Source organism: Phaenicophaeus curvirostris, chromosome 2, assembly GCF_032191515.1.
Source record: "Phaenicophaeus curvirostris isolate KB17595 chromosome 2, BPBGC_Pcur_1.0, whole genome shotgun sequence".
In the NCBI taxonomy this organism is placed as follows: Eukaryota; Metazoa; Chordata; class Aves; order Cuculiformes; family Cuculidae; genus Phaenicophaeus; species Phaenicophaeus curvirostris.
Genome location: NC_091393.1, coordinates 55304529 through 55879675, shown reverse-complemented (window position 1 = coordinate 55879675; position 575147 = coordinate 55304529). Strand labels below are relative to the sequence as shown.

Here is a 575147-nt window from a genome sequence, read left to right as displayed (position 1 = left end):
AACTAATCCTGTTGTTCCTGCCAGAAAGAGGGATGTTAACTCATTCTCACAACAGCAGTGTTTTCTTCATTTTACTAATTAATGTGCCCAAGGAGGCACTGCGTTTGATTTACATGCTGTTCACGTAAAGAGGATATGATTGCTGTTCTTCCTTGATTTTGACAGGATCCAAAAGGTGTTTAATGCAAACCAAGCTCATAATTAGTATCTCTGGTTCCATTTAGCTGACTTTTGAGGTAGAATATATTATAATGCAGTTAGAAAGATCAAGAATTACCTTTGTGGAACCCTCGGTTTTTGTCCCAAACCACGTGGAAGAGGTATTCTGCTGAAATGAATGGGCAGTGGTCCTGGCTCAGCAAAAAGGCAGATGATGGAGCCATGCAAACATATTGGACAGAACAAAACAACAAAAAACCAAAGAAAACCCCTTGGGGTGGTGGAATGAAGTGCCCCACAAGGGGCAGCATGTGTGCAGGGGGATGCAGGAGATGATGAGGTCTGAAACGTATTTTGCATTTCAGGGCATCCAGCGTTCACACACCAGGAAGTGTAATTAGAGTTTAAATGCTGTGGTATGCAATATATGGATTCAAGCATGGAGCTTAAGTTGGTTTTGTGGAGTCATGTGGTTAACCTTTGTTGGCCCTATTTGAGGTTTTGTCTGCCCGCTTATAATTGTGAGAGGTTCCACTGTGGGAAGTGCACAGACACTCTTCAGGTATTGTAAACCCCTTTGCCTTTGCTATAATCAATATGCACTTGTGTGCTCAGAGCACTGATGTTGGGTTTCCATGCCTCAGCCAGATTCTAGGAAATCAGCTTGCAATGAAACTTGGACTTATGTGGGCAGAGATGCTATAGACTTCCCCCTGCCTGTCTTGTTTACCTCCCATATTTCATTGTTGACATACAGGGCTGATTTCTGTTCCAGGTGGTAGTTCTATACACTGCACAGGTTCCTAACGCAGCTGATGCATCCGGAGCTTTCCTAGGAAAGGCTGTTCTTGTTCTTGTGCTGTTGGCAGGGTGTTAATGAGATGCTCAGCAGAATGTGCTCAGGAACTCAATTCTTTAAACTATGAATTGAAGGGAAATAATTACTAAAGTATGTATGGAGGAGCTCCAGCTGCCTGTTGAAAATTGCCTGAAAGCTTCAGGAAGGAGAAATGGAAAAAACTCTCTTTGTGTCTCGCCACCAAACTTAAAAACTGGAAAGACTTCATCAATCCTGTGCCATTTTAATGAAACTGTTCTAGCAACAACAGGTTATTTTCACAACAACTGTTGATGAAGTTTTTCCAAGGTCTCACTTCTATCTTTTAATGTTTCTTTGTAGTGCAGCCATTTCCATCATGTGCTTCTGAGGAACTGACCTGGTAAGATACCCTTGGAAACATTCCCTGAGAAGCTGAAGTCCTTTTTCCAACCATGTTTAGGCATATTTTTGCATCTTATTTGTCTTTATTATGAACAGATTAAGTATCTTGGTCACCATGTTCTGCTAAATCCTTTTATTTTTCCCCTCCCCCACTATAATGGAGAAGTGGCATCTGAAGTTAATCAGTAACTTTTATTTCAGGTGCCTTGTGGACTAGGAGGATGCTCTCAAAAGCCTTTGCGTAGGGAAACGGGTGATTCAGAGCATCTTTGTGGGCTGATATTCTGATCAAAGCTCTGGGGAAGCTTGACTCCACAGGTTGTAGAAGCAGCCTCAGGAAAGTCATCTCTTGTGCATGGAATTAGCCTTCGGGGATGCTTTCCCCATAGTCCCTCTTTTCCATTGTGCTTCTCATTTTCAAGTCTTTTCCAGTTTTGCATCCCTTCAAGTTTCCTGCTCCCTCTATATCTATTGTGTTCATACTATTTTATTTTTTTTTTAATTTAGATGTCTTTCTTGAGTCTCTTTTGTGCACTAGGAGCTGGTAGTTGTGAAGAACTATGTTGAAATTTCTTGTTCTTGTTTAAAAAGATTAAACATTCATGTTGGCCAAAAATTTCACTTGCAAGCTGTGACTCTGTCCTTCACAGCACTGAACCCTTCTGCCTCCTCAAGCCTGCTCCAAATACACTTCTCACTGATTTATGAGTGGTTTATAACTGACAGACAGGGGCCTTACAAATGCAAAAATTAAAATTCTAGCTGGTATCTTTTAAAAACTTGTTTTGGAATTGGCCTTTTTTTTTTTTTTTGTGCTGATTCAGTCCTTCTAGGCTTCTGTTTCTTTGTGTTCTGGAGCTCTGGCGCACAGTGCAGCGTTCAGCAAGTGTTTCTGTTGTATTGCAGATGTGTTTGTAGCTTTATATTCTCACTTTCTGACTTGTTTGCAGCGACTATTAGTTGAAAAATATATAGCAAAGGTACTTCTACGCATTTATGTTCTCTAAATATTCCCTGTTTACAGCATGTTTCCCTTTTTCTTACTCCGATCAAGCCTATTGTTCCATGGGCTCTCTTCTTTTATACTAATCATTAAGTGTGTATTGCCTTTTTCTGGTTTTTATGTCCATCAGCTCTCTGAATCTTTCCTAGCTTTTCTCTTTGCTTTTACTCTTTAAGTTTTCCCATTAGAAACCCCAAAATCCCAGTTCCTGATGCTCGTGAGAGCAGCAAGCAGAGACCTCAGTGATGCATGACTGTGAATTCTGCTGGGGCTTACGAGAAAGACGTTCTCTTTGTTTGGGGTGGCGTGTTTGTGTTGCTGTTGGTTTGTGCTGCTGACTTGCTCTGTGGAGTTTGGGATTGAAACTCTTATGCTTTATCTAGGATTTGAAAAGCAAATAGAGCATCACACTGACCTATTTCGGCCGTTTTGTTTTGCTAATGTCTTTTGGAACTGCCCCTGCTATAATCCTGCAGTGTTACTGAAAGGCCGTAGCGGGGATGTTGAGGCTGGGTTCTCCTGTAAAAGTGGGCAGCAGGCAACCCATGCTGTAGAAAAAAAATATTACTTCTAATTACAGATAAAACTCAGGTAAGTAATTGGTACCTTTAAGGGCACATAAGTTGGTCTGAAGGGCAAGACAATTGAAAAATATAAAGAGCTATCTAACTGAAATATTTATCTTGATCAACATTAAAATACACTGGCCAAACAATTTGTAGTGACCTCTCCTAATACACAGAAGAGCAATATCCATAGGTATATGCTATCAGAACAATCAATATACTCTGCTTATCTGTCTAAAGCATCCTGTTACTGAAAATAGATGGACTGAACACATTTCCAGATGTGTGGATACACACGTCAGTGTTTAGAACAGGAAAACCAGATCTGACAGACCTCAAATAGTAATAATTTCCCCATAGAATATCTGACTTACGCAGTGTTTCTACTGCAGCAGCAAAGTCCCTCGCTCCTGAAGTTTGCATGAGAAGCCATGGAAGAAGTTAGCAATGCAGCCATGACGATGGGGTAGAAGCAGAGAAGTGCTGTCATCGGGAGGCAATGGCTGGGAGCGTCCTGGGGAGAAGGAGCAGCAACCCCATTGTGTTAACAAGAGCGTCTTGCCACAGCTTTTTCTGCTCGTGTTCAGATGTGTTCTGGTTCAGTAGTTGGGTATCACTTTAAAAAAGTCAAATACCATGAAAGCTACTAAATGAAAACACCTTATTGAGAGCAGTGTGTATTAATTGCAGGAGCTGTCAAGCCAGTCTGTTATCTTGCTCACTTTGTCTTGCTCTTCATCTAGCTGATGATGCACAGCCTTTCTGCTAAAGTGCAAACTTCCTTTTATTTCAGTCCAGGTGGAGTTCGCAATTACCCGAGAAGTATTTGGCCTCGGGCTGGTGTCTGCACAGCAGCAACTGTCACCATCTCTCTTCCTAGAAAGAAGAGTCCCTGGGAAGACTGGCAGCTGTAGCATAGCGATAGCTAGACTCCTGTGGCACACTCGCTGTCTGCTGCTCTTGCTCTAGCTCTGCTTGGAGGTGTTTATTCTTGGCTGTCATACGTGAAATCCCCTCAGCAGCACAGCAACCAAGCCTGCTGATGGGTAAAGTGACTGGAAAGCTGAGCAACTTCTCGGACCGTGGCTGTACTGGCTGCTTGTGCTCCACGTGGGATCTTGCTGTTGTCCTTCCTGGAAGAACAAAACTAAACCTTTTGTTCTCCTGCTGGCTTTGTGCTGGAATAAGAGGTTTTGGTAATAGAAGCACTATGAGTACAGTGAGAAAATACTACTTTTCTTGCTGCTGTGGTTAAGACTGTGAAGGAAAACTAGATATTTAATAAATACCCGAAGCAAATTTCAATGTTAGGAAATAATACCCCAGCCAGATGGGAGCTATGTCTTTCCTAGAAGGCTGTACTAAAAATGTTGCCTTTTGTGTCTTCTGCTATTTGCTGCAGGCTGGTATTATAGAAGGCTGTGCTCCCAAGTTAGAAACGGGCACCATCAGCAGAAGGTCTCCAGGACCTGATGTGGTGCTGAAGGATAAACAACTCAGAGCAGGAGGGCTCTGAGCAAGGAGCACGGGCACAGCCAGGGCTGTGACTGCTGTTCCTGCTCAGCCCAAGTATTGCTGGAGAGACTGGTCATGGGGGTAAACATTCTGTTCTTCTCAGTCTTCCTCCAACAACTCCCCCTACGTACAAATTCCAGCTTCTTTTAATGCTGCTTTAGAGAGAGAAGCAACGTATGTCTGTCTGCTCTCACTCTATGGTCTCAGCGCAAAATTCAGCTGGGAGCTGAAAACAAAGATAATGCAAGAAATATAAGAATAAAATAGGTTTATTCGAGTTACTTTACATAAAGTAATCAAGACCAAGCAACTTGAAGAACTATTTGTATATCATGGCAATATTCTTGCTGACTCAAAGTTACTGAAGTACAAAAGACGACATACAAAAAGATGCCTCACTTGCCTCTGGTTTTATTGGGACCCATGGTGAACGTGACATCCTTGGACAGCTGAACAAGATAGACAGCACGGTGTGTGTATATATATGTATATATAACATGTACTGTACACATTTTACTGTTAACACATCTGAAGTTCACTCACACATATCAATTACTTGCTCTAGTTCTATGAGAATTTTGCTGGGGTGAGGGCAGGTGGCCAGAGATTTCAAGCTTTGCAGGGAGCTATGGGATAACCAGCAGGAATCCTACACTGGTGTCTCGGGTAAAACCTGCTCTGCGCTGCTCTCTCATGCCATGGAAGCTGTTGAGCTAGGGGTGGAAAAGGCTGAACAAGCCCTGAGCTCTGGGGAGAGACGTAGCTCTGGGATCGTGCATCACTGCTGCCGAGCACTGGCAAGTCCAAACTCAGGACCTGCATTTTTTTCATTTTAACATTTAGTAAGTGTGACTGCTAGCTGCACGGAGGTTTTAACTGTGAATGAAAAAAAATGACGCTTTGTTCCTTAAATCCCGAATTTCGTTACAAAAGCTGGTGCTTGAATAGCGATTGCTTCTAATTAACAAAGCAAGACAAATTCTTCAATGGAAATATTCCCAGTGCATCAGGTGGAAAGTACACAAATCAGTCTCTGCTGGGCAGTGAAGTAACGCGTTGGTCTGGAGTGTCCTGGTCCTTGGAGCAGAGCGGTGGCAACACTGAGAAGAGCAAGGGGGCACAGGCTGCCCCTGACGCCCTGGCCAGCGTGGCTGGGGCTGCTGGGCCTTGGCTGCTCTGGTGCACTGGCCCCCGGGGAAGCTTTGCCACAAGAAGGACCCTGGAACCAGTTTGCTGTTTCCTCACCTTGCTGTGTCTTCTACACAAGAGCCAGCTGGAGCTACACTGGAGCCTGGATGCTTCTTCATTTTCTGAGCATGGGCATCTACCCACTTTTTTATTTTATCACCAGACGGGAAGAACACATTCCTCATCTTGGAGGCTGCTTCTACACTTGAAACTTAACTAAAGCTTTTGGTCCTTTTATAGAGGCAGAGGTTTGTGGACACAGGAGAAAGGGGAGAAAACAACTGACCTAAATCCAATTTTTAAAGGTACATCCCATTGATGAGGTAATCGGACTCTTCAGATGTAATGGGTCGAGCTTTTTTAAGCTTCTGTCTCACTAAACGCAGTCTGCAAGCAACCATAAGCAGCAGTAAAGCAGTGATGGCCAAGCCTAAGGCTAAGGGTAACACAGCACCTGCAATGAGGTTAAGAGAAATCACACTTTATACAATTCGGAGAGAAATTGGTAGAGAAAATGAAACTTCTTGTTGAAAATAAAGCTAGCCTATCTCTGAGGGGCTAGTATTTATTTTCCAGTTCTTTACTAAAGTATCTGGATCTATAGCACCTGACTGAAAAGCTAACATAATCCCATGGGTGTTCACATGTTCAGCCTTACCTGTTTCTGGGACTAAATGACCATCTCCGAGCTGATCTCTCTTCGGCACAATTATGCCATTCACATTTTTATCATCTGATCTCTTCCCTGAGGAACTGTTATCTGCACAAAGTCAAGCAAGACAAATGAATATTGTGGTTCACTGACTCAGGAAGTCTTATCCACAGGACACTAGAATTAAATAATGTGAAAGTGCTTACGTTTAGAAAAAGAGAAGCAGTCTAAGAACTTCTGATTCTGATAATAACACTTGAATTTTTGAAATAATGTGAAACTAAGGCTAAAATGTAAATTCAGTTTTGCACGGCAAACCACAGTGCATCTCAAACAAACCAAAGCGGGTCATTTTCCATTGAAAAAAACACGGATATAAATTCTCTTTTACAAACTTCCATAATGATGCATAGACCAATATGAGCTAAAACTTTACTAAAGCAGTTACCAATATGAGCTAAAACGTTACTAAAGCAGTTACATACAAGTGAAAATGAGGCCATTTCAAGTTATGTTGATCTCGTCTTCCTTGGAACTTGTGAAGTGGGTAACACAGAGTTTGGCTACACGTATTACCCTAATTTTGCCTGTTACCTGACATGTACAGATGCAGAACTTGCATAGACAGAAAAATACATGGGGAAAGCATTACAGAGAGGATAACTTTGAGTCATTTCAGCTTTGTGTAGTACAGAAGCCATAGCAGAGCATTGTAACTATACAGGAAGAGATGACACATAGAATGGCCTCAAGCTCTGTCAGGGGAGGTTTAGGCTGGACATTAGGAAAAAATTTTTTACAGAAAGAGTTGTTGGGCACTGGAACAGGCTGCCCAGGGAGGTGGTTGATTCACCTTCCCTGGAGGCGTTTAAGGGATGGATGGATGAGGTGCCGAGGGGCATGGGTTAGTGTTTGATAGGAATGGTTGGACTCAATGATCCGGTGGGTCTCTTCCAACCTGGTGATTCTATGATCTTGGGAGTGCAGGTGGCTGCAGTTTTGCTTCATGGGAGCAAAGAGTGACTCAGCATGGACTCCCTCCTTCTACCTTCTCACTGAAGTCCTACACCAATAGCTATGGGGACCCTTCATGCAAAGGTGACATCTTAGTCCACCAACATGGCCTCGCAAAAATCAGAAGTGCAGCTATGTTTTCAAATGTAATAACTTGACTTGTTCTTTACTGATAAATATTGAAGGGCACTTTGACTGTGCTGTGAAATATTTATTGGCAGCTCTCAGAACTGTGACAATGCCAGTGGAAACATACTATGCTACCCGATCTGTAAACTATGAATGTGAAATGTTGTAATTGGAATTACATATAGTGGTGGGTGTTAAGGAAGTGTTTAAGTCAATGAGCTTGGAACATGTACCATGTGTAACTCCCACCCACCACCAACAGCTCTAAAGCACTGCAGAATGCATCCCTCTCAGTGGCAGCAGCACAACCGTTAATTAAAGCTTAAATCGTTTAATCGATACTGGCATGAGGTTAGTGCTAATGTCCCCACTCTAAGATGTGACACAGTCCTTCTAAGCCCTGGCTTTATTGCCACCTAACTTCACCTGCTAGGAGATGCCTTGGGAACAAACCACTGCCCTCCTCCTCATTTGGGCTGTTCTGGCATGTAAAGGGAGCTTAAGGAAAGCCTAAGTGTGACCCGTACTGGCTTTAAGGTACCTGGATGGTATCAGAGCTGTGCAAAATAAGCTGAATGTAATTGAGACCAAAATGAGCAGCTGTTCTATGTTTCTGTATTCCCTAAATGAAATTAAATTAATATTTGTCTTCATTTTGGAAATACCCAGAAGACAGTGGCTCTTTTTAGAGCTGCTCCAGACTGTATAACAAGGCTAGATCTGAATGCCTGTTTCATAACTTTGTTTCCCTGCCATTTGAGTAAAAGGAATATTTAAGTCAACTGTTTACAAAGATATTTGACAAATACATCTGGAGAGAAGTTTAGCGGCAAAATTTTTGAAGAGTAGAATAATAACAGAATCCTTTCACAGAATCACTAGGTTGCAAAATACCCACAGGATCATTGAGTCCAACCACTCCCATCAGCGACTAAACCATGTCCCTCAGCACCTCATCCACCCACCTTTTAAACACCTCCAGGGAAGGCAAGTCAATCACCTCCCTGGGCAGCCTGTTCCAGGGCCCAATGACCCTTTCTGTGAAAATTTTTTTTTTATGTCAGGCCTGAATCTCCCCTGGCGGAGCTTGAGCCATTCCCCCTTGTCCTGTCCCCTGTCACTTGGGAGAAGAGCCCAGGTCCCTCCTCTCCACAACCTCCTTTCAGGTAGTTGTAGAGAGCAATAAGGTCTCCCCTCAGCCTCCTCTTCTCCAGGCTAAACAACCCCAGCTCTCTCAGCCGTTCCTCATAAGGCCTGTTCTCCAGCCCCTTCACCAGCTTCGTTGCTCTTCTCTGGACTCACTCCAGAGCCTCAACATCCTTCTTGTGGTGAGGGGCCCAGAACTGAACACAGGATTTGAGGAGCGGTCTCACCAGTGCCGAGTACAGAGGGAGAATAACCTCCCTGGACCTGCTGGTCACACCGTTTCTGATACAAGCCAAGATGCCTAAGAAATTGCAATTTATAGCCCTTTCCAGTTACTCCTGAATTTAAGATCTAGGTTATGGCTACTGCTGTTGACATCTCTGCAGCAAAACCATGACTCAGGCTTGGGCACTCAGTCAAACGTTGTAATCCCAGCCCTGAACAGCACTGCAGAACAGCCAGCGCGGGCAGCCTGGGAAGAGGCAGGGACCCCATGCCAGGGGAATGCAAAGCTGTGATGGTGATTTCTATACTTGAGTTGGCTGTGCAGATCTTCAGGCTGCTTCTGAATTCAACCTGCCTGCATGACTGTGGTTGCTAGACTGGCTCTTCCTTCTATCCTACAAGGAAACCCTTAAGGATCATTTGACTGAAATGAAATTCTGACTGAGCCTCAAAGAAAGAGTGTTATTTAAAACCACAAGAATTAAACCCAGACAGTTGGCTGGAAATACCTGCCTGTTTAAAATTCAATTCACAACAACTTCTGGTAGTACACTGATTGCTGAAGCCTCATGACATTTTCTTAATTTTATAATAACTCTACTTTTGACAGTCTACTGCTGTGCAAAAGGCTACCTTGAGACCAAAAATGGTGCAAGCATCACTGTGCAACGGGTAAACATGAAAAATGACTATGCAGAAGTGCCACGCTTTTTACATGCCCTTCCAATTACAACATCTGATTACAGGTTAGTGACCTCGATTTTGGTTTTACTTCTGGATTCCAGTGTTTTTCTAAGACTCACTTAGCAGCTGACTTTCTATTGGAGCCTGCAATGCCCTTTGGCAATTTGACATTTAGTTTGGATGGCCCTGTTATCAGATCTATGTGAGCAAAAAGGGTTTGGGGCAGGCTCCAGAATTTTAAGTCATTCCAGTAAGGAGCAACGAGACCATTTACACTGCCAGAAACGGTGGAAACATTTCAGAGAGGACTTTGCTGTCAATTTCTACATGTTCTCCCAGGCAGTCAAATTCTTGAAGACTATTGTTTTCACTCCTTTTGCAGTCTCCACAGACGAAATTCAAGCATCTGAAGAAACATCAAAGTGCCACCCACGAAAGTGCCCTTTATAAGAATCAGCAGCAGAGGGCACTGAGCACTGCTCTGTTGTGACAAGAAAATGAAGCCTTTTATAAATAGCTGTGTCTTGGGGAAGAAGAGTCATTCTAAACTATGAAGAAATATAAGTGGAAGGTATCATACTCATTTTAGGCTCGGTGCATAGTTTTCCTTTCATTCAATTATCATGTCATATCATTGTAACCCATGAGGAGAAGCCTTAAGAGACACTAATTTAATTGCAACTTCTGGAGGTTTGCCAAGACAAAGCAGGGTGACTCTAACTGTAAAATCACGGCACATTGACACACACAGCCACTATGGGACCTGAGGTTGCTTGTTACCAAGGATGAGCCCTCTATATTGATGAAAGATTCTTCTGCCCTGGAGAGACACTTCAGAAAAAAGTGCCCATAATAATCAAGATATTTATTCATGAAAAAAAAGAAAAAGCCATCATCATCACCAGAAGAAAAGCAATTACTCACACCCAAGTTGACTAGTGCTTTGTTATGTTCTCCTGAAGGTACTCCCATACAGATTTAAAGAGCTTTACATATCAACTTACAGAGCTGAATCTGTGGCAAAATTTGTACTTAGCTCACTGCATGTTTTGTTCCTTAGACTGTATCTTTTTCTAAGCATTCCTCCATTTTAACTCTTTTTGCAGCGGCAAGAACCAGACTTGATAACTATAAAGCAACACCTACTTGTAGCTTAATTATTACAAGTTTCTTTTGTATTATTTTTTACATTTGCAAGCTTTAACTCTTAGCCAGGCACCAAAACACAATTTAAATAAATGTAAACTGCAAGACATTTCCTTTCTTTAAAGAGAATGGTTTCATAAGACCAATTTGTTTCAGTTCTTACCTGGCACAAATCCACTGATTTGTTTCTTTGGTCCCTGAGAAAGTGATAGGTTAGACATTTCAGCATCCACTGAGAGGAGTGGTTGATTTCTGGCAGTGGCTTTTAAGGTGTTTTCTGCAGAGAAGTTTTCACCTGTGTTTTCAGTGAGTCCGACAGTTCTTTGCTGGGTAGTGCCAAGAGCTGCATGAGTCACTGTCTTCCGTCCTGGGCCGACTGTAGTAACAAAACCAAAAAGCATGTTTTTTACACAGAATTGAAGAGAATGGGAGTGTTCTGATGGAAAATCCTCTAATATGGGCCTTGAGGCAGGCTAAACAGCTTCCTCAGGTTCAGATACATGATGAAATATCAGTTCCAGATACACAGCAAATTACCAATTGCCTGCTGTCAGCTGTTAAGCAAGAGTTTACTCTATAGTGAAATCCAGAAATTGAATTATCAGTGAAGGAGCAGTTCCCATCGTGCCAATTCACACTCTGATGATTTTTGCTTACTTAGCTAAGCATGGGCACATATTTAGGATGACTAATGAAAGCAAACAGAACAACGGTGAATCAACTGGTTCCCCTACCTGACCATATTTCCAGCGTTTTGGATTCTTTTAAGGTGTGTAACTGCACTTTGAAGCGTACCTCTGAGACACCCTTTCAGATCAAGACCAGGGTCCTTGTTTCCAGAATCATCAGGCAAGTAAAGAACTGATCTTTTAAATGTTGAGAACTCTTACCACAAAATCTCTCATTTGGGGACCTTTGACAGTTTTGATGCACTTCGAAAAAAACACTTAATTTCTGAGCATCTGCTGTATGTGGACATTAAACCTTCCCACTTGCTGTTTCCAATGAGAGACTCTATGTTGGGAGCAAGCTGCTAGCTCATAGGAAGAGAAACCACAGAAAGGGCGTAACTTCCCATTGGCCATTCAGACTGTGGTTACTTCCACAACCTACACTGTGGCCCCGTGCACTTACAGTTCTGGCAGAAAGTTTCATCTGATCCATCAGGGCACTGTCTCACGCCATCACAAGCAAACGTGATGTCAATGCAGCAGCCGTCATCGCAGATAAATTGGTAGCGAGAGCAAACCCCGACACAGGCTGTTGAGAAACAATTCCCAGGTTACCAAAAGAGAAATCCATGCAGCAAATACAGAGTCAATGACAGAAGTCTGAAGCACCAAGGAAAAGGCAAAACCACTCTATGTCAAGAAGGACCACAAACAGGGCAGGAAGTTGGAGAAAGGCAAATCTCAGCTATACGATGCTATATTGACAGAGCATCATGGATGGATTCTTAAACGGCTTTGGTTTAGCAGCAGTTTAGGATTTATTAATAGTTTGAGGTACGTCACAAGTTAAAATATGTGATTTGTATAGCACTTAACCATTAGCCAATTTAACAAAGTGATTCCACAGAATTTGTTAAAATCGAAACAGCAACTGGATTACAGATTTTAGAGAGGCAAGGTTCACTCACACTAGACTTACTGCAATATTAAATCAAACCATGCAGACACACACACACACAGATACATGGATACTCAAATACACAGAGGTAAACCTATGGCCAGAACTTTCCTCCTCTCGAGATTACTGAGATATTCAATTCTAATGCACAAGAATTTGTCAGTGGGAGATCTTTAAACCTGAAGGAGTCTACAGTTGCCATTGGCTACGTTAGCAGGCGGTCTGACTATACAATGAATTGTTCCAATGTGCCTGATACATAAGACAGTATTTCATTTTTCCAACCCTGCACACTTATTAGCAACACAAGGATAAACATGTAAATACCTCAAATTATTATTGCTCTAACCAACAAGTGATGCTTGTTTGCTTCCTCACTTTGAAACAGGAAATCAAGGCTGCAAGCGATGTCATTACGTAACGAGTAAGGGCAAAATGACACGCTGGAAATGTAGACTTCAGTCATTTTCTCACCTACTGCAGAATGCACCATGGGCAGAACGGTCACAGAGACATTGTCAGAGCTCCGCTGACCTGCAGTGTCTGTCACAGTTAGCTGGAAAATATACCTGCCTTCCTGAAGGTGAGACAGTTTTAGTGTTCCTGGCTGTGGTACCTGATTAAAGAAACACAGCAAAAAAACTTAAATTGGCATAAAGGATATGCCCATAAACTTCTAAATTTCAAGCATGTGTATCAACAGGTAATATTTTGATCTTTTTTTTGCATCCAATTGTAAAAACAAACATACTTTACATTTATGTACTGGTTTTCATGGTAAGCTTGATTACCTGGAACTGTGGATCTTACCACTGGAAAATAAATGGAAACATACATTTAATTCATTTTTTCAGTAATTAAAAGTGTAATTTTAGCGGTGAAGCAGTAAAATATTAGAGAATTTCCTCTCTGTTGAGTTAGTCTGTAGCTTAGACTTCTGTGCTTTCCTTTTTATCTCCACCCTGCCCTGAAGAACGACTGTATCTGCTTTCTTAGAAACTTTAGCTCAAACTATACAGCAGATTTCCAGATAATCAACACTTTTTTAAAAAAAAAACCCCATATTTGCCCCTAAGTGTCATGAAGCTGCACAGCTACAGCATGCAGGTAGCAATCGGAGGAGCAAATTACCTAAGAAGAAATAATCAGTCACAATAGAAAAAAAAATTTCTACCATCTTCCTTCTACAATACAGTAAGATCTCTTTACAGCAGTCCTTCCCCCTCCTCTGCCTTCTTTGGTACATAAGTGCAATGCAACAGCTGTCTTTTATCTTATTTAAACACAGTCCCATTCTCCCTCGTAGCTATGGATGCGTATGTCATTTCCTAAGAATAAATGACATGAAACCTAGTAACTTCAGGATAGCAACTAAATACTAAAGACAGCAACTGAAGATTGTATGGAAAAAATTTATTAATTCAACTCTAAAAGTTTAATTATTGTGGATAATCACCAGGGTACATATGTGCAGGAGAAATCCCTACTCATTTGAACACAATGGAAAAATATTTATCTAAGCATAAATGTGTGTCAGATTTGTTTCCTGTTCTCAAAGACCAAAAAAATCACCAAGATTAATGTGAATCTCGCAAGTTTAAATGGATATAAAACTTGTCTCTAATTTATGGAGTGACTTGGAGTAAAAGTAAAAACATGAACTTCAGATTTTTTAATTAATTTCTGATTTTTGCCTCACAGATTTTTTACATCACAGATTATTTTAAAGAGTATCTAATTGCTATTTAAAGAAAATAATGCTGCACAGGGTCAGATTAACAACTCGATAATAAAATGTTCATTTTATCCAGATGATATCCAGAAACTATTCAAGTCTTTTCTATGTATTATGCTGTTCACACTCCTTATCAAAGCCTTCTGACCTTTTAATTTTCAAGCCAATAAAATAACAAATGAAGATAAGCAAACACAGAGTGTTCTTTGAGATGATAGTTCAAAACTGCAATACAGTCTCAAGTCATACTGAAATGACTCACTGCAGTCAGCATTCCAAAGATGTGGATCTTGCAGCAAGAAGACAGAATTTTCAAAAGCACACAGCACTGTCTTAACTGATACTTCTGAACAGCCCTGCTGTTTTTTCTGTGAAGATTACGTTTATAAGAAGTTATCTGTGCATAAACTTCAATAACTATTCACCAGGGAAACCCCATTGTCTTCTTTGGGTTCATCCAGCAGCACGTTTCCTAACAGTGAAATGGTGATCTTCAGTTACCTACGCTGCCCTCCAGGAGACTAAGGAATAACAAATTGCTCCATTGGGCTTTTTCACAGGTGACAATTTTAGGTGTCAATGCATTTTGCTAGCTCCTTGTGTCAGGCCAAACTCCAGTTTGTTCCACCATTACACAGCTTGATCAGCATTTGCTGATACTGGTATTTTGTCCTTGATGTTACTGTGTTGAACAGACACTAGCACAGAAATTGTACAGATGCAATAAAAGAGTATCTCAAGGTATCTTATGAGGTGTACATCACATATTTCTTTGCAGTTTCTCCACAAACATTGATAGAGGACTGTTGGTGAAAATACCTTATTATTTGCAGTAACTGATTGACTAAGGTTTCTCTAACCTGGATCACAGAACCCAAAAACTAAGTGCAGTGAGCACCAATAAAGGTGAAAGAGAGTAGAGCTGAAATACAGTAGAATACTGGCTTCTACTTGTCTCCTGCCAACCGTTTCATGCCATCCTGGACAGAGGTGAACTGTATAAACCACTAGAAATAATCACTGGAACAAATACCCCAGGGACATGGTATAGTCCCCATGACTAGAGGTTTTCAAGATGTGATTCAACAGGTAAAACAACCTCATCTAGGCTCCTGCTCCATGAAAGGTTGGACTAGATGTTCTTTTGAGGTCCTTTCCCACCTAGGTCGCTCAATATTTCTATGAAATAAATGCTCAGGCTGTAAAGTCATCCTAATTTTGATGCCTGGTAGCCATATCCATTTGAATATGTTTAATGGTTTTAGCTCTATGTTTAAAACTGTACGAATGCAACAATCTGCAAGAAACTGGCCATGTCTGAGATTGCACGTGTACCTTCATTTCAACTGATGAGTCACCTTGAAGCAATGTCCACTCATACTGCACAATTCCATGGTCATCTGAACTTTCTCGGCCATCCAAAAGCACCCAGTCAACAGGTGATTGCAGCACAATATCTTGTCCTGCCTTGCACCGTGGAGGCTCATCATATTCTTCTTCTTCTTCTTCTTCAATTAAAAGGAGAAGATCAGTTATTTAACAGGGGAAGCTGAGTGATTAAACATAAAAGATACATTTTCTTGGTTATGGTGTTGCTTCACCACTGTGCAACTTCCTGAAGACAGGACATGTTTGTTAAGGCACATTTTGTCAAGCAAAATAGTATCTACTTAAATTTTAGCTAACTGTTCCATATTCAGTGATGTCTGCAGGAAATAATTGCTACATTAGAAGCACATCACATAGAAAAACTCTCTATGTACATGGACATTTCACTAATACAACAGGATCATTAGCACTCGTGTGTTCTTTTAATTTGAACTAAGGAAAATTATTTAAATAAGAATTACATATGTAGCCAGATGGCAGTTATTGCACACCTTCTCAGCACTCTGCATAACTTAATACACTTTCAGTCTCTTTTTATGATACATCACTACAGAAGTGAAAGACTTATTTAACGTAAGCTGGCATCCTGGTGAAGCCGTGCACAATAATTAAAAACGATCAGAAAAGACTGCTGATTTCAAGTGCTTAATTTGAGATATTCAAAGCTTGATTTTCAGACTATTCATGATTTGTAGCATTTTTCTATGTTCAAAGTACATTTTTCATTGATTAGAGTTGTGAGCACTAAGTACTTTTGCCAATCAGAGCACAAGTTTTTCAGGTTAGACTAACAAAACCCATAGTACCTTAAGTGACATGGTCCATGAGAAGTGATTTAAGCCACCTGCTCTGCAACCTTCAGCCAGTGCAGGGAAAAGAGAGGATAAAATCTTGTTCTACAAGTCAGCATTCGATTTCTTCAGCCACAAGATCATATCTTTCTGCAGTTCCCCGCCCAAGCTCGATTCCTTCTCTAGGCATGAGACCTCTGGTACCCTGAAATGCCAGGGTGCTTTCTGGTCTTCGACCTCTGCAAAGGATCTCTGATAAAGGATATTGATGATAAGCTCAGAAAAGCACCTACTGACCACAAGGCAAGAAGCGCAAGGAAAGAAGAGGTGCTTCCCCATCAGTGTAGGGATTCTTCCAGGCATGTGCTCCTCTCCAGTTACAAGAACTTGCTTGAAGACATGGAGCTCATTGGAGCAGCGGGACAACTTTTTAATAGTGACTGAACAGAAAACTTTTTATTTCTTGTTTTTCTCAGAAGCAAATAAGGCATAGAATATGTCACAGCTAATGCCTTAATTTAGGAAAACATATGCACCACTGAAAAGAGGGTCTAATAGCAGGAAGTATGAAACAGTTCTTGCTCACCCAGCTGGCACAAGCAGCTTTGTATACGCTCAGTTCTCAAACCCAACTATATCTAAAAAGCCCCATTTGGGTGCAACCCCCACACACCTCTTTGTTAATAAACATGATCATTATGGTGCCAGAGCAACTTTTCTTTGGCATAAATGAATTATGTAGAGTCTTCAGATGATTGTTTAATTTGCCAATCCCTGTCAAAAAGAGACCAATCTGAGTTTGAAACAACACAACCCATTCTTCCATATCCACCTCAGAAAGAGGTTTCATATCACTTGTCTGGTTTAAACAAATCAATCAACATCCTACAGGGGCAGAGACAAGCCTCTCTTCCCCTGGGCCCTACACAATAAAGATATTCTCTTCTCAGACCAGCTTTATACTCCAGCTGCCTGAGCTGCAATGGCAGGACCACTTCACGTTGGGGCAGGTCATGGAAATTCATGACAGCTCTTTGCTAAAGATGAGCGAGGAACCACAGAGACCTGTGGTCTCAAAGGATGGAGGCATCATGCCTTTTCTCGTAAGCCACCAGAACATCTTCAGAAAGGTAAACCAATGGCAAACCAGCTTGTCTTTTGCTCTACTAAAGAAAAACCTGGCCTGAGAGAGACATTTGACATGGGAGGAGACAGCCTATTGAGCTAAAGACTTTTTCCACAGCAAAGTTTCAAGCAAAAGAATGCATTATCCTTAGTGAGTGAAACACCTCCAGATTTGGGGAATACATGCTTCTAAGAAGTCAGCATAAAAAAGCAAGGAGGCATACTCAGGAGCCACTTAAAACTGCCACTCATGGGAGTAAAGGACCACAAGCCACAGGTCAGCAGAAAAATCAAGCTCAGAAAGCATCTTTTAATTTCTGTTTCTTATTTTTATTTAGGTTGATTTAAATAAGCAATATGAAACTGCTATACCAGATCAACACTCTGAGATGCTGGAGCAGTCTGCTTTCTAGAAAAGAAGTTGCAACATTATGAGCAACACTTTTTTCTCAGCAGGGGAACATGACAGGCTTAATTTATTCTGCTTCCTCCATCCTTTGTATTATGCAGACTTGGTCTGCCAATAATGAAGCTGCCAGATAGCTGTCTGAATGAAGACTTTGTTATAAAAGGTTATTTCACTGCCTATTCCTGAATGTCTTTGGTATTAGTTTACCTTAGTGCTGAATTGTCCCACTGCTCACCACTAGTGAGTAGCACAGAAGGAAAGTTACACCCTCCTGGTGAGACATACGAGGCCTCTTTCTTTCTACATAGAAAAAATTCTAAAATTTGCCTAACAAAGGCAAAAAACAATTACCTCTTCTTTCAGGACAGGCATATAGGGTTTCACTGTTAACACAGCACAAACCGCCTGGAATTGCAAAGTAAATCCACAGCTGAACCAGCACAAACCTGGGTGTAAAGTGAAGGACTCATATTTACACTGAAGTGTTCGGCCTCGAAAATTCACCCCCACTGCTGACTGTTCCTCTGAAGAATACATATCTAACATGAATTGCTCCCAGAATGAAATAAGCAATTGATTTGGGTTTACTGAAGATCCTTAACAGAAATGAAGCCACAACACCCTAGAGATTACTCTATATGAATGCTCAGAAATATTTTGGAATTACGAGGACAGTGCATTTATGGACAGATGTTGGTTTGAGATTATCAAAAAGAAAACAGTAGGAGACTCAGCCCCATAGTATTCTGGAAAAAAAAAAGGGGTAAAACACGGTCCCCTTGTGAAAAAAAATCTTGAAAAGAAAAACTCTTTCCCAAATCTCCTAAATTCAGTCAGAGGGTGACATAAGGGAAAAGGGATGTGCCTTCATCCTCCTGTGATGATGTACTGTTGCCCAGGTTCATTTTTCAAAGCAATTCAAGAATGCAGTGGTAACAACATCAGACAGCAAAATCAATCTTAATTTTATCTCTCCTGGTTTATGTCATGGCTGACAGATGTTTGAATAAAAGTTCATTCTCCTTTGTGACTTTGCTTCAGCTCCAGTGTAATTGCATTAAGAAGTCATAATGCTCTGTTTCCGATACCACCATCACCCAGAAGGCAGATGTTTAAATAAGCACAAAAGGACACAGAGCAACTTGCCGACTAGGAACTGAAATTGCCTTGCAAGTCCAGTGAAAAGCTGCCTGAGGGGCCAGACATTCAAGAACTGAAAGAATTCAAGAAATTCAAGATTTCTAACAGGCAAAGAATAATTTGAACAATAGTGTTATTTATAACATGCCATAACTGCACTCTACATGAGGCCCAGGTTTTAATGGAATTAAGGCAGTTCAAAATGATGAAAGACGTTTGAAGATATTTTCAACGGTTTTCAAAGAAGCCTAATTCTCTGTGAGTTTGATGCAAAATCTAGTTGTAAGTCTTCTGTCTTTCAAGTGCATACAAGGTTATAAAACATAATTACCCCCAAATTGCTATGTAAATAGCACTGTGGATTTTAACACTTTGAAAACATCAGAATTATACCTTGGGTTTTTCTGGCATCCTAAGATCATGTTTACAGCCTCAAGTTCTTCCCTATAGCTCTATAGTTTACCTGCTCATGCACTTTGCAAAAAATATTTAGGCATCATAACTCCTCTAAAAATCGAGCCCCTGCTCACTCTCTTATCTCAAGGAGATTCCCATTGGCATTCTCATAAACCAGACAGGACTGGATGGAGGATCAAGCCTGAGATCTCTCCCGCCAAGGGAGCAGTCCTAGTGGGTGCCGTGTGGACACCCTGCTTTCCTTCACACCACCATTAGGTCTTCTTCGTGTCACATGCAGTGACCAATGTAATCAAGCTGAGATATATCACTGAAGAAGATGAAGGATCAAGGACATTTAGGAAGGCATTATCAACAAAAGGTAATGAAATTACGACAGAATAAATTAAGATGCAATTGTTTTAACAACAGGAGTCTGAGCAAGTGCTTTGGATCAGATGCTAGGAAACATGACTCCAAATTTAGAAATCCAGACTTGTTTTCATCTACCACTGCTTGCTCTGGATTATGTTGTTCTTAAATACACTCCAGCTGCAGGTCTTGATGTAGCCCCGACTCTGGAGGTGTCTGGAGAATCTCCATGCTGCTTCTGGTCTACCTGTGAGGTATCCTTTTCCTTAGTCTAGCTTATAAGTTCTTAAGAAGGAAAAATCCTAAACAAAGTAAATAAGAATCCTGCAAATAAGAATAGCAGAAAGTCTTGAGTTGGAAAGGATCCACAAGGATCACGGAGTCCAACTCCTGCCCTGTATACAACAACCCCAACATTCACACCGTGTGCCTGAGGACGTTGTCCAAATGCTTCTTGATTATTGTCAGGTTTGGTGCCATGACTGCTTCCCTGGGGAGCCTGTTCCAGTGCTCCACCACGCTCTGAGTGAAGAACCTTTTCCTAATATCGTAGAATCGTAGAGTCATAGAATAGTTTGGATTGGAAGAGACTTTAAAGATCATCTAGTTGGGGCATCCACAACTACCCTGGGCAACACGTTCCAGTGCCTCACGACTCTCATGGTGAAGAAATTCCTCCTTATGTCTAGTCTGAATCTGTCCCTCTCCAGTTTACAGCCATTGCCTCTGGTCCTACCACTACAAGCCTTTGTAAAAAGCTCCTCCCCAGCTTTCTTGTAGCCCCTTCAGGTACTGGAAGGTCGCTATAAGGTCTCCTTGGAGCCTTCTCTTCTCCAGCCTGAACAACACCAACTCTCTCAGCCTGTCCTCGTATGGGAGGTGCTCCAGCCCTCTGATCACTGTTGTAGCCCTCCTTTGGACCTATTCCAACAGCTCCATATCCTTCTTATGTTGAGGATTCCAGAACTGGACAGAATACTCCAGGTGGAGTCTCACAAGAGAGGAATGGAGGGGCAGAATCACCTCCCTTGACCTGCTAGCCACGCTTCTTTTGATGTAGCCCAGGATATATCCCCTGGCACATCTTCCTGCCATTCCCTAGGGTCCTGTCATTGGTCACCAGAGAGAAGAAATTAGTGCCTGCTCCTCCTCCTTCCCTTGGGAAGAAGCAATAGACTGCAATGAGGTCTCCCTTGGGTCTCCTCCTCTCCAGGCTGAACGCACAAAGTGACTCATACCACTTCCCCTCTCAAGCCTTCCCCAGCTCTGTGGCCTCCTCTGGCTGCTCTCTGGTGGCTCTCAATCCCTTTCTTAACCCTTCTCCACCTTTGTGGTCTCCTCTGGCAGCTCTCTCTTTGTTCTCAATCCTTTTCTAAGCCCTTCCTCAGCTTTGTGGCTTTCGATGCCTTTCTAAACCCTTCCCCAGCTTCATGGCTCTCGATCCCTTTCTAAAATGTTCCCCAGCTTCGTGGTCTCCTCTGGCTGCTTTCTGGTGGCTCTCGATCCCTTTCTAAACCCCTCCCCAGCTCTGTGGCCTCCTCCAGACGCTCTCCTGTGTCTTTTGATCCCTTTTAAACCCTTTCCCAGCTTCCCTCCCTCCGCTCGCCTCCTCACCACCTGCTGCTCTCTATCCCTTTTAGAGCCTTCCTCAGCTTCGTGGCCTCCTTTGACTCTCGATTCCTTTCTAAGACCTTCCTCAGCTTTGTGGCCTCCTCTGGCCACTCTCCTTTGACTCTCGATCCTTTTATAAACCCTTTCCCAGCTTCATGGCTCTCGATCCCTTTTTAAACCTTGCCCCAGCTTTGTTTCCCTCTCAGTCCTCTTCTAAACTCTTCCCCAGCTTCATGGTCTCCTCTGGCCACTCTTTTTTGACTCTCAATCCCTTTCTAAGACCTTCCCCAGCTCTATGGCCTCCTCTGGCTGCTCTCTGGTGGCTTTTGATCCCTTTCTAGACCCTTCCCCAGTTCCAGGCCTCCTCTAGATGCTCTCTGGTGTTTCTCGATCTCTTTCTAAACCCTTCCCCAGCTCTGTGGCCTCCTCTGGCCGCTCTCTGGTGGCTTTTGATCCCTTTTTAAACCCTTCCCCAGCTTTGTGGCCTCCTCTGGCCACTCTCCGGTGGCTTTTGATCCCTTTTAAACCCTTCCCCAGCTTCGTGGCCCCCTCCAGACACTGTCTGGTGTCTCTCGATCCCTTTCTAGACCCTTCCGCAGCTCTGTGGCCTCCTCTGGCCGCTCTCCGGTGGCTTTTGATCCCTTTTTAAACCCTTCCCCAGCTCTGTGGCCTCCTCTGTCTGCTCTCCAGTGTCTCTTGATCCCTTTTAAACCCTTCCCCAGCTTCGTGGCCCCCTCCAGACGCTCTCCGGTGTCTCTTCATCCTTTTCTAAACCCTTCCCCAGCTTCCCGGCTCTCGATCCCTTCCTAGACCCTTCCCCAGCTCCGTGTCCTCCTCCGGTTGCCCTCCGGTGCCTCTGGATCCCTTTTACCCCCTCCCCCAGCCCCTTCCCCCCCCCCCCAGCCCCTCACCGTGCGGCGGGGCGGCGGGCCCGGTCCTGCGGGCGAAGGTTCCGTACCCGCGGTGCGGGGCGAAGCGGCAGACGGGGCGGCCGCGGTGGGTGCAGTTGAAGAGGTAGCAGCCGCGCTCGGGCGCCCCGGGCCCCGCGGGCCCCTGCACCACGGCGAGCGTGCAGCGGGGCTCGGCGCAGCAGGCGTCCAGACACCGCCGCCCCCCGGCCGCGGGCGCCCGCAGGAAGGTGGCGCCGGCCGCGATGGAGTCCTTGGTGCGGATGATGGAGTCGGGCCTGGCGGAGAAGCCGCCGCACCGCTCCCCGCCGCCTCCCGCCGCGGGGAAGCCCGGCTCCTCCCGCTGCAGCTGCCGCCGGAACTCCTCCAGCAGCGACTCCACGCTCGACACCGGCGAGCGCGGCTCCGGCGGCGGCGGCGCCTCGCACCTCCCGCCCGGCAGCGCCGCCAGCAGCACCAGCACCAGCGCCGCCATCGCCCCCCGGCGGCCGCCCCGCCCGCTCGGGGCGGCGCCGCGCGCTTCAGCACCACCGCCCCGGACAGCTCCGCCGGGCGGGGACCGCGCGACAGGACACGCCCCCCGCGCCCTGCGCTCTCGCTGAGCCGCCCGGCTGGAAAAGGGCTCCGGGGTCCTCCGGTCCAACCGTTCCGACCTGCCACTAAACCAGGGCTCTGAGCACCTCATCCACCCGTCTTTTAAACACCTCCAGGGACAGCGACTCAGCCACCTCCCTAGGCAGCCTGTGCCAGAGGCCGATGACCCTTTCCGTGAAAACTTTATTCCTGATAACCAGCCTGAACCTCCCCTGGCGGAGCTTGAGGCCATTCCCTCTTGTCCTGTCCCCTATCACTTGGGAGAAGAGGCCAGCACCCTCCTCTCTACAACCTCCTTTCAGGTAGTTATAGAGAGCAATAAGGTCTCCCCTCAGCCTCCTCTTCTCCAGGCTAAACAACCCCAGCTCTCTCAGCCGCTCCTCATAAGGCCTGTTCTCCAGCCCCTTCACCAGCTTTGTTGCTCTTCTCTGGACTCGCTGCAGAGCCTCAACATCCTTCTTGTGGTGAGGGGCCCAGAACTGAACACAGGATTCGAGGAGCCGTCCCACCAGTGCCAAGTACAGAGGGAGAAGAACCTCCCTGGACCTGCTGGTCACGCCGTTTCTGATACAAGCCAAGATGCCATTGGCCTTCTTGGCCACCTGGGCACACTGCTGGCTCATGTTCAGTCACTGTCAACCAACACCCTCAGGTCCCTCTCCTCCAGCAGCTTTCTAGACAGACTTCTCCTCGTCTGTAGCACTGCATGGGGTTGTTGTGCCCCAAGTGAAGGACCCGGCGTTTGGCCTTGTTAAATCTCATGCCATTGGTCTCAGCCCAGCGGTCCAGCCTGTTCAGATCACTTTGAAGAGCCTCCCTACCCTCCAGCAGATTGACACTACCTCCCAGCTTAGTGTCGCCTGCAAACTTGCTAAGGGTGCACTCAATGCCTTCATCCAGGTCATTGATAAAGACATTGAACAGGTCTGGACCCAGCACTGAATCCTGGGGGACACCGCTTGTGACCAGCCTCCAGCTGGAGTAAACTCCATTACCACAACTCTTTGGGCCTGGCTGTGCCCAGTGGCTCCGAGAGGCCGCGGGCCTGGGAATGTGTCTTAAATGCTTTCCCTTGGCAAAGGTATCAGGGAGGCTTTTGCACACATCATTTGCTACTTGCACAAACCACCATGTGTAAATATTTGGAAGGGACTCCATGCATCCAGGTAACACCTGCAAATAATTGGGATAGGTGGTCACCAAAACCTCTGGTGATTGCATGCACCTGAGGAAAGAAAGAAATTGGAGGGGGTTCCATCCCAGGTGTGGCATTTCTGCTCAGAAATTAAGAAAAAAACAAAACCCCAGCAGTCAAAAATGTAACAAGCAAAGCTGTCGCTTTTCCAGATCTAGCGAAAAATCCCAGATGGGATCTTAACCACCTGAGGTGGCAGTGAAGAACTGCTCATGCATGGTTTTGAAGTAAAGGTTAAATGAGTTTTAGAGAAATGCTTCAAATTAAAACCCAGCAGTTTTACATATGTCGCAACTTTTGTTTTCCTTTCATCATGAAACTAAGGCTTATTCTGTGACACACATTAACAACAGTACAACCTCCCTGAAAATCAGCAACCCTCAAAACAGTTGCCTTATTTTACCTATTTATTTATTTATTTATTTTTGTCACACAAATGAAGCCTCAAAGCACCGGAATGACACACTGAGAACTATCTACTAGCATTAAGAAATAAAAGCATGCTTGTACATATATAGAGATCATAGAATCATAGAATAGTTTGGGTTGGAAGGGACCTTAAAGATCATCCAGTTCCAACCCCCCTGCCATGGGCAGGGACACCTCCCACCAGCCCAGGCTGCCCAAGGCCCCATCCAAGCTGGCCTTGAACACCTCCAGGAATGGAGCAGCCACAACTTCTCTTGGCAACCTGTGCCCACACCTCATCACTCTCATTGTAAAGAAATTTTTCCTTATGTCTAGTCTAAATCTTCCCCTTTCCAGTTTACACCCATTGCCCCTCATCCTATCACTACAAGCCTTTGTAAACAGTCCCTCCCCGGCTTTCTTGTAGGCCCTCTCCAGGTATTGGAAGGGATGGTGATGGGCTTTGCATTGCATACACAGGAGTGGTGTATGTATTTTTTCTTTACTAATGAGAGGTCAGGTGGTAGCTCTGTTTCCATATTTTATTTTATTTTTTGCATTCTTGCATGCATCTTTAAGCATAGACTCATACATTCCTGGAAAAGCCTTAATAGCTGCATCAAAAAATGCTCATTATGGCAGCATGTTTCAAATAACCTTCATATTTTTGGGTTGGTTTAGGCCATGTTCCCAGCATAACTCAGAATTTCCTCCAAAACAAATCTAATTTAATGATCTGCCACCATGGACCTTTAAATGTTGCCCAGGAAATTCACACGTAGCTTATGGTTTGGATTACATTTTCCTGCTCCAAATAACAGGACTGTAGTTCAGTGATTCTTTGAAGCAGTTGGCCTATCAGCAGTAAAGCTTTTGAAGATTGCTTTTCTCTGGATATGTGCTCTGTGCGTTCAATAAATTTCTAGAAATTATGGGTTTGAGACTTTCCATTTACTGTCAAATTTAGTTGAAACTGACTGTGAAGCAATGGTTTGACAGCAGTGACACTGGTTTGCTGCTGCTCTGCTGTTGTACTCTCTGATACTACTTATGCCACCATAAGTAGCACATAAAATGTAAAAAAAGAATGTAAAAAAGAAATAAATCTTGTGCTATGATTATGGCAGTTGAAATTGGGAGAGGGGAAAAATGCACCAGGTTCTCACTTTCTCATGGTCGCCAAAGACTTGGGGCTCCTCTGGTTGAGTAGAAGCTCTCATTTCTGGATCAGCACACAGCCAATATTGATTAGTGGGAGCCTATTTACAGAGTATAGAGGGTCACTAATGCCACCACCCTTGGTGTGCCCAGTTCTGCCAGAAAGGTGACCCCTGGTTTGTCAGTGATGGTGACAGCACCGCTGGATACGCAGGTTGTTCTTACCGCTGAGAGAAATGTTGACTTTCTCCTGCTTTATAACGAGGAAGCCATTCTTGGAAGGCGTCCCCAAGGAGTGCAAACCCTTCCTCAAGCAGGTGGGCATTTAAGAAGTAAAGAAGGGTATGGTTAATGAGAGGTAACTGTGCTGTTGGTTTGCTTCAGTGGCACTTCTGCCTGTTTGATGTTCTGTAGATGTCAAAGTGTTTTCCTGAGTTGGGGTGAGGATGACATGCTTACGTTTGTGCCTGGAAGTGTGGAGGCCACCCTCAGATTAGCTTCTCGAGAAAGAACGTATAAATGCAGCAGGTATTTTTTTTAATTGATGCTGGAGCAGAACTTGTTTTGTTGCCTAATTCTCTTGGCTCAAAGTGCATCTCCCTTGTTACTTTGGCCTTCTGAGAAAGATGGCATTCGTTGTCATGCTGAGCTGTGATCAGAAGGTGGCAGCATCTTATTACTTATATAAAATAGTTTGCTGCTAGATGGCAATGTTTGCCTACGTGTAAATAAATGCTTAATTTCCCATTTCTTTACTGGTTCATTGTTGTGAGTGCCTTAGACTTTCTTTAGGTTGTGGAGTTGCAAATCTAAACTGATGTTTAGTTAATAGTCATACTTAAGCTATTTTATTCCTGCCTATCCTAGTAGTAAAATTTTGAGATGGTTTGATTTTCAAGCAGAAGGCATTAGAGATTCATAAAGATATTTATTTTTAATTTTTAGTTTTTAGTTCTTCATCCCTTTCCAAAGGATGCATGCAAGTACCACAGTTTGTTGTCCAAAACATGCACTTCACAAGATATGGGGCAGTTATAGAGACTGCTAGCTTTCTTTTCCAAAACTGGTGATTAGGCAAAGCATATATTCTTTACAGCTAAAAACACCTGGTAGAATAATACAGGGACTCAGAATTCATGAATATTCATGTTTCCAGCCATTTGTTGATTAGTTTCAAACTCTATTCAAAATTCATAAATCACTGAAACTAAGGGAGTAAGATATTAGTGCATCTGCTTTTCCTTTAGAGACATTTTTTCAAAGCAAGAGAAGAACAGGGATCAAAAAGAAAAAGCAGGGGACAGAAAGGTAATGGAGTAGGATGGAAAGAAATGGAGAAGGTAGAAAAGGAGCAGGAAGAAAAGGCAAAGTTGCATCCAGGCTTCCTTATCTAAAGTGCTTTCCTGTGGACTCACATTTTCTTTGTTGTTGGAATATGTGTTTAGAAAAAGAAATGTCTTCCTTTTAATTTGATGTCTTCTAGATGCTCTGCAAACAGTAAACACGTAATGCAAACGTTACCTGTAGAAAATGTGCCATCGGCATGATGCTGTCAGTAAACACATTTTTTTTACTCCAGCTTGCTTATAAGAATCTGTGAGTAAACACCAATGCTAGATACAAATCATCTTGGATGCTGGAATGGACTGTTGATTGACAGCTGAGTTTGAGCAATTTGTCCATGAATGAATTGAAGTGATAACCTTTTCTTTTCAGCTTGAAAATTCAGGTCTCTGACTGTTAGAGTGAGAGCTGAGGCATTCAGCAGAAATTGCAGTGGGTAGGGGTGGGAAATGTTAGCAGTGAGAGTAGAGGAATTACAGGTATGTAATTCAGCTTTTGTGTTTTGTCATTTTTTAATATTTCCTATCCCTCCCAAGCAAAATTGTGTAATGCTATGGTACCAGTGTTATGAAAATAGCAGGAGGAATCGTTTTTCAAACCCCTAAATAAAAAATGTGATATAATAATGAAAATTGTTCATGTCAAATTGATTATATGTACATCCCACGGAGATGGAAGTTAAAAAGGTAAGACCAGTTGCAGCTTGAGATGGTTTTAGTCCAAGTATGGTAAACAGTTTTTCTTTAAGAAGAGAAAAACAGTCAAGCCAAATCTTGGCAGTGTGTCTGAGGATGTATAATTTTGCTTGTCTTTCTACTGCTGTGATAAACATCAGTGTACAAAAAGTGAGAGCTCTACTAGTTTTTAAAGTGGAATATTACAAATAAAATACTCTCCTTTCTGTATGCCTGACTATAATTGTGCCTAACACACAAAAAAAGTGTTTTACTAAAACAGGAAGGAGATAGAGAAAGAAGAAAAGGCATGAGATGGTTTTTAGAGACCCTTTCTGACCAGCAGCAGTGGTAAGGATTGGGCTAGGAAAGAGATATCAGGTGGTTACTTTAACATTACGTTCATACATGTGATGATTGCTTCTCTGCCCAGATACTGCATAATTGACTGCACAGCATTAGCCAGGCACCACGTGGCAGGCGAACAGACGTTCTAGCAGAAAAAGCACTGAGTCTCTGGTACAGAGATAATCTTTTTTTAAAGAGCCCCTTCTTGTAAAGAAACAGGATTATGAGGGGTGAGAAGGGGCGAGAGCCGTTTCTGTAAAGTGAATTTATTAATCATGTTTATTACCTGATGTAAGGTGAAATTCACTGTGAGAAGAAAGGTCGCATAATGATCGCTCTCATTCTGCTAAGGTATAGGCATTACTAGGATGAACTGACTGTTTTATCAAAATGAAAATCATGCTTGGATGTGAACAGGGAAAAAAGAGTGGTAGGGTAAATCTAAGCAAAGAAATCCTAGTGTTGCTGACGGAATAGTGTCACTGTTACCACATTTCTTAGATGGATCTTGGAAAACCACATTTCTTTTCAGCTTGGGATCCACTAAATGCTCCTTCAGCATCATTTTGGTCAGTGCAATAGCACTGGCAGCTGCTTCTTTGAGCATGAAGGCTGTAAAGCTGCAGTCTGAGAGGTGAAGGACAGCTCTGATTTTATTTTAAAAAATGATTCAAATTCTTCTCTGGGAAAGGCAATACAAGAGGAGTACATTTGTAACTGGAATATCAGCCAGTTCTGTGGAGATAAGTTACCACTGATATACAAATAATAAACCTCAAATTTAACATCCAGAGCCCAGGTTAAGCTAGGAGTAGAAAAAGTCATTTTGCTTGTAAACAGCACCATTAGTAGAGAGAATGAAGATGGGCCGATATTATGCATTTTTTTTACAGTCAGCATATTTTAACCTTTGAAGACACTTACTTTGCCTACATTTGTACTGGAGCAGATTGACTTGTGCTCCAAGGTGTTAGCCAAGCAAAGATTTGTATAATCTGTGTCTACCAGTCAATGAAAAAATTTCCTACTGCAGATTGAAAATGTGGAAAACTATTTCATGTACTGGCTGAAAGTACATGACTGACAGCCTAAATCCTTTATACTTGAATTTTTTTTTGAAAAACATGAAGCTTTGATATTATGCGTAAAACTACAAAGGATTGCTTCCCAGAAGCAAAGCATCTAGCTGAAAAATTGACTCATCGCTATTTCAGCTATGCATTTTTCTGCGGTGTGGTATGATGATAAAAATCAATTAGGTAATAAGCTCATGAATAGTGAGTCCATGGAAGCTGGTGGCAGCCTTGATGTTGATCAATAATGTCAAGATTTTGTAATAGGTTACAAAATAACAGTGGGCTCTGCAGATGCTGCTGAATTAACGAATCAAATGGATGTGACAACCAACATCCCTTTTTCCGTTAATGTCTCCTCCTTATTTTTCATGTAAAGGACAAAAAGAAGCCAATTAGTTGATCATTAGGGGCAATTTTATAGAGAATTCTTCCTTTGTACGCATTTAGCATGCTGCTCTTAAATGAACAATTTTGAACTTTTCAGCATTTCTTTATTTTTGGCAGTTTCTAAACTCTTCAGAAAATACAGGGCTTCAGATATGCTTGGAAGGGCAGTAGACTTCGCATTTTTATTCATTCTACAGGGAAACAGAAATATAATGATGATAATGTTTAAGTTAATGGCAACAGTAGAAATTGCAAGCTGACTGGGCAGCTTGATTTGCAGTGGAAGACATCAGCTGCCTTCACTGTGTTCTTTTCAGGGCTTCCTGTTAACCTCCATTACAAAATAAAAAACTCACTTTAAACTCAACTCAAATCTACCTCTGTTTTCTTCCCAAGTTCTTTTGCTCTCGGTTTTTCTTCTTCTTTTTTCCTAGGGATGCTAAGCAGTAGAAATTACTCTTAACAACCGTTATTGATAATTTTAACCCATTGTGGAACAGCTGATAGCACTCCCAGTGATATTTCTCGAGCGATTTCTTGACTAAGGTTTTGTCCTTTAATGCTGAAAATGCATTGGCTAGTTTAATAAGTCAGCTACAATGGTGAAAATGTGCAGTTAAGTTCAGCAGCCTGAGTTCCTGCTTTCATAGTCTTCTGCTGCCTTAAGTGAGCACAGTCATGATTTGGAGGGAAGACAATAAAATTCATGTAAAGAATTATTTTAATTCTGAACCTCAATGTTCAGAAATAGCCCAAGACTGTTCTTAGGTCTTCATGTTATTCTTAATAATAAAGGTGATAGATTAGGACCTTGCCACATTGGTTTGCTTAGCTATTATTTTGTCAGAGAAGGACCTGATGTATTTTTCTGTTGCAGGCATAAAAAATGAGCCCATGATAGCTGGAAGGACAAAATATTTTCTTAGTCTGAAGGTGTGCAAGCACAATCAGCAGATCTTCTCTCTCTCTTGCAGAACAGATCAGATAGATTGCCCTCCCAGCTCTGAGAAAAGACTTCTGGTTTTAGCAGGCTTTGGGCCAGATTCATAATCTGCATCTCTTATTTGCAAACTGGTATTACTAACAGGTATCTACAAAAGGAGTGCTGCAATAGAAAAATTAATTCATATTAATAACACACCTTGAGGTCATTGCATTGCATAATTAACTTAAATAATTAAAAATAGTCTTGTCTTTTTTTTTCAGTTGGTGCAATCCAGTTTCTCTTTTGCATGTTAAGCTGACTGTGTTTTCCTTAGATTACTATATTTGCATTTGTGGTTTTTTTTTCAAGAACTCTGGCTGCACAATGCCAGCAGTTTCCTTATATTCCTGGCTGCTGTCATGTTAGAATTGTTTCCACTGTTGCATTATAGGTCACATACACACAAATCTCTCTAGGTGAAATCCGTGGTGTGGTTTAGTGGTGTTAACGCTTTGCTAATGGTGGAGAAATTTGGTTTAGTTGTGTTGTAACTGCTCTGTTAATTTGAGCTTTTAGATGAGTTTTATCCCAAGCAGTTTACTTCTATCCTCATTAAAAAAGTCTTTCTGGACTTCAAAGCAGGAGGGCTGCTAAATCAACTTAGACAGGATGAGAGAGTGGGATTTTCTTTGAATTGGGCTGCAAATCACACATTGTAGCGAAGCATGAAGCAAAATGACTTGAATGCAGATAATCCTCCGACATTCTTCCCAGTGTTCTCCCAAATGCATCTCAGAGGACGGGGTACCTTTCCTCACAGGTGACAAACCTGGCTGAGCAAATACTACAGGGGTTGTCAGCATAAAGAACCCCAGCCTCAGTGTCTCAGTCACCTATAATTTAAATACCATCTCAGAATATGAATTGTAATGGGGAGATACTGGATTTTGGTTAAACTCAGGTACAGATTACCCAGGGTAACCGTGCAATGAAGATACACTTGTTGCATTAACTAAAAAACATCCTAAATATAGACTTGGTTTCCAATTTTCCCCGACACTTTTGTTTGTGTTATTATTTAATAAGCAATCAATCAGAGCTTGAATACATATCTGAGCATATTACAAATTTCCAATATTCTTGGAAAATACTTTTAAAATTAGAGTTACTGTTTTCTTGCTTCAAATGTGGCTGGGAAATATTGTGGGAACAATCATTTTCTTGTTTTTCTTGCACTTCTTACCTGGGCTAATCTGGGAAATAGCAGTAAGAAAACATTTATATCAGACCCTGAGAAGAAACCCCGCTGAAGCTCACTTCTGGCAGGAGGAGAATATTCCAGGAGGTTCATTGTTTGACCAAACCAGTTTGTCCCTTGTTGTGCATCTTTTAGAGAGTGTTAAACGAAATACCTGGACTTGAACAATAGTGACTTTTTATACATGTATTTGATCAAGATACTGTACTCACTAATTAACCTGATAATGCTTCAGTCAGTACACAGAGGTTGTGAATTAATGCGGTTTATATGCATTATGCAGTCTGCTTTTCACTTGGGAGGTTTTCTTGTTGCTAATATTGCACAGAAGTTATTTATATGTGAAATCTGGAAACTGTGATTAGAAGCAATGTAATTCACAGTGAGCATGCATTTGATTTGTATCGTGAAGCCGTTTTAAAAGGCTTTTCCTCCACAGTCAGGTTATTGTGTAACGTGTATGTGATTGGCACATCCAGAGTTGAAAGCCTGCCTGTATTTTTACATCTCCAGCAGCTACAGAAAAGCCAAAGAACTAATCCTGAGACCATATCAGCAGTATAAGAAGTTAGCTCTCCGAGTTGTGTATGGCCGGTAACTCATATTCCTGACTGGAAGTCACAGGTCATATCCAGAAGCATTACTGAGGGGTGACTGTAGGATATTATGGAACTACTTGATTGTAGAACATTATTGCTATTGCTTGACCATAAAGCTTGCATAGAGTGCAAAAGCTCACTTCAATAAAACTACTGAATTTGTTCTTCCAATCTAAGTAAGCCTTGTAGAAGAGCTGTTGCTGCATCTCTACCAGCAGGGACAGTTTTCAACCTCTTGCTCCCTGCCTTTATATAATCTTCAAGTGTTCAGGTTACTAATACCTGAATAAATACTCAAATGCATACTTTTTGTTTTCCGTTCTTCATTCATCGTTCTCTCAATTAAAGCCAAATGCCTTCTGCAAGGGCCCAGAAATTTGGCTATGGGTGGGACAAGTATCCAAATATATTTTTTAGTTAGATCAACCTCACAAATCACACTGGTTAAAGGAATTGTTTTAGGTTCTGTGTAACCTTCCTGAGAGATGATATGGAAAGTTTGGATAGTATGTGGGATTGGCAGTTTACTTGAGAGGTAGATTAAAGTGATAAGGGTATGTGAAATAGGATTTTCTGGTATCTTTGAGCAGCTCTCAGTAAAGCTTATATACTTTGTTTAATGTTGTTAAAATAAATCTCTCCTCCCATTCTTAAGCTTTTTCATTTCTGCCAGCAACCTTTATAATCCAGCAGAGGCAAGAATGTGCTTACTCTCTCTATTTTCCAAGGAGGGGGCAGAAGAATCATGTAAGTAAATGGTTATATGAATTAGTATTTTAACTATATTATAATAACATTTTATTTACACAACTCTTATGCAGCTCCTATTTTCAAGAAGAAAATAGGTGAAATACAAGGTAATTATAGGAAAATAGGTGAAATATAAAGGTAATTTCCATACTTTGTAGAAAATTCCCTCAGGTCCTGAGCAAAATTCTCTTCTCATTAGTGCAAATACCATTTTTATGAGTGGGAATCCTTCTGGAAAATACTAATGTAATATTTTTTCAAGAATGGTGTCATTAGCGAGTTCATGTTTTTGCTACAGCATGCATGACAAAGACGGAAAGACTTCACTGTTGCTTTGTCAGCTATGATTTCAGCTTTGTTTATTCTACCTTCACGAGCTGTTGCTGAAATCAAGTTTGAGGATTGTTTCACTGGTATTATTCACTATTCAGGATGCCCTGAAATGAAATATTGTGTCAAGGTAAAAGTGTTTTAAAATCTGGTAATTGATTCCATGGTATCTGGGTCTTCCATGGCCTCCTACTCTGGATATTTGCCCTTTGCCTCTCCAGTGGTTTGACACAAGAGAGAACAGCAGATGTGTTATATGGTTAAGTATTGCATAAGTACCTGTAGGCTGTTCAGCAGAAATAACACACCTATTCAATAGGCTGGCATTGCATTTGGTCAAGATGCCACCTAGTCACATACCTCTGTTCTTAAGGGATTTTGGGATCCTGCCACGTTTGCATCATTTGTTACTTGATTGCAATGAATTTATTCTCCTCTTCCTTTAAGCTATTTCAATTATTTATTAATCTGTGTATTGCTTTAAACAGCTTAGCAATAGACTGCATGAATACCCAGTGTAATTTACTCCTGTAACAAAGCTGCCAAATCCTTGCAATAGATTGCCCAACTGCCACCCTGCGGTGCCCCATCTAGCTCATGGTCTTTCAACATCCATGCAGCCACACTGATCCAGATTGCCTTTCCAAACCCAGAGACACTGGGAATACATCTGCACAACCCTTCATCTGTCGAATTTGAAAAACAGCACACAGTTTGGTTTTTTTATTTATTTATCTGATTGGTCGGTTGGGTTTTGTGGTGGGTGGGTTTTTGTTTTTCCCCCCAGTTACAGGATTTTGCACTTATTAGACAATAAGTACAGAGGGAACTTCTGTTTGAACAACTTCAACAGTTTATCAGCATGACTTTTTCTTTAAGTGAATACCTGGGTGCCCTTCACATGCTGAAGGAAATCCTCAGGGCCTTTGTTGCAATTATTCCCGTCGTATATCCCAGTTCCAGATCAGGACACTATGCTTAAGTGTAACCTGTTCAGTTGGAAAAGTCTGGCCCTGCACTTCATGTTGCAGCTTCAATTTATACTAGAAAAAAATTCGCAATCCTCACACCCCACATATGCATATTGCACAATTGTTGCGCATTTTCCTTCCTTCCCTTGCTGCTGTCTCTCTTAAACAGATCACAAGTGTTCTGTATCTTCTCTCCTTGCCTACCCTGGGCAATGTCACACCTCACCTCTACCAAGAAGGACACAACCATTTCATTCCCTTTTCACCCTGCCCTCTCTTCCACTATCTCTCATAGCACACGCCGCCTCTTCCCAGTCTGTGGGAAGTTGTGCCAGCCTCTTCTTTCTCACAAGGGTATCCTCTTCTTCACTCTCTCCACAGTCAGTGGTTCTGGCACTCAGAGGGCAAGTGCTCCATTATGCTTGATGGGGCTTTTCATTTTGCTTTCTTTGTAGCAACATCCAAGCACAAGCCTGAAGTGATGGATCTGCTATTGCCACTAACAGCTTAGCCTCATCACTCTCTTGGGGAAAATTGTGTATTTGGAGTAATGCCTTGTTTTAATAGGGTTTTGTTTGCTCTTTAATAAGGTCTTTATTTTGTTTTATGTATATATAAAACATACATATATTTGTATGCATAAACTTATGTAAATGCACTTTCTTTTTTTTTTCAGAGGCAGGAAGGCTTAAGAGGAATATCATTTTTAGAAAGGTGGAGGATGGTAATAGTTATGGTTGTTCTTGGTGGCTGCAAGGGCTCGTTCTTTAGCCTCAGTCTCTGTCCTGAAAATGGTACTAATAGGTGGGCTTTATTCTCCCAGTGGAAATTGTCACTTTATCTCAGGAATGGAGTTTTTTACTGCAGTCTTTATGTCTTATACCAATGCAGGAGAAGGATGCTACCCCTTCTTCCTGCTTTTAAAGAACAACAAAAAATCCAAATAATGTTAAAAAGGCCTAGGCCTTTGATAACCATCATCAGCTGGGATGCTGCCAGTGGTCAAAAAGCTGCCAGCTAGCTCCGTTGGTAGACTGATTTTGACATCAATATTCATTGAATTGGTTCCTGAAAAACAAGGAAGGTTGCATTTGTAGCATAAGCTACCTGAGAGTGAGAAAATATTACTGTATTATTTTAAAATAAGTGTTTCCTATCTGCCCTCAGACATTGTATTAAACCTGTATGAGGCCAGAACTATCTATTATAAAGGAGTGCAGAGCATCCATGCTATTTGGAGACTAGGCAACTTATCTACTTTACAAGCAGTCATACAGCACCTAGTGCAGCACCTCTAAGTATAGACTTTAGAGTGTTCTATTTTAAACAGTAGTTGTGTGATCTGTAGTTGCAATGTACTGCTGTAAACTATTTTTACCATACTCTGTATTATACCTGTGACTGCATCCTCCTTGGTGGGCTCTGGAAGAATAATACATACAAGTTTCATTTATTGCTGCTTCACAATTCTTCAGCACGATGATATGCCCTATTACCAGGTTAGCAAGCATTCCCTACTTACTTTCTTTTTATAGAAAAAGATTGAACAGGTCCGAGAAGGAGCCTTCCAAATTGTATAGTAGTCTTGGCATCTTCTCGTGTTAATAATGTTCTCTGTTCCTTTTCCAATTTCTCTCTGTCACTCTCTAGCTTTGTGATCACACTTAGAATCCTTTTTGTAAATCCTGACTTGGGCACTGCTTTCAATCCGCTCCCTCTGGAAGTTATATTGGGTGCATATGATTGTGTGATAAAATATGGACATTCTCTTCACTGGAGATAAAGCTGCAGATCTGACCCAAACTGTCTATGAGGTTGAAATTGCATATCATTATCTACAAATTGAAGTGTGAAATTACAGGATTCATAATTTGCATGACACTGGAAGAACCTATAAAGTGGATGTAAGTGTAATGAGAAATAATCAATAGGGTTTTTTTCCTTTATGCTTAAGAAATATGTTTTAGAAATATTTTTACTTTTAGGTAAGCCGTTTTGTATACCATGTTTTGTACAAGTGAAGGAAAATTAAAAGAGGGCATCTGTACACCTCCTAAGTTCTAGAGAGGAATTATACACAGAAAGCTCTACTACCCTGGGGAAGTTTCACCATTGCCTCTATAATCAGTGTTGGTAGGAATTTAGATACAATCTAGTGTACAAGAAACACGCAGCATGCATCTCTACTTATCTCTCCTTCTGTAGAATCCTTTTCATGACACTACCTCCCTGAAACCTCAGGCCATGCTCACAAGCACCATGCAGACATGGTGCCAAACTAAGGGCTGTCCCACAGCTCATGGGTTTTGGGAAGGGAGGTTGTAGCCAGAGTTGACTTGCTGACTTGTACAATGACTCACAGGTAATTTTGAAAAAAGTGTAATAAGTATGCATTTTTTTTCGTGGCTCGATCTACCCCTTGCTAGTGTAGAGTAGCTGTATGACGGTGAAGAAAGAAGGACTAAAGTCAGTGAGGTAGATGGTGGTGTGTAGAGAACAGGGAGCAGATCAGAGTATCACAGAAAGATAGAATTATAGAATAGTTTGTGTTGGAAGGGACTGTAAAGATCATCCAGTTCCAACCACCTCCCACTGGCCCAGGCTGCCCAAGGCCCCATCCAACCTGGCCTTGAACACCTCCAGGGATGGGGCAGCAACAGCTTCCCTGGGCAACCTGTGCCAGTGCCTCATCACTCCCATGGTGAAGAAATTCTTCCTTATATCTAGTCTAAATCTGCCCCTCTCCAGTTTATACCCATTACCCCCAGTCCTACCACTACAAGCCTTTGTGAACAGTCCCTCCCCAGCTTTCTTGTAGCCCCTTCAGGTACTGGAGGGTTGCTATAAGGTCTTCTCGGAGCCTTCTCTCCTCCAGGCTGAACAACCCCAACTCTCTCAGCCTGTCCTCGCATGGCAGGTGCTCCAGCCCTCCAGCCAGATGAGTTGTTGAAATTCATACAGAAGGATGAATCTCCTTAGACCCACAAAATATGGACTTTGTTTAGTATTCCAGACCAGGCAGTGGCACGCTAGGGCCTGAGACTGACTTCAGCTTCTTGTTTTGTTAAAATGGGTGGCCATAATTGTGTGGGATTGGGGTGGGGACACTGTCCTCCCAAGGCATGTGTGTGTGTGCAAGGGGAGAGGCCCTGGGTGTGCAGAGGTGGGCTTAGGCTACGTGCACTCAGGAGGCAGACACAGCACTGGTTCCTGTGTCAGTGGGTGGTAAGGACCGTGTAGCCTCGGACTATTCCAGAACAGAAGCAGAAATCTTGCTGTGTTAGAGGCGGACAGGGCTGCCGTGGGGTAGAGCGGAGCAGAGCTTGTTGGAGGTGCTTAGCAGCTCTTCTAGGATGCTTCCTTGATTTTAACAAGTCTAGTTGCCCCTAGCACAGCCTGCTGCACACAGCTGCACATTTGCATGCTGGCCCACAGCAAGAGGTGCCCCATTTGTACGTTTTTCTTGAGTTACATAGTTTTATGAATCCCACTTGGTTTTTTTGAAGAGGCCATGGACTTCCTGGAGATACAGGGTGAGGAAATAGCCCAATTATGCCTTAACCACAGACTTTTCATAAACCTGATCTCAGGTGTAGATCAAAGGCAGTGATGGAGAGAGACATTAGACATGTAGACATGTGCCAGTGCAAGGAAAAAAAAAAAAAAAAGGAAAAAAGGCTGCATAAGAATTGCATACAAAACTGAAGATCAACATCACCTCTGTCAATGCATCTCCTGTCAGTACGTGCAACCACAAGCTGGGCAGATACTACTCTACAAACCACCTCATGACTAGCTTTAAGGATGCCTCCTCAGCACAGGCAGCGAGGCCTCTACTGTCCCGGACATCAGGTAAAAAAATATGAGGCCTCTTCCATGGACAGGCACACAGCCCTCCTTCCAGTCAGCACTCAAAGGGAAAAACATGGATAGGGCAGGTATCAAGGCCTGGTTTGTAAAAAACAGACAGAGAAACAATGAGCAGAAGATTCAGCAGCTTTCACTAGTGGGTCCCAAGGGAAAAGATAAGCCGAAGTTATATTAGGATGCCTGATGCAGATGGGTATTTGTTCACATTTGCTTGGTAAATGATGCTGTAGATATGAAGGATGAAGTCAAAGACCCCTCTGTTTTCTCCCTCTGATTGGTGAAAGTGAGGAGTTCATCACGGCGTATCAAGTGTCTGAGTCATGAATCAGAAGACTTCAGCAGCAGATTCTAGCAATAAAAAATAAAATTAAGCACTTCGCTCCAAGACTGTTACCACCTCTGAAACTGGAACTTTCCAGAATATTTGGGAGTCTTCTTTACTTATGCTGCACAATTAAATATTCAGCATTTCCTGCTAAATTTAGGTTTATTGAAGTAAACAGTGATGCATAAAGGCAGAACTGGACAATTCAATTTTTAGGTATTAATAATTCAGAACCACATTTGAAAATAGAGGGATATGTACAATACATCATATAGTTTTTTATTATATCCACCCACGGGCTATCCACCCCCACAGAGATCTGGATAATGTTTTCACTTGGGAAACAATATAACATCATCATATCTTAGGCTTATTTAAGTATACAGATATACAGGATACATTTACAAGAATGCAGTGTTTTTTGTTCAGCTGGATGAGTCATTCTTTTTTCTTGCCAGTGAATCAGCCTCTTATTACTTAAAGTTGATATTGACAAATACTCATGCTTAGGAAAACAGAAACTGTGTTTGTCAGTTTACATAAAAATAGAGAAAAAGTCATTCTACAATGTGGAAGATATTATTCTAGGCTAAAGATCTCCATTTTAGCATTCCGTTTAAATTTGAATACTTTTGTTTATCACATTGTCATTATTTATCTTGCTGTCACTTTAGGGCATGTAAAAAGTTCTTTGCTTTGGGACTTATCTGATAAATATCTTGTACAACACTGGGTCCTGCTTGTGTTTTCCCTGTCACTGCCTCTGACATCAAAGCAGCCACAGCACCAAGAACTACATGGGGTGTGTAGAAAGGGCAAGAGAAGAAAAAGAGAGACAGTGGCTGCCTCTGTTAAGGATATGTTTTTACTGGAGTCTAGGGTTGTGGTTTTATTTAAGAACTGATACCCTGACTATCTTTCAACAACTTCAGGAGTTACTTAGCTCAAGCGAAAAATGTTTCAGGTTTTCTTGCTTGCCCATGGTGCTGAGATATGAGTATCACTCCTGCCTCATCGGCCTCGGGATCTCTTCACCCCAGCAGCCACAACCAAGACGGGCAGGGCTGAGGAGAAGTATATGTAAGACTGATTTTGCCTTTCTGGAGATCAGTCTAAATGCTGCTCCATAGACAATGTATAAGAGACTCAAGAAGAGAGTTAATGACATAAGGAGCAAAATTCAGCCTGGAGGAAGACGATGAATTTCCAGCAAGTAAATTCCAGCAAGGGGCCAAGTTAGGAAAACACCTAAGATATAACTCAAGTGAAAGAGATGAACAGGTCAGTCCCATCAATGAAATTGTTTCAGGTTTATCCCAGTGAAATGAAGATCAGAACTTGCTTTATTTTATAGCTATCTAGTTATTTTTTCTGCTGCCCAGACCATCTGTTCCATTGGTGGATTTGTCATCATTCGCACACCCACTGAATGCCAAATTAATCCAAGTCACACAGCTTACACCTCCCTTCTGACTTAGACCAAACTGTGTTTTATTCCAGTATAAAATAGACATCAGAGCTAAGTTTGCCTCACTCACTTCCAAGGAGGAAAGGGTGAGCTTTGGGGCTGACTCTGATCCCCTAGGGGGACAACCTTAAAACATCAGAACACTTGTAGTGGGTCCCACCACAGCTTATCAGTGCTGAGCAACAATAAATGTCCAGTGGGAAAAGGGATGCAGGAACAGAGCAAGGAAACAGCCGTGCTGCCAGACCTGTCTCTCACACTCCCAAGATCTTTGGGAAACTCTGAGTCTTTATATCCAGTAACTCTCAAATGGATTCCCTTTCCACGAATCTTCAAAGCCCACAGAGACTTTTTGTACCTCCAGCCTCCTGTGGCAAGGAGCTATATAGCTGAACTGCAGTTTGAAGAATCACCTCCTTTTGCTTGCTTTGAAATGTTCACTACTGGTTTAATTCAATGTTAAGTTGGAATTTGCATCATTCTAGCCACTTAAGATTGGTTAGACTTCTATTGTATGCCCTTCTTGGTTTCTGTTCTCCCAGACTAAAGCTCCTGCCCTCATTGACCATTTCTCACATCAAAACTCTTCCAGACTTTGGAGCATCTTTGGGTTTTTTCCACCCACTTTTTTGAGTTGGGAGGATGGGGACAGTGTAGCAGACACTATTCAAATGCAGTCACACTGCGAATCTGTACAAAGACAATCATGATATATTCTGGTTTTATCTTCATTTCTTTCCTAACATTTGATTTGCGTTTTTTTGAGTGGTTTGGGTTTTTTTTTAATGCTACCGAGTACTGAGCTGACATTTTCATAGACCTCTCTGTAATAACCTCAAGATTGCTTTCCGCAGTGGTAGCAGCTATTTTGGAGACTATCATTGCTTATGTATAGTTGGGCTTTTTTCTCCCATGTGCATTACTTTACATTTAACAATATTGAGCTCAGCTGCCTTTTTATTTCCAAGTCATTCTGTATTATGATCTCCCTCTGCAGCTTTTGGCAGTTGGCTTTAAATTTACTTCTTTGAATAACTTAGTATTGTCAGCAAATTTGTTTACTTCATCCCGTCCCACTTTCCAGGTCACTGAAGACTAGATCAATCAGTATATATTCCAGTGGGTTTTCATTGGTGATCTGTCTCCACTGAGAAAACTGACTTATATCCTTTGAGTCCAATTTTTTAACCATTTATTTTTCCATGAGAGTCCCTTATTTTCACCTCATTGCAGCTTAGCTTCTTTAGCTGGAGTTTAGCTTTGTCCTGCTGAAAATGCAGCTTGGTGAGTTTGAGCGGAACTTGAACACTGGGTATACAAAAGCAACTGAGTGGAATGTTATGGACAGAGGACCAAACTGACTCTTTTTTTGTCACAATTAAAAAAAATGCCATCTCGTCCAATGATCGTGAAGTGATGCTAAGACAAACTGCTTCTGCACAAGCATACCTCAAGGGTGTCCGTACTCAAACTGAAGATGCACACGGACATTTACAGAAACAAAGAACGTACCTGTTTGCAAAGATCTACTCCATGTTTGACTTGGGATTCACTGGAACATGCCGGAGCTTCCTGACACTAAAGGAATATAATTAGCTGTGCTTTGGAGAGGTGATTTATCGATCAGAGTTGAGGTCAAGTGTGAGGACGACTGTGGCCTGCAGACATAAGATCACTGAAATGTGCCTTTGGGAGACAACGGTGGGATCTGCTGGCAGATTTGCAGTTCTGGGAGGGAAACAGAACCAATTGCCTTGGGAAAAAAAAGGGAATGGAGGCAATTGCCAACTGAGACATTTCACAAGGCAGTCCTGCACTGGCTGCCAGAGCAGCAGTGATTTAATGTTAGGGGTGGTCAAACTAATAGCAACAAAAGATATTTAAATCCACTGAATTGTGAAAATGAAGGGTAAATGTGTAACTGTCACATAGGACTCGTTGCAACAAGATATTGCTGAAATGACAATTTCATCAGAGCTCAGATCTAGCGTGGGCTGAATCAGCTTGCCTGGTGACAAGTCTGTCTTTTCAACTCTGCTACTGATGTTGAGAAACATGTTTCTTTAGTGATCATTCCCATCCATTCCCTGTGTCTCCCTGCCTAGTCCTAATATCCTTTTGATATGGCTGTTTGGCCACTAAAGTCTATCCCTTTTTGGCAGATTTTTTTCCTTTTCCTGAGGAAAAAAATATTCTATATTAATTTTCATCTTTTACATTAAAAACTGTGGAACACTGTAAGCATTCAATTCTTTGAGATCCTTGGCTGAATGGGCTTCATCTCCTAGTCCCCCTGGTTTATCAACGTTAGCTTTTTGCATGGAAGGACTTTAGTTCCACCCATCTTTCTAACTTAAAGTAGGTCACTCCACTCAAAATATTGATGCATGTAAAATAAAATGTAACCGGGGCATAATGGGGATGAACTCTCTGAACTGGAGCATGAGTCAGGGAGGGTTAACAGTGAGTAGGGCAGGTGAAGGTTAACCCATTACTTGTAAATGTGCAGGGTCTGGCAAGAAATCTTTGTAACCTGTAGCAGAAAGCTTCAAATAATACTTTACAAGGTGGCTTGTAAAGCAGAGACACTGCCAGCACGGAGGCAAGGAGGCACAGCACGTGTGTGAAATAGCCTCCTGGGGCATTGCAATTTAGGGGTGGCTGTAGCTGAGACTGTGGGTGTAGGTGAGAAATGGTCTCACTGGTGCAACTCTGAAAGGCAAAGCAGTGACTACTCCTTCTGAGCCCAGGATATGGGAATTTTCTTGATTCAGAGAGGCTGTGGATGACAAGGGAGATAGTCAGAAGGAAGCTGGAAGGCCAGGGAGAGAAAGGTGGGGAATTCCTATTACTGGACCTGCAAGCAGACATGATGCAACACACCGCCTCACTGCAGCACCCACTTCTCTGGTGGCACGGATAGGTGCCTGTGCAATAGGGGAGCAAATTATGCATATTTTGGAGACGTAGCTGCTTTAGTGCCACTAGCAATTGAGCCTGATCCACCATGAGAAAGTACGACCAGGTGTGGCTGGGGACTTCTGAGGGAGATGCAGCAAAAGACCATCAACTTGCCCAGAGGACAGGAAAGTCTCTGCGAACAGCAATTTGATACAAAATACTGATGCCCGGGCCCTGGGATCCCACCAGCCCTGACTGTCCCTGCCTGGCTTCGCAGGGCTATCCATTTCCTAGGGCTCCACATTGATGCCTGGAGCCCACAGCCCGTGACTCATTGATACCACAGCAGGACTGGTTTCCAGCTCCCTGCAGGCCTGCCTGGCCGTGTCCTCCGGAGCAGGGTCTACCTGTGGGCCCAGGTCCTGTCACAGGGAGGTGTCTCAGGCTACGGCTGCCCTGGTGCTCCTGGCTGCCTACTCCAGTCTGGGAGGTGGGATGGGTCTTGCCCCGACAGATCCCTTTGGGGAGCTCCTGGCCAGGTGTTTGCTGAAGCAGGATTCCTTTCTGGTCAAGGGAATGTCTCTGCATGCTCCAGCTAGGGTGGGGAGACCAATTTTTTAGCACCTGGCCATTGTGCCCATGGCAATGGTTATTTGTTGCTTGTGCCATCTTTCTCAAGCAGGAGATGGAAGAGGTTTTCTGCCAGGCAAGAAAGCACCTTGTGTTGGTTCCTGCCAGCATGAAAGCATATAACTGCATTTGTGGGTGTCATCTCCCCAGAGAAGGACCCTTCCTGCTGCTGTCCCCAGTGTGGCTCACAGCTGATGAGTGCTGGTGATTCCAGGCTTAGGAAATTTGGTAGGGATCTGTGGGGAGTCATGAGGATACACAAAGTGCCATCTCACTCTGCAAGAGCTGGGGGGATAAACAGCCATTCCTGATATCAATATGTTGTGCAGGCAAATCCCATCCCAATGGAGACAGGATAACCGTGGAGGCGTGGTGCTCTAGCCAGACATTGGAAAACAGTCACAGGATGATACGTCAAGAGCAAACTAACAGCTGATTGTCTCCAGTCCAAATATTAAACAGAATGGTCTTTTTCTGTCAACAAAATGACAAGTGTTCAGATGTCAAAGTCTTTCGTATAAGGTTGAATAAAACCTCTTGAACAGAAATTTTTGGAATTATTTCGCCCTTTAAGTATCTGTGTACTTTCAGTTAGCTAGCAAGCTGTGTAAGATGGCAGGCAGAGAAGTTTCTTGGGATAGACTTTTTGTCAGACATTTCTGAGTGGAGCACAGTATGAAATAATTTCCCATGGCAAAATAGCCTGGAGGATTTTTTCCTCAGCTTTGTCTGTTGCTGCTCGTGTATCACTAGTGTTCCTTGCTGGCTGAAGGGATTTGAGGAGCAGATTGATGCAGTGGAAATTCAGCCAAGCCAGATGCACGTGCCTGCAAGAGAAGTGATAAAACCTGTGCTGCAGGGATAAACGAGGTCAGGATTCATGGAAGAGAACCAGGTACCGCTGAGGCACAGACATGCTGGTCCTGTTGCACTGTCCTTTAGTCTGGAGATGGTTTTACTCTAGCCTGGAGCAACTGCCCTTGGAAGTTTCTTGGAGCATGGGAGGAGAAGGAAAACCATATGTTAGATTTTGCCATGGATATTTCCTCTTGGAAACCTGTTCACATTTTCCAATTTCCTTAATTTCAGTGAATTTGATGTCACTCAGAGCTAGTAAACTCTATTGCCCCATCAAGAAGCTAGGCACTTTTTGTTGAATAACACCCTCACTTCCTATAGAACAAAGCAACATGATGGTGAGTATGGCTCCAGCATGAATCCTGTGTTTTGAGAGAGGAATTTACAGACACAGGGGGGAACAATATGCAAAAAGTGATCCAGGTTACCTTACAGTCAGTGCTGCAACCTAAGCATTAGGCAGCCACCTCGGGGAGCTGATCCACAATGCTACAAGTAGCAGGTTTGTGTCCCCTTGAAGAAGGCATTTTTATATATCAGGGATTCTTTTCGGGGTGAGGGGGAAGGAAGATAAAATATCTGTGGACAGAGAATTTTAAACCAGAGATCCTCAAAGTTTTATTAAAGAAGGGCCGGAACATATGGCAGATGGCCTCATAAAAGAATGTGCTGCCTTTATGGCCAATAGGTATAACATTGAAAATGGACTTTGGGAAAGTTTGCATGTAAAATCTCTCAGGGGTCTATGGTCCTAAGGGTTAATAATGTTTCTTTATTGTCTAATGGTGTTTACGTGCTTCAAAACGGCTAACTGTGGGTTTCATCCTAAGTGATGCTAGACCACTGAAAGCAAGCAGAACATTTGCAAGTTTTACATTATCAGCACTCTTGGGCTTTTGGACAGACCAAAAATGGAAAGAGAATTGCAAAAAAAAAATTTTTTTTTTGTAATACACATTTCAGTGCTCTGCAGACTGATTGTCAGTGGGTGGAAGCAGGTAGCAGTGCAGAAAATAATCTCTTGCTGGTAAACTGAACAAATGTAAATGTAGATGTAGGGTACAGAGGGTTTCCAGCAAGTGTAGACCTGTGATAGAAATGGCAGCAGAGCAGAGCAGAACTGAACTCCATCCACACAGGTGTACCGCCTCTGACAGAAGCCCAGTATCAACAAATTCATTTGTAGGAAGTAAGTAGAACAGTTTTCTGTCCCTACTTCAGTCTGTGTGTGGGCTAATAAGACTGAAGGGAGAATTATGTGATTCAGGAACAACGTGGAGCTGCCTGACAGATTGCAGACAGATGTAAGCTTGCTTTGCCTGTGCTTTGCGCCGGCTGAAGCTCAGCTAATATATTCTTTTTCTCAGTCAGGCTTATTGCATCAAGCTCAGCATTGTGCTGATAATGCAGTCACATGGCTTCTGCATCTGAACTGGCTTGCTTCCTAACAGCTTGAAGCAAACTTGCATCTGTCTTCAAAATATGAGGTAGATATAACCCTATAACAGGCCAGCACTTCTCAGCCTGCATAACGTGAAGCTGGGACATGCTCAAAGCAGGAGAGAAAGGATCAGAGGCTGTCTCAAAACTCTTTGAAGTAGAAGGGATTTGAAGATCTATGGTAGTGCATAGGCATCCCAAAAGGGGTTACAGTGAGTGGGAGCAGATGGTAGCTTGCCTGACAAGTGGAGATGCTCTGCATCTAAGTATACTAAACTAACTGGGTCCCTGGAGCAGAAAATTGATCAGTGTCTGTATTTTACATAGATTTGTTATTATGGTTGTTCCCTGACTAGCAGATTACACCCGAGTGCGACCATCCCTCTCTATTTCTGTGATGTGTTCCCTATTTGTGATACAGAGCAACCAAGCAATTTGATTACTGCCATGCTCACAGAGATGCTTTGAGATCTCTCCTTTGGACAAAAGATGTCATTTTGTCATAAAAATGGAGATATTGATTGCTCTAAATTATACTGATTATAAGTCAGAGCATAGTATGTACTAGTGAGGAGGCTAGAGAATTTTAGAAAGAATATACCTGCTTAATTCAGAGCAAGAGAAAATTTAGCCTTTTCATTTGCAGTATTAGTCAATATTCCTGTATGCACCCACAGTTGACTCAGGTGCTTTTTACTTTAAATTTGAAACTTTAGGTAGGAGCTCTTTGTTTTAAACTTTATTTTTTAAAAACTGAAATAGAGAGCAAGAGTCTTATACTCTTTCATGCTCTATGTGCCCTATTCTGCTATGAGCCACATTTGTTTTATGTTTGGAAGAACTGCCTATACAGCACAGTTACCATAAAGACAAAAGTACTAGGCAGACTCATTTTCCTAAACAGTACATACCATTCCTATAAAATGCAAATGGATTTTTCCACATTAGTCTTGTCCTAATATGTCAATGTATATTCTTTCCTGCACAATGGAGATGCTTTGCTAAGCTAAAGCAGATTTTGTTCCATGTCAAAATGTATATATCTGCTGCTTACAGCTCATTTTCCAGGGAAAAAGATGTAGTAAGTGCAAACATACATAATCCTAACAATTGATAGAAATGAAAACAGCAGTTCTTGCTACAATAGAAGTATGTGTGCAGAGAAAATAACCACCAGTGAGAACATTAATTTATTCACTTGAATTTGTATAGTAAAAGATTGACACGATTCAACGGTCATTTTATTTTTATAATGCAAACATAAGGTTGCAAATGTAGTTATTTATGAGTCCCTATATGTAAACTTGTGTTTAGTTCGCTATTTACTGTTTAAAATTAATACCTTCTATAAAGCCTGTACGCAGTTAAACTTCCTCCAGGACCTTCACTCATTGACTAAAATGCCCTCACCTTGTTTTTAACTGTGTCAGGAATGGCTCCTGTGACTTTTGCAGTTCTGAGATTTCTAGTGCAGAGACGCTGAATGTTTTTTACGTCCAGGTGACACTTGTAACCTAACATATTGCTTAAACTAAAGGACCTTTCCAATGAATAAAAGACTGTAGTGTATCAGATTTCAATGAAGTTAATACAGGCAGTTTGTGACTAAGGAGAGCATTCAGGTAGGATAACTCTTGGGTGCTCTGCCAGATTGCTTATTACATTAAACTTTTTTCTTATTTCAGTAGTTTGAAACTCTTGAAGATAAACATCTAACTTGAAATGGCTTCTCTGAAAACCCAGAAGGACTTCTGAAGATTGTGATGATTTTGCATGTGATTTATAAGGCAAAAACTTGCTTTTCGTTTTTGTTTTAATTTCCTCAAGCCTCTGTTGTGGTGTCTCAAGCACAGTAGTGTGAACTTATGGTTTCAAGACTTCAAAACCACAGCAAAATTAGCAGTGCTTCCTAACCTGCTGAACAAGCCACTTGCCACCTGAATACTGGAATGATTGTTTCTCCACTTAAGAGCAGTGAAGGGTTCATAGTTTCGTTGCATAGAATTTTTGTCAACCAGTAAATGGAAAGAAAGCCTTGTGTGTTGCAGCAAAGCAGACTGCAATGGCAACGTTACACTGTGCTGAAGTTATTCTCCTGCTTTTCCAGGGAAAGTTGTCTTCTACAGCCAGTTGCCTTTCTGAGTGGCAAGATATGGATGTTCCAAAGCAACACATTTAAACTTTTAACAGTCTTATGTCAAGACCACTGTAAAAGTAGTGGATTTATCCCCTGCCACTTAGAATCATAGAATCACAGAATCATTACATTGGAAAAGACCTTCGACATCATCAGCTCCAACTGTACCTGTCTACTACTAAATCATGTCCCCAGGCACCTCATCTACCCACCTTTTACGTATCTCCAGGGATGGTGGCTCAACCACCTCCCTGGGCAGCCTGTTCAAGTGCTTGATAATCGTTTCTGTGAAGATTTTTTTTCCTAATGTCTTAACTTCAGTTAAGTACTCCACTTCCTGCCCAGTGGATACTCCAGTGCTTAACGACCATTAACAACTAGAAAGGTTTCCTGAAGATCAGTTTAAATCTCTTATGCTGTAGTATAAAACCATTATATTTCCCCCATCTTCAGTCACATGGAAATTAATTAATTCAGGTTATTTTGCAATAATGCTTTCAATATTGAAAGACTTCTCACATCCTCAGTTTTCTGGATTAACTAACCCCATTTTCCTGCTTTTCTCATAATTCCTCCTTCTGCCTTCCCTAGACTTCCTCTGGATGACCAGGTTCTTTATGGACAGGCAGGGGAGACAAGGAGAGGGCATCACCCTCTGTGTCTAAGACCAGCTAGAGCGCATGGAGCTCTTCCTGAGCATGGATGAGGAGATAACTGCCAGTTTATAGGTCTGGATTAACGGAAAAGCAGGGATAGGTGACACCATAATGGGAGTCTGCTACAGGCCACCTGACCAGGAAGACTAAGCAGATGAAGGCCTCTGTAGACAGAAGCAGCCTCATGTTCACAAGCCCTGGTCCTCATGGGAGACTTCAACCACCCCAGTATCTGCTGGAGGGACAACACAGCAGAGTATAAACAAGCCAGGGGGTTCCTGGAATGTGTGGATGATAACTTCCTCTCTAGGAGGAGCCAGTGAGGAGAGGTGCTATGCTCAACCTTGTTCTCACCACAACGAGGGGGCTTGTAGGGAATGTGAAGCTCAAGGGAAGCCTTGTCTGCACCATGAAATGGCACAGTTCAAGATCCTTAGGACAGGGAGGAGGAAGCACAGCAAGCTCACTACCTTGGACTTTAGGACAGCAGACTTTGGCCTCTTCAGGGATCTGCTTGGTAGAATACCATGAAATAAAGCCCTGGAGGGAAGAAAGACCCAAGAGAGCCGATTAATATTCAAAGATCATTTCCTCCAAGCTCAGCAGCGGCGCATCCCAACAAAGAGGTAGCCAAAACACCAGTGGCAAAAACACCAGGATGAACAAGGAAATCTTGGACAAACTCAAACACAAAAAGGAAGTCAACAAAAGGCAGAAACAAGGACAGGTAGCCTGGGAGGAATACAGAGAAATTGTTCAGTCAGCCAGGGATCAGGTTAGGAAATCTAAAGGCCTGATAGAATTAAGTCTGGCTAGGGAAATCAAGGGCAACAAGAAAAGCTTCTATAGGTATGTCGGTGATAAAAAGAAGACTATAGAAAATGTGAGCCCTCTCTGGAGGGAAACAGGTGTCCTGTTTAAGTGGCATATGGAGAAAGATGAGATATGCAATGACTTTTTTGCCTCAGTCTTCACCTTTGAGTGGTCTGCCCACAGCGCCCAAATAGCAGAAGGCAAAGGCAAACACTGGGACAACAAAGGACCAACCACTGTAAGAGAAGATCAGGTGCAAGGCTATCTAAGGAGCCTGAAGGTGTACAGATCCATGGGACCTGGTAAGATGCATCCATGGGTCCTGAGAGACCTGGCAGATGAAGTTGCTAAGCTACTATCCATCATATTTGAGAAGCTGTCACAGTCTGGTGAAGCTCTCGTTGACTGGAAAAGAGAGAACAACCCCACAGTTTTAAAAAGAAGAAAAAGGAAGACCTGGGGAACTACAGGCCAGTCAGTCTCACCTCTGCACCTGGCAAGACTATAGAGGCTCCTGGAAACTGTGCTGGGGCACATGGAAAATAAGGAGGTGATTGGTGACAGCCAACATGGGTTCACTAAGGTCAAATCGTACCTGACAAATTTGATGGGTTTCTACGATGGGGCTACAGCATTGATGGATATAAGGGAAGAGTAACAGATATTACCTACCTAGACTCGTGCAAAACATTTGACACTGTCCTGCACAACATCTTTGTCTCTAGGTTGAAGAGATGTGGATTTGATGGATGGACTACTCAATGGATACCGAATTGGCTGGCTGGTTGCACTCAAAGAGTTGCGGTCAACAGCTTGCTGTCCAAGTAGAGACCAGTGATCAGTGGTGTTCCTCAGAGGTCAGTATTTGGACCAGTTGGACAAAATCTTCCAGTTGGACAAAAATGTCAGTTACTGATAAGAATATGGGAATGGATGATGTATATAGAAAAAGTGAAATGTACAATCTGACTTTGTTGGAAAGTTGGTACTGAGCAAAATGTGGCAGCATGTGGGAATAGTTACAATGCATTTTTTAAGACCCTGGGGCAGGTATAAGGAAGTGGAGTATGACGTGGAAATGGAAATGAAGCTAATGAAAGGACCTGGAGAATTAATATGCCTACTCATATAGTACTCTACCTTTTCAGGGCATTTCTGGTGATGCAGCATCAAGAGTCCCTACAGCATGAAGAATCAAATCTTTTCGTCTTATCAATGCATTGGCTGTATTTTTAGTCCTTTCTTCAAAGTGGGAACGTCTAAATACTCAGGACCCCAACCCTGGTTGTTGGATATAGCAGAGCTGAGGTGTAGAGAATAAGCCTTATATTGCCTTGCAGCAAGTGGTTACTCCTTGAGCCATGTTTTAGAATAAATGGAGATCCCTGTAGGTTCAGATGCTTCCTTGCACTTCATTTGAATGTGTGTCAAGAGGTCCTGAGTCCAAGTGAGGAGGGCAGATTCCTGTCTCTGTCACTGAACACTTGAAAAGTGCAGCAAGTCTCAGATACTTGTCTTTTTAGTTATAAGTGTGAAATTTGAGCAATTAAACAAGCAAACAGAGACAGAAAGTGAAAATGATGTTCAGAAAGGGAAAAATAGTGGTAAAAGCAAGAGATAGCATTCCACTTTCCCTGATTTCTTTAATGCAAAGCTATTTGTGGAACAGGGAAACGTGGTCTAGAGGGACAGACTGACACAGCAATAGTGTGCCCAAAAGCAATCCACTGCTCTCTTTCCCCAGTTCTCTTCCCTCATGCTTTTCTGACAGTTCACAGATTAGTTCACTGCCATAAGAAATGGGTCATCTCAGCAGCACTGTGGCAAATGCACCAGAGCAGAGAGGTGTTGGGCTTCCGAGCCCTCTCAGCTCACTGTGGGCACCAATGCACAGACAGTTTTTTTCCTGACACAGGTCGGTGCCTACCACTTTTGGGGCAGCAGTGGTTAGGGTGACTATCTCTAAAGAGATTAATCCCTCACCTTGTTTAAATATCTCACAGATCGGGAACGCTTTCTGATTTTACCTCAACAGGCTGTCATTTCCTTTGATTCACATTGGAGTTAGACTGTTTTACCTCCTCAAAATGGAAGCTTTAATTGTCCTTGTGTTACATCTCATTGTGGTTACAATACATGTAATTAGATGACCTGAGGCAAAAACTGGATTTTCCAACAAATTGGCATTGTTATTGGCCACTGGTCTACTGACTCACTGCTTTTCATCTCTTGCCTTTACTCCAGAACTGAACTATGATTTAAGTGATTTTGTATTTCAAGGGTATGCCCAAGATGTTTATGTAGACTTCCACCTACTGCTCTATAGTATTTGTCTTCATTGCATGTATCCAGTAGACAGATAGTAGAGCAGCCATTAAATATAATGCTCAATACATATGGCCAAAGGAAGTGTGTTTAGAAAGCATGGCTAATAGTATAGGGACAAATTCCATTTTGTTTCCCGCAGATACCAAGGCTGACAGATTGTTAGTTGCATGATCATTAGCTAAAGTGAGCTCCAGAGCAATGCTTGAGGCAAAATAATAATATGGTGGCAGATGCAGCAGGAACAGCACAAGTCAGCAGCACCAGTTAGCAGTTCTTTTCCTTATTAGCAGAACATTCAGATTCCAGCCAGAACCTTTAGGTTGCGATTTTTTATTAATTTTTCCATCAGAATCCTTCCTATCATTAGTTCTTACTCCTTTATTGATAGGAATTCTTCAAAGCAATACCTAGGGAACATAAACTCCTTTTTCATAGAATAAGCATATGGGTGAGGGAAGTTCTTTATGGCCTAGGAGGGGGTGTTTGTTTTCTAACAGCATGCAGTGTTCAGGTTCCTAATTACTGTTGCATTTTAAAAATAATTTATGCATGTTTATTATTAGTACTCCAAAATTATGATGTATGAATCTGTGTCCTGATGCCCATCCCTAGGACTGGAATACAAAATTACTCCAAAAAATGCCCATAAATGTAAATCACCCTGCTTTTTATCACCTTCCTCCTTGAAAGCCTGAAACAAAAGCAGAGGATAATAAGAATTTAAATACATTCTTCATGATTTGTGTTTCTTACACTGTCTGTGGTAACAGTAACAGATTTTATAGGTTTGCTCAAATCAACCAGATGTGAAACAATCTATGCATTGCATTGTCCCCTGAGGGACACATCCATGAAGAACCATAAAGTCATATTTCATAATGACATATCTGCAATGCATGGTTCAACCTCCAAATTTCACAGGCGTGACGAGTTTAATTCTATTTTTACTCCGGTTCCCAACTGAAATCAACCACTTCTCCACATTATTTAGAATTTCTTCAGATGATGGTTGATTTCCCACTGCCCTCTCAAGAGTGAGTCATCTCAGCAGTACCAATGTGACCATCTGGGTGTTGTGCTGCCCTGGGAGGGACTTTTAAGACATCCTTTAGAATGTGGTTGAGATAGGACTGCAGAGCCCAGAAAACTATCCCAGGAAGTATATGTGTGCATTTAAATCAGACTTTCTCTTCAACACAACTAGCCAAGGCATTAGGAGTTACCTAATTTTTTACTACTACAAAGGGCTCAGAAATGTTGAGGACTTTTCTCCACTTTTCTGTTTTAGGAACATGTTAGAGCTGGTCTACATTCTGCTATTTAACAGGATGCCTGCAGTCTCGTCTAAAAGGGCTTGGTCCTACAGAAATCTCCCCAAACAACCAAAGGCTAGACTGGCGTGATTTGAAAGTGATGTTTTAGAGAAGTGACTAAATAATGGATACTCCTTAATTATAGAAAATCTTCGAGGATTTGTGATATCTCTGACTATGTATTATTTTAGAAATTTTTCAGCCACTCATGTTTATGGTTTTTTTTAAGGTGTCAACTATTTAAATTTACTAGTCGGTAAGTCATATGGCACTCAGTTGCCACCTCCCCCAGTCTCATTACAGCTTCAGTTCTAGGGTCGTACATGTCAACAGATGAATTTAGAACTGTGCCTGGAGGAAGTCTTTGGGATGTAATCACATACTTCAATACTGCCTGCTATAGGGATGGATCTAGGCAGACACCTACCTGCTCTGCTAAACTCAGAAATATGTGAGCATTTCTAGCATGAGTAATTGCTAATGCTAATGCAAAGCTCATTAACCATGAATACTTGCACATGCAGCTTCATAAGAAATGAAGTGTAAACACTGCTGTCAATCAACATTTTAATTTCCCAAATGTTTGTGGAAAGCCAATTCAAGATGTTAAAAGTGAATTCACCCTGAAATGTTGGCCCTTCGTTGTGAAAGTGCTTGCAGTGCTGACCTGTCTCCACCTGGATTCCTTTAAAACACTCTGGAGCTTTATCATTGCTATGATTTTTTTTTTTTGGTTCTAAAATTGGTCTGGTAATAATAGAAACATTAAATTTGCTGACAGATTTCCCAGTGAGCTCGGATGGGCTGAAGCTGCTGTTTTTAAGCACCCTTGTGAAAAAAGTCATCGGTAGTATATGCGCTGAGCCCTGATTCAGCAAGTATTGGTGCAGGATTCCTGCTTCATGTTCAAGCTACAAGAAACATTGAAGAGGAACTCTACCTAAATTAATGGATATAAACATTTCAAGAGGTTTGGGAAAGCAAATTACTAGTTTTGTTAGTCACAGGGAGCTGAAGATTACTCAGAAGAGTCTGTCTCTAGTCAGAGCCTCAGCTGATGAAAATGGGCAGAAATTCAACTAATTTGAAGGGGCTATAATGATTTTTTGCTCACTCAGGATTTAATCTGACATCTGAATGTGAATTTATTTTAATCACAATTTAATCACAACTACTGTCGTTTGAATACCCTTATATCTCACTGTTCTGCAACAGACAAAACTCTTTTCCACCTCTATAATCAACCCAAACCAACTGGGAAAGCAGTGGAACAGGCAGTTGAATGTGCAGTCTATGGCAGGATAGACATATTTAGGCAATCTAAACCTCTGGTAGATGAGAGACCTCTGAAAAAGGTAGTTTTAAAAATTTAATAAGTCATGGGGAAGTTAAAATAGATTTTGAGGCTGATCATCCCCATTAGCTTCCTAAAATGGCCTGGTAAAGGAGGCGGTTTTAAGAATGGTTAGTAGTTGTAGTTACTGCAGCGTTGAGATCTGAAGTACACTGAGCTGAATCAGTTCCATATTTCTTTTCAGTTGAAGCTGGATTTAGCTGCAGATTATCTCCTGGCATGGCATGAAGCTAAATAAGACTCAGAAAGACATTCTCTATAATAACTTCAGTGGCTTTGTGCTTACTTAATTTTATTTTGTCAAGATCAAATTAAGCCAATTCTAGTCCATTAGGAAGGTGTGTGCACAATGAGCCTGGGGATGCATAAGGGGGATCCAGCCTTTGGACTGTGTGTGTGCCAGCCCTGACAGCTTTCATACTTTCTTCCCCGGGGGACGTGGAAAGAATGATGTAGTACAGCAGATTTTATCTGCCTGTGATCGTTACTGTTATTATAAGGGAATTTCAGGGTGTGGAGTTAACCCTCAGAAGTCCACATAACTGTCTGTATATGTCATGTAGTATATGGCATTTAAAATAAATTCAGCATTCCCTGGTTAGTCTTTCTCTTTGTCCTCTCCTTTAATTGCCTTGATCCATCAGTGATCTCCCCAGTGCCTTTGCAAATAGAGAAGTTTAGGCCCTTTGCACACTCCCAGGCTTTTCTCTGCTTCTCAAGAAGCATCTCCTTCAGGATTTTCCTGCTGCCCTTGTTCTGTGATGTTCCTGGCTAAACTGTAGTTCTTCCCAAATCCTGACTTACGTAGTAGCCGTACACCACTTACTCATTAGTGGAGCAAGTGATCTAGAGGAGGGAATGCTGAATCTAAAATTCAGCATACAGGCTTCATAGACAACAGGAGTGATTTGGGATGCAAGAGTTTAAAATAAGTAACATCTAGTCCAAAACACCACTTGTTATTTTTTAGTTTCTTTTTTTTTTTTCCTAAAAATTGTGTATTTTACACCTTGAGGTACCTCACATAAATGAAGTCTCCTGAGGTTGCAAAAACCAATGTGTGGATAATACCCTGCAGCTTTAGTACAGAATAAATTAGTTTAGCCTGAAAAGGTGTTTGGAGAGAAGAGGAAGAGTTTAGTGCTTTACCTCGCTGAGTTTTTCTTGCAGTAAAACTGTCATATCCAGTCTCTCCTGCAAATTTATCACATGCCCATTATTTGTTCCAAAGTAAAAAAAAAATCTTTTTTTCTTGAGAAGTGTTAAAGACAAAGCCCTAATCTCCCTTTCCACACCTGCCTTCCTTGCTGGGCAGCCTGCCCACAGTTGAGGATCCCTCTTTATCAAAATGAGGTCAAAAAGCACAGAAGGCTTTTCTAACATCCACAGCTTTCCAGGGGTCAGAGGCCAGGCTGTGCCTGAGTGAGGGGGGACAGTGGGAGTCACAGTGAAGGGTGGCTGCTGACTCCACTTCCCAGAGCTGACAGAGTGGGTCCCCAGTGCAGCTGCAGGCAGAGAAAATCACATCTGGCACAGAGAAATTGAGGGAGCGGAGTGCATCCTTGCCCACCCCTGTGAAAGAGACACCATTGAAAAAACTCCTGTGTTGTGTCCTGCCATGAACAGCACAGCATAGTCTGGTGTTTCCCTGTGGTCACCACGGGAAGCATCCCTCCTGGGCTTTTGCTGGGCAGTACAAGTCCATGCAGCCTCTTCTTGAAGGCTGTGGTTTACCCTTTTGGCTGTCTCCTAACTATATATTTGACTCCATGTAATGCCTTGCCTGCTGGACAGTAAAAACCAAACCTCCATTTCTTTCTGGGTTATTCTTTTTTTGATCTCTGGAAACAGTAGCCCTGAACTGTGTTTTCAGTAATTGCAAGATTTATTGTTGTGCTGCTGCATGTTAATCACAGTGGAATGGGAGGAAAGCAAAAACAGAGAGGGGAGTGCTTAAGAATTGAACAGGAAGAATAAAATCAAAACATTCATATCTAATTTTCAAAAACTCTTGAAAACAATGGTGCCATTTAGGAAGAAAAAAAAATAGAAAGAGCAAGCTGCCAAAAAAGTACATAAAAGCAAGTCAAAACTGCACAAAAAGTCATGATGTTCCTTTAAAAAGCTACGTGTAATCTCCAGGGTACCTAACCAGTACATAACACGTTCATCTAAGCGTAGTAACTCTCCCACTGAGAGAAACACTGTGAGCCGAACAAGAATATACACGCTTTGGAAATACTTTTCCAGAATCATGATGTTTGTTCCATTAGTCAATCTGGTGCACTTCCAGTGGGTAGAAGACTGTTGAGTCTTAAATGAAACAGTCATACAGAAAATACAGAGAGGAACCGGGGAGCCTAGTTTGAGAGAATTATACTTCTACAGAGAAGAAAATATGAGGACAAGATTTGACCCTGTTGCGGTCTGCCTTAGAAGCTCTCAAAAGGTTACCAACATTTATTAAGCAAAGATAAAGCTGTAATAATCTTGTAAGAAATGAACAAAAAAAGAATACAGATTGAATTGAAAGCTGTAGCACTCCTGCAAAGAAATAAGTTTTCATATCTTTCTAAATGTCTTTGGTTCTGTCATGCCTGACTTACTGCTGCCTTCTTCTGAAAATGAACTCCATTTTTCTAGATAACGTTTTGCTGTCATTGAGGTAAAAAATAAATCAGCAACATAAAAGTCAGTCCTAGGGGAAGAAGAGATTCCCAGCAAAGACCCCAAATTTTTGCTATCCCGATGGTCAATGCCGTCTGTGAGCAGGCTGAGGGGCAAGAACTTTGGCCCCAAGTTTCTGAGAGAGGCTGAAATCACCCACTCCCTCTGTCCTGCCACACTAAGTGTGGGAGAAACAAACAAATCATGTAAACCCCTGCCTTGTGTGGTCATAGAGGTGGCATTGTACATGGGGTTGCTGGGCCTGGTGGCCGCGAGGGGCAGTGGGAGCATCTCGCACCATGACTTACTCAAGACTTAGGTTTTGCTGAATGGGACTGGCTGTGCTCCAAAACCATGAAATGAGCAAAATTTCCAATTCCTTTCTGAATGAAGTTGAATGCGTTGTTGATGGGGACAGAAATATTGATGAACCATCAAGATTTTTGTTTCCCGCACTCTAATTGATTTCTAATGCCCAGTAAATACAAGAAAAGCCCTGCACATGTGAAATGGCTCCCAACTAAATAAATGGGGGAAAACAATCTCAAAAGGACAGTCAATAAAGACCTGATACTTCCTTGACCAAGCTGACTATAAAGGCTAAAATTTCTCTAAATCAAACCTGTTTCATTATTAACAAGAGCGGATGAAGTGGACTTGAGAAGTGAACAAGTCTTAAGGAAATCCAAACAGACATTTCCAGTGATTGTCAGAGGTCATGGGATGCAAGGGAAGATGTGAGTGACCGACTTGCTGAGGGCCTGCACTGCCAGAAATGGAGTAGTTGTGATGAATTTACCTTAAAGCTGTCCCTGAACTGGGGTCTCGGTTATAGGGTTCAGTAAATATTAAGTGTTCAGGAGAGAAAGAACAATGATTTCAAGGATTTTACTGGTGCTTGAACTATGTACCTGCTTTGACTCCATGTGGTACTCACTGCTGGTGAGGCCTCGATCAACTGGGACATCCCCAGTGAAGCGTGTAGCTATTGAAGAACGTACTGATGGCTTTGATGCTTTCTTCATCTGAGACTCATATTGATATACTTGAATGCATTTGGGTTTCTTCTCCAGCCCCTTGTCCAAATACTTGCTACCTCCTGAGTATTTATGCAGCCAGATCAGCTATACTGGGTTCAAGTCCTATCTCCTTCCCTACCTCATCCAAGGAAGGGATGTTTTCTCCTGGACCAGGTCCCTAGTCTGGAGGACAGTGCAGCTGCAGGAGTGTTCATTTTAGAGCCAGCAGCAATGAGCATATGCAGCCGAGGACCTGGAGGTATGGACTTAGATTAGTGCCAGTCCATTGTGAGAATGGTACCTAGGTACTGCCCAAATATCCAGATATTGCAAGCCAGCTTCCCCTCCACCTAAGATGTATCACATCAAAAAGGAAAATAGTGTTCTTCTGTTTCTAAACCTTCATGTTGCTCAAAAGTTATGTATTTGCTTAGTTTATTTTCCATGGACTCTAAGGCTGGGGCATTGATTTAAGAAGCAGGAGACCTTCTATGGGACTTCAGGCCCTATAGAGGGTGTCCTGCTTCTTAAATCAATGTGCTTTGCACATCTGAAGCTGCTCATGGCTCTGCAAACAGCACTGACATGACCTGCCCTAACTGCTGCCCTAGCCCAGCCCTGCTGTGGTCCTTTCCATATATGTGCTGGAAGAGCAGCACCTTTTGGACACCTGCAGGAGCGAGTCAAGGATTAGTTACAGACAGGGCTGCTCTGCAATTTATTCACAACTTTCAGGGCTTATTTGTGGGGCCAGTCTGCAAGCCAAAGCACAGCAGACCAGTTTAATTGCCTAACTCAAAATCCCTTGCTAAATAAAGATAGCTCGGTAGTTCTCTGAAGTGGCTCATCACTACAAAAGGCTCAGAAACACACAAACAAAAACTCCATGTGGTGAAATGTATGTGGGAGACGAAGTCACAAGAATAATCACAGAAATCAGTAAATCAGTATTTTTCCCACTCAGCAGGTAAACTTAGAAAACGATAACAATAATAACAACAATAATTATAGGAATACTTTGCTGTATTTACTGAAATAACCCCAACCCAGACCAGAGATGCAGCTCTGTAGATGCTCTGAGATGACATGGCCCGTGCCCTGTACGCAATGTGGTCTAGGTCATGGAGTGGCTTCAGGGAGTCCTCCAATACCAGGCAGGGTCCTCCTGTTGTGTCAGTGCCATAAATCTGCTTATGCCTTCCTCCCTGCTATGTCCTCTGGGAAGAAAAACACAGCATACTGTTGCACCCTCTGATGTGCATTAATGAAAACTGTGCTTCTATAATGAACCTTAGGACTTTTCTGGCATTTTTCTAAATTAGATGGGTATGTTACCTTGGTATGGCAATTAACGACAGTTAGATGTAAATTGAGAATTAGTATCTGCCAAATTAATATGAGGTAATCCGAGCAGGATTTTAATGTTTCCTACGGAAATAATTTTTCTTCAACTAACACTGTTTCAGCTTTGTCAGCCAGTGTGAAACCTGTGCATGTTATTTTTCAAATTAAAGAAAAGCTTGGCATTGCAACAGGGAAGAAACATGGCATCTGCAACAGAAATGCCAAAATCCTGGAAGCTGCTCCACAAGCGTGAGCATTATGTGTAAAGCAGATGGTAGGAAACTAAGCACATAAGAAACTACAAAAGAGGTGCATTTTGTGTAACTGTATCGCTCCGTTTTATTTAAGGTTTTTTCAATGTTTGCAATATAATGTAAGATATAATAAAGCACTGGCAATGCTCTGTAGAACAGACACCATTCTTAGGTTTTGTGCAAGAAAGAGGTTCGTTGTGAATCATAAGGATGTATTGGAAAGAACATGAAAAATGCTGCCTGTTCAGCAATCAAGAAAATCACCAACCACTCCACAGGATGTAGTTTCCAGCCTTCATCCTGTGTAACGCAGTGATCCAGGTTACACACATGACCAAACACTTATTTAATAAATGTTACCATAGATTTTCCAAATGCATTAGTAATCCAGTAAAATAATTCTCATGCTTCAATTAGATATGTGTGTATTTTCCCCACCCTATCTAATCAGGACAAGCTGAATTGCATCAGATGGGGACATTGTGCCTCCTTAGGCACAAACTGGCAGGTGCAAGATAGCAGAACTCTGCTCTGCTCTGTAGGCATCAGACATTCCCATCACAGGCAGAGGATTATAACCTGTCGAGTCAAAGTCTTAATCTCTTCTCAGTCATGACTCAGTGTTGAAATGGCAGTCAGAGCATGCACAGGCAGCAAGAAAAAGATTTGTTGTGGCTAATCGGAACACTAAAGGAGAAAACACTTGAATTGACCTTACTGATAATATAGAAGACCCTGCTATGAGGAACAATATTTAATGACAGTACACACAATAAAATTAGAAATAAACAACTGTTCTATGAGGACAGTGGCTTATTTAAAATGTTCTATTAATTTTGAAAATATACTGTAAATATTTGGCATAAAAAGAAACATGTCATGCCGTGTTAATCCCTGCACCCAGAGGATTCACAAATCCCATAGCTAATATAAGAAGGATGGAGATCAGTGGTGTAAAAACATTATTAAATAAACAGCTGGTTATTGGTGATTTACTTAATGACAAAATCATTACTGTCATAAATATCTTATCTCTTATAATATTGTACAGTCTAATATATTCATCCCGGCATGGTGCAATATAGAGTACTATCAATTCAGAATAAATTCAGAATTAATTTCTCCACCTCACTTCAACCAATAAGGAACACCTGCTTTTATTTTTTATCTTTTTTTAAAAAGAGATTCCCAAAAATGTAACTCAGACATACGTTGTGCTGCCTTCTTTTGAATGATGTTGGGACGTGCTTCTTCTTGCAGGTACATCAGATTACAGATGAAGTCAGGCATTTATCTTTTCATGGAAGTGTCTCTTTTTTTTTGTTTTTTCCCCACAAACAGACCATAAGCCAAAATCCTTTGGCCAAATCCTGCGGCCCAAAATCCTGGGCAGAACTGAGAAATCTTGGCAGGAGGCACTGGCTCCAGTCATGAAATAGTGCCAACAGTTCTAGTCACCTAAAAATCTGCGGAAAGGCTGTTTAATAGTATTGTTCAAAACAATTGTTGGCAGAAAGAAGTGTTTTAGGGTGTAATGGGAGGTACCAACTGCTAAGGAGATGTGGTAAGTAAATGTGTGTTTTCTGCTATCTAAATAGCAACCTCACAGTTAGAGGACTCCAGTACAAAGCTGGAGAGGTTGATTCTAGGGTCTCTTCAGAGTCACCGTAAAAAAATGCCTTGTCCCAGGAGACTGCTCTAGTCCCCTCAGTGCCCACCAGTACAGCCACTGGAGCTTCTGCTGAAGTCGCACTGTTGGAAGCAGGGTAGGTAAACTCAAATAAAGTGCTGCAATGTCTGCCATGCTGCTTCTAGCTCTTGTTTAGAATCAGCCAAGGCAACTCTGAACAAGACATACTGCTTCAGACTCAATTCAGGCATCTTCTCTAGAAGCAGGAGGTTTTTTTTTTCCTTCTCACGTGTCTCTGCACTCTGTATCAAATGTAGCTACCTAACCGCAGGCTGGGGAGTCAGCTCTGGAAGGGGAGGGCAGTCAAAGTGGATTTATTAATTCTGCCTATAATTGCTTCATTTCCTAGTGCTACAGAGCTGTCCTATGTATCATTCCAGGAATAATTCAGATAGATGAATGTAAACACAGAGTTAATAGAAAAAAAAATGTGCGAGTGAAGTGCACTCATATATTAAAAAAAAGGCATAGAGAGCTAATTCAACAACAGCATGCCTGAGCTGAAGGAGCATTCCACACAGCAGCAAACATTGATTCAATCCTTTTTGTATGCTCTGCCTCTCTAGGTTTTTCAGTCACCTTACGTTTTCTAGAACAGCTGCTTTAGATCCAGCCTCATCATCAGAAAACACATAATTTAGCAGGTGTATCTTATGAAATTCAATTTCTGCCTTTTTTTTTTATTCATTAAGTTCCTTCTCCTGTTCTCAGAATGATCCATGGCAGATTGCAATCTTTTCCCATTTACAACAAACCAGGGACATTTTATTGTCTATTCTTGAAAGATGCACTACTAATGCACTAACCCAAAGGAGCTAGCATATCTCTACATTTGATTTCTTCAAATGCCAAGGGTTCTGTTTGAGGTCAATCTAGTGAGTTTTTGAGAATCAGTACAGAGGGGCTCAGGAATAGGATTCATTAGAAAGGCCCTAAATGATTAGTGATTGACTTAACATTATCTAGGATACCATAACTAGTAACATACTACCACTTTTTAATTGCAAAATATTACAAGCATACCTCAATACCATGCTTTTCACATTGCATAAAACCAAAACATAAATGGAATTAATAACTTTATTTGTTTATAACTCACCCTTTTATGTAGTAGTGTGTGACAGAGGGGCATTTGCAGGCTGTGGGGTAGATGAAGATTGAGCTATGTAATAAAATTCATGCACAAATTACTAATGGTACCCTATCTAAGGCTAATGTATTGACTAACCCTCCTGTGAACATCAAACAGGTCAGTGCTCTAAAAGATTACTAACTAGTTGATGCCTATGGTGTTTTTCTTACAGGGGTTTGAAAGGAAGAGAAAATAACCCTGGTGTGAATGATATTTTTACTACAATAAGAAATATACAGGCCCACATTAAAACTCTTCTTTGAATTTCCCTTTAGGAAAGAGTTTTACAAAGTGCTGATACTCAGACTCTCAATGGTGCTAAGAAACATGCAGGGCCTGAATGACAGAATAGCTTTAAAGTTGACTACAGTTAGAATGAGTAGTTTGTGTTTATTGAACCTTACAGCGTTTCACTCTCCACCCATTACAATTAGAAAGTTAAATATAGGTATATACCTGTACTATCATCTCTGTACTATTAAATTCTTTGAAGCTTGTTAAATGGAGGCAATCTAGACAGGCATTTAAGAGATTAAGTAATGTGTATATTCTTACAAGAAAATTAAATTTTGAAGCAGTCATACCATTGTATAAACCTTACTGAGCTGAACCTCCTGGAAAATGATTTAAGCCTGAGCGGGGGAGGAAATGCTAAATTGTGCCTTATACTGAAAATTACTGTAGAGAATCTCATTTTTACACTTAAAAAAGGTCTTTTCTATAATCAAATGCCTTACACGACCATGCATTTTTAACCTCTGCTCTATTGTCTCAAATCGTACAGTGCAAAGTTTGCAATAGGGAGTGTATCTTGTTACGGGTTTGTGAAAGTACTTAGAATGGTACTTTCATCTTGGTGATATTGCAATGAATTATTAGAACTATTTTGTGTTTATGAACATCTTATGCTTACACGTGGAATATTTCTTTTCATATGTTATTTATACAGAGCTGCTAAGTGCAACAAAATTGCATGAATGCCCCAGAGCTGGATGGTTGTTGTACACATAAAAGCTTGTTCATTTAAATTGCAGATATTTAGAGAGGGCTTTTGGATTCTCCTTGTTAAAAATAGCTTGGTACAGAAATACCCACACAAATTAGGACTGGAAGGCAGTTTTAGGCTATATCTCTACAAGAAACAGGGTCATGATCTTTTCTTTCGCCCTTAGGACAAATACCATGATGCATTTCAACACTTTTCCCCCTGAATATGACAGCCTTGCCATAGTGGCTGTTAGGGACAATCTGGGTAGGTCCCCAGAACAGTGAACAGTATAGGGCTTAGCTTCAATGGGGATGCCACTGGTAGCTTAGCGAGTGGTTGGGATACTAGTACTTGAGCCTGCTCCTGGCCCTGGAGAGCTTAGGTGGATAGACATAGCCTGAGGGCCACCTGGTTCATCTCCTTGCCTTCGGGCTGGATAAATTCTCCCTATATCATTATTATAAATAAATAACAAATATTTGCCTTTTTCTTTCTGAAAAACCTCTGAAGATATGGTTTCCATAGTCTCCCTGGACAGTGTATTTTGCCATATCTCTATCGCTACTGTTGGAAATTTTTTCATCACGTTTAATCAAAATGTCCTTTGCTTCAGTTTAAGCTCATTATTCCCTGTGCTTACCACATGAGATTGAGAGCACATCAATTCCCCCAGCTTTACGAACACTTTTGCATTTTATAAACAAAACATTTCTGGTTCTTTGAGTCTCTCCCTGGAGGTTATTACAGAAAGGGCACGTCTTTCAGACCTCTAATCATTCCACTTCCTTCTCTCCAATTTTTGCCAAATTGGTCCAATCTCTTCTGGAGTCTTACACGCTTAATAGGGGCCTTACCTGCAGAACCTTGCACTCTATATACCCCACTGCAACGTAGCTTTTCTTACCATAGCGTGTTTGTGACTCATGTTTGGTCTGTGATTCAGATTCCCTTGGTCCCTTTTGGTAGAATTGCTGTCAAATTCATGTTTTCCAATCACGAGTTGGCACAGCTCACTGCTCCAGATGAATATGGACTGCTTGTATTTCTTTTATTGAATTGCTTTCTGTGATAGACATGTAAAACTGATGAACTAGTTCTGTTACTGTTCTACATTTTGCTGATTTTCTTTCTTCAATGCCTGCATACTCCATGCTTTTCATTTACAAGATTTTGAGTGGTGACTAGAAATATCCTTAAGGTTTGAAAAGTGTGTTCCACGCTTTCGTAAAAATCTTCCAGGAAGGCACCTGAGCAGTAGAGTTTGTTCTACTTTTGCTCCTCATTTTGTTCTCAATTCAAACCATAGCTTTCACCAGCCATCCTTCGTGATTTATGCTTCCTCTATCAAAATAGCTTTTCGTTTGAAAGAACATGCACTGCATGGCATCAATTACTCAATGCTTTTAACAGTTCTGTGCTTTTGACATCTCTTGTTATAGCCTGACAGACCACAGCCTCTTGCCATGTTGAAGAGCCCAGTATCACTCTTGCTTTCCCAAACGAGGTAACTAAGGACTTGGGAAGTTTAGCATACCTTTCTTGCACAGCAACCAAGAACAGCACCAGGTTTTAGCTGCACAACCATGCCAGTTTTTAGACTGTCTTGTGCTCACTCTGCATACATTCTTCAGCAGAATGCTTTGAGGTGCAGGTGTGAGAGCACATGAGACAAACCAGGACTATTGGCAAATTGCTAATTGATTGCTTTCTGCCTAGCTTTCAGGTTGCTTTCAGGTTTTGTTTTCCCCAGATCCAAGCACCTGAGTGTCATCACTCCTCACTAACTGCCAAGCAAAACAGGTAAAACACATTATGCCCCTCCTCTGCAGGCTGGCCAAGCTATGCAGAATAACTTACTATCATTCTTAATTATTTCTCGAGTGCAAGTGAAATGGAGTGTTTAGCAGAGGTGACAGGTACTAGTCTGGGAGACGACTGATCCAGAATGTTATTAACCTAGACATTGTGAGTGTCTCACTCTCTAACCCATACTTTCTCTTGGTATTTTTGTTTGTTTCTTTTTATGGACTACTTTATCTGCGTCACTCATTTTCTCCCTTTGTATTTTACCAAAGGGTTAATACTTCTATATAAGCAGAGTGGGATTCAAGGGCAAAACAACAATCAATATTACTAGAGGCTGTGCGATGTTAATTGTCCAGCCTTGCTTCATGGTTTGTTTTGGTCTTTTTTATTTTTTTTCCAGATATTTTCCTTTATTGATTCCCTACCTGCCCACTAGTCCCTTCCAGAAAAAAGGACGGCTGTCCACATCTTTCTAAATAAAAGTGACAGCTCGGGTGGTAGAGCTCAGATGAACAATCATGGGTTATTTGTATCAGGAATTGCTGTTGTTATTGAAGGCAAGTGCAAGTAAACAGAGGTTACCTACTTCTTCAGTTGCTACCTCTCCTCAACACAAAGCACCATGACAGCACAGCTTGTGTATCCTAACATGACTGAACAGCTCTTAACAGAGATGTTTAGGGGTGTTGTATTTGATATCTGGGAGTGCTCTGGAGTTCTGGCTGCTTTCTGAGACCCAATGGTGGGCACCCAGACTGCCTGCCTTCGCATACTGGAGCCCTTACAGAGAAATCTCCTTTTCTAAAGGACCTGGCATCCTCTCACGCCACTGCGGCTGCGAGAGCAGCTGGGAAAGACAGAGCTGAATGGCACCAGGATTCCGCGCAAACTGTCAAGACATCCACTCAGGACAAGCCCAAAGGGAAGGTTCTCCCTAAGGACACTAGCTGGGCAGCCATAAACAGGCCTGGCAGAAGGAGAGGAGACTGCCATGGACAGATAGTACACAGGGATCCTAATTAGCTCTCTTGTCTGGAATTGGTTACATAGACGTATTGTGTGATCCTACACTACATACATAGGGTGAGAATTTGGAGGAATTCCACCACAGAGGAATGGCCACAGCTGGCAGGCTTATGGGCATTGCAGTATCCAGCCACTACTGGGAGAAATGAAGCTAGAGTCATGTCCTGTGCTTGGATTTCTGCTGAGACAGGAAGAAGTTGTCATTGGGCACACTTATTTTGTAGGAAATAATGGTTGTATGTGTACAAATTAATTTTCCTTCTATTTTTTCTCCCTTTCAAGCAGCATTTACCTCATACCTGAACGTAGCTTGGCTTGTGCAATTCATAAATACACAATAACCACCTTTTGAAATGCAAGTCTGCTGAAGTTTCATTATCGGAGAGCCTAAACCTATAAACAGATTGTTTCATAAGCAAAAGGGACCAGAGCAAATATTTAAATGTAACAAATATTTACTTTGTGTCATCATTTTGTATGGCTAATATTAGAATTGCTGCTTTGACAACAGGTATTAGAGCAGGGGCTTGAGCAAGGAGCCAGTAGTGTCTCATTTACAAGAAAGGACAAAGAAGAAAAAGCAGCCTTTGGTAAAAAACTTTTGTAAGAGCCAGACTCTGAGGAGCTTTTTAGTAAAGGCAAAACAAACTAAAAAAAAAGTATGTTTTTTGAGCATCAAAAGGATGGCTGCAAGAACAAAAATCATCAGTGTTAAGAATGGTAGATCAACACAAATGCTGTGTCTTTGGAGTATGGAACATCAATATCACAAACAGATGAAAAGTGGCTGAAAATGAAAACAAAATCATAACAATCTGGGGAGACAAGGAAGTTACCAGTCAGAGGGAGGGGCATTAATTGGGACATGCAAAGTAGAAAATCACTCGAGACACAGAACCCATTAACAGCTCAGAGCCCCAAGCTAAATTCAAACAGGAGACAGAAAAACGGCACTTTCACACTGTCTGACACACACACACAGGCTACCACTGTGATGAAAGCAAAGCTTAGTTCTGTAGTGATTTATGAACTGTGGTAGCATAATTCAAAAAACTGCTTTTGCTTCTTGACAGGGAGAAGGCAAATGCTGATCCAGACAAGGGAATGCACAAGGATGACCCCAGTACCCATACCACAGGGGTGAAAGCTTCTGCAAGCTGAGTGGGTTGTCAAGGCTCATCATCGATGAAATATTTTTCTTGCATAGAAATAACGTTAAACATCTCAGGACAGTGTTATCTCACTCCTCAGATGCAGTCACCAGGCACAAGATAGACTATACAGTTGATGGAAGTTTCCAATAATCATGCAAAGGGAAAGCCCTGTGACAGTGAATTTCTCTAGTCTCACAGCTCACCAGCAAGATGCCATGCAGAACTCTTAAGTGGTGGGGTAGTCGGTAGACAAATACTATCTAGTATTGCAAAAATAATGGAGTCTATCATTACACACTTAGGAGATTCCCTGGCAACTCCTAATGCAAGTATTTTGTTAGCAGTCCAAGGAGTACAAGCATGAAGCAGCTCCTATGATCCTGAGATCATGCAAAGGCTGATGTGCATTTCAATAAGGAAATAAAATCACCAACTGGTGTGTACTTTGCAGTTTTCAACAATTCTAATTTGCTGAAAATCTGTGACTAATAGCCAGCCTATAAATCTTCCACATGACTCTAATTTCTTCCTCGGCATACTGTCATGTGAAGCAGAAACCACCAAAATTGCATACACACGAATCCCTTAAAGAGAAAATGCCTCAGGAAAATAGCGGGTACTGAACTGAATGAAATTTCATGATACTGGTTTATTTTAGAGTCCAGTAACTTCTTATTTCCAAAGTTGTTCAGAAAAAAAGCATGGAAATATATAAGAGAAGCTTCTATGAAACAGTGGCAAGCCATAGAAAGGATGCAAGCTGTAGGGGTCCTTCCTTCCAACAGCTTCCAGGGAAGCTTGTAGACAGTGGCATTAGGAAGGGGAATGGTTTTAGCTAGTGTAGTATTTGACAGCATGGGAAAATTAGCATTTTGACTATCACTGAAGACAACAAGCCTAAACTTTTTTCCTAAATAGCAAGCTTGCCTAGAGAAGAACCTTTTAGCCACAGAAGTGAGTCAACACTGACAGTTGTGGCCAAGGCTGATAGAAGTGTTAATGGTTTAGGAAGAGAATATACCTGCTGACATTCAGGGTTACTAAAGGTGAACATGCAGTTAATGCTTAGGGCCTTGAGCCCTCAAGGGTTACTGTGTAAACCTCCTGAAAAAGTCGTGCAGATACTCTTTAATATTGGGGTTTTTTGACTGGACAATAGGCTAGGAGCATGCAATACATGCATGGGAAGCAGATATCATTTCATGTTTCTTACATTCACAGGAGGGTCCCACATCCACTGTTTGGGAAAGAAACATAGGGAAGTGCAGGGGATGCAAGTGTTCCTCTGCCTTGGGTGTTTCATAATTTGTTTTGACTCTTCTTTACTTATCCTGTCTCTCAATACACTGTTATTGTGAGAGGGACCTGGGCATAATCACACAGAGAAAGCACAATATTTCAGTGGTGGTATATTTGATCTCCTGTTTGGTTTTATTGACTGACCATTAGCTTTAGATGAAATGCAGCAGTGTGATTTTGATTTAGCCGGTGGAAACCCCTTGCCTCTGAATCCTGATCTTCTACGCTCTGAATTCATTTCTCAAGGTAGGTCTGAAACTGGGCCTTAAGGGTTGGGAAGGACTGATCCTCTTGTCTTTGCTATGACTGTAACCATTAACGGTTCTGTTGTGATACAGAGAAGTATGTGCGAGGAAATTTCTCCCTCCAAGAAATGCACTCATATGCCTCCACCCACTCAGGAGTAGAGTAGAGACTGTGCCTACACAGGGCTAGATTGCCCGTTCCCAGGATGTTCGCAGATATAAACGTTTTTGCTCAACTTTGACTTTTGAACAACTAGATCTTTCTTTCGAATGAAGCAAAACTGTTGCAGGAAAGATTCTTGGCAGCACTTTTTGCCCTGGCTTCCCAAGGAATGCACTTGCTTTAAAAATTGAATGAAAAACCAATAGCACACAAAGCTGCCTTTATGACAATGCTGGCAGTTCTACCAGTCCCTCATCCACCCACATTTCTCAACCACTATGCATTATGTTAGAATCGTAACTTGGAAATTATAACCTCAGAGGACATGCTTTTTGATCACCAGTACCTCATTTTCTACTTTAAGAGTGTTGTGGAAGTAGTATTTGGTGCCAGCTTTTAAATTTCTACAGTGATTATAATATCCTGTTAATAATAAGATTGAAAAAGACCTTCAGCTGAGATTTCCCGGATTCTCAGACTCAGAGTCAATGACAATATTTTAGCCATCTGTACACCTGATATTTGCTATGGCAGGGAAGAAGAATCTCAGCATTTTCCAGCCAGATTAGGTCCAGTGTGGAACACCTCAGTATTATTTTGGCTCTGGAAAATATGCTATTATGGTGACAGTTCAGGTATTCCTGCTTTATATCCCATGGAACAGCAAGTATGATGCTTAGTATGGCTTTAAAAAGCCCCTCATGCAATATTTACCTTAGAATCACAGAATCGCCAGATTGGAAAAGACCTCTTTGATCATCTAGTCCAACCATTCCTATCTGCCACTAAACCATGTCACTGAGCACCTCGTCTACTCATCTGTTAAACACCTTCAGGGTGTTTAACACCTCCCTGGGCAGCCTGTTCCAGTGCCCGTTGACCCTTTCTGTGAAAAATTTCTTTCTGATATCCAGTCTGAACCTCTCCTGGCACAGTTTGAGGCCATTCCCCTTTGTCCTGTCCCCTGTCACTTGTGATTTGAGGCCAGCACCCTCCTCTCTACAACTTCCTTTCAGGTAGTTGTAGAGAGCAATAAGACCTTCTTCTGCATTTATCTATTTTTTTTTCTCAGCAAGAGAAAACAAAAGGAGTAAATAAAGATGAAAATGTTATGGGTCTAAACAGGGGAGTTTCAAGTTTTGTGGTTGAGAACGTCAGCACCAAACTTCCATCATGACATGGAGAGCTGAACTCCCAAATTATAGGCCACTTCAAACACAAAGACAGCCGCTCCCCTCTTTCAAAAACTCCTCTGCATCTTTTTGGTTTCTTTAAGAACAAGTTGTTGACGATGGCATTTCCTTACTGTATTTACTCAAGCCCAGATTCATAAAAGCCAGGCAGGCAGCACTACCCATCTGCAGCTGGAAGTCAGAATTTTGTTGAGTAGTGGCTGAGAGGAGTGACTAGCAGACAGGTCAGAGTACATGCAGAAAGTCAGACTTGTGAGATGTGGCTTTCTCTCAAGCTCTGCCTGCAGCCCAAGCTGCAAGTGTGATCTACACTGATGCCTGGTTGCAGTTGCTCAATTTCTCTGAAAATCATGTGGTCCCTAAGTACAGAGAAGGAAATTTATAAGCTTTGCTTTGAAGAACTGGTGCTTTTTTTAAGACGAAAATCTAAAAGCTGTCATAGGATTTAAGACCACTAATAGAGTTTTATCTCTTGAACATATTAGATTATGATCTCTTCAGTGGTACAAGCTGTGTTTTACCTAAATAACCAGACAAGGCTAAAATGCCTTATGATATCCTCTTGTTCAGTGGAGTGTCAAATGCAGAGAGCAGAAGAGGCTGAAATACCACCTCTATCAGACGTGCACATGAAACAGAAGCAAGGATTTGAGTGAAGCAGGCATGCCCAGGTAACTATGGTCAGCAGTCTGTGCTCACTTGCCCCCTGGACCTTGCTAATTTAATCACAGAATCACAGAATCACAGAACAACCAGGTTGGAAGAGACCCACCGGATCACCGAGTCCAACCGTTCCTACCAAACACTAAACCATATCCCTCAGCACCTCGTCCACCCGTGCCTTAAACACCTCCAGGGAAGGTGACTCAACCACCTCCCTGGGCAGCCTGTTCCAGTGCCCAATGACCCTTTCTGTAAAGAATTTTTTCCTAACGTCTAGCCTAAACCTCCCCTGTCGGAGCTTGAGGCCATTCCCTCTTGTCCTGTCCCCTGTCACTTGGGAGAAGAGGCCAGCACCCTCCTCTCTACAACGTCCTTTCAGGTAGTTGTAGAGAGCAATGAGGTCACCCCTCAGCCTCCTCTTCTCCAGGCTAATCAACCCCAGCTCTCTCAGCCGCTCCTCATAAGGCCTGTTCTCCAGCCCTTTCACCAGCTTTGTTGCTCTTCTCTGGACTCTCTCCAGAGCCTCAACATCCTTCTTGTGGTGAGGGGCCCAGAACTGAACACAGGATTCGAGGAGCGGTCTCACCAGTGCCGAGTACAGAGGGAGGATAACCTCCCTGGACCTGCTGGTCACGCCGTTTCTGATACAAGCCAAGATGCCATTGGCCTTCTTGGCCACCTGGGCACACTGCTGGCTCATATTCAGTCGGCTGTCAACCAACACCCCCAGGTCCCTCTCCTCCAGGCAGCTTTCTAGACAGACTTCTCCCAGTCTGTAGCACTGCATAGGGTTGTTGTGCCCCAAGTGCAGGACCCGGCATTTGGCCTTGTTAAACCTCATGCCATTGGACTCTGCCCAGCGGTCCAGCCTGTTCAGATCCCTTTGCAGAGCCTCCCGACCCTCCAGCAGATCGACACTTCCACCCAGCTTAGTGTCATCCGCAAACTTGCTAAGGGTGCATTCGATGCCTTCATCCAGGTCATTGATGAAGACATTGAACAGGGCTGGACCCAGCACTGAGCCCTGGGGAACCCCACTTGTCACTGGCCTCCAGCTGGATTTCACACCATTTCCCACCACTCTCTGGGCCCGGCCATCCAACCAGTTTTCCACCCAGGAGAGTGTGCGCCTGTCCAGGCCAGAGGCTGACAGTTTCTCAAGCAGAACGCTGTGAGAAACTGTGTCAAAGGCTTTGCTGAAGTCCAGGAAGACCACATCCACAGCCTTTCCCTCATCCAGTAGCCGGGTCACTTTGTCATAGAAGGCGATCAGGTTAGTCTGGCAAGACCTGCCTTTTGTGAACCCATGTTGACTGGGCCTGATCACCCGGTTCTCTTGCATGTGCTTCATGATAGCACTCAAGATCACCTGTTCCATGACTTTCCCTGGCACTGAGGTCAGACTGACAGGCCTGTAGTTTCCTGGGTCCTCCCTGCGGCCCTTTTTGTAGATGGGCACAACATCAGCCAGCCTCCAGTCCAGTGGGACTTCCCCAGTCTTCCAGGACTGTTGGAAGATGATGGAAAGGGGTTTGGCCAGCACATCCGCCAGCTCCTTCAGTACCCTAGGGTGAATCCCGTCCGGCCCCATAGACTTGTGACTGTCCAGTCGGGCTAGCAAGGCTCTGACCACCTCCTCTTGGATCATGGGAGCCTCATTATGCTCCTCTAGCTCCTGGGTTTGTACACAGGCCGAACGACCCTCCTTACGACTAAAGACTGAGGCAAAGAAGGCATTAAGTACCTCAGCCTTTTCCTCATCCCCTGTTACTGTTGTCCCTTCTGTGTCCAACAGGGACTGTATGGTCTCCCTAGTCCGCCTTTTATTATTTATATATTTGTAGAAAGATTTTTTGTTATCTTTCACTGACTTGGCCAATCCAATTTCTAGCTGAGCCTTAGCCCTTCTGATTTTTTCCCTACACAATCTCTCTTCCCTCCTGTAGTCCACCCAAGAGGCCTGTCCCTTCTTCCAGAGGCCATAAACATTTCTTTTCTTCTTGATATCCCTCAAGATCTCTCTATTCAACCAAGCTGGCTTTCTCCCCTGCCGGCTTTTTTTCCGGACCACGGGGATGGCTTTCTCCTGAGCTGCTAGGACCACCCCTTTGAAGAGCTCCCAGCCCTCCTGGGCTCCCTTGCCCTTGAGTACTGTCTCCCATGAGACTTCACCAACCAGCCTGCTGAAGAGATCAAAGTCTGCCCTCTGGAAATTTAACCTGTTCCCCAGGTCAGTGTGTGCAAGGCTCTGTCCCCACAGCTGTACCTGAGCTTTGGGACACCAGGCACTTCCAGTTCCATGTCTGCACGTGCAGGCAGATGGCTTCTGCTCCTTATCACAGGCAAACCTCATTGCCAACAGGGATGTTCTAGAGCTCCTAACCAGCACCCGTGCTGTGCTGGCTGCTGACTTGCACTCATAGCTGTATTTTGGTGCATGTGATGGACCACTGGTGATTTAGAATGGTTTGTGTTGGAAGGGACCTTAGAGATCATCCAGTTCCAAAACCCCTGCCATGGGCAGGGACACCTCCCACTAAACCAGGTTGCTCAAAGCTTCATCCAACCTGGCCCTGAGCACCTCCAGGGATGGGGCATCCACAACTTCCCTGGGCAGCCCGTGCCAGTGCCTCACCACCCTCATGGTGAAGATTTTCTTCCTAATGTCTAATCTAAATCTTCCCCCCTACCATTTAAACCATTTCGCTCCATGCCTCCCAAGAGGCACAAAGCTGCTGAACACACTAATGCCAACCGGTGCCTTTTAGAAAGACAGCCATCTTCAAAAGGCTAATTGTTACACTAATTGCTGATAGCTGGAAATATTTGCTTTCCATTTGGGTCCACTGCCCTAAAATCATTCAACCATCCCCCGAAGAGAAGCAAACGATAGTATTCAACCTTTTAATGCTGCAGATATACAATATTTATAAATGCAGTCGGCCTGACAGAGCAATACTGCATTTCCTTAACAAAACCTGAGCCATCCACCCACTTCTAGCAGCCCCTGGGGAGCCGCGGGCACACACCGCTCTGGCTCCGATGACATCGAGGAGCAGCTATGCTGGCAGCGGGGCGGCCCCGAGGCTTCTTGGGATGTCATCCAGAGGGACCTGGTCAGGCTAGAGAAGTGGGCCTTGTGAGAACCTCATGAGGTTCAACAAGGCCAAGTGCAAGTCCCTAAACCTGGGTTGGGGCAATCCCCAGTTTCAATACAGGATGGAGGATGACGTGATTGAGAGTAGCCCTGTGGAGAAGGACTTGGGGGTGCTGGTTGATAGGAAGCTTGACATGGGCTTGACATGAGAACAAGAGGGAATGGCCTCAAGCTCTGTCAGGGGAGGTTCAAGCTTGACATCAGGAAAAATTTTTTTATGGTAAGGGTCATTGGGCACTGGAACAGGCTGCCAAGGGAGGTGGTTGAGTCACCTTCCCTGGAGGTGTTTAAAAGAGGGGTGTATGAGGCACTGAGGGGCATGGTTTAGTGAATGATAGGAATGGTTGGATTCGATGACCCTGGGGGTCCTTTCCAAATTAGTGATTCTATGTGTGTGTGTGAGCCAGCAATGTGTGCTTGCAGCCCAGAAGACCAACTGTATCACAGAATCATAGAATCATAGAATAACCAGGTTGGAAGAGACCCACCGGATCATCGAGTACAACCATTCCTATCAAACACTAAACCATTCCCCTTAGCACCTTGTCCACCCGTGCCTTAAACACCTCCAGGGAAGGTGACTCAACCACCTCCCTGGGCAGCCTGTTCCAGTTCCCAATGACCCTTTCTGTGAAGAATTTTTTCCTAATGTCCAGCCTAAACCTCCCCTGGCGGAGCTTGAGCCATTCCCTCTTGTCCTGTCCCCTGCCACCTGGGAGAAGAGGCCAGCACCCTCCTCTCCACAGCCTCCTTTCAGGTAGTTGTAGAGGCTCTAGAGTTGTATCCTGGGCTGTATCAAAAGAAGTGCGGCCAGCAGGACGAGGGAGGTGATTCTGCCCCTCTATTCCTCTCTTGTGAGACCTCATCTGGAGTCCTGTGTCCAGTTCTGGAATCCTCAGCATAGGAAGAATATGGAGCTGTTGGAATGGGTCCAGAGGAGGGCTACAAATATGATCTGAGGGCTGGAACACCTCCAATATGAGGACAGGCTGAGAGAGTTGGGGTTGTTCAGCCTGGAGAAGAGAAGGCTCAGAGGAGATCTAGCGACCTTCCAGTACCTGAAAGGAGCCTATAACAAAGCTGGGGAGAGAGTGTTCCCAAAGGCTTGTAGTGATAGAACAAGAGGCAATGGGTATAAACTGGAGAGGGGCAGATTTAGACTAGACATAAGGAGGAATTTCTTCATGATAAGAGCGGTGAGGCCCTGGCCCAGGTTGCCCAGGGAAGCTGTGGCTGCCCCATCCCTGCAGGTGTTCAAGGCCAGGTTAGACAACGCCTTAGGCAGCCCGGGCTGGCGGGAGGTGTCCCTGCCCACGGCACGGGGGTCGGCACTGGCTGATCTTGAAGGTCCTTCCCGCCCCGCCCCGCGGCGCGGCCCCCGCTGTCCCCGCCCTCCCTCCGGGGGGGCTGTCCCCCTGCCAGCCCTTAAGCGGGCGGCGCCGGGCAGCGCGGCAGACGCGCGGGCGGGGGCTGCGGCCGGGCGGTAGCGGCGGGCGGGCGGGCGGGCGGTTCTCGGCTCGGCGGAGCGGAGCATGTCGGTGGCGACTGGAGGCAGCGAGGCGGCGGGTGGAGGCAGCGGCGGGAGCCGCGTTTTCTTCCAGAGCCCCCGCGGCGGCGGGAGCGGGAGCGGCGGCTCGTCCGGCGGAGCCGCCCGTGAGGACTCGGTGCCGGCGGCCGTGGTGCAGGTCCAGCAGCGGCGCCACCAGCAGGGGAAGGTGACGGTGAAATACGATCGGAAGGAGCTGCGGAAGCGCCTGGTGCTGGAGGAGTGGATCGTGGAGCAGCTGGGGCAGCTCTACGGCTGCGAGGTGCGTGGACCGGGTCCCCCCGCCCCCCCCCCCCCCCCCCGCCGCCTCCGAGCGAGGTTCCCGGAGAGCATCCCCAGAACCGCAGTGGTTGTCTAACCTCAGCCCCCCAAGCCCGGGGGACGCGCTCCGCGCGTCCCCCGGGCTTGGGGGGCTGAGGTTAGACACAGCGAAGGTCGTAGGGGGGATGGGGATGAGATGCTGGGTTTGTTCTACCCCGCCCTCCCGGAGCAGGGGAGATACCGGAGTTTGCAGAGTGTGGGGTCGCGAGGATGAGAATTGGAAATACTGTGCGGCTGGGTCTCGTTTGTGGACGTCAGACGCGTTTTTGCTGTTGCTCTGGGTGTAAAGTGAGTGTTGCCGGGATTAATGCTCCTCGGGCGAGGACGGATCCACGGAAGGGTTTTTCAAGATCGTTCTGAGGAGTAGAAGCTCTCATCTTCCATGTGCAGATGGCACTGTTGGAAGCGAGGCAGTAGCCGTACTTGGTTTTGTTAAAGCTTCATCAGAAATCATAGGATCGCTAGGTTGGAAAAGACCTTTGAGATCATAGAGTCCAACCATCCAACCATCCCTCCACTAAACCATATTCCTAAGCGCTTAATCTCCTGGTCTTTTAAATACCTCCAGGGACGGTGACTCAACCACCTCCCTGGGCAGCCTGTAACGGTGCCCAGTAACCTTTTTGGTGAAGAAATTTTTCCTAATGTCTACTCTGAACTTCCCCTGGTGCAGCTTGAGGTCATTCCCTCTTGTCCTAAACAAACGCAGACCTCCTAGTCCACAGGGGGTCATTCTTTCCTGCCACCTCGAGTATTTACCGTTGTGAAGGATCGAAATGCTAAGTCTAAGTTGAGGTTTGCCAGCACGTTCCCCATCAGTGGTCTAATTCACTGTTTTTTAGAGACTTCCGAAGTGAGATTTGTTGAGGATCAATATGAATTTTGCAGTTGGCTTCTCTGGAGCCAGCATCTCATGGCCTCAGGGCTCCTGTGGAGCTAGGAAGGCAAGAGCTTGATGGTCCCTGAGGCGTGGATGTCTCGAGTGGATGTGAGGGCCCAAATAACCAGGCTCGAATATCTAGTACGTACATAACACAGATGTTGAAAGAAACTTGCTTTCATCTCAAAACCAGTTTATCAGCAAATTTGTCGGGAAGACTTGCCCACATAAAAAATGTGCATGTGACAAGCTAAACCTCCTTAACTATTCACATCCATGAGCTAAGTGAAGGAAAGGTACAAATGGCAACTCTGGTTAAGAATAAGCAGTTGTTATTCTTCATCTTGGTGTGACTTTCCTCTCCAGCCTCATGATTTGTTTGGCCACGTGGCCTGTAGGCTGCAAGGATTTCTTTGAGGTCAGAAGTACTTCTAGCTATTTATGTGACTTGGTGATTTTGTGTCTGCATGAGCCAATAATGTGGCTGCCTTACTGGCTCTGTTGCCTCTGGTTTGACTTGGTATTCAAAAACACCCAAACAGGGCCATGTCCTGTGTGCTCTTGACATACAGGCGTAATTGTTCTGTATGTGAGAAAGGATGTGATACATGGGATCAAACCAAAGTTCAGTGGAATTATTGCTGCTTTTCAAAGTATTCATGTAACTGGACTGCTGGAGGGAAAAAAAATCTTCAGTTCTTTTCCTTATTGTGGTTGCTGCCTCTGAGGAAAATAGGAGTTCTGCATTAGAAGGAGGGCTCTACATTAAGATGGGGACCATATATGGCTGCATAAAAAGTAATGTTCTGATTATTCTGTTTCTAAGGGAAAAAATGGTTTGACAACAGATGAAAACGTTTTCACTTTGAAGGTTGCAGACAAAATGTTTGAGTAATCTGCTCTTTGCTGTTATCCACTGTCAACACTGATGACAGTAGTGGAAAGGTCAAGCAATTAATATGCTATCAGAATGAAGTTGAAGATGCATGATGAGTGTAGTGATTAAAGACAATAGTAATTTAATACAAGATGCTTTGCTTGAATATGCTTGAATTACTTTTAGGCTTACAGATCTAGCTCTCAGACTGAAACTTAATCACCTGTGCTGACAGTTAATAGCCCTGTCTGAAGGGAGGTTGGAGGGTTTGGGAACTGCTTGTTTTAACTTCTGTGGAAGATCTACCATAACTTCCTGATGCAATGACGCTTAAGTTCTGGAACAATCCAAAATCTTCCACAATGTCAGAAATAGCCATCAAATTGCTTATCCTGGAAGAGTTAACCAATGTCAGTGTTTCATTGCTATTCTGATTTGGATGTCTGTTTCTAAGGAGCTATGCGCTCGATTCCTGGGAAGAACAAAAGTACGTAAAGGTGTACTCAAAGTGTGGTGCACTGAAAGTTTGCAGGAAGACCTGGGTGTGTTTGTGGAACTGCATAAATGTAGTGCCTGCCCACTGCTTTCCATTTAAGTAATGTTTTCTATTTAATTATGCTGAGATTCATTGGTAAGTGGACACTCGCAGGAAGATTCTCTTCATTCAAAGCTAAACACGTGTGCGTAGTCTCTCGAGTACTTACAAGTTAAGTCAGCTATAAACTTGTCTTGGCTTGATGCAAAGGTTAGGAGATGAGGTTGGGAAATAAGGAGACAGGTTTGTTTGTGTTCCTCCAGTAAATCTCGTCTTCAGTTTTGGTTTTAAAAATTGGATGTCAAGCAGATTAGTGGAGCTGGGAGGGAAGTGGTTTAGAAAGAGCTCTGAGACTATTTTTAATACTGACCACAGATCTGTGATGTGAAGACCAGCTTTAGAAAGGTTACTTCCACGTGATGCAGACTTTAGGGATATAAGCCAGCCGAAATGGTAAAAAGATTCTTAAGCAGTGTTTGTTTGGCACCAGAACCTGTCAGGCTAATCTAGTTGGGTCAGGTGCTTCAGGTGAGCATCAGTTGGCCTGCTTACTCTCTGAGCTGCTTCATTTAAAAAAAAGTTTTATAACCTGTTTGTTTTGGTTTCTATGAATGCTGAAACTGAGAATGTGGTCATGTTTTAGTATCTTGAAAATGCAGTTCCCTAATTGCAGGACTTGAACTGACTTTAGGGTTGACCTTTGCTAGGTGTCTTGTTTCTAAAAATAGTTTCTTCACAGATGCTTCATGTTTTGGGCTAAACCCGTTACTGGCTAAGAATTGCTAAATAGCACTGCACAGAACAACTTACTTCGTCACTATTAATTCCCTAATGATTTGCAACTTGTAGTTCAGCACAAAAGTGATGACAGTCTAGTTTTCCAGATGTATGACCTGCCAACTCATACAACTTTATTTTTGAGAAAAAAAAAAAAAAAGCCACTGGATTTGTCCCCAGAAACCGTTCAACTTAACAGGTGACAGGGGTCCTGTCTACCCACAATTACAGCATTTCCTATAGATAGCACAGTGCTGATGGAATGAGCACAGTTAGGGCATGCAGATATTACAGAGTGTTACTAAACCATGAAGGAAGATTTTGCTCGTGCTATTGATTTGTTGCTGAGTATTTTTAATGCAGAGATATGCATATACAAATCAAATGAGCACTTGGATTTCTGCACTCTAAAAGCTGAATACAAGTCTTACCTTCTAATATGAGATATTGCTGAGCTTAGTTGGATAATCAACTACTGTATTAGCATGTGCCTAATAATTTATGGAAATCGTTGCCTGGTAAAGGTATGATTTTGATCTGGAAGTAACAGGGAATTAAGTTCAAGCTTACCCCTTTTCTGTTCCAGGGCAAAATACTCTGGTATTCTGTTTAAGAAAATTCTGTTTAAGAATTCGGTATACAAGAAAAATATAACTGGAAGAGATGCCCTTAAATACCACTTAAGGGTCTCCTTTAAGAGTACAAAGTCATGCTAGTCTGATAATTGTTACGTGTAGGATTCTCTTCCACCTCCTGATACGGACACTGCTATGACAAAGAGTGGCATGAAGCTCCAAACGGTTAAGAGATTTCATGTTGGTGCAACCAATCTGCAGCCATTAGATGAAAAAGGTATTGATGGGGTGTGAGAAGGAAGGGGGCAGTTTGTCTTGATTCTGCATGGATTGAGTTTCCTTCCCCTGGGTGTTCTGTGACTGTAGCATTGGCAAACACCCTCTTTGGCCGATGTCTTGAAGCTGCTGGATTTGCTAACAGTGACAGCATGTCCCAAATAAAGCATCAGAGTCTGTCGGTCTGTACACGCTTGAATTTGAGCTTCTTCGTGCTAGACAGAAGAAGACAAAAGGGAGGCTGGAGAGAGAGAGAGATTGCAAAACTACAAACTTCCTAGCCTTTGCTTTCCTCTCCGGCCGCACAAATATTTTTGGCCCCATTGGTAAAGCTGAAAGCAAGGTGCAAAATGTGGACTGAGGGTTGTGGTGGGGAAGGTGAACTGTGTGCCCTGTGTCAGGCTTTCTGAAAATAATGGAATTTTGCGAGAAGGGTTGTAATCGCTTAACCTTGAGGTCCGAACAAATTAGCTGCCTTGACTATATTTCCAAAATATTTTTTCAATACTGCATCGAGTTGCAAACTGATGGGTAATGGGGGGTTTACCAAGAGCGACGTTGCATACCCTCAGTAGTGAGGTGCTGTTTATCTGTGCATGTGCATCCAAACAGGCATGCTCATCATTTGACGGACTTGGTTGCAAATACTTCTTTCCCTGCTATTTGGTACTGTATTTATATGGGGCACTGAGCCTCTGCACAGTATGGACCATCTTCTCCAGCCATCTCGTTTGGGGGTCAGAGGCTCTGCATACCACACAGATCCTGTGTGTCTGAGGCAGTTGCCATGGTTACTAGTGATCTGTTTTGCTTGGATTTGGCAGAATGCTGAATAAAATGGTATAAGGACTTCAGGGCCCAACACTTCACACTCTATACATCCTATCCTTTCCTAAACAGCCTGGTCAGCATGCTGCTGAGGCTGCCATGTAGTGATGTGGACCTGATGGTGTGACCGAGTACTACTTATTCTGCAGGCTGTGGTGAGGTGATGTTTGAAATTGGGCATTCATTTCTCAGGCAGGTGTTTGGTAAGGGAATCCGCTGAATAAAACAGTACAGAAACCATCTCTTGCTGGCTGATTGACTTTTTTAATAGGCTACTTTTAACTTGGACTAAGATCTTACAAATGGTAATTGCGTGTGGACTCCTTTCTAAATACATCAGAAGTGAGAAGAGACTGAGAAGGGTCTGAGAATTAGATAGTGCTGCTCCTTAAAAGGATGCAGTTCAGTAGGAAGTGTAATAAAGGATTGATTTCTTCAGGAAATAAAGCATTATGGTCTAGATGCATTGGAGTAAAGTACTTGGAGGTCTATCAGAATGCTTAGAAAGGTGTTTGAGTTATTTCTTTTGGACAACTATTATTGATGTCAGATCTCACTAACTTTGGAACACTTGCTTGAGGGCAGGGATGCTGCTGAACAGACCTGTGCCAGCAGAAAGGGTTACTGTGATCAGAGACCTACGAAGGACACAGGCAGCACTGGTGTAGCAAAGGTTTCTTGTATCATGTAGCAACTACAGAAAGGCGTTTGAATCCCAGAAATAGGAAGCCCAAAATGGCCTGTAAAATGCATCTTGCTGTAAACCAATCCTTGTAAAATGCATGCTGCTGGTTTCAGAGAAGGAGTGGTCTTAAGTACCTATGAGGGTGCCAAGCACCTGATGGCGGTGAGACAGGAGCCTTTTGTCTCTAAATAGCTGCATAAACTGATTTTAGGTTCTAAGGACTGTAATCTAGTAGGAAATGTACCACCATTCAGCTACTTTCCTCCTTTTTGCATGCAAAATTTGCACTACATCTCAAAGGAGTTCAAGAAAATTGTTTTTCTACTGCTTGAGTTTTGTATAGTGTGAATGTCAGTTTTGCAGTGGTCATGGTTCATTGTTTTATTTTAAGTAGCAGCAATATTTTTGACTTCTTGTTTAGAAGCTTTGCAACATAAGTCTTTTATCTTCCATCAGCTATTCCAGAGCAAATCTCTTGTCCTTTTCCTGTCTGTTCAAGATTCAACTGGTCTCTTTGCTGGAGTAGTAGGTGTGGTTGTTGTATAATAAGGCAGAGAAATAATTGATTGCTTACATCACTTAAATTTTTATAATTGTACTTCTTAGTAGCTTCCAACTGTTGTGGCTACAAAGCCTCTTCTGCCTTGAGGCAAACTGCTTTACATAGTCAGTTCTTGATTATCCAGGGTAACAAGGGTTGGGAGTGGGTGGAAGACAGAACATGGATATAATGGAAAAATGTGGATTAAAGAAAAATTGTCAACTCTGCAGAAAATCATGCAGTGAACATAGAGCTGAAGGGGGGAGAGAGAGAATCAATCATTAATCTACATCTTTCTCCCACTGAAGTTCATCACACACTCATACACATTGCTTTTGGACTTGAGTCTAGCTTGGATGTGTCTGTACTTGTAGCACAATTAAACTACAGCATAGATGATCTATTCACAGATAGCCAAGAGCTGGTTACATTGTGCTTTGAAGACGCTGCAGTGTTGGTTCCTTGTAGCTTTGTGTTCTGACAAGAGTGGAGTGGCCTCCCATTATTCTCATAGTTTTACATTAGCTGATCTAAACTGTGCTACGGAAGCAAATGCCTGAAACAAAAATAACCTTGTTTATGTGAGAAAATGTATTTCATGGCATTTCATCTACCCGTTCTTAAAAGGCATAAGGAATGTTTCTAAGTAGCTGTCCTATATAAATCAAAAGGTGTTCTATGTGAAGGATGTTTCACAAGTAATGCGGTAGTTTAGGGCTGTCACAAGACTAAACCGATTCTCTGACCCAAGCCTTAAAAAGGCTGGCTGAAGTCCTGTCTGTATTCTTGTAGCTATCCCTTTAGGTGAGCTTATGCATAACCTGTTAAAAGCCACTGCTCCTGGCCCCAGATCCAACAAAAAAAAAAAACCCAAACAGTTTTGTAGCACATATTGCTGTACATAATCTGTGCGAAGCAGTTCTTGGAGCTCAGGAGATGCTGATAGGAAAAAATGCTATCCTGTTTCTAACCTGTTTCAGTCTGAATTATGGTCACCTTGTTTCTTGTCACCATAAGTGATAAAGCAGCAGCAGTGGTTTCAATCCATTCTTCCAGCAGCTTTGTGTCTTGCCTGCAGTAAAAGAAAGCAAAGTTCTTATTTTTTCCATTCCCTGTTCATTTCCCTTCCCTCCATCTAACTCCAGAAATTTCTGTTTGACAGCACAAATTGAGTAGATCCGACATGGCCATCCATCTGCGTCGCTGCAACTTTTAGCTGCCTGTTGTGAAATGTTGGCAGTTTCTTTCGCTGTCCCTTCCTGTGACACAGAATTATGGAAGTCAAGATTTCTGGAAGTTATTAACAGAGAAGAGGGGGATAAAATCTTAATTGCATGCAGTCTGTACAGTAGCAGTATGACTGTATTTCAAAGGCAGTATAAATTTAGCTTGGTAAAGATCATCTTGGAACGAGGAATTGTTTGGGCAGAGGTTCACAGTGAAACAAATCAAATCTTCTTTGAAGTGATAGGTATTTAATTCTGAGGACTACATTTGAATAGCAAACCTGTTAGTTTCTTTTCCCCCCTTTAAGGAGCACGTTATTTATTCAAGGAACCAGTTCAACACAGTATCTTAAACTGTTTTGGGGGAACACACAGATCACAGCCCCAGAAGGCGTCATGTATCTTTTCAGTCTGTGTGATATTGATCAGTAGCACAGGCCTAATGGATCTAAACCTAGAGAAAAATCATAATGTGTGCTATCGGTATTTAATTATTGGAATGCTGGTAGCTTAATCAAATGTAGTACTGTTCTGCATGTGCACCAAAACTAGTACAAAAGAGAGCATTAATTTAAAGTGGCCTAGTAGTATGTAAATGGCTAGGTTGTGCCGTGGTGTTGGTCTACAGATGATGCTTCCAGTGATGACTGAGGAGAATTCACCATTATGAGTGTGCTGCCAACAAGGGGATCGCACACTTAGATCCTGTGTGGTAGACTTTATAAATACAAACGATGGCACAACCAATGCCTAATGAAAATCCTCTTACCAGACTGTCTTAATAGGATTACTTTCCAGAACACGGAATTGGGAAGAATCTCCTAGGTCACAGGGTCTGTTTTCTCATTTGCGGGTAAGCTCTTCATGTATGATTTCTTTTTTTAATGGAGTAACTCAGTTATATAATGTTTCTTTCCACATTATTTCATGGCTTTAAATATGTCTTTTAAACCTGTTAGAAGTTAGCCTCTTTCCCACCCCCTCCATAAAATACAGGAGGACAGACAGAAGACCAGTACTTGCTGGGGATGGGCTTGCCTGGACTTTCACTCTGAGGTGAAGTTTAAATAGATTGTAAGTGCATTTTGCTGTGTGCCCTTGCTCTGCACATCATTGGCCTCAAGTGATAACCACAACAGAAGGGCGGATGTGCCAAGACAGTTATTCTACTGCAGGTCACTTACTACCTTATAACAAAATCTGTCCTTTGAGTGAATGTCTGCAGACTCCGGGAGAAATGTGCTTCCTAATAGTTCTTGGAATTAATTTATCAGTACTTGGAAAGATATATTATGTTAGATGCTCTTGAGTACGACTTATTTTAGTGCTACAATGATAACTTCATTGAAGTAGATGTCTAAATTAACTAACATTGTATAAATAATTTGTTCTACTTTGTGACAGGTATATACCATTTTGACACACTTTAAAAAGAAAGCATGCTTTGAGCTTTTACAATTGGTCGCTTTACATTTCAAAGTGTATTTCTTTCTTTTTTTTTTTCACAAAAGAAGTCCAGATGTTCTAGAATAAATTCTTCAGTCTTTTTGTTTTTGTTATGCTGGTAATAACCATGCCGTTTTAGGCTTATTGTCAAACAGTGTATTCCTGTTTCAGGTGCACAGAGGCAAAACTGCTTAGTCTTCTTTCTAAGAAAATTAACAAAAATCTGTAAGTTTGGATCATGGTTGAACTCCTCTTCGTATTACTGAAAACTAAATGCTCTCTGAGTGCAGAATCTAATGTGGGGAGGAGGGCTGGTGGGAACTAGCTTGCGGGCAGCCAGAAGCATCTCGGCTCTTCACTGTCAGTGTGGTACTAGTTTACTAGTCTGCTTAGCTAAAGATTTAATCAACTTGCTTATAGGTATCTAGTTGCTATTTGCTTACCAAGACCAAACTCTTACCCAAAAGATTTGCTTTAGTGTCTTGAAGTAATTCTGATAACCAAAGAATGCATTTATAAGAGGAAGCAAGGTCAATCCTTCACTTTATAATCTGGAGGGTACTTTGTCTCAGGTTGCCTGTAGTGGAGGTTTCCAACACCTAAGCAATCTCCACTTTTTCTTATTTTTTTTAAGCTTGTATGTGATTTCGACTTAAAATAGGCAATGACTACATTTGAAAACTACTAGCTCTTGCTCTGGGTTAGTAGTTTGCAGTGCCTTGGATGTGGCAAGTAGAAGGAGGCAAAACCATGTGCTGAAACACATTTTTGGGAACTGGCAGTGAGAAGCAGCACTGGAATCAAACAAGGGTCCCATACAGTAATTAGCTCATTTCTCCTGGGGTTTCTTATCCTCTCTGGGATAGCCACAGCAGATTATCCCACTTCCTAGATCTGAAGCTGTTTAGTGAACTTATTTTAAAGATCTCCTCCTGCACTTATGTCTTTGTAGTCTGGGGCCTTGCCTGGGTAGCAAAGGAGTGTCTCTGGCTGCTGGGGAAGAAGAGGAGTGTCTGCTTTAAAGCCTGTTAGAATTCCTGCTGAAAGGCATCAACTATCAGTCCTCTGCCTGCTGCTCAAAGTTAGTGTCTTGGGGGAGGGAGAGGTTAAGCAATTTTCGCTGCGTAGAGCACACTGCTATGTCCAGGTACAGACACAGGAATGACTTGCTACAGACATGGAAAGTTGTACAGATCTTTTATGGACTAAATTTCTTCAAGAAGAAGATTAAGTGGCTCCTAGATTCTGTAGAATGTGAGAGCTCTTGTTTTGGTACCGCTGAATGAAACATTATTCACCCTGTCTCCCAAAGGCAGACTTCTTGTCTCCCATGTTAAACCTGACAGGATCTAATACTTCCGACTAAAGAAATATTGGCATTTGAAAACTGTCTCTTACACCAAGCAACAGCACTTTAATTGGCTGATAAGAAAAAAAAATGCGGTGAGAAGACCATAAGTGTGTCGAATGCTTGATGTTCCCATACTGTATGACTTTTATCGCGGAAGGCAATTTACACACAGTTTCTGAGCGTGGAGAAAATCAATACTGGAGACCAACATTATTTTTACGGGGCTGCTGAAGCTGAGGTGAGGAGAGCCATTTAGAGTCCTCGTTATTTCGTGTGCTCTTTCCTTGTGCTCTTTCAAGCAATCTCATGGAGTAATGAATCCTTGAAGTGCCATGAAAGTCAAACCTACTTAGTTGCACTGCTGTTGAGCCTAAATGCTAAATGCCCAGAGTGTAGAGGACCTACTGTCAATCCTGTTTGGTCAAAATGTTTTAAAAGTGTATTCTTTGGGTCAGTTTTATCTCCACTCTTAAAAGAAAGAGTCAAATTTGACCTAGCATTGAGTGACCCTGGTTGTCAGGGGTCATGCTAGAGGAGTGTGTCAGCACCACAGTCTGAGTGAAGGAGAGAACTGTGAATCTTGAGGCTCCTCAGAAATGCAAGGTTAGTGCTTAGGAGTCTTGAGCTAGGGCTGTATGAGTTTTATTCCTTTCTGAAAGGGAATTGGATCTTTCCAGAGACTAGAAGTTCAGTTCCAAATGTTTTTGCTTGCAAGGGTGAGGTGTGGTAACCTATACCTGTAGAAAATGCCCTGCATGTTCCTCCTGTGTTGTCTACCTGTGGAGCTTGGAGCACACTCAAATGTTCCTTCCATGTAGTGCAGCTTGCTCTTGCAAGCACTTCTTTTCTTAGACAAGGTGTCCTCTCTTCATCTCCAGGTTCACTGTTGCCCTCCATGTGGTGCAGCAACCCAGTATGAGCTTGGCTGTTATTGAACTATTACATTCTTCCCAGCTGCAAAATTATCTACAGACTGCAAGGAAGCATTTAACTGAGCTTCTGTTATTTGAAGGTGGAAAGTGTCCTGCTACTGTGAATCAGGCAGAGGAAGGGATGGCCTGTAACTGCTGTGTGGAAAGTCATTCCACTGTTGCAATCCTCAAAGTACTACCATTTAGAAAGCTCCTGATGGTTTAACTTACCTTGCCTCCCAAGGATGGCTATGTAACAGTGATTTGGCATGCCACATGTATTTGCTAATACCATGCTATTTCTGCCCTATGTGAAAGTGAATGATGACAAAAAAAAAAAGACGTGTCCTTCCTATCTATCTACTTTGGAGTGTTTTAACATAAATGACAACCAAGCATAGACTTAGTATGTCCTATTTTTGTATCGGGAACACAAGGCATTTGCGTTGGAGATAGCGCTTGATTTTTAACAAATGCCTTGCTGAGATTGTATCCGTGTCATGGGTATGATTAGTAAGAGCTGAATGCTTCCCTCTTCCTCTGCTTAGTGTAGTTAGATCAGTGCCTCTTCTTCATTTAGTAATTTCACAGTCTAGTGATTCCTTTAGACTTCTGTAGAGATGCACAAATTAGACAACAATTCTTTAACTAGCACATTATGGATATTTTTGGATAAACTGAAGTTGTTTTGACAGTTCAGCTATGAAAACAGAAAAATACCAGTGTTAGTACTAAAGAAAGCTAAATGAAGTTTAAACCTTACTGTAACTGAATGTCAGATCCTCCTTTAACGACACTGCAGTTGCAGAGTGCAAGATTCTTTACTTTCTCTGTATATCCATAATGAGCCGTTTTTTTTTTTAACGAAAAAGCAACATTATGGCTGAATGGAATGCCTGATGTGCTGTTATTATTGTCAAATTTTTGTGGAAAGGGGTGTTTTGGTGTTCTGAAATCTTTTCTGTGTAATCACATCTTCTCTCCAACGGTTTTTCTTCTGTGATGCAATAAAGACAATAGAGAGCTGCAGCCATTGTAACAGGGCATTGAATTTTAGTATCGAAGTTATGGGTGTCATGAGGTGTAGAGTCCTCAATGTTCAGAATCTCATGGTATTTGATCTTGTATTACTTGTGGTGCTTGTTTTCCATAATTTAGTAGCAACAGCATGAATCCCAGAGAACTTGTTGTTCCACCTTGTGTGCTGCCCACACCTCCACCTGCTGGCTGCATCCCTGCTTTCACTGACTGTAGCTCCAGGGTAATTTACCCACTTAAGATTCACATCTCCTGCCTTGAGAACTGCTCTGAAATTTAAGTGTTTGGGAGGATGGAGTGTTTGGAAACTCTTGGGGGCCCTTGTCTTAGAAAGTGAAAAGGCTGCGGTTGTTGGTAGTGCTCCGAAGAGATGGGGATTTTCCCATCCTTCTTCCACCTAATTATTCACCACCAGCAAGTGCAGATCAAGTTCTGTGCTGCCCTAAACAACATATCATTGACTAGTGGAGAACAAATATTCCTCTCCTGTAGAGCCTGCTTCTGTCTTTCTCTGTCTAATAGATCGTATAAAGATATCCACCCCCTCTGAACCAATGGGAAGTGTTGGGTTATCAGGGTGGGGTAGGAAGAGCCTGGAGAAGCAAAAGAGAAAATGGAAAGTTGAGTGGACCCAAAGAGGCCAGATAGAGATGGTAGAATGCGTCTGGAAAGTGTATGGCAGGCTGCCTGCCTTTTATCTGGTTTTTTTCCAAGTTATTTCTTTCATCGATGTATTTCTCTAGTCCAGATATGTGGGTATATGTCTCCTTGCCTAAACACTTCTGGCTTGCTTGTAGCACTGGGGGTATGGATGGTACGAGTTGCCTGTTTGATAAATGCAAGTAACTATTCATTAGCCTCCTTTTGTCCTGTGCCCTCAAGCCTTTAATCCAGCTTGTTTCGTTATGTCTTTTCCTTCATTAAAGGCCAACAAAAATATCCACAGTAGTGGAGAAGGGGACTTCAGAAGTCAGATTATAGGGACAATGAGACTGACAGTTAGTTCTAGTTTTGCTTGTCTTGCTCTAGAGGTTGCTTTTGGGGGAAGTGGGTAGTGGCATCTTGTATTTTAGGAAAACTTGTTTGAATAATGTTTAAAGCAGTGCCGGTATTGGAGAGTCCACTGGAAATGGATTAGAGGGAGAAGTATTCCAATTGCTGTCAACAACTGCCGGTGTTTCTACAATTAACTGAGGATGTCTGTACATTTAACTCTGAAGGCACATGATGTACCAAAATGCTTCTAAAGAATTTGTCTGGTTTTTGTAACTTGTGAATTACATCTGGGCAAATGTCTTGAGGTACGCTTGTGCAGTTGCCACCTTGCTTGTCGATAACAGATGACATGGTCTTTGTAAATGGCTTTTCCTCAGGCTTTTCTGGGCTGACATGTTTAAGATAAATTGTTGGTGGCTGTAAGTTTCTCATGGAATGGGAACCACCAAGTCCAAATGTCTGAGGTACAGGCTGTAGCAAATATGAAATAATAGGCAGTTTTGAGCTGGCTCTCTGCACTGTGGGCCTCTTAAGAGCATATTATAAAGCAGAGTTTTAACAGAAGCAGTTTTCTACTTGCCAAGCCCGGCTTAACACTTAATTTTAGTGCTCCAACTATGGTATAGTTAGTGTTAGAAAATAATGGTCTTTCAACTTCAGTCTCAAAGTGGCTTGTTCACCTTGTCACATTATAGCATCTGCTGTTATTCCAGACTAATGCTATCTTCTTTTTGTTTTGATTTTTTTTAAAAAAAAATCTTTACAAAAAGGCAAAACCTGAACTATACTTGCAATTATTTCTGTACTGCTGAACAGGAGCACTAGAGACTTGCTTCTGAAGCACTGCAGCAGACTGGCTGGCTATGCTTTGATAACCCAGGTTTCTTCCCTTCTGATTTTCACAGCTGCAGTTTTAAGAATAAAAGCAGTGAAGTTAGTATGCCTGACTATCTTCCCATACAAGCTTGCTTTTCATGTTGAATCCATCCTGTATGATAGTTTCTTTTAGCAGGCTATATTTCTGTTTTGGATTTTTTTTTTTTTTTTGTTTTCTCCTTTTCAAGTGGTCTGTTAGCAAATCAGTGTGAAGAAAGCTGGAATAATACCTAGCCTGGGAATTTCTTGCCCCAAAACCAAAAATACACAGATGAGATAAAAGAAAGGGAAGCCATCCATGAGTTAGCAAATGGCTCACAGAGGAGCTCTGTACAGTTGTCTTGCAGCTCTGTTGCTGCTGTAGATGAGGATTTGGATTCTTTGCTTGGTGTAAGGTAAGGAGAAAGGAAAGCATAATAGCAAGCAGAGGGGGTGTGTTATAGGAGGCGAATAAATATATGCAAAGATGTGCCTGTTTGGCATTACCCCGACTTAGTGTTTGAGATGCTGTAGGAGATGGTGTGGCGTGGAAGTTGGGGGAAAAGGAGTCTGATCTTTTATCTCTTCTTTCCTAATTTACAATCCCTCCCCTCAAGCCTTGTAATGCTCAGTGCGGAGCAGCAGCGATGCTGAAGTTGGCTCTGGTCAAAGTGTGGCTGCAGAACAGTGGTACTGCTGATGTGGCTGGCTGGCAGTGAAGGAAGGAAAACTCAAGCACTCTTGAGAAAGGAGGAAGGTCAGCAGCAGCCCAGCGGCTGGCTCTCCAGTGCCTGGCCAGGATGCATTTCTGAGTTGAGCTTAGCTGGGGCTGCCTCTGCTGCTGGCTGCATAAATGGTATTTGGTGCGAGATACTGCTTTTCACCGTTTTATGCAGCAGTCTTGCAGCGTGCAGCCCTGCCAGGGCCTTGCTGCCAGCCCTCCAGTGTGCTGTTATTGCACCTGTAGCATGAGGGTTGCCAGGGCTGCTGTGGGGAGCCCTGGGCTATGGGGAGACCTGGAAGCTGGGCAGGAGCATCCAGGGCTGGTGGGGACTCGTGAGACCTTGGCACTCAAGTGAGTGGCTTGTGGGTCTGTCTTGCCTGTGAGCAGAGCTCGCTTTAGCATGTGTTCTTATAGAAGCCTTTAGTCCTGGGTGTTTCTTAGGGCTCTTTGGGGGAAATGTGGGAAGTCTGGCCTTGTGGGGAGAACACCAGGTCTGGAAAACAGGCTGTAAGGTGGGTAATGTAAGGTATGTTAACATGCATGTTGGAGACAGAGTGTTTGAAGATTTCTGTGCAGACCTGGCTGTGTTATCATAGCCAGAGTAGCAGTGTGCATCCTGATGAGCAAGTGTGTGTCGTACCATTAATTTGATTTTTTTTCATAAAGGCTCCTTTTCTGAAATGGCTTTGTTCAGCTATGAAACCCGTTTAAAAGTCAGTTTCTGGAATGATGTTTCTTATCTTAATTTCCTCATATCACAACTGTTGATATGCCAAAAGATCCAGGTTGCCACATGCTCTGTGTTGAGGATGAAGGAGCCATACAAGGCAGAATAGGGGAAGGGGAGGCAGAAGAGAGGGCAGATGAAACCCAGGGCCCGTGAGTGCTGTGTGGAGGGGCAGGTGGAAGCACCTGAAGAGGGATGCTGCGTGGGGCACTGACTGCAGCCCTGTTAGGGACTGGGGGCTGACTGGAAGTGTTAAAAAGAGGAAAGATGGTAAGAGCTAAAGTACTATTTCTGATACACTATTCCTCCAGAAGTCACCAGTGCAAGCCCCTGCTATCTCTTTGTCATGGAAGTGTGGTGGCAGATGACACGTGATAAAAGGAAGTACAGGAGCTGATGACTTTTTCTGGTTGTATCTTCATAATGTGGAGTGCTGTGTGATCTGCAGAGATTTCTGTGAAGGTTCATGTAGGTGAGGGGAAAAAAGGATTAACCTCCTTGGATAACAGCTTCTTTGCAGCAATGTAAGCTGGTCTTGGTTGCTGCTGTGTTAATGGTGCCTTAAAGAAAACTATCAGCAGGCTAATGGCAGCTTTGAAAACAGAAACTTAGCCTGCTCTATCCTGTTCATCTCCAAAGAGATGAACGTTTCCAATCCTAATGATCCATTTAACTGCCAGTATTAAACACACATCTCAAGAAAAATTGTATGCAATTAAAAAGAAGGAAGCCTGTTAATGTAACATTGAGGCTGTGTGACTGAGGACAGTCAAGCAACTGGAAGATAGATTTTTTTTTTTTAAAACTGATGTTAGTTTTAATTTGGCTCTCATAGAATTTAATTCTTGCAATTTCCCAGGTAAATATTTACACTGCTTTAAATCTGAAGTGTAGTCAGTCTCGAGTGCTCAAAGGTTAATGAACAAAGCTTCAGAGCTAAGGGCTAGCTGTATGTATTTCCTCCACATCAGAGGTGGAAATGATCCCATTATGACTTTCATACGTCACACGCGTTTCATGCGTATGAATCCTACTGTTCTATTTAATTGCAGGCCTGCCTTCATTCATAGTTTAATTCTTAAACATGAAGCTCTTCACTCTTTTTTCCAGAACACGCTTGCGAGTGAATTGTAAACTTCTGCAAGCCCTGGGTAACAGTCTTGTACTTTATGAATGAGTTTGGTGTTCAGTTGGTGTGTCTTCTGTGTACAAGATAGCTGTGCATGTAGAACACGGCCAGGTGCAGAGCAAGTGGTCTAACCTATGGTCCCAGGCTTGGTGCACTTGTAAGCAGCGTGGATCGCTGTGCACTTGGGAACTTCAGTCCTACATACCTGCTGATAGGACTGCCGGTCTCTTGTTCCCATAGTGTGTTTTTGTTGTTTTTTTTTTTTTCTGGAGTAAACTGAGCTGCTCTTTATTTCTCAGTGAATTATGGGAACTTGCTTGTCCTTGGGGCATATTTTGAGGGGGAGGGGAGGGAGATGTTGTGGGAAAGCTTAAGATGACTGAAATTGCTTTAGGGCTGTATTCAAAGGGCTATAATCATCAAAAGGTGGAAGAGTACAAGCCCATGAGTAAGAGACAGTGGGTTTTTGCCTGTAGCTCCAAATAGGCCAGGGCGGCTGGGAGTGGAGCCCTGGGTGGATGGTGGACTGCTTGTGTGGGTAGAAGCTCATTAGGAGCTATGCATGGGTAGAGGCCAAAGCTGACTTGCTACAAAGCAAAGTGTTAAAAGAACACCAGGGTAGTGTACTTTGTATTAAAAAAGTCCAAGGAGACAGATACAATTTCCTTGGCTGCTAGGGCAATGTGAAGGTGCTTTGATGTAAAACTTTGGCCCAGTACTCAAAACATCTCTTATCACCTGAGCCAGATTGCCAGGTTGAACACGTATGCAACATAAGCCACCGAACTGCGGTTACTGAGTGATGAGTAATTTTTAACTGCAACTTTCATTTCCCCTCACTTGTTCCTCTGTATATTTGGAATCTTCCTTGTAGGTTGGAAGTTCAACCAGCTGTTACGTCCCCATTGACTCTAGGTATTTCAGGGTTGCACATGAATGTTCCCTTTTTGAGTACATATCCTGGATTGTCTTCAAATTATGAAAAGTGATTCTTTGTGTACTTCTTATTTAACAACAACATGTAGAAACTTAAAAATGAACCTGCTTTTTTTTACTGTCTTTGCATAAGCAGTCATCCAGAGCTACATCTGAAACTACAGTAGAAAATGAGTTCTAGTCTGCATAGAAACAAGGTGAAACTGATGTCCTAATTTTTCTAATTAAGTACGTAATTGTTTAATTGGAAAATAGTGTTGAAGTTTCTGTGTTTTGGTTTTGAATATTTTTGTGTTGAAGTGTCTTATTACTTGGCTTGTCTTTAATCAATGATAGCCATTACTTGAAGGACCTCTAGCATTTAAGTGGAATACACATAAGAGTCCTCCTGTCATAGGTCATGTCTTGCTTGCAGCTGTAGGTAATAGGGATTTTAAACAAAAGAATATTGGACACATTTAATTCTAGTGGGTAGCAATGGATTATGCCACGCTCTTTTTAACTGTCTCTTCCATGGGCCAGCTAAAAAGCTTGGGTTGGGCTGTTTATTGGCCATAAAATGCTCCCTGGATGCCAGTGTTCTTTTGTGCAGAAAACACCAGGCAACGGCTGCTGCACCCATTCCATATTCAGTAGATTTTATCCTGTGAAATCTTGTTATGAAAGGTAGCGCTGCTTGTTATTAATGTAGGATTTACTAGGGTGCAGACTCCCCTGCTTGGTACCATGTCTGCAGAACTGGACCCTTGATGCTTTATCTTAGCTGCCTCCCTTCTACAAGCTATGAAGATGGCTTTGAGGGGGTTCCTCCGTCTTCTCTTTTCCAAGCCATCTGGATTTGGAAGAATTTGAGGAGATTTTAAAGTAGCTGTTGAGTAGCTTTAGACAATAATGAGCAAGTGGGCCTCTTAAACAGTGTCCGGATGTAGCTACTTTAGAAACATCTCGGTATTTTTATCATCTTTATTTTCAGAAAACAATTCTCCCTCCCCTAATCCTGTATGTTGCCCTTGAGCCAGCAGATGGAAATCTCTTTGGCCCAAGCTGTCCAGGCCCTCTGTCACAGGGGAGGGAGTCAGACATCTCTTAAACTATTGTTGTGACAGTGAGGGTCAGTAAACAACAGTGTATGGGGGTTGACAGTGCAGTTGCTGCTGTTCCTGGAGAAATTTGTAATGTCTAACCGTGTGCTCATTCTGGAGACAGCTGGAGGTGGTGAGGTGAACTTTAAACTCTGGTTTCACTGGTCTTTTGAGTAATTAAGAAGTCTAGTACCAAGTGAAGGCCAGTGGGAAGGTAATTTCAGCTTGTGCTGACTGGTTATGACCCTGTGCCAGCCAGTGCATCTTCTGAGCTAGGCTGAGAATGATTTGGCTTGGGTTTGCTGGAGCAAAACTTGCCTTTGGAAGTTGCACGTGTGTAGCCCAGCTCTGTGTAGTTGGAGGAAAAAGTCTACCCAGGAGACTGGATTCGGGCCAATTACTGCATGCATAAATTCTCATGCTGCTCCTGTGTTTTGGCATGCTCATTCTCCTGATCAGCTCTTGGAAAAGCACTGATGTTTCTTTAGTGTTTGAGGGTGTCAGACTACTCTCCAAACTTTTATTTTGAAACTGGGTATTCTATTATTAGCTATAGCCTAAAGTAATTTTGAAAATCCACCTGTCACTTTGATTATGCCAGCTCTTTCCTTGTTTTGTTTCCTTGTTCCTTTATAAGAGAGAATATTAAAGAAATGTGCCTCCTTTGCAGCTTGTGGCTAATGTGGTATGCTAACATGCTTTAGAATACCATATTTCTTAAGTTATCTCTTTTCAGGCAATATATGTTGGACAAAGAGCAATTGCATGCAATTGTGATGCTGCATGGAGAGTCACGAGCTTCAGCTCAGGCTTTTGATTTGGGAAAAGAAAGGTTTTGGGGCTACCTGAGCACTAGTTTACCACAATCAATTTTAGAACGGTCCTCTCTCACTGCAGAAAGTCGTCTGAGCTGGTGCTACATAGTGCTTACCTGCTCCTGCTCAGCTTTTTCTTTTTATAGGCATAAACACTTCTCCCCAAGCTCAGAACAGCTTGTTGAACCTTTTAAAATACAAATCCTGAATGCTGATTCTCTGGCTAATACCACTTTAAAATGCTGCTGGAAAAAGCACTGATTATATTTTTTTGCATTATTAAACTAAAATGGCAAGCTATAAGTGGTTGGCAAAAAATCAGTGTTTCTCTTTTGCTGTGCTAACTCTTACAATGCTAGCTTGAGATTGCCAGAGGGATAATAATATCATAGCATGATAACTGCAGAAAACTGCCTGTTTTCACAAAACCTAGAGACCGCATAAGCGTCTTCCTTGAAAGGAGCACCTTCATCCTTTATTAAATGATAGTGAATCATAAAATGACCTGAGTTGGAAGGGACCCACAAGCATCATTGAGTCCAGTTCCTATCCCTGCATAGGACAACCCCAACATTCACACCGTGTGTCTGAAGGTGTTGTCCAAATGCTTCTTGAATATTGTTAGGCTTGGCACCTTGACTACTTCCCTGGGGAGCCTGTTCCAGTGCTCCACTGCCCTCTGACTGAAGAACCTTTTCCTAATGTCCAACCTTAACCTACCCTGGCATGTCTTCCTGCTGTTCCCTTGGGTCCTATCATTGGTCACCAGAGAGAAGAGATCAGCTCCTCTTCCGTCCCTTGTAAGGAAGCAGTAAACTGCTATGAGGTCCCCCCTCAGTCTGCTCAGGAAACCACATAGGTAACCTGTTATGGTTTCCTATATATTCTTAATAGGCGAGAAGCTTTGAGCACCTGACACTCAATACATGAACCACAGGAAACCCCCACTTCGTTAGCTCTGGTGCTCCCTAGCCTGTGTCATTGCTTCTGCTCCATGTAAGAACAGATTTGAGGAATCCAACCACAAATGTGGTACATGGCTCTCTTGAGTAGCTCCTATGTTGGTCTGTTACAGACCAGACTTAAATCTGCTACTCATAGCAGATCATACTGCCACCTTTTTATTTTTTAAGTATTTTTTTTAGTTAATGGGAGTCAATGCTCACTTTAAAGTGGTTGTTGTCCTAAAGAAAATTAGCTGTAAGCAACAAGTCAGACTTAATGAAACTTACTTTAGAGCTACTGGTCATCCCTTGAATCTAGTTTGTTGATGTGCCATTTCATTGGCAAAGAGAATGATTGTTCTTTTGTGTACCACATTGTAAAATAACAAACAAACCCATAAAACAACCCACCTCAAAATACTGCACAGACCCCATTAGTCCTGTGTGTTACCCTGGGAACTAGGTGAAGACTGTTATTCTGTCTGCAGGAAGTCTTGTGAAAGTCTGCTGCTTTGGGATGCATTGGATATAGTTTGTGCTGAAAACTATTTTGGTGACTGAAGTCTTTTAAAGCGGGAAATAACAGAAATATGAGACAGGAGCAGCGTGGAGTTTCCTCTTATCTTTTTTTTTTTTTTTTCCTCGGAGAGGGGAAAAGGAGTGCCTGACTTTGATCTTACTCCTTTCCTTCCACCTGTTTGTGTGCATGTTCCTGCAGTTTCATGTCTGAAGGCTTGATTATCATATCTGGTGTCCCTGGAATATCTCCCATTTGAGAAAATCTGTAGGCGGAAATAGAAACAAGACTGAGAATCCGGAGGAGCAAAGATTATAGGAGTCTTCCTCATGAACATGTTTGCATCCAGACTGATCTCCACAATGGCCTCAAATCTTAGACTTTGGATGATTTTAAGAAAAGTAGCCAGTTAAAAATAACTTGATTGATTGTTTAACACAGCATTATACTTTGAATTCAAAGTTCCTTTGAACTGTCTTTTTTTTATTAATCATAGGCTAGCATGCAACAGGTACTTTAAGATGCGCAAGGGTGCTTCTCGATTCCTTTCGATGTAATCTGTTCTCTACCATGTCTGTAAAGTCAGACTCAATGAAGTTTCCGTTTGCAGAAACTCTGTGTATACTTATGGTTATCATTTTGTCCCTATAATGGAAATAGGCTGCTGCAGGCATTTGGATTATATGCAGGTATTTGGCAGGCCTGGGTCATCTGAGAAGGAGCTCCACTGAAGGACTTTATTTTGGATTCCTTGGAATTAGTTCCTTACCTACGCACTATGGCATAATGATGTTGTTTCTAATACATACTTCACTGCCACCCAAAGACTCTGGATTTGCATGTGTATGTTAAGTACAGTGTGTCAGTGAGAACACTGCTGTCCTTTACACAAACATTACGATTTAAAATGGAATAACTGTTTGGAATTTTCTTCTCCTGGCACTTCCAATCCTATCTTTGATTTCAAAGGTGGAGTAGTGCAAAAGAATGCAAAATAGTCAGCTCTTTGTCGAAGATGTGCTAATGAGAAAAAGCTAAATTCTGTTTATGAACTGGAGCAGAAAGGGTGTTGAGATTGTGTTATTTTTTTTCTGAAACTAGAAAATTTTCTGCAGAAGACTATTGCACAATAATGAGAAAATTAATTAAAATCTGTCAAATGTTTGCTTTGAGGCAGGCTAGTGTTTGGGATTTTTTGGTACTGAAATTAACATTTGTTGGGTGGTCAAAGTAGCCAGGTAGCAGTGCCCATCCTTAGCACTTATGTTCTTCTTTTCATCTGGTAGTAAGAAGTTTTAATCCTAAAATACCGTGTAACAGATGGAAAAAACTAAGTGACATTAATTGTGATGTGTAATGTGTCTCTTTTGCTGAAGCAGTATGCGTAACATAATCAGCCAGATTTTAAGACAGTCTGTCCTTAGACTCATGTCCTGACTTAACCTTTACCAAAGCACACTGGTTAACTTTATCAAGACCTGAAGATGGGCATTGGCTCCAGCTGTCCTGGACTAGGATAATGCTGTATGTTGCCTTTAGGATCAAAAATAGCAGGTAAATTCTTTGGTTCCTTGAAAGCCCGCAGGAGCTAGAAACTAACAAATGTTGTTCAGGAGGAAACCCATGCTGTTACAGCTTTATGTGATGCTTGTCCGAGCTCATCTGGCTCCTCGTTATATATATATTATATTGCCAGAGTTCAAGACACAGAAGTTCAGAGCCCATCTTACACAAATCATGAGATAATTTAGACAAACAATGTTTATCTCTTGGCTCCTTAGTTTGTATTATCAGCAACTTCTAAACAATGCCAGCAAACTTATGATTAAAATGGCAGTGGCTATTGCAGAAGCTTTTTTTAGACTAGGCAACTAAGATTAGAACCCTACTATGACTGGCACTTAGTCACAAACAGAAATGTAATTTGTGAGATAGTACTGCCTGAAAAATTTTGTGCTGAGGGGTCTGATGCTGGTCACTGTAATACACTCAAGTGAGCTGGTTTAGGATCAATATAAAAGATACTAGTGGTCTAAAGCTCTTATCTGAGGTCTCAATGCATGCTAAAAATGAGGGCCATTTTGGACAAGGGTAAGATTTTTGAGTGGCAGAAGGTTTAACTTGATAGTAATTTGCTTGTGAAAATAAAAGTAGCTTTGTAGGACTCTTCAAGAACTTGCCTTTCATGAGTTTGCAGAGAGGGGACATTAGTTCACTGGCCACCCTCTGAAGACTCTAGTAAAGTTTACAGTTTGTCTGTTTAGGGAGCTTTTCCGTTGCTGTAAAGATAAATGTTAAAATGCAGTAAGAAATGGCATCATCAAACCAACCTTGTGCTGCAGTGTTTTTGTGATGCTATTCCAAGTGTTCCAAGGACTGAATAACACATTTAAGCTACTAGCCTCTCCTTATGGGGGTTTATGGAGAGCTGGACTTAAGAGTTTTTAAATCCTTAGAAAACTTTAGCTACTCAAAACCTTTAGCACCACTTCTAGTAGCTAAAGTTTTGGGTGGCAGAAGGTTTAACCAGAAGTGGTGCTAAAGCAGTAGGCATGTCTTGTGCTTAGCCACTGTATTCCAGAGAGGAGTACGCATAGGCATTACCTGGGTTCTTTATGGTCCTAGAAGCAAAATGTGCTGGCATTTTTCTAGTCAATATGATACCCTATGTAGGTGGGACTGAAGCCTGTTGGTGCAGATGCATGAGTCTTCGAGTGGTCAAAGATTGCCTTAAAATATGATAGAACTTTGCCTTTAGCTTCTGCTAAGCAAACATACGTGTTATTTGCTTGGCTGTATTTTAAGATGCTGGTCTGTTGTACTAGGGACTAATTAAAGTTGTTCTTAGCCTCCTGCTGTAGAAGTTCAGCTGCTTTTATCTGGGAAAACAGAGCCTCCCATCTTCAGGTGAAGTGCAACATAGCTTTCTTGGACACTATAGAAATACCAGTCTCTTATTTGCTTAATTTCAGAAGGGCTCTGTGGAGCCCCTGGATTGCATGTGTGTCATTTTTTGCTGGCTGAGTTTGCTGCAGCTGGGACTAGGGCTGTCATAACATTGTGCTGCTCTAAAACAGCACTGCGCGCTTTTTTTTTTGGGTGAAACACAGAGGTTAAACTGTACCTCCTGAAGGCCTTGAAGGAAAACCTGCTGTCATGGGAGGTGGTAGGGGAGGCAGAGGCATGGTTTTGTCAGAAGGTGGACACATGTCTCTGGAGATCACTCAGAACAAGGCCCCTGCGTGAGTGTCTTTTGGTAAGCAGGCAGAGAGGCTGCTGTAGAGGGCAGAGGTGGATTTCAGCAGAGCAAAGCAAGGTATAGCTGTACACCTTGCCAGAAACCTTATTTAACCCGGCAAAGCTTGTGCTGTTTGCTGAACCAGACTTCAGCTCTGCTTGTTTACTTGTTCAGAGCATCTGTTTTTGTGAAGCTCTAAGTACTATCGGGAGGTACATGTGAGTTGAAGTCTCTGAGGTTGTTTCAGAGTTCAAGTGTGACAACAAAATTTTTGGTGAAGAGCAGCAAGTATTTTGAAGGTTGAATAGTTAATTGATTAGTCCTTTTAAGTTAGACTTATGATGTGCTGCTTTCCCTGTTTGGAATTCAAAAGGTGAGAAGTTATTATTTAACTACAATCCTAGCTCTCCTGACTTAAGTGCTACACTTGTGAAATCTTAATGAAATCTCTTTTGCATCTTAAAACAAAGTTGGTGGTTTCTTAGTGTATTGCAGGTGATACTGGCTATTCTACGTTTTTGCACCTTTTGATGAACTTAAGCATCTTTTAGGATGGGGCCTGGTGTGTTCTAAATTTCAGGATTGGAGCCTTGGGAAGTTTATTAGTTTAATCTTGATCCTTTTGATGCCAGCTTTTCTAGGAAGAGGAACTGAACTGAGGTTATTGAGACTTAAGTAAAAAATTTTGGAATTGGCAGAGAGCTCTTTTGTGTCTCCTTAATCGCTGGCCTTGACAGTTTAACAGAGCTTATTGACCATCTGCTTTGTCTAGTTTGCCACATGGCAGAGTAACAACTAAGCCAAAATACTGGCTGCACAGTGTATTAATTAAATGACTTGCTTGCGAACACTATCAGGATACTAAATCAATTGATGTTGTACATTTAACTTGAAGAGTTTTGTCCTTCCCTTTGCTGTAGATGCTGGATATTGAGCCAAATAACATAAAATAGGTGGTGAGAGAGGAGCTGTTTGACTGTATGTTGGAGTCCCTATTCGTCTTCTTGCCCTGTTTTCTGTTACCCATTCTCAACAGATGGGACATGGAATATATTACAGTCTTGTTCCCCTGCTGCTACTTCTGACTGCTGCTCTTTGCCTCTTACAAAGCTGGCAAAAGCAACAGCTGTTTCATAATTTCTGTTTGAAGGGAGAAACATGGCAAGGGGAGGGGTGAGAGACTGAAAGACTAGTCATCTTGCTTGCAAAGGACTGGGGAGAAATGTTGGTTTTGTCTGTTTCAAGAGCCAGCATCTATTCTGAGGACAGATTTCATGTTCTTCAGTGTTCGTGTTCCTGGAAACACAATGCTTCTTTCTCTGAGGTGAGAGCAGAAGTTGAGAGATTAAGCAAATAGCATTGGTTATGTCTGCATATCTCTAGCTGGAGGAACCTGACTTGGGGTTGCTTGTTAGTGTGACTAATTCTGCTCAAAGGCGCAGCCTCCTGGGAAAGCAATTTTTAAATCCAGACGGTGCTGGTGGCATATACATATAATATGTTCTCTGAAAGGGATGTGGCAAGACTTTGGCAATATCCAACAACTGCCTACTTGATCAAGGGATATGCTGTAGGTAGCATCTCTGCAGCTAGAAGCTGAATCCTGTTGAGCTTGTTATAATGAACAGATGGCTTGTTAATATGCTCTGCTGCGCTAAGGCAAGTTGTTCTTCTTCAAGGCCTTGCTACTGATACTCTCGTTGCAGAAGTCTGTGTGCAGATTATTTTTCTTCTAGTAACTTTCTGTAACAACTGTTCATACACCTGTGTATATTGGTGCATATTTGTGGTCTATTAACATGCTTCTGAAAGGCTAGTGTATATATGTGCACACTGTATATATAGTATGCTGTTGGATGGCATAACATGAAATAGTATTGCAATTCAGTATAACATCACACTGAATGAAGCTACTGTTTGACTGTATTTTTACTATACCTAAGCTGCTGGAAATGTTTGCGTACTAGGTAAATAACTTCAGAAAAAAGTGAGATTGCTGTGCTGTCTGAAAGGCAGTGTCTAGCCAGCTGCAGACAGAGGCCCTGCTAAGATTTCCTTGTTTTGGGCTTTGGAAGCTCAGTGGTGACCAGAAGCATTGCTCTGATTGTGTTCTGGATTTCCAGGAGTTGCAGAGGTATAAATCTGAGGTAAATTGGATCTGAGGTAGTTCTGGTGTGTGCTGTGTGCTGTCCTACAGAACTAGGAAACTATTGAAGAACTGGAACCCTGAGTATGCATGCCAGTTCTCTCCTTTCTGGGAAGCTTTGATATCTCTGATAACTGAAGGTGGCACCTTCTGGCATTTAAGGAATACTGAGAGAATTACACTTCCTTTAAAATCTTCTTCCCTATCACACCTTTTTTTTCTGCCTACTATGTTAACATTCTTAAGAGTAGTCTATTGCTCTTTTGTTGACTTGAATATATGTGGTTATAGCCCTTCTGCCAGGGCTCCAACCCAGTAATGAAGGGCCAGGCTTGATGTAGCTTTTCAAAAATAGTCCTTTCCCAGAGCTGCATTTTAGTTGTAGGAAAACAAGTTTAAGCAGTTGTTTTCTTTAGCATGTGTGTGGGAAGCTGCCCTATTGAAAAGGGAGAAAAAGCATTCATCAGTAGCCACTGGGGTTCTTTCCCTTCAGTTAGTCCAATTGCAGTTCACCTGTCCTTGATGTTGCCAGTATGTATGTATGTCACCTCCTTTAAGGACCCTTATCAGTGCTGGTCTTGCTGTTTGCCTGCAGCATCTTTTAGCTACAGTAATTTGTAAGGGCTAGCAGCTGTTGCCCGAGCATCTGGAATTTTCATGGTTGTGCTGCAAAATATTGCCTTGTTTGTGTATCCAAGGAGCAGAGGGACAGACACCTCAGTACTTTGGCTCCATTCTGTTTTGGACTTTCTAACAGTCATGATCTTGCAACCCACCACAAGATTTCATTATACACTGTGAGAAGGTCTGCCACATGTTTGCTGCTGGCATGACAGCATGTTCTGGAAGATGATGGGCTCCTTAGCATTTAAAAAGTAAAGCTGTGAGTGAATTAGATGCTTCAGAATAAAGTCCTTTTTTTCTTTTATACCAAGCCAGAACCAACAAATATCTCTCCCTGTATTACACTTCTCTCTTTCCGTATGCCTTAAATGACTCTATGGTTATGGAACCACAGAGATTCTATTCCTTTTGAAAAAGCAAAATAAATATATCCAAATCATTCATAACTCTTTCCAGCGGCATTCCAGAAGAATTAAGAGAAACATGTTTTTTCTTCAGCCTGTGACCATTTCCAACAATGCAGATGATTAGAGATCACTGGCAAGTTTCAACTTTGCATGTTTGTGTCTCTGTGAAAATGGAGGGAGGAAATATTTTAATGCATGTTTATGACTTCTGCTTAAGAAAGGTAAATCTTGAAGTTCATGCAGGAGAAGGAGATCAAATTTTAGGCTGACTGCAGCAAAGTGAGAATTCGGTTGGAAAAGTGCACTGTTAAGGATCCTGGGAGCTGAAATGAGAGGGCTACCTTGGAAGGCAGTTAGGCTGATGATCATCATTTGCAGGCTCTGTTAAATGATGCTTGCTTAGTTCATGTTTTCAAGATGGTAACATCATTTATAAGCCTGGCTGGTTGTTTAGAGTGCAATTCTTTGGCACTGAGCAAAGGTTTGCTTCCCCTGGCATGGGTGAATGTGCCCACAGGTGTAGGAGGGCATCACAGTGAAATGAGTGGAAGGATATGGGGAGAGTTGGGACTTGAACCTTTTTTTTTAATGGTGCCTTGGACTTTGCAATGAACCCTCCGCTTGCGTTCAGTGCTCTGGTTGCAAGGATGTGCTCTAAATGTGGAAATATAATGGCTTCTTACAACCTGTTTTTCAGAGGCTCAGGAAAGAGTGAAATGTGTATATGTGAAACTAAATGAGTGGAAAGATATTTTTGCCAGATTTCTTGGAGCTTTTAAATGGGGGTATCCTAAAATGAAGCCTAAAGCCTACATTCATTTTAAAGGTGCTACATTTGGATATAAAAAAAGGGTTTTGGAAAAGTGGGCTAAAACTTACTGGCAATTAGATGTTAACTGAAATGGCATGAGACAACAAATAGGATCTGTGCGCACATATGTCAGGTATTGAAAAGGTGATTTTGTGAGTGTAAAGGATGCAAGACAGAAATCCCAATAATGAACCAGCTGGGAAGGTAATGCTTCAATGCAAGAAAGAGAACTTTCTGTGCTTCCACGGAAAATCCTTGTTTTGGAAGAAATTAATACACCCATACCAATGGCAAAGAATTTTGTCTGAACTCAGTGTTACGCTTTCACCTTCCAGGACTGACTTGTTTGCTCAGGTTTCCACTGATGCAAACATTTCAGATGAGACATTTAATAAATTGTCAAGTGGTAGAAAAATTGAGTGTTTCTTGTGTATTACTTACTGATTTGTGCTGTTTTATCCGTAGAGAAATTTTGGGGAAAGAAACCTTTTCTAACTTAGCAGCTGCATCTGCATTGGCATCATGATGACTTTTCCTTGTAGACTGGGCAAGGATTTCCCAGCCAGGAGAGGAAATTCTGCCTATTTGAGAGAAGTGGCCACGTTTCTGTTGTACTGGGCAGCTGATTCAGTGTCATAGAATCATAGAATAACCAGGTTGGAAGAGACCCACTGGATCATTGAATCCAACCATTCCTATCAAACACTAAACCATGCCCCTTAGCACCTCATCCACCCATGCCTTAAACACCTCCAGGGAAGGTGAATCAACCAACTCCCTGGGTAGCCTCTGCCAGTTCCCAATGACCATTTCTGTGAAAAATTTTTTCCTAATGTCCAGCCTAAAACTCCCCTGGTGGAGCTTGAGGCCATTCCCTCTTGTCCTGTCCCCTGTCACTTGGGAGAAGAGGCCATCACCCTCCTCTCCACAGCCTCCTTTCAGGTAGTTATAGAGAACAATGAGGTCTCCTCTCAGCCTCCTCTTCTCCAGGCTAAACAACCCCAGCTCTCTCAGCTCCTCATAAGACCTGTTCTCCAGCCCCTTCACCATCTTTGTTGCTCTTCTCTGGACTCGCTCCAAAGCCTCAACATCCTTCTTGTGGTGAGGGGCCCAGAACTGAACACAATATTCGAGGAGCGGTCTCACCAGTGCCGAGTACAGAGGGAGAATAACCTCCCTGGACCTGCTGGTCATAGCTAAACCCATCTGGTTTTTAAGGGCTGGCACAACTTTTCTGAAGTTATCATGTACACATACAGTACAATTAAGAGTAAGTCACAAGTTGCATCTGACTCTCAACTTGTATTTCCCAGATGAAACAGTGAAAGTATTTAAATGAATGACGGGGCCATGAAGCAAGCAATGCTTGCCAAACTGTAATTTTTGGCCAGCATGGTATTTCTAGAAGCTGTTGCTGTTCCAATTCAGAGCCTATTTTGGTTTGTCACTGTTGGATGCTTTGTAGCAGGAGATCTGAGCAAGTGCTTCCTAAACAGCTGCTCATACACGAACTACTGTGTATTGACAGATCAGAGTTGGCACTGCAAGTGTGTGACTCCTGACTAGTGTTTCAGTCGCTCATTCAAGCATCAGATAAATGCCAAACTAAAAATAACAAGTCCAGGGTCCAGGATAACTACTTTCAGTCACCTACATAATAGGCTTTTCTGAAAGCTTGTTAAAATACAGGATACCAAGAACTTAATTTTATAAGAAATAAACCATCCCTAGGCTGTGTATGTATGCATTTCTTTCTTTTACAGAAGTCCATTTAGTAGCTAATTAGAGGAAGAGTTACTCTTGTTGATTCTTTGCACATGACTTGCTTAACTCTAGTATAGTAATAAAAAAAAAGCTGTGAGGGGAAAAAAATCTTGAATGAAAGTGGGGAGAAGAAAAGTGAAAGGGTGTGTTATTTATCTTTATTGTCTGAAGTGCCTGTACAAGCCTTCAGAGCTGTTCATGGAGTTGTAGGCTGAATCCATACATAGAGTTACCTCCCTGCTGCTGATGGGAGAACACAGTGAGTGAAAAGTAGCAGCCAGCCCATGCTGGGTCTGAGGGCATTTAATAAAAAGGCATGGCTTTCTTAAAGAGCACAGGAAGCCTTTCTTCTAGCCAAGAAAACTTGACGGATGTGGTGGTGACCGACAGTAGGCAGTGTGTCTGCTAGGCAAACCCAGCCTCAACTGCATTGGCAGGGCCTGAAGTGCAGTAAAACTCGATTTAGCTCTCCTAACAAATTATTCTTTCAATAACGGCTTTGTGGCCCTGCTATAGCAAGCAGAACAGATCTGTGGAAAGAGAGGACCAAGGTTTCCTTTTCTGCAGAGAAAGTTTTAAAGCATTTGACTGAGGTCATCATGGCATTCTCATATGGTCTGTGAAACAGAGTGGCATCTCTGACAGTAGTGGTCACACTGATGCAGAGATAATTGTGAATTTTAATCAGTAAAGGTTAACCAGCCATTCAAGGGAGCCCCTGACCTTCATTTGAAAATTCTGTTGCCATCGCTTTTGGGTGTAAGTAGGCCGGAGTCTAAAATGAATTGGCTCGTGGAAATTTTGATGCTTTCTCTATTACAAGCTACGACTGTTATGTAGTGCTAGCTTAAAGTAAATATGTCAACAATTTTCCAGCTACTTGCTTTTTTTGCTGTATGCTAAGTGGCACAGTGTTTCTTCCAAGCCTTTTATTGATGTAAGTGTGTGGCACTAAGTAATCTAGAGATTATGTCCATAGTGCATCCGAACAGGGTAGCAGAAGAGAGCAGCCCAGATTTTTTGTTGCTCCAATTCTGAAAACCTTTAGTTGCGTAGTCTCTAGGTACTGACTTTTTCTCTGAAATTGGTCTTACTTCCTTTTCCCTGAGTAACGTCACTTCAATGAATGGTTTGGCAGTGCTTCTACCTGTCTTGCTGTGCTTAAACATATGCTCTCTTCCCCTCTTCCAGGTGACTTTTGACACAATTGACTGTGTTACTTTTCCCTCGCTCCTTACACAGGGTAAAATGTTTTATGTGCTAACTGTGTTCTGGTGTAGAATCAAAGCAGCTCATGCAAATTCAGTATTTGGGCAACCTGTAGCTGTAAGGTGTTTGTCCAAAGGAAATCATGGTGTGTTGCCATTGCCTTTCTGCCCTCTAGCCTTCTTACTGACAGAAAAGTAAAACTGCCGTGGCATCTGCAAAGACAGCAGCTGCCTCTGTGTCTGGTGTCAAGCACGCAGCTTGCATTCTGGGGGAAGCTGAGTGGAGACCCTTGCTCAGGATGTGGAGGTCCTTTCCCTGCTCTTTTTCACACAGGCTTGCCCATAAAAGGAGCTTTCGTAGGAATTGCATTGAGGGATGATATTCTTATCTTTGTATGTAATCTTGATCCTGCCATGCTGACAGAGGCTTCCCTGCTGAAGTAAGGGAACAACAGAATTGCTTTTTTTTTTTTTTTTTGCATCAAAGTGCCGGGATTGTACTGTTGCTGTTTTGGTGTACTTGCATGCTATTTTATAATAAAAATTTGGGCTGCGTTTTCCTGCTTTATAGGGGCTGACTTTTTGAATGGAACTTGTAATTGGAATAGCATCTGTCCATTTCATCTGCTCTGTAGTTGCTTGAGAGCCAAGAGGAGAGGCTGATCTGTGGCAGTGCCAGCTTGAAACAAACAGCAGTTTGCAGTGACTGAGGGAAGAGAGAGAGACAGCTTGGGTAATGGGATGGAAGAACTAGGCTTGAATGGGTGCTCCTCCCCTGCTTATTGAAAATATCCATTGTTGTTAATTGCTTTAATGAGGTTTGTAACTAGAATTAAGTGTTTTGTATGTGCTGTATAAGCATTGCCCTGTTAGTATGCTTTTCATTTCCATTTGAATTCTGAAACTACAGCTGTACCCAACTCCTGGCACATACAGGGACATTAAGGTGCCTTTATACTCAAGTGATTCTTAGAGGTTGTTTTAAATTGGGTTTGTGCCATATTTTTTCTTCATAATAATTTCTAAGCAAGGAAGTTTGAGCTGTTGTTGGCTATTGATAAGGAACACTAAAATAGTGGATTAGTGTCTCAGTTTGCCTAGGGTGAGATCCTTATACAGGGATTGTCCTGCTTGACACTGTTCTGTCCTGAATTCCTTCCTTCCTTCCACCACCCCAACCCAAGTCCCCCATACTGTGACCTTCACGATTTAGGCTATCCAGATGGCTTACAAGAAGACTGATTGACAAGTTATGTTGTCAGATAATGTAACTCAAAGAGGGAACATGGCCCTGTTGTTTGACTTCTTCCCTTGAACTTCTAAAACTCTCTAAACTTGTCACTGTGGAGGCTGGTTAAATACAAAGCTTGCCTGCAAGGGACGTATTGCTCAAACTGGTCTGCTACCTTTGTAACAGGAAAGGATGGTGGAATCATGATGGGTATAGAGGAGGCCAAGCTACTTAGAGCCTGTCCTTATACTTGAGCTGTATGTCTTTTCCTTTGTCTCTCTAGGCTAACTTTACCCCCTTACATAGCCATGAGAAAGGAGTAAGTAATCCTGAGTATTGAAACTCATGAGTCCCCGCCACTAAGGAGACAGTCTCACAGGATCACTCTCTTCTGTCTGTTTTTTTGTGTTTTGGCCAAGGAATTAATTTGCTTCTGATGCACCATGGGCTAGTGTTTATGTAGCTAGGCTTAACTTTAGGGCCTCTTACCAAGCATATTAAAAGCAACCACATTTTTCACCAGAACACTTGTAAATGGCTTGTATGAAATGTTGAGTGCCCTTCTCACCTGTTTTCTGGTTTTCCCTTTGACTCCATATTGCTTTCTATTGGAGAGCATACTTTAGCTTGTTTTTCTAAGGCGACTTCTGCAAATTTTTCTCTGTACATTGAAGTGAATGTGTTAGGATAAGAGGAGGAAGAAGTAATAATTTGTAAACATGCTGTTTCAGTCAACTAGATGGTGGGATGGGCATGCTCTTCCACTTGTAGAAGGAGCAGAGTGGTATCCTTCTCAACATGTAATCCTGTGCTTTTTCTCATAGTGTGTCTCTGGTTGAGGGCAACACGTACCTAAGCTGCATACTGACATGGATCTGAGATGCTGTTAGATTACACTTCAGACTTGAGAGAGCTCCCTGTTCCCTAGCTTTAGACATGAATCTCTAACAGATCTTCTCTTTGGGATTTCCTTGGTGTAAGATTTGTTTTTCCTAATATAAGCTTAAGGCTGTTTATCAACTAACAAACAGGGTGAATTGGCAGATGCAGATACGCTTTAGCTAGCTTTTTCTTCTTTGAGCCAGATGGATGTGGGTAAGCTTTGGTCTGGACATCTGATTGTGTTAATAAACTATAGTAACTGTATGTAAACACTCTGCTAAGGTTTCTTCTCTTGTCTGAAAGTTGCACTAATACAGCTGTGGTTTCAGGACCATGCAGTTTGTTCACACTGGCTGAGAAAACTAAGGTCCAGCTGTACCTGCCTGTGTATGTTTATAATCACATGTGTATCTGTTTGTCCATCTTTTTACATAGCTTAATATCCTTTCCTTGCAGCTTGTTACATCCTCTTTATTTCCAGGCGCTGATTCCTAGGTAAGCTCTCCCTCTGTTTCACAGGAAGGTATGTGTATTCCTCCATGCACAACCCCGTAAGCATTGCTCTTGGCATTACCCTTGACTGTGGAAACCACGCTTTTGAAAATATTAAACTTGTCCAAATTGAAATATTCTGACCTGAAGAGGTTTGCAGTAGGTGCCTTCCTCAGCTGGAATATCTTGGAAAGTTCAGCTTTTTCTGATATTGAGACTAAAATCAGCAGGAAAAAGTTTTTCCACATTATATGAGGACTTTAAACAGCTTAGTTGAAACTCTAGTACTAGTCACATCTTGGAAATGTAAGAGGGAGCAGACTTGTTTTGCGCCAGAGGTGCCTGTGGCCAGTTGATGAAAGTGTTTCCAATTGAATCAAGCACCTCCCCTCCTATTTCACTTGTTTATGTGCCCAAACTTGTTAAAAGTTTGGAAAAAAGCTCAGCTTGGCTTATGTGAACAAGCTTCCTCTATAGGGAACTGGGAGAAGTTGCGCTTTTGCAGTTCTTCTTGGCCGGGAGCTGTGGTCATAGTGTCTGGGAGCTGGAGTCGCTCCTTTTATGTGCTTTAAGTGGTCCTTCCTCTGGCACTCAGCTCGGGGAAAAAGGGTGCATAGGAAGGAGGTAGAAGCAATATACCAAAAAGGAGCGGAGGAAGAAGGATTTTGCAAGAACCAAGTTGAGGAGGGTTTTTTTGGTCTGTTTTTTGGGTTTTTTGGGGTTTTTTTTTTGTTTGTTTGTTTTTTTAAGAACAGGAACAGAGGGAAATACGTACTTGAGAACAACAAAAGTTACGATTGCTGTTCTCTGTACCTGAAAACTGAATCTGCGTCTAGGAGGACTTCCATGCTTTACCTGCAACTTCAGGGGCCCTTGCTGTGTTTGTAAAGTGTTATCTCCCTCTAGTGGTGTGTCTACAAGGCTATGGGCACAGTCCCCAGGTAGCTCTGGTCGTGAAGGTTGACCAGATCCAGACCATATGGATAACCTGTTGTCCTTGACTTTTATCTCGCCATTCATACTATGTTATGTAGATACAGGTACACCAGGTGCACATGAGACACCTGGGCAACTTGCATAAGCCATTCTGGTGACAAGTGGACACGGTCTCCCTCACTTTTTGGGTGTTTAACTTGATCTATGTGAGTTCAGGTTTGAAGACAGGCTCAGCATGGGAGACTTTCCCATACTAAAAATCAAGTTTATCTATAGAGCAACTATTGCCTTTTAACATTTAAAGCCTCAGCTAAATATTTAATTAGAAAATACTTGTCACCATGTGTCTGACCTGCTCTTGCTGTGCTGGAGGTGCACTCATCAGGGTCAGCAGTCTAGAGTATGCAAGTGTTCTATAGCTGCCCCTGCAAAATCCTGCCCTTGGGCTTAAGCTGCAGTGGGAGGTGGTTTCAGAGGCTGTCAGACCTTTTCCTGGGTCTCACCGCTGGGTGCTCACCTGTTTCTGTTCCATTCACCATTGGGGTAGTAATCGCTTCTGCTGGAGGTTAAATAGCAAAAGTTAGAATGCTGTAATGCCTTAAACTGCTGCAGCTTTTTACTACTAAATGCATGTCTGTGTCCCAAGGTCTTTGTCAGTAGCTTGCAAAGAATTTGTGCAACCTAAATAATCATGGGGCTGCCTTCCAATGCAAGGTTGAATTTAAGTTGTATTAAATGGCACGAAAGCTAACTTTGGTGGTATTTTTAGACTATTGAATACCTGAGCAGAAATTAGCTCATGTCTTGTTTACATTGTTAACATGAACTGGAGAGGGTGCTTAAAAGGCTTGTGTCCATCCTCCCCTCCTCTAGCTGTTGCCATTGATGGGGGTTTGCACCTGCAGCCCCCACACCTCTTCTATTTTAGCTTTTTTGAAGGTTGGTCTCTGCCAGCATGCTTCTTGTGGTTTCTTTTTCTCCCATTCATCCACTGTTTGTGACACCTTCTCTCTCTCACTGGAGCAGGTGTCGGTGGATTGGTTTCCTTGCACAGCCTCATAGCTCTAATGAGACTCTTGAAATACCACCCTTCAGCTATACACAGCTCCTCTTAGGCTTTCCTCAGCCTAATCTAGATCTATCTGCATAATTGTGGTAGGATCAAGCACACTTATCTCACCAATAAAATCAGGCAAACACAAGGCATGACTGTTTCTTCCTTCCCCCTGTCATTACAGCTGTTGTGGAGTTGTCAGGCTCCTGACCCAAGCACATGTTTTTCATGCCTAACATAAAACACTTGAGATCATGCGGGCATAGTAGTTCTGATGGAAAAAATGATTTGATTATATTTGTTCATTCATCCAAAAATAAGACTAAGAGTTACCTTTTTGGACTTCCCCCTTCATTTGTGTTGTGTCAGAGTTCAAATCTGCTGTGAAGTAATGAAGATACACATCTTTTACAGAGAATGTAGCTTAATTGAATGTCTGTTAGACACAGCTAGTCCCACATTTGAGTATTCCTGATTTATTTTTCTGTTATGGGTTCTGCTGATTTAGAGGAGCTGTGTTACCTCTTATACCAGTGAATGACTGGTATAGTTGCCCTCTTTGGCTTTGTGAATCTTGAAGATGCAGGAGAAGGCTAAGAGGAAGAATATAAGAATGAAAAGGGATAGAAGCAAGGATTTTCCTGTGTGGCTGGTAGCAATCAGAGTAAAACTAACCTTTCGGGAGTGTTCTGCTTCAATAAAGTGTGAACACAAAAAAGCATTATATAGCTTCTTAGATATTTCCCCTCGCTGTCACCTTTCAACATCATTTCAAGTTTGCCAGGATGCTGCTCCAACAGGCAGGAGTTTAAAATGTGCTGAACAGCACTTCTGAGCACAGTCAGATGCACAACAGGCATTTACATGTACCCATGAATGTGTATTTTGGTAAGTTTACAGTATTAACGATAACTCTGGGCTCCCCATCTTAACAGTATTTATTATGAGCTGCTTAGACAGTGTGTTCATGAGGTTTACTATCTGAATGGGGAATTTCTGGTTCTTAGTACCTTACTATCCCAACTCTAATTTGCCCGAGTAAGTGTACTGCTTAGGAATTAATCTTTATCCTTTCCAATTCTGGTGGCTTTTACCTGAATATCTTTACAGTCTGTGGAAAACTACTTTTCTTTTCTTCCTCCCCACCCCAATTGTTTAAATTGCTAATAAGTTGATAGCATTAGGTTATAAATTCCCTTATAGCTAGATTGTGTTACAGTAACTAGTATTTTTATGATTCATCTCAGCAAATGCCCACACTTTTTTTCTGATTAAAATGCATTCTGAGAGAGTGAACCTGCTAATTGGGCAAAGGATGTGCTTTGTGTGTTCTTATGCATCGTGTCTAATAGCCCTGCATGGCTATGCTACCATGTTCCTGCATGCATTCCTTCAGAGGTAGGGAATGGCGAACTTTATGATCCTACTTCTGTCCTTCCTCCTCATACCCAAATAAATGTGGAGCAGTTAGCATTTTAGCTGGAGGTTCTGGTATAGGTAGCAGTTTTGCACTTTGGTACTTAACTTCCAGTAGATTAACTCAAGCTAATTTGTTATCTTCCTTACTAATGCTTAAATTCTTCTTTTATACAGCTGAAGAGTAATTCTGGTGTTACCTATAGTGGTGGCTATTGGAGCCATTAACTTATTTCACAGTTGTTCAAATGTTTTTGCAAATTGCTGGAACCTACCACATTTTTGTCAAAATTCTTCAAATGATCTTGAAAAATGTTGGTGGGGTACAAGATGGCACCTGCTGCTGGGTATAACGGTCTTGTTCCTACTGACTCTCAAACGAACCGATACCGACCCCCTCATTGGACACTTCCAGGACCTGGCTTTCATGCGCAAGATGCCAAGGTGGTGCAGCACCAGTGAGCTGATTGATGGTAGTGTACTTGGTGGAGAGGACAGACTTAGTGATGCTCATGCCTTGGCTTGCTGGGAGGAGCAGCTATGTTTCTGTGGAACCGAGGTCACTGTGGGGGTGGGACTTGATGAGAGGCTGAAACCAGGGTGTTTTGTATGTGCAATGAGATATTACTCTGCCATTTTGAAGTGCCTTTTATGATGAGAAAAAGCAAAAAATAGCTAGCAGATATTTTTTTTGCATAACTTGTGAACACAGTAAATGGTGATATCTGTGAATGATTTCTCATTGGGATTCTGCAGCTCAGGGGATGTCAAAAATGGGTGGACTGCTGTTCTGACTTGGGGAACAACGTGTCTGATATGTTGGTTGGTGTCTGTTGGTTGGTTGGATATGTCTGTTGGTGATGTGAAGGAAGAAGTGTACAGGTGCAGGAAGCTTACCCAAAACACTATGTGCCTTAGGTGTTGAGCTGCTTCACTGTAGGCATTGGAAATCTGAGCTTTTCTGATGGGCCATGTATGTCATCCTTCTAAGCCAACTTTGAGCAAGGGAGATCTTCTATAGCGTAACAAAATAAGCAGTCCAGTCAGGAATGTTTTGAAAGCAATTTTGCAGCTTGCTGTAGACTCTGCTACTTCCCTTTCCCTGACCTCTTTTTCATCCTCTTGCCCAGTACTCTGAGAATAGCATGACTTGCACTGCAGGGCATGGGTTAGTAGCACAACTCCTGGCTGTGAAGGAAAGGCGGCTTAAGAGCTGTCAATTCCTATGTGGCTGGGGCTTGGCCTTCTGCTGGCCTGGGAGCAAGTATCAAGCCACTGTCCCTTACAGATTTCCTTCTTGTCTGGCTCCAGGAGGATGGGGTTGTGTGCTATCACTAGGCTGCTTTTAAGGTTAGTTAAAGGATATCTCTATGGGCTAAGTGGGAATTTTTGCTTCTCAGGAAGAAGAGATGCCAGAAGTAGAAATTGACATTGATGACCTTCTTGATGCAGCTAATGAAGAGGAGAGAGCTCTCAAATTACAGGTAATACTATTTTCTAATTTTAGATCTGAATGTGGCTGAATTAATGCATCTGGATCCATATCTTGTGTTTGATTGAATCCATGGTAAGTGTAGAATTAGAACTGAGAGGTTTCTAGGTTTAAGTTTAGCATAATTTACTGGACTGTACAATGATAATCAAAATCCTTGAGGATAAAAAATTTCTGGAAGGTAGGCGAAACAGTGATAAAAGTTCAAAGAATCCAAACATATAGGGAGGTATGCTGAAGCAAATTAGAAAGCTCTATTTTTTTTCTACTCATTCTTGTTTTACAAGTATATAAAATAAAAACCCAGAAAATAAAAGAAAGAACAGCTCCATAGAAAAATTATGTGGCTGAGAATCAGTTGTAATAACCAGGGAGTTTCTGATTCACTTCAGCAGCAAAAAAATACATGTGTACATACACAGACCATAAATCTTCCCTTGTCCTTAGGGTTTTAGAAACTTGCCTTCTCTTTCTATACTTGCCAGAAACTGGAACCCATCAAGTTATCTTTGAGTACTTGTCTAGAAGCTTGAGGAAAGCATAAGATGGTCAGCAGCAGGAATTAGTAGGGAAATTCAGAAGCTGTCTGCTGAAATTATAAAATTCAAACCAGCTCTCTAATTTTCTGAAACCTACTTGAGGTAAAAGTTAATGAATGGAAGAATAAGGGGGGGGAGGTAAGAAAACCAATTGTCTTAATAGAGATACACATAACTAAATGAAGATATTAACCCAATATAAGGGATTCTATTCCTAGTTTTTTTAGGTGCACTGAAGGAAGGAAACATGTACCAGAGCAGTTGTTTGCACCTCAGTTCACTTCTGGGAGATGACTAACTTGGTGCTGATATGCATCGTGACATCTGATTACATTGCCTAGTTACACCTTTTTCCCAGTGGCCGCTGCCCAGCTGCAAAGACATGGGGAATGGCCCCAAGCTGTTTACTCAGCATTCATAAATGGCTTTGCTGCTTCTGCCTAAATTAGTTGCTGCAGCCACCCTGCCAGGAATGCCTGGCCTAGGTAATGCCTGTAATTCTACAATTACAAGAACTGTGGTGCCCTCACAGAAAGCTGCCTTTCCCGTGTGTATTGCTGGCAGAAACGTTCTTGGATTCTCCTGTTTTTCTAGGAGAGAGGAATTTCATAACTTCCAAACCTGGAGGAAGAAGCCATCATTTTTCTCCTGTTGCAAATAATTCTGGTACACCTGGGAAGCAAATGTTACTTGATATAATGCTCAGTTTTCAGTAGCATCTTCATTCAGTAATTCCTGATTCTTGCTCCTTTTCTTCCCCACACAGTTGCCAAGTTTCATACTGTAGACTTGTTTATGTTCACTGTTACTCTGTTATTGCAACTGACGCTCTCATGTTTTGCTTCTAGGAAACTCTTGTAGATTGCTACAAACCAACAGAGGTAAAAAGACTTTTCTTAAATATTATTCACCTGTGGAAAGTGTAGCTATGTTCAAACTAAAATACTTTTTTTAATAATTATGATAAAGTAAGTATAGGAATATTAATAGGGAGCTGACAGGCGGGGTGCTTTATATCTTGGGAATGTTCGTGTCTGTCGCTTGACTATGGTAGGGACGGGATTGAGCACTGTGGAGGAACTGCTGGTTGACTTTACTGATTCTTAGAGCTGTTGTGTTACAAGAGAGCTAAACACAAATCTCATTGGATGGCTAAAAACCTACTGTATTTGTGTGAATTTTCAAGTTGAGAGATGGGCTCTGTGCTCTGCAATGTGAAGCCATTTAATTTTGTCTGACATATTGCAGTTGTTGGTACTAACTTCTTGGCAGTGCAGGGAATTGACCCAGAAAGACTTGTATGGTAACACTTGTAGAGCTTGGTTTGTGTTATACCTTTGTTTCTTTACAGCAGATAACACAATCTCACGATATGGATATGCCAGGACAAAAAAATCAAGTCTCCAGTTGTCTTACTGTAGTAATGCTACACTACAGATGACCTGTCAGCTTCTTCCAGCCTTCTCTCAACAAATGCTGTTGAACCTTGGTTGTTTTTTGTAAGATAGATGTGATGCCCAATGTGGTGTGTGGAACCTGTCATGGTTCTTATCAAAGGGTAGTGAGAGAAAATGGGAGTGGCAAGTGGATGGGAAGAACAAGTTGCCAAGAATTTAGCAGCAACTCATGCTGAACACTTACCTTTGTGTTACTGGAAGGCATATGAGGAAGGCAAAGAATCAAATAATTACTCTTCTTCCTTCATTGAACGTGTAATATGAATTATTTTCCCTAGTTCTGAAGTTTGATGCTTAATACAAGGATAAATTTCAGAGCCTTGATAAAGGTACATGACAGATGTTACTGAGGTTTTCCACTGGAAACCTTGGCATGGAGTATTTGTGCTCTGCAGGTAAATTAAGTTGGCGTAGAAGTTCACAGGAAAGAACATCTTGGGCGTGTCTGTTCGGGTGCTCTCAAGGCTCTTAAATCAAGGTGAGATTTTAGTACTGAACTTGACTTGTCTCTTCAGCCCTCTGCTGATGGGATGGTGGCAGCTCTTTTGTCTGGGAGAATAAATCTTTCTTGACAGTCTTTTGGGATAACCAAGCTGAGAGAAGTACTTAATCCATTCACTCCTCTGTCAGGATAGTTGCCAAAATGGGAGTGATTTCCCAGGAGTGTTTTCACAACATTGGCTTTTCTTTTCAATCTGTAGCATAAGTCTAGTAAAACTGCTTGACCGCAAACTTAGACCACTTAAAAATAGTGATTTTTTTTTTTTTAACATGACATGTGTGGACTAAAGAGCTTTTAAGTTGGCTTAAACTTACTATATGAGGATCCACACCTTGCGTAGAAAATCTGCAGTCCTTTCATGTTTACAGACCGTTCAAAACCATTGAGCTAATTGGTTTGTGAAAGGATTTCTAGTTTTGTGGAAAATGGGTGAGTGCTAATGGAATTCCTCCTGACCGATCAAATACAGTCTATCAAGTGCACTAGGGATTTTAGCATTAAGAGTTATACAGTTTGCAAAAGGCAATAATCCCTCACTGGGGAAAAATTTATGTAATGTCTCCACTATTCAGAATGTAAGGAGAAATAGTACAGGCAGAAAGCTTAATAACTTGAAGCTTTTATCCCACCTGTTTAAAAAAAACCAACAACCCCACCCCCACCCCCCCCACCCCCCCAAAAAAAAACCCAAAAAAACCCCAACCCCAAATGTGTATCTTAAGTAAGTTTTGCTTAGGGCTTTCCACTTAAAATAAAGGTTAAGGAAAGACAGATGGATTTCTGTACGTGTTCTGGATTGACTTTTCATCTGAAGAAGCAGAGTTATCCAGGTCACTTGAAAAGCAGAAGGAATTCTCAAACTCTTTAGTAGATTAGCCAAAGACAAGAACTGACAGTAACTTATGAGAAACTGCTGTGAAATCTTTCTTCTAGGGGAAACAAAGGAGAATGTACTCTACAATTTTAAAAGCTTTACTAAGGTAGCAGTTACAGCTGTTATCTTAATTTGTATGGAAATATACTTAACATGGGAACCTTGTTGGAAAGAGTTATGTAGTTCACCCAAAGTTAAACAGGAAAGTGTGCATAGTCAATATGATTTTTGGGTGCTATTTAAGTTTACTGTAATGATCTTTAAATTAAAATGTTGATTTGCTAATCAAGATTCATATGTAGTGTGACTGATGTCTCATTCAGTCATTAGAAGTTAGTTTTGTAAAAGATGCCAGAAATGAAAAATAGTTTCGGGACACAAATTGCCAATCTGGCTGTTTGTAGAAACATAATTAAAACGGTGGCCAAGAAATACGTGTGGTAACTAGTAAACCATCAAGTATGTTTTTATTGGCAATATGTGACTTGTATTTATACTTCGCATCCTTCTACTCTTTGCTTCATGTATTTAAGTTGCACTTGTTGAAGAGGAAATGAGTAGCTGCCTTTTCAAGGCATATGGTCAAATGTTGACAGCAGTTTGACACATGATGATGGTCTTCGCACCATGCAAAGTAAAGTTCTGCTAGAAGTATTCTTCAGACAGTTCATAATTTCTGTTCCCCCTTCTGTTACTGTCCTATCTAGTTCAAAAGTGGTACATGTTGGGTAGCCTTGACATAAAAGAAGGCTTGATGTGAGAGAATAGCAATTCATTTTTAGGACTGTACAAAATTAAAGGGCATGCTATCTGCAAAATCAGTGCCATGACCAAATCTTGGATCTGAACTTCTGTGACTGAAGAGGAGCAGGGAGTAACAGCATCCTCCTGGATCACCCATGTGCTGGACCAGCCAGCACTTCGCTCAAAGCCAACCTGTAGAAAACCCCAATCAGCCCTTTGTCAAGTTGATGTCTCAGTTTTGCTGATGTGATGGAGAATCTTAATGTAGGTCGCAAGGAGTTGAGTCTCATGTTAGCAGTGAATGTAACAAAGAAATGTAAATATAATCTGTAATCTGATAGGGTTTTGATACTTGATGATAGACTTATATTGAGAAGACTGTTGTGGGCATGAAATCAATGAGTTTTTGTCAAGATATACTTTGAGGGTGGCTAGTTAAATCTGTGTTGTTACGTCTCTACTATTGGTAGCAGCAAGACCACCCATTTAGACTGGGCTTTGGAGAAAATTTGAAATATTTGACCGATGTGAATTAGAGCTTTCACCAGTGGGACTGCCAGAGTGATGGCAGGACAACTGACAAGTCTACTCTTAAATTCCTGTGAGAGAAATTTCCCATGCGTGGTCATTTTTTGTTTACTGTCTCTGAAGGATGAGGCTGAGATAGATAATCTGCAGATAACTGATCTTTGAAGAGAACAGGATAAAATTAGGTTTGGGGTTTCTTTGCTGCTTTTTTTTCCTCATAGAAATGTACAAAGCTTCAGGCAAATGGGCTAGAGATCTGTCCTACTCAGGCAAGCAGGACTAAATCTATTGAGATTGTTCTGTTAATATAGTTCTTCACTTGGTGCAAAATAGGAGAAAAAGGAGATGAAGTCGTATCATAAAAGAAAGTTGTTTTTCTGAGGACTTCTAATTACTAACAATATTCAATACTACTTCCAAATGAGCTTTTAAATTGCTGTGCATATTCTCTGGAGAGTTTGGGCAGAGATTTAAGTCACTGACTATTTAATTACTTCAGTGGCTAGACTATTTCAGTAAGCATTTAACACTTAATTCTGAGAAAAGTAGAGATGCTTTTCCTTAACTATATGTTTGTCCAAGTTTAATTCCTGGTTGGAGCAAGTGACAGGTTTGTGATGCAGCTTTTTAGAATGGTCCAAGCTCTTTTTATTTTTTTAAACTAAAAACTACTTTGAGTATGTTTTTAGATAACTTATATAGTTAGTATGCAGACATGAACAGAAGTCTCTACCCTTGTGAAATGAAACTTCTAGAAGTATGAAGGATCATGGTTTTTTTTGGTTCTACTGTGTTATGAATTCTTTCAAATTCGTGTTACCGTGTGTTTTTTGACATGACCGCAAGGTAGCAGTACACAGGACACCCATTTGAAGCAACACTAACAAAAGATATGTCCTAAAGCCTCAGTGCAATGAACCTGCCTTAAATGTGGGGAAGCCTTGAAGCTTATAGACATTACTGTAGCTCAGATGATGGGTGGTAAATTATTAAGCAACAGTACTTGAAATCAAATAGGACATTTTTGTAGATAAAAAAAGTTGAGAAACATGCATATTTAAAAGCAATGGAGAGACATGTCTGGAAAAAACATGGTTTCTTGTTGATCCATTTGACCGCTCTGAATTCAGTGAACTAAAACTGTTTATAAGCCTGCTGAGATCCGCCCTATATTGCACTATGGTGTTGGAGGAAATTAAGCTTGCGTGTTTTTGTTTCAGCAAGTACTCAGGAAAACAGCTAACAGATACTCATGGCAATATTGGAAGAATAAAGGGACAAATAGTGATTTGACAAGAATAAGCTGCATTTGTTTATGTGCCACTGAATTGGAGAATAACTAGACTATGTATCTTGACCATAGCTAGGCTTTCGAGTCTTTAGTCAGTGACTTGTACAGAGCTTACTGAGAGGCTAAATTACTGTGTGTTGTCCCCCGTCTGGGCACTGATGGTGCTGGGTCCTCACTGGCGAGGCTGTGTGAATGAGATTTTTCAGTGAGGCTACAGAGACACTGCACCATTTCTTTGTAATAGAAGGCAGCTTCTGGTCACCCTCTCACAGAGCATTTGTTACCCAGTCAGTTACCTTTTTTTTTTTTTCCATATAATTGGCCTCTGGTTTGAGTCTGTGAGCAAGGGAAGATATTTGCCAGTAGGTTTCCCCCTCCTTATTTTTTTTTCCTTTTCTAATTATTCAGATGACATTTTTAAGCTATTGTTCAGTTTCTTTCTTGTGGGGATTGCTCTCTAAGCCAACTTTGCTTTTTACATCCAACCAATCAGGATCTTTCTAGGAAATATCCTTGAGCAAACACTCAAGGAAATCTTGACTTTTAACATGGCTGTGAAGAAGTAAAGCAGTGGAAGAAAGCTAGTTCAGGATATGTTTCATGCTCTAGTAAAGCAGGAGGACTAAAAACCTTACATTTTGGTTTGTGAACTATTTTTATTACATGTGTACTGTTTGTAGAAGAGATCTGGACAGACAGAATCTAATTAGTCTTCAAAATTAATTGGAAGACTTGAATAGGAAGCCTAGAATTCATTGTCTGTTGAATGACCTCATTAAAACAATGAATCACACCTCCAAAACATAAAGTGATTTCCTTCCCTTTCCTGAATTATTATTTCACCTTTATTTGTCATCTTTATTTTTTTTTATTCTGCATTAGATGAATGCTTTTGCTGAACTGAATGCCTTTGATTCAAGGGAAAGCGTTAGAGAAGGAAGAAGACAAATGCCTAAGGCTGAATATAGATGAGCTCAAATGAGCTATAGATTTAGTCTCTGTCCCTCATTTAAATTTGCCTTTAGAATTAGAAACAATGATTTATAAATTAATAGGACTCTCAATACTTGTAACAAATCTGTAAAAAGAATTTAAACTGAATTTGTATATATTTTTGCTTTTTTTCATTTAGCAAGGCCCAAAGTGCTGTTATGAGTTTTTTTGGCAATTAAAAGTAGATGTGACCTTTATATTTCTTGTTATAGCCCTTCAAGGAATAATTCGTAAGTTCTTGAATCTTAAGCTGAATTATTATTAAATATTTTCTAACTCTGTATTAAATATAGGTCTATATAAGTAGGTGATCCAACCTGTGCGATGCAACTACTTTTAACATAGGTTAGTACATGATCAGCTTTCAAATGCATGCTGCTAAACTTCAGCTTATCTCCTAGAGGGGATTTCAAGGAAATGTTCTGTGTAAAAGGATTTCTGTGTATGAGGTTGAGATAGTTGTGGATATTAAGCCTATTATTAAGCCTTAACTCAAGTGTCCACAGGGAATAAAACTGCAATTTTTGAGTGATGTTTAAAGAAAACAACTGGGTATTACTGTGTCATCAAGGTGAGTTGGTTAGTTATAAAGTGGAGGCTTATTGAAATGCTGTGAAGTCTCCGTTCCTACCTCTGAGAGGGAAAATGTCTGTCTTTTTTAGGATACCGCCTTTCCTTGATGCAGAGCTGTAAAACAAGCACTGGAGCACAGCAGTGTTAACCACAGCTGGCACCACGCAAGCATCAGAGGCAAAATGATACTTAAATCAGAAATGTACCGAACCAGTATTCTAGTTTGCACATCTGTGGAATGTACACAACAGCAGTACCAATCTATGTGAAATGTCAGCCACATAAAAATGCTCTTGTTGGGTTTTACTTTTCAGTATTGCAGACCTTTATTTCAAGGAAAATAATTCCTGAGGACTAAAATGTTTTCAGTTATATGTATTACTTCCAGTGAATACAGCTCCCTTCTTTAATAATAATCTCAATTACCTCAAATCTGGTTAGGGAGTTGCCCTTAGCTTTCGATTTATTTTGGCAGCACTAATAAGTTTCTAGGTGGTGCTAATATTGAGAAATTCAAGCAAATACCTTACTTTACAAAAGAAGGTGCTTCTGGTACCCCTTTAGAGTATAAGGGGATAAACTCCCCTCCCTTGTTGCAATGTATTGAAAAGCAGCTAACCCTTGGCAGTGTTTGTAAGAGGGAAACTTGTTCTGAATTTTTCTGAGTTGTGGGAGAAGGTGGACAGAGAAGTGGTGGAAGTGCCTTTCAAACAGGATATCCCAAATGGGTTCAGCCAGAGTAATGCCCGTAGATTTCCCTGACTGCTCTGCAGATGACCCTTTGTGTAATACTCTTACTTTCTTACATGGAACTTCTGTGAAGTAGTTGACTGCTTCTAGTTGCAGTGTCTTGTTGCTGCCTTGATGGTGGGTGAAGGTGGTCTAGTTTGTTTGGGGCTTTAACAGACAACTAATAAAGTCATCTAAAAGGACGAACAAAACTTGAGCCTGTTCCTTCCCAAAGCTGTCTTAATCTAGTCTTTTGGCATGGGAGTATGGCTTTTTATGGAAAACAGCTGTTGAAAGGCAGTAGTAATTGCATTAATTCCAAGTAAAAATCTTGTAAGATCACTTTAGAGAGCTTTTCTATAATGATTTCACTGTGGAGCTTTTTTTAAGTTTGTTAAAGAAGTCCCTAAAGCATATTTATGTTTCAGACAGTGCTGTGCCACATTAGTTTTGTATTATTTAGCAGAACGTCACAATGATGCAAGGATAACAGAACCAATGCTTAATACATTGAAAGCTGTGAATTTTTAGGCCAAACATCTCTCCCTTTTTCTGAGCTCTGAATGGGCGAAGTTCTTATTCTGACAAGTTGAAGTGGTTTGTGTGTACATGGAAAAAGGACAGCTTCTTGGAGGGTGGACGGGGAAGATTTGGGGTCTTAACAAATAAGCTTTTATGATTGTCTCCTTAGGGTATCTCTCCAGATGTGAAGTACACTATTGATATGCATAGATGTATTCCTGAGCTGGCCTTGGTCTAATTAGTTCAGGAGTGGGGGCCAGAGAGCATTTGTAGCCCACACTGGTGCGTATGCTGCTCTGCCTTCGTTGCTGTTTTTGGAAGCCACAGCTAGTGTTGGTGCAACAATAACCATGGTGCAACAGTACATGCAGTTCAGTATAGTTGCACATAAAGTATCAGGAAAAGAAATTGCTCTTTTGGGGTGATATCTGCCAGGGTTGTGGTCCCACCAGAAAAAAACTAACATCTTAAGTTAACATACATTTTGTTGTCATTTAAGTGGTGACCTTGTTCACTGAAATTTTTGGCCTCAAGCATTCAGCTAGGAAGTCACGCTTTTTGTCCTTTCGCATCAACCTGACTGACTAAATCCGTAATTACATTCCATGTATATAGCTAAATGATTTCATGGCAAGAGCCTTTTTGTAAGTGTATACATAATATTAAAGGTAAACATTAGTCTCACAATATGACAGTAAGGGGTTGATTTAGCTTTTAATTCAACTGCAGTTATATGAAATTGTATACTAAAAGGATTTCAGATAATGGTGCAATTGTGTAAGTGTCTGTTCTCCCATAATTTAAAAAGAAAATCTGCTGAAGCTGGGGGAAGTATTGCTGTGAATAAAGAGCTGGTCCATGAATGTGTACTTTTCCAGAATAGTGTTATTCACTGGGCTCCACAACCAATTTCACCCAGTTTAAGCTAGTGGTGCTGCTTCTGGCTCCTTGTTCCTCAGACTGGCGTGAGTGTTGGTGTGGGGTGAGTGGTGATCCTGGTCAGAGAGCTGAGCCAGCTTGGAAGGTAGCAGGGTGTGAGGAAAAACAGCTGAGTATTTAGCTAGATCAGCTTTTTGTTCCAGCTGAGTATGCAGCCAACCAAAATGCTAGTGCCAGTGTGGAGAGTGGTGAGAGAAACGCCTCTTTTGGCAGCAATGGTGATTTCTGTGCAGGCTTAGACTGTGTAAGTCTGAGTTGTGTATTTGCATTGTATCCAGCCATAGATTTTGCTTGATTCAACAGTTTGTAGAAGGCCCTATGTAGTAAAAGCCTTGGAAGACAGCTAGCAAGTGAGCCTGAGTGCTCATGCAGAAGAAAAGCTAGTTGTTCACACCTCCACTGTGTGATAAGAGTATGCACATAACGTTTTATGGTGATCAAGCCAGAGAAGTTCCAGCTTAGCAGTAAAAGCTTAAATAAAAATGTATACTTTGATTTTTTTTTTTTAAACTCAAAATCCTAGTATTATGGGATCATAAAAATTACTCATATTTTCTAATCTTTTTTCCTAGGAATTTATCAAAGAGCTGCTAACTCGGATAAGAGGAATGAGGAAACTCAGTCCCCCTCAAAAGAAGAGTATATAAATAACTCGAAGTAGTAGCACTCTGTAAAAGACATGGCAAGGGAAATGGGACTTAGAATACAAGACCGTTATTAAAATAGTTGTCTCTCTCCACAACTTTTTTGATTTCATTCAATTTTGACTCAAGGAATTTCTTTTGTGTGTTTTAAGGGTTCTTTTTAAGTGTCAATTTTTTTATCAAGACTGTCAACAATTTGGATGCTGCTCAACTTTCACTTGAGGATTACTGAAGCAAGTGAAGAGTCCAGGAGGTAGCGATGAGGGGCAGCGAGCCTGCGTTGTGAACCAGAAGACCTTGTAAATTTACAGAGCTAGGAGACTTCTCCTTGCAACTAGCTGGATAATGTTTTTTAAGTTGGTTGTACATTTAACTCATGGATGTCAAGTTTCTTGTACTTGTCTGTACATAAATGATAAAGTGGGTTGTGAATACTGTTTCACATGAATGGAAGGAAAAGTTTGTTACAGTAAATTATTTAAATGGTGGTTATAGCAAATCTGCTACCTGAAGGTACTGATTTAGATTATTAAAATAAGTGCTGACATTTTTCCTAATACCCTTAAAAGCAGCCCAGTGAAGAATGTCATCATATCTCCTTGTTTAAACTGCAGCATATGAGAACTGGGAATTTTAAGGGCTTAATTTGTAGACTTAAAATTATTTGATTGACTTAGATGCTTTGCCAGATCATTTCCTCTCCACTTCATGGTGTCTTGGAACTGTGCTAACTTATACTGAATAAGGGCCTGCAGTTATATCTAGAGAGATGTCCATCGCCATTTAAAAGCTGCTTCACAGTGGAGGAAAGGCAGTGCTACCAAAATTAATTACAAACATTGCCTTGCATTTAGCGATGTGTTCTTAGTCAAATGCAAATTCCTCTCCTGTTAAGGCAGGCAAAGAATATTATAGTCTTTGCTTATGGCTCTGCCTTGAGAAGTGGGGAGACATCTTAACTTTTGGCCTCTCTTACTTGCAGAAGCAAGAAGAGAAGAGATCCCTACTCCCTCCTGGAAAATGTCCTAACTAAAATGCTCAATAAGCTACCATATGCTGGTAGGTGACACTAGTCAGGCATTTTATACCAAGGGTGCTCTGAACATATTTTATTTTTCAAAAGAAGTACATGTTTGTGAATTTTATGTGTACTGGCAAGCTTTTTTAATGTATTTAATTTTGTAATGTTTACCAATGATTTTATTTACCAGATATTTACTCAAATAAATGGAACAACTTGTGACTTGTTACATGTACACTTTACAAGACTGTTGCTGAGCAGGTTGGTAAATGGATTTGCTTGTCAAAGAGAAGTCTGTGAGGTGGTAAGTACGTGGGGACACAGCTATATAGACTCTTAATTGGCTTTCAGTGTGTCCAGTATCACTCAGCCAAACTCTGGTGGTAACCTGATGTGCAGCCTCACTTTTCAGAGTCTTCTGCAGATGAGGCCTTTCTTCCCTGTGCCTTATGGGCTATAAAAAAAACCCCAAACCAGTCTGGAAATTCTTTCAGGTAAATGCCGTGGCTTCCTTTTATCCTTCCACAAGAGATGAGAGTAGGGGGAGGGCTTGCACTGGGTGACTGAGTTCTCTACTGAAGGTGTGGCAAAATGGTGTCTTTCAACTGAAGGCCCTCTGTCTTCCCATTCTGCATCTCTGAATTATCCTCAAGAAATTCCAGCAGCTCTAAGAGAAGGCTTGGTTGTTTTGCCTGTAGCATCTTAAATTTAAATCTTGTGCCTTGTAGAAGTGGCAGTACAACCCTTGTTTCCTAAGGAGTCTTCCAGTGAAATTTATAAAATTATGAAGTGAAGTCTGTGCTCCAGGGAAATCGGGGAGCTTGTTGTAAAATCTCTTGTACTGGGTTCTCATGCTATCACTATCAGCATTGTCAGTGGGATGTCTTTTGCCTCTGAAAGAGTCCCATGTGAATGATCTCTTGCCACAAGGAGATTCTGTCTCCTTGGTTTGTGCTCCTCATGCAAGATCTGATATAGCTAGATCTAAGTGACCAAATTTGTATCAGTATCACATTTTTGAAGGAAGAGAGTTACTGGAAAATCTTCTTTAAATCCTGAGGTAAGGGGCCTTTTATTAGATTTTTCACTCAGCTGTGGAGGCAGAAATCTTTCATGTGAGTAAAGACATCTTAGTTATTAGCAAACTTTTGACTGGACAAGTTCTTTCACAGGCCTTTATGAAAAGCCTGTTGGTTTGTAAATCAGCGACAGCCTTTTGTGATCAGCAAGTTTATGTCCAAAATGAAAAAAAAAAACCAAAAACCCACAACAAACCCCCAACTTGATTTCACACTTGTTACCAGTGTTTAGAGTTTTGATCTGGTGTCTTAAATGCTGTCTGCTCATGAGTACCATTCCCTGACTTATAAATTTATTTGTTTATTTACATGCATTTGACACATGGGCTGAAACAACAGAGCACCTTTTTGACTTCTGAGGTGGCTATAGCTGCCTACATTTTGCAGGTGTTTATTTAGAAACAACTCCAAGTCTGAACATCAAAGATTTTAGTAATTTCTGCATCCATGGATGCATTTTATGACTTTGCTTATGATTTCCAACATAACTTTTCTTTTTCCTTTATACTAATGATGTACAAAATCAGAAATGTCAAGAGATGGCAACTGCAGTGTTAGCAACTTTAGCCTCCTACAGCAAAATGTTACTTGATGATTTTTATTTTTTTTTTTTGCCTCATGGTACTTGGTTAAAAAATGCCGACCCAACTAAACATGACACTTGTATCTTTTGTCTTAATCATCTTGCATTGAAGTAGCTGGGGGAAATAGCAGTTTACCCCTTCAAAAACCAATTGGTTTGGAGATACACTTAAAGGCAATGAAGGACAGCCCTTGCTATTTTCTTGTCTTGTGTGGCTTCCTCTCCTCAAGCTCTACATGTTTCGCTATCTTACAAGCATCAGTGAACAAAACAAAGCACTGAACAGCTTTTGTTTGTAGCTGGCATGATTTTCCTGGAGACTTGCAGGTTCTCATTCTTGCTACTTTTTGCTTAATGAAGATACTTTTGGCCTTGGTGTAGGTGAGGGGGGAAAAGACTCATTCACTTAAAATTTCTATGTCTTTATACTGTGTGGGTGTCCTTGGCTCTGAATGATGTTCAAGGGGCATATCAATAGCACACTGTTACTGAAACAACTTGAAATCTTACAGCCTAGGCTCTTTGCTGCCTTGGCTGGACAGCTTTTGTGAGAAGGTCCAAGTCTGGCTGCAATGAGAGCTTTATCTGGGCTTTTTAAGTGGCTAATGAAAGGAAGTAAAGTTCTCTCTTACAAATATGTAGTGAAACTAAGTTTTTTGTTTTAGTGTTGAAGTGCCTCTCCAGTGCACAAAGATTGCCTGCAAAAGCATGTGTTTTGGGGGTCTACTTCAGTTAGCCTTTGCATATTTCACAGCAGGAGCTGACAGTGATGTCTTCCATGGTTATCTTTCCAGCTCACTTGGGAAGGTGAGGAAAGTGCTTGTGATCATATTTAGTGTGCCTTGTGATGCTGCAATGACAGGATAGTATACCCTTGTGTCACAGAAGAAAGGGGATGAGCCATTCTTCTGCCAGCCTTGGTTTTGGCCCTTCTCCCTGTTATTCCTGTGGTGGATTTTACTCCTGTAATTGCCTTCTGTGCAAGGGACATCTGGGGAACATGTAAGAGGGAAGCTTTCTGTATTCTCAGAGAACACGATCAAGAAAAGCAGGAGCGAAGTATTTGCTCCTTTTGCGGTCTTCATACTCTTTGACACTGAGTCATGGTAAGAGTCTTCATCACTTTCCTCTGGTAGGTATAACAGCATATATGAAACTGGAATTATTCAGCAATCTATTTCTGTGATGGTTTTGCTGATTTAAGATGGCCTTAATGGAAATGTGTACAGAAAAAAAATAATCGTGGGCCCCATCAACAGGGAGCATGTTGCTTGGAAACAGGAAGATACATGTTTTGTTCTGAGCAAACAGTTGAGCTCAAACTCTTGGTGAAGTGCTGTAACAGATGGATTAATTGCTTCTTGACTACCTGAGTTTTGTTATTGCCAGTATCATGCACAGATGCAAAGCAGCTAATGAATAGTTTCATGCAGTGCTTTCTAAAGTACATTGAGATTTAGGGAGGGAGTCAGAAAAGAAATGAAGTTCTAGGGAGTCTAGGAGTCTAGCGTATTACCTATTAGATGTTTAGCTATTAAGAAAGCAGAGAAGAGTCTTGCTTTGCTGTGTATATTTCTGTATGGGAAGAAAATGAGAGATGTAAAGGTATTCATGGTGAAAAGCATAAGGAGGGAGAATGCCTGGGAGATGAAGGAAGAAAACTCGGAAGTGTGAAAAAAGCTATGAACTTCGATGGTGTGGGTAAGGAGCCCTTTGAGCCTACTACTGAGGCAGTAGGTGAGATCACAGCCTTATTAGGATCCCCAAATTGAAATTCGTCGCTTTTCTAGGTAGGTTCCATTAGATGAGTTATTCAATTCAGTCAAAAATAATGAAAGGCCTTATAGACCTCTGCTTCAATTTTTTTTAGGCAGAAGAAACAAGTAAGAAAAAGGTTTGTATATTTATGTATTGCATCCATGTCACATAGTCAAATCAGATTACCAGTACCAGCTACATGTATTATATGCAACTCTACAACTTTTTACTTGACTTCCATGTTAATTCTCCTCTTTCTCTGGCAGCAAGCAAATGGTAAGTGTGAATGTCATTAAAGTTCCTATTGAAAGCGAGAGAAGTTGAAGTGAAGAAGAGAAAATGTGCCTAGAAAGTGCCTAGTGCTGCAAAACTTGTTCCTGCCACTGTAGGATTCTGTCTTCGGTATAAATACAGAGTGGTTTTTGAAGTTTGGAAATTGCTACTTATAATCTTACCTAATGCTTATAGGCTTTTACTTGTATTATTTTTTTTTGGTAGAACTAATGAGCAAATTCTGAGCTATTAGCTTACACTGTTTAAAGACTTTTCTGTTTTCCAGCAAAAATTGACATTAGCTGAGTAAAGAAACTGAGCTACTTGAAAACTTATTTTTTAAAATGTATCTAAGAATGAAACTTCTTTTGGAGGTGCAGTTAACAGGCTTTGTTTGGTAGTAAACTCAAAAGGCTTCTCTCACTACATTGATATTTTAGTTGAACTGTTTTTTCTTAAATGTTCAAAATAACACATATCCTAGGACAGCCCTTAGCAGAGGTTTAGGTCTTAAAGTGTAAGGGTTGGACTTGATGCATTTAAATAATTACCAAAAATTGTCGAATACAATCCATTTCCAAGGACAGAGACTTGTTTGATCACCCCTTCTAGGAGGCAGAAGGGGACAAGAGTGCAAGAAGCTTTCCTGCCTTCCTGCGTGAGTGTCAGGCTTTGACTTTTGATCTGGCTCTGTGGATGTCTTTGTGACACCTCATGTAGCCCAGTGTCACTCTGGGGCTTGTGGGGGCTGTAGTGATGGGTACTATCAGATATATGAAGAACTGGATCATGCGTATCTGTGACAGGATTGTGCTTACCCAGGATTGGTGTTTTGCTTTGTGTCATTTGGCCTGATGCAAAAGCAGCTTGGAAAAACATATATTTAATATACTGATCTATAGTAAAGAGGGAATCCCAGTACAGGTAATGTGCTGAAATTATAATTGAAATCAATATCTGTTATTTCCCAGTAAAAGAAGCCAGTTTGTGAATAGTTGCTGTGAAGATACTGCAGGCAGGTCTCTCCACAGCTTTCTCTGAATATGGCTTTGGATCAGGGCCTGCCTTCCTATTTGTGCAGTCTCTGCTACCGCAGTAAGTAGCAGGTAGCTTCATAAAACAAATAAAAAGGCATCAATGGATGCCTTAAACTTGTCCAGCAACCAGTACTGAGTCAGAGCCCTGTCAAGACTACAAGCAGTCTGCTGTAATGATGCTTGAGACAAAGGCACTAGAATTGACTTAGCCTATCACAGAGATAGTTTACTACGTAGGTAGGCTAAGTGTGTCCTACGAGGTGCCACAACAGTGAGGACTTGTGGGTTGCTTCCAGTGCACTCGGACAGTGCTGTGAGCGGAGTGGGACGAGGTGCTGCCTAATGTATGTGGACTACCACACCATACAAAAAACGGAGTTAGAATCAAGTCTGTGCTTAAGTGAGCCCTCAGGCGGTTTCATGCCATGTTATTGAAACTAACAGTCTTCAACAGAAAACATGCATTTAATTGTATCTTCCCAGTCTTAATTTCAAGCCTACCAAAACAGTTGTTACTAAATCAGTTTTAGCATCCTCTGTCTCCAGTACTGTCATGGTGCACTTGTCTGCAGTCTGTATTAACTTTCCCTATTCCATCAAAGCTTGATTATTTCTCTTAAGAACCTTTTGCTACTCAGTGGAAATGGGAATGTGTCACCTAGTGCTATTTCTGCCACAGAGGCTCTGCTGCCAATACCAAATCGATACAAAAGTCTAGAAAGGATGATGTAAACTTCAGTGTCTTCTGAATTATGGCCTCATACTGCTGGTGATTACTCACTTTTTGCCTACTTACTTTGCTTCTCTTTCCCAAGTAAATCTTTGTCAGCATGTGAATACAATTCAGCCACATACTATAAGGAGAAAACGTTCCTGGAGTTAATGAAATTATTTCTCTTAAGTTCTGGGGGAAAGTGAAAAATTTGTCCTTTCTTCCCCCCACAAATATCTGGAATACACTCCAGTAGTGTTTGCAGGGCTGCAGAAATGTTCTTGTTTAGAAACCTGAGGATGTAGTGAAACTAACAAAACAAAGAATAGTTGGTGGCTCTCCAAATGGAGACAGTCTGTGGGTCCTTTGGCAAAAAAACCCCAATCAATCATGCCTTCTGAGTTTGGCACTTGTCAGAGATAAACTTTCATCAGGCTCCACTGAGCTTTGCATGGGGTCCAGGCAGCAGTCCTGCAAAGAGGTGAGTACTGGTTCTTCAGGAGTGATGCTGATATAAGCACATACGTGTCATCATGTACCAGCGAACTTGCTCAACTCTGAATCCAATGTTTGGGCTGCTAATATGTCAGTGTGTCAGGCAGAGCATTGATAGGATGTGTCACCACGCTTTTCCGTTTTGCAGGGTCTCCTTTGTGTGGTCTCCTGCTGCTGCTGCCAGTAAGAAATCTTGTAACTTTTCATCCTTGAAGTTAGGAGAAAGCATGTTTTTTGTTAGGGAAGGACAGGAGTTTGATGCCAGCCTAAATATAAAAATAACCCATATAAGTACCTAAAAAGGAAGTCTTCCAAGTAAGTATAGCTGTACCTCTGCTATTACAAACTGACAACATCTGGTTTTGAGAGAAGAAACAACTGTATAAGGTTCTTTTATGTGGACCCATTTAATTCATGCCTCCTGAACTCCTGCTGTCCTTTTAATATAGCTTTCACAGTTGACTATCAAATGCTTTAACATTTCTTTGAGGATTTTTTTATAGTGGTGGTTTAGGCTTAAAACAAGTACAAAATTATTCCATATTGGAAAAAGGCCATGTAAACTGTAACTTGTTTGCAACATTCCATTTTTTATATTTGTCTCAAGTGTATTTCTGGTTTTGTATCAACAATGTACCACAGTAGTGCATGTTTTATAATGGTAAATCCTTGGAATTTTAATTGTCTACCTCAAGTGCCTGCTCTTTCTTTTGTCCTCTGATGTACCTTGGTCAAGAGCTGCCACTTAGCATATTGTATTGATTATTTCTTCATCTATGAAGCTCAGCAGTTAATCACTGTAAGGCTGGATTTTCTGTCCTTGGCACAAGGACAATGTGTTTAAAAGTATACATTAACTCTTCAAAAATTAGATGTTTTGATGCCAGGGTTGAGTGAAGTGATAATTGTGTAACTTTTCCCCTTCTGGTTACCTTTCACGTATGAAAAGCTGGGTGCTTCCTGAAATTAACATGACTTTTTCAGTTATGATCTTGTTAGCTGCTTCCTCATTCATTTAGTACTTGTATTTCTTACAGTTTTTATTTATCGTTGTGATTTGGTATCTGCTCTAACAACTGTTTCCCCTCCCTCAGAATTCCTCTCCAATGCTCTCATCCCTTTTGCAACAGAACTTCAAGTGTGTCATAATTATGCCACCTCTGCAGCACTAGCAAAGATAACTAGACAGAGATTCAAGAGAGCTCAAATAAATCAGATTAGCCCACAGTATTGCTGTGGGTTTTTTTGCTGAAGAAAGCTAAGTTATCATGCCCAGCCCCAGTCCTGAGTTTTGCATCTTTTCTTTTTATAAAAGCAGAATCTTCTGAACTAAAAATTGAGGAGCAGCTGTCAAAAATGCATCAGGTCTGGGAATCCAGATCAAACAAGAGGTATGGTACAGGAATTTGCTGACATGCCCCTTCTTTCAAAGTTTCCTCACTGTCTGTACCTTGCTAGTCTGCTCAAAAATCATGAGGTAAGTAACGTAGACACTCTGTGACTAGAGTCCTGAAAGTTTTATAATGCATGTTCAATTGTTTGATCGGTTCTTGAGATGCTTCCTCAGGGGCCACTTGTAAGTTGTTCACTCTGTTGTTAGAGGACTGAAACTCACTTTCCCATCTCCAGAGAGCTGGGGTTGTTTAGCCTGGAGAAGAGGAGGCTGAGGGGAGACCTTATTGCTCTCTACAACTACCTGAAAGGAGATTGTAGAGAGGAGGGAGCTGGCTGCTTCTCCCAAGTGACAGGGGACAGGACAAGAGGGAATGGCCTCAAGTTCTGTTAGGGGAGGTTCAGGCTAGACATCAGGAAAAAATTTTTCACGGAAAGGGTCATTGGGCACTGGAACAGGCTGCCCAGGGAGGTGGTTGAGTCACCTTCCCTGGAGGTGTTTAAAAGATGGGTGGATGAGGTGCTGAGGGGTGTTGCTTAGTGATTGATGGGAATGGTTGAACTTAATGGTCCAGTGGGTCCTTTCCAATCTAGTGGTTCTATGATGCTGGGCTTGTGATAAGAACATTAAGGTCAGGGACAGTCAGAAAAATAACATTTGAAGATGCTGGAGCTGACCATGCTGCTCTTCTGCTATGGTGCCCTTCTTCATGCATTCCATGGGGCTCCCCCTGTGCTGGTAGGACCCCAGATCTGCTTGTCCACGAGGTAGACAAGCTACTTGAAGCTAAAATGTGCTGGCATCAGCTATGTTTATAGCAAATGTAGTTTACCCTCTATACAGTTAAATGCAGGTCAGCCTGATCTAGTGGGACGTGTCCCTGCCCATTGCAGGGGTGTTAGAAATAGATGATCTTTAAGGTCCCTTCCAACATTAATTATTCTATGATTGTATGATTTCATTCTCTAGAAGGTAATCTTTCATGTATCACTTCTGTGCTTTGCTGCAGTACATAGGTACCCTGGTAGAAAAAGTGGTTCTTGGGTGAAGGCAAGAAAATAAACCAGCTAATTTATTTTGTGTAAGTAGTTGAGGATGGAGAAGATCAAGCTGGCTTTTAAATTGTGTTTAGATTGAAAGTGTGTTGCTGTGGAGCCTAGCTAACACTCCAAACAATTATACTTCTAAATTTTGCCTTTTGGGGACAGGAAAAGGATGTCAAATGCTGCAAATCATGGAAGCTTGAGTTCTTCTCATTGTTAAAAGGGCCACTTACAGAGAGCAAACAACTTCAGCAAATGAATGGGATCTGAAGCTCATACCTTGGCAGAAGGTTTCAGAGCTGTGTAATGCAATGTGGGAGATGGATTCGTAGCTTTCTGTTTGTGGGCTAGGGGAAGTAAAATAAAATGGCAACACTTTTATGATATCCTTCGTTCTGTATATGACAGATTAGGTGTGTGCTTCAGTTACCCACACGTCTCTCTCACACAATCTGGGACTGTTATACTGCTGAGGGGAAAGACTGATAACCAGTGATTGTTTTTCTGTGCTGAGCTTTGAACATGCATTAACTTATAAAAGAAGTATGAGTGCCACTGGGAGTTATTAAAAATACACAGTGCATTATTCTCCACTGGGAGTTATTAAAAATAGCGTGTTATTCTCCAGTTCATTGGACACCCTTCTCAAGGTAACAGAGGGAACCTGAAGGGTTCCTGGAGAAGGAGCAGGACTGTGTGGAAGAGCAGGTGATCCCAGCTGTTCATCATGTGCCAGGGAGCTTGAAGCTGAGCAGAGGTAAGTTCTTGAAACTGATTTCCATGGGAGTGCACAGGCTTGAAGTTATTCACTCATTTGCTATCCTTAAGTAAAATACCACAAAATACACTTTCCTCTATTTCTTAGCATTAATGAAACAGACTTGAGTTCTCTATTTTGCCTGTTCTTCTGGTGCCCACTCAGGTTGTTGCAACCTGAAATTCGTCCTACCCTTCCTGTTCTGCTCTAAATAGCTCTTACTGCCTGCCACTTTGTTGTCTGACTCTCTTCTGCATTGCAGATCTTGAAGAAATGTTTTCTGCAAGAGTCTATAAGACAGCACGTTGCATCAACCCACTGCCATGACAGAAAATAGCTCTAAACTCTTGCTTCTTGTGCTGTCCCTGCTTGGATCATGACAGTGCTACCCATCACTGCTTAGGGAAAGAGAAGGACTCCAGTGAGCACAACCTGCCTACTTATTCCTACTAGGACTTGGGTAAAACATAGAGAAACCTACTCACACAGAGGCTGCCTAAAGTGGTGTCAGCAAGTCCTGCAGCTGAAAGCCCAGACATGGGTAGTGCTCCCTCCTGGTACGCATCGCAGATGGGCATGTCACCAGTGCTTAGTCAACAGCAGCGCTTCCTCCGTTCTTCATGGAGCTCTTAACAGTCAATGTACTGAAAGCTTTGAGTGTTACACAGTCTGTTGCCTATAGGAAAACAAACGTGAACTCTGCTTCATCTAATATTAAGTCACATTGTCAAAGCAGATTTTGACAATTCTCTGAAGAAGGAAAGGGAAGGCCTTCATCACAAGACTCAGTGCCCTTTGCAGCTTTGACAGCAGAGCTTCTCAGGACAGCAGTTTCTTGAACAAGATGCTGCTATAGTATCTAACGGTCTATCAGTACTATTCCTTTTATTCCCTTATTTCTAGTTTCCTATAAGAATGGAGTCAGACCTTTTAGGAGCTGACATGTCAAAAGCATCCAGGAGGAGACTATGAGAAGTTGGCAGTGACTTGGAAAAATGAAACAAATCTGCAGGGATGTTCTTAGCTGATCAGTGGCTTTCTAACATCTTTCCCTCCCAGCTAGACCTGCCTCCTGGCAGGAAAGGACCTTTCTAGACTGCGTACATCAGAGGCAGAAGCAGCACACTGGTCTCTTCAATTTCTGAGGATTACTGTGTTTTACTGTTTAAGGTGAACACCTGAATGAATGCTGAGGAGCCTTGCTTATATATCTTCACTCTCTCTCCTCCATCACTGCTCGGTTGCTTGCTGGCAGGACTCATAAATAATGTAGTATTTTAAAAATACCTTTTAACATAATTGATGTGAACTGTGTGGTATGAGATCACTCGTGAGGGGGAGTTATGGCAGAAGTAACAAGTGTGAATCCTGCTGAGGGACTGATGTTGTTTGGATGTATTTCAAAGGTTTAAATAGGATTAAGGTAGTTATTATTATTAATGGGAAAATAAGCTTTATCCCTCCAGAACATTAGAGATGCACCACTTTTTATGCCACCGAGGAATGCTCTGTGGGCTAGTATAAGGTTCACGTAGTCCTGAAACTCATCCAGCCTAATTAAAGGTTTTTTTCTTATAACACACACTGCTTATTCTGCTGCAAAGTTAAGGCCAATGGTAGAGATTCATAATTAACTACTGACTTGAAGGGCCTTGATTTCTTAGTGTTCCAGCATGGAGCACTTTAAAAGGACCTTTATTTAAAAAAGAACAAACATGATGCTCTTCACAATGTTTCTCACCTGGAGCACCAGGAATTCGGGGTTCCCAAACTCACTGGCCATTCTTGAAAACTTGAATGAATGAATACAAGATAAATGAATAGTGTACACCTACTTAGGCAGTGCCTGTAACTGCTTGGTGCTGTAACACTAAATTAAAAACAAACAAAAAAAACAAACCCCACCAGGCTTTATGCTTACGTAAATTGCATTTTTCTGACAGGATAACCTTAAAATCTGATTTGTATTGCAGGCTGTAGGCTTTTGATCTAAAAGAATCATGAGTAGAATTAAAAGCCTGCCAAACCACCTTCTGTTAATTTGACAATTCTCTTTAAAATGCACTAGGTAACATTATGTGTTTAACACACCACTGCTTCCTCCTTTGTCCCTAATGTGCGAGCAGCCCTTTCTGCAATTTGAAGTGGGGAGGGGTGTTTCAGTGTGTTTGTGTGCCTCATTTCAGGGCATATGTGATTCTTTGCAGAGCATAGTCTTTGCGGTGTGTGGAGCAGAGCAAGGTCATCTGCAGCAGGCTGAGGAAAGGAATAAATCAGTGAACCAAGTAAAGGCGCAGTCACTGGTAACTAGCTAAGGATAAAGAGAGGGGCTCGGGTATGCAGTGTTTGCAGTCAGCAAAAAGAGCTTGAAATCCTCAAGCCAAATGGTGCATTTCTGAGCTCAGGGCAAGGCTCGGAGGAAGCCAGAGTTGTTATTGGATCTCAGGATGGCTGTGGCAGTAGTGAAGGTCAGTTTCAAACAATGTCTGCTGAGAAGTGCAATAGATGAGTTGCTGTGTGAGCTGGCTTTAATGGATTTGAATGAAATAAGAAACATCAGACTCTGATTGTTGTTAAAGGGTTTTGTTTATGAAGCCATTAACTCATGGGTTTTTAGCCCTGCTTGTTTTGCCAGGCTGAGAGATGGCAGAAAACCTCGGGGGCTCTCTCTGACCTGGCTTGGGAGAGAATAAGAAACCTGAGTGTCTGACTGCAAGGTTTCCAGCCCAGTGGGCAGCCTGAAAAGAACTGGATAATTCAAATACTCTAATAAAACACTACAGCTGCTCAGGGAAGGAAGTAGAGTGTGGAGGGTTGTGGGTGCTTAAATCCATTTTTAGTTTCATGTATTGAAGGCTCTGGTGAGACCTCATAACAGCCTTCTAGTACCTGAAGGGAGCTGACAAGAAAGCTGGAGGGATTTTTGACAGAGGCATGTAGTGATAGGGCAAGAGGGAATGGCTATAAATTGGAAAGGGGAAGATTTAGATTAGACATTAGGAAGAAATTTTTCACAATGAGGGTGGTGAGGTGCTGGCACGGGTTGCCCAGGGAAGCTGTGGCTGCCCCATCCCTGGAGACGTTCAGGGCCAGGCTGGATGGGGCCTTGGGCAGCCTGGTCTGTGGGAGGTGTCCCTGCCCATGGCAGGGGGGTTGGAACTGGATGGGCTTTAAGGTTCCTTCCAACCCAAACCATTTTATGATTCTATTGCTCTTTCTTGAACTGGCTGCTCTGGCTACATGATGCTGTCTCGGCATTTCAGTTTGCCAGCTTACACTGGTAGAAAGGCTAGATAAAATATCCCTGACATGGTCTAGAGCAAGCCCTGCTTTGATCCTGCTGTGCTAGACCCTCCCCTGGGCACTCCCCTCTCCTTGCCTCTATGGCCCCCAGGCTCTTGAGGCTGTTCTCGCCCACCCTCACTTACACATCAACCCTCTCAGCTCTGCAAACAGGGATTTAGGCCTGCTGCTCTGCTAGCAGCCTCCTGTGTGGCTTTGTTGATTCTATACATCATCCCTGCCTTGCAGTAACAGTTCAGGGCTGGTTATGTGATGGGAGTGTTGTCAGGATAAATGAATCTGATGCAGGAAAGAATCATGGTGGCACAAGGCACTTGTTTATTGCATTCAATGCAAGACAGTTGGGATGTGTAAGTGACCCATAGAATCATAGAATAACCAGGTTGGAAGAGACCCACCGGATCATCGAGTCCAAACATTCCTATCAAACACTAAACCATGCCCCTTAGCACCTCGTCCACCTGTGCCTTAAACACCTCCAGGGAAGGTGACTCAACCACCTCCCTGGGCAGCCTGTTCCAGTGCCCAATGACCCTTTCTGTGAAAATTTTTTTCCTAATGTGCAGCCTAAATCTCCCCTGGCGGAGCTTGAGGCCATTCCCTCTTGTCCTGTCCCCTGTCACTTGGGAGAAGAGGCCATCACCCTCCTCTCTATAACCTCCTTTCAGGTAGTTATAGAGAACAATAAGGTCTCCTCTCAGCCTCCTCTTCTCCAGGCTAAACAACCCCAGCTCTCTCAGCCGTTCCTCATAAGGCCTGTTCTCCAGCCCTTTCACCAGCTTTGTTGCTCTTCTCTGGACTCGCTCCAGAGCCTCAACATCCTTTTTGTGGTAAGGGGCCCAGAACTGAACACAGGATTCAAGAAGCGGTCTCACCAGTGCCGAGTACAGAGGGAGGATAACCTCCCTGGACCTGCTGGTCACGCCGTTTCTGATACAAGCCAAGATGCCATTGGCCTTCTTGGCCACCTGGGCACACTGCTGGCTCATATTCAGTCGGTTGTCAACCAACACCCCCAGGTCCCTCTCCTCCAGGCAGCTTTCTAGACAGACTTCTCCTAGTCTGTAGCACTGCATAGGGTTGTTGTGCCCCAAGTGCAGGGCCCGGCACTTGGCCTTGTTAAACCTCATGCCGTTGGTCTCAGCCCAGAGGTCCAGCCTGTTCAGATCCCTTTGCAGAGCCTCCCTACCCTCCAGCAGATCAACACTTCCACCCAGCTTAGTGTTGTCCGCAAACTTGTTAAGGGTGCACTCGATGCCTTCATCCAGGTCATTGATACAGACATTGAACAGGGCTGGACCCAGCACTGAGCCCTGGGGAACCCCACTTGTGACCAGCCTCCAGCTGGAGTTAACGCCATTTCCCACCACTCTCTGGGCCCAGCCGGATGGCCAGTTTTCCACCCAGGAGAGTGTGCGCCTGTCCAGGCCAGAGGCTGACAGTTTCCCAAGCAGAATGCTGTGAGAAACTGTGTCAAAGGCTTTACTGAAGTCCAGGAAGACCACATCCACAGCCTTTCCCTCATCCAGCAGCTGAGTCACTTTGTCATAGAAGGCGATCAGGTTAGTCTGGCAAGACCTGCCTTTTGTGAACCTGTGTTGACTGGGCCTGATCACCCGGTTCTCTTGCATGTGCTTCATGATAGCACTCAAGATCACCTGTTCCATGACTTTCCCTGGCACTGAGGTCAGACTGACAGGCCTGTAGTTCCCTGGGTCCTCCCTGCTACCTTTCTTGTAGATGGGCACAACATCAGCCAGTCTCCAGTCCAGTGGAACTTCCCCAGTCTTCCAGGACTGTTGTAAGATGATGGAAAGGGGTTTGGCCAGCACATCCACCAACTCCTTCAATACCCTTGGATGAATCCTGTCCGGCCTCATAGACTTGTGGCTGTCTAGTTGGGCTAGCAAGGCTCTGACCACCTCCTCTTGGATCATGGGAGCCTCATTTTGCTCCTCTAGCTCCTGGGTTTGTACACAGATGGAACAACTTTCTTTACAATTAAAAACTGAGGCATGTAGACCCATGTAGATTCATCTTGGAGAATTAATATTTCTTAGCTTGCTCAAAATTGTGTTTTAAGGCAGAGAACAAAACCAACCCTGAAGTCCAGTGTATAGAGACAAAAGTTATTTTTAACAGTGTGGGAAGTGCTATACTTAGGAGGCAATATTACCCATGGTATGTGCCTTGCAGTTTGCTCAACAGAAGCAGAGCCCTCTTGGGTTACGGAGCTGAAGGGGAATAGCAAGCTGGTGTGCTAATAATTCCCATGTTACTATTTTTAAAGTTCTGACTGTGTCATTTGTAGTGTTGTTACCCAACAGTGCCTCCTGATGCCAGGTTACTTGAGGCAAAGCTGATGTTTCTACTTAAATCTATATTAATTTCTAGCTTTTTGTTTACACCTCCACTTACTTTACTTATAGTATAGCCTTATGCTCTTGTACGTTAAAAAGTAATAATAATCTTGTAGCCAGAAACTCAAATTGGCAAGACTTTTGTTGTCTGGTTCAAATACTTGAGAGTTGTATTTCAGCACCCTCTGCCTGCCTTTGTGACCTTAGCTGTGGGTACATGAAAAGGCTTCTGTGGTTTTTGGGTGTTTTTTGACTGATGGCTTCATGCTTTCCTAGTCAGCTTGTATGTGCAAACATCCCTGAACGTGTACAGGCAAGCTGACAAGTCAGTTATAGGCAGAAAGCTCCTTTTGGCATGCCTACCCTGATCCCCAGTGGAAGCTCACAGGGAGACGTGGTTTGCTGCTGTGGGGCTTGGTGAAGCCTCTACACTGCCAGTGGAGCTGTCTGGGAAATCTGGCTCCCTTGCATGGGGCCCTGTGGGGTACCTGTGTGGGGATGCCTGTGGAGGGAGAGCTGCTGAAAAAGCAAACAAGACAGTTTATTTGTAATGAAAGCTGAAACATTCATGAGAATTCCCTTTAAAGGAAGGAAATTTTCTGCAGGAGTGAGGAAGGTCAATCTGCAGCTTGTTATCAGTGGTAACTCTGTATTTTTCCACTTCAGTAGGTGGGGAGACGCCTTCATGACTGATGCTGGTGTCAGCCTGTGGCACCATGATAAGGCATCGCTCACCTGGTGCTGTCTGCTGCTGTCATCCTAGAGGGACAGGCAGCGTTCCCAGGTGTGTGGGGCAAAGAAAGGGAGAGCTGAAGGGGGGATGTGGGTAGCTCATTTTCAAAGCCATAGGTGCATGTCTGGTTGACCTCCACAGGGGAAGAAGGTGTTAAGAGGAAGAGGGAGGTGGTGTACTCATTTGTTAAGCTATCTCACCATGGTCTCAGAAGCCCCTTGCTGTAGTCTCCTGTATGGCTGGATGCGGAGGTGTAAAACAAAGGTTATACCAATGCACTATTCCAGGCTTCACTTTTATTCTGGAGTTTTTTTAACTATTGTGCTGCACAGAAGCAACTGAACCTGCTGTTACATCTAACAACTTATAAGACCTTTTAAAATACTTGATACTTACTAACTGAATGAAGCAAACAGGCAAGAGTAGCTACAGTGTTGAGGATGCACTTAATTTTTAAACAGTTAAAAACTAATTAGGCAACACTTCAGAAGACAAGCACACAAAGGCTGTTTGCCTCCTATCAAGTGATCTGCATGGTGATAGCAGACCATCTGTCTGATCTGGATTTCAGTGTGGGGCTAATTGGTTCAATGGACGGTACTGTTAGAACAACAATCCTGTAGACTCAGCTGTTAAGAAGCTCCTGGGTTTATGTTTTTGGTCAGCCACCATGGGAACCAGGCACTTTCCTTTCTAGAGATGCATCTGCTGTGGTAAAATATCTCTGTGGTATGTCCTTGTAGACCTGAGCTGGAGCTCTCACTCTGCCAGCTTCCCTCTATTTTCCCTTCTGCATGGGTGGGTGTTGCCAAAGCGAATGGATAGGGTTCACACTTCCCCCGAGCAAAGAAAATATAAAACATTCCCTGGTGCTTTCTTGATTCCTTATTCCAAAGTCCTGTTTATCTTATCAATATTCATGGTGCTCTATATATTTTCAGGGTATCTCAAAGGCCAGTGAGAGACTTAAGCAGATTCAGGAAAGCGCTGTTCTCATTAGGCATTGTGAGGCAGCTGAATGACTTGCCCAAGATTACGCAGAAAGAAAGGGGCAAGTGCTTTGCCTCCTAATTTGCTGAATTTATTGTTTTCTCTGGCTGCTACCGAGGGAGCTCAGCACTGTGTCCCTCCTACTGTTGCTGGTGACATCCAGAAACAGTGGGGGGGCTGATGTCCATGCTGCTTTACAGCAGCTGGGAGGAGGAGTGGGTGTGACTTACTAACCTCAAATCTCCAGGAAAGGCTGTTGACTTTGGAAGCAGGTAAAACAGTAATCAGGGATCCCTGCCAAGGAGGAGAAAATAAACCCCAAACCCAACAGAGGCTTGGGCCTGGTTGCAGGAGCAGGTCTGCTTAAAGCATCTCCCATCTGTCCACTGGAGCCAATGGGCAGGAATGGCTGTCCAGAGGGCCCGGAGTGCTGGAGGCTCTGTGGGAGAACTGAGAACATGTGTGCAAGTGCAGGCTGCCTGGGACAGCTGCTGACTGCGGGGAAAAGGGGTGAATGTGCCCACAGAAAATGCTGCACTTGAGCCTGTTCTCTCCCCATGGCAGAAGGGAAGATCATGTGCAACATTGAATTGCACTGGAATAAAACGGGTGTGATGGATGAGAGCTTGTGTCAGGCCAGAAGAGCTGTGTCTAAGAAGATAGGAATTGATTGTGTGTGAGAGATGCAGGGGAGCAACATGTGTGTGAGGCAGAGGAGGAGAAATAAAGATAGAGAGAGCTTGAGAATCAGGGAGCAACTTGAGGTCAAATGAGAAAAAGTGGAACAGGGTACAGGCTAGTGATACTGGGTATAATAAAAACACAAATAGAAAACTCAGCGAGGGCCGAAGTGCATAAAATGAGGTGAGGTTGGGAGAAAAGATGATTAAAATAACTGAAATAAAGTAAAAATTGCTAGAGCTGGAAGATAATACAATAACATTAAACAGAGCAAGTCTGCACTCACTAAGATAAATCAACACTGTATTTATTCAAGTAACGCAAATACAGTTCAGGGTTACTTTGAAGGATTACGTAGCTCTGGCAAGTGATTGCTGGCTGTAATATGCGACTATAAAGAATTATAGGTGGGAAGGCCACAGTTACTAATTATTAAAATTTCCTGACCTGCTCGTTATAAGATCCTCATTTCAGTTACTTTCAGGAGCTATGTCAGGGCTGTAATTTTCCATACCGGCTATCTGCCTCAGGCTGAATGTCTTTGAAAAACAGTGCTTCAAGACAACTGGGACAAGACTGGGAGGATGCAGGAGGTAGAAGTGGGGACAGATGATAGAAGAGGAATATAAAAGTATCACTAGTGTGCCTAAGAACATCAAGAAGACAAAAGCCCAGCTGGAACAAAGACTTGAGACAGACTTTAAGAGTAACAAGAATGAATTCTGTAGGTATGCTGGCTGCTAAAAGAAACTCAGGGTAAATATAGGTTTGCTCGCAGATGGGGGAGGCAGCCTAGCAGTGGTTGACACAGAAAAGGCTGAGATGCTCAAGTAAGTGAAAAATAGCTGCAGAAATGATGGAGCCAAATCCCCCTTTGTAGTGCCAGGCAGTATATCTAGGGGCAATGCATGCAGGCTGCACCATGGCGTGTTTGGGTTGGACCTGAGGAAAAACAAGAGTGGTGTTGCACAACTAAAGATACCCAGGGTGGATTTGGATGTTTTTATGACTGAGCTAGGCAAAGCTGTGACTGACTTAACGTGGCTTTGCTGATAACCCTGCTGTGCGTGGGGGATGGACTGCTAGCCAGCCAGCATCTCCTTGGTGCTGTGATGCTGGTGTAGAAGACAATACTGTGACTATGCTGGAAAAATGTCTGATGACTTTTCATTTGAGGAGCTTTGTCTCTGCATTTTAGCTTTGAGGGGTGAAAGAGGTCTGATTTTAGGTCATGAGGAGAGGACCCACAACACTATCCACCGAAGCAGCCTTTACTCCTAAGCTTATAATGACAACTCAAGATTTTTGTCTTGTACTCTTCCTCTGCTGTCAGGACACACGTGGGAAAGCCTGGGGCAAAATGTCTCATCTTCCCTGGTGCTGCAGATGATAAAAGAAGCAAACTGGGTTTGGCTTTCAGTTGTACTTCTTTCGTGTGGCAGCAGTCAGCTGCATGTCTAAACTCTGGCAGGGTTTGCACGTATTTTTCCTCCATTTGACATCTGAGTGTTTCTGACATGCTCAGAGACCTGATAGGGATGAGAGCCTTGAAAAACACAGGAGGAAGTGACTAATTCTTTCTCCAGAGCAGGGATTAAATTATACCTCATGCAGAAAAATAAAGGGAAACCCCAAAATATTAAATAACTGCTAAGTAAAACCCAACCGTTCTGTGCAGTAAATAATGGGAGAGATGTGGTCACTTCATAAAGGCTGTATGATAAATGAAAACAACAGGTGGAAGTGAGGCTTTTTCTTCAGGTTTCATTCACGTGGGTAGTGCTTGGTGTCAGGCAGTCAAGTTTAAGCAGGAAAGATCTCTGCAGTGATCTTTCACTCTAGGCTCTGATTTGCCCTGAAACTGGGAGAACACCATAGTACTAGAACTGCACTGATGTCTCTGTAGACCCCCTTTTAATTTAGCAGGCTGTTGTGTATACAAGGAATGGGTGTAGGCAAACTGGCAGCGTATCTGTAGGTCTCCTTTCAGTGGGACAGAAATGTTACTGATGTAGTTAGAGGAGTTCAGAGATGTGGTTTCAAATGTCATGTGTGAGATGCAGAGCCCAGCCAAACAAGCTGAAGACCTGAAGCTTAGCACAGAGTTGGGGTTGTTCACTTACTGCCTCCCAGAACATCGCTTGTATCCATCCCACAGGAGGGAAAATGCAGGTTTGAAGTCAGGAAGCAGGGCTAAAGAAAATATGCAGTTCTTGCAGCAGAGAGAAAGCACCAGAGGAGATCCTGAGAGTATGTGCCATTTGTCAAATTTATACATGACCTGGAAAAGGGATCAGCTGTGAGCTGCCAAAATTTGCTGATGGCATTAAATTCTTCAAATTAGTAAGAAGCAGGACCAGCTGTGAAGATATGCAGGAAAATCTTATAGAATTAGGTGACAGGGCAAAAAAATTACACGTGAAATCTAGCACAGGTGAATGCTAAAGGATGCACAGAAGAACAAAACAATTATAACTCCACATGTAAAATAACCCAGATAAGAGCTGAGGGAGCAGGACAATATAGTTCAGAAGCTTGATCTGGTGTTATATGAATTACCTGAAGACATTGGTAGTGAGTGATCAGTACTCTGTGATGATTTGAAAAATCAACAGACTGAATCATAGAATAACCAGGTTGGAAGAGACCCACTGGATCATGGAGTCCAACCATTCCTATCAAACACTAAACCATGCCCCTTAGCACCTCGTCCACCCGTGCCTTAAACACCTCCAGGGAAGGTGACTCAACCACCTCCCTGGGCAGCCTGTTCCAGTGCCCAATGACCCTTTCTGTGAAAAATTTTTTCCTAATGTCCAGCCTAAATCTGCCCTAGCAGAGCTTGAGGCTATTCCCTCTTGTCCTGTCCCCTGTCACTTGGGAATGTTAGGAGCTATTAACATGTTAGGAGCTATTAACATGATGGAGCAACAAAGATGATCCAAGGTGTACTAAGCCTTTTGTACCATAAGGAAGATGCTAGACTAGGGAATAGATGTGTGAAGGTGTGTATAAGCCGAAAGTTTACAGTACCATGGGGAGGGTGGATAGAGACAGAACTCAGCTAATACGAGAACTGAGGGACATCAAGTGAAAACAATCAATCCAGATTCGGAACAAAACAAAAAAATGGGGTTCTTTAAACAGCAAGTATATGACCTGAAGAGGCATATCTTCACCACAAGATATGCCAAAAGTTTAAGTGAGACTGAATAATTAGTAGAAAGAGAGAATAATTAGTAAAGCCTCATCAATGTCTGAGATACAATCTGAGGTAAAGCCTCATATCTATCTCATACGTATCTGATTCAGGACAAGCCTGATTTGTAACTTGGGAAAGGGTGGGTCAATCTTAAGGAAAGGAATCATACAAGCTTGTCATATTCCTATTTTGCCCTAGACATTTGCCTATGGTGACTGCTTGAAGAGGGATTCTTGAGCCAGGTGGCAGTTAGTCTGATCACATCTCCTGGGGAGAGCGCTTCAAGGGGCAAACCCTAGACTTGTTACCATTTGCCTTCTCAGTGGAGTGTACAAGTTTCTCGTGCAAACTGACAATCTGGTTAAAGAATTATACTTAAGTATTTTTATATTTATATATTGAATTGCTGTTTTGAAGTATCTTACCTAGCTCTTAATGTTCCTGGCTCTTTTAAAAAGCGTATCTGCATTGAACGCTTCTTTCCTGAAAAATCAAGCTGCCCTCATTCCAGTGTTATGTAGGCAGCAAACATTAGTTTGGGTGAAACAGCACTTACTGCTCTGACCTTCACTAGACTGATTCCCAAAGCTTTTTCTTGAGGGCTGGATGACGAACACACACAGCCTCTTTGTCATTCTCTCATTTGAGAGCAAGAATGGGTAGGGCTAATAAAGGAGGGGTTTATTCCCCCAGTATATCCTGTCAATTTTCCTTTGGTATGAAGAACTTATTCCTCTGTCAAGAGAGGCTAGTTTTGCGCTGTACTAAGGTACAAACATGAACCGTCCAATAACCACTGTGGTAGGGAACACAATAGCCCCTACTTTAGTTCATCTCATCCCAAAGACTGTCAGGATTCCTGTTAATAGCAGTAAGGTCAATGCAGGTGATAACTGACTTTGAGATGAGATTTTAGCTCTAGAGGAGCTCAGAAAAGAGTAAGAATCTCCAGTAAGTTTTTGTGATGGATATACAGCTCGTGCAAGACAACTAGAAATGGTGAGATGCAAGATGTTAATGGAAGAATAAATAGCTGTATTGGAAGGGATGCTACAAGGTCATTAATCTAACCACTTGCCAAAGCAGAGTTAACCTCTGTCAGATCAGGTTCATCAGGGTCTATTTGTAATTCAGTGACTGCTTTGTGTAGTTTCTCTTTTGGCACTCGGCTGTAGGCTAGTCTCAGTGCTATGATCGCTGTGTGGACCCTTGTGCTTGGTCAAGGTTGTGAAGAAATATTGAATCTTGCAAGGTCAGATTTTTTTTCTTTTATCTGCTCACATTACATGCTTTTCGCTGTGGCTGTGATGTTAGCAGTTCATGCAACATTGAGTTAAAAGGACAGTTAAGCTGCCTGCCTGCCTGAGCTGGGAGAGTCAGTGGCATATAGGTGTTACCAGCAGAGAGTTTCTGGCACTTAAGCCTGACCTGCCAGAGAAGCATTTGGGCAAGACTGAACCCCATGTGCTCTGTACAGGAAAATGAGAAGCTTTTCCTGTCCCTGAGAGCTAGTCCTTGCCCAGCCATTGGGTAGAATGAGGACCCTGGATGGATCCAGACTGATTGTCTTGAGCATTTTCTTTGTTTGCCTTGAAAGTCTTCCCTGATAGACATAACCCCTGAGCCTTTCTGTCTCCTAAATAAGCTGATCAATAAGTGAATTGTAGGTGGAACATCTTTGGAAAAGCCAGTTTTTGCCCCCTATGGGTCATTTATTATCAGCCTCCATTGCTGTTGTGGTGGCCACTGCTTCCAAGTGTAGGTTTGTCTTGGGAGTGAGGGGCAGTGTGTGGGCAAGGATTGAGTGTGTGTTCAAAGACAGTAGATACACAACTGTATCTTTGATACTTTCTTTGGCTGCTTTCTGCATGGTTTGTTGAACAGAATGAAGAAGCACAAATGAAATCCAAGTATACCACTCATGATGTGTCCCCAACTGGTCCTGCAGCTCCTTGCGGGTGGTCCTTGGTCTAATGATCCTGAGCATTAGCAGGACAGTGAACTTGCATGGTGAGGTCATGGCTCTGTATGACCTGTGGCTGGGGGCTTTAGCAGGATGGTGGACTGGGGAGCTGGGAATGGGGGCCAGCCTGCTGCTCCACAGCTTTGCTCTCTGCTGCAGCTCAAACAAGAGCTCACGGGCTGGTGTTAATATCTGAAGCTTTCTGCCACCTGCTTGCAGAATGAAAAATTAATATGCTTATGTGCTGACTAAATTATGCTGTACTCTTAATTCCTGAAGAAAATGTTGATAAGAGTGCTTTTGAGAAAGGCTTTTTAATATCCTTTCCAAGTGACTAAAGGAATTCCAATTAGACCTTACATGTCACTTTAATTTTCCTTGTAGTTTCTGTTGAATTCTGAAAAATGGTTCCATCTCTACTGATTTCATGTATCGTCTGCTCTTCTTATTTGTCCACCTGGCCATAATCCTGGTGGATGACATGACAGCTATTGCCATGGCAAGAGCATTACAAAATCTAATAATATCTTTCACTCAGGTAGGACTTTTATCCCTGGTGGAGCTGTGCAAAATGAAGTCTTATATACATATTGTCACCGCTTCGTATGGTTTCCTCATCTCATATTGTGAAGCTTCTGGTTACTATATTTAATGTAACTTGGAGTAAAAAACCACACAGCTCTGGTTTTTTTTACGTTTGTGCTTTCAATGAAAAAAAAATAATCTCTCTGGCTTGAGAGTAGGATTTATTTCTGTTTCAGATTGGAAACAAGGCTATTCGGCATTTAAAAATAATAAGAAAGTGTCCCTATGTGCTAAAATAGGCTTATTTTGGTTTGTGTACCTAGAAGTAAACCCCAATCCAACTGCTATGAGGTCAGATTTGCACTTCATTACTGCTATACCATGCATCTTTACTTTGAAAAGGTCAAAAATATTTTTTTTGCCTGAAGATTTCATGTTAAATAATGTTATGTGCTGTTGTAATACAACTATTTTTTTGAAAGGCATTTGGCCAGTGCTGAACGCTGTGCTGCAACATTGTGCAGTAGTTTATGGGATGCAGTGAAGGGAGTAAAATGCCCAAGCATAACGACAGCGAGGATTTGTGTGGACTGAATGTTAATGACTCAAACTGCAGTTTTCCCAAGCACTGGGGTTAACTTTTTGTAGCATGGAGGACAGTGAACAAGAGACCTTCTTGGCAAGCGTCATTGCTTTAGTTCAGCACAGATGTGGAGGGAGGGCTGCTGCTCAACCACTAGCACCATTTGATTTTGGGTTTTGGTGTTTTTTTTTTTAACAGTACCTGTGACTTCTTTGTCCTTGCTAATGAAAAATATATCTGTGAAATGAAGGACTGAGGAAAAAATATGCAATTGCTTCTTTGGGTGCTGTTTTAGGACAAAAATGATAATTCTGGATTTCTTTAATAGTTCTGCTCACTGTCTTAGTATGTATTGTTTTAACTGGATAACTACTACTGCAACCTCCAATTGAGGCTAAAGTTCATTTGCTGAAGCTCTTCTTTACTACGTTTGTTCTCATATAGTTCAGGGCCTACCATTGGTTGGATTCTTATTTAATAGGGATTGAGCACCAGTAAGTTCACAGAAATCAAAAGTCTGACAATGCAAAATAGTCCCACAGAAGACTTAGTCTCCTTGTACATTACTTTGGTAATATGCTTGAATGGCAATATGCTTGAAAACTAACAATATAACTTCAGTCAGTAAGATGTGTAGTGAGTCATTGCTTCATAGCTCTATCAGCTTTCCAGGGGTTGCTGTGCAATCTGTTTAGTCCCTGGAGGACCCGTGAACTCAGTCATGTCCAGATCAGAAGTACTTGTGTTTAGTCCATATTTAAGTTCATTTTTACTAATCTGTATTTTAAGTATGAATTGCCCTTTACTCTGTGGTATCACATCATTTGAAGGAAAACTTTTACTTTTAGCTGTCCTGTATTTTGCACTGTGTAGTTCTGAATATCCCGTAAGGGGGCTATTTCACAAGAAATAAGTATATGCTTCTTTGTAAAGATACCCACAAAATACATCAGTGAATGACGTCTTAAACCACTGAAACGTAAAATGAAAGCTCCATGAAATTCTGGGAGAAATCCCAGCAGTACCTGATTACTGTTCTCATGGCCTTGGAGTGAGACTCCAAAGAAAAAACATGTGCAATTGTTTAATGGAGAAGAAATTACACAGTATACGAGAGTGTGGCATAAAGTGCAGTGACACTAGACAATGTTCTTGGTCATGCAACAGAATGTTTTTGTAGGGGGAAAAGTGAATAATTTTCAAATTTATATTTTATTTGAAAGGGGCATGCAGAAACTGTAGCTGTGTGAGAAAGAAAAGTAGATTAGATTACATGTTCTTCAGCAAGACTGCCTTTTTTTGTTACTTTTGTGTAGATCTTGAATGCCTCCAAAAGCGCAGAAGTTATCCTACAAAGCCCTCAATTACTGTATACTGAACATCAAGGCTTTGAAGGACATTTGATTATGAGGCAAGAAATAGTTAGCTCTGTTCTCTGCTCTTCCAGGGCAAATCTCACATTTGTAAGGAGCTCAATTCAGTTGACTAAACCAGCAGCCATCTAATGCTGTTTGAATGCCTTAGGGTCTGTGATAGGTCTCCTAGCACTGATAGATGTGATATGGAGAGGAGCAGCTGGAATAAGATGGGCTAAACTCTGGTATCTCAGAGGTCACGACACTCTCATGTTCAGGCAGCAGAACTGGACCCAGCCTGTCCTGATGTGTCCAGCTGTGCAGGTGTGACAGTGAGCACCAGATCGATGCATAAGGCTTGGACTTTTATCAGTACCCTCGACTTGCAATTTCCGTAGACAAGAGATCTTGCTGTCCTTCCCTCCCCGTGTAATGAACAAAGGAGAGCAAACGGGGCTGTTTGTGTGGCAGTTTTGCTAGGGAAGGGAGGAGGAAGAAGAAAAAGGGGTTGGACACTGGAAAGCAAGTACATTTTCTTCTCCAAAGTCTGAGTTGGAGGGGCTAGGGGGCTTCCTAGCAGATGTTTAATCATGTAGAGAAGACCAGCCTCTGGCTGGTGTTACAGCATGCTTCTGTACCGAGGGTGCTCCCGCAGCCCAGGAGGCCTCCAAGGTTACGAAGAGGTGAGTGATGCAAAAGGAGACTAATGTTACGCAAAATGGATCTGTGATGTCTGAGTGAACTGCTTTGTAACCTACTTGCTGTGCACAAAGGCAGGGGACCTCATGAATTGTTAACTTGGGGGTGCTGGGAGAAGCTAGGAGTTGTGCTCCCAGTTGGAACTGATAAAGGGATGTTCTAGGGACTGTCTTCAGTTTGGGAGGCAGGAGAATGGTGTCCCAGACCTCTGTCTGAAACATGGGCAGGACCATAAATAGAGTTTAGTAGGCAGGTAGATATCCAGTGTCCCAATGCACAGAGGAGGTGGTGAGGCAGAATGGCGGAAGTAAAGTACTTCGGGAAATGAGGAAGATTCTGGGATGAGAGGGACCTTTGCAGTCTGTAAAGCTACGCCATGGCTAAAAGGAGGCCAGGCTATACACTGCTGAAAAGATTGGGAGGGAAATAAACAGCCTGGTTGTAATAAACAAGGAAAATATGACTGTGGTCCCCCTTGGCCAGCAATGATGAGTGACAGAGCTAAGGTAAAACCTACCCGTGCTTTTACATCAACTCTTGGTGTTTCAAAAAAATAGGAAGGGGGTATGAGATTTCCTGGACTCACATGGCAACCCTGATGGAACAGTCATCCCAGGGACATGGTGGGAGGGGGATAATCAGTGGGATATAATGTTGCCAGGCTACCAACCTTTCAGGATGAGAAAGCAGGACATATTGGCGGGGGAGTGACACTATTTGAAGGATAATATGAAGTGTAATGGTATAAAAATGTTCCAAGGAAAAGGTGTACACTGGAACTCCTAGTAACAAGATGATGTTGTAAGATGGTACTGACAATTCCCTGCACAGGATGGGGATTGATCATCATGACATGATCATGAAATATTGTGTGAGATGAGAGGAGCTGCAGTTGTAAGGTGGACAGTAAAGCCAATAGTGGTAATGTCCTTCTGTAGATTGGATTGAAGCCTTACTAGGGTGACATGTAGAGGTGAAGATTCTTGATGTGTATGATTGCTTCCTAGAACAACCTGCAACAGAAGGTGCTGATCTGCATTTGGTCCCGAGTGGTACATGAGACCTACTTCAAGAGGTAGTAGAGAGACTTGCTCTGTAGCAGCTGTCTCAGCGTGATTACATTTCAGCAAAAGCAAGTCAATGAATCCAGAAGATGAATATTCAATTTCAAGTAAGGAAACTCTGTAAAAATGAGGCAATTTGTTAAAACAAAGCCAACAAAAAATCCAAACAACCTTGAAAACAGTAGTCTAGGAAGTGAGAAATCTGGAGGCTTCCAAAATTCCTGTATTAGAACTTTAGGTAAGTTTTGCATTCCAATTAAAAAGAAAACATAAATCCAGCAAATGTCTGCCATCCCTTAGCAGCAAGAAAATTACATTTGGTGATTTTTCAGTCTGGGGAAATTATCTGTAAGTTCTCGGGGATCAGATCTAGTTTTTCATCTGTCCAGTGTTCCCACAAAATGGAAGAAAGGAAGAATAAATATTTACTATGCTTATAATGGAGGTAGGCTCAAAGAGGAGAAAGGCTGCAGTGTCATATCCCCGGTCCACAACAGCTCTTCACTTTGCACAGTGCCCTGAATAATAAAACTCATTCTGTTTACAAGGACTCACGAGAGTTTAAGTCTTGTTTCTGAGAGCATAAGAATCACAGAATCACAGAATCACAGAATAACCAGGTTGGAAGAGACCCACCGGATCATCGAGTCCAACCGTTCCCATCAAACACTAAACCATATCCCTCAGCACCTCATCCACCCGTGCCTTAAACACCTCCAGGGAAGGGGACTCAACCACCTCCCTGGGCAGCCTGTTCCAGTGCCCAAGGACCCTTTCTGTAAAGAATTTTTTCCTAACGTCTAGCCTAAACCTCCCCTGGTGGAGCTTGAGGCCATTCCCTCTTGTCCTGTCCCCTGTCACTTTAAAACGTGGATTGTTGTATCGGTGCTGAGGGAAAGAAGAAAGCAATACCATACTTGTCCATCCATTTACTAAATATACTGCTCTTGTAAAGAGAGCAGAGGATGGGAAACGCTCTTCTATAAAACATACCTGATACCAAAATGGGAAGAGTGAATGACAGGAACCAATCTGATCTACTTGGACGTAATCCTCCACTGTAAATGTCTCTATTTTACTGCTGTTGGGAGTGCCTTAAATCCATTCCCACCCTCGACTTTTGTTTCCAAGATGACATCACGACATGCTGACAGACACACGGAACAGGTAAGCAGGGGAAAGGGCTCATTTCCCATTCTGTATTCCTCTTCCCCTGCTCCATACGTCTCTCCTCAAGTTCCTCCCCCCCGTAATGCTCCACCCTAGACAAGCCAACTAGCCCCTAAAATGAGGGAGTAGGACCATTGGTAGGAGAGGAGTCGAATAAGTTCTACCAGAGAGCCCAGGCAGTTTAGAAGTCACAACAGATAACAAACATTCCATTAGAACCCAAGATAACACACCTATGCGATCACATAGAATCACAGAATCACCTGGTGGGAAAAGACCTCTTGGATCCATCCAGTCCAACCATTCCTGTCTGCCACTAAACCATGCCCCTCAGCACCTCATCTACCCACCTTTTAAAAATCTCCAGGGAAGGTGACTCAACCACCCTCAGGTCCTTCTCCTCCAGGCAGCTTTCTAGCCAGACTTCCCTTTGCCTGTAGCTGCACAGGGTTGTTGTGCCTCAAGCACAGGACCCAGCATTTGGACTTGTTGAACCTCACGTCATTGGTCTCAGCCAAGTGGTTCAGCCTGCTTAGATTCCTTTGGAGCCTCCCTACCTTCCAGCATATCGACACTTCCTCCCAGCTTAGTGTAGTCTGCAAACTTGCTAAGCGTGCACTTAATGCCTTCATCCAGGTCATTGAGAAAGATGTTCAACAGAGAAGGACTCAGCACTAAGCCCTGGGGGACACCACTTGTGACTGGTCTCTAGCTGGAATTAACTCCACTTATCACAACTCTCTGGGCCCAGCCACCCAAACAGTTTTCTGCCGAGGAGAGCATGCATCTTACTGTGGGCTTCCAACAAGCCTCCAAGTGCCCCACAGGATGCTCCCAGAGAATCAGACAGTTGCGCAGAAACAAACAGTTTGGCGGCAAGTTTGACAGAGGGATGCAGAGAGGGCATGGGAGGGATTAGGATCAAATAGTCAATTACTGTAATGGCTGAAGATTAACAAGGAGGTGCCCCAAGACACTAAGATCAGAGTTATTTACAGTCATTAGTCCTGATTTAGAAAAGGGGCTGAGAAATAAGGTGGAGATCCATGCAGATAATACCAAATCACTTGGATTAGTCAAATCCAGGGAAGACTGAGGAACAGCAGAGATAACGACAGAACCACAGCAGTAAGAGAGATAATGAGCATTGGAACAAGTGACAGGAACATGCCTGTGCCAAGTTCTCGGCACAGACTACAGCTATTCTGAACAGCCCGTTTGCTGTACAGTTCGACAAGCAACTTGCCTCTTGCAGAGATAAAGAGAGAGGAAAATGGAAAAGTGTCCTGGACGTATCCAGGTATGGAAGCTATATGGTAACATGGCTCCAGATACCAACACTGGAGACTGTCAAGGGTTCCCTGGAAAGGGCTCCTATTTGCTTTTTCCTTTAATTATTCATATTCAGGTCAGGAAGCGATAGCAAACAACCAAACCAGGGACATTTGAACAAGTCAACGTTAACTATTTTGTATGAAGAGAGAGATTACATTAAGCAGGTCTGAAAGGCAGCCATGCTAAAATTCAAGATCCAAATCCTTTTCCTCTTGCTCCCAACAATTTAACTTCTCACCAAGAAAAGATACAGCAGAGAAATATCTCCTGGCTGCTCTGCATGCACTTCTTGTGTGCCACTCACACCATCTGTCCTCTGCAACCAGGACAGAAATACATCCCTAGTGACAGCCCAGAGCCAGAGGGATCCAGCACAGCCTTCAGCAAGGCACACAGCCCAGGAGCACGCCCCAGGGACACATTGCACACTAGGTTGTTGGAGCAGAACACAGGCTGCTCCAGGTCACCTGAACTTCTCTTGCATCCCAGCTGGGAAGTTTGTCATGGCCTCAGAACTCTTCCTGAAGAGATAAAAGTTGAGGGAGAACCCATAGATAGACCTTCCACTTGCACAGTTCTGGAAACAGAGTGCCAAGAGACACGCCAATACATCACATACCTGACATGGGATAAAGCCCACGGCCATTCCTCACTGCATCAGCTATCGAGAACTGCACAGTTCACCCAAAATGACAAGCTTTCACTGCAGGTATGTGCAGCATCCTGCAAAAACACACCTCTTCACCACACCAGCTGCTCAGGGAACAAGAGAACCAAGACAGCTCAAAGCCACCAGGCCATGGCAGCTGAAAGCCAGCAGAGCAGCTGTGGTCACACCACACAAGCACATGGAAGAACCACTTGTTTTCTCCAATTCAGTCACACTCCAGAGGTTTCTGTACAGGGAGTTAAAACTCACACGCTCAAACCACTTACCAAGCGCATGCAGAGAGACAGGTATGTTGGGGCCCTCTCCCAAGCAGTTAGTATTATCTAGAACACATACTATGCACTGCAGGGAACCCCTTCTCCTATGTTTCGATAGATCTGCTTTCAATTCCACCCCAAATATTGGAGAAAGCTGTCATGTCCAAAGGAAAACAACATTCTCAGCACACTAAGAAATGCCGTGTTGGTTTAGAACAACGGTCCCTCTAGGTTGGTACGCTGAATCTGGAAGATCCAAGCTACAGTGTGCAAACTAGAGCTTCCTCATCTATGTCCTTTCATGCAAGGTACTACGCAGAGGTAGTTAGTAAGTGGAAGTAGACAACACTTGCCACAAGGCAGTCAGTCAGCGTGTGCAGTAGTCAACACAAGTGTGTGAAGGGAGGTGAATGTCCAGATACCAGCCTGCCAGAAAAGGGTCTGAAGGTTGCAGAGAAGCAGAGGCTGAACAGGATCAGCAGCTTCATGTGAAGGCAGCAGCTTTGCAGCTGGTGTGGGGATGATAGCAAAGCAATAGGAATCAGCAAGACACCTGCTGCTTTTTCTGAATAGGCCAGGCTGGGGCTAGAGCTTTCCACCTCCTATTGGGCAGTGAGCTTAAAGAAACATGAGGACTACCTGAGAAGATGAATGTGAAGAAACTATGAGAATGATTAAAGGGCTAGAAAACATCACCAACCAGAATGAAAGAATGAGGGCAGTTAATCTGAAGCAGGGGAAAGGGGGTGAACAATGGAGCAGTATTCAAGTATGATAAAGGTTCTTCAAGGAGGAGGAGAATACAATATTTCCATAGTTATGGTAGCTAGGGCAAGAAGTAGTGGTTTTGACTCTGCTGGAAATGCAGCAGGGACGATACAAATTAGACAAAATGAAAATATTACTAAAATAAGTATAGTGAAGGGCTGAAGTAGATTTCAGAGTGACAATATTGGTGATGCTTCACCACTGGAAGTGTTTAGGACAAGTTAGCCAAATCTGTCCTGGAAAAGAGATACACAAGGTGATTCTACTCTGGGACAAAATTGTTCTGATACTCCATTTTCTTCCTATCCTATGTTGTTCTGATTTAGTATTTTTAAATTCAAAACCTTTTCTGAACTGCCTTCCCTTCTCCCGCGCTCTGTTTTTTGTTCTTTGATGTGATTCTTCGAATAGTGCTGCTGATACTTTTCTGCTCATCTGTTTCACCCAATTAAAAATCTTAGAAATTGTTTGCATGATGGCTTCATTCCTAGCCTGCAAAACCAATCTGATACTTGTCACAATAACAACTGAGGAGAACAATTGTTTTGATAAGCTCAGCAAATAGTTAAGGAATTGTAAAGCCTGACTTTGCTTCTTCCTTTGCCTTAAACATTTTGTCTGAAGGTTGGCCATTTGTATGTTTGCTTTGTGGCAACAAATAGCGGAGGTGGTGCAGCAGCAGACCTCCCCAAGGATGGAGCTTTGGCTCCATCAGGTTCAATGGAGGGAAGGTGCAGGAGTAAGCACCACTTTCCCTTGCCTGGCTGAGCTCAAGGTCCAAAAGACATGTGGCAGGACCATGCCACCACACGCTGGTGGTGGTCAGATGGAATTTATAAAAGAACTCACCTGGAACAGGATGGGGGGTTCTCACTCCTATGCACTCACATGAGAGGGACCAGCCTGGACCATGCAGCCTGGAAGAAGCTGCTGCTGTGACCACATGTTCCTGAGGAACTGCCACTGCCATCGATGTCGTGATTTCTTTCTTTTCCCTTCTCTCTCTTTCTCTGTGTCTCCCTCCTTTTACCTTACGGTGTGCATGTTGGATCAGATCTGAGTGACCTTGGCTGCGTTCAGGGATCAGATTGTGCTCTGAACAGGTTGGGATTTGTTGCTGTAACTTTGGGAAATCACACCACCCTCTCTTGGTTGTGCACTCGAGTATTTTCGTCTGTTTGTGTGCTGGAGCCAGAATAAATGTTGCTTTTGATTTTTGCCCTGGGAGTGACCTCGGTGGCCCCCGGATCGCCGCATGGATGAATGAACTCCCCGCCCCTAGTCAGGCCTGGACGTGAGCATGTGGCTTGTGGGTCTGGGGCAGGACAGGAATTAGCAGTACTTTTCTGTGCTTGTTTTCAGAGTACTCATTGACTTTTTGAGGGTTCTGCCTTATTTTGTTGTTCATCTCTTCCTGCTGTATTCTGTTCTCTAAAGCTGGTAAGTGTATTAGCGAGGCATTTCTCATTTGCTGTTCTTGCACAGTCCAGTTACCTTTCTGCAAGCATAGTAGTTCCTTTAGTGTTGCCAGGTCTAAGTAATGGAGGAACCGTATGTAATCATTTAGTGGAGCTGGAGAGATCTGTGTCATTGGTCAATGGGACTAAGTTCAGTGTTTGCCCTATTTGTGCTTGAGTAGAAGGAAAGCTAGATGGATAAAAGGCTCCTGTCTGGTCTCTTGTGTGTTTCAGTTTACTCCCAAGGTAATATTTTTCCTTTGTTAACCAGCATATTCCACCTGTCTCTCATCGGGAGCAGACAGAGCAGTGAGTTAATGTGTTTCAGTCTTTGACAAGTAAGTATTGAACTTTCCACAAGGCTTGCACTCATGAGAATCTGTGTTGAAGCAATAGTAACTTTCCCTGTCACCTTAACCTGGAACTTTCACCTGGAAAAATTGCTTCCAAATCTGTTCAGCCATTGATGGCAGTGAGACATGGGGCACTTGTGTTAGATCCATCAAAAAGCCATAGGAGGGCGTCTCACTACTCTGACGGGGTATTTCCAATTAAAGGATGAAATATGGGTGGGACTGATGCCCATGAATAGAAAGCACATGCCGTTGGTACCCTGCAAACCACATCCACGCCTCAGCCACCAAAGCTACATGCTTGGATGGCCTGTGCAGGTGTGGCAGAGAGCAGGTAAAATGATCTGAGATGCTGGAATCACTGGTCACCTTAGCAGCCAGCTCTAGCTGCAATTCTTTGTTAATGAAGACAAAATAAGTTTGCCAAAGGGCAGATGAAGATATTGCAGTCCTAAACTGTTTGCCTTGCTCTTCTGTTGGGGTTCCTGGCTTCTGGAAGCAAGTGGGATGTCCTTATGAGATTTGGTATAACTTGTTTGAGAGAGTGAGTGAAGGTTAGGCTGCATTGTGCTCTCTGCAGTCTTCTGTAAAGGGGTAGTAGCTCTAAGCGAGGAGAAGCAGACAGCTGGGCATAGTGTAGTCAAGCAATTTCTAAACTGCTGAAGGCCATGAAAAATCTTACCTCTGTCCTGAATGTTAAATTCACCAGAAAGCTGCCTGATGACTGGCCTCTTCCCTCAGAGGCCATTGCAGGCAGCCTTCACCCTTTGGTTTGGAGCAGCTGGTCAGGCTTGCCACCTTTATCCTGGTGAGGCAGCTTTTTAAAAAAGATGCACAGCCAAACACCGTGGAACTGCTCATTTGCTCTGCCTCACACAGAGGGAGGAGGGAGATAATCAAGAGGCGGGGATAAAAGTAGAATTCGTGGGTTGAGATAAAAACAGTGCAATAGGACAGTGAAGGAAGAGGAAAGAATAATAATAATGATAGAAGAGTATGCAAAATAATTGATGCACAATGCAATTGTTCGCTTCCTGCTGACTGACCAATGCCCAACCTGTTTCCAAGCAGCAAACTTGCCCCTGGCCAGCTCCCCCTCACTATCCCAATATATACTGAGCATGATGCCATATGGTATGGAATAACCCTTTGGTCAGTTTGAGTCAGCTATCCTAGCTGTTTTCCCTCCCAGCTTCTTGTGCACCGACTTGCTAGTAGAGCATGGGAAGCTGAGAAGTCCTTGACTTAGTATGAACATCAACTTAGCAACAACTGAAAGCATTGGTATGTTACCATCTTTATTTTCATACTAAATTCACACTATACTAGATACTAGGCAGCAAATTAGTTCTATCCTAGCTGAAACCAGGGCAGTTGCACAGCTATACAGAAGGTGGGCCAACAAAAGATTTGGCAGAGACTTTTTGAGTGGAGAAAGGGCTGTGATGTAGATGTATGGTTGCATCTGTTTAGTTTTCATGCTGCAGTGGTAAAGTTCATCAGCAAGTATAAACCAGCTCAGCAGATGCTGTTGACTTGGAGAGACCATTAACACTAATGCCCTACTTACTGTTAGTAAATTACTGAAATAAATGATTTCAGTAATAAAGGAGGAATCATTGCTTACCTAATAAGATTCCGCTGTAGAAAGAAGTATGAAAGATGAATGATAGGCCTTGATGAGTAGTGACCTTTAGTTTCCCTAATAAATGCAAATCAATTGTGCTCCTCATCCAAAGGCAAACCAATAGATAGCTACCAAAGGGAAGGATTTGTATCCTTGCAGCCCAGAGTAGACAGAAAACAGGTTGCAGAGGCAATAGGAATATGCAGGTTGCTGATGGTGGGAACGGTGGTGTGGGACCAGGATGAGGTTACCATGTTGATTGCACCAACAAGATGGGAAAACGGAGGCCAAATTGGCCAAGTGATCTTTTCTGGAGGGAGTTGGATTTTTGACTGCCTTTTTATTGTGAGTTGGCTCTTCTGACTGTTTCTGGTTCTGGGAAGGAGGATGGCAGTCAGAGGCAGCAGAGATTAAATTACTGCAGCCTGGGGTAGGAAGTAGTGTTTGATATTAATTCTAAGGCTGAAACTCTAATAGAGATCATAGCTTGCATCAAATGTCTGAGTTGGGGAAAAGAATTGGTTAATATTTTTCTGAGAGGGAGTTTGCTTCCTTACATCCTAAAAATAGATGAGACCTTCCCCCACTTTGAACAACAGTGTTTTAATATATTTTCCTCCACACAACCCTTTTTTCAATGAAAAGGTCTTACACAGATAGAATTTTACCATACAAGAACCATGTCAAGGCATTTTCCCCTCTAACATTCATTATTAAAGATGATTTAAACTGACTTGAGAAACATTCTGCTAGCTCTTTGGCACTGAAGCCTCCTGTTTCCCTCTCACTTTGTTTTTTGAGGGGAAATACCCCAGGTCATTCATGTGTTATAATAAGATTCAATGATTTCAGGCAAGCAAGTGCCCCCATTGCGTGGTTTTGCTTTGATTAGCACCCATTACAATACTTCTGTGCATGAATGCATTATATCTTCTTTTAGCCCTTGGGAGTCTAATGCTGCTCAGGCAGTGCTGTAAAAAAGAAATGGACCTTTTCTTTCCATGTGTGCATTGAACTAGATGGCAGTGATTTACGAGCTGCCTTAGAAAAAGCAAGAAGTCAGGGGACTCTATGGATTGCATTCATGAAACCACTGAACTGGCACTTTGCAATGCTCTCCTCTGGGTGGTCCATTGCAATTCCAGGCATAAACCCTCCTGCTACCAATGCCATCCTATGCAATTTAACCAAATTGGTTCCTGTGCAACTTTTACCTCTGACTGTGTTAGAAAGAAAGCAGGTAAAAATGTTCAGGTGTCAATCTCAAGAGAAGGGGGCTGGTACAGGATATAGGGCTCCCCTAGTGCTGTAAAGGCAGAGCTTGAGGGCAAGGAGCAAGCCACTGCTGAGATCTAAGAGGGCTGGGGATGAGGTGAATGTAGGCGCATGCGGGTGGATGTGTAGGAAACGGGGACAGGCAGTGATTTTAATGCATATTCAGAACTCGCCATACATTGACCTTGAGATGCACAGAATAGTCTGGAGGCTTTTCCTTCAGAAGAGATAACATAGCTGAATAAAGGAATAGTATGCTTTCTGTATGTATTTCATCACATTCAGACAGATGAATGGGTGAGGTGCACTGAAGCCTCTGCAGCAACTTCTGCCAGCTTCATCTACAAGAAATCATACAGAGCTTGTATCACCTTGTTATTGGCCTTTAGCTTATCCTGTTTAAGTTCCTGTATCTTACTTGTTTCTTTATTAAATCCAGTGCTGCACTTTGCAACTGTGGTGTTGGTCTGTTTGCATCTTTCTTGATCACAAGAACAGTGCTTTAGACTTAAATATCTGCACTGATGTAATGGGAGTTATCTATTGAGTCAATGACTGCTAAATAATTGAGGCTGTAGTTCCCTTCACAGTAAGTCTGAGTTATTAAAAAATCTCCAAGACCATCTTTATGCTGTGCTTCAAGCTGAACTTCGTACAGAATATGTTTGATAGACAATAGTATTATTAGAGGAATTAAATTCTAGCAATAGGCTGTCAGCTTAATTATGGTAGCTGTCTGCTCTTAAAAAAAACACTGAATTCTTTTGGATGGAAGTGTCTGTGTGATAACCTTTTCTAACCTCTTGCAGTTCTTGAAGTCAGTGCTTCAAGGGAGGAAAATGCCTGTGGCAGAGCCCTGCTCAGATGCTTAGTTTATAAGTTCCTATTAACATTTGCTGTTCTGACATGTGGAACAACTATTGACTGGAGCAACGGGATGTGCACCACAACCACAGTGTCACAGCGATCTGACAGGGCACTGGGAGATGCTCTGCTAGTTGGTTTGCTTTGCTGTTAGGTTTTTGTTTTCTTTTCATCAACCATTTCACATCAGGTGCTCTGTATGTGAGCGTGAGGCTTCAGTGGAAAAAGTAAGACTTGTATGAAGCTTCCTGGAGTACCTGTGGGTGCTTGAAAAAGATACCTATTTAAATGTGAGCATGTGGTTGTTTCATGGACCTGTGCCCTGCGAGCTGCTACCTTCTACATTCAGTTGCATCCTGGGCAAATCCTCTGTCTACTTCTGCATGATCTCTTTCCTTGCCTCCTTCAGGGGCCTCAGATATGCAGATTAGCTTTTCTGATAGGAAATAAATAGGCTCTGCAGCAAAGGCCATCAACAACACTGGATTTCTCAATATGACTACTAGTAGAAGGTTATTACACAAGTGTGTATATTTTTAAGCAATTGTTATGGCTGTATTTTAAAAGGATCCTTGCATAAGTCATCTATTGCATTTCAAGACTTCGGATAAAGCAATAGCCAAGAGACACAAGATCTCACTGGAACAGGGTGCTGCATCTTGGGAGGTGGAAAAGGCACTGGAGGCTCTTTCAGGCAAAGCTCTGCCAAGTCTGCTCAGGGAGTGACCTTGTGTTGGCTGCAGGGCTGGCTACACAACTACATGATAAAGGTTTTATTTTTTCCCCCTGTTAAACTCTCCTGACAAACTTTTGCTCGCTGGCAGTGAGCTGTATGGGCCCAAACAGCTCTGAATGAAACCTCTCTGTCTTTGGGCAGAAAGGATGAAGAGGCATTTACGTGAAAACATTGGGTTCCTGTGGCATTGGATTTCCCCCTCCTTCACTAGCATTAGTTACTATGGGAACTGCTAATGGGAGAAAAAACAGCGCTTTCCCCAAATACAACACGAAGTCATTTTAAATGTAATGTTTGTGTTATGCATTGAATATTGAAGGATGTGTATATCTGACTGGCATAATAAGAGAAGAAGTGTTTTAGTATTTTTTGTTTCCGTGTGCTGGTGCCATATAGTAGAGGGATTTATATACAGAAATACATTTTACCTCAGATTAAAATACTTATAAAATGCATATATAGCATTTAATTAGCCATGGCTGGCGTTTTTAGGGTACACTAACAAATCCTACTAAATTTCAATGAGATCTAGGCCACCGAATAGTAGTGTTTTAAGAAAGTTTCTCCCACCATGAAAAAAATAAAAGTGTTTGGACAGAAAACAGTCCACTACTGTACAGCCCTCCTCCCAAGTGTGTTCTGACCTTAACCAATTACTTGTTTTGACCTGAAGAGGCAGATTCCCAACACAGCCCTCCACTGTAGTGTCAAGTGCTTTTATGTGGAGGACACCTACTCAATGGCATCAGACAACCATTCAGAACTGTGATTATTATTTTTTTTTAAAGTAGAAATTGCAGATGATTGAAAGATACTTCATGTGTGAAAGTTCCACTTTAGATCAGTGCATAAGAATTTCCTTCTTGGTAGTTGTTTTACTATAGGGGGCAAGTCAAACAGAGTGAAGAAACTACTAGGACCTGTACCACACAGCCATGAAGCAAGCTTGAGTATCACCCTCTATCTTGGTACCAAATTTGTTCAAATTTGGGCAATTATTTTGAAATATGGTACAGGTTTAGTGTATGCAAAGGTGAGCTAATGAGGACAAAAAGGGGCACATTTTGAAGTATTCAGGTTTAACTTTAAGCCTTCCCTTGGGATGCCTTAGATATGTGTTTCTGGTGTAAATTCAGCAAATGCTACTCACATGGCTAAAAAATGACCCACCCAACATTTCCCAGAAAAGACAGGTATGCAGTGAAAGGAAGGTGGAGTGAAGGAATTTGTACAAAAAGCCCTTCCCCCCTGTAAAATACCTGTACCAAATATTGTGGTTTGGAGTTCTTTTTCAGCCAAGCAAAAAAATGTACGTAGGCTTTACCTGCCCAATTCTAAATAGGATTTCTTCCTATTGACCTTTCCCATGTTGGCATTTAAGTTTTAGCAGGGGTTTTATATCTCCTCGAATCCCTTAATTTTATCCTGTTTCCTCCTCTCACTTGTCTCACATGAAGATAGTTAAGCCAACATGGAGTGCTTTTTCCTCCTGAAGGCTAACAATGCAGGAAAAGTTGGAAGTCAGGCAAAAAGCTGATACCCTATTCAACACTTAGTGAAGATAAGGCTTTACAGGCCAGACTGTGTGTGGAATGATGACTACCCAAGCTGCAGCAGAGAGCAGTCCAACCTGAAAGCCTGAGTTTACCATCATGGAGAGCAGAAGGCTGGAGAAGCCCAAAGAGCTCCTGGTCAGGTGAAAGTCAGCCCCACTCTCCCACTGGCACAGGGAATATCCAACTGCTTCCTGAAAATTAGAGCGAAAGAGGCAAAGTTAGAGTCCTGTCCTTCTAGAAACACCTGCAGTGTTGATGGTCTTCTGGGATGTAAAAGGTATGGGTTTGAATCTCCTTGTGTGCAGGAGGGAATCCAAGCTTTGCTGAAACCACACATCTACAGGATCAAAGAAAAAAGGCTGCATTTTGAAAGGAGGGAAATTGTCAGTGGTCTGTTAAGAAAACATGGAACAAAGATTTGGGAAACTGGAGGACATGAGCAGAAAGAAATTTGAAGGGCGGGGTTTCCAACTGGAAAACTTTGTTCTCCATCTACCCGCTTTTTCAGGTGTCCCTAGCAGCTGAGTGCAGCTTTAATGCTGTGGCTGTGTTCATTGATGCAGGGTGAGACATCCTCCTCAGCTATCCTGTGGGTCCTAGGGAGACCTAGGGTCTCTCAGTCTTTTGGAGACTGCAGTGAGATTCAGGCACAAAGGCCTGCTCTGCTCATGTGGAGAGACTGTAGCCCAGCCTCTATATCTTATTTTCTACTAATAAAAAGAAATCTAACTTTTGTGATCACTAACCCGAATCACCTTTGTATTACACAGGAGCAGTTCTTCTTCTCCAGCCCTTTGGCAAGTGTTTCTAACTGCAGATCATCACAGGGAAATTTCGCATGCAAAGAAAGTCATCCTAAAGCACTAAAATCTTGAAGAAATATTTCACCTGCCCCCTTTATTGTAGTAGAAGAAAAGGTATTGTTGGAGGGTTCTTTTCTAGTGTGGGCAGTGAGGGAGAGTATTCTGAGACAATAGTCCTTGCATGACCCCAGCTTTGCCCAAATGTATTTAGTTTGAAGGGTTCTGTCAGAAGAACAATGAGAGGTGTTTGCATTTTTGTTGTGGGTTTTTTTATTTTTATTTTTTTTTAATTTTCAGTTGCACCTAATGCAGAAAAACTTCCTGTTGCTTGCCTCTGTTATTGAAATAAAAACTCTGCTAAGGTTTTCTACATGTACTGACTTTCATTCCTTTAAATAGTAAGAATTAATTATATTGAATACTTTGCTTCACTGAACCACGGATAAGACAGATGGGGAACTGCTGCCTAAAAAAAGGACTCTCACAATATGTTCTAGATGTTGATGTCCCTGAGCACTTGATCTATTGATGGATTTTGTAATGCTGTTATCATGCTGATCTAGTTGCACGATTTTGCCTCAGGCTGTAGAGTGCCTGCAGAAGAAAAAAGGGAGAAGGGACTAGTGGTGATCCAGCTCTTGTGTGCACGCATGGCATGTCCTGGATACCCTACAAGTCATTTTGGTGGGCAGTATTCTTTATGCTGGGACTGGTCTCATACCAGTATGAGTTTGTTAGTCATACTGATGTCCATGAGGAGAAAGCAGCAGGACAGAGTGGATGTTATGCTCTGTGTTTAGAGTGTATCCCAAGAAGTGTATTTGGAAATGTCTCCACCTGTGGTCTTCATACTACCTTGTAGCTGATGCTGGGTTTTCAGTGATGCTTTAGGAACATCCTCGGACATGTCTCTTGAGGCTTAATGCTTCTTGGTGGGAGCTATGCAGAGTGAGGGAGAGCATCATCTTTAATAGTCCTTTTTAAAAAAAAATGTGGTGGATAACCCTCAAAATCCCAGTGCTGGAACTACATTTAGCTTCTTCCAAATGCTTTTCCAAAGCATAAACTTAGTATTCTCTTGGAGGGAAACCAGAGATATTTTTAACTGGAAGAGACCAGGCAGTAGGAAAGGGATGTGTAGCCCAGGACTGCAAGCACTTATTGTTACTTCTTGGCTTCAGCCTCTCTGAAGGAAACAAAAGGCAAGTTATTTGTCTTGTACTTGTACCATTGCAGCAACACATTACCATTAGCTCCTAGTGTTCTCCTAGCCTAAGTAATTCTTTAAAATAGAGACCTACTTCCAAGTTATGTACCGCTTCTTACTAAATATACACCCATATGGATAATTTACATTTCAGGCACTGTTATGATACGTTTTTATTATGTGCAAGGTCTTGTGAGAAAAATGAGAGAAAATTCAACTTAATTGCTAGCATGCTATGCAAAATCTATACAAATAGTGAATTTTTTGCTCTTAACAGAAATTTGGCCTCCATTTCGGAGGCAGGGGCTATACTGAGCCCGACCCCACTGTGCAACCTGTGTGGAAAATTACCTACGAACGGCCCAAAGTAAGATCCTGTTCATGTTCATGGCAATCTTGTCATTGATGCCAGTGGGGACAAAGTTGCGAGGCTGAGGTGTGCCTTTCAGTGTCGGTTAAGATTATTGTTATTTTTCTTGTCAGAGATAAAATGCAGCTGATGCCTTCCTCAGTGCCTCCAACAAGTTTGCACAGCTGGCATGCAAGTACCTGTATATCAATCCTTTCTGGTAATGCTGGCTGGCTGCCAAAGTTGCTGAATACGGCTACAGCCCTGTTTGAGTTTAAGCATGCCTTGGCTCCTCTGAGGTGCTGCTAAATAAATTGCAAGAGTGAAAAGGGTGTTTATCCACTCTCTTGAGAGCAATGCTTGGAGTGCTTCAAGACTTAGCACCTTCTTGTGGGTGTTCTGTAGGGCTTCTTGGTGAAACGATTTTTGCAGGGTGGAATTTGGAACACAGTGGAATTCTGAAGCAGCGCTGTGAGAGATAAGCGTCTTCAAAAAACATTTTGTAATAGTAGCGCTGCTTCGGTTTTGCAAAACTGCACTTTGTTTTTTCCCTTTTTATTTATTTATTTATTTACTACCATAATATTTGGGCATTATCTGGGCTTAAGATAGATGGCAAACAAGATCTACTAGGAGCGATTGGCCTGCCTAACCTCCCCTTCAGCAGCAGTTGGCTGGGAGACCCAACTTCAGTCTTATGGGACACTGGAAGAATAATGTTAACTGCTTGACTGGTCTCTGCAGTTTAGATAGATATACTTTCAACTAGTATCAGAGGGTGAGGATTGCTAGGATAAGCTTCTCTCATTGGAATTACCTTTACATGTAGTAGCTTGCCTATTCCAGAGAACATGGATATATCCTAGCACAAAACCGGATATTTGTGAATATTTTTCGAAGTTGATGCTTGCCACTATAGGTGTTCCTTTCTGATCTGGATAGAAGCCTTTGAAATTAAAGAGAGCACTGAACGAAATTTTCTTGTAAGCGAGGCATTTTTTAGCTCCCTTCTGGATGGTTTCCCTAGTTTCTAATCAAATATATATTCAGCTAGAGCAAGAAAATACCTTTCCTGTGTGGCCATATATTTTCAGGCAACTAGAAACAGTGGAAAATTACTGAACCTGCTTAAGGGCATTTTGCTCTTTTGTCAAATTTCATTCAAAATGGCCTATAAGTTTAAGAAACTCCTAGCACATAAACACACATAGAGTGTGACTCAATAGCCATGTTTTCACTAAAAATTGGGCTAAGAAAGTCAAGCTGTGTTTAGACCAGAGGTCAAACATCACCAAATGGAAAATAAGTCTCTGTTCTTTGTTTAGTCCTAAATGAAAAATATTTGGTTTTAATGTCTAACAATTCCTAGCACTGCAGTGTTTCCCCACATTATTTAAGAATTTCTGCAATTAGAAGAAAATGAATAATGCAAAAATATATTTGCAAATTAATGGTCTGACTCTATTATGGTGCTAAAAATGAGGCTGAATTATGAATTCTTCATGTATACCTGGATGAACACTAACTTTTCTTAAAATGTTTGTGAGGTTCAGAAGAAATAGAGTTTCTTTCCTCACCAAAATAGGCTTGTTTTTGGTAGTCAAAAATAACAGCAGCAAAGAGAATGAGAATGTCTTTTACATCCTAGAAGACCAACAACAGCATGAGAATAACAAAAAAAAAAAACAAACCCAGATGAAATAGATCGTATGAGTCACGGTTATTAAATATGTAGAAACACAATGACCTGTTTTAAATACAAACTAAATTTGAAGGAAAAAAATAGTCTAAACACAAATCACAATTAATGTTATTCTTTGTAGAAGAGGAAGGTTGTTAGGTGGTGTCACAAATTATTTGTTCAGAAACTTATGTTAGGAGATCTTTAAAACGGTTCAGCATATTTTGTAGAAGGGCAACGCCCATATTTAGAAATTAAGCAGCTAGGGATTTGCAATTGAGAGATTTAAAATAGATTTTATCTTACTTGGTGAACAGTCCCCCTGCTAAAGAAGCATTTGTCTGAAGAAGGCAGCCAATATGAAGCATGACAATTTTAGGAGCACATCTAGTTGTATGTAACAGCCAAGTTTCTAATGCCCTGTGGACATCTACTCAATAATCAACTTTTGAAGCTCTTTGTGTTGATGGCTGTGACTGGAGGCTCCACAACCATGGCAAGACCTGACAGAAGGGACATGTTGAATCTTGACCTCTATTTTTCAAAATTGAAAGCTCCACAGGGATGTGACATACGAACGTAGGTTTACCTACAGACCATCTTTACATTTATGTATACCAGGTACAGCATGTTAATTAGCGATCAGCTTATCCAGAGGACCCTACCTGAAGGGCCACTACCTGAAGTGCCACCTAGTCATTGCCCTTTTTTCAGGGCTCTGGACATGCGTGACATGGTGATATTATCTCTGTGAACTGCTGTAGAGGCAAAAGATATAGATGTTTTTCCAGTTCTGCTTTGCACATGCATGGAGGATTCTTTAGGTTATTTGTAGGGAAGAAAGTGAGCTCAAGTCCTATTGCCTTCCAAACCACACTCTAGGTTGCTCCTATTTAAGGCCAGATCAACCTTATGATCCTTTGGGTTGCCTCTGCGCTTACTAGGCTTGTTCAAACGAGCTTCCTGAGAAGCTGAAAGCCCCAAAATTACTATAAGTTTTTTTCAGTAAGTAAGTGTTCCCACCTTCACCTCATGCAATCCTTTCCTCTAGAGCAAAGTGATTTGCAGCTGCTACTGCTAGTGGTAATGAGCAGGCCATTTTGACCAAGAAGCACTTCACACTAATACTGGGATAAAGAGCCCAGGGTACAGGCTAAAACTGTGCTTCACCTGAGTCTCTTTCTTCATGCTGATAATAGGAGAGGAAAATGAATGGCCATGGGGTTAAATGCTGATCTGCTTCCAGGTTCCATTGTTTAAATATATTTTTTCCATTAATAACAGTCTTACTTTTTCACCAGTTATCTATACAGTAATGACAACCCAGGCTTCCACCAGTGCTGAAGTCCCAATTTGCCAGGTGCTGGGCAGTGGATGCCAAATTGTTTATCGCCTAATGAAGCCAAGATACTATGAATGGACAGAGCAAACTACTGAAAAGAGAGGAGAAGCACAAATGGAAAAAATAGCCATGGGAACAGATGTATGCTTGCAGGCCAGAAGCAAATGTGACTAAGTGGTTTTGAATGATCTGTAGTATTGCATACAAAGAATACTTTTCCATCTAGCTTTAGTTATTTTCTCTCTGAATGTCAACATGTGGCACATTGGCTGGACACTCAAGTTGAATTTTGTATAAAAGCACTTAGAGGGAGCTGAATATTATAATTTGGTTACCTCTGGGAGACTCTTTACATCTGTTTTCACACATACTTATTGACTGAAGAGTGTTTTCCAAGTGGAGAGAATTTGGTTGATGCTGAGTTCTTGCTTTGTCAATATTGTGGGGATTTGAAGCAGCCGCTGGTTGTGTTTGAGACTGGAAGGAGGGTAGAGGATTGGTGTTAGCTCTGGGACTGGGAACTGATGAGGAAAGCAATAATTTCTAAATCTTTTTCTAAAATGTCATGCCTTTGTATTAGAGACGCTAACTCTTTCTGAAATGCCTTTTCCCCCTTTTGTAATACTAACCCATTTCTGAGACACTGGGCATGGCTTCCGTCTCTCTTTCTCTCCTACAATGTTTGTCAATGCTTTTTCAGCCTTTGGCAGCTTCTCAGCCAGAGCAAATTCCCTGCCAACAGGCTCCCTTCATAGCTCATTTTATAAAGAGCTGATTGCTTTGGTGGATGATAAGGCTAAGGAGAATGATTTCATAAAAAGATTCACAAAAGATTTCATAAAAAAAAAAAAAGGAAGAAATAAAACAAACCTGCCCTTTCCCTTGCTTCTGAAAGACACATTGTAAATTGAGTCTGTCCAAATGTTGCAAATTTTTATCATGAGGAAGCCTGTCCGGGTGAAAGCTGTTCCTGTGGTGATCTGTGTGGGATACTGGCAGTGGGAGGTTGGAAACATCAAGGCAGGAAAGGTTGGGAAAACAAATTAAAAGGTTAGGCTATGAGAGAAAAATACAGTGTGTAGAGAGAAGGGGAAAATAATCAGTCAAGGGAGAGGACTGGAACAAAGGAGGACAAGTTGGAAGGAAGAGATGGAGTGAGATATAAACAAAACTGAACTGAAAGCAGAACAGAGAAGCCGAAGAGAAGTGCTGGAGGAAAGCAAGACTGTCAGATATGCAGCCATGTGTGCGCACTTGATAGACGAAGAGAGGAGAGCTGAAATAATGCTGAAGGAATAATGAGAAAAGATAGATCCTAAAATCAGGCAATAAAAGAGGGAAGCCAATAAGAAATGAAACATAAGCTGAGACAGGAGATGTAAAGAACTAGCAAAGAACTAACTCTCTCCTTCCAACAGCTGCTACCCCTGAAAAATTTACTTACAGCAATAACACATGAACATCTCCACAGCACCTGTCTTTCCCTGCAGAGTTTTCTGTGGTTTCCTGCGAGACGGTTTGCTGGTCCTCATTACTGCTAGAGCTGGCTAGGCAGCAAGAATTATTTTCAAGTCATCTTTCAAAACCTGTTCTCATTCTGTATCAATTTGGAAACAAAATGTTTTGACTGCATTTGAAATTCATAATTGTCCCAATGGCATCTGGTTTTATGCCAAAATTCCATCTTTTGAGTGCAAGAGTGTATTTACCCAGTTAGGAATGAAGGTACCAGTCCTTGTTTTCTGATACCATTTGGAGCTTTTAAAATTCTGTATTCATCAGAGCAAGGATGTGCTAAATCCCTGGGAGTGGGAAACTTTCTCTTTTTCTTTACCCCAACATTGATGAAACCAACAGGCTTCTGCACCTTGTTCTGTAGAACTAGTTTTTTCCCAAAAATGCTCTGACTCTGTCCAGTGATGTTTTACATGTGCCTCTCAAAGGATCTGTAACAGACAACCTCTGCTGTTTGCTGACCTACCTTCTCATCAGTCCAGCTTGATGCTTTCTAGTGTGCTGCAACTAGAAACAGAGCTGGTACCTCTCAATGTTGAATTTAATATTGATGTTTATCTCTGTGCAGAAATCCTGTTGAACCTTACAGGCCACGATTTTATCTATCTTGTGGAGATTGCCTCGTAATTATTTCAGACACAGAAGGGAATACAAGTTTTTGAATCAGTTCAGTGTTTTCCTCACTTAGTATGTCCTGGCTGGACTCTGATGTTGTCAAGTTGAGCTTTGCTTACCATAACAGTTATGTTGTTTATCAACTATTCATATCTTAAGAACTCTAGTGCAGTGTGAACCTTTGTAGATCGTTTCTCACATGTTCTGACTCTGTAGGGTAGAAACAAAGTGACATGTTCCCTCAATGTACATATGATCTTTTAGCAGCAGTGCGTCACCTTATTTCCTTGTCCATTCCAAAAAACCCACCTGTATGAATGAGATTACTCAGTAGCACACAAATGGCAACTTAAGGAAGAGACCTCTACTGATGTTTGGGCAGAGGCAAACCTGTTCTGTACGCATGTGTGAAGCTCTCTTGTGTCCCAATCTAGACTCGCTCGTTACATAAACTGCATTCACCCTTTCTTTTCTAGAGGTAAAGTCCAGCATATTAATGGTTACTTTAATTTTCTTTTTTTCTCTCAGCAGATGAGGACTGCAGAACTCTCTTTACTCCAGGATAACTCCAAGTATCTAATAATAGAAGTAGTTCTGTCATCTGGACAGTTTTTTCCTCTACATCTATAGCTCTTGGTGGCATTCACATCCCATTCACATTTACTGTGATAGCACAGACAAGAGCTTTCTAAAAGCGGTGCATAAAGCCTTCTCTATTTCATGGTACATTTTCTCTCTTTCTTTGATGCTACTTGTTGTGTTTTCTCTTTTCACTGATTCAGTGTTGTTGCCTATCTGCATGCTGCAGGCTGTGCTGTAGAGATTGGCGCTGGCTCTGCTGCTTGCCTGTGGCCAGCAGGAACAGCTGCGGGCCCTGCTTCATTGGAGATGGCTGCAGCCCCAGAAGGGAGCAATTTCAGGAGAAGGATGTGGACATGAATGCAATTTTGTTGACTGGAGGCTAGCCAGGAGAAGGTTCCTATGGAGGAGACAACACAAGGTGTTTTCTCTCCCTCTCCAAAAATGGATTGAAGCAAGCTCTGCCTTTACATATAGTGACATTCCTACTACTTGTGCTCAAACTGGAAAAAGCTCCTACTTGTGGGTTTTTGGTTTTGTTGTGGTTTGTTGTTTTTTCCTCCCTCTTCTTCTTGGCTACTGATTGCACTATTTGTTCCAGTAATTAGATAATGGTTTTTATACCTCATCCCAGTTTGCCACTTTCTACTTCTTATCCTCAGGGTTTTGTCACTGATCTAGCCAAGTTTACAAATCAGTTTTTTTAGGATTCAGAGGGAATTTTTGAGATTTAAGAGGCAGTTACCTGCTTAACTGATGTTGAGATTTTGTGTGGCATAGGCACTGACCTGGGCTCTGGGCTTTTCAAAATGAGTCTCTGGTTTCTGGTGAAGCTGAAAATCATGCTTGCCCAATCTGATAACCTTCTGTGATGGCACAACTGGCTGGGCAGATGAGGAGAGAGCAGTGGATGTTGCCTATCTTGACCCTCTTGACATCGTCTCCCATAACATTCTCGTGGGTAAGCTTAGGACATTTGGGCTGGATGAGTGGCTAGATCACACGGTTGTGATCAGCGGCGCAGAGTCTAACAAGTAGCTAGCAGTGTTCCCCAGGGGCGGGCATTGGTCCCTGTCTGGTTCAACATATTCAGTAATGACCTGGATGAGGGGACAGAATGTATCCTCAGTGAGTTTGCTGATGACACAAAACTGAGAGGAGTGGCTGACACACTGGAAAACCATGCTGCTATTCACAGAATCATAGAATCATAGAATAACCAGGTTGGAAGAAACCCACTGGATCATCGAGTCCAACCATTCCTATCAAACACTAAACCATGCCCCTGAGCACCTCGTCCACCCATGCCTTAAACACCTCCAGGGAAGGTGACTCAACCACCTCCCTGGGCAGCCTGTTCCAGTGCCCAATGACCCTTTCTGTGAAGATTTTTTTCCTAATGTCCAGCCTAAATCTCCCCTGGCGGAGCTTGAGGCCATTACCTCTTGTCCTGTCCCCTGTCACTTGGGAGAAAAGGCCATCACCCTCCTCTCTACAACCTCCTTTCAGGTAGTTATAGAGAGCAATGAGGTCTCCCCTCAGCCTCCTCTTCTCCAGGCTAAACAACCCCAGCTCTCTCAGCCGCTCCTCATGAGACCTGCTCTCCAGCCCCCTCACCAGCTTTGTTGCTCTTCTATTCAGTGAGATTCAGACAGACTAGAGAGCTGGGTGAAGAGAAACACAATGAAGTTCAGCAAAGCCAAGTGTAGGGTTCTGCACCTAGGAAGTATTAACCCCATGCGCCAGTACAGGTTAGGGATTTACCATTTAGAAAGCAGCTCTTCAGAGAAGGATCTGGGAGTCCTGGTAGAAAATAATTTAACCATAACCCAGCAATGTGCCTTTGTGGCCAAGAAGGTCAAGAGTATCCTGGAGTGCATTAAGAAGAGTGTAGCAAGCACATCAAGGGATGTTATCCTTCCTCTTTGCCATAGTGAGGCCACATCTGGAGTACCGTGTCCAGTTCCAGCGTCCCCACTTCAAGAAAGCCAAGGAACTACTGGAGAGAGCCCAGCAGAGGGCCATGAAAATGATTAGCAGACTGGAGCATCTCTCTTACAAGGAAAGGCTGAGACCTGGGTCTCTTTAGCCTGGAGAAGAGAAGATTGAGAGGGGGTCCTATCAGTCCTTCTAAATATCTAAGGGTGAGTAGCAGGAGGATGGGGCCATACTCTTCTCGGTGGCACCCAGGGACAGGACAAGGGGCAATGGGCACTAACTGGAATATGAGAAGTTTAATCTGAACATGAGGAAAAACTTCCTTACTGTGAGGGTGAGAGAACACTGCAACAGGCTGCCCAGGGAGCTTGTGGAATCTCCTTCTCTGGACATATTCAAAACCTGCCCAGATGTGCTCCTGTACACCCTGCTTTAGGCGAACCTGTTTTGCTGATGGGGTTGGACTAGAGGATCTCTAGAGGTCCTTTCCAACCCTGACCATTCTATGATTCAGTGGCAGGTGCTCATGCAGGGTAGACATTCCAGCCTGTTGCCTGAGTTATATACATGTGCAAATAATTCCCACCGCTGCCTGGGAGTGGTAAGAATCATGTCTTCTGGGATTTTGCAGGCTTCAATTCAAAAGGACTTGATGTGAACATCTAGTCTAACCTCCCATACTTCAGGGTTACTCTCATAGAGCAAACCTGAAGATGATGATTTCTTTTCAACTGAATTATATTATTTTCAAGAAAGTGCCATTCACTGCATTTTTTCATGTGCTTATTTTATGGATCTTTGCTTCCTCTATCAGTCAAAAAGAGATTAAACTTCTTCACTTGCTTAGTACTCGGTTAAACATAATATAGTCTATTGGCTCCAGCTAAATGTGTCCCCAATTACATGGGTCTTCTACTAATAGAACTCAAGCAGTAAAGCAGTCATTGGAGTAAATCAGACATTCCAGTGAAGTGGCCTTTAGCTGAAGTTAAGTGCGGTGTAATCATGTCTTAAGGGCATATGGCTTGATTGCTTCCAGCTTTGCATGTGTTTTTCTATAAGTGTCATGCTTCTAAATGAAAAAGTCTTTAAATTTTTTTTCTTGTAGATCATTTCAGTTCATAATAAAGGACCTCAAGTACTTCTTGAAGCCTCCTTGAGGGAATCCTATTTTTACTGGGATTTTTAAAAGGCAAATAAATGGGAAAATGGGGAGAATTATTCTATTTCCTCTTGCTCATCAAGCCCTAACCTTGTAAGAACTCAGCAGAGTATGTTCAAGCATCAGGGAAGCAGAAAGTATTCCATATTACCTAAAAAAAAATCAGAGTGATAAATATTGGATGATAAGCTGAATGAAATCTCCAGACCTGGGAGGTAGGATCATTAGCCTGACTTATCTAGGAAATGAAGTTCAAGCAGCTATGCTGTCTTTTTAGGCTGCCTATCCCTCCTCTCCTAAGCGTAATTTTTGAGCCCACTTGTCACTTGAGCAAATACAGTGGAGGCACAGCATTTCCAAAGACATGGATTTGTTCTATGTTTTCTGAAGGTGATCAGCAGAGGGGAAGAATGAAGAGGTTCTGCAGTGTACAGGGCTCAAAATAGTTTCAGCAAGTCCTGCCCTTGGTTCAGCCTCTAGAGGTGAGCACGATGTGGTGGAGGGGTGTGGAAACTGCCAGGAGGATGTAGGGAGGCTCCAGGGAGTCACTGTGGTAGGAGACTACAAGCTGGAAGTGGCGCTCTTGGAGCAAGGTGATCAGTGGGGCTCTGGACATCATACAAGAGGAAACCAGCTTTGTTCATCTTGGGAATGGGACAACCTGTTAATGCTGTGGGAAGGAAGGGATATGGGGAACTAGTCTCTGAGAATGAATCTCTCTGCATTTATGCAGACAACTTGAATGTGTGGTTCAACACTCATGAAAGTAAAATAATACTTTGGTCCCCCTCAGCTCCTTCATCTTCTTCTGCTAATAAAGTGCAGGAGGGGAAAAAGAGGGCTATTAGAGCAGAGCAGGACTGGGAAGGCATGACTGAGACAGTGCAGAGGGCACCCTGGAAAGGCCTGGGCACTGTGACTCTTCTGCATCTCGGTGCATTGGTCCTCGGACACTGTGCTTGCGCCTTGCTGACCCTGTGACTGCCACCAGGCTTGTTATCTGGTTACAGGGGCAACTTGGTCACACAACTTGGTCTTTGTTTGTTTTTCAGGGGAGGGAGATGGGATGCTGCTCATCAGGAACAAAATGTCTCCCATCTACAGCTGCTCTTGTAGAAGCTCTGCCTGGTGCCATTTTGTTTATCTTCCGTGTGAAGGTTGAGAGAAGGAAACCAGAAATACCGAGTGAGCTCTGCTGTAAGGAACGACCTCTATAGTATCGCTCCTTTTGCACCAGAAATGTGCAAACAGAAAATAACAGCTTTTCTTTTCTTCTCTTTTCTTGCTGCAGTACAGTTTCTCCCCTGCCTAGCATACTGATTCGCTGGAGAATCCAGTCAGCAACTCAGTGGTAAAAAAAATCATTAAGTACAAGCAGACCTTGCTCAGCACAGTATCAGGGCTGAACTCCTGCTACTTAATTTCTCCTTTTATTTTCTTTTCTTTCTTTTTTTTTTTCTCTTTTCTCTCCCCCCCATCCCCCTCGCTCCCGAGATCTCCCAAAATTTCGTGTGGAAAATAGTGTCACCTTTCAACAGTGTTTCTTTAGCTGAGGAGAATCACTGAAACAGAGCTCAGAAGTCACCTCGTGAATGTCTTGCATATCTTCCTTGCCCTTATGTATGCCACATAGTTCTTTCTCAAAGCATTTTTGCATTGTTGAGACAGCATGTTGCAATGCCAGGATTTTCTGGTTGCAGGGCATTTCTTTGTTTAGACTGAACTGTGCATAGAGTTTTATTGCAGCTGCCAAGGCTTAAAATAATCAGAAGAGTAGCCTAGAATTTTTGAGTTAAAATTGTAGTTGTGTTCTTTTGTGTTTATTCTCCTATTTCTGAACTTGAGAGGTGCCTCTGCTGTGAAAAGAGCTATGAAATTTTTAAAAATGTACAATTCAGATAGAATTCTAAAATGTTTGGGGAAGGAGTTAAGAAAAATGGCAGATTTAACACCAAACACCAGAGGTGAGTTAATCCAGAAAGATGTTGAAAGCTTGTTGTAGGGGAGATTTCAGTGCCTTTAGAAGATAATTCAGGTGATGTAGAGCCTTCTCCAAGGTTCATCTAACACAGAGTGCTGTTCCTAACAGTGTCCCTAGATGAAAACCTAGGGAAGAGTTTGAGCAAAAAAGTATGTGTGACTCTTGTTCTCTCAGCCTTCACCTTTACGAGCTCAGCAACTTCATGGCTCAACGTGGCCCCTGGGGAGATTTCCTCTGTGAAAATATGTCCAGACTTCTCTTTTAAGCCATAGAAACTTACATCATCTGCAGTGCCTTTTCTTTTTGCAGCTCCTGCTGTGCTTTTTTTCTGTTGTTTTGAACATGGCTTCTACAAGCCCCCTTGTTGAGCCTGTCCTTATCCTGGTACTGTTAGAGAAGTGGGCAACCAGTCACTGTTTCACAGACCTTTTTCAAATAGCCAGAAGTCACCTCTATCAGATCGCTGTGTCCTACCTCACTGACTTGTTCCTTGTGCAGCATTTTTCTCTACCTTTGATCTTCTGTCCTGCCTTTCTTTGAACATTTGCCAGTTCTGTTATAAATCTTTTGAGGGATTTTGTTGCTCATTCACATGTGATTCCTCTGCAATTCCTCACAGTTGGTGCTAGTCTTTACTATGCTGAATAACTTTGCATTCTTGGTAAACTTACTTCACCTTTTCCTAAACAGCATGTAAATACACTGAACAAAACAGATGCCATCACCCCCCTCTTGAATTGTTGCATACTCTTCATTGAACAGCTGCTACTGTATTTCTCAACTATGCTGGCTCTTCCATGGATGCTTGTTTTCTTCTAATCCTTTGAAAGATGTTTTTTAAAACAAATACAGTCTATGTCCACTAGATCACCCTTATCCACAGGTTTGTAAGATCCCCTTGTAGATCTCCAGGGAGAGCAAGGTAGATCTCATTATAAATGCCATGAGTCAATCTTCCTGGCACCATTATCCCAAGTAGATTGTACTTCTCTAGGTGCCCATTAATTTTAGTCTTTATTATAGCTTCCCCTAATTGTCTTTGTTCAAAGGTCAGGCTACGTTTCTGATATCTGTTCTGATACTTTTCTGAAAACTGGTGTCACTTGCGCCCATAGCTGTGATTGAATGTTGTAATGCATCCTGAAGATGAAGAGAGACTCTCTGGGTGCTCAGCACCATACTGGTGTCCTGGCCCCTTCTCTTGACAGTCTACGGGAACATATCACACTGTTCTCAAGTGAAAATTTGTGTACTCAGAGGGAAGTGCTTTATGAGCACATCATGTAGCATCTTCTGTCTAAAAACACAGACAGGCTGAGTGTTCACACGGGAGGAGAGGAAGTCAGTCCCTACTGTGCTACAGCTTAGTCTCGCTCTCTCCCCTGCATGTTCTGTGGGTGTAGGAGTGTTTTTCTAGCCCACAGGGTTAGGGTTGGATAAATAGACTGCAAACAGTGAGGAGGACCTCATTTACTGCTGGAACTGGTGCCATAGTAGGGCCATGTGGAAGAGTGTATATAGAGCGCTAGTGAAGCATTGCTAACCTTGTGTGATGGAGCGAGGGCTAATGTACAAGGAATGTGTTGTGAGGAAGGAGTTGGAAAGCCTTGGCTGAGCACAGCAGGGTCGGCCTCTTCTCATGCAAGAGGCACTGGTTTCCCTTGTCAAAACATTGCCCTAGGCAGTACTTTTCAAAAAAAGGCAATTTTTATCTGACTCAACCCTTTGCATGTGAACTTTTGGGCGCTGCTTAGGATCATAAACCCATACCTTCAGACATGCTGGTGGTCAGAAGGAAGTTCTTCATGGTCTGGAAGTGAAACTGGGATGACAAAGGTCCAGGCCTTGTGAAATGCAGTCCAGCACATCCAGATATTTGCACATTGGCTCCAAATATTTGCACATTGGCTACAAGTCTGTAAATAGTAGTTAAAACTGTCTGGAGTACAGTTATGACTTATATTGAATTACACTTCAAATCTAAACTTCTACGTGAAGATTACTTTCAGCAGGGAGTGATTTGCAGGGTAAAAAGAGAAAAATTACTCTGTTATGAAAGATATCACAGGCTGTCTGAGGCACATTGAAGTGTGTCCTGCCTAATGTGTGGATTGTGCCTTAGTCCAGACACACCCAACAGAGGCATTTGCATGAATAATTAACTGCCATTTCTTGCAAATCAAATTACTTTGAATTACAATTTAAAATGACTTTACAATTACTGAAGCATAGTTGTGAGAGTGGGCGAGGAATTTTTTTTTACTGTGCCACATTTAGAAAAGGGCAGAGGCTCTTAGCTCCTTTAAGAGAGCAATTATTTTTGAAACACATGCTCTGAGAAGCACAGAATGTGCAAGGATCCAAACCTTATTTTCTTTACGCTGCTAACTATCACTGGAGTTGGTGATGCTGCTCTCACAAGTGTGATAAATTAATTTGCTTCTTAAACTTTGAGGGGAAGAACGTAAAACTTCCTGTATTAATGTCGCATTTCAATGGCAGTTGTATGGGCTTCTATGCAGAGTTGGATTTATTACTGAAGTATCTAGCAAGGTTGTTTAGGGCTTTTCATCACAGGCTGTGTAACTCTATGCAACTGTACATGTAAGTGTTAGTGAAGATGTCCCTATTATAGAATCCATTTAAATTGCCAGTGGAAATGTTCTGCTTCCATTAGAGGACTGTTTTTCCCAAAAATATTCTTTGAGGATTTACACACCCTGAATTTCCTCATGTCTTGTGTCAGAGGATGATCCGAGAGATTACCTGTCTATCTACCTGAAACACAGCCAAATAATAGAAGAGATTATATGAAAGTGATGAAGATAGGATATCATATTTTAAAATTATGCTGTCCTAACTTTGGCTGGTATTCCACATCAATATACTGAAGAAAATAAATGCATTCATTTTTATTTCTTGCAAACCACATAACTTAAATGACTTCTTAGTTATCTAGCATAATTTCAGAGTCAAAGCCTTTTAATGAACATCTGCTTGAAGAACCCAGTGCCCTATTAACTGTAACAGAAGTCAGTGAATCCTGATTGATTCAGCGACCAGGAAATTTTTGATGTTCAAGATCATAAAATATCATGAGAGCAGACATTAATTTCACTATCTGCCTAGAAAAGGTATGGATTTAGTTAAAAGGAATAATAAAAGAACAACCTGGTTTTCCGTATTACATAAAAATATAATGATACTGTGTATTTCACTTGAACTGATAAGAGCAATCAGCTATAAGGTTAGGATACTTACTACCTTTAATCTTACTCTGGTTGGAGGTAGTAAAATGCACTAAGCAAGAATACCATGGAAATAATGAAGCTAATTGTAAACTAGGAGGCTGGAAAAATAAGTGTGACATATTTCTTGTCAAATTTATTGGCAGAATGTTAGAACAATCCCTCCTGAAACCAATAGAGGTCCCATCTTACAGCGACGAGAGAATTTGCCTTAAGTTTGTTTCATCTTATCCTGAATGTCACTGCTACCCTGTTTCAGAGGGACCTGGGCAGGCTGGAATAGTGGGCCTGTGAGAAGCTCATGAGTTTCAACAAGGCCAAGTGCAAGGTCCTGCACCTGGGTCGGGGCAGTCTCCGATTTCAGTACACAGTGGGGGATGAGAAGTTCAACGTGAGCCGGCAATGTGCACTCACAGCCCAGAAGGCCAACTGTGTCCTGGGCTGCATCAAAAGAAGTGTGACCAGTAGGTCAAGGGAGGTGATTCTGCCCCTCTATTCCTCTCTTGTGAGACCTCATCTGGAGTCCTGTGTCCAGTTCTGGAATCCTCAACATAAGAAGGGTATGGAACTGTTGGAACGGGTCCAGAGGCGGACTAAAAGTTGATCTGAGGGCTGGAGCCCCTCCCGTTCAAGGACAGGCTGAGAGATTTGGGGTTGTTCAGCCTGGAGGAGAGAAGGCTCCGAGGAGATCCTATAGTGACTTTCCGGTACCTGAAGGGGCTACAGGAAAGCTGGGGAGGAACTGTTCACAAAGGCTTGTAGTGATAGGACAAGGGGAAGTGGGTATAAACTGGAGAGGGGCAGATTTAAGCTTGACATAAGGAAGAGTTTCTTCACTATGAGAGTGATGAGGCACTGGCACAGGTTACCCAGGGAAGCTGTGGCTGCCCCATCTCTGGAGGTGTTCAAGGCCAGGTTGTATGGGGCTTTGAGCAGCCTGATCTAGTGGGATGTCCCTACCCATGACAGGGGATTGGAACTGGATGATCTTTAAGGTCCCTTCCAACTCAAACTATTCTATGATTCTATTGAGTTATGGGATGGGTTTAATGGGGGACTGATAACAAGAGAAGCATTTCATTACCTCTTCCTTCCTTCTTGTTCTCCCTGCCAGGTCTCCTACCAGGTAATGCAACTCTAGGGAACTTGCCCTGTTTTCTAGAAAAATGTGTCAGTGTCTGTGATATGGATGGTGACTGCTGGAGGTAAGCTCCTCTGCCAGCACACAGCTCAGGTCAGAGTTTCACCGACTGTTATGTCCTAATTGGAAGGGAAGGCAATATTAGTGCTGTTAAAAGAGTATTTGGATGTGTGATGGAGGCTGTCAAGGAAAATGTTATGCAGTTGCATGGCAGAGAATGAAAGGAAAGGGGAGAGGTGGGGGATTGAAGCAGAAGGAAGGCGAAGAAGCATGATAGTATAGGAGGATGGAGCAGGTGAACATACAGACAGTAAGTCAGTGGAAGCTGCTTGCTGCAAAGCAGCTCCCAGAAGATGATATTGGGGAAGAGAAACTTGTCTCTGGGAGGCCTAAACTTTCTGCCTTCCCCGGAGATACAACTGCTGCTGTCAACTTGTGCCAGTGTGTTGTCATCGAATCCGCAGGAAGGTTTGGTACTAGTGTAATGAACGGTAAGGAAAAGAAACCTTTCATTATGCCACCAACTAGAACGAGGTATATTCACAGAGATCAGTTATCTGCAGGAACCACTGCAGTGAAAGGATCTGGTTTTGAAGGACATCAAGATTTAGTATCATCTGAACCATCTTGTGCCACCGTTGCCAGGATGCTGGAACAACTGGACCATTGTTTGGATCTGTCAGTCTCGTATCTGTTCAGAGCCTCATCACACAGTTTTGCTGGAGAATCAGCTCCCTGAACTTTATCTAATAGGAATAACGCTGGACAGAAACCAAATGGGTCATTGCTGTTCAGTATGTTTAGGCTGTTAAATGGTTAACAACAGAGCTCCTGTTGTGCTTCAGTCAAGCCAGCAGCATGCTGCCAGCTTCTGTCCTCATCTGACACTTCCGTGCTGCTTGGAAGGAACCGCTGGGGAAATATGCTTTCACAGATTGTTAGTTGTATATCCACATCCCTCAGAGCCTTGTATAATCAGGCATCAGCTGAGGACAGGGAAATAACCAAGTGCTGGTCACATACCAGCTCTATTTTTGCTGTCAGCATAACTTCAAAGGCAGCTGACGCTGGGTGCGAGGTAAAGCTATTTGGGGGTCACCTCAATTAACAGCAGGGTTAAGACAGGACCCCTGCCTGGCTTCATAGATAAAGCTCTGCTATTTATAATTTACTGAGAAGAACCTGACTAAAATGAGCAATTGGGTTCTTAAGCTACAAAAATCCACTGGCAAGTCACTAAAAGCAGGAGCCTCTGGGTGTGTGTACCTGATGGCAAAGCATGTTACATGATGACATACCGTTTCATGGTTAGCAGAGTCAGAGGGAATCTATAGCAGAGAAAAAGCAGTCTATAGGTCCTAATTATTTTTTAATTTTAGAGTGAAATCACGCTGAAAAGCAAACAGTTGGGGTCAATATTGAAAAATGAGCTTACTTACCTTTTTGGACACAGATAATGCTCCGGCATTGATTAACTGTATTGGACTGCAGTGCATTGATTGCAAGGTGAGATATGATTGATCACTGGTGAGAAGACACTTGGTCTTGAGGCAGAACCTTGGCGATCTTTAAAAGACTGTCAGCCACACATGCAGAGCTGTCCCACACTGAACTTAAATGTACTTTAAATAGGGACTCTGTTGTTGCTGTAAGGTAATCTGGGAGCATCAGAGAGAGCAACACTGCTGTGTCACTATATCAGCAGCGCAGCAAGGTAAGGGTAAGGATGCTGGCAGAATGCCTGGGTTATTGGAGTTTACTCAGTCATGCTGTGCATCATAATTTTTGTGGAAATACTCATTCAGAAATTTTTAGGTAAAATAACCTCTGTGGAGTCTGAGCCTCTTCTTCCTTGTACTAGGGGTTGCAGTCATAGTACATCTATGATGACACAACGTGAGATCCTCCAGATCTTTCAGATAATACTGACCACTATTTCCCATCGTGAACTTTACGTCTGGTGTCAATGACAGTGTTCCTACTTTAGGAGGAATAAGAGACTATTTTTTCTTTCATTCAAAGTGGATCTTTTCGAATGGCTGTCATAGCCTGAGCTTTTATATTGTTATAATGAGACAACAAAGGGAAGAATTTCACAGTGGGATTCAGAGTGGATTTTTCCTACCTAATTATTCTGAGCTTTTCAAAGAATTTAGACCCCAAAGATCCCAAGGAAAGATTTCAGCCGGGCCTATCTCTAAACTCTGTATGCTTAAATCAGATGCCCACTGGAGAAACCACACGTAAAGTCCACTGGCTGGTAGAGTAGCAAACCTCAAACAGTTTATTTGTGCCGCATAGTTGCATTTTTCAAACAGCCCACTAATATCCAGTTTAATTTCAGAGGATGGTTGTCTGTAATGAAGTGTTGGCTGAGTCAAGTGAATTGTTTGAACAGTGCTGGAATTTTGAACTAAGTGTCACTGTGAGAAATACTGCCTTTTTGTCTACCAGCCAGGGAATGCTGCAGCTTCTTTCTTTGGGAGTGAAGGGAGTAAATGTTAATCGGCCCTTGGCAACATGTCAGGTGGTAGAATACAGCCTGGGAAGAGTGACTTGCTGATTAGCTGATGTGACGAAATATTTACACACAGGGTAGAAACAACAGTAGAGTTGGACAAGAGACCTGCATCTCCTGAAATCTGGGACCAGTGATTCAGGGGAAAAAGTACTTTCTTTTTGGCCGTACGAAAAGAGGTGAAAATATCTTTGTCAGTTTCTTTGTGACAGTTCTTTAAAATATCTGTGTGCTTGGGATTGCTCTTTGAAAGGGTGGCTCAAGATGTCTCAGGGCCACTGTGAAGCACCCTTACCCACCCACCCACCTATCCCACCCTCCCCAGATACTAAGATATTTCATGTTATCAGACACTCTAAAAATGTCACCTATATCATGCCTCTATGGTTTAACTGAGAGCCAGATCAGCATATGTACTGACCTAGGATCTGTGTGCATGAGTACAGCCATTTTCACTTCCTAGCTTCTCTTTGCAAGCAACAAACGTTGGAGCAAAGGAAAAGTAGTTACTGGAAAAGTGCAGATGAACACAGTCATGGTCAGACAATAGTGCTTGGCCATTGATGCTACTGATCAGAAAAGAAAGAAGTATTTTGCTTGGAGGTATTTCCAGGGGGCTGTGAAAGCGAAAAAAAGGGAGATACTTACTGCTAGGCTGGGCAAGGAGCCTCTGTGGCCAACGTGCTGCCCAAGCAACACTGTAGACAGAAGGTAACCCCTATGAAGGAAAGAAGTTAGAGGTGGGCTGGTGCTAAAGGTGGACAGACCCACTCCATGGAGGAGAGGAGGCTATGGATGCCCTTGGTGGTAAGCTGAGGGTTTTAGCTTTGTGATGGGTTCCCTGTGGAGCCTGGAAGATGAAACTCATTCAAAACATGTAAGGAAGAATGAAGAAGAAGGAGAAAAATGCATCCACAAGACAAAGCCCCCAAACTCTTGGAACATTGCTGTTTATGATTAGATAGGGATTCAAAGCTTCCTTCATATTCATAGCTAGAAACTCTTTTCCTAGATGAAGTTTTTGGAGGCTCAGATGTAATCATCTAAGAAACTCTTCAAATAAGCTAGCTGCGTTTTGATTTGGTGCAAATTAGAAGTGAAGTAATAGGAATAGCTATTCCAGGAATAGCTGGGGCTTTGAAATGCTGATTTTAAATGCTGCATGCTGCCATTCAGCTGTCCTGTCATAAGAGTATGTAACGAAAGACAATTTCTCTCTCTCTAAGCATGCGTAAAAAACTATATTAGCAATTGGAAATAAAAATCCACCTCTGAAGAGTAGGAGGGGGGATTTTTTTATACCTTTTTTAAATCTTTTTTTTGTTTTCTCCTGTGTTTCTTCTTTGCATCACAAAGACAATAGCAATGTTTCTTACATCAGCTACAAAGCATATCCACTTATAATTTTTCTGTTGCTGACATTTACTTGACTTTGTGTCATCATTTGAAAAGTCTGATTATATGCGGTATTGCTATAAATTCATTGTAAACTCTGCACCATGAACTAGTGGGGAAGAGGGATCTGGGCTAATGCCTGTGCTGCAATCGGAAGCCCAGGCAAAGCAGGTATTGGCTTTCTGTATTGGGGAGTGAAGTCTGGAAAGCTGCAGCTGCATGGGTGCTGGCACGGGGAGATGCCTGAGTATGTGCCTGGGATCTTGGGTAAGCTGGTACCTCATGCTTTTGACATCATGACGGCTACATGGCTCTGATAATGGAGCTGGTTTAGGTCTATCTATTCACATGCCTTATCCCCACACCTCAGGCAATATCAGTATATAGTACCTGACCCTTGAATTTCTGTCTCTGCATTTTGCCTTTGCCTTCCCCTCTTTAGGTTGGTATACAGAGAATTAATGTGCTGTGATATTTTACCTGGAACATGTTACTCTCAACTTGCTAGCTGTTGGGAGAGGACCATTTCTACCTCTCCTTCCATTTCCCTAAACACTCTCAGAATAAAACAGATTTTAACATAGACTATTATGTGTCTGTGCCTAAAAGTGATTGTGGAAAAGCAGTATTTTTTTCTTCATGCATTTATGTAACCCCATAACTGGGGCAAATAACTTTCAAGATGTGCATTGTCTGCAGACCCTTGGTGGTTTTTCATGTGAGTTCAGTGATGTTTTCAGAGCTGAAACTTTTAGCAAGTTTTGAGAAACTCACCCATGCAGCTTTACTTCTATGACTATCACGGTTAATGTTTATCAGATTCCTGCCACGGGTAAAGTCATTCCTACATGTTCATGATAGCAACATTGGTACAGCAGTAGCAAGTTGCTCCTTCTGGTATGAGTCTGGGGGTTAATTATCCTCTGGCTTAAAATTTAAGATATTTTCTTAAACCAAAAATAATTTTAGGAGCACTGTTGTCCCTCTGGCCATGAATAATTGTTTATCTGGTACCACAGGTTGTAGTAAATGGTTTATTGTATTTAGAAAGATATTAATGAATTATGTTGCCTGTTACCAAGTTATGTCTTCTGTAATATATAAATACAGGGAGGTTGCAACTGAAGGACGATATGCTGAGGACAAATGGAAAGAATTACTCTATTGCATTATGTGTTGTTGTCTCATGCTTTCATTGCTGTGGGATGTAATAGTATTACCTGCTATGCTGTTGTATTTCAAAAGGCTAGTTCATAAGCAGTAATAACATTTGTGGCAATCTGAGCTAAGTTAATGAAAAAGATAATCAAATCTAATGCTACAGGGCATGATATCTGATATCTCCAGGGGTCATAAAGAGATCCCATAGCTCACTTGGGGGAAGGGAAGGAGGCAGTTGTATGTGTGGATTGCAGAAGAGGCAAGAGACAGCAGAAAAGTGAGGGTCACCTTGCTCAGAAACACCACGTGCTGGTCACGGGCAGAGGCAGGAGGGTATGCACTGTATGCACCACAGAGATGAAGCAGCTTATCAAGATAATGTTGCTTTTAGTACTACCAGTACCTGATGATGTACAAATTTTGGTTCATCCTAGGCATTTGTCTCTATGCATTGCTTGGGAAATTGGATTAAGAAGTTCATGGGTGCTTCTGCCTTGCCTATAACAGACATATACCAAGTTGGGGGCTGATCATGGACAACATTGGAATAGCAATTTTGTTTGTTTTTCAATTAACATCAACTTCAATCTGAAACTCACGTCTGTACCTGATACTGATGTCATATTTCATTGAATCTCTAGCCAATACCCCAGGGCCACTATTTCCTGCTTACAATTATAAACACAGCAAGCTGTCTTGAGGGTGTGACAGTGGCTTTTTACTGACTAGCAGCAGAAATAAAGCACACATTTCTTCTACATGTGTAATTGATGATGTCCAGTAAGAGACATGCAATGATGACTGTAGTTGGCACCCAAAAATGTGTTTTCTGTCATAGACTTGGGCCATATTTACTACAGTACATTACTACTACATTCTCATCTGCTCTTTTGTACATTCCCTCTTAGCATTATTCTTTTTCTGCTACTGCTCTTCTTTGTACTGATCTGCCTTTGACCAAAGTAAGAATTCTCATATCTAGTCCTAGCCTTCTGAGGCCATCTAGTGCTATAGCCTGTGTCTGTACATGGCCAAAGATAGATGATTAGGAAAACCAAGAATGTTGAGAACAACATGAAAATGTCCTTCCTTCCATATATATTCCCAAGTCTCCGCAATTGGTTTAGACAACTCCTAAATTAGGTGTTTTAACTACTGGATTGTGCATTTGATAGTTAATCCAATATGAATAGATATAGTTAATCCCCTTTTTAATGTCTTGACATTATTGTCTTCCTCTAGCATCCCATACGAGTCTTAGGAGTTCTCCAATGAGGTATTGGCAGAAAAACATAGGTAGGAAAGGCTGTTGTAGGGCTAATGGTTTTGGTTCTGCCTGACCATCCACAGTTTCTTTCCCTTCTACTTCTGTGCATTCATATAGCTCACATACCCTACACAGATAATAACTTCATTGATAATTTGTACATTTGGAGGATATCCTGTCATTTACATCTTTTGTGTAACTCTCACATGCTTGTAAGAATTCATGAAGAGTCTTTCCCCAGCCTAGCCATGAGATGATATCAACGTAATGCTGAGACTCCTCCAAGCAGGATGAGATGGGTATGCTGAAGTCATGGGAATGATGGTAAGAATCAATGGGGAATATCTGAAGCAGAGATCTGCATTAGATTATGGATCTGCATAACTTTGAGCTAACATCTAGGTGCTGAAGGGTGGCTTTGACTTCATGCAGTGCACCTGCACTACAGCTTATGAATCAGTCCCAGAACTCTCAGCAGTAGAGTCTCATGAGCTTAGTGCAGAGCTGGTGACACACTGCATTTTACCATATAGACACGTCTTTGTAGCTTATAAATGACATATGCTTGTTAGAGTTTTCCTTTAAGAAATATAAAGGGCCATATCTGATACTTGAGTAATTTTTTTTTCTTCAGAACAATAACTGCTACACACAGAATTTAACAGAAATTAGAGTTTACAACAAAACAGAAGAAATAAAGGTAATAAATTTACTTGTACTTAGTATGATGACAATAATTAAATTTCTATAAAGCTTGGATTGAAGAAAAAACAACAGGAAAAACTGGTGAAAATCCACGCTATAAATATTGGCTACTTTGACCCACTCCTTCCCACAGTTCCTCAGAGCAGCAGTGTTCATATTTTGAACGTCTATGGTATGCAGTTATTGAAACTAAAATAGGTTTTAATACAACAAGGTAATTTGGGATTTCTTTGGGGCTGAAGTTCAAGCTAACAGCCTTGAATATGTAACACCAAATATAGATGTTGCTGAAGTTAATACCGAAGGGGCCTTTATTTAGCTTGCTTTCTCTGTTGTATAAAAGAAAAATTAATATTTCATCACCTCCAAGAAAGTTAATGTTACTGCAGAAGAGTGAGAGATTACAAAGTTCTCAGCATTACAAATAGAAGTAGTTGTTTTAAACAACTACATTCAACCTTCTGTATTGTTTCTCTCACACTTTCACTATGGGCCTGTCTCTCTGATTCTCAGCTGCAAAACATCCAGATCCTAATTTATGTGTATGTGAGTATTCAAGGTTAACAAGAATATATTCCCTGTGGGAGTAATAGTCAGTGCCATTCAGATTGCATTCCTTTCTCCTTCTGTACCATAAAGCAGGGTGGTTGAAAATGTATCTGGTGAAACTGCAGGTTCCTATTCTACTCAGATCAACAAATCTAATGCTTCTAAATGGGATTAGGTGAAGTACCTCTCCCCATGACTGGATGGCCAGAATTTAAGTGTCTGCTATAAATTGAGGTGAAAGGATAAATTCTTCCTTTCCCACCATGATAGTTGTTACCCTTTAGATGCAGCCCAAGATCAGTGGCCCAAGCAGGTGGCCCAGGTCACATCCAACAGAGAGAGAGCAAAAGAGAAGATTCATATTTCAGATTTTTGAACAGATTGCCCTCTTAGCTAGAGGTATGTGCCTGTCTATTGCTAACTTTGCTGAATTAGGTTAGAAACCTGAATATAAATTTTGCATGTCCTCTTTATTTCACCTCTGCTGGATTTACACAGGGATTTAGCTTGTTTTGGTTTACCCTTCTTACATGAATCTCATAAATCACCTGGAAGCACCAAGACCTCATCGAACCCGGAAACTGTGTATTGGGTAGGATGTATGGCAACAGCAATGAAGTATTTATTGTATATCTGATCTGGGCAGCTGGGAAAGCCCAGCCTGTGTACAAGTTGTGAGGCAGTTTTATTTTGCCTCTAAGTACATGTGATAATATGTGCACAGGTGAGCAGTTTGCTCTGCCTTGCCCCTTTAAACAGAGGAGCTTGTATTAAAAGAGGATACGTGACCAAACCATCAGTCAGACTATCATTGTGCATGGCCAGACAGTATTGGCCACACATTCCTCTTTTTCTGCACCAAGCTGGTCATTAATCTGTGCTTCTTGACACACAGACCCTTTTTCAAAGCAGCCATTATTCACTGAAGCATGGAAAAGCAGGGAACGTACAGCAGTGAGCCTGTGGAGTGACAGTGCCAAATGGGACCAATAAGGGAGTGCCCAGTGCTGCAAAACCTGTGGGGTGAGGGATATGAGTTACTAGGTTATGGACTGAGAACTGCTCAGGATGAAACCTGTGTGTTTTTCAACCTCTCCCTCCCCTGTCTGCCCTGGTTTCCATGTCAAGAAAACAGGGTTTGCCCTAGGCAAGACCTGCAATGCCCCCCAGCAGGTGCCAGTTGCAGTGGGTGATATACTGCACCTTCTCCTTGAGTAGTTACAGCCACGAACTGCTCCCCCTTATCCTGGGGTGGGCTTATCCAAAATGCAGATTAACTTAAAAAAGGATGCAGAGACTTCAGAGCTGGCTGTGTGCAGCATGAGATGACACTTGGCAGGGCTGGCGCCTAACAGGTGTTAAAAAAAGCTGATGGATGTTGGCAACTGCATGCAGTTAGTACCCCTGTACTTTTGCTCTCCAGTGCACCCCTCAGCACCCACTGTGATCTGGCATTTCATTATGCAATATGCCCCACCAGCCCCAGGTAAAGGCATTGTTTCAGTGTTGCTGTGTTGATTCAGTTCCCAAGCAGCTAACTGAGGTGAAAAATTGATTCAGTAGTTAGACATTGACCATTCGTGGGTTAGACCAGGATCCCTTCACTTTTTAATCTTTGCTTTGATAAGATAGCCGAATGACAGTTTAAAATTTCCCTGCAGCATAACTTTTTCATCCTGCAAATATTTCTTATTTTGATTCTCTGAATTTTTCTTTCTTCCCCAAGAACACCGAGGATGAATATAGAGTTTTGTGAGTCATTCATGCTTCTTACAGAGAAGGTAATGCTACTACTTTACTTATATGTTTTATTGACCTGTTTACATAGCCAAGGGCAGTGCTGGAAGCTGATATTCAGTTAGCGATATTCTGATTTCCTGATATATGTACAACATAACTAATTACATGAGTTAAACATTGAAGAGATGCTATTAGTTTTTAAAACTCACATTCGCATTCAGCTTTCTCATAATCATTGTTGTAAGCAAGATTGCTATGATCACAATAAAAATAAAAATAAGGGCGGATAAGTGTTTTATATATAGTCTGTGCTTTGGAAGATCTTATTTTTTTATTTTGCACCGGACAGCATTTATGCTTTTGTATATGGTCTGTTTGCTCTTTATAAGCAGTTTCTTCCCAGATAAAGCTCGGTGTGCTTAACAGCAGAAGCACATCAAAGGTGAGATTGTGGGGGTGGTGGCTGAAAAGTAGGAGTCGGATAGGGTCAAGCACTGAACATACGGCCCACCCCTTTTTGCTTACTGCCACTCTGCTCTTCCTTTGCCATTCTCTCCTTTTCAGGAGAAACTACTGAACTTGGATAGAAGGCTGCATATTTCTATAGTCATGGCACTGTTTTCTTCCCTAACCCCTGTCTTTATAGCCATTATATGTGTTTTGATTGGGGTAATACTGAAGAAGACTGATGGAGAAAAGAAAGAACGTGAGTCTAAAAGCAAGCCTCTATCTCGCCCGTGGGTGGATGAAGATTTAAAAGATGGCACTGACCACCACTTTGAGGAAGAAGGTAAGAAAAATCTCATCAATCTGATCATTTTAAAAATTATATCTGCTGATATGAATAAAGGAAATGCTATCTTCTGGACTTATCAACAGGGGCAGCAATGCATAGTTCTACACTGCTGCTGTGCCCCGAGCTTGTCAGCTCCCTGGAAGGACACTGTCATCGTCTCATGTCACTCCTGGTGTAAATCTCTATTTCTTCCAGATCCCACAGATCAGTATGCAAAAAGAAAATGTATTTTCAAAGACCCTTGTCTATTCCCCTGCACAGTAGATCTCAGACCTGTAAGGAAGTCTATGAACAACATAGAGGGGGAAAAAGGAGATACTGCTGAGATGCCACCAGCCTCTTCCCAAGTCTTATTGGTGTGAGCAAAAGGTAGACCTGAGCAGAGAGTTTCTATCATCTGCAAGCTGATTTGGTAGAGATCTCATCCCACTTTACAGCCCAATGATGCATATTTGGTCTCGGCACCCTCAGAAAAGTTGGAAATAAGTTTATTACAGTTATTAGGAAAGTTCTCCATTTGTGGCTACTGTGAATGTCCATGACGGCTTTAGCCGGATTAGCACTGGGATCATTTGGGAGGTATGTTGATCAAATACTTAAGAACAAAATGTGGCAATAGTGCTAATTTCTCTTTTTTCAACTGCATATTTGAACCTGTACAGCAAGCCTCTTTCTTTTCTTTCAGTCATGATTTCTACTGCGAAGCTTGGACAAATGTCTGCGCACAAAATGTGCCCTTCCTTCTTTTTGCTTCCTGACTATCCCCCATAAGCTCCCTTCATTTCCTTGTGAAAGAGAAACGTACATAGTTCCGTTCCCATGATGTTCTAAAACTTGCAGTTAATGCAGCTTTTTTTACTTAAACTGGTTTCAAAGCCTTTTTTTTTCCTTTTTCCCCATAATGACACATTCCCTGAGTCTTCTCCTAGGAATCTTGAAATTCATATTGTTTTTCTGCACATATACCTTATTCTAAGAACTACTATTATTTCTTAGTGTTCAGTGTACTTTGAGTTATTGTTGCATAGAAATTTCCAGAAATACTTGATGCTTGGAACACTTTCAACCCTGATGACTATTTCCCAAATATACAAAACTTCTCTAGAAATCAGTTCATATATGGTGTCCTTCTTTGTTCAACGCAAAATAGATTCTGTATAAAATTGGTTCATTTCCTTTGTCACTAACAGCTTACTAGATCAGTTAAATTGCTGTAAATAGAAATTCCTTTAGTCAGTCCAAATGATATTCTATGAATAATCAGTGACATCTTTGACTGCCACTTTTTGTATTAGTTTGAAAATTTAGATCCTCTAAGTAAGCCTATTAACTCTTAGCAAGGATCTTCACTGCCACATCTCCACATATAAAAATGTTATTATTTTATGTGTTAGTTGTTTTCCCTTTTATTCAGGTGCTACATTCAAACTGTATTAGTTTAAAATGGCTTACAAAAAACAGACAGGTAGATAGACAGGTTTGTGTTATTGCTAAAGGAGATCTATTTTTTTGAAATAAAGACTCTCTCAGTGTTGCATGTCATTCAACATTAAATTAGGTTTCCTTGCTATGTTACTTTTAACAACAAATGATCATCTTTCCCTTAATGTTGCATGACTCAAAGCAATATCTTTGTAAAACAAGTCTGGCTTTTATCTTTAGAAAAATTAAAATGATTGTATCATTCTTAGGGAAGTTTTTCTTCAGCAGGGGAAAGCCCAGTCTAATTGAGAACAGAATATGGCCACCTTGGTAAGGTTCTGCTACTCTGCTAATGCTGTAATTGAGGATCAAAACATATTCACCTTGTTGTCAGTGTTAACACTGACTGCACTAGATGCTGTAATGGAAACACGGGTATAAACAGAGATTTTCTTAATAGTAAAGAGTATTGTACCTGCTCTGTAAATTCTTCTACTTTATTCATGTATCTTACTTTATCACAAAATCTCATTTCTACTCAAATGTCCCAGGCTGTCTTGAGTATAAAGGGAAAGTTCCTCTGAAGGGAATTGGAGTTAGGTGAGATGAAACATTTTTAAGAACTTATCTAAAGCTAGATAAGGCTTGGGCTGCCATAGATGAGCAAGCTGAATTTTGAACACCCTTTGACAGGAAGGGGCAGCTGAAGAGGACATCTTTCGGTACTAAAAGTAAGGGTGCTTTGCCAACAGAGTGAAGCACTGAACTTACTTGGGCAACAACAGCCCTGTGCACCTTCCCTGAAGTGGCACCAGCTGAGATGTTTCTCCTGAGAGGGACACACTTCTGAGCAGCAAAGCATTCAGTGTAATTAGCTGAACTGCTTGGGCAGACTCAGAAGAGTCACTTATTGGCAGCGAAGCATAGAAGAGGGAGAGCCAAGTACTCCCAAGCTTGTCTGTGTTACGCTTTCTGCAGCTGAAGGGAAAGATGTTTCTCAGAGCAGCCAGAAACCCAGTTCTTTGCTTAAGTGGAAAGCATTCACTCAGACCATTTTTTTTTTTTAGTGCCTTAGCTGGCAGTACTTCAGATTTGTTTGCATACCCATCTGTCCTGTGACATTTTCCTTCATTTATGAGATCCAGAATGAGAGATTGTTATGCTGTGGATTGGCAAAAATGGTCTATGTGTGTATATATATCTGGCCATGTCTTGCCATGGGTGATTACCAATTAAATACAGAGGAAAAAGATATTTCTTCAGCCTTCAAAAGGGCTGTCTGGTAATGGTGAGCATCTGATACCAAAACAGTGGTACCTTGTCTCCCACTGCTTCAGGTTTACACTGTTAGATCTTGCAAAGATAAAGTCTGGGAAACAATCCAGTCTTTAGCTCAGGAAGCTTAGTGCATATTGATAATGAAATCACAGCTAATTACTACAATACACTTGTTAGGCTCAAATTGAGAACAAACATAAAACTCTCTCTTGGTCATATATTCAGATAAATACAATTGATGGGTAAGATAAATACAGATGCAGTTTACAGTGGTGTGGAGGATGAAGAATTTTATTAGTATTCTTGTTACTCTGGGGATAAGTTGCATAGATTATTAGCAAAGGCATTTTGTTACTACATGTTTAATTTTAGGGACTTTGATAAGCTCTGGTTAAGGACTATAAAGCAATATGCAAAGACCCAAATGTTCCATCCCTTTTGAGAATGCAGTGGTCATTACTTGTGGTACTTGTTATAATGGACCTCTCCTCAAGTTCAAGGTCTTTATATAACTTTTAATATACTACCGACATGCGTGAGGCAGAAGTTTAATTTTCCAGTTCTATGACAGGTCATGCTTTGTATCATTTAGGAACATAGGACTTACATGGACATAGTGATTCATTATGTTTATCTCCCTGCTGCTGCAGATACCTCCAACCTTTTAAATCAGCTGAATGAACTTGAAAACTGGCTTTTTTTTTTTACCCCATTTCTTTAACCTTGCTGGAAGGCTACTCCAGAACCTTATGCTATGGGTTAAAAGTCCTCCTCTGTGTATGTGCCTAACCTTCTTTAACACTAATCTATGACCATTTCTCCTGTTCCTTGTTAGTTTAAAGGATGCTTTCCCTGCCGCTGGTGTGCACCTTCCAGTGGTTTACAGGCAGCAATTAGATTACCTCTCAGCTTTCCTTTTACTATGTAAACCAGCAAATCTTCTCTTTATAAAACAGCCGTTACATTTCTCACAATACCTTAAGAAATGTTTTGCAACTATAGTTGCGTTAGCATTAAATTTCCAGAGGGCAGACTTTGATCTCTTCAGAAGGCTGGTTGGCGAAGTCTCATGGGAGACAGTCCTTAAGGGCAAGGGAGCCCATGAGGGCTGGGAGCTCTTCAAAGGGGTGGTCCTAGCAGCTCAGGAGAAAGCCATCCCCGTGGTCCGGAAAAAAAGCCGGCAGGGGAGAAAGCCAGCTTGGTTGAATAGAGAGATCTTGAGGGATATCAAGAGGAAGAGAAATGTTTATGGGCTCTGGAAGAAGGGACAGGCCTCTTGGGTGGACTACAGGAGGGAAGTGAGATTGTGTAGGGAAAAAATCAGAAGGGCTAAGGCTCAGCCAGAAATTGGATTGGCCAAGTCTGTGAAAGATAACAAAAAATCTTTCTACAAATATATATATAATAAAAGGAGGACTAGGGAGACCATACAGTCCCTATTGGACACAGAAGGAACAACAGTGACAGGGGATGAGGAAAAGGCTGAGGTACTTAATGCCTTCTTTGCCTCAGTCTTTAGTCCTAAGGAGGGTCGTTCCGTCTGCGTACAAACCCAGGAGCTAGAGGAGCAAAATGAGGCTCCCATGATCCAAGAGGAGGTGGTCAGAGCCTTGCTAGCCCAACTAGACAGCCACAAGTCTATGGGGCCGGACGGGATTCACCCGAGGATACTGAAGGAGCTGGCGGATGTGCTGGCCAAACCCCTTTCCATCATCTTCCAACAGTTCTGGAAGACTGGGGAAGTTCCACTGGACTGGAGGCTGGCTGATGTTGTGCCCATCTACAAGAAGGGTTGCAGGGAGGATCCAGGAAACTACAGGCCTGTCAGTCTGACCTCAGTGCCAGGGAAAGTCATGGAGCAGGTGATCTTGAGTGCTATCATGAAGCACATGCAAGAGAACCGGGTGATCAGGCCCAGTCAACATGGGTTCACAAAAGGCAGGTCTTGCCAAACTAACCTGATCGCCTTCTATGACAAAGTGACTCGGCTGCTGGATGAGGGAAAGGCTGTGGATGTGGTCTTCCTGGACTTCAGCAAAGCCTTTGACACAGTTTCTCACAGCATTCTGCTTTGGAAACTGTCAGCAATTTCACTGGTGTGAAATCCAGCTGGAGGCCAGTGACAAATGGGGTTCCCCAGGGCTCAGTGCTGGGTCCAGCCCTGTTCAATGTCTTTATCAATGACCTGGATGAAGGCATCGAGTGCACCCTTAGCAAGTTTGTGGACGACACTAAGCTGGGTGGAAGTGTCGATCTGCTGGAGGGTAGAGAAGCTCTGCAAAGGGATCTGAACAGGCTGGACCGCTGGGCAGAGTCCAATGGCATGAGGTTTAACAAGGCCAAATGCCGGGTCCTGCACTTGGGGCACAACAACCCTGTGCAGTGCTACAGACTAGGAGAAGTCTGTCTAGAAAGCTGCCTGGAGGAGAGGGACCTGGGTGTGTTGGTTGACAACCGACTGAATATGAGCCAGCAGTGTGCCCAGGTGGCCAAGAAGGCCAATGGCATCTTGGCTTGTATCAGAAACGGTGTGACCAGCAGGTCCAGGGAGGTTATTCTCCCTCTGTACTCGGCACTGGTGAGACCGCTCCTCGAATCCTGTGTTCAGTTCTGGGCCCTTCAACACAAGAAGGATGTTGAGGCTCTGGAGCGAGTCCAGAGAAGAGCAACAAAGCTGGTGAGGGGGCTGGAGAACAGGTCTTATGAGGAGCGGCTGAGAGAGCTGGGGTTGTTTAGCCTGGAGAAGAGGAGGCTGAGGGGAAACCCCATTGCTCTCTACATCTACCTGAAAGGACGTTGTAGAGAGGAGGGTGCTGGCATCTTCTCCCAGGTGACAGGGCACAGGATAAGAGGGAATGGCCTCAAGCTCCGCCAGGGGAGGTTTAGGCTGGACATTAGGAAAGAATTCTTTACAGAAAGGGTCATTGGTCACTGGAACAGGCTGCCCAGGGAGGTGGTTGATTCACCTTCCCTGGAGGTGTTTAAGGCACGGGTGGACGAGGTGCTGAGGGATATGGTTTAGTGTTTGATGGGAACGGTTGGACTCGGTGATCTAGTGGGTCTCTTCCAACCTGGTTATTCTGTGATTCCGTATATTTGAGTTTGAGGTAATTTACACAATATTTTGATGCTGACTTCTTTCTTACAGGGTCTGCCTCCCACACTTGATACTTCTTTTGCTTAAGATCCCTGACCAACTCTTGGGGTTTCCAGGATCAGTCCTTTAACAACTATTTATAACCCACTATTGAGGCACTCCATCTCTTTCAGTTTCCAGTTAGCCACAAACCCAGTTCAGGACTGGATTGACTACTGGGATTCCTGTAGTGGCAAATTATGTAGGAGTCTGACATTAACCAAGCAAAAATCCCCAGAGAGTCAGTTGCCCAGCATTTTGAGTCCAAAGAAGTCTTCTTTATAACTGTTTAATTGGTTTCCTATGCATCATTTCTTTACACTGGAAAAGAGGATTGGAGAGGAATTCTATGCTTAGAAAGCAATTCCTTAGAGAAGACATTGAAAGAGCTGGTTTGGAAAGCAAATACCTTGCTTGAGATCGAGGTTGCAATCTCAAGACCAGTCTCAGGACTGATAGTTACTATTATCTTGTGATCTTTGGATAAAACTGAGGAGGGTATAAGTGAAATGACACAAAACAAGGAACCAACAACATAGGGAAATATCTGTATAGGTAAAATAAATGGCTAGTATATATGAAATGACAAATTGTAGTTACTAGGATTTAACTGTTAGGAACAAGGTAAGAATTTTTGCCACAAACTGGGGCAGAATTTATTACATGGTTTATAGGCTGGATATAACCTCCCATATGAATTGCTGTGAAATACACAGACATCATCCTAAAATGTATCCATAGAGGAATTTCTGATAGAATTAGAGAAACAGTACTTTTAAAATGAGATTTCAGTTGGGATATCTCAGCCAAAACCATTCCAGATTTGCTTGAAAAGAAGGAAGCCTGATGACTATTGCAAATGTGCAACAGAATTGACGGCAATCTTGAGAATGTGGCTAACAAGATATTAGGCTGGCTAGCAGAATGTCTGTTGTCCATCAAATGATAGCATACATAGAGATGTAAACAAGACATTTGTACTCTTGTATAACGTGACTGTACAAATGGGAATATGTCCAAACACAGCAATTAAAGATACAGAGAGTATGCACTAAACAGATGGTGCTGATAATTATTTTAGCTTAGCATATGGATAATGTTAACTGCTATGAATGAATCGAAGATACATGGTGGAAGAGAATAAATAATAGATGAATTTGATTAAAAAAAAAAAAAGAATTGCCAGGATAGTTTTGTTTGTGTGTATGTTCCCGTTTTTAGTGCATTAAGTGAAGTAAATAAGTGAGGGCACATAAGAACTCTCGGGTCCTAGTTTTATTTGACTATTTCTAGGGTAGAAATAGTCTATTTCTATTTCACAGGACACTCGACATTGTAAACAGGTGACACAGACAGGGGTGAATACTACAGTGCATTGATATAAGCATATATATCATAGTCTGACTTGAAATTTTCACCAAGATACTATTTCAATGCCTACTTTCAGTACAGGGTTTTTTGTCATATTCTGCTTTCTGATAGAAAATGCACAACCTCATCTGATTTCAGGAAGCCTTCTGTTACCATAAAGAATATTCCTCCCATTTAGAAACTCCTTTTATTTGAGTGCCTATGGACAAAATTAAGATGTGCATTATTCTATATAAGTGCTAAGCCTCAATTCAGCAGCAAATATCTTTGTTATAGTTTGAATATTGCTATACACAAAAGGTGGATTTGAAATTAATATTATTGGACCAATCAAGACTGTTGCAGGAAGCCATCTAGCTTCCAGGTTTGTAAGTCCTTTCATGATTTTCTGTCCTATCTATATCAAAGGGCAACTTCTGACTTTCTCTACTGGCCAGGCAGTCATAAGTCACATCAGAAAAGGTTGCTGAGTTGCAATCTTACAGCTCCCTGGTTTTTCCCTTAATTTTATGCCTTTTTGGGTCATCACTTTGTCTCTCAAATCCTTTGGCTGCCAGGCATTACTGTCTCAACTTCTGTCTGTGAAAGGTTTTTTACCTTTAACTTTTTCTTTTTCATCTTCCTCATAAGTTCACAGCAATTGTCTCCATGACCTGAACTAAGGTCACTGTGCCTCTGCTTACATGGACCCTGCCCCCTGGGCTGAGGGCTGCACCTTCTTCCAAACCATCAGACAGAGATGCAAGAGGCAGAGATATGTGTCCTACGAACTATTCCACAACTATATTCCCTGTGAAACTTCGAGCTGTGGTTGCATATTGGCTTTTACCAGCTTAACATAGTGGTTCTTGAAAGTGGCTTCCTGAGCTACCATGCGTAGCACAGAAGAGGTGAGAAGGATGCAGAACTCTAACCATCTCCTTGCCTTTCTTCCCCAGCTACTCCACCTCTCTAAAACATGCAGGATATTGAACACTAGATCCCCAACCTCGTATTGCACCTCACTACTTGCTAGTGTAAACATAGCCTTCGTAACCTTGTGGTGTTCTCTTCACTGAGTGTGGAGGAGGAATGGGAAAAAAAGGGGCTGTGAAAGTTTCTGAAAGAGAAAATCACCAGCATCCTAGCAGGGGGCGAGTCCTAGTCAGCCAGCTGGTTTTGAATAGTAACTAATCTACTTTCCTAAGTGTAAACCACAAATGGCATACTAGGAAGAGGTATCCTTTTCCTTTCTCAGTTCGAGCGTGCAGAATGTCCACAAAAAATATTTTGTACAAGGGGCTACTGCTTCCCATTACCCTGGAGTCACATCCCTGCAGACTGTGACCAAGAGTGCTTAATCCAGGCATGAAATGCTAAACAAAACAAACTTTCTGGGTGACTTCTTTGTATGCAAAATTAAACGTACGTTGTTTGGGGACCAGAATAATACAGTTTAGTTTCAACATATGAAACTGGATATATTGCGGCCTCTTTCACATGCTGAACCACACTTGTGAATATTACACTGCTGTTTAGAAAATGAACAAAAAACCCTGGTCTCTAAGGCAACTGCGTACTACTAAAACACAGAAATAATTGCTGTTTGAATTTGCACTGGAGATTGCTTTGTTTCTGAAATAGCAGCCTAATGGTGACTGAAAGTGAACTGGAACATATTTTCCTGACTCAGCCTTCTGCAGCAGATTGCTCTATACTATTGACTAGTCAAAATGCAAAATTTAAAAGGCTTAAATTCTGCATCCTTGTTGCAAAAAATGCCATCCGTGCTGATTCTAGGAATGCAGGGGAGAAAGATGAGATCTCAGAGATGACAGAAAATGCATTTCGTGGTATCAAAACTTCAAAGAGACACATTTCGGTGAAATGAGGAACCATTTTGAGTTCTTAAAGACAAGAAACACAATATCCTACATTTGATATGTTGTTACCCTAAGTATAGATGCCTGTCATCCATTTTCTCTCATGCTGAAAGTATTGTGAAACCAAAGATCTTAACCACAAAGTCCCATTTGTGCAGAGCCTAGTCTTTTCAATGCTTCTGCTATGAAACCTGCATATGGAAGAAGCTGACATTCAGCTCTTCATGGGAATGTCTTGGTAGTTGAGTCTTCTCCTTAACGTCAGTAATTTAATTGATTATATTTTCTTATAAGACTGCTCAAGAAGAAGCACACATGTTCACATCCACTTACTGAGAAAAGTGGACTGAAAGATTGGACACCTTTTCACTGCTGTTTCAGCTTGTAATCCACTTTTACATGCAGGCTTGCAGACTGAAGGGGAGAAGGCCATAACTTCTTTATGGACCACATTTGCTACAGCCAGCCAGGACCCTCCTGCCTGTCGGTGTTTAAACAAGGTGTTTATTCAGTTGCTGGAGGTAGGAATCAATGAGTTGTGTCAACTGGAACCTCAGACTTTGCCTTTCCAGTGGTGTAAAAATGCAATGTATGCAATGCAGGCCAAAGTGTATTGCAGTGGTGAATGGCAAAGTTATAAGCAATGTTCTCAAGCAAAAAATCCCTAACCGCTTTTATTTTCTTGCAGAGGCTGATGAGGAGTGGCAAGGAATTGATGAAAATGTCACCCATGTCCCCTTCTCCGCAGAGCGCTACTCTGAGGCCGAAATGATTAAAAGGTCACAGATGTTTTATGAGCTTCTGAATAAAAGGCGTTCTGTCAGGTTTCTCAGTGATGAGCCGGTCCCCAGGGAGGTTATTGACAATGTCATCAGAACAGCAGGTATGGCACTGAGCAGTTCAAGGACTGAAAAAACGGAAGGATCAGTATTGCTGTTTCCCCTGCTTTTCCACATTACCTTTACACAGCTGAATTGCCATTTAGCTTATGGTTTTCCTCAATTAATCTGTAGCTATAGTGTATGAGCACCTATTGATTGCTTGGAAATTACTCAGTTTGAACAACTACATGTTTGGGACTGTTTTTGAGCATTCCCAATTCCTTTGTATTTGTAGTGTGCGTAAACAGCAAAAAGAGCATTTCAACAGCATGAAACAAAACATTTCATTTTCAATATTTAAAAGACATCATTTAGAATAAAGCTGATGTGCAGTTTAGTGAGTTTAGTGAGACATCTTTCAAATAGAAGTATTGAAGTGTTTTCTCTCAAAAAATATCAAACCATGTGCACTTCACATGCTTTAAAATTTCATGCGTTATGATGATCTTTATCGTGTGTGGGTTTTGTTTGTTGAGTTTTTTCCCCCGAAAACAAATGAATGAAATTCTCAGCCGTGCGAAGTATTTCAGTGGACATAAATTGGTGTTTATCATGGGAAAAAAGTTTCAGTCTGGAACAAAAAAGTTCTTTCAACATCAGTGCCAATCACCTGTTGTATGTGACTGGGGTCTTATGTTGAGGACACTGATCAAGGTTATTTGACTGTCAGAAATCATTTTTCTACTATTTTTTTTTTGAATTTGCGTGTTTCAAACCATTACTGTCGTATCCTGGCCTAATCTCATCTCTGCTTTAGTAACATTTACTTCAGCCAGGAATAGTTTTGACCTTCATTATTTCTCTTATGAGTCAGTTGCTGTTAGTATAGGGAACACTCATAAGCTGCCTTAGCGTAAAGTTCAGTAACAGAATAAGTTTAATAATATAGATATTCTTAGCATTTGAGAAACACTGGTTTTGCTTTAAAAACTGTAAGTAGCTTTGTTACTGCAATATAACAAGTCTCCTTCTTCCTCTAATTAGCTGGGAGTCATTATAACACTGAGCAGGTTTTGGCAGATGCAGCAAAGCAAACAAACCTGGAGTGCAGATGAAGTACTTAGTAACCTTGAAAGCTTTGGGCTGTGTGAAGAAAAAGAGAAAAAAGGAAAGCATAAATGTCATTAGTTCTTACCCAAACCTGTGGGGAGGCAAGCTTCACGATATAAACACATGTAAAAGATAGTTCAAGCTGCTTGTTCACTCCTTTCAGAATGAAACGAATGCTTATGTAAGAAAATATTGTGTGTGCGCGTATGTGTGTTCAAGATCTTGAAGTATCTTTAAAATGCATATGAGGGACAGAGAGATGTGTCTCCTTAAGCTGTTTATCTGAACCTGCACAGATAACTATATTATTAAGTGGCTCTAGGCACTTAAAATATTCTCCAGTGATACCGGCATGTAACGACCAGAACTGAATGAACAAATGCAGACTTAATACATGCACACCTCCATACACCAGATGTCTTTGGGACAACAAACTCAAACCTGTATGCTACATAGCAGATTTCTGCATTGTGCAGCTCCTCATCTTTGTCAGTCAGGAACAGATTCCCTCAAGTGGCTGCTTAGCCTTGTCTCCCTGAAAAACATTAGCCTTGCCCTTCAGCTAAAATCATGTCTCAGAGTTAGGTGCATATAGAGATGGTGTGCTGCTTTTGGTGTAATGCTTTGCAATAACATTACTGCATGCATATATTGCACCATAATACTGCCTTGTCATAAAAAACACAAAGGACTAAATCCCTAAGTTGGTTTCCTGTAGGATGACCATATGAAAGGACTAACTTGTCACTGAACAGGAACTGATGTTCTCCAAGAAAGAAATAAACAAGCTTGTTTTCCAGAACTTGCCTCAGTCCGTTTCTTCCCATCTCATCCACTTGCTTTCCCATTGCTCTACTGGTCAGCCTGAAAGCCCACAAGAAGGAGCCAATACCTTTTCTCTGCACACCCTCTTCAGCACTGTACAAGCTGTGTTTTCGTCTTTCTCTGTTTTTCTATGCAGGCACTTCACCCAGTGGAGCGCACACTGAGCCCTGGACCTTTGTGGTAGTTCAAGATCCACATTTAAAACATAAGATTCGTGAGATTGTAGAAGAAGAAGAAGAAATCAATTACAAAAAAAGGATGGGGGACAGATGGGTTAATGACCTGAAGAGACTGAGGTATGAAAAAGTCAGTTGGCTAAGGGGTTTGAAAGGAGCTGTGGTTTGGGAAGTTCTAGTCATGTGTTTTGTGAAAAACAAAAAAGCCTGAAAATATTCAGCTTGATTTTTAAAACCTTGTTTTAAAAATGTTCTTTCAAGTCCACATTCCTTAAACTCTCCCTGTTTTTTTAGTGCTTCTCAGGAGAGCAGCTGTAAATATTTCCCACATCCTGATCACAGATAAAGAAGGAAGGTGGAGCTAGAGATTGATCCAGACAGACAGTTGAAAGAGTCACTATAATGTGATCCTTTTGCTAATTTACAGTTGGGGAGAAAAACCCTCTTATCTGAGGAAGGTAAATTTCCCAGGCAGCAGGAGCTGAAAACAAATATTTGCTACCTATTTATCTATATTCTGGCTGTCTTGTTCTAAGGCTCAGGTGAGATGCAGCATCCAACAGACACACACAAAATAAAAACTTAGTGTGCCTGTGTGCTTGAATCTTACCAGAAGGAGGAAGAAATGAGTGACTCATATGTTCAGTACACTCCATGCTGTTGTATGGCTTTGTCTTGATTCTCGAGATGATGGGAACATTACTGAAAGCACCACAGTTTAAGAAACTGAAATAATAAAAGAAGCTTGTATTGAATTCTTCTAGTATCCTTTTCCATTTCTTCCTACCTCTCAGTTTTAATATATTTCTAACATTCACATTTGGAAAGAAAAACCTAATGTGCAGAATTGTAACATGGTGACTCCAGTAAAAATTCTCATTCTTGAAACACTTTCCCAAGCATTTGACAACATGTTCATGTTTTCCTAGTACCTCCTTTGCCATAACTTGTTTTTTCCTGTTATGAAACCGCTCCTTCAATACTGTGTTCAGTTCTGGGCCCCTCACCACAAGAAGGATGTTGAGACTCTGGAGCGAGTCCAGAGAAGAGCAACAAAGCTGGTGAAGGGGCTGGAGAACAGGCCTCATGAGGAATGGCTGAGAGAGCTGGGGTTGTTTAGCCTGGAGAAGAGAAGGCTGAAGGGAGACCCCATTGTTCTCTATAACTACCTGAAAGGAGGTTGTAGAGAGGAGGGTGCTGGCCTCTTCTCCCAGGTGACAGGGCACAGGATAAGAGGGAATGGCCTCAAGCTCCGCCAGGAGAGGTTTCGGCTGGACATTAGGAAAAAATTCTTCACAGAAAGGGGAATTGGGCACTGGAACAGGCTGCCCAGGGAGGTGGTTGAATCCCCTTCCCTGGAGGTGTTTAAGGCACGGGTGGACGAGGTGCTAAGGGGCATGGTTTAGTGTTTGATAGGAATGGTTGGACTCGATGATCCAGTGGGTCTCTTCCAACCTGGTTATTCTATGATTCTATGAAACAATGAAGCTCCCAAAGTCATTGTGAGTTTTGCTGTCGACTGAGGTAGTCCCGAGACTTGTCCATGTGCAAGTGCCAAACTATGCAATATTTAATTATTCCATATGCCCTCTGAAGTCTGACTGACTTGTTTAACTCCACACAATGGGAACATTGGCTTGTCAAATGAAGCATATGCGCAAAGCTTTATAGTGTTGATTTGCCCTACTTGTTTCATAGTGTTGTTATTTTTCAGGTGCTTATGCGCTATGTAAAAAACTATGTAAAATATAGTATTTTTTATATTTTGAATTAGAATAGTAGAAAACTCACATTTTCTATTATAAATCCTACATCATAATTCTATGTATTATCATTTAAAAAACTGGGAACCAAATGAATTATAACAGGGTTGAAATACCCAGAAACAGAATAAAAATTTTGCTGTAAGAATATATGTGTTTCACCTTAGACCAAGAAGTTTTGAACTTTTCCAACAATTTTCCTTGCAACCACAAAGAAATTAGCACTGCTGGTAACAGGTAGAACTGCAAGTCTGCAGAATTCCAGGAATTAAATGATTTCAAGGGCAAATTCTCCTGAGGCCAGCTCATGCATAAAAGGTCAAGAACTACCTCTTATTTTTATGTAATTCCATTCTCCAGAGTAGGTTCATCAGCTGAATATGTTAAATTTGAGAACTCCATTCAAGCTTCTATTTTATTTCTTTTTTAAAGTAAATATTTCTATATAAGCTATGATACTTAATCCTTTGCAATACATGTTCTGAGCTTTGGCCTACTGCTATAATTGTCACGTACCTTTAGAGCCCCTTTACAAACGGTAAATGTGACTTACGGGAAAGTGAAAGGGCCACAAAATAAATGCCTTAAATATTATTCTTTTGCAGAACAAATTGGATTAAAGAGTACTTGGACACTGCTCCCTACCTTATCCTCATTTTCAAGCAGGTATATGGGAGGCTTCCAAATGGCAAAAAGAAGACCCACTACTACAACGAAATCAGTGTTTCTATTGCTTGTGGTATGTTGCTTGCTGCACTGCAGGTACGTTCACAGAACCAGCACATTGTGAGTCAATATATTGGTTTGGATTACGCACCAAGACTATTCTGCCTAAATTAACTAAATTCAGATTTTAACATTATCAGTCCTCTGGATTACTCCAATACTACTCCTGGCAATGTATCTTAGTTTTGAGTTTTAAAGTTGTTCTGCATATGCTCACATTTAAGAAGGTGATGCCTACCCCAGTACTGATTAGCAAGAAGGAAAATGTAATGCAGCACACTTGCAGAGTTGTCACTCTTCTTGTGGCACATGTTTCAGCTCCTGTGGTTTCTGCCTTGCACTCACAGGCCTGACAGGGTCTGCAGGCTTGGCTATACAGTGCCACACTGGCCCCTTCTTTTCAGTAATCCCACCTTGACCCCAAATAATTATTAGTACATGATGCAGGAAAAAAAAAGAAAAAAGTCGGGGACATATTTCACATAACAGGCTGTACTATTTCAGTCAGTTTTTCTGAGGCACTTCTGAAAGTGAACTTATTTCTGAAGCTCAGCATGTTTGATGCACACATTACTGTTCCTTAAGTGAGAGGTGAGCAGTATAGAAGCACATTGCTGAGGTATTGTTGCTCTGTATCTGCAAAGGGCTTTGTATTTTCCCTCCATGGAGTGAGCTGAAAGCACAGGGGGTGCCCAGGGAATGGGGCAGAGTGGTAACTGTGTCACCAGCACCTTAATCAGAAGCAATAGGAGTAACAGGGCTCCACTTCTCCCAGTGCCAGCCCACCATAAGGTGGAATTGCTGAGGCTTGCTACCAGCTGTTAGGCTCCTTCGTTCTGTCTCTTTCCCAGCTCCTAGAAATTACATTCCGTACCACCACTATTAGCTCTTCTCTTCAGAAGTTTGGAGAGATTACTTAATGTAAGAGGCTCATTACCTGAGCACCTCTCCCTGGTTGACTTTTGTGAATCAAAGCCTTCCAAAATTCTTGTATTACATAGAGGAAGAGACTGAAATATACACATGTACATCTCTCAGCAAGTGCCTCCAGCCATGTTGTCATATCTCAGATGATGTCAACTCTTTACTATTAGTCAGATCATTTAGCTTTTGTGTGAGATTTTGTATGAAAGGATGAGTGATGCATAGACTTATTTTGGGGTTCTGGTGTAAGCCAGAATATTGGCCACTGTGAGAGATGACAACAGACTCCTGTGACAGCTGCTGAGCCTGTGCCCCTTGTCCCTGAGAAGTACAGCTCTTGAGGAGGAAAAAACATTTACAAAGCTGTAAGGCATCTATCTGCCAGCTGTATGGAGGCAAGAATGGAAATGTATCCCTGTATGAACCAAATGAACCCCATGGGATGATATTCCCGCAACTGTCTCTGTGCTTCACTGTGGCCATAAGTTCCCCATTCCACTGAGCATTGCAGGCAGGCTCCTGCTGTACAGCCTATAGACATGTCAAGCAGAAAGGGCTGTTGCTGCCTTGCAGAAATGCTGTACTTCTGTGTTAGCAAAGGTGCCATCTTTTATGGTACCATTGAGGCTATTAGTAAATCAGATGTTCTGAAGCCTGCAGCAGTATCTGATGAAGCAGCATTTTCTGGGCTAGTCAATATAAGAATGGGTACAGGTCTGGGGAGAATAGTATATACCGATATAGACCACAGCCACCTCACTCTGTTGCTGTCTGTCTTGCTGCAGAATGCTGGTCTGTACACAGTGACGACCACACCCCTCAACTGCGGCCCCCAACTCCGGGCGCTGCTCCAGCGCCCAGCAAATGAGAAGCTCCTCTTGCTGCTCCCAGTTGGCTATCCCAAGAAAGATGCTACTGTGCCTGCACTGACCCGAAAGCCTCTGGAAGACATCATGGTGGTCATGTGAGCCCAGCACCACAAGGAAGGAGCACGACACTGCTGCCAGCTAGTAAGCAGCAGCCCACTGAAGTTATTGCTGCTCCTACATCACTGCTGCTTTGGCTGTTTAGATCTGCATTTCTTTCATGCTAGAAATTGTGGTGGCTGCTTCTGCTAATAGAAGCAAGCAGTCAAGCACTGTGCATTTGACAGGTGCTGTTACCAATGAGCCCAGGCACTTGTTCCAGGGGACATGTGCAATGGCATTTAAATGACCTTCATCACTCGATTTTTCTTATGCTTTGTAGGGACAAATCTTTCCTTGAATGGAAATGTATATTCTCCTTATAATTCTGTGAATAAGATTACAGTTATTTTCACTTCAGATTTTTAATGGAGGTTGTATTAAAAGATATAAAGAGGTCAAACTCAGCTGTTTTGTCTTGATTAATGTGTGCTATTTAAATGCCCCTTCACTGTGTTCAATTCTGCATAGGAGGAAGGTATTCTTCTCATATACAGAAGCATTTTCCCTATTTGGTTGATCTTAAACTTGTCTATATCAGGCTTTCTTAAACTATTCCTGGTACAAGCAGATTTGTCTGCAGGAGATCTAGTAGGAACAAGGCATCCAAGTGATTTTCTTGTTACCATTTGTTTATACGTGTTCTAGGCACGGTTAAATGACATTGCAGCTATCAGTTGTGCCCCCTACGCTTGCTGCATCCACTGGAAGCAGCCCAGAGTGAACTACCATTCTTGTTATCCTGTTTATACCTACAACTGTATCAACCTGAAATTTGAACTGCTTTAGAGACACTAACTCACGAGAGGTGCTTTCATGTCACACCAAAATCAGGCATATTTAGGTTTATTTTAAGGCCCCTTCCCCAAAATGTAATGATCCCTACTATAAGCCTTGCCTACAAGCAAAATGTGAGTGGGCGCTAGTGGGAGTCACTCACTAGGAAAATTGGTACTGTCGATCCCTGTGCTGGCAGAGCCCCCTCGTGGGGTTGGTTGCTGTTCCTGGTGGCTTCGTAAGCAGCACAGGATGAAAACACTGCTAGAGCGACACCCTCCACTGAAGCTATCTATACTCTGTTGAAAACTTCCCCACCCTGCTCTCTGCTGCATGCAGCTTAAGGCAAATTCAGCCAAACTGGCTTCAGCCTTCCTTCAGGATTGCTCAAGTTAACTCAGTTCTGGGCCCCTCACCACAAGAAGGATGTTGAGGCTCTGGAGAGAGTCCAGAGAAGAGCAACAAAGCTGGTGAAGGGGCTGGAGAACAGGCCTTATGAGGAACGGCTGAGAGAGCTGGGGTTGTTTAGCCTGGAGAAGAGGAGGCTGAGGGGTGACCTCATTGCTCTCTACAACTACCTGAAAGGAGGTTGTAGAGAGGAGGGTGCTGGCCTCTTCTCCCAAGTGACAGGGGACAGGACAAGAGGGAATGGCCTCAAGCTCCACCAGGGGAGGTTTAGGCTAGACGTTAGGAAAAAATTCTTTACAGAAAGGGTCCTTGGGCACTGGAACAGGCTGCCCAGGGAGGTGGTTGAGTCACCTTCCCTGGAGGTGTTTAAGGCACGGGTGGACGAGGTGCTGAGGGATATGGTTTAGTGTTTGGTAGGAACGGTTGAACTCGATGATCCGGTGGGTCTCTTCCAACCTGGTTATTCTGTGATTCTGTGATTCTGTGATGTCAATCCTATTTAACATGACCTGTGATCAGCTGAGTGAGTGGAAGGGATGCTATTCTGCAGAGGTACAGCTTTTTGCAGTGTTGGTGCCTCTGTCACCCAATGAGAAAAAACTGTTTTTCTCTTTGGCAGACTATTTTGCTGGTATTTAACAAGCATGGCTATGTGTTCACCTGTTTTACTAGCCCTGTTTTATATCTTCTGTTGCATAGTGACAGCAGGAAGAATTTCACATGTAGACCTAGTTCAAAATGAGCTTTTATAATTATAGTAAAATAAGAAAAAAAAATAAAAAATCTGTCTCTACATGCTTGAAAGGTCTAAAAGCTAATTGAAAGGAAAGGGATGAGTTGAACCAAGTCAAGGATGACCGGCTACAAGTTCCAAGTTATCAGGAATACATGTTAAAGTTGCTGTAGCAAGTCTTCCTTCTGTGCAGGTGCTGCTCTGACATATTGGGGCCCTTCACAAAGCAGTTTGTACTTGTCGTAAATGTATATAAGACCTCTTATATTTGCTTTAATTCAGGCTTTACATTATAGAGGGCTGAACTTCTGTTGCTTTGTGATATCTCCTGTAGCCACAGAAATAAACTACTTCTTCCTGGCTTTGATCTGCAAAATAGACAGCATGTTTATTCTGTAACAGTACTTGAAGAAGCTTTAACAAATGAATTCAGTCTAAACCAGCATGGTCTTGCATATAAAAGGCTATTTCTAGTATATTTTCATAATTAAAAACTGAATAACTAAACCACTTGGAAATACTTTAAAAATTGTCACAATAATAAATACCAGTTTACACAAATATACCTCTTTATACCAAGAAAGAACAATGCTGGTTTTTTTCACACACACATTGATTCTGGGAACTAATGTATGCAGAGTAGCAGAAAAAAACAAGCCCTCACACCTACTGGAATATGAGTTTTCTGGAATCGCAGAATAATCGAGGCTGGAATGGACTTCCACTGTTCAGCCTTCCCAAACATTTGCACAGAATAGGTTTAGTTACATTAGGTTGTATAAGTTCTTGTCTAATCAAATACTAAACAACTCTAAGGATGGGGAGTTTACAACCTCTTTGAGCAACCTATATGGTATTTGTTCATTTCCATAGTAAAAAGTGTTTTCCTGCTATCTAATTGGAATTCCCATGTTTCAACTTGTCTCCATCGCCTTTTGGACGATGTTGTGTGTCTCCAAGAGAAGTCTGGTTTCTTCTCTATGTCTTCCAATCAGGTAGCTGCAGACAGCACTAAGGGCTCACATGATCTTCTCTTTACCTCAGACTGAATAAAGATAACTCTGGGTGCTCCAGCTCCCTGGCCATCTTGGTGGCATCTGCTGAACGTGTTCTAGCACATCACTATCTTTCTGGCACCGTGCAGGCCAAAACTGGACACAGTACTTCAGATGGGATCTCACAAATGCTGAATAGAGAGGAAGGATCGCCTCCCTGGACCTGCTTACTATAGTTTTACTAATGCAGCTCAGGATGTGGGTAGCCTTCTTTACTGCAAGGAAGACTGCTTATTCATGTTCAGCTTGTTGCCCACCATGGAGTCCTTTTATGAAAAGCTGCTTGCAGACCACTGGCCCCAGCCCGTACAGTGGCACTGGTTTATTCTAGCCCAGGTGCAGGATTTTATGTTTATACTTGACTAAATTTCTAACAGCCCATTTCTGCAGCCTGTTCAGGTCCTTTTGAATAGCATCCCTACTCTCCAATGTTACAACTGCTTCCTACAATTTGATGTCATCCCCACAGTTGCTAAAGGTGCACTCTGTCCTGTCATCTTTCCCCCTCACTTCTCTAGTGGTTATGGTAACCCTCCCCAGGTTCTCAGGTGTGCACATAGTCTCATGCGGACAGACCTGGTAAGGAAGGAATGGGCAAAGTGTAACCCAAGAGAATCAGATGGCTGTGTTGGGCTTTCCTTTTTCTCTCAAGGATGGTGTGGGTGGCAGAAGTATGTGGCAGGGGAGGTGCCTGTGAGTGAATTGACAGGCTTTTGTGAGGATGGGGACTTTTGTCTGACTATGTAGTCTGCTGTGTAGGTGTGGTCTCCTAGGCGAGAAAGAAGCTGCCCTCTGGCTGTCTCAGCAAAGTTGCCTTGAAGATGGCCTCTAGTCAAGCCATTCCTTCTAGCCACATGGTGCAGTGTGGGTCATCTTATCTCATTTTAGATAAAATAAAAATACCCTCATCTTTTGATGGTCAGATCCTCACTAAGTACTGTGTGGAAGCCTTGGTAGAGCGTGCTTTTCTCTGTGTCACCTTTGTGCCCTTTTGCCAAAGCATGACTGTTCCTTACAGACAGTTACTGTCTTTGTTCACAGCCAAAAATTGAATGCTACCTCATGAAAATGGTTGGGGTTTTTTTGAGAAAAAGAAAGCTGCTAACACTGAATGACATTTCTGGGATTTTTTTTTTTATTGGAACCACATGAACAAATTTGTGCGCGTTCAAGGACCTTAATTGTCTGTGGTTTGCAAGACAAATGGGCTTAAAAATCAGGTAAATGCAGGTGCGATGTGGTGGATTGCGATGCAGCCCAGATGATTAAAGGAATGAGTATCACATGTTGTTGGAGCTCAGGGCTGTGGCAAAATGCCTCTGTTCTTGTACTGCATAGACGGCTAAACTGTCATTGGTTTTGGTTTGCCCTTGACTACACACCTGTAAGCTGTTGCAGCTCAACTGGTGCTTCATTAACAACTGAGCTGGCCATAAAATGAGGCAGAGAAACACTGCTCTTGGAGCAGCCATGTCTTGTCCATGCCATCATCTTCTTTTCCAGCCAGGTGAGTGAGAATCAACTTGTACTTGAACCAGCACTGTATGTGTGTGTGGAATCACAGTCAACCTCAACTACATGACTGAAACTGCATTCAGCTGGTTCAGGTAGAAACAAACAACAAAGGCAGTCCAAGACACAGGTAACAGTTTGAGACACAGGCAAACAGTACTTACCAGCAAGATGAGTAATGACCATGACCTCAAGGCATCAGTTAGGTTTTTCAGACACAGCACTGAGAGATAAGGTGTTTGAAGGATTTTGAAGAGGAGAAATATAAATTATTTGGAGTTATTTATGAGGACCTGTCCTGATCCTGAAGGTAAGTTCTTGTCTCCTATCTGAGGGTAGTGACTCACCTTGAAAGGGGGAGACCAGAGTCACAGTTTTACCCTACAGTGTGATAGAGTTGGTGGTGTTGCCCTGAGGAATGCCCCTTGCAAATACCAAGCTCAAAGTATGAATATTGAGCATAGGGTAGATAAAAGCTTAGCTGTGAAGACCCACAGCAGTCATACATGCGCTCTAAAGACAGAATCTGCTTTAACAGATTGACTTATTTTTTGTTGGATAGGCAGTGGGGACACTGGTCTGTAGATTATACATTGTATTTTAGTGAAGCTTTTATGTCATTGCTTTTTGTAGTGCAAATGGTACAAATTTCACAAGGCTTTTAGCATTTTCAAACTAGTTCTTTAGCTTACTCATAGGATGACAATAATTCATTCAGCTTGCAGATGGCTATTCCAACCAATTTCTTAGGGGCAAATAATAAGGTACTGTCTTTGGTAAAGAGAAATATGTTTCCTAGCAGCTTACTGCAAAAGACATCTCCATGAAAGCACTATTACTAGTTGGAAGGGGTAACAAAAACTTTCTGTTATTTTCTTCCAGGGGAAAATGAGTATGAGATGTGATGTAAGTCTCATGCAGCCACTATTCCTGGTGATGCAAGGTAATGTATAACAACATTGTGACTCCTGGTTTTGTATAAGCAGTGTACTCAATGTTTGTGGGAGCTGCTTCTCCTTTGACATGGCAACATAAAAGAATAGCTTTAGACAGAACTGTAGACGGGAAAACAAAAATGTAAGGCAGGGATGGAGAACACTGAATTCCATGTTGTTAAACAGCAGGACCCTCTGAGAGTGCTGTCCCTGCAACACTCTTGCATGCCTTCCTCCAATCCCAAGGTCTAGTTAGTACTGATGATACCCAGTACCTGCCTGCACGAAGTTAATGAGGGTCTAATGGATTCAGGGTGGAAAACTTCTTGTAGTGGAGTGAAGTTTGGTGTAGGGGTATGAAAAGTTGTATTAAAGGTACTTTTGGTGTAAGCATTAGTTAGTAATACTTCACACTGTTGTGATCACCCCTTTGTCAGTCTGAAGACCCCAGGCCACTTTCAGTAATGGTGTAACCTCTGTGCAGCAGTAAAGGTGTTCTTTGAGTTTTACTAGTGAAAGAAAAAGAAATAGAGCAAAACAAGCAGCAGCTACTAGGTGATGTGTAAATGTCCACACAAAGAGGTGAAATAGTTGAGGAAAATAAAAGCTTCTCTGAACTGCCATAGCTGCATGGGTTCAGGATTGGGTTTTCTGGGTTTTTTCCTGTTTATGAGCATCAAATTTGGAGCTGACTTAATCTGAGCAGATTACGTGGCTATTTAAAAATCTGTGTGATTCCTGAGATTATGTGTAAAGGCTATTAATGAGTGATGACTTAGCTGCTGCCAACCAGGACAGTTGTGGCACCACTCCTCTCTGTTATAGGACCTTTTATTTCTCAGAGTACTTCTTGGGCTTAGTGCAATGCTGCAGCACATTTTCTAATTTTGGTTTCCTTTTTCATTTTTGCTGGAAAATGTAGATAAGGCATAAGATGGGAGAAGAATAATTTTAAATTCAGTGAAATATAAATATAGGTCAAAGCAAAAAGGTGGTATAATCAATAAGCAGTGCATTGCATAGTTATACATGGCTTTATAAATTTAAGTATTAAGTAATCATGTATTTTACACAGAATTGCAAAGTGATATAGAGTTAGAGCACTATCAACTCTAAACTTGGGTGAATTATTAACTTTGGAAGCAGCTGGTCCTGCAAAGGGAAGAAAAACAAACTTCAAAAGGAAACATTGAAAAATTTATAAATACACTATCTATTTAGAAGTAAAAAGCCACTGGAGATACTGAATCATTATGACTAACTGCATTTTTGAGAAAGCATGAAAAGAATTATGATTATTTCCTTTTACTTCTTTGGAGACCAAAGCGGCATATGCAAGTGTAATCACTTGAAAGAGATTTAGGATCTGTTTCATGCTGAACTATGTTTCAGACTGCCCTTGAAATGAGAAACTGCATTTCCAAGCTGTCAGCAAGCTAAGATGTCAGACCAACAACCGGTCATCTATAGGATTCCAGATTGTGTTTCAGTTTAAGAGTATGTTATGAGTTGAACAGGGCTTGGTAGCTCATTTCTTTAGCTCAGTGAGACCTGAGAAACAATGATGCACAAATCTTAAAGATATTAATTCTTGAACAACATACTTTATTTCAGTACCATTAAAAATGGAAGATGGTCAGTGGTCAGTTCTAGACAGGGAGATTTCTTGTTATGACATCTGACTCTGGCTGTGCAAGTATGTCTAAATGTGTGTGTATAAAAGTATATATGTATATGTGCATATATAAAGCACAGGTGAACTATGTCACAGCAGAATCGTGCTTTCCTCAGTCTTATATGGATTGTTGCTTCATAAGTGGCTGAAGTTTGCCATTCTCCCAGGAAGAAAATCTCTGTTAAACATCGTACATAGCTGCTTTTGGAAGGTATAGAATTAAGTCTAGGGAAAAAGCTCTAAGGAGAAGATAGGAATGTTTTGTATAAGATCACCTTTAACTACTGCTTCTCCCTGTTATGTAGTGCATCTTGAGTGCATTTATGTTTAATGAATAGTGACAAAATCATAGCTGCCATTTTAAAAATAAATTTTCTAATGTTATCTACCTCAATCAGTTTTCTATTCTTCATTTCTCACCTGTCACTTTGTACTGTATTTTTGCTATAGATACTTTTAGACACTAACCAAGCAGTCCTTAACTCTTTATGGGTTTGATTACTTCAACATTTTGGAAGTTCTAATGCTACCTCTCCTGTAATCTGCAGTAAATGGATTTCAACTTGGCATGCCAAAATGAGTAACTTGATCTAGTTTCATCTGTGTTGTCTGTATGCTCACATTCTTGACTTTTCCCTGCCCAAAGATAGCATTGTCTTGTTCCCAACTAGATTCAGAATGAGATCTGACATATAAGCGATATGGGTAGTTGTTTTCAAACTAACCTCCAAGACTATGTCCCTCTGCTGTTCTGTAACATCAAACAATACCTGATGAAGTACCTGATGGATTATTTACTGTGAAGAGGCGCACAGCTATAGCACGATTCTCAGGTTTTGTGTGCAGGTTCTGAGCTCACATTTTAGTCCTTTTGTGTTACGTAGTATAGCACTTCATGTCTTGGCAGCCTTCACTGTGCAGCAGTCTGCCATGTATGATGTTAAAGATAGAATACAAATGCCAGGTTTTCAGGGCTGTGGTTAGTCCATAGAAGTAAATGACTTTAGTCTTGCTGTATAGCATCATAGTGTCAAGCTGCTGTCAATCGTTGTCTATTAATTGTCAGCAGGAAAATCTGGCAGGTACTTCCTTTCCTACAAATCGAAGTGACTAACTCTGTGAATATTACCTTCCTGTTTCATTTAGTAAATTTCTGATGAAGAAATTGCAAAGTTCAGTGATGTAATTATTTGGAATTAGTAGTGAAGTTCTTTAGTGCATAATTGGTGTTCTATGGATCATTTGATTAACAGCTGAAAACACTTTCTAATTTCTAATTGGTGTCATTATCTAGCACAGTGCTCACTCCAAATGAGACTGCAGTATTATAAATCTGGGTAGACCCAGTTATTCAACCACAATACAGAGTGATGTGGCTTGACTTCTAACTAACTTACACTGAAAAAATATCTTGTAATAGAAGACTATACATTCACCCACAGGATTCAAACACAGGAGATTTGCAAATAGGCCTGGATCAAAGATTTCCCCAGAATTCACTTCCTTTTAATTCTGTGCTGATGCTGGATGTCTGTGGGTTCCCATTTCACAGTTTCACATTTTGCTGGAGGGTCAAAGCAGACTAGACTAAATATGATTGAGGTGTGAAAATCATCACAGAGAGTAGCAATGAAAGGTAGAAGACCCTCTGAAAAAGAACCCTGTTATCTGTGGGATGCTCCTGCAGAGCATGAAGGTCCCTTTTTACTGAAGACTCCCTTTTCACCTGTGGAATCGTGCAACAGACCTGTCATGCAGGAAGGATATGTTTCCCTTCTGGCTCTTAGATACGGGAAACCAGAGTCCTCGTTTGAGCAGCTGAATAGGGATATACTATTCTCTGCATGGATTATTCACAGTCGACTGATGTAAAAGGCGGCTGTGTCGCCTTCAGGCCAGTATCCCTGCTCAGAGTTAAAGCATCTTTTGTAAGAAAACAGGGGACCACTAGATGGCATAGGAACACTGTGTAGGAAGATACGACTTCTGACTGGAAATGAGTTCGCTCGTTAAGTGCTCTTACTCCCGTTACTTCTAAACATATTCTGCTACCGAAGCTACAAGAATGTGCATCTGAGAATTGAAACGTAGAGTTTTTCTTGTGGTCAAAAAGGGACTACACAGAAACTAAAAATTTGGCGTGTGCTTAAAGAGTTTAGGAAAGTAAAAGAAGGTGCTTGCTCATTCAAGCTCTGATATGCTTAGCTAGGAGAGATTTTGCTTCACTGTAGAAGGGACCCAGCTTTGTCTAGTCACCTTGTCACATATTGCCATCTTTTGCAGCAATACAGACCGAAGTTTCACATTAGTCATCCATATAACTGTCATGTTCACCAGGTGTCATTAAGTAAGAAAAATGGTAACTAATTTCCAGCCATTTCCATTCATTGAATTAATTCCTCATGTATTTCCCTCTCTCCCCTATGTGTCTTCACACTCCCATCCAGACCTCTGCCATCCTGGCTAGCCAGTAGAAAACGCATGGCACTTTTCTCCTGAAGAGCTGATCCAAGTCCAGCCTTTTCAAAGGCTCTCACTTGCTCATGGGAACCACAGGGCATAGTTTGTCCTCGGGGTAAGATGTGTAGGTGTTCAATTTCTGCTGTTTGCCTGAGAGAAGGTAACCACAAAGAGGGACAGAACTCCAGAGGAGCATCTTTCTCTTCAGATATTGGTAAGTCATGAGTGAATTACGCAACACAAGACTAAGAAAAGATGGGGAGAGTAAGCTTTCCTTCCCTCCTCCCTCATCTTGTATATAAAGCAAATAGTTTACTCTCTACTTAAGGGATTTTGGAATGAGCTGTGTGTGAAAACTCAATCTCTTCTATTTCCATAAGCAGTGTAAGAATTAAGCCTGGGGATTTAAATTACTTGGGAAATAAGTACAAGTCACCTTATAATATGGACTGTGGTGGCCTTAGCAGCCTAATAGGAGCATAGAAGGGCAAAAAGCCTGGGAATGAAACACAGATTTGAAGGCATGTCTGTAATGCTGTATTCAGGCTATCTCTGCTCTTGTGTTACTACAAAAAAATTGCACGCTGGGGGAAGACAGGCTTGGATGTGCCTGCAGGTGCAGAGGAGTTACTTGGTTGTCTGAGCAGCAAGTCAGATGCCAACATCAAATGAAGGAGCATCTGGTGCATTCCCCTTTAATGAAGACTTAGCCAAGCAGTTAAGGCACGAGACTGGCACTCCTGACCATGTAACATTGGACAAATCACTTGATATATTTTTTTCCTCTTTATCTATTAGTGCTTGAACAGTGGGATTTGTGATGATAATCCACAAAGGAAATGAAGGGGAAAAATTACTAGGGCACCCCATGGTAAGCTTATTCTGGTAATCTCAAATTTGCTGCGTACATCAGTTTTCTTTCATATTCAGTTTTTCTGCGATTAATCCTTATCTGTATTTGATCATTAATAATGAATGTATTCTTCTCGTAACCATCATGGACATAGAAAGGATACCAGGAAAGTGGGAGAATGAGAAAGAAGAGGTAAACCCTGCAGTAATATTTTAACACTGGATAGACTGGCAGCAGTGAACTTTGTGCAATTGAGGTGGCAAAGAACGTAGGCTTGAACTTCAAATCCATCTTGGCTGCTGCTTTCAGTATTTCAGTTCCTCATGAGAAGGATGCCAGGTGTCTACTTGAAAATAGTGTTCCCAGGCAGGGTTTTCTGTCTGTATTCTGTGCTTCTGTACTCACAAAGAAAACTTCTTACAAATACTGGGCACTGAGTGGAATACACAGTGTGGGTTTTTAAAAGATAGATTCATATCCTTTTTAACCAAAGGCTGCTTACTATGTTATTTACATACTTACATAAAAATGAGTGAAGTTTCTCCTATTAAAGTGATTAATTTTTACTTTGCTGTGTAACCTGTTGTACACTACTTTGCAATTTTGTCGTTAGAGACAGTATGGAGCAGTTGTAGACTTATACAAAGAGTAAAGCACTTTTCATTACTACCTTGAAATAGCTGCTGAAGGGAAAAATGTGAGCAGAGGGAGCATGATTAGATGTGGAAAGGGTCTTACGGATTCATGGAATAAATAGGAGAGAGTGGTTAGTGTTTTGCAGATCTACCCTACTAGAGAGAAACAGTTAACCTGCATTTATTCTTTGGCATTTTTTGGCATAAATTGCAGCAGCATGAAATTATTAACTGCACAGCCTCAATGCAGAAGCTCCCCGTGAGTAACTTTCAATTTGGCATTTGGTAGTTTCCAAGAAGCCTTGAATGTACTGAGATCATGGGGGCCCTGGTGCGTTCATATCAGCTAGTGCTGGCCACTACCTCACCCAGACTAGCACAGGCTCATAATGAGCTTGTGTGTGCTGGGTATCAGGTACCCTATCAAAGCCCGTGGTGGTGCAAGGCAGAAGGAACAAGTTCTTCCATCTGAAGTGGACTGTTAGGCAAACAGAGGAAATAAAGCACTGATCCCACAGTATGAAGGCTAAACTCCCACAAAAGGCTGAAATGTCAGTTATTTTTAGCAGGAGAGAATCTAGGGGAAGAGCTTGTCTAATAGATTAAACCATTGTTAGAAGCGGAGCAGAATTCTCCTGCAGCACTTTCCTTTCCATCGCACCTGCATCCTGATGCGAAGTAAAGTGTGTGTGTGGCTGGGGAGGGGGGCAACAACGTGTGGAGGAGGGGAAAAGCTGCACTCTGATAACGAGAGCTGAAGTGGTAGCAGTAAGTGGTGCAGTTGCTCTTTCCTGTCACTACTTTGACCCTATTAGCTTCTCTTACACTGATGTCTTTCTGTTAATCCCCAGGATAGCCTCTGAGAGTTTTTTATCATCCCGGGGAAAAACGTTCCAGCCTCCTCTCACCACTGTTTCTTCCTGCACATGCAGTAGTACTGGTATGTCTAAGCATCCAGAAGAGCCTGAGGACAGAGTGGGAGGATGTTTTCTCCTTTTTGTAAGCTCTCTGGGCTCATTACTCTTGCTCAGCTGTGTTTTAGTTCCCCTGCTTTCTCCCAAGCGTCCAGGCTGTGAGAAGCAGTGCTGTCATGCTGAGGCAAACAAGATGCTGAAGGATTCATCCATGCTAGGCTAGGTGCTGTCTAGCCTTCCCTTTTAGAGTACATGTTTAAACATTGTTCAAAGCAGCCTGGTCACTGTGGGATGGCATGGGTGGGTTGGGTATTATTCAAGACTGCCCTTTGCTGGCTAGTTTTAGCTAATTTTCTGGCTCTGCTGTGTGACTTATGTCCCAGGCAGAAGGAAAAAAAAACCAAACACTGGAAGAACATGTTTACCTCAGTGAGAGAAGGTATTTGGGAGGGCAGCTGGAGCTTCAGCCAGTTGTTGTGGCAACAGAAGCTAGTTCTTTTCACCTGGAGCAAAGGTGTGAGTGAAAGGTGACTTCAGAGACTGGGAATTATGGTTTGACCCAGTTTGAATCTCTGTTGTCTTCTGCCCTTCTCTTCATTTCTTTAGGTCATGGCCATTTATAGAAGAAAAGCTTTTAAGTGGCAGTCCTTCACAAAGGACTTTCATGATTCTTTAGTCCTGGTATCATGCGTGAGTTTTTTATTACCCTATTACAACCTCTAGCTTAGGGTCTTTGTGTCTGAAGAGGAGGCTTGTACATAGAGGAGCATTATGTATTTCCTAAGAACTAATCTTTGGTGGTGGGAAACTAAAGAAATAAAAAAGCAGATTACCCACATACAAACTTGTCATCTTTACAAGTCTACCAGCTCAAAAGTGGAGGCTACTGGGAGTTGCAGCTGTGAGCGGAAGAAAGATGGGACTGAAGCCTCTCTGTCTTGACATTCTTCCCAAATACTTTAGGAAATATTCCTTTAAACCTACTCAGATGATCTCTCCTCCACGAATTTTTCCTTCTGCTTGCATAGCAGATTAGCCTGACTTCAAGAAGCTTTTATACAGTTGCATGAAAATGTTTCTTGCCTGGTCCTAGAGTATTTCCCCCCATCTACTTTATCATCTGAGAGGAGAGATCACAGAATCACAGAATAACCAGGTTGGAAGAGACCCACCGGATCATTGAGTCCAACCGTTCCCATCAAACACTAAACCATATCCCTCAGCACATCATCCACCCGTGCCTTAAACACCTCCAGGGAAGGTGACTCAACCACCTCCCTGGGCAGCCTGTGCCAGTGCCAAATGACCCTTTCTGTAAAGAATTTTTTCCTAATGTCCAGCCTAAACCTCCCCTGGCGGAGCTTGAGGCCATTCCCTCTTGTCCTGTCCCCTGTCACTTGGAAGAAGAGGCCATCACCCTCCTCTCTACAACCTCCTTTCAGGTAGTTGTAGAGAGCAATGAGGTCACCCCTCAGCCTCCTCTTCTCCAGGCTAAACAACCCCAGCTCTCTCAGCTGCTCCTCATATGAGACCCCTCTAGAGCCTCTGAAGTGCCTCTTGAAGGGCCCATTGTTCATAAGCATGAAAATCCTCTCCAGAAGGGGTAGGTAAACGGCTGAGCTGCATGATAGTCTGCTATGTTCTTCCCTGCTCTATGCAGGCAACCTGCTTTTCAGTTTACTGCTGTGTTTCCATGCAGTAAATTGCTTCAAGTAATCAAACAAGTATTTAAAAGATACATACAGTTACAGGCATCTCCAAATCCATCACAGATGTCCTTGGGGTTTTGTATGTCAAAAGGAAGGCTTTTGCTTTTAAAGACAGAAGAAACAGGAGAGGTGAAAGGGAAGAGGCTGGTTGCTTTCACAGAAATATGGGTATTATTGGACCGAGATGGACTTATACTGTGTAGTCTGGCTTGGACACACAGAGTGCTGAAGGGGCCTCTAATTATCACTATTTGCACTTTCTAGTGGAGTTCATGCCTTTGGTCACGTAGGCTGCTCATGTCTGCAGAGCCAGCCTGTATCCCTTTGGACCTGGGACTCCTGCAAGCAGAACCAGGATTTAATTACTCTGTCTTTTTCTCCTGGGAAGGGATCCACACACTGACATCTGACATCAGCCTGTGCTAAAGGAGAAGTGGGGAAAGAGGTGCTGTTGCACTACTGTGGAACAGCTGCATTTTGGGATCCCTGCCAAAAGTAGGGGAGGAAAACTGCTGGAGGCAAGAGACAGAGGAAAGGCAGATCCCTCCAGGTCTGAGGCTGCAAAAGACCAACGCTGTGTGCGAGCAGGAGCTGGGATCCTGCGTGGGAAAGATCTGTTGTTTCAGTAGAAGAGGAGTTCCCTCCCGGGACTTCATGTAAACTGCTTCCCATAAATCCTAGGCTTTATCATAGATACAGGCTAATATTATGAGATGGGCTGCAAGGCTGAAGCCTCCACCCCTTTCCACTCCGTGGCAATAGATACTGGTAACCTCTGCCTTTAAAGATGCACTGCTTTTGGCACAGAGGGTCTTGGAGACAAAACCAGCAGTGGGGCCATCTTAGCTCTTCCTCAGCAGTGTGAGGCAGCACAGCACAAGAAGCTTGTGCTCAGGGCGCAGAACTTGGTGAGGCTGCGGGATGTTGGTGTCACAGCTTTCAGCCTTGTGTGGCTTACTCTTCATTGAGTGTGAGATGAGGGCACTCCAGCAGGGCAGGAAAATGAAGGGTTCAGTAATACTGACAGACAGAAGTTTTTCTCAAAGAGCTACCTGCTTAATAAGAAATGTTGAGCTTAAAGACCATTTGTTTGTTGTTTGGATTTTTTTTGATTTTTTTTTTTTTTTAAGCTCTGGGTGGTTTCTATGGTTTGCAACTCTGCAGACATGCCTGTGCTTCCAGTGACTTCATTTGGAAGGGACCATCCACACCTGGGCGGGGGAGGGGGTTGCTGTAAAGTGCAAGTCAGGATGACAGCATCTTTTGTAAATACAACAGGATTTCCTGGGATTACGTTTGAATGCTTGGCCCTCTTAGGGAGGGGAAGAACATATTTGATCTCTGACGAAGCCATGAGAAGGCTTTCCGTATTATGTAATTTATAAGGCCACTGGCTATCCTTAAGTGAGCAACCTGCTTCAAATTGAATGATTTAAGTATATCCACATGGTTCCATTGAATAAATCCAAATTGTATGGGATAAAGTTACACTAAAATCTTTAGCCAGTCTAAGTCATAGTACATGTTTCTGTCATTCTTTTTTTTATGTAAGCATAAAAAAAATACAGTATAAAATAGCTAGCTGTGTGTTACTTTTAGGAATGTGTCATAGGATTATTTTGTGACCAAATCTGAGTGCTTTTTCGATGCCCAGCTTTCTGGTATATTCTCCATAAAGCTTTCTTCATTTTTTTCTTTAAAATTTGTTCTGGCTATCTGAGCAGGGCAGAATAAATACATCCTAATGAACACTATGATGAATACAATTTCAGTTTCACGAATTTCATTGTTTGTTGAATATATGAAATAATTAGTATGTGTCCTCTTTGAAGGTAAATGTTTCTCTTGAAATTAAAGCCATACTTTGTGAGCATAACAGTTCTTTTTTGAATGGCAATGAACCAGGAATATCATACTGTTCTAGCCCTGTTTGGTGTTATGTATAAGCTTTCTAACTTGTACTTAAATTGTAGTATTTACAAATAAAGTACGTAGGTTTAAAATTAGCTTTGGTAAGAAGTCAGTCTGGCAGCACTTGACTGTCAGTGAGGACATGCCATTTTGAATTTTCCCGGCTTGTTGGTGGAAATAGATTTGTGCTATTTGTTTAGTTGTGTTACTGAATCCAATCAGTGCAACAACTCAGACATTTCCATGGACCAATGCATCTTATTTCTGAAATTCAGAGAAGAGATTTTTGGAAAAATACATTTTAAAGAATAAATCTCACTTTCACGGTGATTGTGGTTCCAGTGCATTGTGGTATAGCTATTAGTACCATGCTGAAATCAGTGCTGATAGGGATGCGGAGCTGGGAGGCTATCAGTATCTGTAGCATTGCCTATAATAATATTGGAAATCTGTCCTGCCTAGCATATATGTTGTCCAAATCTAAGCAAAGTAATTGGTTTTGATGTCCTGAGGTTATCCTTCTAAAGTGGAAGGACTGAGGTGTCCCAAGAAAGGGATTTGAGTGGTTCTTTGTTTTAAGTAGCCATCAGATTTCAGCTAACATCGCATAATTTTGGGGCAGCAGACAGCTCCTTTCCTGTCTGAGCTGTATCTTTTCTGGGTATGATGATGGAGATATAATCTTCTTTTCCAAAGTAGCAAAAGGAAGTATATCTTGGTCAAGATCGGTATTGGCAGGAGATAACATTTGCTTGCGAAAGAAGTTGTATTGTTCTAGCACAATATACTGTAATTGAAGTGATTCACAATGCATTTTCTTCTTTTGGTCCAGCCTGTAAACTAAACCAGAAACTGGCATGTCAACTGAGTGTATTCAGTTTCAGAGTACTGAATACTGTGCATAATGTCAGCAAGAATTTTCTCATTTTCTTGCATCAAGTAATTTTCATAAGAAGTGGCTCTACACTTCTTTCCTTTTCCATCTGAATTATATCTGACTTTTCTTCTTTTGTCGCTCCAGAAACACTGTAATACTGTCATGTTCAATACAGTGGTCTCAATGAAGCTGGTTTCACCATGCTATTGCTAGGCAGAAGAATGAGTTAGAGATTTGTCTCAACTTCTGAGATAGAAGCTGTCTAAGGATACTTGAAGGCCACTGCTGCAAATTGTAGAGAAATGTGAGTGAGCTTCTTCTGAGGCCTGTGCTAGCAGCCTTTGTTGAACACTGGAGTAAGGACCAAGAAGACATGAAAGGAAGAAGGCAAGAAAAAACAGGATTTGGAAGAAAACTGAATTAGGTGGAGTCTACCAGAGCTGTGGTGATGCTCAGGCCTCCTTCCTCTGTTTCCTAAAAGACTTTGTAGGAAGTGTCACATACTGACAAAGACACATTCTGAAATGATCATAGAAGACCTTTGCTTTAGTATCTAGATGTTCTCTGAAGGGTAGTTTTCTTTCTCTGTATGCATTTTTTTTCTAGCTGTGCTGGATTAATCATTGTCAGCTTTGCCTTAAGTTAAGTTGTTGGCTTCTGGAGGCCAACTTCTCCTTCAGCCTGTGCAAGTAATGATTCTACTTCTTTGCTTCACCAACCTCCCTTGGCAAAAAGGCAGTAGAGAAGCAGCAAAATAGTCTAAAGAGAGCAAAGGAGAGTGAAGGCAATTGGGACTGCAGTTTTAATGTGATTTTTTGATGTGGTTAGACTCGATGATCCAGTTGGTCTTTTCCAACCTAGTGATTCTGTGTGATCCTTTAAATAAAATCCTGTGCCTTTTCTAGCCCTTAAGAGTTACATTTGCTAATATCTTAGATTTCATGAATGACCTGCAGTGTCTCCTGTGGTGACTGCTGTGTCTCCTTGTGTACTTCTCAAATGAAAATACCTCTTTTGAGAAAAGTGCTGCATGAATGCAGGTTCCTTCACTGTAAAATAATGAATGGCCCTATTTACAAAAGGAAATTTCTATGTATCTTTTTTGTTTCCTTCTCTAAGCTTTTCAAGCGTATGTTTCTCCTTCACCTCCTGCTGCTCACTTACCTCTTCCGCTATCTTTTCTAATGTGTCATTCATTCTCAGTGCAATGTGATTCAGATCAGGTGATTCACATATATTCTTCCCTGGCTGAATAACCAGCACAAGGCAGGAAAGCCTGACCCTTGAGCAGTGACTACTTGTTTCCTATTTTGCCTCTTACAGGGTAGGTTTAAGTCTAGCTTTTAACGAAGAGAAGGGAGATGGATTATTCAGTGCTATCAAATTGAATCCCACTTCCTCTCAGTTTTCATGCAGGCTTCTAGGATTGTTAGAAAACAATATGAGGAGACAACAACCTAGTATGTTTAGCCCTACTTAGAGGTTTTCTATTAGATCTGTATATCACTGTTACAGTTGCACCCTTAGCAAGTTTGCGGACGACACTAAGCTGGGTGGAAGTGTCGATCTGCTGGAGGGTCGGGAGGCTCTGCAAAGGGATCTGGACAGGCTGGACCGCTGGGCTGAGACCAATGGCATGAGGTTTAACAAGGCCAAATGCCGGGTCCTGCACTTGGGGCACAACAACCCTGTGCAGTGCTACAGACTAGGAGAAGAGTGGCTCGAAAGCTGCCTGGAGGAGAGGGACCTGGGGGTGTTGGTTGACAGCCAACTGAATATGAGCCAGCAGTGTGCCCAGGTGGCCAAGAAGGCCAATGGCATCTTGGCTTGTATCAGAAGCGGCGTGACCAGCAGGTCCAGGGAGGTTATCCTCCCTCTGTACTCGGCACTGGTGAGACCGCTTCTTGAATCCTGTGTTCAGTTCTGGACCCCTCACCACAAGAAGGATGTTGAGGCTCTGGAGCGAGTCCAGAGAAGAGCAACAAAGCTGGTGAAGGGGCTGGAGAACAGGCCTTATGAGGAACGGCTGAGGGAGCTGGGGTTGTTTAGCCTGGAGAAGAGGAGGCTGAGAGGAGACCTCATTGCTCTCTACAACTACCTGAAAGGAGGTTGTAGAGAGGAGGGTGCTGGCCTCTTCTCCCAAGTGACAGGGGACAGGACAAGAGGGAATGGCCCCAAGCTCCGCCAGGGGAGGTTTAGACTAGACGTTAGGAAAAAATTTTTCACAGAAAGGGTCATTGGGCACTGGAACAGGCTGCCCAGGGAGGTGGTTGATTCACCTTCCCTGGAGGTGTTTAAGGCACGGGTGGATGAGGTGCTGAGGGATATGGTTTAGTGTTTGATGGGAATGGTTGGACTCGGTGATCCGGTGGGTCTCTTCCAACCTGGTTATTCTGTGATTCTGTGAGTTCACGTTAAGAGACTGCAAACCTGGGTCTGCTATTTTTTTTTTAAACATGACTTAGCAGTGTTTTCTTTGTTTCCTGTGGTGACATTTGAGGGCTTTATTACATACGCTTACACCTTCTGTAAAAAGTACCAAGGTTAAGATTGCACAACACCACAGTTCTGCTCAGTGCATGGTACAATGGATATTCCAAATAATGGTTTTGTGATCATATAAACTAAGGATAAACCAAAACTGAAGGACTGGGGAATGATTCCCAGGTCTTTTGTAGGGAACTATACCCAAGCTGTGTCCTGACTCTATTCATGAAACAACTTCCAGTCTTTCCTGCTCACCTTTAGGCTCCCAAACTTCCAGAAATAATAAATGTAAGTATATAGGCCTGAATAAGGTTTTGCTGAGTTGCGATCAGACAGTCAGGAAATCAAGACTGGGCCATGACAAGGGAATTACCCACCCTAAAGGCTAGATGGGGAAACTCTATATTTTTTGCAAGTAGCCTTGTCCTTCAAAGTATTTCTTTACTCCAGGAATGAGAAACCTCAGGTGTCTTCTGGCTGGTGTTTGGCAGGATTTGGGCAGGGCCAAAAGATGGGAGCTCCTGTGCCTTTAGAGGGAGATGTCTGTGACTCCCAGGGATTCTCTGCTCCCTCTTATGAATTCAGTGGAGAGGCTTGTTGTGCACAGAGGTGATGTACGGCATTGTGCATATGGGAGTTAGAAGCCTTTTGCCCGTTTCTGAAGCAGTATGTTGTTTACGTCTAGTTTGGCAAGGAAAAAAGCATTTTGGCTTGCCTTTCTGGAGAGGTTTGCTGGGCCCTTACCTCCTTTCACCTGTTTTAATTGAGGATTTTGCCAAGCTTATTACATGGGATTTTCTTTGGCAGCAGCGAGAGAACAAAGCAGGCTCATCACAAATTATCATTTACATGTGCACAGAATGATCCACAAAAATAGCTCTTCTAAAAAAATAATTTCCTTTTCAGTAACATATAATAACCTTCCTTTAGTAGTGTGTCATAGACCTCAAGATCTCTATGACAAGTCATCTCAGCTTCCTAAGTTTTATCTGCTTTCCCAGTCACATTACTAGTGCAAGGTTGAATAATAGAAAAAAAAATGTACATTGCTGTATTAATTTGTTTTTATAAAACTGCATCACTAGTTCTATATATATTGGTTTGTGCCTGCCTACCATGAATGTCAGCTAGCATTTACTAATGCATCTGCTTATCAAAAACACTTCTTACATATTCCCAAGTAAGTATTTCATGCAAAAAAATATCAGTTACACACATAAAGCATTTGCTTTGGATGTGCTTATGTATTCATCAAATCAGAGGGGGAAATGAAGAGCAGAAAATAAAACGTACTTGCCTAGTGACATTGAAGCACTAATGCTCTCAGGCATCTGTTCTGACTCCATAAAATAAGATATTTTTTAAATGATTTAAATATAGGTGAATAGCAGGTATGTCAAACTTCCTGACCTATTCATAATCTGGCAGGGAAAAAAAGTTCATCAGCTCTGGGCAGAAATCAGGCTTAAGAGGATTATTTTTTTTATCCTATTCAGAGGTGAATGTGCAGCTGGTGAATGTAAAGTCTAATATCAAAACTGAAGGGAGACAGTGAGTATATTGAAGTGTTCCAGCAGCACGACTTCCACTGATGGAGAGAAACAGCTGGATGCAGCATTTACCCAATGCACCATAAAATTGGCAGTAAGTAGCATCCATAGGACTGTTTTTTGGGGCATACGGGGGAAACATCTACCACACACAAACAAAGCTCTCTGCAGGTATTAAATCTCAGGTTGTTGGCCTGGCAAACTACTAGCAATACAGCACATTTCATAATGTGAATGAGTGAGCCAACATGATAGGTTCAAAAGGAATGACAGGAGAAATTACAACATTTCCTTAGAGTTTGTGCTTAGAGGCACAGTGTAATTTTTTTCACAGTATTATCCACTAAGCAAAGGCTTTTCCATACTCTGAGAAGTAGTATTTCAAACTTCTCCATGAAAAACAAAAACCGCATAACACTAACAGATCTTGATTTTATTTGAAGAGGCAGTCCAGAAATTCACAGTTTTAGCTCATCACCTCTTTGATGATAGGTATATCTCTGGCTTAGGACAATCTATCAGAAAGCCTGTTCCTCAGGCAACGTTGTTCATGAGCAATTTTTATTGTCCTCATAAAAATCAGAGGTGATAAAGTTTCCCAGTGACTTTCCTACCATTAACAGTCTCCCTTTCTTCATCCTCACAAGGTTACAGAAAACTGGTTGTCATCAAGTTGTATTGCTTTTGTCAGCTATTATGTAGAAGCGGTGAAAATAGGACTATAGGAGGAATGTGACGTTTTACAGCTAGAATAGCAGTAGGAGGTATTACAAACTAAATTTAGAGAAATGTTCTTGTCCTTTATTTCAAGGTGTGCAACTTCCAGGACTGAGCAGCTGAGTTAAGACAAAGGACATCAATATTTTGGGGGGTTTTGTTGTTGTTGTTGTTTTTTTTAAAAAAAAAAGGTAAAACATTGTGGAAAGAGCTGAAAATCCTGTCTCTTAATTAGTTAAAGGCCAGCTGCAAAATAACAGGGCTGGGTGGTAACCTTCATGTCAGTAGGCAGCTATTGACTTTAAAATCTGAGAGAAGGTGAGAGGAAGGAAAGCATCAAAGAAGACTTATTTTCTGTGTTTGAGAGATAATGAGTCTACAGTTTTACAAAATGATACTAGCTACCAGACTGAATAACATGCCAAATTTATGGAAGAAAAAAACACTAATAACTTAACGGTTCTTGAGTCTTAGGGCTTGTTTCAGGACGGGCTTTGGTTTTGTTGTTAAGGAGGTGTCTACATCTGACCTTCTGTAACTGTACTGCACGTTGACATCAGTGACATTCCTGAATGTCAGGAAAGGAGACTAAACAATAATTAATGGGCTGCCAGAATTACTAACGACTGATACGGAAGCTGGTTGCTCTTCCTTTACCTCACCTTCTTTTTTCTGTCTTCTACTGTTTCCCATTTCAAGTACACATTATAGAGAGAAACAGGTAAAAGTTCACTTACCTAGGATAAATGTGAGGCATGAGAGAGATAAGGAAACAGACAATTTCTAGTGAGAACAAGACTTATGTGTTGCCCATCAATCTCTGAAATTTTGTCAAGAAATTCTAAATATTAACTAAATTCATTGGAAGTAGGTGGTAAGATCCTAGGAATATAATGAAAATGTATTGTGAGAAAGAAGACAAAGGGAATGTTTGAGCCCAGTCCTTATCATAATTGTATGACCTGCAAACTTTGCAATCAGCACTCATGTTCTGAATCAGTTGTGACCTGTGCTGCCTCTTGCCCAGTCAAATAGATAATGTGTACGGGAGGGAAATGTAAGTGTTGCAAAGGTTAGAGCAGGTGGTTGCAATATGGAATACTGAGAAACTAGGACAATTACAGTGGAAGATATTTGGGGGTGTAATCTGACAATGTAGTGATCATCAGGGAAGTCTTTGGCTATGAGGATATGTGGAAGACATGAGAGTGTTTCAGTAGCAGGATTCATGGATAAACGGTTCCTCTCTGGCGGTGCTAGACTCTGCAATACAGTTTTAGGTTTTGCACATTTTCCCCCTTAGCCATGTCATCCCCTTTTCTTTTCTCTCCCTCCTTTGCTTGACAAGCTTCCTCACTTACATCACTGGCAAGGTAGTCATAAGTCAGCTGAGAAGTGAGGAATGACTAACTTCCTTCCCCTTGGGGCATTAGCACAGTGCTGCTATGAAATACTTAGGTCTTCACAGCAAGAGATCAGCAAGTATGGAGTGTAATCCAACGACTTTAGTGTGCAGCTTCCCTTCAGAGGAGCCTCTACAGTGTTAGGAGGTTTTGATATTCTTGGAGACTTCCAGTGACTTTTACCTGTAGAAGGTTTTTTTTCAGGCAGATATTTCTCAAAAGCTTCCCATTTACAGAGAACTCTATGGAACCCTATGTTGTTTCTGAAACACTGTAACACTTCTGAGCAGGCAAGTGCAAAGAAAATAGCTATCAACAGCTATGTATGAAATTAAAGAAACAAAATGAAATACAGAATCATGGAGGTATTCTAAAGCAAAGTGAAAGGAGAGCTCAGAACAGAGCATGGGACAAAGCAAGGCTAGTAAAAATAAGAAATGTAGGTGGCAGAGCAAGACTGGCCGTGAAATTGCACAACCAACTTGGAGGGGTCAATTTGTCATTGTGTGCCCAGTTTCACAGGTTAGTCCTGTATTCAGAAATACAGTGTTGCTGATTTAGCTCATCTTTTCTCAGAGCACTTTGTGGTGCACAGCTAGAAGGCACTGTAGAAATGTAAATGACTGCTAGGGAAGTAGTGTAGTTCTGTTGCAAACCGTTCAACTCCTGGGAAAGTGTGAAGTGAGGTGTCTAAAAGAAAATAGAGCTCATGTCAGCAGTTAGATGAAACAAAAGGAGATGATGATGGTAGAGATGGATGAGGAGAAGGTGCAAGTATGAGGTTTGACACGAACACCCCAAGACTGTGCCCGTAACAACTCTTTTTGTTTAATAAATTAAGAAAATCAACTATGATCACCTTCCAAATAGTTCTGACCAGAGCTGACACACAGCTGCATGTAATGCTGCCAGGAATGCAAAGAAGAAGCAAGGCAGAGATGGTGCCAGCACTTGTTAGAGAGAAGGGTCATAGTTCATCAGTCATTGGCACTGTTTGTGTTCCTCCTCTGACATGCAGCTGATTTGCTCTGAAACAGAAGCAAATTGTTTTACAGCCTTAGGCTGCTCCTATAACACAGTCAACTTGACGCAACTCTGTTATGGCATTGCCAAGCTGGAGTAAATAAGTAATAGCACTTGTCTTCCCGCCTCTGTAAACTCATTCTACATTCCCTCTCTAGCTTCCGCCATAGATAAAGGATAATTAAAAAATGGGCCTAAACTGCAGCCATTGAGATTCATGTTAGACCATATGAAAATTTCCTGAATGCCGGCCTAGGTGATTTAGAGAGATCAGCTTTCCTTGACTGGAGGTGTTTTAAGAACATGTTAACAGCATATAAATTAAAAAGGGGTTGAAGGCTGGGGCTTTAATACCGAGGCCACAGGAGAACAAGCTAGTACAAGACCAGGCAGATGTGGAAGCAAAATTCAAAGGTTTGTCTGAGCAATTAGGAATAAACCACATCAGAAATGCAACTAGTGAGACACTTATTCAGAGTCAAATAAGGGAGGGAATACAGTACTGCCTTATACCACCTCTCAGGGAGATTTTTGCGACCAGGTTAAGAGTGGAAGAAAGTTCAGTACAATAGCCCGTGGTTATCAGAAGAAAGATGTAAACTGGACTTATCTTGACTAAATAGGAGGAGTTCATTAATTTATTTTCTCCTTTGCCTTTGCTGTGGGAAGTGTCTTAGCTATAGCACTGGGCTAGCTTATGTTTGTATTATCCTTGTTTTATTGTATTCCATGGAGGGCTGTGTTGTCAAGGAGCTCTAAAACCCGTGCTCCACATTTTTTGGTATGGCGAACACTTCTGTTTGCTGGACTGGCAGCTGCTGTGCAAGCTTTTCAGTCCTTTTTAAACACTCTGCCTTCTGTAGCAGGCTACTGTGAATTATTTCTTTAGAGCTTATTATCCAGGCTTTTTCACCACACTCAAGAAGGAACAAGGGGTACTGAAGAGGGCCCTAGGGGATATCCCCTGCTTAATCAAGCTCTACTGTGCTCTACTGTGTCAAGAGGAGGACAGAGGGGTCACAGCTGGGAAGTGTTGTGTTCTGGCTGATAGTGCATGAGAACAGATCAGAGCAGTCATGAAACTGCTTTGCGTGGCACTGGAAGTCAAGTCAGCTCTGAATGGTATCAGGAAACAGAAGGATAAAGACACTGAAGGCTTCCTTTACCCATGTCCTTCTCACTTACGCGGTCTGCAGTGCTGGAGTCACTGACAACTGAAAGAGCAGTAACTGGAAAGAGGAAGGAAAATGTCCAGTATCTCTGCTTTTGATTGGGATTTCCTCTGATACCAGGGAATCTGACCTTAAGAAGAGGTAGGGCTTCGCAAGCAGCAGCCACCCTGATTGACAGAAGGAAGTGAAAATATGTGCCTTTTTTATCCCAGTAAATGGAGTTACCTTACCCAGATACTGCAGGTTTAGTGTGAAGGGTTGTCTGATGCAGATTTTGAATGAGATTATTACCCTTGCTCAGCAGATGTGGGAGCAACAAAGATCCTCACTTTTACAATGGAAAAATAATTCTTCTCTGTTCTGCTTTATGATTTTTGCATGCTGACTGAGAACTTGTTGAGAACAGGTGACAACAATATAAGGCTCTTTTATCCTCACTCATTAACTGAATCATCCTAGTTAGGTGCAGGAAGTAGTAGGAAACAACCAATTATAATAAATGCTGAAGGTTCAAACTCAACTCAAACCTCTCTATAGATTGGACACACATGGTACTGTGACTGGACTGAAACAGTTATATCTGAACAGACTAGGATGTGCACATCCTTATGAAGATACAGAGATGATCTTACAGGTACAGTGTATTCTTTCAGTTACCTGCATCAGTATGAAGCATGCAGGGAGGCACAGTAGCTGTGCACAGCTGCACTGTATTCGGCAGCAGAGCATTTGAATATGAACAAGACTTTCACTTCGGTCTCAGTTCTTTCACTCTCTCTTTGAATGCATAATACAGAGTTGCTATTTATGTGATATACGTGGGTGAGAATTAGAAGATTGGGATTGCTGGTTTCAGTTATTAACTTGGTTTCATGACTAAGCAGAATGTTGAGTGCCAAGGAATCACGCACTGATTACCATTGAGTTCTGGTGATGAAAAAATGAGAAACCGCAAGTATACCAAGAGTTTTTGACTACTTTTTATTACACTTCTACAGCTTAGACTTGTTATTTAGACTCGCTTCTTCCAAGGAGTCCATATGACAAGGAGTCATATGGAAAAGATGAGGGGTAATGGCTACAAGTTACTCCTGGGAGATTCTGACTGGACACAAGAGGAAAATTTTTCACAATGAGAACAATCAGCTATTGGAATAATCTCTGCAGGAAAGTAGTGGGTTCCCCAATGTTGGACAATTTAATATTCAGCTAGACAGGGTACTGGGCCATTTTGCCTAGACTCTGCTTTGACCAAGAAATGTTGGACCGGATGATCCTTGAGGTCCCTTCCAATCTGTTATTATATGATTCTATTATGATTATTAACGGTATTGCTAAAGGAATAAACTGCTTTTCCTATCTGACTCTGGACTGTGCCTGGGGCTTCTATTCAGGACACCTCCTCTAGCAAGCTTGCAACAGATGTGTTACAGTTACTATTCATTTGTCACAGCCATTGCTAGCTACTCATTCCTCTGTGGAGGGAACAGATTCCCCCTCTGATAACTTTTGCCCTGCACATCCGCTTGGCTTCCACAAAACTGGTAACTGTGGAGTCTCATACCATCTCTGGTAATGAAGCAGTTAAGCAAGACTTGCACAAAACCCAAGAGAAATGCACTGATTAAACACTTCAGTTATCTTCTACCGTTCTTCTTGCCTGCTCTTTTTCACCTTCTTCCGGGCTTGGCACTGTGTGCTCTGGTGTTTTTTTGAAAAAGCTGGATGGGAAATTAGTAAACAATTTATTTGGTTCAACATATGTTAAGGAAGTGGAAACAGCTGGGGGCCAAAGGGAGAATGTGGCTGGCAAGGCAGGTTGTTATTTTTATACAAAGCTGTTCAGTTTGTTCTCTTTGTGCAGAGATGACACTCTACTCAGCCCAGTTTTATCCTGATGCCTCCTATTAGTTCTTCTAGCAGTTTGCACACCTGCATGTTCACACCCTGTGATCCATTGCGCAATGGCTGCTGCTCCTTATCTCCCCCTTTCCTAAGCACCTTTCTCTTCCTTTTCCTTTTTTACAGCTGTTGCTTTTAGTGCACATCCTTACAGGTACCAAGGGAGATGGGAGAGCTCTGGCCCAGCTGTGTCTGTCACCTTCCCAGCCCTTCCTCTTACAGAAAGCAAGAAAGCCCAGGGTGAAAGCTGGCCTGAAGGAAAAAAAGTCAGCCAACATCTGCCAAGTTTGAAGAGACAAACCAAGCATGACTTCAGCAGATATTATTAGGTGAGGAAGAGGATGGAATATCTGTTATGCCCAGGAAAATTATCTCACTGAAGTGATTTGCATGAAGTCATAATGAGACAAGACTGAAAACTTCAATTTTATTTGCATATATATTTTACTCTATATTATTATCTATAAATATATTTTTATATTACATAATTATGTATTCCAGACTGATAGGTTGATAGGTGGTAGAGCAGAAATTCATAATCTCCTGTCCAGTGGCAGGACAGAGTCCTGTGTTACTCCATTAGGAAACAGATATTACTCTATCAGATGAGAAAGAAGTGATGTAGTTAGTGGTGCTGTATCAAGGCAAAGAACAAAACTATCTCCTCTCTTTTTCCTACACTTTCCCTGTATATTATAAAAATTACCTTCAACTGCATTGCCACTTATTTCCAGTAATGAATTCAGCTGAGCAGACTGGGTCCTTTTTGCCTGTCACATGGAGATTGTGTATAATGTAGGTTAAGCAAACAGATATTCTTGGGCCTTGGATTATACCAAGGCTACTTAATATGGCTAGAGAGATCACGCTTGGTGTTTTTAATCAAACATCAAAGACCAAGACCACTCCATTATTTCTTCCTGGTTTGCTAAGAAAAGTGATTTAACCACAGAGCTCTTCTTGCTGTTTTATTACTGTGGTGCACGAACCCTTATAAATTCCTGGGAGCTGAAAAACACTTCCAAGCAAAACAGAGTTTTGATTCTTGGCGTCTGTGAGAGAGTTTTGTGGCCTAATTCCTATGTCAAAGATCACATAAGAATTACGCAGAGACTTATGAGAGTTAACATGGCAAGGCTTAACTTTTTTTTTTCAGTATTGACTCTGAAACTGTAGCCTAGCAGCCTTGTGCAGAGAAGTAAGACCCAGAGCTACCTTCCTGCCTCAGTTGCCACAGAAGTCTTTTAAAAAACAGCCTTAATTCTGATGATCTCCCCCTCCCTGACATTAATTGTATCACTAAGAACGCTTCCTGAAATCCGTTTTAATGACTTTTAATGGTTTATTTGTTGTACGATATTTACTAGGTTCTGTGACCCAGGAATAAAACGTTATTTCAATGTATTTTATGTGCAAGACAGAGTAGCCTGCTGGTTATGCAGTACCATTAAATGAATCCAGGAACACTAATCCTAATAGACATAGCAGTTACTTTACCTGATTATTTCCATTTTTTAAAGACACTTGAAGTGTTTACTCGCTATGTAATTATCATATGCAATAAAATGTTCCAAAGGTGAAGAGCAAGCATTAAGTCAGTGTATTAAGCACAGCTGATATTAGTTTGCAATTGCTTTCTCCCTTTAAGCTGTCATTGATACTAGCCCTGGTTTGTATGCCTATTTTTTTTCTGTTTAAGAATCCTAAGTAGTGGAGATTCTTTTGTCAGCAACGAATGCTGTTGCCATTGATGCCTACTAATTGCTTCATTCCTACAACTGGGTATTTTCCACATTATGGTCCTTTGATTTGCTATCAGTTGGATGGTAAAAAGAGGAGATAGGTTCTGTAATAATTCTTTCAAAGAAGAAACAGAAAAAAATTCTACTTAAAGTCTAACAGTGTAACTCTTGCCTTCTTTTTAGTTCAAAGGGACAAATTAACAGTGGCCTCTGAAAACCCAGAACATGCACCAGACTTTATTACAGCCAAAGATTTCAGGAAATATTGACAGATCTACTTCTGAGGCAGAATTTCCTGCTTCCTGTCATGATGGATAAAATACTGACACGCACAGATTCATCTGTTCACTTTGAATGTGTGCTGACAGAAGCAGTCTAACTTTCAGAGCAGTGTACACTCCAGGTGTAAAGACTCGGGATGTCCCTGACTCTACAGAGCAAGACTTTTGCATCCTGTTTGGCATCCCTGGGAACTTAGAAGAGGAAATTAAAAGCTGTCATAGACTCAAGATGTTAGGAGTATGAAAGTGACACTCTGCATTGTGTGCTTGTAGAAGAAGGAGTATTGCCTCCTGCCAGCCTTCTGACTATTTCTGTTTGGATGAAGAGAAGCTGGATCCAATGCTAAACATTGAAAAGGGGTAGTTCAAAGTGGTTCCAGTCACTTTCTTCGCATTTTTGGTCATTTGCTGCTAACTGTCTGTATTATCTTGGTCCTCTTTCTTGGGGACGAGTTCTGGCCATATGAGAAGACTTTCTAAGAAAAATCTGAACGTGGCTTGACTGTGGCAGCATAGTATGTCTAAAATAAATTACACTTTTTTTTTATAGTTCTAAAATGGTTTCGACTCCTTCTAAAAAATATCAGCCAATTTTTTTTTCCATAAATTTGGCATCATTTGGTCACATTTACCAGACTGTTTCATCCCAGGCTGTTACAGCTCCCAGCAGTTACCACACACTGGAATGATAGACCTGTTGGTGGAAACTAAAGATTAAAGCTGAACTAAGCAAGCAAGAAGAAAAGTCCATCAGTAACATTTTCTGTCTGTAGGCCTTTAGAAAAGGTTAATTTATTAAAAACAATACGTTGGCATTTAAGCTGTCTAGACATGGGTGCTACTTTCAATTAATTTTGATGGGAGTTAGGCCCTGAGGTGCTTTCTGAATGCCCAAATATCATTGAAAAATCTATGATTATCTTTTGGGAGCTGTTAAAATAAACAGTCTGTTCAGATATCGTGCTGAAAAAGACAGCATAAAAAAAGCCTAGACAGACTTTCATAAAGTAATATACAGCAAACGTAGTTGCATACAGCAGGAGATTTAATGCTAGAGGAGTATGGTTCTAGTCATGAGCACATTGGGAGTGCAAACTTCTGTGAGAAGATAACATTAAAGAAGCAGCGAAGGTTTGGCATACAGCTATGGTTGTTAGCACTTAAAGCACATTTAAGCTATACATCTGAAAGCCATTCAAAATGCTAACTTGGATAAGTGTACCAGGAAACACTACTTTATTCGTAGGCATCCTGGGTAGCTGTTGGCAGACTCTGAAAAAAAGCAGAGAAAGCAAAGAAAATGGGAAAAGCCTATATGCAATGGGTCTTTTGGACTGCCAATTCTGTACTTCTCTGCTTCTGAAACATCATAAGCTCAGGGAGACATCAAATAGCTAAAAAGCTGTAATTAAAGCCTTCTGAAACATTTTCTTCCCTGACACTATGCAGAAGAGTTCCTGTTTTCCTGTTATTTCCTGCGGCATAAAGATTTATTTTAAATTTCTTTTGTCATCTGGATCAATGCTGTCTGGAGGAGATGTGCTTTCATGTGACACTCTTCCTTCCCGCTGCTGTTTTTATGACCTCAAAGGCGAACGCAGGATATTCCCCTTCCAGTTCCTTCAATGCCTCTTCTTATTTCAGTATCTATAGCCAATCAATCTGCAGTGATGTCAGCACTTCTGAAGAACTGATGTAATTACCCAAAAGAAATGTAGAACAGAGTGGCCCTGAATTTCCTAGAAAGGGCTGAAACATTCTTTAAGCTTGACTAGGTTATGGAGGATTTGGACAATTATGTAAGTAGAGTATTGTAAGTGCTGTAAGGTGAGTATTATTCAGGTGACAGTAAAATGAGACTAAGATGAACATTGGATTGACTTATTTAGCCCCTTTGGGGTCAGGAACAAACTTAGCAAAACCCTCAGAAGCGTTTTCATTGATTGGGACAGTCTAAATAAAATTGTTTGTTCTACTATGGAGGGTTGTGGGCTGTACAGTCTCTTAAAAGTCCCTTCCTGTCTGTCTTTATGTGATATTAAACTGTATGACTCTCTATGAGATTACCAGGTGGCATTCCGTGTCAACACTAAGAACAGAAAAGATAAGAGAACTTCAGTTAGTTGCTTGTGTGCACTGATGTTCATATTTAAGATTGTAATTTGCCCCACCATGTCATTTCTTTACACAAGAACCAGAACTGATCTGTATTGAGAAATCCAATCCATAAACTGTGCTTCCAAAGCATTAATGGGAAATATCTCATAGGTTCATAAATTGGGAACTATAGAGACCCTATTTTAAAATTAGCATGCAGATGTATTCCTACAAGAAGTGCTTAGCCTGATTTACCACATAGCCTAGTGATTCATGACCACATGGTTGAACACTGCTGGATAATCTAGCTTAACATTTTAATAGTTATGGTAAGTTATTTAGGTAAATCTTAAAAAAAAATAAAATAGAAGGACAACATGAGGAATCCTATTTCGTAGGGTGATAGGTAAAGTCCACTTTATTTAGGATTAACAAGAGAAGAGGTTTTTGAGGGCTGTTCCTGTTGAAAGCACAGAATTTTCTGTTCATTGGGACAGGAAAAGGAAGGAGTGGGGCTGCCTTACACTGAAAAAATGGACAGGAATTATAGAGATCATATGGGTTTATCTTCTAGCAGAAATTTCATGGCATTAGTTGACCTTGGCTTTCATTCTGTATTGTTAGTTTTCTAGTAATGTTGTAGATGACTCTAAAATATGATTGCTTCAGCCTGCTGTGAAAGAAGGTAGTGGCAGAAAAGGAATGTAAACAGTCACGTCAGTGTAACGAACAGAAAACAGGCAAGACAGACTTTAGGTAAATGTCCCCATGATCAATTCAAAGGCATATAATAGTGCCAGTGGTTTGTTGTAAGTTAATTAACCTCTGTGGATAATTAACAGGGAGAATGTTCATCTCTCCTTTCTGCAAAGGTGTGTATTTCAACAGAAAGTGTTGCAGTCTGTTAGTGGATTTTGTTGGTCATGCAGGTATCTCACAACTAGTCACTCTGCTGTTCCATGAAGACTGATTAGAAAGAAAGATTCTATCTGATCTCAGTCAAGGTTTTACTATGTAGCTCCAAACTGTCCTTATTTGCATAGCTTCGGCTGTTGACAAACCAGTCTGGGTGATACCTGAGAATTTTTTGTTTGTTTTAGGAAAACTGGCTTCCCCTTTCCTTGAGCAGGCTACACCTTATTCCCTTTCTCTTTACAACCAGAGTGTCGTCAGTATGTTAGCCTCCTTCCTACCTGCAAATGGAGGTTTTCTTTCTGTCCGTCCCATGTACTGAATTCTCTGTCTTGGTTGAGGGACTGACAATCACTGAAAGATTTACACTAGTAGAAGTTACAAAATTGCACAAACTAACAAGTGTAATGAATTTCACTGTCACTCCTGACACTTCTTAAAACAGGAATGAACAACACTGCTGTCAGTGCTACCCCTCATTACTATCCTTGTGCCAGCATGGCACAACTCTTCAGTTTTACTGGGAACAGACTCTAATAGCTGACATGGTGGCAAAACAACCATAATTGTTAAGATCCTTTCTTAAGCTCTGGCATTCCCATAGAGTTTGCAGTAACAGTCAGGGGTTCTGGTCTTTCAGTAGGATCTGCTTTGGGTGAGGTGTGGATCCCAGGTTCTAGCTCAGGCTCTGCTGGGAATAAGGTTCCATGTCTTTTACCCATATAGGCAGTAGAGACAAAAAGAGCTGCCAGGAAGGAGGCCGTGAATGCAACAGTGATAGCTGAGGCAGGGAGTTCAAGAGTCTTCTTAGAATGAGAGGACTACAGCAAGGCAAAGACTGCACAGTGGCCTCTTCAGCTTTCAGTCTTCTCAGAGGTAGCAGCCTTGTTTGAAGCTGCTGAGACCTGAACCTATTTGCTCCTATGCAACACCCACCTGAGCTTACTGTCCTACCTGTGGTTTTCTTGGTGCTTCTGTTGTTCCAAAAGCTCTCGACGCAAGTGTGAGAGGCAGAAGAACTGGGGATTGGATGGAGTTGAGTGCTGACGGTTTAGGGAACTGTGACATCAGGGGTAGGGGAGGAGGGGAGAGTGACATATTCCCAGCTTTCCTAAATGCAAGGTTGCTTATGTAGCCCTGATGCTAATACAATGATGAGGTTCTTAGTGTCTTTCTATCTCTCTGTGGTTTAGTACATGAGTAGATTTAGCACACAAATATCTTTATTAACCTTGCGACCATACACTTGGAGCCATAGAGTGAATTCGTGGTGAAAGGACACAAAAGAAAATAGCAGTTTGTGGGCATGAGGCAACCTACAGTTAGGAAGGTGTGCTGTTCATTATCATGGTTCGAAGGAACTGTGATGGGAAACATGCAGGTTTGGTAAACAAGCCAATAGCACTAAGAAAATAACCTGTCTGCATGTCCTCAGTTTTGACTCCTAGGGGAAACTGACTTCCAAACCATCATCATTCAGCACTACTCTGAGAGGTTCTGCTTGGCAAATATTCCCTTACTTAACAAAATCTGTTACCAGCAAGGTAAAAAAAAAAAGGCCAAATATGCTCTTGCTGGGAAGTGAAAACCTTCAGGCAGAATAGCTGACATTCACTTAAAACCCTGTAATTCTCTGAGTGAAGAAAAGAAAATGCACTGAACTGGCAGGTGAAATGTACTGTTTTCCTTGTAAAAGGTCAAGAAGAAAAAAAAATTCAGGTCAGAAATAAATCAGAAACAACCAAAGTAGTCCTTAAGACATTGTGGCTTTAACAGAGTGCTTTTCTTCCTGTAGCCTTATCTTCCTGCAGAGCCAGGAGAGAAAAAAATTAACATGCCAGAGCATTAAAAGCAATACAATTATATTTTGAAGGGTAAAAAAAGACTTTGTGGGTAAAGGGCTGTCCCCTTCACCTTTTATCTCTCAGGTGATCACCCAAGGATCTCCTTTGCAATTACAAAAATTGCCATTGTAAATACCATTTGCATTGCTTGGGAGATCTATTTGAACAGTATCTATGCATTGCTGAGGTAACTTTAATTGGGTTACTGTTTATGTGATGCAGTTAAGCTATTGGCCTTCTGATAGCAAACTATCTGAATGAATTGTGTGTGTGAAACATACTACCCTATCTAGCCTGCTTTTGACATCCACCTGTTTATATCTGATTCTCCCCACAGTTCACACCTGTTAGCACTCTGATTGAGAGACTTGAAGTCTCTTTTCTGTTAGAGCTGTTTACCCTTTGTAATTTAACCCTTTTCCATTTGCAAATCCTTTATTTTTTTAATTTTTTTTTTCAATTTTGTGGTGACACATGGCAGTGGTTTTCCATCCTTCAAATGTTAAGCATTTCTCTGGACCTGGTCTACTGGTTCATTTCTTCATCTGTCCTCCCTGCCCAAAACAACTTTTCTTGACAAACAAAGATGTCTTCTGACTTCCTGATCATGCCTGTTCCTTTCTCTGTGGGGCAAAAATGCACATTTTACCTCACCACTGTGAGTAGGCAGGACATAGTTTTGAGTCCTACTCCAAAGAGCTCAATTACAGGAGGTATTTCTTTCCCTCCTCCACCCCCAAGCTTTAGCTCAAGCCAGAAGGGAAATGAATCTGATGGCTCTTAAAATAAATCGGTAATTTTTTATCATATTCGCATCATAACAGAATTTCAAATCCCATTTTTATCAAATGCATGCAAGTTTTCCAGTGGAACCATGTTTGAGGTGAGTCAGAAACCAAAATGTGGTATGAGCTAGAAACAGATGTTGTCTCAAGTGTTGTCTCTGCAGTCTCCTCTCAGACAGTAAGTTCTCTTGTCCCAGTACGTGAAACTTTTTGTATGGCTGTTTTCCTGGAGAAAGTCTGAATGGACAGTAGCGTAGCACTCTGCCTTTTAAATTCATGTTTTGTCAAATTGTTTCCTGTGAATAAGGTAAAAAAACCGTGCTTTTGCAACTCTACTTTTCTGTCAAACTACTTAGGCATGATGCATATCTTCACAGTAATGTGCTCAGAGGCCCAAAGCAGTTCCCATGCTGGAAGACTCAATTGGGACATAACGGACTACATGGTTAGAAAGATTTTTTACTTAGAAACATGACTAATTTTCCCTAAAAATCTAAAATCTGGGGTAGCACTAGGCTTGTTAGGATTATTCACCTCTCATGTTGTCATATTTTTGCTTAATCTATGGAAGTATTTGCAGGCTTGAATACCTATAATTTATGCAACATGGTATTTGACCTCCAGGAGAAGGTACTACTTTTCAAAAAGAAAGGCAAAGTGGAACATTTTGGCAAAATTGTATGAGAGAAACCAGAACATAAGTTGGTACAATTCCACAATGGTTTTTGTTTTGCAAAAATTGCTTGGATGAGCTTGTGGCATTTTTTTAATTATTTATTTTATATGCTGATTATCTTTACTTTTAGCTATATCTATAGTTGGCCTCCTATGGGGAAAGAGGAGGGGCAGACTGAGAAATGTAGTTTTGAGTGCCTTTTGTACTCCCTTGACACAAGCTTAACTATCACTGCCTATCCCTTTGGGGGTCAGATAACACCCTGCAGCAGGAGCAACAGAGGGGCAGTATAGAAGCAGCCCCTCAGAATGAAAGGAATTAAAATAAGTTCCACGTAATGTTTCATTTCGGAGTTTGACCATTGCCAAAATGGTATTAATCCATTTTTAACAACCCTGAAAAATTACCTGTGCCTGGAGCCTGACTGGTTTGACCACAGAAACTTGTCAGTGCAGTGGAAAGGCCAGAGGTTTAAGACCCAGACCCAAACAAGCAGCTTTGGCTGCAAGTGTTGCCATTCCTAGACACTTGGGCTGCTCGAAGGCAGGTATACAGAATGCACCCTCCAAATAATGCCAGATCCTGTCAGCATTCCCCAGCAAAGCACACTCTTAGGAGGTTTGCCTATCCCTCATGCAGTCACAGAAGGATCTTCCCTACCTCGACCCATGGGTCAGACTCTATGTAGTGAGCCTGCAGGCGTGTGGATGAGCCCCTGGCTGTGAGCTGCCTGCGACCCCACTGGCTTCCCTCCCAGAGCAGGGGTTTGTGGTATGTGCTTTGAGAGTCTGGAGGCTCTTTGGTATTGGAAGCAAGCTAATGCAAAACAGAGCCAAAGTGCTTTCATGTGAGATCCTGAGGAGAGGCCATGGTGGCTGTAAAGAATACGCACAGCCTTGGGTTTGTTTACGAGAAGGGAGAAAGGGCTGCTCCGGGAAATGGCTGCGTCACTGTTCCTGTGGTGCTCTGTACATTGTTTATAGGATAGCGCCAAGTGGCGAGCACGAACAGATTTGTGACGGCCCATCACAGGAACTGCAGAACCTCCTTTTCATCTTATTCAAAACCCAAAAGTGAGAGAGTTGTTTAAATTTGTTCTACTGTCACTGCTATTCAACTCTTTGAACCTTTTTTTCCCTTGTTCATGTTTGCTTCTCTCAGCATCGGTGAGTTTCTAGAGTGCATTTAGGAACATCACAGGCAATATTAATGTTTGAAATCATGCTTGTATCTTTGGGTGGCTGTTTTATCACAGAAGCTCTAGGTAGGATGATCCTAGGTGTATCTGTAGCAACATCTGTTGTCTGTGATTTTCTCCTCTTCGAACAGCATGTTCATAAGTGCTATTCCAGACTCAAATAAAAAAGTATTTCTGTTCTTGTTTTATAAGAGCTTAGTACATTGTGTGAGCCCAGGAGCGCAAGAACTGTTGGCTTCTCTATCCATACTTTCTGGAATTAATTCACATTTTCAGATTAGTTTTATTCCCTGTAGGTATGTCCTGGACTCCTCTGTAGTAATTATTTTTGATGACTCCACTAACGCCTACTGCTGAAGGTGGAGATTTCAAACTCCTTTGCTGAATGAATTTAGCCAACAATCCACTCATGACTCTGGCAGATGTTTCTTCTTTCTTTCTTCCTTTCCTTCTTTCTTTCTTTTTGGCCAGTAAAAACTTTATAAATCTTCCGTCTACGATTCCAGAAATTTGAGAAGTTTCCCCCTTGACACCTAAAACATCTCACTGACCTTGTTTGCATAAGGCAGAATACCTTTGTAAATACTGCAGACACCTGAGTTTAAAAGAACAAAACCCAATATTTGCTCTTACAAAAGACTGCTTCAGACTGGTCTAGGCTCCACAAAACTGAGTTTTCCTAAGAGTACTTACTCCTAGTATTCATATACCTAAAATTCAAAAGCTGTCAACTTGATGACTCTACCATAACAAGTCCAAAAGTTTATATTGGTTGCTCCTGCTCTTTGTATAATAACATGGTGCCTCCTGTCCTTTATATGCAAACAAGTAGCCAAGAAGTCAAATAACTATTTCTGTTGGTCTCAGGGGATGTTAGCCAAGGGTCTACCAAAAATGCAGGAGATTTCGCTCTGAGGCATGTTCATTGCGATCCTCCTCCTCCATGTCAAGATACAAACTCATTCCTTGTTCCACACTCCATTGAAGAAGACTAGACAGTTCAAAGAGGCTAGTGTAGACTCCCTTTTCAAAAGGTCTTTAAGACTCGTCTTGTTTGGTTGGAACTGGAAAGCCTTCAGATATGTTGCATATTTCCAGGGAAAGAATGAGGTAAACTGCTTTTTGGAGTCAAGATCCCTCTGGACTAGTGGTCTTAAAACGGTTAGAGAACTCATTCTGCTAAGAAGCCGAAGATTAATTGGTTATAGAGACTGAATTATCCTTTCACTTTATAATTTATTAGGAAATGTTATGATGTTGTAACCAGAGGCTGTTAAAAGCCTTCATAAAGATGAATAATTATGACAAGATGAGACATGGCTGAAGAGGAATTTTTGAAATCGCTCTAATGTGAATAAATAAAATACAGAAGAGTATTTTAGGAAAAATATGTACACTCATGAAACTTCAAATGAAGATTGGCATAAGCTTTTGTTTTTTTTAAAATTTATTGTGAAGTTGCTGGAGTGTTTCCAAAATAGTAGCATAAGGGATTTGTTTTGTATCATATTAGCTCCGTGTTAATTTTGCTTTTATGACAGACACTAAAAAAAGAAAATTCCTCTCAGGGTAATCCTCTCTTTCTGTTGTCTTCATAAAGTGATGAGGCGGTGAACCTCCCTTGTCACTGCTGTCTCAGTAACATTCCTTTCTTCTGCTCCTGAATGAGCCTGCAAATCGCCTATATAGAATTTGCAATATCTGACTATTTGTGCTGTACTTCTTACATGTCTTAATATCTCACACCTACCTGGGTATTTTGTGCTTTCTGTGCATGATCTGGAACTGTAAATCCCAAATGTCTACATCAATTAAGGGTTAATATTAGTGGATCTATGGGATGGATTCACTCAGGATCTGTGCTGTGCTATCTGAGGAACAGCCATCAATGCAAAGCTCAAAGAAATAAGAAAGGCGATGAACACTGTCCTTAAAAGCCACCTCACAGTAAAAAAGGAAGAATAACTTGGTTAGGACAACTGTAAAGTTTGGTCTTCGCTGCAGCCACAATAATAAAGCATAATCAAATTAAGAACTTATCCTCCTTTTCTCCTTTTAAACTCTTCTTTCAAAGAATTAGGCCTGTGGCTTTGCTACAAGATTTACTGATGATTCACATACACCAAAGTAACATCTAGCTGCAGATGTTTGGAATCAGACTTTTGGATGGACTAAGTACCCGGAACCCAAGCCTTAGCTTGCAACAAGTATGGGAAATGCCTGTTCCTGAACAGGAGGCGGTCAAAGTCAGAAACTTTGAAAACCAGCATTGCTGTCCCAACAATGATGGAAGTAGTAGTAATTCAGTGGACAGCTGGAACAAGAGTTCCATTTTCCTCTAGAATGCCAAAAGATGGAAATAAACATTACTTACATGCCAGAAGACTGCAGTGGGATGAGATAGCTGTGTGTGCTTATTGCCTTTCTAGCACCTATTTTATTATTAAAATTGCTGTGAGCATTGTATTTAAACTGCCAGTCCTTTATTAAGGCTAAGAGCAGACAGCCAAAGCTGTGGTGGTCTCTCGTGTCTTGTAAGGCACATTCTGCAGGACAGTGTGTCCACTGGGGGCACCTGGGCAGTGAATAACCTCCAAATAATCCACTTTAGGCCATCTGTCCACGTGCCAAGATTGCCTTAACTCATGGCCTCAGCAACAGTGTGACCACTTCCATCTGTAGCAGGTTTTCCTAGGAGTGACTTGGTGAATTTGAACAATTTGCTTCCATGTTCGATCAACGGGAGTTTTACCTCTGTTACCTGTGAGGTAGCATTGAGGTTTTGGCAATTTATGAGAAACAACAGCCTAGCTATATTGACCATCTTTGGGTTTTGGAACGATTAACTGCAGAGGGCATGGATGCCCTGGATGCAGAGAGCAAGTACATTACATGAATAGATTCTCATTCTTTGCATCTACTTTGCTGAGAAGAACACTCCTTTAACAATTGCACAATCAGAAACAATGTGTTTATCAACATTAGAAATATGGCCAGAACTTTAATAGTTGCTCAGATTTTAGGCCAAGTGTTTGTGAATCTCCTGAGCTACAAGTCTCTTTATGTCTGCCTGGCATAAGTGTCTTGTATTATTCTAGCATTAATATTGTTACTGTAATCCTGTATTATTTGTTGATGTTTTACACAGTCCTGTTCTCCCTAAGGTTTAGTCTTTGGCTTGTCTTGCGTTCTCATCAGTGAGGGATGACTTGTACATCTGGGTTCTACATCAGGTACACACGTTCTCATTTGTGTGAAACTCATTCAGAAAATTGACCAAAATGTTTTTCAAAAGTGAGAGGGTGTATTTTTATACCAATGGAGTGCCAAAGGATTGAAGTCCCTGTTTCTGGTTGCAGGAAAAAACATTAATACAGAGCACATGTGAAATTCTGTCTGTGTAATGAAGAAAATACTTGGACTACACTGTTTTCTGTGTAAACTACTGAACTTGCGAATACCAGGTTGCATGGGAATTAAGCCAAAGTAATGTAGTCAAAGCAAGATGAGGAAGCACAGAGATGGTAAACACATTATCTTCTTCTAAAGGAAACATGTGGTGTAAAGATACAGGATTTTGTCTTCTTTTATTTTGGTAAAGAATAAGCTTGGGTTTTTCTGATACAGGTGGTAAATTCACCAGGGAAAACATGCACAAGAGAGAAGAGATAGGCCAGAGTATTTATCAAAATCTTCATTATCTATTGTTTTGTGTGGCAGAAGACTAAATACTGATCCTCTTGAAGTCAGTTGCAATACTAGTTCTTCAATGGCCCAGGAATTTATCCTAGGTGTTTTGCTACCACAGTGACAGTCTTCTCCACATATGGAGAGAGCAATTTAATTTAAATTAAGAACTGCTGTCATCAAACTGTACTTTTGGAACCAAAGAACAGTTTTAGCTAAATTAAATGCAATTGCTATTAAGAAAAAATATTTCTTAGTACACCTTCTAGATGTAGATTAATGTTTTACAGGATACTGCAGGCACCATTGCAATACTTACAGGTCACAGTAAATAAACAAAAGTATATATAATAGAACTGTTTTACCTTCGGAAACATATGTCATCTAAACAAATAGAGCTCAATGAGTACATCAACAGAAACCAAACTAAATGTGTGAATGCATACACCCATACCAACTGTAAGTAGGGCAAATGCTGAATAAACACACTATTATAAAAAGTGCATTCGTTATAAAACTATGTCAGGTATCAACCATGGTAGATTTTTCCTGTCATTTTCTTTGCAAAGAGACTACCCAAGAAAGGGAAGTGTTTGTTTCAATTTCTTCCACATTGTCTGTGTTATTATTTCTTTGTTTGTTGATTGAACAAGTACAAGTGATCTGCATTCATCTTTTTCTTCACTACCTCTCAGAACAAGGATGCTCTGAGCCAATTAATGTTCTTCATTAGGAATACTGATGGCTAGCACTGCGGGTAAATCAAGGTAGTTGGGAAAACTTCAGGGATGCTGATGCCTCTGTTATGGTTCAAGCAATTCCTTTCATGTTTTTATGATATTTGAGACTTTTAGATAGCTATTAATGTCCTTTATTAATAACTCGCAGATAGAATGTCCTAATAATGTATCTAGGCTGTGTTCAAGTCCATCCACAGTGAGAGGCAAGTAAAGAACGTGACAGGTTCTCATTCCTTCCTGGCTCACAATCATGTGGAACACTAATAAGTCTGTAACCTTAAAATGATAAAGTCACTTCATGCTTCTGTCAGCCCTCTTTTACTCCAGTTGTTTATAACAGTGGTTTCAGCATCAATTTGGTTCTGTTCCTACTGCACTTTATCACAGTAGATGGAAAACAGGCTGGGATACTTCAAATGTGTAAAGAAATTCAGTGGGGCCCTGGGGAGAAGGAAGAGAGAAAGGAAATAATTCAGAAAATATTTAGGGTTTCGCTGTCAGATTCAAACCAAAAATCTGGTTTAGTGCAGATCTTATCTTCCTTAACCTGAAAACAGGGAAGACAAACCAGGTGAGTATAGTGAAAATTTGAATGAAAATTTTAATCTAGTTTTGAGAGGACCATTTGAAGTAATGTATCTTGAGATATTGTTTTAATTCAGGTTTTATTTTCCTGCATAGGTCTCATCAATGATATACAATACTGGATCCTACAGCACCAGCATCAACTTGTAAAGCCTATAGAAAGCAGAATTTGCATTGATGTTCAGCTCAGTGCATGCAAGCTACAGACATTTGGTTTGTATCCCATTTGTTTTTATTGTGGTCAGAGGCATAAATTGGGAATTTGTTTTTTTGGAGGTGCAGGTTTTGTGAGGCAAATTACTTTTATTGACTGATCTGCTTCCATTGAAGTTTGATTCACAGGGACCTCGCACATTCAATTTCTGGCTTTCCATTGAAGTTACCAGGAACTGATTTTTAATTCTCATTTGCTTTTTGAGACATTGAAGTTTGTTTAAATTTTAAAATAAATCTGAGATATTTATATTTTTGAATGTGTTTATTGTATCAGCTGTGAAGTCATTTAAATGGCAACAGTGCTAGGGAGAGCAGTGGAGTGCCAGACAAAAATAAAAGAATATTTTGAAACATCAATAGAGTTTTTAAGCTCAAAAGCATCTATTTAATTCAAACCACACAATGTATGATTGTGATATCATTAAAACAAACATCCCAAATAGGCCATCCCTCATCCTCCATTTCAAAGGGCTGACATCATTTCTGCATATTGCATTGATAAGTTGTGGTATTCAGCCCAAAAGTCAGACAAGTAATCAGGGAAAGCAAAGTGTGTTCCAAAACGCCACACCAACTCCCAGCATGAGCTTTTTATTTTCTTTGAATATAAGATCATAAGAAGTGAACTTCTAATCTGTTTTGTCCACCTGTATTTACTGTAGCTAGGGGAGCTATTGCTTTCCTATTGCTATTTCATTTATTTAAAGGGAAAATCAGAGAAGAAGAGAGAACATAGGAGAAGTCCTAATAAGGCAGACTGGGCACAAGGAGACTGTATGTTGCCATCCCACACTGTGGTGCCTCTCAAGAAGACTGCTGGTTTTTGCCTGGCTAATTTTATGGTGCGCTTCGCTCTTTAAGGTGTGGTTTCTCCAGCTTCAGTCTCATGCTGTAGATATTGTGGAAAATGGCATTTGCCATTGCTGTGTCAGTGACAGCTGAGTGCATACAATGCATAAAATAAACATAAGCAAAGCTTTCGTTGTCTTTTCCTTCCTTTATTATGTATGTTATACTTTTGCTGTTGTTTTTTGCTCACAGAGATACTGGGAATTTCACTGGAAAGTCTTTCATCCACCTCTTTGAAGGAAGGAGAAGGAATCATTTTTTATTTTTATGTTTTTAATAGTGGAAGAATACCAACTCACTATTCTGAAACTTGTTCCACTATGAAAACAGCCCTGCTGAGAAGATAGCATGGCTTTGTTTTGCCTTTCCACAGAAAAAATCAAGATGATGATGAGCAAATGGAAAAATATGTTGACAGACAAGTTTTTTTCTTATAATATCTTACAAATGCTTAGGCTTAAGAAAACATTGGACAAGATAGGTGTCTTGTTGATGTATGTCCTGAAACACCCCGTTCACTGAACAGTAAATAAGAGTAGAGATAAATGTTGTCTGCTATTTTTATTTTTTTTTGCAGTAGCAGCAGAATGCATCTGACAGTGCTTGCATTACTATTTGCAAAGAAGTGAATGCAAATTCAGGGTCGTGATGTTTGCCAGATACAGAACATTTTCTTTCTGATGAGATAAATTAGTTTCCATTTTAATGTACATTTTCCTGCTTAATTGCTGTAGAGATCTTCTGTTGTATTTGGAGGCACTGCATCTTAAATGCTGGAGAGGTCTTGCATTAGTTCCAGAAATCCCACTGAGATATGTGGGTGTGTGTAAAGCAGAGACATAAACTAATGCTATTTCTTTTTGTCTTCTCTGTATTTCATCATTGATTCAAGGAATAACGTGGAAAGAGAGATTTGGGCATATCTAGTTGCAATAGTATATTTCTTCGATCACTGTTGTTCATACAGCTTTGTATGTAAACGCGTTCTTCATTGTGTATAGCAGATGTGAAACTCCAGCAGAGCCATCTCGGATTGCACTGTGCAGTACAGACCATGAAGGAAAGATGAAGGAGAGCTCCTGTGTTCGACATAGAATGAGTTCTTTGCTGTTGGAATATTTTATTTTAGGAAATGATAGAAGAGAGCAGAGAAAAGAGGAGAGGCATAGAAAGTCTGGCTTTTAAAAGTCTGTCAGCAGGATTGCCTGTTTATCTAACAGCTCATCTGCGTGGGATGTGAGTTCATGTTTCTCCAGTTTAAGCCCCAGCTCCTCAGAGATGCCACCCCCTCCTAATGTTTCAGAGATGAGAGCTCTTCCCAGGCTGTAGTGGATTCCTGCCTCCTGGAACTTCCCCATCAGTGCATGAACAAGAGGGACCTCAGCCTTTGCCTGCCCCCCTGGGTAGTGGTTCAGGTTCCAGTTGCACCTCCTGCACTGGATAGGGTGTAGACTGAAAATTCGGATAACTGTGCCACATACATCTGTGGTCTGGGGTTTTCCTTGAAAGTCAGAAATACATCTTCAAGGTATCTCAAGAAGAGGAGGGAAATAGACTGAGGTTTTCAGTGTCCAGAAGGAGTATTTGCATCTTCAGGACAGTGGTGGGAAAGAAGTTAATATCCAGTAGTACGCTCCAATGTGATTCCTTCCCTGGTTTTCAGCCAAATATGTATTTGCCACAGTTCAGATCTTAGCTGGGAGCTATAGTATTTGAACTCCTGAGCAGCGTCATAAGGTGATTATTTTGGTGCAACACAGAATTCCTCAGCTTTATTTGGGTCGTCTTTTTTTTTGATAGGTTTCCAACAAATGCATGACACTTGGGTATGTCATTCCCGAAAAGTATATGCTCACTTTATATTGGTAGAAATCTACTCTTTTTTCTGTGTCTGTTATTAGTGAAAAAACAATTTTTTTTTCCTTAAACATGTTTTACTGCAACTACAAGTCTAATATAATCTGTACTGCAGAAAACTCCTCAGATGATTAGCAGACTATGCTAGAAACCACTCATATCATCCCTCTGTTGAATGCCTTTTTATTTTAGTAGAAATGCTTTATATAGACAAGTTCAATGGAATCTGGTTTAGTGTTGGCATTTTAGTTTCTGAAACAATTCATATGCTAGAGGATATATAATACGTACAGCATTAAAACCACCTAGATGATATGTTTGTAATACGCAATACAATCAAAATGCTAACCAACAGCCTGTCACTCTATGCACTATATTTTTGTTCTAACTTGCAGTATTTCTTAGGTTAGGATGTCCCTTTGGTGGGTGTATTTTTAATGCCCTCACATCTTTTTTTCAAAATATGAATTTGCTTTTAATGTAAGAATAGATACAGAAACCATCTATCAGTTAGTTCCCTTATATAAACCTGGATTTTTTTTTAAAACTTCTATTTTGACAATTAGGTGTTGTCCTCTTTGCACATTATTGCTCTCCTTTTTATTTATGTTATTAGCATAAATTTACATTTTTCCTGCAATTTAAACTCATGATTTCCTCCAGGCCATGTTGTCAGGGGGTTGAGGTGTTTTTAGATTGAACCTGGTGTACTATAGTAGGGATGGCAGACTCCCCACCATACCACAGAAACTAGCCCAGTATATGTGGATGACCATTATGTTCGTTTCCTCATTACATATTCCCTCTTCTGAATTCTTTTCTATTTTTTTATTGATTCTTCTTTCAGTAGTAAACATAAAGAATGCCATAAAAAGGTCAAACTGAACTTTTGATCCCCTCTTTTTTTTGTGCGTGTGTGAGGTCAAAATTAAGGAAAATTATTTTTTGAATTCTTAACTGAAAACCTCTTTTTACTATCTACATTAACCTAAAATACGTTATAGAGAGTTTTAAGCAGTAAAATGCATTATCAAATGAAAAAGGCGCAGTGAAATCAGGAAATAAACAGAAGCAAGAGAAGTTTCTTGTAATTTTGTTTTTGGTAGCTGTAGAATTGGCAGAGCCCAGAAAGACTATAAAGACTTTGTTATGTATTCCAATCGAGTTTTAGAGCCAGAAGGTTACAAGGCAAATTCATTCTCAATATACAGCCTCTGGAACAACAGCTATTCCATTAGTCAGATGTGACCAAAATGTCAAGACCCTCACAAAGAGGGATTATTATACTCATCAGGATTATTATAGCAAGAGCTTTTTTTTAGTTCAATAAATATAGGGCATGGAAGGAATTTACTTATTTATAGTCACCTTCTTATTTCATAGGGATAACGCTCACAATCCCTCCCATTCAGCTGCAGAGCTCCTTAGATAGAAAATACGTAGAAGTCACACAACCCAGATCATCATAGTTGTGACTAAAAAGAAGAAAGCCAAAAGGGTTGGATTCTAAACAAGATCTAAAACCAGTTCTGATGCTCCACACTCTCTGTGTAGTACGTTACCATTACTTTTTTTAAATGTAATGTTGAAATCCATTTAACCACAGATGTAGTCACTGGAAACTCAATACCCCACTAGCTTAAGAAGTCCCACACTGGTTGACCAGCCTGTAGGCCTGTCTCGGGCAATGGCCAGTACCAATAGTTTAGTGAAAGAGCTTAAGAAACAGAGCAATGACCCATTCCTCTTTCCTTTCTTCTAGCAGTCAGTGCTGCAGGCATTTCCTCCCCTTAATATTACATTAGGACCATTGTTTAGTTATCCTCAATAGACCTTTCTACAAACAACTTGCTTAATACCACTTTGAACCTGTTAATACTTTTTGCATCCAAAGTTAATTTAGCAGTGAGTCATACAGCTCAATTTCTTGTTATGTTCCCTTCGTTTTTATCTGTTTTTGAACCTGCCATTGGATAAATTAAGTTGTTTGTGTGGTGAGAAATATGAACAATTGTTCTTTATTCATTGTCTGTTCCCTAGTTGTGATTTTATAAACCCGAGAGAGGTTTATAGAATCATCACCATCTCTACCATGATGCAGATCTGAAGAAAGCTAGCCTGCTTAGCCTTTGCATGGGCAGAGGCTGAGAGATACTTGCAGTCATCCTTGTCCCTTTTTGGCACACTCCTAGTTCTACTGTATCGTTTTGGAGGAATTGCCATCAGAATCACACCAACATACTTGCGAGGCATAAAAAAAAATGCAAGAACTAAGGACTTCAGGACATAAAATAGTAGCTATTGAGGCTTACCTGTAGATTAAATGAATAACTACTTTGGCAGTTTGGATGATTTTATCAGGAATACAGTGAGTTGTTTTTTCCCTCTTCCTTCTTTCTAAATTAGTTCAAGCTTCTCATTTGGACCAAGCAAGCTAGAAAAAGTCACACTTACAGAGCAGGAATGCCCCCTCAGGGGCACTCTGAAGCACCTATCCATTTAAAATAGTCTCCCTACCCTATTACGCATCGACTTTCATCTACTGGCAAACTCTCAGTCTCGGACCTTTCTGCATTTCTTTCACAGGGGCACTGAGTGGATTAATTAGTGCACACTGTAGGTTGAAATTAACCAGTGTCAAAATTAAATTATCCTCAACCAGTTGCTCCTTATCCACTGTGCATACTATAGTTTTCCATTCCTCTGGGATGTACTTCTCACATGGACTTTACGTATTTCATAAATTAAACTGTGTTGGAGGTTCCCATTTTTCTGGGAAATTTATGTGGTCTGCAAACGAAGAACACAAGTTAGAGTTCAAAAGTCTTCAGCAGAATACAGTCTGCTCTAGCAGAGTAGATACACAGGTCAATAAACATCCAAGTAAGGTACCTAAGTTGATGCTAAGTACTGTGCATGCTGTTTAGACAGAGGTAAGAGATGAATTGCCTTCCTCGCAGTTTTAGCTCAGTAGCAGTCAATCATTGTCCACTCAGTCCTGCACAAATCTGTAACAAAGTATAAACAAGCAAAATGGCAAACTCCACAGGTCTTTTTAGCAATTGAGACTTATGGGGTAACACTATATTGTTGGCATTAAAATTGTGATGGAACCAAAACCTTTTCTTAAGCCAAATGGCCAGTGTGCATTTGCAGTTCACTTGAACAGTTTCTTCTGCAGCTTGATGGATTTCAGTTCTGATATTGCTGTTGATCTGTAGTATAGACACGGTCATTTTTTATTTCTTCTGATTTTATCTGGTTTGCTCAGCTGCAGCATATTTGCAGAATACAATTTTTATTACGTATTTGTGGTCTAGCACAATTCAGTCATCCTTCTCTTTTGGATATCTGCTACTCAGATTCTCTTCTGCAAACCAAATAATGAAGGGATTTCCTGAACTCACCCGCAGGACATCTTTACCTACTTTGTAATTTCATGGAATTAGTAAGACGATACTTCTAGCTGAAGCCAGCAGCAAGTGCCATTTTTAGCAGCAGAGGTGAGTGATTCCAGGAGCCCTTACTCTGACTCTTGCTATGAAGTTACTTATTGAGCAGTGATCCCTTGGGCAGCTGTGAAAACTCACAGGTGACAGATGCCAAAATGGAAAAGCATTGTCCTTGCCCATGGACAGGACATCCTGTCCCTTCTTAATAATTCATTTCCATGCTAAGGGGAACCTAACTCACTAATACAGTAGTAACTCTGTTACACAGTAGAAAAGCTAGGCAATTTTCTACTAGGTTAGGGCAGCATTCAGAAGATCCAGATGTCAAGAGTGTAGCGTGAGAGCAGGGCAGATGAGAAAAGAGGCCAGGACAGGGTGACACTTCCCCTTTGCTGGCCACTATAGTATAGGAGGTTTGCTTGGTGGCCCCTGGAACTGCATCTTAATAAATTATTACATTGTCTCCAATTATGCCATGTGAAACTGGAGCCTAGAAGCTTCTAAAACTCCAGACTGGCCAAATTTCTGTCTGAATTGCTGCAGTCTGTCCACTTACTGCTTTTACTAGAGGCTCTACTTCAAATATTCTGTCCCAAATATATCCCTATTAACAGTGCCATAGAGTAGTAAACACTGATGGAGCAATGAGTGTCTTCTGTAAGAAGGGAGCAGTCTGTTTCGGTATTCTCAGATACTGATATTCACTTTATCAATATACTTTGTTTTCAATAGTTGCATACCATCTGGCAAAGTTGAACGAATGATCAGTTTAAATTTGCTATTAGAGGTTTCAACCTGGCAGCCAGAAGAGGAAAGGCCTTAAAATGTTCATCAGGATCTTTGCTGAAAATGTTTGTGTATGCCTACAATTACCACTCCATAACCCAATGAGATCTTTCAACAGATACAAAAAGCTGCCTGCAGTACTGACACCATGCAGATCTTTTCGCTTGTTTGTTTTTCTTGGTAAACCAGGAGTTTTATTACAATAGGATGCGTATTTTAGCAGGAAATTATATGTGCTGACAAAAGGATTCTGAAGTTTTGTTAGGAGGAAACAATTTCAGAGCCTCCACTACGAAAACTCCACCCATCTTGATATATGGTGTTTAAACAATCTATTTAATAGGAATAAGTTAAATGTTATGAAGATTGTGCATGTTTTCTTTTAGAATAATTTTATGCTACTTATTTTCAACCCTTTTGCATACACAAAATCGCATGGACTTAACTAAATTAAAACCACTTCTGTGAACATTTCTGAACAAAGCTACTGCTCTTAAGTTTGCTGTAGAGTTCTGTGCTTTTTGAAAATAGATGTCTTCTTGCACTGTTTGACAGAAACACTGCTATTAACCGCAGCTTCAAAGGGATTATAATGATTTCCGTAGTACATAGCATGTGGGTCCCTCCCCGTAGCATCATCTAATAAGGAAAGAGTCTTTCTCAAACAGACTTAACACATGGTTCTTACTAATCTGTTTTTCTTGAAGTGATTTAAAGATGAAGGACAAAGCAATTCCAAGCACAGTGGAACAGAATTGGGGTGAGGGATAATCAGGAAGGCTGCTTTCTCAGGGCTGGGATTTCCCATCCGTGCTGCATACACTTGGCTGGGTCACTGACCATTGTTTCAAGTGATACACTGTGTTGGCTCCCATGCAAGGTGATTCTTTTTCTGTGTCCCATTTACAGTACAAGCTCTTCCCAGTTTGTTCGGTACAAGCTCACTGTGGCTTCCGTAAATACAGGGGAAATTCCAGGCACATGCCAGGAACAAGAAAGTTGAAAGCCCCTCAGTAACTGAAAGTGGGACTGAGCTGTTGTTGAAGGCATGTAAATTGTGGATCCAAGAGTCAAACTTAACATCTTCCTGAATTCCCACTGCAGGAAATAGCTACTGCTGTCTTCATCTTCTGCCTAGTCTTTTCTCCAGGGCAGAGCATATCTCGCACAATTTTGTCATTATACTGTAAAACTATTCATTGATCTCTTTGGCTTGATTAGCAAGGATAGTGTCTGATATGGAGCTGTTGTTCCTTAAAGTTTTCCTTATTTTGGAGTGTCTGATTTATCAAGGAAGCTGTACCAGTCAAGGCACTCCTTCAACTGTTAGACTGTTAAGAAAAAAAAAAACTGCAAAACCCCAAAAAGAAAATAAAGAAGAGAGTATCGAGTGATCTGGGGCTGAGGTTCAAGGGGAAGGAGTTATAAGAATGTTATATTCATTTGGCCAACCTGCAGCTATTACATAGTTGGTTTTGACTCTGCTTTTGGTATATTCTCCAAAGAGAGAAAACCGTGCAACAGAAATGAAGAGGGCAGTAGAATAATGGACAAATAGTCTAAAACCTTTCACTATTCATTCAAAAGACATTGCTTCTTTAACCTCACCCTGGGCATCTGCTCCCTCTGTCCTCACAGGTCAGATAAATTCCCAAGGGTCATATCTATTATCTCATTTGGGGATGTTGATCTCCTAGGACAAAGAGGTCAGATACACAAAATACAGAGAATCAATCAATATAATATTTGACTGATCAAGATAAATGTATTAAAAAAATACTAAAACTAGAAACGCTCTCCTTATTTTAAGAATGACACTTTCATGGAACACAAAAGTCTCCTTACATAAAGGTAGGGCTGCATCTTGACTTGTTTCCTACTACCAGATTTCCATTTTAAGCACGGCAGGAACATCACGATTGTGAAAAGAGGAAGAGGAAACACAAAAACCAGTTAGTAGCACTAAGTTTTCTCAGGTTTATAAATAGGCTCTATGTGCAAAACCGACTGTCAGCAATTTTCACTGATTTCGATGATGGGATTTGTTTTCTGAGACCTGACAATCCCCTATTCACCAGTCTTTTCACACGCATCAGTCATGAGTCTGAGTCTCTCAGCAGCCCCATGCTGAGCTGTCATTAATCATTCTGCACTCTGAAAACTGCTTGTGGCTTTCTGTGGTGGGCAGAGCTAAGGGACCAGGCCTGATTGATTTCATTTCATCATAAGTACACTACAGCTTTTTAGTGACATATATAAGAGGAAAGGTAAGAAAAGTAAGTTCTCCAAAACCAGTCGTGGTAAGCTGCTGTCAGCCATTCCAACTTAAGAGAGGGTCAAGTCTCACGTCCGCTCTCCAGGAATGGTACTTGTACTCTTATCTGGCTTCTAAAGTCACATGCAACCTTTCAATGAAGTTCATGCCTTGTAACACCAACACAATATAGCATGCAAGCTCACTGGTGGGGAACAGGGTAGTTCTGGGGTTAAAACACACAGCTAGGAGTCAAGAGACCAGTGCTTAAATTCCAGCCTGGCTATTATAAACTCATTACGCTATGAAATTCAAAGTTACAATGTTCTGTCATTCGATCTTTTTGTATGGGTGGTGAAAGCTGAACAGCAGTGAAGGCTCAAACCATTGTGTCCCATAGTTACGCAGAGGTAAAGTTAGACAATGGAATAGTAAACACACCTAAACCCCATTTATGTTACTGTGTCCACCAGTGGAACTGCAACTACAGCGTGGGATCCTGAATTGCAAGTAACAGCTAACAGCTTAAGAAACACGCATCCTGAAGAATAGTACTGTTTTTTTCACTTATTTTATTATAACAATCCAAAATGCTGTAGTAAGTGCCCATATCAGTTATGATTTTTTGTCTCTGCTCTGCTACAGGATAGTGCTAAAAAATCTAGCATTTTGGTTTTGAATCAGAATGACTACCATCCTTCTTCATTTGGGTGCATAAATGTAATTTTACATGTCTGTTCATAGTTTTGATATTTTTGTTGGTGGGAGAATGGTTCTACTTTGCACAGTTCTGTCCTGCACGAGGAACAACCCATGCCTATGCTGTGTTCCCTACACACAAAATGTCAGAAAACAACACCTTCTTTTGCACTCAGATGTAAAGTACAGGTAAAAGGAAAGGTTTCATTGCAGTAACATTTGCTCCTTCAGCCGTCTGCACTCATGGGAGTAAGGTGCTTGAGTGTGTCTGTGTTTGCTTTTTTAGTGAGCCGCACCTTCCTCTCTTCATTTGGTGTTGGGGACTGGGTGGAAAGTTTGCATTGTCTGTGGGGATTCTGTCTGTTTTCATCTATAATTAAAGGCTGATGTACTATGCTATAGGTCCTGACTAAAGCTCTCTTCTGTCAGCACAGTAGACCCCAGGGAGATGCGGAGTTACTGAGTGTCAGGTGGGAGTAAGGTAGGAGGGGAACAGGCTGCCCAGGGAAATGGTTGAGTCACCATTCCTGGAGGTATTAAAAACTTGGGTAGATGTGGTGCTTAGGGACATGGTTTAGTGGTGGTTTGGCAGTGCTAAAGGTTGGATTTAATGATCTTAAATGTCTTTTCCAATCTAAATGATTCCATGATTTCATACCCAAACTAACCTGGTCAGGCTTAAAGTTTTGGGTATGTTGTAACTTTGATTAATAAACTGTTCTGCCCCAAGTATTTCTTGGATGCCTACATTACCATTTTCAATTGTGTTAATTCAAACAAACCAGCAATCAATTAACTAAAATTACAGTATGACCAAAACTGTAGGCTAAACAAAGCCATCATGAAGAAACTGGCTTTCAGCCCAGTATCTGCTGATGATGGGATATGAAACAGCCTATTGATTCTGCAGCTCTTGGTTTCTTGTACAAAAGTAGAAACAATGCTATTTACCTCTTCAACAGGAAAAAAAATCCCATTTTATTCATTCTCGCCACTTAGAAAATGCAAAGTACCTTACTGAGCCAATTTTTAGGAGGTTGTACAGAAAGTACTTTCAGCACATTAAGAAAACCTCAGGTTAGAGTTATGCAAACTTTCAGCAATCATGAAAGAACAGGCAAGAACATTATATTTTAAACTATATTTGTATATTCACCTGTCAAAAACGTTGTGCAAACTTTTTGTGACATTTTCAGCTTTCTAAGCTTCCAGCACTTCATCTCAAAAGCCATTTGAGAAGACCAGACAGCTCTGTCAAGTTTCTATGGTGGTGACTGACACCTTATTCCTAATATTGTGATATTTAGTGCTTTAGGACAGAATCCTAAAATGTATGAAGATCTCAGCTTTGACTTAAAAGTTACTAGTGTTCATGGTTTGGCGGAAAAAAATTGGAGACTTGGAACAAATAGAAATGGCTTAAACATGAAGACAAGAAACAGTAACTGAAAGAATAATTTTCAAAAAGCTCTTCATTTTAATTAATCTTCCATTTTAGAGGAGCAATATCGCGATTTTTTCAATACATGAGGGTTGTTAATACAAAAAGTGTGCAGTAATTGTAAAAGCAACAACCAGTCCAGCTGCATTCCCTGTGCAGAAACTGAGGGACAACAAGCCATAAATAGTGGTGTCACCGCCCCTCTTTGCCTCAGTTAAGGAGTATTATTATTCTAAATACAAAACAAACTATTGCTTTGGCTCCAACTGAAAGTTTCGAAGCCTCATAAATCTGCCAGGTCAAAGCCAATTTTCACTGGAATTTTGGAAGGAATTTGGAATTTGGAATTGAGAGAAATATCATGGGCTAATTATAATTTTCTTTCACTACTTGTTTTATCAGCATTGTCCAAAACAAAAGTGTTCTTCAACTGGAGGAATATGAATTTTCCTCTGATTATCCTCATTCTACAAATGCCTGTAGTTTAGCACTAGCCTAGTACAGCAAACACAAGCAACACGGCTAGAATGAGTATACATCCACCTTTAGCTTGGATGTGCCGAGAACAGTGTTCAGGAAGAGATTGACTTGATGAGTGACTGCACCTTAATTACTGATAGGCTTCAGGTAGAACAGTGCTGCCTAAGCATCTGTAAGATCCCACCCAGTCACAGCACGTATATAACCTGCATAGAGCTGAGTCCTGGAAGGGATCATGTTAAGTGGCAAACGGGCAGGATGCAGCACATGAGCACCTCCAGTGCTTCGTGATACCCAGTGGCCCAGATGATTCAGTGCCATGAAACAAAAGCAGGGCTCAGTGCAAAGTCTGTATGGAGCAGGGAGTGGCTTGTGTGATAAAAGCTTTGGAAACTGCTGGTGCTGAGGAGAGTTGCTGGCTCCAACATACGAGGAGTAAGGTTTTTATTACTTGTTTTAATAAAAAGGAAAGTACTTTCATGAGGGCTCAGCAGGCAGCTGAGGCAATATTCAGGAAAGTCTACTTAAAAGGAAGGATATGGGTATGTGCTCTCTCTCTCTCATTCCCTTTGAGAGTATTTTTGTTGTGCTACTTTTTCTGCTTTGGACTTTCTTCCTCAGTGGAAAGGCCAGCCTTCCAGAAAGGACACAGCAGAAATTATGGTTTTTTTTCCTCCCTTTTCTTAACCTATTTCCCTTCCATCAGTACTATAATAGTGTCTTCCTTTGTGCATTAAATGAGTTTTACAAGCAAAATCTGCTTGCAGCAAAGTGTTTTCTAGACTCAGTATTTTTTATTTGTAATATATGATGCTATATGTTTGGTAACATGCAAAAGAAACAGGATGGGTGATATAAGATAGAATATTAGGTCTCTCTCTTTCTAGGGTCATCTGTTCCAGTTTTAGTGTTCCGTGTGAGTTTCTGTTCTGCTTCTATGCAAAAAAATTTGGCCTGGCGTGTCAATGAATCCAATGGTAGAATAGTCGTGATCAGTCCAAGATCCCCATGAAGAACTTGAAAACCGAAAAAGGTGGCAAAAGGGTAGGCTGTAGTAAGAGAGATTTCTCAAGATATTTGGTGCTGTTGGACAGTCCTTTTTTTCTTTCTTTTTTTATTTTTTCCCCTAGTTGTTAAATCTTTTTTTCCCAGGCAGGAACAATTGACTTTACAAGCATTTAGCTTCATTTGTTTTGTGGAAGTATATAATAGGCCCAAAGGCTCAGTCTGTTAAAACATGGTCCTGGGCCTAAAGGAAGGTGGCATACAGGTTTCTGGGTTTTTTTTAATGAAAAGAAAAAGTAGAGAAAAGGACTACTTTATATAGTTCAGTTGGTTAAAGTAGAACATACAAATGTTCTGCCTCTAATGTGGATTTAAATAAAGACATTCCTTTGCTTTTTAACTACTGTCACAAGGGACTTCATGCTGAAAAAGTGTTTCTTTGTCTACTATGTGCATCAGCTGTATGGTAGAAAAAGAAAGGTCTCTGTGACTCATTTGTTTTTATGCAAAGAAACAAATAACAGTGTCTGCATCTATAGGTATTGTTTTCCAGTGAAGTAGTTTTATGTCATAACAGTCCCTAAGATTCAGAATAATTGTAATATCTGTTGTCCATAACAACATGTTGTAGTTAGGAAAGATCTGCACTATGCAAGTAAAACAAAGATATACAGGCTTGTCAGCCTTGTTTAGCTTTTTTTTCTTTATTATGTCAGCCCTCTGTTTCACCCTTGAGTGTCCCCACACTTTTGGACTTGTTCCACGATATCTCCTAACCTTATTGACATACACCCTTATTAAGGTGAGATCTGTGCAGCAGCGTGCAACAGTGATGTCTTTTTGAAAGCACAGACGCGAGGACCTTCCTCCAAGAAAGGCAAAACAGATAGATGTTAGGTATCAAAGTACATTTAGCCTCCAGACATAAGCACTCTTGCTTTTTTTTGCCTAGACAAACTAAGAAATCTTGGGCAACCTATAGTAGTGCCTTGTAGGTGAAAAGAAATGTGCAGCTTGGAGAAATGTCAGAGCTTTTTCCAGCAGTATTTGGGTCAATAAAGCAGCCCAAAGCTTTGTTTATAGCCTTGGCAAAGATATAAAAGGCTGAGTTAGTCACAGCAGCAAAGCTGTCTGCTCACCAGCGATCTTCATATTACAAACTTTTCCTACAAGCCTCATGAGGTTTAACAGGAATCAGTATACTTTACCTATGGGTAAAATCAATATCTCTAAACCTTAATTTTACTCTTTACAACACTTTGCAGAATCAAGGTGAGATCTTCTGGCTCCTGGCTCCTACTCTCTTAGTTTTTTTTCTAGTTGCTGCTAACTGATTAGACTGCATAGATAAGTCTGTGGTGCTTTGGTAGAAGGCAGCAGAAGTCAGCTGGGCTTCGGAATATTGTCCCCTTTCAGTGTCTCTCTCAGTACACTTCCAAAGGTAAGTGCCTCTCTTGCTTAGTCAGTTGTGTTGTGTGGTTATAATCCCATCAAATAATTGAACAAGAATGCGGTTCCACGGCATAGTTTACAAATCCACCTAGATTAGTATTTTCAATCTGTTTCAAATTAGTGAACCCCATAAAATGAATCTCAGTCTACCAAAATAAACCTCCTTTTCTGAGTTATCTTTCGAGGTCTATTAAAAGCAGACCATAAGTGGAAGACCACTGATCTAAAAAAGAAGATCTCCTTTCCAGTTAAAATTTAAGCTACAGTTACTCAAAAGTTCATGACACACTCAACAAAACTTACATTGTAGATTCTCTGGAGCAGAGATCACATTTTCATTTTCTGTAAGTGGTGTCTTCACTGTGCCTTCTGAGCCTTATTGCAGCACAAATGGCAATATTATCTGAAAGCCTTCATAAATCTCACTCTGCAAGTAAATTTTTAATCATTGAATTTGGAATATTTGGAAATTATCACTATTAGTTGCCCTGAACCAGGATGTACTTCATGATATTTCGTAGACTGTAAGTATTAGCTAAATAGCTGACAAAATATGTGTGGTTGCATCCTAACTCGTACAGCTTTCATGAGAGGAGATGCCAAGAGTGAAAGAAAACATGGGAGTTTCATGGTACACAATTACAATTGTTTATTCAATTATTAGCTAGTCCTGAAATGACTCACAACACAGCTGCTTAGATTTATAGGCAGTTAACAGATGTAAGTGTTTGTTGGCTTTTTTGTTCAGTCAAAGTGATGTAGTGGGACACTGTCCTGAGCCAGATGTATCATAAAGTTGAAGGCCTGAGGAAATGGGACAGACTTCTGTCTCTTTCTTGTATCAGTTGCTTTGTGTGTGGCTAGGAAAAAGATATTCTGAAGGTGATAAAATCTGCCATGTCTTGAGATAGCACAATAATTTAGTAACCATATTCAATGAAAGCTGGGCACTGTCTCTGGGACACTGTGAAAACTCTGGTAGTCTCTGATATGCTGTCTCCAAAGACTTCCATTTTTGATGTGACTTTATTTTGTAATTTTCACATCTGCAGTAATAATACAGTATGCTTGCTGCTTGACTGGTGGAATTCTTTCAAAACATTGAAAATTACCCAGCTATACCTCAGGAATATCAGGATTTTTTTTATGTTACCTTAACATTCAATTTTCATACTCTTTTACATAGATAATTGCTTTGTGACCAGAGAGAGAATGATCAAAATATGCCATGTCAGATAAACAAGTATTTACAAGATGCTGCAATACATTGCTTTTTCTAAGCGATGTTTCTGGTTTTAATTTTTGATTGTTCTCCTGTACCAGCCTTATATGCTAACCTTCTACATTAAATACAAGAAATTAACATCACAGATCATAACAAACTACTGACCATAACACTTTAGGTTTTTGTTGTTGCTGTTGCTTTGTCTTTTTGTCACTTTCCTCTTTTATTTTTCTTCCTTATTTCATTACTTCACTGAGGTCTCTCTTCTGCACCCAACTACCCCTGTCTGAGGTTGAGGAACTGACATTTTTCTCTATTTTTTTTCATTTTACTTTGCTATGGGCAACTATTAAAGAATCAAAATCTGTTTACCCTGTTGGTAGCAAGATCTGTAAAAGTTATAAGAGATTCTCTGTCTTTTTGTCAATGACAGATCTTCATTGTAGAGCTTACATCCTTTCTCTGTGTATGTACTGACTGAGGTTAAAGCAAGTTCCCATTTCAGGGTTAACAGCCTTGATCACTACAACTCCTGATAAAGCTTTGGGACTGCCTTTTCCACTGCCTTTTCTGTGTTCATGCAGACATATGCACAAAGAAACCAGCGTGGGTTTATTAAATCTTTGTTCTCACTTGATAGCATCTGATATATCACCTTCCCCTGACCAGTCTGCAGTGGCTGAGCATGAGTTTAGCGTAATTTAATTCATCATGCCTGAGGGCTATGATGAATTATGCCTGGTGCCCATGACCTGGTTGGCTTTCGCCACTCCTAGAATTTACTAAGAGATAGGAAAGTCTTTCCTCAAGAGATTTTTTGCTGCATTAGTAGCTTAGGACAGCATGGGATCCAGCTTTGATAAAGTTTGTGATGGCCGTTATTAGGTAGGTGATCGGGAACAAATGCTGCATAATACAGCAAAGGAGAGTACAGTCCTCCTAGCTCCCTCTTGCAAATCTGCCCCTCAGGATTGTCTCCGATCCACACCCAGAGAACTGCCTTGACAAACTGCCTGCTCTGGGATATCACTCTCTGGTGGCAGCAAATCAGACTAAATGCAAGAGAGAATCTTAGGCTGGTTATGCTTGAGAGAGGTTGTGCCCAGGAAGGTTTAGGTTGGATATCAGAAAAAGGTTCTTCACGCAGAGGGTGGTGGAGCACTGGAACAGGCTCTCCAGGGGATCAGTAAAGGCACCAAGCCTGAAGATATTCAGCAAGCATTTGGATAATGCACTCAGACTGCAAATTTTGGGGTTGTCCTATGCAGGGACAGGAGTTTGACTCAATAATCCTTGTGGGACCCTTCCAACTCGGGTCATTGTTTGGTTCTGTGGTGATCTCAGAGCTGTTAGTCAGGGACTAAATTTAGGTTTTTTGCCTAAAAGCCCCATGGATATTACTCATTTCTCAGATAGTATAGAACAACTAGTCTAATTATTGTGGAGCATTGCACTTTAAAAGGCACAGCTGAAAGTAGGGAACCGCAAGATTTTCATGTAAGTAGTAGAAGTTCTTTTAATAACCTAGATGAGCCAGAAGAAACCAGTGGTTATATGTTTGAAGGAGTTTCCTCTCAGCTGAAGTGGATTTCTGCAATCAGATGAGATCATCTGCCATCTGAGCAGCCTTATTTGCAGTGTTGAAAAGTAACTCTCAGCTGCTGCTTAAAGCAACTTAGAGGTACTATTTGTTGTGTTCTTAAGACCTCAGATTTGATCCTGCTTTTTTTATGCATGTGGGCTCATCACAAAGCATGCAACAAGAGAAAAACCTTTTAAAGGACGTAATCTTGCAGCTCCTAAACAAAACACACAAACCAAAGGCCTCCCTGTGACATGTCCAATACTCTTTTTTCCTCCAAATAATCAATTTAAGCCAAAAACGCATCTGCAGAGTTTTAAGAAACAAGCACTGCCTGTGTGCCGAATAAGCTTGTTTACTGTGCAGACTTAACAGAGAAGAGGGGATGGTTGGGATCCTGCTCCAGCTTGCTTTTGAGTGCTCTGTCAAGAGAAATGGAGCAAGCATCCTGCATTCTGGAGAGATTGCAATGGTTCATCATTACTTGGTGGCTTTGATATGAGGGGTATAGAACTAGTGGTGACTTTCTTCCAGAGCAAGGTGACTAAAGGCCATCCTTGTCCACAAGGTTGAAATTAACTGCTCAGTTCTAGCCTTGTAACATAAAATACTCCAAAGAGAATTCCATTGGGAAGAAGATAAGCCTTTGCAAGACCTTAACATGTATTTTTTTTTGTTTGCAAGGGTGTAGATGCAAATATTTTCAGGAATAAGCCAGAACAAAAATTTCTAGGAGAAATGGGAAATTTAGAAAGCTGTTATCTACCCCAACGCTTGACAAAGCATACTGAAATGGAGGTTGTGCTTAAGGACCAAGCCTTGTAAGGAATTTGAGAACTGAGCTGACAACAAAATTCTGCTAGCTTCCTAATTTACCAGAAGCCTATTTTGCAAAAACCGCAGCTGGTCTGTGTGCTCTTCTTATGAAACACAGTTGCATTTGTGAAGGATCCAAGCAGAGCTGCTGTCTGCAAAAGCAAGTGATCTCAAAAGATGATTACTTCTGCATGGAAACATTCCCAGACAAAGGAGGAATCAAACCGTCTCCCTAGAAAGATTAACTCCAGTCGATTCCTTCTGTACAATATCTTGTTCTTTTCTTATGTTCACAGTCTTCATACTTGTAACCACTAAACTTCATCATCTTACTCCCACTCTTTATGTGGTGCTATTTGTTTCCCAAGGCAAATGGCATGCAAAGTCATCATGCATTTAAAGTACTTCCACTTCAACACTTCAACTTTGTGGTAAGATTGGGAGTAAGACATTTTGAACTTCATAGTCTGTGATCAGAGTTTTTAGCAGTTGTTGCTGTAAAGACATAAACATACTTCCTTTTTTTTTCACACAGGTATCTTATCAACTTGAAAGTAATTGAATACCTACAGGACCCAGGCATAAGGTAGGTATGATAGCATTTTATTTTATATTAATGATTTTACTGGAACATATAATTACTGGAACGGTTGTGTACTCCTTGGCATTGGTATACATAAAAGATTATATTCTATTAAACAGGGGTATAGCTCTAAAAACCCCCACACTTAATAATGTTGTTTTGCAAAGCAAATTAGTGTACCCATGCCTGCCAATTAAATTGTAGCGTGGGTGGAATAATTAATTTAGATGCCAGGCGAGGACCACATTGCAGATTTTTTTTAATTTTATTTAGGCTGGTTGGGTGTGCCCAGCTTAAGATTACATCCATTTTCCCTGCCTTACATTCGTATGCATGGCATGGATGCAGTTGCTTGCTTCTACAGATCCCTGAGCCTGACCAAAAAATCACACCTGGGATGTGCCTTTTGGTTTTTTAAGTGTGTGTATGTGTGTGTTTATTTACAAGTAGCAGTTCTCTGCTATTGTAGGGACAGTTCCCCCCCACCCCACACACACCTGGATTCTAACCCAGAACAGATAAACTTGTGCATCTTTCCAAGTGAAAGATGAAATTCATAATCAGTCAGCAAAACTGAAGGGACAGATTTCTGTATGCTTAAAAGCATTGCTTACAGGTTTGGTGAGTCACAGCGAAAATGAGAAAAACATTAACATGACAACTGGTGCAATACAGTCCTGGTGATGTAAAGAAATGTCGTGATGTTTGAGAACATATGCATATGCACAAACCTACGGTAGACTGGTTGATATAAGCAGACTTCTTAAAAGAAAGGAAAATCCCAAAGGGAAAATAAGGTTAGGCTATAGATCCCAACCGTAGTAAGCAAACTCCTTTTCAAATGGTATAGGAAGGCAAGTCCTGACCACCGGTTTGGAAGATACCAGCTCATCAGTGGTGCAAGTTCTTGACTGCAGGGGCAGCAGGAGAGGCTGTGTTGAAGAGCTGATGGATGGAGCAGGGTCCCACCATATGTGAGAGGGGAAGCAGAGGTCCAGCTGCATAAGGGTATGAGAGATGCTGTAAGAGCATGTAGTGAAAGGTGCACACCAAAAAGGAAGGAGGCGAGGGGAATGGAGGCGCGTGTCTTGCCTGTGCACAGGAGTGCTGCTGAGGGTGACAAAGCCAGCTGTTTGGGGCAACCCCTCCCTCCCAACACATGGTGCCCTCGCTTGTGCCACAGGCCTTCTGGTGCACAGGCAATACCCAGGTGAAAGTTGTGCCTGCCTGCAGTTTCCTTGTCACACGTGGCCTTTTACCAATAGTCACCTGGATTACCTTCAGAGACAAAAGTTTTGTCGATGTATCTAAATCCTCCAAAAATGGTTGGTTCTTTGGATACACTGTTTTGTATGACAGTATGGTAAAGCTTGACCTTTAAACCTCTATGATTCTTCCCCTATGGTCATACCTTATCAGTCAGTCGACATAGAACTGGAAGTATTTGGTTAGTTCACTGGAACGCTATTTTTAGCACAATCAAACAGAAACCAGACTGGCTCATGATCAGTCCTTTGGGGAGAGGGAGGTAGAAAGATGAAGAGAGAGAAAGAGACTTCTCCTCTTGAAGATTTTTCCCGTTAGTCACAGCACTGAGGAAAAACAAACTCCATATGGAACAGATCATGTTAGGCCTTTAAAACATATTTGCAGAGACTGTGCAGTTTCTAAAGGGACTTGGAATACTCTGCGGTTTGGGGATTTTATTCTTATATTTCCCATTTGGGGATGTGCATGCATTTTCATTTGTTTTAATTTGGCGTAAGTTAAATGCATGAACCAGTTGTTCAGTTTATTATCATATTTTAAAAGATCTATTCATAGAGGAAAAACATTCCCTGATTACCTCAATAGGAGAGTTACGAATGTTTCTCTCCCAATAGTTTCATTAGGGAGGTTCTTGTTGGGTTTTTTTTTGTTGTTTTTTTTTTTTTTTTAATTGTCCTGCAAACTAAGGCCAGAGTTTTGTCTAAAGCACAAGGCCAGAGTGCTGCGTGCTGAGACAAGAATGTGTACTCAGTCTGATGCTGAATTCAGACACAGAGTAGCCATGCAGTGCAGGAGGTCATGACCAGCGTGCGGGGTCTAGTGGAGCTACTGGTCATATCTGAAATTACTTGCTCTTTCCTCGCTTACCCTGTTGAATAACTTTGTGGAGTGTCATTCCAGATTATTAACTGTTGAGTCCAGCCTTAGGCATTCTACCTGTCCTGCCTGATGGGACACTGATAGGAAGGAGGGGTGGAACGGGACCTACCCTTTGGTGATAACTATGCTCCGCTTCAGTAACGTCAATAAATGTTGTGCGTAAGAATGACTGTGTCATTAAAACACTTGAGGTTTTTTTTTTTCTTTAGTTGAGAAGATAATATAATCACACTTATTAAATGCAAATCTTCAGTTTGAAACATGGCCAAAATTAATTCATAAATATGTTAATCTCTTAAACTTCAGCACTGGTCTGAAGCATATTCAATGTGCCTGTTGGGAAAAAGCTCTGGGCTTTTGAATTAATGATACAGAAACAGATTCTGTAAGAGGTGGTGGCGGTGGGGATTGTGGTTTTATAGTTTGTTTGTTTGTTTTAAGGATTCTAGTGAGAACAGGTAAGATGAGGGCAAACACTGAAACTTCCTGTTTTTCTGAATTACTGCTGTAATTACTTGTTATAACTTAAAACTATGAGCTGTTCTGACTTACCAAATTTCCTCAGATCACACATGCTCCATACTAACATAAGCAGAGGGAGAAACTATGCTATAAAACAAGAGCAATATAACTTTTCTGAATGAGAAGCATGGAACACGGTTTTACAGGAAACCAAGGATTTTGTTAGGGTTCAGAAGAATAAGGACCACTGAACACGTATGAAGAATTCAGGCTTTATTTATTCAGTTTCTCTCTTCGTGCATATCTTACAAAATATTAAAAAAATAATACAAACCCCCTTTAAACTCACCTTTCCAAAGAAGATGGCAGGCAGGCTGCCAAGAGGCAAGTGTAGTCTCTAAAACCTTTTTGAATCTGCTTTTTATGGACTGCAATTTCAGGGTGGACCTGCCCTCTTCGCACTTCAGCAATTCGTATTGGTTTACAGAAACTCTCACCATTTAATACCAACGTTGTGCCCGAGATCATTGTGTTTGAAACCCGTGGGGCGAGAGGAGCCGGCGGGGAGCTGGCGGAGACAGGGATGGGGCTCCCGGGCGGGGAGGCGGCGCCCTGGCAGCCGAGGGAGAGCAGGAAAGCCGAGTGCTGGCTTCCTGCATGAAAACGGTAGCTGACTTTTCTTCTTCTCCTCCCTTCTTCTTTTCCTTTTCCTCCCTTCTTCTTTTCCTCCCTCCTCCTTCTTCTTTTCCTCCCTCCTCGTCCTTCTTTTCCTCCCTTCCTTTCCTTCTTCTTTTCCTCTCTTCCTCCCCTTTTCCTCCCTCCTCCTTCTTTTCCTCCCTTCTCGTCCTTCTTTTCCTCCCTTCCTCTCCTTCTTCTTTTCCTCCCTTCCTCTCCTTCTTCTTTTCCTCCCTTCCTCCCCTTTTCCTCCCTCCTCGTCCTTCTTTTCCTCCCTTCCTCTCCTTTTCCTCCCTCCTCCTTCTTCTTTTCCTCCCTCCTCCTTCTTCTTTTCCTCCCTTCTCCTTCTTCTTTTCCTCCCTCCTCCTTCTTCTTTTCCTCCCTCCTCCTTCTTCTTTTCCTCCCTCCTCCTTCTTCTTCTTTTCCTCCCTCCTCCTCTTTCTTCTTCTTCTTCTTTTCCTCCCTCCTCCTTCTTCTTCTTTTCCTCCCTCCTCCTTCTTCTTCTTTTCCTCCCTCCTCCTTCTTCTTCTTTTCCTCCCTCCTCCTTCTTCTTCTTTTCCTCCCTCCTCCTTCTTCTTTTCCTCCCCTCCCTCCTCCTTCTTCTTCTTTTCCTCCATCCCTCCTTCTTCTTCTCCTCCCTTCTTCTTCTTCTTCTCCTCATTTCTTCTTCTTCTCCTCCTCCCTTCTTCTTCTTCTTCTCCTTCTCCTCCTCCTCCCTTCTTCTTCTTCTTCTCCTCCTCCCTTCTTCTTCTTCTTTTCCTCCCTCCTCCTTCTTCTTTTCCTCCCCCCCTCCTTCTTCTTTTCCTCCCTCCTCCTTCTTTTCCTTTCCCTCCCTCCCTCCTTCTTCTTCTTCTCCTCCCTTCTTCTTCTCCTCCCTTCTTCTTCTCCTCCCTTCTTCTTCTCCTCCCTTCTTCTTCTCCTCCCTTCTTCTTCTTCCTCTCCTCCCTTCTTCCTCTTCTTCTTCTCCTCCCTTCTTCCTCTTCTTTTCCTTTCCCCGCTTCTTCCTCTTCTTTTCCTCCCTCCCTCCTTCTTCTATTCCTTCCTCCCTCCTCCTCCTTCTTCTTCTCCCTTCTTCTTCTTCTTTTCCTCCCTCCTCCTCCTTCTTTTCCTCCTTTCTTCTTGCCGGGTCTATAATCTGGTTGCTCTCTGGCTCAGGTCCAGAGACAGTCCGAGTGGCTAATCTCTCTGTCCCCCGCCTCCCCCTTTCCCAGCCTCCGGGGGAGGAGGAGGAGGAGAAGGGGAGCGGGAGTCAGCTGCAGCCCGGGCGTCCCCGGGGAGGGGCTGAGGCTGCGGCTCGGCTGCGGGACCTGGATGGAGGAGGAGGAGAGTTTCACAGAGTCCCCTGCCCGGCCGGGAGGCGGAGGAGGAGGAACTTTAGAGCTGGAGCCCGTGCGCACGGAGGGAGCCGGGGCGCGGCCGCTGGGAGGGGGACACCCGCTGAACGCGTTACGAGCCGGGGAGGGGGGCGGCAGGAGACCCTCCCGCAGTCCCCAGCCCGCACCCCCGCGCCCGGCTCTGAAAGGGGAGCAGGAGCAGGAGGAGGAGCCGGTGTGCGAGGGCAGAGCGCGGCGAGCAGCGGCTGCCGGTGAGCGCGGGGGCTTTGTTCGCGCTGGGGAGGGGGCGGCTCCGGCTCGACCCGCGGGGCGAACGCGTCCCGGGGCGGGGGTGGGGGGCGAGCTGGGGCTCGGGGGGTGCCCGCTGCCCCGCGGCCGGGCGGGAGCCCCCGGCGGGAGCCTTTGTGCGAGCCCCCCGGCTGCTCCTCGCTCTGCCCCCCGACGGGGCTTTGTTCGGCCGCCCCGCTCCCGACGGGGAGCCCGGGATTCAGCCGAGGCGTGAGCATCCATCGGAATCCCGGCTTTGGGGGAGGGAGAAGGTGTTTTCTTTAAACGTGCGGTCAGACCGTGCGGCGTTTCAGGCTTTGTGCTGATGCTTTAGCAAACCTCTGTCTTCGGGAAAACCGTCCCCTCGATTTTTTTTTTTTTTCCTGCAGCGTCAGTTGCGTTGTGATAAATGTGGCCCAAAGGGTGTTAAAAATACGATTGGTCGTGTCGTTAAGTATCGGGAGCGTTTTTTCTGGGGCGAGGAGAGCGGAGAGAGGCAGCTGGGGCAGAGGAGAGCCCCGTAGGACCCTGGAGGCATTTCCCCATCTCCTGCTCTTGCCCTTTTCCCTGCTTTGTGGGTTGTGCCCCGGTCCTTGTCCCTCTTGTTGAAGAAGCTCTGAGGAGCTCACCCTTCCCTTGGCATTGATGGACCTTGAGGCACTCGTTTACTTCTTGCTCCGCAAGCCATAGTGCTCCAAGTATGAGGGAAAAGGACCTGAAACAAACTTAGCTATACATTCAGCTGGCTTCCAACAAGGTCTCCCTTTAGTTGGCTTTTTTTTCCCCTTGGATTATTAATTGGCAGGCTCAGAAACAGCTGTGGCCTTTCTTTTTTCTTTTAATGTTTGCTTGTACTTCGGTGATTTAATAATGCTGCCCGGAGAACCTGATGACTTATAGGTGTTTTGAAAGCTGTGTAATAAGAGCCTACTAATAGTCATCTTTTGCTACTGTTTCTGTCTTGGAGGGAATAATCTTTGCTGCTGGAGAGCTGCGGTTCAAATTTCCACAAGTGTTTGTTGCCTGTGCCTCTAGCTAAATTTATAAAGGAATCCTGGTAGCTTGTACAAAGCTAAATCTGGCTGTAGCAGCTCCTGGCTGTGTAATTCACTGTGGCTGGCATGACACAAGATGCAGCTTCTTTGAGATTTCTTTTAAAAAATTTCTTTTTACTTGCTGTGTGGCACGTAGTTTTCATAATTTTTGGGAACTCTTTACCGATGTGTGTTGGTGCTTTGACATGCAAACATAAGAGTTATGCTAAGGTTAGAAAATTTATTAATAAGGCACTTGTCTTGAAAATATGAGACGGCAGTTTGAGATCGGTCTCTTAATGAATATTGGTATTGTTCTCAGGTCCATGTAGATGCCTAGCTATTAAACTTTGACTCTCTGCTTCTCCTCTGTGTTCTCAGTTGGCAAGCTAGAAGTTATGCAAAGCACTCCGATAAAAGGCTTAGTTTTGAATATGTTCATTTACAGGAATGCTAGCTTTCTGTTGCAGACTTAGAGAGTCCTAGGTATACAACGTCAACCTGTGGCCGTATGACTGAGTGCCTCCCTGCAAGGGCATGTTATGATTCTTAAGCTAGGTGCTAATGTGTCATTTTTCTTATTGTTTTACTTATGATTTTCAAATGTTGTAATTTGTAATCTTATTGGGCAACATCTTGCAAAGACAGTAGTGACTTGATTTTTATGTAAGGGTAGATGTCAACAGTGTGCAGCTTTGGAAGTCTTCAAGTAGTGAACTTAGTTTGTTGGCAGCTCTCACGATTTCAAGACATCTGCTACTGTGTTCTCCTTCTTCCTTGGGCAGGATGTGAGAATAGAAGTTAACTGTCCAAAGGCATCCTTTGGGCCAAAAGTGGATGACTGTGAGGCCTTGGTACAAACTGTGTCCAGCTGAAAAGGCTTGGAGTTAAGTGAGCTTGTGGGACCATCCTGTGTCGTGTGGTTTTCTGCGGGGTATGCTTGGTTGGTTTCTTGGAGGGTTTTTTTTGGTGGATTTTTATGGGCTTGTGGTTTGTTTTGGTTTATTTTATTTTAAACTTTTGTCGTGACTTAAAAGGTTAAAGCTAGAAAGGAAGTGGAAATATCTGCTTACTTGTTTAAAGTACTTTAGGCAAGTCATGAGCTTGTGGGGCTTTTTGCTACAGTGATGAAATTTTTCATGTGGCACCTATACAGACAACAGTAGCAAAAAGCCCCACAAGCTCATGACTTGCCTAAAGTACTTTTTTTTTTTTTTAGTATTAATATTTTAGTATTTTTTAGATACCAAATCATTTGGTACTCTGTGTGTGTGTGTGTGTTTGACAGCTTTGCATTTGTTTGCATTGCTGTATACTTGTTGTCTTCTGCCTTTCCTATGCTTGTGATTTCTTGGCTGAAATTCAGGAAAGGCTTTTTAAGCCCTGCTAACTAAATAGGATTATAGCAACTGATGAAGGCACATACTCGAAGTAGTGCTTTATTATCTTTGAATGCAAACTCTGTAGTGCAAAGCTGATCTGTTTTCTGTAACCATGTAATGCTAGCAGATCTGTAATTGTGATAGTAGCTTCTGTCATTTTTACCTTGCTGAAAAAGTTATTGGTAACAAGGATAGCTGAAACTGTGATAGCATCACCCATACAACTTGTAGGCTCTGGTGAATTCTTATGAGATCAACCTAGACAGAGATCTAACAAGAACACAGTTACAAAAGTAGTTGTGGGTAATTTTGAGGAATACTTCCACAGATTAGCTTGCTATTAAAAAAAAAGGTTTTGCACAGAAGTATAACCTCTAAATTTTAGGTGTGATCTTTGTATTTAAAAAAGACCAACTCCAAATAAAAATAATTCCTAGGGAAGGATGCTACAAAATGTATCAACTCAGAATGGTTTTTTGGTTTATCTCAATTTTTTTTAAAGAAGTCCATCTTTTACCAGATCTTTAGCACACTTACTAAAGTATGCCAAAGACTCCTTGATTTGTTGAGTTTTATTTACGTGTTTGTTTCCCTCATGTTTGGTTGCCACTTCAGCCATTGCTGGGCATGACTATGCCTTTTCCTAGCCAACCCGGAGTTGTAGTTCTTGGCCTGTGGGGCATGGGATTGTGAAGAGGATAGGCACCATATTGCTAGGTGGCAGCTGGAAGTGATGCTCATTAAGGCCCTGTTGTGTACCCCAGGTCCATAGGTTCAGATGCGCCAGGTCAGGAAATAATTGAAACATCCAGTCTAATGATAATGAGAGCTATTCGCAGGACTCTGATTAGAAGCGTTTCTCAGATTAGACATCTATAATGCTGTGGCAGCTATAAGTTTGTGCAAAGGAATTAATTTGATGAGCATTCCCTTTTGTATTTAGTCGTGTTGAGAAGGATGATTGATGTATTAAAGAGACACATTGTATTGACACTTTATATTACTTATGGCTTTAAGTTACTTTGCCGTAAGTTTCTTAGAGGCCAGTGTAGTCCACAGATATTTAGCTACAATATATTATAAAAGATAGAATAATGGTATATGAAAAAATGCAAGCTAGTAATATAATCTCTACTGAAGACATTTGGAGTAGCTGTGATTGTATGAGGTCTCACACAAAAAACCCGAGACTAACTCCAAGGCTTGGGAACCAGCAGTGGGAGGGAAAAGACAAAGAGATGGTTATAGAACATGTTTTAACCTGTCACAGTGAGACGAGGCTCAACTTGATCATTTCACTCAGTAAAGTGGACGTGTGTTCAAATACAGACATTTTCTTACCCTCAGTTGAAAAATGTGGCTGTACAACAGTGAACAGCAAGTTAACATCAAGTTTCTTGTGAAAGTGAAGAAATACATGACGGAAAGTTTTCAATTATTGTCTGAGACTTACAGTGAAGAGATCCCAAAGATCGAGTTGGTCCTCAAAGGAACATACTTTTTGTTGGTAGAAGATGGGAAAGCAAAAAGCTTTTCAGAAATGATCTGCTTTGAATGTTGGCGGCATTGTACGCAGCTGTATTGGCAATCAGAAGTTGTTAATCACCTTTAAAGGTGATGGTATTTGATTTTCTTGATTTCTTACATAAGAAGAGTTACAGGCACAGTCTTGGGGTTTTTTTTTGTGTCAGACTTCGTATATGGCGGTCCCCTCTTACAACGAGCTGGAATTTTTGCTTGTGATTGACAATGAGGATGCCTTACTACTAGTTACTGTAAACAGCATTTTGCTTTTGTAGTGTTAAGGGGAAGGGGGCGGAGGAGAAAAAGAATTATTACAGCTCTCAGCTGAAGTGGCAGAGGGACTTGAAGAGATGTCGCTAGTTAGTTTTGAGAACCTGCATTACTGCAGTCACACAGAAAAAGTTTTAGTTTGTAGGACTGGCAATGAGGAAAAAAGTGGAAGAAAGCATTATTCTTGGAAACTGAGACTGCAGAGGACATGAAACCTAGTGTTGTGTGTGTCCTCCTTTTTCTACATTTAAAAATGCTTTTCAAAGCTGCTCATTTAAGATTTGATTAAGCCTCTCATTTTGCGACACTAACCAAAGCCACCTAGAGAGTTGTGCTACATCACTAGTCCCAGCATCTTCTGCACTCCAGTCGCAGCTCAGACTTCCCAAATGTGTGTTATTTATTAACTACTAATCTTGTAATATTTTTCAGTTCCTTTTGGTTTTTAAGCCTATTAAAGTAATATTTTCCAGTTCTTTCATAGTAACTCTAATGCATTGAAACTTCTTTTTTGAAAGAAGAGCTGAGATTCCCACGAGCTGCCATGGCTCCAAGGCTTGGGGCTTTAGAAAAGCATCACAGATCAGAGGGAGCGAGTAGTTAAGAATACAAGAGATGAATGTGAACTGATTAAATAACTTCAAGTATCAAGAAAGCCCGTTTGTGTTAACTGAGTTTCTCCATTTGTGAGATAAACGATCTCGTAATGTTAAAAGTTTATTAAGTCACATTAAGGATACAAATAATTTTTTAGTTGTGATTGTTGTATCAAATGAGTCTGTCCAGTATGATTCATCAAAAGTTGAATTTATATGAACTTAGCCTAAAATAGGTTTAACTGCAAATTTGATTACATATGCAGGAAAAGAAAGAGGCCTAGTCAGGGTGTACTTTGCAAGGAAATGGAAGGAAAAGCTACTGATACTATCCAGGAGGACTGCAAGAAGCAGCTGTCTAAGCAAAGTTTCAAGCTGCTTAAAACCACTGTCAGCTGCCCGCTGGGGTGCCTTCTGAAGGACCTGAATACTGGGGGTGGTCACTGCCTTTATTCTCACTAATCATGTTGCAGAGCATTGCTCTGAAAATACAAAGCAAGGTGTTGGTTTAAAAATGAATCTAGAAGACATACTTGATACAATTGGCTTGTTTTCTTTCTTCATTCTTCAGTGTGAGCTCCACTAGTCCTGCTTCCTAGTTCTGTATGGTGGACTGTGGGTGATTATAGTAGTGGAAGTAGCATGTGTGTTTTATAAGTGTAGTGAACAGGTACTGCTTGGGCTGGCAGCTGTTTACCATGCAAACTTGTGACTGGAGCAGTGCTAATTATCTTTGAAACCTATAAGTCTTGCTTGCCTGCTCTGTCATTGAGTTTCAGACTACAAGTAGTGCCAAAATTTTTCCCATAAGCACGCGTTCTGCAGAAACTTGCATGTGAGCCCTGCCCAGATGTTTTAAAACCTAACTTAATGAATGTGAACATTGAAATATTTGAACATTCATATCCATTCAGACATTTCAGGATCACGCCCCAGGCATTAGTATCATGCAGCTAATGTTTTCTGCTGATAGGATGCACGTATCCTCTCAGTGGAAGTACTGAGCAGAGATAAAAAGGATGTCACAGGAACAGCAATTGAATCACCTGTTTAGTTGCTTACTCAGAGCCATTGTAGATAAAACCTTGATACCTAGCTCAGGAAAGAGAAGGCTGTTTGGATTGCCCTAAGGAGCACTGTTAGGAACAGCCTAACAGCCAGCTTCCTTTCATGGTCATGGTTGACATCTTCCAGCATTGCCATCCGGGTTTGGGCTTCAAGGTTAGTTTCTGCTTTAATCAGCCCACATGAGTAGTTTCTGTCTCCTAGATCTAGTGCATAGGCTCTAGCGCTTGTACTTTTTCCCATGCTTCTGCTTGTGTTAGGTGGAGTTATCTGTAAACACAGGCAAGTTTTTCTCGATGACCTGTTGTAAACTGTTCTTTGTTAAAGTATTTACCAATGTTTACCCTCCTGCATGTCCCCTAAGATTAGATATGATGACTGCTGCAGCTTTGTTTTGATTTCTACATACAGTATCGACTTGTTGTTTTTCTTCTCTCTCTTTTTTTTATTTTTTTTTTGTGTTTGTGTGGCCTATTCTAGTAAGACCAGGTTCACAGTTGAGGTTGCAGCGCATTTCAGAAATGTAGTGGCAGAACTACTTGCTTTTTGCTGCTGCCACTAATCTGTGGTACTTCAGTTTAAAGTAACATCATGCTTTGTGTTGTCAGTGAAGGAAAAATTATAGTTCCTTCTTCATAAAGAATCTTTAAAATAGATGAGTGAAATGAAGAACTACTTGTTATGCAAGTCTGTAATCTACTTTATTACTTCAGTATGTACAAAGCTTTCCACTTGCTGTTTAAACTGCAACCAAGTTAATATCAGCAAAAGCATGATTTTAGTTTGCAAGCAGGTTTAGTGCTGCCCAGATTACCATGCTTCACCCTCAAATGTTTGTGAAGCTTTGTCACTGTTTACTTTCCAATTCCTTCTCATTATCCTGATAACATACTTTGTGAGGTTGCTGAGAATGCTGTCATATCTTGGCCATAATCATCACTTGAGTGATGTCATTATAGACTTCAGCTTGTTGGAGAAACACTAATTTCTTTGAAGAATCAGCAGTCTTAGCCTATTTGAATGGTAGACAAAGATGTGTTTAACAATGTTTATTGAATTTGGAGAGACAGCTTGTCTTCCCTTGTACAGTACCAGCATATGAAGTTTGTAATCTCTCCATTCTGTCAGTCTGCTCTGATAATTGCCAGTCTCTCTCATGTTAGATGAGTCTGAAGTCATAAGTAAATGATTTGATCTCTCCTGGTCCTTTTCTGCTCATGCAGCCTTGAGGAGGTTCGCGTCTCTGTCCTGCAGGCAGATAGGTCCACTTGCCACACTCCTCACTGGGTGCAAACTTTTACAAACCTTGCCTTATCAGGTTGGTTATGCTGAGAAGTCTCGTGTGTTGTGGTAGGGGAGGGTATTGTCTCCAGTATCTTCTTCTCCTGAGCTTGAACTCATTTAACCTTGTGAGTTTTTCCCACATTTCCAGTGCAAAGCCATTCATTTGTTTTCCAAATACCTACCTGCAGCACCAACCATCAGGCACAGTGGAGGCTTTTCAGTAAGCCACTGTAGAATTTTGTGAGTGAAAGATAGTAAGTCATTAAGCATTTAATCTCTGAGGTTTCTTTCTGATTTATTGGGCGGTATCTAGGCATGCATCTGCCCTTCAGGAGTCACTTTTGTCTTTCATAAAGTCTGCCAGTGGGAATATGCAGTACAGAGCATCAAGAAAACCTGATTTTTCTTTTTGTGTGAAGGATGAGAGTGGTTTGCCGAGTCCTGAGCTGTGCTGAGCAGAGTTTAGAGCTGATCTCCTGCATGGTGACTTGGACTGGTGATCTCCATTAATGCAGCCTGCACTTTGCCACTTTATGTGCAATGTCACTCCCTCCCAGTAGCGTGGCGTGTTACCAGGTCTGCACAGGTCTGCTCCCTTGGTCAAGGCTGTATGTGCCAACAACATCTCTTGAGTTCTTCAGTCTCCTAGCTAAGCCATCCTGCATCTCCATGCACTACGCGGTTCCAAAGAAACCGTATTGAAGAGGTTCTTCCTGCAACTATTAGACATAGGGTCCTGCCAACCACCCCTGTTGTCAAATGCACCCAACGGTTCCCAATGCAACCCTCTGGTTCCTCCAAAGGAGTTCCTTCATTGAAAGTGCAGCGCATGCACTCAATCAGAATTACCGCAAGGTCAATGCAAAGCAGAATAGGCATTTTTGTTCTGCCCTTTGTTGATAAAGCTTTGATGTGATGTATCCTGTAATATACACAGGTGGGGTATGGAGAAGAAGGGATTTCTTCGACATGCCACTGTGTGCTGTTTGGATAGGGTAGGAACTGTGTCTCCTTTTCAAGGAAGAATTCTGAAAAAACAAACCCTCAACTGTCTGGTTTGCTGCCTTCAGAAGATAAGCTGGTCACCAGCTTTTGTCAGTGCAGATCTGTTTCTTTTTAGTCTCTTTCATCTCTAAGGGACATTGCTTTTGTACATACTTGACAGATTCATCTGCCCAACCTGGTTGTGTGCAGAGGGATGTGGGTGCCAGCGGCATCTGAATGCCCTTTCATTGCTGCTGTCTTGTAGTGATAAGGAGTTTGTCCAATGTATGGTTCCTTTTTTTTTTTTTCTTTTGCTGTTCTTTAAATCGATGCCTGTGCTGCATGAAGAGTCCTTTTTGTTTTTAATAGAGAATCAATGATGCCTGTCTTATGACCATTTTAGAAAAATGTACTGGGTTGGTTTCTCTTATTTGTTAGTCATAAAAGTTGAGTCATTTCAGGAGGTGATTAGTTCTGGTACATGGGTCAGAGTTACTTGTCTATGCCTGTACTTGTCCAACACTGACTTCTTTACTGAGGACAGTTTGAACTCAAAGCAGGGATGGTCTGGAGGAGTTCTGGCAAAGATTCACTCTTAGTTGTTGACCTTCTCATGCAACTTGGCCTTGGTGTTGTTCACAGTTGTGAATAGGTAGGGTGAAGGAAACTCGAGGACCGCTGCATCCACTTAGCCCATGAAATTAGCTTAGGATGCCTGGGAAAGCACTCAGGCGATTGCATGTGGAATGAATCCGTTTCCTTGGGATGCAGTACATCTGTCTCTTCATCACAGTTACATCATGCTGTGCAAAGGTGGTACAGTGTGTGTTCTTCTCTTGATGCTGTAATAGGCAAGCTGCTTTCCTTGGCCAGAAAAATTGGGCTTTAACTACTGGCAGATAATTCAGTAAAAATTATGTCAAATAAATTCTTACTTTCGTCCTCCTCACTGGCAATTAAACCTGTACAGTGGTTTGCCGTCTAACTTGTGAACTTCTAGTAAGAATTTTATTTTCAGCTTTTCTTAGAGGATTGATACGCGGAGTTGTTTGGCAAGAGTATTTATTTTAAATTACTACAGTATATATTGACACCATTTTATTATGTCAAATACACAAGATGATCCAAGTTGTGAGGATGGAATTGTCTAGATGTGATATGTGATTTAGCATTGTTGAGGACTAGAAAAGAACAGGGATGACAGTGAATGGAACAAATGTTAAGCTTATTCAGAATTGCCTGGTTTCCTGATTTGTCATTTTTTCATATATACACCCATTTTTTTGTATACACACATGTTGTTTATACAAGTTATATGTACAAACACAGAAATGTACAGATGTTTGTATATATAATTGGTTGTGGCTGTGTTGCCAGTCTGTCTCATTCTAGGGTTCTTAAATGACTTTTGCTAGCAGTTGAAATGGAGTCCTTTGCCTCTGGAGGACTTGAGACTAAGGAAACTTGCATGGGCTAAATGGAACTAGGACAGTATTTGCAGCTCACTTTATATTTTTGTTTTGCTTAATTTATAATCTGAGGTGCAGTGAGGTGGTTGGGCATTTGAATGTCATGACTGTTAGTCTAATCCAAAGAACCTGGTAAAACTACTCACGTATTACCTCCTTCAGATTCACAGAAATGTTAGTGCAGGCTATTCTATGTATTCACTTAAGAGCAGAAAAAAACCTAAATGCAGTCAATAAAATTATTGTTATTGTTGTCACTCAGTGATATCAAAAGGGGAATAATATACTCTTCTAATCTGTGAATTTGCCCTGTAGTGTTGATTTATAGCTGTAAATGTAGCAACTGGATGAGGGAAAACGTATTTCTATTTCATTTAAAAAATCCCAAAACAAAACAACCACATCTCCTATGTGGAGTAGTTTTTGTATTTAAAAACCACCTGTAGATTAACATTATGCCACATTGGCAATATTGAATTGATTGTATTACTGTTGACATTTTAAGTAAACCAATATTTTTTTAAATGGATTTTTGAAATATAAAATCTTGCCTGTTTATGATTTGGTTCCCCTAGACCAAATTAACTTGGACATTCAGCGGGGACTCTATTTATTCTGGCATAAGAACAAGCATGGGGCAGGACTTCCTGATCTCAAAAAACTGGTGATGGTAAGAGGCCTCCGCAGTGTTCCCAGCCAGCTTGAATGCTTGAGGTATTTGCCATGCAGGAAATCAATTGCAGCTGAATGTGCACTGTTTCCAGTCCAAGTATATAAACAGGACTTATGGTGATATAAAAAAAAACAACCTAAAAAATCCCGTCTTACATTCAGTAGCTTCTTGATAGTTCAGAGCAAGAACGTTTGATTTGTTTTTTGTGGATTCTTCACTGTCACCTTTGGTTGAGGCCATAGCACAGGAATAGCTAAGGAGGAGAGGTAAATTAATCTTGGTTTCCTCCAGAATGGGCAAATTCAAAGCAATGGCTTAGAGAAATGAAAATAATAACAAAAGTATCTTTGTTCAGTTTCTGGTTGATGTTCCAGTTGGTGTTCTGAAGCTGGGAAGGATTACAAATTTAGCAAAGGAAATGGATTTGTTTCCTTGTATTCCATGTGCAAGAATCCTGCATTTTTTAGGCTTCTAGGTAGGCTAATAAATTTTACTAGAAAAAGCTGCACCACAGTTGTATCTAAATAGCTGCTTTTTGCGAAGTGGTAGAAGAAACAATATGTAATTGTCATTATTTATCATTCTTTGTTGACCTTGTGAAAATACCTAGATGATGCAGGTACCAGACAGATCTCAAAGTGACTTATGCCTCTGATTTGCTTTCATGACTAGAGGTGTTGTCCTTCTGTTGCTCCTGAGGAAAGTGAGGCTTCATCTGTACAGAGGTTTCTAGACATTAAAGATAATGAAGTTTAAAATTGGTGCTTGTAATTTCCAGAAGGAGAAGGGCCTGAAGCTTTAGGGGTTTAGAGCCTGGGAACCCAGCAGCGCTTCCCTGCTCTGCCACAGGCTTACAATGCAACTGTCGACAAACTGTCTGATCTAGATCTTTAAAGATATGTAGGTAGGCGCTCGCAGAGGTGGGAAGACTCATAATGGGATTGCCAGAATCACATTAGCGTCTAATTCCTGTTTGAACTCTGACCCTATAGCCTGCCTGAACTGGATTCAGCTGTTTAAGGCAGAATACTACTCAGTAATTCAGTAATTTTTACCCTCCTTTCTGCAGAATGCCAGAAATTCAACAGAGGAGACAAAAATTGACTCCACTTTGCCTAATCTAACAGTGATTTATTTGGCAAGTGCTCTACCAGGTAAATTTTTTAATTATTATTTTAAGTTTTTTAAAAAAATTAGACATGATATTTATGCCTCTGGCTGAGGTGATTACCACTGGTGTTCAGTGAGCATACTTGGAGTTAACCACAAGACTGCTTACTGTGCAAATCCACAATAGATCGCTGTACTGTGTTAATCCTGAAATGTTGGTTAGCCAAGACGGTGGCTTTTCTTAATGTGCGCGCTAGTGGGCTTTTATGCTAATTAAATTCAAATCTTGGGGCACCTAAGCAGTTAGGGGAAGTTAAGTCTTCAGTTTTAGTGCTTATTTCTGTAACTGAAGTTTTGCTGAAGATCTATAGCTGAAGTCTCGTTTGGTTGCTTGATTCTGTCCTTTTGGAGGTAGAAGTGCCACTTTCATGGAAAAGCAGTGGTCTCTGCGTAGCGCTGAGATCTGGCACTGATGTGTTCTCCTGAGATTTCCTATGTTACGATATGTAATTTTGAAGAAATTGATCTTTCATAGTTTATTATTTTTAGGAGTTTAATATTGTTTATTTCCTCTCGCTACCTGGAAGCCTTGGGGGACCTGGGGAACTTGGGAGCAGATTTAGATGCCATGGAAATATAACTTGAGTGTAATAACTGACTTAACACATTTGATCATCTGAAACAAATTGACATTCCAGAAATCTTCGCAATAGGGCTGGTGGGAGACTCCACAAAAAAAATTGAATAAGAGGAGGGCTTTTTAAAAAGTCCATTTTGTTAATTGCCACTCTGGTTTCTGTGACCTGCACATGGAATACTAATGAGCTATATTAGACCACTAATTATTAATATTTATTTTCTTACTGTACTGATAGTGGCATTTGTAATATAATTTTGTAGTATGTGTTGATGATCCAGCTGTGTTCAAATGTTTATAAAATGTTAGGAGAATTGCAACTTTATGTTGGATCCAGTGCTCTGAGATTGCTTAGCTTTAATTGATAGACATTAGCAGGATTGCACCGGATTCAGTTGAAGCTTAATCTGACAAGCATTGGTGAAATCTAACTTACCTTTGGATCCAAAAGAGAACAGTTTCTGTAAGTAGGAAAACTTTTGGCAGAGGCTGAGAGGAAAGACCAGAAATTCCTCTGCAGTGTTGTCTAAAAATAGCAAGATTTGAAGAAAGTTGCATGTTTTAACATAAATAGAGAAAAATCATTAGGCATGATCTAAATTCAGTACAGTAGTTGTATGAGTTATTTGCTTATTGTTAATTACTAGCATTTTTTTTGTCCACAAATGTGGAGGGGCTGTAAATTTCCAGGCTCCATGCAGCAAATAATTTTATTTATTTAGCTTGAAATTTTTATGTATCCAAATGCATGTGAAATATTTGCCTAATGACCTTCAAAAGTCAATTACTTGCACAAATTCTTCCCTGCCCCCCCACCGGATTTCCGCTTAATTTCAAATGTGCTTGGCCTTGTTTTTGAGGTGTAGTGAGTTTCATGTGTTTTCATGATGAATAGAAAAGCTATACCAGATTGTCAGAGTGGAATAACCTCTCTCCTGAAAGCTTAGATAGCATGGCTTGTGCGTGTGTCCTAAGAGACAGAAGATTTCCTAAGATTCTCAGGGATCCATGGCAGACAAGCGTTCACTGTGATGTGCTTCAGAAAATGGTTGTATCAACAAAGCTGGAGTGCGTGGGAATGTATCAACTAATGGGATAAGGTGTTCAAGGACTAGATAAAGTGCATTTAGTAAGGAGTTAATTTCACGGGGAAAAGGAAGAAACCTAAAATACAACGGGTGGTGTTCTGTAAAAATAATTGCTTAATGGTTTGAGCAGGTACAGCTTTGAGGGATGGATGTTAAACCTATACCAAATAACCACTAGTAATTTTGCCAAAATTTGCTGCATATGCCAGACTTAAATCTGGAGTTTTTAAGAATATTTTCATCCTGAAGTACTATTGGGAGTGATGGGGGAGACATTTTATGAAATTTGCTTGTTTCTTGCTATTATGATCATATAAAAAAAATATTGTTTGTTTTTAATTGTTTCAATAAGTTGGTGCTTAGAATAGGCTAATCTTTGGAAGAATGAAAATGAGCCTCAGCAGCTCTTGAAATCATGATGTCTGTTGTAACAGAGAAGGAAACATCAGATTGGTGTACTTTGTTTAACAATTCAAGATGAGTTTTAATATGCAGTGTGTTTATGCTAAAAGTCGCTACACAAAATAAATTCCTCGAGCATCTGTGTGTCACTGACTGCTTTGTTTAGGCCATGTCTTTAATGGAATGAGGACTTGCAAATCTGTGTGGGGGTGGAGAGGAACGATGCATGCCCACGTGTGAGCTTTTCTGTAAGTCAGTTCTATTTTTGGTATGCGATGGAGCAGAGGTACAGGGCAAAAAGTAGGGGTTTGCTTGTGATCTGAAGGCTTGTAAAAGCTTTCCTGTTGCAGGAAGTGCCTACCAAGTTCTTAGAGCATTTGCATTATTATTCATGGAAATATTCAGGGCTTAATTTAGCATGCTAGATTAGGGCCTAATACCTTAATTAAGCCTAGCAATTTTTAATAAGTTTTCACCAAACTCATTGTGGCTGATTGTAGTCAGACTGAAAGAGACATAACGTATTGTGCATCTCTAGGGTTTTCTTTTGTTGATGATATTATGAAAGCTGTCATTCTACTTCAGAGTGATGAAGCTGACCAGTGGATGTTATCTTTAATAGAAGAATCCACAGATCTGACGAGACTTCTTAAAAATATTAATACAAATAACTTACGCCAGTGACATATTGAAAGTCTAAACACTTAGTATGTTTAGACTAGCATCTTTATAAAAACTGTGATAACAGTTTGAAAAGAGGCTTTGTTAATTGATAGAACAGCTTTTCTAGCTGCTGCTTGATTCTCTTGTCAGTTCATGTATTTAGGATTTTCTACCGTGAAAAGATTAGATTAATTGTCTAGACGCATAGAAGAATAATATAATTAGGATTGTGTGCAATCTATAGAGAAAATGATTTATTTTTTTATCTTTTGTGTATTAAGGTGCTGAATAAAAAAATCCTGTATTTATTTTTAAAAAATCCAAAAAGACAAGTTCACTTGCCCCTTGCTTCCCCCAGTGCTTGCTCAGAGTGGTCGGTCCTTTCCCGCTGCCATCTCCTATTGTTGCAGTCAAATGACCAAGGAAAAGTGTATACTTCCTTTTGTGTCCAGTAGATAGGAGTTCTTAATTGATGACTGCTGCTTTCTTTCTGACAAAAAGGAAATGAATGGGCAGTAGTGATTATAGAACATCTGTTGTTTTCTGGTGAGCATCCTGTACAGCAGTGAAACTGTCTTGAAGACTTCTTTTTTTCCCTGTTCAGGACTTGTTATTAAAGGGTGTGTGTGTGATGTGATATTATTGTTCCCTTGTCACAGGTGTAGCCAGAGCAGAAAAACAAAGTGAATGTTGGAACAGAATGGCATGTTTATATTTTCTAAATAAGTGTAACTTACAAAAAAAAAAAAAATTAAAAAAATGAAATCTTGCAAAGACGTTAGGCAGATGCTGTGTTTTGATTGCATGATACCGGTAATAAGTACTTTCTTCACAGTATAGTTGCTGCATTGTAGATGTAACATTTCAAAATCATGCTGAAAAGGACTTCCTCAGAGGAAGAAGGGAAACAAAATAGCGCTCATACCAAAGACCCAAAAGGTGAAACATTTATGCAGCTTTCCCTATAGTTTCTACCATGCGGTTTCCCAGTCTGTGATGTCATTTTCCATTTCCTGCTTGAACATCTTTTACTTCATGTGTTGCAGCATAACTCCATCTGGAGTGCTGAGCAACTCCCTGGAGAGCTCTGTGATGTTCTCCTGTCCTCCTGGGGAGGGGTCAGGAATGGAGAGCTTGGGGGTTCCTACCTGGCTTTACAGACTGTGGAGAGGGAGGGATAGAAGAAGTATAGGAAAGAGTCTGGCCTGATGGAAGATGACTTGAAGATGGGGAAGACAGATGTTTGGCGAAATGGTTTAGAGAGGCCAGTAAAGCCAGCTGGCTGAAGTAGATACAGGATGGTATTGGAAAGCATCACAGCTTGTCCTCGATCTACATCATACCAGCCACAATTTTTCCACATTTTTTTTTTTTCCCATTTCTGACTCCTTGTATTATGAAGAAGCGACTGAAAGTGGGCTGTGCTCTATGCAAGTGTGCCTACAGGGAACCTTTTTGTTCTCTCTTGCCACACAAAGTAGTTGAAGGACCATTAACTGAAAGAGCTCTCTAAATGTGAATCCTTAATAATTACTTGTTGTCCTTTGTTCCTCCGTTTTTCTTTTATCATGTTTAATTGCAGCATTTCTTCTGAGCAAGGTGCCACTGCCCTGCTTTTGCACAGACTAAAAATTTTGGAACTTAAACTGATAGTACTTGTGTTGAGCTTGAATGAAGCTGGTTAACTACAGTTAGCACACCAGGTAGCGCTGCCCTCTTTCTTGGGAGTTTCTGTTGCATGTTGGATAAAATTTGCCTTTTTTTCAGCCCTTTCATTTTACTTGCTATCCCAAAAGCTGCTCTTTCCCTGCCCTCTCAAGAGAGGATCCCCAAAGTAAAAGTGAGCAAGAATTAACACTACTGTGGGTGAATATCAACATAGCTGAATACAAAATCAATGATACTATAAATGAATCATGCTGCCATTAATGCCCTAGTGATAGACATGCCCTCATGGTGTTGGAAAAAAGGGTGTCAAAACTGTGACCCTTCCTTTGACCTGATTTCTACATGCACTCTAAATTTGCAGATGACAAGAAGTGATCAACTGTGTAATTATCCAGCATAGATAAGGTTAAATTTCTGTCACTGCTGCTTTTCAGATCAAACTTCAGAAAAATAGAAGAATAGGTTCCATAAAAATGATTTTAAATTCGGTGTTTTTTCCTCCTTTTTTCTAGTGGTAAAGCTTTTCATTTGGGCTTTTATTTTTTTTGGTAGGCTTGTCTAAGAGTATTGTAAGCAGCCAAATAATCTTTTTGCTCTCTCTTTGAGGTGCACAGAGACACTGTTCATGCCTCCAAAGCCTTTTAAACATTTAACTTGTCCCCACAGGATTTCAGACTTATCGTGCATCTGTTGGCAAGCATTATGTTGTAGCTAAATATTAGTCATGGCACCAGCAAAGTAATACAGGAAAACCCACAGAATTAGTTGAAATCTATTTGCTCAAGTCTTTGTAAATTCAATTTTATGGATCTTTTAATACATTATGGTAAGTTTTAAGAAAGATAGAAAATTGTCAATTTGAGATTTTTGCAACTCTAAGCATGATATTGTATTATTCTGCACCTCTTGCATGACTCATGAGAAACACTTGAATATTTGTGTGACAATGTATTTAAATTTTTGTATGGAAATTGACTAATATGTTTTTATTATGGAATCCTGGTTTTGGGAACAGATGAGAGCTCTTTCATCACACGTGACTTAGAGCAGGACTATAGATTGTTTTACAAAAGTTTCAAAGACAACTCTGAGTGTGGATGAATTGATGACTATACACATAGACTGAAGTCCTAATAAAAATGTAAAAATAATTGTTCTGTTGAGGCAGATATTCATTAAAGCATGATACGTAGTTGTTCAGTAATAGAAACCTCAGCAAGAACTTCAGCCTGTAAGAGAAAGATTAGCTACTGCTTTTATCAGTATAAATGTCGCTTTGAAGATACTAAGCATGTGGCTTCCTTCTGGGAGAATTATGTTCTGTCCACTTGACCCTTTGTAAAAGTAAATATTTTTATTAGTTAGGTTATGTAGGAATTTGGAAAAAAATAATGCATGAGAAGAACCACCCTGCTTTGCATACTCAGTTTCAATGGCATGAGTACAGTCCATCAAATGTAATTTTGTTCTTGGTTCATGAGTTCCTTTTGCAATTAAAAAGTATGCCTGTTGGGAATTTGATAGGAGACATGACTATAATTCTCCTATTTTTCTTTGTTTTCCTTTAAAAAATAAAATATTCCTCTTTTTCCCTTGTCATCTTCCAAGAGTGTGTTTGTTACTCCCCACATTTTGGGGCATTTTAGCCCTAGCTTCTTTCCTTCGGCTATGGCTGTAAGCTGTACTTAAGGGGTAATTTCACCCTATATTATATTTGTTTACTACATAAGTTAGATGTGTGAAGTTACATAGTAAAGATATTTCTATATTTTGTATCTAGGTATCTCAGTCTTGCGTGATCAAATTGAGGTTAAGGACTATTGGAGGTGTAACTTCTGATCCCATTTTCAAGGTAAAAAGGAAAAAAATCCCTCCATTTAGGAAAAATACCTTCCATACGTATGGGTTTAAGTGCCCATGTTACTTGTTTTGTGCCAATATGAAAGTGACTGGATGTCTTTTAAAATGCACAATGTAGCCTTTTAAGGAAGAAAAGGCATTGGACTTTATGAATCGTTAGGCTTGAGAAATTATTTTAAAAGTGAAGCGAGTTAAGAATTTTTCATCCAAAATTTTTTTGTAGGAAAACAGGAATTTATTGAAAACAGAATGTTTCACACGGTTTTCAATGAAGCTGTCTGCAAGAGGAATTTTTGGGGTACAAGACTAAGAAATGTGGTTCTGTGGTAAAGGAACAATGTAATTTAAAACTGAAGTGAATGCTGTCTCTCTGGAAAGTTCTATTTCTGTGGGTTTGTTGTTTTTCTTTTGTTCTCCCTGGATGCAGTGACTGGACAAGGGGAAATGGCCTCAAGGTGCACCGGGGGAGATGTAGGTTGGATATCAGGAGGAGTTTCTTTACTGGAAGGGGCATCAAGCCCTGTCAGAGGCTGCCCAGAGACGTGGGTGAGTCCCCCTCCCTGGAGGTGTCGTACTTGGGGACATGGTCTAGTGGCAGACTTAGCGTGGCTGGATCGATGTTTGGACTCGATGATCTTAAAGGTCTTTTCCGACCAAAACCATTCTGTGATTCTGTGTTTTGTTGTTGTTTTTATTTGGATTACAATCCTTCAAGGGTCTCTACATCTTCCTCACAAAGAACGTGGATATTTACAAGATTCTACTTTTTATTTTCCAGTAAGTTGGAGAGATAACTTGTTAGTTGTTTCTAGCATAGCGCTGTTCATTTTTGCTAACTATTCCTATGGAAAAGGTTCTTCCATTGTTTAGTGTGAAGTCTGACAAATGTCAGACACGACATAACTCAAGTCATGACAAGTAATACCCTCTATTCCTTTTTGTTCCTCATTTGATGTGTGTTAAAACTCATACTGATAACTTATCAGTGAAGTTAAGACCTATTACAAATTATTATAAATTTTATGCTTGTGTCAAATCTGTCTAGAATCTAAACACAAAATACAGAGTTTTCTCTGTTTATTTTGGGAATACATTCATAGTTTTAAAGTTTGCCCTTACATCAATATTTATGAGAAATTACATTGAAGTGGACTTAAAGCAGCACATTATAATTTAAAATGTTATTGTCTCTCCGAAGTACATCTGGTAACATGAGATCTAATGCTATTAATCTGGTCAGGACAATGAGTTCTTTGTGAATTGGTGCTAGCTTATTGAGATGCATTTTCTCCTGAATTAATGATGATGAAGGGTGGGGAGTTTGCAGTCATGACCATCTGCTGGGTTGTCCAGCAGATTTCAAGAGACGAAGTGACACCTGTGGTAACATGTGTGCATTAACCTTGATATCTGTATTGTTACTATGCATAGAACAAGGAAATATGAATTCGGGTAATTTTATTTTATATTTGTGTGTATGTGAGAGAGGACTGTCTTCTAGGAGTAGAAGCCTGCTGCTTGTCCAGTGGAGTGAGAGCGCTCAGCACAAAAGGAAAAAAGAAATTCCCTACCAACCAGGCTACCATTCAGTGTTATTTTTTGTTTTCCAGTTATGCTCTGTTCCTGGGAATAGCTTCATTTGATTCCTTCACCCCTCAGGAGACATTAGAGTCAAAAAACCCAAATGCTTTTCACTCTGGGAACTGGAGGAGCTTGGAAGTGCCATGGTGCTTCATCTGCTGGGGTGCAACAGGGCAAGTGTGATAACTGGATGAGTCCCCAGCATTTCGTCCCTGTTGCTACTCATTCCATGTCCCTAGGTTGCAACCCAAGATGTAGTTTAAATTCCTGAAACAGTAATTCTTATAAAGCTCTCTACAGCCTTTCAGCACCAAGAGAGTAGTGTAAGTTTCTGGATATTGTCGAATAATATTTTCCCTTATCTGTATCTTTATCAGAGGTCAGGGTATAGATACTTGAATAATTCTGTAATGTAAATAACTGTATAAATGAGGGAGGCATGAAATTCCCCTGCATGAGCAATTTCCTTCCCTGCTTACTTGGGTAAGGTGACTGACACAAGCCTCTGCTGTGTGCTTGCTGGAAGTGAATTTAGGAGCTGGGAGTTTTTCTTTAGAATGAGTTGGTAGTAATCATAGAAGAATGCATGCTTCATTCTGTGTATGTGGAAAGCATAATGTAAACATACGCTTATTTACAAATGGGCATAGTATAAATATTTTAATATCTCTATATCATTGTACTTCCTGCCGTTGATCTTCATCGCTGAAGGCAAACAAATCGTTTTGCCTTGAGGATTGTTACATGCTAATCTAGGATCTGTACTTCAGTTCATGGCGGATGTCTTGAAGATGCCATGGTGTTATGACATCATGGGATGGATTAAAGGGTGGAAGATTTCCAAAGTGTATTTAAGACACTATGTAAAATGTTAGTGCATCGTTCATGCTATTTGGGTATAGAGTTTTCACTGCAGTCTACGGTAGCAGGCTCACACAGGAATAAGTGAATCACAGCCCTCCTGGGGCAGACACGAGCAATTCAAAGGAAAAGTGGGATGTAAAACACTACCTGATGATCAGGCACCAGGTAGTCCATGTGCCATCTCCTTCCAGTTCTGAATATGTAGGGTGTTTGTAGTTTTTGTTTCCCAATACATCTTTTTTCAGATTTATTTCAGTGAAAAGTTGAAAACCTTCATTTCACCTGATGTATTCTTATAATCTTGCCCAGTAAGCACTCTGCTGCATCAGTTATAACAGATCTTTGATAGAGTCTTTGCAGAGCAGAAAAAAGCAGAAGTGCAATAAAAGCCCACAAAACATGCATGTGATTGAAATGGGCTTTATCTATTTCCGTTTTAATGAGTGCTTCAATTGGGAAAAGGAAACTATGTTTTTGTAATTACTTCTCTGAAAAGTAGAGCAGTTCACATACTTAGAGAAATATGCTGAATCTTCTGCTTTAGCTGGTAGTTACAGGTAATCTGTTTCAATTAGTAATTTTTATAATAAATGAATTAATCAAATATTTGAGCGTGTGTGTAAATTTTGCTGACAGCTAACTTTAAAAAAAAGACAATATAATTCCAGACACACTGTATGTAATTCAACACTCTGGGGTTTATTTAATATAAACCTTGTTTCTGGGTTTTGTTTAGTTTTTTTTTCCATATCTATTTTGCAAATAAAGCCAAATATTAAGAATGATGTGACAGAAGCACCACATGGATACACGCTTTAATGTAGATCAGACTTTTTTTACATTAAAAAATAACATAATTTTAAAGTTTTGTAGTTACTTCAACCTACATCTTTGTTATTTTTGTTAATTATTTTAGGTTCCTAATTTTTACAAATCGGGGTAGATGCTAAAATGACTAACTAGTATTGAAAAATTTGGCCATTGTTTTCTAATAATTATGATTCATTGCAGCTTCTTTGCAAATTTTAATACCTTGGAGTTTGTAATGAAAGTAAATGAAGAGAAAGCTGTTCAAAACCACATTTGAGCAAAGTTTGGGAGCATAGGTGGCCTGAGAGAGGAGTCACATTAGGTTACATCGATATTAAATTCGAATAGGCTAAGAATACTGCCAGCCCTGGAAGAAATTGGTCTATGATGGTCATGTTCGCTAGTATGATTTTGGGGAATTGGAGCGAGCCTACTCCCCAGACAGTTTCCAGGCATGGCTCAATCCCTATTCCGCTTCAACCGTCACTCCTGAGGGGTGGTTTTTACGCACCCTGTCTTGGAGACTGGGATGATTCATTAGCACAGATGTGGGCTATTTTGTTGCAGCTTGCTTTTGCCCCCAGAACCAATTTTTGGGGTGCATCTAGTGCATTAATTCAAGAATGGCCTTCACATTTCTGGTGATGGAACTCTACAAGGTGAACTGAGCCTTTATTTGGCATCAGAGAACCTGCAGGTTGATCTAGTGATCATGGCTTACTTTTTGTTTGATCTGAGCCCATCTTCTCCTCAGTCATTATTTTTCTGCTGTGCAAACCTTTTAGTCCCTTGCTTGAGTAAGCTTTCTCTGCAGTGTTTCTAGTATTTATTTTAAAGTGAATTTTTGGGTAATTTGTTTTATGGGGGGTGGGGAATGGGGGAAGAGGAGCCAAGGAGTGAGGCAAATAAATGTTTAACAAAGAAAACAAGAGAATTTGGAACCAACCTTGCACTTGCTAAATTGACATGCCCTGGTAAGTCAGCACATAGTGGTGACCATTGGGCAAAAAGTGACAGGCTGTAGTGACAGTGATGGGAAAGAGACAGAGTAACTGTCATCACATCTGAAAGAAGCAAATGCTTCTTCCTCTACCTACTCCTCTTGCCTAAATGCTATAAAGTTCAGAGGGCTGCAGAATTTCATTTGCTGATGAGATAGTGGTTTCTTGCTTTTTTTTTTGTGGTAATATACATGGCCCTTTGTGTGTGTTTGAAATACAGCAGGGACTTTATTTTTTTTCTGTTGCCCTGCTGAATAGGCTGACATCATCTTGGAACTGAGGCAGAGCCAGGTGGTGTCTTCGCCTAGCTGTGCCTCTCGCTGGATTCAGCAGGAACTTGGTGTTGTTAGTATGCACCCTGTGTGTCTGTGTTCCTCAGACAACAAAATGGGGGCTAGGCAGCAAGAATGGAGGAACTGAGATTTTTATGTACCAAAGATGGAACTACATAACTTGAAACAGCATTATGGGAATACCTCTGTGTTTTTTTGGTTCAGTACATTAGTACTTAATATTTGAAAAATCCATTAAGGTTTGTAAATGCTTAGTTGTGTGTCTTGGCAGTGCTTTAAGTTTGTTCCCCAATTACTAAACTAGGGAGGCTGTTTTTCAGAAAGTTCATTGAAGTTATTTCTTCCCTTAAAAGTAGAAGAAAAGGAACTTTCATCTGAATTCACTGGGCTTAGCTCTGGAAATTCAAAAGGTTTTGGAAACTGGCTGAGGATCTTGGTAATATCCCCTTGAATATTTACTTTAGTGAAGCCTATTCAGAGATTCCCCCCCCCCAACTCTGTCCTTATTTATGTTGATTTCCAGTACTGGATCAAATGACCAATGAAATTAAAAGCTTTGCCTATTAAAAATAGGTTCTTCAGGAGTTTTCAGTCATATTCTTGTGGTCTTATTTTATGTTCTGTGTGTACATAAATTGAAGTAATTGGAAAGACTTACCCATATCTTTTGTACTGTAGAGACGTGGGAAAATACTGTAACTCAAGAATTTTAGTTGTGTTTGGAACCGTAGTGTTGCTATACACATTATAAAAATGGAAGAAGTGAGTCTGATGGTTTCTTATTGCTGTAAGATTTCATGTACAGTGATTTGTGAAGTTTACTTATTTGTATTCCTTCACACTTCTAATACAGTGCATAAGATTTGCATGCCCTTTGAAACTTCTTGACATTATTTTGGGTTTGACTTTCTTAATTTGGGAGAACTGAATTCCTTTATGTAGCTTTTTGCTCTTTTTCATAACTTTGTCAGGTTAGAAATTGAATACTTGATTATCCTTCATGCTGCCTTCTAGTGTTGCTCATGTACACGTGATCTATCTTTCACTCCAATAAAATTTTACTTGGTGGGAATAGATAGGAAGAGGGACATCCCTTTATCAGTAATTCTGGCATCGCAGCTAGAGCAGGGCAAGCTGACTGCTGGAAGCGTGATTTGTTTCTGATTCTCTACTAACTATATAGAAGGAGAAAAAGCTTCACTGCTCTGTGGTTAGAATGGGAAGGTTAAGAAAGGTGATCTTCATCACTGGTGCAAGAAGATGGAAGAGGTGAAGAGAGTAGAGTTTGGATTCCTTTTCTAGGTGAAAAGTGTTAGTGCAGTCTTAACACCTTCTAAAACTGTAAGGTCAAGTTAATGGAAACTCATTATTCAACTGAAGGAAATCACCTTTCCAACTATAACATTTATAACTGATGTTATTTTTTTTCCCTAGATGTCTTTTTCTGCATTAAACTAGTGCACATATCAGGGGCCAGTGAAGTTCTGCATTTGGCGATCCAATGCCTAGTAATAAATCCATCTTTTCTAAGACAGCATGTTGGAGATAAGTGTAGTACTTTTTATGGCATTACATAGAGAGTTTTGCTGTCTAGAGAATACTGCATTTTAACCCAAAATAAATGTTTATTCGACAGTCTGTCGGCTGCTTCTGTCAAAACAGTCATTCAGATTCCTTTGGTAATTGTGGCAGGTTGAAGAGTGTTACTGTATGTGGTTTTCCTTTTACCAGTTTTAGTCTCCTGGGTTCTCTACTTGTGTTGATCACAGGCGGATGAAACAATTTCCTTTCTCTTTCTAGTCATATTTAATTTAATATTCTGTATTCCTCATAGTGAATGTTTGTATGCCTGTATTTATATTTATGTATGTGGATACAAAAACTGTGATTTACCAGAGATTAAGCATGAATGTTGTTTGTAACTATATATAACAGTTTCTCTGTGCTCTGCAGTGTGCACTTGGATTTTAATGCCACAAAAGCAAATAGGACTAAGGTTGCAGTTAGAGAACCGTGCTGAAGTGGGGACATATTATTCAAAGGTAATACAGATTGAGAGGGCCCTGGCTTCTCTGTCACAAGTAGCCAGTGTGTTCCGTAGTCAGCTACAAACTTTGGCTCTAGAAAATACATAGCTTGCAAGCTGCTCTTGAACAGTTGCACTCAGAACAGCTTGATAAATAATGGAGTGTTTTTAGAGGAAATATCCCAATCTGAGTTAGGAGGCCACTGATGTGGACAAACTGCAACTGAACGTGCACAGCACTGTTAGTTTGTCTCTTACTAATGTCCTCTTTTTTTTTTTCCCATGTGTATGCAGTGTATATGTAAATATATATGTATATGAGTGTGTGTATATATATATATGTACACATGGATGTAGATATTCTGAAACCAAGAGGAAGGAAAAGCTGGAAGAGTATGAAGTGGTCATGCAGTGAGCTGCCCAAGCCAGCCCTAGGGGCAGCCACGCTTAGCATTTGGGTGAATGGAACATGTCAGGGCTCAGGAAGCTTTAAACATTGGCTCCTTTATGCCGTTTGCTGTGTTGGTTGCTTAACGTTGTACGCTCAATAGTGAAAACAAAACCTTAGAAACTTTCATTAATCACACTTTACTGTAGTAAAAAAATTAGATGGACTTTTTCTGTTGGCTGTGGGGGAAAAGATGTGTTTCACAGGGTGTATGTAAGTGACTTTGTTATGCATGGCTGTACTTCAGCTAGCTGTTCAAATGACGGTTTCTGGAAAAGCCAACTGAGTACTTGCTAATAATTATGATGCCCATGTCTAAATCTTTCATTTCATCAGTATTACTACGCTCGGGCAATTGCAGTTGAAGGAAATGCATGAATGGGCTTCATGGGAGCCCTTTTCCTGATGGTGAACCTGTATCCATGCCTTTCCTTGCAAAATTTAACAGTCACTGTATGTTATGGAGAGAAAAGTAGTGAAGGATCCATGTCTAAAGTGATAATTACCCATTATCCTGGTTTTAAATTCCCCTTCATGAGCAAGCATCAGCAATACCAAGCCAAACATTCCTTTGTGTCTTTTCTTTTTTTGCTCTAGCTCTCCAAAACAGTTTACAGTTGAGAGGAAAAATATAATTTTTCTTGTTTACTTGGAATTAACATTGCTTAGGAGAATTTTACGAAGTAGATCACTATGATCTTCTTCTGGAAGTTCTGTGTTTCTTTTTCTGTAATGAGGTCTGAAGTTATTTCTTTGAAAATATATACTGAAGCCAAACATATTACAGACATTTTATAGAAGAGGAAAAACTGCCTAACTGGAATTGATGCATTCTAATTGCTCTTGTTAATGAAATTAGAAGTAAAATAGCAGTGCTTTGAAAGCTGTGCATATGAAAGAAAATATTTGGTTTTGATTTGGTGCAGAAGAGCATTTTAGTTTTCTTTTTAAATTTCTTTTCTAGGGAGCTTTCAGAAGCATGTATTTAAGTGGAGAGAACGAATACCTCTAAAACAGCTGACGTTGAAATTGACTTGTCTGTATTTATACTCTTAAAAAGCATCGGGATGTTCTATAATCTTTGCGTATTTGCTTTTGGATGCACCTTATCTTTTTGTCAAGTTGTTCTTGAATGCGATTTCAAGGTCTGCATTACTTGCTGGTTATGTGAATTTAGCAAGACGTCATTCCCTATCTCAGTACCTTGACTTTGGCCCTGTACAAATTTAAAATACAAACAAATTTTGTTCTTTCCGTAGATACTAGTTTTTCTACTGACCTTAAAATACCAAGACTCTCTCTATCAGAGGGCTATAAAGCTTTCATTTAAAACAAAAACAACCCGCAGGAAAACATTCGTTATTATCATAGTTTGTGACTTCAGGAGAGACGGCCTTACGTAATATACACAGCTTGATGTCCTTGCTAAGTGGATGGCAAGGTTGTTTACCTTTTTCTATAAAGTAAGAGTGACAGTGTTAGTGAACTTTAGCTGGGTGTCAGGAAATTTCCCTTAACAGAAATGGAAACGTAAAAAGGAAGTGTCAGAAGGTGGAAAGTGAGCAGACACGGTAGGCACGTTTCTTCCAGAGTAATGAAATTCATAAGATATATTGGAACACATTGGTATGTTATTCATCACTATAATATTTAATCAGCACATAGGACTGAATTCAAATTCATTCAGGGATTTGCATGTCATAAATCACTGTTATTTAACTTGTTTACTGTGATTGCATTATTTGTGCTCCAACAACAGCTTTGCTTCCTTGCAGCCTGTGTTGATCTTATTTTCTCCACTACTTGAGCTTGTGGTGAAATGATGAATTTGCACAACAGTGGTCTTTTCCAAGACAGTTTGTAGTGATGTCTTAAGCACAGGCATCAAGCAGAAAGAGAAGTGTCTCTTTAAGGGCTACCACAAAACATCTGGAAAAGAAAAGCAATTTGTGAAAACAGGTATCAGGGGATCTTTACTGTGTATGCCAGCCATAAGTCTGGATTTTTTGTTCTTTCCTGTCTCACAGAGAAATGGAATTACAAAACGACTGTTGGGATATTACTTGGGTTATTGCCCTAGTTTGGTTGGTTTTTCTTTTAATTTTTGCTGGGTTTTTGTTGTGTAGGTTTTGTTTGTTTGGGGTTTTTTTGGGGGGGTTGTTTTTGTTTTGTTTTTTTTTGTTAATGTTTTAGAGGGACATCCCTTGCCCTTAATCAGGAATCTAAAGCTGCAGCGGCTGAGCACTAGAGACTTCAATGTGGAAAAGACTAAAGAGGGAAGCTTTGTGTGTGTGCATCTGTGTGATTGTTTATTAGCTTCATCAGCATCTCCTAATTTTGGCAAAGTTCAGAGCTCTGAAAAGGAATTTGAGTGTTCTGAGATCAACACTGCTGAAATTCTTTCCTCTTCAATTTCCATTCACTAACCGTATACACTATAAAGCAATTTCGTGTTATTGCCGAAGTTTGACAGGTTCATATCTATATAAGAAATGGATTTTTAAATTGCCTAAACCAGAATTTTTGGCCCAGTAGTGAGGTTTATGCTGTACACCTTGCTAGAATCAAATCTACTGCAAACTAGGACCTAATGCATACGCAGTTGTAATTTCTCATGAGAATAATGTCTAGAAAAATGTCTTGTAAGAAGAGGGGATAGTAGTGACCAGTGAAAATTCCAAATGTAGATTAAAAAAATATGTATATATATTTTGTAAAACCAAGTCAAGACACCTATGTTGAGTGTGTATGTTGGAGGGGTGAATGGTTGGCAAGGCAGCAGTGAAGCTGTAGAGCTAATGGCTAGAGACTATATCTGGTGGTAACTCCCTCAGGTGATGTGATAAAATGACTGTGTAAGTTCTTGCAGTATGGGAGAATTTATCAAGGAAAAAGTCATGTGGTCTTCTCTGGCAGCTGTCATGGTTCTGGCTATGGGTTTGACTGTTCTAGCAATATGAAGACTTACACCCTAAAATCCTTTAGCACGGTACCTGGTGTGTGTGCATAATGCCTTTTTGTACAATTTCAGCACTTGATACGTACATTATTGAAGAGACACAATTTAATGGTACTGAAGATAAACTATTCCAGTAAATAAAGTCTCGAACTTGTGTTCTTTTTTGTTCTGAGCCATTTGGTTTCCTTTTTAAATGAGTTTGTTTCAAAATAAGCTTTCTTTGTGTGGCCCTAAGTAGCCCTTAACAGTAGAACTAATATTACCTAATAAATGAAATTGGAAAACAATGCAATGGTAGTTCAATTAAAATATTTCATCTCCATCTTCGTAAGTTTCAGTAATGAAAACTACTGTTGGTTGTTGGTTTTGCTATTTTTTTTTTTTTTTGCAGAGTAAGTAGGCTTAATGCATTACGTGGTGTTATGGCTTAAATCAGTGGTTTGCATAGAAAACATTGCATGTTGAAAAGCAGATTTATTTGAGTAGATAACAGCAGTGTTCTGTGATATGATAGCTCTACTTGGTATGTATGACTTGCTACTGCTGTACTCATACAGTGTGTGCTGGGACTTGCCTGTAAGTCCCTAAATATCTTGGAAATGACCTACTTATACTGATCTTCCTTGGTTTTCATTAGAATGTGTCGAGCATGTCCTGTGCTAAGCCACCTTACCCAAGTCTATTTTCTCAAGTTTAGAATCAAAGGAAAGTGTCCAGAGTGACACTTAACTGTGCGTAAGTAATAATGCAGTCTTAATGGATTTTTGTTGTTGTTTGTGTGGGGTTGCTTTTTACTTTTGTGAGGATCAAGGAGGGCTGCTGAGATTCACTGCCCTGTGCAAAGGTGTGAAAGAAGCGATATATCTGTATATAATTTGAAAAACGCCCAGTGCTTTAGAAAAGAACTGTGGTTTATTCTGATGATAGGAATAGCAAAAGGTGGTGTGGTGGCTTAGCTGTCAGGCTGTCCCAGCCCAAATCCAGGCTTGAGCAGGATGATTCAGGTATCTGAAAGTTAGAAGGATTTGTACCTGTTGCTTGGTATGCTGACCAGAAGGGAGAGTCAGTTTCTACTACAAGAATTTGGCTTTGTCTGCCAGTTGAGCCCTGTGTGGCACAGTAAGGAGCAGCTAGTGCCACCTGCGGGAGCTGGGCTGGAACAGGTGGCTCAGTAGTTCAGAGATGCATCATCGTGGGAAAGCACAGTCACGGTTTCCTAGCACCACAGGAGAGGCGTTGGGTTGTTCTCCATCAGCTTTTTTTTACAGTGTGATTATATGCAATGTTGGGCTGACGTTGCGCAAAGTTACATGTATAAAAGAGGATACTTTCAAAAGTACTTATTAATGTTTTATTTTTACTTAAAGAAAAATAACAGTGGCTAACTGATTTCATACAACCTGGGCTGGAATGACTTGTGACTGAAAGGTATTGCTTCTGCTGAGCTGATAAACTGCTATGATCACACAGAGTTAATGCATCAGAAGTGAATACATGCATTTGACCAACTAAAACTGACATCCTTCAGCTTAGGCTTTGAATTCATGCTTCATGAGGATGTTCAAGGAGTGTCTGTGAAGGTTTTGATCCCTTTTCCTCCCAGAAGACCCTGTGGGGAAGGTTTCCTCTTTGTTTCACTTGGCATAGTAGCAGTGTCTGTTGTTCAGTAAGGAGTCTAGGAACATGATTGGACACTGACCGAATGTTGAATACCTCTCAGTATATTCCGTCTATACAAAGTTTGAAGGAGAAGTTATGGTGTGGTGTTGCCTCCCAGACCTCATATTCTGTATTACTTTAAAAAATACTGTGTCTTGTTTTGCAGACTGAAAGGCAGCGATTAGCTGCTAGCTTTGCGCTATTAGTGGGTTTGGAAAGCCGTGACCAAAGCCTTGGGATAGCTCTGGGAGTGGATTCAGAGCTATTGGAGAGACTGAAGGAGGTAGAAGATGTATGCATAACGCTTAAACCACAGAGGAGCCAGGCAACTCATTCCAAATACTAGAACATTCGTGATATTTTCATATTCAAACACAGTGAATTACAGTAAAGCAGAATGAAAGTGGCAAAGGTATTCTGTGATTTGGTCTGTGCTTGACAGAAAGAAGTTAGGTTTTTTGGATTGCAGCTGCAATGTGGATGCTTAGCTCAAGAAACTAAGCAGAGGATGGTGTAAACTTAATGCTGTTTTGAAAAAGGGGGCAGGAAAGAAATGTCGTGTTACTGTGACTTTCATTGATGGGTCAAGTTATGTGCAAAGGAGGCTTTGCTCCTTCTTGCCCACATAGATCAGATGGTCTTTTTGGACCAGCTCATCTCTTTGTGCAGTTATGTTAAGTGCCACTGGTACTGGCTTTTCTATGGAAAAGAAGGTGGAAGGGTGACCTGGCTTGGGAAAATCAACAAAATGTTTAGCATCTTACCGAAAAAACAAACCCAACAAAGAACCCCCCAGACCTGGAATATCTTGGTACATGTCAGTGTGCAGGGGAGAAAAGGCTGGGAGATTTTTGTGGTACTTTGAAGGAGATGGCTGTTGGAGAAGGGAAGCCGTAACTCACACCCACATCCAGAGCTCTGTTGGAGGGGAATGAAAGGAGCCATTAGAATTCTTAGCAATTTTGAAGGAATAAATATTAACTTGAAATAACGCTTCAGTCTTAAACAGGTACTGCTGTGTTGCTTAGAAGGGCTTGAGGGGTGGTGGTGAATAGGGGCAGTAATGAGGCTTGATGACATATAGTGGTTTGTGTCCTCATAACTTCTGTCCTTTCTGTCTGTATTATTAGAATTCCTTTCAGTGTCACTTCTTGGTTCATGTGAAAGAATTGTGTTAGTGTTAGCATATAAACTTGCTTTTATGGTTTATGTGACCTGGGATCAAAGCTGTTCTCATGGGCTTCAGGGCAGCAATGCATCCGCTCCAGAAGGGATTTTGTAGACAAACAAATGGCAAAAACTAAATCTGGCTTCTATGTCCTTCTTTTCTAACAAGGATATCTGTGGTATTTAACAGCCAAATGTCAAGATCTGGTCATGTTAACGTAGGCAGGAATTTTGCTGTAGCCTTCCTTGAAGTATAGAGTTTGTCCTGCAATCTGAGACTTTCAAGTGCTGGTTTTGGGGTCTGTGAGTGGTTCTGCATTCAGAAATGCACCATCCGACACCATTCACCTGAGAAGTCTGTCTAGACTGTGTCTGCACATCTGTGTCCTTGTTTGTTTACAAAATGTTTAATCTCAATATATCTACTAATATCTGTTTTCTTCCCTCCCACTTTTAGCCTTTTGTTTTGGGTTTTTTTAATTCATTTTTTTTTTAATTACAGCAGGAAAAATTCTTCCAGATAAAAATAAACCAGCAGATGGCTTTACTGTTAACAGCAGTGTGTAATGTGGAACTTCAGGACTTCAGTTGCTTTACATGCATCAATCTGTATTCATAAAGCACTGAGTGTTTAATCTGTAAAAGACTGCATTGAAAAATATAAGTGTTTTAAAAGTACACATATGTTGGTTGTGAATAAAGCGGCCACAGCAGAATCTTAATATCCACACTGGTGGTGCTTCTGGAAGATGGGAAAGAAATGCAGTGTCTGTCTAAGACACTGTATTTAAAAAATAAAATATGAGGAAATGCAACCAAATTCCTTAAATATGATCACTTCCAGGTATTTGGAACAGAGGTAGGCTAGGGGCCAGGGATTTGACACAAAGGAGGAGTTACAGGTTAGATTGTAGTTAGTGATGATCATTGTTCAGCATAAATACATAACTGGACTCCATAGTTACAGCTGCAAACAGACCCATGATGAAAAATAGTTTCTTTCAAGCTGCTTGATTCTTTTTTAGAGTACAGCGATGTATTTCTGAGAGAACAAAAAAGTAACAGATGTCTTCTCTCTAATGAAAATTTCTCAATGAAACTTTGAAATATTGCAATTTTCGATTTTACTTAATAGTTATTTTGAATAATTATAAAATCTGTACTTTGCTAAAAATATATTGAGAGAATTTAAGAGACAGACTATATTTGTTTGTGAAATCCAAATAATCCATATTTTTCCTGAGCCTGCTTTTTTAAAGATGTGCTGCAAGTTTGATTGTTTTCCCATTAATTTAGCCATAGCATGCTGTTGATTTAAATCCTATGCTAAAGGCATGGCGATCTTATTTTTTCATTAATTTAAAGGTAGGCTGCAGTTTTAGCAGCTCATGATTTTAAAGACAAACCAATGTACTAAAAGGAACAACAAATTTCTTGATCTAGGACCTCCCAGTATGCCCATTTGGGTGGCCCTGGCTGATTATGACCTGTGAAAATGCATGCTCATATATCTGGATGTTTTTGGTTGCTGTTAGAGTTTTACTTAATTAAGAAATATAAACAGCATGGCTGTGTTTATTCATAATTTATGAATGCATATGTATTCAAAGTTCTCTTACTGGGATGTTCTGTGAAAAAGTGCTCAGAGGAGTAAGCAAAAGGTAGCAATGCACAAAACAGCTTTGAGTAATGAATTCGGAAATAAAAAGTACTCTGTGGACTACTAGAATAGGTGGGCCAAAGGTACAGGAACAATTAAAGCTGTATAAAATATTCTCTTGCAAGAGCGTTTGGTAGGGTCTCGCATGACTGCTTTTATAAGGTCCTTTATATGACTGATATTTGAATTAGTAGTAGTATCTCAAAGTTTGCGGTAAGATTGCTTAGTTGAGTGGATCTTGTATAGAAAGTGGGCAAGTATGAATGAATTGTGCATCTTACTAGCAAGATTATACCCCGAGTTCTGCTTCTCTACTGCATTTTACATGAGTCCTGCAGAGTGAGAGAGATATTTACCTGCCTAGTCTGTTGAACAGTATTTGCCAGAGATTTCCTTCCTAGATTAAAACAAGGAACTTCATAAATAAAGAAATGCTGAACTTTCGCTTCTGGTTTTTGAGTCATGCAAAACTTGGTATGTTACAAAAACCAAGATTGGAGTCCTGTGTTTCTTCAAACCTTTCCTCCTTGCACTAGCTTTGTTATACCCCTCAAAGAAGAAAAGCAAAGAAAAATAAATCTGACAATAATTAAGTTTACTGGGATTACAAGAAGAGAAGTCTTGAATTACTTGCTCAGGGATGTGGTTTAGTAGTGGACAGATACGGTTGAACTTAATGATCTCAAAGGTCTTTTCCAACCAAACAATTCTATGATTCTACATTTGGTTATATGACTAGAAAGAATGGAACAGTGCTTCTTATCCACAAAGGTGGATTTATCTTTTTTTTCTTGTTTATCACAATATATTCTCTGGTTTCTAGTAACAAGGTGGAAATGAGTTGCATTAATGAAAGAGAAGGGAGGGAAGGCAGGGAAGGCATACTTCTTAAATTTTAAAGTATATGGAGCTTAAATACATGCTTTTTACAGCAGTCACTTAAGACACTGTTCTGTGCTACATAACTGAACCTCAGTTTTAGGTGTCATTTTTGAAGTTGATGATGCTACGGGAAAGTGGTGAAGGTTCTATATGGGTCCTGTCATGTTTGCACCTGGCTGAACTGTTCTGGTACTGTTGATCTGCTGTGAGATTCAACATCATTCAGTGCCCATTTGAGTCCTGCCTGAGAAGTAACTGTTGGTAGATGTCTGTATTTTGGGTAATGCTTTCTGGTACTGAATTTTAATGGCACAAATATAAACTTATTAATTCTTAAGAAAGTCATGTAAAAAGAAATGTTGGCCTACTTTAGACAACAAATATTGAACTTGCATAAATTTCAGCAGATGAAGCCAGAAAAATTTTTTTTTTCTTACTTGTATCTAGCACCTCTACAAAATGTCAATTAGAAACCAAAAATTATTTCTGAGACTACCAATTTTATGCGATTAATATGTCAGTAAGTGACTCTGAGCATTTTTATGGTTTACTTACGTCTTTATCTCAGTGCTGTGCAAATCAAAACAATGAAAACTAGAAAAAAATACATGGGTATCCATGTTTTATCGTTTTAAACATATAGTGTCCTGATTTTGTGATAGGAAATTATTTATTTAAAATGTAGAATTTACAGATAACATATTCTTATATTTTGAAATTAATCACAGAAGTAAATACTGTATTTATTGATGTGATTTCTTGGTTCAAATTTTCTGTGATTAATAGTTCCTGTCAGCTTTATAGTAAGTTACTCGATAACTGGAGTTAGATTTATGAAGTGGTGCAGTATTCGTAAGCAATATGTAGCGCATCAATGAGTGCAGAGGTTTGGACATGAGCTTGCCAAGTTTTAGAATTAGTAAGTGTGTATATTCTAGCTAGCTGTTTCATCATGATTATCATAGATAATTAAATCTGGGTAATCTGAAGAACAATTTTTTTTTTTAAAATGCCTTCTGGAGAGTAGGTTTCCGTTTTAAAGCAAATTTATAAAGGATTTTGGAGACTATTAGGTGTTTGTAGTTGTCTAAATCCTTTGTTGACAGCACACTTTCTTATTTTGTTTGTGACACTGTCCAGATGTGATTTTGATTTATGAACTCATGTACTCAGACCTTCAGGTGGATAAGCATTGTCACTGTTCACTTTAGGGAGCTGAGAGGTTTTCAGCTAGTTCCAAATCTTCAGTATACGTGATGTTGTGTGGATGAAACTTCTACATGAAGGACAAAATAATTGCTAAGTAAAACCTCGTGGATTTTCTCTTGAGTAGAGATGAACTGGCTGATGTAGAAAATTTTATGTAGTAGAGTTTGTTAGCTAAATAAGAATTAGTTTTTACCGATGTGTTAGTGGACTGTAGCCTCAGGTGTGTATATCACTTCTAAGCCTTTTACAAATATGTGAATTAAATGTGACAAATACACTTGCCCTGGATAGCATACCTGATATACTGTTTGTGACTTAAATTGCGTAAGAAATACTATGTACTTTGTTTAGTTTGGTTTTAACGTAAACCAAGCCCTTCATTGGATACTGGGGCAGAGGTGTTTTCATTTTGGATCCGGTGACAGGATTGAAAAGAAGCAATGTAAATTTGAGAACAAAATAATTTAAGAAGGGGGGAAAAATAAGCTGCTTATTTGTATTCTGTCTCAGTTCTGATGCAGGATGAACCACGGAGGTTTCCCATAACTTTGGATCTGGTGGTTGTCTGAAATCTGCATGCTGAACCGGCTCTGTTGCCTCAGCATTGTTAGAAACAGGACGATTTAGTGACTTTGTTTGGACTTAAGGCTGTGCTGCTAAAGCAGAACACACAACATTGGAACTATAGTGCCATACACAGCACTGTGCTACATGAATTGTTAGTTGAAGTGAAGTCTCTGCCCAACTTGGCATGAAGTCTCCTTCAGGCAGAGAATCCTTTTCTTTTTGAATTACCTTTTCTCGATGCACCCAATTAGATCTTGAGGCTTTCAGTGTGTAAAGTGGAGTGTCAGTCCAGATGGAGACTGGGAAAATATTCAAAGGTGCTAAAAAGGAGAACACAAAATCCCAGTATGGTATCGGCCAGTACCACGGAGTGTAGCACTGCTGAAAGAGGAGATGGCTTTGCTGCTTTCCTGAGAAGCCTTTTCTTTTCTACCCACTGCTGAGGTAGAAGATGTGTTGGTGTTCTACAATGTATTAAAGCTTTAAGTTAATGGAATTGTATGTTTAATGCAGGCTGACGCGACCCTCCATCTGGCCACTTTTTCATTAACTTCTACAGTATGTGAGCATAAGCAGCTCTTCCATCCCAGTTCATTGGCCTCTCACTGGGAATTCACTGAGAGGGAAAAAGTATCCAAACTCAAAGACAGAAGTTTATCAGATGTAATTAGTGCTTTCAGTCCACCACGACAATTTATTACAGGACGTGACTATATTATACTTTTATACTGCCTACCTAGCAATACGTCCAGGTGACAGTCTACTGAACAGTGTTACAGATAATCTCTTGGGAGTGTTGCTTGTTCACATACCTTAAATACAAACATGGAAATGCTCAAAGCTGAAAAACAGTCTTTCATTGGAATTGTGGGGCAGGGGAGTGTCCTACTGAAACATACTGGTTTTGATGGAGAATTCTTTCTTTGCTTTGTGTCCACTAGGTTTTACTAAGCCTGTGTATGTAGAGATGCCAGATAAAACGCCAGGTGGTACAGAACCTGTCTCCAGGAGCGAAGGTTAGGAGTATTCTTTCTTTTTCTTTGACTGATTTTTGTGAAGAATTTTTTGAGTAAAAAACTGAATTTCCCTTACTGGCCTTAAACTTAAGGGAAAGCTGGATTAATTTTGTGTGCATGTTTATCTAAATAGCAGGAACTTTTCACTTACTTTTCTGTAACCTTTCCCTCCCTGCCTAGCTCTTCATCCATAAAGTACTAAAATATATAATGAGGGGGGACAACCTGTGGGCTGCTAGGATTTCAGCTTTGGAGAAGATGCTTTGTTTCCTTTCGATAAAGAGATCTTGTTAACTGAGACTAGCTTTTCAAATGGTGTACTTAAGTTTCATAGAACCAAAGCTGACATTTAACATGTGGGACGATTGATACAAGGAGGAATTGAATATGCATGATTTCCACTAAAATCAGTGGAATCTTGAAACGTTCAGTCCTTCTGATAATGAGGCCTTTTTTTTTTAACCTTCTCAAAGTCCATTAACTTTGAATTCCCATACCTGGAAATTTGATACGTTGTTTCAGGGAAAATTTGTTCTTTAAAAACAATTACAGTCCTGCTAATTTAAGTCCTTCTTCAGAATAACTGAGAAATGTTTCATTACGATATTTCATAAAAATTTGGTATTTCATGTGAAGTTTGTGAGGTGTTTCTGCCAGTTTTGTGGCAAAACTTGTAGTCACTCTTGTATATGTTTGCTTGCTAGATCATTGCTGTCTGTATTCATTGAAAAGTGTGTTTTGGTGTGAATAGAGCTTGCACCTCAAGCTGGTTTATGCTGCTTTCTCTTTAAATCTAAACATCTCAAAACTTAGTTTTAGATATTTTTGTTTCATTTGAATCTCAGTTTTGGCATTTGAAAGGTATCATGGAATATGCTGCAATAATAGTTTAAAAAAGCGCATCAGTAACAGCAGAGAAACAAATTACTTTACGTGTAAAGGGTATTAGACTATGCTTATCTGCAAAAGTCTTTTCTAGTATTTTTAAAAATTTACTGTAAACTTAACATGTTATTATGAGAACTCTTGACAGAAGAGGAGAAGCAGACCGAGCTAGTCTCTCAAAGACTGAGTGCTCTGTTTCATATGTTGTGTGTCCCCCTTCTAACAAAATCCTAATGCTAAAAGCACTGTGATAAAGTCTAGTTGGAACCAAAGCCAACCCTTGTGCCCTGAGTTAGGATATGGAACAAGTTGTCATGTACCTTGCTGATTGCTTCCCTAAAAGTAGCCTATGTGATCACATCTGTGGCTCTCCTAGGTATTAACAAAGTCTAAATGTATTAAAATTACACTGATTATATAAGTTATATATTGAATTTCTTTGCTGACTGTGGAATGGTGGCAGATATTGTGGGGCATATCGACATTCCAGCCCATGAGAGGAGTTCTGGTAAATTAAGCAAGACATAGAGATGATATAAAATTTTCAGATCAGATGTAGGGAAAACTCACTCTGACTGTGAAAGGTAACTTTATTTTCTCTTATCGCATTTTGGTTTACCATGTAAACCACTTCACATAAAGGAGCTGTAAGGTTTGCTTTGTCATTACATCAGGATTTAGAGAGAGCAGGACTTCTGATAGCACAGATCTGTAAGTGGGCTGGAGCAGGGGTCTGGGGAAGAAATGGAAAAAGTCCTGCAGACCATCATTAATGATGGAGTCACTGATGGCATCATGTGGTCATCAAACAAAGATTGATTCTTTTCTTTATGCTGGCAGTCAGAGATTGCCTGTGAAGAAGGATGGATGAGGACTGGGAGCTAGCATATGCATCTGTTAGACACTGAAAAGACAAAGGTCTTCAAGGTTAGGACATTCCAGGTACCAGCTTCCAATCATTTTTCCTGCTAGCTCTGTCTTCAGGTTGAAACTGAAGACAGGATTGTTCGTGTCTAGGTACAGGAGAGAGAGGCAGGGAGCTGAGCGTTTCATTTAATTTTTGGAAGACTCGTGAGGCCTTGACTACCTTTTTGTTTCTGTAAATGTGGTGTCATTTCACCAGAACTGCCAGCTGGTAACAAACATTCCAGAAACATTTTTGCAGTTAAGCAGGGATCTAGAAACTGCCCTGAGGACCTTGTTCAATATCTTCAAGGTCTTTGTGTTTCACAGTAGCTTCTGATGTCTGTCTAATCAAGCAGACACATAATACAGTGTCCTGCATGTTATCGAGAAAAGCTAAAACCAGAAAGGACTTGGACACCAAATTCAGCTAGAGCAGTTAGGGATACTACAACTAAAAATCTTCTTGTTGTGTGTTTTGAGAGGATTTGTGCACGATTCTTGTGATTTGAATTCTCCTATATACACAGAAGAAACATGAAAAAATCGTCTGGGTCATTAAGAAACTGCATATATATAGGATTCTATAACTGCTTATTCTCTCTCAATATGCACGTGTGTATGCATATATAGAATTAAATGTGTGTATGTAGGCAACATATAGCCTTATATCATGAGATCCTATGGGAGCTGTGCCCATGGGTGGCATTGTGAGTGCCAGCCTCCAGGAATGTGCTATTTTGGGGTTCCCAGGGCAGTGGGCATGGACATGGCAGGGCTTTCTCTGGCAATGCTGTGCTTAAGCTTTCAAGTTTGGTCTTTGGAAATAGTCTAACTTCTCCACATTATTTTTGTTTCCAGATAATACTGACCTTCCCTCCCTCCCTAACCTAATGCCTCAGGAATTTTACTGAGGTACAAGGAACCTGAAAAATAGATAAACTTCTTGCCTATGGAATAGAGCTCTGTAGATTTCAAGGTGCAACAAACATGTTCAGTGAAGCGTACTGCAGTGTTTTAGTTTTCATGGTGCTCTGTGTTTTAAAACCCTCTAGCTTGAGGAAAAAAAGCTGCTTAAATACCAACAACTTGAAACACTTTTCTCTAGATTGTACTAACGTATCCTCAGATACTTTAGATGGATTACTAGTGATGTTGGTGAAGTAAGAAATTAATTCGATAAAATACAGCTAATTAAAATTATGAAATGATGATGAATAATCATTTTTAAATTACAATTATAATTGAACTCTGAGCTTATGAAGTAGTTCAGGCAGTTTATATAAAAATGCTTTAACTCATGCAATGTTTAGTAAAATAAAACCTGGTTTAACTTGGATGCTTTGGTTTTAATCACTCTTTTGAAATTAATTTTGAGGTGTTTAATAAAGTGAAATAATGAAGAAAAATGAATCTGCATTTAGAGAACTGGTTTTGCATCTGTATGAAAATGTTCTACTAAAGACAAAATATAATGCTCATGTTTTCTAATGATATTGAAACATTAGTACTGGAAGTTAGAACTTTGAGAGGTTTTGTTTTGTTCTCATAACTTTCTTTGCAAGTAAGTATTTATGATAGTAAGTATTTGAAAGTAGTATTTATGATAACATTTACTGAAAAGAATTGCAGGCATATGCCAGTGGCTACTCTAGCACTGACTTTTAAGATAAACTTCTGTATTCTTTGATCATCTGCATCTCTCTATTTACTTAATGTTTATACAGTTCACTAGTATGTAGGAATGTTTCACTGGTATGACTGAGTCAGAATTAAGAAGTGAGTGTTTAATTTTTCATGTTTAAAATATCACTGCTACTTACATGAATAAATGTTTATGTGAGCTTTCTTAATTATTACCAGACATCTTATTGCTGCTTGATTTTTGTCCTAAAGAAATATTCTTGCTATCGTTGGATAAAAAAAAGAAAGGAAAAGATATATTTGTTGTTACAAATTTCTAACAATTAACCTTTCACATTTGCAAGGGTCAAGTTGGGTTGAACAAAGTGTTGGCAAGGTAACTGATTATCTGGAACCTTTTAAAAAGTCTGTGTTTCTTTAACCTAGCAGTGCCCCTCCCTGCCCTTCACCCACTGACCCACTGCTCCATATACCTGAGTTAAGCCATGAAGCACACAGAAGCAGACAATTGAGAAATGAGTTTCCTGTAATTAAGTTACTGTAACTTAGTCCTTGACTCAAGGGTCCCCAGTGTGCAGCCAGACTATTTGCTTTTCTGCCACCTCTTCTGTTAAAACCTTTAGAGTCAACAGTTAGGTTTATAAATGTCACTACTTGCTTTTGTGCTATAGAGGGAGGGGAAAAAACCCAGGACCTGGAGATTTGGGTGTTTCAAAGATGGAAATGTGCGTATATCACATGTGAAAAATGTTTTTCAAGAAGCTTGTATAGCTATCAAGGGGTGGTAGACAAACAAATGAAAACAAAACCCCCCACAATGATCCACATATAACTTTCTTAACTGCTTTCCTACGGCAAAGCTATTATATTCTGTTTACAATGGATGCATTTAGAACAATGCACTATGTCAATACCAGGAAGTGGATTGAGTGTATTTCTGTTTTAGCTTGCAAAGGAATTAGCATTTGTTCTGCTTGCGTTTGCTGCGGAGTCACTCTTAAACTTCTTGTGTAGTTAATTATTGGAAATTAGGCTGTGACAGGAGTACCCCACCCACTGCTCAAATTCCCCCTCTTACTTACAGAGGGGCCACTGTGGTTCACAGTGATTGCTTGTGACGCTATGTGGAGCTGGGCAATTGTTCATCTGCAAAAAATTAGGGTAATTATTGTAGATTTTTCGTTATGAATCACCTGTATTTTAGGATTAAAACAAAGTTTTCTAGTAGTTTAACAATATTTTGGTGATACTGAATGGTTTTCAAAAAAACCAGGTGCTTGATCCTGTGGACTGCTGATTAAGTTGTTTGTTGTGATACCTTTGAGGAGCTGTTCATAATACAGCCTGGCTTGCTTCAAAGAAACCATGTGATGTCTACCTTAGTAACTATTTGGAAGGCTCCCATGCTCAAAGTTTTGGATTGTCAGCCAAGTAGGTGTTACTTTAGCAGTAACTTTATGCAGAATGCTTAGAAAAGGTATATGGATGTCCAAAGTTTTATTAGGTTTCTGCAGTCAGCTTGACTGGTTTTTTTTTCTGTGTCTTTAAAGTAGAAATCTTTGAAGAGAAAGATGTGAGGAAGTCAAACTCCTCCAGACTCTTCTTCCTTTGCCCATTTTTCCTCCGTCTTTCAATAAGGAAGAGACATGGCTTCCCCCAGCTGGATCCTCCTTTACTGACTTTGTGGTTCACACTCTCATCCTGAAGGAAGCAAACATTATACCTGGGCTTTATAAACAGACTCTGACAAATCCCAGTGGACAACAAGCTTATATAATTTTAAAATATCCTATAGTAGCAGTAGTGTTTTTCCTTGCATTGCATACCTGATGGCACTAGTTGGAGCCTACCAGCTGTTACTGTTGTTGGTGGTGGTAACACTCATTTAGTTTTATAACTCCTCTAACTTGTGTTTGTACACTGTTTCTGCTGTAATATGTAATGCTGCATAGGAAAAATATGCAACTGTAGCCATGTAAATCCATAGATTGCCCAGGGAATCATACCCTTCAAATGCAGTGAAAAAAATAGCATCAGTATTTCTACCTCCAAATACTGCTAAGACTTGATTCTTTCATGATGGAAATGCCAGGGTATGGTTGTTAAGGTTAGTAAATGCTGCATGCTGCCTTCTGCATTGCACTGCGGGGGCTTTCAGCAGGCATACAGCAAAGTACTGTCTTGTGGTACGTTTATGGAGAAAGTTGTTATTACATATCACAGAATTGTTTATGTTGAAAAGACCTTTAAGACCAACCACCTCACACTGCCAAGTCCACCAGTCAACCATGTCCCTATTACTACACCTCTTTTAAAGAAATACAAAAGTACATGGGAAAATGAAGCACCTTTTCTAAAGCTTTTTCAGATTTTCAGTGCGTATGATGTCACGGATAATTATGGTAATAGTGCAGCCGTAGGATTCATGCTATATCAGTGGGCTGAGATGGGCATAAGATCATTTATGTACTGAGGGATAGGGGTTGTATACTTCATCTACCTGCTCCTGTTCTTTCAAACCGGTTTCTTAATTATTCCTTGCTCCATTCTCTTGTTTCCTGCAGCTTCTTGCTGCCTAACTAAAGACGAGAGATGTCTGCAATAAATGGTGTATACAAATGGTGCTGTTTTGTGGACAAGAACTTATGGCTATCAGATGACGCTAGATGAGTGAGATTAAACATCAAAGGTGTGGCTATTTATGCAGAAAGTGCTTGGAATTGTGACTTCCCTGCCAAAGGATATTGTGAATGTTAAAAAATCACATGCATTGAAAGGTAGACCAGAGAAGTCTCTGGAAGGCAACCCCAAATAAATGAACCACTGCAAACCAAAGAAATACCTTTGGCTGAAAATGGCTGGAAGTTAGAAGAATGCTGGGGGAAAATATAGTACATGCTTACTATATTCTCACTGTCCCCAGTAATATAATCTTCCTGTACCAGGTTATTTTTCCTTACTATTCATAGCCTCATTTTGTAGCAGCTCTTAATCTCCTCCAGATCCTCTCTTGGAGGAGGAAGAAGTGTCTGTATGAAGATAATATCTGAAGTTCTTAATCCTAGTGCTTATGAAAAGACATGGTGAAGCCAAAGCAGACTTGAAATCTGAAATCAGATTGGAAATTGGAGAGGAGCAAAGCAGAAGGGTGATGAAATCAGATATTCTGTTTCTGACTCCTTGGTAACTTGTTGGGCCTCTCTCTGCATACTGTGAGATACTGGCACGTTCTTTCTTTGAAATGGAAGTTGTGGACTGTTACCATAATGCATAATTACTCTTGTCATAACTCTCTTGATAAATCTGGACTAGCTGCAGTCCATCAAAGTTTAGTATTAACAACAGCTTAAGCAACCTCTCTACTGTACTTGCACAGCACTTGCTTTGCTGCAGCCAGACTGTTTGCAGCCCCTGTGTGGCTCCTATTCTCCAATAGTGTTATGGTGCATTAAACCACAACATTGAATCAATTTGCTTTTATCCTGAAAGCATTTTAATGAACTGCCTTAGTCACTGGGCCACACTGGTTGGGTCCCACTTTCTTTCATGGATGCCATCAGGCTGTTAACTGGATGGACTTTTAAACTTCCTAAACTTACTCAGCTCAGTGGAGTGAAGAGGAAGAGGAGGAGGTAGTGATGACTGCCTTGATCTAGGGCAGTGAAGGGCGGTGAAAGGCGGACTGTTCTGGGCATTGTGAAATGTTTGAGTACTGTAAAGCCTGATCCTCATCAGAAGTGAAGATGCAGTGCTGTAATGTAATTGTGGTTTAGTCACTGATTACAAAGGTTGGGCTATTAACAGGTAGAATAGCTTGTTCTTCAAATGCCAGTCACTTTCCCTGGTGTCCTGGCTGGCTGGTATCCCACCAGAGATCAGTGTTGCAGTCATCCACAAGTTATAGAAAGCTTATATGGTCTGAACTGCTTAAAATTAAGATTTGGAAAACTATGGGGTTTTATTATATTGATTATCCCATTTTTGAAGAATTGCTTTTCCTTTTCTGTCCCAGTGGTAATTAAATCTTAGTTCTCAAGCAGTTAAGAAGTATAGCAGTTCAGTTTGCTTTTGTATAAATAAATTGTATGTGATACGCAATTATGCGTGTCATGACTTATAAGTAATGTACACACATTAAATAACCAATTATAAGTTGTACAAAACAGGGAGGCTTATTGTGGCTTTCATGAAGCAATCAAATATGATCTTGATGAAAACCAGCTAGTTTATGTAAAGCACTTCTGAATGTTAATCGTCTAATTTATTTCTAAATTGATGCTCCATGTCAACAGAAATCTGAAACAACTTAACCATTCCTGGAGGAGCAAAGGTTCCTTGTTAACGAGAAAACAAAGAAACAAGTGGTGCACTAATTTGCTGTGTGTTCTAGTGTAAATGTTCCTGTCAGCTGGATGCTATTTAAAACTAGTAGAAGATGGCCCTCTCCTAACTGAACTGTGTAAAAAATTGTTTACATTTAAGCTGCAAAATGTAGTTTGACCATCAGCCTCACTTAGAGCTGAGCTTGCTTATCTGCAGTAAAATATTGCCAGTGGAATTTTTAGTAATATGATTCTCAACTTTATCACATTTACATAAGAAACAACCCCACCCCAAAACTGCTCCACAAACAGAGCCTGACAGTAAACCACAACAATGCCATAAATGAATTCCCATCAGAAAGGCAGACACTGGGAACAGAAATTTTAGTGGTCTGTTTGCATTGCTTGAAGTTGCCAGTGGAGGCAGAGGGCAGCTGCCCTGGGGCCCAAGCACTGTGACCTGCATGGTGAAGCAAGACAGGGAGCTCCCAGTGCTCCCTCTCCTCCCCAGCTCCTGCCCCAGCATTCTCCTACCGATGGCTCACGCTTGGTGTGTTTGAAGGGGAGAACATTTCCCTTCATGGTCAATGTCCATCAGGAATGATAAGCAGTGTCTAATTATTAAATTTATTAATTACTTCAAGCTTAGCTATGTATATAAAATGACTCAAAGAAAATGTTTGTTCGAATACTCCATCAACAGCATTTTTTATTTTTGTGTCATGCTTAACATGTCTTGCTTAGGACCTCAGAAATGTGTGCCGGATCCTTAAGAAGCTGTTGCAAGTTTAAATTCTCTTTTCCTGTTAAAGAATAATTTGAGTACCATAATAATTCTTGGAGAAGACCCCGGACAGAGGGAACGCTGTATCTCTGTAATACTGCAGTCCTAGCTGTTACAGATGTTAGCAGTGTGCTTTATATCTGCTCATTCTAGGTCAGGAATGATAGCAATTGCTTCTTGAGATTTTTGTTTTATGGGAAGACATTATCACCGGGCAGAGCAGTTATTTTTATTAAAGCAACTACTATGTGTTACATTACTGTTCCACAGGATTGATAACACCCTGAAAAAGACGTAGTTATCACAAAACTTATAATATTAGAAATCATGAATTAAAATAGTTTCCTTTTCCAGTTTCATCATGGGATTTGTAGGTGGGTGTTTTTGGTTTGTTCTTTGTGTGATTTTTTTGTTTGTTAAAGGGTGGGGTGTTTGTTTTGGGTTTGGTTTTTTTTTTTGACTGTCATATATTCCAGAGTTTTACAGCTCCGCATATTGTGTGGAAACAAACCATGGTGAAAACTCCAGACTGCTGCCAACTGCGCAGGGTTCATATACAGAAAATAAGCAACAGTAACAGTTAATCTTTCTGTTAGTGTTAATATTAGGTTTTACTTACACTAATAAGCTGTAAAATATATTTAAGTACTGTGAAGTCAACAGTTTAGATGTAAATCAGCTTTCATTCCCAACACTATCCTTTTCCACCTTTTTTCCTCCAAATTTTATCTTGCCCCTTTATTCAAGTGACATGCCAGAAATCTGTTTTCAGGCTCATTGATTTCTCCTCCTCCCCAGCCATATTTCTTCCAAAGCCACTTAAAGGACATTGAAGGATAGGAGGCAAAAAAGTGATTACTTACTACCAGTTAAAGTTAGTTACAACTCTTAAGTAAATTAGATTGTCAAGGTTGCATTCTTTGATCTTGGGCTGACTGCAGCCTTAAAACCAAGAGATTCAAAGTGGTAAAAATAAAGGTACAAAGGCTTTTTGCCCTTTGACTTTCCCAGACATGAAGCAGCACAGGGACCTCCCAGTTATTTACCACTTGACTCTGAAGAACTTTGACAGGTACTATATAGTTGACAAATTCAAGCCTGCTGATATTAATTATCTTTCAAGAGTTGTACTTGGGGTTATTTTTGTCTTTTAGTCACCTAATGATAGGTCTGGCAGCAGCTTTAAAATATGCCACTGTCATGAGAAATGAGTTGAAAGGCCCCTTATAAATTTAGAGAGATTAATACGGAGGAAAGCTTAGCTGTTAGGTTTCTTTTTTTAATTGGCTCCCCGTAGTTTAATTTAGCTTAAAAAAGGGAGAAATTGCTGCTGGCTGATAAACCAGCAAGTGAGCTAGCTTTGATGTTTTATCAGCAATAAAATATTAATAGAAACTTTCTATGTGTTTTGCAGTGATATGTCAAACTACTGAAGTCAGCTTCTTCAATAGTCAACAATTTGAAGAGAGCAGGAGGTGAAAAGGGGGGAAAGGTGGGATACTGCTTCTATTGCGTTGTACCCAGGTCTGTTAGAGGTGCAGGCAAAAGAGCCTTGGAGAGCTTGGATTTTACATACAAGAGACTTTTATTCTTTTAATTTAAAGCTACATTATGTTCTGGTAGCCTCTTTGATCAGAACGTGCTGTAAAACTGATTGTGCAGTTCAAGACATTAAAAGTTACCAGATCCTTTGAATACAGTAGCTTTTCTTAGTTGTGGGTTTTGTGGAACAGGGCTAAATATAAATTCCATTACATACATCTTGGCGGTGATCCTCACAACATGTATTTTACAGATTCAATACACAATTTTCTTCCCATATGCATACAATGTATTCTGTCCTTCAGATGATGGAAGGACTAAGGTGGTAAGAGATTGAATATAACCACTTTCCTAGCAATTGTGGACTTTCCTGGTTCAGGAAAGCCAGGCAGTCCAAGTTATTTGGGTTCTGTTATGTCTAGTTTCTGTCAAGATAGTTATAAACTACATGCTTTCTGTCAACATCTATGTTTGTGAGAAGGGTTATTATCAGTGTATATAGTTGTATTTTTCACTGCATAAAAATTTCATGTTGATGGTTACATTTTATCTCATGAGAGGGTATTATCTTTCACAATAGAAAGCAATATTTGAAGAATTAAGTTTTGTATGAGGCTAATCATTAGAGAGTTTTGCCTGATGTCTGGCCAGGAGATGGTTCTGTCTGGTCATGTCCGAAGCAAGCCAGAATTCCTAAAGATGGGACGTCCTGTCTTGAATGTTTTTTTAAATTAAATATACAGTTTCTAGGCAACAGGAAATCCTTTAGGAAGATACAACTGTGCCAGAACTCTTCCAGAAAGAGAATGTCTACGTCTCAGGGTTTGTCAGTTATTAGGATCCCAGCTCACTGAGAAAGTCTAGGAGTTCTGTAATCATTCAAAATGAAACATAGAGCGCGCCTTCTTGGGGTTGTAAGTGTAGATATGTGTAAAGGATTTTTTTTTTCTCTTGTGTCTCATGTCTTTAGTAATATTTTTTTTCACAATTTAGTAGTAAAATAATTCTTTTTTTTAAAGAATGTCTAAAATTTTTGGAAATCGTAGACTTCACTTTTGAAGAAGTGGCAGCATTAACTAGAGGCACTGGTCTACTATTACAACACCCGACACTTAACTATGAAGTTGAAAGTGCCCCAAAGTTGCCCTCCTTAACCTGACCACACAAATATTTTGTGACCTGCTAAAACAGGCAGAGTATTTAAAGACTTGTTCCACTGACAGCTGCTAGCTAGAAAATCTTCCACATGATAGAAAGATTTTCTTTTATGTGTGAAGTCGGCTGTGAACTTGTTCCTTATTTCTCTCCTCAGAAATATTTATAAAGGATGTCCTAATTTTATAATAAAACTATACTAGTTATTTAAGGGTAATTGTTTAGTTCTGGTTTTTGTTATCCTCTCATTTCCACCTCTCAGAAGAACTCACACTCATATCTTCTAATATACTTAGATGTACTTCTCAAGACTTCAGTGTTAGTAGAGCACTGTGCCATGAGCCTGGAAGGAGGTGGGTTCTTGCAATTTATGGAGTAATGGGTGGGTGCAAGGAGCTATATGGTTGAGTTGTGATGCAGATTGAAGTTTTAGGTTGCATCTTGAAATAATAATTTTGAGATAACAAATATAATTATTTGGCTAGCTACATATTTCTTGTTAATGCTGTACATTTAATAAAATGTTCAGAACTATTTTAAGCAAAGTGTTTCATAACAGAACTGCTGAAGAAAATAATGCCTGCTTTTCATATGGCTAAGTCTAATGCCATTGAGAACTTGAGTTCTTTTCTTTGTAACTGTTCTGCAATTTAAACTTCTATGGCTAGGAAAGCAGGGACTGATGACTTTTGAACAGAACTTACAATTACGCCTAACATTTTCTAACAATAGAATTTGTCTGCAGTGAAAGGTTGCCAGTTTGGAAGTGTATGAGAGTACTGATTTTTTTTGGCCTGCGCCCGAAGCTAAAGGGGCTCATAATGATATGGCAAGCTTCATTTGGTTTGGAGAAGCAGCAATGGCAACTCACAAGGCATCCTCACGGTGCCGTGACATGGTAGGAAAAATGCTCTGTACACCACATCCAGAAACTTGTATGTTGAGTCTGGCTTTCTCACTGGAAACAATTGTTTCTAAATACAGCTGTGCTTCTGCAATTTTTTTATCATAACTTAAAATTTTATACTACATACAGATGTGCTGTACATTTACCATAGAAAGCAACTTGCTCATCAGTTCAAGCCTGGCTGGAATCCACATTATTAATACAGCAGCTCCAGTCCATTTTGCCGCATATCTTTCAGACAGATGGAGAGACATGGATATGGTTCAGGTCATGACTTTGGAGTAGTTTTGTCCTCTAAATCCAACTGTACTAGCATGTTTCTATGCCTTGTGCTACGCTGAGGTCTCCTCCAGAGAGAGGAACAGTACAACTAACTCTGTTGGAGTCAGCTTTGGCCCCAGCTGGTGTTGTGTAACTGCCATGGGAGAGCAAGCCAAACTCACGAAAATTACTATGCATTGTTAAGCGCTGAGCTCTCCTTTTTGTGAACAGACTGAAGGCAGTGGTTGAGAATTTGTCGGAAGGCAGGTAACTTCTTCCTGTGTTCTCCCCAAGCTTGATGGTTTTTGTTGTTGTTCTTTTTGTTGTTATTGTTGGGTTTTGTTGTGTTGGGTTTTGTTGTGGTTTGGGTTTTTTTTCCATGACCCCTACTGGGGAGGATTTGACTGAGATTTTTACATTCTCTTGGTGCTTGAGAATGTACCTTTTTCTGAATGAAAAAAATATTTATATTCTTTTTTTTTAATTCGGGTTTTTCATTTCTCTTCCTCTTTGAAGATGCTGAAGCCTGTGTTTAGAGCTTCACGTTTTTGGAAGATAGCTGCAAAGGGACTTCTGTAGCTCCCTTCTTTGAGAGGTGAGGAAATGAAATTTTTGCTGAGAATAAAAATAGTGTGCAAGCTTTTAAACTTCATTAGTTTAAAAGCCATGGAATCACAGCTGTGACTGAAGTGTATGATAACACAAACCCATTTTGCCCTTATCTGTGGTGGGAAAATGTTACTGTATTGTTGTCTATTCTGAATACAGACGAATAACTGCCTTTTATAAAACTGTCAAAGTTTATAGGCATAGTTACTTTACAACTACTTTTGTAAGTTAGCCACATCCTTCTCTGCATGTGAATAAAAGAGCTGGAAAGGCCATACTGATAATGTCATACCAGGAAATCTTTAGTGTAAAATACAGAGAACATGGGAGGGGAGCAGAGGAAGGAGGAGGGTGGAGGGAAGCTTGGAGGGCAGGGGAAATCATACTGAAGGTAATTTATGGAGGAGAAAAAATGTTGCTTTTACTTCTATGCCTTTTTTTCTTTTGAGTTTAAAGAAAAAATGATATAACGTGAGCTGCTTTTCACAAAAGCCAACAAATGTGTTTGTAAGCACTGATATACTGGCAGGCTTCTTGGTTCTGTGTTTGAGCCTTTATAATTCTTCTATAATTCAATGTAATTTAAAGAACGTGGGGGAGGGCAGGGGGGAAGAAAACCCAACCTCTGAATCTTAGAGTTAAAAATACCGCCTGTTGACCAGAGTAGATGCTGCTTAATCTTTTTCTGCCGAATTAGACATGCTGACAAGTTTCCTCAAGTCTGGATGTATTGAAGTACTGTATTTGGCAGACTTAGTTTGTTACTAAGAAAAGATATATGAAAATCCCAGTTCAAACGCTTCTGCCTGTACTTCTTTTTACAATCTGTCAAGAAGCAAAACTAATTGCTATTTCATTTTATATATCAACTATAATTTTTCTTACAGTATGTTATGTATCTGGAAGTAGATTTTCCACTTAAATGTCAGGTTCTGCTACTATATATTTAATCAGAAACACTTCATAACATGTAAAGTTTTGCAGAATATGTGCTCTTTCTACTCAATGATGCATGGTAACATTTGGTAAGTGACTAGCAAAAGATTGTCACCTTTTTTGCCTTCCTTTTTTTCAAATTAACAACATCTTCTAAGTCTTGGAGTCAAAGTTTTTAGTCTGGCTTTAATGTACAGTCTGTCCCTGCAGAGGCGACATCTTCATTGTCTTAACTTTGATTTTAAGAACTGCAAAATCATTACACATGAGACATTCTCTGTTTCAACAGGATTATTTGAATACTTCTGATGCTTTTGTCCCTTGTATAAAAGTAAAATTTAAAATGTTAGAAGTAGAACTAATCAAAGCTATATGGTTTTGATTGCAAATGTTCATTGGCTTTTCTTCCAAATCCAGTGCTAGTTTCAGTGTCCACAGCAGTAATTCTGCTTCTTAGTAAGTGTTACCTGTTGAATTTGGTGCATGGGCAGAAAAGTGGGGATTTTTTGGTTTTAAATATGTTCTGACTTAGCTAAGGAAAATACATGGACTTCCTGATGAAAAGAGTAAACACTTCATCTGTATCTGTTGGAGAGGTCACTAGAAGTTTCTAAAGTCTAGAAGGACTGCAGTAGGTGTTCAAGTCCATCATCTGCCTAATGATTTCTTTGGAGGTTGAAGATCCGGAATTACAAAAGTTTTGTTTCTGATAGAGATCATACTTTTTAGAAAGAGTTTTAGTCTTTAAAGCAAGACCTTATGATTAGAGTATCAACTGTGACAAAGAGACTTTATCCCTAATTATGCCATCCGTTCAGACCTGTTTCTAGACAGAACACGTCTGTGTATTTAGCTTCCAACATTAAACTTCTGTTTGATTGAAGAAATGGTTGTCACCCTCAGACAGGTACTTATGGATTGTTTATCCTGAATAGATCAAGCTTCTTTTGTCTGTTGGTATAATGTAGAGTTTCTGACAGTAAATTATTCTCATGCCTTATTTTGCAGTCTTCACAATTTTTCAGTGTTCTTCATGAAGTGGTAGCACTTGACTGTATTTGCATCCTGCACCTTTTCTTAATTGTCAAGAGGTAGGCATTATTTTCCTGCTTCCACTTTACTAAATGCTTATAATTATTTTTATATAAGGGAAAACCTTTCCCAGCAATTTAGACTTAATCAGCGCAGGCAGAAACTTGATGAGATTAAATATTGCTGTGTTCTTCAAATAACTTGAAAGGCTTCATAGAAGAGGTACTATCCCATTAGTAGTTTACGCAGTGCTACACTGAGGTACCCAAATAAGCCAAAAGTTGCTTTTCTTTATTTATTTCTCACAAGAAATCCACTTGGAACAGTCTATTCTGTTCTTGTAATTGATGCAGATGTCAGAAATTCTTTTCTGCTGACATGGAATAAAGGCTAATCCAGGTCAGTCAGTACCTTGTAATTAATGCACATTCCTATTTTTTCTTTTTTTTCTCTCTTTTCTTTTTTTTCTCTTAGGTAGGAAAAAGGGAGAAATCCCTCGTTTAAAGCTCTGAGATTGTCAGAAGTGAATCTAAAGGTTTTGAATAGAATGAATGCAGATTAGAGTAAAACTATGCTAAACTACTAAATGGCAGAGCCTTTTTTTACAGATAATGTTTAAATCCAGAGGGATTTTTGTAGTGTCATTCCCTGCTCCCCCCCTCCCCCCTTTCTTTTTGGCAGTTTGCAGAAAAACAGTATCTTGCATTACTATATGATATCCATTTCAGGGTATTTGAAGGGTTAAGGGGTAAGGAAGATAAAAGCTATACTGAGCTCACTTTGTTACCTTGAACTTTGGATACTGTTGAATATAGCAGTCATCTGTGATCACAGGTATTTTAGCAGCTGTATAATCAAAAACTATAAATGTCCAGATAGGAAATGGTCCAGTAATTAGAGGAAACAGTACTGAACCTGATTATTTCAAGTCGCTTTCGTTCTTAAATCACACAGTTGTAGCAGTTAGATTTTATCCTGTGATCTTTTCTCAGTGCCTTGGCAGAGTACCTGAAAACCCTGGTAATCAGATTGGCTGAGAGTTAGAAAGGAGAGAAGGTTTCAATGTTTCTGCCTTGCTTTTCCTAGCTCTCTACCAAAGAAGTGCCTCCTGACCGAGAGTTGTTGCTTAAGTAGACTGAGAGAAGCCTATTTAAGGATAGATGCTGGTCTTTCTCCTTTAACTAGGTATCTTCTTTCTCCTTATATGTTGTATTGCGAATGTTAGTACCAGTGCAAAGGAGCGCTCTAGGGCGTATACTTGCCACTGAAATCTAAATACTAAACAAAGCTTGGAAAAAATCTCACATTTTTAAGTTGGAGGGGTTTCAGAAAAAGTCTGTAGCCTGCTTACTGAAAGAGTAGGTTATGTGTTTAGTTCCAGTATGTAATATAGCTTTGAATGTTGTTGTTGTTGTTTTGTGTGTGGTTTCGTTTTTTTGGATTTTTTCCACTAGCATAAGAACATTATGAAGCTCATTCAAAAGTCGAGTGGGTTTGTGTGAGACTAGGTGGGATTTTGAAAGTTAGGCTTAGAAGTCATCGGTGAATTAATTCTGAAAAGTTGTACAAGAGAACTGTTTTCAAAAACACAACCCCACCACCACTTTTGTAATGTTTAGTAGTTGCTTAGTTATATATATATACAGATGTGGTTCCATCTGCTTCTTCAGAGTACTCAAATGTGTGTTTATGTATTATGTCTATTAACCTTCTGCATATGACTTAGTGATGAATATATGTTAAAATAATGGCTCATAAATGAGCTTGTTGGCTCAGTCCTAATTACAACTTCTGTTACTGAAAGTTCCATTGTCTTCTCTTCAGATTCTCCCAAGAGAATATTCTTGCTAAAATGCCAGGATTCCTTTTTATCAATATTGGATACAGAAAACACTGTAGTGTTTAATAGCCCGATGCCATAAATGTTGAAATATACAATGATTCACTGGCTTTATTGAGCACCGTGGCAAATAAATAGATACACAGGGTTTGGTTAAAAGTTCTAAGGACACTGCATTTAACTCTAATTTTCTGTTTAATATGTGTGTGTGTCAAAGGACGAATATGTTGTACTGGAAGCTCAATAATTCAGTCTGCTGTGTGGGTCACCACCTTTGAGAACAACAAAAAACCCCCCAAAACACTGGGCAAACTGTGCCCTGAAGCAAACACACACACTCAAAAACCTATTCATTGTCTGTTTTGGGTCACACTCAGCTGGCCTACAGTCAGTCCAAGCCCCTGTGGCCAACTGAGCTCACTGACTTCTTACCCAAGGCCTAACCTCCAAATTAATTGTTGGAAATTGAGCCTTTTAATTAGCCATGGAATGGTTAAGTAATCAGTAAGCCAGTTAGAAATGGTCATCTACATATGCATATCCAGACACTGCTCTATTTCTAGTCTTATTTAGATGACTTGCAAAGACTATGGAGAGCAATCTGAAGGTGCTTTCTCTGGAGCAAGGAAGGTTTTGCTGTGTGCATCTGCTTAAGATTGGAAGCCTGCTTAAAATCATGTATAGTGCTTGCATTATTACGTGCTGTAGTTCCCTCCTCCTGTATTCAGTATCAAGCTTCCATAGCACAGCTGGATTTTACAGAAGTACCATCATGGGTGAGGACCTTGGTCACAACCCTGGCAGCTCAGGAGGCTCACGTGCTGGTTTGGGCACATGAATGCTACCACTGTGTGGCCTTGGCACATGACTTAATTGCACTGTGCTGTGTCCTTATGTCTACAGTATAATTGTGACTGGTATCACAGAATAGTCTTCTGAAGTTTATTTAGTGTATTTTAAGATAATTTGAGATCCTCATGTCAAGATGTTAGAGCAATACTTTGTATTTAAGTGAGATGTGGGAACGGAATGTCCAGAAAACTTATATGGACTATAAATGCCATATCTCTTCTTTAAAAAAACCTTAAAACCAAGACCAAAGAAGAATGTTTTGAAACACCTCCTGTAAATTGTGCTGCCAATAACAGCTATCTGGTGTTAGCATAGAAAAAAAATATAGTTTTAAAGTGCAACAGAAAGGCAAGAGAAAATCAGCATATTTGGACTCAGTACTGTGACATTCTTGGAACAAGTCATCTAAACAATTGACTAAGTGAATGAAGAATTTGTAGATTTAGAGAGGTTGATATGCTGGTGGCTAAGTCCTTGTGTTACAATTTCCACCTTGCAGAAGAGCTATGACTTCATGATACAGCTAAGCAGATTTATTGCTAGTACCATAAGAAGAAAGAGTCCTATAGTCCTATCCTCTCACTAGTTGTGTATTCACCTACCTCTGCTGGCTCTCACTCAGACTATAAATCATGATGTTTTAGGAGCAAGACCAGCAGGAATTTTTTTTTTTCTTGGATTTGTTTTTTGTTGTTGTTTATTTGGACGTGGTGGGTTTTGTGTCTGAATGTTTTAGCTATTCCTCAGCCAGCTTACTGTGGAGCTTTGTTGCTGATCATCGAAGTTGATTACAAATGTTTTGCAGCACAAATCATACTTCGTTCAATGTATTTGCCCAACTCTATGCAATGTGAAGGCTGAATTCAAGATTAATTCAGCACTTAGCAAGCTGTTCTGCTTCATGGATACTGGAGAAGTGACTGTAGCTCATTTTCATCCTCCTTGGTGTTAAGTCTGTGCTAATGAAATAATGGAGTATGTGGACTCAAGCAATAAAAATATACTTTGCCTCTGAAGTAAACGAGGGGCTATTTCTCTTCCAGCCAGGGCAATGTGATACTTTTAATGCCAAATTGAGAAAGGATGTAAATGATAGCTTCACACAGAGCAATAGGCACAGCTTGTAGAGGGAAAGTTGGGTTTTTGTTGGCTCAGAGAAGAGGCTTTGAAAGCTGGGTCTGTTTATTTCCTTGCCTGTAATACTTCAACACATCCCTGACTTGCCTAAGGAACCTGATAGGAACTTGACTGTGTTCTAGGCAGCCCACAGGGAAGAACCTGTCATCTCAGGGGAATTTCCTCTTTTCTTTTTCTCCTCCATACTTAGTACTTAATGATGTTTCACTCTGCCTGCCACCCTTCTCTGTTCCAATCATCCCAGATCTTATCCTGAAGCAAAAAAGAAGTTGCTGCCAATCACATCTTTACAAGGTAGTGGCTATTCACAGTTGTAAGGCTCTTTCAAGTCTACTGCTAATATTGTTGCAGGAGATGCTTGTTTGTGGCGGGAATAAGCAAAGTTCTGGGGCTGCATCTTTTTTTGGGTGAAGCTTCACCCACACTGTAATACGAGTTTGTCAAAATGTTGAAAGTTTTGGTTGAAAGATTAAATGACAATGATAGTTACTCTGATTATGTATTTACAAAAGATGCTCTTCATATATTAATAGAATATTAAAAACATTTTTACAATGATAGTTGGATTCTACAGCTCTCAAGCCCTCTCTGGTCTCATCCACTTGAATTGAGGGGAAGTAGCGTCATGGTACTTGAGTTCAGGAAGATCTGTTGTGCTGCAGATTACAATCCAAAACAGGAAAAAATGAATTATACTGTTCAAAAAAAAATAAATTCTCAGTATCATGAGCAGGAGAAAGGCAGCTGTCATTGTTGACAGATTAAACCGTCCCAGTTTGGAGAAGTCAATGTTCAAATACACACCAAGGGGAAAAAAAGAAAAAACATCTCTGGGGGTTACCTCTGAAACTGCATCTATAAAGGGTGAAAGAAGGGAAACCCTGCTCTTGCTTCAAAGTTTGGGAAATGGCAGAGAAATGGATTTGCCTGTAAAATATACTACATAAATGTGTAGGCTTTCCAGGAGTAAATGCTAGTTTTCAAAGTCCTGGGATTGTATTTACCAATGATTTGATGTAGTCATTTGGTTTTACTTTAGAATGCAGTGACGAGGTTAGCTTATTCTTTGTACTATAATAATTAAATAAAACCTGTGATTATGATCTGTGCTTTCCAAATCTCTGCTCTATTCTGTCTGAAGAGGAGCAAGGAGGAACTCCTATTTTAAGGTGTATTATTGGTGGATCTTCTTTTAACAATATTTGTTCAGTGGTTGTTATAATGCTGACCATATTTTGTCTGGCTAGCATTGTTTCATCCCTCATTCACAACTGAGTAACTTAATGTTGAAATCAAGTAAGTTGTAGTTTCAAACCCAGACAAGGCTTTTTTTTTTTTGTCATTCTGTTTCCATTTTACTTTGTGTAAACAGGTAGTGCTTTTGTTGGCTGTTCTGTAGCTAGCAGTAGCATTGAAAGCATTTGAAGCCAATTTTTATACAGAGTAAACATTCTGTGGTTAGAAGGGCTTAATTAGCTCAGGTGCCTTTACTTCTTGTATATACCTCCTTATCTTGAAAGTAGTATCCACCAACTAATCCTTTATTTATGTTGAGCTTTGGAATTTCCCTTGAAATGCCTTTTTGTAACCTCTCCCAGTATAAATGGGAAGTGAACAGGTTAACAGTGAGGTTGCAGGTAAGCAAATTAATAACATACATGAATATAAGTTTCTTCTCACTGGTGGAAGGTTGGATGCTTGTGATTAACCTCAGAAAGAGTGCCAGCAGCGTGCTTATTCCTGCGATATGGTTTGTTACCTTTTATTGTACCATTTTACAAAGGAATCTTTTCTTGTGTTTATGCATGGGAGGACTGAATTTGTTAATCCAATGTCCAAGGCTATGTTTTCAGTGCTCAAAAGAGGGGAATTGTTAAACCACAATAGCTTATTTGCGATAGCAATCTCAATGTGAAATCCTAGTGGGCAGGTAGCTTTTTTTTCCTCTAAAGCAAGCTAAGATCACAGTGCATTCTCTAATTCAGTGTGAACAAAACAGTAGCCTATTTCCATTTTACGATGATGGAACTAAATCAGCTTTACTCCCTTGGCATAAAAAGGTATCATTTGGGGAAATTCTTAGCTCCATTGTGGAATTGTCTTTTTGATTACAGGATTAAAGGTAATCCTAGAGAATCTTGATAGATGTGACTGAAAAAGAAAATCTGTAAAACCATTGTATTCCATTTCTCAGGTTTCTGTTTTTATAATAGTATATGATTGCACTGACAACTGGTTAATTGAGAGTATCTTGTCATAGAAGGAGAATAAGGAGTACAGCAGAAGTTACTGCTTTCTTCTCTCCGGTATTCAGAGAGAATGTCCAGTCTAACCCTTTTAAAGATACTAGTGATGGGAAGTCGAATCAACCAGAAGTAAAGAAATCACAATTTTGACTTAGCTGTTACCCTGTGTGGTAAAATAAGCTTGTAGACATTATATTTGAAAAACCCTGCCTTCCTAGGTTTTTTTTTTTTTTCCCCAAGAACCAGGTAGTTTGCCATTTCAGATTAGATCATAGTGTATGTCTTTCCTAAAAGAAGATAACTTTTTATTTGGTTTGAGTTTGTTTTGGTTTTCCTTATCCAAGATAGTATAGTGACAGCAACATTGCTGTTAGTGTGTGATGGAGAAAACTGGCCTAGATCAGAAGTTCCATCTCTTCTCCCTTGTGTGATGGGGGATAACTGCCTCTGGTTTTTTTTCCTAGTACTCCTTGCATTCAGGATCTTGAAGGAAGGATTATGTATTTCCATAGTTGAAGACTTTTTTTCTTTTTTTTTTTGAGCTTTAGTGGGTCTGGTGGGAATGAACCCTCAGGCAGGCATTATTGCCAAATTTTTTTAACTGAAAGTGATCACCCAGGCTCCAGCTGGCAGAAGAGTGCAAGAAAAATGCTGCTTTAGTCTTGATAAAAGCAAGTGCTCGTGAATATTTTATTTCTGCTTGGAGTTTAACATGTAATGGTAATACAGAATATGCCTGCTCAGAGGCATGTAACTCAGAATTTAGAGTGGACCTGTTCAGATCAAAGAGGGAACTTGACCAAAGACTCACTTGGATTTTGAGAGATCCATTTTTTTATTTTATTATTTTTTTGTAAAGAATGTAACAATCCACAGATCTGAATGTAATGCTGATTCTGCTGAAGACTTTAGAAGAATGAATGAATTCCAGGGGAAAATTGGAAGTGTAGTAGTTTTTGATATCCAGTCTCTTGTGGAATGGAGTTGGAAATATTTTATTTTTTTGTAATCAGAGTAAGGACCATAATCGCATCAAGCATTCCCTCCCTTTCTTATCACTCCCTAAAGGTGCAGTACTCTTAATTGCATTTGGCAGAGAAAAGCTATGAGGAAGTCGGGAAATATGTTTTATTTTATGTTACTGTCATTAATCTGAACTAGTTCTTAATCTAAAATTACAAAGATACAGTTTATAAGGATATATCTCCTGCAGTTTCTATTTGTTTTGTAGGCTGTGTAAGGCAAACAGTGATAGATACAATGATAATGTTGTACATGCTTAAAATTCAGGACTTGGACTTGCTTACTTCTTTACAGAATTGGTGAGCTTCTGTGTGTTACCCTAATATATTGTAATATAGTAATGACTGTACTTACAGTCTGTATATAATACAGACTTTTTCATATTTGCATATACTTGTTAGATGTGTATTATGAATAACTCATTAGGTGACATGAGATCTTTCTAATCAATATAGCATGTAAACTAAAAATGCAAAGCCTTGTTCAGCATTTCATCCTAGTTTTTGTAAAAAGACTTTTATTCTTTGCTGCTTTGGTAGTATGAATCTAGATTGTATGCTTCTTTATTTAGACTATATTGATATTATATGCTTAAATTAGCATTCAGTGTAGTCTAATAATGATAGTGGGGATTTGATGGTGGCTCCTGTAAGCTGGGCAGTGTTAAGAGAGCTGGTAGTCCTCCTGCTCCTACATTGGCCCCTGTATGTTCTAACTGCCTGCTCCAAAGTCAATGGCTAAGGTTGTCGCAGGACCATATCTGGCTTTTCCTCACTATGTCTGTAAGTGCTGCCTTTAATATATTGGTCTCTGGTCTTTCTGTTTGTTTCTGGGGAATTCCTTTTGTATTTTTATTCTGTAATACTACCCTTTAAAAACTCGTACTTAAAAAAACTAGTAAAATTTCTCTGTAGGATAGTAGAGTCCACAACAGAGCCGTGCTGTTGTCGCAGTTCAGGCAAGCTCTGTCACTGTGATGAAAGGGCTTTAATTAAAAAAAAAGACAAGAAGTGTTGCTAGTAAATTAATGGACATATAACTTCTAAGTAAACTCATGTAGGATATGTTTAATGTTTAAGTGACGAACTCTGCTTAATCAGAAAAGCGAGATTGCTTGCAAGAACAAAGTTAAGCATGTGTGATAAAGATAACAGTGCACATTGCTGTTTGCTGAATTGCGTCCACTATCAGTATTTGAACCTGGTGGCCAAATCCAAGGCTGTTAAAAGTAGGTGAAACTTGGAACTGGATCAGGATCAGATATTACATGATAGAGATTGTTTCCTTTTTGGTTTCACAGCTGAAATTCAAATCCTGCTTCCTCCAAATTCTCCAGGTTTATTAGAAAGGTACGTGAAACATGTCAACTTATTTTTTAAAAAGTATCATGCAAAATCTCCAGATTCTTGGATGCACGTTACAGTAATGAAAAGAACAAATCTATTCCTGTGAAAACAGAAACCCCGTATTTACTTGTGAATTTTTGTCCAGGAAGATGTAGCCCATTTGCTTAGAGCTGCCTGAGGGTGGGGGCTGTAAGATGAGTAAATTAGTTTTCTGTTTGTTTGTACAGAGGCTTCAGGTTTTATCACTGGGTCAAGTTTATTTTTCTTTTTTTGATCAAAGTTAGGTACAGAACTGAGAAGTTAAAAATTGCTATGCTGGCAGTGAGAAACAAGCTGCCTCCTTCACTCCTTTCTCTTTGCTTTCCCATGTCCTTTCTTTGCCATCCAACCTTAAAACCTTTGATAATTACTTCAATGATTGAAATTATGGAAATATTCCCAGCAGTCCAGACCTGCCAGTACTAATTAAACCTCAAGATTTGGCAGTTTTTTCAATTTAAAATTGAGCTTTGAAAAGCCAATCTGAAGAAGTTATTTCCATTATCTCTTTAGGGGCCCTCACTCACTTCATACTTGAATATGATTTCTAGGGAGTAAATTTACTTTATCTTTAATTCGCATAGTTCTGAAGTTTAAAAATGTTCATTAAAAACCTAGGTTAATTAGTCTTTTGACCTTTGCAGCTATCTTGTTGCAAACTTTAGTCTGAATGCGTGAAAGGAGGGATAGGTAGTTTCGTTGAAGCTCAAATGGGCAGGCTGCTGGCTCCTGCCTGTGAAGTATTTTACTTAGGTTTGTGGGGTGAATTTTAATAAATGCAGAGAAGCAGGTAGTTAGTGTTGTTCGTAACTGAAGTTAGTTCAGTGTATTTTCCAGAAGCTTTCTTTTGAATTTACTGTTTGGCATATACTAGCTGATGTTTGACAAACATTGTTGGAGGGATAAATTGTAGCTGTAATTCAGCTTAACGCTTAGGCAGTATATGTATTCTCCTCTCATACAGATAAAACTTAACTTCTAATGCTCGTATAATTTCAAATAATATTCTGACTCTTTATGAGCATTCAACTCGGGTTTGCATTGTGCTACTGATAGTATGAGCCATAATGAACATCACCAGTGATAGTGAGCAGTACTAGGTGTGTCAGAATATATGGTAATTGCTTCATCTGGTGTGCCCTTCCCATTGCATAGCTAATTAATGCTTCTAGGATCTAAACTCTTGTGCCCTTGAAAGTTTTAATTTTTATTTAATAGAAAGATTAGTGCTTATTCTTGCCATGTGTTCAGCAGATGGCAGTGGCTGGTTCCTTATTATGCATGGCTCTCTACCCTTAGCTTGTCCACTAACATTATGTATGTGGTAAACTGACATATTGCAATAAGCATAAGTGTCTTTGCTAGCAAGATTTCCTGTTAATTTAGATCTCGCTTTTCTTACGGAGTGAAAAATTTGCTCCAGATTGAGGCTCACATTCAAGTGTTGCATCTGTTGAAATGGGTGCTTTGTTCAAAATAGTCTTCAAAAAAAGAGAAGACTTTCTTGTTTGTGTAGGTTTGCAGCAGTAATGTTTTCTTTCTTTTCCTCTCATTTCTGTTCTTTCTAAAGATCTGTAAGCTTTCGGTTTGGGATTAGGAAAAATAGTAATTTAAAAATAATAACAACTTAAACCCGCAAAACAAAACAGAAAACAACTCTGTCCCTCCAGATCTGTGTTTAATAAAGTATTCATATGTACCTTGGGGACAGAAGTTAGGCTGGTGCATTTTGCTCTGCATTTACTGAAGAGATGTCCATGTATGTGGCTTCTGTGGCTTTGGTGTAAGTTGATAACTCCTGTATATTTCTAGAAGGGGGATAAAGAAAGAGATGCTGTATGTGTAAATGTGCGCATTTAAGAAGTTTGAGAGGGTGAGGGTTTTTTGTTGTTCTTAAACTCTTAAATTCTTTGTTGCTCTTAAATTCTTAAACAGTTTATTTAATATGCAACTAATTATTTTCCTCTTTTGTTGGCAAAAAAATACATTTCCCCCCCCAGTTTTACTTGCCAGATTATGTCAGTGCAGGTTAATGATTCAGTGTGTCTGTGTGGTGGGGAGGATGTTACTATTTTCAGAAAGTCTTTTCCATCAGTCGTTTATGTAGTCTGTACAAGGAGTTTGAGTTCTAGCCAAAGTACAGATAATTTGCCAAGCAGCATTTCCCGGACAGCTTATGGAAAGCAGTTCTGGAAGATTCCCAAACTGAAATAATTGAAAGATACTGCTTGGTATGCCTGCAGCTTTCTGGAGATTGAATGCAAAACTGGCAGTGGAATAAACATGCTCCCTGAGGAAGCTGAAGATGCTGCAGAACAGTGGATGGGGAAGAATTTTCCCGAAAGATGCTTTTCTTTTTTTTTTTTAAGCTGTATTCCTCTTCGAGGCCTGCAGTGATGGCAAGTGTCCAGCTGTGGTATCAAAACTGCAGTTTTAAAATTGGAATGAGAGAATGGATCTTAGCCACTCATTAATCCTGTGCTGAACATCTCCAAGAGAATAACCAGTTACATGGCCTCACAAATGGAGGAGTAATCATGAGGGATGGTGGGGGCATTTACTCTGCAGGTGCGTTTCTGGACAATAACATTTCTAGGATGGTTGAAAACAGTAGCAGCTAAACTATCTGTTATTTGTTGGGGTAAATGGGAAGTATAGTCTGTGTAGTTATACTATAGTGAAATTGAATCTGTGTTTGCTCTAGGATGAGTTTTGGGGGTCAGCCTTTCTTTTTCTTTTACCTTTTCCATATTTTTCACATTTTGCCTGCTTACCCTAAAAGTTTTTGCCAATATTTGGAGTTCCTGTAAGACACTGGAAAGGTCTGAGAACGTTTTATCAAAAAATCCTGATAATGCTGTTCTGTAAAAGCATGTGACATTTCTTTTGGTTTGTCATTTTTTGTCATGAGCCAGTTATATAATACATAGAGTAAACAGTGACTGGTGAGTAATTTAAAATAGGAAGTTTACTGTGCTACTTAATTTAATTTGTAAGGTATAGCAAGAAAAATGTCAAATACTGATAACCCTGTATTTTCATGCCAAAAATTTTTGAAGGAGGTTTTTTCTCAAATGGATTATTAAGTCTAGCATAGGTAGGATGACCAGCACCTTTGGCTGTTGCAGTTTGTTCATCTCCATATACGTGTGTTCTATCACCTTAATGGTGTCCCAAAATGTCTTAAATTCACTGCCTGAGTGACAAATTAAATACTGTGGGGCTGTTTTGATCATCATAATTGTGTTTTGTGTTGGTTGACATTCTGTATAAGAATGAAGAGCTATGTTACGACACTACGTATGTTATTCCTGGGTACTTTGTTTGCCGTTTCTCTTTGAGAAAAAAGAGGAAGATGCAGAGACAAAGTGCAGAGTTGGAGTGTTTCAAACATACTTTATGCCGAATTTTTACAGAAACCATAGAGCTGCAAAGTATTTTTATTTTTGTGTCAGTGTAATACCTTATTCTTGTCGCTGTTCATGTTGTTTTATCTCTAGTGAATTAATTTGTGCTAGTGTGGTGTACAGGGGCACGTGAAAGGATAAACAGTTGTCTTGTTTAGTGAAAGATCAAGCAGCTAATGGTGTCAAATACCATTCCAGTTTTGTTTTGGAGTTGGAAGAATTGGTGTCTCAAAAATTGTTAGCTACACTTAGTTACTGATAAATTTTACTGAATTTACTAAACCTCCCATTAACTTACTGGTTTTCAGGGAAAACACAAGTTCAATACTTCAGCTTTCTTCAGTGCAAAAGAAGTCATTTATACGTCCTTGTCTCCATGTAAGTGCTCTACAGAAGTTGAATTTAAGTTAAGTTATAGTTATTTTGTGAGAGAAGGTGGGAAGAAAGGAAAAGGATGCATTTAGTACTGCCAAAAGGAACTAGCTCTAACAGGAGATACAAATTCCCAAACCATACCCCTGAAGCCACTGAGGTTTACTGCAACTTGGTTTTGTTTCAATCAGCAGACAGGAAGTGATGTCTGTCCAGAAACTCATGTGTTGTGTGTGCTTTTACGTGCACACACACGTGGTGTTAGATTCTTGTAATTCCAGTCAAATCAATGAGACTGCATGACTGAAGCTAAGCCAATATTTAAATGAGAATAAAAAGAGGATATTTTCTATCAGTCTGTCTGTCATCAAGTTCTTTTCTCATACTTTTCAGTGACCCACAACACTTCCTCAAAGGTCCTTTGATAAGTAGGGGAACAGGCAAATATTCTAGTTAAACCTGCAAAACCCAGGCATCCAGTCTTGGGGACAGCTATGCCTGATGGTTTGAGCAGCTCCAGAGTGCAGGTGTCTTTGTTCTCCCAGAGGTTTCCAAACACTTTGCAGCATCAGAGAGAACAATCCTCTTCTCTCCGTAGCCCCTGGACCATGTACTCCTGCCACTCCCTCCCTCTGGCAGTCATGCGGGTGAACAATTTGAGCAGAAGCCTATGCAGGTGAAAACTGAACTGAGTGGCCACAGGACCATTTATTGCTGTTGTGAAAGCTAATGGGGTCTGAGAGCATCTGATCCAGAGCGAGAGGAGAGATGCAAGCCCACAGGTGGACTTCCCGGGGATTTAAAGTGATTCTGAAACAGTGCCCTGACCTGGTCTGAAAATTAAGAACCTAAATATATTTTGCTTATTGACTGTGATATCCTTATATTAGCATTCAATCCTCTGGTAAGGATTTTGAGTAACATATAAAACAGGTAACTATTTTATTACACCCTATCAAAAGGAGTAAGAAATTACTTAAAGAATATTTAAAACAATAACTTTTTAAAAGATGTATCTTTTCCTGTGCCATCAGAGTAGAGAAACAAAACCAGCAGATGGAAAATGTATTATATGATTGTTTCTTTCAGGGATTAATCACCTTGAATGACAAAGGCAAATATTTGGGGAGATATATTTTACCTGTGTATAATGCGTTTTTTTTCACTGTGTTTATAAATATACTTTAATCATGTTTGCTAGCAGTGTCAGGATATGTAATGCATTTCTACAGTCATGTCTGGATTTTGAGAACGGTCTAGAGAACACATGGACAGTTATTATAATCTTGGATGGCTTTTTTAACTAATTTATTTTCATAATCTAGGGCTTTCCACTGCACTGAATACTTACTGACCTTTAATTTCATTTACTGGAGGGTGGGGAGGAAAGAGGAGAAAATAAAAGCTTTAGGAAATCCCTTTCCCCACCCTTCCAAAGAAGGTAACTTTCCTTTTAAGTCTTGTTTGGGTTTAAAGGTTGCAAGCAGAAGAAAACATACAGATCATTCTGCATCCCTCATAAAAGTCAAATGTTGAAAGGAAAGTATCAAATATTTAGAAGCGTTACAATTTTGATACAACCTTTGTTATAATTGTGTGTGTCAGGTTTATAAAATAGTTGTAGTCCCTACTGAACAATGTTTATTCTGGAACATGGTTATTTCTAATCTATTTAGTATTTCAATAATGCTTACTTAAACTGGGTATTTATTATAATAGATTTCGCTTTGTATTCATAATGTATATACTAAATCATGTAGCTGTTAAGATGCTTTTCTTCTGACTTGGTTTTTTTAAATTTAAAATATTCCTTCTTGCAGCTGCTTACTATTTTGCTAGATTTAATCTGCTCCTTGTATTTCCGTTTTAAATCAATACCAGACATTTGGTTTAGTAACGCCTCTCTCCTGTGATCTGGAGGGTTGAGTTTGGCAGCTACTTTTCTACAGCTGGAGAAAAACTATTTGTTCATTTCTTAACCTTTTGACATGCCTGTTTTTACAAGCTAGGCTGTTTTTTGATGGAGGATTGAAGTATAGAGCAACAACTACAGAAGGAAACATCTTTTGTTATGATCAGAGTGTAAACTGAGCCTAATGCAACAAGGGGGGAGTATGCTTACGTGAAAGATTCTTATACATGCAAAAAAACCCAAAAAGAGAGACCCTTCTCTTCCTTCACACGACTGCCTGTTGAATTTTGATGTGCAGTAATAAAAGGTGATTTTTTTTTTAGAAAGTTTTATTTACATATTTTAGACATATGACTGTAAAATTGACTTGTGATTAGTTAAACTGTTGATTCTTCACTATAAAAGCTGTCTCAGCAAAGTTGAGACCACCCTTTCCTTCTGTTTGTGGCAGCGAGGCAGGTCTGAACAGTCACGACCACTGACCCCTGTGTGAAGATTCTAAGATGGTCTTAGTATTGTTGTAAGCAGGGAAATGCAAGTTTAAAGCATTCAGGGAGGAATTGGTTTACAGGATCTGCATGCTAAGTATTTTCTGATGGCATGCATCTCTGACCCCAAGCTCAGGAAAGTCCCAAGTCACTGGTGCATGTAGGTGCTGAAGAAAGAAGTAGTTTTATCTGTCTTCTGACTGGAGGTATTATATCCATCAAACCTTTAGGCTTCAGCAACTTAACACCAATTCTGTTTTGTCACACTTGGAAAGCACAACATTATAGCAAAAGTAGTTATTTTTTGTATCTTCCCAGTAAAAGTGGAAGTTTGTAAGTGTGGTGTAACAACAGATGTGGTGTTTTCATCCTTTCCCCTTCTCCCTCAGAGTTAGTTTTATTATCTTGCAACAGAATGTGTTGTTAATATATGCATAGCTATTTGTGTATCGAGTCAAAAGTATTTTTTTCCTTTTTTGTTGTTACGTCATAAAAGTGTATCTGAGTATGTTGCAATGCCAGAGGGCACTGCAGTCATTACGTGTCTTATAAATGTGTGTGAGATTAGCTTCTACACTAAACTTGGAAACACATGAGGGTTCATGTACTGCAGCCAAAGTATCCAAATGAGCATAACCCTTTTCCTGACTCTACAGACTCACTAGCTGAGGCCTCTGTTGCCAGTGGAAGAGGGCAGCTTTGCCGGAGAACAGTCTGCCCTATCATAGCTTAGGAGTGCTAGTCATCCGTGGGCTTCAGTGGTGGAGTGACTACTCGAATCAGAAGGTGGAGAACGGCTGTCTATCTAAATGCATTTGGCACGTCAAGTAGACAGACTTGTACCAACAGTGTGAGGAAAGAAGCTAACTGTGCTCTGCACTGAGAAGCTGTTTAAATTTTTTTGTTCGCTGTTGAAGTCAATGAGTTATGGTTGTTTTTACGAGCTCAATATCTAGGTCCAGGGATTGTTTTCTAAAGTTACCACACTCCTTCAGCTTCTCCTTTCCTCAGGCCCTGAGTGCTTAGTGTTGACAAGGGACATCAAATCTGGAAACCCTTGGCAAAGGACTGTTTTGAAAAATGGGGCCTAATTCTCTTGCCATCATATAGAGCTTTAACTGCAGTACTAAAGTTCCATTATGTATAATCTCTGCCTTCGCTGTGATGCTTTATTCCTGTTTTTAAAAATTGTTCTAAATGCCTTCCATTTCAAGTGGGAGTTTCTGATGAGCTGTATGGCTGCCATCAAGCAATACAAGTTTTCCAGTTATGAGCACATATAAGTTGTGGCATCAGATAATCTGGACAAGCACAGCTGAAGTTTTTTCTTTGCTGTGGGTTTTTTCATCTAATGAAACTCATGAGATAGATCCCATGGTATCAGCTGTAGTGTGAGGCTTTATGCTCTGCTAGCATCAACTCACTTGTTTTGAGGATGGGGAGAGATTAATCATTCACATCAGTGTCTCAGGACTTACATGCATAAAGGAACTGTTTATTTCATTTTAACGCTTTAGAGGTAAATAGTAATGGGATATCAACTGAACCTTTTACTTGGCCTAGTGCATGATTGGTGCAGTACATCCCAGTGACAAAGAACAGATTGTCTTTTAAGTGGTTAAAAATTATTCTCTTGTGCTACCGACACCTAGCTAGTTATGAGAAGTATATATTTTGGCTTTTTTTTGATATTAGTAGGACAGCTATTCTAGTTTCTGATTTAAATGCAATAAAGGTTTCCTTAAAGCTCATATAGGAAAAGTCCATGGTAGGCACTTCAGAAATGTGAATACCCTAAACAATGTGCCACATTCATATCCCTTTTGTTCTGCTTCAGCAAGTCTGAATTTTTTTTTTGTTTTTTCTTAAAGTGAACATATTTCAGATGAGAATGTGAAGTTGCCTAGTGCCTTTATTTAAACCAACAGAATGAGCTGGCGCTTCCGACTCTCATTCATCTTTGTAACAAAGAGGATAAATGGTGGGGCAAGTGGGAGTGCTAAGGAGGGATTCCTAGCTACATCACTATGTGCAGAGTAATATTGCAGGCTCAAAGCAGAACCATCAGTAAGAGTGATAAGTTCCTAAAACAACTATTTTAGTTTGAAAAGAGAAAAGCAAACATCAGAGAAAGGAATGTCAATACAGGGGTAAAATGGTGGGCTCTAGTATAAAATAGTCAGTGCATACTCCATAATTTTTCTCCTGTTTGCTTATGGTGATTATCAGGTCTTTAATCTTAAATATGCTTCTTGCCACCTCTGGATGTGAGAGACAGAGTGCCGACAATTATTTTAAGATAAATAAGAACTATCCTTTTCAGGGTACACAGAACCTGATAATAAAAAAAACCCCATGGTCCCACCAGAAAGAAATCTGGCAAATCCCTGTGATATTTGTTTTGCTTCCATCCCTGTGTGTCAATGTTGGCATGTGACTGCTAAGAAAATCGATAAAATAGAAGATCACAGCTCAAAGTCCTATAAATTGGCAGTGGTGACTGAGTGGTTAAGAGTATTGAGTGGGTAGGACTTCTATTCTAGCCTTCATAGGCTTTCATCCTCCCACATTCCTCCCCATTCAGCTTCCTTCCAAGGCAGTGTTGTTGGCAAATGCAAAAGCATTAACAACAAATTATTCACAGCATCAGGACTTTGTCTTGAATATTCTTCTAACACAGGAGATCCTTTTTCCCTTAGGCCTGAATAAGTTAGAATTAAAACATGTATCTAACAAAATCAACATATATTAAATGTATTGATTAAACTGAATTAGAGTTTTTGCAATTTTCTGGTAATCTAGATGTCTTGCTCCTAGAAACACAGTTTGTGTCAATGCTGTTCATCAGGTCCTAAAAATGGCTTTACATTGTTGGACGTTAAAGGGCAAAGGGAAATACTGATGCTGAAGACCCTTCATGATAATTCCAATGGATCTGTGCTGTGCTTGTTGAGAAATGCTTTCATCCTTACAGCTGTGACTCCACTGTCTCTGGTGATCTTGTCATTGAAGATCTCTTGCTTGTGGTGATCCATTGGTAGCTTCTTTTCTGTCCATCAATGTGCATGTGACATGTGAATGTCATGGTTTAAAAATGGAACTCTTTTCAGTTTTTGATGTTGCATTTTTCTGAGTTGAGTTCACCTCTACCAATTGCCACGCAAAAAGCAGCAATATGACCACAGTCATTTAGACTCTTCTTGCTATATAATGTTCAGGCCTTCAGCGTGAGATGACTTTTATCATTGTTTTCAAAGAACTTAGCTGTAGTTTCATCAGGAGGAAAATATTTCTCCCAGGTAATTTTTATAACCTTAAAAATATTTTGCAATTAATTTGTAATTGGCATGGTCTGTGCATAGTTTGAAGATTTAAAGTGTTTCAGGTCCCTTAGCTGTAGATGATAAAGAACATGGATTCACTGAAAAATCATTGGGGTGGAAATGTTAATATCTTTTGGATCTCTATTAAGTGATGCTGATCAATTGCAAAAGGCACTAGTTTTACTCTCCTCATGTTACATATCCTGGAGAAGAATATAGCCATTTTTATGGCTGCATTGAGAGATAAATGCTTTTCGAAACAAATAAGTGTAACTGATTTAATCCACGGCTGTATCTAGAAATTGATGACATGCCATCCTTCTGTTTTGCTGAATAAAGTTAATGAAATTATTTGAAAGCCCTGATTCAGTTCGAGTGCCTTACTACATAGTTATGGCTGATCATGTTTGCATTCTATTCCTGATTTAAATTACACAAATGTCACAAAGCTTTTGCCAGAATATTTGCTAATAAAACATTTCGATAGCTACAGTATTTATACATAATTGTGAAAATTAGACTCTTCTTACTAAAATTCTGCCTACAAGAGTGATACGTTATAGGTGATGCCAAAGGAGGAAAGTAGGAAAATACCCAGCTAAACTTCTTTTAACCTGTGCCTCTTTGTAACAAAATAATGGTAGTCAAGGTTTCCAAAGAGACAGGGATTTGAAAAGTGAGCATGCCAGCTAATAGCTGTGGTAACAGGCTGAACGTAGTGGAATAATACCAATGCAGTGGCCTCTCAGTGTGTCTCTGCGCCTCAGAGCTCAATAGTGAATGTGCAGCATTGTTCGGCCGTGAAAAGTCTCAGAGCTCTTGGGATGTTGGGGCAGACCGAGGGAAACCGATTTTCAGCTTGTGGCCTCCTTGTAACAGAGCTGGAAGAAGCCTTGGGGTAGTTAGCCGTTCCTCCCGACTCTCTTGCTGTACCAGATTTTTGCTTGTATGTGGTGAGTCCCCTGCAGGGATTTTACCTCTCAGCAGTCTGCTGATGGGAGAAGACAAGAGAGGAGGGAAGGATTTTATTTTTCCCCCCCCGTCTCTTTGTTTGATGAATTGCATGGTTGAATGTTAAGGGAAAAGCTTCCCTGAGGGAAGTAAGAAGGCAACATTTGAATTTAAGGAAAAGTGTAGGCATAACAGAAGATAGTTCACTGAAGATTTAAAACTTCATGTTCTTAATTTGATCACAGGTTTTAGAAGAAAATAAATGTTTACTGCCTAAGGCTTTTTAAAACTAAACTGAGACTCTAGGTGAGTCGTGAAACATGGCTCTTTAATGCTAAGCAATGCACTGGATTACCTTGTAAGTTCCCATGTGTATAGAGTGTGGAGTTGAGAAGCCTTTGATGTTCTCTCTAAAAACAGGAACAACAAAAGGAATTGTTTTCTAGCATGGCTTGTTAGGAAAACCCTGCAGTTCTATCACAGAGTTAATACATCCTTCCCCTCCTCGGCCCCTACCCCCACTCAGTTTAGACCATAATATTTGCTTTTGTGGCCAAATTTCACCCAAGTTTGAGCTACGTGTTTTGGATTTGAGAATTGACTTGGATCCCAGCTCTAGTGTTTGAGTAAGGAGGGATTTGCTACTCTTTTCTCACAGAACACAAGCAAGTGCAAAACCCAAACAACAAGAAAAATGGTGAGATTGAATGTCCCTATCTGGAAGAAACATAGAATGCGAAGGAGAAATCTGAGAAAAATAATTCCTTTTGCTGCACTAACAGGATTTAAATTGGGAAAACAGAAAGTTAAGAATCCTGTCTGATCTAAACACTGAGAAAGCTCATCCGAGCTGTTTACTGAATACTGCCAGTTGTTAGGGCTGCATGGACGGATTTAGATGTTGTATATTATAGTTCACAAGAAGTCTGAAAACTGTCCAATGTAAAAGTGTTTGCAAACACTACAAAGGAAGAGTAATATGGTACTGACTGTGAAAGGCAAGAAAGTGGAAGGATGGTGGCAGACAATTATTGACTGATGTCTTTTAATGAATGTTTTAAATTTCTCCTATCTTTCTGTAAAACATGTAGCAGTACATTTTTGTTAAAGAGGTTTCATACCCCTCTCGTTTGTATGTTAGGCTTTTTTTCCTAAGGATTGCATAAATCCAATGGTCAGTAGAAACCTGAAGGTCCTTTTTTACTGACTTTCTTTGTAGGGTGTTATGTGTGTATAAAATTCAGTTAGAATACCTCTGAATAGGAATGTTGGAGAATTTTAATACTTCTAAATTCATGGGATTATTTTCTTGTAGCTGTTGGTAAAGGAGGCATAGGGACTCTGCAATATATATAGCTTTAATAAAGTGACTGTCTGATTCAAATTAAACATGTTATTGTTCTAATAAGAAGAAAGCGCAGAGAAATGAGTATGACTCAGCAAGTTGGTTGCCATGAATTATGCACCAAGTGTTCACTATAAGCAGGTCAAAGCCTCTAATCTGTTTGCTTCTTGCCCTGTAGCTTCTGAAGTGTGACTCTTGGCACTGTTAATCTTGAACACTGATATGTCAATAAGTGTTGCAGGCATCAACACTATCTGTACATGGGTGCAGAGATTACACTGCTTTGTACACTGACTCTGCAGTGATCTCAAATAATCTTGATTCCTACATTACTTCTTGCATACAAAAGCTCTAAGAAAAGTATTGTTTGTTTGAGGCAGGAATTTTGTTGTTCTCAGCATTTGGAGTGTGATAGGATCAGCAGCAGAAAATAAACAGTCAAGATTTAGAATGATCTCTTGTATGTGGCAGCAAAGAGACACCTTGATTTTCTGCTGTGACCAGTTGGTTTTTTGCCATTTAGCAATCTTAGTCTTCTTGACTTTACTTATGTGAAATAATGTACTCGGCTCTAGAAGCAATATAGTGAGAAGAGCTGTGGTTTATTGTAGTCCTTTGAACTTGAACACCTGCTTGGTTTCTTGTTATTTATTTTCATTTAAAGTGCTGTGAGATTTCAAAATAGCAATTATTGTATGCTGCAAAAATCTGTTGCAGTCATTTATTAAGTTCTGAGTCCTTTAACTGCCGTTGAATATGTTCCTGTTGAACTAGGATTTTGAAAGAGCTGTTAGCTTGCTGTTATAATGGCATCTTAAAAATAAAACCTAATGTTTCCTTTTAGCAGGAAGGGCATAAGAGAATGACTGATTACTTGAAATGCCACAGCCAGTCTGGCTCCAGTGGTACAGCTAAACCATCAGTATGTCTTAGTTCCAAATCGGGTAGAATTTAAGAATTATTCTCCCCAAGATGTAAATGTGAATACCACTTTGTACAGCTTTTATTTTTATTCAAGAGATGAAACCCAGAAGAAAGCCTTTATCTTATTGTAAATGTGAACATCTGTTAGTATGAGTCTGGTGTTACTATTTCATTTCTGTTCCAAAGTTCTAGTTGCTAAACTTCCTGAGGTGCAGAGGAGGTTCCAGTAAGTGTCTGCAGTTCAAAAGCAAAAGGGAGAAATTGTTTAGCTGCATTTAAAGAAAAACATCAAATATTTAAAACTTTTGAAACCCACTTCTATTTGGCATCTATCAAAGTCAGCTGTTCCAGGGAACTCGCTTTTACAAAATATGAGTGTTCTTTTCAGGCAGGATTTTCACTGGAAGGTTTTGGAACTCAATGGAAAATTCAGTAGCAAAGGTGAACAGCAGACAGATAAAATGAGTTTAAAGGAACTAATCTGCTTGTGCTAGATATTGTAGTTAGGAATTCTTATTAAATTGGTGGAGTTGAGTTGTACAAGAATGCCTTCTTTATGGTCACACAATTAAATTTTTTACTGTAACTAGTAAGAATGATTCCTAGATGCTGCATCTTTCCACTGCAGCTGTGCATCCCTCTCCAAAGTCTATTTTGCCTACTTAGTTGTTGGTCTATGAGATAGTTAACATTTTTTAATTTTAAGAACATCCCAGTGTTCTTGGTGAAGCACCAAGTGCCTTGTGCTATGTCGGGGATGCTGAGCCAAGACCTCCAGTGTGCTTGTGCTGCAATAGGCCTTGAGAGGTTGTAAACTTAAGAAGCAACTTTAGCTGGGTTAGGTGAAGTTGAAAACTTGTATTAGCATTAGTATGTTGGCATGACAGGACATTTGCTCGAAGCAGTAGACTAGTCCAGGAAGAAGTAGAAACCATACCAGCTCTTTTAAATGATGTAGTGTACGATAGAAATATACTAGTAACGTGCCAGCAGCAAAGCCTGATCCTCTGTGGTGCTGGGCAGAAAGAAAAGTCCATGTGGATTTTCATTCAGGTCATGACACTGAATGTAAAAACACTACAACATTCAAGCAACATCATGTTGAACACTTACTGTTTACTCTTCTTCACTAAACGCCAATATGAGCAGAGAATAAAGGATGTAAACCCCTTGATTACTTTATTATCTGGGATATTATTCTTTCACATACATTCATATCCATGTCTTCACTGAATTTTCATTTGCCTGGTACTGAATAGAGCAGAGCAGAACACAATAAAGGCGTCTTTAATAGGAGAGAAGTAAGCCTTCAAAATTCACAAGGAGGTGGAAAATAATCCTTTTAAAAGACCTATAAATGGAGTATCAGATCCATATGCTCTATTTGTGTTCAGCACATCAGCAGCATGTGATGGCTTGTTCCTTTTGTTAGGTGTCTCTGCAGTACTGTATACAGATTAAATAGCTACTGCATTGCAGAGAGTTATTAATACATTACACCGCACTTTCAGTGGAGATGTCAGTGTGTCCTTAAGACTGCATGTACCCTGTGGTTGAGTTATAGGTTTTTGTAAAATTTTGCTGAGGATAACTTCTTTCTTGAGTAAATCCTTAGCCTATTGGTAATAATAGAATAACAACAGTCCTAACCTCTCTAAACTCCACTTATTGTTCAGGTTCAGAAAAATCACATCTTTGTTCCAAAATAAAAACAGGTCACCCTTCTCAACTCTTAATCTTGGTGCTTTAATAACTTGATCTTCTAGCACTGTGCATACAACAGGAGGGAGCAGGAGATGGAGCAGAGAAAGGAATGCAGTTCCTGAAAGATAATGCAGATAAACAAAAGCCAACATCAGGGGACATGAAATTCTAGAAAATAAGAAGTGAGGCAAAAAAAATTATTTTTCTGGCATGTCTATGTACTGTTTCATTGGCAATGCACATTAGACAGTAAAACAGAAAGCTTTTGAGTTTCTCATCTGCACTGACTGCTCTTGGTGATATGCATGTTTAAGGTGATGGAAAGTGAGGGGTTGTTCTTGGCGAAATCCTCATATATGGGGTAAACTTCTGCTGATTTATACGTGGGAGCGTAAGGGAGAGACCTAAGGTCAAATATGTATGTGCAGCGATGAAGAGCAAGGCAGAACAGTGCAAGGACCTGAGCTCTGTTCTTTTCTCCTCCTACCTACAATAAAGTTCATGAGAGCTCACTATGCCAGTTGAGATCAGTGGCTGAAGCTCATGCTGCATTGCTGCAGCCTCTGCTTATTTTTAGCCTGTCTAAGTAGGCATGGGGCATTCTCTGTCACTGGTTGCCTCTGGGTCAGTCACTGGTATTGATTCAAGCCTTCAGAGTTGAGGAGGTTTGTCATTGCTACATGACAAAGCAGCTGGTATCATTTGTATGTTACAGGACTTCAGAGAAGTGACTGAGCAATGCCCTGTGGCTGGTTGATGCTCTACAGGTCTGCCCTGGAGTTAGTTAAAACCTCCATTAGAGGTGATAAAAGCTGCATAGGCAAGGTGAGTGCAAGGTATAAGGAAGCAGAGGTCCAGAGGAGTGAATCATTAGCTCCTGACAGAAATACATGAGACTGCGGAGCATAGCAAATTTATGTTAAATTTGCCATATTCAGGTTATTTAGTTGAGTACCGGGGTTCTGCACTGTGTCTGTACTGAGGACTCTGGGACCAGTGTGGTCCATCCTGTGACAGTGAGTGTGTCCAGATCTTAGATAGATGGTGGCTCTGTCTGAAGTACTGCACAGATCCTGCAAAAAGTGTGCATGTGTATGTAAATCTTTTAATGTAAATAGGCAAGTATCAAAAAATACCTCAAAATCTTCAGGAGGATGTATGCCAGAGAGCACGTCTCAATGATCTCAGATATTACAGCACGGCAATGGGTTGTAAACAAGTGATCTTTTAGCAAGGCTAAAAGGGACTTTCACCTTGACAACCCTGATGTTCGAATCAAAGTGTTTCACAGGTTTGCAAATGGTCTTAAGGCTGTCTTTGCTTCCTTTTTTTTGCCTCCATTTTCCTGCTGAAAGGTGTTGTTCAAGGACACTCTTTAGGAAAACTCAGAATGAAGCAGAGGCTGTGTTGCTTCCAAGAAGAAGGAGACTAAATTTCAAGTTAAATCTTAAAAATTGAGTATCTGTTTGCAGGCTAGGATTGAGCATGTAGCAGTTAGAGCACACCTGGAAAGTGGTGCCAGCAGCTGGGAAATCTTTTGTCTTCTTTTGACTCCAATCTCCCAAGACAGAAATGTCATCACCCCCTCTGCAGGCCAAGAGAGCCATCAGCTTTCCCACAGGTTAGCACCAGTCTGTATCCATTTTTCTCTGTTTTTCCTTTCCTTCATTGTGATTTAGCACAAAGGACTTAATGGTTTGGTTTTCACGTTTTCTCTAGAAAGTTGTTCCTCTCTCTCTTCAAAAAAAACACGATAGCTTTGCAAACACCCTGCAAAAGCCTGTTCCTGTTAGGGCAGAATAGGATGCAGAATGATCCTATTGCTGAAGATCATCCTATTGCATCGCAGGTTCATAGGAGTTTCTTACGTAAACACAGACATTTCACAGTACCAGCAACTGACACATTTGCTTTACATGCTTATCAATATTGTCTGCAAATCAAGGAGCAAAGCAAAATAAATGCCGTGGAAGTGGGGGCTCCATTTGATGTTTTCACAGACTTGTGACTGGAAAAATGGAAGTTAGTGGGTGTTGCTCAGTGAAGTGTGCATTTTTAAGTTACCCCTGGTGATGCCTATTGTCCTGTCCCTGAGTTGCGTGATGTCATGTTTCATTTAAGGCTCTTAGCAATGCCGAAGACTGTCGATGTGCTGGGAAAAAGGTGGTGAGAAAGTTGTGAATCAGGTTTCTGTACAGCCTTTGTGTTTAGGGTTTTGATAGATAAAAGCTGACTCATGCAATATTTCTGCCAAAGGAGCTGTAGAGACTAGTAAGAGCTTCTCATTTTACCTGAGTGCCCAATGAGGTAATTCGGGAACAGCTGAAGGCAGAGCCCGTGCCTCTCCTCTGCTGTACAGGTATGTTGTGGGTTGTTTGGAGAGGACTGGAAAAATAGAGAGGACTTGTTCATCCTGGATGTGAGAAGCCAGAGGCATTCCTCAGTGGTGAGATACTGTCGCAGAGGGTTTTCCCTTGCAATAATGTTCTCTGACATTAGCATGCTTGGTTGTGACAGAGGCTATTCTGCTTTAAATGGGGGGAGGGAGGGACGGCAGTAATTTGTCAGACAGAGGCACACTAGTGTTTGACTTTTTTTCTTTTGCCATAAGATTTCTAATAAATGGGATTTCTGTTGCTCAAAGTTCAGTTACTTGGCAGTGTATCGTTTGTGACAGTTCAGACTAGACATCTGATCCTGCAAATACTGTAGCTCTCTAACGTAGTTTTCTTTACAGAGGGTGTTAGTTTTAGGAATTATATGTTCATATGCAGAATTTAGTAATTAGAAATCTGCTGACCTTCACTTGGACGATACTCAGAGCATAGAATATAGGGAATGTAGTTAAGATCATGTTGGGATTCTTGCAGTGAATGTATTTTAATCCTTCTCAGTCAGGCATTTATGTTTCTCATTTCCAGTGCTGCGTTTAAATATGATACTGAATGTAGAAATTGTTCTAAACAGTCTTGCTTAGTTGTATCCACAGTATGAATGCTTATTTCAAACACAAAAATATCTCAAGAAAAATGCAGGAAACATTTCATGTAGGCTCATCATTTTTACATGATTAAACTTCCAGAGGATGTGAAGCCTATAATTTCTGGTAACGTTGACTTTGTAGATAAGATCTGAGGTGCTCTTTTTCATGCCAGGAGAAGGGCAACAACAGTATCAATTATGAATATCAATTGACTTCTGAGTTTTTAGTCATGCAGTATGTCTTAAAATGTCATGTGCAGTAAACAACGTGGAGGAATAACCACCTATATTTAGATAGGGCCTGGGGATCTTTATGTTTATAAATAAAATTGTCTTGAAGCACTTTACCTCTTATTGTATGCTAGTGTTCTAGAGGAATCGAAGCTGCAGAGATAGTGGAAAGCCATTTATCATTACCATGAAGGGGGTATTTGTTAAAGAAAAGTAAGTAAAAGAAGAAATGTATGCATTTTTGGTGAGAACTTGTTTATGACTGTGTGCTGAAAACATGAGATGTACCAAGGTAGCTGCTTTGCATGTGCCTTCAGTGTTGTAGCTAATATTACAGTTGCCTGTTAGGGTGAAACATGGATCTTTCTTGCCCTTGCACTGCTGTAGAGTAGGGACGTGGTGTTGTTCTTTTTATGGAGTGCTTTGGGGTTGTGCCATGCTTGTGTGTGTGTGTCACAGGGAGGGCCAGAGGGAGCAGAGAGGTTCGCAGGGTCTGGGGAGGGGGAGAGGCTAGCTGAATTCATGCAAAGGCACCAACAAGAAATGACCTTGTTAGGGGAGCATGTTTCCTTATGAGTAGGGACAAGTAGTGATTATCCTCCTTTCATTGCTGAACTAACAAGTAATTACTGTTATTCCTTAATTAAAGTATGCAAATTGAAGCTTTCATTTTGCTTTCTCCCTGACTGAGTTAAATACCGTTATTCACAACTCACAAAAGTTCTCAGTATTATTTTGGTTCATCATTGAAAAGGTTTAGTAAACACAAGGATGCCTAATAAAAAAAGCAGTGAACCAGGCCAGATGTGGGTCAGGGCATACAAGACTTACTCGAAGCCTGTGTTTCTGCGAGGGTCTCAGGGTACCTATAATTATGCTGTTTGCAGCCTGAGTTCTGGTGAATGCACCTGTCTGCTGGTGCTGCTGCTGAAATTGGTGGCTGCTGGGGTGGGGGCTCGCTCTCATTAATTCACTTGTGAATTTTAAACTTGGCGGGCAGTACAGACCTTAGACAGCTGGTGCAAGAATGAAGTTACTTAGCGGTAAAATTGCAGAGTAAAACTGTTCCAAGGCTCTGAAAAGCCAAATGCTAGACCGTGACAAGAGAAAGAGGACGGACACGTGGCTGTGGCAAAGAACTGCATTCAGCTGCTACTTTTTTCTTTTGGACTTGTGACTGCAGAAATCATCTAAAATACTTGTCCCTGATTTCAAAAGTGGGGGTAATGCTGCTTTGTCTCAGAGGGATTTCTGAAAATAAAGCAGTTGAAGCCTTGGAAGATTACATATCCTATGCCTTTGGAAAGGGCTATGGGTTTTCTAACAGCTACATGTAGCTGAGGCAGAAACTGAGGGCTAGTCAGAGCCAGGGCTTGTCCCCAAGCCCTGACTTCTGTGGGCAGGTTGTTTAGCCTGGAGAAGAGGAGGTTGAGGGGAGACCTCATTGCTCTCTACATCTACCTGAAAGGAGGTTGTAGACAGGAGGGAGCTGGCCTCTTCTCCCAAGTGTCAGGGGACAGGACAAGAGGGAATGGCCTCAAGCTCCACCAGTGGAAGTTCAGGCTGGACATCAGGAAAAAATTTTTCACAGAAAGGGTCATTGTGCACTGGAACAGGCTGCCCAGGGAGGTGTTTGAGTCACCTTCCCTGGAGGTGTTTAAAAGATGAGTGGATGAGGTGCTGAGGGGCATGGTCTAATGATTGATGGGAATGATTGGACTCGATGACCCAGTGGGTCCTTTCCAACCTAGTGATTCTATGATTCTGTTGTAAGTGTTTGATACAGAGCTTGCCAGCTGAGGAAAGGAAGCTGATTCCTGGGTTTGCGCCTCACTCAAATCCCTGGTCCCGCTTGTCCTGCCTTTCTGCTGGGTTCATCAGCAGCATAGGTGCCTGTGTGCCATCTGTGTGGACCCCAAGAAATGTGTTTCACTGATTGGAGACATAATGGGCAAAATTATAGCTAAAGCTCTCCACAGAGAAGCCAAATGACCAATTTACACCTGGCTGTGAAAGGAGTAAGAATGAAGTAAAAGGAAACTTTTGGGGTTAGCAGGATGAGGCTTTTAGGACAATACAGACCAAGATTTTCAAATAGCAAATAGTATTTTTTTGGTGTAATTTATGTGGAAACATACAGAAATAGTAATTTGTATAAAAAATGGGGGAATTTGAGCCAGCTGTGATGCATGCAATTAGTTATCTATGCCTAGCAGGTGCCTGGGGTTCACTAAGGTCAGTGGGAATAGAGGTGTTAAAGAGCAAGCCCATTTTAACTATAGCAACTGATCCTTGTTGTTTTTTTTAATAAGCAATGACATTGTTATTAAATAAGAAAATAAGGAGTTTGGGTTGGTTTGTTCTTCTAAGGTATGCTCCTAGATAGAAGTATGTCTTATTAAAAACTACATTTAACATTTATTCCGACTCCAATTTCGTTGACCTGAACTGTGTTTTGTTTGTATTTTATATTAATGGCCTGACAAGATTTGTGGAGAAAATATTACATGTTAATGCCTGCAGGTTATCTGAGCGGCAGTCCACATATCAGTGAAACAGGAATAAAAGACTGTGGAGTAATGGAATGTCACAGGAACCCTTTGTTCCCCCCCAAAATGTGGCTAAGCAGGTGTTTCTTTGTCATGTAATTTTAGTAAAATGTCTCAGGGTAAGTTAGCGGAGGAGTGTCCCTATTATTTTGTTTATCCTGTGCATTTTTTAAGGGGGTTTACATCTGCACAGCAACACTGTGCTTTTTAACTCAATGTGAAAAATGATCCAAAGCTGATAACAAAAATACATTCTTCCTTATCAAAAATGCATACTTTCTTATCACAAGCAATAGGAAGGCAAATGTCTTTGTCCATACCCTTTTAGAAGCAAGAGAACTTCACTGCACTCTTCAGTTTTAAATATTTCCCTAGTTTATTCCCTTATATTTTATTTTTGGAATTTGTACTTGATGTGGTTGATTCAAATGGGGTAAGAAAATATGCTTCTATGCTGCAAAATGAGAAGAGCCTAGCACAAAGAAAGGCTATAGGTTTTCATACTTCAAAGTAAAACCAAGAGTACAAAGGTGCCAAATTAGGTTTTTAATCTAATGGCCAATTTCTGACCCATGTAATGACAAAATTACTCTGAGTTAATTCCATGCATTACCTTGAGGGCAATACTGCTCCTTAACAGAAAGCTAATACCATCATCACTGAAATGGCATTATTAATTACTCCTGTACAAATAAAATCTTATGCATGCAAGACAGGCCAAATAAAATATTATTTTATTGTCTTCTTTGTTTGCTTGCTTTGGATTTTTTTTATTTTAAAATAAATAATAGCGTTTGATTTTGAAAAATGAGAATGTCGCTTTCTGCTTTGACTAAAATTCTCCTTCTGCACCCTCCTCCACCTCCCAAGACCAACAGCAGCAGGACCTGTGTCCAGGAGGTTTCTGCTTGTAATTGCATAGCCAGTCAGCCCCAGTTTAAGAAGGGCCACCTTAAAGGTTAGGCGGGTTTAAATTGCAGCTTCCTGACTTTATGGTTTTTTACTGAAACTGCTGTCTAGAGCTGTAATTGCCAGTATGTTTTTTTGAAAAATGAGATTGTCGTTGGCTTAAAATAAGGACCAACCCACTGTGTGGGTAGCTTCAGTATTCATTTTCTTCCTGAATTGTCACAAGTTTCCCTTTTTCATGGGAGACATTCTGAAATTCTTTGAGTTTGAGGCACGATTTTTTTGGGTGGACACGTTTTACTGGAACAAAACCTTGAAGTATTCAGTTTACCTGCAGCTACTTTTGCACATTCTCATGGTGCATCATACACAACTTGGCCAGAAAGAAATCTGCATTGCATCATGGACAGTGTCCTGCAGGGCATTTTGGCAGTAAAAAGAAAGTGGAATTGAAATGCCGACAGGAAGACAGACGTCTTATTTTGTTGTTGCACTGATGTGAAAAACAGCTTTGGGTCATTTCAGCAGGGGGTAATACTCTGGCTTGAGTTGAACAGTTTTAGAATGACTTATTTTCCCAGTAGAAAACTGAATTATTTGGCAGCAGACTTTCCTGTGGGATCTCTTTTCTTTTTTTTCTTTTTTTTCAGAAGCTACGTTATTTTCATTGGGAAATCATTCTGGTTTTAGTGTTTTTGTGCAAGCCACAGAGCTGATAATTGATAACTGCTTTCAGTTTTTGTTTGACTGTTGGCCTTACAGTGTTCAAAACACAAGATACTGTCTGGTATCACTGTGTGATTCTTGAGTTTTCTAAAGCCTCTAAACCAGGGTCATTGCTCAGCTTGGGGACAGCGGGGGCTGCTCCTCAGAGTCTTTTTTTAACCTTAAGGAAAGTCTTTGAGCCTTATTTCTCATCTGGGCAGTGCACTCACTAGCACTGAGCCCAGCACCCTGGCACAAGAAGGATGTGCCAGAGCCATATATATGAACAGGAGGTATATGGTGCCTGTGTAGCAACCCCCAGTGAGGGATCACCACCACCTGAAAAGCATTAGAGCCACAGTGACCCCCAAATTGTGTTGTTCTGGTTATCTTTTAGTTAAAGTTTTGTGTTCAAAAAGCTTTAACAGTATCTGTTTTCAACTTTTGTGCTTTGTGGAACAGCAACAGTAAACTCACTTCTTCTGTTTACTTTTATATTTTTTAGATGACTTCCACTTACCTCTTGATGTTTTACCAGCTGTGACGGAGGCCCTTGACTCCAAGACAAAAGAGGAAGATTTGCATAAGGAGAGCAGACCTTTCCACTATTGTGAAAAAAAAACCATGGACCTGTCAGACAGTGATCGTCCCATCAGCTTTAGCTCCACTTCCTCCTCTGCTTCCTCTAGGGACAGCCACTGTTCCCTAGGAAGCAGAATGACTTTGGTTTCAAACAGCCACTTGGGCTTGTTCAACCAGGATAAAGAAGCAGGTGCCATCAAGCTAGAACTGGTACCAGCCAGGCGATTTTCCAGCAACAAGCCACATAAAAACTCCACAGAGCAAGAGGATCCTGAGGAAAGCCTTGATAAAAGGCTAACCATGACAAGGAAAGCAGAAACAAAAGGAGCGAGCAAAAACTGTTCAATGTCCTTGGTCACAGAGCCCACCAGTCCCAAGCTCCTCTACGTAGACAGAGTTGTCCAAGAGATTGTGGAAACAGAGAGGATGTATGTGCAGGATCTAAAAAGCATTGTGAAGGTAGGTGTCCTGGTTAGGATAGTGTTAACTGTTCCATGATGCTATTTTTTACATCGCTTGATTTCACAGCGGGACAGATGGATCTGACAATGAAATAGGCATTTGCTGGTCTATATAAATTAGTGTAACATCATTTGTTCTTGTGTGTTTCTAGTGGGTTTTTTTTTTTGGTTAGATGAATCTAAATTGTTACTGTGTGTTCATGAAGAAATAACAGGAAAAAGAAACAATTTACAGTTGACAGCAGTAGTGAAGAAAGAGTGGTAAACTTTTTGAAGTAGTATTTATTTACAAAAAAAAAAGTGCAATACTCTATTTCCTAAAATGTGTAGCAAGAAGCAGGCAGCTTGTTTGCCCTTTTAAAGGCTTTATCTGAAGGGTCTTACTTACTGATTCTCCCCACACCTCATCCTAGTCCTGCAAGTTTTTTCCTGCCTCTCACATTTTCATGCAGTTCACAGCTGCAATCTGTTCACTCCATATCCTTGCTCAGTAGTATTAAATATGGCACGTATACTTGCTGGAAATCCCTGTTGTTTGCCTGTTATGAAGGAATTATGTTTTCTTCAATACCAATTCTGAATGGGTGGTGCTAATAAGTGGATGTAGCATTTATTAGCAGTAGTGAAGTTACTGTCTAATCCTCCAATGAACAGCGTCTTTCATTTTCCCTTTCAAGTACAGGGAAAATATGGATTTGTCCTTCTGTGGATTGTTCTGCCCGCTCCATGTGACTGTGCTGCCAGTCATGTTCTCTTGTCTTTTTGAAGATGACAATCAAGTCCCTTGGTTTGTAGTCTAAAATAGTTAACCTATGTTTGTATGACTACGCACAAAGAAGGATTTCTAGAGACTGCATGCTTAATATGCTATTTATAGAATGTACAGCTTTAGGTAGGTTTATGTGGTCATCTGGAAAAAAAGAAGTATCAGTCAGCTGGAGACACTCTTCCCACCCACAGTTCCAACCCACTTGGTCCCCCAAGAAATGAAGAGGAAGAAAAGCAAAGGCTTTGATAACATAAGTGCATGTCATGATTAAACACCCTCACCCCACAAGTTTTCACAAGAAAGGCTTTTTCTGAAATAATTTATTAGTTTCTGTAGCTGGTGCTGTTTCTCTACATTCAGCTGTTTCCTAAGCCTTATCTTGGAGTATTTAAGGTTGTCATATGTTGCAGAAGCAAGCCAGTTTCTGTGCGTAGTCACTATTCATGGGGCATGACCTCTATGGTTTTGGAAATCTTAGCTCTCACTCATCCTTCTATGCAGTAAACTATACAACTTGAGAAATAGGTAATTTTCATTAAAATCTTGAAACCATTTTTACATTTACAAGTAAGGAGACCAGTAAATGCTTGCTAGAAATACTCCATCTACTGTAGTGATGCTTAAAGTAAATGTGGCAAATGCTTTTGACGTTATGAAAGAACTGGAGGAATTCTGAAATACTTAAGTGTATTTCCTACAGCAACTAATATATAATGAATCTTGAAAGCTTTGTGTGGCACTGGACAGCCTATTTGAGAGACAGAGCAGATGGCAGTGGGGCTTTTCTTGGATAGGTGTTGAAGATTTGAGGGCTTCAAAGGACCTTCTTCCCATGGTGTGGCGTGGACAGTGGGGAACCAGCTACCTCAGGCAGTGCATGTTTACTTGGTCTTAGGTAAGGGAGGTGTGACTGGAAGTGTGTTAAAGAGGAGCCCATTTTATACATTTCTCAGGATTCTTTTCTCCTCAAGTTACTTTAGCAATGCTGCAGTGATTTGCCTAACCCAGGGTGGGGGCTGGGAGAAGATTTGGAAGTGTAGAGGCATCAGCAGGAGTGTCACAGCCTTACGGATTTTGATTTATCTGAGTCTCTCTGACTTAAGGTCATTTAGTTTGGCAGACAGCTCACTGGTGCTGAGCCAAAGTAAGATGAAGGGAAGCAGCTTGATCTGTCTTATTTTCCAGATAAACATTGGTCAGATTTTGGCAACTGGTTAGGAAATGGGATGAGAATGGGAAAAGAGGAGCTGGGGAAGGGTCAAAGGATAACTGCTGCCCCAGAAGTGTGTGGGAACTAGAGAGAAACATGAAGGTAGGAGCTGGTGGAGGAACATATCAGCAAATGAACCAGTGGTAAGTGGAGAGGGAAAATCATTAGAGGGAAAACAATAGGAGGAAATTAGAGAAACCCCAGGAAGTGAAAAGTTGAGGGGAGTATAAAACTGATTGAAACTATAGCTCTCTAGTGAGTGTTGCAGATGATTGCAATGCAGCAGCTTATGTACACAGACTAAAATGAATAAGGTTTTTTTTAAGTGGGACTTTTTCTTAGCAGGGTGGGGAAGGAAGATGAGAAACAGCACAACCCAGGTACAAAGAGCTAACAGCTGAAGAGATGTCAGACTGAGGATGGCATAAGAACAAAAAGGGAAAATGAATAGGTACTATCTTGGAAGCGTTCAAGGACAGGTTGGATGAGGCCTTGAGCAGCCTGGTCTAGTGGGAGGTTTCCCTGCCCATGGCGGGGGCGGGGCTGGAACTGGATGATCTTTAAGGTTCCTTCCAACCAAACCCATTCTGTGATTCTATTTTAGTCACTCTCTACACCCAGCTGAGAACTGTAGGTCCAGCCCTGTTCAATGTCTTTATCAATGACCTGGATGAAGGCATTGAGTGCACCCTTAGCAAGTTTGCAGGCGACACTAAGCTGGGTGGAAGTGTGGATCTGCTGGAGGGTAGGGAGACTTTGCAAAGGGATCTGGACAGGCTGGACCGCTGGGCTGAGTCCAATGGCATGAGGTTTAAGAAGGCCAAGTGCTGGGTCCTGCACTTGGGGCACAACAACCCTATGCAGTGCTACAGACTGGGAGAAGTCTGTCTAGAAAGCTGCCTGGAGGAGAGGGACCTGGGGGTGTTGGTTGACAGCCGACTGAACATGAGCCAGCAGTGTGCCCAGGTGGCCAAGAAGGCCAATGGCATCTTGGCTTGTGTCAGAAACAGCGTGACCAGCAGGTCCAGGGAGGTTATCCTCCATCTGTACTCGGCACTGGTGAGACCGCTCCTCGAATACTGTGTTCAGTTCTGGGCCCCTCACCACAAGAAGGATGTTGAGGCTCTGGAGAGAGTCCAGAGAAGAGCAACAAAGCTGGTGAAGGGGCTGGAGAACAGGCCTTATGAGGAACGGCTGAGAGAGCTGGGGTTGTTTAGCCTGGAGAAGAGGAGGCTGAGGGGTGACCTTATTGTTCTCTATAACTACCTGAAAGGAGGTTGTAGAGAGGAGGGTGCTGGCCTCTTCTCCCAAGTGACAGGGGACAGGACAAGAGGGAATGGCCTCAAGCTCCGCCAGGGGAGATTTAGGCTGCCCATTAGGAAAAAATTTTTCACAGAAAGGGTCATTGGGCACTGGAACAGGCTGCCCAGGGAGGTGGTTGAGTCACCTTCCCTGGAGGCGTTTAAGGGATGGATGGATGAGGTGCTGAGGGGCATGGGTTAGTGTTTGATAGGAATGGTTGGACTCGATGATCCGGTGGGTCTCTTCCAACCTGGTGATTCTATGATTCTATGATCTAGTTTAATGCTTTTTGTCCCCCAGTAGTGGGGATTTGCTGATGCTACCCATTCTGTTGACAATGGAAACATACTCTAAAAGAACATGTTCTTACTGTTGTTTCCAGCACTCTGAAACAGATTTTAGAGCTAGAATTGAGATGGTGTCAAAATTGTTGCCTATGAATCCACCCTCTAAATTTCTGATATAAAGCAAAGCATGTTTGCCTGCGATGCACAATCAAGATATTTTTTTGGTGTGGTGATGGTGTTGTGTTTTGGTGGGGTTCAAGTGTGTTTTGGGGTGGGGTGATGAGTGGGAGCTTTTTTTTAGTTTTGCTTGTTTGGTTTGTTTTGCTTTTTAAGACATCCACACTCTTTCCCATCATCCAGATTTTAAATGAATATCTTAAACATGACTGGACACAATATTAAACCCCGAGGTATGCTGTTAGTCACTAGCCTCCAACTAGGTTTTGTGCTTTTGATCACCATTTGTCCATTCAGCCAGTTTTTGGTCAATCTCACTGTCTACTTATCCAATGCGTGCTTCATCAGCTTGTCTGTGAGAATTTTATGGGAGATGGCTTCAGAAACCTTTTGACGCTAGGGGAGACAATATCCACTGCTCTCCAATCATCTGCCAAGCCAGCCATTCAGTCATAGAAGGTGCTCCAGGTGGTCACCTTCCCCTTGATGAATCCATACTCACTGTTCTTGATTACTTTCTTGTCCTTCATGTGCCCAGAACTGGTGTCCAAGATCAGTTGTATACAAAGGTTAAGGACATACACAGCTATTCACAAGTGACTCTTTAACATGGATAGTGTGAAACTGCATGTGGGTTTCTGGTACTTTTCATCTTATCCAAAGTCAGCTCATTAAGAGTTAGCCTAGCATAGTATTTTGGGCAGTGTCTGTTCAGCCTATGTTATCCTTAGAATGTATAGAGTTATCATGCTTGACATAAAAGGCTATGGACTGAATGAGGCAAACGAGAACTTTGATGCCTTTATTGACCCAAATACTGCTAGGTCATTAAATACATAAATAAAAATAATCTAAAAAGGCATATCTTCTATTGGCTTTTGAGTATCTGGGTAGTCTTTTTTTTCTTAACAGTACCAAAATGCTACACAGTGTAGAAGTTAACTTCGTTGGACATGGCTAATGTGTTCTTCAACTGATATTGTAGACCTGCTGAGGTTCTCCAGCTTTCCTTTAAATTGCTGATAACAAGTATTTCATGAACTTAGGTTGAGTGAGAGGAGGCCATACAGGCACTATTTGGTCCCTTTGCCCCAGGATATGCTTCAAAAACAACTGCTTTTCTAGCCGGTATAGCCATTTTATCTGTGACTTGAAAGGACAGCTGAATTATGATTGTTTTGAGGCATGCTGCTGTGATTCTTGCACAGGCAAGCATTGTAACAAAGATAGAGTGAACTTTCCCATTGTTTGGTATGTTTTATCAGATGATCTGTTAAGTATAATTAAAATCTTGAATTAGTACAGCTTGAAGCATGTTTTGGGCAAGTTTGTTATGAGAAATCGGATACCTCTGCTTCCTGCTTATGTCACATTGACAGGTGTACTGGCCAGGGCAGAATCTGCAGACCTTCTCCAGGACCCAGCTTGATGTTTTCAAGTGATAATTTAGTTCAAATAGGCTTCAATTAGAGTAACTTACTGAAGTAACTTTTTTTTTCCCCCTGAGTAAAATGCTGGTCCTGAGTTTATAATAAAAATGTGTTTTGCTCTTGCGGTTCATAGGAATTGGAAGCCCACATTTATAATATGCACCAATGCTTGTAACTGTGGAAAGAGACATTTGCATTTGTTTTACCTCTGCAAATTGAAGAAATAATGTAAATGCGCTATTATAGTGCATGCATCTGTCATGTTACATAAAATATACTCGCACAGTGATACCAGCCCAGTGAGAACACCTAGATCCACTGCATGAACTTCAGCCATTTGATATAAGAACTCCTATCTGTAAAATAATACCTGTAAAAAGTTGTTGGCATCTATACAGTAACTAGAGGGGAGCAAAGTGTGCATTGTCAGTGTATTTCACACGTAGTTGATGCAAATTGAGGTTGAGCTTCAGGAATCTTGGAACTCCATCTGCATTCTGGGAGACTTCTTTTATGTGAATAAGTTTCTCTACCCTTTCACTCCAAACGTGACATTTCTTAAACCATCCCTGTTGGAGTAGTTGAAGTCTCCCTCCTTTCTCTGTTCCAGATGTTTGGTCCCACTGTATTTAAAACTCCTAATTCAAGCCTTTATACCCACAAAGTCCCATTCTTCTCTGCACAGTCTTCTGCCTTATGGTCTCCCTGCCCATCTGTCCTAAGTCTTGTCTCAGTAAATCCCACCCTTATCCACTGTAACTCCATATTTTCAAATTTCCTTATGTGATTTATCACTTTTTAGTCTTTCTCTTTCTTATGTTCATAGTGTCTGCTGATTCTAGATCTCTCTCCATAGTTCTCTTGGCAAGTGTGAAAACACTCTCTTAAACAACTTGTCGAAATCTTTTACCAGGTCTACTGTAGTTCTCCTTCTATACCTCAAGTGGGTTTTTTTTGTTCCATCTTTCTTTTCTTCTTATGTTTTCATCACCATTCCTAAGTCTTCTGCTGTCTTAAGGTCTACTAACATTGAGTCTCAATCTTCTGGTGTCGATCAAGCTTTGTTCACATTTTCTCCCTCAAATCTTCCTGTAAGACTTACTTGTGTCTCCTCTGCCCTGGAACTACACGCACACTTCTCCGCATTGCATAAGGTTTGTGGAGGGTCACTGAGACGCAGGAACAATCTTTTCCCTGCTCTTGCTTCAGAGGAGCAGATATGAGCCAGATCTGACTGGCAGCATCTGAGAATTGCGATTGGGCATTAAGACCTTGTGAAGCCTGAGCCGAAATAGGCAGAGGACCACTGCTAAAAGTTTCTAGTGGGAATATGCAAATTTGAGGGGTTTCTTCCCCTTCCCTGCCCTCAACACCCATCCCTCCCCCAGAAGGATGAAAGGTCTGGAGATTTGGACAAAGACAGCAGAAAGCATACTCTCAGAAACAAAGTCTCCATTATGCTACAGTCTGCTACTGCCCCTCCTTGAGTTGTGAGGGCACGGCTTATGTCCCTGCTAGTAACCCTGGGGGTGCTTATCTTCTTAGGGGAAAGGTCACCAAAATTTTTCAACATGAGCAAAGGCAAAAAGGGCGTTCTTTCTCAAAAAGGCCTGGGGGAATATTTTTGCTGAAATCTCCTCTAAGATAACTAAGCAAGGAGGCAGCTTTCTGGCATGGAAAGCTTCATCCAAGGTGAGAAAGTCTGTCAAAGTTATATATCCTTTTGGGGAGTGGGGAGAAGCCTTATAAGGGGAAATATTAAATGTTTGCGGTAGATACGCGTTGTGGCACCAATGATTAAGGGAAGCCCTTCTGAGAGGAAGTCAGTATCGTAGTTTTATTGTTCCCAGTTTCCTGCCTCCCAGTGCTGTGGTTAGAGGATGTCTCTTTATACATTTTAGACATATAGTTAAAAAGACAGCTCTGAAGATTGTGTATGCACTGTTGCTTCTTGCGGTGCATTAGTAAAAGCATAACTGCTTGTGTGCTGGGTTTTCAGATAGCGTAACTCTGAGAGAAAGTAAATTCCTCCTAGATTCAAAGGATCCCAGTATAGCTAAGGCACCCCAGAATGTTTGTTCACACATTATACTTAACTTCCATTTGCAGACTTTTTTTCTATGGCTGCCAATTTACATGCCTGAGGAAGGTACCTTTAGGTTGTTGACATAAGTTGCATGTGAAGATGTTATTCTGCAAAAGTACCTCTGTTGTGCAAACCAGAATTCCAACACCCACCAGAAAGACATGGTTTAATTACCAGAGCTGAAATTTGTGAGCATATTATAGATGAGAAATTTTGCAGGGATGTTCACTGGAAAGCTTCCTGAATGTTATTGAGAATATAATTGTGATGTAAGAGGATGTGCCACTCCCTCCTATATAAAGTATCCTGAATTTTATGTCACTGTAGTACTTACCAGACTGTTATCACAATATTCTTGTGAGGCTTTTTATCACTTTTATGTCACTCAATATAGGAAGCAGTGATGTGCAGTAAGATCAGAAGTTGGTGTAGTGTGTCACTGGCTGTAAAGCTATCGTGCAATACCTCAACTTAATGTATAGGTGTATAGCACTGCAAGTTTGCAACTCTTTTTGACAGATTACGAACTTAAATTAATTATTTATCTTAGATCTTCAGCTCAAAAGGGAGAATGCAGATGATGAGTCATGATTTTCAGAAGTTTTACTTTTAATTTTCTTATAAATGGAGTGATGATTTAGAAACAGGCTCTCCACTCTGGGGCCAGCTGCAGAGCTTATCCCATACAGAGAGAAAAGGCATTTAGCTTAGATTTAAAGTAGAACAGTGATATTCAGAGTGAGGGTCTTCCTTCTTTGAAGTTTGTCTTGCTATAATGTAAAAAACAGTGAAAAACAGGTTAGCCTACATACTGTTCTTTCTGACTAGGGATTGATCCTTATGCATTTAAAAATTAGGATGAGAAATTTAAGTTACCTGTAAGACAGATACTGTGATCATGACAGTGACAGGTTTAACTGTGATTAGTATTTGGTATGCCTTTGAGCTGATGAACTTTCACACTGCTTATTTATTCATCCTTGAAGGAAGAGATGCATCAAATTCTGATTGATCTCCTCAGGGAAAGCATGGCTTAAGAGCAAAGAAATTTTTCTCCAGTAATATTGAGATATGGTAACTAAAACAAAATGGTGAATGAGAATCTTAGAGCCTTCAAGAAGCCTTCTTGAAGTCTTTGAAGTTTACAGAGTGACAGCAGTATAAATTGGAGCAGAGAAATATTCCACTTAAAAGAAATCTGTAATAAATTTGGAAACAGGTGTATTGGAGAACGTTAATGTTGTGTTTCTGGCGCTGGTGTTTAAAACTCAGGGCCCTAATCTGCACTGGAGACTGAGAGGTGGGATATCTAGTAACACCACAAGATATGTTACCAAGCAGGTGTAAACAGCTGTTCTGGCTGCCCTTAAGGAAATACTAAAGTATATCAGACTTCTTTTTTTCTGAGGCAGTAGGTCTGTTCAGTTTTCCATGCAGACTTCTTGCTTCCTGGATGTAAGCCATATTAAACATCCTAAAGCAACCTAAAGTGATGGAAGTATACACAAACTGTTGTTCATTTTTGTGTCTTACATAGTTCTAGATGAGGCTATTTCTGAAACTTGGATTCTTGAACAAAAATATTTTGTAAGCTATGTATGTTTATCCATACTCTTAAATGAAATAAAAAGAAAAGCAGAAGCAAAACGCAAACCTTGTTTTTATGGGCATATGAGAAGGATCACAGGCATTGGAAAAAGTAGTTTTATGGCTGTATGGTATGACTATATTGTGTTGTGAGCAACCAGAAGTAACCTAAAAAACTACTGCGTGGTAAAGACGACTACTTATGTTGTGACATGAACGGGGAGCTGTTTTTAATCTAACCTCATGAGAAATATGCAATGCCAGGGTTAAATATACTGATACATGCTTCTTATCTGCATCATCACTACTCCATCTTATTTCTGCTGGTAACATTCATAAGCATCTTTCATTCAACATGTTCCCAACTATTTTAAAGACCCTGAATAAAATGTCATTGTTGCCTTGTGTTTTTGCCTAGCTCTACTTTGCATCCCCTGCTTATCTATCAGCTAGATTGTAGAAACTTGTTGGGGCAGGAATGTTTTTGTCAGGTGATTGCCAAGCTTCACCTTATGGCTGGAACTGCATGCATTAAGAGGGCACAAAAGTATAGCCATAACTTTGTGTTTGTTTTAGGGTCAGCTCTGTGTTTGGGCAACACAAAAGAGTGAGTTATACTGCAGTAATAAATGAGCTGTCTATAAATGTACAGTGAGCCTTTCTCAAGCTCTGGGTTGGAAAGAAGCAGCAGCAACGGCTGCTGCTCTTCTAGGGAGCTGCAGAATTACTGAAAAGCCTGACTGCCACAGCTCTTGTCCTCCCTTTTTTTGCAACAGGGTGTAAAAAGCTCAACCATGCTACTTGCAACCACCTACTGCTTTCTAAATGTGAATGAATATAGATAAAATGGTGAAAATTAATCTTTTGTTCTGGAAACTTTATCTTTTGGGGGTAGGGGCAAGGGGAAGACATAGTTAAATACAGAATGAGCCATTTAGGAGTGCTGGTAATGGGCAAGGGACTCCTGGATTGAAAGCTTTGCTTCTGTGACAGTAGTGTTGCCGATGAAGCAGGAGGTTGTTTTCCCTGGTTAGTGGGGTGTATAGAGCCCTTCTGGAATTCAGAAAGTAACAAAAGAGATACCTGTTCACCTCTGTCCTCTGGCTTGCCAGTGCTCACTGGCAATGAATGAGGAGCTTGAAAAAACAGACCAACAGCTCTGGGAAAGCACATTTATAGAGGGTGGATGGCAAAACCTGGAGGAATAGGTCTGGGAGCTAAGAGACAGGAGAGATAAAGTACAGTTTATGCTGTGAAATTTTCAGAAAATATTTAAATGTTTTACTAAGATGGTACATTTATTTTGTAGAATAACTGGGATTTCTGTAAAGAAGTTGTGAAATTTAGAAGTGATGTCTTAAAGCCAAACAAATTTCTGCATTTCCAGCCAGACCATAGTTTCTAGAATTTTATTTGCTTCTTGTGGCCATTTTTATTTTCATCCTTGGAAATTTTGACCACTTTTAAATCTCTTGTATCATTGTTATTAAATATCGCTTGTCGGTGAACAGTGTTCTTCTAGTAATCCATAATCTTTATACCTGAATGCTTAACAAACCACACATAGCATTCTCTGTCTTTTGTGCTCTCACCACTCTCAGGCTTGAAGATGTGGAGGTAGCTGTTATTATTAGTGGTTTCATGAGATGATCATTTTGCAAATAAGACACTTTTAAAAAGTTCTCATTTGCAAACCAGACACCACTATAAGCTTCCATTTCATTCCTGTTCATATATTAATAATAAAAGCCATCCATAAGTGTCTGGGAATCATGTGCTTGTTGAGGTTAAGATAAATGTGTTTAGGATGTGTGCAGATTTTCTTGATTATGCTGGGTTTGCATTTTCATTCTTTGGAAAACAAACTCTTTCAGTTTCCCTTCTTGTGTTTTAAAATAAACATTTCTCTTCTGGAATGTCTCCCTTAACTTGTAAGCATATCAACTTGTAACATTTAAAAAATGTTAACAGTCATTTGCCTTACAAATTGGGGGAAGTTTATTTAACAGGGCAGGGGTTTACAGCACAAGACCCAAGTTCCTTTCCTGGGTGATTCACACGTTCAGAGGCTAAATATGCCTTAATAATTCTCTGTGCTTTGCTTGACTATGATTCAGTAAGGTTATACTCAGACCAACTAAGCTGTGTTGAGAGAATTAATTTGTACATATCTTGATGAACTTTGAGGTGGTTGTGGTTTTTTATTTATAATTATTAAACATTTTCAGCTGGTACTTCTTAAAAAAGGTTTGGATTATTGAATGATGGTGATGGAGATTGATGCTGATGATGTCAAGCCTCACGTGCAGCCTTAGATTTAGAAATCTTTAGAGCACTTACTTCATCTGCCTGTCAACTTCAAAGTATTTGACTTTCCTATTACTGCTTAATGTTTTCATCTGATTGTCCTCATTAGTGTAGCTTATTTTTTCTGTGTTACCTCTTAACACTAGGAGTTTGTTTCGATGGGGGCCTCATGCAGCTCTTTAATGAAATGTCAGTAAACTACTGACAGCATTTTGTTTTATTGTATAATAATCTCCATCCACTCTCTGAACTTGCCTCTTACTGCACTCTGAGCAGTGAATCATCAGCTTCTGGGAAAAATTCCTGTACTTGTGGTTTAGCAGGGAGTGCTGGCTGATACCTGAAGGTAAACATGGAATGTGTTTTTAGTCCAATGGGTTACAACTTCAATAACTTCAAAAAACATGAGTTACGTGTCATTTTCTGTTCCCAGTGGTTTACCTGTATTGTATTTACAGATTATGGACAATTTAAGGGACTTGTCTGTGTACAAGTCCTGAATCCCAGCTTCAGGTTGAGTGCTCTTAGTGTATCTCTATCAAATTACAGTTTGATTTAATTGACAGCCTGCCTTCCAAGATGATATTTTTAAGATGGGAGAGTTTGGCATGAAATTTCTGCAGTTGAACAAGGGAATATTACTGAGCCTTGTTTGTGTTTCATTAGAGCAAAAATTCAATTTAGCAAAGAAAGCAAAATCCATGAAAGCAGTCCACCCAAGCAGGTTGGCAGTTTAGTGCTGGGTCAGCTGGTGGCAGGCTTTGACCCTCCAGAGAGCTTGCTAGACACATTATTCCTTCTAAAATAGCCCAAACGTGATACAAGAAGAAAGCAGGGCTTAGGCAAAAAGAAAGGATGTAAAACTATACACCAGCGGAGGATGCATACCTCCTAGGAGGGAGCTGTGGGACAGTGCTGGAAGTTGACACAGGGATAGGGACGAGAGAATGTGCAGAGGCTTTGAAGCAGTGAGGGGGGAACCCACAGCTGCAGAAAGCTATGCCACTACCTGCCATCCATGCATAGTGACAAGACTGTTGTCCTATCCCAGGGATCTTATGGATGAACTCAGTGCTACAGCCTAGGGAGTGTTAAGGGACCTCTCACTGGCAAAGTTTTCCAGGGTAAATGCTTCAGTTCAGTCCCTGGGACTAGCTGTGCTCTGACAACTTGAAGTCCTGCAACGAGATCTCCTGACTATTGCATTATTGACATTGACGTGCCCTAGAAATGTTTGACTTTATAAACAACCCTACTTGTGCTTAGGTTTTACAAGAGCACAACTATTCCAAGGCAGTCTAAACCAAAGAAAACACGTGTTTTAGAGGTGCAAGGCATAGTGTTAGGACTTGGAAATTCCTCATGGCTAATTTTGGCACACATACTCCCTCTGTGGCTTTTCATGCATGTGGATCAAGCCAAGGGGACCTACTTGGGGTCACTGCTTCCTTAGTATCTGTAAATGGAGCAGCGATTTGACATTTATAATATAGGTGAAGAAGTCACGTTGATTATAGAAAATCTGTCATTCAGGAGTAGCTACATGAAAAAAAAAATTTTTCTTCCCCTTCCCTTCTGTAGGTAAAATTTTAACATAAAACTGTTAAATTTGACTTAACTTTAATCTATTTGCAGAACTCTAACTGGAAATTGTAGGGAGAAGTCTGTCATGATAACCTTACTCTGCAGTGTGAAGCAGTGAAAGGAAACTTAAATGTGCTTCTCTATTCTTAGTCTTCCTTCGTATCATGTTCTCACAAGTGCTCGTGTCGTCAGTCTTTGCCTTTTGTGCATGCATGCAGCTAAGTGTCATCTTAGTGTATCACACCTGCTTTATTGCTGTTATCCACAGGCTGTGTATGAGTTGACTGCACTTGTGTACTGGGTATTTCTGAGGAAGCTGGTCATAGGCACAGCTGGGTGTGGGGAGAGGACTGATGCCAGCGAGATGGCTTCCGGCTAGTTTCGCGACTTCACTCTTCTGCAAAGACGCTAGAGAGGAAAGAGGGCAATCGCAAACAACATCTTGTAACAGATTGTACAAAGCATATGGATAACTTTGGCCGTTCCCATCTGGGGGCTTGCTGGCTATCAGTGGTGGAAGGTGTTCTCCTCACCCTTCTCCCTTGATGGCAGGGTCAGTCGTCTGCAGGAAGGTGAGTGCTTTGGAGGCCACATGCAAGGCCCAGTGGAGCTGTTCCCAGGAGCTTTCTGCTCCTGTTGCTGAAGTGAGCAGAGGAAGATACGTCTTCAAATCTGTGTCGTCTTTAAAGAGACCCTGGCTTTGACTGTCAGTTGGTGGCCGGGCTGTGCTGAGCAGCGTGTAGTCCCAGACAAGTGATGATCCTTCAGACCTGTCTGTGCTTTGGTTGATGTGAGGGTTTTCCTGCTTCAGATGTCTTTAAAAAAACAAACAAACAAACAAAAAAAGCCAAATAACACTCCCCACCCCCTTAATTTTCCAGTAAAAGTAGAAAATGGAAAGACATGCTTGCAGAAAATTCCTGTTTTATTTAGGTTGCTGTTTTTACCTGTACAGAAGCTGTGTGGTGGACAGTGCAAGCATTTTTTTGAGGTTTGATACACTGGCATTGTTAATGTGCAACATCCATAGCAGAAATAAAATACCGTTTTGACTTTTATGTCACTCAAACTGCGTCTACTGTTAAAAATATGTCTGTTAGTGAAATGTAAGTTTTTTTCTGTATTAGCCTACGGCGTGACTGTTGTGCTACTTACAGCCATACTGGTTGTGTTTACTTATGTGGAAACTGGAGATACTTGCTGATAGGTAGCACATTCTCACCATCACAGCAAAGAGCATTTTTAAAGTTCCTCCCCTCACTGTTGAATCAATGCAGATAAGACACAAGCAGAGCGGCTACCAGTTCTGCTTCTCCTACAGATGAGTTTCAGAAGCAGGAGATTAAGGGTACTAGTTAACTTGACAGGCGTGTATTTCTGCTTGCCACATGGGAATATGCCAGGCTGTGCCTGGAAGGCGTAAAATGGCAAGGGCTTTGACATGGGATGGGAGGTAGGAAATGATTTTAAGAGCCATTGATGATTTCAGTCAAAATGAAGCTGCCTATAGATATGTAACAAGTTTTGACTTATTACAGAGACTGAAAAGGAGGAATATGAAAGACAGAAGATGAGGGAAGGAAAGCAGTCAGAAATCCATTGAGTTTGGCTGCATGTAATGTTTTGCTATGGGTACCTCCAAATAAACCACTGTGCAGGTTACAGGAGATCTTGACTAAAATGGTGGGCTTGTCTTTTTCCATCACAGAAGGCAATGACAATAAAGGTAGTTATGAAAATAGTTATGAGAAATCCTGACATAAGTGTTTGATGTGGGAAGGAGATGGATTTGATTTAGATCTCAATCAGTCCTTGGACTCATTAAGCCAAAGGAACCAGACAAAAAGCAAAGTGAGTTTGATTTACAACTGCACCTTTGCTTTGCAGGGTGCAGCTGTGCTTTAAGTAATTGAAAAGAGCTGCAGTGAACTGCTGTGACCAGAATTCAACATCCCTGGCCACCTGTTGTGGATAGTATGCTATTTTTTGACCTAGAAGGCATTCAGAGTATGTTGCTGTACATGCTGGATAAATCTGTAAATAAAATAAAAGGAAAAACAATGGGGTGGGTGAATTGGTACATGTTATGATTACCTGCATAACTGGCAGAATTAGGAATGGGGAGCACCTTATAGTGGTTATTCTGTTGTACAACTGTTGCCCAGCTTTCTCTTTGGTTACGAGTATGTAGATAATTTTGCCAGCATGGCTCTTGCTAGAAGGCTACAAACAGGATCCCATTTGAGGCATGTTTTCCTTCTGGCCTCCTGCCTTTTCCTCAAAGCAGTGTGGAAGCAGTGCTTAGGTGGCCAAGGCTGTTGAACCAATTCCGTATTTCTTCTTTGCACAGCCATCTGTGACATTTGGGCCATGTTCATCTATGCTGGATAGAGGGGAGATGAGCAAAAATATGTCCATGAGTATGGTAATATCTAGGAGTAAAAACTACCTTAATAGCATTACAGATCTAGGAAGTATCAGAAAACTGGGGTCTGAGTGATGTTATGGCACTGCTGGATTAGGTCCTGCTTAATTTAATATTATGTATTCATCATTAGGCTGGAACACTAGAAGTCACTGGCGTTTTGCTAAGTACCTTCATTTAAGCATTTTGGGGTCAGAGACTGAGTTTTCCTGATGCAAGTCCTCAGATTTCAAGTAAAAGAGCATGTTGCTGAAGTCCAGAGTCATAAGGCAGCTTAGCTTTCTCCTGCAGCCTATTTTTAAGCATTGGAAAGCAAGGTTTCATGATGGGTAGAATCCTTCCTCTTTTCTTCTTTTTTTTAATATTAGTATTGAATATCAATGCTAGGTGCATTGTGTGCCTGCTTCCTGGTGAAGTTTTACTTATGCAACAGTGCTGCTCTTTCAACAATTTTTGTTATCTTTGATGATACCCATATATGCACAGTCCTGCCCTGCAACGGGATTACTAAGAACTTCTGTAGTATATGTGCTTCTTGGAGGGCAGGATAAAAATTGATGCTTGTTTTATGAGACAGTGTGGCTTTTATCCATTCTTTTAGCGTTACCATGCATTTAGCATTACTATTAACATTACTCATTTTAATGTGCAATTTTAACATTGCCACATTATTGAATGACTCCTTATTTATTATTGTTCAGCCTGTTTTTAAAATGAAGTGTGTGTCTGTTTTCAAAGGAAAACCTGGGTGGCTAGATGGAAATGTCCCACTAATTTGCATTTATTTCTAAAGTTTGGTCATGGAAAAAATTACTTTAATTAATATGTGTAGATATTTTTGCCCATTTTGTTCTTTTCTTAGCGGTTATCTCTCATTTCCAATTCATATAATTACGTTTTAGCCTTTGAGGTTAATGTTGTCATTGTTTTGTTCCTCTAGAGATCTATCTTATGTGATTACAGAGGAGGAGATGGTAGTAAGGATATGCAGCTTCTAACAGACATTCCTTCTGATAGATTTGATGTGATGAAAGACAAGTGGGGAGAATTCAAACCCAGCAAGGAAGGCAGGGCAGTCTGGCAAGATTCTTCTAGTTTTTGGAGAGTTTCAGGAAATAGGATGGAGAAATTGCGCAATACTATTAGAGCAAACCTTGCTCCATAAATCAACCTAAGGCAACTGGCATTTGTGATTTGGTTTGTGGTTGTTGTTTTTTTTTTTCTCCTATAAAGTAAGCTAAGTATTTTTGCCATAACTGCAGAGAAGCAATAAAAGTCTAGTAAAGACAAAGGTTCTAAGAAAATCATTCAGTGCCGACAGAAGGTCCAGAGATGCTGACGAGAAACAAATAAAATGAATAAGGCCAGTGCTCTGTTCTGATAAATTTCATTGATTTCTGCACCATGTCATTATGGCTGTAGTCCGCCCTGTTATCTTGTAGCTTCAAACCTTTCATTATGGCTTTAGACGATAACAGCTTTTGATACACTGCAGGAGGTTGCAGTGACTACCATGGGGTTAAAGTACCGTTTGCTAAGAAATAATGAGGAAAAAACCATGGCTGGGTAGCTTTGATCTGCCTATGATGTTGTCCTTGTGGAGGACATTATATGGCAATACTGCATCTGTTTCCTGGATGAGTTCATAAAGCCTTTATGAGAGCATATATGCTCTATAAAGCAGTATAACCAGAAGGGTCTCACTTGCTGTGTTAGTACAAGCAGTACAATGCTGCTCTGTGCCTCAACTTGATCAGACTACTGTATCAAGGCTGTCCAATGCCCACCTCTTTCATGTAAATGCAGATATCAGAAGCTTTTTGCTGCTGTGACCACCCTGCTGTCAGTGCTACGTTCAGCAGTCTGTGTCTGGCTCAGGTATCTGCTTACACGTGTAAAAGCAACATAAGCATGTCTGTAACTGTCAGGCTTGCACCAGTCTCAAGTCAGCAGTGTTAACAAAAATATAAGAGTGAACCATGAAAGCAGTCCCCAAATCCTGTGTGATTTCCTAACATATGAGGTGAGATACAAGGCACCTCTGAATCCCAAGCATTTTAAGCAAATAAACATTTCCCTTTACTCTAGGTAATCACAAACTCAACCATTAGTTTCTGGTTTGCTTCTGATCTGTTGCTGGGAGGAGAAAGCAACCTGAAGCACAGTCTTAAGGAACTTTTAGCAAAGGAGAGCATAAGCTGTGGGTGTGTGGCATAACCTGATACTAGCATATGCTGTGGGAATGCTGGAAAAATGCCAAAGCACCTGCAGGCTGCTGGTTGGCAAGTACATTAGAACGTACTTAGTTCTCTCTTTCTTACCAAGAGTTGGTAAAAGACTGAGAAGAGTGTGAGTACGTTGAGGAAACTGGAGTAAGAGGACAAAAGGAGCACAAACCAGTTCATACTTGTAACATCATCTACAATACTGGATATAACTGTGGAGGCTTTGTTTTTTTCAAGAAACTCAAGCTATGTTGATATGAATGAATTTGAAAGGTACTCCTCTTTACTCAGTAAATACATGCTCTATGGAATTACCGTAAGATTTCCATTCCTCTGCTATCCACCCTGTCATATCAGCTCGAGTTGCTGCAATGTTCCTAAAGTGCTAAAAATGTTTTCAGAGGAACACAATTGCACTGGAGTTTTTCTGTTCTTTGTTTTTATATGCAGTTCTGTAGGAGTGGGCAGAAATGGTTATTTATATGCATCATTGGAGTAGCCCTGAATGTATCATCTGCTTCTGCCTTTAACCTAGCTTATTGCTTGCTGCAGTCCTGTCTGACTCACCATCCTGAGCCCTTTACTCTTCTGCAGCTTCTGACGATAAGTAAAAAGCCAAGGACAAGTTCAGGGAATCCCAGCATGGTATTGCAATGACTTACTGCACAAATACATTTTGGTGACAGGCTTGGATTGTGAGGCTGTTGTCAGCTATGAGACACGGTAGAGTACAGGTCAGATGCCGTCACAGAAAAGATGAGGTGCCTCTCTGGAGACCTGCCTACTTGCCTGCTTGCTGCTGCTTGTTGCTGTTCTGAAAGACACTGAAATTGCCTTGCAATAGCTTGCTTGCTTTCCCTTGGCAAAAAAATCTGAGTTTTGGGGGTGATCAGGTGTATCTTTAACTGGAGGTGATGAAAGAGTGTGGATTATTGAGCATTATGATAGGGGGAGGGGACAGGAAAGCCTACTGATCCCTAAACCTGAGTCTTCGTTACACTTGCGACTCTGCTGACAGTATGTCAGTCAGTATGAAGGATATGGGGATGGAGGCTTGAGCACTGCAATTCTTCACCTTCCTTATGAGGGCATCTATAATCCAAAAGTCAGATCCATGATTGATCCAACCCCTTGGTCTTCATGAGATGTAAACAGAGAATAAATCTTGGTCAGTGTATGTGCTTACGGAATGACCTGAGTTGGAAGGACCTCACAAGGATCATGGAGTCCACCTCCTGTCCCTGCATAGAACAACCCCAAAATTTATTTCTATAATACTATGTTCTATAATACGTTTTTCTTTATGACTCTGGAACACAGTTATATCTTAGTTTTCATGGTCTTGTTGATGTTTTGCAGGTCTCCTTTTTTGCAGCACCATGGAATGCTGTGTTGCTTTTGGGAGGTTGCCACACCACGTTGTCTAGCCCCAGGCTAAGGGATTTTATTTATTTTTATTTCACATTGTTTCAGCTGTTTTCACTTTTACTTTATTTCCATTCTCCAGCAGAATTTCTTCATGAATGTTGCAGCACATTGGGTTTCTTGGTTTATGGGTTGTTGTTAGTTAAGCAGCCTGCTGGATTTGTTTGACCTTATCTAAGAAATTTTAATACTGTAGCAGGAACAGTATGAAAGGTGACACTTTGGTAGCTGAGCTCTTATCAAAGTGAGGGAAGAGATGGGAAAGTTGTTCTCCCAGAACACTGCTGTTCTGTGCTTTTTCTAGTTGCCTTGTTCCTGTTCAATTAAAGATGCTGAGTCTTGTAAATGCAAAAGGAAATCTTTGCTGGAGTATACAAAAATACAATTTGCAATGTATTATAATTGTATGTGTGGTTAAATTGAATGCATATATGTGCATTGAGATCTGTCCTCGACAAACTCTGTGTTGCTTTCTTAACTAAGATTTAAAAAAAAAAAAGAATTTGCAGTGGCTGTTTTTCTGAGCCCCTGTTGCTTGTATTCTTTCTGCTCTTCGTTACATAGGTTTTCTGTTACTAAGACTGCATTAAATAATATTCTTCATCTCCTATTTTTATAATTTTTTGTCTTTGAGCTAGTTAAATGGTCAATTAAACTTCCATTGTGAGTGAAATCTGGACACACTTGTCTATCAGTAGCAAGAGAAATGTTGGCTGGCCTATTTAAGGGCTGTAACTTAGCGTTCAGTCTTTTGTTGTTTTCTTGGTTTCAATGAACAGATAGGTATTGTTACCTTTCATAATAGAGTGACTGTTCACAGAGGGGCTGCTGAAGGCTTTACTGTAATAATAAGGTGAAACTGATACAAAAAGACTCATCTTGTACAATAAAACATAGCTCTGTTTACTGATCTAGAAGAGATGGAAATGTCTGAAGGCCTCTTTCTCATTTCTCTTGTAGGACTACCTTGACTGTATCACTGACCAGACGAAGCTCTCCTTGGGGACAGAAGAGCGATCAGCTCTGTTTGGAAACATACGGGATATCTACCGTTTCAACAGGTAAAATAATATTTAAGAAAATGAAAACAGTTCAATAGTCTGTGTTACTGTGGAGGGAGCAAGCCAAGCAAATAGTCATTTGTCCCTTTAGAATAGCCAAGGTATAAATTGAGAAGTAGACTATCTTTGATGCTCAGCGGGGTTGGTTTGCTGAGATAAGATTTTTTTAGCTATTTATTTTATGAATCAAATGTGGTCTCCATTTACATTTTTTTTTTTTCTTCACACTAGGTATTTCCATGAATTTAAGTCTAACCTGCTCTGTGCCTTAACTGAGCCTAATGCAAGACCACTGTGAATGAAATTTTTGCCTTACTAGAGAGGCATTGGTTTATTCCTACTGTCTTGGGTCCTTTTGTGTAGTGTTATACATCACCCAGGTCTGGCTTTTGTAGTGTTTTATAGTATGAGGGACTCTGAATTAATTTCTCAAAACAGTGTTCAAGTACCTTTCCACTTATTGAAGGCTTCTGTTCAGTATCTTTGTAGTCTTCTCCAAAACTACGCAGATGGGATTCTAGTGTACATTGAGAGCCTGAAGTAAAATTTCTCACTTGCATACCTTGTGCTACATTACGTGGAACCTGTAGCAGCTGCAGTTTTAGTAGCATGCAACTGCTACTTTCTTCTGAATCCTGTATTACTAGAAGAATAATTAACTTATTCAGCATTTAAGGAAAACCTCACTATTTGATGATGTGAGAAATACATTGGCATAAAGTTCCTACATCTTTTATATCCCATTACTCTTGTAAAAGCTCTCTTACCTTTGCTGTATAGTTGACAAAACATCTCCCAAAATACTATGTTGTTTGAAGAAGAGCAGTTGATTTAACTGAGGATTCTGTGACTAGTGTCAAAGGGCATCTTCAATGTTTTTCTGTCATCATGGAAAGCTACTTTAAAGTTCTTCAGCTGCTAGGAGCACTGTTCAGTATCAAAGGGAAGAGCGAGAATGGATCAAGTCAGAACTTACAGACAAAGATGAAACCTAAAATCTTTTCCTGAAACTTTAACCAACCACTGCAGAGTAATGGAAATAAGCTTAACTGGAAAAATTCGATGTCACACTTCAGCTACATCAACTGACTTGCCTAAATGTCTAACACCATGGAAAATATATAGTGGTAGCCTCATCATATGTTTTAGAGCAATGACACAGTGATTATGATCCTGCAGCTTCTTAGCAGTCACAAGATGGGAAAAAAGCAATTGCAAATGTTACCTTATGAAAATACCTTCAACTGTAATCAGTCATTATACAGAATAAATGAGTTGCAAAAAAAGATTTGCAGAGGTTAAAAAGAAAAAAAAATGAAAAAAAAGCAGTTTGAGGCAATTTTAAAACTGACTGGAAGGTTGTCAAAAACCTCTAGTAAACTACTAATGTATTTCAGGCCTTCTTATTTAAAATTCTATGTGGAAATTGTGAAGACTGAACTCTCGTTGTACATCCCAATATAGCTTCAAGGATTAAATTCCCTCCTCTGTGAAACTTGGCCTGTAGCTTCTGGATCTTGAACAAACTCTATTGCCTTTTTATTTATTTTTACCTTTGAAAAAAGTCCATTTGGCAGTGCTCTGTTAGTAGTTTCAGAGACTTTTTGTAAGCATGATTTTGTAGTCTCAGAATTACCTTGGTTTCGTCAACTTCGAGTATTAATGATTAATGATTTTAGTCTTGGGGTTTTTTTTTTGGACTTAGTATAGATTAGAGAAATGCGCACTGATCTATCAGAACTCTGTTCTGAAAGCGGACCCCTGCAGATAAATGTGTTGAAGTTTAGTACTTCTACTAACACTCAGACATCCTTAGGAGAGGCCAAGCTGATAACTCTACTGCTGACACAGATTGTCCTGCATGGTCCTTGTCCATAGGTGACTATTGAAGCATGCAAATACAGTTCACAGCTGTTTTCTGTAGCTGCCTTATTCAGCAGTTCCTGTGCTCTGAGCTTCGTGGTGGTAAGGGCTGGCTTGTTGTCAGAAGAAGCCTTTGTAAAACCTGTAAGACCTCACCTTTAAGGGAAAGTGTTTGATTTTTTTTTTTGCCTGGGTGGAAAGAAATTAGTCTTGGTGACAGGATCTTTTTAATTTTCCAGAACTTTGTGACGAATGCATTCTACCATAACGATCACATTTTGCCTCTTGTGTCCATCTTTGTTTTGAATGCTATACTCTGTCAAGTGTTGAGAGAATGAAGTTTTTGAGACATGATGTTACACTAGCATTTATGGCTAGACTGCTCAGTACTTGGGTCATGAACTGTTCTTTTTTTTTCTTGGCATGGGTTCAGGAAAAAACATGCTGCTTCCTTCCTGTGCCTTACCATTCCTTCTGTTCCACCAAAACTGCTTGTCTGATGCCCCAGTCATTACCTTCTTTTGCTCACTCTCAATTCAGATCAAAGTGGAGGAGAAAACCACTTGTCTTGTTTTAAAATGGTGTGGTGGTGATAGAAAATCAATGAAGTGCTTTGCCCAAATCATGTGTACAAATACAGTGATTATTTTCAGACCTATAAATGAGTTTATCTCATTCCTCTTGATGTCCTGTAGTCAACAGTTTGATACCAACCTGTGCTTTGTCCCACTGAATGTCTTCATCCACAAGGAGGGAAGATAAGTGTATTGTCTTGAAAATAATTGGGACTTGAAAAAAAATCAAAGCATCCTAAAAAGCATTGTAATGATACTTCTGTTCATTTGACTGGAAAACAATGAATGCACTGGGTGAAAAATTGCCAGTCTCTTTATGCTTACCTCTCTCATCGCAAAGGAATTGGCTGTCGATGATAATTGTACAGATTCAGATTTTTTCCAGCTCATATTGCATAACAAAGTACATGGTCTTGAATGGTGCTGGCACTTGAGACATGCTTAAATCTGAGTCTTGCTAGTGATTTAGATCCAAGAATATGGAGTTGTTCTAACAGTGCTCCCTTGTGCTCCCCTCCTGCCTTGATGGTAGGTGCAAGAGTCGCAGACACCAAGACCTGTGGTGCCATCTATGAACAGCATAAAACCTCTGGATATTAAAGTGAAGGGAACTAATGTTTTTCTCTATTATTTCTTCTGCATCCTGCCAGGTATTTAGATGTAGCCTATAATAATAGCCCCACTTTTTCATGTCAGCTTGGTACTTTAGGGATTTATTCAAGTTTTTCAGGATTCTTGGGCATGACAGGTTTGTGATTTTTAACAGCGGCAGGCTGCTCTCATAGCAATCCCATTCTCACCAGCCAGGTGCGCAAGAAGAGAGTGCAATATAAGTAAAAAAAAAAATCATTCAGAGCACAGCCCTTACACTATGGGCTTGTGCTGAAGACGCAAGCCACTAGCACATTTACTGCCCAAGCTTGGACTCATTGCATGAATGTATAAAATCTTTTAATGGTGCATTACAGTATCCTGGAGGAGAAAAATGTGGTATCATAAGAAAGCAGTAGGAATAAAATGGTATTTGAGATGCTACATACTCTAAGCCGTCAGGAGAACATCTGCCTGCTAGAAAACAGGAATCCTCTGAGCCTATTCAATGTGTTTGATGTTGTTTCCAAAACTCATGTGTGGGATAGTCAGTCATTATAACTAGTGCTACGGTCACCATTGCTACAGCAATGCTTCTTTTGCTGATGTAAAAAAGCTTCGTGAATGTGGGCTATCAAGAAAGGGTCATATTTTTATTCCCATATGGTAAAGGGAGAAATTGATGTGTGGAGGTTTAATTATTGCTGTACAGAGTGATTTAGTGACCACTGAACCTAAAGTCTTTGTCTTTGTTCCTTGTGACTGATTGCTGATTTCTCTCCTTCCTTCCTCCAGTAATTACAGAAGCAAAGAACAAGTCAGGAAACTTTTCTGGTTTACTCCTTTTCTTACTTAGAGAGGAAAATTGTGTCTGCTTTGAGGGGAAAAGGGTAGTTCCCTAGATAGAGGCTTAGCACCTCTTATGCAAAACTCATTCAGGGAATAAGCTATGAACTGGAAAAAGGTAGCCCTAAATGGAAAATTGGCAGAAAACTCAATTTCTTCTCTCTTTTTTTCTGCGTATGTCTTTTAGTAAGACTAAAGACTATTTGGATCAAGGAGAGGCCTTTGAGGTTTTCTTCTGCTCGAACTCTTTCTTTCACTGAATTGGCTTTCGAGAACTGAATTTCATATAACAGTGAACATGCTCCCTTATTGCTTTGCTCCTGTTACAATGAACTCATTTCCTGCTTGGCATGTCAAAATTATAAGATCCTCTCAGTAAGGTTTTATTTTTATGCATGTAGAATTTTTATATTCCCTTTCAGAAAATGTTTTCCAGGCTAACTAGTTTTCCTTAGTGAAGAGACTCACTAAAGGTAGGCAAATTTTCTTGAGTGAGCTTATTACCATTCTTCTTGTATGTGTAATACAACCCTGGTTCTCATTTGTGGCTTTCAGACCAGCTTCTCATCCTCATCAGTCAAGTAAAGCTGCTAGAACATATGAAGATTTTATAGGACAGGGCATGTACTTCAATATATTTTAGATTTTGTTAGTACTAGATTGTGTTAGTTGATATACAAGCTGCACAACTGTCCCAACTTCACCACTATAAGTGTCAGAGAAGAGCTGTCAAACCAAGGAAGGGCTGCATTTTTGCTTAGGAGATCAGCAATTCATGGTCATTGTGATGACTTGAGTTTTTCAATATGTGGGAATACCATTTTCTTAGCTGTTCCTCTGCCTCCAAAAAGAAAGAAAAGAACACTACAACCCAACATGATGGGGCATCAAAGGGGGTTTATTCCATTTTTAGGGCTTACTATGTTGTTAAGTGCTTTGGGCGTCACTGCCATGAATGATGGCTGTCTGGCTGCACTGTTTGGCTCTGAATATGCAGTTATGTCTATTTGAAGGTGTGCCATAATTGTCTTTCCTTTTCCTGTTCTTGGTTTTAGTGAACTTTTGCAAGATTTGGAAAACTGTGAAAATGATCCTGTGGCTATAGCAGACTGTTTTGTTTCCAAGGTAAGTGGCTACTACTGCAGGACTGCAACAGAATACCAATTGCAGAGTGATATGGGAGAATAAGATTAATTTATTCGCTTTTGAGACCTAATTCTGACAGCTTGTGTGACTGCAGCCAAGAAAAATCACCAAATCTATTGAAAGGGAAGGAATTTCTCTTAGTAGATGATAGGAATATACCCTTGATTTGCATTTTAAACAAAAATCAAGAAGAATGTGTTATTTTCTTCCATAAACGTATTTGAACTGGTGGAGCTGCTGATCTAGAGTTCGCTTTTTAGATCTTCTTTTGTGGGGTATTACAGAGATTCTTTTTTTTTTTTACCTCCTTTATTAATGTAAGTGATCGAGTCGTACTCCAGTTATGCCTTGTCAGCTTAAAAACAACTACAAAATACCACTGGGGTGCATTTTTAGAAAAGGCAATAACCTTAACATACTTGTGACCGTATTGGTTTCTGCCATATCTTTAGTTTTCATTTTAGAGAGGGTCGCCCAAAGTCTAGCCTGAAGATTCAAATCTTATTCTCTCTGAATTACTTCAAATTTTCTGAACATTGATCTGACATCTATATTCTGTTGGGCAATTCTGAAGCCAAAAAACATGGAGAAGAAGTTATTAGATGCAGGAGAAATACAGGGAAATGAAGTAGGTGTCCTTCGTTGTAGGAAACTCAAAGAGATAGTCAGGGAGAAGGGGAATGGTTACAGTGGTAGGACAGGTAGGAAAACAAGAGTTAAAGTAGTTTGGGCTACAGATGACTGCAGACTTCACGAGAGAACCTATATATGCCTTGAATCTGTACCGCCAAAATACATTAAGAAATAATGCCGTTTGCATGGTATATCTGGGGGAAGAGGAGTAGAAGAGGGGGCATGTATCTGTTTAAATTTGGATGCTCTCTCTATAGGTGTGCTTGCCTCTTTCGATTATGAAGAAAAACACAACAAAACCAAAAAGACAAACCCTATCATGTTTTATACTTTATCTTGAATTCAGTTTGGGCAGCACCAAGCATTCAATGTATTAGGTCTAACACAAGGATTCAGGATTAACTGGGCCATGTTTTCATGGTAGTCCAGTAATATGTTTGGTGCTGCTGGGACACAAAGGATTTTATTATAACAGGAAGTCATGATACCAGCTTAGTGCTGCTGTTTGACTGGACCGCTTGCTTGAATCATAGAATCACAAGGTTGGAAAGGACCCACTGGATCATCAAGTCCAACCATTCCTATCAATCACTAAACCATGCCCCTCAGCACCTCATCCACCATCTTTTAAACACCTCCAGGGAAGGTGACTCAACCACCTCCCTGGGCAGCCTGTTCCAGTGCCCAATGACCCTTTCTGTGAAATATTTTTTCCTGATATCAAGCCTGAACCTTCCCTGGTGGAGCTTGAGGCCATTCCCCCTTGTCCTGGGCCTGATCACCCAGTTCTCTTGCATGTGCTTCATGATAGCACTCAAGATCACCTGTTCCATGACTTTCCCTGGCACTGAGGTCAGACTGACAGGCCTGTAGTTCCCTGGATCCTCCCTGCTACCCTTCTTGTAGATGGGCACAACATCAGCCAGCCTCCAGTCAAGTGGAACTTCCCCAGTCAGCCAGGACCACTGGTCACGTTTGAGTCATATTTGAAAAGCTGTTATTTATCTAGTAATTGATATTTTGTAAGCACTGAGCAATCTTAGTGTTGGCACTACTACTGCAGAAGTAGGATGTCTTTTTGCCCCATTGCAGTGGGATTTATGGCATGCTGTTATTGCTTCAAATGACCTGTATTGAACTGAAGGAGAGAATGGTATAAGAGCAAGTGCAAAGTCCTGCTTCTGGAATGGAATAACCCCCTGTGCACACTGGGTCTGGATGTCTAGAAAACAGCTTAGCAAAAAAGTATCTGGGATCCTGGTAGACAAGAAGTTGAGCGTAAATCAGCAGCGTGCCTGTGCAGTGAAGGCCAATTGTGAGGCCATCAGGATAGTTACAGATACCACAGTTTGGAGCTGGTAGACCCTTCTGCTTTATTGCTTGCTTATAGCTAGAACCACTGGGACTACTCCTGGCTGGGGCTTGAAACAGAGGTGGTGCAAGTGATAATAGCAAGTCCAGGAAAAAGTTGTGCTCGTTCACATTGGCCAGCTGAAAGGAGTTTTCTGCTAGATTGTTAGTACCAAAATCCATCTGCATATCATTGCTTGTGCATTTGTTTCCTTGTCAAATACTTTTAGCATTTGTATTATTGGCAGGCAACTGCATGATGGCCCAGAAACTGCTAGGGATTGGAGTCCTAACAAGCATTTCTTAGCTTCGTCCAGAAAAGTGCAAACACTTAAAAGCAAAATCAAACAATACCAAAATACCCCACAGTTCTGGTTTTGGCCATGAAGATGTCATTACAGCAACTGCTGACTGTCTTAACAGACTCCAGTTGTCCATTCTTGGTTGCTTGTATCTTCCCAGCATTGAGTAGTGGAAATAAAACTGCCTTTTTTGGCAGTATGCAATCTTTCAAGTCTTATGGGACTTTGGCCATTTATTGTTTGACTGCTTTGAGTGTGCTAGATCTTCCCTGTGAGTCAAACATGGGCATAATATCCTGGTGAAGTCATAGCTAACAGCCTCAGCTAATGGATATGGCTCTGCTGGAGCTTCTTTTATGCTTCCAGTGGAACTGTGCTTAGGTTACACAAGCTCTGGCTCTCGTGCCACTGCTTTAATCCTGCTGGTTCAGCTGTGAATACTGTTGCTGTTGAGAATTTAAGCACGTCATCAAGTTTTCGCTGTTACAAGTGTGTTTGCTTTCTGCATCTCTTGAAGAGATAAAGCATATCTGCATAAAGCAATAGCCATATTTTTCTTCATGTGAAATGACATAAAGTTGGTTTGCATGTATAAAGACAGTTATGGTTAAAGTAACTCTGGAGGTTGTTGTAACTAAAGTGTTTGATACTCATGATAACAGTTTAATTTTTTAATGTCTTATTTTGGACTGGTTTTGATAGACTATTTCTGTGAACTTGACTTTATTATTTGGGTTTGCTCAATAAAATTTGTTGTATAGCATATTATACTTCCCTCACACAATCCTATATCACTGCATTTACTGTGTATAACTTGCACGGTTGAGTGGTAAACAGCCCTGCAACTTTTATTTTTAAGGGAAATACAGTAAGGATTACCAAATCACATTAGCACACAAACTAATAATTGTGGATTTGAATTTGTTGTGCTAAGTGCCCAAAGTAAATAGCTCTGAAAATGGCAGCTTTTATTTGTTAACAGGCTTCAGCAAGATGACTTGAGTGTGAACTAGCCTAACTAACTTGAGTGTGAACATAAAATTCACTAACTGATAAAATAACCATGCTATGCTATGTCTTTATATACTTATTTAATAACAACTTACAATATTATATTAACTCCATCTGCTTCCAGATATTTTAATTCATTAATAACTCACAGGCAAACAGACACAAATGCAGAAAAGCAGGCTTTTTAAAAACCTGTTGTCTAGTCATGAATTGTTGCCTTTACCTTTCTGCCCCAGGGTGTAAATGATATGGACTGGTATTTGTTTAAACAGTGTGGGACGGCTGCTGCATAGAAAAAAACCTGTCACTGAGGGTAGTGGTGTTCTAGTTTATTTGCTACCAACCCTGGTCCTGCCTCTAGTCTGGAAGAAATGTATTAACTCTAGTACTTTATATGTCTTGGAGACACTTTGCTGGTAACTGTAATCAGAGGCTGATTAAAGGGTTCCAATGCAAGCTTAGCTACAGTTTGATCATTTACATAAAATATTGCTTATAAGTTTTCTTGCCAACTCGGTATTTCATTTTCATAGCAATGATGCCGATGTTAATTGGAAGACTGATTTTGGTATACTAGACATTTACATTTAAGTAAGTTGTTCTGAAGGAGAGTTAATTCTGGCAGGTAGCTCTTCTCATTCAGCACCCCAGAAATGCAGAGTATGTGTTTTTTGAAAGACACCCCAACAGCTTAACCAAGGAGAAGGGGAGAATTACTCTAATCTAGCATCACATGAAGAGGAGATCCAGGCAATTGGTTTCAGTTTACACTCTCACTCAGCTTATTTTCTCAGTCTCTGTTTTCTTTCAAAGTGCCTTTTATGGCAATAAAAGGGACAGTGCACCAAGAGTTGAGAGAAGATTGGGGTTGTAGTCATGTGCTTTAGACTTCACTTAATGTGGGGAAAATGCACAGTGAATCGATTCAGCGGGGGGGGGTCAAGTTTAGTATAGCTGGGATCTGCTTATGCTTGGCTTTGCTCTTGAGGATGACTTGTAGTCAGTGCAGATGAACTCTCAGCTTAGGTCTCAGTATTTGCATCCTCTCCCAGAAGAGCTTTGAAACTACAGATTAAAGTTTATCTCTGGAGTGATTCCAGTCTCCTTGCAGAGGTAATTGTTAATTGATTTGAAAACACTTGAAGTGAACAAAACAACTTTCAATCTGGGTAATTTTAAGAATGTGCAAAGAAATACTTATAACTGGCATTTTGCTTACAATGCAAAAGTATTGATAGTTCTGTTTTTTCTGTTGCTTCTGAACATAGTTCACAACATTGGCTTTATCCTGTGTGGCTTCTTCTTTGATATGCTTCTTGTAACAGAGTGTTCGCTGTGGGGAGTCTGCTATGAAGTAAAGAGGACCAGCTGGGTGGGTGAATCAAAAGTCCTTCTTTGACCCTACAGAGGTGTTGGTTAACCAGGCAGGCAGAGAGAATGGCCATCCTTAGTACTGTGGCTTCCCTATGCTGTGGAAGAGCCTGTCTTGGCTGTGACTCTCTTGGCCACTCTGCCAATGCATTCATGTGAATCCTGCTGATGCCCAGGCAAGGTGTATGATGTTGATTCATGCCAGCTTCCTAAGTTTGAATGCCTATCAACAATCTAATTCTGGAGGCAAAATACATGTAATTGACTTCCTATTGGCATTATGCTTGCATAGCTCAGTAAAAGCAAATGCTGTCAGTAAAAGTGAATGCTCTCCAGTGGTTCATGTGATGAAATGAGCTGTGGCACAATGAAGTAAGTATACACATAAGTACAGTATGAAATTTGGTGTCATGGCTCTGCAGAAAGCAGGGATGATTGTGAAACCATTCTTAAAGTTCTTAGAGGTGTTGAGAGCATGAAAAACTGCCTTTTACTTTTAATACAATTTTGTTGAATTTTATAGCTAGACTGAAATTCTTTTAAAATGAAAAATCCTGTTGAAAGTAGTCTTGACCTTGTGTAAAAAAAACCCCAAAACGAAACAGAAAAGACCCAAAACCCAAAGCAAAGAGTGAGAATGTGAAAGGCTCCTGGGGCTTTCAGGCTTACTTTTGATTTTGTGGTGAACATGCGCTCAGTCCACTCTGAAACCCTGAAGCATTTGGCCTTCTCTGTTTTGCAGATAATGCTTTAATTTGTTAAAATTTCACAACATATATTTTTTTTTCCTTTTTCTTTGAAAAGCATAACAATGATGTCACTATATTTAGGAGCAGAAAATATATATATATATGAAAATAAAATGGCACAAAATGTTCTGCACTTTACCTATGAAGTACTTATGCAAATTGTTCTGTGATTATAGCCATATGAATGTATTATGATTTATATGAAAAGCCCCTCAATGAAAACCTTTTATTAATACATGCATATATATAGTCACCTTGGTTCATCATTGTCAATGTCATAGAATCATAGAATAACCAGGTTGGAAGAGACCCACTGGATCATCGAGTCCAACCATTCCTATCAAACACTAAACCATGCCCCTGAGCACCTTGTCCACCCGTGCCTTAAACACCTCCAGGGAAGGGGACTCAACCACCTCCCTGGGCAGCCTGTTCCAGTGCCCAATGACCCTTTCTGTGAAGAATTTTTTCCTAATGTCCAGCCTAAATCTCCCCTGGCGGAGCTTGAGGCCATTCCCTCCTCTCCCGTCACTTGGGAGAATAGGCCAGCACCCTCCTCTTTACAACCTCCTTTCAGGTAGTTATAGAGAGCAATGAGGTCTCCCCTCAGCCTCTTCTCCAGGCTAAACTACCCCAGGTCTCTCAGCCACTCCTCGTAAGACTTGTTCTCCAGCCCCTTCACCAGCTTTGTGATCCTAATGTTCTCCCTTAAGCACCTTTGCTTATTACCAGTGCTAGCTAGTTTGGTTGTAATTGCCATAGAAAATTACACAGTGTAATGTCTACAATGCTCTCAGGTTTGTGAATTCTTCATTTTGAGTGGAGAGGTTTGGAGCTGTGGCTGGAGATCCCAGGTGCAGACATGGACAGGCTCTGACACAAGCTCACTGTTACTGACTGTGGACACAGGGCATGCGGACGCCACTGTAAAATCTTCCCATGACAGCAAAATTAGTCTGAGCATAAAAAACAAAGCTGAATTGTTTCACTGTATTTATATCAAGACTGCATTTAGTTAGTGGTTGGTTTCTAGGTGAAGAGCAGTTTAATAAGCATACAGCCCACTACTGAGTAAATGAGGATCATAATCCCCTAGAAAAACATTTATTGGAAGTTTGCTGAAGTTATTTATTTTTTCAGAACATTTAGTATTGAAATCCAGTAAGAAATACTGAAATGATTTGCAATGACCCCTACTCATACGGAGTAGTATCTTGCTTTATGCAAGGTCCTTATGAATTGCTGCTCACCAGAAAAATGAATGGCACAATCCACTTTATCCCTGTGAGAGGGGGAAGAGACTTGTTGGAAATGAGGAAGGGTAGTGCCTGAGCTGGCTGTTTCTGATGAACAGTCAAAAAAAAAAAAACCAAACCCAACAATAAGAAGCAAAAGCTGGCATCTCCCTAAGTGGTGTTGCTCCTCAGAGCACTGTTGCGTTCTGTGAAGATGTTTGGTTTGCCATTCACTCATGACTACCACTGGGAGACTGCCCCTTGCAGAGAATAGCTATTGTGCTGCATAATGCTTTGAGTGGATCTGGGGTCTTGTTTACTCCCAGAGGATTGCTTTCTATTGGTCTAGAGTTCAGGAAAGAGAAATAATTTATTGCAGGAGCCCTTTGCTGTACTGCAGTGCTTTCTAAGTCTTTGTGACTCCAGGAAGCTGCAGAAATGATGTATCATATGGGATAGAAGTTGGTAAACACGTGCAAATTTAAAGCACATGAGAATGTTTCTGGAAATCTGTTCTTGCATAGAAGTGATGATGATTAAGAAAAATATCTTAGGCCAACAAGGAAAGAAATGAAACTCAGGCTTTGCTCTGAGAAGCTTGTCAGCATTAAATGCAGTTAATTTCACTGCTACAGACCAGTGTGGAAACCCACCTAAAACTAATTACAACTTGTTTGGGTAATAACTGTCTACTTTCATAAACTGTCATAATCTACCTTAATAAAAAAAAAAGAAAACCCAACAAAAACCATAAAAACCCAAACCACTTTTGTGGCTTCTAATTTTCACGCTTGGACTGTGCTCGAATTTGAAAGTATTTGTAGTTGTTTGAAAATTGCACACTGAACATAACCTGCTAAACTTCTCCAGTAAGCAGGAGTGTGCTTTAGCACACATGAAACTAGGTGTGTGCAAGTTAGTTGTTTGAAGGAGAAGGTCATGGTGGTGGGGGGGTGGTTATTCGTGTTTGGGGTTTTTTGTTCCGTTTCGGGTTTTCTTGAAGAAACATAAATTGGCATAAAGGACCCTGGAGGCTGTGTTGCAAAGCTGCTTGCTTTATCTCTGGTTTTCCTTTATTTTAGGTTTTCCTTCAGGTAAAGGAAAAATCTCAAAAAAAGGAGAAGTGAAATTCAGTTAGTAGGTCTGTGGTACTGATAAGAACATGACAGTGAATTCATTGATCAGGAGGCGTCTTGGTGTCATAATCTTTATCTCGTATATGTGTTAGCTGCTGTTCCGTCAAAATCTGAATATTTGTAAACCTTTGCTCCCTATGCAGAGTGAAGATTTCCACATATATACACAGTACTGCACCAACTACCCAAGGTAGGAATACTGGGTTCCCTTTTTTCATTTATCCCTTTGCCTGTTTATGTAATGCAAGTTACAGTCTGTACAAAAATAACTGTGCCTCTTCTGTGCTACAAATTGGAGGAAGAATCAAAGAGTTTGCCCTTTTTTTTCTTAACTTCAAATATTTTTTTATATGATTATCTGAAGTTTTGTTTTTATTCTTCTTGTCTTTCATTGCTATTATCATCATTTAGGAAATGATTGTCTTATTTTGCTTAGCTCCAAATATGTGATTCCTGCTAAGACAGAATGTTTGCATGTCAAATGAAAAATATAACTGAATTCAGAGCATAACTTTAGAGGAACAAAACAAAATAACCCTCTCCCTCCTAAGCACCACCACCACCACCACCCCCTTTCCCTCGCCCTAAACCAGCAGTGTTTGGTTTAGGAACCTGCTGCCCCATTTTGCAAGGGAAGAAAGAAGCAATTCTTGACTTTACCTACAGACTTACAGAGACAATGCTACGTATTGATGTTTCCAGGTCAGTCGCTGTGTTGACAGAGTGCATGAGGAACAAGACGCTGGCCAAGTTCTTCAGAGAGCGGCAAGAAGCACTGCAGCATTCTCTGCCCCTGGGCTCCTATCTCTTAAAACCTGTCCAGCGCATCCTCAAGTACCACCTGCTTTTGCACGTAAGCAGCCATTAGAAATGTATTTTTTAGGCCTGCTGCATGTCAAAGTTCCTGACTATGGTACAAGGCTTGATGATTAAAAAGGTTCTCCGTTTCTTTTGATGCTTTCTTTTGGGGGTGTTTGATTTTTACATATGGAGACTCCTTCTGTCATTTCACAGCATATGCCTATATTTGGAGCAGGGAATTTATGGCAATTATTTTAAACACATTGAATCAATCTGTGCATCCAAATAATTAATTTTTTAAAAACAAACAAACCCAAATAATTGGTCTGTAAGTCTGAAGTTGTTTGGAAGATTCTTTTCATGATTAAATGCTTTTGTACGCAAGTTTACTGCTCCAGTGAAAAACTGCGTTTTTCCACGTGTTGCAGTGCTGGAGGTGGTTGAAAGAAGGACTAAATACATTTAAACACCATGATTGGGAAGATTTTTGTGGAGAGCAATGACTGAGGATTGGGAACTCTTTCCATATTCAGTGAATTGAGTTAAGCAAGTTTCGGAAATTCCTGCTTTATTGTTAACGTTTTCCACATATGTTTCCTATTAGAGAGTCATGTTCTAGTGAACTGTAAAGACACTGATCCGTATTTAAAATGTCTGGTGCTTTTCTGCTCTCCAACTGTAAATCAATGCCTAGCGTAATTCCATCAGGGTTTTGTGAGTGTGTAGATGTTCTGTGTTTTAAGAAAGCCATTAGACGCTGTCTAAAAAGGTCTCCTGTCAGCATGTTGTGCTCTGTCTGTGCCTCTCTGCTCACATCAGCTGCTGCAAGTATAGTCACTGCTAAACTGACCGTAAAGGTTTGGCTTTGTTAGTCATCTTCTGTTAATCAAACTGATAACAACATGCAATAGTAACAAAGGCAGGAACGGTTCATTTGAGTGATCACAATGTGAAGACAAAATACTACAGATAAAAACGTGGTATTGTGTCTGGCTGGGAACGTTAATTTAGAAATAACAGGACCTTTTTTCTCTCTTTCTTAGGAGATAGAAAACCACCTTGACAAGGACACTGAGGGCTATGATGTGGTGCTGGAAGCCATAGATACGATGCAGAGAGTGGCATGGCACATAAATGACATGAAGAGGAAGCATGAACATGCCATCAGGCTTCAAGTAAGTTCCCAAAGAGATTTTATGGGTGTTTGTGAGCCGTTTTTGTCAATATACATGCCATTAACATTTTTCAGTTTATCTTTTATTTTAACCTTTATTAGTCATGATTTAGACTCCTTTTGAGTATGCCTGTGGCTGTCTAATCTTGGAGACCATGGTCACAGCTGCCACAGAAAAATCTCAGACATGTCTGCCCTACAAGCAGCATACTATAAAGCATTTATTTTGCACTAATATGGGAGTTAATATAACTTTTCTTCCATTCCCTCAATGTACAGCAATTGCTGTACAATCCTAGGGCATGGCTTTGTTCAGAAATCCTGTGGGTTTTGATTTCTCCTCTTTGTGCTGATTACTTTTGTTTTCAGGCATTTCTTGTGTCTCTTCTTCTTTAAGTACTTTCCTCTTGGGCTTTTGAAAACTCATTATCAGTTGCTTTGTGAAAAGTGTAAACCTAGGAATGTGATAGAAAAGGTTAACTTCACATTGAGTGAAGAATTTTTAAGGAGAAAACAAAAGCTACTCCCTCAGTAACTTTTGGCATCAAGAGCCAAGCTATTTTGTAGATGTTTTACAGAACAGTCATTCTGTTTCAAACTTCCCACTGAATTACAATTTTAAATTACATTTCATCAGCAGTATTTATATTGCTTTAAGAAAATGGAGGTGATTTTTTTAGTTTATAGAAGGGACATTATTCTTTGTTTCTTTTTTTCTTTTTGAATATAAATGGTACTTATCTGTCCTCATTTTTTTAGGACTTTTTTTCTGTTTATGTAGGGAGAATAAGGTTACATTTGATAATGTCTTGCCTGCAGCAGTGTAACATTTGCTACACATTGCTTGAAATGCGTGCAAATGACATAACAGTCTGCTATAAATCCAAATAATGATAACCAGTAAGATTTGGCAATGAGAGTAAAATGCTCATGGTAAAAAACAGGTTACTTTTTGTTTGTTTGTTTGTTTATTGAGCTCAACTGGCAAATGTATAGGATTGTGGGAGATGTTTATGCTTTTAATACTTTTAAATACTTAATACTTTTAAAAAGTAAAATCTGTGTCTCCAGCCATAAGGATAAGTCTTCTGTGGGCTACCACACTGCTATTTAGTCTGTAATGCTGCCAGTGCTACAACAGCAGTTCTTGTGCATTCTTCCTCAACTGTAGTTGACAAGATTCCTGTGCTGTACCCTGTCTTATTTACAAGTTCCTAGAGAGACTCATAAAATGCAGGTTTTTTTCATTTGTTTTGTTTAATTTCTTCTAGTACTAGCCTTGTGCATAGTCCAAAGTGTGCTGCTTTTGCATTTTCTCCCTGTGAATGCTCTAGCTTGCATTTGTGTATCAATTTTGGCAAGATGGTTTCTAGCTGTATTAAAGTGTAATGTCCTGGAGAGACCAGCCTAGGATGAGGCCAGGGTTAAACATCCATGGACTTTTAAAAATATTTCTGTACTTAAGTACTCTGTTTAGTCTGCTTTCATTTGCTGTATCATTCTTGAGTGCTATGTCATTGCCACTGACAGAAAAAACAAGCAACTGAAGGAAACAAGAATAGCCATAGCTAAGCAACACAGGCTTGTGAAGATGTCCTTAGATGTTTCTCCAGCTTTTGTTTTCTTAAGTAATAAATAAGGTGAGAAATATCTGTGGTATGTATACAAATCATAAAAAATACAAATAAATCTTGTCATCTTCAGATGATAAGTTGACCAAATCATTTCTGATCCTCTAGTCTTCTGAGAAACATCTCTTCAATTTGAACACCTCACAGAGGTGTCTTCTATGGTGGGTCTGCAGGACATAGACATGTCATTATAATTCATCCGGTGGGGCGTGACACAAGTTCAAGAGGATACACGGGGCGAGTGAGGAATGTTCAGAGGGATTGGTTAGAGGCATAGAGGGGAAAAGGGAGGATGCAGAAGACAGACTGATGACTGAGTGACGGACTGTTCACCATCTCTGTGAGCCCCGAGAGATGAGGTTCTGCTCTTACACTACAGGCTGCCCTGAGGAGCTCAGGGGTTTTTGCTGGGTACAGAGGTAACTGGTACTCAGAAGGATGTGGTCTATTCTGGGTTTGGCAATAGGCCTCCAAGAACCTGGATGCAGCGTTGCATATAACCTAGCAACCTCAGTACCGGTGTATGGTGGCTTTATACTGTTGGATGCTGAACTTCATACAGGAGAGTGGGAATGGCCTCAGCACTTTTATTAGTCTTTATTTAAGTAAGATCTCTGAAATAAATGTTACTTGTTCTTTGATCTTTTGCAGGAGATACAAAGTTTGCTTACTAACTGGAAAGGGCCAGACCTCACGAGTTATGGGGAGCTGGTGTTAGAAGGAACATTTCGTATTCAGCGAGCCAAAAATGAGCGTACATTGTTCCTCTTCGACAAGCTGCTGCTAATTACAAAAAAGAGAGACGAGATGTTTGTATACAAAGCTCACATACTGGTATGTTGGAAAGCAGGCTGTCATATGGGGACTCTGGGTCTCTCTGAAATTCCAGTGTGGCTCACATTGGTGCCTCTCTTTGTTACAGTGTGGGAATCTCATGCTTGTTGAAGTAATACCAAAGGAACCACTCAGCTTTAGTGTCTTCCACTACAAAAATCCTAAGATGCAACATACTGTCCAGGTATGACAGAAGCCTCCTGGCATATTGGGTAACCTGACCAATGATTCCATGCTATTCCTAGCCTGTGTAGTGCCGTAAAGTGGTTTTTTCATGGTGCTATGGTTTGTTTTTTTGACCAGGCAAAGTCACAGCAAGACAAGCGTCTTTGGATTCTTCACCTGAAGAGGTTAATTCTAGAAAATCATCCTGCTAAAATTCCTGCCAAGGTAAAAATTCAAAACACTCCACCACCTCCTTGTACGTGCATTTAACTTAGAGCAATCTTGTTAGCTGCAAGACACGTGACAGTATGCAGAATGTTTAGACTCCAGGACATTAATTAGCAAGTTGTGTCCTTATGTCTTTGAAAATTCCTCAGAAGTAATGAGGAAGTTCCATTAAAAGCAGCTGCTGAGCTTGATACAGGAGTAGAAGGATTTAACTGGGTTAGCAGCATTGCTGTCCACATTAGCTTTTGCCCGCTAAGACGTGAGCAAGAGATGCAGTGTCAGCACCCTCCACTGTAAGAGCATACATTGGCTTGGTATTACTTGTCTGCACAACACTGAGGAGCAATAATTGCAACATGCATAGACATTACCAAGCTAGTTTTAAATGTCTTCGTTAGATATCATACCAGAGAAACCATTAGCAGCACATAGTTCACTCTACAAATATACAAATGCATCCTGAAAGCTGCACCCCTAGCTGGAATATCTGAACTCTTTTTGATGAGATAGTTGGAAAGCTTTGTGCCAAAGAAAATGGGGAACTGTATCATATTTATGGCTGTAATGTCTAGGAGTGGGTAAACCTAGTCCTTTAACTTAAGGAATCCTGTGTTAGAGCTCTAGGTGATGTTTCCCAGTGTAACATATTGCATTTCTCAAAGAGTATTAACCCTAGTTAACTAATGCCACCACTGACTCATGTGGAAGCAGGATTTTTTTCTGATTTTTTTTTTCTTTTCCAGTGAGTTTTACAGTGAGGCCTTTTTTAATTAAATTCACTGGTTTCCTTGACTTTTTTTTTTTTTTTCACTGAATTTTATGCTGTTTTGGCTAAAAATTTTACCTGTAACTGAAGTACATAGTTCTGTACTAACTCTAATTTTCAACAAAAAGAGAATTATAGGAGGAAGAGAAAGCCCTAGCAGTTGCTATTACTAATTCTTCTCTTAAGTTTTTTTTGTTGACAGAGTTTCTCAAAGGTATAATGTTTATGCTAGTATCCATGCTTACACTGTAAATATTTGTTGCAGTTTATTGGGTTGTAAAATGAAATACTGCAGCATGATCTCAGTTTTTCATAGTCATAGAATCATAGAATACCAGACTGGAAGGGATCTCATGGGTCATCTGGTCCAGCCTTTCTTGGCAAAATGCATGGTCTAGACAAGATGGCCCAGTGCACTGTCCAGCTGAATCTTAGGTGTCTCCAGTGCTGAGGAATCCACCACTTCCCTGGCAGATTATTCTGACAGCTGACTGTTGTCATTGTGAAAAATTTTCCTTATGTCTAATCATAACTTGTAACCATAACCCCTTGTCTTTTCCATGTGACTTCTTGTAAAACAGGTGTCTCTATATTAGTAGCTACCCTTGAAATACTGGAATATGGTGCTGAAGTCTCCCCTAAGACTTTCCTCAAGGCCCTTTTCTGGCCCCTCTCCAACCTGTCCACATCTTTCTTGTATAGTGGGGACCAAAACTGAACACAGCATTCCAGATGGGGCATGACAAGTGCTGAGTAGAGTTAGACAGCGGCTTCTTTATCTCTACTGTAACCCCTGTTGCCTTTCACAGAATCACGCAGAGTCACAGAATCACTAGGCTGGAAAAGACCCACAGGATCATCGAGTCCAACCATTCCTAACAATCACTAAACCATGCCCCTGAGCACCTCATCCCCCCGTCCCTTAAACACCTCCAGGGAAGGGGACTCAACCACCTCCCTGGGCAGCATCTGCCAGTGCCCAGTGACCCTTTCTGTGAAAAATTTTTTTCTCATGTCCAGCCTGAACCTCCCCTGGCAGAACTTGAGGCCATTCCCTCTTGTCCTGTCCCCTGTCACCTGGGAGAAGAGGCCAGCTCCCTCCTCTCTACAACCTCCTTTCAGGTAGATGTAGAGAGCAATAACGTCTCCCCTCAGCCTTCTCTTCTCCAGGCTAAACAACCCCAGCTCCCTCCGCCACAGCTAAGGAACACTTGTTGCTGCTCAGGTTAGCCTGGCGCATTCCCCAGCTGGATGCAATGGTGTGAGCGTGGCCACTTTGGACTCTGTCCCCCAAGTCCTTCAGTTTAAAGCCTGTCTCACCAAGTTGGCCATCTTGCCACCAAAGATTCCTTTGTATTGAGATTTTTTCTCACTATTTGTTGGATATTTTTTTTTATCTGTAGAAAAAATGTGTAACCAAAAATGTAATGCCATTTTCTGGTCACAGAAATAATTTCACTTTAGAAAGGAAAAGTCTAACCAAATAAACCTCTGAGGTTGTCTGCATTGTTTGGGCCTGTTTTTTTCTCCACTTTTTGACAGCTAGTAGTTGCTAATTATGAGGCTTCTCGCTGCCCAGATTTTGGAGGATTTAATAGTAGTCCACATGTGACACCTGGAGGAAAATTGCTGAACTGCAGGTTCAGTAAGGTTCACACAGGTTACATAGGCTATGTTATTTTAGTTTAATTTCTTACTTATTAGCTGATACACTTAATAAAACAGCCATATAATTTTTCCTATTTTAAAAAGTGACAAATTTTAAGCAATTATGAAATACTTTTTACCCTGGTTCAATCTTACTTAAACCAAATGATGATTTTTTTCACTAGCTGTTCTCTAAGGAAACTCTTAAAAGAAGCAAGGTTGATAGTGTTTTCTGGGCCTACAACTTCAGAACCAAAAAATAATTAAAGAGTTAAACTATTTGAATTTTAGGGAGGAAATGTTTTGTGACCACAAAAACTTGTGGTTCCCAGATACTAGGACCAGTTCTGTGCCAATCCCAGCCATGCGGAGCAGCGTATTGATGGCTCTAAATCCTGGGACTTGTAGAGAGATCTCTAGAGGTGTATGTTCCCATGGAGGAGAAGCACTGTGTGCAGCATGATCTCAGTGCAGCACAGACCCTATCTTTGAAGCCAAAGTAGTTTTTGTGGTCAGATGTGCCATCACTGCATCCTCTAGAAATATTTCACCCGACTGGTGCTGTGTAGGTATGTGCTCATCCCCTTGCACTCCCAGAAGGGATGTGGGCATGCAAGGCAGAGCTGCCAGGTGCTGTGGTTTTTTTATGAAGCCCTAAAGATAAACTCTGGTAAACTCCCGCCAGCAGAATTCTTCTTCACGTATGTAATGTGTTCAGCACACAGAAGAAGACAGAAGATAGCACTGCTGACCATACTTATTAGTTAAAAAATTGAAGTTTCTTTTATTTATGTATAAACTCACTACTGTCTGTAATATGCAATCTAATTTGTAATTTCTATTTACAGTTTAACTTTTACATTTGATTTTTTTTTTTCGTCTTTCAGGCCAAACAGGCAATTCTAGAAATGGATGCCATACGTAAGTTGGCTCTTTTTTGCTTTCATTTGTAAAAATTAATAAAACCATCTTCAGAAGTTGGGCTTTAACTATTGGCTTCATCTGAGATGGAAGAAGGCCAGGCTTATGTTTTGTAGCACAAGCTCCTTCTCGCTAGGACCCACTGAAGGGCGAGCAATAAGCAAATGCAGCTTTAAGTATGTAGAAGTGTTATGACTTAATTGTGCTGGCAAACCTGCCGCTGGAGGGCAGTGAGGGAAGCTGCCAGCTGCTCACTGCCCTGTGCATGGCTTCTCTGGGAGGCAAACAAGGGAGCCTACTGCCCTTGTGGCAGCTGCATGCCTGGCTGATCTGGGTGTCTTCCATCACCCTGCAGCCCAGTTAGCACAGCAGATGCTCTCTTAAGCTGTGGCAGAAAGTAATTGCACTTGCAGAAACAGCCCCAGGAAAACTCCTTTTTGGGACCCAGCAAGCCTGTGCTTGTTTCTGGAAAGTTTACCTGCGTATGTCCCAGGAGCCTGGGCTAGAGAACATGTGTGATGCTGCTGTCTGTGTTACGAGTACAGTCCCGTCTGCACTGTCCCTGCTGCTGCATCTTCTGCCTGCTGCCTCTGCTGATGCAAGCTTCATTAGCTTTTCACATTGCCAGTGATACCTAGTAGTGGAGGGAAATGAGAACAATAGTCCTACGATAAAAATGCTGAGGAAGTCGTAAAGCGGGCTTTTTATTTACCTACATAGTTGTATTGGTCAGGAAGGCTCTGACTGAGAAACTGGAAAATAATTACACATGATGATGCTGCACAAATGTTGCTAGCTTAGCCACCTGGAGCAAGGCACAACTAAATGTGCAAAGCTTTTCCGTGGCTGGGTGGTTAGCAGCTACCCTACAGCAGCACACAACGTTGCTTGTGTTGCTTCAGGCTTTTGATGAAGTGCCGCTTTGTCAGTCATAGAGGGATGGAGGCACTGCCTCCAAAGATAGTCGGGGAGTTGTGTGAAGTGGCAGCCTTGTCACTCTCTTATTCCTTGTACCTCTGCTTGTTCCACAGATCATCCGGGCTTCCACTATACCCCCGAGGGAGAAATGAAATCGTTATACCAGCCTAAAGAAGGTGGTAGTGCTCCTCATAGAGTGAGAAGGAAATCAGGTGAAACTCCTTTACTACCAAGATAGAAAACAGGCAGGGTTGTTTAGGGTTGGGTGAGACTGGACACTTGTAATTGGTCTCTAGCCTGTACTCCATGCAGATTTAAGATGGCACAGTAACTCTCAGATATGGGTGGAGTATCTTATTAGCTATTTGTTGTTAATGTGATTTATTCATTTTATCCACCATTTGTCTTTAATTTCATTGGTATACATTCCTAATGATGGATGCTTAAAGAACAGTTGGTACTTTCTAATGGATAAAAGAATGCATATACAGGAAGGCCAGTCACATTTTATAAATCTGACATTTCTTCCCCCACTCCAAGTAATTACTTTCTCAGAAGTGGTTCTATCCTGATTGTGGTAGGCTTGTTATTTCAAAATATGATTACTGTCTTTACTTAGTATAATGTCTGCCTTATGGATAGTAGAAATTTGAGAGGTAATTATGCTGACATTGATTTCCCCCCGCCCCAGCTCAAACATACATCCATAATTATTGTTAGTTTCCTCTTGAAGCTGCTACAAATGTCTGTCTATTTAGGTGACTTCATAATGCAGTCAATGTATTCCCCTCTTCAGCTCCTTAAAGACCTTTCCAGTTTGGAGTATGTGACATTAAGTATTGAGAATGACTTAAGGTTCATGAGAGTATTGATGTAGTGATCTATCATACAGCAGCATTTGTGTCTGGAAAACAATCAAGTTTTAATTACTTTTCAGACATCTTCCTTTATTTGTGAGGTGAAAGAGTGTAGTGGTGCTGTTTTGATTGTAAAAGGAATAATACAAAATACTGATCAAATGGCTTCCTTTGTGACATTCAGCTACTATACTTTTATGAGTCAAGCCCTGCTAAGCTGTTATTACCTCAAACATATTTCTTACAGGAAACCTCCAGCAACTTAGAGCAATAGCAGAGATGACCAAGTGCTTTGAAAGTAGGATTCTTAACACAGAATGAAAATTTACATTTTATTTTTTTTTTATGGAAGGTAGCTGCTGTTGCATTAGGAAACAAGTATATGTTTTGGTAACAGCTGTAGGTTTGTCACTTCAACATATACTTTTTGTGAGGAAATTGGGTGATTAAGAAGCTGAAAATATGGCTTCCCTCCATGGGCTCAGAAGCTTATATTTTGGTATCCCTGTTATAAAAATTTGGCCAAGAGGCCCAAAACTTTCTTTGGAATGCTGAAGTGCCTAAACATGTTGTTGTCCCTTTCAGAACCCTCATCTAGAGTCCATAAAGTTTTGAAGTCTAATGGTAAGCTACTTCATCTACTCTTTATTGACACAGTGCTTCTGTACTTTGTAGAGCAAGTAAAGATGAATGTTTTTTGCCAAAACTTTCCCCATATACATTGCAGGGGGAGAGAGGGGAGCTGGGGAGGGGGCATGCAAAGAAAGCAAAATGTTAGTGTTTAAATCTCACATCTGTTTTTCCACATTTGGAATCTGATCCTTTAAACATTCTAGCAACTGGTAGCTGAACACACAAAATCTTGGCCATTGTGAGTAGTTGCCCGTATCATATCAGTGTTGCAAAATCAGGACCTCGGGTGCAAGTCATGCTGGCTGTTTGATCAGAAACTCTTTAGTCTGTTTGCTCAACTGCTGCTGCATTTAACCCCCTTTGGGGAATTCATAAGTGGGATATTAGTATAGGAGTAAAATGGGTATAGACTGATACCAGTTTGATTATTCGTTTATGATGAAGTATTTATTTCTATTTTCAGATATAAGTCCAGATATGCAGGAGGTAAGCCATTTCTTACATTTCTTGGTTTAGTACATTCAGATGACTCAGAGTACAGTATTTACAGTAGAATCTGCATCCTCTTGGTTTTGTTGATGTTAAGAAAGGAAACAAACCTATAAATGTTGTTTAGTGACTTCAATACAATTATTTGCATGAAAGCAATAGAAATACAACTATTTCAGGAATACCTAATCAAGAAAAATAGATTGATTCATATATTGGCTCTATTTCAGAATACAATAGGGTACTTAAAAATATCACCATCACAGAAGTTCTGTGTATAACGATAGTGCTTATTCTTTGGAGCATGTCTTTGCATTTATTAAATGAAATTGGAAAGTTTCAGCTTATTCTGATATATAAATATATGTCATATATTTAGGTCATGCTATATGACCAAACAGAGCTAATACAGCTTAAGCAGATGGAAATGAGCATTTCTATTTCTTACATTTTCTGTAAGAATTTGTAATGAAGTTACCAGTGCAGCTTGAAAATCTGGTCTTGAATTTCAGGTCCTTGGCTTTTGTTGGGGTTGGAATTTAAAGTGTGTGTGTGTGGGAGATTTACCAGCAGGGTACATTAGATATGACTTGACTGGGATGCCAAAATACTGGTTTTACTTATTTCTTTATAAATCTTATTTCAGTGTGGCTAACTGAATGTAGCTTAAACGTAGCTGATGTAAAACTGTGCCTTACTGAAATATGAAAATCTCTACGTACTTCTAACAAAGTTTTGTGTTTGTTTATTTTTTTTAAGCGGATCAGTATTGAAGGAGCCCTATTATCTCAAGCCACCAAACTAGGATCAAGTGAAACCCTACTGAATTCTAGGAAAAAGGTTTCCTTGGAACCCAGTGGTCTGGAGAGCCAGTTTCAAGAGTCCATTGAGCCAGCCTACAGCAGTGATCAGGACGAAAATCTCCAGACTTCTGCTACAGAACAGATTGATGCCGATGATGAGGAAGATTCTGAACAGGTGGGAAAATGGGGGAAAAAAAGTATAAAGTACTTTTTGCTGAGTAGGATGGAAGAGGGATTAAAATGATCTGTAAAACTACAAGTAGGCAGGAATATATTACAAGTATTTGTAACTCTTTCTCCTTAGAAGTAATTTTCTTTAGACATGACACAACACTCTTACAATTTAACAAAGGAGATGTAGAATTAGCTCTGATAGGAAAGATCAAATCCACAGTGTTTGAAAGAGATTTTACTTAGCCCTTAGCAGTCCTCAAGCCTAGCTTTGAGAGAAGGACGCTTTTTTAACCTGTTGTGCACAACTGACCTTTCTTTTATTCTCTAGCTGATGCCATGACAGAAACCTTTTTAGGCCACATGCAGAAACAGTGCCTTCAGCTGTCTGAAGCAGAGACTTGAATATTAAGTTAAGATTCAGGCACGGCCACATGTAGCGTGGTGTTTCTTGACCTGTGAGCTGCGGGCAGTTAATAGGAACACGTGAACTTTAATGGGACGAGATGTGAATAAGATTTGTGAAGACAGGAATCTTTATCTCTTACTATTGCACAGTCATATGACAGGTGGTAGTTTTCTCTACTCTGCATGATGTTTCCACATATACATAGTACTTAAAAAAGACTAAAATCCCAGTTTTGCAATATGGCTGTATTAAAGAATGCAGATTTTCATTTTGGTTTGTTTAGTTTCTGCTGAGGTCACGTCCTTGTGTGGTCCATTTATTTTGTAAATTATCTGAACCCTATTACTGAAATTCCTTTTTTAAGCTTGCTGCGCATCTCCTCTTTGAAATTACAGTACTTGCTTTGTAAATCTTCGATAAAATAGTATCTCATATCAGTATAATGCAGTGTCTTGTAATTTTCCCTCTTCCTGATGTAAGTACAAAAGAATGAGCAAGTGCAAAAGAATATAAAAATATATAATAGTAGCTTGCTGTTTAATTCTAGGTGTGGCAACAATACATTTTCAGATTCCTCCCATTCCCACCATGCATGCTCTTCACTCTGAAATCATTTGGACACTGCTCAACATGTAACATTCTGGCCTTGTGTTTATTTTTGGTTCTGGGGTTTTTTTGTGGGAAGTTGGATGACAGCATATTTTTTTTACTTTAGACCTCTTTTTAATTTTCAAGACTGCAAGTGATAACAGGACTATCCCCTCATCTTTTTCTGTTATAACTTTGGCTGCTAGATTAAGCCTTTTCCCTTGCTCAGTTTTTATGTATTCTTTTACAGCTGTATTTTTAAGCACAGGTTGTGCTCTCAACTCCTTTTTGTCAAGCTGCATGGATTGATTTCATTTCATTCATTGTCATAAAGAAAGTTTTCTAGGCTCTGAGTCATTCTTGTGGCAGTGCTCTGACTACTCAAGAGCATTTTGTACCCCTGGTGTGGATACTTGTCCTTTTCTAGCTGCCAGTAATTCTTCTGAACAAGGCTGTACAAAGAACTGTAGATTTCCTTACCCCTTCCTTGTTGTTTTCTTTTAAATTACAGGGAGTGCAGCAAAACTCACTGCAGAAATCAAAAGGGGGAAGAAAAAGACTCAATAGTCAAGCTGCTGAAAATGTTGAAAAACGACGAAGTGTTAATCTCAACAAGTGTGAAACACAGGTATGTAGTTTATTTTTTGTTTTACGTCTATTTTGCTATGCATCATAGATATGTCAAAGCAATCTATGTTTTCCCTAGGTAGACAGATAAGTCATCATCTGCTTATGTCATGTATTAATAGTCATATCATTGAAATATTAATCTGTATGATGAAAAACTTCTTTGGGGCCAGGGGAAAAAAATAACTGAACAAACCGATCAGCATTAACTTAAACCAAAAGGAATTAATTTTCCCCTCTCTTTCCCAGGCTCTGGCTCAGGTTGTCTACAGCATCTTTGATGTTAGCATTAGCAGGCATGTGGTGTTGCTGTAAATTAGATCTGCTAGCTGAGCTGGATGAAAACTTAGTCCAAAAAGACAATGAAATTTTCAGTGGTATGTGCTAGAGAGCATAACATACCTTTCTGCTAGGGTTATAGGCGGGGGAAAGGGAGGAGAACAATTTTTTTGGCAGAAACCCAAAGTCAGATGAGCTTAATCCAATTGTGAAACTGCAGAGTTAGCATAAAAGGTTTAATCTGTCCCCTGCCAAACAAATTACTCATGTGTTGGCATGAGCCAATATCTTGTTTGAAGTAAGGTGTTATTAAATGCCAAGAGTAAACTCTGAGTAATGGGAAGGGTTAGGAGGCGCAGTAGTCTGGCATTGCCACCTTAGCTCCCTGGCTCTCTGGCAAAGAGCCTGCTCACGCTGCCCATATCCACTTGACTCTGTGCTGCTGGACACTGGTGCTATGGCTGTTCTGTGAACAGAGGGAATTGTGGTATTGTTGCGGAGGATAGACTAACATTACCTGTATGTTTCAATTGTCCACAGAGTTCCAAGGACCCTTCAGATGAAGAGTCAACCCAGTTCAACACGGGTCTTCCATTTTCCTGCACAGTTAGACAACCACAGTTGCCTAGACAATTCAGCACACCCCAGAGCAACTCACTAATCATGAATATCCTGGGGGGAAGTACCTCTATCAGAAACATCTGGACTGACCATCAGATCAGGCAGGCATTGTTTCCCAGCCGGCGTCCACCTTGTGAGAATGAAGACGATGAAGACGATTATCAGATGTTTGTACCATCAGTGTCTACATCCAAAGCTAGTTCAGCTGTTGGCAGAGAAAGGAGGGGTTCTACTGGGCGTCCATGCAGCTGGCACTTGGGGACAGCTCATCAAAGTGAGACATCTAGCCCCACCCGTCCCAAAATTGTCAGACGGGCCAGTAGTGCTGGTGAAAGTAACCTGTGTCCAGCCAGCATAAGGTATAAAATTGGGGAGCGCAGTTCCCGAAAGGAAGTGAAGAGAGCAGAGGTGAGCAGTATGAATGTGTATCCTGAATCTTCAGAGGAGCTGACCATCGATGATATCGAACATGTTTATGATAATATAAGCTATGAAGACTTAAAGCTGATGGGTCTGACAAGAAGAGAGGAGACAGACCATGGTCCCCAGAGATCTGCTCGAGACTCTCTCTATGAGGCTGAAAATAAAAGCAGCTTAGATTCGCCCTCAAAAAAGAGGACAACAAATCAAAACAGGGCCTCAATCCATGCTAGTAGAGATGAAGTACTACTTAGTAGAGAAGCACCTACTTCAAGTTTGGATGAGCTCAGAATTGTTGAAGACAACATTTATGACACCATAGTGCTTCCAGAAACACCTCTATTGAATTTTAAATGTGACCCCTTAAAATGTTCCAAAGGGCAGAGTTTTCTGGGCCTGGAAAAAGACTTTGCACGTTGTGACAATCTACAGCAGTTTGTTTCTGAAGAGAGTCTCCAGTTCAGTGAAGATGAAAGTCCCTACCATCGTGTTCCTGTTGACAATGACTATTTGAGCTTAGTAGACAGCTCCTCCAACTCAGATTCACTCTCTCATAAGTCTGCAGCGGATAAACTCTCTGAGGAAGTAGATGAGATTTGGAATGACCTGGAGAACTACATCAAGAAAAATGAGGAAAAGACAAGAGACCGTCTCCTTGCAGCGTTTCCTGTTTGTAAAGATGATATGCAGGAAAGGCTGCATGCTGGTAGCACACCTGAACTGAGTAAAGATGCAGAGTACTCGCTGTCTACTCTCTCTCTGCCAGAAACTCCTATTTTCCCTAAAACTGTGAAGCCCAGGGCTGCCACCATTAGTGAGGCTAATTTCAGGCTTGAAGACAGCACACCATGCAAGGAGAACTCTTTCATGAGTCTGAACAGATCTTCCTTCTCCAGTGATATGCATTTTGTAGACAGCCCATATGAGTCTGCCAATAGCGTTCTGTCCAATGCGCATACAGAGGGCATGGAAAATGACTTGGCTGTTGTGGATAAAACAAAGAACAGAGTTTTTATGATGGCACGGCAGTACAGTCAAAAAATTAAGAAGGCCAACCAGCTTTTGAAAGTTAGAAGTCCAGAGCAGGAACAGCCAGCCAGCAGACAACAAAAACAGAAACACAAAGATCTTGCTGCCATTCTGGAGGAGAAGAAACAAGGTGGTCCTGCTATTGGTATGTCAAAAATATTTCTGTACAGATATATTTCTTTAGTAACTTTCAATGAAATTTGTGTACAGAATTGGAAGTTTATGAATTTTCCCTGCATTGCTAATTGAGCATCAGTATTGTGTTTTATATGTTACCACCAAAATGATTTTTCTGTGACTGCTTCTAACATGAATAGTCCTTTATATCACAGTAAGTTGTTGTTACTTCATAAAATTAGGAATAAATAGCGGGGTAGTGTCAGGAAAAATCAGTGCAGCTTAGGCTGGAAATAGAACTTCAGCCTGAAGCACTGTTGGCCTCTTTATGGAAAAGCAGTTATTTCTTTTAATAGCATGATCTTCAGAGTTTGGCTAAAAACATTTATTTCAGGCATGTTCATACTCTACCAAGTCATGTAGGCTTGCTCAGGTACCATCCACATCACACGTACAATCGTTAAGGAGTGGGGTCAGATAAGGAAGAGCTGGTCGTCTTGCTGTTTCTACTGACTGTGCGAAGTTGTGGATATGCAACAGCCTTTTGTCTGCAGTTGATTGAAACAAATTTGAGATATGGAGACACAAGACTCCACACACTAGTGTAATTCTCGCCATCCTGTGAGATTTATAAAAGTCTCTGAATATCTTATCTTATTTACCAGGCCAATTTCAGAATGTTCTTTTCCATTTTAACATGAAACAAGCAGCGTATTAATTGAACTCTTCACTGCATTCTGTCCTGCATGACTGTTCACTGTTACCAGATATTTTGTGCTGCTGTTTTTCATTGCATTTCAGCACACTGCAATGAAATGCACGGCTCTTTTGGCCTCCGTTGTTTCATGTTACTTTGTTGAGGCTGAAGATATTTATAGCTGTACATTTTTCTCTTTACTAATACAAAGCATTTTGGGATTATTAGATTTTCACGCTACTTATTTGAATGGATTGCTTGCTAAGTTAATTTTCTCTTCTTTCTAGGTGCCAGAATCGCTGAATATTCTCAGCTTTATGACCAAATTGTCTTTAGAGAAAGCTCATCAAAGGTCCAAAAGGAAGCCTGGGCCACCACTCAGGAGCCATCAGCTGAGAGGTATTCTACACCTGTGGCTGCATCTCCTCACCATTCCCAGGCTGCCAGTGAGTCCTCAAGAGCAGAGGATTGGCTTTTGCATTCTACATACAGCAACGGCGAGCTAGCCGACTTCTCTCCGTGGTCTGAATCTCAAGACCCGAAGTCCAAGAGCTTGTACACAGAAACTGGTGCAAAAAGCAGTTCACCACAGTTGCCAGGAGCTGGCTCAGTGCCTTCCCTCCAGATTTCTAACCGTTTGCATGTCCCAGCGCAGAGGTGGAGTGCCATTATAAGCCAACCGAACAAAGAAAATTTACATCAAGATCACATCTATAACTCCCTTGGGAGAAGAATAAGCAATGTAAAACCACAGGTGTACAGCAGGTCACAGTCATCTTCCTCAATTGTGGTGAACAGGTCTGGAGAAGCAATCCTATATCCTAATGAAATGGACAAGAAAAAGCTGCATTTGAATAGGAACTTCCGGTTCAATAGCCGTCAAACGTTGGGTATTGCTTCAGGATGTTCAGGGACTGATACAAGAAAGCAAATCCCTGAGAACTGTTCAGATATGATTCTACAGGATTCTCAAAAGGTTCTGAGAGTGAACAAAGCCTCTCCTCTGACAGCACAGATGGCCACTCAAAACTATTTTTCTAATTTCAGAGATACTGAAGAAGGAGAAGGGGATGATGATGACGATTATGTTGAAATAAAGTCTGAAGATGAGGGATCTGACTTGGAGACCACTCAGAACCAAGGAAGAAAATCTGATCCTAAACTGTGTAACGCAGATGCTGCTCCTTATGAAATGCTCTGTGGCAAAACTGTTTCTTGTACTCCTGCAAAGTCTGCCAGCAGCAAACATGCGCTTACCCCGTATCTGACTGCATATAGTGATTCGGATAAACTAAATGACTACCTGTGGAGAGTACCATCTCCTAATCAGCAGAATATTGTCCAGTCTTTAAGGGAAAAGTTTCAGTGTCTCAGTTCAAGTAGCTTTGCCTGATGTTTTCAGTAATTTCTAGCTGTACTGCCTTATCATGACAAAGTATATATGAGGACAATCACTACTGGCATCATGTATTTTCATAATATTACACAATCAGGCATTGTATCACTGTATTATTGTAAATAGATGTGAAATATATCCTTTTTTTAAAAATAGTTTAGAATTCTGGAAGTGAAAAAGGCCAAATGTGCACTGTGTCTGAGGTCTCCCTCCATAGTGCTGATGGACTTCTCATCTCCGTTTCAATCTTTGCATCTCTCCTTTTGTTAGGTGTGATACTCTTTGATCCTTACCATCAAACCAGGTGTGATGTCATTTGATTTCTGAACCAGTTTATCGTGTGGAAACCCTAGTGTTTTGAGGTGATAACCAGTGTTCTGTGTCCAAAATACCCATGTGTTTACATTTGTTACATATGGGAGCATTTAGCTGAGGAGTTACTCCTTTAAGTGTGCAGATTTCTGAGCCGAGTTCTGGTAATTACACCAACATACTATGTGTGCAGTTGCACATACTTTTTGCACGTTACTTTTTGACAGACATATTCCAAGTGTATGGGACCAACGCGTATGCTACATTACTTTAGAACAGGCTTCTTAGGTTTTAAACTGAATCTAGTCCTAGCGCTTGTGAGAGAGGCCAAGCTGCTGTGTCTGAAGCTTCTTCTACTTTGTGTAATCACATAGTAGGAAGTGAGTGGGCAGTGTTAGCTTTTCACGTGAATCTGTAGATGTGACACAGCCCTTGTGTGGAGCATGTTTTGAATACTAGAAGAGGAGCTCCTTTGCTTGTGAAAATGGCTAAGCTGAGTTTAGTACCTCCAGTGGTAGTGGTGGTTGTGACAGGCAGGCAAAATCTGAGTATCTTGTTGCTCACTAGGTGTGAATTTCTCAAGTAGCTGTGTTTTATATGCAGTGGCCAGCAGGGCATTTCTTTGAGTCCCAAAGTTAGTAACCCCAAGAGAAAATGGGACTTGACCAAATACTTGGGTGAAAAATTAGTCATGCAGCATGTTGGGCTCATGGGATGTTTCAGCTGTTCTGCTGGTTGAGTGATCAGCTGCTTCACCAGGAAATGTATCTCCTTTCACAAGGAATGATCCTTCCTGGTAGTGAGAGGTAAAATATGTACTTTTCTAAACCAGCCAGGGCTGAATTGAGTCCAATTTATGTACATTAAAAGTAGCTTAAAAAAATGAGAATACATTCCATTCAGTTGCAAATAATATAGGTATAGACTAAATGTTGTCATTCACAACAAGAACAGGCTTTCCAATATGATGCCTATTTTACTCCCCCTCGTAATCTCTATTGCACAGCTTTGGATTCTGTTACTTGAAAATATTGTACCTAAAGGAAGGCCTAAACACGTCTACACTCATCATCTTGTGTGACTGTTGTTCATTTTTTGGTGCTTAAATTCTTCAGAGTACACGGATAAAGCAAGTAGAAAGTTAAACGTAAAGGAGTTTAATTGAAATACTATTTTTACAGGCCACATTATCATACTCGTCAGCTACAGAACAGCTTCCAGAACAGCCAACTATTTGACTCCATTGGTTACCATGAGGAAAACCTGAAGTTACCAGTGTACAGCTAATTACTTGTAGAGTAAGATTTAAGGACTTGAACTTGTTAGGAGGGGTTAAATTATTTACTGCACGTATCTTGCATTGGCTAGGAATTGTGCTTTGGAGCGCTGGCGGGTCAGGGTACTTACTAGCTCGTACCACAGGGATGCTTGTTCCCATCAGCACATCCATGTATGAACAGGACCCGCCTCGAAGCAAAATCCCACTGAGAAATAACGTTGTACATATTCAAGATGCTGTAGCGGAGCCCGTATTTATTTAATATAGCTTGTAAAGTATTGTAAATACGAATAGAAGTTGAATCTGTGCTTTACCCGCGCACGTCTAGATATTTTTTTGTTAAGCGGCTAGGGGACTGTTGTCTTAACTCGCATCTCGCGGAGTTGGGGGCGGGGGGGACCCCGGACGAGCGGAAAAAGGGACTTTTGACTAGCGTGTAACTTCTCCCAGGGACCATTTCGTACTATTTTTAATAAACCTCGAGTATGCAAACGCTCCGGCTGCGCTGGCTGCGGGGGGGACGGGGGCCGCCGGGCGGAAGCGCCGGGGCGGGGAGCGGCGCGGCCTGGGGCGGGGGGGGGGGGGGCGGCGCCTTCCCCGCAAGCCGCACCGCCCTCACCTCGCTCCCCGGCGCCTCGCAGCCCTCCGGAGCCATGAGGAGCGCGGCTCTCGGGCGCTGCCTGGCCCCGCCGAGCCGCGGGCTGTGCGGGCGGCTGCCGCGGGCAGGCGGCGCGGCGGCGCGGTGAGGGGGCGGCGGCGGCTGATGCAACCGGGGCGGGGCGGGGGTGGATGGGGAAGGTGAAGCGGTGTGTGTAAGGGGAGAGTAAAGGGGGTTGAGGGGGGTGGGGTGTAAGGGGAGAGTAAAGGGGGTTGAGGGGGGATGGTTCCCTCGGTGGTTGGTTTGGGTGGATTTCGTAGCGGGCGCTCGGTGTGGGATACCTCGATGGGAATGAGGGTGACCTCGCGGTTAAACTTCTCGCTCAGCCACCGTTTGTTTCTTTAATTTTTTTGTTTGTTTGTTTATTGGGGTTTGTGTGGGTTTCTTTTGGGTTTTTGGGGGTTTTTTTCCCGTGTTTTTTTTTTTTTTGTGTTACGGCGAGCGAGGGTAACGTGGCGGGGTTCAGGTGAGGCTGCGCGTGGACGAGCGCCTGGAAAATGTGTGTGTTGTCCCTCCCCACTCCCGTCCATTCAAACCTCAGCTGGAACGGCTTGTCTGCCGCGACATTGTCCTCAACTGGTCATTGGTTCCTCTAAGGGGTAGGGTATGAGGCGGCAAAAAAACCTGCCTGGGCTGTGCTTTGCTCCTTTAGCCGTGGGGAACAGACAGACAGACAGACAGACAGACATCTTTCGGGGGGGTTTCCTCCTTCCCCTGCTGGGTAAGTGTCATCTGCATGTGCAGAAGGTAGCAGGAGAGAGCAAGCAGCCACTTACCCGAAAAGAAATTCCAGAAGGCGTTCCTGATGCCACCAGTTTTTCCAAGAAGCAGCAAGTCAAACAGAGCACCTCTGTCTCCCTGCTGCCTGCAGTTTTGAAGAGCATCCATGAAAGCGGCTGCTTAGCTGCTGTTAGGGCTGGGGATATCTTTTTCCTTTTTTTTTAAGCTGTGGCAGCCCCAGATGTAAATGCTTCTGCTTCTGTCACCCCTTGGTTCTAGGGTATGGAAACGAAACCGAGGGCTTGGGGTGGTGGATCCCTGCTGGGCTTCCTGTGGGGGTGCCAGACCAGCCTTCTCATGAAATCGCATAGGCTGGCTCTAAAGTTTTTGGGCGTGTCAGAGCAATGATGCTCATAGCTGTAGAACAAAGGTAATTTGGTCTGTCAAGGTTTTCTGTACCTGCCTGCTGAACGCCAGCCTTCACGGTTTACATCCATCCATAAATCTGGTGATTAAAAGCATGTATACCTAGGCATTTATTCCATATTGCTGACTAACACTGGGCTTTGCTGGCAGTTAGGAAGGTTTATTTTGCTAAAGATTTGCTTCTTATTGTGTTGCAGCAAAATCGCTGAGAATGCAAAGGAATCCTTAGCCTCTCTTAAGAGAGAAAACCCTCGGCTTGAGCCAACACTTGCCATTATTCAGGTAAAGTATGTCAGTGAGCTCACTGGCTGTGAGAGATCCCTTTCAGTACCATTGCTTATCAGAAACTTCAGATGTGCATGATGCAGAAAGTAACTTCTATTAAAGCGAAGTGATAGGTGGAGGTAATTCTACCAGACTGTAGGTTACACTTGTCTAGGTCTGAAATAGCCACAGCAATCTTCAGGCTTTGGGAAGAGTTTGCAAAGGAAGGAAATTATTTTATCCCTTCTTCCTTTTCCTGACATAGTCTTCCTCATTGTAAGTACAACTTCTCACGGGTTGTCTAAGCTGACTGACATGATTGAGTTAAAAGCAAAGCAATTGTTTGCAACCTTTATTTAGCTTGAAGCTTTTGTTGCAGTCCTGAAAAAAGTGTTCCCTTGCCCAAAAACGTGGTCCTCGCTTCACCTCCCACCCCTAAAATAACATTTCCAGGGTTAAGGAAAGACCCTGCTGCTTCCTGCCAGCCTTGTTGCCTTTGGGCAGCTGTAGCTTATGACTGCTTTACTGCTGTCCTAAGGAGAGGAAGACCACATTGAACAGCCCCAGTCAGCTCAAAATGGCCTGTATGAAATAAATGCTCTGTGTAAATTATCAGTAGCCTTTAAGAAGTAGCAGCAATCTCATAATACTTGAGAGCTATTGTATTACTAATCTCGTGAGCGCTTTCCTTTCCATCCCACTGGTGTGACATCTTTGTGATAGGCAGCCAAGCTCAAAGATGAGGACTGCTGTCCTGAAAATATGAAAGGTGTTCCTCTTCAGATTTCTTAAGATTTTGAGGCCAGGAAACTACAGATGTTTGTCATTGAGAGTGTGACCCAGAACTTTGCAGGCAAAAATGTTTTTGTCCTCTTTCCTAGGACAGTGGTGTTGGCTTTAAATGGGTTCACACTGAAGCTCTGACCCAGTAGGTTTTAATTCTTAACTATAAATATTTTTTCAGGTACTAATAGCAAACCTAAGAAATGCAGCACTAACTTAATTTCAGTAGATCTTTTAGAAGCACTGACTGAACAAGCTTTCCCATCACTTGCTCTCCCTGAGTAATTGCAGTTAATATTTTAAATAGCCCTCTAAAGCTGTAAGTTTAAGGACTGCTAGAAAAGCAATGACCCTTCTCCCCAGTGACCTGTTGTTTCTTACTGTTCTCTTGTCTCCATCCAGTTGTGCTGTGAGCTGGGTTGGGGCAGTAATCCACCCTGGGCTGGGGGGGTTTGGAGAGGTTTCCTTTCAACCACTGTAGTTTTCAAGTCTGTTTTTCTGCATGGCCACATGGGTGTTTTATGCTGACATGAGGGAAAAGATACTGTTAGGCTAGGAGAGAGCATTGTCTGAGGAGCAGGATGTTCCTGCTTACTCTTGATTGAGATGCATCTGCATCAGTGTTTTGGTTTTGATCATGGATGTGCTTTAAATGAATGTCTCTCTTGTCCCAAGTACCCAGCTTGGTTTGCATCATGATGTGTCTGTAGGAATGTGTGATTTAGATCTGTGATGAAATTCACCCAGACTATGTTCTCCAGCTGTCAGACAATTAGCTCTAGTCAGGTTGAAGGAGAACTCATTTAAAATGTGTATTTGTTGGTGCAAAGAAGACTTGTTTTAGTCTACAAATGCTCTTGTGGTGCACTGCTCTCCTGGTTTATGTGGGCAGATCCTAAAGATGCTGCTGTCCACGTGCTGCATTGCAGCCAGAGGAGCAGAGGAGGAGGCAACAAAATGATTTCCTTTGCTGGCTGTGTATTGGTAACAGTAGTCTGGGTAACATGGCACCACTTCTGCAGCAGTGCTGGGAATGAAGAATTGCAGACTGAGCCCACTTTGGAATGGTTTTAGATGCGTCTTTTGCTCTTGAGCCATCTGAATCTGAATTGATACCAATATTGGCGCCCCTATTGCTTGTTATCAATGTTGAACCTTGGCTGGACCTGCACAGCAGCAAAAAATGGTTGGTAGTTGCTGCTTAATTTTGTTAAAGCTGAAAGCTAATATGTAGCGACAGGATCCTGCTTGGCAGTAGAGTTTTTTCCCTGCAAAACTCTGCAAAGCACTGCCAGCTCCCCTACACCTCCTGCCCTGCCCCTGCACTCTGCTAGCTCTGTCCTTGCCTGTGCTGCTCCATGAGTTGTGATGGGAACTGGTTCAGAGCAGAGACTTTCTGTGCATGCATGAGTAAGTGTTCACCAGCCAGTGCCACAGGAGCAGGTACGTTACGGGAGACAGTGTGGTACCATCAGTGGCTCTATCCTAGCTAAAACTCTCAGGCAATCCTGGTGTTTATGCCTCAGCATGGGGACACAGTTCCACAATTAATAGCATAGGGGAGTGGCTGCTGAGCTCTCCTTAGTTTCATCTTTTCTTTCCTTGCCAGAATATGGGTTGCACATATATTCTTAATGCAGCAGACTCTGTGCTGCCCCTTGCCCCCAGCTGCCAGATTTGGGGAGTGGGAGACTGGTAGTGCAGGGGATGCAGGCAGTGCTGGGCTGAGGGAGGGAGTTGGGGGATGGAGGGCAAGTCCTTGTCCCCTCTCAGGAGCTGCCTCTCTCCGCAAAGCCTGTCCTTTTAAGTGTGGGGTTTTTTTCATATTCAGCAGTCTTGAACTATTTAGGATTAACAGGTTGGTAAATGGTTACAGGCTTGCATGAAAATCATTTTGGGTGGTGCTAGTGGCAGTCGAAGCCAGTGCTGGCAGCTAACCACAAAGCAAGCGTCTCAACCCTGATGGGAAGTCACTGGCACCAAACCTTGTAGAAAAAGCCACGTAGAATGTGTTCATGAAATTGTAATAAACCCTTTTAAAAGTATTTATTTTGATCCTGTTCTCTGGGTTGGAAGGCAGGTTTTACATAAAATCATATAGCTGTGGTTTCATTATGAGGCCAATGAAATTTTTGAGGGTGGAATTTTCACTGATCTGGATATTGAATTCTCACTTTTATTATTACAATATATGAAAGTGTTTGAAGAGCCTCCTAAGAGTCAAAAGCATCTTGGAATGTATAAATTTCAATTGTAATTATTACAATTAAATATCATAATATATACGGTCCATATAGGTGTAGGAGCCTGAAGGAGGAGAATTCCTGAGTGAGATGGTCTCCTAGGTAAATCTGCCTAAAAGGCACTTCTGTCCTAGTGTGAGTGCCTACTGGCATTTGGGAGAAGCGGTAACTTCCCTTGCTTCTGTAGTGTCAGAACTCGCTGTAAAATGTAATGATAATGATTTTCCTCATTTTTGGTGGTAAAGCAAACCAGTGTTGTTAGGTTATATGGGGACACTGCAGAAAATTATAGTTTTGCTGTTGTCTACTTCATTCTCATTATGTGGCTGGATGGAAAACAGTATCTTCAGATACAGGCTGGTACTTTTCTTAAATGGCAAGCTTATGTTAAAAAAATGGCAACTCTTGTCTATAGAAGCCAGGCTAACACATTTAAACTAATCATGCCAAAATAAATTTACTAGATGGCCTTCTGCTTATTTCTTAGAATCCCTAGGCTTTTTACCTGTTTGAATACTAGTAGACACACACATCCTCACTACCTTTCTTGCATAGACCTGTGCATTAGTGTGCTCACATTTTTAAATGTAAAATATTATTTTAAGACTTAGTTTCTGTTTTGTTCCCCAAGGCACATAATGATAATTTGATTGAAGAAATAAACAAGAACTTTGCCAAAGAGGTAAGCTTTAGCTCATACACTTGTTATTAATCATGAGCTACTTGTTTTTGGTAATTATCAGTATTTTATTTTGGCAGGTTGGTCTACGTGTTAATCACATCTGTCTCCCTGAAGGCAGCAGCAAGGATGAGGTAACTGCAGTACCCGAAGGACTCTTCCTTTGTTGCTTTTGTCATAAACTTATATTTATTGCTGACATTCGTTATCGCTTTGACAGACCTCTGTTCACTCAAATAGTGTTATCCCCCTGTTGGCAAGAGTGGGAGAAAACAAAAGGAATTAATGGGCTTGTCTGCTGTCCCCTAGCAAGCCGAGGCAGAATCAGCAGAGTAATGTTTTGGTTTTGTGTCTGGTATTTAACTGCAGCATCTTTTCATACCAGCATGAGTATCCAATATCCCACAGTTGTAGTTGTGACTGTACTTGATTCTTGCCCAAGTTATTCAGGGAAGTTGAAGACTAATAGATGTAGCAGGAGAGAGGGTTGAATTTATTTGCTTGTTTATTGATCTCGTAATGCTTCATCCACCCCAAATCACTAGAGGGCTCAATTCTTACCATGTCAAAGGCACAGCACTACTATTGAATATATTCTAAATACAGCACACCATAACAATGTACATGATTCTGAGGCACCAGAAAGTAAAGGCAGCAAAGGAATGTGTAGTAAAAGATGTCGGTGTTCCCAGTTGGCCTCCTTGTGCTTGGTGAGTTTGATAATTCTGCAAACCTGTGGATTTTGTGTACTGTTTTGTATTTGATACAGTTTGTTTTTCAGATGTTAGTGGCTTGCAGTGTAATTTCAGGAACAGCTTCCAGAAGTATTGAGAGGAACTTACTGTGAAGAATTTTAGGAGTGTAGTTTTGGGGATGAGGAATAGTCAGCTATCCATGTAAGAAAGATAGGCTTTTGAAATGAAGGTCATAGATACTTTGCTGTTGGTATGTGTTCTATCTGCTTACTAACACAGTAGGAAATAGGTAAAATATGGAGCATATTTTTTGAATATGGAGCAATAGTTGCTGTTACTTTGAAGTAGTATCCTAGGAAGTAGCTGAGCAGTGTATATCTGTTAAAATCTATGTGCTTGATTGTGTTCCCTGGTTTGAGAAAGTGGGAAAGATTTCAATACTGTGCACTTTTTGTTCTGCTGTAACTGCCTGTGTACAGTAAAGACAAGCTACTCCACATGAGTTGTATTTTAAATGCTGTAATGATGAAAAGCTAAATTAAAGTAAAATGCATTGAAAATGGAAAACTGAATTATTTTCCCAGGAAGCAGGAGTGTAGTTCAAAGGTTTTTTGTTTCAAGCTACCTATAAACTGTTTCCTTTAATTGGTGTAGGCCCTAAAATTTTTTATCTTCTTAGGATTCTGTAGACAAAATGTGGATGTTTTCATATCTGTATTCTGATGTATACACTCTCATCCTTACTTTCTGTTGCTACCAGCCTTGTTGCTGTTAAATGGCACAGGGTTTTAATATAGGTCTGCTTCTGTCTCAGAAGTCAGCAAAGTAAAGGAACATTTCTATAGCATTGGCATGCTTGTATAATCTTTGTTTATATGAAAGCAGCCCGTTCTCCTGGTTCAGAGTTGCAGATGTTCTATCCCCTGCAGATTCCCCTGCCTTAATGTTGATTACATATTGAGCGTTTGGGTAATAGAGTTTACAATAATATTAAGCAGTTCACATGAAAAGCATTTTAGGAAGACATAGTATTAACTAAGGAAAAAAAAAACAACCCTATAGACATTTTCTGTTTGTTGTTAATCCAATTAAATTATACAGCTTTGTGGTGATTGCACATTGATTTCATTTATGTGATGGAAAGATGTGCCTGCATGACATGTCTCATGAGAAAACTTATGCATTTTTTTTATTCCTTTGTGGTGTTCTTGGTCACAGCAGAAGGGAATATAACACTATGTGTAAGCATTGCACTTTAGAGATCATAGAATCATAGAATCGATGAAGCAGTCAAGGGTAGGTAGTACAGTCTTGAATGTCAAATATGACCAAGTATAAAACATTTGAACTTGTGTGTGATTCAGTATTTGAAATGCATAAACTTTTGTGCGGAGCCTTTTCAAAATAACTGTTCTTCGCAAGATGACCGCCACCTTTTAGGATCAGGGTGTTTTGAGAAGGACAACTGGTAAGAATATATGCTGGCTTAATGCAATTAATTTTCTCTTGTATAATTGTTTTTTCAAATGTTAGACCTTCTTGTGTGTATTTTGTGATGGGGTATGATCTGGTCCTTTTTTGGACTATGGTGTAACTGCGGCTTCTTATTTCTCAAAGCCATTATAATGTCAAGCTTTTGTTGAATTTTGGAACACTGCAAGACAAAATGCTTTTGGCTGCATAATATTATATAGTATGTGTTGGCTTTGCAAATTGTTTAGAATAGAGTCAGGAGGGCTTGATTTGGTAAGCTGTGGAAATACAAAGCAAGCCAAATGAGTTATTGCTTTTTCATTTAGAATTTGCAGTAATAAGTGAGGGAAGGAAAGATGGCCATAAGTTATTTTTAAAATACATATTTTATCCCCTTCTAATTAGATGATTCTTCTGTCTGTTGTTCTGATCTTTAATGCTTGTTATTAACTTCTTAGATCGTCAATGAAATCTTGAGACTTAATGAGGATCCTAATGTGCAAGGCCTTGCCCTTGATCTCCCAGAAAGCTTATATTGCAGTAAGATTTTAAATGCTGTGAAACCAGAGAAGGATGTGGATGGGTAAGTGAAACACTGGGAAATAATATTCACAGACACAAAGCTGATAGCTCTGTAAAATCAATTTTCCTTTGTGCGTTTCATTAATGGATACCTCAGTCAATGTGTCTAGCTATGTTTTTGAGCAGTAATAGAAGATGTTGAATCAATGAGAAGCTTTTTTCTGAAGTTGTTTTGACCATTGTCTTTTTAATCTTTATATACTGTATATTCAGGATGTGGTCTTTTCAAAGAAATCAGAAACAAAGTTCTGATTTACTGATGATACTTCATGTATTTCAGTACCTGAGCGATACAAACAGTAGTTGCAAAGAACTGAACACTAACTGCAACACTTTCGCAGGAAGGATTGATGGAAAAGTGACAGGGAAGATTTTAAGTTCCACTCGTGGTGGGAAAGAACGCTGTAATAGTTTGGACCCATTAGCACAACTTTCTGATCAGTTTTGAGTTGCACTGCTCTCTGGAAAGACCTCTGGCTTAATTTAGGTGACTGGGTTACCATCTTGCTGCTTTTGAAGACTTCTTGCTCTCAACTGCGGAGTACGACCTGGTTTTTGTTTGGTTTGGGTTTTTTTCCTCTCTCTTTTTCATGTCAGGAAAGGAGTCTGAAAATCTTGCAAATTGGTTACCTTTCCATTACCTGGAGTACTGGAGATTGAAAGAGAGTGGAAAATTCAGAACATCCTTGTGTGTGTGAGAGAAGGCACTACTGCAGTGTGGAAGCTCTTTGCGTTCCCTCGAACAAGCCAGCCTGAGCCCAGAGGATGCATTGCCTCTGCCTCAGTGTGGCTTTGCTAGTGCCAGTCTGGTCCCGCTGCAGCCACCAAGTTGTTTTGGCCCAATGCCCTGTGGGTAGCCCACTGTCACAAGTAAAGAGCTGCCTGTGTTTCATGGGCTTGTGTTACTTTTTCAAACTCACAGATGCCTTTCCTGGCCTCTCTTGAGGCTCAGTGTTTGCCTAACTGGGATGTGGGTTGATACAAATCATCCCACAGTACTTGAGTATCAAAGGATTTACTTTGATAAGATGCTTTTTTTTTTAGGGGTTAGCTATTAGTTGTGTTACAAGCTTTACCAAGGATTTATGTTACGCAGACTTTTTTTTTTTAATTGCCATATTTTTCCACTGCAGATTATCGGATGTAAACCTAGGACGCTTGGTACGTGGTGATTCCTATGACTATGTAGTTCCTCCGATGGTGTGTGCTGTGATGGAGCTTCTTGGTGATTTAGGTGAGACCTGTCGTAATTATTACATTAATTTTTGCCTGAATAATTTTCTCAGTTTTAGTTCCAACTTTTGAAACACCAATATAATTTCACCTTATTGTGTTTTCTGGTTTGTGTTGTTTTCCCACCCGACATATGTTTGTCTCCTGCTAGTGAAGAGTTTTAGTGAGACCTTAGTGCGGTATTTGCAGAAATGCCTCTCAGTCCTATAGATTTTGGAAATTAGGCAGCGATTACCTGCCGTCATCTGATAAATCAGAAGCCACCCAAGACATCTGAGTCTTCAAAACCAAAAATACAGACGTCACTTAGGAATTTGACTTGGCAATTTTGATTAGTGTGAACAGTTGCAGAAATCCAGGTGTGCTTGTAAATACTAAGTGAGTGTTTTTCTTTGGGTAATATTGTGTAAATGCTAACATTGAAATGGCAGGTTTAAGCAAGTGGCTTTAGTATGTGAAGATGCTGTTGGTTTAAGGCAATGTTTCAGAGGTAGTCTCTTATATAGCGATTTATAAGGTGGTCAAATGTGTTTTGTAGAAATAGGAATGAAAGGATTTGTTTAAATAAAATACCAGAAAAGCAGAAGAGCAGTATTTGCTTAGTAGAATTAGAGAGCCACCAGGAAACATTTTAAAACACGCAATTTGTGTTGTTGCATGGGCTCTGAAAGAGTTGCCCATAATGTTCCACTGCTGTGGTTGTGCAGGTATGCAGCACTGTCCTGTCATGAGCCGTTTTGCTGGCTCTTCTGGAGGGCTTTGGTAGTGAGTGGCCTGGTAAAGGGCAGGAGCTCACGTAAGCACTCCAGATCTGCAGCCCAGCAGAGCCTGCTGCTAGTGCTTTTTTTTGCAGTCGAGGGCAGATAAATGACTTGCCTTGTGTTCCACAGGTGGAAAGACTGTGCTGCTGATGGGAGCTGGCGGGGCTGTGGGTGCTGCCTTGCAGTGCATGCTGCAGAGGAAGGGAGCAGTGACAGTGAGCTGCCAGTGGAATGACCCTCAGCTACAGACCAAGGTGAGCGCTTTTCTGCCTCTCCACTGCCCAGGAGTCATCCTGTAGCCCTGCTTCATTATTTTACACTGGTGAGAGAAAGAATTCAGGGGCGCAGTTTAAAACAGATGCATTAGGTCTTCCTTTTTTCTCTTGGCGTGAGAGGAAGATGCCTGCTTTCTTCTCGTTTTGTGATATGTATGAAACCACTTTCATTGAATTTGTGTCTTAAAGGCTTGCAAATGCTGCTTCTTTTGGGACAAGGTGGATCACAGTCCTTATTTTTGAAGACAGCTGTAGCAGGATTCGGAGAAATTCAAAGGATTTAATTTACATGATCTTACTGGTTGCTTTTTGCTGAACTTTTAGCAACAACTGAGAAGTTGGTATGACTTCCTGCCAAATTTACCAGTTTGTTCCTTAGTCTCAAATTTTATACAGTAATGCAACTGGGAATGTGTTGTTCTTCAAGCATGTGCAGAGGGGTTCTGATATTAACTGTGGAAGAGGTGCACATACTCCGGGAGCTGTCTGTGAGGCGCTGTAGGGGTGAAGTGCAAGGGATGACTGTAGTGTTGTTTGAGAGCACATGCCACAAGGTGGCAGCCAATGCAAAATGATAGCATCAAACCTCTGGGTTTTGAAGGCGAGGGCAGGAGGAGGAAATCAGTTTAAGCAGCTGTGAGAGTTTGAAAGTTCCCTGGCAAGCCTCTGTTTTTACAGCTGTGGATGTTTTTGTCAGGCTTGTCTCAGCTCTGTGCTTTAAGTGACTGACGGCACTTAGGAAACATATGCCCTTCTCAGAGGTGGAAGTACTGTGAACTTTAAACTAGCCATGTCCTATTCTTCAATTATTTCTCATTGCTTGGGGTTGTGCTAGAGGACTGCTTTGGGCTGAATGTGGCCAGAGGTGTTTCCACTGGTTCATAGCAAAAGACATGGACCAGACCAGAGCTGCTTGTGCAGTGCTGTCGATATGTTATGGAGAGATCCATTTCCTTCCATCCAGATGCTTTCCCATAATTGTGCTTTGCTTTCTGGCATTCCCCGTAGCTTACCTCTTGCAGCAGGTCACTGGGAAACGGAATAGGAGGACTAAGCAGGAGGCAGTTTGAGGCTTTGCACATAAGTCTCTCCAAGTTCATTTTAACTTTTGGCAGTAAAGGAGTTCCTGCTTTGCCTGGAGTACTAATCAGCAGAGCTCAGGGGAAACCTACCTTCCTCTTCCTCATCTATAAGCTTGGAGCAGTGTGTCACCAGAAACCCTCAGAACACTGCTCAACCTGGTTGGATTTAACTCTATTACAGTTAACTCTAGCTCCTAGATAAAAATCTAATGCATGCAGGGAAAATTGCCTTGTATCATGTTCCCAAAAGCCGGAGAATCAGAAACCAAGCACAGATTTCCTTCTGGACAAGGAGGCACTGCTGTCTTATGACAACCTGTGTTTGAAGTGCAGTACTGTTAGATAATATTGATTATAACTGATGATATGGATTCATTTTCTCTCACTCATTCGAAACGCTGATTAAGCAAAAATGTTTTAAAGACTCACAAGATCCCTTCTTGAGGTTTGTTTATTTGAATTTGAGTATGAAAATGTGTTAGTCAGTGTCAAGGTTTTTCAAACTCTTGGGCAAATTAATTCATATTTTGTTTTTGCTGAAAAATACGCTGACTTTAGACATGGCTGTGTACTTTTTCTTCTTCCCCTGAATGTGATACTTCTATGCTAACAGTCTGAGTGCTGTTACTTGAAGTATAACGTACAGTAGCATAATAGTTTAACCCATAAAGAAAAATGGATCTTAAAGGTTAGGTGTATCTTATTTATCTTAATCCATTGGCCAGGCCAATTTACACAGAAGAATTAATTTTCAACTTAATCGTGTAATGCCTTTCTTAAGCAGGTACTACATTACCTTTGACTAGCTCTGCTGATTTGTTCTTCTTTTTAATGGGTAGCATAACAACGACTGTTTTCTTTAGAAATTTTGCCAATTTAAATGAGAGACACAACACTAAGGTTGCAGGGATTTTTGGATCAGGTTTTTTATTGCTATGGACTTGTTGCTTCTTTTGCTCATGCACTTCTGCAAAAATATTTAACTGATCAAGAGAAAGGTACGTTTTAGTCCACCTTAGGAAAAGTTGAACAATGTAGAGGTATATCTGCTGACAAACAGCATAATGCCATCTACCATCTGACAGAGTGTGCTCCTTTAAAGCAAGTGTTCCTATGGCAGGAAAAGAGAATAAAACAAATAGTGGTACATTTTAATTTCCTTCCTTTGACCTGTATGAATAATGGACATACTTTGCATGTTCCTTTCCCTCCTGCTTCATATTTTCTTAAGGTGGACAGATTATTAATCTTTCTTTTTTTGTTCCATTTTGGATTTAAGTATTAAAAATAATCATCGTGGCACAGCTGAGCCATGTCCTTCAACACTCTTAAATTTCCTGGGTTTTCAAATAAAATTGGAAATGAAAGTAAGTATATTTCAGGAGGTTCTGGCACAGCTGTGGATAGTTGCTGTGAAGAAACGCTGTTCTTTTTTTACTGATATGCTGAATGTAAAATAAATTATGAAGTGAGAGATAAAGACTTGAGCATTTTGGTGGAAATAGGTAAGATATTATCATTCTGCTAAGCTTTGTGTAGATAACTTGTCAAAGCACAGTCACTGCAGAGTGCCTGAAGAATGGCCTAGATGCTTAGTTTTAGGAACATCTCACTTCTTGCCATTTAAAAATGGAACTACCCAAAATTCAGTAGAGTTACAGGTGAAGAACAGGAACTAACATGCTTAACCCTTATTATGTTAGAGTTAGGCTTTCTAGTTTTAAAGGAGGCTATCAAATAGATGCAAAATGAAAAAAACACAGATTATTTTCTTGCTGAAACACAGATAATATTTAGTACCTATGAGGACATTTAGTTTTGTTTCAGTTGTCCAAGTTCAGTCAGTCATGATTCCAGCATATCATCTTACATGTAGTCTATATTATATCTGTTAAACTGATGTTGTGCCCATTTCGAGTGAGAATTTTATGAAAGAACTGAAAGCTGATGTCTCTAGGCATAATTAGGAGTGGAACACTTGTTTGTAAAAGCCTGGTCTAGAAGTAGCAGAGTGGTTCATCTGAAGTGCATGAATGGGAGGTTCCTTTTTAGGTTCATAAGAACCTCTTTGGGCCACAGTCTGCTTTTCCTTAGAGCAAACGCTTCAGATTCAGACTATTAGATGTCTCTTAGTCATTTACTGTCTTGATAAAGCCAAGATTCTTGGTACTGGCAGAAAAATACATTTCACATTGTAAGCATGTAAACAAGCATGAAAGAACATGAGACCAGGTATACAGATCTTGGAAAAGAAGAGGAAAGGGAGGCTACATGAGAGTTTCCAATGGTGGTGCTGTGAAGTATTTCTCCTTCAACATTTTATATGCATAATATCTGTTCCTCACAGTCTCAAATTTATCTCCCAGCCCGCGAGCTAGAGGAACAGTTCCTAAACCATGCATCATAGCAGTAGGCTTGAGCCTGTAGAAGGGATGTGGACCTCATTTTCACATGCACTGTGTAGGGCAAATGCATTCAGGCTGATGTGGTAAGGAAAGGGGTGTTGGTATGTGAGCAGAAGGATGGTAACAGTGAGCTGGTGTCTGTTCACTGTGCCTTATTCCTGAGGACTATGGCTGGGGAAGACCAGGTGTAGTTTTCCCAGTGGGTTGCTAGTGATTTATAAGCCATAGAGCCAGCTTCCCAAAGGTAGAGATGAAGCTGGAAGAAACCACATAAGAATATACCCTGGTGGGAAAAGTACCTAAAATTAGTCACTAACATAACAGATATTCAAGATTTTAGAAAATAATTAGAAATGCTGTGGAAACTCATCTGTAAACTGATATGTTAAATGATTTTTTTTTCATAAGGAGAGTTCTGAAAAAAAGTTTGAATCGGATTCCTGTCCTCACTCCATTACTGAAATTTTAGCCAGCTTAACTTCAGACCCAGGAAACTGAGGGCTTATATTAATTTCAAATATCTTTTTCTTTGATCATATGTTCAAAAATTACTTTCGTAGCAGTCACTTAACTATGGGGAAATGAATTTTTATGCAGACTTCACAGCAAAATGGGGTTTCAGTTGTCTAGAATATAAAGTTACTTTGCACAATTATCATGAAATACTTGGCTGGAAGGTCTTTATTGTTGTTTTAATATTTGGTGTTCTGCCTTGGGAATGGGTGGTGCTTCTTAATCTGCTTCTGCTTAAGTCCTGGGGGAGAGAGTCATATTTTGTTATGATGTAAGGTTTTAGATTATTTATTGGCCCAGCTCCTCCCAACTGAAACAATATTTACCGGTGAGAAGGCAGGGTGCTACTCAAGTATTAGCTTACTTCAGTCTATTGCCTGGTGCATCAGGGGTGGTTTGGCATGATGCTTATTGTTTCTTCCTCTAGCCTGCCTGGTGGGAGACATCCTTGCTGTCCAGAGAGCATGAGGCAGTCAGTTGCCCTGTGGCCACATGTTTTCCCTCATGAGTATCACCTCAGTCTCCTGGCTACGGCTGCCTGTAGCATCTAGTTCCTGTCAGATGTGTCCTCTGTCTGGGGACTGTGTAGTGTGTTTTCTGGGGATGCTGGATGTGATAATTTCATAGTGTTTTCCATCTCTAATGTTTGTGATTTGTTTCTCATGTAGGAGAGAAGCCTACCTGTGCCTCCCAAGGCTTCCTACTTGCTTTAGTAATTTACAGGTAGTCAGAAGAGTAGGTTATGACAAGAGAGGGGAAAAAAAGCAAGGAAGGCATAGGCACAACTTCTTGCAAGTGAAACTGAAGTTCCCTAATGGAGATCACATACTTCTTATCCAAGGACATCCAAAATTTTGTAGACAAGTATTCCACTTTCAAAGAACTGTCTCTCAGTCAAACAAGTTTCTGGACTTAATTTTTTAAAAATACTCACTGGGGGAAAAAAAGTTTTGAAAAGTGTTTGTGAGATATAGTATATAGACTCTCTGGGAACATTTTCAATAGTTGCAGTGTTGAAATACTTGCAAAATACAAACACTTAGTTAGAGCAAGGGAGCTACAGTTTTATCTGTACTTTTTTTTTTTCCTTCTCTTTTCGTTTACTTCCATTGTGAAATAAGGAAAAGGAAATGATGGTAGGAAAAGCTCCAAGATCAGTGTGCCTTCCAACCCATAGGACACCTTTTTGCTCCTATGCAATACAACTTTTTTTCGTGGAGGAGGTGGGGCAGAGCAATGAGATGAAAGGATCAGCTATTTTTCTGATATATTTATGGTTCTGTTGAACATTAGCAGTCCGAACGAGTATTAATGTTGGCTACAAAAATGATTATGTTCAGCTGTTAAGAACATTTTTTAACATTATGATCAGTAGTCATAGAGATGAATATTTGGTCAGTTCAACTTTTTTCCGGCATTATACTTACATTGGATCAATTCTGTCATGAGTATGTTGGTTGAACATTTGTCAAAAGTATTACTCGTTGCATATCTCAACTGGTTAATAGTTTCATGATGCTAAATGGTGTGCAAAGCCTCTTAGTCCTTGTCCCACATTCTTTGCACGGAGTTACATACCTACTTTCAGTATATAAATTATAACTTCTTGAATATGAATGATTAATTTTTTTACAAAAAAAGCATGGATTCATGTAACTGAGAATAAGCACTGTTTTTCTGTGTGTTGATGATGTTGACTGCTTTGCAGGGGAAAGTGCATCTTCAGTATATTATTGATACACAAGTCATTGCAGCATCTTTTAATCTGAATTTACTTGCATATTCCTCAATATAATTTGACTTGACACTGGTCAAGCATTATGACTTAAGTGGCTTTCTAGGAGTGGCATCTAAGTTGGTATTTGCACCAGACGCAGCGTTATAGGCGATTTGGATAAGGCTGACAGACTGTTGAGACTGTATGTTTGCAGGCAGACGTAGGAGTGTTACAGGACTTTTGACTGAAGCGTGAGTCAGATCATAGCATTTAGTAATTTGCCAAGCAAGTAAATTTTCTCCCATACTTTTGGCTTTGTTTCTGTGAGTGGATCTCTAAGGAGATTTAGGCTATCCTTATATCTTCTGAGGAGAAGATAGAGCTTTTTAGCTTTCTGCCTTTTCCATTGCAGTTATGCTCTTCTTGTCTCCTGGATGCACAACAGTGCCAAAAACCTGCTATCCTGACAGGATTTGTAGCTGTTCTTTCTTGGCAGGAGAGTTGGGCAGGGTTGCGTCAGAGCACTTTTGGCCAAAAAAGAAGCTGGAAAGCATGTTAGTCACAAATCAGTTCATAGAGTGAGTTTGTGACACTTGGTATTAATTTTAATTTTTCAAAATATTCCCAAAATCACTGTATCCCTGAAATAAAGTTTACATTCAGGCTTGTGGCAGTCCTGTGCCCGTATTTTGGGGTTTTTTTAGTGGATCTTTTTACATCTGCCTCTGGAGCTGTCCTTTATCTCATGGTGATTCCAATAATTGGTACAGGGCCCTGTTTCAGAGGAGGAAGGAAAGGAAGACGCTTATGTTTTTGATTATAAGAATTTTTGTAGTAACCATTTTTACTCCAACATTTGTCAGGTTGAACTAAATCAGAGGCACTAATTAACAAACATGTACTATGAAAGAAAAAAAAAAGCTTTAATTGGTATTCTTCAAAGGCATTGATGTTTGTTGATCAGATCATCTTGCATTCCTGTCCACTGGCCTGGTTTTCCACTGTCACGTAATCTTACCTTACTATTTATAATTGCCTATTCGCTGTCTTTCAGCCCTTCTCTTTCTTAAGTCTCTCCAACTTATCTTGTTGGACAGCACTTTGGACAATGGTAGGACTCTTTCTTTGAAAGTATGTAATCGCCATTAAATATTGTTGGTGCTGACTCCGACCTCACTTGCCTGATTTCACAGTTTGCGTACCTAATTTCATTTTAAGTGCTGTTGTTCTTAAATTTTGTGGGGGGAAGAATCAATTTGTATTTTTTTTTTGTTGTGGTTGTATGCAAATATTTACTGAAAAGGCTATTGCTGTATAAGTCTGAATATTATAAGATGCATATTCAAGAATGTATTTCTAACATGAAATGCTTGTTTTGTTTTGTTTTGTTTCTGGGGGTGTTTTGGGCTGTCCCTAGCTTCATCAGGTGGATGTGGTGGTAGTTGGCAGTACAAATCCTGACGATGTTCCCGTGAGCTGGATAAAGCCTGGAATCCCCATTATCAGTTGTTTTCGTGACTTGCTGTCAGGTAAGAGGTGTTAAAAGATAACAGGTTTTGAAAGTGATGTATGATGAGTCTTTGAGATAAGTGTATGGCATGTTGGTGACACTCCAGTATGGTTAAAAGCTACATGTTTGGTACAGGACCTTTAGAAGTGGGTTTTTGTGTAAAGAGGATGTATACATATGTCTGATGTATAAATAGGAAAAAGATGTCAGCTGCGGGAAGACTTCTGAGTGATCAGAGGAATTATTATTTACTGCTATCTTATGACTTATGCAGACACACCTGGAAGATGGAGAGAGGAGGAAAGGGGCAAAAATATCAACTACCAAGTGTTGTGAGGCCGTGTGCGGAGGGTGGTGGAGGAGGAGGAATAGAGAAATTATGTGTAGCTAAGAACAGGCAGAATGTTTCCTGCAATAATTACTCCTACAAAGAGAGTTTGGATTCCCTTCCCATCTCCTTCCTGAACTGATTGAGTAGGGGTATATGTTCATTAGTTGAAAAATGCTACAGAGTTTTATTGGGAACGAAACTAAGAAAGCTTCCCAGAAGTTATTCTATTCTACTGCTGAAATTGCATTTCCTGTAAAATTCCTTGAAGTCCTGTGAAGATCTCTGGATATTTTATAGATTTTTTTTTTGTATGTATGTATGTATATGAGTTTGACTCAATGTCCAGATGAGATTATGCTTTGAATTAATAGGAGAACAAGGAAGTACATGGGTAATACAATTGGTTAATGTGTTTTTCTAAATCTGTCACAAGTGTACTTATTGACATCTATTGATACAAAACTGGGGAAATGGGCATAAGTCCAAGAAAAACTAATTGTATGGTTTTTAAAATAGGGATATTCCCTAAGGATGAGTTAGGCAGACGCTGTACAGGGCTAATGCAGGCTCATAATAAAGCAGCTGCTGTTCCCATGCAAAGCATGGTCTTAGCAAGAGATTCTTTTCCTTGTCTGTCATAATATCCTCTTGACTTGAACACAGGCTGTGGGTGTGGGAGATCTGGGCTATTATTCACTCAGTTGTCTGAAGGCATTTGGGCATTCATCTTCCACCTCCCAGAACAGTGGGCTGATCCTAATGAGTATCTGAGGGGTCGATACCAAGCCTTATCCCTTTCTGATACTGCACAAGTTGTCCAAAAATAATTTGTGTGTTCTTTTTCCTAGGCTATGATTAGGAGACTCATTGCATACTGTTACATGAAGGAGGCATGGGTGAGAAAGAGAAAGGGGCAGAGAAGGGATGAAATGGTTGTACAGCAGTAGCACCTATAAACAAATAAATGAGAAGGAATGCCCCTCATAATTTTAATCCTTCTAAGCAGAAGCCTCTTAGGTATCAAACTTAGGGTAGAGGTGCAGGTTTGTGAAGACAGGATGGGGCTAAGCCAGTCCTTGCACCTGAGTGTGCATCCCTAATGACTGAACTCTCCTGGCTCTGTGTGCAGCCTGGTGCAAGTCCTGCTTTCAGATACCTAGTTCTCTCCTTCCATTGCAGAAGGAGTCTGGGTCTTAAGAGACAGACTTCAGAGACATAAGTATCTTCATGCTTGAGTTGCTCTGCAGAACTAGAGATAATATTAGTGTTTCACTTCCCTAAAACATTTGAGTGATGTTTGTATACCACAACAACATTCATTTTTAAGGCAGGAAACATAAGATTTGGCCTAAGTGTATAAATTTCTTTACATTTTTCAAGTTGTAGCAGTGGGCTGTGCTAAGTAAACAATTTCTTTGGAAAGGCATCATGAAATTTTTCGCAAGGTAATTTAAATAGATCTTGTCTACCAAATGTCCCATCTGTTTTTATGGTTACGTTTTGGAGACTGTCAAAATCTTGGAGAAACTCCAAAAGAATAGCAGAAATGCATTTTAGCAGCTGTAAAAAATGCTGGCTTCAAGATTACTAGAGAGGTACATGAAATACAGGTGTCTGTTTGACAGGAAGAATGCACTTAGTTTAATTGCTTGATATTTATTAAAAGCCTGTTGTAGAGCAGTCATGACCTTAGAGAAACAACTAAGTCTTACAACTGACTCTTTGCTTTTAATATGTGCTGGAGTCTGGCTGAGGTGCTTGGAAATTGTTGTAGGATTTTTCTTGCTTTAGAAGCGTCCAGCTTAACATCTGTAGGGTCACAGAAGCTAAATGAAGCCTGAAAGCAACAACGGCCATGAAATAGGTTTTATTCTTGCTAGATGATGGCTAGATTTCTATCTTATGTACCTGTAAGTGTCTTACACACTCACATGTTTCAAAAGCATTTAAAATTTGCAAGGATGTAGCTGAATTGGGCAGCTGTTACAAGGTAAGGCAGGAGAGTAGAGCTAAAAGGGCTTGCTACAAAGTAACAGTTCTTTTTCATGTATTTTTTTAAATCTGAACAAAGATTTTTAAATTATCACAACTTTAAAACATTCTATGATTTCTAGTGGTGCAACATCTTGTTCTGCTGCACTAATGATTTTGGAATTAAGTGAATGCTGATGCTGTCTTGCAGGAAAATACTTTATATGTAAATGCATAGACATGGAAATAAAGTTTCTGAACAAAACTTATGGATGCCGGAATTATTTGGGATTTGATGTCCGGCTATTTTGTAAGCTGGATCCCATATGGTTTAAGTACATTAGTAGGAAATTCAACCATTTCCCCACCTCTTCTGTATGCTAAACTGCCTGAGCTGACAGGTAGTGCATGACAGCAACTCTCATCCATGTGTATAATGGGGTACAAATGGATGGGCAAATGGGCTTTTGTTGGGGTGAGTCAGGGGAAGGAGCACAATGTCTGCCATTCAGCTGATGTTTCTGCCAGAATTCGAAGCAGAAAGTGCTATTCCAGCCCGCATCTGGAAAATTTATCCCAGGAGAGCTGTTGCAATCCTACGACTGTATTGCTAGCTCATGTGTGCATGACTTTCACCTCTAGCTTCACCTTCACCCCTGTAAAAGCCTGGTTAGTCATTTGTGGCATGAGTATGTAGCATAAGCAGCCTGAAAGAAGTAGATTATTGAAGGGGAAATGCCTGATTCTGATATGTATTTACACATATGCTTGCTTTACCCTGATAAAGAAGTCATATTAAGCCAAGTAACATAAAAAGTCAAAATATTTCTGTAGAGTACAGCTGTCTGAAAGGGGATTTTAAACTTCATTCTTCCTACATCATTTGTCTGTTTGGCAGCTCTCCCAGCCTGGTCTCAAAGCAACAACAATCAAGTTATGACTGCGATAGACTGTTCCAGTAAAACTTCTCTGTACAAGTCTAAAACTGAGCGTCTTCATTGTTTTTTAGATGGCAAGTGCTAATATAAGTAGAAGGACTTTTCAGACACCTTATTAGAGTTCAGCGTCAGGACTGTCACATTCTGCTTGGTTAGCATTGTCACTGGCATGCAGATGTCTACTGACAAGTAAGTTTGAGAAAGGCCTAGAAAACATACTGAATGAGGCTGAGAGTGTCTGCAGAAAGGATCTCTTGGTGATGGGCATTAGAGAGTGGGCTGGAGTTGGGCGTGGTGAGGTGCTGTGCTGGTTTCTCTGGGCACCTCTGCCTGCCGCTCTGGTTTCAGCCTGAGGTTTCTGTACCCTGGCACTAAGGGGACCTTTGTCGGGAGGGGTAATTGTGCACAGCAACATGATAGGTATAGATGGAATGAGTAGAGTGAGAGCTTGACCAGGTCAGGGTTTACACTTCATTTCCCCTATGGTCAAAAAGTTAAAGCTGTCAGCATACAGTTGTTATTTTTTTATTACAGTTATGTCTACGCCCTTTAGAATGTGACTGAGGCCTTGATATGCCCACAGAGACTAGGATGTGAGTTTTAGAGAAATTGTGTCTAGATAAAAGTCAAAATGCAAGAGCAAGCCAAGGGAAGGATTACAGGAAAATGTCAAAATAATATGTTTAGTTAGAGTAGCTAATGTATGATAATTATATGATATTTTGCCTCTAGAAACAATTATAACTGTCTCTAAAGTTGGAGTCACTCTAAATTGTGTAGACTTCAGAATATCTACTTCTAATGTCACATTGATGAAGATAACCTTTGCGGCTGGAAAAGTTTTACATATTCTGATTCCAAGTTATAAATCCCATTGGATAATAATCCTATATAGTATTCTGTGATAGTTTCATTGTTCTCTTTTGCTCTAATGGATGTATGGAAAAGAACAATCTTCACCTTGCCCGCTTAGGCATTCAGTTTAAAAAGATATGTAGCTTTTCTAATCTTCACAGCTGTCTGGCTTTTTGTTGTTTTTCTCCAAAAGCAATTAATTGGATCCTGGAATTAATCAATCTCTGTGTTTTCTAGTTTTTTTTTTTCAAGTATGTGTATGCTTCGTTATGTCTATGTGTGTGTTGGTGTAATATGCTTCAGAGCATAAAGTTGCTCTCTCGTTTTCACACTATATTCAGCCTCTTGGGTGATTTCGTTTGAAATATTAAAGAAGTTACCTATTATTTTGTCAGTGGCATTGTTAAATTTCAAGTCAACATTCAGAAATTTTTTGCTTGGACATAGCTTTCAAATACACATGCTCCCACTCACAAAACCTTTGTGATTTATTAGTGCAATGCTTTTATTTTACAGATAAACGCAGCAACGATCAGCAAAACAATCATGCTGCTGAAAACGGTATTGGTTCTCTTGCAATAGCAATGCGAATGCAGGTTTGTGTAACTTTAAGTATTGCAAACTTGTTGCTCTTTCTGCCAGTTGTAGAAATTGCTTCTGTAGTTAGATATGATAGTAAGTTTTGGTTTACTGTTTTGAACATCTTATCTGCCTTCCATTTTAAGAGCGACTCTTAATCAGTTGGTGAGTTGTGCCAGTTACATTTAGTTAGAACAAGGTAGATTAAAAATCAAACATGTCATAATTCTGATGATTACAGTAGAGCTCAGCAGAAGCACTTATGTCAGTAGACTAATGTTGTTTATTCCAGTAAGACAGTGAAGATTAATTATATCTGCTCCCATTTTTGTGGCATGATGGATAGAGGATCCACAAATTTGTTGTTTTATGTGGAAGCAGCATGAGTCAGCCAGTGATCAATTTACGTCTTCCATTATTTTTAAGATGTAAGAGGGAAAAAACCCCAACCCTATCTCCATTTTACCAGAATAAAATTTCCAAGTGCCTGATTGGAGATTTTTCTGTGCCTCTTATGTGTTAATGATCGTGTCTCTTTTTGGAATGTGAACAAACAACAAAATAGTAATAGTTCAGTGGCTAGTTTTACTTTCATCCAAAAACTGTGAAATGGAAAGATTTTTAGGTTTGTTTTCTCGTTAGCCTTTGTCATAGATGTCATTTCAATGTACTCATGAGACTGTGTGAAATTAGCATTCAGCATTTGTGATGCAGCTGGTGTGTGCTGTTTTCTTGTTTAAAAACAGAACATGGTAAAAACCATGGAGCGATGGTTCCAGTCCCGGCAGTACAGGAAGTGGGACCTCCACTGCTTGAAACTACAGCCTCTCTCCCCAGTTCCCAGGTAATAATTAATTTTTTTAATTAAAAAAAAAAAAGAGTAGGCAAGTGTTAAATGTGACAGTGAACTAAAAAAATAGTTCATGTCTAATTATTTTTAATTTACTTCGGTGGATACGTGTCGTGCCTTTTTGTTGCATGCCACATAGTGACTGTGTCCTTCTATCTCTTACCCATTTTTACTTTTATGATGTGTATTGAAGCCAAGCTTTATTTAATCAAGAATTAAAACTAGAATGTTTCATTAAGGGAGGGAGGCAAAGCCTTCCTGTTATAACGTCAACAGGGATACAAAGTACAAGAAGTTCCTAATTGCTAAAACCTAATGTAGGGAAGCGTTTATGTATCTGGTTACAGTCCAGTGGTTTCAATGGCATTTGATCTTGTGTTTATTTTCTTCCCTCAGTAAAAGTACTTTCTTCTGCATTAGACTTTTAAATTTCTGTGTAGATGTGAAAAGCAGGAAGTGTATTTATTCTTGTAGCCAGAATCTTTTCAATCAGATTCTGTCATTCACCTCCCAAGGCTTATGTCTGGGCCAAAGGGATTTCAGGTCACCTTGGTGTAGTTGCTGACATCTCTGACATGTAGAGCAGCCCAAGGCCTTTGCTGTGCGTTGGTTTTCTTGGGTGACAGAGAGAGGAGCCAGTGGTTTGAAGTGAGGTTCTGCCATATAAGAAAGCTTTGAAATTTCCATATGCTTATTTGTAAACAGGCTTTTGGGCCCTGCAGATTATGAAGGGACTGGAGCACCTCACATAGGGGGAAAGGCTGGGAAAGATGGGGTTACTCAGCCTGGAGAAGAGAAGGCTCAGGGGGGATCTTATCAATGTGTATAAATACAATGTATATAAATGCAAGAGTACAAAGAGGAGGGAGCCTGTCTCTCTCCAGTGCTGCCTAGTAACAGGGCCAGAGGCAGTGGGCGCAAACTGAAGCACAGGAGGCTCCAACTGGACATGAGAAACATCAAGAAACACTTTTTCACAGTGAGCTTGACTGGCACAGGTTGCCTAGGCAGTCCATGGCGTCTCCATCCTTGGAGATATTCAAAAGCCACCTGGACATGGTCGTGGGCCATCCTCTTTAGGTGGCTCTGCTTGAGCAGCGGGGTTGAACCAGATGGACCTCCAGAGGTCGTTTCCAACCACTGCTATTCTGTGATTTTGTAATTTGGGATCCCACTGCTTTGTTTTTAGAAAGCTGTAACGAAATGGTTTGTTTTCGAAGCACTTTGATTTGGTTTTCACTGTTGCTTACAACAGTTTAACGGGAATGGATGAAATTGTAACTTAAAACAGAGATGCCAAAAGAATGAGTTTTCTGTTGTCCTGATAGCATAAGGAGGAAGAAGTGTTTGAAGCTTTTCTGGGCCAATATGTAACATTTCTAGAATTAAAGCCTGAAAAATCTTTCCTTAAATAATACTGTTGAAAGGTAGATTAAAACATGTGATGTTGTGAGTTTGATAGTGAAAAAACTCTCAAAAATAGTATTCCAAATGCTCCCTATGACATTGTGTTCTTAGTATATAAATATTTACGTAATTAATACATAATGGCAAACAATGTAATCAGTAATATGACTCCCGTTTATCTGATAACTCTATATCTTTTAGGTCTTTTTTTCTTTCAAACGTGAAATAACTCATCAGATGGAAAGTATCCAAGAATAGAATATAATCTTATATTAATACACCACATTGTGTGGAAGCAGATAAAGTTGTCATTGAAAATGAGGGAACGTTGCTTAAGTTGCTTAGTTGCTTAAAACGAAGAACATCTGGTTTGTTATTTCTATGAGACGTGAGTCTTAATTGAAGTATTTCCAAAGAAACTGGAAATGGAATGGAAAATTTTCTTACAAATAGGAAGTAAAAATTATTGTACACAGGCTCTGTAGATGTAGAGCCTTCCCCCATCTTTTTAACTTTTCTCTAGTTTGTAAATTATGACTTACCATAGTCAATGGTAGACTTCTTGCTTAACAATTCTCATTCATGCGGAAGAGTTGCTGTTGCATATTTCCAGCAGTATTGAATAACGTAACTTATTGGATAATTCTGGTATTTCTGATACAGAGAATATATTGTCAAACTAAAAGAGCCAGCTACAAATGTAGACTTCTAATGCTAGTTATAAAAAAAAAAATCTTTAATTTCCTTTGGTTTAGAAAATACTTTCACCAGGAATAATAGATAAGATGTAAACATTTCAGATGTGTTATTTATCCCCAGTAGTAGTTAAGGTATAGATGTCAATTCATTGTGAAATTATGCCTTTTATCACTTTGTGTGTATCAACATGCGCTCTGTCATTAAAGAGTTTCTAAGTAGTGTAAAGTCTATTTGCCTTGAAGGTTCTTGAGGGAAAAAGACAAAAGCAATGGTTTTACCAGTAAAAACCGTTACTTGTCATTTAAAAATATTTGTATTTTACTCATCTATAAATTTTTATCTTTTAATTTATTTGCAAGTATACAGCTTTGAACAGTTTTGCCTCTTCCACTTTTTGCCAGTTATGGTACCTGCAGGATTGGAAAAGCCTCATTTTCTCCAGAACTCTCAGAGGAATATGTTTGTTGCCCAAGAGAGAGGGAAATAAGAAGGACTCAGATAGCTGCAGGGAGGCCTGGTAGTCTAGCCTCAGATTTAAAATAATAGCTTTATTAATATTATTTTTATTTAATAATAAAATCTTTTAGTAAAGAGGCTGTTATGTTTAGTAGGAAGTAAAAAAGGTAGATTAACTTTGTCATATTAGTCTACATCCTTTTCCCCTTGCTGAATACATCAGTTGCTTTTCTTGCTTAAATCTTTAAGGGACCACATTGTCATCAACTTGCCAATATTTTTATGGGACTCAAGTTGTTTATATAAAGAGACTTCTGAATGAAAACAAAATGTTCTTTGTCGTGTAATGTTTGTGAGCCAATCTATCTTGTATCCTCTATTCATTTTTACGGATAGTTGTGTTTGAAGTAATGCATAAGAAAGCCAAAGGTATATTCTTCTATGCAAGAGGATGTACTTAGTACGTCTTTGAAAGAGAGCAGATTCCAGTTTAGCCTATGCAATGAAACGGTCCACAGCCAGATCATTGAGTGCTGTGAATGAGTAGCTGCTTGTCCTGTAGTACTGGATTATGTCAGTGTTCGGATGGATCATTTCTGGGTTTCACTTAGCTGCTGCAGGGTACAAACGTGGAATACTTGAGAACTGGAATTGAATAATGGTCCTAGTTCAGGATATCCTCAAAGGATTGCAAGCAATTAACTGGGCACAAACTGATGATTTACTGGTGGATTCAGAACAGCCAAAGTCCAGGCACAGAGCTGATGTCTGGCAGTAGTTCTGTGTCATCTGTGGATATTTGAAGTCTTGCAGACTCTTTGAAATGTTAGCTTTGATGCCATTGCCAGACTCTATCTTAAAAATATAGTAATCAACTGAAACTGCAGGAAGGAATTAGGTTGGTTAGACTGAAAGTAATTAATCTCTTGGTAATTTTTTAACTTGCTTTTGTGGTGATGTAAGTAATTCAAAGCCAAAGGAGACAACTCCTCATATCTTGTGTATTGGGCCCTGGACTTTACTGCCATGGGAGCTTGCAGCCGCTAAACAATTGTGTGGACATATGGGGTGGCTAGTTCAAGTTCACAAATGAAAAATCCATGCAGGAGTGTTAAATCCGAAGACCTTAGGTGGTCTAGGTCAGGAACTGCAGGTACAATAGTGTCTCTCAGCCTACCACTACATCCTCTAAGGCAATTTTATGATGTGTGCCTGCTCCATGCTTGTTCTCTTGCATCAGCTGCCGTTCACAGTCATTGTTGGAAATAGTTTATAAGCTTGCTGGGCTTCTGGCCTGAGCCCTGTGCACCTAACTGCTATGCGGCCATTTGCAAGGAAGCTGTGTTTTTTTAGAAGTGGGTGAATTGACCTTCAAATGCCTTGTTTCCTTTGGTGCCCTCATGAAGGAGTAGCGAGGCTTAGCATGCTTAGCAGTACCCTCTGATGAAAGGTGCTACATGCACAAGCATTAGGTTTAGCTGATGTGTTTGTGACTGTTGGCCAAGGAATGTATGTGCTTTTTAGTAAAGTGCAATTGCTGAAATTTACTAGGAGGAGGGAGAAGAAAAACAAGACCAGAAACATCCATTCCAGTGGGACGTGCCTGAGCATCCAGCAGACACGTCTCTAGCTTGATATGAAAGCATTATGTAATATTTGGAGTCTGATTAAATAAGAGAACTCTGTCAAATTATAACAAACACTGCATGTGATTTTTTTATATTATAGTCAATGTTAGTTAATATTTATGTTTGGTTAAAAAATATGAAAGAATTGAAAAACTGATTACAGTAACTCCATTGTTGCAGTATTTGCTGTTGTTTTGTGCTCAGTCCTCGACCACCTAAGCTGAGAGAAATCTCCTGGCTCCTCTTTGTTTTCTTTTCCAGTGATATTGAGATTTCCCGAGCACAGAATCCAAAAGCTGTTGATGTACTTGCCAAAGAGATAGGATTGCTTGCAGATGAAATTGAGAGCTATGGCCAAACCAAAGCCAAAGTACGTTTGTCCCTGCTGGAAAGGTTAAAGGATCAACCAGATGGAAAATATGTTCTAGTTGCTGGGTAAGAATGCACAGTAATGTCGTTAATGTCCACCTTTTCCACTCATATTAATATAAACATGCAGCTTACATTTTTTTAACACACTGCACAAATGAGAATCTTGAATGTTATCAGCTATATGTTGCTCTCTTCTGAAAGAAGCAGGTTTTGAAATTTTTTTGAAGGAACACAACTTTTCTTCTAAACTGTTAGTCCTGAAGTAAAGTGTACTTTATAAAAGGTTATTTGTTCTAAGCCTCTGAAATGTTATCTGTTCGGGTGTGGTTTTTCTTACTGTTTTATCAGAATTTTAAATGTCTAACTTGAATATGTAAGTCTGTGTATATTCTGGCTGTTTATAAGCAAATGTTAACAGAAGCTACATGCTAATCTGTTGATATTAACAATAAATACTTATTTTTATTGAAAAACAGATTACAAAGTTGAAAAAGCCATGTTTTTTCTCTGAAATGTAGACATGTCTCCAGGCAGGCTTATCCTGCTCTCTGTTCCCACGATTACAGTAAATGCTATGCTCAGCAGGAATTACGTGCTTCTCTTCTGAAGAGCCGTGGGGTTTTTCCTCCTTCAGTGACTCAACATTTTTTTCATTCACCTGGTTTGCTACGTGGAAACTTCTAATTGCAAAAAAACATGTGAAGGTTTTCATTAATATTTAAATTGCAAAGCATTCTTTATATTCTGAATTAAACTATACCATGGCTTCTTTGTAAGTAAAACTAGTCAGGTTTAAAACATAGCTTTAGGCTGATCAGAAGCAGAAAGTTGTTCTTAACTGCCTTGATCTACCAGCTCCTCAGTTGCAGTAGTCTTTTGCAAATTGTTTGCCTTCTTGTGGAGACAGCCTAGATTTCTGGCACTACCTGAAGTAGACTGAGAGACCTGATGTTACAAAGCTGAGGCAGGCAAATTATTAAGCTGTCTTCAAAGCTATGTGATAGAACTGCACTGTATAAAGATGTTCCTGTAGGACATTGAAGCAGTTGTTTAAGAGAAGGGAATAATGACTGATTGAGCCTTGTTTCCATCAGTAGGATTTTATTTAATATTTTGCCGAGTTGGAGAAAGAAAAGCAGATTCAGCATTTGGCTGAGTTTGAGGGAAGTTGCCACCACATACTTTCAGTCTCACATTCTCTAGCAGCAGAGTCTATGGGAAGCAGAGATTATTTGAAAATACCTAGAGGTGGAAGATAGCCTGATGCAAAGCCCCATTCAGGTGGATTTTAGCTGTGTTAGATTGTATGCATCAGTGCTTAATATTTCTTCATGCTGCTCTAGCTCCCTTCTTCAAGGAAGGTATCTCAAGCAATTGTCTGAATGCTGGTTTGTTGACCCAGACAGTGTTTATATACATGTGGAAGGACTGGGGAAGTTTTGACTAGCAAGATGAAAAGCTAGCAACAAATAGAAAAGTGTATCTTCTCTAAATTTATATAACATGTTTAAAGACTGAACTGCGTTTCACAAACAAGTGGCTGGGTTTGGTGTCTACAAAACTTAATCATGCAGTATGCTGTTATTTGTAACTCCTCTGAGTACAAAGCCAGATCTGCTACACAAGGGGTGCTTGAACAAGGTCGCGACAGTAATGGGAAGATTCTCTTCTGAGAGAGTTCAAAGTTTAACTCTGATATATTGTATATATAAAGCATATATGTGTATGTGTATATATATATATAAACTTGTGTTTATATGTTCTCAGCTGTTCTCATTTGCTGAAATGTCTGTAGCAGACAATGATTTTAAGAAAAATGGGGAACTGCACTTGGTGGGCAAATGCTCACACTCAAGTGTGGAAATCAGGAATGAAATAGTATCCTTGGTTTCCTTCTTCATTCTCTCCCTACCAAGGCAAGGTCAACCAAAACCTAAAGTTTGGGTGATTATGTTTGTTCACAATAACCAAACATGTTTAGAAATTCTTTTAGGATGATGCAATGCAGTTCCTCAACAACTTTTCAGTGCTTCAGAGGAAACATTTCAGATACATGCTTATACTTCAGAGAATTTGGTCTGATGGAAATATTTATTATGTATGAGGTAAACTTCATATGTGAAGGGAGTGAAAATTGTGTGTTTCCAGCAGGCTGCAAAATCTCTAACGTCCATCTGTGATGCAGCCAGTGACATTTGTGCCTGTAACTCCATGGTCAGCTTTAAATGTTTTATGAGGTGTTAGATTTTATTCCTGATATGCTAGAGCCCAATCTTATTGTTCTGAATGGCAAAATGCAACCAAATGTACCCTTTTATCACTTAAGTATAGCTGTATTTATGACTTTTAAAAAAGTCGCTACTAACCGACAAGTCTTCTTTGTACTTTCTGGATGCGCACAACTATGCCTTAAATGCCTCACCCAATACATATTTTATATGCTGAGAAATTATAGTTTGATTAACAGATCATGTCACCCAAAAATAGGATGAAGTCTTAATTTATTCATAACTTCCATTTTCTTCTGTATGGAGAGCATTCTCATCACTTTTTTTCATTCTCACTTTTTTTGTGTTTGTGTGACTTGTTGTCGGGCTCATTTTAAGACATCTTGGGGTCAGAGACACGAGCTATCATGGAATAATTAGCTCTTGGGCATCAACTCCCTGTCTACAAGCTTCTAGTGTGTTGTAGAAAAATTATGGTGCAGGATATGTTAACTCAAACTGCCTCCCATTCTGCCTCACTGCAAGCTGAGAGCATGCAAATGAACAAAGCTTGTGCCATGACCTAATAGCTAAGTTTAGTGCCCAGGGTAACTTAATCATGTGTTCAGGCATGTAGATACCATATTAAAAAACACAATATGAAACAACATCTAAATATTTCTACAGACTCTCTGTGCCCCAGCGTTTTGTTTTTAAATGTTTCAGTGCTGTGACTTTTAGCAGTTAATTCTGGAAACTTGTTCACTTCAAAAGTGCAAGCTGAGGAATAACAGAGTGTGGAAAAATTATGAAACATAATCTTGCTTTTAGTAAGAAGTATGTTGGGTTTTTAATGCTTCAAAGCTTAAAATCAGTGCTTTTCACCTTACATTAATCGTTCTGTTATGAACTACCTTTTTGGTAAGATGAAAGTGGGTGGAAATCAATATCAACTTAATGCTTGCAGGAGTTGTGTGATGGAAAATTTCTTGGGGACAGATTTTTCAGATTTGGAATTGTATTTTACCTGTAATGTGTGCATACGGCTAATATTTCTGTTCACTGTATTTCTTGGGCCACAGGGTGCTAAAAAGAAAAGAAAAATGGTAGACATAAAAAGACTTGGGGGAAGAAGTGGTGAAAATACCACTGTGTTGATGCACTAGAATGTCTAACAGTCCAGAACAAAATCATGACTGAGACAGTTTGTCATGTATTTGCCATGTTACTGCACAGCTGTTGCTTGGGATTGCCTTGAATGGGCCTTCACTGGCTTTTGAGAGTTTGTAGTTGTGAATTCCTCAATCTGTTCCTTGCTTTCTTCAGTCATTTTAGCTTCACAGTGATCACTGTGCTTTTGTATCTGGAAGCTCCAGTCCTATTTTGAGGTTGCCACTGCAGTGTTGACATAATCTTATCTTGATGATGTCACAGCAACACTTCTGTGCTCAGAAATAAATGTCTCACCACTGTATGGGAGATGTATGTTGGTGAGGCTGCCATTTATGGGAACTAGGTTGCCCATGCCCTCCATAGCTAGGCTTTGCAGGTTTCCATGTGGATCATGGGAGTGATGAACTCATTAAAGTCCTTAAAATTGCTGACACTGATGATTTGAAGATAGGAAATTTGAAATAAGAAAATTGTCACATATCCAGTAAAGTTCTTGCAGGAGTCACAGCGGCTGGGGTAGCTGTGAGGAGGTTACAGCTGGTGCAGTGTATCCTCTCACTGTTTGTTTATTTTCTCTTTGAGAGACCTCATGTAGCTTTCCCACAGAAACAGCTCCACTGTAAACTAATATGGTGTATAACAAACAAACAAAAAGTCTGCATATTCTTATCTTTGTTTTGATATACATAAAGAGAGAAGGCTTTCCAATGTTATGGAAAACTTACTGTGCCAAGGAACTGGTGACTGCTTGGTAGGTGGCAAAGAAGTTTTAAGGAGGAAAATGATTGTGGGGTTTCTGTGTTTAGATTGAAAACATATTAAAGAAATTGGAAGAATGCAAATGGGTATGAAAGTCTCTTGAAGTTCATTAAAATTTACTGTATTTTAAAGGATTCTTTTTTCTAGATTTGCATAATGTCAAAACACAGCATTGCACAGTTGAGCTAAAGTTAGCCATTAGGAGCTGTAATTTTATACTCATGTGAGCGACTGACCTAAGTTGCAAGAGTGTAGGCTCAGTAGCGTAGCCAGCAAAAACATCTCAGTGTCCACAAAACAACTTATGTGGATTATTTTACTTATAAAAACTGATCAAAGTAGGCCAGGTACAAAAGGAAAGATACTTACATTTTGTTTGGCACATTTTTTTAACTAATATTTAAAATTGAGATGCTGGTAACTATTGAAACTATTAAATAATTGTTTAGCTCTTAAGGTTTCTTTTTAGAATAGGCCTGCCAGGTTACCAGAGCATTTTAGTAATGCAGTGATTGATTTTGTGTATCTGCTGGGACAAGTAGATACTGTTCTTCATGCAACTACTGACATGCCTTCTGGTTATGCATTTGTCAATTCCAATTTCCTTTCCTTTACTGAATAGTAGGCTGCATCTTTGATTTTGCTTGTTTTGTAAGAGTTGTGAAGGCTCTAAACTGCTATGCATGCCAGGTCAGTGTTGCACCATGTTTTGAGCTACGCTTCAGTAAACAACTTGATGATGATGTCTCTGAACTATCTCAGATGTGAACTTCGTGTGTCTGATGTTTGAAAATAGATGTAGCCACCAACAGGAAGCACTGCAAGTACAGATTGTTCTGTTAGCAGTGCAGCCGTTGTGTGCACTGAGTTTTGGGGGTTTGTGGGAAGTCCTGTACTGGTAACTTCCAGTAAAGAGTTCTGGGTGTCTTTTTCATAGCAGAATAGTTGGCTTTTTGGTGGGGTTTTTTGTTTTGTTTTGTGGTTTTTTAATTTTAATTAATAGGTTGAAGAGTTATCGTCTTGTTAAATCTTTGAATGAGTGCAGTAGTATCTCAAGATGACTCGGGTATTCTTTAAATCTGGCTATAGTACACAGGAATCAGAGGGTCAAGTAAATGAGATTAGGGCAATACACAAAAGTCAATGAGACAGTAAGAGAACAAGGGACAAGGAGAAACCATGCTAAAAATGTTTTGATTTGGTTTGGGACAACCAACGTGAGAACAATAGTCAGGAGGGTGGAACTGATAGTGAAAGAGAGTTAATTTGGCTGTGGTGCTTTGAAGGAAGCATCTTTGTACAGGAGTATGGATCCTGGGACATACTGTCCACCAGAAATAGGAGTGGGAAAAATGGAAGCTATTATTGTAGCAACAGTAAAACTGGGAGGATTTACTGGCCTGACAATGTAAAGATTGCAAAGTATCCATTCTTCTAAGACCTGCAAACATAAAAGTGAAAGAAATGAAGTAACATTCTATGCTTCTACAGTAGATCAGAAGGAAACAGGAAGGCATAGTATGGATAAAAATATAACAGGGACCAAAACTGCTTTTGAGAGTAGATAAAATAGATTTTTCTCAGGATATGCTTTGTATCTCCCACCTTTTGTTGGCTCTATGATTCTATGTTTGGCTAAAAATCTGTGAATTCCCTTTTATAAGTCAAGGGAGTCTGGTTCTAGGAAAGCAGGATGATTGAATTGTCTGGATAGTAGGTTACTGATGGTGCTTTAGAATCCAATGGTTGGCAAACATGATGTTATAAAAGCGTTTTTATATATATACACATGGGGAAAAAAGGACTAAAAACAAATGCCCAAATTAAGTAACCCATGTACTTCATGGTTGTGTAAGAGTTGTTCAAATGTTAACAAAATACAGTTCCAATGAGTCTTAGTTCTCTTGTCTTGTACTAAATCCCATTGATTTCACCGGAAGTTAAAACATTTCTTTTCTGAATAGGAAAATTATTTCCTAGAACAGTGTAGAAATTGTTAATGCAGCTTGCCTCCTGTTGCCCAAATTTTTCTAGACATTTAGCAAAGGTTTCTTTTTTTTGCCAAAAAAATCAGGGTTGTATGATAATGTGAAAGACAGATTTGTGACAAGTTAATGTTTTTCATGTGTTTACATTTTGTGGGACAAAGAAGAGCTTTTATCAATCAGTGATCTAACTGAACTAAGCTGAATATGAAGGAGACCGCACAGATGTCTCCTTGCATTTGACAGTTTTACTGATGCTGTTTGAATTGTGAACTGAGGATAGCAATATCTTGGAAAATTTACTAGTTGGGAAAGGAAGTGTTTCTAATCAGAGCTAGATGTTTTAGCTCAAGTTTTGAGGAGGTCAAAATAAGGATTCCTCTTTGACTAGGATGTGTAAGCATGCTTGCATTTCCTTGGAAATGAACAATAGTTCTTAACTAAATGCTAAGGGACTCCTCTACAGGTAGTGAAGGAGGCAGGGATATGAATGGGTACACTATACTAAAAAGTAGGACTTGTGTGAGAGTGGTGTGAGTGGAAAAAAGACTGCTAAATGCTAAATAGAGAGGAGGGGGAAGCCAGGAGGAAGAATTCGATTAATACCTGGCTCCGAGCCTGGTGCGAGGAGAGGGGCTTTGGTTTTTTTGATCATGGGGGGGCTCACGCACCCCCAGGCTTTCTCGCTAAGGGCGGGACACATGGGTCTCCTAGGGGGGCTAAAGCCCTTGCCAGAAACCTAGCCAAGCTCATAAATCGAGCTTTAAACTAGATGTGAAGGGGGAGGGGGTTGAGCCCAGGCTAGACAGGAATGAGCCTGGATGTGGGGAATTGGTGATTGGGAGAGGGTGCGCGGGCGAGGACCACCAGTACCTCACCGCACAAAAAGTGAGGGAGAACACACCTCGGGCTGTTAAGGGAGATGCAGGCACTCTGGTGTCAACTACTCCAGTTACCAGGCAGTTGGGAACGAACCCTGTTCCCTCTAGGAGGGCTGAAGGCTCGGCAGCTCAGCTGAAGTGCATTTACACCAATGCACGCAGCATGGGAAATAAGAAGGAAGAGCTGGAAGCTGTCATAGGGCAAGGGGCCTATGATGTCGTTGCCATCACGGAAACGTGGTGGGACGACTCATATAACTGGAGTACGGCTATGGTGGGGTATAAGCTTTTCAGGCGGGACAGGAAGGGTAGGAGAGGAGGTGGGGTAGCCCTCTTTGTAAGGGAGGACTTGGACATCACTGAGATGGATTGTGGAGATGAGGAGGTTGAGTGCCTGTGGGTCAAAATCAGAGGAGCCCACCAGAAGGTAGATTTTGTGATGGGAGTCTGTTACAGACCACCCAACCAAGGAGAAGCAGCTGATGAGCTCTTCTATAAACAGCTGCGGTCAATCTCTAGATCGATGCCTCTCATTCTGGTGGGAGACTTCAATCTGCCTGATATCTGCTGGGTGTACAACACAGCAGAAAGGAAGCAGTCTAGGAGGTTCCTGGAGTGCGTGGGAGATAACTTCCTTGCACAGTTGGTGAATGAACCAACCAGGGAAGGTGCCCTCCTGGACCTCCTGTTGGTGAACAGAGAAGGCCTTGTAGGGGATGTGGCGGTAGGTGGACGCCTAGGACTAAGCGACCATGAGATTATAAAATTTTCTGTTCTAGGTGAAGTGAAGAGGGTGGTTAGCAAGACGGTAACATTAAATTTCCAGAGGGCAGACTTTGATCTCTTCAGCAGGCTGGTTGGTGAAGTCTCATGGGAGACAGTACTCAAGGGCAAGGGAGCCCAGGAGGGCTGGGAGCTCTTCAAAGGGGTGGTCCTAGCAGCTCAGGAGAAAGCCATCCCCGTGGTCCGGAAAAAAAGCCGGCAGGGGAGAAAGCCAGCTTGGTTGAATAGAGAGATCTTGAGGGATATCAAGAAGAAAAGAAATGTTTATGGCCTCTGGAAGAAGGGACAGGCCTCTTGGGTGGACTACAGGAGGGAAGTGAGATTGTGTAGGGAAAAAATCAGAAGGGCTAAGGCTCAGCTAGAAATTGGATTGTCCAAGTCAGTGAAAGATAACAAAAAATCTTTCTACAAATATATAAATAATAAAAGGCGGACTAGGGAGACCATACAGTCCCTGTTGGACACAGAAGGGACAACAGTAACAGGGGATGAGGAAAAGGCTGAGGTACTTAATGCCTTCTTTGCCTCAGTCTTTAGTCGTAAGGAGGGTCGTTCCGCCTGTGTACAAACCCAGGAGCTAGAGGAGCATAATGAGGCACCCATGATCCAAGAGGAGGTGGTCAGAGACTTGCTAGCCCGACTGGACAGTCACAAGTCTATGGGGCCGGACGGGATTCACCCTAGGGTACTGAAGGAGCTGGCGGATGTGCTGGCCAAACCCCTTTCCATCATCTTCCAACAGTCCTGGAAGACTGGGGAAGTCCCACTGGACTGGAGGCTGGCTGATGTTGTGCCCATCTACAAAAAGGGCCGCAGGGAGGACCCAGGAAACTACAGGCCTGTCAGTCTGACCTCAGTGCCAGGGAAAGTCATGGAACAGGTGATCTTGAGTGCTATCATGAAGCACATGCAAGAGAACCGGGTGATCAGGCCCAGTCAACATGGGTTCACAAAAGGCAGGTCTTGCCAGACTAACCTGATTGCCTTCTATGACAAAGTGACCCGGCTACTGGATGAGGGAAAGGCTGTGGATGTGGTCTTCCTGGACTTCAGCAAAGCCTTTGACACAGTTTCTCACAGCGTTCTGCTTGAGAAACTGTCAGCCTCTGGGCTGGACAGGCGCACACTCTCCTGGGTGGAAAACTGGTTGGATGGCCGGGCCCAGAGAGTGGTGGGAAATGGTGTGAAATCCAGCTGGAGGCCAGTGACAAGTGGGGTTCCCCAGGGCTCAGTGCTGGGTCCAGCCCTGTTCAATGTCTTCATCAATGACCTGGATGAAGGCATCGAATGCACCCTTAGCAAGTTTGCGGACGACACTAAGCTGGGTGGAAGTGTTGATCTGCTGGAGGGTCGGGAGGCTCTGCAAAGGGATCTGAACAGGCTGGACCGCTGGGCAGAGTCCAATGGCATGAGGTTTAACAAGGCCAAATGCCGGGTCCTGCACTAGGGGCACAACAACCCTATGCAGTGCTACAGACTGGGAGAAGTCTGTCTAGAAAGCTGCCTGGAGGAGAGGGACCTGGGGGTGTTGGTTGACAGCCGACTGAATATGAGCCAGCAGTGTGCCCAGGTGGCCAAGAAGGCCAATGGCATCTTGGCTTGTATCAGAAACGGCGTGACCAGCAGGTCCAGGGAGGTTATCCTCCCTCTGTACTCGGCACTGGTGAGACCGCTCCTCGAATACTGTGTTCAGTTCTGGGCCCCTCACCACAAGAAGGATGTTGAGGCTCTGGAGAGAGTCCAGAGAAGAGCAACAAAGCTGGTGAAAGGGCTGGAGAACAGGCCTTATGAGGAGCGGCTGAGAGAGCTGGGGTTGTTTAGCCTGGAGAAGAGGAGGCTGAGGGGAGACCTCATTGCTCTCTACAACTACCTGAAAGGAGGTTGTAGAGAGGAGGGTGCTGGCCTCTTCTCCCAAGTGACAGGGGACAGGACAAGAGGGAATGGCCTCAAGCTCCGACAGGGGAGGTTTAGGCTAGACGTTAGGAAAAAATTCTTTACAGAAAGGGTCATTGGGCACTGGAACAGGCTGCCCAGGGAGGTGGTTGAGTCACCTTCCCTGGAGGTGTTTAAGGCACGGGTGGACGAGGTGCTGAGGGATATGGTTTAGTGTTTGGTAGGAACGGTTGGACTCGGTGATCCGGTGGGTCTCTTCCAACCTGGTTATTCTGTGATTCTGTGATTCTGTGACTGTGGCTTTCTCCTTTTGCCAGTCAGAAGGAGAAATGCTGTGTCTCAAATGAATCATCTGTAAGCATTTTAGAGACCTGAGATATGTTCATACTTTAAGGAAGAAAAATAAAAGGAAAAAAAAACCCTCAACATCCCCCCTACTTTTAACATGGATCTTAATCAAATGTGCTCACCATGAAAGCAGGGAGGATATCTGAGGTGTCTCTCATCCACAGAAAGCTGGGGGAGTTTTCTGCTTGCAAAATCAGCCATCATTGTCCCTTCATTAAGAGGATAAGAATAGAATCTTTGAGTGGAGGATAGAGTCTCTGATTCGAGATTGGATGTTTTTTTTAAATTCTGTCCTGGTTCAATTTTGGTCTAGATATGGGTGTTGCAGCATGAGATTTTTAAGCTTTTGTATGTGAGATCGGACTGTGGTTATAATTGTCTCTCATCACCCCTGAATCTGCAAAAATATTACAAAACATATGTGTAAAATCGTAGAATCATTTGTTTGGAAAAGATCTTTGAGATCATCGAGTCCAACCATACCCATCTACTAGTAAACCAGCTCCCTCAGCACTTCATCTGCCCGTCTTTTATATACCTCGAGGGATGGTGACTCAACCGTCTCCCTGGGCAGCCTGTTCCAGTGCCTGATAACTCTTTCAGTGAAGAAATTTTTCCTAATGTCTAGTCTGAATTTTCTCTGGTGCAACTTGAAGTCATTTCCACTCATAGACTGTCATGTGGGAGAAGAGATGGACACCTACCTTGCTGCGACCTTGTTCCAGGTAGTTTTAGACAGTGATAATGTCTCCCCTCAGCCTCCTTTTCTCTAGGCTAAACAACCCTAGTTCCCTCAGCTGTCTCTCGTAACTCTTGCTCTCCATCCCTTTCACGAGCTTCATTGCCTTTATCTGGATGCGCTCCAGTAACTCAATGTCTTTTTTGTAGTGAGGGGCCCAAAACTGAACACAGTATCTGAGGCCAGGGGCTCTGTCACTTCCCTGGTCCTTCTGGCCATGCTGTTTCTGATACAAGCCAAGTTACAACTGGTTTTCTTGGTGACCTGGGCACACTACTGGCTCACGTTCAGCCGGCTGTCAACTAACACCCCCAGGTCCTTCTCTGCCAGGCAGCTTTCTTGCCACTCTTCCCCAGGCCTGTAGCGCTGCATAGGGCTTTTGGGTCCCAAGGGCAGGACTTGGCACTTGGCCTTGTTGAACCCCACCCTGTTGGTCTCAGCCCATCAATCCAGCCTGTTCAGATCCCTCTGTAGATCCTCCCTACCCTCCAGCAGATTGACACTTCTGCCCAGCTTAGTGTCATCCACAGACTTGCTAAGGGTATATTCAATCCTCTCATCCAGATCATTGATTAAGATACTGAACAGAACTGGACCTGGGGAACACCACTTGTGACTGGTCTCCAACTGGATTTAACTCCATTTACTATGACTCTTTGGGCCTGGCCATCCAGCCGGTCTCTTACCCAGCAGAGGGTGCGCTTTTCCAGGCCAGTGGTAGCCAGTTCCTCGAGCAGAATGCTGTGAGAAATGGTGCCAAAGGCTTTACTAAAGTCCAGGTACACTATGTCCACAGCCTTTCCCTCATCCATTAAGTGGGTCACCTTGTCGTAGAAGATCATAAAAATAAATCATAATCAGTTAATATAGTGACTTTTGTGTCCTGTTCTGTATAAGAAACAGTTGGTCTGTCACTGTTGAGGGTTATGATGATGTGGAATGTGGAGAGGGATAGTTGAGCTCTACAAACAAAAGTGTTGGTTATTTAATTTAAAATAATCTATTTAATTCACAGTTTGAGCAGTGGGAATAAAACATCTCATGCATTACTACAGAAAAGTGTTAGTACGTGTTCAGAGTGTCTTGATGGATGGTTTGTTAATGAAACTGGTGAGACTTTTGTGCTGTAATATGAATGGCTAAATTCAATCTATTCTTTTTAGAACTTCTGCCAAAATAATCTTCTCTGTTTCTGCTATCATAGTAAATTGCTTAAATAGAAGACACATGTATATTAGCATTCCAGCTTGAGCTAGGGGCTAACATTGTGGCTGTATTCGTGTGGAGAAAAAGTGATCTTATTGAAATTTGCTGTGCAAATATCTTCATTGAAATAAAAAGCTGTAAGTTCTGGTATCTTTAGCCAAGCTGACATCAGAAAAGAATTTGATTAATCTTTTTTCTTGTTTTGCTAGAATAACCCCTACGCCCTTAGGAGAGGGGAAAAGCACAGTCACGATTGGTCTCGTTCAGGCGCTTACTGCACACCTTAACATTAATTCCTTTGCTTGTCTGAGACAACCTTCTCAAGGACCTACTTTTGGAGTTAAAGGTACATATTTTTTGTAGATTCTGTGACCTTTTTCAGATTAAGAAGAAATACTGCTGCTTTTAATTCCATAATTACTTCACTCAGTGGATTGTCTGAATGGCATCATATTGGATTTTTTGATAAGTATATAACTAATAGATAAAGGTTTCTTGCACACATCTTCCCATGAAAGGTTTATATCTATGTTCATGTACTTACCATGTACTGATAAGACAGATAAAGCCTTACTGAAAGGCATGGGAAAGCGTTAGCCAGGAGTAGTTTTGTTTGTGGTACACACACTTCCAGCCACTCCTCTGCGTGGAGACTTTCTAAAGATGTCTCTAAATGTTACTGTTGAATTCTGAGAAAGAGTCCTAAATGCACCCGTATTGATTTGAAATATCCAAGCTAAGGAAGTTGGCAGTTATGAGTATGGTTCAGCTGTGTCTGCATCATATGTTTGGCTAGTTCTGAACCTCTTCTTTCTGTTCTTTTGAGTTGTCCCCCTAATCATAGGCTGCTGCCTTTTTGCCTAGAAACCCTTTAAGAGCCTGAGGCCAGGTAAGAGCCAGCCAGAGTTCAAGCCTGTCTTCAATGCTGATAGGAAGTAATGCAATCTTCTCTTTTTTTTGCCATTTCTTAGCTTAGATTGGTGCCTAACTGGGCAAGCACTCCCCATCTGCTGTACTTTGCTTTGCTGAAGGTTAAGTTAGCAAGTTTGATTTCAGCTGGAAGTCTCCTGGTGCTTGGTGCTTCTCAGCCAAGACTGGTGCATGTGAGTGCTTTAATCCCTCCACTCAACTTGTGTGTAGGCTACAGCAAACTCATTTGCCTGTGCCCTGGGAGGCAGTGGGGAAAGAGTGCTCAGGCAGAGATCTGAAAGTTTTGTTCAAAAGCAGTGCTTGCTTGTGACTGCTGTGTCTTTCCAATCAACAGCTGTATGTGCATGATTATGTCTGGGCAGGAGCAGAGGGTAACCCTTATCTAGCCAAAGTCTGAGCCAGCCATCGTGTAGGCTTTCCTTTCAGTTCAAAAATTGCCTTTTCACTCTCTGCTGAAACAAGTGAGCAAGGTCTAAGGAAGTCTTGGTCATTTGGGTGTATCACTGGTCCCCTAACAGAAGTCATAATGTTAAGAAATATGTCATCAACACTATATGTTTCGCTTTCTGTGTTTAAGGGTGGTCCATTTCCTTCCAAAACTGATGTAAGTCTGATGTGATCATATGTTTTCCCGTGCAGGTGGAGCAGCTGGTGGTGGATATGCTCAAGTGATTCCTATGGAGGAGGTGAGATGGCAAGTCCTAGTCCCTCTGGAAAGGATGGAAAGTCTGAGGTGGCCCGTGGCTGCCAGGCAGGGCAGAGCTGTAGGGAGCTGGAGACTGGCCCTGCTGTGGCATTGCTGGGTCAGGGGCTGATGGCCCTGGGGACTGATGTGAGGTCCTGGGCTGTGGGGTAATACAGAAAGGCTGGGAAGGGACACCTGGGGATCAGGGGAGGGCCCCCAGGGCACTGGCACTGGCGAAGTGAAATAGTTGTTTTCTTACCTCTAAATTAATCTGCAGTTTTCTTCTACCCACAAGTAAATGTGGATTTCTGTTAACATGGCATCATCTTTAGTCTTTGGGGGCTTCTGAAAATTATGTACCAGCTTTTGAAGGAGCTGGCTGGGTGCATGCTTTCAATATACTCTCACCGTGATAACAGTGATACTCTGACTGAAGTGTCCACCCTTGCCAGGCTCAGCATTCATGATGCTAAAGCTGGGTGATCTGCACGTTTGTGGGCAGGTTGGGTTAAGGGTGGAGATGAGATGTAGACAGTGTGTAGTGTTTCTTGTTGGTTGGCTGCTGCCATTGGTGCTAGGTACCTTCCTTACCCTTCCTCCTTTGTCCTCAGCAGGCTTAGCCGTGCGTAGCTTCAGCATGCTCTGTTTGATGGTAGGGTTTTGTATTTTTTTTCCACAGTGTAAAATGCAAGCAGGTTCTCTGGGCAAAGGGGCGTGTAAGGATAGTATAACAAAGCTTATGCATATGTTCACAGTGCTTGTTAGGAAATGCACAGTGGTTTCACCCCAAAAGACTCTAATGTAGACCTCATCAAAACCACTTAATGGTTCAGACTGTTGAAGATACCCCCTAGAAAGTGCATTCCTGGTCCAAGCAGAACCTAATATAGAGCACTTAGCTACAGTTTGACTGCCTGTTGCACACGAGTGTGAGCACAGTCAAGGGCTTGTGGTGGTTACTGTTGATGTCCCTCTACAGTCAATGCTCCAGCGCAATTAAAACTGACCTTCTGCCTCCTCCTGTCAGAGATATGTAAAAAATGCAGTACCTACGTAACACAAGTCCTAATCTAATCTGTTCATTTCGGAGTTTTCCACAAAGCTTTGTTGGACAAACTTTGTTTCAGCAAAGTTCATGCCTGATCACCTGTGGACTGTTCTGTGACTAGCAGAAGGCTGGCATACCCACCCACAGCCAGCACACACAACCTGGTCTGGGAGGTTCAGCAGAAACCTCCAGATCCAGGTCACATAGTAAATACTGACATTAAACTGTTTTAGTGTTAATGATGTACAACCAGAGCCCTGGGCTTTTTGCTTTTGGGTCATTTAGTAAAGAATAAAGATGTCTGTGACTTTTTTTTTTTTTTTTTTTTTGCTAAACTGAGTGTAGTTTACCACGTACTCAGGTGAAAACAAGTTCTTCATATAGCTCGGTGTATTTTCAGCCTGGTAATATTTGATTTGTCCTGATAGGTGACTAATCTGTGCTGCAAACTCAAGGAGATGATAGTGATTATTTCTGTTATTCTAGCTGAGATTAATAAATCGAACTAAGCGATTTCTTATAAAAAGATTTTGTTCTTATTTTCACCTTTCAGTTCAATCTTCATTTGACTGGAGATATTCATGCTATAACTGCTGCAAATAATTTGCTGGCCGCTGCTATTGATGCTAGGATCTTGCATGAGAATACTCAGTCTGATAAGGTGAGAATTATTTTCTAATATCTACATGCCATTCTCAATTTTAAAAATAATCCATTTTTTTTGTGAAACATAGAAACACAGTCATTTTGGTAACTGAATTTAGACTGTTAAATCATAAGCATTACTCAAAAGCCTACCAGCTTTTCAGAATTGTTTATTAAATGGTTATCCAGAATTCTACCATTTATGTAGGTGGGAAATTTTTACTGGAATTAGTCTAAATAAAACAAAAGCATTAGCTTTTTATTTAAATATTTCCTAGTCGTAACTTTTTTATTTCATTAGCTGCTTGTATGTTTTTCATAGGCTTTGTATAATAGACTGGTTCCCATAGTCAATGGTGAGAGAGGATTTTCTGCTATTCAGCTTGCCCGTCTAAGTGTAAGTTGCTAATGTACTCTCTCCTCAATTATTATCTTTTCATAGAATGTGCTGTCTTATGTAACTTGTTTATAATTATTTGTTGTATGGGACCAAGTTTGCATACACCTCCCTCATGAATTTATCAATTCCAATCTTTTTTCTGAAAGCATCCCCCTTCGCACAGTAGGGTATTTATATTCATAACCAGCATTTTTGCTGTTCTTTTCTCCTGAAATAAATAGTGTTTTTAAATGCTGTGTCTTTCTTGATGGAATGTTTGAGTTCTTAAAAAACTTTTCCTGTTACAGTGAAGTCACATTTGAAAGCTCACATTCTTTGGTTTTGGAAGTTTATTATAGCATATACTTCTGGAGTTTTATTGATGTCAATCTGACAGTGCTTGTCCTTCAAGGAGTAGAAGTACGTTTGTATGCATAGTATATTTTTGCATTGTATTTTGCTTCCTGAATGCTTCCAGAAGAGCTTCTTATGCAAGCCTTGTATGAATAACATCTGATTTTAGACTGCCATTCTGATAAATAGCAGAAAACACAGTCCACTAATGTAGGGGAAAGAGCATATGAACCCCTTGAGTGTGAACCTTAAGGACAGATTTAGTCTTCTGCTTCCAAGAGAATTGTTTGTGTTGGAAGGGACTTTTTAAGGTCATCTAGTCCAACCTCCATGCAGTAAGCCGGGATATCTTCGACGAGATCAGGTTGCTCAGAGCACTGTCTAACCTGACTTTGAAAGTTTCAAGGGATGAGGCTTCTCCCACCTCACTTGGCCACCTGTTCCACTGTTTCACCATCCACTCTGTAAAAACCTTCTTCATATCTGGTCTGACTCTACCCTCTTTTAGTTTAAAGCCTGTCACCCCTTGTCCTATAACAACTGACCAGGCCCGGCTAAGAAGTTTTTCCTCATCTTTCATATAAGCCCTCTTTAAGTACTGAAAGGCCACAAAACAGTCTCCCCAGAGCCTTCTCTTCTCCAGGCTGAATGACCCCAGATCTCTTAGCCTTTCCTTATAGGAGAGGTGTTCCCTCCCTCTGAGCATTTTTGTTGCCCTCCTTTGGACCCACTCCAACAGGTCCTGTGCTGAGGGCTATGTGTTTGGGTATTTTTTTAAGTAGTTTGGGTCTTTCCAAAATGCTTGCTGAAAGTGGAGGTGATAAGCCAGAGCAGCTATAACTTTTGAAGCAAAAAAGCTACTTCATTGCATTTCTTTAACTTATTTTTGCATAGAGGCTAGGAATAAACAAGACTGATCCTGGGACTTTGACAGAAGAGGAGATCAGCAAATTTGCGCGCCTTGATATTGACCCGTCTACCATAACATGGCAAAGAGGTATGTAGTTAGAAAGCCTCACTTCAGCTTGGATTCAATCATAACTTGTTTCCTAATTTGCTTAATTTTACCCAAATCAAAGTGTTTTCTACTCTGTGACTGTAAGAAGAATCCACTTGCAAGTTAGAAATAACAAGTTGCAGTATGTTGCTCTAAACTTGGTCAAATGTCTGCAGTAACTGTAGAAACATTGCTAATATTCTGAAAGATAGATTGCTCTGACAGTTTAAATAATCCCTTGTCTCTCTCACATTAGGGAATACATCTTGAAACATATGGAAGTGGCTTTTCTGTCCATTTTAGTAATCTTGTCCATTCTTTTCCTAATGGTGTTTATTTTGGTTTTAGATTATTTGTAGTTACTCTACTTGATTTTGGTCTCTTATCTGCCTCAGCTCAGCAGTCTGGGTAGCTCAGAGACTAAGTAAGCCTCAGGAATCTTGTATTTTCCCTGTTGTTAAGGTGTCTTGGCTTGTTTGCTTTTTTAGGAAGAAGAGGTGAAAGATATAACACAGTTTCAACTATGTACACCAAGCAACCCAATATCCACTCTCACATCCCTGTACACAGCTCCCCTCTGCGTTTTCCAGTTCTAGTGATGGATTAAATTTCAGTGTTTACCTCAGCTTTTGTTTCTCTTTTCCTTTTTTTAAGCAAGTAAACTCTGCATGAAGTTTTAGGGTGAATTCCACTGGATTTTATTTTCTTCATAAGTTCTCTAACACCAAAGTTATTAGTTCAAAATCATTGTTAAATGGAATGCATTGTGATGCTCAGAGAAATAAGGTGAATCTGTTGAGAAGTGAGAAGTCTTGGCCATGCTTTACTATGCCCTTTGTGTGCATGCCATCTCAGATTTAGGATATTTTTCTCAAGATAATAGTGGGAAATGTGGAATTAGGTGTTTTTTATTAGTCGCATAGTGTGTCTGTAAGAGAGCCGTATTAGGATGAAGGAGTAATATAAATATTTAGTGTAATGTGACTCATCGTTTTTAGCAGCATGGGACTGGGAGGAGGCAACATTACTCAACGGCTGTTAACCTCAAGTGAGTTATTTAATTAATCTCCAACAATGTTAGTGAAACTTCTATTCCACAAAACTCTATATGTTGAATGTATCTTAAACATTTCAGAAAAAAAAATGGATTTAGGATTGTTTTAAATAACTTGGAACATGTTTTATTTGTGATTGTTTCTGCAATCCATATGTCTATGAAGTTTGCTACATACCAAGGAATTTGTAGGGCAGAAGAGAAAGCTATCAAATTGTCAGAAAATTAATTTTCATCAGGACCTGTTTCCTTAGAAGTGTGACAATCTTTAAAATTCATTGTCATCTTATACTAACTTGAACAGGTACAACACGCTGAAAAGAGAGCTTCCTCCTACTTACCCTTCCCCTGGTATTCAGATCCTGTTTATACCTCTAGAGGATGAGGATGTAGGTACATTAAACCTAACGTATGGTTGAACCTAAACTTTCCGAAAACATATACTTCGGGTAAGGAAGAGGTAAAATTTGGAGAAGGAAAAATTGCAGTTGTGGCAAAACTAATTGCTTCTAAGTGCAGCTATTGGAAACTTTGTGAAGAAATGAATTCTGACCATGGCGAGAAAGCCAGTTTATCCCAGTGACCAGAAAGACTTGCAGGAGTAGTTAAGATTTCGTGGTAAGGATCTTCAGGTTACATGACTTCACGAGAAAGGGACAGATAAAAAGTAGTCCACTGGCTGTCCAGGCTTCCGGGAAGGCTTATTCCTACTCTCAGCAATGCCTGGGTAGGCAGAAAAGACATCTAGGTCTGCCTAAGGCTGCCCATGAGATTGAGCTTCCTGGGAGGAGGGCGGGGTAGGTTTGTGCTTGAGAGATCTGCTTGCCATATGGCTTCACAGTGGCATATGGTACCACAGCTTGGTATGAGGCTACTGTTTCCATGTACTGAGCTCTGTTCTACAATTTCTGCCAGTACTGAAATACTTTAGAGTATGCCTGCATATAAATAGAAAACAAAATGACTTAACCAAATCTGTGTTGCATCATCCCTTAAATGGAATTTTTAAAGAAATTAGGGGCCTAAATACCATGTAGTAGAAAGAAGGCATGTATGGTATTTACAACAGCCCCATGAGAAATGCCCAAGAAGGGGAAGTGGCTTAAACCTTGTTTTTCTCTCAGCTTACTGACAGCCCCAAACTGGGGTAGTGCAGGATTGACATTCGAATTTCCTCTTGTTCTTGGGTAATTATGTTGCCCTTTTCTATACAGACAAATTTGTTATTCTCCAAAAGCAGCAGGAAAAGCGGAATGAGATGATTTCATTCACCTTCAGTACACACAGCTTCTCTGAATGTTCCTTGATTCTCTGCTTCTGAATGAACAGGGCTCAAATCTACATCTACCAGAAGATTGACTTGATTGCTATGCTGTATTCTGAACTGATCAAGAGTACTTTCCAGCGTTTCTTTTAGGGTTGGTGCAAATTGAAACATTTGTTAGGGCTAGAGACCCAATAAGAAAGAGGGAGCCTGTTTTTGCATTCTGTAGGGATTGCCATTTCTGGGAAGGAGAGATCTTGGAGTTCAGTCTTGTTTTCTAACAAACAGAAATGTCCTCCTAATGTTTTTCCCAAGAAACATCCTGTTCAGTTCTCAGTAGATGGGAGCGCTTTTTGATTATTCTCAGCCCTTCCTTTTGGTTCCTACAAAGGCATGTTTGAAGTTTACTGTTGTCAGCACAGAACTGGAGAACTTGGCTTGCAATGATTATTAGTGAAGTCAGCAATTCCACAGAATGGATTGGACATGCCCTTGCAATACTGAAAGTGTTTCTAGGTTAGAAATACAATTGTCTGAAATTGAAGTTGTGTTAAATAGCAGATGGTTTTGGCAGTTGAAAAAATTTCCTTTGAATGTTGTGCAGCTGAATGTGGAGTAAGTTACTGTGATGTGCAAGAAAGTGACTTGTCTGGAAGAACCAATCTGACAATATAATCATCCTTTAAAAGAGAAACATACCAAGTTTAATCTATATCATGCAGTCTTAAAATCAATTCTTAACGTGTCAATGACAAAGCAAATGTTTTGAAGTAGCTATGAGGCCCGTTGTATCTACTAAGACAGATTTTTTGTATGTAAGTAAAACAATTATTTGTATGCTAGAATATTAAGTATCTATTACCTTCAAACACTGTTCAGAGAAATTGTATTTGAGTTATTTCAACCTATCACCTAATGGTATCTACTAGAAGTCAGCGCTAATGCTAACATGCAAGAGCATCACTGTCTGGTGACACTGTTCAAGCAGCTGAATCTTACATGTGTAACAACAAGTATGCCTGATCTCCTAGTTCTTGTTAACAAGTTTTGCTTTTGCTATTTCCTTATTTCAGTGGTGGATACAAATGACAGGTTCCTGCGCAAAATAACAATTGGGCAAGCAAATACAGAGAAAGGATTTGTCCGTCAGGTATGTATGCGGGTAATATATCTCATTCTGAACAGACTTTGCTTTAGAGGCTGAGAGATGTTTCTGCAGTTCTTTCAGCATACTTATTTGAACTGCAATGCTAACATCCATTGCTGTTGTATAGTATTTTTGCAGTGAAACTGATTGTCTTAGTGAGTAACTTCAGTTTCAGAAACAGAAGTCAATGCATATTGCACAGTGTGTTGAAAGCACTTGAAAAAATTGCATGTTGGGAGTTCAACATTGTGATCCTATCAGCATAAAATGTGCTCTTATGCCATCACAATGTTAATTTGTATATTTTTTTCTTATTTTTTGAAGTTCCCCTAAACTATTTATGAAGTATTTATGTAATTTAAATATAAAGTTAAAGAAATGGGGGAAAGGGTGGGTCCTGTGTTATTGGTCTCACTGGTGAGGACTGAAAATGACCATTAGATTTTTATCCAGAGTTTTCATTTCTCTATCTAAGCTGTAAGAACTTTTGAACATGGGCTTAATTTTAATATGTGTGCTTGAAGGGATAGTTCAGCAAATGAGTATAGATGTTTTTTCAGCAGTGTAAAAGGCTAACCTACATTACCATATGAGTTCTGGAAGTTTATTAAATAATTTACTGATAAATCAAAAGCCAACGCTGTCTGAACGAATTTTCCTGGTGTTATTTGGGTAAATCCATTTCTGAAACAAGTGGAACAAAGACATAGTGATGATGTGGAGTTGCTCCCAACTTGATGAAGATATTGTAATCTAACATTCTGGATCACGAAATTCATGAGGTTCTGACTATATTGAGGTGAATAGCTGTTGTGGTAGAGATAAAACTTTAATTGATTTTAGAAATTCTATCTTTAATTTTTCTTTATAATTTCAGACCCCTTCTAGGCCTTGTGCCTAAATAAAGAGGTCAAAAAATACTGCCAATATTTTTGCTCAGTTCAGCAGGTAAGGCAGTCAAATTGGAGAGAAGAAGTTAAGAGAAATTATAAAAAGATTTGGACCTTAAAGATCATCTAGTTGCAACCCTCCAGCCATGGACAGGGACACCTTCTACTAGAAATGCTCGCTTTTTTTTTGTTTTGAATGCACAGGGTAAAGACTTTTCTGTCTATAACTTGCAGAAATCTCAATATTAGCTAATACTCATCTCTGATAATGATCTGGGACTAAAAAATATTATGCTTGGTACAAGTTCCTTCAACAGTTGAGACATTTTTCTCTGTTTAGATTTGTTTCAGTGACTCAATGTGATTATTAGCTTTGGGCCTGGTTCTACCAGCCTTATTATGCAGCATTTTACTACTGTAATTATGCTGTTGAGTTAAATGTGAGTTGTTTCATTATAGAGTACTTGTTGACGTATGTCTGTCAAATGTTCCTTCTGTGCTGTTTTGGCTAAAATGACCTTGGTGCTCTCAGTTTTGATGTGTTGGGACTGATGCATATTCATTCACATTTTAACGTGGACTTAGTGACTTGAGAAATAGAGCTAACAGTTAGGAAAACTCATTTCAGAGCCTAACCAGAGATCCAGAGAAAACAGGACTTCATAGTTAACAGATGCATTTTATAAATATTTGGAGAGATGTTCTAGCACTCCTAAAATCAATGACACCTGTGTAAAATGGCAGAGCACAGCAGGCACAAAAGCCTGCATTTTAATGAACAGGGATGCTATGGTTTCTAAAGAGTATTAAATGACTAATGCCCTTGATCCTGCAATTGAATCCATGTGGGAGGATCCTTTCATCAACACAGAACTGACTTTACAGCTAAGGCTTCTGTCAGCACTTCATAGGTGTATAAAGATTGTTAGAGTTAAAATAGCACCTGCTACCACAATGTTTTGTGCCTGTTCTTTCAATTAAGTATTATGTCACTCTTTGAGCATCTACCTGGGATTGTTTTTCCTGTCCTTTGGGGTTTATATAGAAACAAAGATAATAAAAACTTTATTTTTGATCTCCTGAAAACATTCTGATAATGGGCATAGATTTCTTAAACTTATTTCCTGTCTTACAGTGACTTGGCAGGGACATTCTTAACATCAAAAAATATAATAGCATCCGTGTCATCGCAGTGCTAACAATGTTCATGGTGTACCCAGCTATTCTGTTATGTATAGAACTGCTTCGGGGGAATACAGAAAAAATGTGCTTCTCATTTCATTTGACCCCCTATATTGAAATCTCAAGTACAGTATTATATTTTGTTTTCTATGGTATGTGTCTCTCCTTATCTGTGCCCAATGCAGAAATGTGCTCCTATGTCTTCAGAAGTTTTGACTAACGCACAGGTACATAGAGGTCAGCTTGAATAGGGCTGTTTCTGGTCTGTACATTTCAAGACAGAATCTAAAAGCAGGAGCATAGGTTTAGAAAGGGCAGAAGTTGTTAAAAGTACTAGGCAAATGAATAGGAGTGGTAAGGTATATGTTGAGCAGATCTCTATGTGGATGTTTCTTAAAAACAGGCAAAGTTCTCAACTTGGACAGATTCTTTTGGTATGAGTCAGTATGGGATAGATCTGGTAGAGGTCTGACATAGAAACAGTCCTGGGGACTTTTTTTACATAGATAGTGGTACCATGTCAATTTCTACATTTCCATGTAGAATTTAATTGCTGGAGATGAAAAGGTTAATAAAGAAGATGTAGTTCTTGTTCACCCCAAAATTGCATTCCTGTCACATTAGTGGCTTTGTCTTTTTTCTCTGTTTCTGTTCTGACAGCATGTGGCCTGGGCTTTACTAATCATAAAGTAGTACAAATACTGCTAACATATACTGCAAGTTCTTAAAGGAAAGTAAGGACCATAGCCTATGTTGTGCTGAAATATTGCACGGTATAAGTGTATTTCTACAAGAGCAATAGAACTGATGCCACATATAGTTCTTGAGTGTTTTCTAACATATGTATTTCATTTATGAAAAGGAGGACGAAGATATAGAATCATAGAATGGTTGTGGTTGGAAGGGACCTTTAAAGGTCAAGTAGTCCATCCCCTCGGCTGTTCATCCACCAGTACCCCCAAGTCCTTCTATCTGGGTTTGCCTCAGTCCAGATACAGGACCTTGGATTTGTTGAACTTCATGAGGTTTACACGGGCTCACTTCTCAAGCTTGTCCAGGTCCCTCTGGATGGCATCCCTTCACTCAGGCATGTCAACCATACCTCTCATCTTGGTGTTGTCTGCTGACTAGCTGAGGGTGCACTCAATACCACTATGTCATTGATGAAGACATTGAACAGTACTGGTCCCAAAGCAGACCCCTGAGGGATGCCACTTGTCACCGATCTCCATCTGGACATGCAGCCATTGACCACTACCCTCTGAATATGACCGTCCAACCAGTTTCTGATCCACTGATCCACCACCCATCAAATCTATGTCTGTCCAGTTTAGAGAGGAGGATGTTGTGAGGGACTGTGTCAAAGGCCTTACAGAAGCGCAGATAGGTTACATCTGTAGTTCTTCCATCGTTAACTGATGTAGTCACTCCATCACAGAAGGCCACTAGAATGGTCAGGCAGGACTTGCCCTTGGTGAAGCCATCCTGGCTGTCTCCAGTTGCCTCCCTTTCTTCCATATGCCTTAGCATAGCTTCTAGAATGGTCTGTTCCATGATCTTTCCAGGCATAGCAGTGAGGCTGACAGATTGGTGGGTCTCAGGGTCTTTCTTTCTACCCTTTTTAAAAGTGGATGTGATGTTTCCCTTTTTCCAGTCACCAGGGACTTCCTGTGGCTGCTGTAACTTTTCAGATATCGTGGAGAGTGGCTTGGCAACTGCATCAGCCAATTCTCTCAGGACTGTGGATGCATCTCCTCAGGTCTCATAGACTTATGTATCTTCAGGTTCCTCAGGTGATCACAAGCCTGATCTTTTCTCCAGTACCCATCCTACAGTCCATCCAGTTGCCAGAGAAGAGTGAGGCAAAACCAGTTGTTGAGTACCTCAGCCTTCTGCTTGATTGTTATTAGCAGTTTTACAGTCATGTTCATAAGGGGTTACTCTTTCTTTGACCTTCCTCTTCTGGCTGACATACCTGCAGAAGCCCTTATTATTTTTCACATCCCTTGCCAATTTCAGCTCCAGCCACGCCTTGGCCTTCCTGACCCCATCCCTGCACGATCAAGCAGCATCCCTGTACTTTTCCCAGAATACCTGTCAGTGAATTTTACATTATCATAGGTCAAGCACAAGATCTAACGATGTAGACTCTAAGTTTTGAATTTATGCAGAAAAAGAATGATCAAATGTAACAAGAATGTTTTTGAAACCAGAATAAAAAAACTTCTGGAGAGTATTACAGGAAGAAAAACCCACAATGCTGTGCTCATGCCAGTAAAGTTCAAAATACATCTGGTGATTTTCTTTTTTGCCACGGGAAAAAAAATCTTGGTCTTTCAGGGAGCTTCTGCTAAGGGTAAAGTGAGCCAAGGGGCTAAGCACTCTGCAAGACTCGTCCCCAAGTAAATGAAGTGTAACAGTGAACATTAATGAGCAAATATAAATAAAGCGTTTGAAGTTACTCTGGTCTGAATAATCTCGAAAGCTGTGGGTAACAGTTTAGAACTTGTTTGAATTCCAGTGTGAAATCTGTCTTTCCCAAGTCTACTGCTGATGCTTCCCTGTGAGTATTTGACTTGACTTTGATTTGGTTCATGATACTCATTTCTGTTTTTTTAGGCTCAGTTTGATATTGCTGTTGCAAGTGAAATTATGGCCATCCTGGCACTTACAACCAGCCTGCAAGATATGAAGGAGAGACTGGGGAAAATGGTGGTGGCTAATGACAAGAAGGGAGAGCCAGTAACAGCAGATGATTTGGTATGTTCAGTGCTGAAGACCTGTGAATAACCTCTAATGTGTTTGTTTTGCCTCTTGAGGCATTAGAAAGGCACATGCATGCCAGTATTTTGCTTTGAACAGCACAGTAAGATATCAAAGAAAGATCTTCTTCTGGGCCAAAAATCGCTTACAATGAGAACAAGATGTAGAACTCATCTCTCCAACAATTTGGTAACATCTGGTTCAGGAAGTCTCTGGTCTCCGTAACCTACTTGGATAGTTTTCTGCAATTCTGAGGGCAAACAAATTTGTTGCTAGAGTGTAGGCTCCTATTTGAGAAAGCTGGTAATATTTGCTACTGTACTTGTAAAGCGTGCTCGAATGTTACAATGATGGTTACCACATGACTGCTTATACCACTAAATCAGAATGGAAACAAGCTATTCTTAATTCATAGATTGCTGATAGTGCAAGGTTATCTCTTCACGTCATTAAGACTTTTTCTTCTTTACCTTCATTAGTTAGTTGCTGTTTCCCCATTCCCTACTTCAGCTTTTGAAAGAAATCAGTGGTGTTCTTCCTTTATATCAAATTTTAGTCCTTATATCCAGGCTGTGAGTCATTTAACAGTAGTTGGAAGCACATTTGTGTATGGCAGGTTAACCAGTTAACCCTTGCAATCCAACTGTATGCCAGGAGTAGGTCCACTGTGATCGGCACTAGTTTAGTGTGAGATTACATTATCTGAATCTGAGGCCTAATTGCCAAATTAAGATAATGTATTGCAGATTGGCAGCACACCCTAAATACAATGAATGTGATAATGCTTTGCTTTTATGCTTTTTTGTCATCTAAATATATGCTTATAGCAACTGTGAAATGTCTTGGAGCCACACTTTCATGCCATCCTACTGGCAACGTATCACACAGATACTCCTCTTATGTGAACATCTGTGCAAATTTACTGCATATTTAGAATGAACAGAGGAATTAGCATCATGCCTTTTCAGCAAAGATAGCAAACCCACAAGCCAGGAATACCTTAACACCCTTGATGGATTCCAGTTTAATAAGGAAATGAAAGCATAATATCTAGCTTGCCTGGGTTTAAGGTGGAAATTAAGATAAGGGTACCCAAATTTCTAGATATAGTCATCATTAAAATTCAGAGCAAATCAACTACTGCAGTTATGCAGGAGACATGAAACACCGTATTAAATGTTCTGGATGTTGGAGTTTTGATTTTCCTTTTCAATTGTATAACTTTTTTTGGCTAAATGGAGGGGAATAGAGAATGAGTTACCTTATAATGCATGTGCAAATACTTTAAAGTAATTCAGTGGCAGAATTAAGACTACATTTGAAGTAGAGTATTTTAATGTTGATGCTACTTTTATATGAAGATATTTTAATGTATTAATATTGCAAAATATTTAACTTATCTTCAACCACTTAATGCTAATCAGCTTGACAAATGAAAGCAATTGCCTCTCTGTAACCTGTTTCCTCTATAGTTGCTCTGTGGAAATATAATGTTGTGGCTGAAATTATGAATGGTGCACAAAGAACTTTAAAATTTTTCCACTATGTCCCTAAAATGATGGTAGTGCTCAGCAAAATGTGTTGCAAGTATGATTTTCTTTGGCCTTTTTTAAAACTTCCTATGCTTTAGCATCTCAATCATTTGGTAGTGTCATTTGTGCTGAACATATGTTTCTAGTTCTTCTTTAAAGCAGTCTTCTATATAATATAATAGAACTGCCCAGGACAAAAAAAAATTATCACAGTGTCAAGGGTATCTATTATGACCCATCTGCAGCTATGCTGCTGCATTCTTCCTTCCGCAGGTTCTCTTCTTCATGCCCTTCTTACGCAGGGAGGACTTTAGTGCGTATAGTAATTGTGAAGTGCAGAAAATCCAACCTCCATTCGTGCAGTATGTTACAAATGAGGATTACAAGTGTGGGAAGAATAGGAAGGTGATTTCATCATCAAGGCATTAAAGTGCCTTTTTGGAGAGTTGAATTCTGTCTGTTCCTGTGTTTTTCACAAAGCTTATGTGTTATGTCGTGTCCGTACAAACTGATTCTAACAGTGCGTGAGGAATTGTATGTTTCTTAATCTGGCTTGATACCCAGAAGGTAAACAGCGGAAATCTACGGAAAGAGTGGAACACCATCAAGAATTTTGAACTAGGAGAAATTATTTTGTGTTTTCTCAGGATGAGCATCCAAAATTGGTAAATACTTCTGAGTTTGACCCTTGTATATTCCAAGTTTTCTTCTGAGAACAGGAACAATTGTTCATTTCTGCAGACTTATTAATACTGGTGGAGAAGTCAGATGCTGTCGTGTTGAGATTTAAGAAATGTTAAAATAGGAAATTAGCAGTGGATTTTCCTAATAAGGTTTCTTTATCAAGTTAAATACTGGTTTCTTTGTACAAGGAGAGAAAGCTTTTGAATAACTACTGCGCTTGTGGAAGTGTACTGGGTGAAGCTGAATCTTCTGGAAACAATAGCAGGAGGTGTAAAATCAAAGACCACATTACATCATAATCTATATGTACAAATAAGATAAATTTCAGTTTTATTGCATGGCATTTCATCTGCGTTCCTGGTTTCATCCTACCAGTGGTCAGCCTGTTTGAACAGGTTATGGCTGAACTTACTGTTTCTAGACTTTAATACAGCCCCTGCTGCTTGTGCTGCTGATGTTGTTGCTATGCTTCTGCAAGCCCAGAAGCAGACCACTCTTCATTTGGACCACACAAGTTTTATCTCTTCCTTGTACATGTTAAAAAAGGATTTCTGTAGGACCCAGGAGAAGAGATCTTTGTTTGTGATCCAGTTGGAAAGATCCAGAGCTTGTCCAGCCTGCTTCAGGCTGTAGATACAGTTGTTGCACCCTAGGTTGGAAGCACGCTGCATGTTGTGGCCAAAGCTTTCCGGGCAAGATGAGACACAGCTAAGCGTTCATTAATGAGTATGTATTAATTGTAATTTTCATTTTTGCAAGGCTTATATCTTCAGCAAATTTTCAGATGTGGTAAGAAATTTGATGTGAAGTCATTCTCGTCCTGAATTTTCATTCTTCTTTTGTGTCAGGGTGAGAAAGGAGGTAAAGCTTTATAGCTCAAAAAGAAAAGATCTAAAGACAAGTGAACTTAGGAAAAACAATATGTATGGTTTTCAAGTGCTCTCAACTGAAGAACAATACAATCCTTTTGACTTAAACTTGTTTTTTATTTTATGAAAATTTAAAAGCCTGAATCTATCATAGCTACTTGACATAGCCCAAAGAACTGCAATTGCATATAGTTTTAACAAATTTTAAAGGCAGTTTTATCATGGGAAGTACCATACAACCTGAATAATGGGTGGTGATTAGTCGTACCTGTCACTTAAAAAAAAAAAAATCAAAGGTTCATTTTTTAGGTATAGTACACAGATTCAATTTATGCAAGTTTAAATGTTTGACAGTAGTCTTTAATTCACCAGAATCTATGTGAACAAAAACCACTAAACTCTTCCCTGTGATTTGTTTCCAGACGTACACACAATATACTTACAAAATCACAATTTCTCTCAATTTTGACTTTATATGCAATATATTTATAATAATACAGTGGTAAAACCTAAAGTACACATAGGCATATATAAACCAGATGCAGAGGCAGGCTAGGAGTAGTAGAAAAAACCATAAATTGAATATTTCATACATTGAGAAGACTCCTTCCAGAGGAGTAATGGATTAAATATCTATCCTCTGTGGATTAAATATCTGCCCTCTGTTATGGAACATTCAGAAGTCTTTGCCAAAATGTGGTGCTCATTGTACAGTATTTTAAGATTGAATTGCTTTTTGGCTTTTGTAGTGTAGAATTTTGATGGACACATGCCATATCTTTATGTGAAATTAAATGGGTATGTATGCCCTAGATCAGTATTTCAGCAACTATGAAAAATGTTAAATAAATATGTCACTGTTTTGGTTTTTTTAAATAAGACTTCTTAGCTTACTTTTTGTGCCATGCTGTTATATTTCAATAATTCCAGGACCAAAAAAATAGCTTCGTATTTACTCTTATAAAAGTTCTGTCAGCTGAATATATATTTTTTCTTCTCAGGTTCATCGGAAACATTATGTACGTAGTTCAATTTAAACACAACTGATTACGGTTCTTTTCAGCTTACAGTTTAGGGTTTAGTTTTTTACAGAACTCTTATTGCAGAAAAATATTATTATTATGTTGGAGACTATAGTTTTATATAAGGGAACGTTACAAGTACTTCATTATTTTTCTTACCAAGAAAAGAGCTTTTCTCTGCCTTTCAATCTGTGTAACCCTTATTCATTTCACAGTAGTTACTCTCAATCACCTTCCTTGTCATCTAATGCTGGCTTTCATTTCCACTCTTGCTAGACTTCAGAGACTGCTCCACTGGAAGTTGCTTTGAAAGTGTTTTGGGTTTTCACCTAAGTTTGCCTTTCTTGTGTCGTGTGTGCAATTTATTTTGTGCTCTATGATCTTTGCTGTCCTGGGGAGCATACCTGCCCTGACAGCTGGTGGATAGATGGAAGGGGTATTATTTTCTGAAGTACTTGCGATCAGTTCCAGGAGGGAACCCAGGAGAGTTGGGTGACCATATAAATTTGATTTGGAGTCTTACTTCTTTCTTCTGACAGTGAGTCAGTGGAAAGCTAACAATCCTTGGTCTCTCACATGCTTAATTGGTATGTAAGTGTCTAAGCCTCTAATTCTTTTATAGAAAAATTAGCTACCTTCTCTGAATTGGTAATGGAAACCCGATTCCTTAAATAGCTCTGAGAATCAATTAGATCCAGGAGTTTGAGTGAGTTGTGGGAATTATTTGCTAGCTACTTGGAGGACTGGGAATATAAAGGAATGAAACCTTATTCTGATAAAGGAGACAGGATTTGAGCCATTATTGTCAGGGGCAGTAGGGAGGATCAGGTGCAGGGGCAGAAAGTCTCCTGATTTTATCTTTTACCTCCCCCCCAAAGTCTTCTTTCCAGTAAATACGGTTTGGGTCCACAAATGGCTGTTTACATGCTTACTTTGAATGAGCTGATGGTTTCATCCAGCATGAAGTGAACAACAGAACCTCTTAACTGGATAGCTACAGCTGGCATGAGTTAACGCTTGTCAGTCCTGAGGTGGGTTTCCCCAAAAAAACTAATCCAGGGTTGCTCAAGTAGTTAACCTTGCCATTGACCAGCTGGAAGATCTGATGTAAGTTTTTCATTTGGCTTTTTTACTCCAGAAAGTTGAATAGCTATTACAATTGACCTCTATGTGGTGAGATTGTAAACTGTCTCAGCTTTCATGCACTGAAAATTATCAGCAGCTGTTTCTCTTTTAATGTAGTGATGGATAGCTTATGCTGTATAAAAATGGGAAAAAATGAGATGCAGAAAGAAAATGTAAAATTAACAAACCTTTTCCTTCAGATATTTGTTAACTATTGCCTTCTAGCTACTGTATGTACAGTATGTATGTTCTGTGAGGCAGAAGATAAAAAACTTGACTAGTTTTTATAGTTTTGTTTTGTGTAGCAGCTGGTGCCTACCATCATTTCCTTCAGCTGGGAGTGGAAAGGGAAGAATTGTGCTTCTGGTCGGAGGGAATTCTGTCCTAGCTGGCTGCTGAATTGATTAAACAGCAGGAAAAAAAACCAGGCTTATAGCTGTATTCAATAATGCAAATATTGTGAACTCTGATTTTGGGGTTTTTTTCCCATGAATTCAAATTCAGCACTATGAGCAACAGGAAAAAGAATATATTTGTTTTCATGAATTAGTGGGATTAAAAACTGGGGTTTTATGATGAAATTGCTAGATTTGAAATTTTTTTCATTTTGAATTCTTAGTGCTGGAACTTGGGTATTCACTATTTTATTTTGTAAGTGCATCAGATTTGGAAGTGAATTAAATCAGTTTTGTAAAGCAAGTTGTTAATTGAACAGATGTAAGATATAATATCCCAAGAAATAATGCCAACTTTAGAAACAATCCTACAAATTACTGAAATACAAAAAAACAAAGGTAATATCAGTGGCCGTTGTTCCTTTCATGGTCAGAAGATGCAGGCTACTTTATGGATAAAATACATTTTATTCTAACACCAGAAAATGTTATGGGAAGCTTTAAGTAACCTAAAGTAATTAGTTTATAATTTTACAGTCTGTAGTAATAAAGGAGCTTGTTGCTTTTATCTTTGACAATGTTTTCATTTCTCATTTGAACACCTATGGTTTCCATTTTCCTTGTATGTAGGCTTTGTATTCAAATGACAATAGTTGGTGTAGGTACAATGTAGTACCAGGTTGCTTCTATGGAACTGATGGAGCCTCAGCCATTCCCATGGACAGCTGGTGCACTGATACTTACTTGTGTTTTGGTCCTATCTTCTAAAATTCATATATTAAGAAACAGAAATCTATTATTTGCTAATTCAGAAGAGTGAAAACTGTATTGTTTTGCTACCATCTCATGTTTTATCTTTGTGGATCTACTGGGGTTTGTAGATAGTGGCAATTTACAAAATGCAAAGAGCAAAGATACGTTTTTCCCTCCTCTCTCTTTCCTTTCATTCACTCTCCTCTAAGGAAACGCTATGCTTTAGTAGAAAACAGTTTTACTGCTTAAGTTTACATTTATTTTTATCCAAGGCCAAGTATTCTGCTGCATTTTTCTCTGAAATCTGTGTTCTGATGTGATGCTCAGAAAGGAGAACCTCGAATTTGTGTACAATTCTTCTGTAATGACCATGTGCTCTTATGTCTCGTCTGTCATTCAGATTTTCACACAGACTTTGACTGTTCAAATTTTGGTTTAACAGAAGCTGTGTTTAGAATTATACAGAGACTATTTTCATTGCTCTTCTTTATTTGAATGTTACTGCTCAGCTCCTAATAGGCTACTCAGGTAGTATATCTGTGTTTTTCAACCTTAATTTTAAACATTTACAGCAGCTGCGTTGGTTTGGGTTTTTTGTTTTAATTTCTTTTCAATACAGTAATGAATTAAATTCATTTTTTTGTGTTCTCCAGCAAGCCAGTGAGCCACTCCTTGTAACACCAGTGCAGTTTTTTTCTATCCATGACTTAGTTTTTTCAAAATAAAATGCATTTTCTTCTTAAAATCAAAGTAATTTAGGAATAAATGAAAATATCTGCTTGTGGTTTCTAAGTAGCACTCTGCATGTAGTCTGATAGTGCTGTGCTCATTTTTTTAAATGAGCATTGAATTTTAGTTTAGAGGCATATCATGACTTCTTATTTTAAGTTCAGTTTATGTGAAATTTATAGTTAAGATCCAGCAAATTTTTTAGGGAAGAGTAAGATTTTTTTATAACTAAAAAGCAGCAATTCGCTCAGCTCCTTTCATCCTCTCTTCATCACATTAAAGCACTGTGTAGCTTCTGTTCTTGTGATATAGTCATTATCTACCTCTGGTCAACTCTGTGTCTGCTTTTATCCTGTGCCTGTTATGTATATACTTGTATGGTCTTGAAAAATACCCTTTCTGGTTGTTGCTACCTATTGATTCATGCAATTGATTCTACCATGAAAGAAATAAATCTGTCATTTCTTTAGGCAGTTTTAGCAAGTTATTGCCTTCTTGCTTTCTCAGGCCTCAGTGGTCTTTGCTTTTGCTCGGTCTTTTGTTCTCATGAACATCCTCATGCTGATCACTTAATAACTTTGTTTCTGGTTTCTTCATGAAGTGGGAAGAATATTTGACCTACTTTCTTTTTAAGGGCATTCAGAGCAAAATTGTTACTATTTCTGGCACACACTGTAAATACGTTATGTTGAGAGTATTCAAGTAATATCTAAATAAATTATTTGTGTAACACTGCTTTTCCTTTATGGTTTATAAGCATTCTTTCTTTTACTCCTTTGAACTGTAAGGTTGTAACTGTATGCTTAAGTTTAACTCAGAAACGTTGCAACTTAGAATAGACTTCCTTACAATGTGGACTCTTGGTTTTTCTAGGGAGTAACGGGTGCTTTGGCAGTTTTGATGAAAGATGCAATTAAGCCAACGCTAATGCAAACGTTAGAGGTGAGTATCACTTATGATGCCTACCCTTCTTCTCTGGCTTTCAAATTGCATATTGTGCTTGTCACGCTTCTCTCCACTGATTGTGCTTAACTTTCAAGGCTCAAGTGAGGGTTGAATCTGTACTGGCATTTTAGCAAATGTTCATTTGTGTGTCTTGACTAATCAACTCTAGCTGCGTTTATCATCTGGCTTTAGTCAACTTTGTCTATTGTTACAAATAAGCTACTGTTGAACTACTTCTGAACACAATGAAAAGCAGTTTGAACTTCCAAGGAATAGGTTTCCTTCTGCTTGTCATCTCTTCTAGGGGATTTTTCTTTTTGTGTATATACTTTACATGTATGTTCCCACGATGATTCCCACAGCTTGGCATTTTGAGTGGAAGGTGGAGGCTTTTCTATTCTGTATTAAAGTTTGCACCATTCAGAAATACATGAGGGTCCTTTTGCCTGTTTACGCTTTTTCAAAAGAGGGTTCCCAGCCAACGTATCTTGCCATCAGGGACTAAATGAAGCTTTCCTGGTCTATAAGAGGAATGTTTTGCGCTTACCCTAGTGAGCTTTCTTCCAACAGCTCAGAGAATACAGAGTAAGTACAACCTAACTTTGTGACTGGGCACTTCAGTATTGGCTTTTCAAAGTAAGCTGAATGATGAGCAATATTCATGGGAAGAGGGAGAGAGAAAAATGGGGGAATAATAAAGCAGTTTTCGAAACAAGTGCATTTGGAGGAAAACTAATGTGTGTTATTGAAAGTTTGACCATCAATACTACATGGTTAGAATATTTCAAAACGATTCCTGGTATGGTAAAAAGTTGAAGAATGTAGAAGGGTACTGGTGCAGTCCCCAGCTGATAAAAGCATCTGATTTTCTATAGCGTATTGAAGTGAAAACTACCTTTTTGCATTTGTATTTGGATGGGGACAACTTCCTACTCTCAGGGAATATTAGGAAAGTAGGATTTAAGTCATCCAATGTATTATTTTACTATAGCCAGCTTAATTGTTTTACCATGCAAAAAACATCCATTCTTCCATGTGTGTATGAAGAACATATGTGTGTGTCAGAATTTAATATAACATTCAATAACATAAACTGGAGGTCACATATAATCAAGACTGTCATGGCCATGACTGTGTATTAAATTGCCACTTGGATAAAATTGTGTGCTTTAAGCATCAGTGACAAGGTAGCTTTGATTCTGAGTGTTTAGTCTGTATCACTTTATTTGCACTTCACATATCTGTTAGAAAGTAATGTGGTTTTGCTGTAGTGTTCTAGTAAGACAATTATAAATCTGAGAAAAGTTTCTTTCGATTAACAGACATTTGGTTCTGGGACTTGCATGCCTTTTTTTTTTTTTTCCACTGTATTTCTTTATATTCACATTTCTGTGCAATAAAATTCCTGCCTTTTATGTGGTATTCTTTTCTAGTCTAATCTGTGCTATCGCTGAGACATCTGACAACTTTCATCAAACACCATTCCTTGTTAGGAGGACCCTGACTGCAGTACCCAAAGATATTTTTCCCAAGAAGTTTTCTTGCAAAGTTATTTTTAAAACAGCAAACTGAAGCAGCTCGGAAGTCTGCTTCATGCTCCATTCCTGCTATTTGAGTCTCAAACTTTTGTCACAGTTTGAATACCTTTTGGCTTGCAAGCTAATACGAATCATCTGTCCAATAATGGAACTCTCCAGCTTATCTAACCTATCCTGCAAGTAGGGATGAAATGTTCACCAAAGCACTTCTTCCAGATCACTTTGGTGTTGGGGAATAGTAGTAAGACTGCCTGAGGAGGTGGAGTGGGAGATCTTCTGAGTGACTTCCAGCTGATACTGACAGTTAATTTGGCATAATTTCTGAGTGATTGTGTCTGTGGTTAGCAGCCGCTGAAAGTAGCCATTGCAGACACAGCTGCACCTCTTTTTGAACTGGTGAGGAGTCTGTAGATGGATATTGTGTTAAGCTGTGGAGGTCTGAGGATTTGCTGTAATTTGCTTGTGAGAGACAGGAAGAATGACCTACTCAGTAGGCTTGCACCAGCTTTATATAGGTGTCTGTGTGTACCGGCAAAAAGGTTTAGACATTCATAAAGGAAAAATGACTAAATGCCAATCCTGCATGGAACTGACTGGCAACACGAGTCAGTACTTTTTTCATATGTGAATTAACATGTGTATTTTAATTTGCTGTTATTTAAAGTGGTTTCTTGGTGGGTTCATTTTCCATCACAATCCTGCTACTCTGTCACCAGAAATGCCACCTCAAGATGTTAGTGATTAACAGTGTTTTATAGGCAGTAATGACATTAAAATCTCAAAATGGGAAACATGAGTCACTCCACCTACAGTAACTATTGGCTTCAATAGAACTTCTGTCCAGTGCTGTAGAGTTGAGATGACCATTTGAAACATACATAATGATTCCATAGAATTTATCCATGTTTATCATGACAGATTTGTTCCCTTGTGAACTGATCCCTTAACGTTTGGTATTTATTTATACCATACATAACAGGGCAGGTGATCTATGGACAACTCTGTGGTTGCAGCTGGCTGCTCTGGAATGGTCTGCTCGTGTTACATTTAAAGTGCCACTCACAGTAAGGATGAGTGGAGTATGGTAATAAGTATTATAAACATCCATCTAGTGGCCAGGTAGCTTCATTCCAGGTTGATTTTTATTAACTAAAACTAAAAAAATAAAGCTTTTACTAAAACTTAAAAAAAATCCTTGTATTCAAAACATTCAGCAGAATGCATCCCTGTGCCACTTTTCCTTTCTTCCTGTAGTTTAAGAATGTAACAAAAATAATTTGACACCGTGGGGAGTGAGGTGGATGGGCTGACACAGAGTTACTGAAACTGGCCCAAGAAGACATTGTTGTTCATGTTCCAGGGTGTGCCTGAGGTTCCCACGGTTCTGCTGGAGTTCACTCCCTTCAGTACCTAGAGTGTAATTTTCTTCCAAGATTGCTCTTGTAAAAAGACCATTCAAATAACTCCTTTTTTATTTTTTTCTTTTTTGGTGGATTTCAGAGTTCCAGGGGATTGTCTGTCCACTCCAGTGGTTTAATATTGTGTTTGGATTTCAAGTTAGTGGCAGAGGGACCCTTGGTTACTGATATTCTGGGTGTTGGATCCTACAATCCAAATTTCCTTCCCATCTGTGTTGCGTGGATAAACTCTTGGAAGCACAATTGCACAGGGAATGTTGTGGGAGACTCATGTGGCCCCCTTTCTGCATAGTTGCCACAGCATGGGCTGGGCTGCCCTCATCATCTGTGTTTGTGCTTCCATACATAACATCTGCCTCTGTGTGTGCTGAGCTCTAATGAGAGCAGCTTTGTAGTTGCATGCCACGAGAAATCAAGGGCTTGGAAGAGTAAAATTGAATTTGGTGAGAAATAAAACACAAATCAGAATAAAACCCATGGGTTTCAATCTGGTAGCTGAAAACTGCGTTCTTATTTATTTGAATGCCAGAAGGGTAAATACTGGGTTAAAGTAAAAGTAACACTTAAGGAAATAAACTTAGGTTGGTGGAATGGGTTTGCAAAAGTTACAGCCTCTTTGGGATAGGGGTAATCTTCTGTTTTCTACAACACCTCCCATTAGATTGATGCTTAAATACTGTAGGAAGCTTTACATAGTTAAGAGGTTTGCATATTTATGTAGAACCGTAATTGATATTGCATTATGTGGTCATTAGCAGATAGAAAGCAAGAAAAAACTTCAGTAAACACTATGATGTCAATGTGTTATGATGATAATAATCTGCATCATTCCTTTTGTTACACGGCATGATTTCTGGTTTATTTACTTTTTCTGCTCCAGTTCCACTGTTTAGTCTCCTAACGTGTATGAGGCAGAGTTATCTCTGGATTGTCGCTTAGTTTTGGAGACTGTCCCCTGCTCATATGTATGCATATTCTCCTTTTTCACACTTGATTAAAAGAAAAAAAAAAAACTAAATCCCCTTTTTATAAGAACAAACCTGAAATTTGGTGTGCCAGTGGATAAAAAGTTACTTGTCTTTGCTCTGAACAAAACAGTTTTATATAATTACTTCTAGAGGAAGCAATAAGAACAGATGCTTGTTATTGATATATTTTATTTGATTTTTATTCAGTGTTACTGAAATGGGAAAAATCTCATTTCTGTAGTAGCAAGTATTTAGTTACTCTAATCCAGTTGTTCTGATGTCTTATGGAAAAAGTGAACATTTTTGTTTATATCAGTCATTTTCTTAAGACACTGGTGGGGAGGGGCAACCAGCTTTTATTATATGGTTAATATAGTAGTTTCCATGTTGTGGTTCACGGGGTTTTTGGATGTGGCCTGCAGCTGATCCGCAGAGCACTGTCCTTCTTTAATTGGCGTTTGTGGTCAAAAATTGAGGAAGATTGCCCAGTAGCTTGCCTGAAATTTTGAGGGTTGGCAGTAGCTCCTAATTCAGAATATGTGAAGAACATTGATGGAGATAATCTGAAGTTTTCTGCTTGCCTATTCTTTAAGCAGCTGGGGTTTTTTTAAAGCATTAACACAACAGTGGAGATTTAGTTGCTGAAGTGTTTTATAGTAAGACAGCAGAAGTGTCATACTTCAGTCTGATTATGTATCCTGACCTGGAGAAAAGATGGGAATGGATATGTTTCACCTAATCCTAATCCCTCTCTGTAGGTGCTCATTTTCCAATTTCTCCTTTCTTTGTGATGCTTGCCAAAAAATAATGGGGAAACTATTAGCTAGCTGACACATTTCCCATAGCCATTACTTAGTTAACTCCTTGCCTATCCTTCTGCTGGTTTAGATTGCATTTTGCTACAGAGTCTACTTTCCTTGTATATTTATATGATGTTTAACATAGGGGAATTTGACTTTGCACCTGGGGCTCCCAGGCGCTCAGCCAGCAGCAGTGAATGTTTTTTCCATTGTATGTAAGCATCCCCACTGCATCCCAGTCATCTCCCCTCCCTTCTCCCTTTCCAGCTCCTTAACAATTGACTGGTCCCTGATTGCTTCCACTGGCTAATTTGTGTGCACAGGGATGGCAGTTACAGTCAACAAGGAAAACAGGAGCAGTAAAGGATGGAGTTGGGCAGGAGTTGGGCTCTATTTGTGTACACCCTGAAGTGGTGCACTGAGTGCTGATTGAATTACATGTGCCAGAATAGCACACCATGGCCTTAAGATAGTGAAAGCATGAAATATTAGTACAGGGTTGGATGAAAAACTGTGTAAGTCACCTGCGTGTTGCACTGCTGTCTGTTACCTCTCTGTGACCAAAGCAGGTCTGACATCTAAGCCTGTCTGAGAATGGGGTCTCAAGCATCTGTCGTGTACCTCACCCCCTGAATTATCTAACAGGACTTACTCATTATGTGCTTTTGATTAATGGATAATCTTGATTAGTCTTGATCTTGTATTCTTACCTAGCCATTAAAAATTAATTACATATTTTCTTATCATTCAGGGAACACCAGTATTTGTTCATGCTGGACCTTTTGCTAACATTGCACATGGAAATTCTTCTGTTTTGGCGGATAAAATTGCCCTTAAATTAGTAGGAGAGAAAGGATTTGTAGGTAAGTAATTATTTTGTTTATTATATAGTGCTGCCAATCACCTTGTACCATGAAATTTACCCATTTTCTGATGCAGAGGGTAGTGCCTCCACCCCTCCTTCCCAGTCTGTCCCTCTTGAATAATAGCAATGAAACATAAGAATGCTACTTCATTTTATGTTAATATTAATAATGATCTTATAAAATCTTAAAGGAAATGTGTAAAATTCCTGAACACTTCTTTCACCCTTCACTTTGACTCATTTGTTCCCATCACCACGTTTGAGATTCCACAAGATGGCTGAACCAGTTAAATGGACTGGATTGCATTAAAAAGCGTCCTGTATTTCCTTGTATTAGTATTCATCTGACCTCTCTCGATAAATGGACAGAAGCCATTCCTTTTTCCTGCTGAAGTATTTCTCTGCCAATTCAGCAAACTCGGTTGAATCAAAGGTCAGATGTCCTTGAACCAGTACAGAGGAACAGCAGATGGAAGGTGGTAGACGAAAGAGTAAGACTGCCTTGTTTGGGTGGCATTGAGCCATTGCGTTGGTCCAGCTGCATTGTAAAACTTCACCATGAGGCCTTCATGTTCCCATGAAGGGAAGCATGTGGGTGGGCAGACTGTTTTTATGTTAAGAATTCAGCCTGGACAGGCAACAGTAGATGTGTAGAACTTGGGGTCGTGGTTGCAGGCCAAATAAACTTGGGACGGAATAGTGAACTAGTTCGTATAAGAATTATTTTGTGTGTTTAAATTTTAGAATTAATAAAATGAAAAAGATGCTGCTATTTTGCAGTTGTAATGCCTTTTTACTGCTGCAACCATTCTCTTCTGTGTCCTGAACATCCAGGTTGGCTTACATCAATCCTAAAGTTGAACTTTGAGTACCTGTGGAACAGTGGTCTTGAAGAGGTGTAGTAATGTGAAACGTGAGGTTTCTTACACTAGCACCCTTAAACTAGCAGAGAAATGGGTCTATGTATGCTTTTATCATATGTACACATTGCTGTAAATTCTATAGAGAACCAAATTACCTCTAAGTACTGTTTCTGCTTAAAGTCACTGGTAATCATAAAAGGGACGGGGAGTTGTTTGCATTGTTATAGAAATGCTATACTTTTTGTTATGGTATGAATCAACCTGCATTTTTTACAAAAAGAGAATAGAAAGGTTTCTTACGTGAAGTTGTTGACTAGAGAACACAGGGGAAATCATTTTACGGAAATCTTAAAAAGTTACAAAAATTAATACTAATGAAAAATAAAGGATTGAAACCTGTTGTAGATTGTACTGACTTCAAAAAAAAACGCAAAACAACTCTAAAGAAATGTGTCACTGGTATTCTGTAAAAAAAAAAGACAAAAAAGTAGAACAGATGGAAATTCTATTTATGTGTATTCCATAAGCTTATGGGTTTTCTTCTTTTTAAAGGATATTTATTGATTTTCTATTTTCTCATTTTTGCTTTTTCATCTTTGTGGAAGTTTTTGTTCTCCCTGAGCATTCTGTGCCTAGAAGTGATTTTTGTTAGGGTATTTATAACACTTGTTCCTAAAGTCAGTTTTGCTAACCTCTGCCCATCCGATCCACATAATTTGCAAAAATTGTTGGACATTTGCATGTAATATTTTATTAGTGAAAGCATTGTTAAGAAAAGTTTGATTCAACATTCTGCATTCACTTTGTGTTTTTAGGTAGGATTAACTTGGAGAATGCTGACCTGTGTAAGAAAATAAAGTATTGCAGTTAATGTGGTGAAACATGAGGTTTTCAAGGTAGTCTGGACAAGTGGTGTGTGTTTGTGTTTCCTTTTTAAAATGCATGCTCAAGTCAAGGAAAATGTTTTTCTCCACTGTTACCATTGTAAATCTAAGGGCCTGTTTAATTCCCTCTAATAATTAAATAGCTAATCAATGTAAGAACACTTTGCATTCTGAATGCATTTATTTAATGATAATAGAATCATTATTTCACTAAGCCATATTTGTTGCTATATGGCTTTATGGGAAGAAGAGCAAAAGCATTTAGGATAGCTAACATTGCTGACAGGCTGGGTGATGTGACTTTTCTGCAGTGAGCAATCTTTTCAAGCGGGAAGTCTGGTTTGTATCATCTGAATGGAAGTAGGTTGGCAGCAGTCTTGAGTCCTGATCCATGTTTTGGAGCCTAAGAAGTATTGCTTTGGATTTGGATTCCCCTCCATTCAGTGTTTCCCTCAGGCACTGAGTGCATATGCTTGCATTTCATGCTCTTTTGTTGGTCTTATCCACCTGTCTAACACTCTTTTTTTTGCTTTGTTTGTCTTTGGCCCCAGTTTTGTTGTTGGGAGACAAAGCAGTGTAGTTGCAATAGAGGAAGGACTTTGCATATTGCCAGCTAAAGGCTTTTGTTCAGATTTTATTCTACAGAACACAAATCCCTGTGAAACTGGCTTTAAAATTAGACTTTCTTTGCTTTGCCAAGCAAAGAACTTCAACGTGATTTTTAGATCCTTGTTAGATTATTAAAATCAATAGCTAGTGGAGTGGCCTAGTTAGATAAACTTTGCAGGTAGTCACAAGTGTAAATGGTTGTAATTACAGTCAGAGTTATGTTTTAAAAAAATGCACTGTTTCTGATAGGTAGTTGGAGCGTATGATCAGAGACTACATGTAGCACTAGCTGGTTTGTTAAATACTGTCCTCTTCTATCCTACAGAACCGAAGTCTAAAGTGAGAGCTACAAAGTGTGCACTGAACTACATTGAGGTCATGTCCATAGAGACAGAGAGCCTAATACCTTGTGAAGCTACACAGCAAAGCAGTTAGTAAGAAACTCCACTGCATTCTGTTTGGTGTGGTGTGTGCCTGAATGCTGTACTGCCATTGAAACTTGATAGGGAAAGCTAATCCTGTAGGAATGCGGGACACCTATTGTACAGTTACTAGCCACTGATCTATGTTTCTTTTTTTGCCACTAGTCTTGTGCAATTCATCTTTTCCTTGCATTGGATCTGGCATTCAGGTTCTTGTGTGAGCAATTCCAGTTCATGTTTTGCCATGTATGTTAGTTGCATAGCCTCATAGAAGAGTCCAAGAGGTACTGGAAATAGCATAAGTGTCAGAACTGTGTGGCTGGGGGAGACATTGCCTTGTGCAGCTGCATCCAGAGCAGGACTATAAGGAATCTGTGACCAAGTCTGCAATTACATTAATTTCCTGTATATTAGAATGAATATCTTAATGTACGTACACTAGCTCACTCACCGTGAGATGGGACGATCCTGTATACATTATATATAATACTTGTTTCAGTTTTTAGTTAAGCCACAGTTATTTTGGAGCATAATCTCCTGCTAAGTCAGTAGACAATACTGAGGAGAGTAGCATGCCCTGAACTTGCACCACACTTTCACGAATATAGATAATTTTTTATTTTTTTATCCTGGCTTAAGCAGCCTTCTTCCTCCAGCTGTGTGTTTCCAGTTCTGTGCAACACCTCCCTTGCCAGCACACCTGTTTATAAAGCCACATGATAAACTAAACTGTAGAGTTGGTCTTGATTGAAAAAAACTACAACAAATTAAAATCTTCTTCCTTCCCCTCAGACAGTGGCTGAGCAAACGGTTATGTGTGCAGTAGCAGGAAGATGAGATAATGCTACATAAGGTCGTGTTCTTGCTGAAATAAGTATTTATAATACTATAGCCTTATTTGGAGCTATAAATTGCCGGTAAAGCTACTGTGGATGCACAGGCTAATCGGACTGAGCCACCACTGCCAGAGCAATCAAGCCTGTCTCCTTTCTCAGCCTCTGCTCAACTGTTTTTGTGTGACATCTTGGCAGAAGCCAATTGCACTTTTTGTTGGCTTAGTTTTCTGCTGACTTAACACAGAAGTAGTTCAGCCCAGAGTCACAAAAACACTGGAGTTGGTGCAAGGGAGGGTGAGTTGGGACAGCCAACCATGAAAAACCAATCTGTTGTGTAGATCCCACTGTTTGTGTGAGGATGTGCCATAGCCAAGGCAAAAAAAGAAAATCCTCCCAAAATGTTCTTTATAAATTTGTTTTTAAACCTCGCTTTCTTTGTTGCCTGCATTGCCTGTTTCTCTGCTTGCTCTGCAGCTGGATTTACAAAATGCTGTGCCTTTTGAGTAGTGTCAGTTACAACCAAACCAAATAGACAATCTGGTTTAAAAATTAAAAAGAAAACTAAACAAATTTAACTGTTGAATCCTGTTGTGAGCTCTCACTAACTGAAGGCGGATTCCTATATCCAAGTTAATCACAGGTGCTCATTAAGTTAGAAATAGCCTAAGCCTTTTACCTCAGCTTGTCCATTCTCTTCCCTGAACCTTGTTGCTACATACTGACAACTCAGCCTTTTTATTCTGATTTTGAGTTCTCTCCGTTTGTGTTTTGCCACTGAACTTCTACTGCAATATCTCAGCCAGCAGTGGGTAGCTCGCACTTGTTCGTCTTCTCAGCCTTTTACTGCTTTGGGCCAGTTTGCAAATTCCCCCCATCGTTGCTGTGAGCAAGTGTGGTCCGTTGAGAATGGCTGTGTGGTGCAGGCAACCCCTGTACCTGCAAGCGGCTCATGAGCTGCACGGCAGCTGGACCATGCAGGGCAGCCTTCTGAGCACCTGGGAAGTGTGGCACCACTGCACACTGAACGTGCCAGTCCTCACAGTTGCTCTCAGTGCTTTGCTGTCTCTCGCATGTCTCTTTAACCCCTCTGGCAGCAACCTGAAGTCTGTTTCTGGCGTTTCATTTTCCTTTTGTATGAAAGGTTGCATAAACCAGCTTGTTTAACCAATTCTGCATCAATCGGTTTTAGTTCACCATAACTGTTAAGCAGCAAGGAGAGCTGACATCTCAGCAGTGGCAAGGAAAGGGGCTTGACATTTAGGCTGAGTCATATGCTATGACTAACTGGGGAAATATATCCATCTGTATTTAGGCAGTTACTACTTTTCAGGTTTTTTGGTTTTGTTTGTGGTGTTAACCTCTTTCATTCTCCTTTTGTTCTTCATTGCTGCCCTGTGTTGTAGGAACGTCAGACTTGTCACTGATTCCCAGAGGCTGGTTAGTACTGAAGGCCACACCTGCTGTCAGTTGCAAATGAAGTTTTTACTGGTGGCCCTGAGGATAAATTCGCCACTTCTATAAAGCTTTAATTTTGCACAAATTTCTGCTTGTGCCTGTGTTGTTACTTCATGCTTCAGGGCAGTTTATTTTGATTTGCTGGAAGGCCTCATCTCAAGTTAACTCTGTACCTCATCTTTCTTTCCTCCACAGTTTCCCACCGTTACTTTGAGGAAGGTTTTCATTGTTTCAGAAATGTCACGACAGTTTTTACAAACAAGAATGTTAGCCACATTTCTGGATGTGTAGGTTAGAGTGATTTGCTTTAAGTGAACAAAGAATTATATCTGTTTCTCTGAGAGAAGTCCCATATCTGGACCAACACAATGCATGATGTGTATGTGAAGTGCTTGATTTTACTCCGAAGATTTAAAGAATAAGTGTTCTTAATAATATTTTGCCACAGATGTTGCAGTATAGGAAAGAAACATTTCACAAAACAGCTTTGGATGTTCTTAAACACATACATGCCTTCCCTCAAGGATTTGGGAAATAATGCGTAGGTTCAACCATGCTGTACCTGCTGCCAGTGAAGAGTTCCAGTCTTTGCTTATGCAAAGTGCTTATGCACTGCATGTGTACAGAAGAAGAAATAAAGTCCTTGTCCTAGAAAGACTTGCTAGTTGCTCACAGGGCAAGAGGTGACTAGTGCCTACTGAAAGGCAGCTGACAAAGTGCAGGAAAACGTGCCTTTATCACAGATGTATTTCCATCCTGCTCATGCAGCAGTTTTCTTTATTGTGATTGTTTACAAGGCGTGGGGGAATTCTTCGTGTAGTTTGCAAGTAGACATACGGTGAGAGGTTCTGCAGGTTTCAGAAGGCATGTCTCATGTCAAGGAGAGCAGAGAAAAGAGTGCAAAGAAACATCAATGATGTGGAATTTATTTTGGTTGCCTTTGTCTTGCTGCAGACAAAAGTTTGTTCAGAGAGAAGTAGCTTGAACTGCATCCAGAAGTGGTGGTGTCTAGACTACAGAACCCATACTAACTTGTCACCTTTCAGGCATGCTGTGAGGTCAGAGCGGTTAGCTATCCTTGTTTATTCCTGTGGTTGTGTATGCAGGCAGCCTTGCTAAGAAGGGAAGGGAGATATCAACAAACCAGAAAAGGGACAGGAAAATGTTGGTAACTATCAACACAGAATGCAGCTAGTCGCTCCTTGTGATCAGCCTGATGCTCAGCTGAGGAAGAGGTAATAATTTCTGACGCTTAGCACATTTAACACCGTCAGGGCTTTTTACTTTCATTTCTTTTCCTCTCATTCCTCTTCCTGTGTTGGCTTAAAGCAACAAAATACCTTCTAAAACTGCAAGTTCCTATTCTGCATCAGTCAGATTGTTTCTTAATATTCTGTTAGGGTGAACAGAAAGGATGAACTATTAGGATTTTTAGTTAGTGAATGCAGGCTGCCCAAGAGGTCTTTTGAAGGCTTTAAGGATGAAAGAGGAAGAGGAATGAGCTTTCCTGAGTCATATTTGTCAGTGTGTCAGAATTGTTGCAGTGAACAATATCTATCTCTTTAATCCCTTGAAGGTGTTTCAGCTGAGGAAGGCAGGAGTTGTAAATCAGAAGAAAAGTGAAGCATTATGTGTTTTTGGAATCCTAAACCAAAGCCTTTCTGTAGTTTCTTTTTCAGGCTTGGATTATACATTTGGTGGTTTCTTTCTTTCCCACTGCTAATAAGCACGTCCCGTTCAACACCAAGACCACGCTGTGCTAGGCAAGGTTGAGTGTGACTTGTCTCTCCCAGTGTCAAAGAGGGTTATTGCAAATTGTTGGTCCCTTTCTTAACAAAGGTTCGCTTTCTGTTTCTTGATGTAATTGGAAAGACTTTGTCATACAGTTTTAATGGTATAAACTCAAGTAGAAGCAGTAAATTTTTATAAGCTAAGTAATTGACTCCTTTTATTGTGCTGGTACTCGGTAGAATAAACTAATGATGCTAGCTGCTCTAACTATCCTTTTAGTACATACAAAGTTGCATTTCAAAGGGTATTGGGTTTATATGCTCTCAGAGCAAGTATTGTATAACAAGTTTATAAACCACCTTTTGAAAATTGGATGTGTTTAATATACTGAGTAATCTTCAATAGATTTTTTTTTTAATATTATAAAAATACTTCAAACTATGGTCTTAGTAGTAGTCTTTCTTCTGAAAAAGGAAATAAAGCCCAAATACTTTGGCTAAACTTCTTTTGATGCCAGTAGTAGATTTGATATTATTACATTTAAATGTTGAATTCAGAAATTACTTTTTAAGTTTTTTTTGTTGCTTGATACTACTAGAAAGAGGTTCCATGTGGTGACCCTCCAGAGAGGTTTAATTTTTAAGATTCTGTGCAGAGTCTTTCTACCTTGTGTTATTTAATCTCTGACTTCTTCAGTTCTTATTTTCATAAGAAACAAAATGTAATGTGATTACATTCCAGTATTCTGCTGTTTGAACCAATGTGATTTTTACTTGCTTTAAGTGTTAAAGCAAGGCTAAGATTTCATGGCACAAGGTGGTTGGCAGCATTATCAGAGTAGGTGTTACTGACCTACTTTGACATGTGTGTGCTACAAACTAGATAAGGGTTGTTCAGAACTATAGTGTTTTTCTCTGATCCCATTCATAGTGCAGCTGCTGAAGCAGCTGTGCTTAGCACAACTGTGGCAATTGGGTGTTGGGGAGGAACGGGATACTGTGTTAGTCAGTATTGCTGCAAGGCTCTTAAAATCATGGTCTAATAGTACACAAGGCACAATGGTACCACAAACTGCAAAAGAAGGTACCGTTCATTACTACTAGAAGATCTGTGAATCCCCAGTGCCCTTGTTATTTCTTCACATTTGCTGATGTAAAAGTAAATTCCATTTCTTTCACATGTTGTAAAGTAGAAACAAAAAGTCTTCTCCTATTCCACTTTGCTTTTAAAACCTTAGCAAATTTTCTTACTAGTAAGCCAGAAAGTCTTCAGAGACAAGATGTCGTGCAATACATTTTCCTTCACTGACAGGAAATCAAAGTTCCTGAAAGCTGAGCTTGCTTACTGCCTTGTCACAAATAATCTGGGTGCAAATCATGCATCCCTTTCTTATGGATTGCTGCCGCTGCAAACCAGGTGACAATGATTGAAATTACTTTCTGTTGCAGGAAATGCTTAGAACAGTCTTGAAATGATTTATGAATTTTTATGCCAAATGAGGATCACAACTTTTCCTATATTGTTGTGTGTTAAGAGTCCTTGAGAAAGTTCTGAGTGACTTTGCATTTTCACTGCAGATCTCTTGAATTTGTTTTGTGGAACAATTCTGATCTTTGGATATCACAGAATCACTAGATTGGAAAAAACCTCCAGGATCATTGAGTCCAATCATTCCTATCAACCACTAAGCCATGCCCCTGAGCACCTCATCCACCCGTCCTTTAAACAACTCCAGGGATGGAGACCTCCCTGGGCAGCCTGTTCCAATGTCCGATGACCCTTTCTGTAATTTTTTTTTCTGATGTCCAGTCTGAACCTCCCCTGGCACAGCTTGAGGCCATTGCAAAATAAAGCTTTTCGGAAGGAAGATTGGGTAGAAGAGAGCTGTCCTGATTTTTGTGTGTATCGGGAAGTGTTCTGGCATTGGCTTTGGTATTACATGTCACTGTATTTCAGAGCTGAATTAATGCAGGAGCTTGTAAATTATACAAAACTAAACTCAAAACTGAAAGTTGGTATCGACTGTGAGCTAGTAAATTATTTCTAACTAATATTACACTTGTCATAAAAAAACTTATTGCTTTTCCCAATAAGGAGGGGTGATGCTATTTTGAAGAGAAAAGCTGAATTATACTGTCTTGTAGTGAAATGTTACTTTCTTCCCTTTAAAAAAAATATAAATCTACAAAGCATTAGAAAACCACTTGGTATTCCCTTGCTGCAAAATGTGTTTATGAATGTATGTTCCCAAATCTGTTGTCAATATCTAGAATAATGAGGGGCAATTTACAGGAATAAAAGAGGTGTGATTATAAATCGTGAGCCATGTAGCTGAGATCTCCGCTTTGCCTGACAAGCATATCAGATGATTTCTTTCATAAATTAACTGAGCTCCAGTTTAAAACTAGCTAGGATTTTTAACTCTTGCTGCTACTGCTGGTAAGCTATCTGTGTTTCCATGGTCAATTTGGACTTATTTGATCTTGTCCTGTAATAACTGTTTTTCAGCTTAGTCTTCTCTTTCTTAGTGGATAATATTCATGCTGTCTATCTAAGCAAGCTCAACCTCTCTAATCTTTTACAATTAGTGCTCGGCATGCCATTCCTATAACACAGCCTGTCTGCCTTTTTTAGTTTCAGCAACTGTTAAAGTAGTCACTTTCTTCAACATAGGTATGAAGAGCTCTGTAAAATCACTATTACCTTTCTGGTGTTTATCGTCAGATCAATTACCTTTTTTTTCCCTCGTTTGTATATATCACTCAACTGTGATTGACTTAATACTGCTAGGGTCCCAGACTTTTCTCTGATGTTGCAAGTATGAGGTTCCCAAACTGTAGGTCAGGTTTTTGTCATTAATCTCCAAGGCAACGGCTGTTTGCTAATAACTTTCATTCTCTTCATTACTTGCTAACCACCAGAGCAGCTTTTTCCTGCACAATATCACACGTTGGCGATGCTTTCAAATTTTGGCATCACCAATAAACTCTATCAGTGTTCCTCAGTCTTTCTGTTGAGGTTGTTTAGCGCAAATAGTAAATTAAAGCCCTCAGGCTCTTCCTCTCTTCTGTCCCACAGTTGTCCTATCATGACTGCTTATTCTTTCTCTTGGTGATGTAATCGTCATTTTCTTTTTAGACTGGCTAACACATTCCTATTTATTGCCATAGCAGTTTGTTTGGTTTTTTTTCCCTGAAAGCCATGTTGATAAGATGTTGTCACATTTCATTACCAGAGAAAGGTTTGTATCTGGCATAACCTGCCTCTGGTAGACAAAAGTTATAGTTCTTAGTTATCTCGATATTTTTTACATTGTTCTCTTCTTAAAAATCTGTTTAAAAACTGTTAAGTCTGTAGTCACTCAGATTCCTCCCTCCCCCCTTACATTTCTTAAATACAGGGTTTGATACATTTCAGGTACACGGCACCAAGAGTGAAAGAACTTACTTAAGGTGCTGATACAAGCTTTATGGGTGTTTTTCTTTTCTTCCAGAATTTTGAAATTCCTGTTTCAATCTGTTAAGAGCAGTGCATTCAATTCAATTCCATCTTTAATATATTACAGTGACCTCATTTTATTGGCTTCTACATTTTAATTTGTGTGACTGAAGACCCTTGCAATTTAATTTCCTTTGCAGGCTCTGACACTCATTCTCTAAATGTAGCAACTCTGTCTGTCTTTTCCTTTCTTTTATAGCTTCTGTGATTAATAGTTACATATCTTCTGCTCAGAAAGGCCACCCTGCAGGATAACAAAACTTTTTCCCACCTAGTGACCAGGAATTAAACCTGTTCTCAGGCCAGAAGTCATGTGGGAAATGAGGCATTTTAATTAGTATATTTAGAGGAATTTGAAATCATGGGTGAAATAATTTCAGTGTAAGGAAAGCAATTTAAAACAGAACAGTGACATGATAGAAAGAAATGAAGAGAAAAGATGGCTTTGCATGATTGCTTTCAAGTTATTTCAAAACTTCGCTGGTGGATGGATGCTGCTCTGTGCCTCAGTGGCAACAGAATTAAATGGTTTTCTCACAGGCTGAGAGCTGTGAAATGGCATGCCTCTTTGGTCGTATGCTGAATGAAATGTCACACTATAACTAAACTGGCTGGGTCAGAACCAAGCAGAGATTTGGACATTTATAACTTGAGAAAGCCATGCTTTGTTTTCTTCATATGATTTTTCAGAGTACAAGGGAAATGTAGTGAGATGGTGTTTGGTTTGGGAATGTATGCCTGGGGGATTTGCTGTGATGAGGATGGGGAGGCAGGAGGCAGTAGGAATGTTCCTACTGACTGACCCCTGAGGAGGCGGTGTCTTGAGCAGACCTGTCCTTGCTCTTTCTTCTTCCTCAGTAAAAGATGAGAAGACAGCTGCTGAGCCCCTGGTTTTTCACCAACAGCAAACATTCTCTGATGGTGAACTCTTGGTCTCGTATGCGTTATAGTGCATATCAGAAGGCATACATCTTGTAACCACATCCATCCTTGACTAGCTTTGTGGCCTTAAGCAAGTTATTTCAGTCTCCATGCCTGCATATGTAATCCCATTCTTCCTGATTTGTTTATTCAGTTTATAAACTTTTCTAGGGGCAAGAACTGTCTCACCATAGCAAATGGGGAGATGCCAAACTCCACAGTAATGAGAACTTTAAAGGAACATGGCTTTTGTGGAGCTATGCCAGCTGCCAGTACACAAATGTACATCAGGAATTCACTGACAAGCTGACATGGTATTTTAATGCTCTCTATGCTGACCTCTTCTGCAACGTGTTAGCGCTTAGCACAACTCTTTCCTCTGTCAGTGACATTTCATAAATTAGAAGTATGGACTGTACAACTGTTAGGGGCTATCCATTATTCTCAGTCTCAGGACAATTATTCAGAGGTAAAAATAGATAGGAAGGATCTGTCATTCATTCAGAAAGTAGAGGCACTGCCCAGTTCCTGATAAATAAAATACCATTCTACTGAGCAGAAACTGATGACTTGCAACTTCTGTCCTATTTATTTTCCCTTCACTCCTCAAGTTAGCACTCTTACCTAGTTTTTAAACTCCCAGCTCATAAGGAGCAAATAAGCAGATCCTTTTGTTCTTTTGTTACCTACTGGTCGTATTGTTTTTATTTATAAGAAAGGAAGAACCGGAGGTTAAAAAAAATGCAAACAGTAAAACATCATACACACTAGGAAGCTCTCTTAATTTATCACTTGGCAAAGGAAATAAAAGCAGGCTCCCTAGTTAACAGCGTTACTTTTGCCTAGGGTTATTTGGCAGAAAATCCATCATCCTCTCCACATTTGCGAGTAGTTCGTATTGACTTACACCCTTTAGCAAGGGTCAGCAGGGCAGAGTATGTATGAAAGTCCCTTTTCAAAGGCTGAATTTTAATTTTACTGGATGGCTTATTTTTAATAACATTTTAAGATGAAAGCTCTTTATTAGTTTTTTTGTTTGTTTTTCTGGCTTTTTGATACTGAAATCCAATGTTCTTTTTATGGACTACTTGCATAAAGCATCAGGTTAGTTCAGCCGTGTCCTTCATGTTGCCTTTTTCTTTTTAATTTTCTGCGCCAGTGTTCTGAATCTGCAGGCAGGAATGCTTTGCTTTCTGAAAGCTTTTATAATTAATAATATACAAATATTAATAATATACAAATATGGAGGAGGCAGTGCTTGGTTATATGTTTATTTACTTTGTGAATTGTTGACTTAAGTCTTCAAGGCTCCAGAGAAATCAATACAAAAATGAAATATCATAAGGACATAAATACACGTATTCCCATTATTTATTATGGCAATTATAGTTGGCAGAGGCTTGGCATAATCCAGTACAAGTTTATATTTAGCAGAGATGATTTTCTGTTTTCCACTGGTATTCCGTAAACACATGCACACTTGAGAGCTCAGTTAATAGGCATTTCAGGGCAAATTGTTCAAAGCTACAATGTCTTCTTTGGGATCAGAATTCTGAAATGTTTTCTTCTCACCCTGTGCTACCCTCTTCACCAGCCCAACTGAAATAATGTCAGGGTTTGAGAAAAGGTTAAGATATGTCTTTAGATGTTCTCAACAGGAAAGTTCACATGCAGGGGATTACTTAGATTTTTATTTGTAGGTGCTTCATTTTACCTCATAAATTTTAAGAATTGAAAAGTACTGTAATTTCTTAAAAAGTATGCTGACTTCAAATTGTTGGGTTTTTTTAAAATTTTCAAACAGCAGACCGTATGTGCTATTCTTTGCTGGGAATTTCTAAGTATTTTTGACAGAAAATAGTTATCTCTTTGAAACCTAATTTGCTTACATATCTAGTTTTGTGACCTGGTGGGATTCACTTTAAAGAAAAATGTGGAAAATTCATGACTAGGGATATAAATAAATTTCTAAACCATTTTAAAACGTATTAATTAGATTGCAAATAGTACTAGGTTATGTATGGCCGGTATAATTTGTTAATGGGAAGTGTTGTTCTGGCAAATAGCCAAAGTGGTTTTGAAGGTCAGATGTTGACAATATTTGAAAGTGTACAGAGGCTGTTCTCTAATTATATAAAATAATACATTAAAAGAGAAGATTAATGTCCTAAGTGGTATATCAGGGTCAGTTTGCTGCTCTGACCTTGTAGTTTTATTTTTGCAATTTTATATAACTGCTGTGTAATTAATTTGACTTGATTGAGAAAACAGATTAGATTCAAATACAGTAAGGAAAAATATGGGTTATAATTATTTTTTAAATTTAGTGTGACCTATCTGTCTTTTATATGGAGAGTCCTTTTGTCAGTCCCTCTATCCTTGATGTGCTTTGCTGACAGCTTTAGTGAAGCCAACAATCTCACACTTTTCTACTTTGCTTCCTTCAGGAGTAAGGTACACACTCTTGATGCATCTTTAGCTTAGCCCCAACTGCAAGCTCTGAGGGGGAATGAAGCTTCAGGGACAGAGCAGATGCTTTACATGCATGAAGATATTGCATCTATCTGATGCCTTCATCTGCTGCAGCTCAAATAGAGCTCCCAAGAGGCTAAGTAACAGCTTCATAAATCAAGGGTTGCAGGTTCATCTCTTCCTGCAATCAATTAGGAATTCAGTGTATGGTTTGGGGTCCTTCGCTGCGTGAGGAATAGAAAAGAACAAAAATGTGGGGGAGGGCCAAGGACAAAAGAGTACCTGAGATGACAAGTTAACTGGCAATTATGAAGAGGAACTGGAAGAAAAACCTTAATTTATAATCTTTAGTAAAGAGAGATCCACTAATGGTGTACAACTATTACAAAAATGTTAATAGGTAGTTTGCAATGGCAATTCTTTTGCCTTTATTACGTGAATTGCGGGTAGGTGGAGAAATCTGCAATAGGCATTGAAGTATTGGCTTAGCCGTGAGCAATTGACTGGATTTGGTTTGTAAAGTAGCAGAATTATGTATTGGTTTCATTTTGGTTTTAATTGGGAAATCCATGTAGGAGAAACCCTCTCCATGTGGGATTTGTTGGTGTGTGACCTCAGTCCCTTCACTCTCCTAAAGCTTGTGTTTCTTTCTGTAAGATGGATTACACACATGCACACACATATGGTTCAAGAGTGACAGTTATTTTCTACAGCAGTTTTAACCAGCTGAGCCCTTTTCCTTCATCCAAAAATTATAGGGAAAACAGTAAATACATATTAATATGTTTGACACAAGCCATTAATCTTCCACTTTGAGTAGAGGTTCAGATGCTAGCTTTGGAGGGTTTATTTTAGAGACATGGGTGATTACAACCAAACTAATGCCTATTGGCAAAAGGCATTGGAGGGCTTACATCATTAAATCTTCTGCAATTACTGAAGTTGCTCTTGCTGTATTTCTCCACGCACATGCCTGTTACACAAAGTCTGTGCAGCACAATGGGCTTGATATGCCTACTTCTTTCACCCTTGTCTGCTCTTCTGTGGTTTATGTTGCATGTTCTCACTGCTAGGATTTTTTCCCCATCTCCTAAAATACTATGAACAGTATCAGATCATTTCTTTGTCTGTGGAAAGTCACTCCTGGGTGTTGATATCCTAAATTCAGTATGTATTTGAGACATGTATCACAGGAGTCTTTATAGAATTTCTGCTAGCACAGAGCTCTCCATCTAAGCTCTGAGGATGGTCTTGTAATTTACGGCCTTTGCATCAGAAGTTTCACTAGGCCATTTTTTTCATCAAGACAAGCTGCTAGTGCAGTGAAATACTCTTCTTTCTGGGGACACATGACAGGAGATGCCCTTTTCAATGAATTTCTAAAACATAGCTCAGTGATTTTGTCAAGAATAGCAGTGGTGTTGTCCCCTCCCAGGCCAGTCATGAAGGGGAAGCATTCTATCTCCTAGCAAAGACTAAGTGGAATGAAATAAAACCAGAACCTGTGCCTCCTCTTAGGAGGAGGATTCAGTGCATGCATACATTGAAAAGACAATACCAAAATAATGGGTGAAATTTTTATCATAATAACCAGGCACTCCCCAGGATTTTAGAAGAACTCAGTGGGGAATACTTCTCAAAATGTGTGCCTCGGCAAAAAGTCTGGGGGAGTTTTAACTAGGCAGTAGCCCAAGGCAAATAGTTGCATGGGGGTAGGCTTACACTGCAGTGATTGATGACTTAGTGCTGGGCATGCCTCCGGTGATTGTGCCAAGTGACAGGAGCATTGATCATCCTGATTCAGTGGCAACTCTTTGTTGTGTAGCATCCACCATAGTCTAAACTGACACCACTCTCTGGCCATCTGTGCACAGGCACTTTTGGTTTTGAGAATGAAGAGGACCACGTGTGGCTGGCAAGGTGATTTCCTGGCCTTGCTGCCTCTCACAGCTGTGCCCATATGAAGGCATGCAGGAGTGCATGGAACACCCACAGCCCAGCATGTGGTGGTGGTTGGTTAAATGGATTTTGTCTTGAGTTGTGATAGTCTCTGAGGGTATCTTGTATGGCTGCAAAAAATTATGTATTCATCATTAACTGCCTGTATCATCACTCATTGCCTGATTGTATTTCTGCTTTTCTTTAGAAAATATATGATTTTCCAGAGCGTATGCTGAAGTGGAGTTGTCTGAAGAATAAGACCCTTTGTGTCCCATCTTTCCTTTTTCATGAATCAGTGCAATATTGGTGTTAAAACAGAGGTTATTTCACAGCCGTTCGATTAAATGGGTAGAACTTTTCCAGGGAAGAAATTTTCAGGCTCTCTGCCTGCCTCTTGAAGTCAGTGTTTTCCAGATGCTTATAACATGATTTCTCAAGCATGCTCAAAGTCCATTTTCCACAGCTCTTCCAAGGGGAGTAGGAGGAACCAAAACCTGAGAGCTGAATAGAGCAGCTTTAGTTTCATGGAAGGTGTATCTGTGGCAGGTGTTCCAGACAATTGGATCTTTTAAAAGTGCTCCAAAGAGGAGCATGATGAAATTTATTTTAAGCACTTAGGGGAATACTGTGGGTACCTTGCACTTGGGGAATTACAGAAGAATGGCCTTAAATGAAGATCCATCAGTGCTGCTGTTAATTGTTCCTTCCATAAAACTCGAAGTAAAAAAGTGGCAAGGTTTTAATTTTGCAATTACCAGAAGGCTAATAATTCTTTGTCAAAGGCCATGATGATCTCCTAAGTATGAGATAGCATAAATGTCTTATTCCTGTGCCATTAATTGTGCTCAATTTTAAAAATGTGGTCATTTGTCTTAAGAGAAAACGATACTCCATTACCTCAAAGGAAACGTGCTATGAGTGGTAAAATGATGCAACCTAAAATGCACAGTTTTTTTATTTCAAGTTTTCCAGTTAATATTCTCACAGAAGGAGGTTAGAAAGGGGGGAAACTGTTTATATTCAGTTAATGTATTCAACTATGCATTACAATTCGTGTCAGGAGTCAACCCTTAGCCTATGAGTTATGGGTCTTCACATGAGTGAGGGACACAAGTTCAGAGAAAGTGGCTATAAAACCCCGCAGGCATAGCAGAGGGATTCAAGGAAACGTGTAGTCCGTGAAGCCACATACAGTTCACTTTATTTATATTAGAACAAACTGTTTGCTGATTGTGAGACGTTTTCACGTTTTTAGTCTCTAATAATAAATCTAAATAATGAGCTCATTACTAGAGGGCTGGAAGAAGATGTTAAATTTTACATTTGAAATATCAGTATGGTTTGACAAGGTGGCTAGGGATGAATTAACAGTTTGCCACTGTTGAAATGTATCTCCCTTCCTTCCCCTGCTTCTGCTTCTCTGTTTTTGCTGCTTGTTTGAACATGTTCAGACATTCTTCTGGTCTCACTTGAGCTGATTCAATTCTAACCCAGAGGAAAAAAAAAATTTTTTTCTTCTGTTTGTTTTCTGGTTAGCAAATTCCAACAGTTCACCTTCCTATTAGGTAAGTGCTAAAACCTGTGGTAAGCCTGGGCAGCAGGGAGGGAGCAGGGGAGAAAGGTGGACAAATTAAGAGGGAATTGCCCTTTCAGCAAGGCAGGGCGCTCATTTGGTTCAGCTACAGTGTAAAACCATGCCCTAAATTGGTGCTTTATAGGCAGGAATCACTGCAGTTGTGCTTCTGTATATTTTCAAGAGGACGAGGCAAGCAGAGCTGTAGAGATGTGCAGAGCATGCTTTCTGTCACACAGTGCCACTCCTGTCAGCTCCTGGAGTTTTCAGTTTGATCCTATCCCTGAATTTCAAGTCCAGCATTTGCAGCATGCATCTATAGCAAGCTTGTAAAACCCACAGAGAGAAACTGTGTCCTTAATTGTGAGAGAATCAAGGTTGAAGAGTTATCTTCAGCTGTCTGGCTTGTAGTACATAAAGTGAACTTTCTGCTGTTTTTTTTTCTCTATAGTCTGGGAATAATGTGTACAAGTCATTTTGTTTAATGTATGGGAACGTCTTGGAAAGTTAACAGCAATTGCTATTTAAAGTGAATAACCATGAGAGATTATGCTGTAACTAATTTTGCATTTAAAGCTGCTTTGCATTTTAATGGTAAAACCCGTCTCTTATGGAAAAAGAAATGTTTCTAAGCGAAAGGGTGAAATAGCTTATTACGAAGTCCTGAGGGAATCAGCACTTGGATGAAGTGTGTTTCTAGGAGCCAAGTTTCCTGTGTAGCCCTTGCTGCCAGGAAGCAGTGACAGTCAGCTGAGGCCGGAGACTCTCGGTCACTGGCGACAAGTCTCCTTTGGAGGCAGGCAGCATTGCTACTATCATGGGTTTATGATGGCAGGGTACTTGAATGTCAATCTTTGATTTAAGCTGGCATATTTTAAAGCTGAAAATTTCCAGATTTTTTTTTTTTTCCTCCAAAGACATTTATTAGGACAGGTCTTAAGTGCTAGTGTTTGAGTATTGTGGCTTGGAGGGTACACCAGTGGAACCAGAAACCAGATGTTATAGTGTGTCTCTGGGGGTGCTCTTGCAGGTGGGCTATTTTCTCTCTACAATTGGAGAAATTTCCACACAGTCTCAACTGCATAGTAATCTACTATTGAACATGATATAATCTGCCTTCTGAGAATAAAGGTTATTTGGTTCAGGACTTCTTGCAGAAGAAAACCCATTAATAGCTGCTAAGTGTTATCCTTTTGGCTTAAGAAGCCAGGGCTACCTTATCTGCTGGTTCAGTCAAAAGTGTGGGCTGGTGGTCAACAATCAGAAACCTCCAGTGCCTGTACCTGTGCAGAACACATACTGCCCTGACATCTTTCTTTAGCAAAGGGTGAAAATTACCTGTTACCTCCAATAAGGAGGTGAAAGCTTTGATAGCTGATGCAAACTGTTTTCTTCATGGGACGAAAAATGTTCAGCCTTAATATATGCATGTGTTTTTTGCTGGACTTCACGTCCAACGGTGGTAGCAGCGAGTGCCTGTGTTACATGACATCTGGGAATGCATCAGAAGAAAAATGAACAGGAAAACTCCCTCTGTTAGGAGGTGGAGGGGGGGAAAGAAAGAAAAAGGAAAAAAATGCATCTGTTACATTCCAGAATCGGTCATAATAATGGAAGTTCACATCAGATAAATCGCCAGAGTCACTATGGACAAACATCTGTTTTATTCATCCCTAGCTGTACTAACAAAAATATGATGTCCTATTAGATAAATCACTGATCATTCTGGTTTATCTTGGCAGTTGTGCACCTTGGTATTTTTCACTTAAACAAGAACATATCAGTACTCTACAGCTAGGATGCCTCAGGTTCACAGTTCATGTGCTTCTGTGACTTTGAACTCTTCTTTTCCTGAGTTTACCAGCAGACAGCTGCACCAGAACAGATATGTTTACATGTGGGGCGTAAATGGCAGCTTGCAGCTCAGAGTTTCCATTTCCTTTCATATTGTTCAGGAACACAGGCTCAAAATTTGTGTCCTAAAGCTTTGCCTCTTGTACGCATCTGACTTGGCCCTTAATAGCACAAATGTTTTATTTTGATATTGATTTATTGGTAGAAAGGGCTGACTAGGGAAAAGCTACTTTCACTAGAAATGACCCTCAGTTTATATGAAGTTCAATTGTGGATGAAATATCTTTACAAAAAAATCCTAAACATCACTTTCTGTAAGTCTTTTAAGCGGTATGTAAACATGAGGCTAATGTGGAACCACTTTATGGAGCTATAGCATGATAGATGTGTTTTTAAGGCAGAGAAAAATTACATTTTTTATTAACCTTGATGATGAAATCTGATTTGCTGCTTCAAACATGACACTGATTATTTAAGTTATTGTCTTGTATAGGTGATAAAATATTCCCATAAGTACTTGACAAGGCAGAATTCTGTGAAGAGGTTATGGTAATTAAAAACAAAAAAACAAAACCATCAGAGTGATTTGTCCATTTGCCCGAGTCTTGAAGTGGGATTAAAGACTTGAGTGAAGAGTATCAATTGTTCTGACTTTACACTGCCCAACAGACTTATCATCATCACTATTGCCTAATTCCATGTTTATGAACTTTTCCTTCCCCTTTTGTACCTAATCTGAGTATTTTGGGTTCTTGCTCTGAATGAAAACAATGGTTTATTGGTTATTTTGGTTGCTGAACTGAGTGAAGAAGATATTATTTAAATGACCTGTAGAAAGACTTACAGTAATTGTGTTGTGTTTTGCACACTGTTGTTCCAAAACAAGGTTCCCCAGTTACTCTGTGTTAGAATGAGCCTATCTTTTGGTCACCCTCGTGTATCTTTTTATGAGAAGAAACTATTTCCACTTATTGGAGCATTTTCATGCAGTTTACTTCTGATATATGTGTGTATATTAATTGCTAGATTTGACCTATGGCTGAGTCTTAAAAGCAGTGTAAGGGTAGTGCACTGCTGGTGCATGAAATACACCATGCATTCTAATGTTCCTTATGATACTTGGGCTATAAAACTGAAGCATAAAATCAAGCAGCAGAATATTTGTAGAATTAGGGTTTGCCCTTTAAATGACCATGCAGTGAGACTGTCCAGAGAGCTGTACTCACTGAAAATTGCATTCAAAAATAGTCTTCTAATACTTGTCGTGATCATTGTCCAGTCTTATCAGTGCATGAAGGGAATCTGCAATGAAAAGCAAGGCCTGGGACTCTAAAATCTCTGTTCTGTGTTGGCATGTGTTCCCATGGAGTTGTGTTCTCAGGCTGGAAATGCAAATACCTGTACATTTGCAATGAGCTTCACTGAAGGCAAATAATTTAGCCCTTTTTTTCATTAGAACTGCTATGTTTGTGGCAGGAAAATCAAAGCGAATTGTTAACCTCCTGCCGGCATCATTGCATCTATTACAACCCCCCTACCTGCTTGCAGAGCAGCAGCCCAGATAGTAGGGAATTCGGAGGGCTGAGAAACGGCTACTTGTCAGGGGGCAGGATGGAGAGGCTTTTGGGCAGGGGAGCTGAAGCTGGGTAAATACTCTGCATAGGCAGGTAGGAGTGGTTGTGTCATAAACTTCCTTCAGTGGAGGTACAGCAGACTAAATCTGCTTAGGTAGATGATTGTTCCCAAAATCTTCATCAGTTGACCTATAATCTGTAATGGCCTTTTGTTGACAAACCATGTGTGAGAAATGATAACCAAAATAAGTGAGCCCATGTATTGCTTTAAATTTCTGTTGTAACATTTCAAGTGATTGGCTGTTTTATCTTATAATCTCTAAATGTGGACTAGCTTGAAACTTCCCATTTGAAGTCTGTGTTTGTTTTTCATTGATGCTTTCATTTGAAAGCAGGAAACAATCTGAAAGTAATTGTATTAAGCATTTTAGCACAAAGAATTTAAAATGTAATAGGTTGGGATATTACTCGGTCTTCTCACTATTCCTCAGAGGAAATAAAATGGAGTTAGTAACTTTCATCCAGTCAGCTTTTCTACTACAACCTGTTTCCTTCCACACACTTGGAGAAAGCACCTACGTTCCCCTCCTTTTCCTCCACTTCAAATGAAGAAATCTCATCCTCTGTGTTGTATAACTCAGTCTCGATGAACAGCAGTGTTCCGGTAGCTTTCTGAATGTTGATACAGGATTTGGGTTCTTTAGGCAAATGTGCATTTTGGCCCCCATTACAAATAATAGGGGAATATGCATAGCTAACCAAATAAGTGCTCCCCTGCACAGCTTTCCTGCATGTTTGCCCTGGCTGCTTAGACTGCCCTGAAGGGTGTTGTGTGCCTCCCCAAGAGTCTTGAAGTGCTGTGTCTGCTGTTGCTGTGCACACTGGAAGGCTGAAATCTGTGCTTTTCTCTCACTGAAAAGTAGACTTGCAATTCCCCTTTCTCTAAGGAGAACTGACCGTTGAAAAGGCATGGCATGAAAAGGACTAACTCCCTGGAAACTTTGTTTGGAAACGTTAGGAGACTGCTATGTATATATGCTGGCAATCTCCGTAAGAGACAAAGTATTTTCCCACCCTCTCAAGTACTTGGTAGTTTATCTGTTGTTTATATTAAAGATTGATCGTGGTCACGTATTCCCGATTCAGAGTTCTCATTAATCATACAGTGCCTCATATGAGAGAAGAATGGGGTTTACTGGAAAGTAGACATGTGATCCCTGGCTCTGCTTTTAATATGACTTATCATTAGCTTTTTTCCTGTGAATTACTGTGTTTGCATAAATCTCATTTTATTGTTGCTGGGGTTTTTTGTTTATTTGGGTTTTTTTGTTTCCATGTTGGGTATGTCTGTTTTTCTCAGGTGTATTCAGAAAAAGGTAATATTACAATGATTTTGGAGAACGTTAATCATGACACTTGCTATATGCCACTATTTCAAGAGGTCCCTGCTTCCCTCCAACACATGCCCACCCCCTTGTTTGGTAGCTCTCCCAGCAGCCATTTCCTCCCTCTGAGCCGAGCCTTACAGGCAATTGTTTCAGCCTGTTCAAAATGAAGGGGTGGAGAAGGTTTGGAAAAGGACTGGTGGGATGAAGACAAATGCACAAAGGCTGGAACTTCCTAAAGTGCATTGGCTGCCAACGGAAAGATACTTTCTCCCACAGCAGCAGAGCTGATCTTACCTCTTCCTCCTTGACCCTGCTGAAGATTTCCAGCCCCAAAATGTTCAATCAGCTGTTTGTGGTCTGCTTCTAAGAATGAGGGTCAAACTTGCTCTCAGGAGGGAAAAAGAAAAGGGAATTTACAAGTTTTTGCAAGCTGATTTGGGTTACAGAGACACATTACCAGCCTGGCTTGGAGTTGGCTCCAGGAGCCTCTGAAGCAATTGATTTTCCCACCCTGAGTTGCCTGGCTGAAAGTCCCTTCACGTCTTTCAAGAGGCATGTATTGATTCCCAGCTCTTCAGTATGTTCTGGTGGGGAGTAGTTACGTTGGAAAATTTTCAACTAACGGGAGATTCAATCCCTTGATTTTTTTTAATTGCTGTTTGCTTGTGTTTGTCTAATAAAAAGAAATTATTTGGATTTTAAAAGAGGCAATTGAAATAATTTGTATTTGATAAATCACAGCAAATGAGCTCTGAAGAGACTGACATAATTTAGTACAGATTGGAATTCTTCTAAAAATACTTTGCTAGGCATATCCTAATAGTGCACAGATTTTTTTCCTGAGTCGGATAATATGAATCTCTGACTTCTTTGGTACAAAGTCCTGTTACAGAATTCCCAGTTTAGGAGTATCTTCAGCACTGAAACAGCACTGTAGATGCTGTTTTGTGTTCAAAATTAAGCATCTGCTCCACGAGAGCAGGAGTGGAGAATTCTCAGAATTTAGGAGAATTTAGGTCCATTATTTATGATGAAAGCATGTCTAAAGTGAAATCAAGGGAGGAAGAATAATGCAGGGAAGTCTTAGATCAGTAAGAATTTTAAACATTTAGAGTAAATATAATTACCCAGAAATAACTACTTTAGAGGACTTGATGTTTTTAAAAGACTGATTCCAAGTAATTTGGATTGCTTGGGTTTTTTTCCCCATGTGACTACTTTTGATGACATACTGTACATATCAAGAATAAGACAATTTATTTCTGAGTTGGGAATAGTTTTTTAATCAGACTCAGTAATGTAAATAGACCTCTACTTGAAAGTTCATTCAAAACTGAGTGCTGGTGTATATTTAAGTGCACTGTATGCTAAAGTAGAAATATTCCTAGTGTTTAACTGAAAGCATGTTTTATGTGTGGTTTTGTTTTGGTTTTTTTAATGTTTAACAGTAACTGAAGCTGGCTTTGGTGCTGACATTGGAATGGAGAAATTCTTCAACATCAAATGCAGAGCCTCTGGCTTGATTCCCAGTGTGGTTGTACTTGTTGCTACAGTGAGGGCTTTGAAGATGCATGGAGGTGGGCCAAATGTAAGTTTTTGCACCTTTCTTGGAAAATAAACTTGTTGCTAATATTTGAAATGCGTAAAGTGTCTTGGTTTAATAAGTAATGGGGGTACCCTATCAGCAGTGCTTAGATATCCCTCCTGAGTTACTTCATTATATAGATGTTACCTCCAAAGTTAATGCAGGAATGGAAAGGTACAAATTAAAGAAGAGGGGTGAAGGAGCTCTAAAGAAGTACTAAATCTTGCTGAGGGAGGGAAGTTTGTTTGCATGAAAAAAAGTTCTGTGTGCTTGTATGTATATATACTCTTCTCCCTGCCTTTTGAAATAACATTCGTAAGTTCACTGAAGTACTCGCAGGCTGGGAAAGTTGGAAGCTGAGAAAGAACAAGAAGAGTTGGAGTTGCAGTATGTGAGAGGAAGTAAGGAACATTGTTAGTGAAGTTTTTGAGATTTCCTTCACTGCAGTAATGGGGACCCATTCTGTCCTTTTAATATGCTCAGGTTAATTCCCTCAGGGATGCTAAAGTAACTGATAAAATTGTGCAAGTGTTTTCCCAGTGTACTGAAAGTCACCAGTGTTACCATTTTTGGCTGTTTAAGCCACAAAGAGGCTTGTACAGACTGCTGACTGTAGAAGGACTCCTCAGTCATACAATCAAATCGGACTCTGGTAGCCAGGCAGACAGACACTTAACTCCTAGAAGCACTTTCATCTGTCCAGCAGCATGTGAGTGAGTGATACTGCCAGGGAAAAAGTCTCACTGGGTGAAAATACCAGAGCTGTTTCCACAGCCACAACATTTTGGAATGCATAGTCTCCCTTACAGTTAATTTTTACTTGGAGCTAAGCTGAACTGTCCTTTTTCAGGTTGGCACAATTATATAACTTCCTATCACTTTAGGCCCCACCTAATGTGAGTTTTCTTTATTTTTATTTATAGTCCTAAATGCATATCAAGCCTGGTACATTGTCATTTGTGTTCTCATTCCATCTAGGAAGAGCGGGACTTAAATATGTCTCAATAACTGTCTAATCTGTGTCTTTAGAAGTATAAAGCTTTAATTTAAGTATTGCATCATAGAGGCATATAGAGTACTGGAGATTAACTATAAATGGACCGAGACCAATGCTTGAGACAAAAATGACTAACTGCAGTGCCTGGGATCAATGTATGTGGTCCTTGAAGACTCAGTATAATATCCCAGTGATACTCTTTTGTTTGTATACCTTTGTGCTTCCCAGCCAAGTAAATTACTTGCCTGCAGTTCCTTGCCAGGTGCAGTAATTACAGGACACTCAAAGATGGTATTCCTCTTCTGGTCTTCTGTGTTACTGTTATTCCTTCAGTCAGCTGTCCATCATGTTTGAAAAACACTCCTGTGGTTTTAAGCATGTAGAATGGGATCCAATTACCTTCTCTCTAATAAATCTTTTACAACTAGTTGCTGAGTCACTACCTGCACCTTGCTATCAAGCGCAATAGGAAGTGTTGCTATTCACCGTGTACTGGTGTAACTTGAAATAAAATAGAAGCTGCAATCAAGCTATGATGTTGTGTGCAATGTAGGTGCTGACTGGCAGTGTAGAAAGGAAGCAGGAGTGGGTGCCTATCTGACCATTTAGGATTATGCCAAGTGTCAGTCTGTGATAACTTTATTTATTATTCCAGGTAACTTCTGGTGCCCCCCTGAAGAAAGAATACACCGAAGAGGTAAGAGAACTATTATAAAACTTTAGAAGAAGGTTTGGTTTGAAGGGACAAAATCAGATCTTCTCATTCCTCTGACTGGATAGTGTGCAGCCTCAGGTTTGACAGCAGCAGGTTCTAATGCTGACATTCAGTGAACACCTTTAACAGGCATTGCCAACAAGTAAAGCTATCTCATCTTGCCCCAGCTGCTTGATGTTATCCCTCTTGTGTGTGCTTTGTGTGTGACTGCATGGTACATTGTACTGAGGAACTGAGCTAGCTGAAAAATAACTTTTTTCAGTAGTTTTTCCAGGACCATTAAGTTTTCAGATTGATTAGCTCTTCATTCCAGTCCATCATACAGGCATTTATGGCAGCACAAGAGCAGAATGATGCAGGGGTCAAAGACGCTTCCTAAAATTAATGATAGCTTAATCTGTTCATTAAACAAGAGGTCTTATCTGTTTGTGCTTCACATCTGGTGTTGGATGTCACTTTTGAAACAAGAATGGGTTCTACAGGTTTGGGTTTTTTGTCTCTGCTGTAGGCAAATTCTGGTCTTTTGATTTCTATCAGGCTAAGGATATGTGTGTTGTTGCAATTAAGACAATGCCTACAAAGTATGAGATAAAAGTGTAAATAAGGAAATCCTGTAATATGCTTTTATCTGGGATATATATATTTATATATAGATCACATTATGCATCTAACATGTCTCTATGTTAAACCCCACACTGCTACTGTGGTGTGTTTATAAACTTTGCAAACAAGAGCCTAACAACCCTTTTACAATCATTACAGGCTACCAGTTATCAGCTGCACTGTCTTCCTATGTCCCAAAAAGAGCAATACATTCATGTACAAATTTTGAATACTGCCTAGTTGCTTAAATATGTCTGTTGCTTATTAATTGAAATAAGAATTAATAAAATAAGTGCCCAAATATTTTTGTCTGGAAGCATTTTACTTGCTTGCAGCTGTCGTGATGAGCACTGTTTATGTTCAGTTTCATTTATGGAACATTCTTTGGCTGGAGAAGACTCGATGTATCTTACCATTTCCATTAATTTTTATTTAATTACACAGAACCTCCAGCTGGTAGCTGATGGCTGCTGTAATCTACAGAAGCAGATTCAAATTACCCAGCTCTTTGGAGTTCCTGTTGTGGTTGCTCTAAATGTCTTCAAGTAAGCCTATTCTTTCAGTACTCTTCTGGGTAAATCCACAGTTCAAATTTCACACTTTTCTTGGTTTTTAAATTAATCGGTTTTGGCATGAAGGAAAAAAAAGCTATTAAAGAATTACCTTTTTTCATCATGAATATAAAGGCCCTTAAATCTTTAGCTTGTTCCTAATGTTTTAAAACCACAAAAAAGAAGTACACACTGTTATGGAAATACTAATCTTCCATGTTAATTATTTGTAACAATTACAAAAAGTGTTCTTCAAACATGTAAGCACATATGTTGTATATAAATACATTATGTGTATAGACCAGTTTCTATGTAGACTTGCTGTACATCTGCTGATGGTAGAAATAGGATAAGTATATAAGGTTATGAAAGAGAACTCATTAAACAAAATGATGATGTGGAACTGTTTGGTTGCAGAACTGACTCTCCTGCTGAGGTTGATCTTGTGTGTAAGATTGCAAAGCAGTCTGGAGCGTTTGATGCTGTACCCTGCAATCACTGGTCGGCTGGTGGCAGAGGAGCAGTAAAATTAGCTCAAGCTGTGAAAGAAGCAGCCAATCAGAAAAACCATTTCAAATATCTCTACAGCTTGGAGGTAAAGTATCTTTCTTTTTTATTTTTAAAAAAGAATACATGCTGCATTAGTGTTGGATTTGAAACAAGAATAACATTACAACAAAGCTATCTAAAATACTTGAAAAGAGGCTTGACTTGGCTTAAAATCACAAAGAAGTCTGGAGAGAACTAACTATCTGTTGCTTGTCTAATGAGGAGGATGCTTGCTGGTAATGCTTGTTATTTAGTGCATTGAATGATGTTTCTGATACTTTCTTGTTTAACATAGAAGTATGTCTGTAGGTGGAGCATTCACAAATTATGTCGGGACATTTCTCCACAAAGAACTCACAGCTATGATATTTATATTGACAGTCAGCTAAAATGAAATATAGTTACCTATCTCACAGTCACGGGCATTGCTCCAAATTGTGGCTCCCTGAAGCATTCACTTTCTGTGTGAGAAGAGTGTTAGAGTAGCATGTGCATGCTCTTGCTACGTACTTGTCTAGGCTGACAGGTCAATATAGACAGAAAGTAGTGCTCACATACACACCCACTGTCATCCCTCAGACAAACATGAAGAGCGCAGGCAGACAAGTCCTGTTCCTTCTCTTCTGCTGATCAGGATTGGAGTCTGCTAGTGCAATACAGCATGCACGATACGTGGGTCACTGCTGCTATTGGTCTTAGATCCTCGGTCTCTCCAGAAGCAGCCCCCGGTGCCCCTGCCCTGCTCCCGCTGTTGGCACCAGGGTTCACAAGCCCCTGAGGTCCAGACCTCACTCCAGCTGCTGACACTCCGATCTCTTCTTCTGCTCTCTAATGTTCATACATCCACATCTAAAGCAGAGAGCACATTGGCACAGAAGGTAGTCAGATACCAGAATTAGAATTGAATTGAATCAGAATAGAATTGCTTGGTTGGAAAAGACCTCTGAGATCATTGAGTCTAACCATACCTGTCCACTACTAAGCCATCTCCCTCAGCACTTCATCTTTTAAATTGAGATAAGAGAGCAACACTCACCTTACTGCAACCTCCTTTTAGGTAATTGTAGATAGTGACAAGGTCTCTCCTCAACCTTCTCGTATTCTCCAGGATAAACAACCTCAGTTCCCTCAGCCCTCTCTCGTAAGACTTGTTCTCTACCTCCTTCACCAGTTTCATTGTCCCTCTCTAGATGCACTCCAGTACCTTAGTGAGGGGCCCAAAACTGAACATAGTATTTAATGGGTGGCCTCACCAGTGCTGAGTACAGGGAGGGGCACAATCACTTCCCTGGTCCTTCTGGCCACACTGTTTCTGATACAAGCTAAGTTTCCATTGGCCTTCTTGGCCACCTGGGCACACCACTGGCTCATGTTCAGTTGGCTGTCAACCAACACCCCCAGGTCCTTCTCTGCCAGGCAGCTTTCTTGCCACTCTTCCCCAAGCCTGTAGTGCTGCTTAGGGCTGTTGGGTCCCAAGGGCAGGACTTGGCACTTGGCCTTGTTGAAGCTCATACTGTTGGTCTCAGCCCATCAATCCAGCCTGTTCAGATCCCTCTGTAGATCCTCCCTACCCTCCAGCAGATCAACACTTCTGCCCAGCTTAGTATCATAGAATCATAGAATAGTTAGGGTTGGAAAGGACCTTAAAGATCATCCAGTTCCAACCGCCCTGCCATGGGCAGGGACATCCCACTAAATCAGGCTGTCCAAGGCCCCATCCAACCTGGCCTTGAACACCTCCAAGGATGGGGCAACCACAACTTCTCTGTGCAAACTATACCAGTGCCTCACCGCTCTCATGGTGAAGAAATTCTTCCTAATGTCTAGTCTGAATCTGCCCCTCTCCAGTTCATACCCATTGCCCCTCATCCTGTCACCAGAAGCCTTCATGAATAGTCCCTCTCCAGCTTTCCTGCAGGCCCCTTTCAGGTACTGGAAGGTCACTATAAGATTTCCTCTGAGCCTTCTCTTCTCTAGACTGAACAACCCCAACCCTCTCAGCCCGTCCTTGTAGGAAAGGCGCTCCAGCCCTCTGATCATCTTTGTAGCCCTCCTCTGGACCCATTCCAACAGTTCCATATCCTTCTTATGCTGAGGATTCCAGAACTGGACACAGGACTCCAGATGAGGTCTCACAAGAGAGGAATAGAGGGGCAGAATCACTTCCCTCGCCCTGCTGGCCACGCTTCTTTTGATGCAGCCTAGGACACAGTTGGCCTTCTGGGCTGTGAGCACACATTGCCAGCTCATGTTGAGCTTCTCATCAACCAGCACCCCAAAGTCCTTCTCTGCAGTGCAGTTCTCAACCACATCATCCCCCATCGTGTAGTGAAAACAAGGATTGCCCCAACCCAGGTATAGGACCTTGTACTTGGCTTTGTTGAACCTCATGAGGTTCTCGCAGACCCACTTTCTCAGTCTGTCCAGGTCCCTCTGGATGACATCCCTTCCTTCTGATGTGGCAACTACACAACTCAGCTTGGTGTCATCTGCAGACTTGCTGAGAGCGTACTCTATCTCGCTGTCAATATCACTGATAAAGATATTAAAAACCATTGTTCCCAGTACAGACCCCTGAGGGACACCACTTGTGACGGATCTCCATCTGGACTTTGAGCCATTGACCACTACTCTTTGGATACAACCTTCCAACTAGTTTCTTATCCATCATACCGTCCACCCATCAAATGCATATCTCTCCCAATTTAGATAGAACGATGTTGTGGGGGACCATGTCAAAACCTTTACAGAAGTCTAGATAGATCACATCTGTCTGTTTACCCATGTCCACTTCTGTGGTTACCCTATCATAGGAAGCCAATAAGTTGGTCATACAGAATTTGCCCCTGGTGAAGCCATGTTGGCTACCATTAATCATCTCCATGTCCTCCATGTGCTTTAGCACAGCTTCTATGAGGACCTGTTCCATGGTCTTCGCAGGCACAGAGGTGAGGCTGACAGGTCATCTGTGAACTTACTAAGAGTGCATTCAATCTCCTCACCTAGGTCATTGATAAAGATACTGAACAGAACTGGACCCAGTGCTGAGTCCTGGGAACACCACTTGTGACTGGTCTCCGTCTGGATTTAACTCCATTTACTATGATTCTTTGGGCTCTGCCATCCAGCCAGTTTTTAACCCAGTAGAGGGTGTGTCTGTCCAGGCCATTGGCAGCCAGTTTCTCAAGCAGAATGCTGTGAGAAATGGTGTCAAAGGCTTTACTAGAGTCAAGGTTCACTATATCCATAGCCTTTCCCTCATCCATTAAGCAGGTCACCTTGTCATAGAATGAGATTAGCTTAGTTTGGCAGGACCTGCCTTTCATAAACCCACGCTGACTGGGCCAGATTACCTGGTCATTTTGTGTGTGCTGTGTGATAACACTCAAGATGACCTCCTCCGTGACCTTCCCTGTCACCGAGGTCAGATGGATAGGCCTGTAGTTCGCTGGATCCTCTCTCTGGCCCTTTTTATAAATGAGCGTAACATTTGCCGTCCTCCAGTCAAGTGGAACTTCCCTAATTAGCCAGGACTGCTGGGACATGAAAAAGAGGAGAGACTGTGGTGCTCAAGCACAAAGCTCAGTCATACAAGCTACCATCCAGACATCTTTATGCTTTACTGGCTCTTTTTCCTACATCCCATAAGCAGTCCTGTACTGCTGTAGACAATCACCCTTCTGTTTACAAAGTTTTCTCACTCACCTTGGTGCATTTCACACCAAGGACAATGATCTCATCTTCCCCTTGGATAGTCTTAGGAAACAGCTAATTCAGTGTACTCTAATTTTCACTTATTAGGTTTTTCCACTGATTACATTACCAAGGTTCCTACACTTATACTCTGCTCCTTGCTTGAGCTTTGTGTTTAATTTATGTAGCTGTTAGTCAGATAACCTAATAAAGGATAGTGTGGTCCGTGTTTCAATCCTTTGTCTGTCAGAGATAGTGACTTATTTTCCATGTCTTGGAGACTTCATTATTGCAGTCCTCTCTAAGCGTCATGAGCTGTCAAGAAGAGCAGCTTGCAAGAAGAACTGATTGGGCCCCTGAAAGCAGTTTGCCAGAGAATCACTGTGCAGGCAGAACATTTGGAGGGACGTATTGCTGAGAGGTTATACAAATGATTTCTCAGAACCTTCCTGACTATCCAAATGTGGGTGGATTGAAATCTGGGCAGCAAAATAGACTTCTCTGGCAGCAAGGAAGCCCTTGTCAAATTCCAGATCCTGTGTCCCAGTGTTACTGAAGTTTCTTCAGAAAATGTTTGAATGCTATTTTTTTAACAGCAGAACCTCAACTTCATTCTTTTAAATGGCTGAAAGTTCCTGTTTTGATTCTTCTTGCCAGGAAAAAGTTCGACCTGAGGTAGCTATGCCCTACTGTGTCTTTCACGCTCTCTCCTTCCTGATACCTACGTTGTATCTGTTGCACTCATTTTATTTCTTCTTTCTACCTCCCCACTATTTTCCTAAATGCCAGTAATCCAGCCAACTCCTATTAGTGTTAACCACTGCTTTCACAGAATAGATGGAAATACCTTGGGAATATAAGTGCTGGGTCATCTATCAGGGTGTTTTGCCCACAGAACATTTTTGTAGCCAAACAATGGACAATGTATCAGCCTTTCTGAATTTATCTCTAGTGAGATGCTCTGGCAACTGAATATACCATTTTATGGGTTTTGCATAATAAAATGGAAAAAAAATCTTTCAGAAATATGTGTAATAGTTTTCCCAATAGGACACTTGTGTTACAGAGATAGCTCATTAACGTTTGACAAGTCCCATATTTAAGCTGTGATGTTACAATATTATATGTCATTTACCATCTTGTGCTGTGAAAGAGTAGAAAGGATTGGTAAAGGTGGACTCTGCCTCTGTGAAGGAAGAAAATGAGATTGATTTCTACTTCAATGTCTTTCCCAGACACATCTGTTTGTGCTGTGTTGCATAAGCAGCATAATCTTAAGCACAAAGGGAATTAATCACATTTTTACATCAACTTACTATTCCAAACATAGCACACATATTATAAGCTTCAAAAATATATTGAAGGGATTTTATAAAAACACATAAATTTTTTTTAAAAACTGTAGAAAAGTAATTTCAGGGCAACAAAAACAGTCAAGTGCAAAGTTCAGGCTGTTTCATTCTTACTGTGTAAAGGATGGGAAATGAAGCAGTTAGAAGTAGGAAAGTAAACCGGCAATGCTGTCACTTGTACAGTGTTGTAGGTCATTTGGTCACTGAGCCTATAGGGACATGAAGGAAAGCTACCTCCTCCAAATGAGCCTGCCTAGGTATTAATCAAGGTTACCAGTGTTTTCTGATGTAGCAGTTTCAAGGACGGAGTTCTAATGTTCAACGAGCTAACTACAATAGAAAATTAAGAGAGAGAAAAGGTAGTAAGGTGGGATTTAGATTTCCTTCCATCATTGTGCCTAAAGGGGATGTAAGTGAAAGAATGTAGTCCCATCCCTCATCTTCGAGTTACTGCTGGATTTGTCCAGTTATTGAATGCTTTGAAGTCCTGGTCGCCTCAGCTTTGACGGAATTTGCTGTGGTGGCTTTTTTCTTTTCTTTCCCCTTTGAAACATCAAAGGGGGAAATACTCTGTGTTAAACCCCTGCCACTTCATTCATATATCTGTAGTTATGATATTACTCTACTCTTCACTTTACTCCATTTAGTTCTTTGATACCTATGCATTTTATTTTCTTTAGTCTATAAAATTTCATCAGAATTTGCTTCCAAAATTGGCTATAATTTGAACAACTTCCAGTAGCACAGACCATTGTAGCCATATTAGATTCATTCAAAATTCTGGTGTTTTGTTAGAAAGCATTCCCCTTTGGATTCAAAAACAAAAGCCCTATATGTAATGCTGTTCCAGATCCCTTTTTGCTAGTTAGACCGCAATTTGCATCAAACTATATTCTAAGTATTCAGTCGTACATCTAATTAAAGGATGGTCCGGGTCAACTGGGCTCCCTTTGGGGTTTTTCCAAATGGCATGCATCTCTGCAGTGCTTTATGCAGTTTCTAAGTGTATATCTGAAAACAAAGACCTCCTAGAAAGGAGTTCACAAATTTATGTAATGGGAGAAGAACAAGGAAGTCTTTTCTAGATCTGTCAAATACTGGTAAAAAGTTGAGAACTGTTTTTTCTTTTTTTCTGAATCCCAAAGTATGTTGATACATTTATACTGCTTTGTCCAGTGATACCCAAAGCATGTGCGAAATGAGTGATTTTAGGCAGCAGACACAACACAGTTGTGCCCGTTCAGGACTCAAGCTCATCTAATCAGTCCTGTTGAGTATCATAGCAAGTGAGCTTCATCAGAAGAGTGTGCTAGTGTGATTATAATCCTTGAAGCATCTCATTCAATCTGTTTAAAATTTCTCAGGTGTCTCTACGTGACACAATGTTCTGTAGTCCCATTTTTAGATTGCTTTTCAGGTTCTCTTTATTTATTTCTCTAAGCAGGCAAGCTTTTCTTTTTATCCTAGTAACTGATGCTTGTAATTTTTTTAGAAAATACTACTTGATTCTAGCAAGGGTTTCTTTGACATTTGGTATTAGATGAACGAATATTCTTCAAGAATTGAAATGAGAACAGAATAAGCTTCAAATATATTTTGAAGGCAGTGCAAAGAATAGCTGCATATGCAATCTTGGGAGTGCAAATGTGTGCCAGCGTCATTTTGTGGATAAAGTAAAAGTGATCCCTGACAAGTAATCCCAGCACTGTTGCCACTTTAAAAGTTTAAGAAAAGGACATAAACAGATACAGGATAAAATGTGGCATGAAATGCTTACAGCATTAGGAATTGCATGGCGGGATGAGTGGATCAGGAGAAGGATGAGTTTTCATGTGATTGGGTCCAGAGTTTATAACATAGTTTTAAAGGTTATTGACAGTAGTCATAATAAATGCTATAGGAGTGTGTGGTTTTAATATGGATTTCTGCCCCCACTGTTCGCTAACCTCTCTTGTATGACTGTTGAATTGTTTTTTTGCCAAGTATTTATCTCTGGTGTTTGGAGGATAGGTTTGTTTTAAAGGCCTCTTTCAACTTTCTATGAAATAATCTGGACTTTTTTAAAAAAATATATGTTCTTGCCACATACGGAAAATATCAAAATATCAAGTCTCTTATCATTGTTGACTTCCTTTCTGGGTTCACTTTTCTTAACGTATGGGTCTCCATATTGCAGCAGAAAGCTATTACTCAAAGTTGACCGACCCATTAGAAGTAAGTTCAGATAACTAGAGGGAGGATAGGAGAGGATGGAAGCATACACATCCCATTCCCAAATTTCTCTGGTGTTGGTGCTTGTTCTTCATGGGGGAAGAAGTTATATTCCCCGCTTATCCAGACTTGTGGAGTCATCTGCCTCCTTTCACTATCCTGGTCTCTCTTCTCCTGTGGTGAGCTCTCACTTGACTTAAAACAGTTCTCCTCAACTTGGAAGAGGAAACATCGATCTAAATGAAGGCAGGCACTAGTTTTTTTAAGAGGTTCATTGCTCCTTCCTGCAAGGCAGCTGGAGTGCAGTGGGTAACACTTCAGGAGACAGAAGAGAGCAGGAAGACAGACATATGACATGAGGCAGTATCGGCATATTTGGCATGTCAGTGACTTAGCCTTGTCCCCATACAAGACTGACATGGTAACCTGAGAGCTATAATTGAAGACCTTCAAATCACCTGATTTATGCCACAGTGGAAAACTGAATTGAAGAGTGTAAAGGTCACAAAAGGGAGGAAGGAGGAGGGGTTGTTCCACTCCTCCAAGTTTGTCAAATGAAACCTATTTTTTTCCAGTGCTCTGCCTTTAGGTAATATCATGACAAATGAAAATATTTCCAGGTTGTACTGTGGAAGTTGATTATACAAACATTTTTGCCAAGTGCGGTGAATGGCCAGCCTGCAGAACAAAGGGGAGCTTTCTGAGCTTGAGGCCATCCACTGGAAATGAGGTTGAGTAGCAGCACTTCTCAGGGAGGCATTGAAGCAGTTAGCAGCCTCAGCACTAGTATATTTCTTCCTCTAGTGGAAGTGTATTTATTATTTGGGTGAATCTGAAGCGTCTGAGCCCATGGTTTTGCCTGCCCCTGCATCTATTGTGCTATGGCAGTGTGGTGTGGGTTGCTACCTAGCTCATTTCTTCTGGTCTTATCTTTAGCTGTCACTCAGAGGGATCAAAGTGTAGTGTCAAAACAAAGAAAACACTACTGGCAGCAGTTCTCTGTGTGCTATCTTCTATCCACTGCCCACAGTCTCAAATAACAAGAATGAAGGAGGGAAGAGACCAGTAAGTGGAGGAGAAGGCTCCTTGGTGCATTTACTAGGAGGAGGGGAGTGGCTCAGAGAGGAAGGCGTAGTCAAGGAGGGCTTATAAGACCTGGGTTTAACGATGCTGACCTCCAAGTGAATGACCTAAGGCAGACTGTTTCTTTTAATTTGTAAATGGGTCAACTTTTCAATCCTGGTGTGATTGAATGGGGATGATGGTGTTCAGGGGTGTTTTCTGTTTTCCTCCACTATTACCATGAAAGCCATCCGTCGTATGTCTGCTGTCACATCAGCCCAACATACCTCTTCTTTGCCTAAGAGGCACATAACTCCTGTGTTGCTCTTTATACAGCACAGTCGTGTATGGACACAATGAAAGGTCCTTAAACAGTACCGGAGTAGGAATAAATAAAAATTATATATGGTCCTTACTGAAACTTCTGCTAATAAACAATAGAAATCATTTCTCATCTTGAAGTGTAGGCTGTGCTGCCCTCCAGGGTGCATTAGCCTTCAACCTATTCCCCCTCACCCTACTGCTAGTAAGCCAACTATCAGTGAAGCCACATTAAAGAGGAATTCCACAAGGCTGTACCAGCCTCTCCTGCCACTCCCATCAAAGAGGTTTCAGTGGAATCTGGACACTTCTGTCACTGAATGGGGTATTCTGGTGTTGGAAGCTGTCTTTTTTTCCACTCCATCTTGGTTTTGTGGTTGTAGACTCTTGACGGCATTGTGCTTTTATGTTTGTTTTCATTATTTTCTTATTCTTTGCATGAAGCAATTTTCTTGGGCACAACTGGGGTTTCAAAGTTAGGGGAAATGGAAAATAAATCTCTAACACCACAGGCTTATGTGTTGATTCACAAACTGCTTGACTTGACTGAATATGCTTTTCTGCAAATTAAAAAAACAAACTCTTGTCCTGTGCCAACAAAGGAAGAGGAGTGCTAAAAACTTGGGAATCCACAGATCTTCTGGAATCAGAATATGCAGACACTTGAATAAATGTGGTTTTATTTTATCCAGGGGAAAAGATAGAAGTAGGAGTTCAAATGTGCAGAGTCAGCTATTGTTTTAACACTGCACTCTGTCACCCCACACAGCACCTTCAGCCGTACTTTCATCATGTTTTCATTTGGCAACCTTCCGAAGAAGAGGAATGAGTGATGTCTGTGTACGGTTTCACTTAGCCAACCAGCGATTCCTTATTATTGCTTTCAGTGAATGCATAAGTTAAAATAAAAAAAAAAGCCCAACTGCCTTGAATTTTAAACTATTTTAAGAATTTCTGTTTAAAAACAAGAAATTTACCATCAATAAACCCAGATGATGGTAACCTAATAATGAAACTAGTGATATGATGAATAAAAATAGACAGTGAGACTGAAGTGAATGTTTAAAAACTTGAAGTGTTAAACGTGTAAATCACAATTGAGCAGTGCATTTATATGTTCTCTGATTAAACACATGATTTTTAGCAGACTACTAAGTTTTCTCAGAGAATAAAGTAGTTTTAAATATTTATGTTGTATAACCGTGAAGAGATCCTTCCAGGCAGTACTGCGCTGATGGGGATTCGCTTAAGGTATTCGGTTTAAGCTAGATAACACCAGCACTTCTCATAGTAGCTGCAGCCTAGCAGAATGAAGACTGACTACATGCTTACTGCTGTTGACTCTGGCTTTTCGGAGACATTTTCAATGGACTGTGTTTTGGTGAGGAGGTCAGAGGCAATGTTTAAAAGCCAAAGAAAGAAAGAAGGAAAGGAACGGGGGTTGCTTTCAGCAGTCTCGGGGATTGGCTATGGGGCTTTAAAAAGATTAAGTCCTTTCTTCAGAAGCCAAAAAAGCTTACAGTTAGGTGTCTAAATTAGGATGCAAAAGATGGGAATCCCCCACTTTTTTTTCGAAGTGTCTGAGAAATGTGATTTCTGCTGACAGATATTTGACCAAGGTATTTAAGGTACAAACAGGTAGCTCATATCATTTTTTTAGCAGAGTCTGATATCTGTGAAGCGTTACTACACATGGTGGATACCTGTGCCAACCAGTGGGAGTATTTCCATAGTGAAGTGCTGAATAATCAACAGTTCTGTTCAAAACCTAAAACTAAATTTAACCTTTATAAACCAGATAAGAAAAAGTAAGAACTTTTCCTACAAGCATCTTGTAAACATCTAGACTTCTGCTATGGCATATGTGTAAAAAGTTCCTTGAATTACTAGAGCTTCTTTTCTGATAAATTCCACTATTTTATTTTCAAGAAAAATTTATTTTAGTAAGGTACGAGGTGGCTTTTCTTTGGAAAATACCTTTAAGTTAAATGAAAATTAATCTTTCCAGCAGTATTACTTGAAAACTGAAACACAGGAAACTTTTTAGCGTGAAAAGCTGTTACACTGTGATTCTAAATAGATAATCCCTTAAAAATCCCACTAAATACTAGGATACGGGTAGATCCTTAGCATGCCATAGTATAGTCCTTTTCCTACTTCTGAAACTTATGGAAGGAAGCGTGTCTGAGTGTGTACATGTGCATGGCTGTGTTAATGTGTATAGAAACCAGCAGGGAGGCACAGATGCTCTATCTGAATTGGGCTCAGACAGGACTCATCTGCCTGCATTGTGAGATCAGAGTCTGAAACTCTCTTTTGACAAAATTCACAGTGCCCCACCCTCTTTGCACGCATATGCCTTGCAAAACATGTGGTGATCTGAGAAAATCACTTTTGTTTGCCATTCACCCTCCTACAACTGCTTCCTCACTGATGATTCTTCTAAGGTTACATTTGCAAAATTTGAGATGTTGATACTTGCCTGAAAAGTATCTTAAATTCTTGTCAAAAAAAAGCCCAAACATAAATCCATAGGGATACAGCTTAGACTCGGTCATGCAAGATACTGTGCGCATCTCCAGAGTAGCAGAATGCCACCCCTGTCATTAAAGAAGTCTACTCTGATGTTAGCCAGAGTCCTGCTAGGTTTTGTTTGATAACCACAGCTGTGGTCTCTGGAAAGAGGCTGAGGGCATAGTAATTATGCTGCTGTCAAATTAGTTTGAAATATTTTTACACAAATGCAAGTTGAACCTAAATGAATTTACAGAGGTTTAAGTGTAAAGCTGTTATTTTTAAGTTGGCCTACTGACAACGAGGAGTGGAATTCTTTTTCCCTTTGCTTTTGCTGTTGCTTTTAGTCCTTGATTGCAAGGAAATAGAGCCCAAAAGCCATGTTAACAGACACTTCTTGCATTTCATCCACTGTGTTCAAATTTGCTGTGGCATGAACATATTTAATAATCAACCTGAAAGAAGTTTCATCTTGTGATGGCTGTCCATGTTCGTGAGGTATTGTATTCAGCTTAATGCTACCAGGAATTATTATCCAGGATATTTGCAATGTATGCTCTCCAATCCTCATTAGACCTTTTTGCACTGCTTGGATTCATGTTAAAAGCCTGAAGTCAAGAACGTGACATCATTCCACCACTTATGGTGCAATAATCATATAGCATGTTCAGAAAGTGTCTTGTGGTACATCGTTAAAAGTAATTTTGAAATTTTGTATCTGAAGGGGGATTTTATTTCAGCCTTCGTTGCTTTTAACTGCCTTACGTTTAACCTTATGGAAAGTCTGGCAAACTTCTTTTCTTGTGATGTCACTGTTACTGGAGTTTTTTATTAATGGAAAGGCAGACTACTTTAAACTTGAATGCTTCTAAAATTCAATCATAAATACAAAAAAGGTCAGTCTGACACAAACCCTTCAACTGATATATCTTTGCAGAAGAACCATTACTTCTAAACAGGCATTGCAAAACAGGTGAATTGAGAAACTCGCTGTAAATACACCAGATAGTCTATTATTCACAAACCACTTTCTTGCCTTTGTTGGAATAAAATTAAATATTTCTATTTTGTGTTCTAAAGCTTTTTGTGTTGTTTGAGATTACCAAGTCGTTTTCCCCAAGTGTTATCTTTTTAGATTTTGTTCAACACTTCTTCCATATGTGTTGTTAATTAAATATGCTAGAGTACAAATTACTGATGGGATATTCCCTGGAGTATTGCACACATCTCTGGTCAGCACTGAAATAGCTGAACTGGTGGAATGATCCTTACGCTGCCGTCCTGTTCCTACTGAAAGAAGTTGAAGAGTTTAAAATAGACTATAGGGGTTCACAATTGCTGTCTCCAAGGTCATTCAAAACAGAAGGAGAGAGAAAGAGGAAAGTGTTGTTTACTCAGAAAACCCAAAAATGATGACCCAAAAAGTAAATGCCTGATCTGACCACAAAAACTAGTCTGCTGAAAATCTGTGAAAGGGTTTCTAACAGAATCTGCATCTGCCTTCAAACAGAAGCTGAAAAGGGAGAAAACGCGTTCAGTTTGAGCATAGTAATGTGATGTGTGTACTCAGGGGGACTGGGGTTGAACTTAGTGACTTGTGATTTCAAAGTGTATCCTAGAATGCTTCCATATTCTTTTTTTTTTAACATGTCCAAAGCACTTTACAATATCAATGCTACAATTCAAAATACATATGTTAGGAAAGACAGGAGGTGAGAATAAAAAAAAAAAATCAATCAAAGAAGCAGCGGTGGGTCAGGAATTTTCTGCTACAATTCCTTGCTTCTCAGTGGAACCTTCCTTGGCTGCCTGCTACCTTGCCTTGTCCACCGGTTATCTTTACTGTGAAATGAAATTTATTAGAACTACGTGGCAGTAAATTTCTTCCCCAACTTTAGGCAGTAGCGTATGTTCATGTCATCAACTTTGTAATGTACAAATTGTGCAGCTCCCGGATGCTGGAATAGCTGAAATGATGGTTGTACCTGTAGCTGAATATCATATCCATCACTGCTCTTCTTTACTTGGTTTTATGCTCTAGCAAGCCTGTTCAACAAGTCTAAATGAGTGATTCAGATTTCTCAGTCAGCAAACAAGGTCTTAGTTTCTTGCAGCTAATGCTCATCCTTGTACTTTTTCCATGTCTCTGCAGCTTCCTATTGTTGAAAAAATAAGGATCATTGCTCAGAAGGTGTATGGAGCCCAGGATATAGAGTTGTCTCCCACTGCACAGTCACAAATAGATCGTTACACCCGGCAGGTAAGAGCACAAGTAAATTACAGTTGGATACCTGCTGGATTAGAGTCTTGGGAAACTTTGGAGTGTAGAAATTTCTCAGATTGGAGTGTTTGGTCAAGCTTTGCTAAAAGGCCTGATTTTGCCCATGGTGCTAAACTGTGGAGGTCAGTATGAACTAGTTGAGATTACATGAGATTAGATTAGATTACATTAGACTAGACTAGACTAGATTAGACTAGACAGAACAGAGTGGTTTTAACCTTGAAAGCTATGTCTAGGGTAAGTATGGTATTTGGAATCACTCTGAGATTGTTGATGAAAATCTGTACATCCTATGCAGAGCGGTAGTTTTGGGTTACTGCCTTAAATGTGAAAACTGCACATCTGCCAAAGTAGGTGCTAGTGAATGTGCCAAATTTTAGCATGAGTGTTCATTTATACTTGCAAATAAATGACTTTCCAAACACAGAAAGACCTGTGCACAGCTACACTCCCAGTATTTGTTTTCCTTCTGTTCGTTTTCAAGTGCTTATAAATACTAGAAAGTGAAATAGATCACTGTTCCTAAAGCATGTGGGAGTGGGCATTGTTACAGTTTGGAAACAGTTTTGAAACCATGTGGAGAAGTGAATGTATCTTCTGTAATGGAACAGCTTCTGTAAAGATGACTGGAGCCTTTCTGTCAGAAAACAGGAACTATGGACAATGCGTCATGGAAAAATTTCTGAGTGTACTTCAGCAGCCTGGTCAGAAAGGGAGAAGTACAGCTGTCTTCTCCATAATGCAAATCTCCTGAGAATGAATTTGATTTTCTAGATGGAAAAGAAGCTTACTTAGTGTGCTTGGAGGAAAATAAATCTATGTCTTTATCTTTTCCTGCTGTGATTCACTAATCCATTTTTTTAGTCTAAACATTAGTAGTATTAGGAAATATTTTTACAATGTCACTAAAGGATTGTCATCAGTGCTGACAGGAGAGGCAATTCCCTTCAGTGCCACCTCTCCTCCTGGCATTGTGAATTACATTCTTGTTGGTCAAGGAATTGAACAGAAGAGTGGAAAGTGCCTGACTCAAGGTTAATTGATAACCTCGCAGACAAATAGTGTGAGGGAAGCTCATGAGGGATTTTCCCTGGATTTCTCCCACTTTTGAGTACCTACTGCACTGTCATTAGTGAAGTGGGTGCCATGGCCTTGCTCAGTATTTGATGTATTTAAAAACAAAGCAAAGCATTTTTGAGCCCTTTGTGTTTATGCCTAAGAAGACATTAGTAGCCTTAGAGAGCTTTGGGCTATGAATCCTGGTCTCAAGTGGGTATCTAGCTATGTCATTAGAGCCCAAAGGGAAGTGCTCTACTGGAGTTTTATTGAGCTGGTGTAGGTTTCTCATTCAGTGCAGTACCCGTTGAGCGCCCTGTCTGAAAACAGCACACTCTTGCTGTTGCATAGGCAACTTTTGCACCTAACTCTAGATTGAGAACCCATTCTAGAAGCTGGATATCACTGCAGCCAAGTCTCTAGAGATAATAGATTTGGGCTAAGAGTGAATGGCACGTAAAATAGAGTAATCTGTCCATTTGTGAAGTATTATAATTTTATCTGTTAAGAAACAGGTTAACTATTGCTAAATGGATTTTAGGATTTCTAGAATATACTGATAAGAAAGTGAAAATATATTCTATCTTTATTGTAAACTTAATGTTTTTCTTTTATTTTCTTTCTCTTCTCTGTTAGGGATTTGGAAAGCTTCCCATTTGTATGGCAAAAACTCACCTGTCCCTCTCCCATCAGCCTGAGAGGAAGGGTGTTCCCACGGGTTTCATTCTGCCAATTAGTGATGTGAGAGCCAGTATTGGAGCTGGATTTATCTACCCTTTGGTAGGAACGGTGAGTTGGTCACTCCCCTTCCTTTGACCTAACTTGACAGGAAAGTGCATTTCCTGTTTGTCTCTAGAAATAATGTGTAGAACCAGGTGAGTTTGGGGGGTTTTATAAATGTTATCCTCACATTTCTTTACCTCTGCTTTGAAAGTAAAAAAGAGAATTAGGAAAATGTAATATCATATAAGGGCTTTTATTACAGTGTCTGAGAGAATGACTCTTGCCATTGGTTCTGTTTCTGATGTTTTTCAGTTAGTATAGGATACTTGGCACCCTAATGCTACAGAAAAATGAATTTACATGTCCGTTGCCTTTCCTTATTCAAGTTCAGCCTGTAAATAACTGTAGCTACATGATTATGTTTTAAATGTTAAATTCATCATTACAAAGAATTTGGTAATGTATTCAGGTGGAAAGGATTGTGATAGGAAAAAATGTATTATTAAAATTATGGCTTTTCAGCTGATGAGTCTGATCTATTCCTAGTTCTTGTGAACATCTCTGCTGGTTCTGTGAAACTGAGTTATGATGGGAAGGGGAAATCTATATTCAGAAGTGTAGCACATTCTTTGTCCTATTTAGAGATTTAAACAATGAGGCAATAATTAGAGGCAATTGTCCTCCTTTCTTCCTAACTGTTCTTAAAAGTACAGGCTCAGATTAGGAAGCTTCTGATATTTTCTTATTTGACATCCCTTATCAAAGTAGCTGACAAGCTAGTCAGCTCATGCCTTTTGCCAGCACAGCTTATTCCAAGCAGTAGATGAACTGTATCTGACATCTCATAGCATGAGTTATTACCTATCTGTAGCTGATTCATGGGATGGTGCTAGAGAGGGGATGCAAAAGCCATTACATTTCCGGAGAGAGTACTCTTCCAATGTTATCTCATCTTCCCAGAGCACTGCCTGATTTCCTTGTGTAGCAGCACACTTAGGAAAGGTTGAAAGTTTCTAATCTATTGTTTTGAATCCCCTCTGAAACAATCAAGTGTTTGAAACAAGGAAGGAAGTACTTTTTGACCAGGAGAGTTCCTGGAGTTCAGGAAACTGTGTAACTTTAATTCACTGGACTTAAGTATAAACTCTTCCTTCTGCATGGCCATGCTATGTGCATCCACCAGAAGTGGAGCATAGCTGATTATTTTAATTGCATAAGGCCAAATTCCAATTACTGGTGACAGAATAAAATTTGTCAAGTTCTAGTATCTCCTTCGTGGCCTGAATTCAAGTTTGCACTGGAAGTCCAGTGTCATAAAGTTGCGAGGAATGAATGTGAAGAATGGGCAGTGACTAATTTAAATCCATGAGGGACCTATTCTGTTAGATGTCAGAGTGAAATATTCTTGGGTTGAGCTTTCTGAGTGAGTCACACTTGACATGCTTCAACACAAACTAGCTGCAGTTCAGCCTCATAAATCGATAGGAACTGTCCATAGGACCAGTAGAAACCAAACAAGTTCAAGGATTACCTTTCATTTTTGGTTTCCACCTAGAACCAAAACTACAGTTCTTATGAAGAACACCTTATATATGGAATTTCTTACTGGAGGAGACTGTAAAAAAATACTTCCAATTTGCTTACTCTGATTTTGGTGTGAGGTAGTGTAGCCATGAAACGTTTCCTTTTTCAGGAACTGGGTAGGTAGTATACTTTTAGTGTTAGATATTTCAGGAGAGTTTGTAGGGCAAGGTACTGCATAAACATAACATCCTCAAGAGCTAAAAATCTAAATTCATCTAACTGAATGAATATGAATGAATTCCCAACTTCCTTACCATACAATTATTTTTCTAGAACTAAATTTATGGCATGAGATCCAGCTTACTGCCTTTCAGAATTAAGAGTAGTGATCATCAGGAAACACTCCCGTAATAGAGTTATACCCCTGCTTTTGAGATCACTTTTCTATTTTGACACTTCCAGATTTTTTGCATGTTGTTGCTGTTAGCAATAAGTCATAGGACTAGTAGTACTTTTTAAGTTGCGCAAGAAGAATATTTTTGATGTCAGGTTCCAAACCCAGGGGTCTTCCTTTGACAGTTCTCTTACTAATAAAGCTATCTAAAATGTCTACAAGAACAAAGCAAGTATAAAAGGGCATTTCCCGAAGGCTTAAAGTGGCTGGAAGTCACAGGCTATGAGTAGCAGGATTACAGAAATCCTGGTGACAGCATATGGTGAAAGCATCCAGTCATGACAGTGGATTAGATTTCTTTATAAAGGAAAAAAGGAAGAAGCAGTATATATTTTTTCCTTTCATTATATGCTAGCTAATTGTAGTAATGGAAGAGGATCTTTAATACCTAGGCAGCTTAGAGCCTTCTTACATCTAAGTCCTTTCTGATGGCAGAACAAATGCTATTTGGCAACATGATCAGTAAAGCTTTAGTGATAAATGTGATGCTAATTAAATGTGAAACTCCATTTTCAAAACATATTTTTTTACTGGATGAGCTCCTCTCACTTTAACCTGGCAGAACTTACCAGTGATAAAGCAGGTTGTTAAAATTCTGCTCCAGTTTAATTGAGAGGAGCATTTCAAAATAAATAGATAAGTACTGCTGAAAGGTAATAAACTATCTGCCCATAACTAGCATTTGTATTTTAACCTTGACTAATTAGATTTATATTTACCCCAGCACTGATAGGCAATCTTTAACATTTTGTCTTCATATTCTCTAAGCAATATTTGTTTTCTGTTATGATTGGCTCTGGTTCCCTCACAGCATGGAAGTCTTTCCAGGAAAAATGAGCAGAGCCTTATCAGAGGAAATCAGCAGTGAAACAAGAGGTGCATTTAATTAACACTGGTACAGCTTTTATCCAAGTTGTCTGTGACCATGACCCAGAGAGCTACATCACTCTCACAGGTGGATTGTTGACCTCATTGCTTGGCTCAATAGAGTGAGGGCAGGAAGGCTGCTAGAGTATGTGTAGGAAACCAGTGAGGTCATTCGCTAGCAATGCTTGGGTGGAGAATTATTAGATTTTTGTAGTATGTGTGTTTCTCTCCACCCCCACACAAAAAGCCATTGCAGTTTGGTGCTTTCTCACATTCAGCCACATTTCTAATCTCTTCCGTGGGATGTGCAAGAATGCAGGCTGGTTCTGGAAGTAAAACCTGGTTTTTTGCCTTTGTGAAGTGGTGGCTAACAAATCACGGGTGTGAGTAGTATGGCTGTGTTTGAATCTTCGTGAGATTTTTAAATACATGCTACTCTTTTCCAGCAATGCACTTTTATTTTAATGGCTTAAAATTACAGGCAAGGTTCCTTTCAAAATATGTGGAGCTTTTGGAACCATGCCAGCTCCCAAGTTCTCAGGCTGAACTGACATCCTTCAGATATCAACATATCTGAAGAAAGACTGGTCTATTACAGAGATATAATTTTTTTTTCCCCTATAGAGAAAGCGGTTTGAGTCTCTAGAGCTAGTTCTGAAACCATACCCTCTGGGAAGGAACTCTTGGAGCAACCCAGTGTGGTTTGAAATCAGTTTATGAGAGCAATAAAGCTCTAATTTGTAGATGAGAGCCAGGACTGTCCAGCTAAAATGTTACCCGAATATTGTAAGGTAGAAAACATTCTGAAAGGAAATACTTATGAATACTTGTAGAAGGAAAATATCATTCCGTGTTTAATGAATTTCTTCTTTCATCGTGGCTAAAAGCTTAACAAGTTTTGAGAGTGTCCTTTGAACATGAGCTGGAGTCCAGGCCCACATGGAGTGGAATTGCGGTTTCCCAGTGGTGCATGAGGCCTGGATTGTCTCCAAACTATTATTTTGTTACTTCTCTCAGCCTCTTTTATGGGACAGCTGAACAATTATTGGTGGATTGCCCAACTCATCCTGACAATCAGTGTAGCGTAGAGTGATTTTTCAAAAATATAAATTATGTTTAGATTTGTATCTTCCTTATAAAGCATTTAGTTTACAATGTAGTTTTATATTATTCACAAAGGAGTAGTGTTCTGCTAGGTATTCTGACCTCTCAGTCCAAAAAAATTCCCTGGTTAAGTGGCATTTGGCACCTGCCTTTGGTGTTGTGTAGCTGCTGTGTTGTAGGACTCATAAGTTCCCAAACAGCTAGCTGTAAAAATACTGGCTGCTCATAGCCTTTGCAGGCTGGTTTTGAGATGAGCAAAATACGTGTGGAAAAAGTAACAGAAAAGGAAAGCTATGAAGTTGAACTTACATGGGAAATGTAGATTAGCAACTGTGTTGTTCTGAATTGATGAATGCTAACAGAAAAAGAAAAGCCCATGCTCTGTTAGAGGATGTGCTTTTGCATTTGTTACAGTAGGTGTTATCCCTTTGGGGAAGGAGGGAGAGAGTTTTTCTGAATTACAAAAGGACATCGTTCCTGTTCAGAGACCAGGTGTGCACATGCAGAAATGCTGAATGATCTTACGCTTGGTGGAAGGCTGATTAATTATTCAGGGTAGGGTTGACAGGCCAGGGGGTGAACACATAGGCAAGATTAATGGCTGGAAATGAAGGTGGAGACAGTCAACTTTAATTTATTGCATTTAAAAGCTAGAGGCTGAGAGATGGTTAGTGTAATAACAGTAAATCCACTTATGTTCCTTGGTGGATTGCATGATGTGGTTGTAATGGTATTGGGATGGCCAGAGAGGGTCTCTGTGGTTGTGAATGATTTAGCTGAAAGGATGAGGAAAAAATTGTAGACTGTAATGAAAGGGGGCATATGACAGCCTCTGGGAATGTCCCAGGTATGTGGCCTAAGAGGCATTTGCGAGTCAAGCACTATTTGGGCCGTCTGTACTATGTAGGTGGGAATAGAGAATTGAGGGGAGGATTGGAAAGGTAATGTTGGCTGCAAAGGAAAAGAAGTTAAACTGAAACTTATACTAATGGGAGGAGATATATGTGAGATGATTTGAAGATACATCCAAGATGTATGTGGAGAACTGGAAGAGGGCAATGAAGTAAAAACCACAAGGGTAAAAGATTGGAAGGTGTTCCAAAACTGTTAGTTGAAACAATGACAGGATCTAAGATCTGGCCAGGAAGAAGTTTTGGGAGTAATTGATGGATGTAGTTACAGGGGAGCAGAACATGCCTTGCTGATGACTAAGGATATTTTTTTTTTTAATTGGAGAGAAAAGGAGTAGAGTTTAGCTGGACTGAAAAATTTGTTATTATCTCTGTAACTTTTGCCAGTATTTAGACAAGAATGTATTTAAATGATAGTTCAGAAATTTCCATACACTCTGAGCATTTGCAGTTTACTTCAACTGTTGTAAACTGTTGTGGATAAGCCAATGATTGTTGAAAATACACAGTAAATGTACTTTGCTTCAAATCATTGCACCTCCCTGCCATGGCTGTGACACAGACGCGGTGAAATATCCTCTTACAGTCTCAAAAAAACCCAAAACCCAAACCCCAAACTAAACAGCTTCTCTTCCTTGTCTGGCACTTAGAAATATCTTGACAGATAATGGAGGCAAGGCACTGAACTTCTATCTATTTCATGCCATCTCTCTTAACTGCTCTCTTTGTTTGCTAGTAAGTATTACTTAACCTAACCTACGTTATAATGTAGTACAATGTATTGCCTTTTCTGAATGAAAGACTGGGTCCTACTGCTGGCCATATCAGCAATTAAAAATTTAATTTAGAACTTATTACAGCTTCCTTCAGCCTAGCCTTGCATTCCTCAAGGGGCCAGCACTTGTAGTTAGCAGAACTAAGGGAATGATTTTGGTTAGTTTTTCTATTAAGAAGAAAAGAGAAGTTGTGTAGGCATGTGTGTTATTTCAGAAAACTGAATAGTTGGAGGAGGACTTGTTGTTTGAGACAGGATGAAACCATTAGACAGCATATCATGGAAGAAAATAGACCCTGTGGTTTGGTAAGCTATTTAATGTTTAGATTAGATGAGATTTTTCTCAATACAACTTCTATTATAAGCACTTTCAGTGACTACCATAATATTCAGTGTCCATATCATTTTCCCATCTTACTTTATTTTAAGCCTTGTCAGAGAAGGATTTTTTATGCTGACCCTAAACGCTTGAAAATTAACAAAAATTAACCTAGTTTATTTTTTTATCAATCAGGTTTCCTTGGTCATCTTCTCCATAGATATTTATATTAATTAAATACATCCATGGCAATGTAACACTACGTTCAAGCTTTTAGACTTAAATAATAAACATGACACTGCTAATTTAAAATAGTTTATCTGAATAGGTCTCTTAAAACAGGTGCTTATTTACAAGTACAAAAAAGTGGCTTTCCTGTTTCCCTTCAGTAAGCAGTGATACCCTAAAAACACATCTTGTTACCCTCCCATCCCTTGTGGTGGGAATTTTACCTAGCCCCCTTTGCTGTGCATGTAAAAAGAGGCAGAGAATATGAACAGCCATGCTATCATCTCCCTGGAAGGTATGGTAGATCACAACTGCTGCAGAGTAATTTCTTAAACTGGCATGCATAAATCACAAGTGCTTTAGCACATGGTTTCAGTTAAGATTAGCTCCCTTGACAGATCAGCTCAGGCAGTATAGATTCATTGATCAAGGGTAGTGCGTGGCTAGTATAGACAAGTTAAAGTGATGCTGGAAAAGAAGGATAGCTCATTATGCTCTAAAATAGTTTTCTTCAATGTGATTGTTAATGTCTTGCCCTCATTAGACCTGTGAAGTTGTGTGTAATGAACTCAATGCAGCTGTCTTAGGGTTGCACATGCCATTAGTGTAGGCAGATAAAAAGAGAATCACTGGTAGCATGTGTGCAGCCAAAGGGGGGCACCTCTGTGAAAGCGTAGTTGGCTTAACGCCTTCAGAGAGTCTGGCAGTCATTAAGGTCCTTGCTGTCTGTTCCAGTAAGACCTAATTGTGAGCATGGGTATGCTTTCTGTTTGTTTCATTGCCTTGTCTCTGATTTACAGTCTGTGATCCCTGGAGAGAATGAATATAACTGCATCAGTTAGAAAAGGAAAAAACTCAAGAGGCTAATATTCCATGTGGAGATAAAGTGTCTTTGAATGATATGTATTAGCCTATTTGCATGGGGCTTGCTATTAAGAATGACACACCAGTTAGAAGTGGTAAGTGCAACTTGGATGAAAGCCAGCAGCAATTTTGGACCACTGCTTTTAGGTTTTACACTTGACTGCAGACATGAAATAGGGACTTTGCAGTGGAAATGTAGGCACGTGCCAGTTTGAGCAGTTAGTGAATGCCTTGCTGGGCCTTCTCCAGGGTGAAGAGAGAAGCAGGTGACTGAACCATGCAGCTTTTATGGCAGCTTCTCCATGGTGTGGCAGTGCCCACCTGATCTCCTCCTGCAGTTCTGACTGTGCTGGTTAACATGCCTGTTGTGTATAAAGAATATAAAGAATCAGTATTTCCGTTGGAGTAAGCTGACCTACATTCTGTGGACAACACTAAAAGAAAGTTATGCTGCTACTCCTCCTTTATGACACCCACCCATCCATAAAAACTGGTGTGTTTCCATCAACAATCCTCATATGGCCTTATTTAAGAAAAAAGAGAGTACAAATGCATGTATACTGTATTTCACCTTTGATAAGTCATAATGGTTTTTTTCTGAAAAGACCTTACAATGAAAAGACATTCTTCATTTCTGATACTGTGACCATAACTGAAAAGAGGGTTGCATAAACCCACCTTGATACTGTACTAGAAACCTATAAAGACACAAAAACACATCTCCAAGGTGTGTGGGGAAGTCCATTCAAAATAGTACTTTCAGCATGGTACAACGGCAACCCACAGGTTTCTACAGATGCAGCACTTCCAGTGTTTGGAGAGACTACTCGATACTGCCCTGTGACTGTTGTCTGCCTTCCCATGTCTGCTCTTCCTGTTATTACACGTTGGTGAACACCACTTGTCAAAAGATGATCCTGTCCTATTATTTGCTCAATAGGAGGTGAGACAATAAGTAGCATGTTCCTGTGTGCTCGAGGAAATTCTGTTCCCGAGCAGGAATTATATTGTAGTAGTTCACAGTGTTTCATGTGTCTGGGACTAAAAACCTGCTATAGACTCTTGTCAGCTGGTACAGAACAGTAACTTACTTCTCTCAGAGTGGTTTTTCCGTGATGGATTTGTCTGCCAGCTTGACCCATCTTTTCTCTGTACCGTTTTAACCTCACTTTTTGAGGAATAAGAGTATATACAGTTTTACATCAAGATTAAGCCTTTCCAGTTTAATGCCTATTGCGCACAGCTGTGGGAAAATTATGTTTAATGCTTCCTTGTATTTTACATTGTAAAAGCCAAGAACACTATTTCTTGGCCTGGAGCTAAACTGTTAAGAACAGAGCTTTTCACAAGCCTGTGAAGAGGAAATATCGGCTCTGAACTATAGAGTTGGACAGGTAAGGCAAGAAATAACTTTCTTTCTCCTCACCATTTTGTTACTGCATTTACATACAAAAAGATGTTGGTCTGAGGTATCTTGCCAACATCAGTGAAACTTCTTGAGTGCTGATTGTGGTACAGCAGCTGCACTGTGGTATACTTTTGTCATAGAGGAAAATTATGTCAGCATTATATAGCTTCCAGAACTCAACAGCAGCCATAACGACCTCAGCATGGAAAGGCTTATGCTGATGTGGAGCCCAAGCCATGGTCTGCCGATTTTTCCTGCATTTGGAAAGTGTACAGTATTCCCAAACTGAAGTATGAAGGGATGTGTGAAGAATGGATGTGACTGTGGTGGTTCTTTAAAAGCCAGCGTCTGATTCAGTACTGAAATCATGTTTGCCGTGTGCATGGCTGTGTGCATGACTCGTCCCTTCATTTGGGTATTCCAGATGAAATGTGCTGTGTGAGATGCAGTCTGGGACAAGTCTGTGGGTGTTCACTTTTATAGCAAAATTTGACTTGTTTGAAATATTTTAATCTCTTACCTGTGTAGCTGTCCAGTGGGTGATAATCCCATGCTAGCTATACCAATGCTTGATACTTTACAGGTTAGTGCCTGCAGCTGGACATTCAGCTTATGCTTGAAGTCATATGAAAATGCCTAATGTAAATGGAACATCCTCTTTAACTGGTTTCATATTTTTCATAATTTTTTAATAACTTTTTAACTTTTGGAGCTAGCTGTAGGCTAAACAGTTTCTCTTCAGGAACTCGGGATTTTCTGAAGATGAAATCCTGTAATTGTGTGATATTTTCGGCTGGAGTGCCTGACCACAGCATCTTTCTGTAATAACCATGTTTCTTTAGGAAACATAAGGAGCTGGGCTTTGGGCATAATAAGAAAAGGTAATGAGATGAAGAACTTGAGAATAAGCCATTCAGTCATGTATAGGAATGTTGCAACTGGAAAGAAAATATTTTTTAAATGTTAGTGTTAAAGATCTACTCATGCTGTCCTACTTAAAACTTAGCAGCACTCTGAAGACTTTGAGTCTAAACCTCTGCATACATGCTTTCAGGAAAATTAGTGAGAATGAGGTAATCAGGTCATGGTTTTCTTTTCTGCAGAGCCACTCTGAATTCATCAGGGGCTATTTTTTATGTCGCTTTTCTAGGCTTTTGCAAAATTTTCAGTTGGGGACCACATGTCTGTAACAACAATTTAAACAAGATGAGTAGGTCCAAATCAACTGGTTCTTATTTCTACAAATATGCAAAATAACATAAAGATGTTCAGTTTTAATCATCATCTAGCAACAAACACATCAATTATTAAATGCATGCAGGCTTGTGAGAGTCACAGAAATATCATTTATATCCCTTACAATCTTTTTCTGATTCTCCTTAAATTCTGGCTTTAGAATCAAAAGCAGTCTATGAAGGACTGTTGAGTATGTGTCTATGAGAAAGATGCATTGATGCTTGTGAAGGGAATGTATCTAGCAGTACCTCTTACAGAGCTGGCAAATTTTTTTATGTAGTAAGCCACCTAGCAGAGTAACACTCTGCAATACAGAATATTAGGTGTGTTTTGAGATAGTCTTCTGGTTTTAGTGTTGCAATCAAATAAGCATACCATGAATTAAAGCAACAGAGGAATGTGGATAATGTGTTTGCCTTTTAGTAAAACATCAGTAAACTCTTAGGCTGAGATGACCTGGTTTTGTTACTTGTTCACTTAATAAAACCAATCAGTAGGCTGAGGCCAGACAAACTATGACGATTTGTCACCTATAGAAACCTGTAGTACTGTTTCTGGTCTTTTTTAAGCCTCTCTTAGATAAGTAAAAATAAATCTCCTGACCTCATTTTACTCTTCATTTATCTTTTCCGCAAAACCGCATGAAATTCAACACCAACTAAAGTTCATGCTTGGCTCCTTATTTTCAGTCTGCTGTCAGGAGTAAAGGTGCTGCTGGAGAAATGTTCCCAGGGAAATCACTGTGGCTGTTATCCTTGAAACTGTAACCTAAAAGGTGCTTCACAGAAGTACAGTGTTGAATCTCAGTGGTGTTCATTTATCAGAATTTTTCTAAAATGCTGATAACATGGTGTAAAAATAAATCTTATAGTGTGCATTTTCTTTTAGGCAATACTATACAAATCACACATGGCAAATGCACCCCCAAAGGTGCAAAAAAAAAAAAGAAAGAAGTAATAAACATCACATATGTGATATCACTGAGTTTTTCCCCGCTCCCATTTGCAACACTTGGCTCTCGCTGCTCGGAAGTAACTGCATTTGCACTGCTGTCAAAAACTGCCAGTGCTCAGAAATGAAGTGTTGGTCTGGGATTTTGTAAAGCAAGCTGTACAGCAAAAGCTATGACTTCTACCTCTCTGATCCATGGAATAAGCCAATATAAAAGGGTCTGTGGTTATTATGCTGGAGAAACACACTGGTGGAATTGGGTATTTTACTTGCAGTACTGTTCATATTAGGAGATTGTGAATGCCCTGTTTCCCTGGTCACAGAGGAGTTCCCTCACAAGCATCTCCAGGCTTCCTTTAGCCAGTGGTTACTCAGAAGGCTGTGCTGCAAATATTTCTCTCCATGCAACGCATGCTTTTGGCCCAGATCCAATTTCTGGTTTCCAGGAGTGTTACTACTATGCAGGATGCCTGCCTCTTTGAAAGCAACACTTTCATAGCACTTCCACTCTTCTGTCTACTATTTTGTAACTGCCCATGCAAAACCAATCCTACCACAGAATATCCAGGCTCTTATATGCACCATACATTTCCTCTGGATACTGCTATGTGCTATACAGTTCCATTGCTATTCAGCTTTTCCACTGACCAGCATTTTGAGTGGTGTCTCTTTCTTGTTGAAAGTGTCTTAAGAATTTCTGTGTATTTATGTAAAAAAGGCAGTTTTCCACCCATCAGTTTATACATGTTTGACTCAATTCATAATGTTATTACTGGAGGTGGAGCGCAATGAATGGACCAGTCATCATATGATGTAAGAAGAATTTCCTTGTAAGTACCAAGAAATGTAAATTGTGAGAATGAATTAGTTGAGAGAAGGATGCATTTAGTTTGATCCTCAGGTGTTCTTGGAAAATTTCACTATAACTGAAGAAATAAGGTTTTCTGTTGACTGTTGAGAATATTAAGAATCATCATTCTATTGTCTCTTCCCTTTTTGTTTGGATTACAGGCTGCATTGAAAATGCCTGCATTTTTTTACTCATTGCATTAAACCATGCACTGTTTGTCTTAGTTGTGTTCAATTTTATTACACTTCACTACAAAAATTGATAATTCCACAGATGACAATCAGCCCTTCATGATAGCAGTCAAAAGCTTAATCTTTCCTTCCTCTTCCCCCCTTCCTCTTCCCCCCTTCCTCTGCACCCCCTTCTTTTTCTCCCCCCTTCCCCCCCCCCCTTTTTTCACTCACTCCGTCTTTTTGCCCTCCCTCCCTTCCTTCCTTTTTTTTTTTACCCTCACCATCCTTTCTTTTTCACCCTCACGCTCCTTTTTTTTCCACCTCCTTTCTCCTTCTTGAAACAGTTTTGGTGGATGGAGGCAGTTTTTCTTTTGATACATTGGACATAAAGGAAGGAATGTGTCCAGTTGAGGAAGCAGAAAAGCTGGTGGAGGAAAAGAAAATTCTATCATTATATTACAGAAATCAAGATTATGCTTTCTGGACCATCAAGTAGAAACAGTTTTCAGTTTCAGCTCAGTATATTCACAGAAAGAAATTGCAATTCAAGGACTTTTTATTATTGTTGTTATTATTATTATTATTTAAGGCAGAGAATTTAGCTATGCTGCTGACCCTGTAAAACTTAACATTTTATTGAAACAAAATGGAAAAATGGATTATAGCATATATTAGAAACAGAATGTGTAACTTACAACTTTGGGAGTCTGACAAAGAGGAAGTTGTCTATTTAAAAAACACAATAACCACATATATACTTTGATAGGGATCAGTCTTGGACTGAAAGGCATATGCATCCAAATGCAGTGGTTTTCTTTGTGGTTAATGTTTGAAAATGAGCATGCTAATGAATTGTCCCAATTTCATTCAAAGTATGTAAGTATTGCCATGTACCTGCAACGCCTGTGCAGGAGTATGCATATCCCCAAAGCTGTGCCTGTGCAGCTGTAAAGTGAGACTTGCTGGTCCTGTCACTCAAACCCACGTTTTACTTCAGATTATGAAGTGTTACGTAATCCATTAGGGCCACTATGTTCTGTTCCTTCAGACTTACCAAAAAGGACAGAGGCAGGGGAGAGATGTCGATTACAGGATTTTTGGCTTCTTCCAAGGAGGGAGCAAGCCAGGGAATGTACTAAATGAAAGGTGTGTTCTTAATGCTACTTGCTTGACCAGTAAGCAGCTCTGACACCCTGAATCCAATCTTACAAAGCACTGAAGTCTTCCTGATCCTCAGCTTTCTGTAATTGTAGAATGAATATCTTCATTCACACCTTCTTGTAAAACCATTTTAACTGAAGTGTGAAGATCTCCTTTGTATGGGCAAATGCTGTGAGTAGCCTGTTTGTTATGTTGCATTAGCATGTCATTTTTTATGAGGTAAAATTACCGAGACGGTCATATTAAACTGAAATCGGAAGGCTCATTTATAAAGTGAAGAGAAACCACCAGGCAGTCAGAGAAAGACAGTCTAAGTCTGTTCTCATTTGTTGCTTTCGTTAGATCTGCTTTTCTGAGATGATTTGATGTGTTCAACCCTAATGGAAGTCATGGGGAAGCCTTACCATGTACTTTGTATTAGCTTTGTTCCGTGTAGTAAGTCTGATGCAACTTACTGCAGTGAGAATTTCAGAAGATAAATCTACTGAGGAGGGATTAAAAACAGGTCACATGGGAAGGTAGTTTTCTTAAAAATTATGAACATAAGTGCGAGAACTGTTATAATCCAACAGAAAACCAGCAAAACTCAAAGGTTTGTTGTATTTTTATCAAAAACAAGTCAAGAGCTGGTTGACATTTTGGTGTTTAAATATAAAATGGAGAGGAATGTGCTTTTTTAATGTCAACGTATCCTTTTCTGTTTCATATATCCCTTGTTGTACTTGAGCCCAACTGTATAAAAAAGTGTAGGAGCGCTAGATTCATAGAGGAAACCAGCTGCTGGCATTTTTTGAAATCTGTAGCAATAATGGAAAAAAATATTTCCTAAAAATGAAAAAAATGAAATCAGGTGTAAATATTTCTACCTTTTCGCTATCTCTGACGAGTGTTATTTTCATTGCAGAATTTTAAAAGCTCTAAGTAATTTTGATGGAATAAAAGTTTAATTACATTTAAATTATCTAGCTTTGGATGCAATGGCATGTTGATTCCTAAATCCACAGAGAATGGGTTTTAAGATGTGTATGATAAAGGCTTAACAGGTAGCTCTCTGCTGCTGTTTTAAACCCGTATTTCTCAGAAAAACCTCAATAGATTAGTATGTTATATTGTTAAATGCAGGATTCTGCACCTAGGATGGAGAAACGCTGCACACATGTCTAAATTTGGGAGAGGAGTGGCTTCTCTCCATCTCTGCAGAAAGGGGTCTGGGCGTGCTGGTTGGCAGGAGGCTCAGTGTGAGTCAGTAGTGCACCCCGGCCACCAAAAATGCAAACTGCATGCTGAGGTGCATCAAACACTTTAACCAGTACGTCAAAAGAGACAGATCATCCCGCTGTATTTGGCGTTGGTGTGGCCTCACATTCAGGTCCTTGTAGGTATCCAGAGGAGGGCAACAAAGCTGGTAAAAGCACTGGGAGGCAGGGGAGAGAGGTTCTGAGCTCTTCTCCCTGGTGCCCGGTGACAGATGTAAGGAAAGGATTCAGAGCTGCACCAAGGGAGGTTTATATTGAAGATTAGAAAGCATTTCTTTACCAAGAGGATGGTCAAACGCTGAAATGGGCTCCCTAGAGAGGTGTTGGATGCCCCAAGCCTGTCAGTGTTTAAGAGGCATTTGGACAATACCCTTAACAACACACTTTATGTTTTGGTTAGGCCTGAATTAGTCAGGCAGTTGATATAAGTGATCATTGTAGGGGCTTTCTAACTGAAATTGGGCTGGGCTATTCTGTTCTAGTCCATTCCATTTGTTTGCTTTGGCTATTTAGACTTTGAGGTCTTCTAAATGGAAATGCTACCTTATTCACAGGCATCATGGCCGTATTGTTTCTGAAGTTACAGCTACTGGATGGATATTGCTTATATGGCTTGCACCACAGTAGAGGTGATACGTGTTCTTACACAACAGAGAAGTGTGATTATAAAGACTGTAATATTACTGCCTCTTCATTATTTACATCTTTTTCTCAGTTGTCTTTTGAAGCCATGTGCCTCTGTTCTTTGCATTTTGTTGGTGAAATCTTTGGCCTTTTTTTCTGTTCGTTGAACTAGTTGTTTGTCTGTTCATACTGGTTACTTTTTTCAAAGTGATTTTGATACTCTCTGTGTTTGCACAGGACATATTTTCCCCTTGTCTTGTCACTCCCTCTCATTCTTCCTTGGTTTCTTCTTCCTGTACTTGTTTTCCTGTCTGTCCTTCAGAGAAGAAATACTTTTTGTATATTTAGGGAATAATGTTGCAACAGTGTAGCAGATCTTAATCAGGAAGGGAAACAAATTATTTTCAGAGGGTCTGGCCATCATCACCACCTACTCCTAAGCAGCAGGACACAGTTGTCCAGGTTGCCTCCAGCATTGAAGTATCAAGACAGATCTGCTTGGGTGATCTGGTCAGGTGTGCTTGCAGTGACAAATCTCATGACCTGTTTCATTAGTTGGCTCCACATGTTGGTTTTGGTTGTGCTGTTTCATACCATTTGGTAGCTGACAGCAAATAGTCTTTTGTCTCTTCTTCCTGTTGGCATCTGAGAATCACTGGGATTTGCAGCTTCCAGTTATTCCTCCTGTTGTGAAAGGGCCTTATTTACTTACCTGCTTCGTGTATCATTTCAAAGGTGGCGTGTTATTTTTTGCCTTGTCTTAAAAGCCACGTTCTTCTTAATGCCTTCTTTTGTCCAGCTGCTAAACTTTAAATGTTTTGATTCTTCCATTTAAAATTTTTTGCTTTACCTCCCACCAAATGAATGGTTTTCCAGGCAATATCTTACTTCTTTCCCAGAATAAATTTTTGTATTCATTTGAATAGCACATACATACTTGGATTTCAGCCTTTCTATTTCCTGCAATTTGCAGACTCAATTACATAATTGTAAAAGTGCTTGTTGATTTCTTGGTTTGCCTATTTATGCCTTGAAACATTCATGACATATAAATACATTATGTAGTCATAACCTTACAGTAAGGAGATTGGACTGGGGAGGTTTGCACATTTTGAATAGTTTATTCAACTTATATTGCAAGTTACTTCACATACTTCACATAAAGAAAGTGTGTGAAAAGTGTATTCTGGAAGATGTTCATTAATTAATATCTAATTCATTAATATAAAATCTGTTGTCAGTGAGCAGCAAACAAAAGACTGCAGGTAACAGATGTTTACTGCACTATGGACATCCTTAGCAACTCCTAAATGTGCTGTTCAAAATCAACTGTCTAGTGCTATTCTTCCCGTTTGATAGAGTATCATATACTTGCAGTAACGTGCTATATCTTGCACAGTGCTTTTCACTGGTAACTTTCTGAAGTATCACAGAGGTGGTGCATCAAGATATAACCCCTGATGAGAAGGAGATTGTCCATCACAAGCAACAGAATTGGAAAACTGCCCGAGCTTCCTGGAAGTTAGGCTGGTACTTGCCAGCAGGAGTACATGCTGCTTGGGCCAAGGTTTGAATGGCAGTACAGCTTGAGTCTTGAAATCCTTTGAGATGTTGCAACTTGTTGTATTTATTCAAAAACATTTCTTTAAGCATAGTGCCAGATTAGCACATCCATTCTATTTAGTGTCCCGCATGTTAACTGTCATATGCCGTAAATGTGAAGATACTAGAAAGCTACTGACCTGGATATGTATACAAATTTGACCTTATCGCATCAGAGAAAGATTTGCATGTCTCCAGATAGCTTACACAGAGCTAGTGCAAACTCCTGCAGTCCTACATGACCAGCTGCCTGGCCATGGGTGAGAAATGCTCTCTCCAGGGCGGTGCTGCAGACTGCATGTGAGTACATGCAGCCTTGCCTAGGGGCAGCCCATCCCTTTCAGACTGCAGGAGACGCTGCCTGAAGCCTTTGGGCAGAGTGGGGAGCTAAGTACAGGAGAGGAAAGAGAGCAAGGCACAGAATGCGGACTTGTGTTATTTTTTGCCCTCAATATCTGTTCTTTAATACTGTTTTCCAGCTTGTTTATGTTAATACACATGGGTGCTGGGAATGTTGTATGGTTTTTTTGTTGAATTATTTTTAATAAAATAATACAAAAATCTGATAACTAGAATCAAGCAACCCCATAACAATAATAATAATAAAACACCTTAAATTGTTGGTAATTTGAAGTTTAGCTACTTTTCAGCAACTACTAGGAGGGATCTTGCAAACTTTTAACAAAATTGAAGACAAAGTCTCTTTATTTCCCAACAGGAATTTTTAATAGCATCTGAGGTATTTGTTTTGCCTTCATTTTCAGTAGTGATCCCATGATACATCCTCCAGGCCAAACAGCTGCAAAGCCTGTGTTTGAAGTAGTTTATGAAACACCACTACAGCTGAGATGGTACATTAGGGCATAATGATGCTCACTATTTTACTTGGAATATCACCTCACTCCTTGCCACTTATTAGTGAAAACTAGCTCTTTTTCAGATCTCTGCTTCATCTTTTGGAGATTGTTCCTTATGAGTGAGTAGGAGGTAGAGGTAGCTGCAGATTCAGCAATGGATGTAATGTCTCTGGATATTGTTCTTATCCCTTGAGCAAAAAGGAAGGGGTTTTATATTTTTCATATGTTTTGAAAGTGTTTGGAGTGGCACCTTTCCCAATCTAGCTATAGAGTCCTTGGGGAAGGTAAAGTAGACTCACTACTCTTGGTAAATCTTCTTAGCATTTCTTTTTGAATCAAAAAGCTGCCAGTAACATGCTTAGAAGGCTTGGTCCTATACTGACAACTCAGTGGAGAACAGAGCCTGTGTGAAGAGCTATGGATATAGTTGAATTGCTGTTTGAGTATCAAAATGAGAGACATTTGCTAACTGCCTCCAGCTGCTTTAACGACAAAGATGGAAAAATATGAAGTCTGTAGAAACACAGGTAAACTGAAATGTGTGTTTTTGCAAAACATCAGTTAAAAAAAATACTGTGCCTGTTTGATTTCAGGACTAATTAAAAAACCCTTAAAGCTTCTGACAAAAGGTGAGGCACTTCTTTTTAATTCCAAATAGGAATTCTGTTTGGAAGCTTGATTAGAATTTCAGCAAACCACAGGTGCCAGTGAAGCATGCTGTTTTAATAACCTACCCATATTTTATTTTATTTTGTCAGTTTTCTCTCTGCCAAAGCACCTATCACCTCATGTTGCCAGTCCATTTCAGTTCTGGAAACATTTGGAAATCTTTACTTTATAGCAAAGATTTGCCTTTCCTTCCAGAGAATCTCTGCCACATGTTTGCTGTCTCCATAACTATCCATTTAGCATTCATTCTTGTTGAGTTTCATTTCAGTAACAGGAGGCTCTTGAGAGCTGTAAAGTGATGAGCCTTTGGGGGTTGCAGGAGAGGAAGAAAACCTTCTGAACAAAGTTAACATAGAAAGAAAAAGCAAACATTTTGTTAGCTACATTGGTGATTGGAGAAGACCAGTCTTCCATAAATTCATCATTATGTGGATGAAATGATTGGATTGCACAGCAGTTTTTCCCATGTATTGCTCACATTTTGAGTTTGGTGCTGAACTGCTGTAGAGTGTGCTCTTTCTTAACAGAAAGAGGTGGAAAAGAGCAGAGGAAAAGCTAGAGTTTTGCAACGGTAAGCATGTTGAGTTTACAAGCTGAATTGTCATGTTGCCTTGTCATATGGACCAAGTGACATATATTTAATAGGCTGTACATCAGAAAATGTGCTTCTTAAACATTTCTTTGAGAACTTAATTTGGGTAGCATGAATCATAATATCACCATTGTCTCATCAATTTTCTTTTATTAGTTACTAGGGATGAACAGTCATACAGCAAATGCTGCTTCTGTTCTTCTACAACACAAGCCACCCTGTGTCCATTGCTGATACACATGCAGAAATCCAAGATGTTTGTACTGTGAGTAAGCAAAAGCATAGCAGCTACTATGCATAGTAACTATGTAGATGCAGCTAGCAGCAGCAGTGCAGGCTCTTAGGGGATTCTGAATGTTTATGTAACTTATTAGTCCATGCTGAAGTCTTCATGGCTACTGTTGTGCTACAGCTTATGCATGTGTGGCTGCCCTGCCTATCATTTTTGCTATGTAGGTCTATCTTGTACTTTAAGTACAGCTTTGGAACTAGCAATTTTGCCTAATCAGAGCCTTTGGCAAATATGACATTGATTTAATTTTTTACATTCTTTTTTCCTAGTATCTAATGTCTCATGCTGAAAGCAACATGTTTTCTTCTGTGTTCTGTGTAGACTGCCTTTTATATGTCAACTTTGCTTTTATAAAAGCCTTACTACTTCTGTAGATTTTTGTGTTTAGTCTGGTTTTGGTGCTATCTTTAAGATTAATATTTGTACTGTTGGAGGCTTTAACATCTAAGTTCAAGCTGTTAAATGAAAGTATTTGCTCCCATTCCATTTCAGACCATGTAGGAGGATTTATTTAAAGTGCTCCTTGCAGCCCCACCCACTTCCTCCTCGGAAATAAGCCAGGATCCAAGCTGGATTATCAGTACCAAAGTGAAGGGCTGTGCTTGTCTTCCATAAAGGTTTTGTTTCTTAATAAATGAATATAACATTTACTCTTCTACATTACTCTGGAGATTACAGCATTGAAGATAAATGTAGCTTGCAATAGCAATCGCAACAGTGCTATCTGTCGTTCTACACGATAACTGTTTGTTATCCTTCCAAAAAAAAGTATGGTGACTAGCCAGACAGCAAGCAAATGCATTTTCACACACCTGTATGCCAGATGTTTTACAGCTATGCATATACTGCTGCTGCTGAACCTATAGTGAGGGCCATGAGACAATTGAGCCAAGAAAAGTAAGAATTTGTCTCTTGGGATGGGCTGAAAGGGCAATGAAGGAGACAAAGCTGCCAGTCAAAGGACTTGCATAGCACAATCAAGCAGCAAATCTTTTGCCATCTTCTTCAGGGATATTGCTGGCATTGACAGGAAGATTTCTTCTGGCTTCTTCACAGCGAAAATATTTTTCCATGTAACCTTGATGTTTAATGAAGTTAAAGTAGCCATTACTGAGGTTTGAATTGCTAACATATAGGAGAACTGATGCTAGTAGTAAGATGCGTAGAGTGAGGTTTTACAAACCTAGGTAGGAGTTGGGGACTAAAAAAGTCCTATTGTTTTCAAGGACAACTGGGTTTCTGAATGTCAAAAGGTCTTGAAAATCTTCTTGTTACTGAACTTAACTTTTTTTTTTTTTTTGGCCAAAATGGATGGTTTTATTTCTTAGATCTTAAAACTGTGGGTAGTTTGACAAAGAAAAAGGTCCTGTCATTATAATCCCAGTCCATTTTCATTCCTCATGATTCCTACAGTCATTCTCCTTTATGAAATACTTTGCAGCTTTGATTAAAGCTGCCAATATTTTGTAAGGAAATGGGTTGTTTTTGCTGTCATGTAATCTTCTGTTTATTCAACAATAATAATGCACTGCTTTGTATGTCAAAATGGAAGTTCCAAGAGCTGATATGCTGCATATGGTATTTGTAGCCAAATCTCAGTGTAGTTGCAGCTGGATTCTGTGTCATGTCTTTAAAGACAGGAAGGGGGATATCACTCTGCTCTGGGAAGGGGCCAAAGCATTAGACATGAAAGCGGGCAGGCATCTGTGCCTTTATGGGGAGAACTGGGGAAGGAGTGTGGTCCTGGACGTCTGCATAGGGCTGGACATATCTGGTTGTTTCAGAAGCCGACTTAAATTTTGGATTAGCATCTGTAGTGTAGTCACTGACCCAAAGCTTTCAAGTCTTTTGAAATTCTGGTTTTAAGCTCATGGTTTCAGGAATTTGTTTACGAAGGATCTGGAAATGAAACTGTGTTTACTGTTTTGTTTCTTACTTGGCTTTTCAGCCAATGGAGTGGAGCTGCTAGCATCTGATGTGAAAAGAGTATTAGAGCCATTACCATCATCTAATTTGATTTTGAAATGCATAATTGAAGAAAAATTATGTCAAATTAGCTTCATGATAACTCAGTGTGGGAGACACTAATGTTTTTAAAAGAGATAGCCAAAATTTTCCTGCTGATAAACAAACATCTCCAAAGCTCTGTGTTTATGCTTACTTAACTGTTTTCATTAATGAACTTTTTGGTCCTTTTGAGAAGACTTGAAGGTAGCACTTCTCTAGGATATGAACTGTGAGTGGGAGGAGCCCATTGCATGCTGTGCAGTACAGCATGGAGATTTGTGATGGTTTGTCACATGGGATAGTGGGCATGGGAAAGACTGCCTACAGTCTCACAGCCTGTAAGAGGGCCAGTAGCAGGACACTGTGCCTAAATGAATAGCCTTTTGCTCAGTGGCGCATTCATCTGAATATCTAGCTAGCTTTTGCTTCCAAAGATACTGTTGAGCTGTGCCATGTCAACAGAGTTCATAATTAACATCAGGGAGGACAGCAGTCCTGGACCCACATACAGTTGGGGATAGGTGTTCCCTCTGCTTTGGGAAACATTAGCTGTGGTGCTAAGAAGGCAGCTCACAAACTCTGCTTACTAAGGGGTTATTTCTGTTTTCACATCATGCATTTCCTATCTCAAGCATAATATGCTTCTAGTGGAGGGATTTCCCCCGTGATTGTTGCCTGAGTTAGTAGATCTCCCTTCACTTTGGCAAAGATCTTCCGTAATGAAGTCTCATTATCAATTATTAGTTTCTTATGGCTGGTCTGTGAAACACACAGGATTATTGAAAGCTATAACATTTCTGTTAGCTATTTTCATACATAGTGATCCAAATGATCTCAGTAGTGCCTCAGTGGGTTTGAACATATAAATTTATTGCTGGTTACCCACAGCAAAGCAACAAGCTGCAACTGTGTGACTAGAGCTCAGATGAACTTATCTGCTAATACCCAAAGCGATTCGGGGTGGGGGAAAAGCTGTAAAATAAGTGTTAGTTTCAGTAACAGTCGCTTTGTTTGTAATTGCTTTGTATGTATTTTGTAGTTGTTATTTTCAGTAACTTTTTGTTAATTTTAGTAGCATTGTCAAAATTCTGTTTAACCCAAATAGTAGAAATGTTGATACTCACTGTTGCTTTATAGTGAAGTGGTAAAAGAAGAGTTACTGTGATAGAACACAGTGTATTACTAATAAGACCTGATGAACTAGCGTGAAGTATGATATTATTAATTGATTTAATGAGCCCTTAGGTCCCATGATACTTGAAAGAAGGTTAATTGGTTGATTACAACCTAACTGTAATGGACTGTGTTTAAATGCATCATTTGATTCTCATTTTCTTGAAATATCCATTTATAAGGTTTTCACTCTCTCCTTCACTCCCCACACTCAATATTCTTGCTCTGAAGCATTTTAAGAGCATTAGCTCAAAGCATAGTGTTGCTTCCAGACCTTTACATTCCTTCTGGTTAGGTGTGAACAGGCTGGGCACAGTCCTCTTCTCTAGCTAAGGAGAAATAGGCCTGTCTTGCTGATGATTCAAGTGGCAGGTAAAGCTAAATGGTGCTTGTCCGAAAAATGCCATCAACTATAATCAGTTTGGCATATTCATATTTCATATTAATTTCATCTTGGTTATATAGACCATATGAAGAGCAATGTCGAAGCATTTTGATCTTATTTGGTTTTCTGTTTGATTCTGTAAAATAAAGTAATTTTCATCTCTTGAGAGAACAAATGCCAGAGAGGCAGCCCAGCTTCACTGAAAAGCTGTATCTGACATGAAGTTGCTTTACCAACAGGCTAAATTACTGCAGTTGGATGCCGTGGAAGGCCCTGCCATAAAGGGAAATGTTACTGTTGAAATAGTCATGCTGTAAGTCTCAGGAAGGCAAGCTGGAGCAAACTCAGCTCATGCAGTTCCTTCTCAGTACTAACTCTCTGCACAATGCCTAAGGAAGTTTACCCAAGGTTTCTGTTCTAGCAAGACAAAATGCAGCATTGTATATTAGGGGGAAAGTTTTAAGCTGTCTGGCTGCATCCCCAAATTCAATTTATAGTGCTGGAACCTAAAGGGTGGGGCATGCATGGACTATGCAGCACATACTGTGACTAATATGCTGTGAACCACAGGTACAGAAAGCTAGAAATTATAGGAGCATTTCAACATAGTCAGCCTTGTAACTCAGCCTGTCGCTCATCATTCTGCATTGGGATAGCTGGTACCATAAGGAAAGTGTAATACATCTTGTATAAATTTAAGTCATAACTGAGAGCTTGTGTGTGCAAGGTGGAGAAACTTAGCAGGAAATTTTGCATAAAAACTGCAAGACCTTTTTTAAATAGTTTACTTTTGACAAGAGGATGTTTCCCTCATAGGCACTCAGAATAGTGGGAATAGCTATCCATGTGTATGGGCATACCTACCCACCTGTACACCTACACACTCTTAGTGGCAGGTTGCAATGAAGGATGCTTCCACTTCTGGGTTTGTAGTTTCAGGATAAATTAAGTCACTTAAGCCAGATTTCAGAAGAATTCACAGCTAGGTTACATTGCCAATATGTATGCTTTGATTACAGTAAGAAGCAATTAGTAAGCATTCATGGGGATAAAATTCCTATTCACACATTCATTTTGATGAGCAAATAAGTTAGTCATACTTTGTAGGGGCTGCCATCCTGATCATTAGTACACCTTTCATCCTTCCTTTTTTCTTTTTCCCCACCCAATATATTGGATGCACTTGAAAAGAGTCAAATACAAAAGTTGCATTGATATACAATCTAATGTGTTTGGGCTTTTTGCATCTTAGCTGGAAAACAAAGCACTTTGGACAGAGGGAAAATTATTTCTTTGATGAAACGTTGCAGGTTTGTTTGTTTGTTTATTTTAACTCTCCCTTGCCTGTCTTCAGCCAAAGACTTTAGCCTTTTTCAACCCTCGTTTGTAGAATTAGGACATGTTTTACACCTTTGCTCCTCAAAAAAAAATACCCAGATATCCTTTCCTTTAGGAATAAAGACAAGACATCCAGGATTCTACGCTTGCATCCATTTTGCCTTTCTGCTTGCTTTTTTTTTTGTCAGCTTCCCTCTTGCCTCATTTAAAAATCAGCAGCTGTTTCACATTGTGTATCCCATACCATCCTTTCTAGCAAGAAACTTCAGTGTGTTACTCGGTATTTTGAAGGATGCAGAAGAGTGTTACCAATACTTTGCTCCTTCTTTCTCATTTTTCCATCATGAACTTGTAATATGTCATGTGGTGCTGCTCTGTGTTGTCAGAGGACTTATTTAATTAATTTTCATTAACTGTCCCTTAATTGAATTTCTGAAAGACAGATACAATTACAAACACAGCACAGGAAGAGCATAGGAGGATTGTCTGGCACAGCTATACAAATAGATGTATTATTTCAAATATTCCCCTGTTGGTGAACAGGACGTATAAACTGTAAAGGATTATGTGTAAGAGGGAGAAAGATACTCAGAGTGATACTGAAGCTTATTGAAGTGGTCCAAGCCAGTATAAAAGAAAAGAAAAACAAAACCTCAAAGACTTCAAATCATGAGTGCCTCCAAAGTGCTGTGGCTAGTCTTCCCTCTCCCAGGTACTCAATCAAAAAAGAAATAAAAATTATCCTAATACCTGTGCTGTGGCAATCCTTTCAGGGGAAGGAGCCAAGGTGACATTGCAGCCCACAAGCTGACATCCTTGAGAGACGGTGAAGGTTTGCCTTCCACCACTGAGGCTGAACAGCAGTGCAAGAAATGTGCAAGCAGCTCTGCATTTTACCAGCTGAACTGAAGTCACTCAGGAGTTGAAGGAGAAGCTTTGATTAAAAGCCCTTGGTAGCTCATTTTGAAGCACTTACTTGTCTCTCCTACCTGGCAAGGCAAAAAAAAAATGCAAACCATGAGTCTGCATGTGCAAAATAAGGCTTTCTAATAGATTATGTTGGTCAGTAATGTAAAATGGGCATGTTACATAGGGATAATCAAGTTCCGTAACTGTGTTTCCTCTCAGCTGGAGCTTTGTTTCCATTTCTGAGTTGCCAGTTTGAATGAATTCGCTAATAGGCTAAGGGATGGGAGGTCTTGAAGATAGGCCATAGTCATTGAAAGGTGTGCTTTAATGGTATTGTATCAGTGTATTTTACCAGCAAGGTGTCCTAATTTGAATATAGAAAGGCCACCTGCACAAGAAACCCTGGTACTTGAGCCACCTGGGACAGTCAGTGACCACACTTTCTTATATTCCTGATAAACATGCTGCTGCTGAAGTATGTAGAAAGAATGGATTCTTTCACCTTTTTTCCAAAGGAATCTTTTATACGCCTTTTTCCTAATGCTTTACATGTGCTTTACAAAATGACCATAATTGGGAGACTCACTCCCTAGTGAAAAAGAGACAAACTGAGATGAGAGAATATGAATACATGCACAAATGCCCACAACACACATGCAGCTGTGTCATGCTGGAGTGAGGTACCATTAAAATTTAGGCAGAATGGCTGTTCTAGTACATCTGGCTGTGAACATTCTTATTCCAGGATAAAAGTGCTTTTTTCTGGATAGGATGAATCCTCTCTGAAATGTTAGCCAAGCCTATATATACCTTGCAACTGGAAAACATTTGATACACTTTAAAATGACATTTTCTAGAGGGGTAGCAATCCTTTTCTTTCCATGGATTGTTTAGATCAAATGGACCATTTAATTAAAGATGTGGTCTGAATTCTGCTTCCCAGATACAAAAGCCATGATAATCCAAATATGTGCTTTCTTGTAGGCCTTTCAACGTGATTTTCAGTACAGTTAAAACAGTAAGATACAAGATGAATCCTGCATGTAATAACGGCGGTGTCATGCCTAGTGGTTTCATGGGGTACCATTTTCCAGAGATGTATTCATAAAAGTTCAGCTTTAATGGATAAAGTCATCTTAATTTTATGGGGCAGTTAAAGGCTTCTGGCTTGATGTTTTCTAGTGTCTTCTCTGGGATTGATTCAGAACCAAATACATTCTGTAGAGGAAGACTTAGCATGAAAATTTGCTGCTGGCATTCTTCATGAGGAAGTGCGGTATTTCCCCAGATGGGAAAGAAATTTACAGGAGAGTTGGTTTTTTTTATAGATCTATATTATAGCTAAATATTTTTCTACTTATCACTGCAGGTAGATGGAACACTGCCTGATTTTGGAATCTTTCTGCTTTATAAAGTATAAAGTTATGTTGATATTTTTTGACACTTGAGTAAGAAAATATCTTAAATTTCTCAGATTCAAGACAACTGACTGCCTTTGATTCTTTCCGGACATATGTTTAATATCAGTCACAAAGGTAGTATAGTATGAGATTTAGGGTTCTGACAGACATATGTCTGCAAATGAAAATCATATTGCCAAAGCTGGATCAGCCCCTGCCTTTCTGAGGGATGGAGGTGCCTTGAGTGCAGGGACATCTGATGTGATTGTGAATCAGTTCCACCGTCGTTATTGTTCACTATATTTAGTAGTTTGCAGGCAAGCCTCTGTTATTTTCAGTTTGCTTTGTATCACTCCAGAAGAAAAGTTGTTGTCCAAAAACTAGTTAAGAAGTGACTGAGATATTTGGGCAGCAAGAGCTGAGGAGAGGGATGACAGGAGTGTCTGTCTGGTCGCTTACTCCACCCCCACTGTTATTGCTGGTTAATCAGAGTCCTAAATCTTGTGCAGCCCCTCGGAGCATGGCCAGACAGGCAGAGTTGCAGCCATGCCCCTCTTCGCAGCAATTTGGGTGCAGGTGCCTGTGCTCTGGAAGCTGTAAATCCGTGCTGCCTTGGGGAGGAGCCAAGGCTCCTGTGTCCTGTCTGCTACAGCCCTCTCTGAGGGGAGAGTAGTGTGAAGGGCTGTTTTTCACTTGCTGTGGCTTTTTAAGGGATCTTCATCAGCCAAGAGACTATAATCCTTAAAGGTCAGAATGAGCAAGGCACAGGGCAAAATCTGATGAGAGGAAATGAGTAATAATGATGTTCCAGAGAATCTCCTGGGTTATTTGGAGTTGTGCCCTGCGTGTGCAATTATTTTCCTTTCTCTCTCACTGAGCCTTTTTTTTTTTTTAATAGTAGTCTTAATGGCAGTGAAATGGGTCTGAGCACAGTACCTGTTAGATGCCAGCTTCCCCTTGTATGGCATCCATCTGCAAATGTAATTAGAACAAATAGCTGCTCACAGAAATGACTTCCTGACCTGTGCTGTTTTTTTCAGTGTCTGCCACGTTTCTCATTGCCCTCCCCAGTAATCCCAGCAGATCCACAAAAAAAAGTAAAGATGCATGTGACATTGCAGCCACTTCAGCTGGTTTGATGAAACTCAAAGGTTATAACTGAAGGAATGATGCCATACTGTTCACAATAAAGAGAATTTTTTTCAGTTGTGAAGGTTATCACATTGGTTAGGTGTACATAATTGAGGTTACTTCTGCATTATAAGACGGGTCCCACGAAAATAAAAATTCATTTTAAGTATCTTTTTCAGCTACAATGTGAATTAGTAGGTAAGTAACTAGACAGTAATCTTGAAAAGCAGAATAATGTTGCAGAGACTATAATACAGACACACATTAACATGTAAGTGTTCCCTTATGAATACTGGATACTGAATTTGGTTTTAAACACCAGCTTGCACATAGTATGATGTGTGGTGTTTTGTATAGGCTTGTTGAATTAAAATGTGTGCTTAAAGCTAGTTACTGTTATCTGAGTTCTGCTGTTACCTCTGGATCAATTTGACAATAGGTTCATATTCTTTAGTAACTTGACCATTTTGTTTCTCTCTGTTTAATTAAAGCTTCTTGGATCATTCTCAGTTTCTTCACAGAAACAATTTCAGGACTCTTGACACGTTAATATGTTTCTAATAATTGGAATACTGAGAAAGCCAAGAATTTTGAAGTTGCTGTGTTCATGTAAAATTTGTGTCTATAACATCTGAAGTCTTGCAAATTTCATAGCCTTTTATTTATACCTGTACTATGTTCTAGTGCTATTACATAGAATTTTGAGGTTATCTGAAGCTGTTTCCGTACAGCCTGGAAAATAATTTTTCTTTGAAGTATCTCTTTGGTCTGTGAAGAGATGTTGCCAGGCATCTACATTAATACTTCTATAGAAGAAGGAAATTCTCATGTGTGATTGAAATGTGGAAGTCATTAACTCAGGAAAGCTATTGAGGCCAAGAATTTAACAAGAATTCTAAAAGGTTATAGCCATCAACAATATGCAGGGTTATAATCAATGTAAGTAATTTGGAAAAAGTGCTAAGCAGAGGGTTCAAGTATTTGGTCAGTCTTCAGCTATCAGCTCCCAATGTTGGATAGAGATTGTGTGGTCAACCTCCATAGTTTTAGCTTTTCTCCATAAAACATCTGGCACCAGCCACTGTAAGAGACAAAACCCTGGGATGCATTTATTTGCTCTGACATGATACAGTGCACTCCCTGCCTGCCTGATTCCAAGTGTGTGATTTCTGTATTAATTGATCACACTGCGCCAGTTTTCCATGTGTATGTAATGCCCTGCTGTTCTATACATGCAGAAAGCAAGTCACAAGGAGCTTTTGTTACTCAGCTGAATCAAATGAAAATAAGACTGTTTCACAAACAAATATCTCAAAGTAGATACAGATACTTCCCATCTTGTTCATCATTTGATGACTTTCCCACTCCTGTATTTCTCGGTTGTGTTTCTCTGTGCTGTCCTGCAGGCTCACACACAGTTGCAGCAAACTAGCAGGAGCACAAGGGAGACAACATGCAGTTGCACACAGGGAGTAAAGCCTTTTTCCTATGCACCACAGAGAAACAGGGCTATGCTGCTGGCCCTGCATTTGTCAGAGTACATATGCCTGAGGCCCTGAATGAGCTGTGCTGACTGTAGAGCTCTGATCCCATTTGCAGTAAAGACCATCAATGCCATTGTATTTGGCACCTGTAATAAAGATGTGAGGCAGTGAGTAGACATGGAAACCAATCGCTCTGCAGGTAAACTGGCCAGAATGGGATCAGGGCATGTTTGTGACAGCAGAAATAAGCTCCCTCTGAGGTTGTGAAGCTCTGTCTCTTTACTTTTATCTGGGGAAAAAAAAAAAGAAAAGCTATTTCTTAATAACTTTAACAAACAAATCAATTTAAAAATAGCTTCACAGTATTTAAGCAGTCTGACAATGGAGAAATGTAATGGGGAAGCAAAGATATAGCAGAGTTTTCCCCGCAAATAAACAGCAAGCAATTTGCATATGAGAATAGCTGTAGGAATCTCAGTGGCTGGGTGGGATGCTGATGATGACACAGCAACGTAATCTGTGGCTGTGTCTAAGGGAGACCACTCTTGCTCACCTGCAGCTTTCCTTCAAGGCTGATGCCTAGGCAAGTGGGTAGTGACACATTATCGGTGCATTGCAGTTCTTCAGGCAAGGTCAGTGTGTTGTCACAGGGAGCCTTCGTTCATGGGGTCACCTGGAGGGAAGGAGGCAGACTGAACCTTAGCAGCCGTATTGTGGGTTGTGTTTGTTATGCCTTTGGCTGAGCAGTGGAGTTGTAAATGGTTTGTTTGCCAAAACTGAAAGTTCATTACAGGCAGGGCTATACCATAAGAGCAAATAAAATGTATGGCTTTGCCTGCTGGTTTGTTCACATTGATATTAGAGAGGATATACTCTAACTGGTTTTTAATTTCCATGTTATAATTTTATTTTAATCTATTTATGATTTACCGTGTATTGGCACAAATAAACTTCTCTGGCAATTCTTACACATTTCTTAATGCTGAGAAGGAGTTCCTATAGATTGTTCCTGTACTAGATTTTTGTCCTGACACAAAAAAGAGTTGTGCTCGCACCTTTTGTGTTGGGATGCAGAAATTCATTATGACCTTCCCTCTTCTTTTTCCTTTCACATGCTTCATTTGCGAAAAATACGGAATGCCACTCACAAACCAATTGTTTGGGGGTCAGTTTGTTTTTCAGACTGGAAGAAAGTATGTTTCCAAATATGGTTGCTTTTCATTGGTTGTGTTAACATTTTTGTTCTTTTTATGAGTATATTGTTATTCTTGGTTGTATTGCAGAAACTGTGGTTGGAAAAGTGACTTACTGCAAGAGAACTTCAGAACAAAGTGTGAGAAATGAAGGAATTGTATTTCATTAAAAAGTACTGGTATGTACATATATACTGATATGTACATATATATAATTATACACACACACATCATCTTTTTCTGATTCAGTGTTTCTTAGGGAGCTTTACTTACTTAGATGTCAGTGGATCTAGTTAATTTTAACCAAGAGGACTAGTGTGGCAGCAGTTAAATATGCTTTTATTTTTATTTTATACAATCTTTGGGATTTCTCTGTGTTGTATTATAATTTGTCATTTAAATGACTGGATGGTGCTCCTGATGCTCTTCCTAGTGTGGTTCACTAGGAAGGGTAAAGTATGCAGCATGCTGAGCAGGTTTACATAGTCTGCTGCGGCGACTGTCTCCAGTTTCTGGGCTGTAATTGAGGCTCTGTTCTTTCCTGTGATAACATGTCAGGCTGTCTGACCGGCAGGGTCAATCTCATGAAAGTTATGAAGATTTTAAACAAAAAGGCATAGCGAAGATCAAGATCACAAAGTGAGATTTGCCCCTGATGTTTGAGGAATGGCCCTTCTAGAGAAACAATTGGTAAAAAATAAACAGGAGGAAATTAAGCGTCCTTGTGCAAACACAAGACCGTTGGGATGGTTCCATTTGAGACCTCTCTTCCCCAAACACCAGAAAAGCTGTTGTGCTTCAGCAGAACCTGGGCTTCTGGTGCAGCTTTGTCACCTTCTGCTCACCAGGAGACTCAACCAGTGGACAAAGCAGGAGGATTGTGTACACATGAACATCAGATACTTCAGATATTCCTACTGTTGAAACAGCACATTAGAGAGGCACCTTTATCTTCTGGATTTGCTTCCTCTGAAGCACATTTCCAGCACTGTCTGGCACTGTCTGATATATTGTATGCTCCTCAAGAATGGGAACAACCCTAGGAGCCTCTGATACAAGGAGTGAGCTGGAGAGAAAAATTTTTCTATCTGAGGAGGTGATTTTGTACAAGAGGCAGTGAGCAAGAATCCTCTGCCAGGGATTCTGTTGAAAGCCCAAAGGGAAAAGGAAAATCAGGATGTAGACCTTGGCCAAGGGAGCAATTACTCCTGGAAATGGTTTTGAGTGGGCTGCGATGAAGGGAAGTGTTTGGAACAAGCCACTGGGAATTTGTAGCCCTGTTTCCTCCCTTCCCCTTTATCTCCTCAGTAGTTGGTTGTTTTGGGTTTGGTTTGTGATTGTGGTTTTGGGTTGGTTTTTTTATGTTGTTGGGGTTTTGGTGGAGGAGGTTGGGGGATGGGGGTGTGTTTGGATTTTGTGGCTTTCGTTTTCATAGTATTTTGTTTATCAGTTCACTTAAGGCAGAAGACAGCTGTGAATAAATACCCTGTGAAACATCATACTCTGTTGTGGATGGTATGAAAAAAGAGTAATGTTTTTTGAGTAAAATTTAAAATATTTATGCCATTGTGCTGTTATTAGGGAATCATTCTCTTCTGCATGAAGTATAGTTTTAAAAATTTTTAAGATGAAAATTAGTTGAGACAAGTCTGCTGAGAGGAACTGCAGTCATGTGAGTCACAGATGTTTTACTTAACCGGGAAAGTTGTTCATTCTTTTACAGATTACATCTGGGCCAAAAAAAAAGTATTTAATAACTAGCAAAATGCTGGTTCTGCATATTCAGTGCTTCAACACATCACCAAGAGCAACAATTGAGTTCCAGTGGTATTACACTGACCCATGCACAAAGATCTTGGCCAACCAAGTATTCACCAGTTCCTCTTGTCCCCTGCTTTCTTCGGGATATATACCCACGGGTCTCTCCAAAGCTGGACTGAGCATACATGGACTGTTCTAGTGTTTTCCTTGGAGTGCCCAGGAGATCACTTCCAGGTTTAGACTATTTCCACTCAAGATGAGTACATTGTAGGATCCTGGAAATCCCTCAGAGAATGTAACAGGGCACAAGCTACTTCTGCCTCACCTAGCACCTGGCAGCAAGGTCCATGAGGATTGTATAATCAATATTCAGTACTTCTTTAACTTCATCCAGATGCTGATAACAGAAGAGCAATGTCCATGCATTTTGTTGTTATAAATTATTCCACAAAATCAAAGAATTGCCAAGAATGTAGAAATAGTAAGGTAAGAGACAATAATAATAGAATAATTGATGCCAGGTGGACACTTTTGCACCTGATATCGGTCAGTGTGCCAGTCAAACGCAGCCATTTATCGCAAGGAATACTGCAACATTGACATCTTTTCAAACATTATTTTGATAATTTTGAAAGCTGCTAATGTGTTGAGTTTCTTGCTGCAATGGTTCTTATACATTGCAACAAGATCCCTTTTTGTTAAAAATATCCTGAGAAGGAAATGTGTTTGTCACTCTCCCTGCCTCCTCTTGCTATCGTAATGTTTGGCAAATTTTCATTAAAGGTTACAAATAAACTGTAGATTGTTGCCTAGCTGCTTTTAGAAATCCTTGTTATTTTCAGGCAATGAAAAATAATGAGACAATATTTTCTTAAGCTTTATGTAGCTATTAAAGTAGATTTTTAGAAATTATTGCCATTTCCAAGGCTGAATTTATTAGTTTGTTTTTAAAGGTTGATACTTTTCCAAGAAAGCCCCAGTTTGCATCCCTTGTGCATCTGCTTTTCCTAATGTGAGAGTTTGAGGTTTGTTTGCTTTAGAGAGGTAGTGAAAGGTCTCTTGAGCATTGTTTCCCTCTCTGCTAGGTGTGGGTGGATGTGTATTTGTGAGTGGATGTGTGTAGACTATATTGTGCATATATTGTTCTGGCCATTTCGTTCTGTTGTATTTCTTTTAATTAAGACAAACAATACTGTTCTCTTAATTATTCTTTTCTATCATTTTCATGTAAATTCTTTGTCTTCTGTCATTCAGAACATGAGCTGCTTCTGAAGTGACAGAGGTCTGCAGTTCCACAGAGTGAGGAACTTTTCCAGTTCTGTGGAACAAACTATGAGCTTATCCTGGACTATGAGCTATCCTATAGGATAGCTGATCCTATACTTATATCCCTAAGTATATCCTATATACTTAGGATATACTGCCTGATTTTTGTGCACTAGCTTCCCTCTTTGGTGCACACTATGTGCCTCTGTACAGTATAGGACAGTCTCCATTTTGAAGATTAAATAAGTGACCAGTCACTGGAAATGTTTGCACAGTCACATACAGAGTGCTGTAGTTCTACTCATTACCCTCATTACATAGATAGTCTTATGAAAAATTTCCAAGTATAGATCTAAATGGAGAGTGCAGGGACTTTAAGTAATAAGATCTACATTCACTTCTCCAGTTATGCAGTGCAGCGAGGTGACTGTTAATCTCTCCCACTCCATGGACTGCAAATCCCCTGATGCCAGCTTCCAGAGCGTGGCCAGCACCACAGGTGTCAGCAGGAGTGATATGACACTTGAGATAAAGTATGCCTAAAGGCAGGCAAGGTTGAAGAAATCCCTCCAGGTCTGCAGGAGAAGGGAGGAAAGCTCTTCCTTTCAGCTTCGCATGTGCCAAGACTGACAGATGCACTGCAGGGGAGCAAGTTTCTAGTAGTGGATCTGTCTCTCAGAGCTATAAAACACACTGGGAAATGTTATTGAAACCATGAAGCGTAGCTCCTTCATGCCAGGCCTCAGGATTCCAAGACATTCTGGCAGGTTGAACACAAGACATGCGTGTTTATAGCGCTGTTCTTGAGTTTCATCTTGTATTGTTTCGTGCTGAGGGAGTATGTGATGTACAATTCAACCCATCAGATTTTATTGAGGATTTCTTTGCAGTCCTGTGTATGCTAGATTCTCTTGGGAAGCAACATCTGTTTCCTGCAGTATTTCAAGATTGAAATGGTTGTGGGTTGTCTTAACTTGTTTAATTAACAAAAGGATACAATTAGATAACGTGAACTACTTGCATTTCTCGTCTAATCCATAAGCCACAGAATAGAGAGGTTTCCTCAATGAACTGTTTGCTGATTTTTTTCATTATCTTTTAGTCATCTGTTTCTTCTACTTTGTGCAAGTGCAGATTCCTCTGGCTTTCTTTTTCTATTTAGAAACCGTGCTATGCCTATAAAGCACACACATCTTGTCTAATAGGTGAAAAAAGACACTAAACGAGTTGGATGTAGTCCTCGGGACCGTCTTTTTTGCAAATCATATCATACCATTGTGCTAACCCATTTAAGGTGATCTCGGGTCCTGTAAGGATTTTTCATGTATGTGTATATGAGAGAGAGAGAGAGAGGTACACACTTATGTATGAATACACACTTGAAGAAGAAGTCAGGATATGTCAACCACTGGTAGGAATTTGTATGCTTAAAAAGGAATTTAAGCACAATAGATCCTCTGAACTATTGCAAACCTAGCTAGCAGAGTCTTAGCACTTGACTGTGCAACTGTTGTGTAAACTAAAATTATAAGTCAACGTCTAACTGTGGTTTAAATGAAACTCCGGTGAAGTTCAAATTAGTCACTCTTCTAGTGAGAGTGGATGTGTTGTTGGAGACAGTGTGGAACAGCATTTTGATATAGTTTCCCTGAAAAATAACTGCCATCTTCCTTTTGTAAGAAAGCTCCTTATGCTTGCAGGGGGTTGGGGGTTGTTTAGTCATGTAAGTAAATTTCTGGAAGGTCATAAATGCCTAGTATAAATAACAGTAGCCTTTAGGCTTTTTTAACTAAAATCATATTTTATCTTTCACCAGTTATGCATCTCCAGGAGCACAAATGATCTTCAGGGTAGCTGACTGTAAGACTTGCTGCTTTTGGCTCCTAAACATAAGAGTGCCGTAGTAATAAATAGGTGTCATATTTTTCACGTTGCCTTTCTGCTGCTCATTTTCTTTCATGGATGTGTATACATTTGCACAGTTTGCAAAGAAAATGGTTCATTCCAGTGAGTTCCTACAAAACTAGTTCCTATTAATGCATAAATGGTATATTTGGGGCAGCAGCTGGATGAGTTCTTAATAAAACATTTTTTTTAATTATATCCTGCATAATGCATTTGTATGAATTGCATTAACTCTTAAGGTGCAGAGTTTGTTCCTTATACCTTCTTTCTCCCAGTGGAAGTATGATAACAACTGTTTTGGTCGAATTAATTACTAATTATTTTGGCTACCTAAATTCAGCTTGTGGTCATAAGTGGATAACGTGCTGTCACTCACTGCTGCTTCTTCACATTTTCTCACAGCCACATTGTGTGATGTTGCATAGCTACCGGTCTATAAATCAAATGACGTTATATTAGAGTGGAGAGTTGTGCGATATATAGAGGAGGTATACTGTATGAGATACCTGACAAGCTACTTGATGACTCTAAATTTCTGTGGGTATTTTCATGTTGTACATATCTGCTAATTACCAAACTGGTTTGTGTTTTAGGCGTATTTTCTCTTTTGTTGCTCATTCTTCTTCAAGTTTTAGAAATGAATTAATTTTAGTAAGTAGTTTCCTCAGAAAATCTTGGGCAGGGTGGAGGTTGTCTGCCAGCCACTGTGTGGGTACGGTTTGTGCTGCAGCCAGGAGGCAGGTTAGCATCCTCCCTATGCACAAAAACCTAGGATCCAGTTACTTAGAGCCGGGAGAGGGATGCTTCTGGGTGGTGTCTGATGGGGTTAAGGCCAGCCTGTGAACTTGCGTGTTAATGCCTTCATTCAGCATCGTGAATAACAGCAAGAGGGTAGAGGATAATTCTGAACCTGCAGCCATGTGGAAAGCCAGTCAGCTGAGGCTTCAGTTCAGTCTCTCGACCAACTGAGCCCTCTTTTCTCTCCTTCCTTTTTGGCTGAAGGAAAGAAATGGAGGGCTGGCAAGGCAATAATCACTAACAGTCTCCTTGGCTAGCCAGCCATCTCCTCCTATTGACCTTGAAGTAATGAAAAAGGGATAGATTCTATTGCATGTTACCTCTCTATGTCCAAATAATGAGAGTGGAGAGAAATAATTGTAAATCTACATGGCTTTGCCTGTTTGGAAGTCTGGGCCACGGGGACAGTGACAGGATGTGTTTTATTTTCTCTCTGTAATTCACATAGGTATTTGTCCCAAAGTGTTTCATCCGTGATATTTTTGCCTTGTATTTCATTTTACGCAGCAGTAATTTTAATTCAGGTGAACTCATTCCATTTGTTGACTTAAATTTTCATTATAAGAAAAGTTGTATTCCTTGAGCAGGCAATAAACGGTTTTGATGTTCACATTTTATAGATGTAATAGATTTCCATTACTTAATACAGTGGAGTTACACCAGTGTTGAACTGGGCCTATGGAGAAAAACAAACCCAAAACACACATGTAGGACTTTTTTTTTAACATTTAAAAAAAAAAGGAAAAATCTCCTCTAAAGTTTTTATTATACAGGGAAAATGAAGACTGACCAAGATAGATAGATAGATTGATTGATTGATTTTGGAACTTCCTTTCAGATGTAGAATTGCATACACAGAGTAACCAGAAAGTTGTCTTTGGCTATTTGTTGTAATTTGTTAGGGCAGTAAGTTGTCAAGCAAACTGGCAGTTTCATCTTTTAATCCTACTGCATGCAATAACGCAGAAAGTGTATTGAGTCCACTAGAAGAGCTCATTGCACGTTTTTTTTCCTCAAAGCTAGATCTCAAGTGGAGATGAGTTCCCTGAGCTCCTGTCTCCCTTCCCTGAGCTCTTTCTTCCCTTCCCAATGTGAGATTAACCTCTCAATTGGCAGCAGAGCTCTATGGAGTAAATGGGACTGTGGAGAGATCTTGTATTGCCACAATGGAGACATTACACGAGCATTTGGAGCAAATCTGAAGCAGAAGGGAGATGGTGTACTCATCACTGAATATGCAGCAGAATAGATTGACTTATAGAGAAATACAGCCTGCTCAAGCCTCTCTTGAGGCCAGTGAGCCTGTTGGAGCTTGCCTTTGGCAAGGGAGAACACTGTAGCTGAGCTGTGCTCCTTGGGGCATTAGGGAGGAAGGAAGCCTCCGAGCTGGGAGGTAGTGGCTGGCCATGGTGTCCGCCGGCTGCTCTCCTGCAGCCAGTGGCCCAGTGGTGATCTGGTCATGCAGTAAGCAGATTTAATTCATGAACCAACCCTGGCAACAAAGATGTGTATTTTCATCAGTTGAGTGTGTTGAAGGAGATTGGCTGATTTAAGATGAGTGCCAGAGCCAATTCCAAGGGGTAGTCATCGCAGAGGCTCACAGGGTAAAACCATGCTCTTTCAGCAACAGGCCTCAGCTCACATCACGAAAACATACCCTAATCAGACCCTTCCCTTAGGTCATTGTGTTTGGACCATTTTTGGCACTTGAGTCACTGTGTTGGATTGGGTTTTTTCTACACAGTAATGTTTGAAGGTCAGATTAACCACCAACTTTAATAAGCTCGGCTGACTTCCCCAGCTAGAATTTTGTTCCTCAAAACCTGGCTTCTATTAAATAAGCTTCAGTGCTTAAAGGCTCTTGGCCAACAAACAGTCGAGCTAAGTTGACTCCAGGTTTGTTTCCAGAAATTATAATGTCTTTCATCTCTTTGGGTATTAATATAGGGTCTGCATCCTCCACCTCTGAGGTTAAGATTTCAAAAGCGTTTTTGGAGTCCTTAAGCCCAAATGCTATTTCTAGAGAGCCTAGAATTAGTTGAAATACAGGGAGATATTCAGGGATAGTAACTATCATCTTAGGAAGACTTAGAGTGTGAATCCAAACTGGTTCAAGTTGACCCAAACTGATCCTCCCTTAAATACTGCCCCGCAGTTGCAACTTTTACCCTGTTTCAGTGCTGGCACTGGGGCCGGGGAAGCCACTCTTGGCTCAAGGTACTGAAGCAGGAGAAGATGAGCAGATCGAAAAGTAGTGTTGGTCTCCAGACATCTGCTTCATGAGCGAGAGTGGGGAGTCCAGGAGCAGGGCAGATGAGAAGCTGTAGTTAGCTGTGTAATGTAAGTCCTTGCAACTATTTGCATGTTTAAAAGAATGTAAATGCTGGTGTCTTATGCTAGATCAGGATCTCATTTATGCATAATTTGAGATAATTGAGTTGCTTTAGCTTTCTATCTCAACCTGATAATTCTAATTACTAAATTAGGATTCAACTATAATCCATGTGTGCTTAGTTTAACTATTTCAATTTCTTTCTTGCATTAAGTAATCAGTCATGAAAATGTTGCCATAAATTCTGTGGGAGAGGTCCAAGTTCAACACATCCATATCAGCAGGTGAATTCAGGCAATTATGTACTTGCCTGTTGCTGTGTGATTTTTTTTTTCCCAGTAGATATAAACGGATAAATGGTCTGGATAAATATTCTGAGGAACAAGTAGGTGCCAAAATGTCTTTATTTTGTTAAGGAGTTTATTCTTAGGTTGGTGTGATAGCCTGTGTTTTGTGGCTTTTATTTTCTCTTTCCTGCCTTTTAGAAGCATACACTTAAAAATTAATCAAAAAAAATCAAGCTTGAGATTTTTACAAAACAAAAACATGAAGATCACATCTGCAGTTGAGTCTATGATGAACAATCCAGCCTTTCTCTTAATCTAAGGTTTACATGGGTGGAATGATTATCTGCTTACAGGTGCAGGAGTATAACATTGTTTTATTGTTCCCACAGATGAGCACCATGCCAGGGCTGCCCACAAGGCCGTGCTTCTATGACATTGACCTTGACCCTGTCACAGAGCAAGTGAAAGGATTGTTTTGAGAGTGATGTCCAAATTCAGGTCAGTCAACAGCCTTTATTTTCCTGTCCCAGCTTGGAGGAACATGTTTGTCTCTAATATGTATACAGAAAAGGTTGAAACTAGGCCCTAGTTTCATTGAGAACTTCACACAATTATGGGGAATATTTCATAATGTGTGCTTTGTCACATGGGTTTCTTGTTTGCTAAATGGTGGCTGACGCTTTACACCATGGTGCCTTCTGGATTTCCTGGCTCTGTCAGTTTGTCATGAGGGGGAGCTGGTTCTGCAATTGTATTGCTCTTGGCTGTGGAAAAAGTCAGCCTGAAGAAATCATGCCATGTTACTTGCCTTAACAAACTAGTTCATCTTTGATACTACTCTTGTGTGGCAGCATGTTTCTGTCATTGCCTACATATCAAGGGAGATGTTTCTCAGCTTCTTCATGAGCTTCGCTTTTTTTTTCTGTTTGTTTTGGGTATTTTTCCGACTGCTGTCATCTCTCTCAAATGGTAATAAGCATTTCAGGAATACAAATCTTTCCTTTTAGCCTGGCTTTTTTCATGCTGGGTTCTCTCCCTTCTCATTGAAGTCTGCAGTTACCCTGCTACCTCATCTCCTTGTCTAAGCACTTAATCTTCTTGGTGCCCTGCTTTAATTTGTGTAGCACATGTTCTTCACCTAAGAATTCAAGTTGTTATGTAAATATTCCATGCTGCCCCATTATAGCCTTGTAACATATTAACTGGAGTAAGAGAGGATGTAACCCTGACTGAAACAAACCACGTGCATCTGTGATGGGACTGTCTCATCACTTAACTCACTCCCTTCCCCCACTAAATCACTCTAGAGAGTAAAACAGTTACTTTTACATAACAACAATTTATTGTGAGGTAACTGGACTGTGATGGGAGCCCAGATCAGCAAAAGCTATGAGGAGGGTGTGCCCAGGCACTTGAGCCCTGCTCTAGCAATCGTCTGCTCTGGTTTGAGAGAACTGGCTTTCAGTTTCTGTTTCTGTTTTTTGACGGCTTGTTTGGAAGAGGAGAGGAGCTTACACAACCCTATAAGATTACTTCGGATCTAAACAGTTCACTTGTCCGCACTTGAATATCACAGCACTCACATAATGTCTGGTGGTGCAAATTCTGCTATTTTGTATTTATCAGTCCAGAGAAGTAAAAAGCAGTTAGCTTGAAAGTTAACCAGCATAGACAAGTAATTACTAGCATATATGCAAACCATTACTGACTATTCTGTTGCAGGGTAGTGTTTTACATACCACTTCACGGCATCTATCCCATTTTTGTTACTGATATGCATTATATGTCTGATAGGTTCACACATACATATTGATTAATCATGCAATTACTTCTGAATCATTTGAAATGGCAGTAGAACCCTAACATAAAATCTGTATGCAGATTCACATAACCTGCTTAATCAGATGTTTACTGCCCAGTCTTTCACAAATCTATCCGAAACATGGATCGGTAAGTTTTGAAGAACAACGATAAATCAGCAGATTAAATGCTCCATTCTGACTGTGAAGGTCTTTTACTTGAAGAAGTTATGCATGAAATGAAAATGTTAAACTTGGCTTTCAGTCAGTGGTGGTGTTTTCTCAGATGTAAAAAGAAATGCTAACAAAGTCACAAAAACATAATAGTCATGTAAAAAACAGTGTATATATCCAACTGTTAAGTTATTTTAATTTCATTATGGAGGTATTGCCATCAGGCAGATGCATGATTTAGTAAATTTAAGCTTTTTAAAGAAAAAAAAGCTTGATCATATATATTTTTCGTCAATACAGGCATATACTGATCTGTTTTCCTATCTATAGCAAGCTAAATAAATGCCTTGAGAATACTGTAATAATCTGTGAGCGTAACACAAGGGAGTCAGTGTCCATCAGCTCTAAAAGTCATCATTTGGTTCATGTGCTAAATTAGATTTGTACATTCCTCATTTTGGATGAAGAGCAAAACAATATTCCCATGTAATCTTTGCTACCAACTTTTTGTGGAGAAGTTTGGTAGTATTCTTTGCTTTCATGCAGTCACTGAAGTGAACCCACACTATAACTGATACTACGCTTTGAGGTATTTGTGAGTTTGTTTCTGTGGTGGCAGATCAAGGCATTTTTTAATTTTATTTCACTTGGTTTGAATTCTTTTCCTAGGGTTTTAGTGTATAATTTAAAATTTCTAGTAATATGATACTGCACCAGCTCATTAGGACTGATTCAAATCTTTAAGATGTGGTAATTGAAAAATATTTAGAGATTTGTGGAAGAGCTGCAGATGTTTCGTTATAAACATGGATGCAGAGTTGAGAACAGTTGTTTTAGTGTGCAGCTTATATCATCCTCTGCAATGCATAGCAGCATGAGGCTTGTGAAGTAGATACAGTCAAAAGTTCCTGCTGGTAGAGTAGCTGTGTGGGGCTATTAGTGAACCAAAACATTGGATGTCATTACCCCCTCTTGCTTTTCCTCTACCACTTCACTCCAATAATGAAGCAGATGACAGTCCTCACAAAAACTTGTAGAATACCAGTCACAAGAATATACTCTAAAAGGTCATACAAGCAAAAACTTCATCAAAAAACCACAGCTCTGCTTTTTACTTTTGACAAATAGCTGTTATGTGGAACACGTAGTATTACAATTTCTCTGTAGGAGCAACATGCTCTATAAGAAAAATGAGTTGTTAATATCTGGAAATGAACCAAAAGAATCTAGCTAGTTCTTAATCATTGCCCACTACCCTATTTAAATTATACTGCCAGGTCATACACTATGAAATGTGAAATTATTTCCTTAAGAGCCATATGTAGATAGCACCAGTCAGAATAAGATTTGCATGGAGACAAGTCTGCCAGTAGGAAGCAATTTTTTTTAAAACAAAGTATTATTTGCACAGTGAGAAGAGTTCATGAACCTGACCCACTCTGCAAAAGTAAAATCTGTTAAGGACCCTTGTGAGCTCTTATGTTCCCTCTAATTTAATCAGTGGCAGCAGGTGCCTGCTCTCACTATGCCGGTTTGGCTTTGGGTATCTCAGCTGGTGGTGGGGGGTGGTGGTTTTTCTTGATTGGTGGCTGTCCCCAGTTGCAGGTGTATTCTCACACTCATTTCCTCTTCAGAACTGGTGGAGCATTGGAATGATTGTAATACACAGCATGGGTATTTAGCCACCCTCAGAGCCTTTCTGAATGTGAGAAGAATCCCAGAGCTTTGGGTGCGAGCATCTTCACAGCTGTACAGAAGCCCATGAAGCAAGGACACCAAAACTGCTGTCCTAAAATTGCAAACTGTGTGTTAGATGTTTTCATCTTAATTCATTCAAATTTGGACAGAAAGCGTTAAAAAAAAACCCTTTCCTTTGCATCCACAAAATTGATCCTATGAAACAGAAAACTAATTTCTTTTAATCTCATTCCACAGTATTGTGTTTCAGTTAGCAGCAATTACTACACTACTCTACAGCCTATGATACTGGAATCTGAGTACAGATTTTTGTTCCTCACCTAACAGAGTTACACAGATAATAAGTGGGAGGTGCATGTGCAAAAGCTTAATGTTTTTGTTTATCATGGTTAAGGCAAAAATATACAATTTCACTAAAACACTGCTTTTAGGTTGTGATGTTTCTATTTTTATTTTTTTCCTTCAAAGAAAGCAAAGATGTCTTGTTTCAAGGTATAAGCAAGTTCTTTATCTTTCTCATTTCAGAAGCCTGGAAATTAAGAACTGCAACTTTCCTGTTTCCTGCAAGTAGGAGACATCCTACTTGAATCTGAAATATTCCTGTTATGTGTCTCTGGAGGAACGTCAAGATAGACCAAAGAGCAAAAGTTTACTCTTTCTTCAAACTAGTTTTTATGATGAAATATAGCTGTAAGGTTAAAAAAAAAGGTGGGGGGGAGGGAGCAAGCTAAAGTTTTTCTCGCTGTACTGCAGAAAGCTCTCTACTGGGACTTTACTTGTTTGTGGATGAAAAAAACATTGAAAAGAGAGGAATTTTTCACCTTGGAGTTTTTGTCTTTTCTCAAAGGAGTTTACAGAAGTATTTCCCTTATCTTGGTGATCTAAAAACCTGCATAAACACTATTATAATCTATGATCAAGCCTATTTCTCTGAAAAATACACTTTTGCTCCTGGCATTCAGGAGCCGAAACTACACACAGATTAACTGCACATTTTTGAGTTATTATCAAGTGTTGCTCTGGATGCAATTGGGCAACAGCCAAGTTTCAAGCAAGGGAGATATTAAGCAGAGAAAGAACAGAGCATGTATTTTGTAAAACATTTTTAATATACAATTTATTTCCTTGTGGGGCAAAGTTTTTTTGACACACTTAAGCCGTAGCTGTCTCATATCCATAGGACTCCATTTATCCAAATCTTATGTTGCTGGTTGTCCAGCTGATTTTGTGTATGTGGTTGTGAAGACTTGTTCAATGAGGGCACTACTCCTTCTGAAGCCCTGTTTTGCCCCTGTTCATGGCTAATGAAGCCTCCTGCTGTGCTGGCTCTCAACCTGGAATTTTTCTTGTCCTGTCCCTGGCGCTACACAATGCCCAGTAACAACAGAGGAATGTCCATCAGTCAGGGATGTGGCAGGGCTGAGCTTTGTTCTACTTCATTTTGCAGGTTTTAACCACCCTACTTGGAAAACTGGGGTATGCCTTCTATTTGAAGGGGGTATTCAAACAAGTTAAATCCTAAAGCATGTGCTTTAATTTACCTTAATTAATTTACCTTGTCTAGTTTTTCTTAAATCTGCAGCAAAACAAGCCTTCGGTGCAGGATACTGCATTTAGCTTTTCAAGCTGCTGCTCCTCAGGAAACTCTCTGTGACTGACTGTTGGTTCTTTCAATAACAAAAAATACAACAGAACAATAGGTTCAATCAAGACAATAGGCTTTCTTTTTTTTTTTTTTTAGGTAAAAAGCAGTTAAATAATGATGAGAGAGCTTATTTTCCTGGTGACGTCTTCCATCCTGTCGCTTTGCTCAGCTTACGCACATCTGTATGTTATGGGCTTCTGCAGTGTAGCTTTGGTTCCCTTCTACACAGCCACATTTGGAGACTTAATTATCTCAGGAACTGTGTTGTAGTTGAGGAGTTTGTTTTGGTTTTTAAATCATGCTTCGTTATTTATAAACTCAAAACTATAATTATGGACAGAAGAGCAAAGTGGGGACAATTAAAATAATTATCTCTGCCTTCCCTGGAGCAGCACGGAAATATCTGTTGACTGCATTTCAGAACTGTTCTATTCATAGCATGATCCCCCAGCACTGTGGGGATTGCTGTGAAGAAAAATGCAAAAAAATAGTTATTTGATATTTTAGCCTGATTAGATGATAGAACTCATAACAGCCTTGGCTAAGAATGCTTTAATTACTCTGTAGCTGGACAAACATAAGCAGTAGAAAGCAAGAGTCAAGTGTGGCTCTCAGCTACTGGGGAGAGAGATACTGATATTTTCTATAAAATTGTGTCCCAAAATACAACTGTGCTATTCATACATTTAACTGTTGAGCACACTGAGCTATCTAGCCTAGAAAAATCCAAGGACTTTTTTAAGAAAATGAGTGTGGTTTCCAGCCATAGTTTTCCTTATAGAGCCCTCACAAGAAAAACAGATAAGGCTTTCCTTCCATCTTGCCCAGAGAAACTTGGAAAACCATAACTGTGCCTTACTTGCATTCCCTGTAGCTCCACTGCAAGTGTGCTCGATGTATCTCCATGCAATATGGGCTGTCAAACGTGGCACTAGCTGGCTGCCTGGGAAGTTTCCATATGGGATATGTTTGTCTGAGCAACAGGTTTTATAACCCATTTCAAACTGCTGCTCGATACCCACACACTTAATGTATTGTAGTCTCTGTGTTGTCTCTTCAGGTCTTGCATGCTAGGACTGTTTATCTGACCCATCAGTCTCTCCCTAAAATACCATTCCAGCTCAGTTAGTCGAGAGTTGACAAACATCCTGTAGTTTTTTACTACTTTCCTATGCACAGGAATTTTTATATTGTTTTGGTAGCCTCAATAATCCAAGGAAAATTGAAAATCATAGAATCACCAGGTTGGAAAAGACCCATTGGATCATTGAGTCCAACCATTCCTATCAAATACTAAACCATGCCCCTCAAAAGACATTTTTAGTTCTCCGTTTTACATTTTAGTGAAATATTTGTTAAAAATGATCCACATTGGCCTGCAGATTCCATCTCATGATCCAAGGAGACCAAGTTTCTGGCCATCACCTGAGCTGCAGAAACTACCACAATACATAACCTTGGGCCACAAGTTCCCAGGCCAAATGCCTTCAGGAAGGGTTTAAAATGGAATCTTGTTAAGGTAACTGTTATTGCTAGGTGTGTCGCTTGTGATTGCAAGTGTGAGGCTCCTGCCCTTGCGTCTACTCTGAGCAACTTTGTGACATGGCAGAAGGGCAGCCTCCTAAAGCTACTTGCTGTGTTTATCTTTGCATTTGCTAAAGCATGTTAAGAACTATGCCATTGTTTATTATCAGAAGATCTGCTTTTTGTAGTGACTGGATACTTTGTTATTGCTACTGCTAAACTACAGAAAACTAGTGACATTGAAATGCATCAGACTACATACAACAAGTTTCTTTGTGTTTCAAAATTTGAAAATCTGAGAATTTCAGTTGCCCTGAACTTGAAGATAGTGTATGTTTGTACTGATGTTTAGATTACATGTGGTGCCTATCTCATGTCTAAATTCATTAATAAACCACATCCATTATTTAATGTTGTTCTCTGTTTGTATTCCGTCTTGTCTGTTTAGTGATCTTCCCACACACACACACACTTTAAGCCACTTAGTCTTGTCACATCCCTGTCTCCAGCTAAACACAACTACACTAAGGAGGGAGGGGAGATCAGCCATGTCCTGGTCGAGTGCCAAATGCAAGTAAGGCTGGAGACTTTTTGTGACCAGACCTACTGGCAGAGCCAGGAACATCTTGAGTCCCTGCCTGTTGCCACGAGGGGCTGTGCACAGGAGGGATGTCCACAGGACCTTCTGCCTCACTACAGTCCTTTTTGAAGTTGGTTTGTGTTTGGAGGGAAGGACACACCAGACTAACATCCTGTCCTGGTCCCAAAATATCCTGCTGTTGCCTTTGGTCCTTGGCGTGAAAGGCTGGATCAGATGCAAGGGTCAGCTGGACACTTTCCATTTCTCAGTTGGCAGCTGGATTTATGCGAAACATTATCAGGTACAAGAACATACACCTGTGAGCTTCTCAGGGGGAATTTAAGTTCAAGCAATGCAAAAGCTTCAGGAACTATGGGTTGTTAAATCAACTGGACCATAACAGAGCAGAAAGCATCCCAGGAGCAGGAATAAATAAAATGGGGAAGCAGGAATAGGAGGAGAGAAATCAAGCATTTCAGGTGCACGTACTTGACATTGCTTCTGTTTTCTAAATAGCTAAATGAAATCTTTACCATATGATTTGGATTAGCAGCAGGTCTTAAACATGCTTCTGATGACTAGATTTCCAGGTTTTCAGTTTTTCTACTATAGTGAGGAGCTTACTCCTATATAACAGATCCCAAGGATTAAGTTTGTCCTTCAACTGCATTTGGGTCTGGCTGGTTGGGTGGTCATCAGCAGAGGGGGGCAAGCACAAGAGGCAAAGAAGGCTCTCTCTCCTCCACTGAAACATGGGTGGGGTGGGAAGGCAGATGGTTTCATCCCTTCCAACATGCAGTTTTTCATAGAAAAGATTTTTGAGGCGATACTTCAGAGAAAAATTTGAAGGCCAAGCCATGACCCCCTGCTTGAGAGGGTTGAAATGAAAACACTGAGAGCCCCTTCAAGCATTTGTCCTGAGAAGAGGACTGCTGCACTCTATACGTCACCCTGCACTGTGGGTTTAAGGCCAGGGTGTTTATATAAAGCTCGCTAAATTCAAATATTTCCATAAGTGTGGTCATGATAATAGCTCCCTGCTCCATAACATTTGAGTGCAATATATTACATAGAAACAAGCATGAAAGAATATGTATTCGTGCATGCAGTTTTTATGTAAAAAATTTCAATGTTTGCTTCCCAAGTAAACTTTAAAAACCTTGGAGTAGTGATTGGAAAGAGCTAGGCTGCTATGTGCCAGTATAGGCTCAACTGGACAAAACCCCGAAGAACTTAAGAGCTTTTTAAAATCAACTCTGCATTAGGTGATCTCTAGGTCCCTTCTGTAAACTTTTTGGTGCACCTATGAGCTGTGATGCTAGAAAAAGTTAGGGCTGGGGAAGCACACAGAGCTGAAATACAGGGACCCTAAGAACTTTTCTTTGTAGAGCACTAATAAAAAAGAGGACGTATCAAATATAACTCATGCCTTACTTTTATGCAATACAGTAAATCAATGTTTAAGTTATGACATTTAAAAGCTATTTCCTACTGGGCAATTCCCATCATGGCTTTGTAACTCAATTGCCATTAACATCTGCTCAAGGTAAGCTTCCTAATGCCAAAGATGACTTCCAGCTTTTCAGGACACGGCCTGTTAGTTGCCCACATAACATAGCACTTGCATGTTCCCCTCTCAGGCACAGTTTATATTTATTCTCAAAAAAAACACCCCAAAACCCCCAGAATTGCAGCTGTATTTGTACCAAACATGTATTACGTACATGACAAGTAGCTGTGCCACTATATGAATTCTATATTTCCTTCCAGTTTCATTTTTGCCAAAAGGTTTAGGGAAAAATCTGAGGGAGGGGGAAGAAAGCCTCTATAACTTGTGGCAGCAGACCAGCTCCTACCAAACTTTTGGTCAGCCAAAGCCTCTGCAAGGAGACAACATCTCTGTATTTCTTGATTCCACAGCTTGGCTGTTACACATATTCCCATCCAGCTCATCTGAGGCACATACGTATTACCTTGGTGTCTCCATTGCAGCCAGAAAAACCTATACTTGCCAAGCTCTTTTTTTCAGGTGCTAGAGGTAAATAAACTCCCCACATGGAAGGTTTTGGGGGAGAGCAACAAAACCAACATACCATGAGTCCAATCTGCTCCTTATGAGGTTAGGCTAAGGTTGCATTTTAATGAACAAAGCCTTTTGCATCAGTTCCATACAGTTTTGATGTTTTTCCTGTGTTTAGTAAGCTCAGCTGCTTCAATTCGGTATCAAATGTTACAGCCTGGCAAAAACTGGTTGTTCATCCAGGGGGATTGCGCTTCAGTAACTACTGAAAAAGTCATACAGACTTTAGATCCCAGTTTGCCAGTAATAACCAAGTACACAAGTTCTTATTAGTAAGAGAAAAATGGAAGAGAATAAAGAAAAGAAAAATAATGAAGAAGGCAAATGAAAAAAAAAACCAAAGTACAGGAGTCAAATTTGCTCTTTTTGGACAGAACTGTATGAAGGAAACATGTAAACCAAGATAAGCCCAAGAAATTACTTTGGTAAATCTCACTTCAAAAATTCCTTTAAATTGAGTGGTATATAACTTAACACTAGCAATTTTTAAGAAGGCTTAAAATGTTAAAAAATAATAAAAAACGTTAAAAGCACTTATATCTGCAAAAACCTGCTGAAAAGGGAAAAGGTACTTTCACACAGAAGCATCAAGGCTAATTTTTAATGTTTGGTTTCAAAGAGAGACACTAAATCAGCACAATGTAATCAAATGATACTAAGAAATAGTAGATAAAGCAATGAGCAGCAGGTGAAAGTTATCATCGATTTAAAAAGAGAATAGTGATCTAAAAATATCTTCTGAGGGAAGAATACACATGGATTAGCACTACTGGAGGAGACCCAGAGCCAATTCTTTAATTCCAACGCTGTTTCCCATCACTTCTTCCTTATGGTGTTTTTACCAGATCCTCAGAGACAGTAGAAATATCTTATGTTGAGCTTGTACCTGGCCTCACTTATAGCAACTATAGGGAATTAGCAGAGCAACACCAATTACATGGAGCCAAGGAGGAGACACCAGTCTCAGAGCTGTGCATTTACTGAGTTCTCCTCACACATGCCTCCTCTGCAGTGGGTCACTGCAACAGATAACCTCATCTTCTGCTAAATTTAGACATTTCTATCCCGTGGCTGCATTTACTCAGCAGCAAACAAACCACACACCAGCTTGGAAGGAGAAATGGAAGAGTTATGCCCAATACAACCATATAATTTAGACATGGCTGGGGGCTGCATAGGCAACCTGCAATTATTAAGCTAAGGGTGACATGAGATATTTAAGAGACAGATGGTCTACTTTGCAAACCCTTCAGAAAGGGCCAACAGTAGCATTATCCCAACACCATACTGGGGGGAAAAAAGTACAGTATTCACGTGGAAAAAGGTTCCCTACTTTTCTGCTGGTCCCTTTAAGCTCTGACACCAAAAAAAAACCCAAAAATAAACCACCAAAAAAACCCCCAAAAACTAAAACAAAAACAACCAAACAAAAAAACCTCTAAATAAACACACAGCACCAAACCCTCACTCTGTCCAGTTAGGAGAGGATCTCATCAAATACATTTGTGTCTCTGTGAATGAATTTTAAGCCCAAGCATCTCCAATGACTGAGTTTTTCCACTGTTTGAAGACAAGTGGTAGGAAAAAGCCTGACAGGAGAATACACAGTTTAATCCTGTATAAGGGATGATGAAGCGAACCTACAGAGCCACATCCAAACATTTATAGATACAAGCCTGGATGCACAAGAGCAGTTCAGCTTGCATACTGGGGAAAAGATGTTTGGGGAGGACCTTTTCAGGTCATAACTCCTGTGAAGTGGCTATGGTACCCAGCTGTAGGGGGAGATGAACTCTGGAAGAGCCATCCCTTACTTAGAGCATCTGAAATGGAAACAATCCAAGTAACAATTTACACACATGCATAAACTTGAATCTTAAATTTAGCAGCATTTCGCCTTTTGACCTTGAATTTCACATTGCCTTAACCAGCTTGACTTGAGCCTGAAGAGCTACAGATATGTTTATAGACATTCCCTGCAGTAAGGTTAAAGAAAGCCTCTTGAAATTGTTGCTTTGGGACCGTTCAGATGCAATCAGCATTGGAAAGAGTTTGACTGGAGCTCCCTCACCACTGACGTTTTCCAAGTTATTCAGTGCTACAGTGTCACCAATCCTCAGGGCCAGCCAGGGTGCCCTCCCTGCAGCACACCACCCTACAGACAGAGCCCTGGAGAAGAGGAGGCTGAGGGGAGACCTCATTGCTCTCTACAAGTATCTGAAAGGAGGTTGTGGAGAGGAGGGTGCTGGCCTCTTCTCCCAAGTGACAGGGGACAGGACAAGAGGGAATGGCCTCAGGCTCCACCAGGGGAGGTTTAGGCTGGACATTAGGAAAAGATTTTTCACAAAAGGGTCATTGGGCACTGGAACAGGCTGCCCAGGGAGGTGGTTGATTCACCTTCCCTGGAGGTGTTTAAGGCATGGGCGGATGAGGTGCTGAGAGGCATGATTTAGTGTTTGATAGGAATGGTTGGACTCGATGGTCCAGTGGGTCTTTTCCAACCTGGTGATTCTATGATTCTATGAAATCCTGCTCCCATCAGCCCACCACCAGCTGAAGACATAGAATGCTTAGCATGTGGAGAGAAATAGGAGAAAATTTTTTAAATTAAAAACCAAACAGACTTACAAAACCCAACCCCAACATCCTCTCAAGGTTTAGAAACTTTAGTACACGTGCACGATATTTTTAAGTTTTTTTTTTAATTTCTACAAGCTTTGTTTAAGTGCCAGTGCCCAGCAGATGAAGAGATGACTATCAGAATTTACAATATTCAGGTACCAATAGGAACTGGCTAAGCAGTTTTGTTTTGTTAAGCCCCATACAAGCTATTATCAGAATTACACTTGGGTTTTTCTTCACATCTAAGTATAAATTGTGGAATTGTGCCAGAAACTTGTAGTTGTTGACCTGGGTGGTGGGGTGAATGGGCAGGAGGAGTCCCTAAGCATTTGCAGTTTGTTCACTATCATTTGCTTCCCACCATACCTATTGTGAACAAGGATCATGTAACAAGTGCACATATCTCTGCAGTGTACTTTATGCATTAAGAAAACAGCAACAAAAATATATTAGTAAGCTAAACATTGCTACAAAATTAGTTGTTTTCCTTCTCCACCTGGACATAAATTCAATACGTATCATATTTTACGTATTATTCTCACTTTATAGTTATATAATTAAGTGTTAAACAATTACTGGTAAGTGGAACACATTCACAAAAAGAGACAAAAATGTTTCAAATATCTATATAAAAGAGGCATTTTCCCAAGATCTGTTTGTACCAAATATGGTTCTTAGTGAAGTAAACAGAACTTGTAAAACAACTCCCCTCATTATTAGCTATGCCCTCCATCTCCTCCTTCGGATGCCTGTGCAATGTTGCAGATCAGTTATCTAGTATATTTACATTCAGGTAGTTTCAGGTAAGTGCAAACTAATTTTAAAAAAAATCTTTTCAATACAGGCGAGGATTCCATTATAAAGTCAGCTGGTCTGTTTTTGTTCTAATAAAACTATTTTATAATTATTTTAAATATTCACCCATACCCTTCATTCAGATCTGATACCGATGCCTCCACTAAGGTTGCTGTTTACACAGAATCACTCAGGATGGAAAGGAGCTCTGGAGGCCCACAAATCCCACCACACGCTCAAAGTCTTATTTATTAGTAAGCAGAAGTTCTTGAAGTAAACTTACACTTTCAGGTACAGATTTGGGGACTAACGCGACAAATCTGGGTCACAGACTGCAAGGCCACTGTAAATGGGAGAGCATGCTCACTCACGCAAAGGAGTGCTGCAAAACCAAAGGCTTGACGCAAAGATTTCATCACCAGAATCAATGCAAGAAAATGATCCAGCCACTCCTCTGAACCACAGAATCATTACAGCTATTTCCCTACTGCCTCTCAAAGGGATAACAATAAGACCACTGACCTGCTCATCCATTTGAATAGGTTGCTATATTCTAAGTGACATCCTGCATATTGGAAGAACGCTGCCCTGATCTCTTATTTCAAGCCACCAGAGGGAAAAAAGGAAAAGTAATGAAATCTAAACACCTGAAAGAATGACCTCTCACTCCACCCCCCAAGCCCTCAGGTGTTTTAGGTTTCTCTAGACCAACCCAGGTCTGGCAGGTGCAGGTATTTCCTACCCTCACACAGGTCCTCACCCCTGCCCACAGCTCATCAGGGTTTGCACAGGGCTGACAAAAGGTTTATTTGCTCTTTGTAAGACTGTCAGTAAATCTCATGTGATGGATTTATCCAAATGTTGATGCCTCAGTGCCAATCAGCGATCAGAGCCAGCAAGACACTTCTGACACACCACAGCAGCTCGGATCCTGCAGCCAGCTGGGGACAGAGGCATCAGTTCTCGCACCTTCCACAGCCTCTTTTCACCAGGGGGTTAGTCAAGAGCAAGGCTGGAGGCAGGGCTGTCAGTCCCCTTTGGGGGATTGACGGAGTGCCCCAAATTCCTCTGTTCTCCATGGGGGTGAGGAAGGTGATAGCTCCAAATTTTTGTACTACCTTGGCATTGCTTCTGTCTGAAGATATACCTTTCCCTGTCACATTTCTGCATTATTCTTTTTTTTTTCTAAAATATCCCAGACTCTCCCATCGCATACAGCTTTCTTTTTCCTTTTTTTGCCATAGGCCTTGGACTCACCTCATTTCCTTGCTTGTTTCTCTCCCCCACAAATGTCCAGTCAAATTTCCAGGGTTCCCCTCTTCCTGCCGCACAGCATCTCCTCAGCCTGCTGTTGCTTCCCTCCACTGTGAGAGCAGCTATTACTGGCCTGAAGCCATGCAAGGACCTTACACTTGCGCCCAAGCAGCCTGCAGTCAGTCACCAGTGTCCTGCAGACCTGCAAGGATGACCTGGCAGCTGCCAGTGTGGGGCCAGCCAGGAGGCAGAGGGCTGGCAGCAGGAATCCCAGCTGGCTCTGGGTGGACAGATATGGTTTGCAGGCTGCCAAGGCCATGCGGTGAGAAGAGCATCCTTCCCAGAGCTGTAGAGGGACAGAGATTTTGGTCTCCCAGCTGTTTGCCAGGGTTAGGTTGTTGGCTCAGTGGCCAGCAGTTACCCTCAACACAACCATGGCAGTAAAGCTGCAGCCCCTCCACATCCTCCTCCTGTGAGTTTAAACCATCACCTCTGGGTGTGTCAGCCCATGCAGATTGTCTCACATGGAGCGAGTGGGAGAGCAGCTGTGGAAACTCTCCATCGGCTGTCCCACTGTGGGAGATGCAGGGAAGCTGCTGGGAATAGCTAGTGTGACTGAATCCTGCCTTCCAGCCAGCTCCATCCGGCATGGCAGCCCTCCCAGCACCAACCAGCACCGTGGTGCTTTGAGCCACACCACCACATGTGCCTGGACTGACCTTGAGTCTAAACTGTCTCTTAGCCCAGCCTGGACAGTGCTTCTGTCCATGCCACCAGGGTAATGTCTCACAGGCACCTGAGGAGATGGCTGGTACCTCAGGAGTCTGGATGACATTTCAGAAACAGGTGTCAGGCCTTAGAAACCCGGCTCTGACCTGAAATTACTATGACCTGACATACAGGTGTTTATGAAGGTGTTCTCATAGCAAGAACCTATGCACCACCTGCATAGTGTGCAAACATAGTGATGTTATTTTAGTACCACTTGCAGCCTGCTTGATAAGCCAGCAGTGCCCGTTCACCAGCCTGTGATAAGCATTGCTCAGGGCTCTCCGGCTCAGGGAGGGGAGCAAGGAAGAGGGAATAAAACCAGTTTCCTCAGGGTCATGTCCTTTTTATCTGAAGACATTATCCTGCTGGTAACTCCCATGGCATTTGGAAAGTATCTGTGTTTAATCCCTGGTCTTATTCAATATGCAAAATACCTTGCCTTGAGAGTCTCGTGATTTAATCTCTTTTGGATAATTACTACCGACTAGACTAATAGCTAGCAAAGGTCAAGTCATTGGTTATTCAAAGCAGGATTTCCCCATGTTTACAGAAAAAGTGTACTTGACCTTTGACTTGTAGGCTGCAGCATGTGGTTATTTTCACAACTGACAATCACTGCCAGGTGGATGTGTATGAGCACATCTGTATATGCACCCACACACCTTTCACATACATAAATGTGAACTGGAAATAGCCATCTTACTCAAAGCAACAACATAGGACAGCACAGATCACCTCCAAAGTAATGTTAAGTAAAATTTATATCTCTCTATGGCCCTTTGCATACATTTGCGTATATTAAATTATTCTAAGGCTTTCTAAGTAGTAAAGGGAAGGGATTCTGCTGCCTTTATATTTGTTCTCTCTCAAGAAAACTGATTTTATGTGAACATGACATTTTTATATGTGTATCCATCCCCTAATAGTGAACATATCCTAAACAATAAGTTGACAGACAAGCAAATTACTATAGATTTAATGAAAGCAGGAAAGCAGTGGGAGAGGAGTGAATGGAATGGAGACAAAGGAGAGAGAAAAGGTCCTTTCCATGGCAATATAGAGATTTATAAGGAATGAACTCTTCCCAGTTCCACTTCTCACCAGACTACACTTACATTATATAGGTTATTTTAATTATCACGTATTTCTGCTTATAATTCAGTTGTTATATTTTGGAAACAGAAATCTTACTGACTTAAGTTTGTAGATCCAATGCAAGGTGAGATAATTTTCATAAAATCCTAAGAATCTGCAATCTCACATTTAAAGACCTTTATTCAGCCCTGAAAACGGGTCACAGCCAATGACCAGGAGATAATCCAGCTGGCCCTTGTTGCATCCCACTGACAAATACTGCTCAAAACAGGGCAAACTGACTTCACTGATCATTTTTCAGCCTGCACAGACTGAGAGGCTCAAAAAAATTTGGTTTGAAGGAGAGAGTTAAGCTCAGGACTCTGAAGCTCTTCTGACACTTAAATCCCATTTACTTTTTTTTAATTTTTTTTCGAGAAAGTGAGCGCAATAGCAAATAAAGTTTTCCATCAAAGTTTAAACAACATGTAGAAAAAGTCTCAGTTTCCAGCCATTCATTGCCTATACTGGCAGGGGAAATGGAGGAATTTTATCTCATGACCTTGGAAAGGCAGTGAGAAAATATGGTTTTACAGATCGTTAAGAAAAATTAATCTTGGCATCTTTTTTCAAGTGTCTGTGTTTTCCCCACCCTGCCAAAGCCCAGCCACAGAGACTTTCCCCCCGTGCTCATTCCCCCTACATGCCCTGGTGAAAGGATCTCTCCAAACCCATATGGCTTCTTCCCTCTCCCTCAGGAGCAAGTGGCTGCTGAGGTGTTTTCTACTCATGGGAGCTGAACGACGATACCAGCCCCTCACTCCTGGTCTCTTGTTTCTGCTTTGTGGCCACGAAGGGACATTGGCAGCGTCTCAGTGGTGCAAGGCAGCTACAGTAGGGAAGGAACGAAATTGAAGGGGTAGCTCACACGCTGAATTCATTATAGGAGTAAAGTACAAAATAAATCACTCCTTGTCCTCTGCAAGGAAACAAGATTAATAATTACATTGCTATTCTTTGCACGTGGGAGAGGATCCAACTATGTTTATCTGCTTTGTGGTGTCTGGAAAAGCAAAGATATTTTGCTCGCTGGTCTCTGCTGCCTCGTGACGCCCCAGCCATGCCCTGTGCATTCCCTACACGCCTGAAGCAATCAGGCGGCTCCGAGGATGCACACCCCTGCATCACCAAGGGATCCCTCTTCCTGAGGAGGAAGCTCCTTGGCCAGATATGTCAGGGAAGTGCTTCTGATGTATAAGAGAATAATTTTTAAACAGCATTTCAGTTTGAAAGTTTGAATCATGGAAATATGTGTAATTAGAAATCTTTGGCCCATGATCAATACATGGATAATCTTAGGGCATAATGTGATTGCGTCTTAGCTCTCCGGGAATATCCTGCCCAGCATTTCAAGAACTGAAGTGGAGAGAAATGCTTTGGCTGCCTCTGCTAAAAGGTTCAGAGCCTGGGGTTTCTTTTCAAAGAGAAGCTAGATTGCCTCTGCACAAATAGGTGTGCAAATGTTTGAAGATCCTAAGTGCGTAGTTTCATTTATACCATCTGAGATCTGTGTTACTACTACTAAAAAAAACCAAATAAATGCTGCTATATACAAGCTGCACACAAACAAGAGTAGGAAAAGGCAGATCTATCACCTAAGTTTAAGCTTGGAAAAGACTGTTTGTGTTGTTTCTTCAAGTGTATTCTAGCGCTAGTGTATTCTAGTGCAAGTGTATTCTAGCGCTAGAGCCAGAGCATTATCATTAGTTTATCAGCTGTTAAAATGAGGACACACAAGAGGGAAAATGTTTCCATCTTAATTATGATCCTGATCATTGTCGTAGAACCTTTTAGTGACTGTGAAAACCAGCTTGCTGCACTCTAGCTGTTCACACGCCTGAAGGACGGGGGAGACAGAAGAGCAAAGAATTAGGCCCAGGGGATTTGCTGGAGGAGGCAAAATGCATCTATTCCTACGTGGTTCAAGACAATTTAAAATATTTAAAAAATTTTTAAATATTTAAAACTTTTTAAAATATTTAAAACTTTTAAAAATATTCTGGCAAATTAAAAGGTGTGTTTGTGAATCTTGAAAATCTGAAATGAAGCATTTGTTTTTAAGCATTTAAAATAAAAAAATCATACCTTTCAAAACCATACTCTCTTGGATAAAAACAATATTGAAAAACTTTGAAAGGCAAAGGTAAATTGGAGGTTTGGCTGGCATATGGAAGGGTGCATTATGTGGCTGTTTTCCCTATTTGCCTAGTCCTAGTTAGAAAAGCTAACTTGAATACACCACAGATTTTATCTAAAATCTTTTACTACTGCCTCTGAATCACCTATAGCCTGATTCAGAGCCTATTGATCAGTTAGGAACCCTTCCCCTGACACTCACCCAGCCCTACTGGGATCAGGGGAAGAAAAGAAGGTGGGACTACAGGGAAGATGCTTAAAGATAAAATCAAAGGCAAGGTTACTAGGAGTGAGGTCTTTTGTTTGAAGGTGTAGATTGTTGGAGGGGGGTCCAAATGGTGACAACTCATTGTCTTTCATCTCTCTGCCTAGATTTTGACCCAAATCCCTTTTGAGTTCTTGATCTGCACTTTGATAGAATGTATTGACATGGTAAAAGGCTTATGTTGATTTTATCTTATTGAACCAATGCTCTAGGATAAGATAAAATAGTATTGTTGTTGAAAGATGGGAATGAATCCTTCTCAACAGATACCTCAGTCACCACTGGAAGCTATAAAGTCCTCATTATCAGAGGCACGCGAGGGGCATTTGCATTCATGCAAGCAGTTCCAAATGTTTGAGGGGGTTTTATTTAGAGAAAATGTGTGACTTAAGCAAGAGCATGTGGCAGACAAGACAAAACCTTTCAGAAATTTGTTTTTCAAGATGAAAAATGGAAATAGATCCTCAAATGTTCATTTCAGAACTGAGGGAAGATTTATTTTCTCAGCTTTTTATGATTTTCATAGGAAAATTATGGGAAGTGGTTGGATTACTATCACATTTTGAATGCTTTAAAACACATTCTACTGCCTGACACTAATGGAAAAATAATTGAACAAGATAGAGAAGTAGTCACAGAGAATTTACAATAAAGCCAAGTCTTCTGTTAGGGCTCAAGCACTTTGATTTTAATTTTTCCATCAAAATCAAGGACTGAAATCTCCAGGGTGCAGCAAAACATGATCCTTGCCTCAGAAAGGCAAGATAAGGGCTCTCATCAACAGCTGTGGGCAGCACGGCATGGGGGTGAGAGTGGTTTTTCAGAAGGACACGTGACAGTGATTCCAGGTGACTCTAAATTCTGCATTGTTGCCACCTCCAAACACCCAGTAAGCCCTCAACACAGCCGATGCAAACACAGGCAAAACATTTATCTGAGTTTTGTTTGCTGTGGAAGGGGTTTTGTGCAGACCTTTTCTGACTTCTTTACATGCTCAAAGTTTATAAAAAAAAAAAACCAAAAAACCAAGCACATCCTCCCTCTCCTTGACCTGCTTGGTGAGATCCTACCCCAGTCAAACCCAGTTTTCAATAACGAAACTCCTGCTGCTCTCAGGTGAAGCAGGATTTCACTCAAAAATGTTATTTGAACTTTAATTCAAGAGTATAGCCTGATGACTTTTGAAGCATTGCTGTTCACTGACCAGAAATGCAGAAAGTTTTGGAAAAATCCCATCACGAGGGACATTTAATGACCTTGATCCACTTATTCCACTTTTGGGCCCTAAAGGCCACAGAGGTTTTTTCCCCTTGTTATGTCAATAGCTGCTAGCTGCAAATCTTCTCCCTTCCATCAGTAAAAAGCTCAATCTCTGAATCTACAAGTTTCCACTGTTTATAGTCCCTAAAATT

General features: G+C 40.6%; 5 protein-coding genes across 10 annotated transcripts; 4 read left to right on the top strand and 1 right to left on the bottom strand.

The window, feature by feature from the left end:
- Nucleotides 1-4718: 4718 nt before the first annotated feature.
- Nucleotides 4719-22629, bottom strand: LRP11 (LDL receptor related protein 11). The gene is made up of 7 exons (XM_069852157.1): nt 22158-22629; nt 15349-15515; nt 12753-12894; nt 11784-11909; nt 10813-11025; nt 6312-6413; nt 4719-6107 (listed from the first exon to the last, which is right to left on the bottom strand). Exons 1-7 carry the CDS (start codon nt 22627-22629, stop codon nt 5953-5955), a joined length of 1377 nt encoding a protein of 458 aa, XP_069708258.1. The 3' UTR covers nt 4719-5952.
- A 52936-nt stretch (nt 22630-75565) lies between these two features.
- Nucleotides 75566-125881, top strand: PPP1R14C (protein phosphatase 1 regulatory inhibitor subunit 14C). The gene is made up of 4 exons (XM_069852159.1): nt 75566-75872; nt 114212-114295; nt 115691-115723; nt 124567-125881. The coding sequence occupies exons 1-4, from the start codon at nt 75597-75599 to the stop codon at nt 124639-124641; spliced, it is 468 nt and encodes a 155-aa protein (XP_069708260.1). The 5' UTR covers nt 75566-75596; the 3' UTR covers nt 124642-125881.
- Nucleotides 125882-191101: 65220 nt separating this feature from the next.
- On the top strand, nt 191102-209223 carry IYD (iodotyrosine deiodinase). 2 transcript variants are annotated; one of them, XM_069852126.1, is made up of 6 exons: nt 191102-191223; nt 191776-192001; nt 201765-201959; nt 203969-204128; nt 206377-206533; nt 208207-209221. In XM_069852126.1, exons 2-6 carry the CDS (start codon nt 191821-191823, stop codon nt 208387-208389), a joined length of 876 nt encoding a protein of 291 aa, XP_069708227.1. In that variant the 5' UTR covers nt 191102-191223; nt 191776-191820; the 3' UTR covers nt 208390-209221. The 2 variants fall into 2 exon arrangements, with proteins under 2 accessions (XP_069708227.1, XP_069708226.1); XM_069852125.1 differs by having other exon boundaries at nt 191193-191252; nt 208207-209223.
- A 63771-nt stretch (nt 209224-272994) lies between these two features.
- On the top strand, nt 272995-408362 carry PLEKHG1 (pleckstrin homology and RhoGEF domain containing G1). Of its 5 annotated transcripts, none has more exons than XM_069852121.1 (20): nt 273188-273208; nt 284575-284659; nt 309001-309075; nt 354846-355381; nt 375158-375258; nt 380189-380258; nt 388210-388256; nt 388769-388919; nt 389911-390042; nt 392324-392506; nt 392595-392690; nt 392810-392896; nt 396200-396233; nt 397265-397363; nt 398594-398632; nt 399105-399127; nt 399890-400108; nt 401613-401729; nt 402548-404222; nt 405179-408362. In XM_069852121.1, the coding sequence occupies exons 3-20, from the start codon at nt 309027-309029 to the stop codon at nt 406282-406284; spliced, it is 4764 nt and encodes a 1587-aa protein (XP_069708222.1). In that variant the 5' UTR covers nt 273188-273208; nt 284575-284659; nt 309001-309026; the 3' UTR covers nt 406285-408362. The 5 variants fall into 5 exon arrangements, with proteins under 5 accessions (XP_069708223.1, XP_069708222.1, XP_069708221.1 ...); XM_069852120.1 differs by lacking the exon at nt 273188-273208 and adding an exon at nt 275063-275192; XM_069852122.1 differs by lacking the exon at nt 284575-284659 and having other exon boundaries at nt 272995-273208.
- A 169-nt stretch (nt 408363-408531) lies between these two features.
- MTHFD1L (methylenetetrahydrofolate dehydrogenase (NADP+ dependent) 1 like) lies at nt 408532-562509 on the top strand. The gene is made up of 28 exons (XM_069852119.1): nt 408532-408620; nt 409880-409964; nt 413604-413654; nt 413732-413785; nt 416278-416402; nt 417535-417635; nt 418525-418649; nt 425805-425916; nt 430509-430588; nt 431318-431415; nt 435873-436046; nt 448167-448303; nt 449527-449573; nt 451174-451281; nt 451588-451662; nt 452893-452995; nt 456387-456463; nt 461152-461292; nt 469278-469346; nt 474825-474936; nt 498408-498547; nt 500197-500238; nt 501304-501404; nt 501828-502005; nt 515265-515372; nt 517086-517238; nt 555648-555756; nt 559455-562509. The coding sequence occupies exons 1-27, from the start codon at nt 408532-408534 to the stop codon at nt 555735-555737; spliced, it is 2775 nt and encodes a 924-aa protein (XP_069708220.1). The 3' UTR covers nt 555738-555756; nt 559455-562509.
- Nucleotides 562510-575147: the final 12638 nt, after the last annotated feature.

Excerpts from the sequence above, each read along its gene's own strand:
- LRP11 (XM_069852157.1), bottom strand. The coding sequence starts at position 22,629 with ATGGCGGCGCTGGTGCTGGTGCTGCTGGCGGCGCTGCCGGGCGGGAGG. Across the intron at positions 15,516-22,157 it reads GCCCGCCGCCCCGCCGCACG|AAGAAGAAGAATATGATGAG; the intron begins GTGAGGGGCTGG and ends TTGAAGAAGAAG. Across the intron at positions 11,910-12,752 it reads CATGGTGCATTCTGCAGTAG|CCTGTGTCGGGGTTTGCTCT; the intron begins GTGAGAAAATGA and ends GTTTCTCAACAG.
- PPP1R14C (XM_069852159.1), top strand. The coding sequence starts at position 75,597 with ATGTCGGTGGCGACTGGAGGCAGCGAGGCGGCGGGTGGAGGCAGCGGC. Across the intron at positions 114,296-115,690 it reads AGAGAGCTCTCAAATTACAG|GAAACTCTTGTAGATTGCTA; the intron begins GTAATACTATTT and ends TTTTGCTTCTAG. Across the intron at positions 115,724-124,566 it reads ATTGCTACAAACCAACAGAG|GAATTTATCAAAGAGCTGCT; the intron begins GTAAAAAGACTT and ends CTTTTTTCCTAG.
- IYD (XM_069852125.1), top strand. The coding sequence starts at position 191,208 with ATGAATATAGAGTTTTGTGAGTCATTCATGCTTCTTACAGAGAAG. Across the intron at positions 191,253-191,775 it reads TCATGCTTCTTACAGAGAAG|GAGAAACTACTGAACTTGGA; the intron begins GTAATGCTACTA and ends TCTCCTTTTCAG. Across the intron at positions 201,960-203,968 it reads CAATGTCATCAGAACAGCAG|GCACTTCACCCAGTGGAGCG; the intron begins GTATGGCACTGA and ends TTTTCTATGCAG.
- PLEKHG1 (XM_069852122.1), top strand. The coding sequence starts at position 309,027 with ATGCCAGATAAAACGCCAGGTGGTACAGAACCTGTCTCCAGGAGCGAA. Across the intron at positions 375,259-380,188 it reads GATATCTACCGTTTCAACAG|TGAACTTTTGCAAGATTTGG; the intron begins GTAAAATAATAT and ends TCTTGGTTTTAG. Across the intron at positions 401,730-402,547 it reads TCAACAAGTGTGAAACACAG|AGTTCCAAGGACCCTTCAGA; the intron begins GTATGTAGTTTA and ends AATTGTCCACAG.
- MTHFD1L (XM_069852119.1), top strand. The coding sequence starts at position 408,532 with ATGAGGAGCGCGGCTCTCGGGCGCTGCCTGGCCCCGCCGAGCCGCGGG. Across the intron at positions 436,047-448,166 it reads AAATATGTTCTAGTTGCTGG|AATAACCCCTACGCCCTTAG; the intron begins GTAAGAATGCAC and ends TTGTTTTGCTAG. Across the intron at positions 461,293-469,277 it reads CAGTAACAGCAGATGATTTG|GGAGTAACGGGTGCTTTGGC; the intron begins GTATGTTCAGTG and ends TGGTTTTTCTAG.